The sequence below is a fragment of the Eulemur rufifrons genome, chromosome 7 (assembly GCF_041146395.1).
Source record: "Eulemur rufifrons isolate Redbay chromosome 7, OSU_ERuf_1, whole genome shotgun sequence".
Classification (NCBI taxonomy): Eukaryota; Metazoa; Chordata; class Mammalia; order Primates; family Lemuridae; genus Eulemur; species Eulemur rufifrons.
Window position 1 is genome coordinate 272,824,891 of NC_090989.1, and position 546,221 is coordinate 273,371,111.

General features: G+C 43.1%; 6 protein-coding genes and 1 long non-coding RNA gene across 11 annotated transcripts; 1 reads left to right on the forward strand and 6 right to left on the reverse strand.

The window, feature by feature from the left end:
* Nucleotides 1-116,066: 116,066 nt before the first annotated feature.
* On the reverse strand, nt 116,067-127,516 carry LOC138388473 (uncharacterized). The gene is made up of 5 exons (XR_011234128.1): nt 127,182-127,516; nt 126,533-126,691; nt 121,932-124,121; nt 121,304-121,864; nt 116,067-120,652 (listed from the first exon to the last, which is right to left on the reverse strand). It is a non-coding gene; the product is annotated as an uncharacterized lncRNA (long non-coding RNA).
* A 215-nt stretch (nt 127,517-127,731) lies between these two features.
* CDK5RAP2 (CDK5 regulatory subunit associated protein 2) lies at nt 127,732-306,253 on the reverse strand. 3 transcript variants are annotated; one of them, XM_069476722.1, is made up of 38 exons: nt 306,004-306,188; nt 296,167-296,234; nt 292,683-292,750; nt 276,315-276,425; nt 272,734-272,810; nt 266,672-266,795; nt 264,094-264,248; nt 258,770-258,932; nt 257,575-257,628; nt 256,641-256,760; nt 253,905-253,997; nt 247,710-247,928; nt 224,125-224,295; nt 220,358-220,501; nt 212,086-212,183; nt 206,914-207,044; nt 205,288-205,397; nt 202,999-203,127; nt 198,388-198,483; nt 196,301-196,488; nt 191,105-191,537; nt 185,536-185,767; nt 179,921-180,043; nt 175,733-176,306; nt 173,699-173,931; nt 164,727-164,775; nt 161,855-162,027; nt 156,197-156,316; nt 152,095-152,211; nt 149,820-150,009; nt 146,682-146,803; nt 145,446-145,694; nt 142,504-142,581; nt 141,280-141,545; nt 138,728-138,871; nt 132,068-132,194; nt 128,589-128,635; nt 128,021-128,134 (listed from the first exon to the last, which is right to left on the reverse strand). In XM_069476722.1, exons 1-38 carry the CDS (start codon nt 306,060-306,062, stop codon nt 128,078-128,080), a joined length of 5,712 nt encoding a protein of 1,903 aa, XP_069332823.1. In that variant the 5' UTR covers nt 306,063-306,188; the 3' UTR covers nt 128,021-128,077. The 3 variants fall into 3 exon arrangements, with proteins under 3 accessions (XP_069332825.1, XP_069332823.1, XP_069332824.1); XM_069476723.1 differs by lacking the exon at nt 306,004-306,188 and adding an exon at nt 297,115-297,166; XM_069476724.1 differs by lacking the exons at nt 191,105-191,537; nt 196,301-196,488; nt 198,388-198,483 and having other exon boundaries at nt 127,732-128,134; nt 145,446-145,682; nt 205,288-205,394; nt 306,004-306,253.
* A 15,361-nt stretch (nt 306,254-321,614) lies between these two features.
* Nucleotides 321,615-417,397, reverse strand: MEGF9 (multiple EGF like domains 9). Its single transcript, XM_069476725.1, has 6 exons — nt 416,695-417,397; nt 371,802-372,003; nt 343,234-343,373; nt 333,315-333,458; nt 328,115-328,384; nt 321,615-326,315 (listed from the first exon to the last, which is right to left on the reverse strand). The coding sequence occupies exons 1-6, from the start codon at nt 417,275-417,277 to the stop codon at nt 325,870-325,872; spliced, it is 1,785 nt and encodes a 594-aa protein (XP_069332826.1). The 5' UTR covers nt 417,278-417,397; the 3' UTR covers nt 321,615-325,869.
* A 36,225-nt stretch (nt 417,398-453,622) lies between these two features.
* On the reverse strand, nt 453,623-480,321 carry FBXW2 (F-box and WD repeat domain containing 2). The gene is made up of 8 exons (XM_069474600.1): nt 480,304-480,321; nt 480,095-480,203; nt 474,752-475,261; nt 466,441-466,635; nt 464,198-464,331; nt 461,859-461,945; nt 460,715-460,884; nt 453,623-455,352 (listed from the first exon to the last, which is right to left on the reverse strand). Exons 3-8 carry the CDS (start codon nt 475,239-475,241, stop codon nt 455,064-455,066), a joined length of 1,365 nt encoding a protein of 454 aa, XP_069330701.1. The 5' UTR covers nt 475,242-475,261; nt 480,095-480,203; nt 480,304-480,321; the 3' UTR covers nt 453,623-455,063.
* A 2,918-nt stretch (nt 480,322-483,239) lies between these two features.
* On the forward strand, nt 483,240-485,572 carry B3GALT9 (beta-1,3-galactosyltransferase 9). The gene is made up of 2 exons (XM_069472156.1): nt 483,240-483,245; nt 484,469-485,572. Exons 1-2 carry the CDS (start codon nt 483,240-483,242, stop codon nt 485,570-485,572), a joined length of 1,110 nt encoding a protein of 369 aa, XP_069328257.1.
* A 2,509-nt stretch (nt 485,573-488,081) lies between these two features.
* PSMD5 (proteasome 26S subunit, non-ATPase 5) lies at nt 488,082-506,638 on the reverse strand. 2 transcript variants are annotated; one of them, XM_069474601.1, is made up of 10 exons: nt 506,461-506,638; nt 502,386-502,530; nt 501,235-501,348; nt 500,669-500,797; nt 499,006-499,115; nt 497,227-497,369; nt 493,627-493,818; nt 491,228-491,337; nt 490,678-490,818; nt 488,082-488,712 (listed from the first exon to the last, which is right to left on the reverse strand). In XM_069474601.1, the coding sequence occupies exons 1-10, from the start codon at nt 506,631-506,633 to the stop codon at nt 488,455-488,457; spliced, it is 1,515 nt and encodes a 504-aa protein (XP_069330702.1). In that variant the 5' UTR covers nt 506,634-506,638; the 3' UTR covers nt 488,082-488,454. The 2 variants fall into 2 exon arrangements, with proteins under 2 accessions (XP_069330702.1, XP_069330703.1); XM_069474602.1 differs by lacking the exon at nt 500,669-500,797.
* Nucleotides 506,639-519,501: 12,863 nt separating this feature from the next.
* Nucleotides 519,502-535,449, reverse strand: PHF19 (PHD finger protein 19). Of its 2 annotated transcripts, XM_069474604.1 has the most exons (14): nt 535,255-535,449; nt 534,705-534,786; nt 532,758-532,853; nt 532,172-532,272; nt 531,466-531,614; nt 529,110-529,205; nt 528,290-528,358; nt 527,979-528,099; nt 526,123-526,190; nt 524,715-524,876; nt 524,088-524,175; nt 523,267-523,352; nt 522,272-522,367; nt 519,502-520,456 (listed from the first exon to the last, which is right to left on the reverse strand). In XM_069474604.1, the coding sequence occupies exons 1-14, from the start codon at nt 535,438-535,440 to the stop codon at nt 520,114-520,116; spliced, it is 1,743 nt and encodes a 580-aa protein (XP_069330705.1). In that variant the 5' UTR covers nt 535,441-535,449; the 3' UTR covers nt 519,502-520,113. The 2 variants fall into 2 exon arrangements, with proteins under 2 accessions (XP_069330705.1, XP_069330704.1); XM_069474603.1 differs by lacking the exons at nt 532,758-532,853; nt 534,705-534,786 and having other exon boundaries at nt 532,172-532,239; nt 535,389-535,440.
* Between the last annotated feature and the right edge of the window lie 10,772 nt (nt 535,450-546,221).

The following is a 546,221-nucleotide window of genomic DNA, read 5'->3' on the forward strand; positions in this document are numbered from 1 at the left end:
GTGCGTAAGGATACCTATCAAGGTAATGCCATCAGCAGTGCAAAAGCGGAAGCAGCCTACACGCCTGACGACTGGTGACCGGTTAATCGAACTGTGGAGCAGGCACACGCGATGAAGCTCTACAGGGCCCTTGGAAAGCACGTAGTGGAAGTACATGTGTTGACATGGAAAGGTACTCACGATTTATCACAAAGTATTTTTAAAAGCAACAATGTAACGGTATGTATAACATGATCCCATTTGCATACTAAGTGTAATGAGAAAGAAAGAGAAAAGAGCTGTGTTCTAGCTCCTAGGAAGGACGGGCTCTGCTACATTGGAAGGTGTGGCCATCTTGATGATTTCAGGTAAGTGAGGGTGGACCCTGGGTGCAGGTGCCCAGGAGGGACAAAGAGCTCCGCACGATCGAGAAGGACGTGAAATTTTGGGGGGCATTCCAAGAGCAGACAGGTGGGGAGGCAGAGAGATGAAATAAGAGAACAGAAGACTGTTGTGAGTTGAGTTGCTCCTCCCTCCACCCCCAATAAAAAAGGTCGATTGAAGTCCTAACCCTGCTACCTGTGAATGTGACCTTATTTGGAAATAAGTTCTTTGCCGATGTCATCAAGATAAGATGACATTAGAATTAGTTAAGATAGGTCCTGATCCAATGTGACTGGTGTCCTTATAAGAAGAGAAAGCAGAGACACAGGGACGAGAATGCCATATGGAGGCAGGGACACGCAGGCCCAGAGGGAAGGAGCATGCGGAGACAGAGACAGAGATTGGAGCGGGGCTGCCACAAGCCCAGGAACGCCTGGAGCCACCAGAGGCTAAAAGTGGGGGGGGGGGAGGGGGGAGATTCCTCCCAGGAGCCCAGGAGGGAGCACGGCCCTGCCAACGCCTTGATTCTGTGCTTCCAGCATCCAGAACCGTCAGAAATTAAATTTCTGCTGCTTTAAGCCATGCAGTTGTGACACCTGCTACAGCAGCCCTAGGAGACTAGTGCAAGAACACAGCGAGATGGGGGCGCAGCTGAGAGGGCTGCAGGGGTGAAGACACCAGTGGGTGGGGAGCAGAGAAACAGCACTTTAAGGGAAAGGATGCCGCGAGGCCACCTGAAAGTCTTGTGACAGAAACGCCTCCTCCTGCTCCCTCCCAAATCTCACAAACTGGGGTCCTCTGCTCTGAATGAGGGGGAGTTTGGAGGACACTGAAGACTTCCCTGTCCGGATCCTCATGGAACAGAACCAACGCAGGGCAGAGCCAGGGGCCTGGGTGACCCCAAGACCACAATGCCCCACCCCACCTGAGCCCACCCCAACCCAGGAAGTTCTCAGAAGCCCTCGGGAGGCCTTAGACTCCCCCAAGGCCTACATTAGAGATGCTGTTTCGTGGGTGCAAGAACTGAGTCTTGGAAAGTTTGAGTAACTTGCCCCGGTCATACAGACACCCAGATCCACGCGAGTCCAGACCCCACGTTCTCACCATCACGTGGGCTGGGCCAGCCGCCAGTCCAGCTGCTCCGATGGCCCTGACAAATACAGAGCAGATGTCCCACATAACCATTCTGTGCCTTGTGCCATCGCCTGGGTCAACTAAACGGTGGCCAAAGAAAACAAAGGACTTTTTTTTGTCCATTTGCAAAGCCACATGGGACCTCCTTTCCCAGGCTCCCACTTCCTCATGCAAATAGCAAATGGCCAAGAGCCTATAACCTTTCTTCCCCCTCCCCTGATTATACATGTTCTTTATCCAGAGAGAAGTTATTTCAGACACCCCTCAGAGGTTTCAACCACCCACGGGCAGGTCAGAATAGCTGGGCTCTAGGTCCCTTCCAATGCTGAGATTCACCAGGGGTTCCTGCATTCATTAGCCAGGTCAGGAGAGGAGATGCCCAGTAAGAGGTGTGAGAGGGGCAGTGAAGACTTAGCCTACTGGGCAGGTGACGCTGTAGAGATGAAGTGTCCCTGCTCAACATTATTGGAAACAAAGTTCCTTCCGAGAGACCAAGGGAGGCCTCTTGGGATTTGATCTCAGAAGGGAGTCTTTGGTCATATGGGGACGTGGGCGAGACATTCCAGAGAGAGGGAGCAGAGTTGGCAGAGGTTCAGATGAAAAGAGGCACCACGTACACGTGGGAACAACCCACTGTCACTTGGCTTCAGCAGAGGGAGGCTGAAGGAGGAGCAAGACAGGACAGCACCAGGCAGCACAAAGTCAAGGTCCCACACCCTGTTCCAAAGGTGGAAAGAGACCACAGAAGGATTGTGATGGGGCGTTCCATGGCCAGAGCTGAGCTTTAGGAATGTCAGGATGATGACGCAGGCAGGGCGGATCTCAGAAGTCAGCCCAGAGGCAGGGGATCCTCTGGAAAGATGTGGCAAAGTCCAGGGAAGGAAGACGGCTGGAGAAAGGGCAGAGAAAGTGGGCGTGGGCGGCAGGGAGGGAGCTGAGAGAGTTTTAGGAGGTGAGACACATGACTCGGCCACAGTCTCTGGCAAATGAAGGAGAGGACAGAACTAAGATCCAGAAACTTGCCAGAGCCTCAATTCTCATCCCCACCCTGCCCTTGTCTCACCCTGGCCTTGCCTGAAAAGACAAATGGGTCAGAAAAGAGGGATTTGTTCTAGGACCTAGAGTTGGATTCTTTTAGTCTCCCCAGCAAAATCGCCATCTCCCTGAAGACAAAGATGTTGTTCTTTTCCCCTTAGCCCCAAGGGACTGGGCCAGTGGCGTGTGCTCCAGACATTTTTGTTAAAAGTAGGAATCACCCTGGAAGGTCCCAGAGCACAGGGGGTGCCGGACCAGCTCATTTCCACACTGCCCCCTCCTCACCCACTCCCCGGCTATCACACGGTTCCTGCATCTAATATACAGGGACCCTGCAGAGCCAGCCTGCAGAGAGTCAGCGAGAGCGCTGGGCACAGGCTCTGAGATGGCAAAGCTCCTTCCTCTGCTCGTTCATTCCACACGTTAGGAGGTGGTGCGGCCCCGGGTTGGGGCGCTGGGCTCTGCGAGTCCGGGCTCTGCCCCCTCTAGGGAATGATGCTTAGGAGGGGCTGGTAGGAATGAGAAAGGGTTTTCAGGGGTTGTGACCATGACTGTGGCCATGGGCTGCCTGTAGGGCACTTTACAGTTTGTCGAGTGCCTCCTTGCTTGTTGTTTGCTCCGCTTGTCACCGCGGCATCCTGCGGGACCTGCTACTCTTACCTCACGCTCAGACGAGAGAAAGGGGAGGTAGGAGAGAGGTGCTCAGGTCCCGAGAAAGTTTGGACCCATATCTGACTGTCTCCAGAGCCCACCCTCGCTTCTAGATGCGGTGACATTCCTGACTACACCTGGTAAGTAAAGGAGGGGGCCAGGATTTGAACCAGGTCCCAAGACCACCCTGTCTTCCCCCACCGCCCGCGGCACCGCCTCTCCTGGAGGACCCGGCACAGAGCAGCAGCCTCGCCGGGTCTCCCTGCAGGCTCCCTTCCCAGTGGGGCTTCCTCCTGGGTTTGCCATCCTTGTGCTCTGGGACCCCCCGGTGAGTCCTCCACACCTTGCCTCAGTTTACCTACCCTGATCACACTGCATTTTTCTAGACAAGGACAACAGTAGCACCGTTCCCTCCTAGGAAACAAAAGAAGAAGAGAAAAGAAGAGAAAGAAGAAGGGAGGGAGGGAGAGAAAAAGAGAGTGAGAAGGAAAAAGAGAGAGAGAGAGAATGAAAAAGAAAAAAGACAGTCCTCCTACGCACAGGGAAAGTTACATATGAGGACAATTACTCCCGAGCCGCTGTGCAGCGAAGCGCTTCCAGCGAGCCTCCCCAGGTGCGGCGCGGAGGCTTTATGGACTTAGGTGATATACGACAGCCACCACGTGCCCGGTGATCTATGACTCAGGCCCGGGTTATGCTCCCGCCTCGGGATGGCTGCGTGATTTAGGGCCGTTCCTGAGACTCCAGCCGGCGTGGGGCCGCTGTGGTCTAATGCTGTGTCTGGGACGGGGCGTGCGTGCCGGGACGAAGGGCACGGCATCCATTTCCTGAATGGGCCCTGGGAGGGAGGCGTGCAGACGCCCTGTGCTCCAGGTCGGCTGCCCTGAGTCTGGTGCAGAGGCCTCTTCATCCAAATGGAAAGATTTACATTTCCGTGTTTCACGGTTCTGGGGCAGGTCGCCACTGCTTCAGTAATAAAAGATTTGTAAACACAGAGGCCCTTAGAGATGGAGGCAAGTGCAGAGAGATCCCCTCTGACTCCCTGATCAATTGAGGAATCCTATATTCCTTCCACAAATACGTACTCAGTTCCTAATATATCCCAGCCACTGTTTCTGGGTGCTGAATGCACAGCAGTGAACAAGGCAGAAGTCATCTTCGTCCTTGTGGTGCTTGCCTTCTAGAAAGGAAAACACTTTACGTAAGGAAACAGGCAAGTGAAATGCCGTCAGATAGTGTCAAGTTTATGAAAAGAACCATAAAAAGCAGAGATGGCAGATGACAAGGAGAAGGCCAACCAAAGCGTGGACATGCAGCTGAGACTCAAGGGAGACAGGGCCAATCGTGTGAAGAGCAGGGAGAAGGGCCTGCCAAGAAGAAGGAGAATCATATGCAAAGGCCCTGGGGTCAGGAAGAGTGTGGCACAGATGAGAGACCGAAACAAGAGCAGGCAGGTGGCTGGAATGTAGTGGGTGTCGAAGGTAGACAGGGAGTTGGGGACCAAATTCTGCAAGGCCTTGAAGGTCATTAAAGGAGCTGAGTCTTTATCCTAATTGCAGTAGGACCCATTTTAAGGGAGTCAGTTAAAATAGACAATAGGAAAACATTGTCTTACGAAGAATGACGGGTTCTGACCTATCCAATTAGCACTTTCTCCTCTGCTTGCTCAAAACTCAAGACATTCATAAGACAATTCTTCTGTGCTCTTCCCACTTGGGGACAGAAAGGCCTGGGGATGGGCAAGAAGACAGAGCACAGGCAGGAGGAGCAGATGTTTCCTCCCCAACAGCCACCTTCGTGTGCCCAAGGAGCACATGTAAGCTTGACGGGGGGAGAAACGGGGCAAGGGGGCAGTTAGGGAGGGCGACTCTTGTCCCTACAGCCCAAGTAATATTTTAGAAGGATCCAGAAAACAAAAAACGCTTTGTGCTTCTAAATGGCAGTGTGAACGCGTCCCCCTAAAGCAGAGGGGAGAGGGCTAAAGACAAGTCTTCTTGTGCCACTTGCATCCCTGACGCCTCCCTGCCAGGCCGACCTCGTTTGCATCACTGACGCCCTGAGATGACCAGGAGGCAGGTTTTTTTCCAGGATTATCCTTTTTCTTAATCCCCTTGTCCAGTGTCCTGAAATTTTCCTCTGGGTGATCGATGTTGTCTGTCTCATTTTCTACTTTGCCACGCCAGGTGAATCGCCCTGACCTGGGCTTTCAGAGACCGACACTGGCCACACGCACTGTTATCGGAGGTGAGGGTTCGCCAGGGACCTTCTAAACGCTGAGTGAGTCATGGGTCACCACCACCATCCCTGCACCAGCCTCCATCCCGGCCTCCCCGCTGCCACCCTGAGGGGACTCCATCCACTGTGCACACAGCAGACGACATGAATTGTCACTTTCAATACCAATCAGATCCGGGACCAGCCTGGTTCAAACCCTCAGTGGCTCCCCACTATGTCTGAAATGCAATCCAAACTCCTCCCACCGCCTCCAAAGCCCTCTGCGTTCTGGTCCCCGCCCGGCTCTTGGACTTGACTCTAGCTCCTCTTCTTGTCCCCAGCGTGGCTCTGGCCACACGAGCCTTCCCTACTCTGCGCCGGTGCCAACACGAGGCCTTTCCTGAACTCTTCCTCCCCCGAGACACTGTCCAGACCTCTGCGAAGCTCAGTCCTTATTGTTCAGGTCGGGGCTCAAATGTTCCTCTTCAGAGGGGTCTTCCTGAACCGCTGTGTCCAGTAAGGTCTCCTTCCGATGCCTCCTCTTCCCCTGTCACAGCACTGGGGCTCATTTATTTTTCCAGAGAACGTATGTCCATTTGGGATGATCTTGCTCAAGTACTTGTTTATCTGTTTGTGTTTGCCTATCTCTGCACTGAACTCTCTGCTACTGGAGACAAGTTTGTTGTCTGTTTTATTCCCTGATCTACCCCCAGTGCCTGGAACAGGGCCTGGAACAAGACAGGTGCTGAATAATTATTTGATGAATGAATGAACAAATGGATGAACGAATACACTAGACCACAGTCTGGTGAGTAGGTTAGACGGGCACCTCCTGGTTGGTCTTCCAGCCTCTAGCCTGGCCTTCAGCGATGCATTCCCTGCCGAGAGTAGACAGAGTATTTTCCTAACACGTGCATCTGACTGCATTTCTCCTTGGCAGCCGCACTCAACCTATCCTGTGTAATACCTCCAGTCTCGGGCTGTGACTTGGGGTCAGGAGACCCCTTACCCAATCCGCAGCTGGGATCAGACCCTCCAAGTCTGTATCTCCCACAGCAGTGATTTCCCGTTTACCTGCTACCTCCCCAGCTAGACCCTGGGGCCCTTGTAAGCAGGAAGAGGGTCTCTCCTCCACATCCCCAGTGCCCAGGGAAGTGCCTGGCACAGGGTATCGAGTAAGTGAACAAATGAGTGAATAAGTGAATAAATGCATCGTGAAGCTTCAGCTGGCCTTCTTGGAGATGCTGCTGGTTGTGATTAGCCCCGTGGGGATGGCCGATGGGAGGGAAGGAAACAGGATGGGCCTGTGGGCCGGGGCATGGGGCAGGAGAGCAGGTCAGTGACCTCCCGCAGTGCTCTCTAGCCTGCCTACCTGGGGTCGATAGGATGTGAGCAGCTGTCCCACAAAGGGTGCACCAGGCTGAAGAACTTCCTCCTGACACCACTCCTCAGAGCTTTAACATGCTAAGGAGAATCGCCAATCTCCAAAGTACAAAACATGAATTTTGTCAATTCTAAAACATATATAGCAAACATTTCTGAAATCAGCATGCATCTTACAATGGATGTGTGTAATTTTTTTTTCTTTGTTTCCAAACAGCTGTTATTAAAGCAATGATGTGTCCTATGAGTCATGGGCTCTTGGAATCAAGGAAATACAGCACTATGCATAGGGCCACTCCATGCTCTGGATCATCCCATAGACCTGGCTTGTGCCTGTTATCCCAGGGTGATTGTTAATAGCTGCCCCTTGCACTCTCAAATGTGCCAATTTGAATAACATGTTACATGATCACCCTAACGACACAGCACCAACAAAGGCTGCCCTCAGGAGCCCCCTGCTCCAATGGATGACCGGGATGCTTTATTTAGGAACCATCTGTCCTACAGCCTTTGCACATTTTCTCATCCCCATCTGTCAAAACAAGCCACCATATTTCAAAAGTCCTTTTCAGCTCCTTGACACAACTTCTCTGATTCTCCCCTGGTAGACACGTGAGGATGATAAAATAACCGAAGGTCTTTCTGCCAGCTCCTAAGCATTGTTTCCAAACCTTCCCCAGAACCACAACCCCTAAAGCCACGGACACTGCCCACAGCTCCCCGCAAGAGGCTCTTTTAAATTCTGAGTTTTAAAATGAAACACCTAAAATTTGCCATCTCTGTGATGTATGTGAATGTTTATTTTTAACTTGAAACCTAGGCTTTCAATTAGTTGCCAAGGGATAAAATTAAACCACACAGAAGATGCTCTATGTTTATTCTGGGGCTCCGGATATCAACGGCACGTTTCTAAGAAATACGATCCCAGAAGCCTTTCCTCTCCTCGGGTGGGAGCTGCTTGCTGAGAGCGAGGAGGTGAATCTTCCCCGAGGAGCCCTGCGTGGCAAGTCACCTGAGCGGGAAAGAAACTAACACGCTGGGCGTCGTTTCGTCAAAACACAGCTCTGGAGTGAGCGTTACTATCCTCATCGTACCGAAGAGGACACAAAGAGTGACAGAGGGTCCGTAACTTAAATTTAAGGTCCTCATGAAAATAGGGAGCACAGAAGAAACTCAAAATCCAGGTCCTTCAGATTCAAAGGCAGGATTTCTCCTGTCTCCAAGACCTCACAAACTCCAGAGTTTTCCTTCCCTGTGTCCTCTGCAGTTTATTGAAGTGCTCCTAGTGTAAGATGGGTCTCCACCTCGAGTTTCTCATCATCTTCACTGTCACTTTGAGTTTCTCTCTTTAAATTGACTTCCCAGGGCTCTCCTGAGAGATTTGGGAGGAAAAAAAAAAATTTTTTTTAAAGCCTCCACGTCTATTTGTAGCTCTAAAAGCTGGTTTGTATTTAGAGGAGACTATTTTGTGAGATTAAAAAAAAAAAGTTGCTGAAAATGTGGAAAACTACTATAGATAAAATGCATTTATTCTGAGATATGATCTGTTAGATTCTCTACTACCAAAGTGGGGAAAAAAAACAGGTGGTACTCCAGAAAAATACTCGCAGATGGAAAATGTATAAATGGTAATTCACCAAAAACAACTGCAATCGTGACTTTTAAAATATGATGCTGGTTTCTTTTTTGGGGCTGATGCATTCCTGTGAAAACTTTGGAACTCCCCAGATAACGAATGTTTGGCTAATTAGATGCTAAATCCTAGGCAAAAGACATGGATGGAGGAAAAGTGCTCCTTAATCACCATGAAATTTTAATCTACGTCCTCAATAATTTGGACTTGGATCCTATTGAAAGAGTGCAACATGGTGCCTCAGGGGACATCCGAGCTAAACCAAACCAGTTCCACATAAAGCACATTCATCTCCATAGGTGCCCTTGTTACTGCTATGAAAGCTTCAGAGGTTAAGAGAGACTGAGTCATACCATTCCCAAAGCTACTCAAAATTTTCTGTATTTCCACTCAATCTTTGTTGGTTGCGATGAAGGTATGAAACAGCCTATCTTGGCCTGGATTGAAATGAGTGCAATAATATTACAACAAGAACTGTTTTTTCCTGCCTGCCTGGCAGGCTCCTACTCATACTTCAAAGCCCTATTCAAATATCCCTCCTATGAGATACCACACCCCAAGCAGAGTCATTCTCTCTCTACTGGGTTACCCCTCTGCTCTTTGTACATCCCTCTTTTGAATTTCCTATCATGCCACAGCAATCAGTTTTGTTAGTGACTTGGTTTCACCCACTAGACTATAAGGTCCTCAGTGCCTAGCATCTGGAGTGCCCAGCATGAGGCTTAGAATACAGAAGGTGCTCAATAAATGCTAAGTGAATGAATGAGTAAATGAATGAATGAAATAAAACAAGAATTCACATGGAGTAGAAATGGAACTGAAACATTTGGATTTCTTTTCCTTCCACAGGGCAGCTGTGCCCTTCAGAATAATTCTTCAGCATGACTTAATTCCATCTTCATATTCATTCACTCATTCATTCACATTTTTATAAAAAAGTCCCCTGAGTATTTCCATTCTAGAACCTGTAGAGCTAAATTAAGCTGAAAGATAAACCAGACTTGGATCTTGCCCCATGAGCCTCACACACTCCTGCAAGTGCCCTCCCAGCTGGGTGGCACATTTGCCAAGATTAGTATTACCTTCCCATGGCAATACCCTCTCCATTGCTATAGTGGACACTGCTGTGTGCCACCCAGGTGCCCCTCCGGGACCAAGACACTCATTGCCCTAGCTTCCTCTGGAAGTGCTGGATGCTGGTGGCTTACAAAGCGTCCATCCCCAGGAAATGCCCTTAGCCAAGGCAGCTGCCTCACCCACGCTCGTGCCCCCTCCTCAGGGGCAGCCCACCTCCATGAGGGAGTACAAAGATGTGGGCCCCGTGCCTTGATGAACAGCAACTCTGAAGGGCCATCCCAGCTCCAGAGCTTCTGTAGGATAAGCTGAATTCTCTGCTGCAAAGACATCGAGCTCAAGTGTTTCCTCTGCCAATCCTGCTTCCCTCTCACTCACGGGCATCATCCCCAGGACCTAAACTGAACCAATACCTCCTGCTCGCAAATCTCCTTCTCAGAGTCTCTCTCTAGGAAGCCTAAGAACTGGATCCATTTCCCAAGGATTGTGGGCATCTTTGGGGGTGGAGTATGTTAACAGATTAGAGTTAACACTCAAAATTTCACCTACTTGCCAGCCCGGAGTCTAACTTGAACAGGGTGCTTTGTTGACGTGTTGGAGGAGACGCAATGCATGGCCCCTCCCTCCCTGCCTGCATCACCCGAAATAAGGGTGAAGGCGCTCGGGTGCCCCTCCTTTCAGCTTCCTACCCTGTTCACTCACTGCCCTTTCCTTTGCTGGCCTTCTTGGTGTGGCCGTCTCTGAGCCTTTGCAGCCACTATTCCTCCTGACCTATTGCACTCTATACCTGAACTTTCTACACCCTGCTTGTTCAGTCTCACCTCCAACATCAAATCCTCAAAGAAGCCTGCCCCCAGATCAGTCATTCCCTCGCACACCACCCTGAACGTTCCTTCCACAGCATTGATCACAACCCAATTAAATAATCATTTGTATAATTAGCTGTTTAATATCTATATTCCCCAATAAACTATAAGCTCCATGAGGGTTGTGTCGTTTTGATCTCTGGGATATATGGCAGGTGCTATATTAATATTTATTAAACAGGCCTCTGAGGCCTTTAACCAGAAAGGCTCCCTCAGCCAGCTTGTTCCAGCCTCGGGGTTTTCCTTTGTCATCTCCTTAAGGGTCACTCACCCAGTCATCTCTTTGCCCCAGCATCTCCAGTCACCTGCTCCGCTGCGAGGCCCTGCACCACCCTGGCGGCTAACTGGCCTTTGAGGTCAGACGTGCTCAGCTTCTGGGGAGAGCCCTGTACGATACAGCGATGTTTCCCAAGGCAGCCAGAACTAATGATTGCACTGTGTGGGGATGAATTCAAACACGCATTTGTGTAATGACAGTTTAATATCTTCATCTTCCGCACGGAGCTCCGGTCAATTAATATTCAGTCGATTAGAAAATGTTTCCAAATAATAATAAATTATCCACAATTAAGTCCAGTCTGGAACCAAATGAATTCCTCGCTGCCTTTTGAGGGGGTGGGGAAGGGGAGTGGTAATTGGACTAGCACCGTAAATAAGTGATTTGGGTACCCAGCGTCTGGGGCCACAGGCGGCCATGGAGGCAGTGCGGCCCAGGGACCTCATTAATGTCACAATTCTGGCCCCTATTGGGTTAACAGAGCTTCACATGTGGCCAGATCTCTGAATTGTTGGGCTCATGTCCAATTCCACACACTGACTACAGTATGGGAGATACTCAATAAACATTTGAAGTGATTAATGAATTACTTAATCATGCTAAGAGCCTCTGACCTAGTCTTTTTAGTCCCCACCAATCATTCTCCAGATTGCAGCCTCAGTGATCACTCTAAGCTACAACACTGACTGCACCATTCCACTGCATATACCCTTCCGTGGCTCCCTATTGCCTTTGGGACAAAGTAAAAGCTCTTTGGGCTGCACCCAAGGATCCCCTGCACCACTACCAGAGGCTGCCTCCTCCCTGCCTGAAGCCTCCTCTCCCACCAACCCCACTCACACTCTGGGCTCCCCCTGTAGTGAGCAGCACGCAGTACTCCGGGCCTGCCTTGCTAATTCCTGCCACTGCGCCCTCCAAGCTGTACCCCTCAGCCCAGAACGTCTTCCTTCTTCCTGCCTACCCCTACCCATTTGTCAAGACCAAGCTCAGATATTGATCCTTCCGGAACTCGTCCTGAAAACAGTCTTCTCTCCCTCTGGAACAGGGTTAGACACCCCTGCTCTGGGTCCTGCAGCTCCTATGCTTGCCCCGTGAGTTCACAGACCACACTGGACTGTACAGGCCCACTTACTTGTCTGTGTCCTCCACTGTCCTGAGAGCCCACAGGGACCTGGACCTGTGCCCGCTAGCGAGGGCCCGTGACGCCCACTCTGCAGGGTCCTTGGGAGGAGTCATGAGAAAATGTACGTGACCCGCCCAGCAACGTGCCTGGACGTAGAAGGCCATAATGTGTGTTGAATAAATAAATGAATGAATGAAGATCAAACAGCTGGAGGTTTATTCAGGGATCCAGGAAGGAAAAACCAGGAGGAGATTTTTCATCCAGAAGATGGGATTTAAACGGTGTTGACAAACCGGGTGTACATCCCAAGAGGGGAGGCAACAGGCTTTATTACCCTCTCGGATTCAAATCTCCCTTTGTGCAGCGGTTACTTTGTAACATCCCCTTTAGGATGATGAAATAAAATCCATGGATGGTACAACCTACCTACATCATTTTTAAAAATCAATATAAAGACAAAGAAAAGGAGACACTTTATAACAAATAATATACATTTCAATAAGGGAATGTCCAGACATTACTACAAAGAAGACACACGGAGTAATCAGATGTTTGTACCCCTTTTAAGGAGTAGGTTGGGATTTAAGAGATGTAAGGCAATATTTAACTGAATATTGTTAACATTTTTTCCTCTCTATTTGAAATTTTGTAGTAAGGGCTAAATAAGTATCTTCCTATATTTGTAACTACAAAGGCAGGCTGAGACGGGGGCAAGGGGGGTTGTTTTGGTGTCTTCAATCCCACAGTGGCTGTGCCATCCTCAGCGTGATTTTCTGAAATGGCGAATACCTCTTGGTAAAGTTTTGAACAAAACAAAGTTCAGTCTTCCCTTGATATACCCAGTAGTTGCATTCCTGGAAAGTCCAGTGTATTTTAAAACTGCACAGATAATAACTTTGTTCTTATGCATCCATTCATAGATAGATAGATTGATGATAGGTAGCTAAAGAAAGAGTTCTAGACATATATAAACAGGATTTTCACTTACATGTCCGGTGAGATGAGACATGTGAAAATCTCACAGATGCAAGTTGATTCTTTGTGATGTGGAACTTTCCAGCACAAGGCAGTATGTTGGGCACTTCTGGCCCCCACCCACCAATTGCTAATAGCTCCCCCAAACATTCGGACAATCAAGAAATAGCCCCATAAAACCACAAACACCCCACAGGAGATAGCACTTCTCCCTTTGAGAACCACAGTCCTAGAAGCCTGGCTGAATCTGGGATCCCATCATCTGGGGGAGACCCCCGGGGACTCAGCCTGCCCCCCTCTCCTGGTGAAAGCTCAGCTCAAACCTCCCAAACAGAGAGGCTGCAGAGGAGGCGGCAGGGCATGCAAGCTGGCACACAGGACAGCCACCTGGGTGCACTGTCCCAGCTGAGGCTGCCTCCAAGGATAATGTTTGCAGATGGGGGTGTGAGCAAGAGACGCCCCTAATGGCCTCCAGCTGCTGCCAGGCACACTGGGCCTGGGGCACGGCCAGACCAGACTAGGCCGCGGGCTTCCCGCCCGGGCTGGATCCAAACTGAGCTCAGCCACCAGCTTCCCGCAGCCAAAACTGATGGCGCAGAGGCAAGAAACTTGGGTTCTAGTCTCAACGCTGCTGCTGACCTGCTGTGCGACCTGCGCAAGGTGTTTTACTTCTCTGGGCCCCGTATCCCCCTCTTTCACGAGAGTCAGACAAAATCTTCTTCCCCGCCTTGAAAGTTTCTGTTACAAGAAAAGATGCATCAACACAGAAGGGAAATGCTCGACTCAGGTGACTTTTGAAAGCACATCCCCAGGAAAGCTATTTCCAATACGCTTTAAGGAATATAGACAGGCCCTCTTGTAATCAGCACGTTAATTGCTTGCACACCGATGCCGCCTGCTCGGTGCATTACAAGACCAGGTTTAAGCCCGACTGCGAGGGGTGAGGGAGACAACAGCCCGAGCAGAGTAGAGAGGCAGCCAAAGCCAAGAGGCATAAAATGGGATGGATGAAATGAAAGCTGGTATTAAAGAACCTTGGATGCCTGGCTTAAAGACGCTGGCGTATTAGGAAGCAGACGTTGGAAGGAAGGAGTGTGCCAGGCAGGAGGGTGGCAACAGGGAGGTGGTTAGGGTCTGGGCCTCAGGGGGCCAGGGGGAAAACGGGGATGAGATCAGGGCTGGGGGACCAGGTAGGCACGTGGACGACAGCTGCTCCTGGGGCCATGCCTCTACTGGTCCTCCCAGTGGTGGTCCTGAGGGTGCTCCACCCTGCTCCTCCTGCCTCGTGTAAACCCTCAACAGACCAGGAAGGGGAAGGGAGCTGGCTTTCATTGAGCACCTACAGGGTGCGAGGTACAGAACTGAAAGTTTTGTCCAACTATGGCATCAGTGTCGGTGCCACACGGCCACTCTCAGGGTAAATATCACAGTCCCCACTCCACACACGAGGCCCCAGGTTGTGAACCAACCTTTCCAAAGTTACTTGGCTCGTAGACGGTAGATCCAAATGTCAAACCCAGATGTGTGTGACTCATTCATTCATTTATGCATTCGGTCAGTCCACAACTGCATCCTGAGAGCTTCCTACGTGCCCAGCACTAGGATGGCGAACGGAACAGACAAGCTCCCCGCTCTCCCCAAACTGGCATTTTCACGGCAGAAGACAGAACATCCACAAGCAAACTAATGCATTTGTGAGATTGTTTCAAATAGCAAGAAGCAATCACAAGGAAAATAAAACCAGATAAAGCACAGATAGTGGCTGAGGAGGGGCAAGGGGCTGACCCCAACTGGGGGACAAAGGGCGGCCCCAGTGAGCAGGGGACAGGTGGGTGAGCCGAGACCTGGAAAATAAGAAAAAGTTAATCCTTCGAAGGTCCGTGGGAAGTGGGTTCCCGGCAGAGGGATCTGCAGGAGCAGAGGCTTTGGGACAGGAAAGACTGTTTGAAGAAGAGGAAGAAGGTGTGGCCCGTGCCCACTGTGGGGCATGGAAGGAGATGAGGGCAGAGGTGAAGAAACACAGATGGCACATGGTCTCCTGGGATTTTATCCTAAGAGCAATAAGCAGCCACTTGAGGAATCTTTTTTAATACAGAGTACCCGATCCTTTCAGAGGAGAGGAGACACAGGGTACTAAGAGTTGAGGCCAGCTCAGGGGCTGCTGCCGCTGTCCAGGGGGAGGAGAGAGCGGCTTGACCGCGATGCCGGCAGCTGAGAGGGGAGCCCAGACAGGAGGGGGTGCACTCTGGCTCCGGCACCAACAGGACTTGCTGTGAGTTGTAGACGGGAGGCCGGGGAGAAGGCTCTCCGCTTTCCCGCACCGCCTCAGATGGCCTTAGTGGTCGCTGGCCCTGTGCGGTGTTGGGTGGTCCTCGCACGTGGTTCAACGCCCCTCAGCACCCGACTGGGGCTCACGCTCCACAGCAGCCGCGGGAGACTCGCGACATGACAGGGAACGCCCGAGTGCACTGCGTTTTGTCTCCCTGGGACACCCACTCCACGTTAGTTCCAATTCTCCGAGCCAGAGGCACGACCAGGACAGTCAACTGCTGTCCTCGGCACTCCCTCCAAAGACTTTGAGACTTCACCCCCACCTGCCTGGGCGCGCTCCAAGAAACGGATGTTTTCTCTCGGGGCCCACACGAAGGACTGGCGCATGCGGGCCTTTGCTGTTGTCCTGCTTGTTCCATGTTGTGACTTGGTCTTCTTCTCTGCCCTCACATCCAGATCCCCGTCCACTCACTAAACACACACATGCATGTGTGCACACCACACACACGTGCACGCACACCACACACACACTGATCTCTGTATAATGGCAGCATTGATACTCTCTGTTCATACTCATCTCTGTCTGTCCCCCCGGTGCCTGCCCAGGCTCTGAATCTTTCAGGAGGGAAAATCATGGAATGGAACCACTGTGCCTGAACTCATCACAGAGCAGCCGCTCATCAGTCCCGGGGCCCTAAGGCCCCAGCTGACAGCATCTCAGAGGGGGATCTGTGATCAAGAAGACGGCATTAGACCACAGGATTCTCTCCGCCCACTCCTCACATGTCTTGGACGTGTTGAGAAGACATGCTTCCTCCCCTAAATGGGTTTATCTCAGCCTGTCAGCTTCGGGTATAACCACCAAACTTAAGGAGCATTTCCAGCCCATTACACCCCCTTCCCCATAGAGCACTGGAGAAATTAACAGAGGCTAATAGACTTAAGGAGCCCCGATGCCAAGACCAATACCGATGACAAGGAAGCTCCAGAACTATCTGCCTTTTTTCCCATTTTCTCCCCTGTCAGTAATTTCTTCTGTTAGCTGAAAATCCCTATTTAGCCAGCCTGCAATTCCTATTTTAGTAGGGCCAGCCGGGGGCACCCCAGGGAAAATCACCAGTGGGAGAAAAGGGCCTTTTGAAGATTAAACATGAGCAAAAAGAGAGAGGCTTTGAACATTGATGGAGGTTCTGGGCTTCAGACTCCTGCTGGGGCTGCAGATCTCACTGGAAAATAAATGAGCGAAGGGGGAAGAGGCAGAAGTAACCACTGCGAGAATCAGAGGAATGTAGGTGCTGCAGGACTGCAAAGAAAAGTGAGAACCAGGAACCCGGGTGATTTGTCCAGGCTCTTTTGTTGTTGTTGTTTGACCTCGGATAAGTCAGTACGTCACTCTGGGTCTTCTCCATTCAACCTATGCTGGTTGATAAATACTCTAGAGAAGCATGGTGCCAGGTATGGGGCATGGATTCCAAGACTACGAGATGAAGACCCTGCTCTCCAGGAGCTCCCAGTCCTGTGGGAAAGCCAGGAAAACAGATAACCACAACACGATGTGACAAGTGCAATAGTGCCCACTCCGTATCTACAGGATCAGCTACTTCACCTGGAGAAAAATGACCACGCTAGGAATAAGGAACATTGTTGAGCTCCTAGTCCTCCCGGACAGGGAGCACCTCCACTGGCCTCCCACTGCCATGGACAGGAGTGAAGCAGGAGCCCCAAGCTCTGGGGTCCCGGCAAGGTCCCACCCCTTCCCTACTCCTCTTTCCAGCCCTCAGAGCCCAGATGCACCACCGAGGTCCACCTTGAGACCCCCAAATCTAATCCAATCATGCCCTGCATCATGGTTCACATCAGCCACCCCAAGACGCTTGGGTTCCAGGAGATGGTCCCTTTTCAGGGTTCTCATTCCCACCAAGCTCTATATCGTCACCTCTCTCCAATTCCCCAAAAGCTCCCACCCTGCCCTCTGTGATCCTTTCTACCTCCAGCTACACTTCTGCAGTGACCCTCCACTCCTGCAGCTCCCTCAAGGGGACCTGTTTTCTCCCCCTCAGTCCTGCTGTCACTCATACTGCTCCTCACTGCTCTTCTCTGATGCTTCCAGAACCTCGTCCCCCTCCCTAAAGACCTCCAGCTTTGCAGCTGGCCCCACCATGTTAGAGCAACTATCATCCCCTCATTTTCATCGTCATCTTCAGATCTGCAGGAGGTCATGGACCCTCGACGCCCAAGGATTGTCACGCCTGGCTCATGGTGCTCCTGCCAACACAGACTTGGCTTCAGTATCTACATAGGTGTCCTCCCAACAGCCTGGTCTGTCATTCTTCAACTTCCTCTCAGCCAAAAGCCGCACCTCAGTCACTCACTGCCATGGTCATACTGTGCACCTCGTCATTACAATGTCTGCTTTCACCCCATAACCTCAGTTTCTTTGAGACAGAGTCTCACTCTGTTGCCCAGGCTAGAGTGAGTGCCATGGCGTTAGCCTAGCTCACAGCAACCTCAAACTCCTGGGCTCCAGCAATCCTCCTGTCTCAGCCTCCCGAGTAGCTGGGACTACAGGCATGCACCACCATGCCCGGCTAATTTTTTCTATATTTTTAGCTGTCCATATAATTTCTTTCTATTTTTAGTAGAGATGGGGTCTCGCTCTTGCTCAGGCTGGTCTCGAACTCCTGAGCTCAAACGATCCGCCCACCTCGGCCTCCCAGAGTGCTAGGATTACAGGCGTGAGCCACCGCGCCCGGCCCATAACCTCAGTTTCAAGAGTCCCTCTCTCTGCCACCTTCTCACTGCCCTTCATTCCATATGTCCTCACTTCACTCTTTGCCCAACTAAGAGCTCACAGTCCATCACCACCACCACCACCACCATCATCATCATCTTACGTTGCCCTGGTGGCAAGCTATGTGCTCTAAAAGCTGGCCATAGTGATTTCTATCTCACATGCACGGCTCACGTGACTTTGACACCCCTCCATAGAGAGGTGAGTCTGTGTTTCCCCTCCTTGATTCTGGAAGGAGCTATGACTACGGCAGAAGGGATGCCAAGGCAAGTCATAAAAGGCAAGACAGCATCTGCCTAGTTCCGCTGGGACACTCGCTCTTGGAGCCCAGCCACCACGCCCAGGCAGAGAGGAATGAAGGCCTCGGCGCTCAGCACCAGCTCACGGATGACAGGTGAGACCAAGTAGCCAGCATGGGATTCACCGTCTGCACTGGTCCCCTAGGGCTGCTGTAACAAATCGCCACAAACTGGGGGGATTAAAACCACAGAAATTTATTCTCTCAGGCTGGAGGCTAAATGTCCAAAACGCAGGTGTCAGCAGGACCACACTCCTTGGGAGGCCAGAGGAGAATCCATTCTTCTCTTCCAGCTGCTGTCCCTCCAGGCATCCCTCGGCTTGTAGCTGCGTGACTGTGACTCTGATCCCTTCCCCTGCGGCCACACTGCTTCCACCTCTTCTGTATGTCAAGTCCCCTCCTACTTGTCTCGTACAAGGACACTTGTGATTGCATTTGGGCCCACAAGGATAGCCCAGGATAACCTCCCCATTTCAAGGTCATTAACTTAATCACGTCTGCAAAGACCCCGTCTCCAAATAAGGTAACATTTACAGGTTCCAGAGACTAAGACCTGGTGTCTTTGAAGGCCACTGTCAGCCTACTACAGCACCTGAAAAGTGGACCCTCCATTCCAGCCACACCATCCCAGCTGAACTGAGACATGCTGTCCCCACCAAAGCTCTGCCAAAAATTGAAAAGTCACAACAAAAATGAACGAATATTGTTGTTTTAGGCCACCAAATGCGGGGGTGGTTTGTTACACAGCAATAGATAGCTGATACAACCCTCAGCTCCCTCGTTCCTTTCCTGCCTCGTTACACTCACTGGCCCAGTCCAGCTCGCCACCTGCTCCCAGCCTGGCCCTGGCAGCTGAGTGTGGCAAGAGGGAAACACACAACCCTGCCCACCTCGCCCACTCTGGTTCACAGCCACCTGAAGCCCATGTGAGCCTCAGGCCTCCCCGCCAGCCAGCTACACGTCCCCAAAAGGACCCCTACCCATCCTCCCAAATGGACGTTCTCTCCTTCTTCCATCTCCAACCTCCACTGCCTCCTCCGCAGCCTCAGCCCCAGCTGACACCCTGGATTCCTGTTTCAGGAAGACAACAGGAGCAATCAGAACAGAACTGTCACAGTCCCTCCGCCACATCTGCCAACACGCCCACTCCCTCGCACTGGCACTGCCTTCCCTCCTGGTCCGCGGGCACCTCCCCAAGCATCAGCCTCTCCACGTGCCGCTGATCCCGTCCTCAAGGACACCGCCCACTCTCCCCTCTCCCGCATCACCGTTTCTCACCTCCCTCTGGCTCCTTCCTAGCAATGCCAGACACGTGTCATTTCTCCCATTCCTCCCTAGCTGCTGCCCATTTTCCTCCCCTTTAAAATAAAAAAACGGTTCATCCACGGTCTCCAATGCCTTTCCTCCCATTCTCCCTTGAACCCACTCTAATCAGACTGTACGCCTCCACCCATTTTACTGAAAACAACTCTTGTCAATGTCGCCCATGACCCTCTCTACTCCCAGCACGGCCAGATCCAAGGTCTTTTGTCAGCCCTGATCTTATTTAACCATCAGCAATGCGTACTTAGTTCCTTAGGGCTTCCGTAACAAATTATCACAAACTAGGTGGCTTCAGACAAAAGAAATTCATTTGTAACAGTCCCAGAGGCTAGAGATCCGTAATCAAGGTGTCAACGGGGCCATGCTCCCTCGGAAGACTCCAGAGAAGAATCTTTCCTGGCATCTTTCAGCTTCCGGTAGCTCCTAGTTTTCCTTGGGATCCTTCCGTTTGAGCTGCATCACTCCCGTCTCCCCACCTGCCTCCGTCCTCACGTGGCCTTCCCTTTGCGTCTCTGCACGTCCTCTCTTCTTCTCATGAGGAAAATAGTCACTGGAGTTAGGGCCCACCCTAAGCTGGCATGACCCCAGGTTAACTAGTTGCATCTGCAAAGACCCTACTTCCAAGCTTCCTGGCAGACATGAATGTCACTATTCAACCCACTGCAGCAACGTTTAGTGCAGGTGATATTCCCTCTTGGAAACACCTCCTTCCCATGGCTCCCAGGACAGCACATTCCCCTGGATTTCCTCCACCCCAGTGACCTCTCCTTCTCAGTCTCCTTTGCTGGTGGGTCCTCATTTCTCTGAGTGCCCCAGGGCCCAGCTCTTGCACGCCTTCTCTTCCCTACCCACTCTCCTTCCCTACATGATCTCATCCAATCTCAAGTCTTCAAATCCCGTATAGATGCTGATGACTCCCAAATTCCTAGCTGCATCCTCAACCTCTCTCCAGACTCCAGACTCATACATCCGCTTGGCTATCTAAGAGGCATCTCAAACCTGATATGTCCTAACAAACAAAGAAACAAACTCCTAATTCTCCCCACACCTTAAAAACAAAAATCCTGTTTCATCCATAGACTCCTGCATCTCAGCAATGGGCGTCTCTAACCTTATTTTGCTCAGTTCATAAAACTTAAAGTCATTCTTGATTGCTCTCTTTCTCACCTGTTACCTCCAATGCAACACAAATCCGGTTGATATATCTACCTTCAAAGTACCTTTTTCAGCCGCTTCTTACAACCCCATTACCATACCCTGGTTCAACCCACCATCATCTTTCCTAGAGCAGTGGATTAGCCAGACACAGCTCTCCACCTATTGTTGTAAAGAAAGTTATGTTGGGACACAGCCACGTCCATTTGTTTACATATTGTCTATGGCTACTTTTACATCCCAAGGGCAGAATTGAGTAATTGCAACAGATACCACACGGCTCGCAAAGCTGAAAATGCTTCCTATCTGGTCCACTACAGAAAGCGTTTGCCAATCCCTGGCCTGGGTTATTACAATCATAGGTCTTCCTACCCCACGCTTGTCCCCACCACAGCCGATTCTCAACCCAGCAGGCAGAGCAATGCTCTTAAAGTACGAGTCAGACCCTAGCACTTCCCCACCTAGAATCCTTCAGTGCCCAGGGGCTCACTCACCCCAGCACCCCTGACCCTGCGGCACTGACCCCCCAACTACCTCGCTGCCGTAATCTCCAGCTACTCTCTATCGCAAATTTCTCCACCCACACCAGACGTGTTCTTGCTCCTAGAACATTCCAGGCATGCTTTCCCTTCATGGCATTTGCCTTTTCTAGTCTCTCCGTCCTCGCAGGCTCACCGTGCAACTCTCATATCCTCGGGAGACCTCCCCTGCTCACCCCGTGTCGCGTAGCGCCATCCCCCCAAGCACTCACTCTCCTTCTTAATCTACTCTGTTTCTCTCCATAGAACTTCTCACCATCAGGCGTAAAATGCGTTCTCTTATTTACTTGGTTATGGCCTGTCTTGCCTGATTGCTGTCAGGCATTCTGCAAGATACTCGCTGTTCTGTCCTGAGTACTTAGCTCAGATCCCGGAACATAGTACACGCTCAGTAAAGATGTGTTGAATGAATAAATAACTAAAAGAAGGAATACTGACCTCAGGACAGCCCCATATGATAGGCAGAGAGGCACAGAGCTCAAAGACACCCAGCCAGCTCTCAAAGTCCTGTGCCACACCAAAGGTCACCGTCCTGACCACTTCCACCTCCTAAAATTGTGCTGGTCTGTACATTTTAGAAGATATTTTAACAACAGGTAAATTTGTACTTCCATTAATAGCAACTCAAACGTTCACTGATGGATGAATGGATAAGCAAAACTTGGTACATATTGACAGTGGAATATTATGTAGCCTAAAGCAGAAGGAAATTCTGACATAGGCCGTAACATGGATGAAGCTTGAGGACACAGTGCTGAGTGAAATAAGCTAGTTATGAAAAGACAAATACTATATGCTTCCACTTATACATGGTACCTAGAGTGGTTGAATTCACAGAGAATTCATAGAAAGTTGAATGGTAACTTGCCAGGCGCTGGTGGGGAGGGAGCACTGGGAAGTTATCGTTCAGGGGGTGTAGAATTTCAGTTTTGCAAGATGAAATAGTTCTGGAGATGGGCGGTGGTCATGGTCTCACAGCAGTGTCCTTAATGCCACTGAACTACACACTGAAAAGTGGGAAAGGTGGTAAATTTTATGTCATGTGTACTTCACCGTAATTTTTAAATTTAAAAAATCCATATTTCTTTCTCATTACACACTGCCAAGTGGGTAAAAGCTCTGCAGTTTCCAGAAGAGGGATGTGAGGTTCAGAGAGGGGGGCGTGGACCAGGCCACGCGGTTGGAGGCAGCAACTTGAACCAGGTCTCTCGCCTCTAATTTCCCGAGCCTTCCCACCACCCTGCCTCCTCCTAAAACAGCAGAGTTCCCTCAATGTCTTTGCTACATTTTAAATGACAGAAAATTTATTTCTTTCATTTCTTGGGTGGATTAGGAACTTCCGGAGGCTTCTTTCTTCCTTGCCCTGATCCAGTCCTAGTTGGTGTGGGACAAGTGAACACAAACTACAGAAACTTGTCCCCAAAAAGCAAGCAGGAGGGGGCTGATGGGAGATGTCAGTGAATTAGCATATGCAAATTGGCAAGGGTAAAGAAAACTGGGAAAGCTGCTATTTTATCATTTGTGGTAATTATAGTAATTTGGAGTGGGGAATCAGTGGGTTCCTGGAGGTAAAAGCCATCTCGGAAGGATAACGTGGTGTGATTAAGAAGTTCTGATTAAGAACCACTGTCATTTTCACTTGGAAAAAGTGAGGAAAGAGACTGGGATCAGAAGTGCAGGGACACAAGTCACGAGGGTGGGGACCTTGGCCTGCCAGGCCCTGCCCCTGGGGCCTCAGAACCCTCCCAGAGGAAAGACAGCCACAGATTCATGAGGTGATCATGCTTGTAAAGGAGTACAGAGGAGGAATGAACTTTGTCTCAGAGGGAAAGAATGGTCTGAAAAAGTTTCAAATAAAAAGGTGACACCTGAATGGGATTTTGTAGTATCAATAGGAGTTTGTAACTTCAGCAGCCAGGGGAGAGGGATTTGCAAATGGAAGTAACAGTGTGCGCAAAGTGTGGAGTGAAAGTGCTTTGGGAGAACTCCAAAGGGTAAGTAGAAAGTCTAGACTTACAGCTTATGAAGCTAGAGACACGGCCAAGGCCTGACACTGGAGCCTTGAAGGCCACTCTAGGGAGCCTGGAAACAACCCAGCCACTCCCGGGAGCCATAAAGACAGAGCAGGGAAGGGACTTGGCCAGAACTGAATTTATGAAGGGGGCCTAAGAGTCAGTGCAATAAACCAGGGGCTGGGATGGAAGGTTGGGGCAGGGGCCAGGGGTCTAGAGGGCAGATGAAATAGCAACAAGTTCCTGAGACAGAAGCAGAAAGTTCAGAGACGACCAACTTGGCACTTCAAGGGTCACAACTGAAAGGGACTTTAGCAACCATCTAACTCAACCCCCATTTTACAGATGAGCAAGCCAAGGCTCAGAGAGGTTAAGGCATCTGTTTGACATCCCACAGCTCATAAACAGCAGATCAGGTGTTTGACACCTGGTTTATTTGACTCCAAAGTTCAAGATCTATCTACTACTCCACACACCTGGAACATAAGACGAAATGGTCACTCATCCCAAGTCCCTGTCATTTGACAGAAGTATCAGAGACCAGTCAGTGGGATCCGCCTTCCATGTTGTCATGGAGGGTGACAAGCTCAGGGAAGCCCCTGAGGGACTGCCCTTGGGCGGAGGGGGCAGATTTTATTCCCGTGCAGATTACAAGGCATCAGATCACCACCCAGCCCAGAGAACAGTGGGACGATTAGACCTGTCCATCAATAGGGTATCTATCTGAGTAGTGAGTTCCCTGTCCCTGAGGGTATGCAAGCCAGGACTGAGGACCCACCTCTCAAGGAAGTGCTAGAGATGATGCCTGAACTTTAAAAGATAATTCAGATCCTTTTCAACTCTAAGGTTCTATGCTATTTTCAGGTTGACACTCAACTCCAAACAAACCAAACACTGTTGCACAAGCTGCCGCTGAAGAATTATTAATTCATTTGCAAGCAAAGAGAATTTTGGAAACACGTTAGTAGGAGAAGCAGGAGATGCAGGGTACTCCCGAGGGGGGCCTAACACAGCTGGTCTTGAAGGGTAAAAAGGAGGATGGAGCCCCAGCAGCAGGAAGAGCAAAGGCCAAGGCCTGGGGGCAGAGTGACCACAGCAGGTCAGCACAGCTGGAGGCAGGCAGGGCACGCAAAGCGTGGGCAGAGATAGGGCTGTGGACACAGACACATGGGGCCTGTGGAGCGTGTCAAGCAGAAAAGCAATCGTGTGCTTTAGAGAGTTCACTCTGACAGCCACGTGGAGTCCTCAAGACTATTTTAGATAAGAAAGAAAATAAAACCCTTCTTTGGCTCCCAAACGGCAGTGTGGGGCATGGGTGTTTCCGTCATGGCCTGGGACAGAGGTCTCCACCCACATCAGGACCCCAGAACTCCTGGCGCCCTTCCCGGTGCCAGGGGCCACGTCCCCAGGGTACCTGGGGTGGCCAGGACCTCTGAGCCTTGGCCCGTGTCGGCCCGCTGAACGCCAGCCCCTTGCAAGGGGCCTCGGCCCAGCCCCACCACCGACAGATGGAGCGTTTGTTGACGCCCCGGTGACAGCTTGGAAACTCATCTCCTCCCTCCAAGCCGGCCCGCTCCACCTCGTCCTTCCATCTGCCATCTCATTTTAAAACTAGCAGAACAACTCGGCTAGAGCAATTCCGACTTTTTCCATCTGTGCCGAGTTAATTAAGAGGGTAATGAGAGCTGGGAATGAACGAGGCCTGCATTAATTCAAGATATGATTAAGAGAAACATTTCTAAAATGTATATGTGCATTCAGAGAATGAGGCCGCATGGGTCGGGGGTGCGTCCCAGGCCAGGGGCCTCCCCGTGTCTGCAAACACACAGCGCCCCGGTGGGAGGGCTCGGGGGGAGCAGGGAGATGGGAGCCCAGCCCGGGAGCAGGTGCCCGCTGGAGTATGAGCTCCCCAAGAGGCCGGTGTGGTCAGACGGGGGAACACAGAGCCCACCTTAAGGTCTTACTCCCCGCACGGACGCTCCGGAAACACACATTCATCATGGTGTGAAAAACAGAGACAAGTGGTAGCTAGAGCTCCTCAGGTGAAAACTCTCCATCATTTATTACATAAGCACTTATCTAAAGCAGTCACAGATGGATTAAGAAACTCACTAAAGACCAATAGAATAAAAAGCTGACACCAGAATCCAGGTCTTCTAACTCCTAACCCAATAAGCCTACAAGTAAAAATACCAGTGGCAATGAATAATAACTGATAAATAGTGAACATTCATTGAACACTTACTACGTGCCGAGCATCATCATAAGGACCGTGTTTATGCATTATCTCATTTAATTCTCACAAAGGCCCGAAGAGGTAGGTACTACCGATACCACTTGCCCTTCACAGATGAGGAAACTGAGGCTCAGAAATATTCAGAAACTTGTCCAGATGCTACAATTAAGAAGTGGCAGAGATAAGATTTGAACTCAGATCTCTTTGATGCCAAAACTAAATTATCCTACTAAATAAAAACAGCCCCTGTGCTCAAAGAGACAGACAGTTAGGATGCACAATGCAGTGTTCTGGGGCACAGAGAAAGGGGATCTTACCTGACCTTTTGTGATTAGGGGAGCAGGGACCGGAGAAGGCTTCCTGGAGGAGGTGACAGCCAGGCTGGCTCTGAAATGGTCCAGATTCAACAACTGTTTACTGAGTGCCCACAAGGTGCCAAGCAATCTCTAAAAAGCCTTACGTCATTAAACCAGCCAACCTCAGGATGGAGGCCTCAGTGTCCCCATGTGACCAATGAGGATACTGAAATTCCCGGCAAGGGTCACCACCCAAGGCCTCCCAGCGTGAGTAGAGGCAGGACTCGAACTCAGGTCAGGCTGACTCTAAAGAGGATGCTGGGTCCTCAGCCCAGGAGGGGCTCACTCAGAGATGGGGTGGGAGATGTGTGGGTGGGAGAGCCCAGGGACGGCTAAGGGACTCTCAGAGGTCACCAGCCTTTCCCTCCAAGCAGTCAGGACACCTCAGTTCTGGTTCCTGTTCTCCTGCCAACCCTTTGCAAGACCGTGGGCCGGCCTCAGCTTCCCCATCTGCACCATGGAATGACTAGACGAAGGCCCCTCAGACTTAGCATGCCACGGTCGTGTCCCCGGAATGGGACCCCGTGGTCGTGTCCCTGAAGCCGACCACACACCTGTCTCTCCAGCCCAGAGAGTCAAGCTCCCACGCAAAGGCTGCCTCCAAGGCCCATTACCATTCACCCCTCAACTTTCCCTTCCCCTCCCAAACTTCCGTAAACCCGCACTCCGGCCTTACTGGGCACAACCGGAAGCTTGGGCGGACTGCAGCCCCTGCGAGGGCAAACGGGAAGTCAGCACCATGCCTCGGTCCTGTTCCCCGACTCTCCGCCACTCACTCTCCAGGAAGGCAGAAGTATGGAGCCATTCCTGCATCCTCTTCCTCCTGCCTGCCTGACCGGTGCCTGCGCACCACGCCCTGCAGATCCTCTCCGAAATGTCTCCAGCCTCCCTCCCGGTGGGTCCCGAATGCCACCACGCTAGCCAGGCACTGGCTTCCCACAAGGGCTCTCCCCTCCCACACTGCCCTCCAGTTCCCCCTCCACACCCACTGTAAAAACAGATTTTTTTTTCCCTACACAAGTGGTATTTTATTACAGAAAACTATCTAATTTACAAATCAATGCAGTGCACATTTCAAAGAAAACATTTAGGCGTCGTAAAAGAATGCATGAATATAAAAAACTCAATGTGCAAAATTCAACAAGGAAATGCACATGAAAACCTATTTTTGAACTATGTGGTTGTTACTGTGCTACTGTGAAGGCAAAATAAAACTCCTCTTCCAGAGGCCAAAAATGGAAGGAGACCTTAAGAACGTAGCAGAAGCATTTCCACACGCTGCTTTCAATAGTCTGGTGTGTGCGCAGAAATGTTTTCTCTAGAGTCTGGGAGTGTTTGCTGTTTGGAGGGAAAAGAGTGAAGACATTTCACGTGGCTGTCCTTTTGGGGTTTCTGCAGCTCTTCGGTGAGCTGGCGTTATTGGTTTATTCTCAGGAACGTCTCAGGGTTATTGGGACCCACAGCTTCCCAAGGTGTGGGTTTTTTTTTTTTAAATCAAGGATTACATCAAGTTTTCAACTGAATGAACAGCAAGCACCTCCTATTGATTAGGATGGCTACTGTCAAAAAGCAAAACAAAACAAAAAACCAAGAAAATGACAAATTGGAACCCTTGTGCACCGTTGGTGGGAATGTAAAACGGTGCAGCCACTGTGGAAAACAGTATGACGATTCCTCAAAAAATTAAATGTAGAATTACCGTATGGTTCAGCAATTCCACTTCTGGGTATATGCCCCCCCCAAAAATTGAAAGCATAGACTCAAACAGACATTTGTACATGCATGTTCATAACAGCATTAGTCGCAATAGCCAAAAGGCAGAAGCAACCCAAGTGTCCATCGATGGATGAGTGGATAAGCAAAATGCGGTGTATACACACAAGGGGATATTGTTCAACCTTAAAAAGGAAGGAAATTCTGATACATGTTACAATGTGGAAGAATCTTGAGGACATTATGTTAAGTGAAATAAGCATGTTACAAAATGACAAACGCTGTAGGATTCCACTTAGGTGACATACCTAGAGTAGTCAAATTCCTAGAGACAGAAAGCGGAATGGTGGTTGTCAGGATCTGGGGGAGACGGGAAATGGGGAACGATTGTTTAATGTGTGCAGAGTTTTAGTCTGAGAAGAGGAAAAGAGTTCTAGAGATGGACAGTAGTGATGGTTGCACAATGCGAATGTACTTAATGCCACTGAGCACACTAAGAAACAATTAAGATGGTAAATTCTATGTTATGTGTATTTTGTCACCGTTTTTTAAAAATGTTGAGCATTTAAAAAAAAAAAAAAGAAATGGACAGCAAAAGATGGAGCTGCAATCACTGCAAAGTTTATAAGAACCACTGGTGAAATAAGTTCCTTCCTCTTGGTGGGGATCCGGAGTCAGGAGGAGCCAGTGTCTGGCCTCGGTGCCGGCCCAGTGGGTGGGGCTGCTGGGAGGAAGAGTTGATGATCAGATATGAGGAGGTCGCCCTCCTGCGCGTGACCTTCCCTGACTCCCCCGGCTGTTGAAGCCCTGCCAAAGCCCCTTTCAAGTCAAATCACTCATTACTCGTGAATACAGATGAATCGCCACTCTGCAATCATGCCCTGAGCTCCGCACGCAGGTCTGCCCGTGGGGTTCCTTCTGCCGGCAGGTCACCTGCCCCTTGCTTATTAAGACCCGACACATCTTTCTGTAAGAGGACTTCTCTGGTCCCTGCAGCCTCAGGTGTTGCCCACGCCGTCGGATGCTCAGAGCAATCGCTGACTTCTCTCTGCTCGCATGCCTTGCGCCCTTGTTTCATCTCTTCCGCTAGACAAGGAGCTTTCTGAACACAGACTTTCCACAATGGATTCATCCTGTACGCCCCACGCTGCCTACATCAGTTCTCTCCACACCGTAGATATATCCACTAAGTTGAGGTGTGACTGCATACCACCAAAACCCCAGAGTAACAGTAGTTTCAACAAGAAAGACGTTCATTTCCTCTCAAGAAACAGGCAACAAGGACCCAGACTTCTATCACTTTTCCCACCATTCCTAGTGCGGATTCCATTTGCAAATCCACCTCGCCATCCACAGTGGCTGCTGGGATTCTGGCCATTGTGCCCAGGGGAAGGAAGGAGGAGGGTATGAGGGAAGGTATCGTATTGAATGAGCTCCCTTGAACAAGAGTCATTCCTGGACTCTTCCTTCACACAATCTGTGCAGACGTCATTGGGCAGAAGTTAGTCACTTGGACACATCTAAAAAAGAGGCTGGGAAATATAATCTTTCAGCAGCAGTAGATGAAAACTAGCAAAGTCTCCAACAGTAGGTGCTTATGTGTGATGAAGAGCCGAGTGCACAGGTGAGCAAATGAATCCTGGGATCATGTGGACCAAGCCTCCTGGCAAAGCTTTGATCAGCAGAAACCGGACATCAGTTACTCTTCTGGGACTGTTACACCTCTCCAAACCCCCAGCTTCACAGAATAATGACGTCACAAATATACTGGGGGTCGCCCAATTCACCCTGCCATTATCCACTTTCCTTTCCTGTAGGACAGAAGGAGGCATGAAGAAAGAAATCATTTTGGAGACTGAACGTTCTCAGTTCCTGGGGCCAGCAATTATCAGCTTTAGGACCTAGGCAAATTATTAATCTCTCTCTAAGCCTCAGCCTCCTCATCTGCAAGATAGGAATGACGCCCATCTCTCAGAACTGCCAAGAGAGGTCATTCACAGAGACATGCAAGAGACATGCAGGCCTGGCACCTAGTAGGCTTCCGTCCTGCTCTCCCCCCAGGCCTGCCTCAGTGTCACCATCTCTCATTCTCTTAAGAGCTGGAGCTCGCCCGGCTGCCAGCTAGTCTCCACCAAAGGACTCGCAGTGAAAATCAGACATAGTGTGTCCGACAAAACTCCCGGCACAGACCTGGCCAGAGTAGAGCTGGTGGGGAAGTAGGAGCCCCAGCATTAACAGGTGTTTCCTTAAGTATTTCCATTTTAAACCTGGGAGGGAGGAAATGTATTTGAGGCCTGAAGAAGTAACTATCAAATGCTGAAATGCATCACTGTAACAGAGTTGGAGGGACGCTGGAAATGGGTCACTTGGTGGCTCCTCCCCAAAGGATCCCACCAAGACAGCCATCCATTGCAGCTACAGGTGAGGCCACCCCGTCCTCTCGGAGCTAAACTCCTTCCTCCCCAGACTGCTGCATTATTTTGTTTTGTTTTGTTTTATTATTTTATGGAAACCAGCCTCTCTGGAGGCAATGTGACAGTGTCTAAATAAGATCTTAGAAACTTTCTTGGAAATAAAACCTCATAAAAAATAGCAATAGCTAACATTCGTTGAATGCTCATGATGTTTGGGAACTGGAAGTACTTAGCAGCATTTTCCGTCTATTATCCCATGCCTTCTTCCCCAGAGCCTCCTGAGGTGGGTACCATTATTAAATCCATCTCACAGAAGAGGAGGTGATTTATCCAAGATCACAGAGCTAGCAGGCAGAGGAGTCAAGACTAGAGGGCAAACCTCCAGCTCCAGGCTGTACCAGATGACATGCGGAAATGCGGGCCCATGGGCTGAAGTCTCAGCTCTGCCCAGGTGACCTGTGTTCCTTTTGGAGGCTCAGTTTCCCCATCTGAGAAATGGGAGGACATGGGTGGCTGTATATTAGATAGTTTCTTCTAGCTCTAGCTGTCTATGAACCAACTCCCGATTGCCTTTTTGAATCACTGAGCTAAACAAGAAAACTATTGTCTCTGTTAACAATCCTTATCAGACTTTTCCAATTTGAAACTTGACTTCCCAGACTGGAAACAAGTATCAAAAATCCCCAGAAGACAACAGCTGCAATTAGCTCAAGTCACCCAGCAAGAACACTTGTGTTCACGTCAGTGCCCTGAGCATATGGCGCATTAGTGGCAGCAGCCAAGTGGGGACCGTGGAGGTTGTGGTCGGGTGGCACTTGGAATCTATCCCCCTTCTGCGTACCTTCCGGTACTGCAAGGCTGAGACGCTGCCTACATTTCCCAGATGCATTTGCAGCTATGGTTTTGGAGGCAAGTCAGGCTGCACCAATGAGATGCATTCATGTGAGTTTCAGGTGGCGGAAAGGAGGTGCAGCCCATCCCCTGCCTTCACTGCCACTGGAAAGCAAGGTTGCAGAGACATGGATGTTGCCACAGCTGGGCTCAGTATCCCACGGTCTAGCCGCCAGCTTTATGGGCGAGGGGAGAAGCTAGGGCAGCAGCAGCAGCTTCCTAACCTCTGGTCCCAGCTGTGGTTTTGTGCCCTTTCAATCAACAGACTACCAGCAGCCCCTGCCTTCCTCATCCCAATTCCGTCCAACCACTCGCAAGTGCCTGACGCCCTCTATTAAATTCTGTGTTGCTTCAAATCCTTAGTATTCTGTTACTACACTTCGTCCTGATGCCAAAATGAATAAGAGTATTGGTTCACCTTATCCAGGTTCTGCAGAAGATTCCAGAAGTTGCGTAGGGTACAGCATCTCAAGCCAAATGCAGACTCACAGCTCCTGTCCCAACCCTGCTGCTCTCTTGAGTCCACGTTATTGTGACCAGCAGAGTCTGACACAGGCCCATTATGTTCCCTTGAAACAGCCAGGTCCCAGCTTCCTCCAACTCAGGGAAACGCAGTGAAGAATAGGACATAATTCCTGGTGTTTATTAACAGACAATAGCCCAAAATAGCCAAAATATGAGGCAAAAAGAAAGAATGCACCAAACTAAACAGCAGGGTGCTACCAAGACCTGATTTGGGAACACAGGAAGCTCCCAGTCTAAAAGGGGAGTCAGGCATGTACCAAGCTGCCCCTAAGAAAAACCCAATGACAACCTAAAACTTTTTTATTGCATGCCCACTGTGATGCCAGACACTGGAAGTGCCAGATGGAGGAAGATGCCACATACCATGAATGGTGAAACTGACCACAAGAACCAAGGAAAATGTCACAGAGAAGGTAGCATAGCAGTAGGCCCCCAAGGCTGGGAAGGGTTTTGCTTGTCAGAAAATAGGACCTACGTGATCACAGTGAGCTCAGCCAGTAGACCAGTGAGGCCAGAGCAGGGGTGCATGTGAGAAGAGACAGGCAGAGATGGAGCTGGCACCTGGGAAGGACCCACCACGGAGGCCTTGAATGCCACACTCATGAGGTGGGCTTTATTCCACAGGTGCAATTTCCTTTATTCATTCAACAGACATCTGTCGAGTACATACTATGTACCAGCCATTATGCTATGCACTGGTGATATGACAGTAATTAAGACAGGGTCCCTGCCCTGAAAACACTTTCTCCCAGCAGCGTTTTGAGGAAAGAAGTGATTTCACATGGCCTGGTTTGCAGGGAAAAGACCAGGGTCAGGAGGATGAGGCGACTGGCCCCTCTTGTTTTGCTTTCCTAGTAACCCCTCTTCTTCACGGAATTCCCCCCACTCTACCCAATGTGCTGTCAAATTCTTACATGCCCACACATCTTGGCCACAATTGCTCAGACTGAGGAAGTCACCTGGGCTGAGTCGGTTTTAGCACATGGCACTTAAAGAGAGCCAGGAAGGCCCACTTTCATGCTTGGCCCTTTAGGATGTGAAGCTTTGGGCAAGGCATGTGTGGGGGTGAGATCCAAGATCAATGATATGGCAGGAACAGGGATAAAGAGCGGGATAGAGGAAAAAAACTAACAAGAACAAAGAAGAAAGCATTTGAAGCCCTGGCACCAGTCATCCCTGAGGCCCAGCCACCCTGCCCTTGGCTTCCAGGAGATTTCAGTATCCTAACGGTGAATTCTGTTCTCTGCCTATGTCCGTTCAACCCAGGTGTCTGTCTCTTGGATCCCACAGTGCTCTGTGTAATATAGCCAGTTGGACAACTCTTGCAAGAGTCTGTCTGAGGGATGCTAAATCCCTGGCTAGATGGAGAAGTGGACACAGATATGCTAGGGGGCAGAGGGAGGAGTCAATGCCTAGAGAAAGAAGGGAGATCCTCGTCACTACCCCTGAGGACTTAAAGTCAAAGAGGGAAAATACAATATTGAGAAATCCCACATTTTCACAGTGCTTTGCTGTTTCCAAAGGAGGATGATAAACAGAATCTCATTCATTCATGTATTCAACAAATATTTAATGTGCTCTTTTTTTGCCAGGCACTGTCCAAGGTGCTAGACATCCAATATAAACAAATCGGACCCAATCCCTGGGCTTACGGAGCGTGCACTGCAGAGGGGCAGACAGACAATAAACAATTCAATAAATATATGATTACAAACTGTGGTAAGTGCCATGAGGGAACACAACTGGGTGCTCTGAGAGAGAACAACAGCAGGACTGGCTTAGATGGAGAAGCCTTCTGCGAACACATGATGCACGAACCAGGACAGGAGGAGAAAGAGCAAGCACTCCAGGAAAAGAAACAGAATGTGCAAAGTTCCCAAGGTAGGAATGAGCTTTCCATTGAAGCTACGAGAAGGCCAGAGGGAAGTAAGCAAGGGTGAGAGGGTGGCAGGGGATGGGGCTGAGGAGGTGGCTGAGCGGCCCAGAGAAAGATCTCCTGGACCAGGCAAGGAATCTGAATTTTGTTCTCAGTACCTCAAAGGAAACACTTGGTATCAGATTATCTCTCCTGCTTTAAAGATGTAGAAATGCAGGCTGAGAGATGTGAAGTGGCTTGCTCACGGTTAGCAAACAAATTGCCTCCATAATTTCTAATGCAATGCTGCAAGGTGGAGGGGAAAAAAAATGAGAGTTCTCTGGGGAGAAATCCCAGTGGCAGTGAAGGGATGATGCAGGAAGACTTCATGAAGGAGGTGGCATGGGGGTGGGACCTTGGGGGACAGACTTCACTGGACTGTGGGAGGCTGCATGCATTGTTTTCAGTTTGCTTCTGAGAACCATGAGACCACCTGGAAGCCTTTAAATAAAGCAGGACTCTCAGGTCCCACCCTAGACTCAGCAAATCTGAAACTCTGGAACTGGGGCTCAGGAATCTGTGCTAACATGCTGCCCAGGTGATTCTCATGCATGCCTAAGTTTGAGAATCTCGGGCTCAGAGAGTGCCTTATTTGGGGTCCCCAGCACTGGAAGTAGCTTGCATCTTCCATTTAGACCCCAGTTATTAATCTGCACACACACTCTGGAGTCCACTATCTAACTTTTTGTTAATATTTGTAATTTCCTTATTCACCTTTTTAATAACTTATATACAATTATGTGCAATACTCTTACGTATACAGTTCAGTTGATCTTTCCATTTGTACACACCTGCAAATCATCACCTAAATTAAGATATACCATATTTCCAGCCCTCCCCAGAACACATTTATGCCCCCTCCCAATCTGCTCTTCTCAAAGGAAACCGCCATTCTGAGGACCACCTCCATAGAGGACTTTTGCCTGTTCTTAAGCTTCATATAAATGAGATTACGCCACAAGTGCCTGGCCTTCTGGCCCTCGATACTGCATCTGTAACATTCTCTACATCATTGTGTATGGCACTTACTTGCTCTTTTTCATTGCTGTGTAGTATTTCATTATGTGAATATACCACAATCCACTTATCCATTCTATCACTGATGAGCATTTGGATTGCTTCCAGTTTGGAGCTACCATGAAGAAAGCTGCAGGGAATATTTTTGTACTTGTCCTTTGGAAGATATAAACATTCATTTTTGTTGGATAGATAGATACCCAAGGGCGGAGTTGCCAATGTTCAGCTTTTGTGGATACTGCAGGTCTTTCAACCAATAGCAATATTTCATTTAATCCACACGACTCAACAACACAGGGATTGTCCTATCTCCCACATTTTAGAGATAAGAAAAGTGGGCTCAGAGATGTAAAGTCACTTTTCTATGACTGTTGATCGACTCCTGACAGGCCCTGTCAATGTGGGTAACTTGCTTCCTCTATCTAGGCCTCAGTCTCCTTATCTGTAAAATGGGTGGGAAGGCTGGCCAAACGTTTTAGCCACAGAACTCTTTTCTTCAAATAAAATCTCATGCAAAGGCCCAACATGTGACAGGGAAAAAAACAAAACAGGTGATTTAAGCTGGAGGGGGGCAGAGTCCTCCCACCCCTAGCACCCCCAGCCTCTCCTTCACTATCTGAATTTCTAGAGCTCCTCAGAGTTATATTTGACCCCTGTGGGCCCGGATTAACTCACACAAAGTTTTGAATCCCTTCTATGCATCTAGGAATCTTCTCAACTCTCCCAAGAGATTCAGTTTGCCCATCTGTCCTAGGAAGACTCAACTTAAGGGGAGTCCATGCCAGCCCCAGGGCAGACATTGGGGGGTCAGATGGAACCAAAACGAGGCCGCTGCCGCTGAGAAATGCCCTTTCTGCAGTAAGTTGCCATCTGACTGGCCTTTTTCCATCCCCTGCTGAGCCTTTACCTCTAGAAAATGCTGATGGTATCTTAACTAGAGCTGGTTGAAATGAGAGCATAGTTTATCCCAGGTAATGCCATGGTGATTTTTAATTTACATAATGTCAAAATGCAATATGTGAACTTTTGAAGAAGAAAAAAAAAAAAAACAGTGATTTGGGAAGGGGAAAAAAGTCATCCATTTGATTCCTGCAGCCACTTCCAGGCCATGGTGATGGAGAATGAAATGTGGAAGAAAGAACAAAGGATGAGAGCGTCGGGGGAGGGGAAGAGAAGCAGAAGCGGTCTGTGCCCTGGGCCCTGCATTCCCCTGTGCAAACTGCACAGCGAGTACTTGCTGGGGAAGATTCTGGAAGAAGGTGACCAGCCAGGCATTCTTGCCGCTCCTGCCCTCTCTAATTCTAACATCTCAACTCTCAGCTCCCGCAAAAAGTCCCTTGTTTCTTCCTCTCTCACTTACACTGGAGCATTCAACAAACACGTACTGAGTGCCAGCCAACTGTCAGGCACTATTCTAGGCAGCGGCGATCCACTAATGAACAAAACAGACCACTCTGCCAAGGAGCTTATGTTCTCCTGGAATAGCCTGTCTCTCCAAAGGTCCCCAAAGTGGGCTCGTCTTCTTGTTGCTGCCATGGTCTAATGTCGCCAAGCTTGCTGCCTCCCAGATGGTCTCCTTCCTTGGTTTTCCCTTTCAGCTCTTGACCTTCACTGGGGCTACACTGAACTTCACACTTCCCTGCAGGGATCCCTGGATAAGCCTTCATTGAGCCCCTCCCTGATGTTTCGAGGATGGAGCCAAAATTCTGGGCAGCTCTGCTCCATGCAGCCTTCTAAGGACCCATTACCGTCAATCTTTTTGCTCCTCCAACCCCTAGGACAGTTTCATCATCTCCTTGGTCAACACTGTGTCACCATCATGTCCAGACACAAACTCATGGGAAAGGAAAAGTGCACGGCGGAGGCACAGCTAAGTTCTCAGGCCCAGACTGAGATGTGGCACACCAGGTGAGGAGGACAAAGCCACCCAGGCTCACCTAAGAACAAGAGAGGATGAGAAACACAGCACGTGCCCAGCTACAGTCCAATCATGGTGGACAAAGGAGAAAGGAGATTTGGGCTGACACCCAGCAGTCCCTGCAGCCCCCTCATTGTATATATGGGAACGAAGGATCGGGGCAGGACAGTGACTTGACCAAGATCACAGAGCGAATCTCCTCCTCACACCCTCTCCCCGGCTCTCAGCATAAATGTGTGTTCTCATTACTCTGGTCACAGATCAAATGGTTTTCCTGGGTGGGGGGTGCTGTCAGGCTCAACAGCTATGAGAGAGTGAAGGCAGCAAGGCTGGGCAGAGGGAGACATTGAACTCTGATGAAGTTGCAACAGAGGCCTCAGCCGATCCCAAAAGGAGCTCTGAGTTGCACAGAGATGACACTGCAATGTTGTCCCAAATGTTGTCCCAGGGAGGGGATGTAACCTTAGGTGAGGTGGCTCCCTTCAGCCAAGGGCAATTGCTAGGAGGGATTCAGTTATGAGTCAACAGCAGCCAAGACTTCCAGCAGCTGGGGGACCGGATCCTGAGGGGGATCTGCGTGGCATGCCCGGCTCCCAGTACCATCTCTGCATGCTCCAGAGAACCCAGCCCAGGGCCAGGCACCTAGAAGACGTGCAATAGTCTGTGGACTGTGGGACTGGTCTTCAAATTTGTATGATGATATTTTATCATTTCTTCTTTCTGACGTAGCTCTCTCTCACGTCACTTGACGCAGGTGTTTGTGTGGTCCCCACGATGTGGAAGGCACTGTACAGAGCATGGCAGATGTTAGCGCTAAAAGACAGAATCTCTGCCGTCTAAGGTTTTGCAATGTATTGGGGGCAGGAGAGACAAATTTAGAAAGACATGTAAGACGTGGTGGAATATGATGAGGGCTCACAGTAGACACTAGGCAATGGCTGCAAAAATGAGGTTAAATCTGTTTGAGGAGATCAGAGAAGGCTCGTTTCGTGCTTCCTTCAACTCACTTGGCAATGAAAAGGCGATGGTGAACTCTACACTGTGCAGAGCTCATAAGACTTGAGGACCATGAAATGTCCATTTGATCACGTGACCCGTGGGGTCTAAAAGGGGTGCAGGAAAGGGGACAGGAAGTGAGAGAAAGCGATAGAACGAGATGCACAGCCTTGGGTTTTCTGCACTCACGTGAACACCTGTGGCTTCACAGTCTGGTGTTAATTCTTCCTCCTAATTCTGCTTCCGCCTGGTCTCCACCCATCTGCCTCGGCCACTTTTGGGCTCCATTGCTGGCCACTCTCAAAAGTGAGCGGCACCTGCCTCCAGCACAGAGTACCCATCCCTAGGGAGGGGTCCTAGAGTCCCTAGAGGGAAAAAGACCTTAAACACTACCCAGCTTAGTCCCTGAGTTTATCAGAGAAAACTGAGTCCCAGTGAGGCAAAGGAAACTGCTCCAGGCACCCCAACCAAGTGAGGGGCAGAGCCGGGGCCACAGTCCCAGTCTTGGAACTTCCTGTGCAGTGACGTTTCCACACCTGGCAGTGTCCCCTGCCCCGCCCACACATGCACGCACGACCTGTGCACACTCATCTCACCGTTAGCTTCCCCGCCCTCTCCCCAGGACTTTTCTTGATCATGCTCATATATGCGAGGTAGAATTTGGCACAGAGAGGATGAACAGTTACTTTTAAATGAATTAGGATTGCTTCTTCCCCCATACACGGCTTTAAATGCTCTGCAGCTCAAAAAGCAATGACATTATTAAGATAGTTTTGAAGCCTCTCACCTTCTCTGATACTCTAAAATAAAGGAGAGGAATTACCGGTAATTGGGAGCCTCCTAGGGACCTTGAACTCGGTATATCACCTCGCTGGGTCCTCTCTCTACTCTGTGTCGTGGGCACGCACAGCTGCATTTCACGTGACGAAGCTCTGGCTAAGGGAAGCAGAGTGAACTCCAAGTGCCAGTCCCCGTGATCTGCAAGCCCTGGCTCTCCCCCTGTGTCTGTGAGGATGCGGAGTGAGAGCGTCACAGTGGCTATTTCCAGCTGAAGTTCTCGGTCTCTGGACATCGCCAGAGGTCTTTGCTTGCAGGGGCCAGCCTGGGCAGCTGAGCTGTGACTCTGAAATGACATGCTTATGGTCTAGGAGCAGAGCTGAGTCCCCTGGCAGGTACACTGCCACGGGCGGGGCTTGTCTTAGAGGTATTCATCCGGCCCGGCAGGAGAGGAGATTACTCTAAATAACATACAGTCTGACATGACATTATTAGTCTTGGACTATAAATCAATAATCAAAATAAAGTAAATTGTTAGGTCTGGGTGGCATAAAATATGGGCACAGACAAAGAGACTTAGGGGTACAATTTGCTCTAAATCAGTTTAACCACCTCGCAGCTTCTCGCATTACGGACTTAATCTAGCACATTAGCAAGATTAGTACGTGATTTTTGCAATTAAATTGCATATTTTATCACGTCTCCTTCTTTCATGCTATATAAACTTCCAGGAAATTACAGACTCATAAACTTTGGCATAAAGCAGGAGGCAGCAGGAAGTGGAGAAACCAGAAAGACGTTTGGGGGCAGCCCTGAATTCCACATTCCATATTTTTATGTGATATAAGAAAGTCCTCCATTAATACCCCCATTAAGGTAAAGAAATTTCAGTGAATAGATTAAAAAATGAGTCTCTTGATGCACATAGCTGGGGTCCCTGGGGATGACAGGGTGGCGGTTTTTTTATTGCTAAGAGGGAAAGTTTAAGGTTTTAATATAGATGAGCTGGGGGTGGTGAGTTATTCTGCTCTAAGAGCAAGAAAAACGCATTTTCTGCCGAGTTCCTGGCTTTACCGTGGCCCCAATATGCATGATTTGGGATCAGGCTCCATTACTTAGTAACCTAGAAAGTGAAAATCCATTTGGTAGGGGCATGTCTGGTGGGCAATGGCCTGTGAGTTTGTCACTGGGATATGTGAGGAACTAAAGCTCCCACACACAAACCCATGATGCACGTGTGCACGTGTGCACACACATGTATGCACATGCACATACACACAGAACCACGCAGTCTTTCACACACAGACCAAACTGCAGTCCTGGAATGTAACTCTGTTCCCCAGGTTGGAAAGCCCAAATCCAAGGCTTCGATTAGGACACATTTACACATTTCATGGCTTGTAGAAGGCTGGACGTGGAAGGATCTTCCAGCTCATCTTCTAGAGCCTTCTCCTGTGCAAACTGAAGCAGAGAAGGCCAAGGTCTTACCCAAGGTCTCAAAGCATGGCACTGGCAGCAACGCAGCTTCTGTTAGCTTTAGCAGATCCAGGGCTTCTCCTGCCGTCCCTGGAGGTGGCGCGCTGGCCACTCAGGATCATGGGCGTCGGACAGACCTGCGCTCAGTCCTGATTCCTCCACTTCTTTCACTTCATCTGTAGAATAAGAGCTGGAGAATCCACTTCACAGAGGTGTTGTAAGGTGTAACTAAGGTTTTAAATATATGCACATTTATACATAGTGCTTAGGCGTAGCAAGCCCCTAGATAATGTCAACTGGTACTATTTGATTTAATGCTATTCTTGTTGTCTATGTGCTAGAAGCATGGTGGTACTGGGAATTCGGTGTTCAGTTTAGCTCATCAAATGTTTACCGGGTGCTTGCTAAATGCCAGGTCCTGGGCTGCCTGTAGGGGATACAGATGTATTCTCCAATCTTGCAAAACCATCAGGGTCTGATGGGGAGGTGACCACACAAGCCACTGAGTGAGTCTGAGGTAGGTGTGCCACAGAGAGCACTCATGGACTGCCAGGCTGCAGGGGTGGGTTACACACAGGAGAAGTGGAATGGTCATTCCAGCTCGCTGTCCATGGAGGTCAGACATCCAGAGGCCGGGGTCCAAGCCTCAGCATCCTCGCTGCTTGCAGCTGTGAGACACTTGCCAGGGGCGTCCCCACACTCCCTGCATCTCAGTCCTACCATCTGTAAGATGGGAGAGAAGAATTCCCAGAGCAGACACTGGGCAAATCCCATCTACAGCTGAGAGCAGCAGTGGAACTGAGAATGGAGCTCAGGTTCCCGGCGGGGCTCTGGGTTTCTAGGACAGCTCAGCACCGAGGGTGTGGAAATCAGGACCCTCCGAAATTGCTGAATCTCCATGCCCTTCTCCAACAAATGAAGCTCACATGCTTCACTGTCCCCTGCAGATGGGAGACAGGAAGTAGATGGGCTTAGAGTCCTCCCAGGATGATGCCCCAACTCTTTCCTCTTCTTTAGATTTATGTTATACTCGTCTGGACAGTCAGGCTCTGCAGTTCCCTGCCCCACCTCCCTCCCCCGACTTCTCTCTCCAAGACTAGGTTTGATCAGAAACACAGAGCCACGTGTCTCCTAAATTTTCATGGGGAAAATATCTGATTGATTTGGCTCCCACTGAGCTACCACAAAAGTGCCCCGGAAAGGAAGGCAAGGTTGAATGAATGGAGGAGATTTAATTCTTTAATTAATAACTGGCAATAATGAAATGAATAAAGGCATGAATGAATGAGGAAGCTAAATGGTGGCCCACCAAGGTGGTGGCTCTACCTTCTGTTCCCTCTCCCCTTGTTTTCTCTCTTTGCTCACTCTCTTTCTTATCGATGCCAACGCTTAGCGTATTTTGTGAATCACTGTAAGACGAGTTAGCTTCTTTCTAGATTAAGGTAAGTCATAGATCAATTAAGCAATCAATTCCAGTTCCCACGTCCAACCCCAGGGCCTAACAGAAACGAAGTGCATGGAGTCGAATCCATAAAGTAGCCCTACAAGCATTTACCAGCTGGATTAGTCTTGCCCGACTTGACCCTGGTCTCTGAAAGGACCCACAGCCTATTCCATCCTCCACCTCCAGCACCAGGAACCCGCATTCTGGGTTTGAGATCTAGGCCTAGAAGAAGTGGGACAATATCCTGGTCCAAGCACGGCGAGATGCCAAAAGTCTTCATCCTGGAACCCCCCTCTGCTGGCCTCTTAATATCCCTGCCACAGCAGGCATCCTTTTGGCTAAGAGCAGTAAGCTACCTTTTATTTAAGTGATAGTTGGGTGGTATTGCTGCTTTTGCCTTCTGAAAATGCTTCAAAGAAAAATACATCCACACGTCTGGATAGAAAGGAATTAATCAGCTATTAAGTTTTACCTGGATACACATTAGCACCATCTGGAGAGCTTTAAAATTCCTGGTGCCCAGGCAGCACCCCAAACAAATTACATCGAAACCTTTGGGGTGGGACCAGGTGTCATAACTTTTTAAAGCTCCCCAGGCAAGTTTGAGAATAATTACCATGGACCTAATTTCTTAGCAGGCAGACCATGAATGGAGACACCCACGGCAAGTTAAATCACCATTTGGCTGTTTATGTTTCATGCCCAGGTCAAGGAGAAATCCACAAAGCCTTCCTGGAAGAAGCAGCACTTGATTTGGGCCATGAAGACAGACTAAAACTGGAGAGGCAGAGACGGCCCTGAGGTCTGCCCCCATCTTCAGGAACCCAGCCTCCCCCAGCAGCTTCCTCCTTGCTCACGTCCCCCAGGACTACGCGGAGCACTCCAGACAAATGCGACATTGAAGGAAGAACATATGTCCTGCGTGCGTTTAAAGAGCATTTCTCTCCCTCCTCGCCAGTCTCGTCAGGAAATAAGTTCCCTCTGCTTTCACATTTTAGGGACGAGCAGATGGCAAAAGTTTTGATTCAGGAATAATGTCCATTTGAACGGCCCACGCTCAAGGGCCGCTGACTGTCATCAAAGAACCATCACAGACGTGCAATCTGGACTCCTCGAGAGTCATTAATTCATCCAAAACCAAAATCTTTACCTATCTCCACCCCAGCCCAGCCTCTCCTCCTGTGTCCCCATCTCAGGAAATGGGGCCCCCACACCCCGGCCAGGAAGCAGCCGTGGCTCCCCACTGGCCGTGCTGCCTTTTCCTCCCATGTGTGAGCCCTGCTCTCGGGCCCCCACCACCCCCACAATGGCTGGAGCTCAAGCCTCCCCATGGACGGTTCCCCAGCCTCCTCGCAGCTCTCCTGTCCTCCCAGTGTCTCTCCCACCAGCACCTGTTCCACACTGTCACCTCAGAGCTTTCCAAAAGGTGCAATTGACCAGACCATGTCCCTGTTTAACAATCCCCCATAGCTCTGTGCAGCCACAGTGAGCTTCCCGCCTCACGCTGAACATGGCGGTATCGTCCAGCACTCGGGGGAAAACAGATAAGCTGCTTGTCGCTTGGAGTAGCCAGCCCTAGGGCTGAGGGGTGGAGGATCTCAGCACCTTTATGAGCCATCAGCAACAGCCACGGATCCCAAACATCTGTAGCCACCAAAATTGTCTGGGACTTTTTTTTTTAAAATATAGATTTCCAGGTCTCCCCTGACCACCACTCCTCTGCCACTGCTCGTCTGGTTCAGTCTCACAGAACCAGGGTCTTTTCCTTAAGGACACACTCACGTGCGTCAGCATTTGCATCCAGTCTGCCTCACTTACTAAATCAGAAGCTCCAATAGCCAGCCCCAACTGCAAACACAGGCTTCCTAGCCCAGGTCAAGTGCTGCTTCTTCCAGGAAGCCTTTGGGGATCTCTTCTTCTTTGTCCCCAGACTGATCACCTTCATCAGGCACACGTGATGAGCACTGACAATGCCTGGCACATAGCGACAATGCCTGGCACATAGTACATGCTCAAAAACCCTCTGTTGAGGATGGATGGATGGACGGGTGGACAATGGGCTGTCTAACTAGACAGACAAATGACCAGATGGAGGCTGGAGGCTGGAGGCTGGATGGGTCTTGGTCCTGCAGGCCCCTCCAGCTTTATCTCCCACCATATCCTCATAGACATGATAAAGACTCACAAAATTTAAAAATGTCATGACTGTGTTTCTACATGGCTTTGTCCTTTTAAAAGAGGAGCTGTTTTGCCATGTGAAGAGGGATTTCTGCTCAAAGGAAACATGAGCTTCTGGAAAGAGCAGGAAAAGTTGTGTTAAAAAAGTCATTTCCCTAAGAGGCAGCGCCGATGCCAACAATAGCAGCTCCCTTCAGCTGTCCGGGGAAACGGCGTCAGTACCCAGGGAGAAGACCAAGATCAAGGGCCGTGAGAGTCGTCCGGTGACTCTGGCTGGACCCAGGGAGGGCTCGAGGAGAGCTGCGTGGAGCAATGATAACTACCCTTCCGGCTGAGCCGTCGCTACGTACCAGGCTCTCTGCTCAGAATTTTATGCACAGTATCTCCTTTAATCCTCACCAAATCTGTGCTGTGGGAACCGCCCCTGGTGGGCTCCTGAGCCATAGTGCCGGGGTTCGAATCCTACCAGTGGCCACAAGGTGTTGGGCAAGATATGTAATCTCTCCCTTTCTCTGTTTCTTACCCACAAAATGGCATGATACTATTGCCTACTTCATGGGATTGTCAGAATAAAATGAATTAGAATAATACAATACATGTAAAGTATTTAAAACATGGTCCAGGCATATAGTAAGCATTTATTAGTTGTTAGCTACTATTATTATTATTAACTTCATTTAACAAATGAAGAAACTGAGGCTCAAATGGGTTACACAGCAACCAAGTAGCAATGTCAAGATCTAAACCCATCTCTGTGTAGTCAAAAAGCCCACATTCATCACCGCCAGACGACACTGCCTCGCTCCGATGCCCTGGAGATGTGACCTCACCTCAGGTGCCTTCCCCCTCTGCGCCACCACACCTGGCAATCTTGATCCCCTAGGCGCAGCTCTTCCATTCGAGAAATATTTCCTGAGTGACTGTAGTGCGCTGGCATCGAGGGAATGGGGAAGCGAATCAGACACTGTCCCCACTTTCGGATTGCTACTGCCCAGTGGTACAAAGACCCGGGTATGAGAGTCAAGGTACAAAGTAGAGAGGGAGCTGCTCTGATTTGGTACCTGCTGTGTGCTGGGCCAGGGTCTTCCTCATTCCCACCTCACTCTATGGGGTCGTGTTACCACCCCCATCTTACAGACATGGAAACTGCTGTCCAAGGAGGTTGAATCACCTGCCCAAGGCTGCACAGTCAGGAGGGGGTTTGAGTAAGGTCCGTCTGATTATGATCCATTCGGATCATTCCGAGCTAAAGGGAGACTCACTCTAGTATGGATGAGGGACATGTGCTGGGACATGAGGATCCCGGGGACACAGTAATTAAGGATCACGGTGCCTCAGGCTGAGAGGAACTACATGGGAGGGCTCAGATGGTGATTACAATAAAGTCACCAAAATTATCAACTTTCTAGAAACATACAACTTATCAAAACAGACTTGAAAAGAAATTTAGAACTTGAATAAATCTATAATCATTACAGAAATTGAATCAGTAATTTAATGTTTACCTACCAGAAAGAACACACACACACACACACACACACACACACACACACAAATGAGCGCAAGTAAAACTGCAGAAGTCTGAATATGACTGGGAAAGAACCATGGTGAGTTTTAAGCGTAGCTGTGATGTTGTAAAAGAGAGTGGTTCAAAGCAAATATGGTAAAATATATATATGTAGTTAATTTTAGAAATAGGTATGTTATTTCTTTACATTTTAATATTTTTGAATGCTTTAAAATTTAAAAAATAAATATTATATTTATTGTATTTGTATTATATAGACATATAAATCTGAATAAGATGAATTATATCAATGCTGATATATCCTGGTTGTGATCCTACACTATTATTTTGCAAAATGTTACCACTAGGGGAGACTGGACAGAGTGTTCTGAGGATCTTTCTGTTTTACTTCTTATAACGTCGTGTGAATCAACGATAATGTCAAGAAAAATCTCAGTTAAAAAATCAACTAGAAAATTCCAATGGAAAGGTGAGCAAAGTATAGGAACAAGCAATTCATGGAAGAGAAAGTAGAAATGACCAATAAACATGTGTAGAGATGATAAAATTAAAACAATGAGGTATAATTTCATACCAAGTTTGCCAATGTGTTTTTACAAATCTGGTAACATGAAGTATTAGCAAGGACCTCAGGAGAAATGTGTTCATTCACTTCTGTTAAGAATATAAACTGGTACAAGCACTCAGAACAGCAATTTGGCAAAATGTAGTAAGCTTCAGATGTGTATATTCTACTCTCAGCAACTCTGCTTCTAGGTATCTACATTAGAAATATATATATGTTTATATAAATGGAAACACACACACAAAGACATGTACAAAGAGATTTACTGCAGCACTATTTGTATAGAAAAATAACCCAACTTCATAGCAGATTGGGTAAACAGTGATTTGTCAGGACAATGGAATGCAATGTGGAAGTTAAAATAGCTATAATGGCTGATCATCATACATCAGCATAAACTCAGCAACAAAATGTTAAGTGAAAAACAAGTTGCAAAATAATATGTTATATTATGTATTACGATAACATTCATTTCAAAAAATTAAAACTATAATGCATACTATATGTTGATGATGAAAACACATGTATGTAGTAAAAGTTCACATATACATATGACAATATGTGTGGAAATCATGCATGCAAGAAAGTGGGTATTTCTGGCAAGAGATGGGGGAAAGGCCCAAGGTGAGTTTTACATGTAACTGTAACATTGCATTTCTTTAGAAGGGAAAGATTTGAATCAAATATGGCAAATGTATATATACATATTAAATTTTGGAAATAGGTATATGTTTTAATATTTGTGGGATCTTTCAGAATTAAAAAGAAAAATGATTATGAGAGCTTATAATTCCTAGCCAGCAACTCTACTTTTAGGAATGCAGCTAATATATATTTTTGTGCATGTATTCAAGAACAAATACTTTTATCGTGGCATTGTTTGTAATAGCAAAAGCCTGAAAACAACCTAAAAGTTCATTCATTGGTGACTGATTACACAAATTATAAAACATCCATAAAATGAAATATTATGCAGCCATTGAAAAGAATAGCGTAGCTCTATGCATGCTGATGTGGAAGTCTCTAAGATATAATATTAGAAGGGAAAAAAACAAAGTGCATGATATTATGTATATTATGATCTCTATGTATTTATGTACGCACAAGTGTGTGTTTTAAAGAGGTGACGCTAAGATTCTGCATACACATAACTTACAAAACACAAGGAGATGGGAAATGGGATGAGGAAACGAGATTTTAGTTTTCATTTTATAGTCTAATGACCTAGTTGAAAGTTTTTTTTTACCAGGTACATATGCATTATTTAATTTACAAAAATGACTTTAAACAAAGAGAACCGAATTATACTCAGATTCTAAAACAGGCTTCCATTAGCGAAACCATATGTTACCTAAATAATCCAATTTTGTGAATTGCAATTGAATCTACCTTTGTTCAAGTACCATTTTATCTTCTGAAGCTAAAAAATAAGTGCTCATGAAGCAGCTATTTTGTAATCGGTTCTGGATGTGCAAAGATGAAAATATCTGCTTTTCCTCAAGTGACTTAAACATTCCAGGAGGAGCAGATAACTTAAAGGACATGTAGACGATACCAGACAATGAGGACTGCAATGAAGATAAACCCAGCTGCCTGTGGAAGCAGCAAAGCAGGGAGGTACCCAGAGAGGGCTTCCTGGAGGAGGTGTCTGTTAAACAGGTTCTTAAAGATGAATAGGAGTTCCTGGGGAAGAGGGAGCAGGTGCTCCATGCAGAGGCAAGTGTGAAAGCACTTGAGAGTGATTCAGCACGGTGCCTGCTGGAAATCATGAGTAGTTCAGTATGCCTGAAATCAAAGGAAGAGAAGGTGCTAAACACTTTTATCTGTATTATCTAATGTTCCATTTTATAGATGAGTAAACTGAGGCACAGAGAAGTTAAGTAACTTGCCCATAGTTTCAACGGCAGTATGTGGGAAAAGCAGAATTTGAACTCCCAGAGCCTGAACTCCTAACCAATCCACGGTTTCTAGCAGGCCCAGGGGAGGGGTGGGAGATAAGGCTGGAGAGTTGGGGGAGACTTTGGGATGCTGTGGACAATGAGGAGCCAGAAGGACTCTAAGCAGGGAAGTGACGTGTCAGATATGGATCCATTCCTAAGATGTTATGATTCAAGATCTCAGGAAATGTTTGCTGAATGAATGAATGGGCTGCCCATGCCATTTATGAAACCTCAAAGCAGAGAGAGAATCAGGCACTAACTGTGGCCAATTTTAAGCAAAATTGTGACATTGGTGATGATTGGTGTTGGCAGACTTCTGCTTCCCTATCAGATCCCTTTTCCCATGAGCCCTTCCTAATCCTGGAACCCAACCCACAAGGCATTGAGTTATCCCCACTGCTCCCTTCATTATGACAAGTTTCACATTGTTCTCTGCCAAGGGTCTTAGCCCTTTAATAGGGACTTCTTAACAGTAAAGACTACAAGGCACCATAATGATGTAGTTCCAGACACTGTCAGGACATTTGCTTAAAGAGCAAGACAAGCCTCTCCTGGCTGGATGGTGCATGACTTTCACTCTAGGCAGCATTTCTTATGGAGGAGATAAAAGAAGTATAATCTAAGCAATAAATAATACTGGTAAAAATTAGATGTGAAAGGATGAGAGGATATTTATCTCTCAGCCACTTGGTGGGTGTGAAATCCCCGCTCTGCCACTGTATCAGTCAGCATCCACGGAAGCAACGCTGCATAACAAACAACCCTAATATCTCTGAGGTATACAATAACAAAGATGGGTCACTTTTACTGCATGCTATCTGAGGTTCAGCTATAGCTCTGTGGCACTTTAACCCTGTTCCCAGCTGCATGTAGACTCCAGTTCGCTCCATCTGACTTCTCCTTCTATGACCCATTCCGTGAGGCCGGAAGCGTAGCCTCCATTGGGTATACGACATTCCCACGGCAGAGGGCAGCGTCTCCAGAGGGCGGGTGGAAATCTGCAGTGCTTCTCAAAGCTTCTGATCAGCACTGATACACTGACACTTACACTCAGGTTTCTTGGCCAAAGCAGGTCATGTCGCTACGCCCAAAATCAATGAGGTGGAGACATATACTCTACCCACCAGGCACAGGCAAATGACATGATAAAGGATATAAATCTATAATCTTATGGGGGAAGAGGTGGTGATAAATAGTTATCAGAACAACAAAATTGATTATAGCCATTACTATGTGACTGTAAATAAATTATTTAACTTCTCAGAGTCTTGATTTTCTCACCTATACAATGGCAATAACAATGCCTCCTTTGCAAAGTCATGATAATAATTAAATGAGATAATGATGGTAAGATACCCTAGCACAACACCTGGAATATAATTGATCGGTCCTTGTTTCTTCCCTCCCGGTGGCTGCCAGTGGAGCAAGATGTGAAATGAAGGTTTCCCAGAGCAGTGCTTCTAAAATTATTTTTGATGAAGGACCAGCATTTTATTCTGGTCTGTGTTTTTCGCTCCCATCTCATTGCAGACCCACACTTTTGTAAAACACAATAAAAATGAATTGCTAGGGGAAAAAAATAAAATAAAAATAAAGAATACAAATTGCTAGCCTCAAATGTTTATTATGAGAGTCAACAGATTTATCAAATTGCTATAAAAGTTATTTTATTTCCATTTCTGTTGGGAATAAACACTTCTGTCAATTTCTGTTCCCATTTTGGACAAGTAACAAGCGGTGGCTGACCGGCGCTTGTCCGTCAAGCACTCCTTCAAGGAGCACCGTCCCAGAGGAAGGACCATTGCCAAGGACCTGCAGCGAGGGCTGCAAAGCCAGGAGCAACGGATGACTGGGACACCCCATTCTGTAAAGAGACGCTGACCGTCCCCGCACAGGACGCATTAAAGAGACCCAGAAGTTCCCGTGATCTCCCCTTCAACCCCTCCCACCTCAAGCACCTCTAACCTAAGGGTGTCCCAGTAGTTACTGCTTTGCAACACATCACTCCAAAATGTAGTGCCTAAAACATCATTTTACGATCTCTTCTGGTTTCTGCAGACCAGGAATCCAGAAAGGGCTCAGGTGGGCGGTTCTGGCTTGGGGTGTCTCTGGCGGTAGTTGGTCGATGACTGAACCTGAAGCCGCAGGAAGCTCACTAGACATTTCCCTCTTTTCCTCCAGTCTTAGGAATTCTCCCTGTGGTCTCTCCACCTGGGCCAGCGTGGGCTTTCCCGGGGTAAGCGCCGCCAGGCAGCCAGCCTGCGAAAGTGGAAGCTCGGGGCCCCAATTCGAGTGTTCCACAGCCTAAGCTTGCTGGGAAGTTGCGCTGTCTTTTCTGCCTTGCCTCAGAAGCCACACAGCATCACTTCTGGCACATTCTATGGATTATAAGCCCATCCCAAACCTGCCCAGAGTCAAGAGGAGGGGAATTGAGCTCTACCTCTTCAGGAAAGAATGGCAAGATTCTAGAGTCTAGAATGATACGTGGGCAGGAGACAAGACACTGTTGCAGTCATCCTGGGAACACTCAATCTGCCCCAGAAGACTGGAAGGGACAACGAGAAGGAGAATTCTTTCGGGGGATTTGCAGGGAGGGAGCGGGCTGTGGGGCTGTCCCTGCCCTCTCTGAGAGGGAGGAAACACCGAGAGTGCTCTGCTCGTGGAGATTGTGGGGAGCTGGTGAGAAGGGGAGCCCGGCATCCCCCACCCAGGGTTGGGGCTCACCGAGCTGTGAATCCTCGGTCCCCGGTGCCAAGCTCTCAGTGGAGCACTGAGGGAGAGCTCTGAGTTTGGGGTGCATGAGCACAGCGTGGCTGAGAATGCTGGCGAAGGGGGAGGAGAGAGGCAGCGAAGGAGCAGCTGTGCTTCTAAAAGTCGATGGGGAGCACGGGGGGCCAGAGGCCAAGCAGATGCCACAGAGCGAGGGTTCACGAAAGGGCTCAGCCCTAGAAAGCTGCCTGCTGGGAGGCGGACACCCTAGAAGGGAAAGATTGAAAGTGAACTAACTGCTAAGGGCAGGAATTGTGGGGACACTGTCAGAGAGTACAGTCATGGAAGTCCCATGGTGGGTTTCCATTCAGCCATGAACGTGGCACACGAGACAGCCTACTGCACCAGAGGTCACCAGTGGTCAAGTTACAACAGTATGGTCCTATAAACCTGCAGTCCCCACCCCCTGGGCTGCGGCCAGGTACCGGTCTGTGGCCCGTTAGGAACCAGGCTGTGCCTTGCCGCCTGAGCTCCGCCCCCAACCTCCCAAAGCCCCCTACCCCCATCCGTAGAAAAATTGTCTTCCATGACACTTAGAACTGGGCCACACAGCAAGAGGTGAGCGGCAAGTGAGCAAGCAAAGCTTCATCTGTATTTACAGCCTCTACAGCCTCTCCCTATTGCAGCTCCCCCACCGACGCCCTGTCCATGGAAAAATTGTCTTCCATGAAACCAGTGCCCGGTGCCAAAAAGGTTGGGGACCCCTGCCATAAACCCATAAGATGTCACCTTCTCCCCTAATCTCTATTCCTGGGCCCTGACCCTGGAGAACACATCCATCAGTGGGGGTGGGGGGTGGAGGGGGCGGAAAAACAAAGTGACGACGGCCAAGGGACGAGCAGACCAAGACCAAGACCAAGCCCGCTCCCCACTGCAGGGCCTTGAACCACAGGGCTGAGCTGGGAGGGTCTGGATCAGATGGGAGATCGAAGTTTTGATTTGGACCAAACTGGACTTTTTAATTTCTGAAAGTAGAACTATATTTAATATCTAAAAGGGATTGGATAATAATAATGTATCAATATCGGTTCATTAATTGTAATAATTGCACTATATTAAGGTAGGATGTTAGTAATATCAGAAACTGGGGAATACGGAAACTCCTTTATAAATCTGAAAGTGTTCTAAGAACTAGTCAAGTTAAAAACATTTTAGAAAGTGACAGTCTCTAGGATCTGCCCGAGATTCCTTGAAGGGGCGAGGAAGGGAGAGTCAGCGGGACACGTTTGAAGGCGGTGGAGGGAAGAAAGGAAAGCTGTCTCTTGCTGTGCCCTAAGAGGCCGTTGCCTCCAATACCAGGTGATATTAGCGATACTTACTCGAAAGTACGGCAAAACTGAATTCTCTATTTCTTTCTGAATCAAATGTAACTTTATCGGCCTCTCTTCTATTTCAAGCACCATGACACAGAGATGACGAGGGCACCGGATATGGTCATCGGCGCCCCAGCATTCATTTCCCCTATTTCTCATATCAGCCCCTTCGTGTTCCTTTGGGAGAATATCCCTCCGTCCCTCACAGACCAGGTGACCCAGGCAGAACCGATCCCAACCTCCTCCCCTCCCTGAACCACAGGTGGGGCACGACTCAGGCCTGGCCAACCCTTCAGGTTACAGTTATCCATTCAGAGTGGACGCACACTCCCAACTTGTGCAATGAGCCCCGGTCCCTGGACTTATGAGCAGGAGAAGCTCTTTCTGCTACGTGGCTGCGAGAGAGCCATAGCATTGCCAGGCCCACCCCCTAGAGAGAATTCCCTAGGCATGAAACTAACATGAAGGTAAACAGAAAATTAAGTACTAAATCCCACTGACATCATTTGAGCACCTAGATCCAGCCCTACCTGATGCTAAGGATCCCTAGAACCTTTCAATTATATGACACAGTAGTTTATTTTTTCACTTAAGCCAACTCAAGATTTCTATTCCTTGCAGGGAAAAGAATCCTAATAAATCCTGTGCCAGTTCCACCCTTGAGCTAATCTAATAGGGGAGACAAATGTAGAAAGGAATTACCCAAGATGCTGGCCGGGCCCTCCTGGCCCTGGGAGGTACAGGGGCCTGGCTCAGACGTCCTCATTCCAAAAGTACAAAGGTCTTCCTGTGGCTGCTTCTCATCCCTAGATATGTGCAGCTTCCTGGGCCCATCCACCCTGCACCTGGGTCTGAGGCTGCTCTCTCTGTTTTTACTCTAAATCCACTCAAATGCAGAACCTGAACTTTGTCAACTTCCCAATGTACTCAAAAGCATTAGTGAGTGGTGCAGACTCTGGAAGATTTTGAATGACAGATTAGAGAGACATAGTGCACATACTGCAGCGATCAACCTGAAACTCCCATCTCAGACAGTCCCCGTGGTCCCCAAGTCCCTTCTCAGCTGCCCCTCTAGTGGAGGGGAGGCGGAAGACTCTCGTCTCTCCCTGGAAGAGAGGAGCCACCCCAGTTCCTTCCCTACCCTCGCCCAGAGCTTCAAACTCCTCCCCCTCTGTTATGCTCCCTGACCTAACTCTGGCTCCAGCCCCAAAGTTGTTTACCTACAAATACACCAAGGTGCTTGGCAGAACAAAGGCGCTCGCCTGTTAACTTAATCCACTCTCTTTAGAAGCAATCTGGGTAAATAGGAAAAGAAAATTTTGTTAAATGCAAAAAGTGTCATAACCGTGTGATAAATACTGCACTAGAGAAAGATGCACAAGGCATACGGGAGGAAAGGGGAGGGGACTTGTGAACTCTGCCCGAGGGGGCTTTGGGAAGGCTTCCCCAAGGAGGTGACACTGAGCTGATCTCAGAGCATGAGGAAGGAGGGTTTTGAGAGAGTAGAGGAAGGACATGAGCAGCAAAGGGAAGAGCATGTCCTGAAGTGCAGAGACCAGAAAGTTCACGGTCAATGTGGGGAGCACCTGGTGGAGAGTATCGGGGCAGGGGGAGGCGGCAAATCGGGGCAAATCGGGGGAGGGGGAAGGGGCAAGGAGGTGAGTCAGGTGAGGTTGGCAGGAACCGAATCATGGAGGGCCTTGGAGGCTGGTGAGCAGCTGGACTCCATCCAGCAGGTGAAAGGAAGCAGATTTTAAGCAGGACAGTGGCACAGCCAGATTTTGTTTAGAAAGATCAGGTGGGTCACCAGTTTGGAGGAGAAATTGGGAGGCTGATGGGAAAGGGTAGAATTGGGGGGAGGAGGTTTAGGAGGCCATCGCCATGATTGAAGCTAGAAATGATGATAATCTAACGGGATTGAGGAGAAGGGATGGAGGCACACTGCAGAACTTAGTGGCCACTTGAATTTGGAAAGAGGAAGCGTGGGGAATAGAGTAGAGTGTGAGCTGTAGAGTGCGAGCTCCTCGACGACGTGCCTGGGACTCTTCTGTGAATTCCCGGCACAGGATCTCGCCCAGAGTAGATGCACATTGCTGCACGCATGCGTGAGTGGGTGAGGGCTGACTACAGAATGCTGATGCTTCTGTCCTGAGCGCTGACTGAGTGGCCCACCTCGCTGAAGAGGCAAGGCCACATGGAGCACCAGCCTCAAGGTGGGACATGCACCAGGAAGGCTGTGCAGCCTCAATCGGAAGCGAAGAGGGAAGGGAAAAATCATAGCCAGGAAAGCCGTGTCATGATCCAGTTCTGAGAAGAAAAGTGACAGTGTAAGTGGGGAAACAGGTCACAAGAGGAACAACCATAAGGATGGGACATGCCACACACAGATCAGGGCAGGAAGGCAGGGCAGGGCAGGGCTGAGCTGCTGAAGGATTCTCAGAGATCTACCTCTGTGTGGCCGTGAACAGGACAGACACACACAAGGAGGCTCGGAGAACCAAGCAGGAGAGGAACCTCAGGCAACTTTCCATTTGTACCACACATGGGGGTGCTAATGCTGTAAAACAAACCCTAAAACTCACTGGTGGAACGCATCAAGCTTTTATTCTCATGCTCACGGTTCTGCAGGTCACTGTGGTGTGGCTGAACTCAAAAAGGGCAGCTCTGCTTCAGCCTGCCCTTTGGCCGAGCTTGTCTGAGCTTGGCTTCAGGCCGCAGGTTTGCCTCGGGGCCACCCCACGTGTCTCTCAACCTCCTTGGACCAGCGGCGCATTCTTCTCATGGCAAATGGCAGAAGGCAAGAGCCCAGACCAAACTGCACAGGTACACTGAAGGCCTTCGATCAAGTATCATCCACTATCATTGCATTGGCCAAAGAAACTCACATGGACAAGCCCGACATGTACTCTGCAAAGAGCAAAGCAGTGGCAAAAGGTGAGAATGTGTTCTCTTACAGTGGAGTGATTGGGACCAATAATCCCATCTATCACACACCACCTTACTGATCCAGAATCTCCAGGCTCCCTCAGACTCTGCCAATAAGGCGCAACTGTCATGCAAAATGCTCCCACTTAGAGGGGCATGCAAAATTCATGGGAAACCACAGCTAATGGAGGTCTAATTAGCCATATCATCTGGGCCCTCACCCACTAATTCATACAACTCATGCATCTAAAGCCATTAGAAGTCTTCTAAGGAAGGTTAAGTTGGAGGGTCTAAGAAATTTGACAGTGTCCTGATGAAAAATCCTCCTTCCATCTCCTTGGGAAGATCAGAGTGGAGACTTCCTTAGTGAATTCCATCCACGTAAGTCATAGCCACCAAGGTTAGCTATAATGTCACCCACTCCTTTGTCAGCGAGCTCCTCCCTGCACAACACTTCATGCATCTTTTATCACCACCTGAACGCCTTTATGAAATATTGATCGCACATCCCCAAGGCCCAGCCAAGGGCCCCAAAATGAGCTTGTGTGCTGATGTCTGGAGTTCGGGGCACGTTGCAGATGACAGAACCCACTCGGGGGACTGGGAAGACCTTGTAGCCCCAGCATGGAAGGGAAGCTGGGGAGTTAAATTAGCACCATGTTTACTAATGAGAAAATGAGGATCTAGGAGGAGGGTTCATGAGGAGGGAGATGAAAGGAAATAAAAAGGTCAGCAGGAAGGAAGAGGAAGCGCATGGGTTGATGGTGGGACCAAGCTGAAAGCCTGATCATCAGCCGCGTTTGTTGTTAAATTTATGGGCTGTAGGTGTTGATTGCTCAATCCATAAAATGAGCTATTAATTTGCTGTTCTAACAGGATAGGACCTATCTTATGCAAATTGATTTGAAAGCCAGCATCAGCTCTAAGACAACAGCTCAGACCTCTCCCAGCCAGAAGTTTCCAAGACTTTCCTCCTGAAGGGTGCTCAGCCTGCTTGTTGCTGTGCCAAGTGAGGGTCTGCCTGGTGGAGGGTCCCCAGAGTCAGAGGACTTAAGTCCCTTGTCCATCTCCCCTCTAGACGTGAGCAGCTTGAGGGCAGGGCTGTGTCTGTCCTGTTCACCTGTGTCCCCAGCGCCTAGCAGTTCCTGGTACCTAGATCTGCCACATCCCCGTGTATGATTCTGGGCAAGTTGCTTTGCTTCTCAGCCTCTAGTTGCACCATTTATAAAGGGAAAGGTTTGGACCGAGTGTTGTCATGAAACTTCCACTGTCTGGGTTATCGGTTAACTCTGAGAATGGCCCGTGTGTGCTGCGAGTCTCTGAGAGATGAGAGGGTAGGTGGGTGGGTGGAGAGGCTGCGTCCGGACAGCCCTGGGTCTCACCTGCCTCCGGGAAGTTATTCTTCAAGACACACGCCCTGCCGACCCAGGTTTCAGGGACCCCTGGCCTGAAACCCCATGCTTCCAGTCTTACTCTGGGACAGTTACCTCTCTTCTACGGGCTTCAGCTTATAATGTCAACGAGAGCAATGACTTTGACCTCACAGGACTGTGGGGAAGCTCAAGTTACAACAATGGAAAGAAAGGTGCTTTGAAGCCAAAAATGTTCTGTGAACGTGTCAGGTGAAGGAGCACAGGCTTTGGAGACCATGGGATCAGGCCTCGAATCCAGCTCCACCACATGCCAGCTGTGTGGTCTTGGGCAAATCGCTTAACCTCTCTGAGCCCCAGTTTCCATTGTAATAAGCCTAGAGGGATCGTTCCTTACCTCCTGGTAGTTGGCAAAAGAATTAAACGAAATAAGCTATGCAAAGTGCCTTGTACTACAATGCCTAGCACTGCCGGATGGGCTACCTAATTTGCAGGACCCCATGCAAAATGAAAACACAGGGTCCCTTGTCCAAAAATTATTAGGAATTTTAAGATGCAATAGCAGAGCATTAAACCAAGTCCAGGCCCTCTCTCAGTGCAGGGCCCTGTGCAAGCCCACGGGTCACACACACGTGAGTCCAGCCCTGCGGGCACATGACAGCCGCTAAGATATGCCGGGCCTTTCTCTGTCCTCTACCTCAGACCTTGCCCTGCTCAGCAGAGATAAATAGGCTTCAGAAACTTTTTTAAAAAAGAAAATCACTATTATTATTCCTGAGGCAGCTTCATTTTTCCTCCTCTGAACAGAACGGAGTCACCCATCCTGATAGACAAGAGATAGACGCAGAAAGAAATCAGCTTCCTGGCTGCGGGCACACGCTGCGGCCCAAGTAACAGGGTTGCGGGATAAGCCAGGGATTAGAACAGGGGAAACGTGACCGGCGATGTTTTCCACACACGGCAAGAAACCATGAGCAGCTTCCTGAAAGCACCATGTTCCCTGCTTATGAAATTTCACTGGCTCGCCGTCCAGAACATTCCAGAGAACATCCTTTCCCTCTAGCAGGCTGCTCAGTGCCCTCTGTGGTCTGATTTTCCGACTGTCTTCCCCTGTTCCCCACTCTGGGCTTCAGTGAAGTTGTTTTCTCACTGGCCCCTCTATGCCGCAATGTGTCCTCCCCACTCTGTGGCTCCGTAACTCAGCTCCCGCCTCCTGGGATGGGCGGTCCCCGTCTCCCAGTCTAATCCCAGTTTACATTTCATCGCTTCCTGGAGGCGATGCACATTGATCTCTGGGATATGGAGATTGTATTAGTCGGCTTTTGCTATTCTCATGGCAGAGAAAAGAAGCTCACGAGAGACAGAGCCAACCCACGTGAGTCTTTAAAGCTCTGGGTCAGCACGGTGCACCTCATGTCCGCGCATGTACCCTCGGCCAGAGGAAGTCACATGGCCACGCCCGGAGTCGTCGGGGTGGGGAAGGACACCCCACCTATAGGAAAGCACAGCAGGGAAAGACGGGCACGAGCCATTGCAAAATAACACAACGTGTTCAACAACCAGAAAGCGCATCGGGGTCAAATACTGTTTCGAATCCCAGTTGCTCCAGTCATTTGTTGAGTATGTGCAGGTAAGTTCTGAGATCTTCTGTGCCTCGATTTCATTATCTGCAATAACAGGATAATAGTACTCATTTTAAAAGTATCTAGGAGGAATTAAATGAGATGACGGCAGTAAAGTATTTGGCACAGTCCCTGCCACGTGGTGAGCACTCATGATATCAATAGCATTTTTTAAGTTAAGATTAGTCATAATTATTTCCTTTCACTCATTAGTCCATGGATCCATTCATTTATTGAGTAAACATTTTCTTTGCACCCACTGGCTTCTGTCTGACTCCCCAGCCCACCGTTTTAGTCCCAAGGAACTTGGGTTTCATCAATAAGTCTACGATCCCCAACCCGAGAGTCGGCTGACGTCCCGAGTCACCCCACAAATGCACACACAACCTCATACTTGTTAGAAAGTCCTGGAGGCTTTTCCTTCTTGGCCTAGTTCCATTTCAATCTAAGGAATCTACAATCAGTCCAGTAAAGGAGCACAGGCACATAAAACTTTAATCAGTTTCATGAAGTTAAAATTGCTTTCATGGGTGGAAGGAATAGGTGGGGGAGGTTGAGACTAAAACTAAAAAAAGACAGGAAGAAAGAGGTGGGAAAAAGGTTGTAGGTTGTAGAAGAGATTCTCACATGAGGCTAAAGATGATTTGTCTGTGTTTGGCTGCAAATGCTACAAAATGCCTTCTGACTCTGCCAAGGAATTGTCTTTGTAAATTAGTGGGCTTTTCAAATGAATGAGAAGAATGGAGGGAGGGACCCTGAGCTGGGGAGTCTTGGGCCCAAACAAGAGAGCAGACAGTTCCCTTAAGGATAGATGGGAAAACAGCAAAAACTCTGCCCTCCCATAGATTTCTCCAGCTTCACCCAGACGGTTTGATAGAACAGAAAACCCACAACCCCCAGGTCTGCCTTTACCATCCGTGTAGGCTGGGGAAACCGCTACACTTCCGTGAGTGTCAGCTTCCTCCACGGATGAGAGGCAGTGGGGGCCCCCCTCCCAGGGCTGTTAGAAGATTAAATGGGATACTGTGTGCTCCGCACAGAGTAAGGAAACCCTGCTTCCTGCAGAGCTGGGTGATTCCTGCATGAGTCGGGGTTCTCCAGAGAAACAGAACCCACGGGATGCTCATAGGTACAGAAAGAGATTTACCATAAGGAACTGGCTCGTGCCCTCACAGGCAAGTCCCAAGACGTGCAGCTGGCAAGCCGGAGACCGGGGACAGCCGACTGTGTGGTTCCAGCCTAGAGGCCAGCGAGCTTGAGACCAAGGAGCTGCCAATGTTTCAGTTTGAGTCCAAAGTTAAGAAAAAACTGATGTCCCAGCTCAAAGGCTGTCCGGCGGGAGTGATTTCTTCTTATTTGAGGGGTGGAGGGGGAGAGGTCGGCCTTTTGTTCTGTCCAGGCCTTCGACTGACTGGGTGAGGCCACCCACATTAGGGAGGCAGTCTGCTCTACTCAGTCTAATCGAAATGCTAATCTCATCCCAAAACACCCTCGTGGAAACACCCAGAATAATGTTTGACCAAATATCTGGGCATCCCATGGCCTAGTCAAGTTGACACATAAAATCAACCAACAAAATTCCTTAGACTTCTGTCTGATGCCAAGATCTTCAAAGAGGATGGTGTCACATCTTGCACAAAAGCACAAGTCTGAATGCTTTTCTGTTTCCCACACTGCTGGGAGAATCACAGCAATTAAAACCCCAGGGATATGGCACCATAATCATTTGTTATAAAAGAAATCACTCTCTGAGCCTGCTTCCCACTCTGTTAAAAGGAGACTATAATGTGTTCAGTATTAACCAGATACTGTAGAGGGTTAAAAGGAAGAATGCCGTGCATGTGTGTGTGAGTAACGCACTGAGGGGTGCACATGTGTGCAGGGGAAATCAGGGCATGGCGCCTGTACTGGCTATACCAGTTGGCATGCTTTTAGCTGCAAGTAACGGAATAAGCCAATAAATAATTCCTTGAGCAATAGAGAAAGGTAATCAGCTCAATGACAAGAATCCTGGATTTAGGGCCAGAATTGATTTAGTCAGCAGCTCAGTGGCCTCGGGGCACTGGGTCAGCCCCTCTGACGTTCTCATGGCCTTCCCGTCAGAGTCTCAAAAGGACTGCAGCAACTCACCCTCCTCACAGGACAGTGGCTAACCCTGGAAAGGAAAGAGGGACTGGGAAAAGGGCTTCTCCTCTCTCAGATGGCCCTCTTGAGACAGGACAGTCTGGCTGGGCGGTGGCTCTCACCTGTAATCCTAGCACTCTGGGAGGCCGAGGCAGGAGGATCACTTGAGCTCAGGAGTTTGAGGTTGCTGTGAGCTCCAATGACGACACTGCACTCTACCTGGGGTGACAAAGTGAGACTCCATCTCAAAAACAAAAAGAAAAAAAAAGGACAATCTTTCTAGAACTCCCCCAGCAGACTTCCCCCTACCTCCCATTCACGTGACCTTTGCCAAGAGGAATAGCATCATCGTGATTGTCTTGGTTCAATCCTGCTTTACACCCAGTGCTGGGCACATTGGCTCCAACCAAAATCAAGATTTGACCAGCAAGGAAGAAAAGAGCATAATTGGATGGGCAACCAACAGTGTCCACCATTTCTTTCTACAAGGGCTGTGAAGAGCAGTAGGTCAGTTTGAGATAGTGTTAGCATGGCTATGAAAATAAACACAACTTGGGACAAAGAAAAAGTTTATCCCTGAATGAGACAGGCCATTTTTTATTTAAGGACTGTGCCTCCATCTTGAGCCAAGAGGGTCTCAGAAAACATCAGTAGAGATGAAGGTAGCATGAGCTAAAGAGAATCTGATTTTAGCAACCACAGCCAACTCTGAAGCCATAATATCAAACTGACATCATGTGATAACCAAACAGGGTTGGGGGGGATTGAATTTTCAGTAGTAAATAGTAGTTTATTATTAATTCCTTTACTTTGTTCTAAAAGGTATGTCTTATTAATTTTGTATTATGCTTACTTAGTTTTGCTATTTGCTCATGAATAATTTATCTTTTGTTCATAAACTTGGAGAATCTAGAGTTCTTGTTTCCCTTGTTTCTGAATCAAAGATCTACATTCTTAGAGCTACATTGCCAGACTCTTAGATCATCAGCTGCCGAGCACCTGACACCTGTTTGCCCCTGGGGGCATCTGACACCTGTTTGCCCCCAGGGAGGTAGTATCACAAAATAGAGGTAAAACTCTCTGGCAGAAATCTGCAAGACCAAGTCAAAATGACACTGCTCATAGTAGGTGCTCAATGAATGTTTGCTGAACTAACTAATTCTCTAGTGCAATAAGTAAACGATAGCAAGAATGTGACATCTTCCTCAGCTCCCTTCTGGAGTAGGTTATGTAGCTGGTAGGTTGGTTAGTTGGTTGGTTCCTACTATGTGTAAAGCATTCTGCTCGGTGCTGATTCTCAAAAAGCATCTGATGGGGGTGGGGCGTGCAGACTAATTCATGCATTCCTTCACTTTCTTCAAGCCAGGACCTATACTGTGCTCTGGAGAGAGACAGAGAGAGAGGACCCAGCCCTAGCCAAGCAGGAGAGACAGTAACAGAAACAAATAACAACGATCCAGGGAAGTAAGTGCTAGGACAGTCTTGTGAAAAGGAGGAGGCAACAGATCAAGTGCTTAGGCACATGGACACTGGTGTCCAATGCCTGTTTGATCTCACACCACCACTGATTTGCTGAGTGCCCTTCTGCAAGTCACTTAACCTCTCTTTGCCAGGGTTGTGATAGGAATTGAATGGGAAATGCCTGGAAAGTGTTTAGCACAGAGCCTGGCCAAGAGCAAGAGCTCAACACATGACAGTTACTACGATTATTCCCAGGCAGGTCAGAGGAGACTTGATGGGGAGAAGATGAGGGTACTTAAGCTGAGCTGCAAAGCATAAATAAGCGTTGCCAGGCAGGGCCTGGGAGCAAGGGCACTACGAGGAAGAGTGTGAGCAAGGGCAGAAGGATAGGAAAGGATGGGGTGTGTTTAGGAAGATGCAAGAGATTTGAGGTGCAGGGAGAGGGGCTGAGTGCACAGGATGGCAAACCTAAATGCTGAGCTGGCCCCCTCTCCCAAGAGCAGCACCAAAAGAGCTGGACAGGGAAGGACTGATGCAAATGAATGGTGAGACTTGGGGAGGGGTCTGTTTTGAATAGGGGTGGAGCAGAGCCTTTGACCTGAGTGTGGTTAGCCTGGCTAGATTGTGGGCAGGTAAAAGAGAAGAGGAACAGGTGAAGTCCCACTCTTCTTTCTCAGCCACCATTGTCTTGGGACAAACAGCACCTCTCCTATGCCTGCAGGGACTCACAGCTGTGGCGTAGGAAACCTCAGGAATAGAATCACAGAGCTACAGGAGCCCTGTGCTTGAGAAAGGCTAAGAAAAACAGGTGGGGGGCAACTAACTTTGGGTCGCTCGTTAGCTCTAGGTTTGAGGCAGCCATGGAGCACAGGTAGTTGCGAAGTCGGAAAGCCACCGCTGTCCTCGCTCTGCCACTCCTGTGGCATTAGCTCTGTGGTCAGATGGATCAAGGTTCCCACCCCAGCTCTGACACTGACTGGCTGGGTGACCTCCAGCAATCACATCTCTCTTCAAGCCTCAGCGTCCCCCCACCCCCAAAAGACAGGTAATCCCTGCATCCCAGGTGTGAGGATAACAGCAGATCATGTTTGCACAGCACTTAGCACCATCCATGGCACACAGTAGGCACTCAATACATCTACCTTCCCCACCTGCTTCCGTCCTGTGGCTCAGTACTGGGGGGATTCCGTGGGCGCTGGGGCCACGTCTCTCTTGCTCATCACTGTATCTCCACGTAGCGTCAGAAGTGTGGCAGGTGCTCAGTGGGTATTTGTTGACTGACGGATGGATGGATGAATGAATGAGAAGTTTTCCATTTCAATTATGCTGGGGGATTGATGGAAGGTGTTAGGCTGTATAAGGGCCTTTGTTGGTGTCGAATAAGTCACCGAAATGGAGCAAAGGAATCCTTTCTGTCATACAACAAAATCCAAAAAAATCCTCATTCAGGAATTCATTGGGCCAAGCTCTCTGTCAGGAAAATGACTAAATTCTCAGGAGATGAGTAGTCTGCTATGCCACGTCATCTCAGCCTCTAATACTTAACATTATAAGCTCTGCTAATAACTCCGGGTCACCTGCCTAGGAAAGAAAGATAAGGATTTGAAAATTTTGCATATTAACCTGTGTAATCTACCACCCAATGTTGTTGACTCTGAGACCAAGATATTTTAATGCATTCTCCCCCTGCTTGCCCTCTGAGAGAACACAGTTATTTCAGGAGATGTACTAAATAAATGGAGAGGGATGATCACTCCACGGTTTCATTCTGGAACTTTTATGTCATTACATGTAGCGCCAGTTTCCACACATGTTGCCGAGATGAGCCCCTTCTCTGCAGGAAGGAAATGTTTCTGGAGCTAAACATGAGCAATAATCTCCTTAAGTTTGAATCTGGGCTCTCCTAGTGATCTTCCGTGGCTTTCTGAAAATTGTGTAACTTCTCAATGTTCATCCATTCATTCATTTACTCCCTGCCTTCTTCCACGCTCTTAATCCATGCTAACTTAATGCTGAAATATAGAGGCACGATTGTGTGGCAGATTGAAGAAGGCTGCTAATTCTTTGACCTTCCTCCGATCAAGAGGGGGGCTGTATGTGCCCTTTCTCTGAATCCGCGCATGCTCTGTGGCTGCTGGGACCAACAGAACACAGTAGAAATGACACTGTGCAGGTTTCCAGGCCCAGGCTTTAAGAAACCAGAAGCTTCTACTTCTTAAATCTGGGACCGCTCTCTCTGGGAGCTCTAAATGTCCTTGGAAGAAGTCGAACTCCCCGAGGCCACTCTGTTGGAGAAGACACATGTAAGTGTTCCTGTTGACAGTCTCAGCGGAGCCCAGCCTTCCAGCTGCCCCCACAGGGCGCCAGACCTGCTAGTGAAGAAGCCATTTCGGAGGTAGATCCTCCAGCCCCAGCCGTCCCAGCAGTCCCAGCAGATGCCACGTTACTTGGTTAGCTGCCCAGTTGAACCTTTCCCAGATTCCTGACCCCAAAACTCATGAGAAAAATACATGGTTGTTTTAAGCCACTAAGTTTTGGAGCAAACTGCTAAACAGCAACAGATTACCAAAACACCTTTTCTACAGGGAGCATCAGAGCGCACCGTGATTCAATCTGAAGGCTTGTTTGCTCTTGAGTTCTCCTTGTTTGTTTTTCATTTGGAGAACTCATGCCTATAGATAAAACCCAGAGAGAAGAGAGCACCCAGAAAGAAGGGGAAGATCAAACACAAACAGACCATTTGAAAAAGAGAAATGAAAATAGCTAGTAAATATGACAATATTGATTTGATTTGACCATACTATTACTGAGAGAAATGCAGGCTGAAACAAGACTGGATACTCTTTTACCTATAAAATTAGCAAGGTTTCTCTTTAATGATAATTGTCTCTGCTGGGGAAGGGAAGTGGATACCCTCGCAGACAGCCAAAAGGAGTAAAAATTGGGTACAATATTTCCGGAAAGCAAATTGGCAAGTTTTAGACCTGGGTATCTCTCCTAGAAAAATAATCTGCCACGTGGGCAAAGATTTATGCACAAAATATGTTCATCACAGTGTCATTCATAATAGTAAAATATTATGGGTAAAAAAAACTTAAATGTTGGATTTCGGGGACTGGCTAAGTAAATTGAACTGCCTCTCACAAGATGGAGTATTGTGCCGCCATTATAAATGATGCTTAGGAAATGTTCTTAACGACATGGAAAAATGCTTAATGATATAACATTAAGTAAAAGAGCAAGATAGAAAAAGGTTATAAAGTATGATTTCAACTACTTTGAAAACCATAAAAAGACTAGGAGGAAATGCGATAAAATGTTAATCGAGTTTATCTGTGGGAGGTGGGATTACGGGTGGTTGTTTTTCTTATTTATTCTTTGCTATATTTTCAATTGGAAATGCATCACGTCTGCAATCTGAAGTGGTTTTTTTCTTTTAATAAGAAAAAGGATGGTTCACAGTGGTAAATCTTATGTCCAAGTTAAGGGGCATGAAAATGGAGAAAGGGGTATTGGAGGTTTTTGGGAGTCCCTGGGATTGAAAACCCGTGGTAACACAGACATTTCAGGGTGACGTTTACTTTTGTCCTTGTCTATGACAGGAACAGTATTTGCTGAGTGCATGAGTGGTGCAAACACAGACTCTGCCTCCACAGCAGGGTTTGATTTGATAAATAAACCCCACTTTGTTCCCAGGATAGAGCTCTGGGCTCACCACATGAGACTTGTTTGGGGCTTGGAAACTTAAGTCCACTGAGGCAAATGAAAATAGGTCAGAGTCCAGGTAAATTGTCCTCAGACTCAAAGTGACAAAGTCCTTGAATTTCAGACACCAGGAATCTGCTTCTGTGGCTCCTTGGGCACCTGTTTCAAGCTTTTTGTGGCAATTGCATGCGGTGTTATTTATGAAGAAAAGAATTGGAGCTAACTGATGAGCACACATGTGCACAGAGGGAAGTAAATCTCAGTGGAAAGCAACCGGGGCGGAGGGGGAAAGAGAGGAGTTGAACCAACCTAATGGGTACTATGAACACTATCTGGGTGACAGGCACACCTACAGCCAAGACTCAAGCATTTCAAAAATGATCCATGTAACCTAAAACATTTGTACCCCCTTAATATTTTTAAATTAAAAAAAGGAATGAGAAAGCAGAACTCCTCAGGTACTTAGAATCTTGGGGCTGCAGGGGACTTTCAAGATCATATTTCTCGTCCACAGCTTTGTTTTACTAATGAGAAACAGAAGCACAAAGGAGTGAGGTGCTTTCTTCAAGGTCAGCCAACGAGTCAATGCAGAGCTGGGACCAAAACCCACATCTCCCGACTCTCACTGCACGACTCCCTCCACTTCTCTGTGCTGCCTGGATAGATAGATGGGCAGCTGGATGGATGGATGGGTCAGTAGATGGGCGGATGGATGGATGGTTGGATGATAAATTGATTGATGAGCTGGTGAATGGATAGATGGACGGACTGTTAGATGTATGGATAGATGAATCAGTGCATGGATGGATAAATGGATGGATGGATGGATCAGTAGATGGGTATATATGGATAGATGGACAACCTGTGGTAGAATGATATAATAAAGACCATGGGTACTGGAGTCACACTGACCTGGGGTAAATTCCCAGCACATCCACTTATCAGCTCAGCTGTATAACCTCAAGCAAATCGCTCAACCTTTCTGAGCCTCAGATAATTCCCTTGTATAATAAAATGGTGGTGATAACAACTCAAAAGGGATTTTGAGAGTTAATTGAGATAATATATAGTATAAGAAGGTTTTTGCTAAATTCCTTCCATCAGAGTAATTGCTAATTAAATGTTACCTTCTCTTCTCCACCCCATGAAAACAAGTCTAAGGCATGGCTATTGTCACTTGAGCCTTGACATGGAGGTACCGGTTTTGTACTGGCTTTCAGAGAAATTCAAGTGTAATGAATTCACCTGTATATTCTGGGACAATATCTTCATATTTTATATCCACCAAAATAAGCATCAGGTCAATTCAATAAGATTTATTAAGTACCTATTAGAACACTTGAAGGTGCTGACTTGGGAAAGGGGGGGTGGGGAAAAAATATGAAACTATTGTTTTTAACTTAAAAAAAAAAAAAAGAAAGGTATTTCTTCAGCCTGAAAAGGAACATCTATGAAAAACCTAAAGCCAACATCATGATGAAAGACTAAATTCTTTACCCTGTAAGGCAAAGATGTCCTCTTTTCCCACTTGTATTTAATATCATATTGTTGATCCTAGTTAGTCTGTTAAGAAAATATAAGAACTATTATAAGTGGCATCCAGATTGGAAAACTGTCTTTATTTAGAATTGATATAATGGTCTTTGCCAAAAATCTGAAGGTATCTACAAAAATGCTACTAGAACTAATAATTATGTTTAGCATGTTTTTAGGATATAAGTTCAATATACAAAAATCAGTTGTATTTTATATAGTGACAATAAACACTTGGAAATTAAAAAAAAAAAAAAAAAGTACCTATTAGGTAGCTAGGTTGATACGAAGACCTAGAGAGGCACAGAAGAAAAAGGAATGGTCTTTGCCTTCAAGTGTTTGTAGTTTTTGTAGAGAAAGAACCCATACATATTCATGCAATCAAAAAGTCTGTATTATCCATGGTTTCCCAGTTCAGAAGAGAGATAATAATGTCCTAGAGCAGGCACAGATGTTGATAAGACAAGAGCTCCAGTCCTGCTCAAAATCTCCCCACTTGTACAGGAATCCCCAGGAGACATGCCCCATGGATTCAAACTACTTCACCTCTTGGCTGAGATGTAGCCTCTGCCGTCTCCTCTTCAGCTACTCTGGGTATTGATATGTGGATCCACCTTCCTCCAGGTTCAGTGGTTATGTCAACACGTGAAGAGCCTCAAAGAAAGGAGAGCTCCCTGCAAGATGAGCACTTAAGGACATCTCCTGGAAGAGGTGTCCCCCAGCTTACACGGGGATGGCTCACACACGCCACTTGTGTCTCCACTCCCCTACCTCATCCAGTCAATCATAGCACAACTTACACTGAGCTCATAACCCTTCTCAATCCCCGGGCCATCCCAACAGATCAGACTGGCAATAAGAGGGCACCTACTTGGCACCCCTGACCCAGTCATTGATTTGGGGTAAGATTTGGGGGGCGACATGATGCAATGACAAAAGTACATCTCAAGTCAAACACACCTGGGTATGACTTCCAGTTTTTTCCACTAACCTGCTATTAGCTACATCAACTTAGGAAGTTTTTCCCCTCTGAACCTTAAGTGTTTATTTCTCTAACAAACACTTCTGTAGCACTTACTAAACATCAGGCACTCTTGTAAGCACTTTATGAATTTTAGTTCATTTATTTACTGCCACCTTGTAAGGTGCCATTATTATCCCCATTTTACAGATGAGGAAATTAAGAAGCAAAGGTTAAGAAGTTTTCCCAAGATCAAACTGCCAATAAGTGGTGGAGCCATGACTTAACCCTGTGGCTTAAACCTGTCCTTAATCAGGCAGGTAAACTCTACCCTTAATCAAGACATTACAATTCTCTAGTTCCTTTACCTAAAAAAGGAGACCTTAAAAGGCCTCTGGAAGAACAGCTCTAAGAATTAAGTGAAGTGAAATAAAGTGAGAAAAGATAGCAAAACCAAACAAAGTGAATAGAGTTCATCAGCAAAGCCAAAAGTTGATTCTTTGATTTACCAAAATTAACCACAAGCTGGGCTGTCGCGCAAGTCTCAACAAATTTCAAGAATTGGAGTCATGTTTGAAATCAAGCAGACGGAGTGCTCAGAACACAGCAAAAGTAAACTTGAAATGAATACCAAAACAGGCCAAAAAAATTACTTAAAAAGTCTCTGTATTTTGAAGTAAAGAAATAGTTTTATTAATAACCCTCGGGTCAAAGAATAAATAACATTGAAAATTAGAAAATATTTTTAACTGAATGATAATGAAAATACTACATATCAAAACTTATGGAATGCAGCTGAAACTGTGCATAGTGGGAAAATAACAGCCTCTGTTGCATGTATTAGAAAGGAAAAAGACTGAAAATTAACGACCTGAGCTTCCATCTCAAAAAGTTAGAAAAAGGCAGAAAAATAAAACCAAAGGAAGTAGGAGAAAGGAAATAAAAAAATGGAAATAATGAAAGAGAAAACTAAGTACAGTACAGTTGATTAACAAAGCCAAAAGTTGATTCTCTGAAGACTAATCATATTGATAACCCCCCCTGGCAAAACTGGTCACAGGACTAAGAGAAAACACTAAGAGAAAACAAACAAATAACTGACATCCAGTATCAGTAATGACAAGGGACATCACCCTTTAGAAGGACCCTTTAGAAATTTAAAATATAATAAGAAAATGTGAACAACTTTATGCCAATAGATTTGAAAATATAGTTGAAATTGACAAATCCCTAGAAAAACACAATCTACTAAAATTAACACGAGAGGACATAAGTAATCTATTAAAGAAATTGAATTCATAATAGAAACCTTCCCCCAAAGAACACTCTGGGCTGCACTAGTGACTTCACTGGTGAATTCCACCCAGTACCTAAGGAATAATGCCAGTCTTACACCAATGCTCCCAGAGAATGTAAACGCCTCCCAACTCATTTTATTGTTTAAGTCCAGCATAATTTTGATACCAAAACCTGACAAATTATAACAAAAGAAAATTACAAATGAATTTCTCTTGGGAATCCAGATGCAAAAATTCTCAACAAAATATAAAGAGTTAATCCATTTCTTCTCTCCAAGGCAGCTTAGTCCAGTAACGATGCTCGTGAAATCCCAAACTCAGAATTATAGATAAACTGAGGTCCTCTTTTTCTACTAGGAGGCTGGGGGCCCTGGAGGGTCAGGGATGCCATTAGCAATACTTCTGAGTGAATTAAGAATGAAATAGAATGAATGAACAGAGAGACACATTGTGTTTTTATGAAAAAAGGGAAATGGAGGGAGAGCATTGCAGCAAAATCACTTGCACTTGGTCAAATTTCACCTTCGAGAGGAGCCCGGCTTGCCTGGAAAGCACAGAGTGAAGCTGATGCCATGGCTTTCTAGGAGCCGTGACATCATTGTGGCTTAAAAGGGCAGGGAGCCGGGAGAAAGAGACCTGGGGACTCAGCATTTCCATATCAGCTAATGGACTGTAAGAGCATTCGGTCTATGATTGAATCTGATACCTTGTGCTCCCTCCCACCTCTGTTCTCTCTCCACTGCTCCAGTAAAAATGCCTCTTGGCACAGCAGATTCAAGAGCTGGGCTCTGCTGGAGATGGCTGTAGCACGGCGAGCCCACCCCTGACTGCAGTGAAATGGTCTCATCCCCTCGGAGTTGGGCTAACTGCTGAGATGACCAAGGCCCTGCTGGAAAGAAGCAGGGAAGGGGAAGGAGGAGGTGCGGGGGCAGGAGGTGGGCGGGCAGAGCTGATCCACACCCCACGCCTCTGCTCTGAATTCTCGGGGAGATGGACGTGTGATCAGCCACTGTGGGCGTTCACCGGGACAGTCTGTGTAACCGAGAGAATGTCAGAAGATGAGGGAGCCTCTAAGACAGAGATTCCAGCCTTCTCTTTCCCCGTGGGAGTGACCAGCCTGAGGGCACCCAGGAACGAAAGGCCAGGGCCTTCTGTGCTCCTCCTGCCACTGATAAAGGGGATGCGTTTTTGGGATGTGGAAAGAACTCAGTTCATCACCAACTCCGTTTATTGGACAGATTCTCTACCCTAAGTCCTCACGTCCTATCCAACCCTGAAATGAGAGAGGCCCTGAGTGCTCTTCTGACCCTCTCCCATTCTCCAACTTCCCATTCACTCACTCACTCACTCACTACTCCACACGCACTGACCCAGCTGGCTGAAGGGGAAGGGTGCAATCTTCATGCTCTGCCACTTGTTATCACACCAGTTAAGCAAGTCACTCCCCTCCCTCTGAGCCTCAGCATTTACACCTGTAAATGGGGCTAACGTGACCACACCTGAATGGCAGGAAGGATTAACCGTGAACTCACTCACGAAGCCTGCAGTGCAGTGACTGGCGTTTAATTGGTTCATTTCTTTCCTCCCTGTGTGCAGACTCTGGGATTACCAAGGTGAATCAGATGTTTCTGCCTGACATCAAGAAGCTCATAATATAAGGAAGATAAAAAATACATACAAGAAGGGTTAGAATGCTTGGATGAAAGAGGGTGCCATGTCACACAGATGTTCTCAAATGCTGGGAGGAGACAGAGAGGAGAGGGAAGGGATGAGCTGCCCAGAACAAATTCTCAGAGAACTTGGCATTTGAACTGGTCCTAAAGGCTTTTTTGGCGGTGGGAGGAGACTTGACATTCAGAGGTGGGTGGGGGTGGTACTGAGGCAGACGGGGGACAGGTCTCTGCGGCCAGGGTGTGCACGCAGTGAAGTCCAGGCATGAGTGGGGCTGGAGCAGCAGGTGGTCCGTGAGGAGGGTCTTGCTAAGGAAGCACAGTGGAGAGGAAGCTGGGAAAGCCTTTGGCCCAGACTCTGGGGGTCCTAAGTGCCAGGTTTTGAGTTCAGGCCTCATGCTGGGTAAACTGTGATGTAAAAGATGGGTGATGAGGTCACTTGGGACCTGCTGCTCAGGGAGTCTCTTGGGCAGTGCCTCCCCATCCCCTTGGACAGATGCTGAAGGGGCCAAAGTGCGGGGGAGGCATTTCATGCGCCCCACCCTCCTGGCACGTCATTAACCCACCATCCTTCCCAGCTTCCCCAGAGTTCAGACCCCTCAGTTTCCCAGGGAGTAACTTAATCTCGGCCATGTGTCACCTATAAAAGGGGCCCGAGCCTGGGGACGCAGTGGGACGAAAGGCATGTTCACAATGGAGTGTCACTCTTCCCCAGGCCCCAGACCACATCCATTCATTCGCTTCTGTGATGGCTGCACCAGCACCCACACAAAACAGAAACCAGGGCGTCAGCCTGGAGCCTCCTTCGGACCTCGCCCCTCTCCGCCCAATCCACCAGTAAGCCCCGTGGAGCCTCCCTCCTAAATCTCTCTGAAAACCGTCAGCTTCTCTGCAGCACCACTGCCTCCCTGCTAGCTCAGCCCTGTTCTCTCAGCCAGAGGCTTCTGTCCAAAACACAGATCACGGCACGCCCGGTGTGGAACTCTTCACTGGCTCCCACCATCCTAGGACAAACTGCGGACTCTACCCATGGCCTTCAAGAGACTCCCAGATCTGGCACCTGCCAAGCTCTGCAGCCCCACACCACTGCCCCCCTGTGGGCCCTAATCCCTTCAGCCAGACTGGGCCACCTTTAGTTCCTTGAACCCGCTGTGCTCTCTCTTCTCTAGATTTTGTGTACCTTTTCCCCGCACCTGGAATCCATTTCCCTCCCTCCAAACCTTCAACCCACGACCTTTGCCTCCACCCAGTGTCAGAGGTTGAACAGGTCCCCTCCAAGTCCACGTTAGAGGTCTAACCCCCAGCATCTGTGAAGGTGACCTTCTCGGGAAATAGGGTCTTTACGGAGGTCCCCGAGTTTAAATGAGGTCATTAGTGCAGCCCTAATCCAATGTGACAGGTGTCCTTATAAAAGGAGAAATTTGGGGCAAGTCACACAAACAGGGAGAATCCCTTGTGAACACCAAGGCAGAGAGCAGCGTGATGAGTCTCCAAGCCAAGGACTGCCAAGGACGGCTGACAAATCAGCCGAAGAGAGAGATGCCTGGAACAGATTCTTCCTCGCGGCCCTCAGGAGGAACCAGCCCTGCTGACACCTTGCTTTCGGACTTCCAGCCCCAGAACTGGGAGAGAGTACGTTTCTGTTGTTCAAGCCATTCAGTGTGTGTTACTTTGTTGCGGCAGCCCCAGCAAACTAATATATCCCATCAATGCCGGGTCACCCATCAGAGCTCAGCCTAGATGTCCCTCCAAGAAGTCTTCTCTGACCTCCCCAAAACCCCCAGAGTGGGTTAATGCCTAAACTCTCCTCTCCCAAAGCATCCTGTCCTTCCTTGTGTCAGAGCACGTGTAAACACCACATGGGTTTTGCATACATGCTGTCTCCCTCCCCGGCCAGCCCTGAGCACCACAGGACAGGGTCTGCCTAGCCAGACACTGTGTTCCAGAGCCCAGCACGCTGCCCAGGACTGGGAAAGTCTCGGTTTGTGTTTATCAGATGAATAAATGAATGAATGTACAGAGGCTAATAACAGCCAGGGCTAAGATAATGGATCTAAAGAAGAGTGACCAGAAACTCAGATATTCAATGGCCCCAAAGGTGCAGGGGACTCAGGCTGCATTGAAGGCAGATCCGAAAGCTCACAGCAGGTTGGGTGAGCAGGCACACGCCAGCCTGGCTCGGGTGTTCTTTGGAGAAGAGTGCAAAGTGGTTTTCTAGGAGCCAGCTCGTGAAGGGAGGGGACAGCTGAGAGCTGAGTGTGGCGGCTAGATCCCCGGAAGCAGGGAAGGCTTTATTTGGGTTCAATTCCAACTTCAAATCCCCAAAACCCAGACTGTGGGAGATTAGACAGGACTCATTCCCTGGTTTCATCAACAAAATATTACAATAAAAGAAAAGAGAGACGGAGAGGATGCCCACGGATGGATACAAAGGCCAAGTGGAAGTCCGCTGGGGGTCTTTTCATGCCAGGCACAGAGACCAAAGCAAAGCCCTGTGGAGTGAGCTAAGTGAGTGACGTGCAGGGTGAAGGAGCAGTCTGGTGCCCCCAGGAAGCAGACACCCTGGAGGGTGAGCTCAAAGCAAATACCACCCCCAGTCCCCCACTCCTAACAGGAGCATGGATGCGATGCCCACGATCTGGGTGGGCAGGGCTGTGCCCACTGAGGAAGGAAGGAGCAGCCCTCAGGGCTGGGAAGCCTCCTGGACCCCTGGTGCCCTCCAGGGTCTCCCGGTGTTGATGCCAGTCACATATGGAAGCAGCTGGGACCACAGAGATGGATGAGGATCTCACAGGCAGGTGGTCACAGTGCCGTGCGTGGGTGCAGGTAGGAATTGCACAGTGGGCACCTGACTCTGCCTTGGGGGGCAGAGTGTGTTCAGCATGTTCTGGGCACAGGGAGGACGCTGGCGTGGCCGGAGCAGAAAAGACAGGAGGAATGTGCAAGATCAGAGAGGGGGTCAGATGCCAGGTGCCAGGTCAGATGGGGCCTTGGCTTCTACGTGGAGTTGGAGGATGTGAGCAGGTGAATGTGACACTGTGCTTGCATTGTAAGAGAATGACCAGCTGCTGTGTAGGAGGGGGCTAGAAAGGGTCGGGCTTGTGTTCTGCATGGCACATAAGCTCTGGAAACACATCTGGGTTCAACTTTCTGCTTCAAGTGAGCAAAATCCAGACTGTGGGAAATCTGACAGGATGAATTACCTGGTTTCATCAACAAAATATTGCAATGAGAGAAAACAGAGTTGGAGGGGGAGCCCACAGCCTGAAATAGTTAGGTGCCTATCACATACGACCTATCCCAACATAGGACCCTGACTCAAACACCAAACAGGAGAGTGGTGGGGAAATGTGGACACGGAGTGGGTCTTTGACATATTAAGGAATTACTGTTAATTTCATTTAGCTGTGATAGTGGCATCTTTTAAAGTTCTTATCATTCAGAAATATCATCTGAAATATTTACAGATGATATAATTGTTTTCAATATGCAGCTTCACTATTCGCATGCTGTGTTTGACATCTGGCAAGCCACTTCACCAGTTTGAGTCTCAGTTTCATCATCTATAAAATGGGCGTTCCAATACTCCATGGTAAAGTGCCTAGTACGCGGTAGGCGCCCAGTAAGTGGCTACGGCTATTAGACCAGCTACTGCCTGCGGGAGGCCCCCCGATGGAAGCCAGATCTTCTTATTGACCTGGCAGCCCCAGAGGCAGCCCCTCTGGTGGAATCTCAAAGATGAAAGAATCTGAATTTCCCAGGCAGCCTACTGACAGCTCAGAGGGAAGGTCTCTCTAGACCAGACAGAATCCAGCCCCAGGGCGTGCCCCAGGCCAAGTTTGCCCTTATTAACCTCTCCAAGCTCAACCTCACGATCAGAGAGCCAGTGTGGGAAAGCCGTGTCAGCATGTGAAATCTCCTAGGTGGCAGCTCCACCCCCTCCCTGGACCCCTGCAAAGCCATCCAGGCCTGCTGTGCAGGGCCAGCCTGCTGCCATGGTGATAATTAAGGTGGTTTCCCACATCCTCTAGGGGCTGCTCCGCCCTTCTCTCCCTTTGGTCATTTTACCTGCCAGATAGTCCCCAGGGTCACAAACTCTTCTCAGAATGGCTTTTGATTAAAATTCAGTGAAGCTGAAAGCCAAGCTAGATTCACAGGGGAAAAAAATCTCAGCCATGAGCTCGGGGAAATCAACTTACTCCGCTCTGTGCACCAGGGAGAGGCTGGCGTCAGAAGTGGGCCTTGGGCCACGGGGACTGCCACCTTTGAGCACCTGCCCTGCTCCAGGCCTGTGAATTACATTCTCCCACTTGACTGACCAGGAGCGGGTGGCCTGCCCGTGTGCCTCCCTCTCCTGGGAGCCCCTAAAGTCAGTCCGGAAACTCCAGGCGTCTGTGCCCTCTGCTCCCTCCGACTGGGACGTTGTTCCCCCGCGTCCGCCCCGCACAGCATCTGCCCATGACAGCCGAATGCAACCACCCCAACCCAGCAACATTGGCCCCCTTTCTCTTCCCCTCTACCCACGGCCCTCACCTCACAGCACAGTGATGCACCACGCACACCCCAGCCCCTCACCCCCAGACTACAAATTCCTTGTAGGTAGCAGGGAAACAGTATTTTTAAAACTGGAGAATGTCAAAAGGAGGACGGAGGACAGAAAGAGTAGTGGCCCATGAAGAACAGCTAGAGGAACTGGAGTGGAGAAAATAAACAATAATAATGATAATTAACATTTGTTGTGTACTTCCAACACCCTGGGCACTGAGTCAGGGGCTTGACCTTTGGAAGTACGTCTTAAAGCCACCCTTTCACTACAAACGGCAACACCAAGGGACTGTATTGAAGACGTTTCCACAGCACAAATGCACCCAACACAGATGGACTAGTACCAGTCCGTGGCCTATTAGGACCTGGGCCACGCAGCAGAAGGTGAGCAGCAGGCAAGCAAGTGAAGCTTCATCTGTATTTACAGCTGCTCCCCAACGCTCGCATCACCACCCGAGCTCCGCCTCCTGTCAGATCAGCCGCACGTTAGATACTCATAGGAGCACAAACCCTACTGTAAACTGTGCATGTGAGGGATCTAGGTTGCGCGCTCCTTATGAGAATCTAATGCCTGATGATCTGAGGTGGAGCTGAGGCGGTCATGCTAGTGCTGGGGAGCAGCCGCAAATACAGATTATCACTAGCAGAGAGGTTTAACTGCACAATAAATGGAACACACTTGGATCATCCCAAAACCATCCTCCCTCCCATCCCACTATCCATGGAAAAATTGTCTTCCATGAAACTGATTCCTGGTGCCAAAAAGGTTGGGGACCACTGGACTAGACCATAGTCATAGGGGCAGATTTGGGATGTGAGCAAGCTCGCTTTGGCTCCAAAGCGAGTCATTTTTCCATGAGCCATAAGAGCCATTGTTCCCAGTGCCCAGCACTCTGCCCAGCCTCTGATGCTCACTGTATGGTTATCAGAAGAATGAAGAAATCTGGGCTCCTGAGGAAAAGCTCTTTTCTTTTCTTTCTCAGAAACAGCCAAAATGCCTCCAGCTCCCTCCTCCTGATCAGTTCAGGCATCTGCTCTCTCCGTCACTGTGGGATTCTAAGATCTGGACACCCAAGATTCCCGGCCCCTGGTTCTTCAATCAAACACTAATCCAGATACTGCTGTGAAGGGATTTTGCAGATGTAATTAAGGTTACTAATCAATCGAATTTAAAATAGAGATTATCTAGGTGGGTCTAACAAAATCACACGAGCCCTTTAAAAGCAGAGTTGTCTTTGGCTGGTGGCAGAAGGAAAAGCCAGAGACTGGATGCACACAGGGGATTTGATACAGTAATGCCGGCGGCAGTTGGAGGGAGCCACGTGCGGGAGTGGAGAGTGACATTCAGCTCACAACCAGCACGAAAACAGGGACCTCAATCCTACAACCACAGGAACTGGATTCTGCCAACAGCCTGCATACGCTGGGAAGTGGGTCCTTCACCAGAGCCTCCAGGAAGAGCCCATTCTTCAGACATCTCGATTTCAGTCCTGTGAGACCCCAGACAGAGAACCCAGGCAACCTACCCAGACCTCTCTGACTTACAGAGCTGGGAGGTAATAAATAGAAGTTGTTTTAAGCCGTTAAATTTGTGGTAATTTGTTACACAGCAAGAAAAAACTAACACAATCATATGAAACTTTCAGCCCATTAGCTTTGTGTATGGCCTCACCTGGTTTGGCCAGAAACCAATTTATTCATCGTAATTACTTACAGAGCAGGTGGTACGGGGAAGGATCTTTCCTATCTTCCTGGAATTGGTGGGTGGGCATCACGGCTCCGGAAAAAGGTTGTAAGGTCCTGAAGTCTCGGTTGAGAGGCCGGCCAGCAGAGGGTAGTGGTGTTGGGCTCGTTTTCCCCATTCTGTGGACAGATGGAGGATGAGCTGTGGGTAATCATTAAACAATAGCAATACAGTGAGTAACTTCCAAACCAATAGAGGAAAATAAGGGCTTAAGAAAAACTTCATCATTCAAATGGAAGGTAAAGCAGAGAGAACAAGATAAGGAAAGAAAAAAATCTGGTAAATAGGAAACATGGGTAACAATGAGTTTAAACATTAGTAACATAGAATATAAATAGACTATGCTCCACTGTTTAAAAGAACAGATATTCTCAGGTTAGACTTATTTTAACCTACTTACATACACTTTGCTAGCCACACCTAAAATATAAAAACACAAAAAGACTGAAAGTAAAAAGGTTAGAAAAGATATAACAGGAAAACACCTGCTGAAACAAAAATTCTAAGCAATTTTAATTTCTGGCAAAATAGGCATGAAAACAAAAGGTATTATTAGGGATAAAAAAATAACAATTCACCTTGAAGATTCAGCAATCCTGAACATGTATATACCTTTAAAAATAGCCTCAAAATATATAATGCATACATTTACAGTATTATAAGAAGAAATTGATACATCCCCAAACTTGGTCAGAAATGTTAATGCATTTCTCTCAGAAACTGGTAAATCAAGTAGACAAAAAGTTCGAAAGTGTTGGCAAGATTTAGACAAGTTAGGGATGGAAGAGGAAGAGGACTACATAGAACAGAAATTTAATAAAAACCTTAGAGAATAATGAATATTTTATACCAATAAATTTGAAAGCAAACTGAACAGTGTTCTGGAAAAAAATACATACACCAAAAAAATTCACTCCACAAAGTAGAAAACATGAAGACATCAGAAAAGGAAACTTGGGCCAATATCATTTACATAAATACTAAAATCTTAAATAACATATGAACTAAAGCTAGGAATTTTTTCTAATATAATTTAGTCAAGTAGTATTTATCCCCATTATTTAGGGATGATTTAACCTTTAAATATCTACAAAAGTAATTCATCCCATCAATAGATTAAAGAAGAATAGCTATGTGGTAGGTAACTGCATAGATGCAGAAAAAAGTATTCAACAAAATTAATGCACATTCAAGATGGAGGAAAATTGAGCAAGCAAGAAATAAAATAAAACTTTATTAACCTGCTCAAATATATGTCTACCAAAAACCAACAGCAGGTATCACATAAAATGATGAAGAATTAGGAGCAGTCTTTTTAAAGTTAGAAGCAAAACAAGGATTTCCACTATCACAACTTCTGTTTAACATTGTACTGGAAGTTCCAGCCAATGCAATAAGACAAGAAACAGAAAAGTATATAAAGATTGAAAAAGAAGAAACAAAATTGTCATTATTCACAATTTATATGTTTGTCTACACAGAAAATTCAAGAGAATCTACAAATACTAAAATTCATAAGAGAATTAAACAAGGACCCCAAACACAAGAGCAACATGCAAATATCAGTGACTTCATGTACACTAGCAACAACAAATTAGAAATGTAATTTTTAAATTCCCATTCATAATAATGGTAGAAACTATAAAGTTCCTGAATCTTCAATAAAAAACTGTAAAACTTTATTGATAACAAAAAATACTTAATGAAGAAATGAAGCATATTCTACAGGTAGAGACTGAACATCAGAACTGGCCCCAAATAAATCTACAAATTCAAGGAAATTCCAATGAAAATGAAAATTGGAATTTTTCACAGAACTTAATAATCTTTTTTTTTAGAACTTCACAATATGATTCTAATATTCACATAGACCAGTAGTGAGTTAAGAATGGTCAAGAGGCAAGGCACGGTGGCTCACACCTGTAATCCTAGCACTCTGGGAGGCCGAGGCGGGTGGATCATTTGAGCTCAGGAGTTCGAGACCAGGTTGAGCAAGAGTGAGACCCCGTCTCTACTAAAAATAGAAAGAAATTAGCTGGACAACTAAAAATATATATATAAAAAATTACCCAGGCATGGTGGCGCATGCCTGTAGTCCCAGCTACTTGGGAGGCTGAGGCAGGAGGATCACTTGAGCCCAGGAGTTTGAGGTTGCTGTGAGCTAGGCTGACGCCATGGCACTCTAGCCTGGGCAACAGAGTGAGACTCTGTCTCAAACAAAAAAAAAAAAAAAAAGAAAGAAAAGAATGGTCAAGATAATTTTGAAAGAGAATAATGAGAAAGACTTGGCTCAGATACCAACATTTCCAATAAAGCTAAAGTATTTTAAACAGCATACTATTCTCCCAAGGGTAAATGAATAAATCAATGGACTGGAATGGAGAGACTATATTTATCTCTCTCTCTCTCTCTGTCTCTCTCTCTCTGTCTCCATATATGTATATACACACACATATATACAGACAAATATATGTATCAGACAGCAGATATATATTAATATATATGTATGACTTGGTTGACATTTTCAATCAGTAGGATAGAAATGCATTATTAAATGTAAAAAGCACCATTTTAAACTTCTTTTTTTAAATAGTCTTTATCTGTTACCTATAAACTAATATTGCTATTGATGATATATCTGGGATTTGTTTGAAATACCCCAGAAAAAAAGAGGGAGGGATGAGGGAAAACAGATGAAGTGAAAGTGGCAAGAAGTTGATGGTTGTTAAAACTAAGGGAAGGTACATGGGGATTCATTGCTTTATTCTAATTTTTTGAATGTATTTGCAAATTGTCAAAATAATGAGATTTTTTTTAAGTTTTAGAAGAAAATATATGAAATCTTTTTGACCTTGGGTAGCAAATGATTTCTTAAATAAGACATTAAAGGCACAAATCACAAAGACAAAATCTGATAAATTTGACTACACATTAAAATTTTAATCTAATGTATGACAAAGAATGTCTTACATAAAGCTAAAAGATATGCCACAGACTGAGAAGAAATCTTGTAATGTATATAACTGACAAAAGATTAGTAGGCAGAATATATTAAGAACTCCCACAAGTCAAACAGCCCAATAGAAAAATTGGCAAAAGATGTTCAAACAGTTCTGTAAAGAGGAAACCTAATAAACATATGAAAAGATAATCAACCTCATTATTAATCAGGAAATGCAAATTAGAAGAAGATTCCCTTTCACACATCAGATTAGAAAAAGTAAAAAATGTTGGATAATATTGGGTATTGGTGAAGAGTAGAGAAATAACTCCTGTACACTTCTTATGGAATATTAAATTGGCACAACTCTTTGGAGAATAATGTGGCACTATCTAGTAAATTCAAAAATATTTACACCGTGCACTCCAGTAATTTTGCTTGTGTTTGTTCATAGTTCCTTGCATGCAAAACTAAGATAATCTCTAATATATACCTAGAAATAGAATTGCTTGACTATATTAGATATTGACAAATTTCCCACCCAAATGAATGTACCTTTATACTACCAATATTTGATTTTTCTCCCGTTCCTATCTCCTTTTTGATATATGACAATCTATAATAGATAAAAAGCAAATTCATTTTTATTTTAAATTTCATTCCTTTAGTTATGAATGAAGAGGTTGTGAATCTCTTCAAACATTTATTGTGCATTTGTATTCCTTTGTTCTGAAAAGAGCCTGTTTATACCCTTTGCCTATCTTTCTCTTTTGCTCTTCCCTTTTCAAAAACAAGAAAATGTTCTCTCTGTCATTTGTTGCAAATATTTTCACCAGTTCAGTTTTGACTTGTTTATGGTATTTTTGCCACACAAAAATGTTTTAAATTACATGCAATGCATTTGTTTATCCTTTCTTTTTTGGCTTCATGATTTTATACAATGCTTAGAAGAACCGTTGCCCCTCATCACTACAATATATTTATATTTTTTGAGACAGAGTCTCGCTCTGTCACCCTGGTTAGAGTACAGTGGCAACATCATAACTCACTGCAACCTCAAGTTCTGGGCTCAAGCGATCCTCCTGCCTCAGCCTCCCAAATACCTGGGACTACAGGTATGCACCACCATGCCTGGCTAGTTTTTCTATTTTTTGTAGAGACGGGGGTCTTGCTCTTGCTCAGGCTGGTCTTGAACTCCTGAGCTCAAGCAATCATCCCACCTTGGCCCCCCAGAGTGCTGGGATTACAGGTGTGAGCCACCATGACTGACTTGCAACATTCTTTTAATTTCACCCATGTCCATATCTAGTACTCCATGGTTTCATAAATTCCATTTAAATCTTCATTGAACTGCAATTCATTCTGGTATAAGTGAAGTAGGAGTATAGCTTGCCCATCCTCCACCACCGGTGACCAGTCAGTAGACCCAATACCATTTATTCACCTTTTCCACACTGTTTCAAATGCCACCTTGTTAAACACTAAATTCCCTCACGTTCTTGGATCTGTTTCTGGACTTTCTATTTATGTCCTGTATCAAATTATTTTCATCATTATCATTACACAATGTGTTCTAACATAACATAGGGTTAGTATTCACCTCCATGTTCAGATTTTTCCTGTCTTTTCTCACATGTTCTTATTTCTATATGAACCTTAGAATAATTTTATCATCACATTGGTATTTTTATTAGTACCATATTGAATTTATAAATAAATTTAAGGAGAATCACAAACTTTACAATACTGATACTTCCTATTCCAAACAAAAGATGCTTTTCCATTTAAAGGTTTGTGTTTTATTTTAGTTGATAGTTGTTATGGGCTACACTGTGACACCTTCCCCCAAAAATGCATATGTTGAATTCCTAACCCCCACTACCTCAGATGTTACTGTATTTGGAGATAGGGTCTGCACAGAGGTAATGAGGGTGAAGACACAGGGAGAAGATGACCATTTACAAGCCAACAATAGAGGCACAGAACAGATACTTCCCTCATGGTCTTCAGGAAAAAAACAATCCCGCCAGCACCTGGTCTAGGGTTTCTAACCTGCAGAACCATGAAATAATAAATTTCTGTTATGTAAAGTACTCATTTTGGGGTACTTTGCTATAGCAGCCCCAGAAAATTAGTACAGTGGTGGAACCTTCCAATATCTCCTCCAGATCCGCTCCATAATAACAATATCAGATAAAGCAGGTAGAGTTGGCAGAACTTGGTTCAAATCCAAATTCTACCATTTACTACCTGTGTGACCTCGTCTAAGTCATTTACTTTCTCTGTACCTTAGTTTCTTCACCTGCAATATGGGAGTGATCATCATTCGTAGGTTTTCTATGAGGATTAAATGAGATGACATAGATAGGAAGTATGTAAGGAAGGTAGATTCAGTGGGACTTAGTGACCAACTGGGTGAGGAAAGGGGGACCCGAGAATCTCCCTCACTGGATGATTCAATGGAGGATGATGCTGTTCAGTGAGACAAGGAACATGGGGAAGAGCAGGTTTGAACACGAGATGATGAGGCCAGCTCCAGGCATGCTCATATTGGAGGATGTGTGGGACACGGTGGAGCTTTCCAGAAGGGAAGCTGAGGAGAGAGCTGGGCTAGAGACATACGTGGGAAAGTTGATTCCATGAGAGTGAATGAAGCCCCTCAAGGAGAGTTCATGAAGCAATAAGAGGGAAAAATTCAGAGCCCCTGGGACTTTCAGCACTTAAGGAACTCCCTAAGCAGCTCATGCTGACAGAATACCTCCTAAAGATACTTCCTTATTTTACAGGACTTAAGGGAGCAAGCATTGTAATCACAACTGTTTACAATCTCTCTGCAAAGAATTCATCCTTGTTGGCCAAGTCAGCCTCCAGCACTCCTCTCCTCTATTTGTTCTCAACTATCGTGTGTGTAGCAAGCTCAAGGCCATGGTCTCCATCACTCTTGCCTCCAGTTCCCCAAGTTCTGACCCAGCTCTATTCAGTGGGTTTCCACCAAGTCCTCATTAAAATAAAACAACAACAACATTTCTCCAGCCAGAAATGCTGAAGGTAATTGACAACACCCTTACAACATCCTTATTTTCATTTTAAATCTCCATCTCCTCCCCCACCCCCACCCCTTCAGCCACGAAGTCATTACTCCAGCCTGGACAGCTCCTGACCAAGCACACCTAGGGTTGCAGCAGCAGAATTTGAACTCACAGAGCCCAGCAGAGTAACTAAGGTACAGGCCTGGTCTTTGGAAAGACGGGAGTTTCATCCGATCTCTGTCATTGATCGAGTGGGCAACTTTGAGCAAGTTACTTCCTGTCTTAATCTGTTTGTCAGCCTAGGTAATTTATAAACCACAGAAATTATTTCTCACAGTTCTGGCGGCTAGGAAGTCCAAGACCAAGGCACTAGCAGGCTCAGTGTCTGATGAGGGCTCAGTCTCCACTTCCAAGATGGCGCCTTGAACACTGTGTCTTCTAGAGGGGACAGACACTGTGTCCTCATGTGGTGGATGACATAGAAGGGCAAAAAAGGGCCTATCTTGTTCCCTCCAGCTCCTTTTAAGGTCACCAATCCCATCCATGAGGACAGAGCCCTGATGGCCTAATTCCCTCCTAAAAGTCTGTATCCCTTAATATCGTTGCACTGGAGATTAAGTCCCAACGTGAATTGGAAGGAGACACAACAAACATTCAAACCACAGCACCTCCCCTCTCAAAACCTCAACTTCTTCATCTGTAAAATGGGGATTAAATAAGGTAATCAAAGTACTAAGCATACAATAAGCCCTAGGTGAACTTTAGTTATCTGTTATATCCCTAAACATCTGGGCTCCAGTCTCTGTAGCACACTGCTGCACTTCAAGGAGACAGTTTACAGGCTCCTTTGACCTTGGGAAATCTGGAACTTAATCTTGGAGGTATGAGGAATGCTCATGGGTTTGGAATCAGAAAAATCCAAATGAATTCAATCCATCTCACAAGTTTGGATATCTCTGAGCTTCTATGGGGACAAGTATCCTCACCACCCATGGTGAAAGTAGATAATGAATGAAAAGTGTCTATCTCAACATCTGGCAAAGAGTAGGTGCTTACAACTGAAATTTCGATCAGCTTGAGGAGAGAGTAGAAAGAACTTTGCAAGATCTGTAGGAAAAAGTGTGAAGAAGGGACACACAGTCCCCAGAGAGAATATAAAGTATTAAACTAGATTGTTCTTTTCAATATATCCAAATTTTCAATATAGCTAAACCAAGTTAAGTCTCCTAAAAAAAAAAAAATCAGCCCAATTCATTAAATCAGGCCAATCCCACATGGGCCAAGGACAGTTTGCATAGGTTTTGTTTGGCCTTGAATGTTGACCTCCCTTCTGTGGAGTTATAGATAGTTTTGACATTTACTGCATCTGCTAAACAAGGAGCAGGGCGAACACAAGAAAGGGGTGGGCAGAAAGACTTTTTTAAACAGAAAAGAAATGTCATTTACAAAACAGTATCAGGCACCACCGTCGCAGGGAACAATTCGGATGGGGCAAATTAAGCAAATGTTCCCGTGATGAACTGTCTCTGCACAGTCAGTCATGTGACGGTAAATCTGGCTTGAGTGGCAGCCGTGTTAACAAACTGGAGAGAAGATTGATGCCCGTCCGAGGCCAAGAAACGCACAATCTAAGTGAAGAGCTCTTTCAGCCCTGCGCCAGTCAGAATATAAATATGTATCACTGGCTTCTAAAGTGAGTTATGATTTCATTCTCCTGCTGGTACCTGAAATCTAGAGAGGGCATTTGTCTAGTCCCTGTATCGGGGGTGACAGGTATAGCAATGTGGTCACACGGGGGAGATATCTGCTTGGCAGATAAATTAGGTGCTGTGAAGGAACCTGTTGTTATCAATTTGATCTTGGGGGGAAAAAAATCTCCCTGTACACAGTCGGTATTGTCAGTACATCCAATGGGTCTTTCCTTTACTAACGCATTTGCAGGCGCTGTTTTCTCCAATCTTTTGTGTCTCTGGCTGGGCTGATGTGCAGCCTTCTGTCCCCAGTCTTCACAAAAGATACTGTCTGGCTTGCCCACTGGAGCATAAACAATTTGAGGACGGATCCGTGTGTGATGCCTCTGTGTCCCCATGTTTAGCACTGAGGCTCCCACCACTTGTTCATCTGAAATGAACTAACAGGTCAAGCTTGAAATATAACCACCACCAAGAGTGGAGATGACAATGGAATGTTAGCTCCAAGAACACAGGATTTCTTTGCCTGGGTCTCTGTGATGAGGTCCAAGACCCCTGAGTACATCTCCAACACCCAGGGCTCATTTCTCCTCATTCTACTCACTGTAAGTCCATCCCCTTCCAGGGCTTCTCATCTAACCCCTGCAGTCACAAGTTCTAGATCTCGATCTGCAGCCCAGCCCATTCTCCTGGGCTCCATACCCTTATGCTCAACCTTCTTGGAGACATCTCCATCTTCATATCAAACTCAGCCTGACCAAAGTGGAACTTGGCATCCTGCCCTTCTTCCCCTGACACCCTTGTCTCAGTCAGTGACATTGCCGCTGCCCCAGCTGCACAAGCCAGAAGCCCAGCAGGCATCCTTGGCACCCCCACAGCATAACGTGACATCCGTGATGAGTGGATTCTAGCGAGGAGCTAGACTTCTGTTTGGGTGGAGTGAGTCCTGGCTAGGACACTAATCAGAGCTCCCATTCATGAGATGCATTTCCCTATAGGTTGACAGATTGGACTTGGCAAGGATGAACAAACAGAGCTGACTCCATCCGTCCCCATAAAAGAGGAGGTTGAGCCAGCTGAATGTTTCCAAACTAGCTCCAAAGATCTCTTTGTCTGCAGGTGCACAAACCTCGTCCTAGACGACCTTCGACTGTGGAAAGGCTGCACGGTGGCCCTCTGCTCCCCGGGAAGACTCCCAGGAGGGGATTCCTTGGAGCCCAGTGTGCTCCTTGTCTCCCACAAGGCATCGAGAGGCAGAACCTGAGGCTTTGCTTCCTTCTCAATTGTGGAAACCCAAGAGGCAACCCTGGAGGGGAGAGCCGTCCCACAGGGCGTGCTGACATCATTTGGATGATTGCGGCACCAGCACAGTGCGGTCAGGGGCGAGGGCCCCCGACAGATCATTGCCTCCTAAGCCCCTCCCCTTTTTCACAGGAAAGCTCGTGGCTAGATGCTCACCTCGTTGGGGTTAAGACCCGCTTAGCACGGAGGCTAAGAGTACACACAGGCTTTGGGGTCAGACAGACTTTGGGTCACACCCCAATTCCACGGCTTACTCCTTACGTAACCCCAGGCAGGTCATTTCATCTCTCTGAGCTTTGATGTCCCTTCAGTAAAGCAGCCCTGCCTCGCAGGGCTGTCGTGAGGATTCAGTGCGGTTAGATACATACAACTGCCTAGTGCAATGGCGGACACGCAGCAGGTGTTTGGTAGGTGGTGACCATGGTTTCACTGGTGACCACAATCATCTTTCTCTTCTGAATTCTAAGTCCTTTCTTGAAAGACTGTCTCAAGTCCCCCTCCTCCCTGAAGCCTTCTCGGATAACTCCTGTCCTGGTTGTCTGACAAGGAATTGGAACCTTCCCTGAGCCATATGCCCAGCCGGGAGCCGGGGAGACAAAGATGACCCCACACCCCTCCTGCCTTCAGGGGGTTCAGGTCCTAAGCAGAGTTCAGACCCCCACCCACATCTCCACTGCGTGGTCTCAGGCGCAGATTGCTCACCGATAGAACAGAGATAATATTCCTTACCTTTGTCCGTGGTACTGAGAGTTGGAAAAAAGCTGGCAGGGAAGGAAGGGAGGGAGGGCAGGAGGGGAGGGAAGGAGGGAAGGACTAGAGAGGAAGAGAGAAGGGAAGTGTGAAGACCAACCTGCCCCACGATATGAATGAATGAATGAAGGAACCACGTTTCTCCCTGTCTCCGGCCCCACAGCTGTCCTCCCCCGGGCCCACCCTTTTGCAGGATCCTGCCGCCACGCCTCTTTCATTCTAACTGGGGCGAGATTGCATTTCTCCCCTTACAGCCCCTTTTCCGTAAGTGAAACTTGTCGGAAGACCCGCAGCCTGGGGAAGCCGCGTCCTCGGACGGAGCCCGCACCGTCTCCCATGCATCGAGATTAATAATACATGGCAAAAAGCTGCAGCTTTATTTTATTTTGTCCTCCAAGTCAAGCTCTTTAAATCCAATATTTAAGGAGGGAATATTTACTCACACGTCCTCCAGGAAGCATTTCTGGTCTTAAAGGCAAATGTACGCCGTAGCAACCGGGGCTGACACGGGCCCAGGCGGGGCGGGAACTCCTTTTAGCATCACCGTTTTATAGATAAGGAAACTGAGGCTCGGGGATTGTGCAAACGTTCCCACGTTAGTCAGCTCGTCAGCAGAAGGGCAGGGATTCACACCCACGCAGTCTGTCCCGGGGCTCACTGTCCCCTGGTGCCGCCTGGGCCGCAGCCTAGCTGTGGGGGTCGCGGCTGAGAGCCACGGGTGCAGGTGCAGGCTCTGGCCAGGCTATACGGGGTGCCCGCCCTTGCTGGGGGCGGGGCAGGGGCATGCAGGGTGGTTAAACGAGAGCGAATGCAACGAGCCAAAGCCCTGATTGAACTGGGAGCAGCTGTGGCCGTCGCCAGCGCTCGGAAAGCTGGTGGGGGCACAGGAGACGAGGAGGAGGCTCGGGGTTATCTGAGGCTCCTGGGTGTCCTGGGGGGACCTAGGAGGTGCTGGAGGGTCCCAGAGCACTGAGGTGACCAGCATGTGTTTTAGGACAGTCACTCAAGAGGAGAAGACACACTCTGAGTGTGGCCTCGATGCCAGATGCTAGAGGATGGTGGAGGCCCTTCTATTTTTTAAAAAAAAATTTTATTTCAAAATATTGCAGGGGTACAAATTTTTTTTTTTTTTTTTTGTGGATCATTTCTGTAATGCTTGAGTCAGGGTTATAAGTGTGCCCGTCATCCAGATAGTGTTCATTGTACCTGTTAGGTAGGTTTTTGTCCCTCCCCTACTCCCCCCTTCCCCCTGCTTGATTTCCACTGAGTTTTACTTCCCTCTGTGCACGTGTGCTCATCGGTTAGTTCCAATTTAATAGCGAGTACAGGTGATGTTTGTTTTTCCATTCTTTAGATACTTCACCTAGGGTAATAGTCTCCAGTTCCATTCAAATTGTTGCAAAAGGCCTTAATTCATCCTTCTTCGTGGCCGAGTAGTATTCCACAGCATACATATACCTCATTTTGTTAATCCACTCACGAATCGATGGGCACTTGGGTTGATTCCACATCTTTGCAATTGTGAATTGTGCTGCAATAAACATTTGAGCACAAGTTTGATAAAATGACTTCTTTTCCTTTGGTTAAATACCCAGTAGTGGGATTGCTAGATTGAATGGTAGATCTACTTTTAGTTCTTTGAGGAGTCTCCATACAGTTTTCCATAAAAGTTGTACCAATTTTCAGTCCCACCAATAGTATATAAGCATTCCTTTCTCTCTACATCCATGCCAGAATCTGTTTTTTTTTTTTCTTTCTTTCTTTCTTTTTTTCATAATGGATAAGACTTAAACCTAAGCCAGCATCTGTTGGTTTTGGACTTTTTAATGAAAGCCATTCTAACTGGGGTAAGGTGATAGCTCATTGTGGTTTTAATTTGCATTTCCCTGGTGATTAGTGATGTTGACCATTTTTTCATATGTTTATAGGCCCTTTTAGTGAGAAGGTAGCAAACCAGCAGTTACTGGGCACGTGCTCTATGTCAGGCGCTAAGCTAGGTCCTGCGCACAGGTCATATCCTTAAAGGTTAGCCATTACGTCCCCAGGATGTGTAGGACCCAGTTGAGGCCTAAGGAGGTCAAAGCATCCACAGCCCAACAGTGAAGGCAAATATAAAAATGGCCAGCCATAATGCGCTATAGTGATTATAACAATAGCAACTAGCATTTAATAAGCATTTTATTAATTTCCAGTCACTAGGCCATGCATTTTCCCCATAAGTCAATAGCCCTGTGGAGAAGAGATTGCTATCCTCATTCTACAGATGATGAAACTGAGGTTCAGAGAGGTTATGTAACTTTCCCAGAGTCACACAGCTAGCATTCTTAACCATCATGTTTCACTGCCTCCTCTACTCACTGTCCTGCTGCTATGACATGTGTCGCGAGGAGAGTGCAAAGGGAAGTGCTTAACCAAGTTGATGAGGTTCGAGCTGGGCTTTGATGAGGAGATGGTGTGTGCCAGGCAGAGAAGGAGGGAAAGAGTGTTCCATGAACTTGACAGCATGCAGGGACGGTCAAGGGCAGGAAGGTTCAGAATGTCTGCAGTGTGGGGAACGTGGTAGGAAATGAAGTGGGAGAGAAGATGGGTTAGAACCAGAAGGACATTGAACGCCAAGCTAAGCAGGTGTGGTTTTATCCTGCAGGCAGTGCGAGTCAGCAGGTTGATGGGTTTGGATTGGGAAGCTTTGGGAGGATGGATAGGAGTAGAGGAAGATGGCAGCCAGGTCGTTGGTTTTTATGGTCTCGATTTTGATGCACCCCCATTAATAGAGCACCCACTGCGCCAGGCCCTGTACAAACTCCCTCTCTAGTCTTTACCCTGCAAGGCAGGTTTAATTGTCCCTGCTGCCCACATGGGGAGTTGGCCGCAGGAGGGCATGAGCTGGGGGAAGGTCCCTCTGGGGAGGCTTCTCTCTCCCCTTCCAGATCAGCCTCCCCACGGCCACCCATCCTGGCCTCCTAACAGACCAAGAACTGACGGGGTCTTTGTTCCTTCACATCTGCCCCACACGGGTCCTTCCTGGACAGCTCCCACGTGCCGTTCGGGTCCTGCGCTGGGCTCTGGGAAGGAGTCCTGGGCAAGACACCCAGTGTCCTCACTGCTGAGTTCACAAAAGGAAGCAAATCACTCTGAAGCCCAGGCTTGCAGCCCCGGGGCCATCCCCACCCCCAGCTCCTGTCCTGGGCTCTCTGAACGATTACATCCAGGCACATTAGCGGCACCAGCTAAATGCTGAAGTGTGTGTTTCCTGCTCAGAGGGACTGGTTTTCGCTGACTCTGCAAGGGTTGCCCTAAGTGCTTGAAAGCGGAGAGGAGGGGCCTGGCAAGAGAGAGGACCAGCCCAAGGATGGGCTGCAGCCCACCCCCCATGGAATTCAGGGCCCCCCATATTTAAAAAGCAAGAGCTGCTGGAGAGGGTTGGGGGAGGGGCGGGGAGGTCATACTTAAATGCATTTAAAAGGCATAACAGCAGACAATCTTTGCAAGCCGCAAATGGAGAGAGGGATGGCCAGGGAGGGAGAGGGGGTCTGGTTAATGGAAGGAACAGGAATCGGAGTCGGGAGTTAGAATGGGGATTGTGGAAGAAAGCCAAAGCCCTTTTCTGCGCAGGACTAAGACATCTCAGAGGGTGCTCAGGTCTAAGGGACCAATCAAGTTCCATTCACATCCACAACACTTATTGAGAATCTACCTTGATATCAAGGTCACACAGGTGGCTGCCAGGATCACCTTGCAGTTTTGAGAGTCAAATGACATTAGCTCTGACCCCCAACGCCCCCTACAGGTCCCCAAAGTCACCTCCTGCCTCCCTCTGGGCCTTCAGGGCACAGGAGTTAGATTTCCCCTGGTCCATTCTGGCTCCTGGTGTCTTCCTGCTACAATGACTCTGCTTACGGGCTGCACACCTGCCACTTTTCCATGCTGTGTCACCCACACTGGACACATCCTGACCTCCTCTCCTCCCCCACCAACACCCCCACCCCAAGACTGCATGAGGCAGACTTTGCTGATGATGTCTTGGCAGAATTCCCAACACCTTCACACACACATCTCCACCCAAGACACCTTCCTAGGCCCAGGCACCCTCCTCTCTTCCTGTGTGGTCTGGACCCCACCTCTCTCTCCAGACTCATCTCACCCACCCACTCTCTTGCACCCTGAGATCTAGCCACTCTCATATAGTCTTCACTTTCTTGAATGTACCACACTCCTTTCTGCCTCAGGATCTTTGCACAAGAAGTTTGCTCTGTCTGCAATGTTTTCTCTGGTCCTACTCAGGTCTCAGCACGAATGTCACTCACCAGTGAAGGCTCATGGCTCTCCAAGCTAAGTAATATTTCCCATCCCCTATCCACCAGTGTATCCTATTATTTCATTATTCCTTTGCTTTGTTGCACATATCACAATTGTGTGTGTGTGTGTGTGTGTGTGTTAAATGTCTGTCTCTCCCACCAGACTGCAGGCTTCATGAGAGTAAAGACCTAATGTCTAGTGGGCAGTCAACAAACTGTGTTGAATAAATGAATGAATGAATGAATGGTGTGTATAGGATCCAGACGTAGTTTAAGAGGAGGGATCAGTATCCCTGTCATACTGAGAGAGGCGTCAGAGAGAAGGCAACACCAGAGGGGTTTTGAGGTACAAAATGGCATTCACCCAGGGTTCAGGTCGGAGAGCAGGCGCTGGCACCCTTGGGAGAGAGACCCGCCCGAGGCCACAGAACAGATGGGTGTTTGGGGGAATCACTGTGGTGTAGTCTGACCGGGAGTCACATGAAAGACAAAGGGGGTTGGGGATGAATCTGGAAAGATGGGCAGGAGATGGAGCTGGAACTCAGTAACAAGGCAACAGGGAGCCACTGGGGGTGTGAGAGGGAGAGTGGTGCCATCTGAGATGGTTTCAGAATCAGGACTCTGGCCCCACTGCTGAGAGGAAGCGGCCAGGGAGGGCAGGGCAGGGGAGAGCCATCAGACGGCCATTGTGACGGCAGGGGCGTGGGTGACTGCGTGCCTAGGGTGTGTGCACTGAGGGGAGGGTTCACCCAAGAGAAGCACAGACTTGCTGGGGGAGGTGGACCATCTGGTTTGGGCCATCCCTGTCCAGACGGAGATGTCTGCGAGGCCACAGGGTCTGTGGACCAGGAGTGCCAGGGGAGGCCCCCCAGCCAGTGGCTCCAAACTGGGATGCCAGCTTGCAGGTGGCAGGTGAAGCCAAGGGCGTGGGTGAGAGGACTCAGGAGGAAGCTCTAAGGGACGGAGCTCCCTGGCTCCCTCCAGCCCTGACAGTCACCGGCTTGGGAGCTCCGTGTGAGGGGAAGGGGCGGAGTGCAGTTCATGCTCTCGCTCCACACGCAGGAGCGGAGGGAGTCGGAGCGATGGAAGGGGCCTATTATCCTCCATCTCCCCGCATCAGGCACCACTCAGGGTGGCATCTGATCGCCGGCACTAATGAAAAGGCACGCCCGCCGCCCGGCAGCCTGTAATCAGGGGCTCGCAGGGCTGGGCCGGGCTGTCAAAGGTCTGGCTCTGTCCCCACCCCTGAAAACCTGGTAGATTTGAACCTGACATGTTTTCAGGGGCATGCGACTGGTCTGCAGTGTGGATTTTCATCCCGGATGCTGGCCTTTCAGAGGGACACAGGCCAGCAGGGTGTTCACTAGCAAAAGTCAAGAAAGGGACAAAAAAAGAACTGGGGTGCTCAACCTGGGGAAGAGAAAGCCACAAATCCCAGGAGGCTGCCCGGGGCCAGATGAGCAAATGTGACCTGGAGGTGATGATTGTGAGCTCCCTGTCGCTGTGAGTGAAGGAGATATCACTGGAGAGAATGCGAATCTTGAGGAAGGGATCACACAAGGTGACTCCTGCGGCCCCTCTGACCCTTAGAATCTAAGGGACTTTTCAATTCAGATGCAACATTTTCTCCGGTATCCATTCTCACATCTCAGTTTCCCAAGGTCCAGAAGGTCCTGCGTAGCATCCCACCTCACACACTCTCAGCTCCATTTGCCCACGTTAATGTAGCTACGAGCATTCTGGAGCCACACATACCCCTAACCCAGTCCTCCCAGCCCCTCTCTTTGCCCAAAAACTGTCCCTTCACTGCCCCAGCAGTGTGGTCTTAAGCAAGTGCCTGATACCAGGAAGATGGGAGATGACAGCCCCGATGTCAACATTATGCAAATGACAATTGGTCACTCTCTGACTTATTTATGTGCCTCTCCAGGTGCCCTGGCCATGGCTTTCTGCCCAGTGTGGTTGGTAACCCCCTAGGAAGATTGCTCGGCCATGACCGCGTGACTTTAAGCCACAGAGGAGAATTCGAGAGTTCTTTGAGCTCCAGCTCCCCCCATGAGGGGGTCATCGTAGCGTTCCCCTGCATGGCTAGGCAGAGCGGCTCTGGAAGCTGCTTCAGGCCCTGTGTTGCTCGTGGGGCCGACCTGACAGACCTCTCACCTCCTGTCCCCTCCCTGTGGCCACTGATGCACTCGACTCCATGGGACGTGCTCCGAGAAGACATATGAGCACTGGGTCACCCAGCCAGGACCCAAGGCTGCAGTAGGCAGGCAGATGGGTGGATGCTCTTCTGACTCACACCCCTCACCGGCTGTCTAGGATTTGTCTCCCCCGGTGGCTGCCCAAGGGCTAAGCCGTGCAACCTGGAAGTGCAGGGGAATTGCTACCTCAATCGGGCAAAAGCTGACCAGTAGGAGAAGGGAGCCAGTAGAAAAATTCTTCTGCCTTCCTCCCTTGGGCAGACTCTTTGAAGATATAACACTGTCATCCAGCCCCTCTGAAGATCTTTTATGAAGCTGTTATGAGCTGCACAAAACTGGTCAACTCAGCCCCATACTCCCTTAGGCTTGCAGAACTTCTTCCCTGCCTCACTGTCCTTTCCTACTTCCTCGGAATAGCCTTCCCCAGCAATGCTAACACAGCCGGCCCCCCGGAATCTGTGGGTTCCCCTTCCCGGATTCAACCAACCATGGATTGTAAATACTTGGAAAAAAATTAAAAATAACAATACAATATAGTACAAATTTTAAAATACAGTATAACAACTATTTGCATAGCATTTACATCGTATTAGGTATTATAAATATTCTAGAGATGATTTAAAGTATACAGGAATATGTGTGCATGTTATATGCAAATACAACACCATTTTATAAAAGGGACTTGAGCATCTTCTGATTTTGGGATTCCCCAGGGTCCCAGAACCAATTCTCCACCAATACCGAGGGATGACTGTACATAAATTTTTGCCTATGGTTCTGTGTTTCTTGGGAATTTGAGTTAATGGATTACAATGTGACCAGTGAGTTCTTCATCCCTAGAAGGATGAAATTCTAGAACTGTGAGGAGCCCAGCTTCATCTCACTGAATTTCCCTTGCAAGGCCCACATGGAGTCTTCTCGGGTCCAACTTGAGTGACTAACGAGACTATCATGGGCCACCCTCAGCCCCAGGCTGCGCAGAGGGGTATAGGACAGGGACACTGCTTACCAGCAGGGCAGCATCAGGGTTCCTAAACTGCAGGGGTCCTGGAAGTGGAGTGAGTTTGTTTGTTATACCACGATTTTACATGAGGTTGAACCCTGCCTCGTTCAACTTCCACTAGTGGTTCTTCCAATATGTGTCTGAATTGCAGAGTGGGGCCCTACAAGCTACATTTCCTGGACTCCTTTGCAGCTGGGGTTGCAAACGTGATTAAGTTCTGCCACCCAAACGCTGCCATGCAAGCTTTGGAAGGGAGAAGAGGAGCATCCCGGGGAGAGGAAATGCATCAGCTGCCCCTTCTGCAGCCAAACCCGGTCACAGGTGTCTCCGAGGCAGCTGCAATACAGTTCCCAGAGGTGGATCCCTCGCTTCCTAGCTGTTGAAAGGCGGGGCTCAGGCATCCATTCAGCCAGTCTGAGTGGCAGAGAGCGGCGGTGGGGGCCTCTCAGTTTGGCAGGCACCTTCCCACTCTACAGCTTCCTAATCTGAGCAGTGGCAGCAGCTCCCTTGGTGGCCCAGTTCTGTGTGTGGTTTTGGGAGATGATCCTGAAATTTCAACTTAGGATCCATATCTTCAATGCTTGCAATGATTCTGCAAGCAATGTAATACTCAGTAAGACCCTTGGTGATTTTGCACCTGAACCCCAACCAATCCGGATGGAAACATCTCTCCCAACTCCCTTATTTCAACATGGCAAAACCAAGATCCAGAGAAAGCCAGGGACTTAGCCAGGATCCCCTGAGAGCTGCTGTGTCCCAGGCCCTCCGATTCCAAGCCCGTGCTCCTTCCCTCCACCTCCAGCAACAGAGAGAAGGTAGAAGCCAGGGAATGTTGCAGCAAGAACCCAGGAGTCCTGATTTAGGTCCCACAATGCTTCTGTTGGTCTGGAGGCATCTTTTCTTAATTTAGAAAAAGTTGTGTAAGTTGCCACAGAGTGTTCCAAGGAAGATGTTAGGCCTGAAGCCATTTTCTCCTCACTGTAACCCCTGCCCTCCCCCAGTTTACCTGCCTGAAAAGCCCCACAGTTGGCTGGACCAAAAATAGGACATTGGCTGGGCACAGTGGCTCACACCTGTGATCCTAGCGCTCTGGGAGGCTGAGGCAGGAGGATTGCTTGAGTCAGGAGACCAGCCTGAGCAAGAGTAAGACCCCATTTTTACCATAAATACAGAAAAATTAGCCGGTCACAATGGCTCACACCTGTAGTCCCAGATACTTGGGAGGCTGAGGCAGGAGGATCACTTGAGCCCAGGAGCACTCTACCCTGGGAAACAGAGCAACACTTTGTCTCAAAAAAATTAAATTAATTAATAAAATAATATTGTAACTAGTACACATAAATTATTATATATCATAGGTAAAATATATACTGAGATATATATTACATGTTATATGTGTGTGTATATATTGAATATATATACACACATATATATGTGTGTATATATTGAAAAGTCCTAATTTTATGACAAAGGGCAGTTATATAAGTTGAAGAAATTTGGCTTTATGAAAAACTGATTTTAAAAACTATACCAGCTATGGCAGGTAACTTTAATCCTGAATTATCTTCTTCAAAATTCAAAAACACATTTTATCTTATGCCAACTGTCTCCTTTTTTAAGTTTTCATGCTAGCCCTGGTTTATGATATGTCTTTTTTTTTTCTTGCATTCTCCTTTACATTATTTTTGCAAGGCTTGGCAAAATGCTAGTGTAGTGGCTTTTCCATCGATTATCATGATGTTAAAAGCACATTTTTCTGGCTCTGGTCTAAGGAACTCTGCATTAAACAAATCTCTTCTCTCCCATAAATTTTGAAAATTTCGAGTACAACAGTTTAGCTCCACTATTACAAACCATGGAAAGCAAAGCCGCAATTGCTAACGCCTTCCTGTCCACTCACACGTGAGACTGCGAACTGACCCAACCCTCCTTCCGCACATCTCAGTGACATCTGTCCCTCTGGAACTTCCAGGGCTGAGGCCAAGTTTGGCCTTCAGGGCCTGCAGAGAGCAGGACGCCCTCAAGCCTTCCGGAGCCTGCCCCCAACTCGCTTTTGAAAACCCACCTCTTGCTTCCTCTCATACCTCACTTCAGCCCAATGCGCCTTCCCTCGATGTCCCCAAACCGCACCTCCACTCACTCTGTTCCCTCCTCCTAGAGCGCAACCTTTGACATCCCCACATGCTCAAATCCTCCAAGGTGAGCTACAATAATAAAAACAGCCAATTTAAGCATTCACTGTGTGCCTAAGTGTATCTTCTGGGATTTTAAGGTAGTAACCCCTTACTGGATGACTTCCATATGGTAAGTCCTTTGCGTCCATTTCCATTTCATCCGCACAACCATCCTATGAGGCTCACCTCGGGAAAACGAGGAGAGAGTTAAGTAACTTGCCTGAGGTCCCCCGGCTGGGGAGGTGTGAAGCCACCTTCGAGCCAGGCAGTTCGTTATCAGAATCACACTCCTCACTGCAACACTATACAGGGTTCTGGGCAGGTGATAGGCACATCGTAAATAACCGTCATCTTGGAGAAAGGCTATAAACGCCTCAAAAAGCTAAGCATAGAATTACCATGTGGCCCAGCAATTCCACTCCTGGGTATACAGCCAAGAGAAATGAAAGAGTACGTCCACACAGAAACGCGCACACTGGTGTTCACGCAGAGTTATTTGCAACAGCCAGAAGGTGGAAACCACACAACTGCCCACCCACAGATGACTGGATAAGCAAATGGGACGATATACACACAACGGAATATTATCCAGCCACAAAAAGGAATTGGGTACGATACATGCCACAACACGACTGAACCTCGGAAACATCCGACGGTGACCTGTCACCACAGGATGGTGACATCAGGGAGGCTGTGCATATGTGGGGCAGGGGTATGTGGGAAATCTCTGTACCTTTCCCTTAATTTTGCTATGAATCCAAAACTGCTCTAAAAATAAAGTGGTTTTTTTGTAAGTCACTTTATTATTAATAGTTTGCTAGGGCTGCCATAACAAAGTACCATAGACTGGGCGGTTTAAATAAGAAATTCATTTCCTCCCATTGTGAAGACTGGAGTCCAACCAAATCAAGGTGTGGGTGGGGCTGGTTCTCCCGAGGTCTCTCTCCTTGGCTGGCAGACGGCCGTCCTGTCCCTGTGTCCTCACGTGGTCTTCCCTCTGTGTGCGCCTGCGTCCCAACCTCCTCTTCTTAAAAAGACACCAGTCATGGCGGATTAGGGCCCACCCTGATCACCCCCATTGGAATTAATTACCTCTGTGCAGATACTCTTTCCAAGTACAAATTCTGAGGTGCTGGGATTAGGACTTCAACATAAGGATTCGGGGGAACACAGTTCAGCCCACTACATTTCTTTATATGAAACGTCCAGAAGAGGCCAATCCACAGAGATAAAGCGATTGCTTATAACCAGGGAAGGGGGAGGGGGGGAATGAGGAGTGAGTATTTATGGGGTACAGGGTTTCCTTTTGGGGTGACAAAAAACACTCTGAAACTAGAGAGAGCTATCGGGTGTATGGTGTTGTGAACTATAAATTGCAAAGGGTTAATTGGATGCCATGTGAACTTCACCTCAATTTAAAAAAAGGTTTAAAAAAAGTGGGGAGGGCTATAAACGTGGGCCTCTCTCAAGATGCCCCTGCCCCCACGGCCACCCTCCAGCCAGGCCGCAAGGTCCCTGTGGGGAGATGGGGGGACTCTGAGGGATGATGTGAGATAGAGTCAAGTTTGCCAAAGAGAGAAGGAAGAAAAATGGCCCCAGTTTCAGGAGGATGGAAATGAAACCAAAGCTCCAAGCAGGATATCAGTCCAAAGAGCCGACTGCTGCGCGTCTGAGACCGGCCAGGTGTGAAGTTTATTCCCGAGTTCCAGGCCCCGCGCCAGCGCTCACTGCGGACGCGCTGTAAATGCCTTGGCCGGTCCCAAGCTCGGGCCTCGCCATTGTTCTCTAAAAGGAAAACTGTTTCCCAGAGTTAGCCTGAGGCTGCGGAGTCAGGAAGACGGACAACTGCCCTGGGGAACACACAGACTGTATCGGGCCTTCCTGGGGCGGCCTGGGCCCTGCCTCCCCCGGCCCCAGGTGGGCTCCATGTGGCCCCGGGTTCCTCAACCCCAGCACTTCCCACAGTGCATTGAAGGTGTTTGCTTTTTCACCTGCCCCCCACTCGGGACTGGGAGGCCCTGGGGAGCAGGGACAATGTCTCATTCTATCTCAGGCCCCCAGTGACCAGAACAGGGCCTGAAACAGAAGAAATGCTCAACTGAAGTTGGTGGAAGGAAGGAAGAAAAGAATGAAGGCATTTGATAGGAAGCCGATGGCATCCCAGGCCTAATTCCCAGGGGACCAGGGGACCCGACTCCCCTCCTCTAAGGGTCACTAAAGCCAGGATGCGCTGGGAGCCTTCAGGAGGCAGGAGGGCTGAAAAGGCTTGTTCTCAATGTCATTTTGCTGCCTCCAAGTTCATGAACTTGGTTTGCTTCATCATATACTCTGTTCCCCTCCTCCAGCACACACGCCCTCCAGTGGCCATGCACTTGCCTAAGCCTCCAAAATTTCTCCTCAGATGGAGAACTCTTGCCCAGCGATGACCCCCTCACTATGTGTCCCAGAGGCAGAGAGGCAGAATCTGCGGGTCCCTGGTAGGACCTTGACTCACTCCTTAACTGTCCAAGCCTCAATTCCAGACGTTCCTGGGAATCCTTCCACTTGCTCCAAGCTGCTTCCTCTGCATCTGCCCTCCTACCCGTCTTGTGGGCATCTCCACCTTCTGGGCATCTCCACCTCCTGGGCATCTCCACCTCCTGGGCATCTCCACCCAGAGCTCCCCCCGGGGACCTGGACACAGGAGATTAGCACATCCCCCACCTCAGGAGGTGCAAAGCTGCTCCTGATCCTGTATTCCCAGCCACACCCCTCAGGCTACCCAGGTCCCAGGGTCACCTGCAGTGGTTCCCTCTCCCATCCGCATAATCAATCAGTCACTGTATCCAGCTCATCATAACTCCTCTCCATCTCTTCCCATGTTCAACCCACCACCATAATAGGTCTTCCAACCCCAAATCTTGCTCCCCTCCAGCCTACCACACCATAGCCAGAGGGGGTTCCATTGTCCATGGGATGTAACATGGTGCCGCCTCTGTGGAAAACAGTTTGATGGACGCGAAACATGGAATTACCATATTACCCAGTCATTCCACTGCTAGGTATATATGCAAAAGAACTGAAAATAGAAACCCAAACAGATACTTGTATGCCAACATTCATTGCAGCATTATTCACAATAGCCAAAAGGGGAAAACAACCCAAGTGTCCATGAATAAATAAATGGATAAACAAAATCTGATACATATATAATGTGTTACATATGTGTGTGTTTATATATACAATGTGATATATAATGGAATATTATTCAGCCATAAGAAGGAATACAGTACAATGGTGTATACATACAATGGAATATTACTCAGCCATAAAAAAGACAAATATTGTGTGAATCCACTCACATGAAATAGCTAGAATAGGCAAATTCATAGAGACGGAAAGTAGATTAGAGGTTACCAGGGGCTGAGGGCAGGGGCAATGGGGAGTCATTGCTTAAGGGTACAGAGTTTCTGTTTGGGGGTGATAAAAATATTTGGAAAAGAGATAGTGGCAATGTTTGTACAACATTGGGAATGTAATTAGTGCCACTGAATTGTACACTGAAAAAATGGCCTCAGTGGCAAATTTTATGTCATATATGTTTTACCACAATTTCAATTAAATTTGGGAACAGGGAGGAAGAGGAGAACTACAGAAACCCAAACAGGTGTCTGTGGGCTGACTGGAAAATGTGTTGGGATTCTTGATTTGTTTCATTGTTAAACTGCTCATGCTGTGTCACATGTTCATAGACTATAAATAACATTAGTGATTACAGAATATCAATTTCTGTCTTTAAAGCATTAAAGACTTTTTTTCCAAGTCAGAAGAAGGGGGAGGAAGAGGGGAGGGGGGAAGGGAAATGAGGTTCCAGTGGAGAAAACTAGGGAAGAATTTTAACCAAAACCTTGAGCATCAGTATTTGCCTATACTCAGCCTTTGACTGTCATCTTTGTTAGGCACTTGGAGATTCTACCCGTGATACTGCAAGTGTATGCCCCGCATCTGAACTTCAGCCTCAGGACAAGTTGTAGTAAATGCCTGCCCCGTGGAAAGCAGCATTGCGGAAAATAAGCACTATAGGGGTGCTTAGTACAGCAGGAGTTGAAATTCAGAATTCAAGGAGCCAGGGCAGGTGGTTTCTCCTCCCTCCCAGCATTGGGACCCTTTCTAACTGTTCTGGCCAGAACTTTACCCGTGATCCTCCGGAGTGTACCGAAATGCAACGCAAACAGAGGAATCTGTCACCCCCAAGTAGCCAAGTAGTGAGAAAGTTTAAATTTAGAGGATGCAGCACAAGAGTTAAAAATAAGCTGAGCAATGGCAACACTTGGAACAATGAGGCCGTTCGCAGTGGTCACAGGATTCTGCTGCTGCAACCGGCAAAGAGGGAACCGATATTGGGATCGCTGATACTTTCTGTTGCTTTGTATACAGAATTATAACATTTCAGCAATCATTATTCCCATGTTATTCATCCATAATGGTAGCAAAGTAATAATAAGGAAGGAAAAAAGGTAAAGGGGGAGGGAGAAAGAGAAAGAAAAAACAAGAAGTATAGATGGGAAAAATTACAAACAAGCTCCTTTTTATCGGGAGATAAAATACGGAAAAGGACACTTGGGCAAGCGGGGGCTGTTGAATGTGAAGTGCTGACCAGAGGAGTCTGTGTTTGGGAGGATGGGAAAGTCCCAGGGAGGCTAGAAAAAAAAGTGATTGGTAAATGCAGGAGATTATCTGCAGATCAGTCAGATCTTGGTAGGGAGAAGATAGAACAAGGAAGGAAAACGAGCAGAACTGTGGAATGGTCACATTTTTTAATCTCAAGAGGGAAGCCCACTTGGGAGAGACAAAAATCTCCGTCAAAGCCACCTACTAATATCCCATCTCCCAGTTCTAGAGTGAGGAAGAAGAGGGTTATCAGATAAAATTGCCATGCAGTTCAGTCAACTGAGTGGAATGGGAGTGCTGTCCGGCTCTGACGGGTCTCCCTTGGTAGAGAGCTTCCTTGTGGGGCGAGCCTGTGGGTCTGTCCAAGAGGTTCAGCACCTCGGAGAGCAACAGCGCCTGTGGCCCACAGCTTCCCAGAGCTCCTGGGTGGGCGGGAGGGTCGGCCCCTGAGAACTAACCAGGATTTGCATAATGGTCAATAATGTCACTGTGGCTCAGTCCCCTGCCTGGAACCCTCCAGGCACCTGTCATTCAAGTGTGCAGCCAAAATGAAGAACTTTGACGGCAGCAAAGGCTGATGTTGGCATGAAAAATGACAAAATATTCATCAGCTTGCAATTACCATTTCAGCAGAGATGTTTGTTGTTCTCCAACGCGAGGTCCTGCTGGGCAGTGGTCAGACAGATGTACAGTTTCACCGGGTGACGGCATGCAAAGGAGCCATCAGGGCAGCCCGCTCAAGTTCGCTCCCTTCCACTGTCATCTGATCCTCGCTAGCCCTCGTGAGGCCTCAAGGGCTGGGATTCTCAGTCCCAATTTACAGAATAAGAAAATAGAACTCTGAGAAGGAAGTTGCTTGGCCAAGGTCACTGCGGTAAGAATCCACAGAGCTCTCAGCCTTGAATCTGGGACTGTGGGCTCCTGGTCCTGCCTGCCTCTTTCCTCTACATGTGTATTTATTCGTTCCAACATATATGCCAGGCACTGTGCTAGAACTATTCCAAAGTGTCCTAAAGAGAAGTGGTTAGATATCACCTGGGAGAAAGGGCGTGGTCAAAGGGTGGCATCATGTTAGAAGGAGCAGAGACTTTGCATTCAAGGTCCAGATCTGCTTCTTCCTATCTGTGTGAACTTGGGCAAGACAATTTATCTCACTGAGCCTCGGTTTCCTCATCTGTAAGATGGGTACAATATGCATATTTACCCTCAGGCTTGTTTTAAGGGTTAAATAATGGTCTCTCTATATAAACTTTCTGGTAAAGTGCCTGACACATACCTGGCACTCAATGCAAATTGTTTGAATTAAATAATTTTTTAGAAAAGCTTCATGAGGGAGAGAACTTTTGCTGAGCTTGGTGGTGGTGGTGAAGAGTAATCATTTTGTTTACGTGCAGTCTCAAATGAAGAACTCCAAAACTCAATGCCTTTAAAGAAGAATTATCTTTCCCTAAACCCCAGATAGCTCTGGGGAGGAACCTGTGGTCTATTGAACAGTGCAGCTCGCCACCCCCTGCCAAGACCATAGAACAACCATGGTTTAGCTAATGACAAAGGAAGGAATATCTCTCCGAAGGAAGACAGACTGACTAATGGATGCTCTCCAGGGGGCACTTCTGCCCCCAAAGTCTGTGCTTCCACCTGTAGTACAGGTACCAGGACTCTGTCTAACATTTATGCTTTGGCCCAAGAACAAAGAGACTTAGGATCTAGTGGCAGCTCCATCACATGGAGGGGGGTGTGTGACAGGCCAGGCAACTAAGACTCACTCAGTTTCTTCATTTTAAAGTAGTGATGACAACATTGTTATTACCCAAGAGCAGTTGGTCTGCCTTAACTGTGATTCCCCTGAGGTGAATTTATCCAACAGGGGCGTGCTAAGCACCTGGGTAGTTACTGTTCTCTTGCAGGTGCTGAGACGCTGACGGTTAACCAGTGCCTGGATTCTGCCCTCCAGAAGGTGCCGTATAGTGGACGAGGTTGTGTGTAGTGGATTGTATCATTGCTCCAAATATTCACTGCCCCTCCTTGAAAGAGGAGCATGGCTTGAGCAAACGGACTCACTTTTCCAATAAAATACTCGCAAAGGTGATGGTGTCTCTTTTGAGAAGAAGCTGTAAAAGTTATTACGTGGTTTCCCTGTGTTTCTTTTCCCTCTTCCCCAGGTCATTTTTTTAAATAAATTTTCTGGACCATCTGGGCAGCCACCTTGTTTCAGTGTCCATGGTGTCCTCTGACCTGGTTGGCCTTGTTAAGTGACCAACTAAAGTGACAGCATTTAGCTTTTAATGCTGAGGGCTAGAGACGTATTGGTGAGGATTAGTGAGCTCTGCAGGTTCCAAGAAGCACTGCTTTAGACCGAATCAAAGCATAGAGCCATGACGTCAGAATGAAGAAAGAGGCAGGAAGTGCAGCTGAAACCATTCATGAGGGTTAGATGTTGAAGGCCCTAAAAACCAGACTGGGGTCACAGTTTTCCACTGTCCAGCATCAGACAAAACAATCTCTATCCTTCAGAAGAAAAAAAAAGGAACAAGAAAAAACTCTGTCACCCACAAGCAACAATGCATAAGTCAGAGAAAGGCTAGATTTGGCTGCAGCAACAAGAAACGGGGTTCATTTCTCCCCCACACTGCATGTCCGCTGCAAGTTAGCTGTGTCCCTGCTCCATGCTCTCTCTTCCCCAGGTCACAGGCTGGTGGGGCAGCCTCTGTCTGGGACACTGTCGGTCACAATGGCAAAGACAAGAGAGATGACCGAGGCTGGCTCCTATGGTGTCTGCTTGGAAGGGGAACACAGCCCTTCTCTCCACATTTCATTGGCCGGAGGAAGTCATGTGACCAAGAGCAATTAAAAAGAGGGAGAAACAGTCAATATAAGTGAGTTAAGATGTAGCCTACCGTGCAACGGGAGCCAGAATTTGGGGACGTGCTCACAGTCTGCACTGCACGCAGTCATCAAAACGCACACAGGATCTACTCTTCGTCCCCAGAGGCGGAAGAGTCGAGTCCGCAACCCGACGTGGGCTGGACCGAGCCCTGGCTGCGGGAGCAGCTTCCCTCCTAAGGTCTCTTCGTAATAAACAAACAATAAACATTCCACTGAAATCTTTAAACGGATAGAGGAGTTTAATTATAATAATTTGATTTTCAGAAGCAAAAGCTGCTTTTATACAATTACAGTGAGGCAACTTTTAATTAACTTTGGAAACTTTCTTTTGCTTGGGAAATCTAATTAAGAATACTTATGGAAATATTAACATAACACAAGATTCAGGAGGCGGGTAGAAATCACATTGGGAAGGTATGGAAAAGAGACATAGAAAGGTATCTTTGGGGAGTTAGGGCCATTCAACAGCTCCTGTCTCTCCTTGAGCTCCTGGGACATCAAGGACAGGTTTTTGTTTTGTTTTTTTGAGACAGAGTCTCACCCTGTTGCCCAGGCTAGAGTGCCATGGTGTCAGCCTAGCTCACAGCAACCTCAAACTCCTGGGCTCAAGCAATCCTCCTGCCTCAGCCTCCCAAGTAGCTGGGACTACAGGCATGAGCCACCATGCCTGGCTAATTTTTTCTATATATTTTTAGTTGTCTGGTTAATTTCTTTCTATATTTTAGTAGAGACGGGGTCTCGCTCTTGCTCAGGCTGGTCTCGAACTCCTGAGCTCGAGCGATCCTCCCGTCTCGGCCTCCCAGAGTGCTAGGATTACAGGCGTGTGCCACGACGCTCAGCCCAAGGACAGGTTTTGCCAACAGTAGCTCGGTGGGATTCCTCGAAGCAGTGGGGTCTGATGAGAGCTCTGCCTTTCCTGTCTTCTCCTTTTGAGACTCCCCCATGTCTGATGTAGGGAATGTGGATGGGGAGGTATTTAGAGTGAGGGTCAGAGGAAACTTCAGAAAGTGCAATGACCCCATAAATTAGCCTTTCCTGGAAGGGGACAGCAGGAGAGTGTCTGCTTACTTCGCAACAGATCCACCCTACCGCGTGCCCCAGGGGATAAGAGTACCCACCGTCCCAATCACAGTGATTCTCAGAGTGGTCCACGGTCCAGCAGCATTGCCTGGGAGCTTGTTAGACATGCAGCACGGATCCTTGGCCCCGCCCTAGGTCCACCGAATCTGAACATGGTGCCCAGGAGGTGAGTACACACACTGAAGTCATCTCCGGGTGTGATCTGCCAATGACCTGCTTTGGAATTCCTGGGAGTCGGTTTAGAAAGTAGATCCCCAGGCCCTGCCCCAAACCTAGCGGAACAGAATCCCTGGAGTGGAGGCTCAGGAACCCCCATTTCAAACAAGCTCCCCCAGGAGAGTCTGGCATGCACTAGAGCTTGGGAACCACTGGCATATTCTAAAGAACCCTGTGCTTGAGGTCAGGAACCCCGCCCTCCACCTACTGCCTGGGGAGCCCCCTCAACCTCTTCTCGGCCTCAATTTCCTCCTCTGTGAAATGAGGAGGGCAGTGCCTTCAGTTTGCTGAGCGTCAGCTGAGGACGTGGATGGGAACCACTGTGTAAATGACAACTGGTTGTGTAAATCTGAGCGTTCTTTGCTAAAGGTGACATCATCATGCTAGGCTGGTTCCACTGAAATCAGAGAGCCAGCTGGAGGTGAGCAGGCCAAGACTCTAACCTGGATCCACCACTGACTCCCTGCAATGCCTTGGGCATCTGAGACCCCCATCTCTGGCCTCAGTTTCTTAACACTCTCAACAACCAAGCAGAAAGTTGCAAAATGTGCAAGATCATCAGAGACCTAGGTAATCTTTGAGACCTCCTAGGGGCCTGGAATCTGTCCTTGCAGAGAAGTGCCCTCTGGGTGAAAATCACCTTCCCAGGTAAAAGCAGGCGTAGGCAGAGGGGTCTTCCACAAAGGTGGCTCCAAATCTGGGGCTTTAGGAAAGAGGGGATCCTGTCCTCTCCACGGTACTGACATGTGTTCACAAACCCATCCCCATGTTTTCAGAGTTTAGAAGAAACTCTACAAACCAAACAAAAAAGTGGCCAGGCACAGTGTCTGTAATCCTAGCACTCTGGGAGACCGAGGCGGGAGAATCACTTAAGCTCAGGAGTTTGAGACCAGCCTGAGTGAGAGCTAGACCCCGTCTCTACCAAAAAAAGAAAAAATTAGTCGGGCGTAGTGGCACATGCTTGTAGGCTACTCTGGGAGGCTGAGGCAGGAGGATTGCTTGAGCCCAAGAGTTTGAGGCTACAGTGAGCTATGATGACGCCGCTGCACTCTACCCAGGGCAACAGAATGAGGCAATGTCTCAAAAAATAAAAATAAAAACGAAACAAAAAAGAAAAGAAACAAACAAAACTGATTCTCAAGTGGCTCTGATTCCCCAGCCCACCTGCCCTTGCCCTGCCCACCAGGGGTTCTAAATATAACCAGCTGACCCAGATTCCTGAGCCAGGGGCCTCCCTCCAGGGCTGAGCAGGGCTGAGCAGTCGGGAGGAACTTTAATGCTACACTGACCCCCTGTGGAAGTCAGAGGCAGCAGCCGCTGCTCCCACCTCGGGTGACCCCCACCTCCACCCCAGCCTCCCACTTGGGCTTCTACAGCAGCCCTGGCCTGCTGGGGGGTCCCTCCATCAGCTGCCACCTCTGAGGCAGAGACCACTGGGCAAATCTGACTGCATCCTGGGGAACCCCTGCCAAGGTCAGACGGAGGACAAAGGAAGGTGGCATGTCCACTGGTCTAGCACACCATGGAGGGCGCTCTCCCCAGCCTGGGGGATGGTGGATCAGGGAAGCCTCCCTGGAGGAGGTGGTATCTAAGTCACAACCTGAAAGATGAGGCGCATCAGCTGGGTGAAGGGAGGAGGAAGAGGGAGCCAAGTGGAGGGCATGGCACCGGGCGGTGAGCGGGGGAGGAGCCAAGCTGCAGGGCCCCAGAAGAGTGGCCTGGCTGCAGCAGGGAAGGTGGGGAGGCTCTGGGGAGGCCGGCGGGGCCTGCAGGTGCAGAAATCCTGCGATGGGAGTGGGCTCTGAAGCCATGCGCAATGCAGGTGGGGCCTTCGCTGATGCTCACACGTAGATGGCTCAAAGTCCTCTGATGACAGCTGCCTTTTGTCATTTCCCTGAAAGTCACTAATAAAAGCCAAGAAGCCACAAACAGAAAAGAAGAGATAGGAAAGAACTCTTCTTTCCCGTTTCATTGGGCTGGGACTTTAGGATCTCCCCCAGTGGAAAGTGGGTGTGGTCAACAATCCCGCCACAGCTTCACCCTGGCATCGGCCTCCAAGCGCCTGGCAGAGAGGTGAGCCACGCGATTCTACCCTCTGCCCTCCAACAGCTGAGGGCACAGGGAGAGGCAGTTGGCAGCCACAAGCTACCAGGTGGGCCCCCACACTCCAAGAATCACCCCTCTTTCCTGTCGCCCTCCCAAGAGCCTTCCCTGCAGCCAGGCCACTCGGTGGGCTGTAATGGCACACGGGCTTAGAGTCAGGAGGGCCTCCAATCCCATTCCTAGCTCCGGGACTCTGAGCAAGTGACTTCTCCTCTCTGAGCCTCAGTTTCTTCTTCTATAAAATGGGGGTGTTGGCCACAGTCTACGTTTTATTTTCCTGGATCTCCCGGGGAGATCAAATGAGCCTCTAGACAAGACAAAGGGGTTTAGGGCAGCAGTTTCTGAAAACCAGACTAACTGCCCCAGAATCCCTGTGGATGCACATCAAAATACAGATTCCCGGGGCCCCATCCCAGAGAAGACTGGTTCATTGGAAATGGAGTGGGGCCCAGAAATTTGTATTTTGGAAAAAAACTAAAACCCCCTTCGAGTGCTTCTGGTAGGCAGCCAGACACGGGGGACGACTACTTTATACACCAACATGGTGCGGTCTCTCGGCCTGAAGGACGAGGAGCCTCATGTCAAAGACAGAAAGTGTGGTCAGTCCCCAGGGAGCAGCTCGGCCCGGCCAAGTTACTTTCCTACTCTGAGCCTTGGTTTCCCCACCGAGACAGCGGAGGGTCCCACCTCGCTTTCAGGTCTGATAGATCAAGGATGTGAAGTGCTCAGCACATAAAAGGTCTTCAGTAAATGGTAGTTATCATTTTTAGATTAGTTAATTACAGACTACAGGTGACCATTGAACAACACGGGTTTGAACTGTACATGTCCACTTAGGTGCAGATTTTTTCAATAAACATATTGGAAAATTTTTTAGATATTTGCAACAATTTGAAACAACAAGAAGATGAACTGCATAACTTGGAAATACTGAAAAACTAAGAAAAAAGTATGTCATGAATGCATAAAATATATATAGATATACAGTCTATTTGTGTGTTGACTGTTTATGTCATTGGTGAGGTTTCCAATGGCTCTGAATAGTTAAGTTTTGGAGGAGTCAAAAGTTATACTCAGATTTTTGACTGTGTGGGGTCAGCACCCCTAACCCCCACATTGTTCGAGAGTCAACTATATTAGCAATCATTCAGCTGACTTAGATCCTAGAAGTCATTGTTTTTCTTTGTCTAAAATTTTTCTGCAGTTTTTTTTCCATTCCAAAAGTAATACTTGTTCATTGTAAAAATTCGAACCGTCTAGAAGTATTAAATCCCACTACTCATAGGGCATAGTCTTGCAGACATTTCTCTGTAAACAGAAATAAACATATAGCTGTCATTTCATACACACACACACATACACACACAAAATGGCATCCTACATTACAAGTTGTGATAAACTTTTTTTCCACTTAATAATCTATCGCGAACATCCATCTATGTCTCAGGCATTGACATAAGGGTTAAAAAGTATTCCATCAAACAGGTGTACCATTTAAACAAGCCCCTTCTGATGGATATTTAAGTGGTGTCTGATTTTTCCTTCTCATAAACAAAGTTGCAATGCCCATCTTTGGACATTCATCCTTGCACCTTTGAGTAAGGATTCCTGGGGAGCCACCGTGTACCTGGTGTATTTATGTCATTTAAATCTCACCACATCTCTGCCAGCCTTGACAGATGAAGAAACAAGCTCAGAGTCTTAAGCCATGTGCCTCTGTTCACATAGCTGGTCAGTGGCAGGGCCACAGTAAAGCTTATGATTGATTATGCTGGTGGCCCCAAGCTTTGCTTCCTCCCTGCAGCCCTACTCTTTGTTAGACTCTCTTGTACAGACTCTGGGTGTGGCCATATCACTTACTTTAGCCAAGGAGACAGCAGCAAACCAGATGCAAGCAGAAGTGTGAAAAAGCATTTGCATGTTTCTGCTCCCTCCTTCAAAGCCCTGTTCAGCCAGGAAAACAAGCCCAGACTAGTCTGCCAGAGAATAAGAAAACACACGGAGCATCTCATCCAAGGCCATCCTGGAGCAGCAGCCCCCAGCCACTTGCCAGCTGATCTGAGACACATGAACAAGTCCAGCCAAGATTAGCCAACCCATCCTAGATCAATGGAACAGCACAGGTGACCTGGAGACTCTTGAAACATAATAAATAGTTCTTCTATTAAGCCACTAAGCTTTGGTATGATTTGTTATACAGCAATAGCTAACTGATACAAAACCAAATTGACTCACAATCCCTGTTATCTCCAAGACCCCACTGCTTTTGTTAGGGATCAAAGCCCCATACATAATCCACAAGTAACAGACCCTGTGCTGACAGACCTAGAGGTTCAAGACTAAATAAGATGTGGCCCTGCCACTGTGGAACTGACCATCCAGAGAGAAAGAACCTAAACAAATGATTACGGTTCACAGACAGGAACCTGGGGCTCAGGAGAGGCCTCTGAGCAATAATGATCACACAGCACTTTAGTGACCAAGAGAAACCCAGGCCTCCTGACCTCAAATCCAAGTTCTTGGGGCCATTCAAGCCTTCAAGCATCTTTGAACACCACTATGAGTCACGTGCCCAGGTCCTACCCTCAAGACAGAGCCCCCAGAGACAGCTTGTTCCCAATTTAGTGAGTCTGGTAGAAGAGCTCCAGTTTCCGTCGAAGGGCATTAACTGCAAATTTATATTTGAGGCCCTGTGTGCAGTTTTTTATGCATCCTTAAATACCAAAACATAATTACCAATGTCAATACATAATGTTTATTTCTTTCAGAACCGACATTTTAATTTTCCCGAGCAGGCGGGAAAAATGATATGCATAAAAATAATGACAAATATTAAAAGTCTCCCAAATAAGGGACCTAGATCACCCGCATAATCCTAAATTTAAATGCACTCATGATCGCAGCCACATTAAAGGTCTGATAAGCCAAATTAGGTTCCATGTAAGCATAATTAATCTTCTTTTTCAATGAAGATATTACAAGGGCATTAATTTGAATCCCAAAGGCCTTTGGGAAATTGAATTATATAGATAAAGCAAATATTTGACCTTTTGCAGATAATTACTATTTTAAAAAATTCACAATGCAAATGAACACCAAGTAAACCTTGGGTGTTACCCAGCCCTGTGGAAATAAAATTCTCTATAACTATTCAGCAACAGAAGAGACAGGTATTCTACTCTATTCAGCCTCCCAGCTTTTTATTTCAAATTTGGAAGCATAAAACTCCAGCCAGGGGGTCCTGGTGTTTATTAACAAATAATTGAATGGAAATTGTTCAGGACCGATTATGTCGAATTTGCACATTATCTGTTATCATTCATAGGTCGTTAAATTTCAAAAGACAGTGAGCAATGGAGGCTCTGTTGCCCTGGTCCAGGGGCCAGCGTTAAGTGGGGCTCAGGCTCATCAAGGTAAATGACTCACCAGTAGGACTGGTCCTTCTGTCGCCTCCGAGTCAGCCCCTGGGTCCCCAGGCAGGGCAGGAAGGAAGAACCTGCCTCAGCACCACTGTTTTCCCCTTTGGCCATAAGAGAAAAAGTGGGAGGCTACAGCCAAGTTCTGGTCCTACAGCTCATGGGCAGAAGGAGGTTGGACATCGCTGGGCTCGGTTTCCGCGACAGTGAGTGAGTAGAATCAGACCAGTGGTCGAGGCACAGACTTCAGGGTCGGGCAGACTCGTGCTCGCACTCTGGTTCCCTCGCTGCTGATCGGGTTTCCTGAGTTTCCCAATCTGTAAAATGGGTCTATGGCACTGTCACGATAGCCGGAGGTTCTCGTGAAGATTAAATAAGAGAGAGCTCACAGGACGCGGGCAGAGAATAAGTAAGCGCTCCTTGAAGATTAACTCCGTGTCAGAGCTAAGCTGCTTCCCTGCACGCTCAGAGAGTGACTATGGCGCCGCGCCGTGTCCCCCTCCCCAATTCCAAAGCACACAGCATCTCTGGGCCCGGAAGCCACACTGCGTGCAGCTGGAGTCCCACACAATCACTCCTGAGGATGGTCCCTGCAGTTTCTAGCGCTAACACCTCTCCAGAAAGATGTTCAAACAACCGCTGCTACTCACGGTTAACACCAAGTGCTGATCTGCGTGCGGTTCTAAGGGCTTTGCGTGAATATTTTATCTAATCTTCTAACAGTTGTATAAAGAAGGACTGCTTCTTATCCCCATTTCCCAGATGAGGAAACTGAGACCCAGAGAGGTTAGGGAAACCCCTGAAGTGGCAGCACCAAGGCTCACACCCTTAACCTGTACGCTGCCAGCCACACCATCCAGAGGCCACCTCCCATCCCATCAGGGCCCTGGCCTCCCCCTCCTCTCTCAGGGCACACAGACAGGCACTCACTCCTCCCCAAAAGCAAAGGCCTTTGCGCCCATCAGCCCACCACAGTCTATGCCCCACGGTCCCTGCCAGCCAGACCTGCAGCTCCAGGGAACATTGTACACGTGGCACAAAGGGGCTGGCCTGAAGATCTACCTGGTCCCCTGCACCACTGACATTGTAGGAAGCCTCAGTTTCTTTCTAAAACTGAGCCGCAGCGGGCAGAGATGGCCCAGGCTCAGGTCTAACAAGTGGCTCTAGGCAAGCAGACACACGTGAGGAAGGACAAGAAAGCAACTAGCGCAGTGCAAAGCCGCCACAGAGCAGCGCCACCTGCCTCATTGGGGCAGCGGAGGCTTGCAGAGGGGACATTCTGAGCTGGCTCTGAAGGATGAGTAAGAGGCCCCCTGGTGGAGTGGTGGGGGCCGGGGAGGAGGGGAAGGGCACTCCCAGAGGAGGAAACAGCAGGAGCAAAGACAGGGAGGTGCACAGAGCGTGGGCACAGGGTGCTAAGGGACAGCCTCCTGCCAGCCTGGTCACTCCTTATACAACGGTTTCCAGTCCCGGGCTGCCCTCAGCCCAGAGCGCTGCCACCAGGGGCAACCCTTTCTTTTCCAACTCTGTTGACGCTGCTCTGTGGCTTCAAAGGAAATCTGAGGCCAGCCCGACTTGTTCCTTGCTAGGTCACCTCTTAAATGTTTTGCTTTTTCCTGCCTGCATCCTGGAAAGTTATTTGTTTTTACGTTTTCTCTTCTATTTTTCGACGCATTGTCCAGGGTTTATTCAAGTGTGGATCGCCTTCCACGGGCTCCATGATGACCTGCACAGCCAATCATTCATTTCTGCTCTGGTGCCGACAGACCTGCTCTTTCCTCAAGAACCACCATAACATCTACTATTGCCCTGTCATTTCTGTCTTTGGTGGTCCATCCATACGTCAAACATGGCATTACCATGTGGTCCAACAATTCCACTCCTAGGTATATACCCAAAAGAATTGAAAGCAGGGACTCAAGCAGATCCTTGTACACAAGTGTCCTTAACAGCACTAGTCACAATAGCCAAAAGGTGGAAACAACCCCCATATCCCTCAGCTGATGACAAGGTAAGTAAAATGTGGTATATCCACAGAACAGAATACCATTCAGCTATAAACAAGGACTGGAGCACTGGCATATGCTATAACACAGACGAACCTTGAAAACATTATGTTACATGAAAGAAGCCAGACACAAAAAGCTACATATCATATGATTCCTTTTATATTAAATGTGCACAACAAGCAAATCCACAGAGGCAGAAAGTAGATTAGTGGTTGCCAGGGGCTGAGGAGAGGGAGGGATGAAGGGTGGCTTCTTAATGGGTACAGGGTGTCCTGTTGGGGTAAAGAGAAAGTTCTAGAACTAGATAACAGTGATGGATGCATAATATTATGAATGCACTTAATCCCACTGAATTATACACTTTAAAACCATTAAAATGGCAAAATAAACATTAAAAATCTTTAGGGAAAAGAAATAGAGTAGACACAGGAAACAATGACATCTAAGGATAAGTTAGGATCAAGAAAGGTGCAAACCAAATTATAAGAGGGTCCACCAAGCCTGATGTTTAGAACATTCCCTTTGAGCAGTCAGGGTTTGGGAACACAGGACTGATTTCATTCTCCTCTCTGTACAGGTCTAATCACATCTCTTGGTTCTGCAGTGAATATTTCCATAATGTAAAGTGTATAAATGATATTTTTATTGGGCTTAAAATTTTAGAACCAACCTATAGAGAAATCATGAAAGACCATTATGGTAACAGAGTGAATATAAATGTTATGAACCTTGACAATGTAAGAATAATTATTTAACAAGAACAGGGTGCAGACAGGAAACACAGAAGAAAGTGCAAGTACAATGACTTCTTTATTTTTCATGGCAAAGATCAATACTTACAATCCTAGAGAAATAAATCAAAATTTAGATACTTAGTATGTTATTAAAACTTACAAAGGCAATCAGTAGAAGAACTAAGAATAATACCCATAACTACAAAATTCAGTGAGGGACAGAAGAGGTGGAAGGCAGTAAGCACGCTCAGTTCCTCAGCGTTCTTAGCAGAAAGGCAACAAGTACTGTCCAAAGAAGGTGACTTGAGAAATAGAATAATAATATTTAAAATTTCAATTGTTGGCTGAAATCTGCTTTTGTTTGGTGACAAAACCCCTCTTTCCCTGGGGATATCCATTTGGGTGGATAAGGTGGAGCAGACCTGCCCCTGTGGCCATAGGAGTGAGTAGTCACATGACCCAGCCTGGCCAATCAGAACCTTCCCTGGGACTTTATGGCCGGCACTGTTGGGGAAGATATTGACTTTTAGCCAGGGCAGTCAAGGTTGGAGAATGTGCTTCTGGAGCTTTCTTTGTCCATGTGCCTGCTAATGGCCATGAGTCTACAGACAGACTGAAGCAACATCAGAGCTGATGACACATTATTGAATTCTGGGATGTGCCTTAAGCTTGTATCACCCTTCATATTTCTATTAATATCTATCTGGTGAATTCCCCTTTTGCTTAAAAAAAACATGGCTGGGGAAGCCATTTGGCTCATATGTTATGCTAACATGTAGTGCTAACCCAGGGAATATTCCTGGAGGAAGAGGAGTTCACTAGCATTGGAAAGGAGTTAGAATAACAGCCCACATGATGTGTGAGCCCATGTGACTTTCAGGATCACACCACCAGTGGTTTTTAGTGGCCAGAACATCACCCACTGGGGCGGTGATCACAAAGGGTGTGGCCAGAACTTGACATGTGGACAGTCAGACTCAAGTCCAAATTCTGCTATCCAGGAGCTGAGCAACTTGGACAAAATTCTTAACCTCTCTGACCTTGGTTTTCTCATTACCCAGATAGAGATAGTAATGTCTAACCCATGGGGTTGTTGAGATGGTGAAATAACGGAAGAAAGCATACTTTATAAACCATACCTGTTCTTATTTTTTATGATGATTAGTTCAGTCCCTGGGTTGGTCAGTTAAACTGGTTCTGTTCTCTGACCATAGAGCACACCCCTAATTCTGCCCAATCACCCCACAAATGTATGCTGTATTCCCAAGTGGAGAGAGTGAGAGAGTGTGAATGACTCACTGCAGCCCCTCCCAGTTACTGGGGGGAAAACAACTACCCCAGTGATCTTGGGTCACCCAGCTAAAATTGTCATCATTTTCTCCTCCTGTCTCTCCCTCCTCCTCCTACCAGGTGCCTCAACCTTCTGGCCAGCTCTTCTTTTAACTCTATTGTGCATCTATAAATGCCATCCTCATGCAGAAGCAGAGAGGATTTTTAAGGAGAGCAGGATACGATCCAGGTGATCTGTGCCTCTGGATATATTATAGTAAGAAAAACCTCTGTGGAAACAGGAACGGCTTTCCACTAAGATGGCGTCACTTAAGAAGTATGGGGTGTTGGGCTCCTTTGTAAACTTTCATGGGGTTTTCTTTTCTTTATTATAAAAGTAATATTGTTTTTATAATATTTTTATTGTAAGTAATATAAGTTATATTGTTTACTGCAGCAAACATAGAAAGATAATAAAGGAACTAAAAGTCACCCACAATCCCACAATCCAGATTTAAACCCTGTTAACATTTTGGTGGACTCTTTTCCACCATGTTTTACAAACCCCTGAAACCACATCACACGTTGCATCCTGCTTTTTCTATTCAACATTAGATTGTGAGCATGTCTCATTTCATTAAAAATTCTTTAAGACTTTTTTTTGGCTAGCGTCGTACTCCAGGGTACCAAAATCTATTTAATCAAGCTCTCATTATTGAATATTTTAGGTACTTCTAGTTTTTCACTACTGATCACTCAGCCTAAATGTTTTCATCTGTTCAGTAAGAGGCTTTAACCATTTGTATGCACCGTCGTAACTGACACATTTAGCCTTGCAGCTCTCCTGGTTCACGATAACACGTCCAGGACGCCAGGTGGCTGGTCCCGAGGGGTGCCAACACCACCCACACATGAGACAGTCCCCCTTCCCCAGAGGAGATGTTATTTTCCAGTCCTGCCTGTCCTTCCTTGCTTCCGATCCTCACCGAGGGCTGTGCCAGCTCCCCCTGACTAATCTCCCCAGGTTTGTGTCTCTGGCAACACAGGCTGTGGTCTCAGCCACGCCGTCCTAAAAAGCTCTGGGCTCCTTATGCAACTAAGTCCCTCACTCCCAGCTCCCAGCTCCCAGCTCCAGAAGGCAAACGTGTAGTTCTCTAAACCTCCAAATCAGGTCTCACACTACTGCCTAGGGACATGCAGGGAGGGACCTCTGGAAGGTCAGCACTCGGGGTGCAAAGAAGGAGACATAGTGGTGGCATTTCAGACCCTGTGCTCTCTCTAAAATCCAAACCACACTCCTGCCTTGGGCCCTTTCATGTCTCCTGTTGCCCTCAAGACAAAGAGCAAGCTCCCCAGCCTGGCGATCACTGGTACCTCCCCATGGCCACTGTCAGCGGCCTGGAGCCTTCCCTTAGAGGCCCGACACTGCAGACAGCGCACTCGCCAGCAGCTCGCGGAGGCCACGCTGTCTCGCCCTCTCTGCTCTGCTCTGCCTGGAAAGCCCGCTCCCCTCCTCTCCTGCACAAGCCCTAAGGACCCTCTGACACTCAGCTCAGGAGTCCCCTCCTTCTCCAGTCACAGCACAGCACACAGCGCAGTGTAAGGAGGGTCTGTCTCCTCCATCCGACTGTGAATCCTGAGGGGCCGAGGCACTATCCGATCCCTGACCCCGGGCACAGCACACAGTAGGTGACCAAGGCGTGATTAAGGGAGGGAGCCCCGCAGCCACACCCCCTGGGGGCCACCTGCCCCTAACGCCAGAACGACACAGCCAGGACTCAGTCTTGAGGGCCCGGGACACCCGTCCCCGCAAGTGGGCTCCCTGCCACGGGCCTTCAGACCCCGCAGTGCCTTGCGAAGGCCCCCCCGGGGATTCCAGGCCCTGAGAAGGAGCAATTTGTACTTCAGGCTCATTAATGAATCCCGGAATGAAGGAATTAATTACTGTCTGTCGAAATTAGACTTCTCCCTTCCTTCGAGATGCATCTTCTTTTTATTCTTAATTAATTTTTAAAATTACGACGTCAGTGCAAAGTCTAATTTATTTTACTTTTAGCATTATTTCTCTGATAAGCAATTTCATTTTATGCCAGGCGCCCACCTCGGTGCCAATCCGTCACGTCAGCTCCCGCTTCCTGGGGCCGCGGCAGCCCTGACAGAGCAGCACTGAGGCCCCGGGTGAGCTGCTCCGGGTCATACTTGCCCACTTCTGAGGGCACTGCCAGGCTCTGTGAGCTCGTCCCTCCCAGGATGTGTGGAGGGGCCGATGCCCAGGCCATGGCCTTGCGAAAGCACAGCCATCGAGTGTCTATAAGGTGCTCTGCATTCATTCTTCTCAGGGACCCTGCAAAGACCCTTTCAAGGCAGAGCTTGTCCTCCCCATTGTACAGGTGAGGAAACTGAGGCTCACCAAAGAGAAACCCACTAGGACATGTCAGAAAAAAAAGGACCCAACCCAGGCTAAGCCAGATGACAGGTGCTTGCCCCACCCAGGATCCTACTCTCAGCCACAGGAAATGCTCACAGGGTGGGCCCACGACTCAGCTTGAGCCAATCAGCTCCTTCCCTGGGATTTTTCTCACTTCCCCTGCAGGGGGGAGAACATTCTCCTCTTGGGTTATGAAGCCGAGAGGGTGTGAGCCTGGAAGCTCCTGCAGCCAGTGTCCCCCACTCCCAGCCCACCCAGGAGAGAGGGAAGTCCCCTACAGAGACAAGGAACGATGAGTGGTGTGGAGAGGCCCTGGCTCCAGCTCCTTCTGAGGTTGTACCACCCTTACCCCTCTCCCTTCATGGTCTATTGCTATGCATGGGGTTTCTGTCACTTGCTACCCAAGAGTTCTGGGTGGTCTGAATGGTGCACACGGGCTTGTAGAGCTGGAAGAAGATAGGCACTCAGCCTGATGTGCCGGGAACTGCCTCTGGTCAAGTGATTCTGAAAGTGGACATTACACAACCCAAAGGTGACTTGTCCCTGCCTGCTCAGTATGCTTCCCTCTTCCCCAGGATGAAGTCACAGGTATGCATGGCCCTCAGGCTCAGGCCTGCTGACTGTCCCAGCTCACCTCCCTCCCCGGCATCTTTTACACACGTCACTGTACACAGCAGCACGCGGACGTGCTTCTCCTGGCCTCCACGCCTCTGCACGTTGGGCCCCTCGGCCAGGCCCTCCTACCACCACGCGCCTGCACATCGTTTCAGACAACACCCGCTCTGGGTGGCCCTCTGGCCACCCCAGGAAGAGCAGCTCCCCACGCCTCTGCTGTGCCAGTCTCTTGTCACTAGTGGCACCTGAGCTGGAACTGTTGTGACCAATTATCAGTCTCCCCAGGGAACCCCACCCCAGGCCTAGCACAGGGAGAGCTTCATTCATCAACAAATATTTCCTGAGAACTTACTAGGTGCCAGACGCCACTCTAGGTGAGCAAGACGGACAAGGTCCCTGCCCTGGAGGGAAAACAGACGACAAGCAATAAGCATGACACACACGAAAATGACACGCATGAAGCCGCTGCGTGGAATCAGGCATGCAGGGGCGGGTTGGGATTGCAGTCAGGGGTCAGAGCAGGCCCGATGAGCAGGCGACGTGGATGAGGTGAGAGAGTCACCACATGATGGCTCGGGGAAGCACATGCCAGGCAGAGCGCTGGCCGGGCCTTGAGGCGGAGCATCTCGCCGCTTTCAGGGGAAAACACAAGGGAGTCCGGTGGCGGGTTTGGGGAGAGAGGAGAAAGGGGACAGGCATATTCTGTTAAGAAGAGCAAAAAGTTCTTGTTGAACAAATTGAATTGAAATTGGAAAAGATTCTTAAAGTCTAGGTAGCAAGAACTGCATGAATAATTAAAACTGGGGAACACAAATGACATTTCATGGTTATACAGTGATCAAGAATCATTGTCTGGAAGAAGTTGGAGAATTCTTAGACAGAGCATCTCAAGCCAGGACACGGGACCGTGTCCACATTGGCTTGGCAGAGCGGGGAGCAGCGGCGCAGGTGGCAGAGGCTGGATTCACTTCCCAGGGCTGCCGAACCGAAGTGCCGCAAATTGGGTGGCTTGAAACAGAAATCTCTTCCCCCACAGTCCCAGAGCTAGAATTCCAACACTCAGCTGTCCTCAGGGCCATGCTCCATCTGAAACCTGGAGTAGAATCCTCCTTGCTTCCAAGCTTCTGGTGGCGGCTGGCAATCCTTGTGTCCCTTGGCTTGCAGCTGCGCCCTGCAGTCTCTGTCCCCGTTGTCACATGGCCTTCTTCTCCCTGTGTCTGCATCCTCACACGGTGTTCTTCTCCCTCCCTCCTCTGCTTCTATGACACCAGTCGTATTGGATTACGGCCCCCTCCCACTGCAGTATGACCTCGTCTTAACTAATTACATCTGTAACGACCCTGTTTTCAATGTCACGTTCTGAGCTACTAGGAGTTAGGACTTCGACATATCTTTTGGGGGGACACAATTCAACCCATGCCAGAGGCTTAACATCCCAGGGCCCCGATGGGTGGCTTTGGGTTCTCCACTGTTCCTCTGGGGGCCTTGGTCGTCCCCCTGTAAGACAAAGGGGCTGGCGCGTCACCCTCGGGCGCACGGCTTGCGGGTCTCCAGTCCCTTTTGAAGAACCTGCTCTTGTCCTCTCACTGTGCCACCCCTGATCCCCAGCACAGCGGCGCGGGGACAGGAGCTCAGATGATTCCAAACTGTATCTTTACCATAAAACAAATGTTTTGAAAAGCGTTTTGATGTCACTTTAATGGAGTGTGGAAAACACTGTTCAACCTCCCGCATTTTTAATTTCATCCTTTTTGCTATTTTTTTCTCCTCTAAAGCTTGTGTTTGCTTTCATGTTACACGTTATTTATTTAGTTGCTTGTCAATTAGTGTCTATTCTCCAAGCGACAAGCACATTAGCAGCTGCAGAGATTGGAATTAAAATTTGCAGCCCAGTTGGTGCTGCCGTAGCCGGGCCTACCCGACTGAGAAAACAGCACCTCTTTGTCACTTCAAAAGATGACCTTCCCCTCCCCTCGTCCTGTTTCTGGTTTTGGATTTAATTCCTACTGACTCCTCCGTGGTCACTGCTCAGACGTGATGGCTTTGAGATGGAATTTTTTCAAATGCACAAAGGAAGATGCGACGCCGGTTAATAGTGGTCTTTGATGACGGTTAGTGTAAAACAGGAGTCGGGCTGCATTTGAATAACATGCTCTAAATGGCCAGTCTGGGGGTGCTAACTCGGCCAGCCTCATTCTCCGCGCCTCCATTTGCAGTTCAGCAAACATTTGGGGAGGTGACATGACACAGAGGAAACAGCCAAACTGACCCAGCTACGGTAGCAGCTCTTTCATTTACTTACTGGGCACATGACTCTGAGCAGGCGAATTCGCCTCACCGAGCTTCATTTCTGCTGCTGCAAAATGCGAGAATTGAACCCAGCTACACAGACATGTGTATGTAGAGTTTTGCAAACTGAGCTTTGGCGTCTGACTCTTCCAATGAACCAGAGGTACAGACTTGCATGAGTTACTCATGCGGCCGGCAGGGCTTCGGGGAAAAAGACTGATGAGTGGAAGTGCCAGGGTGGAGACAGGAGCCCTGCCCAGCCCGGCCCAGGCCTAGATCTGACCCCTGTGCACCTCAAGGCTGCAGGAGGAAGGTGGAGGGACTGTGAGAGCCCAGCGCAAGCAAGGTGGCTTCAGAGCCCAACAACAATGCAGGAACCCAAGTATTTTCCCTATCTCTGTTCCCAACATGCTACTGCACAGATCCGGGCAATGGAGGGATTGGAACGACTTTTGCTCCCTCACAGCCCCTCTCCAGGAGGCTCCCGTCTGCCCAGTTAACCACCATCACCTGCTCTCTCCTCTCCCCTCCCCTCCCCTGCTCTGCATTCGGGTCCTTTTGGCCGCCGCACCCTCCCCTCTAACGGAGGAGACGATGGGCTTGTTTATTAGGCTTTCTCACTGCTAGAATCTAAGCGGGGTCTTTGTTGTGTCCACTGCTGTGTCTCGAGGGCCCAGAACAGTGCCCACCGTATGGCTGGAGCTCTGTGTTTGTGGAAGGATGACAACCACGGGTGACGGGGCCTGACTTAGGGCAGGGCAGGGAGGTGCCGAGAGGAGCTCCGACCTGAGAGACGTCGGGGAGGAAGGAGTTCTTACCTCACTCTGTGCAGCAGGCCCTCGGGGCTCCTCTTGAAAACAGGGGTTCCTGCGCCTCGCCACAGACTCACCACACCCCAGTGTCCAGCGCCGGGGCTCCGACCCCTGTGACTGACAAGTCCCCAGTGGTTCCGACGCAGACAGGGTTGAGAAGGGTGTGAGGAAGGGGCACAGGCAGAGGGGACATGACTGCTGTCCCCAGCTCTGCCCCCAACTTGGCGTGTGATCTTGAGCAAGTACTTGCCCCACTCAGAGACTCAGTTTTCCCATCGGGACTAAGAAGGCGCTGGGGCCACTGGTTTTCAAAGGGTGTCCCTTGGCGCCCCCAGGTTCAGTGGAGGGGCCTCAGAGTGGGGCAGAGACTTAGCGGCTCCCAAGCAGTCGGGACCCTGAGGAGCCCATTTGACCCACCTGCTTTGTATATGGTGGCTCCACACGAGATTCTTTTTGAACAAAGGGTTCCGATTCCCAAAGACGTTTGAGAACCACGGACCGGCCACTGGCTGGGTCGCAGGAGATGCTGGCGATACCAGTTCTGGGCCTCGGGCTGACGGCCACATCCCTCAGGGCTTCACTTGCCCCATCTGTCTAACATGGGTCGGACCGAATGACAGCAAAGTGCCTTCTCACCTGGGAAGCTCAGGTATTCTGGCTTCCTTGTGGCAGCGACATCACGTGTGGGAACCGGGTGAGGACCGGGAGACCATCTGCAGACAGACAATTATCATCACACAATATAACACTCTAATGGCGGAATCTTTCATATTAGCAGACATTATGGAGCACAGTTCCATCAAATAAATATAGTAGACTTGTTTTATATTACAATGCACACTGTAATTACACATTTCAATAATTCCTTCAGTGCATCACACAGAAGCGTTCTGAAGTAATGGAGTCCTGTGACCATATATAATAACGCAGCTAAAGGGAGACGCTGTGGGTGATGACAGAGGCCTCCAGCCATGGGGAGAATCGCAGTCTCTAGCCCTGGCCACGTGGCTTCTGACTCTAATCTCTGGAGGCTCTTTGGAAGGGCCCCTTGGTCCAAGCATCTGCCCATCAAGGCAGAAATCTCCTCTTAAGACATCTCCAACAGCTGGCAGGCAGCCTCTGTAACACACCTCCAGGGACGGGGAGCTCACTACTGCACAGGCTGTCTAGTCAATGGTCCTGTCCTTAGGAAAGTACACTATGACAAGTACATGGCGTATGATCTCTAAATGCATATGATCATATTTATACCGACTAAGGCACTGTATTAGTTTTCCATTGCTGCCATAACAAATTACCATGATCTTAGTCACTTAAAACAGCACAAACTTATTATCTTATAGTTGTACAGACAGAAGTCTGACCTGAGTCTCCATGGGCTGAAGTCAAGGAGTTGGCAGGACTGGGCTCTTTTCTGGGAGAACCTTGTTTCCGGCCTTTCCAGCTTCTTGGGGTCACCTGCATTCCTGGATTTGGGGTCCCTCTCTCCCTCCTCAGCCCGTTGTCTGGTCTGACCCTGTTGCCGCGTCTCTCTCTGGCTGGGAAAGGTTCTCTTTTAAGACTCATGTAATCAGCGTGAGCCCACCTCGATAATCCAGGGAAATCTCCCATCTCAGGGTGTTTAACTGTAATCTCCTCTGTAAATTCCCTTTTGCTGTATAAAGTGACATAGTCACAGGTTCCGGGGATTAGCGAATGGACATCTTTGGGGGCCATTGTTCTGCCTACCACAGGCATTATTTTATTATTATGGTACCAGACTGTGAGTTCCTCTTATCTATATGAAGGACATATATTACTTTATGGGATTAACTGTCACTATATACATGTAGCGCCTGGCATATACATGTGTGACAAATGGAAAACAAACTCAGTGAACCGGGGTGAAAGCAGCAGTGCCACGATCCACTTTGTCCGCAGCCCCCCTAAAGCGAGGCCCCAGAAGGCATGCAAAGGCTCCCAGCGTGGTCTGACACGTCGTGGGCAGAGCACGATGACTCACCTCTCCTGTTGGACTCTGTACCTCTATTGATGTAGCCAAGGTACCATTAGCATTTTAGATCCCTTCCTTGGTCTCAGTTAACCTGGCTGCTCGCAGGGGATTAAGACCCTCAGTCTGTCTCCAGTAGCCTGGGGGCAGATGGGATCCTGCTCACTTTACAGGCGATGAACTGAGGCTTGGAGACTGGAGGCCTGAGGTGAGTCTCTCAGGGGAGCAGGAGAGAGTCAGGCCCAGGGTGTGGGAGCCACGTGTGCAAAGCCCAGAGCTGCAGAACAAGGAGGTGCTTTCAGGGGCCTGTGAGGAGTTGCAAGACTGGCACCTCATGGATGGCAGCAGGGGCCACCACCAAGGACAAGCCCAGATGGAATGGACATGCAGGCCGAGATCAGATGGGACACTGGGACACCAGGGAAGAACAGGGACTTGGTCTTAGGAGGGTTTGCAAGCACGGAAGTGGTGTGACGAGCTCCTCTGTGCAGAAACGGGCAGAAACGTGGGTGGGGGGGGCAGGAGAGGAGGCATGGGGACCTCACCCAGGCCAGAGGCGCCCCTGCTGGTGCAGGCACGTGGCCGTGAGAAGGAGGTGGGGATGGAGCGGGGAGGACAGTGGGGAGAGGCTGAGGAAGGAGGTGGAATCCACAGGGCTGGAGAGCGGGAGGGAGGGGCCAGCTTCAAGCTCAAGGACAGGGAACCCCCAAGAGGGGAGGAGGTTTGGGTAGAAAAAGGGAGGCCTTACCATCCCCGTCTCAAAGGCGGGGCTGCAGATTGAGGCTGGGAGAGGTCAGCTGGGGAGCCATGGAGAAGAAACACAGCCCCTTTCTGGGCAGCTGCCTGCAGGGGCACCAAGTCGCTCCAGGGCAGGCCCCAGGCCAGTCCCCGGAGGCCTCCAGGCTGCCGTCCTCCCCACTGCCCCTCTGAGGAAGCCGGCTGCCTTCCGTGGGTCACCGTTCCTGTGACAGCCACAGCCTTGAGAAGAGAGCCAGATTCTGTGTCCTCACAGCCATGGGGCTCACGGATGCTTCACCCCATCCCCCGACTGGCCTCGTGTCTAGCCTTTTTCTTTCTCCTCCTCCCTGGGCTTTCTTCTTCATCTTACTGGAACAATCACCATTGGTTCCCCAATGCCACCCCCGTGAAAAGGCCCAAATCCTGAGTGTCTTGTACCCAACCTCGTTTGACACCCTGGCCACACTTCACTACGTGGGTTCCTCGGTAGCCTCCACGCCTTTGTACAAGCTGTCCCTTCCCTCTGGAGTGCCTTCCCCCTGCCCCAGAATATTCTACTTGGAAAGTGCAGTTGGCATTAGTCACCCTTCCCACTGTTCTGTCCCCATGGATGCGGCCACACCAGACTGAGCTAGAAACCAGCAGCCTGCACCTCTCCTCTTCCTCACCCCCAACACTAGGGCGCATGTGCGCACGCAGGTTCCCAAGCCCTCCTGAATGTCTTGAGTCCATCCCGCCTCTGTCCCAGAGCCCTGCCCAGGTGAGGACACTCTGGCCTAGGTCCCTCAGCAGCTTCCATCCCACCCCGGTTCCCCAACACAAAGCCATCCGAGTCTCTTTCCCGCTGCTCTGATGAGGCCCACAGCCTCACACTGGCCCCCTAAGGCCACTCCAGGCAGGTGATGCGCCAGCCGAAGGCCTCTGCCTGGGCTGTTTGCTCCACCTAGAGCCCGTCCCCAACCCAGAAATTCCCAGTCAGCCTCTGCAGCTCACCCAGGGTCTCCGCAGGACGTTCCCTGCCCACCCGTTTTCTGGGCCCCTGTTGTTACCTTTTGTCAGGAGGTAAGGGAGGGAGTTGTGTCCTGGCCTCCCCCCCAACGCTCGACTGGGAGTCCCTCAGGGACACACACCAGCCCTGGCAGGTCTGGGCGAAGGTAGGTGCTAGGAAATGTTGCATTTGATAAGAGTGAATGCCTCCAAATACCTCCCTAGCTGAATATCCACCCCCCACAGTCCCTCTCTCTCCCCCTTCTCACACACACACACTCCAGTTGGATTCCTAGCCACAAGGACACTTGTAGCCTGGCCACCCCAGGACTGTGGACCCGATCCCACTGTCATTTTGGCTGAAGAGGAGAGAGGCTGGGCGACCCCGTTCTCTTTCTTCCCCGTGTCGACCGTCACTACCCTCTCGGTCGTCCAGTGTCATAAATAAGCTGAGACCACACGTTGTTCTGTTGGGAAGGAGAAAGTGGCATTAATACAAACAGAGGGTCTTTTTAAACTGAAAACATGTAATTAAGCTCTCCTGTGAGTGCCTGCTAACAGCCATGTGATTGCGCATTTGACAGAGAAGCCAGTGCAAGCCACCGCCAGCTTCATCCACATGTGATCGGGTAGGAGGGGCTCGCCCTGCGGTGCTGCCCTCTGGGGCCAGGCGGGCAGCGGCTTCCGCAGGAAGGGGTCAGCATGGACAGAGCTGGCAGGGACCCAGGCAACAGCGGGACAAAAAGGATAAGAGGCAACTCCGCCGCCCCGTCTCCCACGGCGGATGCAGAGGCTGCCCAGGCCAGGGCAGGGCTGGGCTTTGGTCACTGGCAGAGCCTCTGAGCAGGCAGCAGGTAGCAGCAGATACTCCGCCAGCGCGGACCGCACTGCAGCCCCCAGCACTCGCTGTGCCCGCTGGCAGCGCTGTGCGGAGCTGGGCCCTGCCGCCTGCCAGCCTCCACGGGAACCCAGCTCCATGGCCTACTGGCCATGTGACCTCGGGCAGCTCACTCTGTGCCCCAGTCCTTCATCTGAAAAAAGCAGTACGTCCCCCACAGGGCCGTCATGAGCCTGCCTGTGGTAATGTTCCAAGACTGCCTGGCCCCCTGGCCCCCTGAACAAGTGTTCCCTATTAGAATCACCTGTCTGTTCCCCCCACCAATCGGAGGCCTTCCAGAAGGTGGGAACAGCTCTGGGAATGTTGGGCCAGTGAATATATTTGCTGGCCCTGTTGCAGTGTGGCTGGGGGAGTCTGTGCCCTCATGGAGCTTCAGGCCAGTGACCGGGAGAGGCATAACCCTCCAAAAATCACACAGTCACAACAGCAGCCAAGTACCAGTCAGGGAGAAGCATTGTGCTCTGACAGCATACAACAGGGGCTCCTGATCAGGAAGACTCCCCTGACTGGGCTCCGAGGCATGAGTGGGAGTCAACCAGGACAGGAGTGTGCTAGGTAAGGGCGGCGTGTGCAAAGGCCCTGTGGCCAGAGAGGAAAGCCCTAAGAGGCTGGAGCTCAGGGAGCCAAGAGAGCGAGCAGCTGGAAACTGAAGGAATGGGCAGGGCCCAGTGCACCAAGGGCCTGCGAGAGACATTCCCATTCTAAACCAGGAGGGTAGCGTGATTCGCTTTGCCTTTCAAAGAATTGCTCCAGCTGTGGTAGGGCGGACATTTGGAGAGGGTAGCATGGTTGTGAGGAAGCCAACTGGGAAGCTACTGCAGTAGAGGGAGTCGATGGTCACTTGGGCCAAGTGGCAGTGGAGATGAACAAAGCAATGGCCTTGGGATAGAACTGTGGATAGAGTGGCCCTTATTGCAGACAGGATACGGAGGGTGAGGAAGGGGGTGCAAGGATGTCTCCGGCATGTGCTGCTGGCCTGAGGCTGACCCTGGCGGGGGTGACTGGATGAACCCCAGTGATTTGGCCAATGTCTGGACCTCACAGCCATTACATGTCTTTCCACAACTCATAATTTTGCAGATGAGGAAACTGAGGCTTGGCTCTATTGGGAGCCCCCTGAGGCCCAGGGCAAGGGCCTGGGCCTCAGCTCTGCCCACACCCACCCCACCTGGTGCCGGCAGAGAGAGCTGGGAGGCCCCGTCTGTGGCACGAGGTAAACACGTCTGTCTGGCCCCTCGGCTTCCCAGGAGACAGGACGGGACGAGTAATTTCGATAACTGCATTTTTGAGTTAGACTTAAAATATGGCCACGATTGAAGAGGCAATTTGGCAGGGCCGGATCCCCCAGGCAGGTTTCTCGGCCTCCACAATGCCGAGAACTTATTAACAAGATCACTCTTTCTCCCGTCCATGGCCCATTTACAAGCAGTTCTCAGGGCTGCTGTGTAGAGGAATTCAATTGTGGGTCCCCGGGATCCTGCCAGGTCATCCAGACGTTTTGCTGCAAAAGGTAGGGTGAGAATTCTTTGGCTTGTCATGCAGGGAAAGGCTCTAGTTTCTCGAATAGATGGCATTTCGTGGTGGTGGGATAACGCAGAGGACAGGTTTTAGCAGACTCAGGTTTCCTCACTTGGAGCGCGGGCAGGGCGGAGCAGGTTAAGGAGGACGCAGTGTGGCTGCTGCTCCCAGGTGGACGCCTTCCTGGAGGGGGGAGGATTTTACCCTTGGGGCTTCTGATGGGTAGCGGGCAGGTGGGCTTCAGCAGTGAGATCAAAGCACATTCCCAAGGTGGGGCTGGCAGGGGGCCCTGGGCCTTGCCCCCACCCTTCTTGCTCACTCCATATATTTAGCCCCTGCAGCTGTTTCTCTCAGGTGCGCTCCCGCACACGTGGTGATTAATTTCACCAACGGGAAATTGATGCATTTTCTGATTACTGCTTCAAAGCCTCCTGAATTCAGCTGCTGGTAAAATTAACTCACCAGAGACAATGGAGCTTTTTCCAAGGTCCAAATTGTCTTATTTGCAGAGTTTGTTCTTGGCCCTAATCCAGCCCAAACAAACCGGGCTGCTCCTCCACCTCCCAGAAGAGGGAGGGCTTTCACCAGCCCAAGGTTGGAAATATTTCACACAGCTCTAAACTGGGGGATAAAAATATACTTAGTTTTGGATTCCTGTGTTCTTGAAAAGCTGTGGGGGACCTGAAGCGAATGGCCCGCTCCCCACAGGCCCCGCTCCCAGGCATGCCTGGGTTTACGACCAGACGGGTCTGGGATGTACCAGAACCAAAAGCCGCCCCCACACACAAGCTCTGCACCTCAAGCCCTTGCCAATGACCAAGTTCAGCTCCCGTGGGCTGTGCACTCACCAGGCAAAGTAATATTGTTCCCCGGTAAGTACATCTGAACCCAGGTCTGACTCCCAAGCCTAGCGTGAGCTCTAACCACTCACTGTACGACCTACTCCTCTCCTGCCCACCCCCCACGGAACTACAAATACAGTACTCCAAAACCTTGCTTGAGACCAGCCCGAGGGACACTGAAAAAGTGTCACTGGTTGGAGGAAAGGGTCTTACTGTTCAGCTCAGAACTCGGAACGCTCCCGATAGTGGGCTGTGAGGATGAGGCTCACCTGCCCGGCTGGCACCTGCTCGATGGTGCCTGGTGGTGGCACAGGCTGTGGGCAAAGAGCAGGGTCGAGCATTTCGGCACCACGTCCAAGGATGACTGCAGGTCCCAGGGACACCCTGGGCCAGTCTCAAGCCCCATCTTCAAGAAGGCCTAAGCCCTACCCTGTTTACTTCTCGGGAACATCATGAAGCTCAGGGCAAAGGGAAAGGGTAAGTAAACATGAAGGTCAGTGACGGGGCTGCAGCGTGGACAGCTGAGTGGACAGCTCACTGCCACCACGCGGATGCCAAGTCCCAGCTCTAGGCCTCGCTTTGCTCTTTCCCAAATTGGAGTGGCACCCCCTCAAGGGCTGCTGTGCACACAACGTGGCTGTGACGTGCCAGTGCCATGGCCACGCCGCAGGGAGTCGCTCCTCTCTGGACACCTGCATGGGCTCAGCAGTGAGCTCGGGACAACCCTGAGGGCCATGCAACTCCCAGAACCGTGGCCTGTCACCTGGGAGTTTGAGACCTGGGCTTTGAGGCTCCACACAAAATAACGGAATTATCAAGTTGAAACGAAACTAATCATTTAGTGAGAATCTCCAAACTGCGGTGCTGGCTGAGTACTAAGCAAACCCGGGGACGGCGTGACGCCCACCAGCTCCAGATACCTGCCCCCCAGGTCTAAAATGCAGCATCCGAGAGCACAGGGCCTTTTCAATACCTCATTGCAGAGCTGCTGAACCTTTCTGACAACAACTTTAAGCCAACTTTCAGAGAGAAAACATTAAGGGAAAAAATAGATTTCCTTTGGGCAGACAGCTCTTTCTTCCTCAATAAATAGGAACCACACTCGGAACAAAGAGACAGTGCGAGCTCTGGGGGGACCACAGGCTTTATTGGCTCAAAGTCCTCCTCAGGAGCCTGGTCTGCTGGGACTCGATGTTCCTGGATGGGCACCCCCGGGCCTGAGCTAGGAAAACAGAGGAAAAAAGAATTTTAAGTCCAAGGGACGGTTTCAGAAGTAAGATCCCTGACAGAGTTAGAGGTGAGACTGTTATTCTGAAACTGCTTTCAAAGACTTACTGTTTGATCTGTACGTATTTACACAATAAAATGACAATGAGATCATACTGTATTCATTCGAGAAATATTTATAAAAGGCCTACTATGTGCCAGGCACTGTTTACTGTATTTCTCACTGGTAAAAATACCATATAAATTTAAAAATTGAAACCACGACAGACAACATGGCGTGATGAAATGAAACTTTCCATGCACTGCCGGCAGAAAAATGCAACTCTTTGTTGAGGACGTGTCCCTGGGGTTTCACCTTCAACTCCCTTTTTCAAAAGAAGCCATTTCTAGCCCCGCACCCACCCCTGCCCTCCAGGTGGCTTGCCGTGAAACAACTCAAAGGGCGTTACCTCCAGGTTCCCTCTGGCCTTCCGAAGGATTTTGTGGGTTACGACCACTGAGGGGAAAGCAAAGAATGGGATGATTAGAGACGCGCACCCAGGAGGGCAGTGTGCAAGCCAAGCCCCCCGGCCCCAAGGGGTTCAGACATGTGGACAACCCCGAAGCATCCGTCCAGACAGAGGTCGGAAGGCCCCACCCGTGCCATCACAGCCCAAGGAATCCAGCAGCAAGGGTGGACCAGAGACACCTTTCAAGGCCTCACCAAGCCACTGCCTCACAGCGATCCAGAGAACAGAGCGTGCTGTGCCATTTTACACAACATCACACTGAGGCTCTGCATGGCCACCGGCTGCCCAGGTATCCCTCCGGCTTGCCTCTGTGGGGGGCGATGGTGCAGGGCAGGGTGTGGGCCTGGGCCTGACCGTGCCCGGCCTGCTTGGGTCTCTTGAGCCCTCTGGGAAGCAGCTGTAGGAAGGGGCATGCCCTGCTCCACGCAGACCCTCATGTGGAAGCCCGAGTCAAGCGTCAAGGGAAGTTCTATAAAGTCAAATGTTTACGCAGCAGTTCTTAAGCCAGCTCCTCGGGGCCAGAGAGAAAGCTCTGGGCGCTTTCTTCCTCCTTCACCTGCGCTTTGGCTGGTAGAACAGCCCAACACGGTTCCCCGAGCAAGTCACGTCCTCCTGGACAGGAGCAGGTTGGGCGGGATGATTTCAGAGGCTCCTGCCGACCCTACACCCTGAGCTGTGTACTGGGCAGTCCCCCACGTATCAGAACTCCTGGAAGGAGCGGGTGCGCCCTGCCTTTCGACGAAGTACCGTGAAGAGTGGTCGCTTCTACCTCGTCCAGCACAAACTGCAGCAGCAGGAATGCCACGGTTGATCCGACTTCTGAGCCTGGAGGGGCATCTGTTCTAGATAGGGCTTGGTGAGGTCAGAAATCAGCGTACTCCCCGGGTGGGACAGACACAGGCTTCTGGAGCTGGGGCTCTGGCCAGCAATGCCCAAGGCTGAAATGGACTCACGCCCGACACACAGCCTGACTCTCCAATGGCTTAGTCGGAATAGGTGCTGTGTGTGGCCTTGAGAAAATATTGATTTCTCGCCTCACAAAAATCTCCATCTGGAGGTCATGAAGTTTATTTGCAATCTGTGACACTGGGGAAGGGACAGACGGTGTAGGCTTTGTTTGCAACTCGGCAAAACAAATTTCAGAGGTAGCAACTGCCTCTCTGTCCCCTGCCCCTCCACTGCTGCAGGGCAGAAGTTCTTAACCTGGCACCATGATTCGCTTTGGCGAGTCCTACATCCCCATACACTATGTACAAATCTCCGTATGTACATGGATGTACGCACTTTTGGGGGAAGAGAGACCGTAGCTTTCTCGAGATTCACCAAGGGGCCTGTGACCCAGGAAAGATTAAGTATCATGGCTGGGGAGGTTAAAAATAATTTTGAAAGAGTACTGAACATACCTAGAGAACAAAATTCACAGCAGAAGAGCTAAGGATCCCCTGGCCCCAGTTTTGAGGAGACCCTTACACCTGAACACCACTGCCCATGTTCTAGAGCACAGAAATCCCCGCTGTGATAAGACGACTGAGGGACCCAGTGGCAAAGGACTCATCCCAAATCAAGACTTGCCCCAGCACAAAGACGTGACTCCCACCCATGTCTGCGCTACTCATCCAGGGTTCCCAGCTCAGCAGTGTGCTGGAAAGAAGGTTCCTGAGTGGTGTCCCTCTGTCGTATGGCCCTGCCCACCTGGGGGGCTGCCACAGCCCCTCAAGAGGCCTCCCTGCCTCCTGGCCCCTCCAAGCTCAGCAACGGGATCTTCTAATACACAAATGGACCATGCCAATTGCTGCTGCTCGTGCTGGAGTCTGGTCCACAAGGCTCCTTGTAACCTGGTTCCTACTTATCCCTCTCACTCATCTCTCACAGGAAAAGCCCTGGCACGTCCTAAGCATGTCCCTGAAGACTTAGCTCTCTCTTGCTTCTGGGAGTGCAGCGGCAAGGCCATGAGGCTGTCTGCCAGAATCCTGTTCCTGCCCCTTTGCTGTCTGACTGACTCCTACTCATCCTTCAAGACGCAATCAAATCTTGAACCAGAGCCTTGAATCACTTCTCCGGCCTTCTGTGATGCATTCAGCATGTCGTCCTGCAGCTAGTCTTTGTGTCTCCCCCCATTAAGCCCAAGATCCTCACTGGCAGGAACTGTCTCATTCACCTCTGTCCTCAGAGCCTGGCACGGGGGGCACAGAACAGGAACTCAGTGCCTGCTCAGTGACTGAGCTGCTCTCGCTTGCAGTTCAAACTCTGCCAGTCTCACAGAGTCTATTTTCAGAAGGTTCCCAGGGGGCGGCTAAGGAGAACTCCTACTTGGCAATAATCTATGTTCTGTGCTTCTCAGAAATGCCCCAGAAACGTTGGACTTTGATAAGAGAGCAGTACAAGGCAGGCTGGCACCTCCAGAGGGGAAAGCGCTATAGTCAGCAGTTCTCCGAAGACAGGGAAATTGTCACGCAGACAGCACAAGGCTTGGCCAGGGCCATGCTGCCAAGAGGCACAAATGGAAACTCGGCTACTGCTGGCTCCTCTAAACACGCAGCGGGAGGGAGCACTGAGGGTTTAAACTGGGAAAACGGAGCTGCTCCCAGACGATCTCCAAAGTAGCTACATCAGAGCTGGGGCTGACCTTGCAGAAGTTACTACACCTCTCTGACCTTGAGTTTCAGTGTCTGCCTTGAGAACTATTTTTCAAACCCATGACCTCCTCTGGATCCCACTGTCCTGGCCGAGGCCTTCCCTCCTTTCCTACCTGACTAGACAGTCAGCCTCCTCCTCACTGGTGAGCAGACACTGGCGAGCCGCCCTGGCACGCAGATGTGACAGGCTGATCCTCTGCTCTGAGCCTGCCACCTCAGGCCTCCCACGGATGCAGTCCCTACCTCCCCCAATGCCTCCCGCTTCAACCTGTCACTTGCAGCTTTTACTTCACCAAGAGGAACTGGTTTTGGTTTCTCAAATACAAACCCACATGTCTTGCCTCTGTGCCTCTGCCCATGCTGTTCCCTGCCTCGACTGCCACTCCCTATTGCATCTGATGACCCCTACTCTTCCTTTCAGACTCAGCTTGGGTGTCACTTCGTCCAAGACGCCCACCTCCCCCAAACCAGTGACATCCACCCCACTCCCACCCCAGTGCTCCTATAACACCCTCTGCGTGTTCCCATCACTGCACATGCCACACACCTGTCTCCCCAGTGGGACGACAGTCCCTGGTACCAAGGGGCTGCTCTGCAAAGGGCTCTTAAGTGAAGACATTTGTCTGTGTGAGTCAGAAAGGATGAATTATGACAGAAACCCATAAATAGGAGGCATGATTACAAACAGTCCGGGCTCCCAGGCGGGTAACGCAGGGCTGGACTGTTAGTCCTCGGAGGCAAGAAGAGGACAGATGTGGCAGCCGCCCCCCACCACTTGCTTACACTGATCAAAGATGACTTTCTCCTGGTGCTTGCTCAGCTGCAAAAGCTGCACAGTGTTTTGCAACTTCTTTTCTTGTTCAAACAATTTTTTGTGCAGTTTTGTGATCTCTGCCTTCATTTCTTCAATCTAAAGAAAAAAAGAATTAGAAAAGTGAACTAAGAATATAACACATCATATTACATAGAAAGAATTACAAAAACATAAAAAGATGTTCAAGCTTGCTAACAAAAATATTTGAATAAAAACTAGAAGCCTTTTCCTGCTGATCAGATTGGCAAAATTGGACAAAATCCAGTGAAGATGAGGGGAAAGTACCCTCATGACTGTTAGCAAAACTGTAACCTGGCAAGGCCCAGCCAGAAGACTTGGCAAGATCTCCCAAACTGTAAAATGCACTGGACCCGTCAACCCAGCAACTCTACACCTTGGCATTTGCCCCAAGGAATAACAACATAAGCATAAGAAGATGCCTACGTACAAGGATATTCATCTCAGCATTGTTCGTGGTAGGAAAAAATAAAGAACCTGATTTGTTCTAATACATATATGGATAAATTATGGTGCTTATATATATCATGAAATAAATTTGCAGCTCTTAAAAATGATGTTGTAGGGCTCTATTTATTGAAATCAAAAGAAGATGATAATCAGTGAAAAAAGAGCCAAGAACACATACTACATATAAGGCATTCCTGTTTCATAAAACCAAATATATACAGGTCCACATCCATAGGTGTGTATATTGAGATATCATCAAGATATGACTTCAAATTGAGTTTTTTTTTTTTTACCAAAATGTTAATGCTGACTTAAAAAATTGTAATGTTTAAATCTTAAAAATATCCTATAAAAGTATTACTGGGAGAGTACGATCCGTTAGGAGAGCCTATTTTGGTTTTTCAGAGCAGAGCGGTGAACGGGCGGCAAACCCAGGGCCCCCAAGGGCTGTGCAGTGAGATACGCACACAGGAGAGGCCCCCTCAGCCGGTCGCCACCAAACCCGCTCAGGGTCAAGGACACCCCCTTTCTCTCGGGAAAACACCCTGGCGCAGACTGAAACACCTCTGCCCCCCTGAGAGAGGGTGAGTTGTCAGCTTATGAAGAGTGACTTTAGTTTGTTCCCAAACTTGTTTATGGTAGTTGTACTTGTAATCAAATTACGTAATTTAATTAAATTTAAGTAAACCCACAAAACATGCGTATTAAAAGAGAGAACTGGTTGTATGAAAACTAACATATGCTTCAGAAAAGACTTGATAAAAGCAAGTCACTAAAAAACACATTTCTGGCAAATTAGGTGTGGGTGAGACAACTATAAAAGATGTGGGAGGAACACAGTCTAGAAGAATTCTATATTCAAATTGCTTTGCAAGTGTCTAAGTTTTCTCTTCATCTTAAAGAAACAGAAATTGGAAGTGACAGACATACATTATGGATGTAGTTTATGAAAGAAAGAAGATGTGGAACTCCAATCAGCAGACCCAAATTCAAAGGAAGGGCCCTGGCCCCACATCAAAAGAATGGCAAATGAATGTACATTTATCTGTTTTAAGTTAAACTAAAATGTTTAAGGTACGTATCATTTTTTGATTCCCTGCCTTAACCTACTTTAAGATTAACCAGTCATGTCAGGTACAAGGACTTCAACGGTTCTTCCCAAACAGATCCTCATTTTAAACATTAGGGTTGCTTTGATTCTCCTCCTCAGGCTACGAGCCCACAAAGGTTTAGGTCCTGGTCATGGGTCCATAGGCCACACACTCCACGACAGTTTCTCTCTAGTCAGAGCCTTAGTTCCACATCTATAAAACTGGAATAACCATCCCTGGCCCATCTATCACATGGCAGTACAGTGAGACTCAAGTGCGACACCAGAAGATAAGGAAGTGACCACTTCAAGTCCTGCCTGGCCCATCCCTACTCCTCCATCTCAAGTCAGCTCAGCTGTCACCTCCTCCAGGAAGCTTTACTTGACAGCCCTTCCCCACCCCAGTCAGGGCTGGTTACGCTGCTCTGGGTGCCCATGGCACTCCACGTCCCCATGTCATGGTGGGCTGCGGGAACTGTGTTTACTTGTTTGCCTCCCTACTGAGCACGGCTCACTTCTTCCCTCTGATCACCAGTGCCTGGCGCAGAGCAGGTGCCGTGACACTATTTGCTGGCTAGTGAGTTAATTTTCACTGGCGCTCTCCTAATGTCCTGTACCCATTCTAACCAGCACTTAAAACAAGAAATTTTAATTATTTATGTGTCTGCTGTCCCACTGGATTCAAATCTTCATTTTTATAGGATGAATGCTCTATGGTAAAAACAGCAGGGCCTCCAAAGCACAGCGCTGCCGCTTCCTGGTGATATGATGTTGGAACAAGTCACTTAACCTCTTGGAGTTTCAGTTCCTACTTCTGGAAAAATGGGAATAACAATAGCTAACTCCCTGAAGGTTATGAAGGGACAAAATGAGATGCTGAGTGTGAGCAGAGGGCCTGGAACCCAGCAGGAGCCCAGCAGGACAACTCTTGCTGAGCAACAAACAGTTGGAAGCCTCTCCCCGCCCGGTGGGGGCGAAGACTTCTTCATCAGTATTCTGCCTGACTTCTGGGGTGCCATTTTTTCCTTGTTTGTTTTCCTTTTATGATGAAAAACCTCAAGCATTTATAAAAGAAGAAAGAATTGGATAATGAACCCCACCCAGGTAGCCATCCAGCTTCAGCAATGATCAATTCATGGTTACACTTGTTTCTTCCACACCCCTGCTCGTTCTCTCCCCAAGATTATTTTGAAACCAATCCTAGAAGCCAATCATATCATCTATAAAATATTTTAGAATGTATCTCTAAAAGAAAAATGGTTCCTTTAAAAAAAAAAAACCACGGTATCATTACCACACCTAAAAAATGACAATAATTCCTTAGTACCACCAAATATGGAGTCAGTGAACATACTCCCTTGATTGCTTCATAATTTTATTTTTTTAAACAATTGGCTTGATTCAGGATCCAAATAAGATCCACATTTTGCATTTACCTCTTAAGTTTCTTTTAATCCACTGGTTCTCAAAGCTACCTAGAGAGCTGAAAAAACAGACTACGGGGGCCACTCTCAGAGTTTCTGACTGAGCAGGTCTGGGTGAGGCCTGAGAATTTGCGTTTCTGACAAGTTTCCAGGTGATGCTGACGCTGCAAGTCCAGGATCCACACTTTGGGAACCACTGTAAACCTACAGGGCTCCCTCCCTCCTCCCGCCTCGTTCTTTTCTTACCAGGAGAAAATACATCCTAAGCTATATTGTACATTTCTTACCCCAGACCTAGAAGCAAGCCAGTTCTCCAAGGAGCTCTAGTTCCTTTTAGTAAGAAAAGGTATTTAGAAACGACAATTTGAGCACTAGGAGTGCTCACTGGGACCAGATCAGACACTGTTTCTAAAGCTTTTTACATGGGGTCAGTAAATTTTTCAAATAAAAAATACAACACGAGTTCATACTGATACTTGCTTCAAATTTAGGATTACAAGGGCCTCATCTGATTTTATATTTATATCTCTTTTCTCTCATAAAAATCTCAGTTCCCAATGAAATTAACAGTATTTGTTTTATCTTACAATAGAAACAGTTTCAGAATATTAATACCAATATTATTACTAACAATATAATCACTGAAAACAGTTTAAATTTATTTTGGTAGTTCTTTTTGCCCTTAGAATATTTCTACTACTTCTAATGCTCTCAGAGTGGTTTAAAAATAAAAAATATACATATTTCTATTAGGAATATATGGTCAAATTACTGTGTCTTAGTCACTGAAATGCTTCCTCTTTGTGTCGTTGTGCCTACAATGCCATATGCAGGTTTGTTTCATCTTGCCATAAATTTTTAGAAATTGCTTTTTTCCATTTTTATTTTTTTATAATCATGTAATGCATTCATACGGTTTCAAAGTCAAATCTACAAAACAAGGTCTATTCAGAGAAATCTAGTTTCTATTCCTACAAGCAGCCTGTTTTGTTACTGTTTATCCTCCATTTAAAATAATTATTTTAAGTATGTGTGTCCATTTGTATCCCTCCACAGAATTTTTTTTTTTTTTTTTTTTGAGACAGGGTCTCACTCTGTCACCACAGCTAGAGTGCAGTGGCATCAGCCTATCTCACAGCAACCTCAAACTCCTAGGCTCAAGCAATCCTCCTGCCTCAGCCTCCTGAGCAACTGGGACTACAGGCACGTGCCACCATGCCCGGCTAGTTTTTATATTTTTTACAGAGATGGGGTCTCGCTCTTGCTCAAGCTGGTCTCCAACTCCTGGCCTCAAGTGATCCTCCTGGCTCGGTCTCCCAGAGTGCTAGGATTACAGGCATGAGCCGTCGCACCTGGCCCCTTCCATACAACTTTCTTACATAAAAGTGATACACACTTTACAGAGCAGTCCTGTGGACTGCATGGGAAGGCATTTTTTTTTTTTTTTTTTTTTGAGACAGAGTCTTGCTTTGTTGCCCGGGCTAGAGTGAGTGCCGTGGCATCAGCCTAGCTCACAGCAACCTCAAACTCCTGGGCTTAAGCGATCCTACTGCCTCAGCCTCCCGAGTAGCTGGGACTACAGGCATGCGCCACCATGCCCGGCTAATTTTTTTTTTTTCTATGTATATTTTAGTTGGCCAGATAATTTCTTTCTATTTTTAGCAGAGATGGGGTCTCACTCTTGCTCAGGCTGGTCTCGAACTCCTGACCTCGAGCAATCCACCCGCCTCGGCCTCCCAGAGTGCTAGGATTACAGGAATGAGCCACCGCACCGGGCCAGGAAGGCATTTTTAATGCAAAAACCAAATTAATGGCACTCAGAGAAAACGCCAGGTAGTAAAAAACCCTTAGGGTTGCTGGTGAAGACTTGGAAATCTGTGTTACACACATTTCACACCAAGCAATGGCACCGCGTGAAACACAGGCAGTGACAGAAAAGTGGCTAGAGGCAATTTAACACCACACAAGGGGTCTGTGTACACCAGCAACCACCTCAGAGCATCTCAGAGGTCCCTTTTCTGGCTCCACAATTCTATTATATGACAGTGGACATGATCAATTACCCGAGAAAATAAGGATGAGTCCTCATGGGCACCCACCAAGCCTGGGCCGTATACACTCGGGGAGGTCAACATGGCTGTAACACTGTGTGTGTGTGTTGTATATATTATATATGTATAAAAAGTAAGCACTAGATTCTGTCTATTTAACATTTACTACTACGAGCTAAGGACAAAAGTATTGCATTGAGAGTCAATTGTTTAGTTCAGATATGTTTGGTTTAAAAATCATGTGAGACAGGTATTTCATACTAGTTTGGGAGTATGGGAAGAAATTCATTCATTCATTCAAAAATATAAACAAAACAGACATGGTCCTCTGAAGGAAAACAGAGGAAGGCAGACAATAAACAAACAAATATGTAACACCATAGTCATAAACATACGGGCTATGATGAAGCAGAAGAGGACGCTACGACTGAGGAATCAGGGAGCCCTCTCTGACTCTGACGTAGCAGTTAATCTGAGACTTGAAGGGTGAAAATGAGCCAGGAGGGGGCATGGGACATTCCAGGGAGTCAGACCACCTGTGTCCCCTAAGCCTAAGAGGGAAAAGAGCTTGGTGGGTTAGAAGGAAGAAAAGGCCAATGTGGGCTGAGACCAGGGAGCCCCACGCTTCCTCTCTGATACTCTGTATTCCACAGCCCTACCAGCCAAAAGTGGGCAAAAAATTATTTCCCTATGCAACAAATGGTTATGAACTTTCTTCCCAGGATCCCAAGAGGGAAATCTTAGGACAGGCTCATCAGAACCGTCAGAGAAGAAAGGGCTACGTCACTGGCTACTTCATTGCCATGTCTGATAGATCTGAGAGCTGTCAAAATGAGATTATGACACAGAATGCAAATGTCCCTTCTGCCTTCCTGTTGGCCTTTAGCAAGAACTTTTAGGTTAGCTAAATGAAAGCGAACTATCTACCAGGCCACCAAGCAGGGGATTCGAACTTCCTTAACCTGTATGCTCCTCCTCTAGAGCACTTTCTCTGCTTAGCCAGAGTGGGTGCTCACCCTGTCACGGCACTGCATGCGTCCCACAGACGGAAGTCAGGGAACAGCTTCTACTCTGCCAGACTCCTGATTCGCAGTCTGACATTCCTAAGTAGTTAATACAGATTTTGAAGAAGTTTCACTAAATTATGACGATGAAAGCTATGAATAGCAATCAGAAGGTCCAGAGAAAGCATCTAAAATTATAGCGATTATGAGCAGAAAAGAATGAGCTGGTCCATGAGGACAAAGTGGAACTTAAAGCCTATAAAAGAATAAACTTTGGGTTCAGATACTCATGTTTTCCAACCAGCTCTGTAACCTTGACCAAGTGCCTCAATGCCCTGAGTCTCAGTTTCCTCGTGTGCAGGACGCAGACAGGATTCTACTCGACAGAGATGTGCTCAGAGCGGGACACAGACGGGTCAGGGCTGCAGGGGGATCAGGTAAGCACACGGTGAAGCCGTATCAAACACGGTGCCCTCCCCTCCCTCTGACATATACGTCTGCTGTGGGCCAGGTCCTGGGCTGGGCACAGACGAGACTGAGACACAGGCCCCAGCGGCATGCTTGAGTCTCTGAATCACGTGTCACCACCCACCTGCTTGCAGTGAAGACCGCACTGGCCATCTGTAGGGAGTGAGACTCTCCAGAGAAGCTTCATTAGCCTGGAGGCCTCGTCCAGGGTCAGCTTGGCTGTGCTCACACTGGTGACAAACTTGCTCAGCGGTGCCAAATGTGGAACCTACAGGGGAGGATGAGAAGGTTGTCACATGCAGTCTTGAAAAAGATATGGACAAGCTGCAGGCAGCTTAAATCTCTAGACTGTAGGGCTTGTGTTTCACATGCTGGGCAAGAGCTTGGTGCCACATGACACCGATTTTTCGTTCTTAAAGACTGGTGAATTGTAGATTATGAGAGAATTTCAGTGGTGATTTTAACCCAGTCACTAACCATGATTAATAACCAGCAGCATTAACTACGGTTACTCTGCCAAGAAGAGGATCCAGCGGCAGACCACTCGCACTGCTCTACAGCCCGCCGAGACCCCCAGAGCAAATGACACCAACTGCAAGTGAAGCAACATAAATGTCTCTGTCTTTAACAGTCCCTGTTACACAGCTCTGCTTATTGTGAATGTGACAGCAGGCCCTTGTAAGGTCTCTCTCACCCTCCGCATGGGTGGAAACAAACTCAAATTGGGGGATGCCAAAGGCATGAGAAAACAAAGAATGTGACTCAGAGAAGGGGAAATAAGAAGAAGAAAAATTAAAAGAGCATTTGTTTTCACAAGTAATAAATACAAACATAAAATGACATACTCTTTTTAGATATCAAATTGACAAAAAATCATTATAAATAAAAACACTCAATGAAGACAAAGGTGTAAGAGATAGATGCTCGTAAACGGAGATAAAATCTTTCTGGAAAGTAATGTAGCAACGGCCATCAAGAGAAGCCCTAAAAAGTTCACAAGCTTTGAACTAGTAATGAAAAACACGATCACAGATTTACATATAAGGATGCTCATCACAGCTTATATGCCAAAAAACAAGTGAAAGAGTAAATAAATGAGGTACACCCACATGTAAGCTTACTTGGCAGCCATTAAAAATCAAGTGCTAGAAAAATATTGAATGAGATAGGAAAAATGTTAATATGATGTTTGCTGCAATATATGAAACTCATATATTTATGAGAAGGTTTGATAACCTTTACAAATGACCTAAAAGAATATATGTTGAAATTTTAAGTGCAGACCTCCAGGTGGCATTTTTATAGATGTTTTGTTTTTATGTTTTTCTAGTTTCTAGCTTTTGTACAATAAAGATTATGATTTATTCAACAAACAAAAAAAAAATTCAAAAAAATTATGAGGCCCCTCGTCCCCGCCAGGCCCTGTGCCAGGTAGCAGATACAACATTACACAACACTGAACGTAGCAGACACTAATAGACACTGCCGGTGCTCTCCCGGAGCTTATTATCTAGGGGAATAGAAAATGCAAAATTGATTTTTACAATATAGTAAAACAGAAGTCAAAACAAGTCTCAGGAAGCAGGGGGCTCAAGTGTCCTCAGTGATCCCCTGAGAAGAAGGATCAGAAAATGTGACAAACAGAAGCTCAAAGGTCTGGTCCAGTCTCGAGAGAAAAAAGAAATCCGATCCCAGGCCTGGGAGGCAGTGACAGGGTAAACGAATGTCAAGTGCCTGGTCCTCAACAAGAGGCAACTCTCAGCTGAGGCAGGGAGAAGGGGCAGGAAAAGGGCTAGGGGTGGGGGCTCCACGCCAGAGGGAACAAGGGGAGCCAGGGCCCAGCCTGCTCAGAGAAGGACGCGCAGGGGGACATGGGGGTGTGGGGGGCGATGCTGGGGAGGCAGGCAGAAGCCAGGTAGAAATCAGAGCGCCTTACAGCCGCTGCCCAGGGAGAAGTGTGACTGGCACCTCCTGCGTGGTGGAAGCAGCGTGATGACACAGAGGAGAGCACCTTGGAAGACAGGGAGTTGGGCTCAAACACTGACCACTCCAAGTAACTTCACCTCAGCATCTATAAAGGGGGAACCACATCACCTACTTCACAGGATTACTTTGAGGAGGGCACAGAACCATCATATGAAAAGCTCCTCTGCAAGAAGAGGTGGGAGCCGCCAACAATCTCAAGGTGGCTGTGGGAGACCTCGCACTGGGAAGCTAGTCACAGTCACAGCAGCTGCAGACGCCGTGGCACGGCATGGGACGCTTCATGAGGATCAGGGCCTGACCCTCACCATAGTGGTCCCCAAGCCTGAGCACACGGCCTGATGGGCGATGGACAGGGGACCAGGCAGAAGCATGGACAGACACTGGAGCGTAGGTGCAGAGGAGGACGGATGAGCGAGCAGACAGATGGGAGCAGGGGCCCACGGACCCCAAAGAAGCTGTCGCAGGAACACAGGGCACAAACCTCAATAAGCTGCTCCCCCACCAAAATCAACAACCACCTACAGTCCACCCCACTGGACCTGGCCTCTGAGCTCTTACGGGCCACAATTCCTGGTCCCTCTTCTCATGGCCTTTCAGAGGACAACTGTTTTGCCTCCCAGCGCCCTCAGCTAACCCCTTCCACCCCCTGCCCCAGTGCGCGTCTGCCCTGCAGCTCTGAGGTCAGGTTACCTTTGCTGCCAGCTCTTCACTTGCAGGGCTGAGAGCCTCTTGGGTTTGCATGTCCATTTCAGCAAGGAGCCTCTGGCCCTGGCCAATCTGTGTGCACAGAGCCTCAAAGTCCTCAATCAGGCCCAAGACATGGTGGCCACTCTTGCTGGCCCACAGGCGATGGTCAGTGACCGGGTGGGACACACAGGAGGTGCTGGTTGCTGAGCTGCTACTGTCATAGGAGAGGGAGTCCATGTCATTCCCAGAGAGTGGAGGAGTCTCTGAAGCTGCAAAATGAAAGGTAAGATGTCAGATCTGTTTGGGACAGCACCCTGTGCTCAATGAGCTTACGATGTTGACGCTAGCTAGGAGGACTAAGAGAGGCCCTCATTCCCAAATGCCACTCAACCCAAACCCGGAGAGGAAAGAGGCCTGGCTCCTAGACCTCAGCCTGTATATTACCCCACACTGGGCTTCTTATTCATCTTGTGGGAGAGGCTCAAGTCAAGTTAACCAACACTTAACAACCATCCACTCTGCAGAAGACCCCAGATTCACACAAATGAATCCAGCACCGCAGTCTGATGGGAACACACGCACGGTAGGAGGTGCAACAGCACAGTGATGAAGAGCCAGAGCACAGAGAAAAAGCAATTACCTGGCAGGGAGGGAGAGATCAGGGAAGGCTTCGTAGAAGAAGCAACAGCTGAGCTGGATTGGACAGGTAGCAAGAATTACATTAAACAGAGGTGTGGATGAATATTGCGACCGGGACAGGAGGACGGGCACTTCACAGAGGAGCCTGTGCTAATGGTGAGTCTTGAGGAAGTAGTAGGACTTTCACTGGGAGAGACTGGGATGACCGGGGTGTTAAAGTCACAGTGAGAGGAAAGTGCAGGCCCGTGTGCAGGATGGTGACCCCTCTGTGTGGCTACCCCAGGCCAAGTGACAGGGCTGGACAGAAGCACTGGGGCTGGACCCTGGAGGGCCTTGAAAGCCACGCTAAGGGGATCACACTTTAATCTACGGCAACAGGGACCCATTGAAGTTGCTACAGGTGGTAACACCCAGGAGGAGATTAAATGGCTTGGAGGAGGAGAGCACCAGCTAGAGAGACTGAGAACATGAAACCCCAAATCCCTGCCCAATACCCTCCCGAGTTGGGACCAGGAAGCCCTATTCTTCAATCTAAAAATCCTACACCCACACCCGGTGCTGCCAGTTACCCAGACTGCAGCTTTATACCTGATTTTGGTGTCACTGCCTGAGTGGAATCAAACAGATCAAATGAATTATCACCTGCCATGGGACATTTGTCACCATCTACAAAATGCAAAACAAGAGAAGGAAAATAAGCCATTAGTTTCACTGTAGTCAGCATTTGAGAGAGAAATAAATGAGGATACAGTAACATACCTCACACATATGCACTAACTTATTCAGGCACACACAGGCATTCATTCAAATCTTCACTGGCCATCTGTCCTGCCAGGCCCCGTGCGGCACCAGGGAGACAGACTGACCAGGCCCAGACCCTTCCCTACAAGAACCCTCTTGTCAGACAAGTGAACAGGCGGTTTCACTTCAGTGTGATCAGGGATTAGGGAGGGAAACACAGGGGCCACGGGAGCTCAGGTGAGAGGTGTTGGCCCCATCTTGGCTTCCCAAAGGCTAACACCTGCGTTATGTTTTAAGACAGCTTGTGACTGACTCACGGGAAAGAGGAGGGAAAGAAACGCCAGGCAGTGGGGGGAGCAGGTGCAAAGGCAGAGAGAAGTGAACCGAATCGGGGAGAAATAGCAGTTCACGTGGCTGAGGCCTGGGTTCCAGGGAAGGACTCAGTGGGGCACCAGGACAGAACCATGAGGACTGTGGGACTCACACAAGGGCTTTAAGCAGGGCAAGGCTGAGCTCTGTGTTTTGGACTGTAGGAGTGAGTCTGGAGGCCATGGCGGTAAGCTAAGCTGGAGAGGAGAGTGAGCTGCACCAGGAGCTGGGGGTGAGAACTTGAAACGCAGTAAGGAGGCAAAATCAACAGATGCTGTACAGATGACCCGTGTGACACTTCATGGAAAGCACTTTCACAGCTGAAAAGCTATTGGACTCTCAATAGCTTGGTGGGCAGAACCGCATTGTAAATCGGGTTTCATGGAAGGGGAGACTAAGGGGCAGCAGAGATGGGAAGTGATCTGCCCGGCACAACCCAGCATGTCAGTGTCGGAGCAAGGACTGTGTCCAGGTGGCAGGATGCCCTGGCCCAGCTCCTTCCCATCCCTGCACCACCAGGCAGTGCTGGCTGCACTCCAGCGCCTCCCAAGGGTGCACTGCGATCCCCAGGGCCAAGGATCTGTGGAGCTGGCCCCCAACGGAATCACTTTCAGCCAAAGCAGCTTTTAGAACAAAACTTTTTAACAGGTGCACTTAAATATAGCCCTGAAAAGTCTTTTGCAAAGGAAGAGAGGCTGCTGCCTGTGACAGAATTCTGATCTTGACTCAAGGAAATTAGAAAACTTTTCTGCTGAGGCAGCACTGTGAATTTTGAACACTTTCCTGGATGCCTCTTGTCAGGGCCGCCTCTGAACAAATTTCAAAAGCAAGTAAGGGCTGTGCGTTGGCCTCCTCACTTCAGCTTCCTGACCCTCCTTCCTGAGCACCCCAAGCACACAATTGTTCTCCTTGCTTCAGTCTCCCCTAGCCCACCCCCACAATCTCCTGAGTCATCTCCTCAAAGCCCTAAAACGAGCCAGGAGCAGATCTGTATTTAGAATGGCAATGCCCAGCGCTGATGAAGTCCTGCTAAAACCACTACCTTGGCACACTGCTGCCGTATAGACTATTTAGAAGGCAGCAATAGGGCACCATTCCAACCCTTTGAGAGTCCCCTAGCAGGATTTCACCCTGAGAATATTGTTTAACAGCAAAAAGAGTATTAACATCGATGTTTATTAAAGCTCCAAATCAGAGACCACTTTAATAATCAACAGGCTGATGGTTCGGTGACCGACAGTAATCTGCAAACAATCATTAGGAAACCGCATGAAAGCAGCGGGGGCTCGGACGATGTAACACTGGGCAAAAACAAAGGATACGGAATGGCACAAAAACCAATCTGAACAATATAAATTCATGCCTATATGTGATTAAACAGTAAAGAGAAATACGCAAGGTTTAAAAAATGATCATTCTGTAGAATCAGCAAGGGTTTTTCTCCCCTTCACTTTTTTTTCATATTGTTACATCATATTTTCGGCTAAAATTTTAAAATTCTTATCAAGAAGAAATCAATGAACTAATCACTATAAGTTCTAAATCTGGATGCTCCTTAAGAGATTTTTATTTGTTTAATTAAAAGCGATAGGCTTTATACCCAATCCAAGTAAAGATAAACTTTAGCACAGTACTTGTTTACAAAGTCTGCTAGTATCCCAGTCCCACGGGATGCACACGCCTACCCTGTGGGCATTAGGATCATAATCCCTGGACCCCCGAGGCTCCAGAAGGCTGGGTAGGAGTCAGAAACTGCACCGGACTCCAAGCTGGAAATGGTTTCTAGGCCAGCTCTGCCACCTACTTGCTGTGTCACTTTGGGCAAGCCCCATCCTCTCCCTGGACCTTAGTTCCTTCGTCCCTAGAGCAGAGGACGCCCTGGCTGGCTGCTTTAAGCCTGGCCATTTGCTGGTTTGCTCCAGGCCCTGTGCTGGGCAGGTGGCACAGGTGTCGTGTCTTCTTGCTGCTGCCCGACACTGCCTCTCCAGGGCAAGACAACAAACCCATAGGCAAACACAAAACAGATTTTTAAACCTACCAGGATGCTTTCCAGATCCTGAAGACACCGAAAGCCAGAGTAAAAGATTTAGATTCTCTTTTAAAGGCAGTAAGAGGAACTGAAAAGGATTTTCAGCACCAGAGTGATGTGGACAGGACTAAATGGGTGGGAGGAAGGAAGACCAGAGGCATCGAGGGTGGCTGGAAACCCAAACTCCATTTCCTTGAGAACCAAGTTGCCCCACACAGAGATTACACCATTTTGCCAAAGGTGACAGCTAATTAGCGGTCAGGTCCCTGGGCTCCCATGTCTGCTGTCAATGGAAAGACACCTCTGTGGGGCAAAGATACCATTCAGAAGCTCACACGCCACACACAGATACTCAGCTGCATTTTCAGCAAGTAAGAAGCAGGTGCAGTACCGTGTGTGTCTAGCTGACGGGGCCGCTCAGGAATGGCCAGGGCTTGGACAGCTAGAGTGAGGGCTCCTTCCTGTGCCTTCTCTGCCCCCTGTGCCAGCTGCTCCTCCAGCTTGCCCTTCAGGGTGCTGTTGGTTTCAATGCTCCTTTCCAGCTGTGCCCGCAGAGCCTGGATCTCCGTCAGGAGGCCGTGCAGGTCACTGAAAGGATCCTGCCCCTTCCAGCCTTCTCCGGACGCCTCTGCTCTGGCCTCTGCGGACATGTGCAAAGGGAAGGCTTGACGTCTTCCACAATCAAAAGGTCAGGCATCAAAGGAACTCAACAGCGTTTCGAACCCGCCACCACCTTCACCCTCCCCCTTCCTAAGAACTAGGTACAATTTAAAATAACAACTTGACTTTAGAAACAAAAATACTGGCAGACTTAATTGCTACTATTCCACAGGCTAAATCAGGGCTGGAAATTAATTTTCCCTTCTGGCCATAAAAGCCTAGCAAATTACACACCAAACCCCGAAATTATGTCTAATAGTAATAAAATCTATTTGGGCTGGAATTATAAAATGAAAGGGGATGATTTTAAGAGCCACAGTATATTAAAAAGATACAACAGCAAGAATAAGAAAAGCAACCTGAAGAGAAAATGAAAGCTGTGAGATGACCCTTTTCTAGATAAACTTTCAATAGGGAGAAACCATCTGGAAAATTAGTTTTAAAAAAAACCCACCACACCTCAAAATTGATTCTGAAATATTACAGTTTATAGTTGAGTCACTCTAATCTGGTATCTTTCTTGGGATACGGAGAGGCCCAGGGCCAACAACTATCCCCAGAGCAATGCTCAGCATGTGGGAAGTTCTCCATAAATGTTTGCTGAATGAATGGGCAAAAAGAAATCCACACTAGCAGGAAAAATTTTAATGAAAGTCATTTCCTGAGTGCCTAAGTGCCAGGGACAAGGGTAGGATACTTTTAATAAATGATCTCATTCAACTTTCACAGCAACTCTACACAAGGAGTATTCATAGACGTGTTTTTAAAAAGGCAGAAACAGGCCTATAGGGGGAAGTGACCTGCTGCAGGGCACACAGGCAGGAAGGAGGGAATGGATTCCTGACTGCAGCTGGCCTAACTCCTGAGCCTGAGTCCTTCCATGTTTCCCCGGCTGTCTGGGGATGCTCACAGCCCAATACGCAGCAGCCCCGAGATGAGCAAAGCTGTGGACCAGAGTGCCCCATACCTCTCGGTCTCCTGTGCTCCTCATCCAGCTTCTCATACACTTGCAGCTCCACTCGGAGGGATTGGAGTAGCTTGTCGTTCTGGGAGAGCAGCTGCTGCCTCAACCTCATCTCCTCCTGCACCCTGAAATAGGCCCACGAGCATGGGGAGGAGAGTTAACTGTACTATAGGTGACTTCTCCAAACCCCCCAGGACAGGCCAGTTCCACCCCCAGCCACAGAGTGTAGACAAAAAAGTGACATGCATGGTTAAGAATTCCAGTCATTCTCCGTCTGCTGATTGTTTGAGCTCCAACACCTGTCTTCTCCTGTCCTAGGTGCTCCCAGGTAGATTCCACTGGACTCAAACAGGAACCTACAAAATCGGCTCTCCCACTCTCAGGCCTCTGGCTACACCACTGGCTTTCCTGGGTCTCCACCTTGCAGACAGCAGATCATGGGACTGCTCAGTCTTCCTAATCTTGTGAACCAGTACCTTATAGCAAATCTCTCTATCCATCCATACAGTATCAATAGAATATCTATTCCTATATAGTGGGGGGAGGGGAAAAGAATCTTATTGATCCTATTTCTCTGGAGAACCCTAACTTATAAAATTAAGTTTTAATCCTTTTATAATTAAAAAAAATTAACATATATCAACATTGGCTTCTTTGTTAGATAGTTTCATAGTTTAACACATGTATTAATCTATGTAACCACCACAACCAGCATACAGTGAAACGCCACCATCCGCATAACACTCCCTCTTGCTTCCCTTTGCAAACCACCCTCCACGCCCCCTAACTTGGGCAACCACTTATCTGTTCACCTCTACTACAGTTTTGTCTTTTCAAGCATATCATATCAATGAAATCTTACATGCTGCTTTTTTGAAACTGGCTTATGTACTCAGCATTAACGCCTCTGAGATTTTTCTAAGTTGTAACTTGTATACAATAGTTAGTTCCTTTTTATTGTGAAATAGTATTCCATCGTATGGATGTGCCACAGTGGTTTACCCATTACCCTACTGAAGGACATCTGGATTGTTTCTAAGTTTTAACCCAGAATTCCTACTCAGGGGTATTTACCCCAGTGAAAGGGAGGCTTATGTTCACAAAAACATTGTACTCAAATGTATATAGATGCTTTATTCATATTTACACAAAACTTGTTTCTTCCAGTCATAGGGAGAAAATATTTGCAAACTATTCATCCAACAGGGGACTAATATCCAGAATATATGAGGAACTCAACTCAATAAGAGAAAAACCAAATAATTCCATTAAAAAGTAGGCAAAGGACACAAATAGACATTTCTCAAAAGACAAACGACCAATAGATATATGAAAAAATGCTCAACAATGTCACTAATCATCACAAAAATGTAAATCAAAAACACAATTAGATGCTATCTCATACCTGTCAGAATGGCTATTACTAAAAAGGCAAAACAAAACAAAACAAAACAAAAAAACCCAAACAGATGTTGGCAAAGATGCGGTGAAAAGGAAACTCATACACAGTTGGTAGGAATGTAAACTAGTACAGCCACTATGAAAAACAGTATGGAGACTCCTCAAAAAACTAAAAATAGAACTACCATTCCATCCAGCAATCCCACTACTGCGTAGCTACCCAAAGTCAAAGAAATCAACATAGCAAAAGGATGCCTGCACTTACATGTTTACTGCAGCACTATTCACAACAGCAAAGATATGGATCAACCCAAGTCTCCAGCAATGAGTGAATGAAGAAAATGTGGTGCAAATACACAGTGGAATACTATTCAGTTATTAGAAAAAAAAGAATGAAATCCTGTCATTCGCAGCAACATGGATGAAACTGGAGGTCACCGTGTTAAATGAAATAAGCAAAGCACAGAAAGACAAACAGCCCATGTTCCCACTCATAAGTGGGAGCTAAGAAAGTTGGTCCTGTGGCACTGGAGAGTAGAATGACAGACACCAGAGGCCGGGAAGGGTGTGTGGGGTGGGGACTGAAGAGAAGTGGGTTAAAGGGTACAAACACACAGAAAGATAAAAGGAATAAATTCAATGTTTGATAGCAGAGTAGGATGACTACACTTAACTATTGTACTTAGGTGATGGACACCCTAAATACCCAGACTTGGTCACTACACATTACATACATGTAACAACATTTCTCATGTACCTCATAAATTTGCACAAATAAAGAAATTGGTAATTGTTTCATTCAGTTTTAAAAGAAACAAAAAGAATTCTAGTCAGCCACAATTTCCCAAGTCCCCCGTGTCTAGCCCTTTACGTATGTAATCGCATGTCATCTTCACAGACACCCTAAAAGGTAGGGAGATGTTCTCTTGGTTCAGAGATGTGAGGATATGAAACTTAAAAAGGTTCTGTCTCTTACACAGGTGTGCACAGCTTGGAAGAGGAGCCCGGACTTAACCCCAGGACTGTCTGATGGCAAAGATGAAGATCTTGTTCCATCATCCCCCCGGGGTGACAAGGGTGATGATGGTAACTCTAAAAGAGTGGGCATTCAAGAGAGCTGACAGGAACAACTGAAGTGTGGAACAAGACAAGAGTCTAAGGGGGAAACTGCAAAAGAGTGATCAGCATGATCCTTATGAAATCTAAGGCAAGTTATCACTCCTCTCTGCTCCATCTCCCAGGGGCTTCCTATGCTGCTCAGAGCAAAAACCAAAGTCCTTTTGTCGGCTATGAGGCCCAACACGATTCAGTATCCAGCCAGCTGCTACCAGCTACCGTGGCCCTCTCTCCAGATGTGCTGGCCTCCCTGCTCTGCCAGGCACAGACCAAGGCCACTCTGCCTCAGGGTCCGTGCCCCTTCTGCCACAAATGATCATCCCCAGCTGCAGCATTTACCCCTTCACTATGCTCAGCTCTCTGTTCAAGTGTCATCTTTTCAGAGAGGCCTTCCCTGCCTCACCCTAGACAAAAAAATAGCAACCTGCTCCCCAAGCCCTCTCCTTCTTATTTTCATGGTTTTTCTCCATGTATTTTATGCCCACCAGACATATGATGTGTTGGTGTTTACTGTCTGTCCCCTAAGGCACGGGCTCGTGTGCCTTGTGCCTCATTCTACGGTTGCAGCCCAGTGCCTGGATGCATGGTATGGCCAACAGGGGACAGGTGAATCACAGCCACTACCTGCTCAGCTCCTTGCCGGTGCTGCAGACCTCCTGGATCAGCTGCTGGTTGTGTCTCTCCTTCTCACTGACTTCCTTCTGCAGCCTTTCATTTTCCTCCTTTGCACTGGCGTACTCCTGCTGAAGGTGCTCCAGGCTCGCAGTCTTCCTGGAGAGGGACTCCCGTAATTTTTCATTCTCTTTCTGTTTATCTGCAAACACAAAAAAAGTGCCACTGAGAATGGACACCATTTGTTTTTCCCAACCTTATTACGCAAATACAGCACTTCAGCTCGAACACTCCAAGAATACAAAAAAGAATGAGATTTAATCTGGCATTTATGATCTCGGCATTCCAATTATCTTATACATTTTGGGCAGATAAATCTGTCAACATCAAGGCTGCAGATTAAACGTCACTGGGATAAAATGGGCCTGTTTAATTTTCTATTAAATAAGAAGCCATGCAAGTCTAGTTACTTTGCCTTCATGGGGCAAACAGTGGGTAGAAACTACCGACACAGGCAGGAAACAGGGCCCAAAAATCAGGCAAGGGGTGCTGAGAAATCTGCCTTAAGCCTTCCTTAAGCCTCCGACCAGGAGGCCAGCAGGGCTGTGCAGATGGCACCTGGGGCCCACTCACTCCTCAGGCCATGAGGACACCCCCTCTCCTGAGGAATAAAATATACGCAGAGGCACAAGAGACATGGTCTAGAGCAGGGTGCTGGAGGCAGCATGGCCATGTTTAAGTGCAGCTTCTCAGTTTACTGACCTCATAACCTTGAATGTGGTTCTTTACTTCTCGGTGCCTCGGTTTCCCCAATGTGAGGATTAACTGAGTCACCATCTATAAAGGGCTTAGCACAGGGCTTCACGAGCACATTGGGGGCTGGAAGCACCCCATAATGACAAGTTGTTAGCAGTGCTCATGGTGGTTAAAAACTAACACGTACCAGCACTAACTGTGCAGGCTTTCCATTGAGACCTGCATACAGATCATCTTATTTAATCTTCACAACAAACTTCCAAGGTAGGTACGATTATTCTCCCCATTTCCCAGATAGAAAACTAAGGATTGATGAGGTTAAGGCTTCCCTAAGGTCACACAGCCAACTGGCAGAGCCAGGATTCAGACTCAGGTTTTCTGACTTCACGACAATCCTAAGCAAGCTAAGCAAGCTCTCACCTCCTCCCTCAGACTCCACACACACCAAGCTGTATATAATTCATGACTGGTCTGTACGCTCCTCACCGCTAACCTCTAACCCCTATCTGCTCTCTTCTTTCTATTTAAAAGGTCCTGACTCCTCTAAACCTTAGGTGCCTTGGCTAATCCCTCCTTATCCTTCTAGACTCAGCTCTTGAAGACTAGCTTTTCCTGGGACGGGATGCCTTCCTGGGGTCCTGCAGCCCCCTGAGCCTGTCTTTATCATGGCTAATACCCACACTGGCCTGCCATGGCTGCCTGGCTGTCTCTCCCATTCAACCATGAGCCCCTGAGGGAAGGGACCAGGTCCCCTTCATTTCTGTATCAGTCTCTGCCACAGGCCTTGACGTAGAACGGAGATAGGAAATGTTTGCTGAGTGAATGAATGGCCTCCAGGAGCCCCAATTTCATCTCTAAAGCCAAAATCAGCATCAATATTCTCTAGAAAAAGTAGAATAAGCTTCCCCAAGATCCAGCTCCACCCCCTTCGAGCTCTGGGACCACAGGCTGGGCAATTCCCTAGGCCTAGGTTTCTTACCTGTAAAATACCACTAATAATACCACATTCCAGAATTGCTTTAAGTATTAAGTGATAATATAAGTGAAAGCCCTTTGGTAGCTAAGCTCCAAACATAAGGAATTAAGAGAAGGGATCTTTCTATAAGAAATACTGGATAAACCTAGCTGATGGTAGGAAATCTCGGGTTGAGATTTGGGCAGTAACGTATTTCCAACTCTTCTCTCTTCCACTGTGAACAGGGACGAAAGAGAGGTGGCTGCACAGAGGGGATGAGTGACAAGTAAATAAAGTAACATTTACTGGGTGCCTATTAGAGACACTGTGCTGAGAGCTTTACACTGTTTAATCATCGCCACAGCCCTATGAGGTATTCCTTAACCTCTCTGGTTCCAGTTTTCTCAGCTGTAAAACAGAAATACCTCATAGGGCTGTGGTGACAATTAAACGGTGTAAAGCCGTCACAGAGCTGCAGGATTGAAACCTAGGCTGGTCAGACTCCAGTGCCTACATTCCTTCCATGACACAGAAGGCTTGGGGGTTCCAGACTGCAAGTGACTCCTTTACTCTTACCTCTGGATCCTTTCACGAGCATTGTATTGAGGGTCTGGTTTTGCTTTCTCAAGAAATGAATTTCCGACGTCAGAGAATTATGCAGCTCTGAACCAGAAGCAAAAATGTTTGTAGAACCTATAAAAACACACATAAAGAGTGATTTATAAACAGTCTCCAGGTCATTCAGTATGGTTGGAACTTTCTAGAAAACAGTTTTAAACAATGAGTTAACACAACATGCAATGAAAATCACTCCTGTGTACTATATAATACCAGAGGCCAAAGGAAAATGAGTGAGCTCGAAAGAGAGGGGAAAGTGAGGCTCCCCCACATCTTCCTTGTCCTAAGGGACGGTCCTAAGGGTGAGCAAAGCAGGAGAATTGGGCCAGGAGTGGGGTGAGTGAGTGACATCTTAACCTTCACAGATGTCTCTCCCGAGGTCAAAACCCCTGCATCTAGCCACCTGCTGGGCCTCACCACTGAGGCAGCTCAGTCCACAGAGACAAAGCTGAACTCCTCACCCTTCTGCCTCAGGAGATGGTATCACCACAACCCCTAACCCCAGCCAGAATCCTGGGAGCCGTCATACACGCCTCTCTCTTCCACTGCCCAATCAGGCAATCACAAATGCTGATTCTTTCTCCACAACACCCCGGACACTGGCCTACTCTTTTCTGTCCCTACAGTTCAGGCCTTATCACCTTGCTCTAAGCTTGCCTCTCTGCTCTTCTGCCAATAGGTTATTATCTTAAACACAGTCTGTTCATGTTACTCTCCGCTCAAGTAACATCCGATGGCCCACCGTGGCAAAAGACAATCAAACAAACAAAACACAAGGTCCAACTTCTCAGTCTAGAATCTGAGGATCTCCATTACTTAGCGCCAATCTCAATGCATGCCCTACTACCTCTTCACCCTGGGCCCCATGCCCTTAAGGCAGTCAAAATGGACCACTTCTGTGCCCCAAACACACATGTGGTCACACACTTCCCTGACTTTGCAGAAGGAGGAATTCCCTTTGCCTAGAATGCCCACCACTCTCTTTACCTGTCAAAATCACACTCTTTCAACTCTTACCTCAAATTTACTGCCTTCAAATGCATATCCTAAAGATCAGGGGTCTAGAGCTCCAGACTCGGCTGGAGGTCATGTCCTCATCTATAAATACCTCACCATGCTCTTGTCTGTCTCCTGAAACCCTGCCCTTCCTTTAAATGCAGCTCAGATGATACCTCTTGCTGGACGCCTCCCTTGACACTCAACCTCGGCACTCCCCACCCTCTCAGCTTTCTATGTCTGTACCACAGACAATGTTCATGTTCACAGCTACCCTCAGGAGAGCTCCTATTGTGTGCAAGGTGCCTTCTACACTGGCAGGCATATTCTTCCCCTCCCCCTCCTCCACACAGATTGAGTCCACTTACTACCCCACAGAGCCAAAATGCCAGATCCCTACTTTCCCAGCCCCCTTGCCACAAGGACATGGGCATGTGCCACTTCTGGCCAACGGGACCTGATGGGAAGTCCGATGGCGGCTACTGGCACAGATTTTCCCCTGGATGCAAAGAGAAGGACAGGGAGAAGCCTTCACCACTTCTTTCCCATGCTTTGGACACTGTCCTGAGAGGATGACATGCTTATAATTACTACAGTCATCACAGATACCAACCCCAAACTCTGCAATCACTGAGCCATAAAACATGCCTTTGGAACTACCTGCCTCTGGATTTCTTGTTATGTAAGAAAACACAAACCCCTGTTGTTAACATCAGTTTTTACTCATATTCTGTTACCTGCAGCTGAAAGCACCCTGGTACACATCCTGGCGTGAATACCTGTGACATTCAAACTCCTTGTAAGGAAGGTACGACATCAGTCCTCCCAGAAGTTCATACTCTTTCCACTCCACCACATTACCTTGTTCTCGTGTTAGTAACTCACTTACCACGTCATACATGTTTTTTTACTCATATCTGTCTCTCTCCACCATCTTTTTCTACTCCCCACTATGAACTCTGGTATCTTTTCAGAGACACCCGGGTTTGAACCACAGCTCTGGCTTCTTAAGAGCTGTCTGACCTCAGCGAGATATTTAACATCCCTAAGTATTCAGGAGCTCAATAAAATGACAGATGTGGTGTTGTTACTGCTGCTACCACTTGTATTAACATCACCATCGATGACAGGCTGGAGCCAAAACAGTACTAGAGAGTAATCTGGATAGGCAGGAACAATTCTACAGAAGTCGACAATGACCAAAAGCTAAAGTACCAGTTTTGGAGGTATTTCTTTTCAAAGAAATAATTAGGCCAAAGAATAGTTCCTGACATAGCCTAAACCTAAGCAGCCAAACTGGAGCTCGTGAGGTCCACTCCTGACGCCGACAGGCCCATCTTCCCTCTGAACGTCAGCACACCAAGCTCCTATAACGGGGGATTCGCTGGAAGCCCTCACACGTGAGATGATGGCTGTAAACAATATTCCCCCTCAATATTACAAGGAGCCGTACCTTTCTCAAGCCTACTCCCAAGGGGCACATTTCACAGCAGGGGAGGTGGAGCCACTTTTGTTTCTTTGTCTTTTCAGACATTGTGACAACATGGTGAGAACAGTGTGTCTTTCCACCAGTGTAAATACTTTATGAATGCCTTTCTGTAAACCTTCCCGTCAGAGCGAATTACTCTCCAGAGCGACTGCTTGCTCCGTTGTAGCTTGTGGCCATTTGAGCCCCCAAATAATTCTATAATTGGATTTGCCAGGGAAAATGTAAAACAGAATGAATCTAATTCAGGCATTACCAAGAGTGAATGTGAAGGGCCCAGGCGTGTATTTCTTTTCCTGTGTTTGATACAACTAATAACTCAGATTAATCAATTTCCCTGAGGGTGAGAGGGGGAGGACGCAGGATGACGGTGGATGAGTGAGAGGGAGCGGGGGAGAACGTGGAAGGGAACCATTCCGTTTACCTTGCACACTGCAGCACATACAGTACTTTGGAGAGATGTCCTTCTAGGCTGGTGGCTATGACGGGCTAGAAAGGAATGAGGACAGGACAAGGGTCCAAGGACTCAGGTGCTGTCAGCCAGTACTATCTTTCTAGAACTCAGTTCTCTCATCTCTAAAGATGGGGAGGAAATTAGGGTCTCTGACCATTGTAGAGCTTTGCAATGTTAAATGGATAATGTTATACAAAATAAAATAGTAAAATAAAACTGATGATGATGAAGAAAGCAACCATTTACTGAGTGAGGCACTGAGCAAGGCTCTATTCATAACCCTGCCTCATTTAATCTCACAATGACACTGTTTTATGAAACAATTAAGGCTGGGGGAGATGGGGTGAACTGCCCAAAGTCACAAAGCTAAAAGAAGAACAGGGATCCACACGCAGGTCAATCCAACTCCCAAACAAACTCAGGCTTTTCCAAGTGCACTAAGATGTTCTCAAGATACATTCTTCACGGAATGAGGACACTGTCTCTGGAGCAATAAGGAAAGATGCCCAAGATACACTATGCAATGAAAAATGGGACAGAATAGTGGCTATAGAGTATGCTACCTTTTGGGTAAATGAGGGGGAGAACAAGAATATATACATGTATTTGCATTTAAAAAAAAAATCACTGTAAGGATACAAAAGAAAACGCACAAAAAGAGAGAAGAGGAACAGGAACACGGAGTTAATGGGCAAAGAATGGAGGTTCTAATTTTTGAAGCATGTAAATGTCTTACCTATGGGGGGAAAGATACTTTTACGCACTTCATGGAAGATCATTCCCTTCAGAGCTAACTGTGGTTATGCAAAAATATTGGTAACCTTTTCATTGGCATGTGAGCTTTACCAGACTACTAAAATGCTGATATATTTATAATCCATTATTGATGAAAAGATAAAATAATGCTTTGTTTTATTTTAAAATATCTATTTCTCTATAGCTTCCAAAGTCAAATGCGGTGCCAACCACAATTTAGGATACCAGAGGCCGGCAGACTTCTCCAATGATGGAGAAATTAACATTTATCAAGCACCTGCTTTGTACACAGACGGCTTATTCAGGCAAAGGTATCACAATAAAACACTCACAGGCTTATACTGCCCTGTGGGAAGGTCCTTCCTTACCTTGATCAAATTCAGATCCTTGCCGTTCCAGCTGTTTCCGTAGCTTCTCATTTGTTTTAATAGATTCTTCTAAACGTTTTCTCAAAGTTCGGATTTCCTGTATATGTTCCATTAGTAAGTCTACAGGAGGGAAGGGCATTTTTAATTCAAAGTCTGAAGCCCCCAACAAACTGAATAATTTATAGATTATCAGGGATCTTGAAATTCCGAACAGTATTGGATGTATTAAGATAGTTAGCAACTGGCGACTCTTTCCTGGCATGGGGAGGCTGAGTTTCCCACGGCCCACAGACACAGTTCTATAATGATTTTCTGCAGCCCTCCATGAGGAAGATATTTTATATCACATGGAAAAATTATATTCCATACAATTTTAATGCTAACTCTAATGTAGTCTTTTATTCTTCTAAATATCAAATATCAATTTAAAGTCTTCCTTATGGTGAAACTAACAGATCACTTTCAAGTCTGCTTGAATTGCCTGAGAGTTGATTAAACTACATAATGAATCCAGTTATGTTCAAGACCAATTTTTTGAAAGAAATATGTTCTCTATTTATCACTTACTAATTTAAGACTTGAAAAAAATAAAGCAAAACAATGCTCGTGAGAATTAAGGAGGATACTCTCAAGAGTACAACCTGTTAGTGTGAGTACAAATGCATATGACCTTTGGGGGATACTTCTATCATTGGACTGAGAAAAGCTCTTTTCCAGTGTCTTTTACCAAATAATTCTACTTCTGGGATTCTATTTAAAGAGATCACCATAGATGCCGACAAGCATTTGCCAGAACGCAGGAAAATGTTCATCTTAGTATTGTATGTAACAGCAAAAACTGAAGTAGCTCAAATTGTTAAATGAACTGCAGCACATCCATTATAATGCAGTATTACATAGCTGTTAAAAAATGTTATGAAGGCTGGGCACGGTGGCTCACGCCTATAATCCTAGTACTCTGGGAGGCTAAGGTAGGAGGATCGCTTGAGCTCAAGAGTTCGACCAGACTGAGCAAGAGTGAGACCCCATCTCTACTAAAAACAGAAAAATTAGCTGGGCATTGAGGCACGTGCCTGTAGTCCCAGCTACTTCGGAGGCTCAGGCAGGAGGACCACTTGAGCCTAGGAGTTTGAGGTTTCTGTGAGCTACAATGACGCCACTGCACTCTACTGGGGCAAAAAGAGTGAGACTCTGTCTCCAAAAAAATAAAGGTTATGAAAACTACATAATATCATGGAAAAATTATCATGCTATTATGTTAAGTTTTAAAATAGACACAAAGTTAAATATTCAATATAATCACAACTTGTAGAAAAAAAACAAACTGAGTTTCTCCTATATTCTCCCTCAACACAGAAGACTTCTCTAACCCAATGTCAGGAGAGGAGGGTTGTTTTTCCCATACACATCAAGCAAGCACTCAGTGTGCAGTGGATACCGGCTAGGTGTACTCTCATTCAGTTCAATTCTGGTATTATCTACCTGGAGATACTGTCAGATCCATAGGTTGAGGTCTCAGCCCCGTAAGACTGCCCCCAACTACAGATGCCAATGGCAAGCCTCAGCTTGGTTTACCTGTGCTTCTGACTGACTCTAAACTGGGGTTCCCAGGATACTCTCTTTGAGTTTAATTGATTTGCTAGAGTGACTCACAGAACTCAGGAAAACACTTGCTTATGTTTATGGGTTTATTATAAAGGATATTAAGAAAGACACTGACAGACACCAGATGAAGAGATGGATAAAGTAATGTATGTGGGAAGGGGCGTGGAGCTTCAATCCCCTCTCTTGGGGTGCCGCCCTCTAGGAATCTCCGTCTTAAGCTGTCCAGAAACTCTCCGAACCCAGTCCTTTTGATTTTTAATGGAAGCTTCATTATACAAGCACAACTGATTACATCATTGACCACTGGTGATCAGCTTAATCTTCAGCACCGATCCTCTCCCCAGAGATGGCGGCGGGGTCGGGGACACACTGTGGAGGTCCTGATAGTTCCAAACCTATAATCAAATGGTTGGCTCCCCTGACAATCAGCCCCCATCCAGAGACTACCCAGAAGCCCCCAGCCAACAGTCAACTCAATAGCATACAAAAGGAAGCATATTACTTCAGAGATTCTAAAGATTTTAGGAGTGGCATGCCACGAAGACCAAGTCCATATTTCACAATATCACATAACTCTGTTTAAAAATTTGTATAGACAGGAAAGACACAAATACACAAAATAAGGAAATACATCTAAATATTAATAGCAGTTGCCTTTGAGTGGCAGGTGTTAGATTTTTCAAAAATTCTCTATTACATTGTAATATAATATTTAATAATATATACAATTTTAAATTTTCCAAATTTTCTAAAATGAATGTATTTTTTCAGCCTTTGCCACATCTCACTTTAACAAAGAAGGAAGCATGATTCCAATCTAGAGGTAGGTTTCTAGTGTCAGTGTTTAAAGCATAATCACATTAAGTATCCAAAGGCAAAACTAATGTCTTTAATTCATCAATTAAGGTATACTCAGTATGTCTTAGTAATGTTTGTTTTAAAACATTATACTAATGTTATGACCCAGTTTTAATTCCTCCAAAATGACTTTCATTTAAAAGTTGCACAATGTTACAGATCTTTTCCTAATTAAATAGTAATTTTGCCATGAATTTGAATGTTTATGAGATGACTTAATTCCCAGACCTTCAGCTATCTCCTATTAATGCCAGAAGTGTGGCAAGTAATTTGGTGGCATGTCTGTGGCTCTCGCTGCAGCACAGCACTGAAGGACTCCGTCTGCAATAAGCTCTTGGCACATCACGGCACTGTACCTCCCCGCTCCCGCCTTGCTGCCCTGCAAATCTTCTTCCAGCGGCTAGTCAGGTCAGAGTCAGTCACGAACTTATCTGTTTTGCCTGCAACCTTCCTTGCTGGTCTTTCCAAGTCACACACTGCTTGTCTGAGGTACTAAATGCTCAGTAGCCACCGATATAAGCCAGTTTCCACTGAGTCTCTGGCCAGGAGCTGGAACCATCACTTGGGCTTAAGGAAACATTTGCAGTCGAATTGGACACCACTTATTAATTATGCAGCCATACCAAGGAGAAGGAAACACTATACTGGCCTTTATAAAATGGGAGAAAAATATCTGTCTCTTACAATAATACCCTCCTGACAAATGCTAACTCTTTAAAACCATAAATCCTATAAAAAGCAACCCCCCCAAAAAGTATATATCTTTTGCCTAGTAGTTCCAATTTATAGAATCTATGTTAAGAAAAATGCCCCCAAATAGGCAAAAGGCTTCATGTTCAAAGATATTTCCTGCAGCAGTGTGCACAGTTGTGAAATCTGAAATGACTCAAATGTTCAGCAATAGGGGAACACAAGGAAAACAGTAGTTCACCCATTGGATGAACTACTCTAAATCCACTGAAAATGGTGTTATGTAACAACATGTCAGAAAGCTTATGATATAATGTTAACTGAGAAAAGGAAAAATACTAAATTATCTCTCTACACAGATTATAAATAAACAAAAGAAAAACCACATGCAGAGAACAAAGGCTGAAGAGAAACAAACGAAAAAAGACAGCAAGGGCATATTAGGGCGGCTCTAGAGAGCGCTGTCCCCATTCAGGTAATCCTCTAAGAGGGCATGATAAGCCCAAGGTCATGGGTCCCCAGAGGAATAATGCGAGCAATGTCTAAAGGCTTCTACATTATAAATAAAACAAGGCTGGGGTGGCAGACAGGGTGAAGGGTAGAATCAGAGGGGCAGGCAAGAGGAACAGAGGATGCAGAACGGGGATCTCAAACGTTCCTGTTTAAATCATTTGGGCTGCTGCATCGTAACTGCTACCATCCTGCTGGTTCCTCAAACCCCCAATCACCTCTACACACAAAGGCCTCGTGGGAGTGGGAGTGGTCTCTGCGGGGTCTTAGAAAGGGACTGAGTTTCAGACTGGACTGATATAATCAGTGCAGGAGCTGGTGCTGGGGACAGGGAAACAATTCGAGGTCTGACCTAAATTAAGGGAAGGCAGAATGCAGAACCATAAATGACTAAGAAAAATCAAGTAAGTGCACAGAAACCCACAGAAATTGCAGAGGGATATGGCGAAAAAACCCAAAGAAACCAGGTGGAGGTGACTGGCTGCTGGAGAACCCCAGCTGATAGCTGAATTGTGCCTAGAATGTACATGTCATGCTCTAGGTATGTTTTCAAACACTGCTCTTCTGGGCCACGAGTGTCCTAGAGGAGCCTCAGAGGCCGCCATGGGGACAAAGGCTCCACTCATATCTCTTGTACATTTTGCATGGGGCCTCTGTGTAAATTTTCATCTAAAAAAGGGAGTTCTATTGCCAAAAAAAGATTTCAAATTTTTTTTAAAACAATGATCTATGTGATCAAGTATCAACAAAGAGCTTTTAACAAGGAGGTACCAGTGTCTTTTTGTAAATAAAGTTTTATTGGAACATGGCCATGCCCATTCATTTACATTGTCTGTGGCTGCTTTTCTGCTGCAACAGCAGGGTTGAGTAATTGCAGCAAAGACCATATACCCTGCAAAGCCTGAAATACTTAAACTGTCCGTCCCCTTTATAGGAAAAGTTTACTAATCCCTGGTCTATATGGTCTGGTCTACACAATCCTTTGAACCTTTGAAATATACTGAATTACAGACACTAAGCCCTATGTACCCCAAAAGGAGGAATCAAGACTGTGAAGTACGGAAAAGGTGAAGGGGAGATCAGGAGCAGGTTCCTCGAGAGGCTGATTCTGCCAACTCAGTCCATGGAGGCAGAACAAATGTGTTATGAACTGAATGTTTGAGTCTCCAAAATTCGTATGTTGAAGTCCTAAAGCCCCAATGTGACAGTATTAGGAGGTGGGGTCTCTGGGAGGTGATTAGGTCATGAGGGTAGAACCCTTATAAAACAGACCCCAGAGAGCTCTCCCGTCTTCCTTCCTCCATGTGAGGAGACAATGAGAAAACAGCAGTCTGTGGCTGAGAAGAGGCCCCTCACCAGAGCCAACCTTGCTGGCTGGTACCCATATCTTGAACTTCCCAGCCTCCAGAACTGTAAGAAATAAATTTCTGCTATTTATAAGCCATCCATTTCTAAGGCATTCTGTTACAGCAGCCCAAATGGACCAAGACAAAAGGCCTGACACAATGGGACAAGGGTCACATCAAAGGGAAACAAAACAGACTTATACAATCACAAATTTTGCACTTATACAAAAATATCAGAACAGGGGGTTAGGTACTCTTAGGCCTCTGTACAACTCAAAGCAGAAGAGTCTTTGAAGTGGCCCTGCCTCAGGATTGAGTTTGAAAGAAACAATAGGAAATTTAAACCTAACTTGCACAGACACACAACCCCAGTGACACACAGCCTGCAGGAAATAGCAAGTCATATTATCAAGTGGTCGTTTTTTAAAATAAAAATAACTTCTCCCCAATCACCAACACTTTCAACAACCATAGCTTTTTCCAGTGACAAACAATACTCTGAATGACCAGTTTTGGCCCTAATGAGATCTCTTTTCATCAGAGAAATATTCAATTGTCACTCCACTCTGCTTCCTAAGGCAAGAGGGCAAATTGTTGTTTAAATTGGGCCATGTATAAAATGCTTAGTAAAGCTTAAAGCTCAACTTACCTTGAGAAAACTTGTTCGCCACAACTGAAGTCTTCTCGGTCTCGCTATCTTGCTTCTGCTCTCGTGAGAAGAAGGACTTTTCGGATGTTTCATAATCAGACAATGCCTGAGAGGCTGAAGGCTCAGGAGATTCGGGTAGGATATGTTGGTAGGTTAAGTTGTCTTCCTCAATCCTTAACCATTGGGATTGAAAGATAAATCATTTCCCATGCTAAAATCCCACGCCAGGACCATGACTTAAGAACACTTAAGATTACTTTGCCTTTTGTAACTTCCCCACACTTGCAACTTCAGTTGGCCCTTATGTTTCTCTACAGCATTAAGCAACGACATTCTAAAAACAAAAAGGGCTCAGTGGGCTTGAGTTGGGAGACAATGAAGAGGAGTGGGGGATTGTGCCTGTCTCACAGTCTGGCTTACAGGGGCAGGGCCCCGAGAGAGGGGCTGCATCAACGGCAGCTGTTTACCAGGTGCCCACTCTATACCAGGCACTTGAGATCTTACTTGGCCTTACAGAACCCCATGAGGTAGGGATCACTATCCTCATTTAGAGCTGGAGAGACCGAAGCTTATCATAAACTAGTCCCTGTCTCACAGCTCGTAAGTGGCATGGTTCAGATCTGAACCAGGCCTATCTGGCTCCAAGGCCCCAGGAGAACACGGAGCCCAGCCCAAAACCATGAGGTGGCCTTATGGATTTAAAAATCTTAAAACCCTCATTGTCCCCAAACAAGTCCCAATATCATCATTGCAGTAATCATCTGGTTATTAACCTGCATTTCCCAAGGAGCACCTAAGCCCTGGAAAAAAACAAACTGAATGCTATGAAAACTCATGTGACTCTCCATTATAGATAAGCTCCTTAATTTAAGCTTTTTTCTCCCACTTTTTCCTATTATATCTTGTCAGTGGCCACAGTCTCATTATTCACATTATTCAGCATCTCAGACAAGAGCAAAGGACTCCAAAGCTGCAATGCATTCATTAACAGGTAAACACCAGATGCAACTTCGCCCAGACAGCGTGATGGATGCATAGGCTCGCTGCTGGCTTGCAAAAGCACAGAATGGGCCAAGGGCACCCATTTAATTAGCTTAGGCGTGACCCATGTGAGTGCTAAGCCGAAAAAGGCAGAACTGAAGGAAAAGAAACAAATCTGTCAGAAATGGAAAGGGTGACACATTGGTTGAGGAGAGCTAAAAGAGGTTTCCTGCCTCCCTCCAACCCATTCTCTAAGCAACCACAGAAGTCTTCCAAAATGGCAAATCTGATCATGTCTAGTCCTAGCTTACTCTTTCAAAGACTCCCCTCTTCCTGGACTTTTAGCACAGCATCGGAGGACCAACCCAACGGGGCCTAGCCTGCCTCTCCAGCCTCGACCCTCTATGCACCAGCCACGCTGCTCAAAGGGGCCATGTCTCCATCTCAAGCAGGGACACCCTCCCAAGAACCCCTGGCCCCTTCAACTCCCACCCTTTAAGTCTCAGCTAAGAATGTCCCCACTCTCGGAAGGCTTCCTTGCCCTCTCCATAGCCAGCCAGCAAGATGTGATCTGTTATTATAAGGATGGAAGTGGAGAGTTGAATTGGGGGGATCTTTGACAATATTGCAATGAGAGAGGAATTTAAGTTTCTTTTACATTTATAGAAGCCCTGATTAAAATGTCCTCCAGTGAGCTGTGATACCCCTGCCTGCCCACTCTAATGATACTGATGGCCTTTGCAATGCCAATAAAATCTCAACTTCTGTACCCCAGATTGGTCTCTGTTTCTTTATTTTATCCCCAGAAGCCCAAAGGGCCACATCTCCAAAGAGGAGGAAAGTACCCAGCAGCATTAAAAGCATTCAGAACCCATAAGCAGTAAACAGACGAGGACAAGGCCCTGGCATCTTCAGTTGGCCATAAAGGCAACCTAAGAACATATACAGTTCATTTATTCCATGAACATTTTCTGAGCTCCAACTACATGCCTGATACTTGGAGCTGGAACAGACAGAGAGATATTCGAGATGTAGTCTTTGCCCCTCAAAACAACATGGGATGATAGTAAGAGCACAGGCAGTAGAGTATGATAGATTCAAGTTCAAATCCCAGCTCTGCCTCTAACGGCAAGTATGCAATTCTGACCCACAGTCTCCTCATCCTAAAATAGTTACTTCTAACCTTGTCAGGTAAGAAGTAATAACTGTGAAATGCCTAGGGCAGCTGCTGGCACACACCGATACCCAGTTAACACTAGCTAGCTCCTTTCCTCTTTTGAGGAATACGAGGAATAGAAAGATAAATGCAGAGAGCATTACAACACCACGTGATTATTAACAAGTGCTGTAATGTAATTATGTGCCACGTGCTACAGCAAGAACAACTGATCCTGGGATGTGGTGGAGACGTAGCGTATTGGGGAGAATCACGTTCATTTCCATTTGAACTGATTCTGAAGAAGACTTTCAAACTACAAGAGGAAAAAGGCAGAGTGTGCAGCTTGTGTACAGCCATGGTCTGGAGAATAATATTATATAAAACCAAGAGGGACATGATGGGAAGGGAAAGTGAGTCAGACTGAGAAAGACCTCAAATGCCAGATTAAGGAGTCTAGAATTTATCCTGCAGGTTATCTGGGAGCCAACAGAAGGAATATATCATCTGGGTCAAACACCTGAGGGCAATGAAACGAGTGAATGAAGGCTACAGGACACACAGCGTGAATGCTTGGTTTTTTATGGCCACCATCAGTTCCAAAATGTTTATGCCATATTTACAAGAAGCAGGAAACTAACAGAATGGGAGGGAGCCAAAATATTTAAAAAGCAGACAGGCAAACCAAACCTAGAAAGTCCCAGAAAGTCTTCTTAACAAATGCCACATACTCACCTCTCTATCAGTTCATTCTGGGTGCTCATTTCTACTCCACCTGATTTTCCTGGAAGCACAAATAATAACAAGAGAGAACGAAAAAAAAATTTTAAGTGTTTCCTAATGATTTCTTGTTCATATATTGGCAGAGGCACTATTCCATTTACTTAAACACTCTTTACTGCCACCCAGACATTTAAAGTAGGAGTACCAAAAATACAATTCAGACTACAGACTCCTCCTTTATCGCTGCACGGACACTAGTTCTAGGTGACAGCACTGAATCTAAAAAGCAATTACAAAGGCATTGCTGGTGCAGCTTCTTTTTCCTTCTCCAAAACTATGATACTAACAGAATATATGCTCATTATAGGAAACAGCAACAGAATAAAAAAAGATCACTATCCTCCCGGCACCCCCTGCAGACACGTTGCTGGATTTCCTTCCATTGTTTTTTCCATGCATTTTGGCACAGATGGTGCTGTACTGTGACTTGATTTTTTCACTTAGTATTTCATTATAAGCATTTCTCTTATGAAACTTGCTTTAGAAAGATCATTTTTAATACCTACACTGATACTCCATTGTAAGCATTCATGTACCACAGTTTTGGCCAGTTCCCTATTTGACACTTAGGTCATTTCCAAATTTTTATTTCTATAAATACATGAAATAAACATCTCTGTGCACACCACTTTATCTGCATTTAAATTACTTCCTTAGGAAGACTCTCAGAAGTGGGATTACTAGGGAAAGGAGTACATGAGGACAGTTGAAAAAGCCACTGTCTACGGCAGGGGAAATGACTAAAAGAAACGACAAAAGAAAACAAAATAAAGCTCAGAATGTAGTTGGGCAAAAGATGCTCTGCTCTCTTCCTGCATGTCATCATTTGCTGTTTGAAAGGAAGCACATGAGCCCAGATTTCAAAGAGACTAACAACTTTATTTTAAAAATACTTCAGAACCCTGGAAATTGCACACTGGGATATGCTCTTTGAAGAAACTAACGCGTGGCTAAAGAAAAAAACAAACTCTTCTGTAGCTGTGCTTGAAAAATGAGACTATAATTAAACTGCACCCACACATACAATTTTCAAAACTACTCTTAAAACGAAAAGTTCTCAAACACCACAGTGTAGAGGGAAAGATCACTGGAGCCTTGCACATTTGCTTCATGTCTAGCAGTTTCCGCCTACAAACTCGCAAGGCCGGCTGGCATGGCCGTCCAGACTCTTTCTCGCCCCACCAGGCTGGCCACCTGGGCATCGACAGTCAGTGCTACATGCCAAGTGATGGAAAGTCATCTACCACTGCAGGGCACTGTCACCACCAGGAATAAGGCAAAGGGGCCTGACTGACCGGGCACCAGGCCCTGAGTGTGGTTCTTTCATATCCACTATCTCCTTTAGGCCCCACGACAATCCTACAAACACAGTGTTAGTATCTCCATTTTACAGCAAAGAAGTAGAAACTGAGGAGGTTTAATGTTTCGACTCTTTCACTTTGCCCAGTTCACTCTCTCTTACTTTACTGCATTTTACAGTTAAGTAAGAGAGATGGCGATATCCTGCCAGCTGAATCACAAATCTATGCCTTGATCCTCTTGGTTACATTGTGGCCCAAAATGGTGTGATATTCTGGTTTCTGGAAAGGGAGGTAGAGGTTGACAGGCCTCTGTCACAGTGGCCTCTCTCAAGGTCTCCACCTTTCTGTCCTCTACATTCCTCTTCACGGGGGGACAATCCACATGTGATGGGGTCAGACTTATGAGTGGATGCTGTGGCTTCAGGACATCCCTAACAGGTGGGGACAACTGTACATTAAAAGAGCAGCTCAGTTGCACTTTCATCTCACGCCTGCACTAGGGCTGCTTACCAACGGTCAGCTGTGATAAGACTTGGACCCTGCAGATCCTGAGGACGGGCCATCTGCTCCAGCCCAGCCTTCCAAAGAGCTGAGGACTATACATGTACTAGCCAGGTAAACAGTAACGTGACATTCTGCTTCACAATCACATTGTTCTTTAGGAGTATATCTCCCTCAGAAACGTCACAGGGCGGGTACCCTTGGTTTGGGGCAGGCTTTAAGCATTCTAGGTCTCCCAGCCATGAACTCATCAAAAACTTCTCCTCCATTCCTAACAAAGCCCATGACCACTGAAGGAAGTGCCCTGATGCCACCAGCAGCATGGGTTTCCCCCTATTCAGATAACAGACCCTTTGGGGAGCTTGCAATAATTCAACAACAATCACATTCTACCCGTTCCCCTATCACAACAGAGTTCTTTAAAACCAAATGACAAATGGTTATTGCAGGATTCACAGGGAGATCATAACAACTGATGCATTGAATTTCTTGGTGGAAACTGCCTTTACACAGGTGACAGGGTACCATCTGTCAGGCCATTTCAAAAGCTTAGGATGCATGTCATGAAAATACTGCTCCTATCTCTCAGGCAAATCTTATTGCTACACATGAGAGCTGTGTAGTGTGAGACAATGGGGAGACTTCATCTTTTCAAATTTAAAAAAAAAAAATCTAGTTATCCTACCTATAACTGAACAAACAAAAAAGGACAGACTTCCATTAAGAAGCCTCTTTTGAAACAGTAGTCCCGAGCTCAAACTCTGTCAAGCCTATGGTTAAGTTCAAATACCATAGCCCGGAATCTCCTACATGACCCAAATGTTTCTTCCTTTCTGTAATTGCCAGTAATTGGTAATATATATTTACAGTGTTCCTCCCAGGTGCCTGTGCCAGACACTGAGGACACAGAGATGCATGAGGACCCATCCTGCCCTCAGAGTTCACGTCTGAGTGGGAACAGTGGACCCAAAGACAATTAACCGCAGTGCTGTGACAGGGGCAGCACGGATACTGCTGGGGGTGAGGGGCACACAAAGGAGACAAATGAAATCCAGCCTGGAATATTGTGAAAAATTTAGAAGAGGTGGCAATGGAGTTATATATTTGAGGAAGAAAACTTTTATAAAGGTAGGAAGAAGCTAAGGGGCTCTAGGAAGGGCAATTCCAGGGATACTTAGGAGGAAACCCTCCATTTTGCCTGAAAGCTGGATCACTAGCTGACCTTAGCTTGCACACCCCATTACCACTGTTATCACCTGCTGAGCTCCCACTATTTGCCAAGCAGGACACCCTTGAAATAATCTCATTTAATCCTTACAAAGAGCTCTGCAAGACAGGTGCTGCTATCCCCATAGAAGAAATATGACCCATAAAGATGGGATTTGAACTCAATTCTGTCTGACTCCAAAGGTTCTGTTCTTCCCAACCCAACACCCTTGGGATGGCCTCCATCACCAGGTCAGAAGTGAATCTCAGCTGTCAGCTACAAACATCCTAGAAGTAAAAAAAAAAAAGAAATAGATTTTGCTATTTGGGGTGAACAAAGAAACCATTCTGGAGGATGGGCAGAATTTCTCTAAGTGAAGAAGGAGTAAAAGCCTTGTAGAAAAGAAGGTGGTTTGAACACAGTCACGAAAGTGAAGAAATACAAAGCCTGGTCCACAGAAACATTTGACCAGTGCACCCAATTTGACAGCAGTGTGAGAAGCACAATACATCGTGGTTAGAAGGACGGGCCGTGGAAGTCAATTGCCTGGGCTTGGATTCAGGCTTGGCTGCCACTTCTTGTGCGACCATGAGCAAGTGCATTAACCTCTCTGTTCCTCATGTATTAAATGAAGGTAATAAATAATACTTCCTTATAGGCTGAGAGCAACACCTGGCATATAGCAAACACTCAATAAAGACCAGACTTCCCCATTTCCTCATTGTTTATCTTTCATCACCATCATCATCGTTAGAGGGTAGTGGGCTAGAAAAGGCAGACTGTAGAAGGCACTGAAAAGAAATGAATGTTTTAGGTTCATCTTTATCAGCAAAGGAGTGCCAAGGCAAGGGATCCCAGCAGCTATCTTCTGTTCAAGTGGTTAAACCCTGACACATAGTAAGCTCCATGAAGAAAGGAACTATCTTCTTCGTAACTCTCCCAGTGCCAAACACAGCTTACTCAAAAATACCTGAAGACAAAATATCACCTTCCTTATTTATGCAATTGGTCTTGGGAAGCACCATGAACAAGGATATAGTGGAAAACCTGGCTGCAACACCAGTTCCTGATCTACTGTGTCCCGGCCCTCTTTGTGAATCCAAAAGCCATGGACTCTTACTCCAGAAAAATGTATACAGTCTACAAAAGCTTGATGAGTTCCAGAACCCTAGCAGAATCCCTAGTTTAATGAAGCTTAGTAAGAGGCCCCTTACAAGCATTAAGAAACCACACTAGCATCCTACTTCTTGGATCCTGCCAATCAAATATTATTAAAGAAATAGCAAGGATATGTATAAAGATTCCAATACAGTGTTCTTTATATTAGCCCCAAACTGGAAACAACCTAAATGTCCATCTAATGGGGAATGATTAAATAAATTATGGTACATTTATACAAAAGAATGTTATAGAACCACTAGAACTTTCAATGTATATGAATATTTATTATCTATAACTGAACAAAAGAAGAGGTTGCAAACAATCCCATTTCCATAAAAAATACACATAGGTATAACATACGTTTAGGCATATAAACTCCAAGGTATTTTGCTGTGCAAATGATGCAATTTTAAGAATATCTGCTTATCTGTTATTCCACATTAAACATGCATTGCTTTGTATTAATAACAAAAAGTCTATATTTAAATTTTTAAGAACTCATGCTATGCAACTGCCGCAAATATAAAAACCCTTTATAATAAGCTCACTTCATAATTCAGGAGCCAGACCTCTTACATAGCATCCAAGAAAGACCCACCTCTGTGTTCTATTTTATGCTCTAAGAAAAGGAGCTATAGTAAGGTTCCTGGGACTTTTATTCCTTTTATAGAAGAAAATAAAGTTCTATGTTTGTGTTGTCTATTAAGCCTGAAATGCTTCTGCCTCCAGAACCCACAGGAAAACAAGTGGGATCTCCTTGGGCTTGCCAAGGTAAATAACTGAAAAATAAATCAAGGGGAGCGGCTGGGTGAAGAAAGGAGGGCAGGTGGGGCCAGAGGCACGCTCTCTCAGCCTCCCACTTCCTAGGGCCTCGGGTGAGGACTTGCAGGAAGAAGAGGCAGATGGAAAATGCCTTGGGCCTGGAGGATTCAGCTTTATCATAGGTACCCAGTTATTTCTCCACTAATAAAATTAAAATTAGCTTATTTGGAAAACCTTAGCCAGAAGAAAACAGATTTTTATAAAGCTGCAAAGAGTCTAGTGCTCCTATACCCTGGTCCTCACAAGTCCTGGGAAACTGGTACTAGGAACATTAATCTACAACAGATCTAAGCTGTTGGGCCTTTTGGAAAAGTTGGGAAAAAATATTCACTGGGCCCAGATCGGCAAACTATCTCATGTGCCATCCTAGAATTAACTGAATTATGTGGTCCCTCATAAACCACCTGTTTTGTATATAGGACGACAGAGCAACAAGAGGCAAATCCTGGTTCCACCAAGGCAGTTAATGACTTTAAACAACATACCTTTGTTAAGGCTAAGTTCCTCCCCTGTAATGCAGGTTGTTCTGAAGATTAAGCCCCAACTCACAATAAATACAAATACTAGTAAATACTCAGTACATTAAAAGCCATACACCAAGCACTGAGCCAAGGAAGGCTTCACATTCATTATTTAATTTAACCCTTAATGATGACTCTGTAAATTAGGTATTAGAATGCTAAGTTTACAGGTGAAGAAACTGAGGCGAGGAATTAAGTAAGTTTCCCAAAGTACACAGTTACAAGTGGGGAGCCAGAGCTCTAACCTGGCCAGCCTAAAACCAGTGATTGCATTCTTCACCACTAATAAGGCCCACTTATTTAGGATACGTAAGGTAATAGTTCTGTGTCCCATCTGTAAAACTGGGTTAATAACTTGTGCTTCCAAGGTCATTGCAAAGTTTAAATCAAATAACATATATGATACCAAGTGGAATACAAGTAGATCAAGTAGTGGAAAGAGGTTTTTGTCCAGAGACCCAATTTGAAATTTCACCTCTGCCATTCACTCCATAAATAATCACAGGTGAGTTGCTTACTTTCTCCGGGCCACACTCTCTACAACTGTTAAACTAGGATTCATTCACTCATTCACTCATTTATCCATTCTCTGAAAAACGATGTATTGAGTATCTACTATCTGCCAGATGTTGTCTATCTCCTAGCATGATAGCAACACCACCACAGACAATGTCCCTGCACCTTTGTAGGGATTCCTTTCTAACAGGGAAGGCAGAATGACAAATGAGTTCACGTTAAACATGCAAGATGGCCATGAGGAGGGCAGAGGCAAACAAAGCAGGGTACGGGAGGAAGGATGCCAGGGGTGGAGCAGGGCTGCCTTGCTATTTTATACAGACGTCAAAGAAGGCCCCACTGATAAAACAACATTTGGAAAAAGGCCTAAGGAACCAGGGCCACCAGAGAGAAGAGAGGCCCTGAAGAAGCAGCCTGCCTGGCATGATGGGAAAACTGCAAGGTCAGTAGCTGGGGAACTGGAGGAAGGGAGGGCAGAGTGACAATACAGGGCTTTGCAGGCCCTTATCTGGACTTTTACACTGAAGAAAAGGAAAGGCTTTGATTTGGGGGCAGAGAAGGGACATGATCTGACTTACATTTCTAAAAGCTCACTCTGACTACTGTGTGGAAAATGCACTGCGTGGCACAAGGGCGGAAGCCCAGGGGTCGAGCAGGAAAGGCCTGCAGCATCCAGGCAAACTGGGCAGTGGCAGCAACAAGGTCAGAGGCCACGAGGACTGGTCAGAGATGGACGACCAATGAAGGCAGAGCGTCACAGGGATAGCCGGGGGGCACGGGGAGAGGAGAACTGAACTCTGAGTGGGGTCCTCCCAAAGCCAAGTGAGCAAGGAATTCCCCAAGGAGGGAGGGATTGACCATGTCAAATACTGCTGTAATCTTAGCAAGATGAAGACTGAGAATGGATCCTTAGATTTGGCAAAGGGGAAGCTGTTGGTGACTTCAGCAAACCCTCTCAGTGGAGAGGCTGCAGTGACTGGAAGCCAATCCCAATGGTCTAAGAAAGGGGGACTAGAAAGTGACATTACTGGATATAAAGGAGAGGGACAAAAATAATGACTTTGGGAGCCAGGTGCAGTGGCTCATGCCTGTAATCCTAACACTCTGGGAGGCTAAGGCGGAAGGATTGCTTTAGGCCAGGAGTTCAAGACCAGCCTGAGCGAGAGCAAGACTCCATCTCTACAAAAATACAAAAAATAGAAAAAACTTAGCCCTTGAAAAGGACCCAGGGCTACTTGAAGAAATGATTCAGGGGCAGGGACAGTACAAGTTGAGCATGGAACATCTTTTTTTTTGTGCCAGAACATAAGGACTTCGCTCCCCAAAAGATGGAGACACATGAAAGGAACTGCCACTTACCAAATCTGGGACAATATGAATGGCAGAATGGGTAACTGTCCATTGAATAAAATAAGAATCTACAAATCCACATTGATAAACAAATAACCAATACACAAATAAAAGGAGTTTAACAGAGAATACATCCTTCTAGTAAATGCCATCTAATAATAAATGAAGAAGGAATGATGGTATTAGAAAAAAAACCACCACATTGCCACCATCATAGTAATTTTGAGTCAGGCAAGAATCATCAATGGGTAGTAAAACTCGTGGTAAAAGGCTGAAGAGGAACAGACTATTCACAGAGTTATGAAGCATCCTCCACTAATTCCTTATTCATTACAAAGGGAAATATAATTTACAGCAGAGAAACCTGAATGACATCACCTTAACCAAGAGATCAAAGTGAATATTAACAAAAATGGGATAAACTGATACCATGTGCCTCCTTAAGGTAATGAGACCATGAGAATAAAAAATCACTTATGTATCATTCCTGCCAAAACTGCACAACTAATCTAATCTAATCATGAATCTAATCATAAAGAAACAATAGGTAATCCCAAAGTGAGGGACTGACCAGAACTATTGAAGAATGTTAATGTCAAGAAGACAAAGGGTGAGGAACTACTCCAGGTTAAAGGAGACCAAACAAACACGACAACTACATCTAACGTGGGGACTGGACCCTGGATAGGCATCAGGCTCCAGAATAAAATTGTCATAAGAGACAGTATTGAATCAATGGTAAAAATTCAAATACAGACTATATACTAGATAACAGTACATTAGACACCACCATTTATGATTTTAATAATTGTATTGTGGTAATATAAGAGAACGTCTTTGGTCTGAGGAAAGGAACGTGATACTGTCAATCCAGGGCTCACAAGACAATAATGTGTGTGCATGCGTGTGCATGTACAGAGAAAGAGAATGATAAAACAAATGTGGCAAAATTGCTAACAACTGATGAAGTTGGGTGAAGGGTGAATGGTCATTCTTTGCTGTAGTCTTCGAAAAAAATTATTGAAAAAAATTTTAATGCAATAACATTTATTAAAGCACCCGGCACATGGCAAAGTTTTAGCAAAGGTTTTCTTTCATCCTTCCTCTGGCCACCTTTAACCCTTGCATATATTTTGTAACTAATAAAAGTTTTGTTCAGTTGGTTGGGTTTTTTTGGTTGCCAACATTTAAAACTCATGAATTTTCACCAAAAATCCCGATTTCCATCTTCTCTGGAAAATTTGCAAGAGCAGGCAATCATGTGGCCAGTGCTCAGGGGCACCTTCCAACTGACTTCACTCATGTATCTCTCCAGCCAGGCACCTGAGGCATCCAACCTGGACTCCTGGTTTGGAACAGTACAGACCACAAGCCACTTGGAAGTGGTCACTGGAAGGAAGAAGCAGCAAGTGTGGTTCTGTCACCTCATCAAGGCAGAGGGGCAGGAGATAAGCAAGGCCAAGCAGTCAGTTCCTCCTGTGCTCCTCTAAGAAGTCCTGGGTCAACTACTGATGTCTTAGGACTCGCATACTTCACCCCACTTACCGTTGAGAAATAGCTTTTCCAATTTCTCCAGCAGTTCAGCACATTGATTTAGCTGCTCCTGGAAACCCTGGGCCACACAGTAATCCACGTCGCTGGCCTGCAGCAACTCTGCGAACGCCTTAATCATGGTGTTCATGTGTTGACGGTAAATGACACAGATGCCATGGCTATCCTTAATCTGCTGCCGTTGAAGGGAGAGCTCTCTGGCTTGGGACTGAACTAATGAATCGTATCTGATAAAAGGTAGGGGGGGAGAAAATGCATGGACCATTTCAGAATTGAATTTTTGTGACCTTAACACTAATTGGAAAAATGACAGAGCACAATTTTTAAAAGCCTGCAGCTGTACAAGTATATATACTTTTAGAAAAATTGAAACTGTACAAGGTCACTTCTTCGATTTCAAACAGCCAATAAATGCTGGAACAAAGATTCTTCTGCAATATTTTTAACCTTATAAAGCCCCCAATTAAAGTACAGATTGACAAGGACTCAGGCAAACAATTAGTTTCCATACACTCTTCAAAAATACTATTCTGAATTGTAGAAACAAGTGCTCCAAGGGTCAGGGAATCCATCAAAACCTCTCATGTACAAAAAACAGAGTGCAAAGCAAGGGAAAAAAGATAGGACTCTCTCCTTCCAACTGAAAGGTCAGGAAATAATCATGATCCTAACTACCACTTAGTGAGGGCCTATCAGTCAGTCACTGAATTTGGGGTTTTATATAGGTTATCTGATCCTCCCAGTCTTCCAACAAACGTATAAATGTCCCCTTTTATAGAAGAGGAAAAGCAAAGTTAGTTAAGTGGTGAAAATTTAGCATTTAAACACAATTCTGACTTCAAAGCTCTATTATGCAATACCACCTCCTTACTACCATGTGCCATCTTTTCCTACGTGAGCCCACAATATTAGTAGCCACTGAGAAAACCACAGATTAAGGGAAACACGGCTCACATAAACTGTGGCCACAGTGACCTGGCTCCAAAGAATGGCTTAGCACAGATGCTGGTGCTTCAGTTCAACTGTTTCCCCTTTCCTGAACTGACAGTATGTGGGCCTGGCAATCACCTTTGACACTGAGTGTGCACAGGCAGATCACATGGCACTGGTATTAAAGGTGGCAGCCAGTTTAATGGAAGAGAAGGAACATGGGTATTGGAGTGGGATAATATGGGCAACAGCTCTGACCAGCTTTGCGAATGTTCTCAGACAAGTCACAGCAACCTCTTTGAGGCTGTTTCCTTACCTATAAAAACAAGCTTAAGAACATCTCTTTCTCAGGTGATTTTCAGAATTAAATTAGAAAAGTGACTAACCAGGGGTCTGAGACAAGAGCCTTTCAATAACTATAAGCTTCCTTCAAACTCACTGCTTGGGAAATCTTGAAAAATTCCTTCTGGATCCTGACAATTCAGACAACGTATTTGTCTCAAATTAGCGATGAATAAAGGTCAACTTTACAAATGATCTCATTTTTGCCATATCTCATGGAGTAAAACTGTATACATCTATACCCATAAAGCATTATCTTCGTGACCTAAGAATTCTCCTCTTTCAACACAAGCTTATTTCTCTGAGATGGCCTTAAAGGGTAAAGATATGGAAAATATTTATATTGCTCCCACCCTGCCTGCGACATCAGTTTTAGTTCCACAACACACCAAAGCCAATAATGGAGTCCAGGAGTAAACACTGCAGTTTGGCAACAGCACTATCACCCACCAAATGACTGGTGTCCCCAACCTGAGTCCCCAGCTGGGGAGGGCAAAATCTGCCTTGTCAATTTCAGAGGACTCAAGACTCACAGCTGATGTTCGTATGTACAAGCACTATTCCTATTCTTTGTGGCTTCCTGTCTCACTTCCCCTAGGACCTGGCTGCCCGAACCCCACCATCAAAGCCTTCCCCAGAACACACTCCACCCCAGCACACAGCAGCATTCCCTTTTAGCTCCAGGGCTCCCGCCTAATGGCAGTGTCGGGGGACTGCAGGCTTAGACTGGGGGAGAAGGCAGAAGTGGAATTGTACCTTGAGGGTGAGAGATCTCTGAACTTATTCTGCAGGTTATGGACTTCATTGAAAAGTTCCATGTTCAAATTCTGCTCCTTTTGCAGCTCATATTCCTGTTCCACCAGCTGCTGTTTGAGGCTCTCCAGCATCCTGCCATCAATCATCTCTGGGGCCAGCGGATGGAGGATTTTCATGTGCTTCACATAGCGTACTTGGCGCAAACTTGAAAAGGTCATTTCTTCTTCGTCAGTACTGACCTTGGGCTTGCCCAAGCCATCCTGGGCCCCTTCTGTCCCACACAAAACTGTGATAATGGCCTCACTGCACTGGGAGTGCTTTTGAAGCTGAAATATGAAATTCCGGTAGCCCTCCAGCTCAGTTTCCAAGTCATGGATTTTCTGTTTTAAGCATTCTGTATTATTTGAGGTATCAATGTCCTCAGACTGATCAGTCCCAGTCATGCGGACTTTAATGGAAGGCTGACTCTTAGAACTCACGTAAGTAGCTACTGATGTCAGGCCCAGATAATCTTCAGGATTCTCTTTGCATGTTGGCACGATAGCAAGGTCATCAGATGAGTAAACTTCAGAGTCTGAAAACCAAACACATTTATGTCAGAATCTCCTTTGCCAAAATCCAGCCCCCTTCTCCTTCCTCATAGCCATAGCCGAGCCAAGGCTACTGCAACAGCCTCCTAACAAGCCTCCCTGCCTCTAGTCTTTCCCTCTTACCCCTCAGTCACCCTCTTCCTCAGAGTGACTGTTTTAAAAAGTAAATTTAACCATGATAAATCCCACACACACCTAAAACTCATCAATATTCCTACTATCTACCCGAGACCTTCCATGATCTAGTTCCAGGTAACCTTTCCAGGAATATCCCTGGCACCACCTATGAAGATTTCCTACTAAATTAACCACGATTCCCTGCATGTACTGTGCTGTTTCATGCCTTTCATGTGCTGTGCCCTCTGCCTGAATACCCTTGGCCCTCTACTCTACTCCTACTCGATGAACTTCCATACTCAGATATAATTTCCTTCCTCTGCAAGCCCACCTCCAAACTGTGCAGGAGTCATTCCCTTCTGTGCTTCCACAGCACCTCATACATATTACTCAAGACAAACATACCACGTGCTGGGTGCTAGTGTAAGAATCACCACTGGCTTATTATTTACATAGCAATTAAACATTTGGAGTCCTCTCTCCCTCACCGCTCCCTCACCAGACTGCAAGTTCTTTCACAGCAAGGATGTGGCCTTTCATCTTCACATTCTCTGTGCCTAGTACAGTACCTAACCCAGACCAGAGGTCAGGGACAGTCTGAGAAATATTGAGGGACTCAGTGAAGCAACATTAAAGAGAATAATTCTAAACATTCATGACAGGTGAGAGTCTTCTTCTCATTTCCACGTCTACCGGTTTCCAGGAGATGCCACGTGCCCTTTAGTGAGTTGTTTCGCTGTCTCACAACCCTGCCAGGAAATATTTCCTTATAGCTAGAGCTAGCTAAATCCTTAGAGATGCAGCCAAACTTGTTTGAGAGGCGGAGTGGTGCAGCAGAAAGAATCTATAGCTTTGAAGGCTGTACAGCCTTAGGCAAGTAACCTACTACCCTAGACCCTCAGTTTCCTCTGTATGTAAAAGGAGGAAAGAGATGCCTAATGTGGTTGCAATGAGCTCAGCCCTGATTCCAGAGCTTCTGTTCTTAACCACTGTCTCACCACTTAACCACTGTATCACACTGCCTGCCATTCAGTGAAAGCCCAGCTCCATATAAAGAGTTGTTTGAATACTTAACAGGCAGCAGAATGTAGTAGAAAAATCCATCTTTGAAATAAAACAGACCTGGTTTCTAAGTCTGGCTCTGCCACTTACTAGTTGCATGACCATAAGTGACCTGATCTCTATGAGCCTCAGTAGCTTTATCTGTAAAATGGAAAGAATATCATTCGCTGCAAAAAGTTGTCTTTGGGGTTTTTTGGGTTTTTTTGTTTTTTGTTTCTTTTTAGTATTGTATGGAACAATATATGCAAAAAAGCTAACATGGTGTCTGGCACATAGTAATGAAGGAACGCAAGTAACATGAACATCCTTTAACTGTTCAAAGATAGAAGGAGATGCCCATCATTAGAGACATGCACACGAAGGCTGGCCTGGAGAAATACTGCAAAAGTGACAATGTGAGTTGGACCAGATGACCTGGGTGATCACACAGAAAAAAAATCACACGAAAATCCTCATCAGACTGCATGTTCCAATTTTTGGTTCTGCAATCTGCTCCTTATGACTTTAAGTACACTCTTGCCTCTCTGCTCATGACACAAATACCATAAAAACACCTTCTTGTTTTAAAAAGTGGCTGCTACATGACCTAAAAGCAGCATTCCTAATACAGCATTCTTACTGTATATAATCTGTCACGATCACCAGTTGATGAGGGCCCTAAGGGAGGCGATCATGTCATCCATGCCTGTTTCCCCAGTGTCTGGCACAGGGTCTGGGACAGAAAATGTACTCAGTAAGTACTTTGGCTGAAAAAGTATGGGAGGAGTGGGGATCGCAACAAGGCTTTGTTCAAGTGACTCACCCTAATCACCCTCTAAAACCAAGAAATAGCTTTGCTATGACAACCTCATGACAATGGAATTTGGTCTGTACTTCATGGCAAGAAGCAATAATCATTCATGGGAATAAAGATGAGTTCTGATGACTTTCCTTAAGTAATCATGAGGCATCACTAGCATCCCCATTGTACAGAAGAGGTAGATGAGGATTAGAGGCTTAAGAACTTGCCCAAGGTTCAGGGTGAGTAAGCAGCAGGGTACTTCATCGAAGCCTGGCAGCCTGCCCCTAACACTCTGAATGCTGCCTCTTGCCATAACCCCCCTAGAATCAAGATCTCCTATACTAGGGGTGCGTGAGCAGAGAAAGCGGGCTCTTGACCCTGAACTGAAGGCCGATAACACCTGTGAAATCCCCTTCACTCATTTCCCAAATATCCATCAAGAGGCTCCTGAAGAAGAAAAAGCAGTGAAGATGTCACACGCAGCACCCAGCCTCAGCCAAGCAACAGCTAAAGGTGGAAGTTCATGCACAATAGCATGTGCAAAGTTCTGACGCACAGTGGGAAGAATGAAGGACGTTCAGTAACGAAGGGGAGTACTGAGAGGGAAAGGGAAGCTGTCAATCAGTCCAGAAGTCTTTATTAATTACTATGAACAAGAAATCAAAAGATGTCTCTAGAACCATTTACTGGCATTATAAGAAATATTGTAATCCTAGAACTTTCCATAATTCAGCTAAGGGGTACTTTATTGCCTGGTAGAGTAGCTTTCTCCTCAAAGCCTGGAACACTCAGAGGCATGTGACCATGTATTCACTCACTGCAGTGACTTCAGGCCTTGGGGAAGTATACACCACTGGGAACGGGGCCCATAACTCAGCATTTCTCCAGAGACTGGTGTTCCCATGGCCATCCCATGACAACTTTAGGATTCCTGAGGATAATAATTACTTCTTACAGGGTGAATCAGATCTAGATTAATAGTGATTTTTTTTTTAATGGAAAGGAAAAAAAAGATCTAAAGTAAGATGAAGATGTGTAAGCATTTGTTCATTCTGGTTGAATAAGAACATGGGTATTTGTTATATTACCCTTTGTGCTTATCTGTATGCTTATAATGCTTCATAATTTTAAAAAGAAAGAAATGCAACTTGCCTGTGACCTCACTTATATCTTGCACCTTTCCCACTGACCTTCCTGGCAAACACCGCAAACCCGGTCTCGGCTGCAGGCTATCCTCTGACCCCACTCCTCCCAGGCACACAGAGGCCAACTCTGTGCACCTCCACAACAGCAGGCACCATGCTGAAGACAAGCGGAAGGTTGGGATGGCTGTCTCCTCCGACCTTATGGGGTCCCTTTCATGCTGAACCACCAGAACCCAGCCCACTGCCTTTAACATATGGACTGGTAAGCTCTAACAGGCATCCTACCATGCCTTGACTCTTCTACCTACTTGCCAGCAGGGTGACCCTGGATCAATTATTTTTAAAAACCCCAGTTTCCCCATGTGTTAGATGGGAATGATAATGATGCCCTTAGACAGTTGTTGCAGGCTTGGTAATAATTTTTACATAAAATATCCCAAATGGTGCCTGGCACGTGGTAGCTATTCAATACTCATAGGGGTTGAATTCTGACCGATCTTGTAGCTTGTTTGCTGATCACTGTCCATTTCCTTGCCTCTCCAGACAGACAGTGTGGTTTTAACTCCTGTATGTTCTTCTGGGCCATCCTGGTAGGCTTCTCCCTTAAGAGGCTGAGCTACAGGCAATCGCAAAGAGAAAGAAAAATAAATAAAACCATGGACTTGAAACTTAGCCAAGCAACTGAGAAGAACACAAAGATACAACAGGGAAAATAAAAACACTGGGGAGGCAAAATGCAATTTATAAGATAAAATTAATCTATCGAGCTGCCATAACAGGACATAAAAAGCATAAATACACTGCAGCTTGTCTGAAATGGTTTAAGTCCAGGCTCTCAAAAAGCTGAGTGAGAAAATGAATTCTATCAACTTGTGCCCACTTTCCCAAGAAGAGAGAGGCCCCAGGGTCTTCTGGGCAACTGTGGAAGTAGCACCTGGTTGAGCCACCCGAGTGCCTCAGCAAAAAATAAAAACAATGTTGAGTACAAATGGCAAGCCCTGGGCAAAATGCCCGGGCCTCTGTTGGGCTGAGTCACCTTTGCCATAAAATCTTTCCTCTCTGGAGCCCCCACAATCATACACTGATTTAATTACCTGCCACCTCCCCAACCCCCAACTAGACAGGGAGCTCTCAGAAGGCAGAGACTATATTCTCTTTCTCTCTCTCCTACACCCAACCCAGTGTATGGGGCTGCAAACACAGCAGGTGCTCAGGGAATGTTCACTGAGTGCATCAATAGATGCTTGGATGGATGGATAAATGTATGTATTAACAGAAGGAGGGAAGGGAGGGAAGGCAATTCTGCCAAAGGCCCACTTATCTTGAAACCTCAACTATGTTAAACCCAAGAGAGAACCTAACAGTAAATAGAAGACACCTCTGGCTAGAGAGCATCATAAAATCCATATGAGAAGTATCATATACTAAGCTGTATAAAATAGTAAGGAATGCAGGCTTTGAATTCAGCCAGGCTGGTTCACATCTCAGTAAGTAAGTGTGACTGTAACCAAGTCACTTTATCTCTGAAACTGCTGCCTCAACTGTAAGACAGGGAAAATTACTAAAGCTGCCTCAAAGGACTGTTGAGAGGATTCAATTAGACCATATATTTAGAGAGTATGGTAGGACTCAATAAATAATAGGTGTTCATTTTATTTATACCACAGGAAGTGCTCACAATTTATCACAAAGCTGTGGTAACCAAAACAGCATGGTACTGGCATAAAAACAGATACACAGACCAATGGAACAGAAGAGAGAACCCAGAAATAAATCCACACATTTACAACCAACTCATCTTCGACAAAGGTAACAAGAACATACAATGGGGAACTGAGAATCTTTTCGACAAGTGGTATGGAGAAAATTGGATATCCATACGCAAAATGAAACTAGACCCCTACCTCTCAACATACACAAAAAAATCAAATCAAAATGGATTAAAGACTTAAAATCTAAGACCTGATACTATGAAACTACTAGAAGAAAACACTGGGGAAATGCTCCAGGATATTAGTCTGGGCAAATATTTTTTTTGCATAAGACCTCAAAAGCACAGGCAACAAAAGCAAAAATAGATAGTTAGGACCATTACATCAAGCTAAAAAGCTTCTGCACAGCAAAGGAAATAATCAACAAAGTGAAGAGACAACCCACAAAATGGGAGAAAATTTTTACAAACTATCCATCTGACAAGGGATTAATAACCAGAATACATAATGAGTTCAAACGACTCAATAGCTTATATGTATGTATGCATGTATGTGTGTATATATATACATGCATATATGATAACAGTGGGCAAAAGATCTGAACAGACATTTCTTAAGAGAAGACATATATACTTGAGAAACAAAGAGACTAGGAAAAAAAAAAAAAAAAGACCAAATGGCCAACAGGTATGTGAAAAATTCTCTACATCACTAATCATCAGAGAAATGCAAATCAAAACCACAGTGAGATACGATCTCACCCCAGTTAAAATGGCTTGTATCAAAAAGACAGACAATAACAGATGCTAGTGATTGTGGAGAAAGGGGACCCCTCGCACACTTTTGGTGGGAATGTAAATTAGTACAGCCACCATGGAAAACAGTATGGAGATTCTGCAAAAAACTAAAAATAGAACTACCATATGATCCAGCAATTCCACTACTGGGTATATATCCAAAAGAAAGGAAATCAACGTATCAAAGAAATATCTGCACTCGCAGGTTTATTACAGCACTGTTCACAACAGTCAAAATACAGAATCAACCTACATGTCCATCAATGGATGAATGAATAAAGAAAACATGGTGTGTATATATATACAATGGAATATTATTCGACCATAAAAAAGAATGAAATCCTGTAATTTGCTGCAACATGGATGAAACCGGAGGCCATTATGTTAAATGAAATAAGCCAAGCACACACTGACAACTACCATATGCTCTCATTCACAGGTGCGAGCTAAAGTGGATCTCATGAAGACAGAGACTATACTGGTGCTTACTGGAGGCCAGGAAGTGGGGTAGGGATAAAAGAATATAAATGTATTTATTACCACTGAACTATACATTTAAAATGGTAAAGATGGTGAATTCCATATGTATATTTTACTTCATTAAAAAGAATAAATAATACCACAGGAAGTCCATGTCCAGAGTCTCAGATCCCTGGACCACTCTGAAATCCCCGGCTTTGATGCCCTTTCCCAGTACTGATACCCTTCATGGCAAATCCCAAAGAATATCAATCTCTCTGAACATTCGTCTCACACCCTCGTTCTCACTTAGCCCAGGCTGTCCCCCCAGGACACTGCTTCTCCAGCAGGCTTCCTGGTCATGATCATTTCTTTCCCATGTTTCTTGTATCATGAGCCTGGGAATGTGTAAGTGCCTTTGCTCCTCATTGCCACTTCCAGGTCATTCTCCCTCTTCCCTGAAAGCTCCAGCTCTGTGGCCCATGCTGCCAGACTATACCACTGACTACCCCACCTTACTGCAGCTGTCCACGTCCTGATTCATTGAATTCCTTGAGATTCATTGACAGTTTGCCTCCTAACTACCCTCCGTCTCTACAAGCCTTTACAGTACAATTCCTCAGAGTTGTCTGTTCTTGCTGTCACCAGTCTTCCCCATCCTCTCTCTGGAACCCATGCCAATCAGGCCCTGCCCACTATATGGACACGGCTCCCTTCAAAGCCACCAATGACTTCCACTTAGCTAAATCCCAAGCCCAATCCTCAGTCCTTGTCTTATTTGTCATACTAGCAACGTCTGACACAGCGAATCCATTCCTCACTCAGCTTCTGGAATGTCATCCTCTCTTGGCTCCCCTCCTACTTCACTGGCTACTCTTCTCAGTCCAACCTTTAACCACTAGAGAGCCCTAGTTTCAATTCCGGGACCTGCGCCCTGTGGCTCCAAGTCACGTGGCTTCAAATACTAGCAGTGTGTTGCTGTTTCCTAAGTTTGTATCTTTAGCCCAGACTTCTCCCCTTGACTGCAGGCTGACCTATCTCCAACTGCCTACCCGACATCTCCCCTGGGATGGTCCACAACAGCCCAAGTAAGTCTAAACCAAATCCCTAATATCCCCCTGTGCTTGCCTCTCCTGCAGTCTTTCCATCCTTCCAATAGGTCACATCCAAAGTGATCCTTTAAAGCAGAGGTCAGAACATCTTTCTTTCTTTCTTTTTTTTTTTTTTGAGACTGAGTCTCACTCTGTTGCCTGGGCTAGAGTGAGTGCCGTGGCGTCAGCCTAGCACACAGCAACCTCAAACTCCTGGGCTCAAGCAATCCTCTTGCCTCAGCCTCCCAAGTAGCTGGGACTACAGGCATGCACCACCATGCCCAGCTAATATTTTCTATACAAATTTGTAGTTGTCCATATAATTTCTTTCTATTTTTAGTAGAGATGGGGTCTCACTCTTGCTCAGGCTGGTCTCAAACTCCTGAGCTCAAATGATCCACCCGCCTCGGCCTCCCAGAGTGCTAGGATTACAGATGTGAGCCACTGCGCCCGGCCCAGAACATCTTTCTTAAAGGGCAAATAATAAACATTTTAAACTTTGCAGGTTCTAGGGTCTCTGTGCCAACTACTCAACTCTGCCATCATGCCAGACATGGACAATATGCAAATGAATAGGTGTGGCTGTTTCCATAGAACGTTATTTGCCTTAGGCTGGATATGGCCCACAGGCTGTTGTTTGTCAACTCCGGCTTTAAGACTTAAGTCAGATCATTATGGCTCGGGTGCTCAGAACCCTCCAACAGCTCCAATCTTACTGAGAGTAAAAGACAAAGTCATAGAGTGGCCTGTGAGAGCTGGCCTGACCTGCTCCCTCCTTGATCTCATCTTTGACAACTCTCCCGCTTTCTCACTCCACTCCAGCTACATAACTGGCCTCCTTACTATTCATCCAACTTCCCAAGTTCACAGCAACACCAGGCCCTTTGCCTTGTTCCTTCTTCCCAGGATGACTAGCACACTCACTTCCCCTACTCAACACCCAGTTCTGTTCAGATGCCACCATCACAGAGCCTCACCCTACTACTCACGACCGTCAGCAAACCCCACCCCACTCCACATTCCCCACGCTCTCACCCTGCTGCATTCTTCTCCACAACGCTTCTGTTCTCACATAGTTTACATATATGCTTATCAGCTTATTACCACTGCCACCATCCCCCGCTGCCGACAAGGAGGTAAGCCAGACACAGACTTAATCTGTTGTGTTTGCTCCTATCTCCCCAGTGCCTAGAGCAGTGCTTGGCATACAGGAGAAATTAATAAATATTTTTTAAACAAACAAAAGATTACTGTTGTTGTCCTTGTTATTGTGATACTGCCATTTGCATACAGCAGAAGTTCAATGTTAGGGTCAACATATGTACTTTTGTGGATTCATGAACCCTGAGAAAATTATGTAAAATGCTACACGTATGCGCTCACCAGCATTATTCTGTGAGAGGGCCCTCAGCTTGCTTCAGATTCTCAAAGGACTGGTGGTCCAAAATCTCTACGCACCACTGTCCTAGACTAGAGGACACTCCCAGAGGTGCTTCCTCCAAAGTCTCTGGATCCTAACTACTTAAACACATTGTAACCCGGGGACTCTCTATTGTCTTGGCCCCCAGGAGCAGAGGCAGCAGATTCAACATGAGTGGCGAGGCAGATCACTTCTAGAGGAAGGCATAAAGTCAGCAGGGTTTGGAATCAGCCCTGAGAACCCTGCAAAGAGAATCTCACTTGCATACCTCTGATGCCACATGCCTGAGGCTTCCACGGATGAAGTCAGGCAAAAAAGCCCAGATTCAAGTCATCTCACTACTGGGGCACCTGCAGACAACCCCAAGTGAAAGCAGCAGTGACCCCACAAGACTTGTGAGCACTACAAGTCCCTTGATCCAGACTCCAGAATAAAATGAAAGCAGCAGATTCATTTTCCTTATTGCGTTCCCTCAGTTGTGCATTTGTCGAGAGTCAAGATTAATCACTGCAATTCATGAAATTTATACTCAAACTTATTGCAATTCTAAACAACAAGGTTGACATTTCAAGCAATTCTATCAGGCCATTTGTCTAGCTCGTGGAGAAAACATTTTTCTCGGTGCTTACCATTCAGTAACGTTGTGTCGGACGTGGGCCTCCCCTCCATCATTGCTTCAGCCAGAATTAACTTTTGGTGAAGTTGCTTATTACGAGTTTTAAACTCCTTCAGCTCCCCCTGCAGCTTCAAGATCTGGCCCTGCAGCTGGGCCACCACCTCCTGGGTGGCAGGGAGACAATACACATTTCCTAATGACCGGGATGGTTTTAATAGGATTGGCAAGCGGGACTTCTTAGCATCCTGAAAACACACACATATACAACAATGAATACACACTGAACACACTTTGGTTGTACAGTCAACATTCTCAGGACAACCTCATAAAACGGGATTCCAACTGCCCGCCCAGACGTGTATCCACCAGCCAGAGTCTGCATCTTGGCAGCTCCCGCCTCTGACTGTCAAGGTCCAGGTTTCTCCGCGACACCCTCTGGCCCTGGCAATCCAGATGCTACACGTATGGCAGTCCTTTTTACAACACAATCTTCTGGGAAACATTTTTATTTTCTTGTTTGCCAACCATTCTTCAGTCTAAGCCAATCTGCCTCCCTGCCCTGCTAGTCTACCAGAACCTTCTTTCAGTGGCTAGTGGGTCACTAACCCCCTATGCATCTCCCAGGCTTAGAACTCCCAACCTGCCTACCATCCCAGACATCTTCATCTGCGGTGGCTCACAGGCACTCCAAAGTCCTCTGAAAACTCTTTGATTCCATTTCCCCATGTCCCCACCTGAAAATCTATGCCACTTCAACAGTCTCTGTCTTGGTCAATCATATGACCATCCACTTACTATACAATCCAGAACCCTGGGAATCATTTTTAAACTTCCCTTTATTCTCATCACTCACTTTCCTCATTCCTCAGGTTCCATCAATTCCAACTCCCCTGTCGTCTCTCAATTCTTTCAGTTCTTCTCATCCTGCACTGCCACCGCCACGCTGCAAGACACTGTCAGCTCTCACCTAGGCCACAGCAACAGACTCCTGAGTGGTCTCCACACATGCACTCTTGCCCTTTCTTATCCACTCTCCCCGCTGCAGCAATAAGGCAGACCTACTACTCCTCTTTTCTGCTTACAACTACTTTAAGTGCTTCCCAGTTCCCTTATGACAAAGGTCAAAGCCCATAGCACAGTCTACAAAGTCCTGCGTGACCTGAAGCCTGAGATCCCACTTCACTCTACTCTTCAACCACACTGATCTCCTATTGGTTCTTCAAATGCCACATTCCTTCTACCTCAGGACCCTGACATGTGCTGAGTCTTCTGCCTAGAAGTCAGTATTGCTATGGCTTACCTTAGCTCTTTTAAAAGGATACTCTGGTATCCTTCTGCTCATTCTCCATCCCCCCGCCCCAATTTCCCATGCTAACTCCAAATCATTCATTAGGACTTAGCTCACTTGTGCTTCCTCAGGAGAATGGGCCTTGATTTCCAAGACTAGATCAGGTCCCCCTGTTATACACTCACTGTCCCCTACGATTCTCCGCAGAGAATATTAGTATCATTATAATTAAATGCCTGTGCAATCACTTGTTCACTGCCTATATTCAGCACCAGCCTGTAAGCTCCAGGGTTCAGGGCCTCTGCGTATCTTGGCCAGACTCTTTCCATAGCTTCCAGCACAAGAACTTATGCACAGTAAGTACTCTTTGCAGTTGTTACTCTTTGCAGAATGAACGTGCAAATAATAACTTAAGAGGCCAAATGGGGATGTCTCTCAAGTGGGGAATTGTATATTTAAAAGCTGAAGAGAGGGACTTGAATCTAGAATAGATAAGGAACTATTACAACTCAATAAGAAAAACACAAATAATCCAATTAAAAGATGAACAAAAGATCTGACAGACATTTCTTCAAAGGAAATAGACATATTGTCAATAAGCATATGAAAGGACATTTATCATTAGTCATCAGGGAAATGTAAATCTAATCACAATAAAATACCACCACTGCATCCTTGTTAGGAAAGCTATAATCAAAAGGACAATAGTAAGTGTTGGTGAGGATGTGGAGAAATTGGAACCCTCATACACTGCTGGTAGAAATGTAAAATAGATGCAGCCGCTTTAGAAAATAGTGAGGCGGTTCCTCAAAAGGGTTAAACAGTCTTTATATATGGTAAAGAGTTACCATATGACCTATCAATTCTGCCCCTAAGTATACACTCAAGAGAAATGAAAACATGTCCACACAAAAATCTGCACATGAAAAGCAACATTGTTCCCAATAATCAACCCACTAAAACCGCTCAAATGTACATCAATTAATAAATGGATAAATAAAATGTAGTATATCCATATTATGGAATATTGTTTGGCAATAAAAATAAGTCAAGTATTGATACATGCTATAATATGAATGAACCTTGAAAAAATTATGCTAAGTAGAAGAAGCCTGTCATCAAAGACCACATATTGTTTGATTTCATTTATACGAAATATCCGCAACAGGCAAATCTGAAGAGACAGAAAGTGGGTTAGTGGTTGCCTAGGGCTGGGGGTGGGTAGCTGGGGGAATGGCAAGTGACTGCTAATGAGTACACGGTTTCTTTTTGGGATGATAGAAATGTGCTAAAATTGATTGTGGTAATGGTTGTACAACTCTGTGAATATACTAAAAACCACTGAATTATAAATTTTAAATGGATGAATTGTATGATATGTTAATTATATCTCAATAAAGCTGTTATTAACATTTTTTTTTAAATAGTGTAGGAGAAGGAACCCAAGAACAGGAAATATTTGGGACCCAAGGACTGAGGAAATCACCAAGGTCACTCAAGAAGGAAAGGAGACTAAGGGCCCCTTCTTGCATATTCTAGGATGTAAAATGCTTTCAAGCACATTCTCCCATAATCTTAAAGTAAACTCTGCATTCCCAGAGATCACAGGATAATCGCAGTTATCATGCCTATTTTCCAGACCAAGAACTGAGACATCAAACAACTTGTCCAATGTCACACAGCAAGAAGGTTCAAGAGTCAGACCTCAGACTAGCTCTTCAGACTCCAGTGCTCAGTTAAGAAAGGCAAGATACTCTCTGGCCTGAAAATGCAGGGAAGAGGAGCGGGCAGGTTCAAGGACAAGAACAGCTTGAGGTGGGGATGTGGACCACTTGGGAGGAGGTGGGTGCATCATCAAAGAAGGCTGGAAAATAACAATCTGCCTGGTCCTCAGTCTCCACCAATCTTTATTCTTGGATCCAAATCTGTCTCTCATACAGCAGCAGCAAAGATATCTGCAAGTGCACAATACCAAAGCCAATTTCAAGCTGGAAGACTGCCGTCAGTCAACCTAATGCTGGTTCTAAAATAACACTCAACAAAATGCTACCTTATGGACTCTGAACAGAGTCCCACCTACTACCTTATTAAAGATATATTGGATCTTCCCACTTTGGAATGGAAGGGGGCAAGAACTCACACATTCTTGCCCGTACAAGGTACTGCAATGGGCACTTGCCACACGTTACCTCATTTAGCCATCATGCCAGCCTCAGGTTCTAGGTCACACTGATCCCACTGGAGCCACTGAGAAAGGTCAGGTGACTTGCTACCCAAGCACTCAAAGCAGATATTTGGCCAGGCCTCATGCAAACACACGTTAATCTGTAAAGTCTATCCTCTTGTCTCATAACTAAACACTTGGAAGGATATCTGGTCTTCCTGCCTCACCTTCAAGCTGCAGTGACAGTCCTTTTAACAGGATACCACAGTATCCTTTTAAAAGAGGTAAGGTAAGCCGTAAGAATACTGACTTCTTGACTACCAAAGACCACAAAGAATGACATTAAATTTCATCTACTTTGCATAGATGGGAGGCTACAACGGTGATAAGAGGGCTCCTTCCTCCCTGAAAAAGGTAGGTTTATAATATCTCTGTCTGCCTCCCAAACCACACTTTAGTTTAGGCCCGTCATTCCACCTACCACCTGAGTCACTCATGACAGTTTTCTGAGCCATTTGGAGCCTATATTTTATCATAAGTAAAATGTAGGTAATACCTACCAAACTCATACTCTTAGGATGGTTAAATGAGATGAGGTAGAGAATGTCTAGCACAATCCCTGGCACATATAGCAGATGCTAAAAATAATAATAAACAAATAAACACAGTTTCCTTCCTGTTGAAGACACAAGCAAGAAGGATAATTTCAAACTAAAAAAAAAATCTTTTAAATATATTTGGAGAGATTAAGTCTGTTCAATTCTCCAATTATCCTGAACATAGAATGGTATCTCCCACACAATAGAAAAACACAAACAAAAAAACAAACAAAAAACATCTAGTTTTCCTAACATATAGGTACGAACTGAAGGAGCTGGGGCAGATGACAGCATTTCTATTCTAGCCAAACTGCACAAATTTGCATTTCGAGTACCATTAATATAATGACAGTGTCTTTTTTTTTTGTCTCTGATATCTTTAGAAAACCCTTTTCTAGAAATTACAGTTTTGGTGCATAATTTAAAACAATCAAAAGCAATTTTGCTAATGATACATCTAACTCTCTTTGGTATGCACAAAAGCAGTAATTTAGTGGTCAGAAAATAAACTTAATTCTCCATTCTGATGCTATAAAGCAATGTGTACAGTTGATTTCTCAGATACAAAACACCCATCAGAAACGAGCACACCAACAGCCGACACTGGAGCTCTATCAGAAACATGACCCATTTCCTTCTCTACTAGAACACATCTCCCTGCTGTGGGGATTCTCAACCCCAAGTCCTAACCCAAAGAGGATTTTAGTAAAGGTACAATCAAACATTGCTAAGAGAGTCTGGCTTTTAACAATCTGGCATATTTAATGGCATTTGTGAAGAACCGCAGATACAGTACCTATCAACATGCAGACGTTCACCCAACAAAACCAGACTCTGCCATTTTGTGCTACCACAGCTGGGAGGCAGCTTGACCTAGGGAAAGGGTGTGGCTGTGGTGAGCACAGTGGGAGTCCCAGTGAAGCCCCCCTTAACTGCTGGCCAACCATGCGCCTGTGGGATCTGGCTTCCTCATCCAGCTTTCCTCATCAAGTGTTGTAAGACAAGAGAATACAGACAAAGCCCTCAGAAAAGTACCTCTCCTACACAAAGTCTGCACAAAATAAAACCTAGGTTCTCATCCCTACCTCTAAAATCAGGTTATTACAATTATACTGCAACCTGCAAAAGCAAATGTCCATCAATAGGTGAACACTGTATAAATTTTGGCGCACTGCCACAGTGGACTCTCATGCAGCCATTACAAGGAAAGATGCTCCTCATGACGTGAAAGAGAAAGTTACAGATGGACGTATAAACAGGATCCCACACGTGTATCTTCTAACGAAAACACATAAATATCATGATATATAGATAAATCAGATAGGCTGCGTGGGAGAGGGAAAAGAGGGGGCTGGGAGTGAGAAGGTTCAGGAGGACACACCTCTAGGTGGAGGCCAGGGTAAGTGCAGGCTGAGGGACACACCAGATTTTCTCTTCATATAAATGGAAAAAAGGGATGGGGTCAAAGGTAATTTTTAAAGTTTTTTGTTTGTATAAAATAAATACATAACTAATATGTGGAAAAACTTACTCTGTTGGTCCCACTGAGGAAGGAGAGGGAAGCGGCCTGCCGCCCAGGCACCCTGCACAAGTTCTCCGGCTGATGCTCAGCGCTGAGTGCGGCATCGCTTGGTTTCTCTTCCCGAGCGTCTCTCTTTCCTTTGGGTCTGAATCCCAGCAGGTCGCCCTCCACAGCCACAGTCTGCACCGAGGCATCTTTCAGCTCCCCCCTGGACGCTTCACCCACCTTTACTAGCTGGGCCTCCTGAGGTGGCTTCAGTTCTTCATGTGACTTGGAAAATGAGTTGGCTTGGACAAATTGTCCAAGTTCGCCTTTTAGCTGAACAGCTATTTGCTTAAGTGTCTTCTCAGTTTTACCATCAAGCCATTCTCCAGAAACTTCCTGCTCTGTCAAGCACATTCGTTCCAGAAGCAGTTCACGTAGCACTTTCAGAAGGTCTGGCCTGTTTTTCAAAAAGGTAAGAAGTGGGAGAATTAAGCTTTCTGCCACAGCCTTGCCCCCTTGCTCAAGATTCCACCCAAACTCAACATAGTGTGTACCCACAACATGCCGGCAATCACACTAAGTATTTTATCCCATGTAACCTCATGACAACCAAAGAAGGCAGGTACTACCATGTCTATTTCATGGGCAAGAAGACTAGAGGCACACAGCTGGCGAGTGGGCAGTGAGGATCTGTGAATGCAGGCTGGGCCTGGGTGGGAGCAAGCAGAATCAAAAGGTGCTCATGACAATTAGGGGTTCTCTAGCCCCACTACGGCCATGGTCCCATTCCTACATCCAGGAGCAAGTATGGCTTTAGATGACTCTGGCCAACCTGGCTGGTCCATCAATGACCGGATCCATCCCAGCACACAATGGATGCTCATAAATAGATGTTAAAGGAGGGAAGCTGGTATACAGGCACACTAAAACGGGCGCTGGCTTTGAAGGCAAATAAAAATGGCTCTAAATTCTAACTCTGCAATTCTTTGAAAGGAAGATAAGTCTACCTCCACAAGACAGCCATAAGGATTTTTTTTTTGTTTTAAATTTAGAGATGAGGTCTCACTCTGTCACCCAGGATGGAGTTCAGTGGCACAATCATAGCTCTCTGCAGCCTCTAACTCCTAGGCTCAAGCAACCCTTCCACCTCAGCCTCCCGAACAGCTGAAACTACAGGCACATACCAGAATACCCAGCTAATTTTATTTTTTTAAGAGACAGAGTCTCACTGTGTTGCTCAGGCTGGTCTTGAACTCCTGGCCTCAAGCAATCCTCCCACCTCAGCCTCCCAAAGTGCTAGCATTACAGGCATAAGCCACTGCACCCAGCCCAGTCATGAGGATTAAACAAGATGGTGTATAGGTAGCAGATGCTTTTCATGTCCCTTGCCACATGCCCTTGTCCCACCTCTGATTTCAGCTATCGCTGTGTTGGCAGTTCCTGTAGACATAACATAGACAGTCCCACCACATTTCCACTGCCTTGAGGCTTTTTCCAAGCTCTCTAAGCCAGCCAGTAAGGCAGTGTCAAGTGTCAAACAGTTTATATTTTGGGGGGGAAACCTTCAACCAAGGGAGAAAGAGAGCTGGTGGGTAAATGTCCCAGTCTCCCATTCTTCAGGGGGACAACACAGGCACAGTCTATACAGCTCTCTGTGGGTGCCCAGCAGGATTGGGGCCGAGCTGCCCACAGCAGTAACCAGATCCATACTAGACCCTCAATGGCTTTGTTTTCATTGCTATCTTCCTCTCCCTGAGCCCTCCTTCCTGTTGCCTGATGTCACATCACAAATAAATCACTTGTACTCAAGTACGTATCTCAGGCTCTGCTTTCCAGGTACTAAAACTAAGCCAGCACGTAAAACACTTGGTGTGGTGCCCGGGGTAGAGTAGTTCAAGAAGACTCCCTTTTGTGCTTCTTGTACCAGGCACTAGCGTGGGCACCAGGGAGACAAAATGGCCCACAAGGACTTAGACTGGTTTTAGAAACAGATATATAAACAAATCATGAGGGTTACAGAGCAACTATCCCAGAGTGTCCGGCTAGGGAGGCAGGGAGAATGTCAGAAGAGGACTTCTGACATCAAAGAGAAGCTAGCCAAGGGGAGAGGTGATGGAAGAGCCTAAGCATGGGAAACAATGGGAACAGAGTCAAGTGGCGATTAAGGAGGTGAGGCTAGAAAGCTAGGCAGTGAGAAATGGAGAGTCTTACACACCACGTTAAGGAAAGCAGGGCCACTGAAAGGCCCTGAGATGGAGTGGCCTGGTCACAGGTGTGCTTTGGAAGGGTGACTCTGGCTGCTGTTGTGTAAAGAATGAATGGAGAGATTTCCTGTCAAGATGCTCCTCTCATACTACTCTAATGACAAAAAATGACAGTAAGGTATACATAACAAAAAAAAAAATTTTTTAAGGTACACTATAGGGCTCAAAATCAAGATAAAAGTATCCAAAGATCAGAAACAGAGGAGGAAACCCAAAGCCATGAGTAAGGGGCTGGAATGGGCGGCATTTGCAGGAAGGAGCAGAGCCAGAAATTCAAGCCCCATGGTGGAAGAGGAACGATACAGATTTCATGGGCCTAAAGTAAGACACTAGAGGGCCAAGTTGAGGCAACTTGAAAATCACCACTCAGGCCAGAGTAAGGGTGGGGTAGCACCGGGCTGTTGGCACAGGCAAACCTAACTCACACCCAAAATCCACTATTAAAAAAGATAACAATCCAACAAATGAGAGAATTCACACTTGAGGAAATAGAAACAATAACCAATCTAAAAAAGATTTTAAAATAAATACGTTTAGATCATCTGAAAAATAAAGGAAGAAAACAGGTTCTTAAAAAAAGAAGAGGAAGGTATGACATTGAGACAGAAAATTATGGGAAAAGGGCCTGGAAGGGGCAAACCCGGAGGCAGAGCCAGGGCGGGAAGCTGCTGCTAACTCCCAGCAGAAGGAGCTGCAGGTCTAGATGAGACGGCGCTCATGGAGAAAGGGGGACGGAACGGCCCTCGTCAGCGTTAGCTCTTTTCCTTCTCCCTGCAGTTTCTCCTACTTGCCTGCCTTCAAGAAGCCTCGTGTAATAGTCAGACCAGATCTACCAACTGCTTTACCACCCCCTGACCTTCCTGTCCTGGGATCTCTGCTCCCGCTGGAAATGACATGCACGCTGGCGTTGTCTTTCCAGTGAGCCCTCTGAGGGCAGGGATATGGCCCTCTGCATATCTGTTATCTAGATTGGGGCAGAGTCAATCCAGCTCAAATTAAACAGCTAAAGCAAGTACGCTGAAATGGGATTAAAAAAAATAGAAATATTCACAAAATTTAAATGTATGCACATTTTTCACTTCTAATATAGGATCATCTAGGTTACATAAACCATCTTAAACTGTGGTAAACCCAGACTTTTAAAATATTTCTGGTATTTCAAGCTTCAGAGGATATAAAATTAAATTTTCCTTTCCTCTCCCTCTTTAATGTAGATAAAAAATAATGACAATTGTTATTCAGCTAGCCAAAGGAGGACCATCACTCACCACCAAACAACACACAATAAAACCCAGGAAAAAGACTTTACAAGTGGATAGTAAAAGGTAGTGAAAGAGGCCATTATAATATACTAAAGTGGTGGTTCTATTAAATAAAACATTTCAAGTGTTATTTTGCTAGAAATTTGAATAGCGGATTCATTAAGCTATCACTGTTATCAAGACCTTTGGAATAGTTCAGCCCAGGGGTCTTCTCAGAGGCCCAAATATTGTTTATATACCCTTCCGGAGCATCTCTGCCATGTAGAAGGTGTAAGGGGAAAGGAACTGACATTTACTAAGCACTTACTATGTGCCAAATCCTTTAACTACACTAAATCCTCACAATAAGATTGTGAGGTGAGCAACGTTACCTACCCCCATTTTCAGGTGCAGGAATGGGCTCCTAAAGATTCAGGATGGCACAGCAGAGTGGCAGAGCAAAGATAGAACCCAGACCTTTCTGACTCACAACCATCAGCTGGGGCTGGAAAGGGCCTGTCTGCCAGAAGGGAGCACATCCGCCCCCACCCCAGTCACCACACTCCCACGACAGCCACGGTACTTTCCCCGGCTCGCATCACCCACATGCATTCCTCCACAGCCCTCAGAAAGAAAGTGGTATCTTTTAACTCCGATGTAAAGTTTACGACCTTGATGTTTAGGAAATCCTCTATTTCTCAAGCACTGACGATGGTCACCTAACGACCTGTGATCCTGTGATAAAAAACCAAAATAGCCACTGAGCATGTCTCCCCAGAGGACTCACACTAGAAAAATGTTAGACAGATGTCAGGGATTGGGGAGGGGTTAGCCTCGCTGAGCTCACAAAAACAGAAGGCAGCAATCCTCTTGTGAGCTAAAGAAATGTCCACAAGGCTTAGCTCATTGATGATATAAGAAATTCTACCATTCCTGGCTCTTGTCAAGAGTCATGGGCAACAGTCACTGGCTCAATTTCTCTGTCTATGCTGGAAGAGAACTAAAAACTTTTGTTGAACACATATCACATGCCAGCCATTTTTCTTAAACATTTTTTTTCTTACTCCTCACAGCAACCCTAAGGACTGGACAGAGAAACTGAGGCACTGAGAGATTAGGCACAGTTCTTTTGGCTCCAAAGCCCAAGCAGCTGTTATGGATGGACTAGAAAGAATATGAAAGGGGTGGGGGTGGGGGGAAATTGCTCTTAAAGGATTAATTAAAAAAATACAAACATACTGTTTCTCCTTTTTTATTTTAAGAAAAACAACCTGTAGTATTTCCTCACATAGGAATGACTCCCAGCAGATATAATAAGAAGAGAATTTTAATTTAAGCTCTACATAAAACAGCAGAGTCATAACTACAATGGTATTTTTTAAGCTATTGCAGAAACTGGAAGAGATTTCAGTAGGGTTGATTTCTCTCGCGGACAGCAAGGCAGCCCTTTCCGGGGCTCCCAGGAATAATTCTCAAGGAAAGCTTTCTTTCTCCTCCTTATAATGGGCTTGCATGAGGCTCTGCTGAAGTCCCCTCACAGCCACTAGCATGCAGGCTAATTACTTAATTGCATGACTGGCAAGATTCCTTCCAGACCATTTCAGGAGCTCTCTTAGGTAAATTACACAGCACCATCATCTAAATCCATTTAGCAAAATGAGTTTGTTCTCCCCTTAAACTGGAGAGACAAAGCAATGTCTGGGCCCCATGTCTACCTGGATTCCAGTAACAATGTGGCCTTCTCATTGACGGAAGGGGCACATAGGTTCATGAGCTCGCTTTCTTCCAGGCTCTGGTCTCCAGGGCAACCAGATTTGTGGTCTCCATCGTAGTCTGATATACTGGAATCTGTGTGCTTTAAAAATCCATTTTTGCAACCCCCTTTGAAACGATCCTCCATAATCTGCAAATAAAGGTATTTGGTCAAATAGTGGAACGGAACATGGAGGAGGGGAAAGAGGTACTTGAAGGAGAGAAAGGATGGAGACACAGGGTAAGAGACAGAAAATGAAAAGAGGAGGAGGAAGGGGGAGAGGGAGGAACACAGGCATGCAGGTTCACACACACCCACTTTAATGCAGAGAGACATTCTAGAAAGAGGATAGAGATGTTTACATCACTCCTCCTCCCCCTCAGTTTCCTCATCTATAAAATGGGGATAGTAATGTTACCTCCCACCGTGGTTAGGAGAATAACATGAGATGACTGGCTCAGGTTAAGTGTCTTACTCACTACAGGTGCACACCGGATGTGTGTTTTCCCACCCAATGGCCTACTCCTTGTAAGTTCTTCCTAAGAAGGGTACAGAACCCATGTCATTAACAATGATGTGGATATTTATTATATTCTTCTTGCAGCGTATGCTCCTTATTACATATCAGAAAGCCAACTTAGTCTTTACAGACACATACTAATTAACACGGCTTTGATTTGTCTCATTAGGAAGGTGAAGGGTTCCTAATTCCCACGGAGATGTTATTTACGGATCCACCTTTGTGGGTCACTGGGGGTCCCAGAGGAGTGGTATCAAGGATGCATCTAGTTAAAGCCTATGCTGGGCATGTCTTAAGGTGCTGCAATTAGTATTCTTTCTCCCCTATCCAAAGCTGTAAATTTCTTCTACCAGTCTATAAATAACTCCTCTTGACTTCATTATTGCTGGTGATATACACACTAGCCATCACCCCCATCTCCCTACACTGGTAAAATGATTAAGATTTTTAAATGGAAGACAAGACCCACACAAATGAGCTGTTATTTATAGGGTCTTGTTTGCCACTGATCTAGTTATTAAATCCATCAAATAAGTAACCTCCAAAGAAGGAAAAGCCTAGAATAATAAAAACAATAATCATTACCTTTTACTGACTACTTATTACATGCTTTTCTATTTAAATAACACAACAATCTTAAAAGGAAGTATTATTATCTTGATTGATGAGGAAACTCAGGCTTAGAGGTAAAGTGATGGTTAACCAAAGTCACAGAGATGGTGGTGCCAAAGCCAAGACTCAAAATGAGGTCTCTCTGATTCTAAAACCTCACTTTTAATTACTTTGCTCTCCAAAACTACCTACAGTTTATTATCTCCCATTCACAACTCTATGAACATGAACACCTTAAAAGCCTAAACTGCCCAATCTGCAGCATCCTCTGCCCCACCACCTTCCAGTCTTTGGGGCTCTTTCAACCTTGGAGAATGCCTGCTCCATATGTTCAGCATGAATGTGACTGAAGAGCATTCTGTGTGGATGGGGGTCAAATGATCGCAATGCCCAGACGTCATGAAGCTGGGTTCCAGATCAGGAGACTGCAGAGGGCCCCTGGGGAGGGGAGCTTGGTTCCACCAGCAGCTCTTTATGCTGCAGTCAAATGATCTGGGACTTCACAGTGGTCCAGACACAAGGATTCTCACCCCAACTCTGTCACCAGCTTACTCTGTGCCCTGGAAAAATCACTTTCCCTCATAGGCCTCAGTTTCCAATGCATAAAATAAATGGGTTGGATTAGATCTCTAAAGATCTGTCCAGGTCCAGCATGCAATGGCTGTTATTCTCCTATAACCACCTCATTTTTATTTGCAACTATATGTCTGTTTTCATGTTTCATGACTGGCTCTATCACCCAGTTTATAACTTCTGAGAGGTAAAAGACCTAGTCTCTTTGCTCTCTGCTGGCACACAACGGGCACTCGATGTAGGAGGAATGAACAGAAAACCCACTGGACTCATTCCAGACGGGAAGACTGGCTTGGGCACAGACTGGGGCAGATGAAATAAGGAGTTAACTGCCACATTCCTACCTCATTACCCTGCTCCAAATGCTGGTCACTCAGGAAATTATTCTCGTCATCTTTTCCAATTTTGATCGTGTCCTTGTCCTCCTTGCTAGCCAGAAGCTACATGGAGCATGGAATGATGTGAAAATGCAACCCAAAAAAGTGTGCAGCATGAATATGTATGAATAAGTCAGTGATGTCTTTTTTTAAAATGCAAAACAACAAACAAACAAAAACGAGGCAGAAACAAATGCCAAAGCCATGAAATAAAAATTAACCAAAGTTAGAGTTGCTAGTTCTGGCAAATCACACACAGCTGCCTAGATCAAGCATAATTTAAGGACAAATTCCCCAAGAAATAACTAAAGGCATTTCGCCTTGCCCTTGCCCGGCCTTTCCTGAGCTGCTGTAAATTAAATATGCTGTCTGTTGTGCCGCGGCCATCTCTGCCTTTGCTAAATTCACTTTCAGATTATATAAAAGTAACAAGATTTTGGAAAATAGCTATTGATGGAATTGAAAATATCAAATAGCAAAAAAGCAATAAATTTCATTTATGGTGTGCCCAATTTATGCGTCACTTCTCCTGTTTAGCACAAGGCATAAACCTCTTGTTGGACTGTCACACATCTGAGATGGACAGTCCCCACAACACTGTCATTTTGCTGACAGAAAGTCCTCATCTCTAATGAGAAGAGTATCACGCTTGCCTGGTGATAACGCTATGCTTTTGGAAATGAAGGACAGTTATTTATAAAGACTGCATAAATCCCTAATTTTTTAAAGTGTAAATCCCAAAGCTTCTGCATTTTACAGAATGGACAGTACAAAGTTCTCAAGAGAGCCAGTTCTCAACTCTCTGGAAAAGCAAAACTCCTAGTCATGGGATACCTGGATTAGCCAAATAAATAATAAGAGGAAAGGTGGCCACATCCAGGGAAGGAATCAATCAAAGGTGTTTCAAAATTATACCAAACCTCATCTCACCCATGAAGTAGTTAACTCTGCACTGAGGGTGTTAAAATCAGAGTAGTAGGTCACTTGTTGGGCAGGTTGTACATATGAGATATCAATGGTTGTAGTCCAACAGTTTTATTTTCTAAATTTCTACATTTAGTCAATTGCCCCCATAACTCTCCCAGCACAACTTAAAATTCTTCCGATCTTCCTTTTAGAAGAAAAACCTTGTTTTGGAAAAAGAAAAACAAAACCAAGCAAACTGACTTTAGTTTTTATAGAAACTTTCCAGGATCAGGACACATTCAATCCAATCATATGCAAATGCACAATGAGGATCAAACGGAACTAATGATCAAAAACCACATCCTACTATACCATCAAGCTTTAAACAAACTAGATGTGGAAATATACTTAGTAAGACCTAAAAGCTTACAAATATGGGTGTTGAACCCTCTTCCTCTATTGGCTTCTTCCCTCATTACTAAAACATTCCCAAGAGATAAAGACCAACTAGGACTATCAAACTTGCTGGGAGGATAAAATGTTAAATTACTTTGGAAAAAGTATTGCCAATTTTTTGTAAACCTAATAACCCTACAACACAGAATTCTTTTCCTAGGTACCCACCAAGAGATTAAAAAAAAAAAAGTATGTCCCCACAAAGTCCTATACATGAATGTTCATATCATCTTTTACCCATGTCCATTAATAGCAGAACGAAAAAACAAATGTAACGTATTCATACAATGAAATACTACTTAGCAATAAAAAGGAACTGTTGATTCACATAACAAAATAGATGAATCTCAAAAACATTATACTGAGTAAAAGTTTATACAAAGGAGAATATACTATATGACTCCATTGACATGAAGGTCTAGTACAGGCAAAATTAACCCATGGTAGGACAAAAGCAGAAGAGCAGCTGGGGTGGGGTGGGGTGGGGTGGGGTGGGGGTGGAGGCCAGCAAGAGAGGTCACAAGGGCTCTTGACAAGGGTCTGACTTACACCGGTACATACACTTGCAAAAACTTAGCAATTGTAGGCTCACAACCTCTACATTTCATTGCATGTAAATTTAACTTTAAAAGAAAAAAAATAACTATAAATGTACATTGAAGATACACATGCCAAAGTACTTAGGGGAAATACACTGATATTTGCAATTTCAATTAAAATTTATCAAAAAGATAAGATACTGTGATGATGGACAGGTGGGAAATGTTAATAGAACCTAGGTGGTGAGTATATGGGCATTCGCTGCAAAATGCTTTTCACTTTGCTGTGTCTGAAGTTTTCCATAATTTAAAATGTTGGGGGAAAAGTCTTTCCCATCTTTAAAAAATGACAACAACAAAAGTCTCCCTCCGATTCCCGAACAGGTCTGGTCACTGAGCGCTCTGTCTCTCTCCAAGCTGAAATCACTCTGTTTGGCGATTTCCAACCAAATTCTCCTATAATGCATAAATAACCAGCAGATACGTTTAAGAAAACAGGCAACCTCATAGAGGTTTTTTAAATGCACATTAAAACAACACGTCTTGGTCTTTTGTTTGGTGATTTCTACATGAACTGTCAGTATTCAGAGAGTAAGCACCATCACACCCAGCCAGCAGGGTTCTATACCAGGGCAGCCACTTTGAAAAGAAACCTGACAAACTCCATCAGGGCCTTCAAACCACTTATATCCTTTTCCAAAGTGAAAGTTGTTGGGGGAGGGTATATGAAAATAAATTTTATGCCTATCGCATATCTGTATCTGTCCTTTGACCTAGTAATTACACAATCTGGGAATATAGTCTAAGGGAAAAAATCCTTAACACAGAAAAAGATCTGTGTCCAGAGACATTCATTATGTAATTTAAAACCAGTGCATCACTAGAAACAATCTGCAAGTCCAACAATAGCAAGTCGGTTAAATTTCAGTGCATTCATACGATACAATAAGATGCTATGACCTATAGGCAATTAGGAAAAACAGGATACAAACTGTATTACAGCAGAGGTGTGTGCATCCACATGTTTACACATACAAATATAGAAGGCACAATTCCAAAATGTTAAATAACTGTGCCTGTTTTAAAGTGACAAGATTAGGGGTAATTTCTTTCCTCTGTTTTCCTATTGCTAGGGTTATGCTATGGGTAAATTAAATATCAGAGGAAAAATACTGAATTTCAAAACACAAAACATATTTGCTTTTTTTTTTTTTTTTGTTCTCCTTCTCTGATTTATAGGCTCCCAGAGAGCAAGAATTATGCCCAGCCCCCACTCTGCAAGTCCTGCTGCTCAGCAAATGCTGTGGACAATAGAAGCATTTCTGGTCTGCTTCAGCCTTCTCGTCGAAAGAGCACCACACGCACTCCCAGAGAACAGCAGCCTCAGTCTTTGCCATCCACCCTCACCCCTAACTCCCTCTACCCCTTCAGCTCAAGATTATAGTGGGCATATCATTTTTACCATCCCATTCCAGGGGAAGATGCGGAACTGTGCTATAAAGGATAAAACTATTCACAGGGAAATCAAATCAAAGTGCAATCTGACAAATGACTCAAATCTGAATTGGCTGGTGTTAAGATCTTAGAGTGGAAAGAGGAAAAAACCTCTGTTCTCCAAAGGACATAATGGGACATTTAACAGATTTTTTTCAAAGGGCAAATGAACAAACAAAACTCGCCATTTATGTTTCAAATGAAGTCAGTGAAGAATGAGCTGCTCATTAAAAATGCTGCCTTAGAGGAAGCTAACCAAGAGACTGGTTTCTCTCTAACTGGATCGCAAATATTCTTGGCTTTCAAAATTATCTGGAGTCCTCGAAGCTAAGATCAATAATCTTCCCTCTCTCAAAGACAGCATAAATACCTTTGAGCATTTCTCACTTTGAAGGTAGGAGGAGACAGCTTAAGGCTGACAGATGTTTCCCAAGAAATGATGTGGCAACGAATGTGAAAGCTCCATTTACCTGGCACTCCAGGTTGAGTTTAAGACAACTCCAACCAGGAAGATTCCAGTTCTACACTTGAGGGACCCAAGACAAAAAGACCCTACTGCTGCACTTCACAATGAGAACAGTTCTGGTCTTCTGAAACAATGCTAGTACCCGCATGGAGCAAGGTTCTTCCTATAGGAGAGTTAGGCTTTTCCTCACCATCACAACTCCAGGGTCCTCCCATTGTGTAGCACATGTCACAAACAGAGAAAATCGAAGACAACACATCACAAAGATCAGCACTGAGACCCAGAAGTCATCGAGGTGAATAAGGCTTCCTTGCTCTTTCCCCAGGTGGGGTATGTGTGTGTCTGTTTTTCAATGTTAATGGAGTCATTAAGGCTGCATCTACACTGTCCAAATTATCTGGATGGTTTGGCAACTCTCCAGAGCCCTCGGAGACCACATCGCTCATCCAGATGTGCCATCTGCAGCTCAGATCCCAGGGCTGGACCGGAGTCAAAAGCGTCACAATGTATCAAATGTGTCAGTGGAGACATGATGCAAACCTGAGGAGGCCTGTGGACGGACCTGCTCGACCAAACACGGTCCTCAAAACCCAAAACACCATCCACAGCAAAGGGAATTTCAACTACAGACCTCCCCAAGACAGATGCAGTCTTGAGAAATCTTTTGAGTTGTTACATTTTTGTAATTAGCATGACAACAAGAATGTTTCTTCTTACCTCTGTTCGTCCTGCTGACTCAAGTCTGCCATTTCCCTGGAACCCCACACAGGAGAAATCAAAAATGGTCTTCTTCAGGTGCTGGTTGTCTGCATACAATTCCTTCACTAGCTGTATAAGGTCGCTGACCTAAAAGATAAGAACAGGAGACGGCTGGGTACCCAGTAGCAGGCTTCTGCTTCCCGGGGCCACACCCCTACACAGGCCTTCCTGTGGAGCAGACCCTTCCGCACCACAGTTACGGAGAATCAGGCTGCCCAGTTCTAACCTTCAGGACACCCCGGATATAGTGACAAAAACAGTGGCTTTGACATTTGGCAATGCTGGTATTCTTATCCCAGAGCCAATCACTTTAAGGCAAAGATATCCTGGGCAAGCTGCCTAATCTAAGCCTCAGTTTTCTCATCTGCAGAATGGGTTACTGTAAGAACTGAACATGACCATTGTCACAGCGCACCGAAGTCCTTGGCAAAGTGCAAGCAATCAGTCAATGACAGCTAATACTATTTCTGTCTTGTACTTGAGACCCTCTAGAGGAAAACTCCCCCAAGGCTGAAGTTTCTGAGACTATCAGCCTTATCTTACAGCATCGACCTCTTTTTTTGTATACCTATCTAGCAATGTCAGTAATAATAACAGATAACAAGACAATTAGAAAGCAATTTATGGCTAACCCTAAAATACTCCTACAAGCTTCAGTCAATCATTCCTTGCAAAAATCCTGAGGAGGTAGACAGGCTAGCGTGTCTATTCCCATTTCATAATGAGGAACCTTAGCTACAAGGAAGTTAATTGCCCAAGGTCCCGTACCTGGGGTGTCTGGAGAACTAATTGAGACATAAAGGTGGCTGAAGTGCCTAATCACATGGGAAAGGGCAGCTGCCTCCACAGAGGCAGATCCAGGCCTGAACTGAGCTCCCCAGGCTCCCAGGCCAGTGCTCCTGAAGGCATAGGTCTTGCTGGGCCAGACACATAAGCAAACTGAGCAGACACCACCTTTGTTTCCTGCAAGTTTCAAATCCCAATGGCCAGGAATTTTCCAAACACCTCTTGATGGGAGCAATCATTAGCTCTTCAAATAAAGTGGAAAATCTCACCCTGACTGCACATAGATGTTCAACACATTGAAACCTGAGTAAAAACTGGATCCAATCCTCAAGGAGGTTCTAGTGGGAAGAACAAGACCTTCTGATTCTACAAACATTTACTAAATGCCAGCCAAGGGAAACATCTCCTGCCCTTACCGCAGCCACAGTAGACACAGCAGCAGCTATTATCACCTCCATTTTCTTCATCCTCAAAAACTAGCAGCTGCCTCAATGCTCCTTGCCCTACTCCTCACAAAATATCCAAAGTTTTATAGTTCTCCTTGCTATTTCTTACTTCTGTGCTTTACACGGGCTGTTTTCTCTTTCTCTACTGAGAAAGCCCTCCACCTGGATAAACTCCAAATTCATCCTTCAAAACACATTTCAAGCCTCACTTCTGTTAAGAAGCTTCCCTGATCAAATGGGCCACCCCCATGCCCCTGGCAATTAACCTCTCCTCCTCTGCTACCTCTACACCTGTACAGCTGTCCATTACGGCAACCCTTGCACTCCATTTTGCAATTACTTGTTTACACGCCTGTCTCCGCTACCACAATGTGAATTACTCCAAGAGAGAAACTGAATCTCAGCCACACATGTATGATAATTTACAACAAATCACGCAGTGGCCTCTATGCTCACACTTCCTACTCTTCACAATGGTGCTCAGAACCTCGAAACACTAAACCACTCTAACCATGCCACTGATCAACAGATTGAAAAACCTTTCCAGTTAAAAAATTAAAAAAAAAAAAGATTTATTGATCAAACCTGGAACTTTATTCATTCAAAAAGCATCTATTAGCTCCTACTATGTGTGTCAGGCACTGGAAAATCAGAAATGAATAAGACACGATCACTAAGTTTCAGACGTTCACAACCTAGCAGGGGACATAGACAAATAACCAGACAATCACAGGTAAGTATGAGAAAGACATCAGTTCGGATTAGGTACAGGAAGACAGCTGAATGACCTGACAGGCCAGAGAACCTTTCCTCAAGGACAGCAAGCCTGGGCTGGGGTCTCAGGCCTAAGAAGCCTGTGTCAGACCTGGGCAAGAGCAGTCCAGGTAATGCACATGGGAGGAACAAAGACAAGACGGAGAGCACAGGGAATGAAGGAGAGGAAAGGGGCTTTCAGAGTCAAGAGACAACAAACAACCTTAAAAAAAAAAAGCATTAAAAGTTAATAGGTCAATACCTTTTTCTTAAGTTCTTCTTGAGAAAAATGCTCCACTTGAAACTGATTGTGCTCTTCAAGGCAAATACTTAGATAAGATGTTTGATCACTATAAAATGAAAATGGTTCTTCTGCCCAAAAAAAAAAAAAAAAAAAAAAGTGGGGAGGGGGAGGAGAAAAAGAATATCAGAAACAGATCCTTCCGAAACCAATCCCAGTACAATCCATCTAAAGCAATTTGAATCGGGGGAGGCGGGGGTGGAAGGAGCATAAGTACACATAGGGGGTTCAAAGCACCACCTTTGGAGCAAAAGTAATTTTCCCTTTCTCTACAGGCTGATATTTCAATGTATGGTTTCATCTTAGGCTGTAGGTTTTCACTGTGGCCAATCCTGAATTATAATTTGCATATCGAGTCTTGTGCCTGGAGACCATTCTAAATGGCACAAGCAAATGATGATTTCAGTTTAAATGAGGGAGTGATTCTGTTTAGGCAGGAATACAGAAAAATTAGATGTGACCCTCAAGGGTAGAACTCAAGGGAAATAAAAGTACCTGATCTATTTTTCACTGGCCCCAGAACCCTCATGGGAAGCAAGCATATTAAGTGCAGAGACTGCCTGCTAGAGCTAAGATATTAATAAAAGAATCTTCAGTCACCTACGTAAGGGTCTGCTTCCTTGCAGCGAAGGTCATGTTCTAACAGAGAGGGAAGAAGGGGAGGGGCGGGGAGGCTGTTCATTGAGTGAGGCACAGCCACAAACAGTATCTCATTTAATATGTGTAAGAGCTGATCCACCTTTTAAAATACAGTATGGAATACAAGAAAGAGCTAAACTCCAAAGGAAGATATCCTGGCTCAAATCTGGGCAAATCAAACCCCACCCTACCCCCCAGCTGAGCCTTAGTTTCTTCATCTGTAAAATGAAGTTAATACCTGCTGTACCCAATGGGATGACTGTCAGGATCAGAGATGAAAAGTTAAGTGCATAGCTCTGTGCCATACATAGCAGGTACTCAAGGAATGTCAAAACTACTGATTTCACAATATGTGCCATAGATACAGAAGGGAATAAGACACCAGACTTTAAGGGGCTCAGGTTCTAGTAAGGGAGAGCACCAAATATCACTGTGATGAGTACAGCAATGCAAGCCCCACGGGACCCTCATCCTGTAGCCCACCCTTAATTATTCTACAATGCTAAAACGTTTCAACCTGCAACAGCAGTCTCACCCATGCATCTGTACAGTCTTGGGCTCTCTGCAGTGGGCGCTGTGGTAGGCAGTGCCCAGAAGTTTGGGCAATGAGGGCTGTTTGCCAGAAAAAGAAGATTGCAAGTCCCCAAGGTTATCCACAGCTATGAGTATCAAATGATACAAAAAAGAGTAAAGGCAGCGAGGAAGGAATCCTGCAACAGATCCTTTGCAGAATTTAATACAATTTACTAGGCTCTTCAATAAGAAGGCCAAAGCCAAATGGATACAGCCTGGGAAAGCCAACATCGACATGGTCACCACAAAAAGAATCCCAAGATGAAATCCTGTAGGTGCTTCACCTCTTAATGAAGTTTCAGCACTATCTTAAAGTTCAGCCCACATCCTCCAAGAGGAAAAACCAAAAGGAAATATGCAGAAGAGAGCATGTACCTTCCCGCCTCCGAATTTCACTGATCTGCTCCTCCAGGGTCTTTTGCAAATTCCGATAAGACAGTACATCCTGCTCCAGTTGCTTCCGCAGGGCAAAAACGCTGTTTAACTCAGCCTGCAGGTTGTTGATACTTGGTAAAACAAGACATCAGAAATTTTAAAACAGACCTATTTGTGCTTTAATACGCAAAGCCCAGCAAGCCTTCCTGTGATCTTTATGTCCTTTGTGTTTCTTCTAGGTATAAAAGTAAATACATGTTTATTACAGAAAATTTAAAATATAAAAATATAAAGTAAACAAAATTCCCATGCGCCTACTATCACAATTAACACATGGCAGACTGTATTTCCTCTCAATATTTTTCCCTGTGAGTATTTTTTACAAGGTTGAAATAATGCTTGACATACAGTGCTGAATTATATATTCCTCACTTAAATATTTCCCTATGTTTTTGGAAATTATTTGCAAACATCATTTTTAATGACTATATAATATTAAACCAGTGACTGTCCCACCATTTACTTTACTCATCCCCTATTAGTGGATATTTGGGTCATTCCCAAGTTTTTGCTACAGATATAACCACGTGGAACAGTTTGATTCTCCAGAATGCTTCTCTATTTGGCGTAATACCTTGAGAGGGCTTGGGTATAGAAGGGGAGGCTAGCCAGGGCCTGGGTGTCACCTGGCACCCAGGCTTCAGAAGAGAGGGAGAAGCTTTTGTGTTACTCCTCAAAGATATCATACTGGGAGTAAGTATTGGGGACAGGAGGGAAGAGAAAAAAATAGAGGAAGAACAGTGAGTCAACAGTAAGAAAGAAGACCAATTTAGGGCCAACAGAACTCCACTGTGGTGGAATAACCACCTATAAATGCACAGTAGAAACGGATTTTTATTTTGGGAGGAGAGATGTCAGGTTTCACATATGGGTCAATGTGATACAGTGCTGAGCTATACAGAGAGCTTTCACGGAACCAGAAGCCCAAAACCCAAAGGAGGTCATGAAAATGCACACCTCCCAAAATTTGTGTTCACTGTGGGGAGCCCAGTGCAACACTTTCTACTGCAGTAGCCGCTAGCTAAATGTGCCTACTGAGCATCTGAAATGTGGCTAACTTATCGATGAACTGAACATTTAATTTTATTAAATTTAAAGTAAGTTTAAATTTAAATAGCCACATGGCTAGTGGCTACTGTATGGGACAGTGCAGAGCCATAAGAAAGGCTTTGTACTTCTACTGATATGCAGCTGGCAGAGATCTTTAAGTCCAGCTCTCAGAGGAACGTGGAGACCCCAGCTGACATCTAAATAGCATAAATAATGCTTCTCTGTACATCTCTGTGCCTAAAGCCTTGTTTGACATTCAAGTTATTTTCTTAAGAAAGATTCCCAGCAGTGCAATTACTGGGTCAAAGTATATGAACATCATTAAAGATTAAACACATTAACAAATCAGAAAGCCTCCTTTTATAAACACCAAGAAATATATCACTCTCTGTCCAGCATCTGACCTATGATTCCCTAAATAGGTCCATCAACACCTTCCAACTATCTGTAAAAATTTATGAATATGTAGATTTTTTTTTTTTAGGGAGATGGCCCATAAGCTTCCATCAGATTTTTTAAAAGGGGTCCATAGCCCCCAAATGGTTAGGAGCCATTCCTCTAAATGTGTGTCAGACTCAAGCCCTATTTCTCCTTCAAAGGCTTCTTCTAGCCCCATCCATCGAACTGCACACATAAATCAACATACACTGGAAGGAAAATAAACCATTATGTCTAATCTTTGATGCTTGCTGCTCTGAGGACGGTTCACTGTGAAGTAGTCTTCATGCAAGGGAAGGGGCCCTACTGGCAACTTGCACCTAGTTCCATTTCAAGACAGTCATAATGATCAATTTGTAAGGCTGATGGAAAACCGTACGGAGGTGTGACAGCACAGCACTCGCCTGGATGCAGTCATGCTGCAGAGACATTTAACTAGGGGGAAAAAAGGAGATTGTTTTAGCGAAGCTCCTGCGATCAGGGCTGGGGAAAGCTAACTGCTTCACTCCCTCTTCCCTTTCTGACAGGGTGAAAAGTACACAGCTGCTGCTCCTCTGTCTGTCATTTATGTTTTCCCAACTCCAGAATCTTTTCAAGGTGTGAGGAGCTGGCAGAACAAAAGGTGCTTTGCTCAGAAAGAAACAAAAACCCTGTACCTTCCTCTTTCTTGGAATCGCAGTCGGGGTGGCGGAGGGTGGGGGATAGGCAGGAGCAGAAATGAGGAGTCGGAGAGATCCAAGCTCAAAACAACATACTGCACTAACTAGCTCCATGCCCATGGGCAAGTCAGTTAAACTGTCCGAGTCCTGATTTCCTCACCAGTAAAACGGGGATAATAATACCTTTACTCAAGATTGTTTTGAGGATTAAATAGGATGTTACATGGGAAAGACCTTGCACAGTGCCTAACACATACAAGATGCTCAGAAAACATCATCTCCTTCCTTCCACATACCCCAACAACTCCCATACAAAAGACGATAGTTATGAGCCAAAATTTCGGATTTTCATGAGTTACAGCAATGCTTCTTCTCTGGCAATGATTTTGCCCCACGGGACATTTGGCTACATCTGGAGACATTTTTGGTTGTTATAACTGGTATAGGAGGGGGCAGGTCTGCTACTGGCATCTGGACAGAGGTCAGGGATTGCTAAACATCCTACAATGCATAGGACATCCCCTCATGACAAAAAAATTATCCAGCCCCAAATCCCAACACTGCTGAGGTTGAGAAACCCTGAGTTACAAGGAAGTGCAAACTGTACTAGTCCTCACAGTGGGTGGCATGCTGGCAAGAGCCTAGGCTCAGTAGCCAAAAACATCTGAGCTCTAAATACACTTTATATCTTAGAAGCCACCTCTCCACTTCTGTAAGATGGGGCCAAAGCCACCAGCTTCTAAGTGTGGCTATGGAGAACGAATAGTAAAAGTGAAAAGATCCGGCACACGTAGCCTGCGATGAGTTTGCTTCCTCCCTGCCCTCCCTGTCCACTTTAATCACGGCACATCATGTGGCCAGTCATCCACCTTTGCTGCCAGTTTCCAGAAAGCGAGCAATGCTGGAGTTGCAGAAGGGAGCTCCACCTGCCTCGGCCCACACCTCTGCCCCCCGAGGACTCAAAACCCCCCACAAGCTACATGCAAGCACCTTGGGATATTGAAGCATATGTAAGCTTTTCATGTTGTTCTTATTCTTAAGAAGTGTTACCACTTACTGATGAGTGCTTACTATGTGCCAGGCAGAATTAGGACTTTACACAGTATCATCTCTTATTTCAAAACAAGCCTGTAGGGTGGAAAGATAGGTAAGCAGGTAGGTAGGTAGAAGGTGGGCCAGCCAATCTCAATTTTATAAACACACTGAGCCTCACGGTGAAAAGTGACTTAGCCAAGAGCTCAGAGCTGCTGGGTGGCAGAGCTGGGATTTGGACCCAGGTCTGTCTTCCCCTAAATGTACTGCAAGACAGAAGATGAACAGGAAATCTTTTAAGGCATCCTTGTTAGTCACAGCCCTGACTTGCCTCAGTCCCATCCATGTTTTCATTCATTAAGAGAGGGACTGTGAAACTCAGGGCCACTCACAATGCTGAGGGGCCTTGCGAGCAACCACATCCACCCACAGGGCCTCTGGCTGCCCAGAATCTAACCTGGCTCCCACCCAGAAAGGCTGCATGACTGAACGAAGTTTGACCGTTCCTCTGAGTTTTCCCACGTGACTCAACCCTTCTCCCAAGTGAAAATGCCCAGCAGCTGAGGCTTCTTGAAAAAGCTCACTATTAGAGAGTGATGCTACTCCCAGAATTTCATCAGCATGTTTTCATTTTCTCTAAACTCATTTTAGATTTAAAATTGCAACATTATCTCATAATTTAGAAGATCAACATTGGGGGGAAGGGGCATTCCTGCTCAGAAGTTTCCAGAGCGCCTACTCTGCACCAAGCCCTGGGGAACAGAGACAGTAAGATGGGATCCCTGCCCTGGGGGAGCTCCCCGTGCAGGTGAGGAGACAGAGCAGTCACGGATGACCACACAGGACGACGCCCAACACAAGGCAGGCGACTGTTCTGGGGATTAGCTGGCCCTCCTGGCAAGGGTTAACACTCCAGCTAAATTCTAAAGGACTAGTGGGAGACCAAGTAGGGGAGAGGGGTGGGGGGGCAGTTAGGAAACACAAGTGAAGGCAGAGGCAGGAACACACAGCCCAGGGAACAAGGAAGAGCTCACGACGGCAAGAGCAAAGGGTGGATGAGAGGGAGAAGTGAGGGGGGTGATGGTTTTACACTTTTTATTATGAAAAATTTTAGACATATACAAAAGAAGACAAACTAATGTACCCAAACCGCAGCCCCAACAATCAGGGAGCCAGGGCCAGTCCTGTTCCTTCGATATCCCTACCCATTTCCTCTGCTTCTGTACTGTTTTGAAACGAATCCCAGACATTATATCCTTTCAACTGTAACTATCCCACTGTGTAGAGAAATGATTTCTTAATGTGAGAACTCTCTGAGGCCAACCCTGCATTTATTGATGTGCAAACAGAGGCCAGAGCAGGGCACTTGCCTGAGGACACAGAAGTAGAAAGTGGCAGAGCCAGGGCTAGAACGAGACCCCTGGTGTAAAATTGGCTCTCCTTACCAAACCACGCCGGTCCCAAACCATTTCCAGTAATTCTGCAGAGACAGAAGTTGCTCCAAGACATGGAGGCTTGTTTGGATCCCAGGGTTCTGACACTCAATGCCTGTGTGACTTTGAACAAGTGACTTAACCTCTCTTAGTTTTCATGGCCTTGTGGAAACACAGGTACCACTAATACCTTACAGAACAGCTGTGAGGATCACAGGCGATAACAGACATGAAAGCACTTTCTAAACATATTATAAAGTATTCACAAATCTGAGCAATTATTATATTTTATCCTAATTTTGTTGCCAAAAATCAGACAATTCTTGATAGAAAACAGGTATATCTGAATAAATATGGCTATTACCATCCAAGCACTTTATAAGCTTCCTAAGCAAAATGATTTGCTGCTTCAGAGACCACCAGCATTTATTCAAGATGTGTGTATGTGTGTGTATGTTCACACTCATGTGTGTGTCATGTCCAAACAGAAACCCCCTTACCTGTCTGATTCCTGCAGAGATTTTACCAGATGGGTATAGATGTCCCGCTCTTTCTTTAAGACTTGAATCAGTTCTTCATAGTCTGATTGTTGCTTTTCCTGGAAATGACAATAGGCATCTGACATTAAGGGAAGAATTTTAAAAGAGTACATCCTTACATTATGCAAACATATGTGGCTAGCTCTGGTTTTTAAAACCAGATGAAGGTGGGGCCCTGTGCCAGGCTCTGGCTCAGGCCACAGTCAGAGAGCACCACCTTCAGGAGGAGTGGGGAATGACGGCCCATCACTTACCCCAGAACAAAGCTGAGAGCTGAGCTTCTATCTAACACTAAACAGCTGCTAGGGAAAAGGCATCACAGTTACCGGACTTGCCCACCGTAAAACTGTCACCCCCTCAGATCAGCTGGTCATCGTTTTTATAACACTATAAAGAATATCTTTCCATGCTTGCTGTTGCTCCAAAGAAGAGAAATTCACAAACCAGAACCTGACAAGTACTGAAGACAAGGGACTTACAGCAAAGCAAAAGTGGCCAAGTGAGGCGTTGTGGGGAGGCATCCAGCAGAGTGATGCTAGAGGCCTGAGTTGGATCTCTGCCACCTGCTAGCAGTGTGACCTTGGGTAAGCAGCCTGACAAACCTCTATGAGGTCCAGTCTCCTCATTTATGAAATGGCGGTGTGGTTTTGTGAATTCGCACTTGCAAATGCCAAGTGTTTTTAAAAGTTCAAATTTTGGCTCTGCCACTTACCAGCTCTGGGACTTTGGAAAGTTACTTACTGGGAGCCTTGGTATTCCCACCTGTCAAATGGTGGACAATAACCACCGCCCTTGGAATCATGGAGCAGATCAAAGATAGATTATGAACCATGAGAAACCAGGGGTACATGGAGAAATGGCTGATTCCAGTATTGGGACAAGGAAAATCAGGGGAAAAAGGAAGACACATCCACAGCACTTTTCTTGTGCCACAAAATAAGGAAGCAGGTAAAGAGTAGAACAGTCGTTGCCACGGTAAGGAGGACAGGGGGATATGGGAGATGTTGGTCAAAGGGAACAAACTTTAGTTATGCAAGGTGAACAAGTATAATCTGGCGAAGAATCATAAGAGGATGCTAAAACTAGTTTGTGAAAGTTTCAAGATCAGGATATTTACACATACTTAAAACACTTCCCCCAAGATACTTATTAAATATAAAGGAAAAAACAGTAATAGACAGTCAAGACACCTGGCAGACACCCCCTTCATAAAGTTATCAAAGTTGGCATGGCCAAGAATGGGACAAATAGAATCGTGCACCTTTGGATAAGACACAATGAGAACAGCATCGCTACTATGATTTTCCTGCCAAAGATGCACAGACTGAATCTAATCATTAAGAAAACACCCGACAGACAACCCAAGCTGAAGGACATTCCATAATACAACTGGCCTAGACACCCTGGAAGTACCAAAGATCATGAAAGTCAAGGAAAGACTGAGAAACTGTTCCAGATTAAATACTGAAGAACCAAGACTACTAAATGCCATGTGTGATCCTGAAGGATTGGATCCTTTTGCTACAAAGGTGTTACTGAGACAGCTGATGAGATACGCATGAGCCTGAGGATTACAAGGTAGCAGTGAAGGAAATTAGTTTAGGCTAATTTCCTGGTTGTGGTGGCTGGGCAGAGGTTATACAGGAGAATGTCCCTGTTTATAGGAAATACACACTAATGTATTCAGAGAGGATAGGGCTTCACATGGCAACTTTCCGAAGGCTCAGGAAAAATAGAATCCTTTATTCTTCTAACTTTTCTATAAATCTGAAATTATTCCAAAGTTTAAAAAAATGTTAAATAAAGTTAATGTGTGCAGGATACCTAGAACAGTGCCTGGCACCAACTAGATGCCGGAGGGGGGTGATATTCAGTTAACAGAGAAACTGGGGCTACAGACAGCCTTTGTAGTTCACTTATGATTTCCCCTAAAGTTAAGATACTACTTAAGAGGGGTTCTTAATGTGATTAAAATTTAGGCTAGAGCTGGGTGCAGTGGCTCACACCTGTAATCCTAACACTCTGGGAGGCAGAGGCGGGAGGATCGCTCGAGGTCAGGAGTTCGAGACCAGCCTGAGCAACAGTGAGACCCCATCTCTACAAAAAACAGAAAACTTAGCTGGGCATGGTGGCACATGCCTGTAGTCTCACCTACTTGGGAGGCTGAGGCAGGAGGATTGCTTGAGCCTAGGAGTTTGAGGTTGAAGTGTGCTATGATGACGCCGCTGCACTCTAGCCAAGAAGACAAAAAATTTAGGCCGGGCACGGTGGTTCATACCTATAACTCCAACACTTTGCAAGGCTGAGGTGGGAGGATTGCTTGAGGCCAGGAGTTTGAGACTAGCCTGGTCAACATAGCTAGACCCCGCCTCTATAAAAAGAAAAAAAAATTAAAAAATTACCCGGTATGGTGGTATGCACCTATCCTAGCTACTCTGGAGGCTGAGGTGAGAGGATCCCTTGAGTCGAGGAGTTCAAGGTTGCAGTGTGCTATAATTGGGCTACTGCACTGAGCTCCAACATGGGCGACAGAGTGACCCTGTCTCTAAAAAAAAAAACTTAAAAAATATAAAAAAAAAAATTTAGGGGCTGCATGAATGTGAATGGGGAAAAAAATTAAATCTTTATTTCCACTAACTGCTAACTGAAATTTAGCATGCCCTTCAATTATGAATTGAAGGAATATTACTACTACTAAAAGCCAGTACTAGTGGTATTACTGTGACTTTTTCATCAAAAGAAATAGTTATTTTAGATATGTTTGCAGATATCTCCAAGTATTCGTTTTTATCACTACTTCAAAACTACAGTAGTCACTTTATTCACCACCATATTTGTTGTTTAATGTATTAACGAGCACCATTTCTATAGCATAATTTTTTTTATATTTTGATAACTGAATTTCAAAACATTTGGTTCCCTTTAGAATCCTTTGAATATTTTATGCATTTAAACATTTTTCCGGAGACGGGGTCCTTGGCAGACGACCAAAGGCATGCAGAGGGCAAAAAAGGTTAAGAACCTCTAAGTTAGGAGAACACCGCTCTGTTTCTAACCCTGACAAAACAAGGCTAAGGCACCACTTGCTGATTAAAAGTTTTAAATGCTAAACCACCAGCTTGGTCATGATAAGTTAGTCATCCAGACTGCTAGAAATGTCAGGCCCTTTTGTAAATCATGCCACCTGTCACTGGCACAAGGAGCTTCCAAATGCCTTTTACATACAACAACAGTATCATGTGGGATTCTCTCAGCTCCCACCTGCACACAACCATGTGTGCAGCCTGAGGATCCCAGAGAGGAGAGGGGGTAGGATGTAAACACGACACCAAGCCCAAGGAAGATATCATGTCCTCAGCCACCATGTGACGTGCTTTCCAGGCACTTTCTCATTTAACCCTCACACCAACCCGATGTGCTCACGTGTTACCACGCTCTCCGTTTCAGAGACGAGGATTGTGGCACAGAGGGCTGCATGCCCAAGGTCACGGAGGGGAGGCAGGGTGTGGGTTCTGACACCCGTGCTCTTCAGCCCACCCCTCACTGCCCCATAATGGATGCAAAACCCTGGGTGCTTGACAAGGGTGACATGTCAGCCACACAAAGGCCACCCAAAGAAAATAAAAAAACCTACTGCTTCTTAAGGCAGTAACGTGAAAGGCCATGATGGTTAAGATTACATGACCTTATTAACTGTGTGACCCAACAAGTTACTCAATCTCTCTGTGCTTCAGTACCCTCACCTGTAAATGGAGGTAATAATTCTACATATTTCATAGGGCTGTTAACGGAATTAAATGAGTTAATCTAGACAAAGTTCTCAAAACAATGCCTGGCTCAGAGTAAACACTTGACAAATGTCAGCTGTAACTATTATTCTTATGCTCCAAGTACTATGCTAGTTACCTACATATTAATATGTTAATATATCATCTCTACTAGTCACAGAATTCCAGGGAAGTATTTAATTCTCCCACTTTTCAGTTAATGACACTGAATCTCTGGGAGCAGAGGTAACTTGTTTGAGTCCACTCAGCTAATGATTGGTAAAGTCAGAATTTGTGCTTAAGTATGCAACTTCAAAGCCAACCAAGAAGGGATAGGGAAAAAAGACCAATATGGATTTCCGGTGGATGGCGTAGAGACCAGAGGAATGTACGTACGTGGGCCCCCGTATCTTAACTGGATCTCTGTAGGCCGGTTCCAAGTCCTAGAGGAGGACAGCTCACTGCCATATCAGGGCCTGGATGCTGGCTCAGCCCCCTCCCCACTTCTTTCTGGCAGCTATTCCAGAGCTGCCCCAGGTTTCCTGGGCCACCACTATCCTCAGCTCCTGTCCTCATCCTTTCCTCCTGGCCTTCCATCTCAGTGCAACTGGGAAATATCTCCACCTGAGCCCCAGGAAGGAACCCTCCTCTCTCTTCAGGGACCGAGTGCCACCAGTTACCACTCTCCACTGACACACTCCAGAGCACCTTATGGGATGTACTCAGGCCAAATCTCACCAGGAAGCTTTCCCTGACTGCGAAAGATGCCCTCCTCCAGCTGCCAGAGCAGAGCATACTCGTTCACCTTTGCCCCACGGCTAGTGTACCAACTACCTGTTTACAGGGCTGAGGGCTCTCTGCAAGCAACAGTGTCCTGCGCCAGGCACAGTGTCTGGCACAAATCAAATGCTGCCATAAATACATGCTGAACTGATGATTAAATAGGTAAGCGGGGAACACAGGGACTGATATGAATCCTAAGAGCAGAGATTCCTGGGGATATTTTGCATAATGGAAGTCAAAGTGAGTCAACGTCTTCCTAGAAGCAAATTGCTTACCCATGTTAAATAAATGAACTCTTCGGAGCCACTTGGGTCCCATTTCATCAATCACCTATTCCCCTGCGTTGAATCATGCCCCATTAGAATGAAGTCATTTGGCTCCCTCAGCAGAGCTGACAAACCAGTAGATCTCCTTGGCATAGAGGCAGGGGCCAGGCTGCCCAGAGTGGGGTAATGGGAAGCACCTGCTCAGCAAGAGCAACCAGCCCCCACCCTCCACCCAGCCCCTCCAAACAAGCAGCAGCCCAGACAGGAGGCCTCTCATCACAGAGAAGACGCACCTCTGCCACCCACCTGCCGCGTGTCTCGCTCAGCACTGTGTGTTCAGCAGCCCCCAGAATGACCACCCAGCTCACCACATTCCCCTGCCTCTTTTGGGAACTGTCCCTAAGACACAGGGGCAAGTCCCAGGAAGACTCCTCTCCTGTGGGTGCCAGGCCCTGGGCCCATGCTAAACCAGTACAATTCTCTCCCGGCAACTGACAGATCTAAACTGAGACACCAGACATCTGGGAGTCACTGGGTCTGAGGCATGTCAAAGACAGAACCCTGGAGTCTGCGACTGCTGCTGTCGAGATCCGTGGAGCCGCTGGTTTTTACCCTCCCCTAAAAGTGTGGCTGCTCAAGTCTTGCTTGGCATCTGTGAGCGCAAGTATGATCCCAATCAATACTCCCTCTCGTTGTTTTGCTCCAACTACTCGATGTTGGATTCTGTAGCCTGCAACCAAAAGAACCTTAACTAATACACTTATATTATTTCTAGTCCTCTCAGAAGGCAGGCATGTAATTGCCCACTTTAAAGATTAGGAAGGTGAGTTTCAGAGAGATTAAGCGATTTGCTAAAGGTCACAAAGCTGGTAAGTAGCAGGACTGGCATTTTCTACTCTACCATAGTTTCCTTAATGACTCGAAGGAAATACATGTTCTGTGCAGACCACAGTCTGAAGAGGCAGCAGACATGTAAAGAGAAAGCTTAATGGATCACTTCTTGGTAATCAGGGCAATTTAGTGGCCTGGTAGATGGATGATGTCTATTTCAGTAGCTGTGTCACAGCCCTGCAACAAAGACATTAATTTTAATACTCAGAAAATTCGGCAGTGATGTCCCAGCCATGTCAATAACCAAGCTATAAATCTCTGGCTGCAGCAAGTTAAATATGGTCAGTGTGTTTTACTCTCTGTTCTTCAATTCCCTGATCATCTAGCATTAACTCTCAGGATCACACAATGATTAGAAGGAAAACAGACTGCCCAGCATCTATAGAGACATCATCATAGCCTCAAGTTCTTTGTAGAAATGGGCAAAGGATAAATCCTAAATCAACACAAAATGGCCAACGGCATAGCAAAAGAAATCCACATTTTCTACAAAGAAAGAACTACAATCTGAAAAGTATACCTTTCTTGGGGGCGGCGGGGATTGTAAGGATGCAACAGTTGGGATTTCTTAAATTGGCAGCTAGAAATTTATAATTCCTAAGTGATAATGTATAATTCTTTACATACAATTTGAAATTAGTCTTGAAGAAAAGACTTAAAACCTTTGCTAAAATACCTGGGTATTTTGCACAGTAATTTAAACATCACCAGGATATGACTCTGAAATGCCCAGGCAATGACTTTATATTTGTAGTTATATGAAGCACAGACACCCCCAGCACCAAAAACTAAAAACAATATGGGACAGATGATAAAACTAGTGAAATTAAATTTTAAAATACTCAACCTGTTTAATAAATGTATATTTTGTTCAACATTTGATACTTTTTACATGATTCAAATGTGATTCAAAATAGCAAAGTTTAACTAAGTATTCAAATTAGTGAAAATATTTCCATCTAAAAAATCTAATGGGCTACTATCTTGTTATAAAACAAACTATGCCTTATTATAGGTTAATGTGAATCTTAATAGCCCAACTAAATTTGGTCAAAATCAAATAACTAAATGCAAGTTAAAATAATATTAGCCCTCTGAGATTTAGTTATCAGACCTACACAAGGTCACCTAGGTGAAATGATAGAGCCAAGACAGAAATCCAGGCCTCCGGATTCCTGGCCCAGCCCAGGGGTCCATGTTGACACTCCCAAGAGACAGAGCAGAGGCAAATACACAAACGGTCAGAATTAAGAAAGAGCGCCAACTCTTCAGCCAATGATGCCCTCAGGACCAGGTCTGACACGGAGCCAACACACAGCACAATGGCTAGTACTGATGCTGAAATACTAAAATATTTCTACACCAGTTAGAAAATAAACCTTGGTCCATCCACTCCAACCACCCCAGCTGCTCTGGCCCACTCCTGTGGACCCCTAGAGACCTCCCCATGATCTAATAATTACAGGGTTGGTGCTCAGCTCCAGCCCTACTGCCCGAGTCTGTTCTGATAGCTGATGCCCATGTTGTACCAGTTGTTAATTACTTTGAGAATCACCCTTCACAAAATCACAAGTCACGATCACAGTCATCCATCAGAGAACTAATTTGCCTAAGAGTTCTCTATCTTCTGAATGCATGAACTTAATTAAAGCCAGGTTTAAAGAAAAAAAAAACTTGGCCTAGAGTTAATTCCTTTCCCTTCCCATATTTGGCTGCCTAGTTGCATTATTCATTCATTCATTCATTCGACAAACATTTACAGAGCCAGGAAATGGGCTAAACATTGGGATTCAGAGCATGTGCCAGTTCCTGACCCCTGAAGTGCCCGCCCAGGGTGCTGCACAGGGGTTCAGGGGAAGGGAGGTAGAAAGGTGATCCCATAGCTCTGACACAAGGAGTAAGTGCTACCATGGAGCGTTGTGCAAAGTGCTGTGAACCGGAGGAAGAGAGGACCTGGCTACTAAGGGAAAGCTCCACAGAGAAGGTGACATTAGAGTGGCACCTATACAGATGTCCTGTTAGCAGGTAAACAAGGAAGGAAAAGTCATTCCAAGCAGATGGAACAGCAGATGCAAAGGCACAGAGAGGTACAAACAGGGTGTTTTCAGAAATCTGCAACAAGTTAGCTATTGCTGGAGATGAAAGAAAATGAGACTGGAAAGATAATTTGGAGGCAGATGAAAAAGAGCTTGCCATGCCATTTTTCTTATGTGTTTGAACAGGAAAACTTACTGAACATTTGGGATTACATAGTTCTTGAGAGACTGATCCCTGATAGAGCAAATGAGGTTTCTCTTTAACGAGCTGTGATTTCTCAGTTTCATGGACAGTGCAACTACTAATGCTCAGCTAAAGTATATTAATCTGTAAGGGAGTAGGCTGAGAACTCCTCCTCCTACCTGTTATAGGCTCAGTTATCACCAAGAAGGCATTTGAGGATCTCTAGATGGAAGGAGTTATCAAATATGTTTTAGAAGGGCATATGAATACATTCGCATGTGAATGTCCAATTTCAGTCAAACTCACCTCAGAGAAGATGACTTTGCTGCCAGGTAACTGTTGAGAAGAGCGTTTTTCTGTAATTAAACCTTCACTCCTAAACTCAAGATCCTCTGCTGTCATTAAATAACGGTTCTGCTGTATTACTTCCAAATCTTTTTCATTGAATTTCTAAGGATATGAAATAAATTACAAGGAAGTTTTCATCAAAGAAAAAAGTATTAAGACACTGTCCCAAACTCTTTAAGGAAATATATTTTATTTTTCCATAATACCCATATGTCCCCTAAATAATTTCCATCATCTCAAAATACCAGACAATTACAAAACCATAACACAACTCCATTTCTATGTTAGTACAACATAGAGAATAGCAGCATGCCAGCAAGGCAGAGCCAAGGACGGTGGCAGTTGTCACAAACCTTCCTGACTCACCACCACGAATGCCTTTCAGTAGGTGTGGGGGACAGAGCCCAGTCTCTGGCCCAACAGAACTGGTTCCAAACCTGCTTAGGGTGTGATCTCTGGGTACGTTTCCTATCCTGCAGACCTACCAGAATGATTAGAGGGCTTCTATATCAAAACTCAACAAAGTCTTAGTTTTTCTTGAAACATCACAAAGTTTGGACTGTCCATATCCACAAAGAGATTTGACTTCCAGGAAGAAAAAGCCAAGACTGCAAATACTGTTATAGGGTCTGGACACATATGATGATGACACACAACACAACTCCCCTCACTGATCCCTCCAGATGATCTGACGTCCAGCAGCAGGACTGGACAGGACTGGGGACTGTATTTCTGGTCTTTTGGCCAAGTTTAAGCACAGAATCTATTCTTAACAACTTAAACCTGGTCCTAAACTAAGACTCTGTCCACTCTCTGTCAGAAATCAAGGGTAGGAAACACATCTTACTCCTAAGTAGCCAGCAGAATTAATTTATCAAGCCAAACCTTCATAAGAAATTAGATGAACAGAAACAAGAAAGCAGAGGCAATTCTTTGTAAAAACCCACTGAACTATAACAGAAAGAACTAGGAACCAAATAACCAACACCAACTTTCAACTGTCATAATACAGTTGTGCTTAAATTACACTTTTCATTTTTTAAAGCCCAGTTATATAGTTTAACAGTCAAATAGCACTATAAGGCCTAAATGGAAAACAGCAGTCCTCTAACTCTCCACTTCTCACCTCTAAGTCCCACTCCCAAAAAACAACTTTCACCTCTTTATTTTTTCTATTTACCTCCATGTTTCTACATTACATTCTTACTCTCACATTTCTTCATTTCTTAAGTTTAGATTTCATTTACTGGCTCGTATCATACATAGAAGTTTAAGGATTCAGTTCCTACATCCTCTGCCCCTCCACACTTTTCCTAATAATTATATCACAATTTTAGTTATCAGTAACTAATTATTAGTAAATCACTATTCTACATTTACATTATTACAGCCACACAAATACTGCTCACAGCTCAGCCACACCGTGTTCCATGATTACATTTCCTTTCATGGTCAGTTCTTTGCTTATCTTGGAATTCGTAATTGCTTTATTCTATTTGTTTACTTAGTTCATAAAATTATGTATTTAATGTTAATTTATCTCCTAAACTCTCCAGAAGAACTTCAAAATTCCTCTCCTGGAGTCAAATACATCAGGTAATTGACCTCTTCCATTTAGTTTCTTGGAGATCACAACTGAAACTCTCCCTCAATGGCTCAAATCTGGGCTCTCTACCTAAGTGGCTCAGCTGCCACCCTGGGGCTTCCGTTCACCCCACCCAGGTGAATACTTTCTGGATCCCATGTCTCTCTCTTTTGATTATTCCCTCATTTATATGGAATCATCCTCCAAGAGCTTCCTACAAAGAGCGCACAGGAGGCTGATGATTTCAGGCACCAAATGTCTGAAAACGCCTTTAGTCTTCACACTTACTGACAGCTTGGCTGAGTACAGCATGCTGGAGTGGAAATCACTTTTCCTCAAAATCTGAAAGCATTACTTTTCTGTCTTCTGATTTCCAGTGTTGCTGAGAATTCTGATGTCATTCCAGGTCTGGGTCCTTTGTATGTGACCTGGATTTTCCTCTCTGTAGAAGCCTTTCGATCCTCTCTTTATCCCTGTGTTCTGAAATTTCACAATGACATGCCTTGGGGAATGGGTCTTTTTTCATTCTTTGTGCTAGAAACAGAGCAGGCCCTTTCAATGTAGAAACAGCTGTCCTTCCATTCTGGGAAATTTTTTCCTGTTACTTTGAAATTTTCCTTCCCTCTCCTTTGCTTATTCTGGCTTTCTGGAACTCCAGTTAGTCATATCTTGGACCTCCTGAATCAAGCCTCTAATTTTCTTATCTTTTCCCTCTCATTTTTCTAAATTTTTGTTTGTTTAATTCTATTTTCTGGAAGATTTACTCAATTTTATCTTCCACCTTTTCTAGCTTTTCTATTAAACTTTTTATATCTGTGATCATACTTTCAATTTCCAATAGGTCATTCCTCTTTTCCAGATATCTTTTTTATCAGTCCTGATCTTATTTCATATCTAAAGATGGTACACTGTTGAATTTCTTGGTCTTTTAAAAGCTGTCTAGTCTTCTCCTATTTGCATTGTTTCTATTTCTTCTATGTACCTTTGTTCCGTTTTGGCCTTTGTCTTCCGCTTAAATACTTTTCTCCTATTTGATGAACTCAGGCCGTCTATTTGCTTTTAAGGGTTAAAAGTGCCCAGAAGCTCTGTGAGTGTGGAAAGGACATGTGAAAGGTGGCCCCACTGTGAGATGCTCAGGTGGAGACCCAGCCGATTTTCTGGAGGACCCCCAAACGTTAGCACCTTCCAGTCTTTTCTCCCCTCCGAGGAATCTCAGTGCTGGGGATGCACACTTCCCCTCCCCACCATTTTCATTCAAGCTGTCCACTTCTCCTCTCAGTTTCATCTGGTGACCTCCAGGCCAAAGCTTCTCTGGTTTAAGGTCTCCAGAAATCTTCTGATGTGAAGAGAATCACCTACGACTGCTAAGAATGTCAGCCAAGTCTCTTGTTTTCAAAGGTACCAGGTACATCCAATGCTTGCCGAGCCTTCCTGGGGTTCTGCAGCATAAATCAGCTTGCTTTTTGTTGGCTTTTCATCCCAAAGGCACGTAGCAGAGTGAGAAAGCTGAATCCTATACTATTACCATTTGTCCATCCACTTATCCAAAATATCCAACTCACACCTGCTGTTGTACCTGCTTCCCATTCTCCAAGTTAGTCCTTGTAGGTTTATACCTTTTTATTCCTTCACTGTTATTTTAATGAGGTTTCAGTATAGAGTAAAGTTAAATACCCATGTTTAATCCAGCATGGCACCTGTAAGTCTGAGTTGAATCTCAAAAATTCACTGCATGATCCAACAAGAAGGGTGTTCCAAGACAAAAAGGAACAGTTAGGGGAGAAGTACAGAGGAATGAATGGACATAGCACAAGTACTCGATGAAAGTACTCGCAGTAGAAGTACCTCCATGAAGTGGGCTGGGCACTAGGGCGAAAAAGGCCTGGGCCTGAACCCAGGCTCTGAAATTTACTAGTCATATGACCCAGGATAAGTTAATCCCTTATCTGAGCTTCTGTTTCTCCAAACTTACTTCCCTGGCAACTGAAGCTCAAACGACACAAGGAAAGCTCTAAAGTGCTCTAAAATATTGCAATGACGACTATAACCATAAATGTTCCTACAGAAGAGTTTTTAAAAAACCAAAAACAATTTGTGCTAAATCAAAAGACTTAAATACAAAAGAAAAAAGTTATTGTACCTGAAGCAACAAGTCCTTTTGATTGGCACTTTCTGTTAGATGCTTGATCAGTTGCTCTTGACTGTGCAATTTTTTATTGCTTTCATTCAAAAGACTCTTATACCGATTCTCCACTGCTTTCTCTTTTTCATTCACTTCATTGCGTAATTTTTCAACTTCATTTCTAAGGTCCTACCAGGAGAAAAAGGAAAAATGGACATTACTTGACAAAATTTCAAGGTGACAATCTCTTATGTGTTTGACTTGCTAAATTACTGCTATAAAAGCAAGATAATAGATGCATTCAACAAATGTGTACTTCCTTCTCATTTGAAGTCTTACAAAAGCCAACTTTAAGAATAATCTGAAATTTGGAAAGAGCTCTACGCACAGATATTTATCACAACATTATTTACAATGCTAAAAAAACAGAAAGAAACTAGATAGCCAACAATAGAGAAATAATTATAAAGAGTACAGTATTTTTAAAAAGCACAATTATAAGTAAAAACAAACCAGGATACCAAATTGTATATATAATATGATATGGTTTGCTTTCTAGATGTTTATATAACTGTTATAAGGCTATGTGGTAACACATCAAAAAATAACAGTATATCTAAATAGAGGGATTATGGGTGATTTTTCAGTTGATTTTTACTTTTTTATTTTTCTAAGTTTCCAAAATCTTGTATCACTTTCATAATCAGAAAAAAATTGTCTTAAATACCATTTACAAAGAATTTATAAGATGGAAAATGCTCATGTTATAACATTAAGAAAAAAACAGGAAAAAAAGTATACACTATGATTCTGACTATCTTAAAATATGTACTATTTGTAATACTAAAGCACTATTCATAATAGTAAAAGGTTGTAAACAACCCAAATGTCCACTAATAGAGGAATAAACTATGGTATATTCTCACACTGGAGCACTTCTAAGCTATAAAAGACTTTCTAAATATAGTGCCCTTAAGTAATCTTCAGAATGAATGTATTGTTTAGGGGGGTTGGGGAGCGCATATTGCCATTTATTTAACCATAATACAAAGTAAATGATTGTCTATAAGGTATAAGAGAGACCAAGGCAGAAGAGACAGAGATATAGACTGGAACTCATTTTACAGATATGACAGTGGAATCACTTAAATGTTTACATAATTATCTTAAAATAAAAATCCCCTAAAACTGAAAACAGAGAAAACAGACAAACAAATAAATCTAACTGTAATGAGTTGATTGGTTGAGAGGAATCATTTCAATAACTTTAAAGCAAAATAATTTGTATATCCCTTGTGGGATATTTCTCTACAGACAAAAGAGACCACAAAATCCTAAACTGTTTTTAGTAATTATGTTCTAAGTAAGAATATTGGTATTGTTACTCTGAAACTGTGTGTACATATAATATATGTTAAATAATTATTAATGTACTAAGAACCAAGACTTTAAGCATAAAAGACATACATAAGAGGATAAAACTTGTAATTATAAATCTGAATTTGAAATATCAATATTAACTCATATTTTCTCATTCCTTCCACTGAAAAAAAATCTGTGTCCTCTTTGGTATCTGGATTGTAGTTTCTAAATAGCATTTCCTATCAAAAAGAACAGGGTTTTTAAAGCAGTTCTCAAAGTGTAGTCCCTAGAACAGCATATAATCAGTATCACCTGATACTAGACCTATTGAATCACAGACTCAGAAGGTGGGCAGGGCCCATCAACCAGTGCTTCAACAGGCCCTCCAGGTAATTCTGATGCTCCCTGAAGTTTGCCTCCGCAGAGAAAGGGATGACTGCAGACCTGGGGCAGGAAGGTATGGTATGAGTCCAGACATCTTTTCATATCAGAAAGGAAGGAAGCTATCAACAACTAGTGTTCATGTCCAAAGAACTCAGGAATCAACTAGAATAAACTTTTCCACTGTCCAAAGACAGGACAATTAGAATTATAATAAGGATAATAAAATGAATTAAAATATATCAAAATGTTAAAAATCTATGAATTCATAATGATACTATAAAAAAAAAAAAAACACCTTTGGGCACTCTGTTAGAAGAATAACCAGTCCCCAAAGATGTTCACGTTTTAATCACCAAATGGCAAAAGGGAACAAAGGTTACAGATGGAATTAAGGTTGCTAATCAGCTGACCTCAAAATAGAGAACAGCCTGGATTATCCAGGTGGGCCCAATAAAACCACAAGGATCCTTAAAAGTGGAAGAGGGAAGCAGGGAAAAGGCTCCCCCAGCCACTATAGGCTTTGAAGATGCAAAGGGGCCACAGGTTTAGAAATCAGGCAGCCCCTAGGAGCTGGAAAAGGCAAAGAAGCAGATTCTACGTTACAGCCTTCAGGAGGAACGCAGCCCTGCCAACACCTGGATTTTAGCCCAGGGAGACCCATTTCAGACTTCTGACTTGCAGAACCATAACAAATTTGTACTGTTAAGCCACAAAGTTTGTGGCAATTTGTTGCAGCAGCAATAGGAAGCTATTAATAATACAGTAGCCTTTGGAGGATTCTAGGGAACTCTTATTTTGTCTTTCCTATATGAACTGCACCTCAGGGTAACTAAATAAGTGATGAAAAAGAAGTTTCTTTTTACAGACATATTCAGCTATAAAACAAAGAATAATGAAATTAGATTATCACCATTTGCAAATAATAATCAAGCTAATAACATCACAAAAACAGGAACTATCAAATATTTGGAAGTGCGAATGAATGACCACCTATAATGTAATCTTGCCAAAAAATTAAACCCAAATTTGATCATGTATGTTATCTAAACTACCAACTTACTAGAAATAGAATCAGCAGAGAAACAAGTTAATGATACTACAAAGACAATCAGCAAAATCTAGAATGTGGAAAACTCTAAAGGACAAATGACCCAACCTAGTCCACAAATACATTAGAAGGGGTAAAAAAGGCAGGCGAACCTGTGCATTAAGCAGTAAGTTAGGGAAGGCAAGAACGAATTCTATGGAATCAGTATGAATTCATGACTATCCACAAACACACACAGCGTTGGACAGATACAGAAATAAATACAGATGTCTATATGCAAGTGTCAATACACATACACTTATTTCCTAGCTCTGTCCACTGACGAGGCCTAGAGCCAGCAACAATCCAGTAGTAGTGAAGATACCTACATCGTTCAGATCTTTGTTTCTAAATCTCATTCTCCAATAAAAGAAATCAGCATTCCTTGGAAAAATGGTTGATTCTAAGCTTGGAGCATGGAAAATACAAGATGAGCTCAGGGTATCTTATGGTCCCAGACAGCAAGGAATTGCTCAAAAAATGATGGGGCATGTTGAAAGGACACAGGAATCAATTTGAAGGAACTCCCAACAGCCAAAACTGGGCTAATTTGAGCAACAAAATAAATGATAGTAATGGCTTACAACAAATAGAATAAAACAAATATCCATGAGTCCATATTGATATAAACAAATAACTACATATAAATACAGGAAAAGGAAAGGTAGCTCTCTCTTACGGTAGACTTACAACTAATAAGTGTAGAAGGAATGATGGAAATAGAAAATCCCCACTAAGTAAACACCACAGTAATAACTGATGCAGGTAAGAATCATCAACAGATGCTAAAATTCTTGAAAGTATGGTAAGAAACAGGATATTTACATAGTCTCAAAATACCTCCCCACAAAATACTTATTAATTATAAAGGGAATAAAATAGTGACTTTATAGTGGAGAAACTCTCAGAAGATTCCACTTTAACCAAGTGACTACCCTCACCAGTAATAAAACAGATTGACATTATGCACCTCCTGATATGACACAAGAAGAGCACATCACTTCTGTGCTATTCTTACCAAGAACGTATTAATATAACCTCAATCTAATCATGAGAGAAACACAAGAAACACAAGAGAAACACAAAACCCAAATTTATTATAGGAACATTTCACCAAAAAACTGGCCAGTACTCTTCAATGCAGTCAAGGTCATGAAAAACAAAGACTGAGCAACTGTCCCAGATTAGACAAGACTATGGAGACAGGACAATTCAATGAATGTGGATCCTGGATTGGATCCCGGACCAGAAGGGTCACTAATGGGAAAAGTAGCAAAATTCAAATACAGTCTGCAGATTAGTTTATACTATTGTATCTGTTAATTTCCTGGTTCTGGTGAGTATACCACAGTTGTGTAAAATGCTAACATTACAGGAAGCTGGGTTCAGGATATATGGGAACTTTATTATTTTCCCACCTTTCCTTTATGTCTAAAGTTATCAAAATAAAAAGTTTTTAAAAAGAAACATCAGTCAATGCAATGTGTAAACCTTGCCTGGATCATGATTTGAACAAACTGTTTCAATTTTCTTAATGAGACAATCAGGGAAATCTAAACATTAATTGGCTATTTGGTAATTTAAAGAGATTATTAAGATTTTTGATATGAAAATGGTATTTAATTTAAACATACTGAAACACTGATAAAATAATGTCTGAGAGTTGCTTAAAATCAATGTTGAAAAGGAGGGTATTGGGGAAGAGCAGAGATGACACGAGGTCAGCTACGAGTTTGCGATTGCTGATACTGGGAGACAAGCACATAGGAGTTCAATGTTCTCTCTCTTTTTGTGGGTATTTAAAAGTTTCCATAATGAACAGTTTTTTTCTTAAAGCCACTTATTAAAAACCTGGAAGAAATACCAAAATACATAATTGTGGATGGTCTTATAAAATTACATTATTCTTTTCTCAGTTTTTTAAGTACTGCATACTAAGTATAGGCTATACTCATAATGGATGAGGGAAAGTAACATTTTTTTAATCCTTTAAAAATTAAATGTTAATTTTTTTCTTAGTCAAACAGATGATGAGAATGCCTTAAACCTTTAATCCAAAACAACTAGAACACAAACTTATCATGAACTGTAAATGTCAGTAAATAGAAATTCAATTCTGGAAGGGGAAAAAGGTGTTTTTTTTTTTTTATTAGGATGATACAAATAATACTAAAGCAACATTAACAGAATTCTAAGATTGGAGAATAAAAACATTCTCACACAGTACGGTCACACCAACAGATCACACATCTTCAAACTAGATGCTCCCTGCGGTCCCTGTCCATCTGCAGCCCTAATTTTTATGTAATTTTAACTTTGGTTTAGACTGTTCCCCATTTTACTTTATTTATTCCATTATACTACAACCTACAAAGAACATACAGTGATTAAATGATATAAAAAGAACAATTAAAAAACAAAAAGTTTAAGAGTATAAAGTCAAGAAAAGTCCTTTTTATTTTAAAGTACAGAGATGAGAGGATGGGCGAGGTGGCTCACGTCTATAATCCCAGCACTTTGAGAGGCTGAGGCAGGAGGATCTCTTGAGGCCAGGTCTTCAAGACCAGCCTGGGCAACATAGCGAAAGCCCATCTCCACAGGAAAAAAAGTACAGAGGTGAGAAAGAACTATAGAGTTGCCATATCTGAACTTCCAACTTGGCTCTGCTCATTCCTCTTAGTCTAAAGGAAAGGCAAAACAGGGCTAGGTGGTGCTTAGTGAAAGATGCCACACAATCTTTATGTATATCCATTGTAATGAATGTATCTTAAGTCACTTAAATATTTGCCACTGTCTCCAACCCTTACAGATAATGCAGCAAATCATAGCTCTGTGCATAAAACAAGTTTTTCCTAACTTTTCATTTGTTTTCTTAGGCTAAATCCCCAAGAGTGGAATTACTAAGCCAAAGAGTAAGCATGTTTTGAGGACTCTCTAAAAATTGACAAACTTGCTCCCAAAAAAGCAGTGGCAAAAATGGCACCACGAAAGTGTCTTTTGTTTCAACACATCCTCACCAGCACTGATATTTTCTTAAATGTTTGCTAATTTATTAATAATTGGTATGAAATGGTTTCTCACCATGCTTGAATTTGTATTCTTTGATTGCCAATCATGCTTCTATATATTTGACTATTATTTGGATTTTCCCTTGTGCAAACTGTCCTTGCTGGCCGTGAATAAAAATAGTTGCAAGGACAGTTGCAATGAAAAGATGCTGTCTCAAGAATCACCCGAAGTATACATACACAAACGCACACACAAACTCATTTTCCCTCTACCTCAGAAAACCTACCCGGGCAAAGCCTGCCTTACCAGCACTGTTAGAGAAGAGGCAGCTTACGAGAATGTACCTTTTGAGTGTACTTCGTTATGTCTTTGCCTTCTCGGTTGTGTTTTGCTGGCCACGAGACTCATCAGAATAAACAGCTGTGGCTCAGGAGTGGTTACTGAGTGGAGTAAGGGCGACCTGGGGGCTCCCACACCCAGGAATTCCTTCATCTGGGTTCTATTAATAACAGACACTACTGCATGTCAAGCGCCTACTCTTGTTCCAAGCATGTGCTAGATGTTTTCATACTTACCCATTTAATCTTCACAACCTACGATGGCCTACAAGGCCCCACACCAGCTGCACCCCGCGACCTTGCTGCCCTCCTCTGCTGCTGCTCTGCCCACACTAGTTCTGCCCCAGCCACCCTGGCTGTCTTGCTGTTCCTCTTACATACTAGCTCAAGGGCTTCACACCTGCTGCTCTCTCTGCCTGGCAAGTTCAAGGCTGCTCCCTCACGTTCTCCAAATCTGAGCTCATCCATCACCTTCTCAGTCCAGTCTTCCCTGGCCACCCCATCTCAAATGGCCACCACTAGCCCCACCATAGCCCCACTCTCCATATTCCCTCACTTCACTATTTTTCCCCATAGCACCTCCTAATATAGTATTTAATTGATGTGTGTATTTTGGTTCTAGTCCCCCCCACCAGGGTGTACACTCCATGAGGGCAGGAACTTTTGTGTATTTTATTTACTGCAGCATCTCCAGCACTTAGAATGGTACCTGGCACACAGAAGGCACTGTGGCAGATTCAAGATAGCTATAAATTCTTTGACCTTCCTTACATGAAGAGGTGTGGTTTCTGGGTCCCTTCTTATTAAATCTGGGCAGCACAGTGACTGCTATGAGCCACAGAATATAGTAGAAATGACACCATGCCAGTTTCTGGCCCCAGGCCTTAGAAAACCACCATCTTCCAACTCCTGTCTCTTGGGACACTCTCTGGGAGTCCTGAGAGTCATACATCTAAGAACACCGCCATGCTGGAGAGGCTACACACAGGTGCTCCAGTTGACAATCCCACCTATGCTTAGCTTTCCAGCCATCCCCAACAAAACATGTGAGTGAAGAATCATGGACCCTGCAGCCCAGCCCATCCACCAGCTGAATACTCTCAATGACCTGGGTCACACAGACCAGAAAATCACCCAGCTAAGTCCTACCCAAATCCCTGGTTCACAAACTCATGAAATATAATAAAACGATTATTGTTTCAAGACACCAAGTTTTGGGGAAATTTGTTATATAGCAATAGACAACCAGAAAAGCACTAAATAAATATCAGTCAGGTAACTGAATAAACCAATGAATGAGTTAGATGGGAATGCTCCCAATTTATGGATGAGGAAATAGGCTGAGACAGGTAAAGTAATTTGCCCAAGATCACAGTCACTAAGGGACAGCACCTGCCTGATGCCAGCTCTGATTCCAAAGCCTCTCAGTTCACCTCCACACCATGGCAAGACTTTAGATCTCCTTGCAACACTCACTAACACACTGATCTCAAGCCACTTAATGATCACATGATATTCACTTTTAGAGATTTCCTCCTGAAAACTCCTATGAAGAATGACTATAAGATCTGTGTTAAGCCAGCCATTTACATACATCTTCAAATTCACAATAAACTTGCATACCATCCTAGAAAGATCGTGCCTACCCTTTAATTCTACAGTGTTCATACATCATGCTGAGTAGAGAGAGTGCACTGTTCCTGTGCACGGTAATTACAGGTCTATTTACATCATTGCCCAGACTTGGTTCCCTCCTTTATACAAACACCTATCAGACCCATATTTTGATGTGCAGTTCAAGTTCTAGTGTATATGTGTGTACTCAGCAATCATTTACTCCATTCTCCTCTATATTTGCTTTTAAAATTTTAATTTGACTGCCTGGTAAGAACTTCTTACATGTCTTAAGTCTGCAGTCCCCAGCCCCCAGACCACGGCCCAGTACTGGTCCATGGCCTGTTAGGAACCGGGCCATGCATCACTGCCTGAGCTCTGCCCCACCCGTGGAAAAATTGTCTTCCATGAAACTTGGGAACCAGGCCACACAGCAGGAAGTGAGCAGTGGACAACATAGTAAAACTTGAGCTCTGCACCCCCGTCTGTGGAAAAATTGTCTTCCATGAAACTGGTCCCTGGTGCCAAAAAGGTTGAGACCACTGTCTTAAGTGATAAAGACTACTAATGTGCCACATTTCTCTCACATGTCCATTAAACCTAACAGAGTTGACAATATGAAACCCAGAATTCCAGAAAGGACATGTAGTTTTGTCATCCTCCAAGATTCCTAACCTAAAGTCCACTGACTGGGCCCTGGGATCCTATGTAAATTTGTGTGCATGTACATTTTTGTGGGGGTAGAGGGCCTACAGCACCATCAGGATCTTGAATAAAGTCAGGATACCAAAGACTATAAACCACTTCTCTTATTATAATCACTAGTAACAGAACCCACCATTTACTAAGTACCAGCTATGAGCCAAGCACAGGCCAAGGCATTTTTACATAAAACATCTCTAACTCTAATAACTGTCTACATGGTATTATTGGTCCTGTTTTCATAGAAAAGAAACTAAGGCTCACAGAGGTTGAGATTTTCACAAAGCTTTACAAGTAAATTCTAGTGCTGCAATTCAAACCGAGGTCAGTGTGACCCCAAATTCCTTCAAAACTTTCCACCCAACTGCACTATTGGTTAAGGCCAAAGAAAGTATATAAAACCACTCTGTGACATGAGCTTCCATTGGTCAATAATTCCAACACCTCGAGGTAATTTTGTAGTTTCTTAAGGACCTGGATTGGCAGACTATCTAGCCTGAGACTGAGGCCCACCTCCTAAGGAATGGGCAGAACCAGAGGCCTTGAACGTCATATGAAGAGCAGTCAGAGAAGGCTTAAAGTAAAAGGACCCCTGGGGCAGGGCAGAGGCAGGGGTGGAGGGTGTTGGTGTGCTGAGATGGCTTTCAGGAGGAACAGCTGCCATGGCAACACAAAGACAGCCACAGGCTCATGCGCTCGTCACCAGAGGGGTTATAATGAGTGTTTTGAGGAGGCATGGAGACGGCATGTCTTGCCTGAGCAAAACAATCAGAAATGAAAATTGATAATCTTAGGTGGTTTCCCCAAACCTCCTTTAATATTCTTGGACTGTGAAAACAGACAGACCTGGCCTTGAATCCTGGCTGTACCGCTAACTAGCTGTGTGACCAAAGACTGATAACTTAAATCTTTTTTAGTGTTTCCTTTCCAGTAAATGAAGATAATAATGCAAACTCCCACGGTCCTAGGAGGGCTAAATGAGAGAATGCACGACGGGTAACGCAGCACAACAGCTGGTGCAGAGCACGTGATGCTGTCCCACCTTTCTCTCCTCCATGCACAGCCCCCAGGGTGACCCTTCCTACGGGGCTTCCTCATGAGGACACAGCACCACCACTCACCCAGCCACAGGGTTTGGCTCTTGCCCCTCCCTCTCACATGCACCTTGTCATCCACCAGGTAACTCAGGCCTCAAGGTACAGCACATCCTCAACACAGAGCACGTGAGATGAAGGTGAGGATTAGGTGCTCTTCATGGCCAAGAGTGCCCAAATCCTGCCCTGTCTTCCACTCCTGCCATTTTCAGAGTTCGAAAGGAGCTATACACCAGAAACAATAGCAGGATGGCAATCAAAGTACAAGTCTGTGGCAATCTCGTACCCAGAGCAGCACTTTCTGATAAAATTAAAGGTTTGTGGTTTGTTGTTATTGGTTTTTTGGCGGGGAAAGGCAGGGAGGGTGAATACAGCATGAGGGAGCTGCCTGAGTCCTTTCACTCAAGGAGAAGTAAAGTGGACAAAGATGACTGGGAAGGAGATGAAGCAGTCAGCCTGCTCAATAAGGGCCAGGCCTGGCTGTGTCTGAAGCAGGAAAGCAAGAGAATCTGGAACTTGGGTTCTTGCCTTTAGGTACAGTAACCCACCCATTAACAAAGATGGCCCCAAAAATATCCTAGATTCTGGTTAATCACATTAGTGACTCCTCCTCCCTTGATTAGAAAGGAGGAAGGGTACAAGCTACAGTAGTGAGGGAGAAAAGTATCCCTCCCGCCACCCTCGGCCCCTCACCACCTTCCACCCCACCACCACTGCCTTCTTCATAACTCAGCTCTTACCAGTCAACTGCAACAGCTTCCTAACTGGTCTCCCTGTCTCTGGGTTCACCCCACCAAACCACGTGTAGACCTTTCGTCATTATGTCTCTGCTCAGCATCCTTCAGAAACTCCAGATTAACTGCAGAACAGGCTATCATAACGAGCCATCCATGCAAGGCTGCTATGGCGGGCTCCAGCTTACCTTGCAGCCTCATCCCCACCCAGTCCCCCTGACCCAAGCACCTTATTAATATACTCTCCAGGCTCTCTGTATCCACCCCGTTCCCGCCACCTGGAAAAAAGTGTCATAAAATTCCCTCTCATTCTGCCTAAAGACAGCATGCTATCTTTCAAGGCTCAACCCAAGTGCCATTTCTTCCACCAAGACCAATCTGATTACTCAGGTCCTCATCAATCATCCTCCCAAAATACCACTCGCCACTTTTTTCTACAAACCTCTACGGTATTTAGGAGAGTGCTGGGCACTTTATCCATCACGTCACTCAACCCTCACAGCAACCTGCGAAACAGACAAGGCACACCGCGTTTTAGTGCGCTCTGCTCTACCGCACGTCACAGACACTGCGTGCTGCACACACTGAAGGCCTGACGCAGCCCTGCATCAGGTCTGCCAGCGCCAGTGTCCCAACAGCATTGCTCACTTCGTGTCTCTATCACGTTTTGGTAATTCTCACAATATTTCAAACCTTTTCATTATTATTATCTACTATGGTGACCTGTGATCAGTGCTCTTTGATATTATTATAGTAATGGTTTTGGGGTGCCACGAACTGCCCCCACATAAGACGGCAAACCTAACTGATAAACGTTGCGTGTGTTCTGACCGCTCCACTCACCGACCGTTCCCTCGTCTCTCTCCCTCTCCTCGGGCCTCCCTAGTCTCCAAGACACAACAATATTGAAATTAGGCCCATTAATAATCTTACAATGGCCTCTAAGTGTTCAAGTGAAAGAGAGTTGCATGTCTCTCGCTTTAAATCAAAATCTAGAAACGATTAAGTTTAGTGAGGAAGGCATGTCAAAGCCAAAAATAAGCCAAAAGCTAAGCCTCTTGCGCCAGTTAGCCAAATTGCAAATGCAAAGGAAAGTTCTTGAAGGAAATTACAAGTGCTACTCCAGTGAACACACAAATGATAAGAAAGCAAAAGAGCCTTGTTACTGGTATGGAAAAAGTTTCAGTGGTTTGGACAGAAGACCAAAACAGCCACAGCATTCCTTTAAGCCAAAGTCTAATTCAGAGCAAGGCCCTAACTCTCTTCAATTCTGCGAAGGCCAAGAGAGATGAGGCAGCTGCAGAAAAAAAATCAAGAAGCTTGCAGAGGTTGGTTCATGAGGTTTTAGGAAAGAAGCCATCTCCGTAACATAAAAGTACGAGGTGCCGCAGCACGTGCTGAGGTAGAAACTGCAGCAAGTTATCCAGAAGATCTAGCTAAGGTAACTGGTGAAAGTGTCTGCTCTAAACAAAAATTTTCCACGTAGATGAAACAGCCCATCTAGGACTTTGACAGCCAGAGAAGAGAAGTCAATGCCTGGCTTCAAAGCTCCAAAGGACAGGCTGACTCTCTTTTCAGGGGTTAATGCAGCTGGTGACTTTAAGTTGAAGCCAATGCTTATTTAACATTCCGAAAATCCTAGGACCCTTAAGAATTATGCTAAATCTACCCTGCCTGTGCTCTATAAATGGAATAACAATGCCTGGATGATACCACATCTGTTTATAGCATGGTTGACTAAATATTTCAAGCCTACTGTTGAGACCTACTGCTCAGAAAAAAAAAGATTCCTCTCAAAGTATTACTGTTCATTGACAATGCATCTAGTCACACAAGAGCTCCGATGCAGATGTACAAGGAGATCCATGTTGTCTTCATGTCTGCTAACACAACATCCATTCCGCGACCCATGGATCAAGGAAAAGTTTTGACTTTCAAGTTTTATTACGTAAGAAATATATTTCTAAGGCTATGGCTGTGATTCCTCTAATGGACCTAGGCAAAGTAAATTGAAAACCTTCTGGAAAAGATTCACCATTCTAGGTAACATTAAGAACATATGTGATTCATGGGAAGAGGTCAAAACAACAACAATAACAGGAGTTTGGAAGAAGTTGATTCCAACATTCACGAATGACTTTGAGGGATTGAAGACTTCAATGGAGAAAGTAACTGCAAATGTGGTAGAAACAGCAAGAGAATTAGAATTAGAAATGGACCCTGGCCAGGAGTGATGGCTCACGTCTGTAATCCTAGCACTCTGGTAGGCCAAGGCGGGAGGATTGTTTGAGCTCAAGAGTTCGAGACCAGCCTAAGCAAGAGCAAGACCCCATCTCTACAAAAAATAGAAAAATTAGCTGGGCATGGTGGCGCGTGCCTGTAGTCCCAGCTACTCAGGAGGCTGAGGCAAGAGAATCAATTAGCCCAAGAGTTTGAGGTTGCAGTGAGATACGATGATGCTACCGCACTCTACCTAGGGAGACAGAGCAAGACTGTCTCAAAACAAGAAGAAAAGAAAAAGAAGTAGAGCCTGAAAATGTGACTGAATTGCTGCTATCTCATGATAAAACTTGAACAGAGGAGGAGTTGCCTCTTATGGATGGGCAAAGAAAGTGGTTTCTTGAGATGGCACCTACTCCTGGTAAAGATGCTGTGAACATGGTTGAAATGACAGCAAACGACTTAGAATATCACATGAACTTAGTCAATAAAGTAGTGGCAGGGTGTGAGGACTGATTCCAATTTTGAAAAAAGTTCTATTGTGGGTAAAATGCTATCAAATAGCACTATATGCTACAGAAAAATCTTTTGTGAAAGGAATAGTCAATCTATACAGCAAACTTCATTGTCTTATTTTAAGAAATTGTCACAGCCACCCCAACCTTCAGCAACCACCACCCTGATCAGTCAGCCGCCATTAACATCGAGGCAAGACCCTCTATCAGCAAAAAGATTACGATTCACTAAAGGCTCAGATGATTATTATTCATAGCATTTTTTAGCAATAAAGAATTTTTAAATTCAGGTATGTACCTTGTCATTTTTAGACATAATGTTATTACACACTTAATAGACTACAGTGTAGTGCTTATACAACACTATGTATGCACTTTATATAACACCTTCATATGCACTGGGACATCAAAAAATTCATGTGGCTCACTATATTGTGATATTCGCTTTATTGCAGTAGTCTGGAACCGAACCCACAGTATCTGCGAGGGATGTCTTTATTCTGGGTAGGCTCATTTTACCAATCAGAAAACTGAAGCTCAAAGAGCTCAAGCAACTTAACCAAAATAACATTGGTAAAAGTAGTAGAAGCAGGATATTTTTTTTTTTTTTTTTTTTTTTTTTTTTTTGAGACAGAGTCTCACTCTGTGGCCTGGACTAGAGTACCGTGGCGTCAGCCTAGCTCACAGCAACCTCAAACTCCTGGGCTCAAGCCATCCTTGTGCCTCAGCCTCCCAAGTAGCTGGGACTACAGGCATGAGCCACCATGCCCAAGCTAATTTTTTCTATATATATTTTCAGTTGTCCAGCTAATTTCTTTCTATTTTTTTTTAGTAGAGATGGGATCTCGCTTTTGCTCAGGCTGGTCTCAGAACTCCTGACCTTGAGCAAGCCTCCCGTCTCGGCTTCCCAGAGTGCTAGGATTACAGGCGTGAGCCACCGTGCCCAGCCAGGATTTTTTTTAAAACCAGGTCTATTTGTATTCTTTTTACTACACCAGTGGTTTTTCAAACGAAACCAAGAAGCCCTAGGATTAAGAATACCCAAGGTTGGCTGGTTATCAGTATCATCTTACTACATGTTCTTGGGCCTTCCTCCAGAAATTGCCTCAGTAGGCTAGGTGAAGAGCATAGAAATTTATATTTGATTTTAATGCAAAAAGCCACCATCCTAAGGAGTCTGCAGAGTTCCCTGGGGTGCATCTGTTTTATTTGCATCTGAACAAAAAGGATTTACACAGGAAAAAAAAGTTTGAAAATCCCTATCCTATACCAGACTACCAACTTGATTTAAAGTTAGTGCTCACAGCAAGATCAGTATGATAACATCAACTGATGGCTTCAATTTCTCTACTAATCAGCAATTTTCCTTTAAGATTCACAGGTACATTCTGGACCAACACTGAGCTGAGAGCTGCCTCTGCATGGCAGGGCTCTCTCAGAGCAGACTGGCTGATTAAAAAAAATTTTTTTAAGTGGATTGTTTGAAAAAATAAAATATCCCTAAAATCTTAGAATCGCATTAGAAATGAAAAGCCAGTTCCTCATACTTCCTTCTCCAGCCAGCTAGTTTGTTTTATCTCTGGCCAGATGGGGAACGAGAAGGTTCTCATCCATCAAATTTCCACCTTATCAGGTTTCACTTGGAGAAAGCTTGTCAAAGCGCTCAGTGGTTACCTTTAAAAATACAAAGTAAACTTCTCCGAACTCTTAATGAGGTATAGGCACTTGGTGACGTAAGGAGAATTTCTAGAATTAGGAGACAGCAGTGTGCAGGCCACATTCTGTGGAGCCTCATTGCTCCTGGGGGCTGTGGCAGAAGCAGGACATGGTGGGGCAGAGGAGGATGCCAGGCCTCCTATCTCACTTCACCCTGAGAAGCTCTACTTTTATGTTTCTTCTCCCCAAGGGTTCATTTGAATAAAGAATTCTTATGCTAGGGGGAAAAAATCCAGAAGCCACTGAATGAAAGAGTCCTTGCCACAGAGAACTAACAAATGTGCCTCACCTAGCTGGGTGGTACTGGCTGTGAAGACTGCAGAAGTTCTGAGCAAAGGGCCCAGTGTAGCTGTCCCAGAAAGCCACAAAGAATGGACAAAGGAGCTGCGAGTTCAAACCATGTAGACATCGAGGTCCAGCTGGGTCAAGCACCAGGCAAGACACCACACCTCTCTAAAACCCCACCTGAAGGATGCAACAGAACATACCTGCCCCATCTCCAGCCCCACTCACTGCTGCCCACATGCCAGGCTCATTCATGCCCCCCAATCCTTGGCACAGGCCTTTCCTCTACCAGGAATGCATTTCCACCTCCTGTCCCCCTGGGAAAACAGCTCGAACCCACCTCCTCAGTGAAGTCTTCCCTCCCTCCCCTTCTGGTCTCTTAGCACAGTTCCATTCCCTGCTCCCAAAACACTGGGTCCATCCCACTATCAGCACTTATCATGCTATATTTTAATTAGCTCTTAGTCTGCATTTCTATTATATTTCTCCACTAGATTCCTTCAGAGACTGTGTATGATTTGATTCATTCCTGTACTTCCAGTACCTAGGACAGAGCCTGGCACAGAAAAGGTAAAATAAGAAGGTGAGATAAGAGAACGTTTCCCCGTTTGTGCCCCACAGAGATTACAGCAACTCCACATGCAAACTGATGGGATAGCCTCTTAAAGCGGCTTTCCCAGCAGCCCATCCATGAGCCACTGAGACGCTCCAGAGTTTCTCAGGCTGGGAGTGTTCTGACTCCCTTTCTAAAGGGATCAACCAGCTGGAAAGGAACAGACAAGCACTTCCTCTGGAGGAGAGGTTAGTGTTGATCAAGGAAGAAATTTACAGCTCTGGTGACTTGACTGGGAGAAGGGGCAGACTACATTTATTAATCAACAGTGTCCAACAGATCCTAGCCAGCAATGGTTCGTCATTCAAAGTCCGGAGCCAGCACCTGCCATGCAATTAAAAGTAGGAAAAGAGGAAAGAAAAGAATGAATCTAATACACTGAGCATATACCTCTCTGTGTCAGGAACCACAGCAGGCATTTTCTCGCGCATTAAACTTTAGTATTCATTTGTTTAATCCTAAAATAGATGTAATCAACCCCATTTCAGGGGAGTAAACATTAATTTAGAGAGGTTAAGTAGTTGGCTTAGAGAGTAAGCACCTCTAAGTGAAGCTGAGATTGCAACTCAAGTCCAACACTGTCTTCCACTATTCCAAAGATGCCTATTAAAATTGCTAAGTGTCTAGGGCCCAAGGCAGAGGTGTTATTATCAAAGTAGCTAACAATTATTAATCATTTATGATGTGTCAGGTATTATGCTAAGTGCTATGCCCTATCTCAGATAATCCTAAACATTAACCCCTATTTTTCTAATAAGCACTGGACGCCATGGTACAGAGAGACAAAGTTGCTGGTTCAACCGCTAGTAAGTGATGGAGCCAGGACTCAAATCCTGTTTGACTTCAATGTCTCTGCTGACAGGCCCTCTTATAAGAAACTGGAACTTGCAAAGACAGAACTTCTTCCAACACAGGTCATTTAAACTGCACATTATTCTACAAGGTTACCAATTCAAAATCTTCACATTTGATTTAAAAAAGAAAAAAAGGCAAGGAGAGCATTTGACCCTTGTTTAAAAAACATACTGCCTCACGTCTGTGGTTTAGCACTAACCAACCAGCCTGTAGACTCTGTCTCCAAATGCTGTTTTGATTCCGGTTCACCAAGAGATGTTCTAAATGCTGTCACAGTCTCACGTAGAGCTATCCATCAATGAATGCATGTGAGAACGGAAGGGGTCCAGGCTGAACCACCCTGAAATTAAACCCACTCCTGTCAAAGCACACAGGATTAGCCAGCAAGGTGACGGGCATAACTTTAATTAGATTTTGGGGCTTTAGCCAGCAAATGCATCCCCACAGAGCTAAGTGCCCAGGTACTGAAGCACACACATGTCAGGGTAGCGGATGACAGGCTCATAACAGATGAGAGTATTCTGAGACAGTCTGGGGAATGCAGCTAAGCCAATGTCTAATATATGTTGCTTATAAAGGAAAACAAAAAAACTATGGCTTGCTTCTCTCCCCCACCCACTCTGGGTAGAATACGGAGCACCTGAACCAGAGAGAGCACATCTAAAATAAAGATTTCTCTCTCTCTCTCTCTTCACTAAACACACACACTCCTGCACGTGCACACACTAAAAGGAAAGCTTCAAATCTCTAGGTCCAGACAGTATCAAACTCAGAGATGTGACGGCAGGGATTTGAGGATCCAAGCAGCATTCCTGTTACAGACCTCAGAGGTTAAGACACTTTAAACACCACAGTTAGGACACAGATCTGGAACACTGGCTTTTTGTTTGTTGGTTTGGGGGGGGGGTTGTTTGTTTTGTTTTGTTTGCAAAGGACTCCTGAACTTCCTTGTAGGGATATGCATTCCTCTGGTGGCAAAGGAGGTATAATACAATACAGGGGATCTATTTGTGACCCTTACTTTTTGACATTTCTCATTATAAATAAAATTTCCAAAGAAGCAAAGCTTGCATTCACCAGAACCCAACAACAGTGCCTGCACCATTGCAAGTACTCAATAAATGTCTGCTGAACAAACAAATAAACAAACTGCAAATTACAACACATGCTGAGTCAACTGGCACTCGGTCACTGCAATCACAGGCAATTAAAACAAACATGAGGACCTGACTCTCACTGCTCAAGCTCCAGTGTTCATCATGATCAGACACAATCCATTCATACGCCTCTGATCCAAGCTGAATTTTCAGCAAAAAATTGCCACCCTCCAAAATGCTAAAGAACGGGCACAATGAGACTGGCAATCAATGTTGTTGGCATGAGCAAAGGATGGTTTGATCACATCCAAAAGAGAACCAGTTGGCTTACCATCAGAATTCAGGGAATGCTACAAAAACTAGTACTGCTTGATCTAGGTCCTCTGCACAGCCTTTAAGTCAGGCCTCGTCTGTAAACAGGGCTGCAGCATTTCCAACTGATTTTGCGGTTCTTGTCCAAGGAAAGAGAATAATGAAAAATAGCTAGATATAGTCCCAGGGACTGAGAACCTTCCTACTTACAAGCTTAGTGACTGGGATAACACTGATCTGGCCCTGTGCAGAATTCCTTTTATTAAGTGGGGCATTGTTGAAGACTCTGTAAACTGCTCAGAGTACTCTTTATAAAAGCCCACCAGAGGCAATTCTTCCCTCAGGCCTTAGTGCCAGCAAAAGCTGCCCTTTTATCTTAACATGTTCACCTTACAGACACTGGAGACCTTGTAACTGAATTTCTCTCCTTACCTTTCCTGCCAGGAAGTATCAGCTGAGCTGTAAGTCTTTCTCCTTAGCAAAGTGAAGAACATCACAACATGCATTTTCACATACTCTGTGGTTCCATTTAACTAGTCACCTTTATTTTTTCTTGATCCTAATGCCTTTATTTTTAATCTCATTTAATCTTATTACTTTCTATAAACCTCTGCAAATGTTTTTCAAACAAGAGAGGAACAAATTATAATTTTTAAAGCTTCAATTATCCAGAATATTTCAAGTTGGATGTTCTTGAGAATGTATTCTTCTGGTCTGCTGAGAAGGTAAAAATGTATCTATCAATCTTCCTTTTGGTCAAAAAGCGCAGTATTCTCAACTTTATTATTGATTTTTTGGCATAGCCACAGCACAGTATCTTAGGCAAAGTCCTGAAATTAGAATCCATAGACCTGGATCCATGTCACATATATATTACTTTCTATGTGACCGGGGTCAAGCCATTTAAATTCTGAGGCTAAGATTAATCTGTAAAATGCCCAAACACAAGGGTGTGAGCATCATGAAAAACACAGGCAATCCTTTATAAAATCTAAAGTATATCTACACCAAAGGACCACATCTGCTTTATGTCTATCACTCCAAATAGCAGTTTTCATTTCCAATGAAGGTTGCTAAAGATTAAGCTGAATGTGGATTGAGAACAAGACCTGTGTTTTGGACATTTTTCTTACCAATATTTTCTTTATTCTACTTGTGGGATGCAGCAATATTCAAGTAAACAGAAGACTCAAAACTGAATATCCAAGAGTCCTTGTGGGTAAACCTTTGAATATGCCCCAAGACAAGCCCTAGAAGCCAGACCTGAGCATCCTCATTACAGAGGAACAGGTTCCTTCCCTTTCCCACCTATATAACCCTGACCTCCCAAGAGCCTGGCTTACATGTTGAAGAAAGGACTTTTCTCACCTCGCCTCCAGACTTTCCCAGACCAATCCACCCTCCAAGACATCCGTCAGACTAGTCTTTCCAAACTGCAAATCTGATCCTGTCCAGCCTCTACTTAACTCCCCTCCACATGGGCCCCACTGCCTATGGGTCAAGTACAGGCTCCCGAACTGACATGTCCCTAGAGGCAACCACGCTTCACTACAGCCCCAAACTCTTCTTCCCCAAAATCACCTCTCTCTCTCCCACCTCTGCATCTTCGCCTTCTGTACAAAACCCTCCTCCCCCTTGCCTATCTACTAACCTTTAACTCAAACTTCACAACCAGTTCAACAGTTACGTTCCCCGGGAGCCTTCTCTGGTCCTGCAAGCCACCTCCTTTCTTGGTGTTCCTATCATAGTTCGTTCATAGCTCTGTTATGGAACTGTCCCCCACTTAGAAGGCCTGCATGAAGTGTTCTAATGTTGCTGAATGTATGAATGGATTCCTTTCCTTTGCCACAGCAGAAATAAAGACCACTAAAAGGTCCGGGTTTTGGTCTGTTTCAATCCAAAAGCAACACCAGTAGCAGCTGGCAAGTGGGAGGTGCTCTAGTTAAATAAAGAGGCCTAGTTAACAGAAACAAACAACAAGATCTGCAAGGCTAGTGGGTTATGCTCTACCTGTGCATTTATCCTAGTACTAGAAAGCAAACAACCACCCCACCATGTTTCCCCAGACTCTGAACAAGCTAGTACCCCCAAGATCTGGTATAAAACATTCATGTGAAATAGACACATCCAAATCTTTAGACTATAACCAAAAATTAACTAGAGATACAACTGGGATGCAGTATATATGCAAAAAAGGGGGGAAACATAGCCAAATCATCTTGTCAGAAACACATATGTAATTCGATGCATCAAAGTAGCCAAGATAAGATAGATGCCAGGAAGTTTTAAGTCACAGGCATGCTCACATGAGGTAAGCATTTAGAGTGCACAGCTGTTGTTCTGGTCTGCCCGGTGCCCTGAGACAAAATACCACTTTCTCTGGGTACCTACTCCGTCCAAACATGCGGTTCTAGAGAAGGCTGCCAATGATGGTACACACACACACACACACACACTACTGCCAAAGCAAGATGGGCAAGTGACCCAAGTTGGGTCACTTAGTACCTCACCCATCTGGCCATCCTGACAAGAAGCCAGCAGGGGCAGCAAAATGTGAGAGTCCTCCTTCCTCTTCTGCAATAAACTGGGAAGATGTGATCCCAGCAGGGATGGCAAAGAGGGGTCCAACCACTTGGAACTGGAGTATGCAGATGTAAGAAAAAGAAGCCAGCTCTCACAGAGAGTGTTCCAGTGCCCCTGTCCTTCCAGCAATTTAGTTACACAAGGCAATAAATTTCCCTTTTTGCCAAAGTTTGTTCAAGCTGGGTTCCCACCACTCGCTAGAAAGTCCTACTCGTAGCGTACTTTATCCCAATCCCTTCCTCTTGCCACATAGTCCCTTCCATTCCTTGCCAAACACTGTAACCTCCTTATGAAGATGCATACATATTACATAGGAATACATCTTTTTATCCACAGCAGCCTAAAATTCTTCTAGAAGCACCAGTGTTTATATGAATAAGTAAATTATGAAACCAACAAAGTCTAATAACAGAGGAATATGTAAGAAAATTGCAGCATATCCACTTGATATAATGTTATATAGCCATCCCAAATGCTTACCAAGAATAAACTATAATGTAAAAAGATCACATGTCATTTATATAGATATAATTTTATATATATGTTTATGTGTGTGTGCATGTGCATGTGTGTGTACCTCCCCCCTTCTTCGGCCATCCAAATTTTACTGAATGAACATTTTTATGATAGCAGTAGGGGACGCGGGGTGGGGGGGACGGGGGGCGGGGGGCAGGTAACTATTTGAAACTAAAAAAATTGTTATCCAACAGCAAAGAATGTAAGAATTGACAATAAAAACTGTAACTCTATTAAAGGACCCTCTGGCCAGGCTTTACTCATCCATGAAGTCCCACTACCCAAATCTTACCCTTCTCATTCAACTCAAGTGTCAGCCCCTTCTAGCGGGTTTCCCTGACTACTCCATCTCACAAAGATCTTTCGCACTGAGAACAGGTTACATTTATTAGCTCTGGATTTAAATGGTTTTGTGTTTTGTCATGAATAACATTTTTTCATATTCCTTAGAAAAATAAAACTTTCAGAAGTTATATCTTACAATTCCATCAGTATCTAAACCACATTTGGTATTCAATAACATTGAATAAATATGGGAAACAAGTCTTTTAATAACAGTCAAAAAAGCTCCAACACTGTTGTTGCCAGCACAAAATGGGCCAGCCCTTTGGACAATTAATTTGGCAGCATGATTAACCAGTATAAAATATTTGCACTATCTGACCCAGTAATCTCTCTCCTCAGAATCTATCCTACGGATTTCAAAAGAAAATGTCTTTATGACCAAAGATGTTCACTGTAGCATTATTTAAACAGCCAATATGTCCAATGAAGGAGAAAATTATTAAGTAAGTCACACGAAATCTATTCAGTGAAAGTGTGCACCATTCACCATGATCACGCTGGAGCCACACAGCATGGGAAGGCGCCTATGACAGAGGAAATGACTAGAGAACACACACCAACATTTAGCCTCTGATTATACCAGGACCCCAAGCACACCAGGACCAAAACATAATACTGAAAAGGAAAAGGAGTTATTTTGACAGGATAGTGGAACTGTAGCTGCTATTTTCTTATTTTTCTAAATTTCCATCACTGCTCCATTGATGATAAAATTTTAATAAAATACACAAACATTGTATTTCAATCCTTTCTTCAGTGTTAACACTGGAGTTACAACCCATGGATCCTGTCATCCCTGCCAACAGCAGCCGCCAGAACTACCCCCCCGCCCCCCGGGTACTTGTGGGCTCCTTTTTGAGTCCTTTATTCCAATGACTCTGCCTGCCCCAGGACCTAGGGCAAGTAATCCAATCAACCTGAATGTCAATGATCGCTCAGATTCAGACCCTAATCCCACCTGACTGCACCAAAGCTATGCATCTGGATGTGACTCTCAAGAGGCATTAAAAGACATTGAATACTGAAGTTTAAATATAATTGAAACTCAATAAGCCTCCAAAATTCAGAGAGAATTTTTAAATGCTAATACTCAATGCTGAATAGAGTATTGAATAGAGTCATGAAAAAAAGACCACATATAGAAACCTGGTACAATCTTTCTGTAGAATAATTTGAATATATCTTTTAAATAGTCTTTAAAATATTCATACTCTTTGACCCAGTAGTTATACCCCTATAAGAATTAATCAATGAGCTGGGTGTGGTGGCGCATGCCTATAATCCCAGCTACTCAGGAGGCTGAGTACGAGGATCACTGGAGCCCAGAAGTTCAAAACCTTGTGACCAGCCTGGACAATATATAGCAAGACCTCATCTCCAAAAAAAAAAAAGAAAAGAAAAGAAAGATTCACTGGATAAATATTTATGTATAAAAATGTTTGCTGGCAAATGCATTATAAGGCAAAAAAAGTGAAATTAGCTAAATGTCCTTCAATAAAAAACTAGTTAAATAAATTATAGCCCATCCAACTGATGAAATATTGTCCTGGCACCAAAAAAAAAAAAAAAAAAAAAAAAACATGTTTTGAAGAACATTCATGACATGGGAACATTAAATTAAAAAAAGCAGGATACAGGCTGGGCGGGGTGGCTCATACCTGTAATCCTGGCACTCTGGGAGGCAGAGACAGGAGGACTGCTTGAACTCAGGAGTTCAAGACCAGCCTTAGCAAGAGTGAGACTCTGTCTCTACAAAAAATAGAAAAATTAGCCAGGCATCATGGTGCACACCTGCAGTCTCAGTTACTTAGGAGGCTGAGGCAGGAGGATCCATTGAGCCCAGGAATTCAAGGTTGCAGTGAGCTACAATGACACCACTGCACTCTACCCAGGGTGACAGAGTGAGACTCTATCTCCAAAAAGAAAAAGGCAGGATACAAACCTGTATTTTCAGATGTGTGAGTATGTGTGTGTGTGTGTGTGTGTGTGTGTAAGAGAGAGAGAGAGAGACAGAGAGAGAGAGAGAGAGAGAGAGAGAAAATGAAAGTACTAAAACATCAAATAGTTAAGACTGGTCATTTCTAGGTAATGAGATGATGAATTTATTTTTATTTCCTTCTTCATAATTTTCAGATTTTTCTAAGTTTTCTGCACTGAATATCACCCTATAACCAGAAACAGCCACACAGCCTCAGCCCGCTGTCAGAGGGCAGGGTACTCACACGGATGGTGCAGTCTCCTTTGCTCCTCTCTCGATGGGCTTCCTTCAGGTCCTTCTCCAGTCTCTCCCTCTCCTGCTGCAAGTCGCTCAGCTCCTGGGTGACCTTCTTAACGTTCCTACGCAGCCTGTGGTTCTCTGTACTCTTGGAGAAGTTTTCTGAGTGCAGCTCAACCAAAAGGGCTTCCTTTCCTGACAGAGCAGCCTCGTAGTCTTTGGACCCCTAGAAGAGAGGGGAGAAAGGCGAGATGAGCTTGTTGTCATACTTCATGAAACGAACCAAGAAATCTGGGCTCCTTTTCCACCTTGCGGGGAAAAAAAGAAAAGAAAAAGATTAAGATAGACAACATTCAAAATCTAAAGCAAAAGTAATATCAAGATTTTGGAATAACACGGGATAATGTTTGTTATGATGTTGATAACAAGGGAGAAAAGCCTACAGTTGTGTAAAAGAAGTATTTTTTAAAAGAACTAGAAGAAAAGCCAAAATGCTAACAGTACCTATCTTTAGTCAGTTTAGTCAGTGGGACTAAAGTTGATTTTCTTCTTTCATTTCTCTGTATTTCCAAATGTTCTAAGATGAATGAACATGTTACTTTCATAATGGTTTTAAAAAATAAAATCATTTTTAAAAGGTAGAAAATGAAGAGCTATATTTGAAAATGTAAAAACTGTCCAAATTAAAATGGAGTCACTTTTGTTTAAAAAAAACAAAAAAAAACAAAAAAACCTTGACACCTTGACAGATTTGGGGAAGGCTATGAAGAGACAGTTCTCATGGATAAATACCTGATAGCAAAAACTATCAACAGAGTCCACAAAAACCACGACCTTCCACGAGGACATCATGACCCTATACAAAAAATACTTCTGCCTAGCAATTGCCTGTCCAACCTCAGACTAGCATCACCCTTGCTATTGACCCTTGTAGCCAAGGGAAACTATCTCAAAACAATTATGTAATCTTCCTCATTTTTTCATTAAAAATCTTTGTGTTCCTTTACCTCCCTGAAAATGCACATAGTTTACTAAAGCATGTACATTCCCATTGCAATGCCCTATTCCTGAATAAACATCATTTTCTTTTAGAGAGCCTCTCTCTGTTTGTTACTTAGGTTGACAAAAAGCAGCAATGGATCCAAGCACTTGTAATGTTCTTCTATACTAGAACGGCTGAAACCCAGGGTCATCTGGAGAAAAAGAGGTGGTCAGCATGGTGGTTCAACGGCCACCCTGAAAGGCTACAACTTTAGCAAAGTCCAAGAGCTAAATGAGTCAAGAATATCTTAATTTCATTAATACACAGTTCACTAGAGAAAATACACATGTAATTATCAAACATATCAAAAAAATATTGTGACCCACCAATACTCAAAAAGAGCAAATTAAAACGAGTTCTCCTTTATCAAGTGAGATTGTTTTAATGAGAACATCCAGTGCTGGGGAGCTTCTTATGAAATGGTGCTCCTAATAATCACTCCTCAAGAACTGGCCAAGCAGGCACCTGTTATGTATTGGCAGATTACGTATAGAGTGGGTATGTATAGTATAAACAATGTTCACACTCATCCCAATAATTCCATTCCTAGGATTCAATCTCAGAAGAATCCAAAATACAGGTGGAAAAACAGCCTTATATACAAACTCATTCATCACAGAATTACATGTAACAGTAAAAAATAAGAAGTAACCTAAACATGTGTAACACAAAAGTGGAAAAGCCAGGCATGGTGGCCCATGTCTGTTGTCCCAGATACTCGGGAGGCAAGGCAGGAGGATCCCTTGAGCCCAGGAGTTCAAGGCTGTAGTGCGTATGATCACACCTGCGAACAGCCACTGCACTGCAGCCTGGGCAACACAAAAAGATCTTGCCTCTTTAAAAAAAAAAAAAAGAGCAGTATGATAAGGATACATGATGAAATCTTAAAACTATACTTACAAAGATTGATAACATGGGAATACTTCTAAGTTGCAACATTCTATGAAAAAATAGATGACCGAATTATAAATGATCTAAAAAGAAATCTAGAAGTCTAGAAAGAAAAAGATCCAAATGTTAATAGTGGTTGGGTGATTTCAGGATTTCCTTCTTTTCTTCTTTCTAGTCCTCCGAAAAAAATTTTGAAGTATACTAATACTTCTAATCAGGAGAAAATAAACTTTCTTTTAATCTGCTCTTTGAATTAAGGCTGTTTTGTTATCATTCAAAAACAAATGATACTTGAGCTGTCAAGGTCATAACTCAGACTGTGAAATAAAGGCCCCAGATTCTCACCCTTCTCAGGCAATCCATCTCTGCCACCACCACTGGTTACGTTTTAGCTGTTCAGGTTGTCAACTCAGTTGTTCGGGAGAGCTAAGCTACAGCCACATTTAATCTGGGGCTGAGAAGCTCCGCTGTTGCTGGGCCACCAAAAGCCCGGACATCTGATCCCATGTTCCCTGAATTGCTATGAACACAGCAACATGAACTGAGGGTGAACTCCATGCAGATTTAAAAGTAACTTTATAAAATCTTCTGGTTTTGTTTCTTTTGAAATTAAAATAAATAAAAAGAAGTGGGAAACCTAGATCACAAGGCCAAAAAAAAAAAAAAATGTGTGGCAGTGCTTATTTAAATAATCTCAACAAAAGGAGGTAAATAATGATTGGAAAATGCTCATCTTGAACAATATTCATAGCTACCTCTTATTAAGCACTAATTATATATGAGGAGCTAAACCAAGTGCTTTTTTGATTGTTTTTCTTTCCAAAATCTGTAGATTTGTGTCTAGCAAGAGCTTTTATATGTTATATCTCCATTTCTCACACCAACCCCACAAAGTATACATTATCATGCCCATTTAAGTGACTGAGGCTCAGAACTGCTAAATGACCAGTCTGTTTTCAGACCATTGATTCAAGTGATTCCAGAGCCTGTTCTTTCCACAGCACTACACCACCTTGTCATTAGTGGTGAAGATTCCAATTAACAGCAATTAACTAGCAAGAATTAAAACAAGCAGACTAGAGAGAAGGCTAGAAATAAGAATATTAGTTAGGGGCTTGTAAAACATAGGACAGCAATGGTTATTATTAAAAGTTATTATACAGTGATGAAAGTTTCGCAGAATTATCACATAAATAATGATGACAAAACCTCTTCAAAAGATCCAAGCTCAAAGGATTCAAATGCATAGATTCTATTAATTTCATAAAAATACTTTCCATGTTACCTTTTCATTAAATGGCCCTTTGAAAAACTTCTTTGGAAGGCTTTTTATCTTTTTCTGCATGATATCCAGGTGGCAAATATTTGGTCCAATTAGATACAGTCAGAAATTGAAGGCCAAATATAATATTAAACAATTTCGTTCTTGCCCACTGTGCATAAACACGACGAATTTAATAAAGAGAAAGTCAGAAAGCCCAGGGTTCAAAGACCAATTGTAGCTGTGTGACTTTGGAGAAAACTAACTTCTCTGAAGTTCAGTTTCCTCATTTGTGAAATGGGAAGTAATAGCCTCTATTTTGTATACGTATAAATATGCATTAAAGAGTCATGGCATTAACAGTGAATAAAGGTGAATTTATTGGTGATCTCTATCGACATCTCTCTACTAAGTTAAGTATTTTATCAATTTCCTACAATGTGCATTTTTAGTTTTACAGCTGGGGGGTGCTATTTCCAATTTGAAAGTATTTTTTTTAATAGGTATGGAGGTAACAGCAGCCAGCCCACACTATAACCTTCACAGTGTCACACCTGTGATTAGAATTCATACCTCTGTGCTTCTGAACTTTGGCAACCACTTCAAGAGTTTAAATATTCACTTGCTGTTGCTTCAATGTCAGGCTTGTTGTCAACCCTATGAACTTTGGCAATTTTACTCACGTTGCAATTATTAATAGTTGAAATCACATACTATCCCAAAAAGATCCCATGAAGGAAGACACATCTACAAGTGTCTGTGCAACATTCAAACATGTCTACTTCACAATGAAACAACCAATATAAGCATATTGTGTGCATTTACTTCACACACTACCAGAGGAATGGAAAAAACATAGGCTTTGAAGACAGACTTGGGCTTGAGTCTCGGCCCAAACTCACTAAAGTTTGTAAACCTGCTACCTCCTTGGGTAAGGACTAAATGAAGGTTCTCCACAAAGCCAACCTGACATGTATAAAGTAAGGCGTTACAATAGTTCCTGATCTCTCTGCATTGCAAGACAAGAAACCTGATCAACACTGTGTATCACAAGACCTCAAAAATCATTTTTAAAGTCTTTCAACTAGGACTGACAGTTCCAGTTATTAAATTAATAAATATAAGTAATAAATCTGGGTAACATTTAAATTCATAAGACTCCTTTTTCTCCTTCAAGGCTCAACATAACAAGTAAAATACCACAAAGCTTATAAGGATGTCTGATCTCTCTGGCTATCAATTGCCAACATACTTTTTTTTCCAAGCAATGGAAAATATGAAAGGTTTTCCTAAAAATTCAGCTTTTAAGGCATGTTATTTTCTAAGCCAGGAAAAAAAAAACAACAGTTTAAAGTGTAATCTCAGCTCCATTTCATCAACCACTGGTGGGAGAAGGCAAGTCTGAGATCCTCAAAGCAGAGCTCATAGCATACCAGGACTTAAACTAAATTGCTTCAATTATTCTTATTGTGAACCAAAGCTCTGCAAAAGATAAGGCACAGGATATGAATCTGGGACCTCAAACAGTCTTAAGTTAGATTTAACTTCCAACTTCTACTTTACAACCAAAAGCAACATTGGTACAAGGGGCGGGAAGGGCAGAGCTCTAGACAGTATGGACTTATTTTGATAATGGAACATCATTGATTCATTAAATTATTAGTTATAGGTATAAACTATATAGGGAAACGAGAAACAAGAAAAGAAAAATGTTAAAATAATTTAAAACGCAAAACTAAAATTAGGAAAAGAGAGGTAAAGTTGCGGGCCCATCAGCAGGAGTCCTTGCAGCACAATCTTGGAGGGACGGGCGGGGAGAGAAAGGCAGGTCAGAAACAGCAAGGCCTGGAACAGAAACCTGGAATGGAGCAGCTGGGACTGAAGCAGCCAGGTGAGGGGAGGTATGGAATGACAGGTAAAAGCGCAAGCCTGGGAGTGAGACTGGCTCTGGGGTCAAATCTGAGCTCTGCGAGTTACTAGATTTGGGACCCTGAGCAAGTTACTTGAATCTAACCTGGATTTCCTCAGCAGTAGAACAAGAATATTAACAGTGCCTACTTCACAGAGCTGTTGTGCAGATAACTGAGATAATCTATGGGGAGCACTTAGCAGGGCTTGGCACACATTACGTGTTCCATAAATGTCTCCTGTTGTTATTAGCAATTACTAGATTTAAATCCTGGCTCCACCATTTGCTAGCTGTGTGACAGTGAATAAGCTGCACACCCTCACTGAGCCTCAAACCTCATAAATAGATGAGGATGAATAAATAAAAAGAGGATGAAAATTACCTTCTCCACAGGGTTGTGAAGATAAACACATTAACTGCCATGTGAGTTGTATTTAACTCATGCTAGTTTTGAGCCCAGGGCCCCGTGAAGCATATGTAACTCACACATCTCTTTATCTCGGGAACCGTCTCGTGCACAGGCAACCCATGCTGCCATGCTATAGCATACATGTTATGTGACATGTGGCCCCCTGGGCAAAACCCTGCAGTTGGTTCATGAAAATCTTACTTATTAATGTTCTTATTGTTACAATTGATACTGACAATTTAACTGCATATAACTCATGCGCACAAAACAATAAAAAATAACAAATTTTTCATTAAATTAGAAAGGATCATTTTTGTTTTTGAAGTTTTTATTCTATTTTTGTAATACAACACCATGGTCCCAAGGAAAAAAATTTTTTTCTAGTGTGGCAGTCAATGTGTTAAATGAGATAATCTACATATCTTGCACCATTACTTGGCACAGAGTAAAATCAGCACTCCTAACTGTAGGGGTACTTAGGATTATCGTTATCATATTGAGGAGGGGCTGGAGAAGCTCCCAAAGCTGGTGGAGAGTCTCCCTTTAATTAGACTGAGTAAATTCTATCGCTAAAGACCACCCACAGTTTTCCTTATTAAAATCATCCAAGTTCCTTTCAGCTGCAAAGTCCTCACCTCAACAGGAGTCAGGATCAAAAAGACAGCCACTTAAGCCAAAGTGAACACTTACCTGGAACTCCTGGGTCTGTGCTTTCTGCGCAGCCTCTCTGGCTTTAGCAAAAGCAGCACTGAGCTCTTCTATTTCAGAGTTAAGTTCTTCAACCTGGGGAAAAATAAGAACTAGTAGCCACGTATGCAACCAGGCTCTCCTCCCTCTGCACCGCCCACGTGCTCTTCCTGCTCAGTTGTGTATGGTTTATAACCAAGGGCTTTGTAGTCAGAAAAGACCTGAGTGGGATTTCTAGTTTGGCCATTTACTTCAAGCTGACTTCAGGCAAGGTATTATACTTAACCTCCTTGAGACTTCCTTTCCTCAAGTGTAAAATGAGGATACCACTGCTCACTCAACTATAGTGCTAAGGTTAAATGAGGAATGTGTACTGGTGCTAATACAATGCCTGGCTCATACTATGTGTTACTATTATTATTGTCCATATAGAAGACCCACCCAACAACCTATAGCCTGGCTACTCCCAGACTTCCTCATCCTCTAGTAACTTTCTCCTAGACCCGGGAGTCAAACATGAACTACCATGGCCACACCCTGGACTTCGCCAGCACCCAGAACCATTCCACCACTGGTGTCACGACCTCAGCTCCAACCTCAGCTGGGCCTTAAAATCCCAACACATGATGCAAATTATAACCACTACTATTATGAGCCAAATCGCTGTTGCATCTAACAATGGTTAATATTCAAACACCTGCACTCCTTGAGCTTCTTCAACACCACAGTTTCCTGGTTAGTTTCCTACGTTGGCAACCATTCCTTCTGTCTCCTTTGTGCACTCCCTTCCCGAGGCCTGCAATCCTGATGTCCCTTGCAGTCCCATCCTTAGCCTTCTCCTTTCCCATTCTACAGTCTCCGTGAATTAGTAGATTAATTATCAGAATTTTTTTTTTTTTTTTTTTTTGAGACAAAGTCTCACTCTGTCACACAGCTAGAGTGCGGGGGCGTCATCATAGCTCACTGCAACCTCAAACTCCTGGGCTCAAGCCTCAGGCTCCTGCCTCAGCCTCCTGAGTAGCTGGGACTATAGGTGCATGCCACCATGCCCAGCTAATTTTTTCTATTTTTAATAGAAATACGGTCTCACTTTTGCTCACGCTGGTCTTGAACTCCTGAACTCAAGCAATCTTCCTGCCTCAGCTCCAAGAATGCTAGGATTATGGGCATGAGCCACGACGCCCGGTCAACTATCAAATTTTAACTCACACTAGTATATGAGTAATTCCCAGACCAACTTCTCGAGGCCTGAGTTCTCTCCAAGCTTTAGCTTCCCAACAGCCCATCTTGCCATCATCCTCCACTTTCTATGCTTTGAACTGAGTCAGTGGCACCACCATATCCTAGTCACGTAAGCCAGACACCTAGAAGTCATCCTTGACTGCTCCTTTTTGTGAAGCCCTACTCTAATCATCTAATTTTCCCAATTTTATTTCTAATTTTTAATTATTTCTAATTTTATTTCTTGAATAAACTCCTCCCCCTCCACCCCTACTTCCTGTGACCACTGCTCTAATTCAGCCTTTCTTGGCTCTTCCCTCAGCTACTGGCCTCCCTGCCTCCATTCTCTCCCTCCTGCAGTCCGGTCTCCAATACAGCCAGAGACCTCTCTAACACGAAAATGTGATCATACCCCTCCTGCTTAAGAGCCTTCAGGGGCCTTAAGTGCTACCCAAGCAGCTCAGGAGGATTAGTACCCCCTCTACCAGCTGACCCCCGACAACTGCTCCAGCTTCTTCTCTTGCCTCCCTTACATTTTGCACTTTGTCCTCTGACAACTCCAAACTGTTTGTGGTACGTATCAGTGTCTTTCCTATCTTAATGCCTTGACCAGTGTCCTATGCCTCTGCCCAAAAAGGCATCTCTGTCCCTGCCTGCCTTTGCAACTAACTGCTACTCATTCTTTAAGATGCAGCTCAGGATCTTCTTATCTAAGTACTGCTCCCCATGCCCCACGTCTACACCTAATCTGGATCAGGTCTCCTTCCCTCCACCTCCTCAGCCCCCTGCACTTCCCTCAGTCACAACACCCATCACTCTATACTCCCCACCAGACTTGCAAACAGAGCTGGGTTTTCATCTCTGCATTTGTGCCTAGCATAGTTACTGGGACATAGCAGATTGCTGTACTGACTAACAACAAGAAAACAATACAAAACCGTCAGCCACCACCTTGGATCCCAAAGACATCAGGGTACCCCAGGTAGCTCTCTAACGGGTTCGCAGTCATGGCCTTGCCTCCCAAAACTCCTTTGTCTCAATTTTCTGTTATGCTTCATAAAATCAGACCTGCATTGTACAATATGGTAGCCACTAGCCACATGTGGCTCTCAGCAAGTGAAATGTGGTTAGTCTGAATTGAGATGTGCTATAAGCACATCAAACACTTTATTCTGAAAAACAAATGTTACTGTTGTTCTACTGATTACATGTTGAAATGATTATGTTTGAGATATAAACACACAATTATTAAAATTAACTTCACTTGTTTCTTTTTACTTCATTTAATGTGGCTACTAGAAAATGTAAAATTACATATCTAATTCATATTTCTATTGGACAGCACTGGATTAGACACACCAAAAGAATTTCCAGCTGACTAAAGGATCGTTTCCCCACTTTCCATACTATCTCCGCTCTCTTATAAACTTTTTATCCAAAGCTAAAAATTCAGGGTAGAAACAAGCCAGTCACAGAAGCTAACAAAGAAAAATCTCCCTTCAAGTATCTCAGACATACCTCTTTTTCCTTTGATTTTAATGCCACAGTTAAACCCTGAATGGCTTTATCCCTCTTTAAACTATTTTTCTTCTCTGTAGCAATTTCTCTTTCCTTCTCTCTCAGGTCCTCCTGAAGTGCCTAAATTAGATTAGAAAAAGATTCACTAAGTTGATGCGTTCCAACCAAAATGCACTGTAAATATATCTTTAAGAGCACACTCAAATGCAGTTATTCTATCTTATTCCTGTCAACCTGTGATTAATGTTTCCAAGTCGAGCTGAACGTAGTGGCATCGGCTCCAAGTTACTGTGTTACCGCTCACGGCAACAGGGCTGGGTGAAGGGAAAGGGATCAGATCAGTTAAGACGATGACAGCTATTCCTACGGGAAGGATTCCAGTGCCTCCTGGAATATGAATACAGTCACATCAGAGCCTTTCATACCAGGTTATTTGGGGGAAATAACAGATCATTAATTTCATTCCTTTTGATGGAGACTGAACTATATACATGTATAGTCAGTACATTTCTAAGGATAATCACCGCTGCCTCCCTCCCGGGCTGCTGTGAGGATCAAATGAGATAATGGATGTGAAAGCACTTTCTAAGCTGGCAGGCACTACACCAGTGCCAGCCGCTGTGACCGGGGGACCACGGAGCATGGGCAGGTTGGAACCCTTGCTCTACCTTTTCCTAGCTATGTCACTGTGGGCAAGTGACCTCAACTCTCTGAGCCTCAGGGACCACATCTGTAAAGTGGGAATGCCTGCTTCACAGAGTTACTGCAAAGATTGAGAACCCCTTTCTAAAGTGCCTTACACTTGACTGGCATGCAGTAGCAGTCCATAAATGACAGAAATTGTCACACGGAATTTTCTGTTGTGCTCCGAATAAAACAAGAGGCAAGAATAGGATAAATCTTCAATAAATTTTTAAAAATTGTATCAACATACCTGGATCCTCCCTTCAAAGTGACTTCTTTCCTTCTGACGCTCCATTTGTGCAGCCTAGGAAAAAGCATTTAATTGGTAGTGCCCAGAAGGGACCCACAATCCAATACCTTCACCAGAACAATTAAAATGAGCCCCCAGTTTCCCCCGTGCTGTGGAACTCATTAAAACAAGTGTCCCCTTCTTCTCTTGGCCCCACCCGAAGTGAGCGAGTGGGGCCAAGAGAGTGGATTTGAGTGAAGAAAAACGTGAAGACAAGCTGCTGACACTGCCTGGTCGCCAGCCCCACAGCGAGGAAAGCAAGGTGCTACCGAACAGGATGAAGAAGACCTGCTAAAGGCCAGTACCTGGGAAGTGGGGAGAGGGTTAAAAGGATGAGCAGGAGACAACGGTGATCACAGATTAAAAACTGATCAGCGAGACTACAGAACTCACTGCTGTGGGGGCACACAGACCCTGCTCCACAAAAAAATCAAGAGTTTTCATGAACATCCAGAACACCCCTCATGTGAACGTACCACATGCAATGGAAGGCCTAGGCTAAGACCTACCTGTGATTCCCTGCCTGCCCACCCTCTTCAAAAGAGCTTGCTGGGGAGGCAGCCTAGTTAGGGGGAGGAGTCCAGGGAGGCTTTGGGGTCAGCTACTAGTAACCACCTCTCGAGCCTGGAAAAATATAACAACTCCTCTGAGCCCGTTTCTAAACTTGACAAGGAGACAATGATCTCTACCTCAGCAGGTGGCTGGGAGGACTGAACAAGGTGATACGCTGAACCCCTCCCACGCTGCCAGGCCCAGTACGGGTTAGCTCCCTTCCCCCACTACCTCTCAGGTTGCAGACCAAAGCTGGCCTCATGCCTGTCTCTAACCACAAAGGCAAAAGGGACATGTACAATGCACAATTGTATCCTAAGAAAACCCAAAGGATGAAAATAAAGTCCCCAGGCAACAACAAACTAACCCATGGTAAAATAGAGACAAGCAGATATGGGACTGTTTTTTAAACTAACTCTTTATATGAACAGGAGCCTGACAAGGCCCCTGATAAAGGCAGTTTCTGTTCACTCCTCAGCTGACAGGGAATTCAGATTTAGAAGCAAACTGTATGTGAACCATGAAGACTGAACGCGCATCCATTTCCCATAGAAGAGTCTGGTTGGCTAATTAAAGCCCTCCCCTTCACATCCTGTCACCTCACCTCAGTTTCTCTCTCTTTTTCTTCCCTTAGAGCAGCAGAAAGTCCTCGGAGCTCTCCAGATGACACATTCTCATCAGGAGATGCCATCTGAGATTTCTCCTCTTTAAGGCACTGAATTAAAGCGTCTTTGCTCTTCAAAGACAGCTTCAACTCCTCAATCAGTCTAAAAGAGAACAAAATTTAAATATTAATTCTAAGCTGTTCTCTTAGCTCAGTGGAGCAGGAGGAGGCAGGAAATGGGGCAAGACATCTTCCAAGTAGACGTGTCCAATGACTGAACATTAATGGAATCATCTTTTGCAGGTCGGAGATTAAGGGCCAGAATTTGTGTGACATTAACGGGTCCCCCTGTCTCCAGCCTGGCTCCAGTTGATCCAACTCTGGGCTGCCAGACTATGGTCTGGCCAAGTCCCACCATTGTTCAAAGACCTTCAGTGGCCCCCACCGCCGACAGCAGTGGATTACTCATTTTTTTTGACCAAGAGAAATCCTCTCTCCAAAAAAAATGTCACCAAAACCTAAGCAAATAAAACCAATAAAGCAGAGCTGTTCAGGTGAATGTGGAAAAAACAGGGAATGTCTCTCCAGGGCTTCTCAGGGCAAAGTTTAAAAACACACTAACATTCGAGATAAAGGCCAAATTCCTCCACAGGGCATTCACGGCCCTGGCTCTGAGGGCCGACCGGATCAGAGGCCCCTGCTGACAGCCTCAGTCTCGTCTCTCACAGGAAACCATCACCCTCTGTTCCAGTTCTCTCCCAAAGCCGGGCTGTTTTGTGCCTCTCTGCCTCTGCTCACACTGGTCTCTCTGCCTGAAATGCCATTCCCAACCCTATCCCCATCTCCGCCTGGTAAGCGCCCACGTGGCCCGCCAGAGTTCGTCAAGCATCACCTCCCCTCAAGGAAGCTCTGCCACCCTTTTCACCCTGAGGGTGCCCATCGGGGAGAGCTGAACATATCTTTCTCTTGGCCACCAAATTACCTCATGTCAACTGCTCTTTGACCATGGCAAGTAATTCAGCCTCTCCGAGTCCGTGTTTCCTCAGCTAGAAAATAGCAGACTGGAGATAAGCTATTTAAAACCACCTTACACCGCTCCTGGCACATGGTGGAACTCAACAAATGACAGTTGCTATAATTATTACTTTTTTAAAACATTCAACAATTAGCAGTTTGTCAGAGGACCCTTCAGAAGAGTCTTACTATAGCTAAGCCTAGAAAGCAACTTAGTTTGGTAGAAAGAACAAAGGCTGGAAGTCTGACACAGCTGCCCTAGCGAAGCACCCAGCTTCCCAGGGTGAAGGTGAGGAGGGAGATAGGAGTAGCTGAAGCACCGGGCAATGCAGTGGGACGGTGCGGGTGGCCCCAGGGCCAGGCGCCAGAACTCCTGGAAAGAGGCACAAGAGTGCCCTCTAGGGGTTCAACTCTGAAATCATCACATAATCAACCGGAGAGGTAAAAGTCACCAAACTGTTGGATGCAATTTATAAATATCAATAAAATTCTTCTTCTTTTTTTTTTTTTTTAGCTACCTTGAAGCAAGTTCTAGATATGGAATGGAAAAAGTGGGCAGGCCAGAGGCGAGGAGGGGACTGTGGCCAGACTGGAGTACCAGGCCCACCTAAAGGGAGCAGCAGGACCACTGCCCAGGCTGCCATGTCTTCTAGGCTTTCAAGGAAAGCTGGAAACCCAGACTGTTATGGGAAATACAATTTTTTAAATATTGGCAACTAATTCAAACTCTCAAGAACACTGTAGGCTAAATAAAACATACACGGTGGCCATATGTGAACTGCGGGGCTCCTCAACAGTGACTGCCTTAAAGATACAGAGCAGCTCAAAGGCGGGATTGAAGGAAATAAAGCAGCTAAAGCATGTACCTTTGAAAGGAGGATGGGAGCCCAGAGGCATGTTGACAGTGCCCGTGCACGTGAGGTGGGCCCTGGGCCCTAAAGACCGGACCCTCTGCCCTGCCCAACAGCAGGTCAATCCTCATAGCAGATCCGGATCCAGCTCACCAGCGCACAGCCAAGGACCGCTGCTCTAATTCGTGCTAACCTTCCTCCCCACCTTGACTTAGCGCCCTAGGCAGGCCTGCCTTCGGGAGGGAACACACTGATCCGAGGCCCAGGAGAGTTTCACCACAAAAGCAGTCACACCCTGAGCAGAAAACCTGAGTTGGCATCTGGCTGCTGCACTGGTCTCTGAGAGTGCCTCAGGGGCACATCTGTCCCTGAAAGACAGACGCATCTGCGGCACTGATAGATCACGTTTCCGTACCTGTCTAGCCACATCCATGGGAAATCCCAGGAAGACGCAGACTTTAGCAAAGCTCTGACCTGACCACCCACCTCCATAGAGACCCCAATAAGTACCTGATAAACGTTAACCCTTCCCAAATCCCTCTTCCAAGGCAGATGAGAAGTCAAGCTTCTGTGGCACACGCTAACAGGGACCGCTTTCCTCTACGACCATCCTGAAACGTGCCAGGCTCTGTATCTTTGCATGTGCCGTTCTCTCTGCTCCGCAAGACATCCTCACCCAACTCCAGGACTCCTCCCTCTGATAAGCCTTCCCTGACCCACACCCAGGCAGAGCTGATCACTCCCTTACTTGTGTCACAGCACAGAATCCTGGGCTCACCTCCATCACACCATCAGTCACAACATATCTTTAACATCTCCACACCGGGAGCTCCACATAAGCAGGACGGTGTTCATCCTTGCATTCCTGGCATGCATTCCCAAGGCCATGCTCACGGTGGGTTAAGGAAAGAATCTACACCTCCTTTAATTTAAGCCATAATCCATATACCCAATCTCCTCTACTCACAGATGCTCACAGATCCCTCAAACCCAACATGTCCCAACTGAAACCATCATCTTCTCACTCCCTCTACCCAAAAACATTACCTCTTTTCCCCTTTTTGTCCCCCAAACTCTGCAAAATGCACTACCATCCCACAGTTGCTTATACTCGAAACCTGGGTGAGGGGATGTCACTGCAGGCTTTTCCATCACCCCCCAAACCCAATCAGTCACCAAGCCCTTCATGCCCATCACGTCTACTCTACCTTCTTCCTAACTCTGCCTATTCTCCTCCATTCCTACGTCTGTCACCTCTGTCCTGTCACCATCAGTTCTTGTCTGGATTTCTGTGTCAGCATGAGAACTAGGTCTTCCACCCAGCCCAGCGCCAATCCATCCCCCAGAGGACAGCCAGAGGGATCTCTCTAAATTTAAATCTGATCCTGACATTGCCCCAAGCCCCACCATTAATTCTTCGGTGGCTTCTTACATGCCCACCCTTAGGATAAAACCCAAATGCTTCAACAAGGCCCACGTGACCTCCCCAGCTTTCCTCCCCTCACCTCTTCCCTCTGCCTTTCCGGAACACAACACCAGTGCCTGGACCATGCTATGATCCTCGTGCCTCCAGACTTTCACACACGTTATGCCCTATGCCTATAACACTCTTACTTCCCTTTCTTTGTCCAAGCAATTCTTCCTCATTCTAGTACTTCCTCTAGGAAGCTTTTCCTAATCCCGCTAAACAGAGTCAGATAAATATGTTAACCTAGCATTTATCCCTTGTAGCACTTAATCATTTCCGTTCCTGCCCTCCACCCCTTCCACCTAGCTAGATGATGAGCTTAAATTTAGACAATGAGATTCCTGGGGAAAGGGACTCAATCTGTATCACTCACCCCTATATTCTAATCACCACTGTTGAGTAGAAGATGCACAGGAAATACGTGCTGAATAAAGTCTCATACTGAGATTATTAATCACAAAACTTCCATTTGCCAGATCAAAGCTAAGAAAAGGTTGCAGAGCACTAAATAAACGATCACTCCTCCAAATGCTGAAGCTAGGGCACGTAAAGGGAAACCATGGGCTCTCCCTCAGGGTCTATTTACTCCTCTTTTACAAATAATCCTAAAAGGTTTGCTCACCTGATTTTCCAGCCCATCAATAAAAACAAGTAACAGAAGGCCAGGCGCAGTGGCACCCACGCCTATAATCCTAGATCTCTGGGAGGCCCAGGCGGGAGGATCACTTGAACGCAGGAGTTTGAGACCAGGATGAGCAACAGCGAGACTCTGTCTCTACTAAAAATAGAAAAATTAGCTGGGCGTGGTGGGGCACGCCTATAGTCCCAGCTACTCGGGAGGCTGAGGCAAGAGGATCACTTGAGCCCAGGAGTTTGAGGTTGCTGTGAGCTATGATAACGCCACTGCACTCTAGCCTAGGTGGCAAAGCGAGATTCTGTCTCAAAAAAAAAAAAAACAAGTAGCAGACTCAGATCTCAAAAGGTGGCACTGACAGAAGTAAAAGCAAACAGCAGTAGAGAAACCAGGGCCATCAGGCACAAGAACCTTCAATGCAGGGGCACTGAGTGATCGAGAAGGAGGAACCAGTCAGTATCCTCTAAAATAGACTGCACGCTTTAGAACAATTTCCTCTAAATCCCAAACAAGCTTGGCTCTTTGACAGATAGGTCACAGGTTAGCCATCAGCTGCACTTATATTTAGTGAACCTTCCACTCAGTAACTATCAAAACAAAGCAAGAGTATCAAAATGTCAGGTTCATGTTAAGGATTAAAATCAAATTTCTCCTGACAAGTTTTTATCAAAAGCTTGGTTGCAAGATATGATGAGCATTAAAGACCGCCTAAAGGCCATCTTGACCCCCTTCTTTGAACTAAATGGCATACATTTTATCCTGGATCATCAAAGAGCTCTGTATTTGCTCTACATTGTTGTTTTTGGCCCCCTGCACTTAATCTGGGCCTTGGCCTGCATTAAAAGATGTGATAGAAAATAAGTCACATAAAATTCACTCGTATTTATGGTGAGGACGTAGTCACTCACTGTTCCCTTTGGGAAGAACCAAAAGAGAAATTTTCTTCTGACAGTGCCAAGTAAAACTGGGCTTCTAAGTTGCTGGCTTGTTTTACCTTGAGAGCAATGTGAATCTTGTGTCAGCAAGATTGTTTTTCCCTTTTTCCTTTGACTACTGGGAAGTTTAGAGCCAAAACTGAACACTCAATGTAGAATGTGAATAAAACTTTTCAGCATGAATGTCTATCAGGAGACGTATCAGTAGACTCTATCTCTGTTACTGTGCTTACTCCTTTGCTTTTCACCCGATTTTATCCCTAGTTTTCTATCTTACTGTGTTGGACACGTTCCAGAAAGTCACTCAAGTCCCGTGGGGAACACGGAGAGGAGGGAGGGAAAGGAGGGAAGGAAAGGGAACAATTCTGTCCCCAGGCTGCCAGACAATGAGACGTCAGGTTATCAGGGGGACAGAGCCAGACCTGTCTTTCTCTTCCAGGACCAAAACCATCTCCAAGTCCCCCGCGTGAGTCTTCTTCATCTCCGAAAGCTTGCTTTCCAAGCTCAATCGAAGAGCCTTCTCCGTTTCTGTCCCTGCAAAGGCTTTTTCCAGTTCTGCTTGGGCGGCTTTCACATCCTAGAGTTAAATTAAATGCATTTGATGCAATTTTTCAATACAATTGGGAACATTTTTGAAAGGAAATTGGATTAAAATATAAATATTTATGACTTTTTCTCCGGCACATTTCCCCTCCCTGAATTGTACTATACATGGAGAGAATCAGTAATAAATACATTTGCCAGCCATTTTTCCCTCTTGTATCCTGAAGAGTAATAGACATTTCCAATGGAAAAGATTCAACTCTACAAAACTGTATTTTTGGTTTTGAAAAATCAGATCAATATTTACAGCTTCAATGAGAACAAGGAGAAATGCGCCTCTCAATACTAAACATACATAAATTTCAGAGTCACCATAAGCTCCATACAAATTCACTCCACACCTAGTGCCCCCTTCACTATTTTTTTTAAGATAATGACTACACAATTTTAAAGTACATTTTCTACAGCTCCAAGGTGATTTAGGTATTAAAGAAACTCTATGTTCTCCCCAAGAGCTCAGAGGAGCCTATAAGAAAATTACCTAAATCATACAAGCAGTGTCTATGTGACAGAAAAGGCCCTGGTGCTCATGAAAGCAACCTCGGAGTAGACAATCTCCAACTACTCATGTCATGCCAACTGCCTATGATTACATTACAAAGATAAAAGTCAAATCGAGCTGAGTTCAAAACCCAGCTCTCCCATTTACTTGCTGTGTGACCTCAAGTAGTCACTTAACCTCTCTGAGCCCCACTTTCCCAATCTATAAAACAGGGATGGTGGTTACCATCCCATCAAAGAGCTGTCGTGAAACTGTCAAATGCCTGCTGCATCACAGAAAGCTCATGGTGACTTCTTCCTCCAGGCCCTTGACCTCCACAGCGCCTCCACCACCAATGTCTCCCCAGGAGACTGGCCTGCCAATCTCAGTGAAAGCTGGAAAAAATCATTTCCCATATTCTTAGACAATAAACAAAGCCTGTTATTTACTGAATGTGTACTAAATGCCAGGCTCTGAGCAAGGAGCTTTACACATATTATCTTTGATCCTCACCCAACCCTAAAAAGTTATATACTGAGACAGTAGAGTAGGCAGTTCTGCAAGTCTACAGACAGACTACCTGACATTTACTGCCTATGTGACCTTGAGCAAGTGACTTAGCCACTCTGTGCCTGGTTTATTGAAAGGACTAACTAAATCGGTGTATGTTAGAAGCAGAAGGGTGCTTCCCCAATGGAATGCCCTCAGTAGACTGTTAGTAATGCTGTTATTATCATTACTAATGGAAATTAGGTATCACTATCCTCATTTGACAGATGAAGCAGCAGAGGCCCAGGGAAGGTGATAAAGCTGGTAAGTGGCAGAGCAGAGATCTGGAACCCCAAAACACTGGGAAGCACTTACTGGAAAAATAAGATGACTGAACCCACAGTCAGAAAATTACATTTTAACTAAAATTCAGAATTTGGGATCAGAAGATCCTTCTTTTGGCTCCAGCTCTATCACTTATGAGCTAAGCTGAATTTCTTACCCTCTCTGAGCCTCCATTTCCTTGCCTGTTTTTGAATCTAATACCTACATACCCTGAAGGGGAATTATATCTAAGGCCTGATGTGAATGTCATAAATGGAAAATTGTAGGCTGCAAAATACACTGCTTTTTCTACCCAGAAGTGCTTTTTGGTACCATTTCTCTTCAAATGTACTAAGAAGAACCAGAGTTTCAGGTAGAGAAACTGGGATGAAACAACAGACTTCAAAGACCAAGAATTAAATAATATTACTTAATACTAGCTTAAAATGAAGGAAAATGTTCTAACAGCTAGGAGACAGAATTTTTGAGGCAGGAAACATCCTGACTCCCATCACAGTCTTAGGAAACACCTAAGTGAGAACAAGTAAAAGGAGAAGCTACACACAGTGCCTAACAGAGAAGACGTTCAGTGAGCACTGGCAGGATAGCTGGATGGAGGCCGGACACTAGGAGCCGGAGCCAGACGGGCAAGCAGTGGCTTAAAGGTCAGGAATCTGCTTCCGGTCTTGGCTAATGTTGGGAAGTCACTTCCCTTCTCTGGCCCTCAGCTTCCACATCTTTAAAATTAAGTGACCATACTAGATAATGAGCAGAGTGGGACTGCAGAAAGAGCATGGGCTTTAAGATCATCAGTCACAGGTTTAAATCCAGGATTAAACTTGGACAAGTTCTTACTTCTTCTCTCTGTACCTAAGTGTCCTCATATAGGAATGAATACAACAATGGCCTGTTTGCAGGGCATAAGGGTTAGAAATTATACGCGTAAAATGCCTCAAATGGGGCTAGAACCCCGGAGATGCTCAATAAGGGTGGCTGTCGTTTCTGCTGAAACTGACAGTTCAGGAAAAAGGAAGCCAAACTGTGCCCACCCTGTTACTAACCCACTGTAAGAAATACATTCCCCTCAGGAGTTCCAGACTTGCCTCTTCTAAAAGGGCTATCCTTTTGTTCAGGACGTCTTCCACCTGCTGCACCTTCTTCCGAGCATCTTCTTTCACCCGCTGAATTTCAGAGCCACCCCCTTCAGCTAAGCTCTCAACTGCTTTGCTGCAAAAAGAGGCAAAGGGGTAAAGCAAGTTAAAGATGACAATCTGATGGTAATGTCAACTGCTCCCAAGAGACAAAGGGTATTTGTTAGTCATTTCTCCCACAGACCTGTGCTGAGCTTTTTTTTAAACTTAATATCTATAATTCAAAAACACAGATAAGAAAAAAGTGAGAACCATCCACAGTCTTGTCACTCAGGATAACTAAGTTAACATTTTAGTACATAGTCTTTCAGACATTTTCTACAAAAATAGAACCATTTAGTATGTACCAGTGAACGGATTTTATTACTTAATACACTATAAACATCATTTTGCGTCAATAAATAAAAATCTGTATCATCATTTTTAAAGGCTACATAGTAATTCATGAGTGAAATGTATGAAAAGAACTATATTTGTATATATGTATACGTATACTATATGAATATACTATAATTGGTAAATCAATTCCCTATTTTTAAAGCATTTAAATTGTTTCTGGTTTAACACATCTATCTAATACTTCATAAAGTTCTGAGAACAGTGCCTGATACAAAGTTTTTAATAAATGTTAGTGTTATTGTTTATTATAATAAACAATGTTATGATAAAAGCATCCTTGTATGTCTACTATCCAGTGATTTCCTGAGGACAGATTCGTAGAAAGGGAATTGCTGGGTCAAAGGGTAAGCCACTCTTAAGATTTCTGAGAGCTCTTACAAAATTTCCCGCCAGAGAGCTTCCAACAAAGTACATTTCCCCAGTGGTGTAGGGAAGGTGGAGAGCTGGTTTGACAAACCAACGTGCAAAGGAGCAGTATGCAACAAAAATACATCTGCGAGACTACGAGCTTGTATGCTTCATCTTCTCCCAACTGGAGGGGAAAGAATTTTAAATGCAGCACCATCAATGAGCACAAACTACCACTCAGGGCATGAAGAGGGGAGATTATGCAAACAGACTACACTCCGTGTCATTCCAACATAACACGCAGAGGGCACACTGCTGTGGCACCACGGGTTATCCTCTCCACGTGGCCCGCAGTGGTGGGGACAGCACACCACAACCGCTGACGCCAAAAGAAAAAGCGTCGGACATGAATCTGTAAGACTTATACTCTGAGCAGTCCTCATCAGATTTCTAAAATGATTGTGGGTTTCCAGAAGGCAGAATAATAAAGGAAATGGCTCCACCTAAAGCTGGTTTCTCAGAAAAACTGCAACAGAACAAATCTATTCACCACCAGCCTCCCATGCCCTAATTTAGGGATATATAAAATTTTTCCAACCAAGAGCCATGTGATCAAACACTCACATGCACAGGCCATGTGAATTTTTTACTGAGAACAATGGAAAGTCAAGAGGGCCAAGTCTCAAACATGAGTCGCCTGCAAATAAAGACTTTATTCATATCTTTTTTCCTTTTGCCAATAAGGCTTCAGAAGGCCCCAGCGTCATGGTATCACTTTAATGGAATTCAGTGTGAGCAACTGGAAAGAAAGAACATGGGCTCTGAAGCTGGACAGATCTGCTTCCAAATTTTTTACTCTATTATATCCTCAGTGTGACTCTGGGTAAATTACCTAGCCTCAGCAAATTGCCTCTTACACCTCAGTTTCCTCATGTGAAAAAGGAGATGATTACCTCTTAGAATCAATGTGCTAACACATGTGGGCCTCCTGCTCTCTGATCTGAGCGCTCAGCATGCCAGCCCGCGGCCTCGGAGGCCCATGCAGCGCTGGCCCCTACTGCGCTGCTGGGACAGGCTTCATGCTACCCCTCTGCTGAGACCTCTGCTCGCCACAACCAAGGTGGCCATTTCCACTTCCTGATTAATGCCATTAAATGTCTTCAGTCCCCAGTCCCTGGGCTCATTTCTGGATCAGTACTGTTTCGAATTCACAGTGACTCACAATCATTTCTATCACCCCTCAAGGGGCATTATATATGGCCAAAAGAATTCTAGACTAAAAGCCTCTTCTTCCTGAGCCCTGAATACAGGATTTTTCCAGTAATGAATTTCTGCTACCCACTCACAAATGTTTTAGCCCTGGGGCTTTATAAAGCCTTCTCTATAAAATGGCTCACCTCTATTCCCCCTACCCTCACCCCGCTACCCACCAGAGCGCAAATATACCACCTCCCTCCCATAAGCCCAGATCTAACCTTTGTGTTTTATAGTCTGAATCATATACATTGTCAAGAGACTGACTACAATTTTTAACAAGTACTGGTATTATTCAGTTTGTTTGTGTTTTAGTTATACTAATAAAATATATTCCCAATAATAAATGTTCCAACTTTTCATTTATCATCTTTGTATTTTACAGTTACTGTAGCAATAAAATTTATACTCAGCAGTATGGTGCAATTTTCCTATACTAATGGAATTATTATTTTTGTTTGTGTTTTAAAGCTACGGAGATAAAATTTACTCCGAAGAATATGACTCCTTTTGTTTTTAATGTCCCCTTATTATAACTGATAAATATAACAATGGAAAACCTGCAAACAAATATGTTTACTTCAAGGCAAGGCAGGGTGGGCTCTGAGCCAGCCCAGTTCCAGCTCTGTTACCAACTGGGGCAAGTTCCCCCACTCCCCTGAACCTCAGTTTTCTTGTCACTCAAATGGGAATACCGGCTGCCTCGAGTAACTGTTGTAGAGATCAAATACAACAAAGTTTGTCAAGTGCCAGGCACAGGGTTGGGAACTAAGTGGGATCCCAATAATTGTTAGTCCCTCCCTCCACCCTTTCTGTCCTTGTAGAATCCAGGCTAGCAGATAAGGCAGACGGCAAGACCTAGGAGAGGAAAGGTTGAGGGAAATTGGTCTAATCCAGCTTCCCACCCAATACAAGAAAGAATCTTCTCTAAATACCAGCCTCACTACCTTTTGCAGCCCTCAACATTTACTCTTGATTCTTTCCATTCTAATTATAGTTTGGTAGGAAAAAGCAGGGGTTTTTCCTGGGCAAGTCCAATATCCTGCCCCCGCACCAAAAATCATAACACTGAAAAAGGGAGATGAGGGCATTATAGTAATAAAGATACTTTCCATCAACAGCTATCTGCCACAGACAAACTGCTGGGTGCTGGGTAGTCATGGGTAAAGGGAAAGGCACATGTAACACTTACAGGGTAGATATTGTCATTGAACAGACATAGAGATACTGTGAATATACTACGTTTATACACGAAAATAAGAAAAGAACATGAAACCTAGCCCTATACTAGAAGTCAGGGATGTGGGTTCTAATCCCAGCTCTGTCATCTCTGGCTAGGAGTCATGCCTCTCCCCTTCTCCAGGCCTAAATTCCCTCCTCCATAAAGTAAGGATATTCCTTGAGATTTGCCTAGCTCCCAGGATAATGATGGGATGTAAATGGATGTGAAATGTTTTATAAACTGAAAAGTGCTACACACATGGGACTGTCACTATACATCAGAGAAGTCTGTTACAAGACTGACATGGGCCAGAGGAAGCCATGTGTGGTTCACCACTTGAGTTTCCAAAGGGCTAGGCCACAGAAAGCCATCTGGGCTGGGAGGAGACAAGAAGGGAAAGAGGTCTGCCGAGGCAATATTAGAACAGCAAAAACAAGAACAATTATAGAATCCATGAACTGTGTTTGGGATAAAGAGTTGGTGGAGAAGAAGCTGGAGTGGTTAAGTCACTGTGAACATGCTTAAACACAGTGCATGACCTCAACCCCAGACAGGAGGCACCCTTGACATCTCACCTCCCATCCTTCACTAAGGCCTGTGATTTTGCTTCCCAAACGTCTCTCTGACCCACCCACTCACCTGCCACCTCAACCACTGCACTAGCTTCCTGACTGGTCTCCTAGCTTCTGCTCGAGCTCCCTCCACGATTCGTTTCCCACCCAGCATCCACAGTGACCTTTTCAAAAACAGAACTCTGATTGTGTCACTTGCTCAAAACCCATGACTGTTTCCCATTTGATCTTAAGATAAAGACCAAAATCTCTCGTGTTCTAGACTTCTCATGTTTCCTCAGACCTACACATTCCCTTTCCCTTGAACACTTTCTCTACCCATTCCCTGGGTTCATTCCCACTTGACCTTCAGATCTCGTCTCAAATGCTACCTCCTCAGGGACACACCCCCTGCTGTATTTCCATCTAAATATATATTTATATATCTACTCCCACAGCTATAGACTCTCACAGCCCCCTTTACTTTCCTCATAGCTCTTGTCCCAGTTTGTATTTATTATCGCGAGTATTTCATCACCATCACCCCCAACAGAACGCAGCCTCACAGAACTGTCTGGACCACCACTGTGTCCCAGGAACCTAGTCCAGTGCAGCACACCACAGCAACTTCATCAATATTTTCTGAATAAATTAATGAAGCTGATCAGACTACAAAGGGCCTTGAATGCAGGCTGGGCATTGGGAAATATACATACACAAACTTGTACACAAGCCTCCAAAACACTCAATCCTGTATGCTGGTACTGAGGGGTACACACAAGCCTTTATAGACAGAGGTTTCCATGTGTGTGTAGGCTTAGCTGCAAACAAGTCCTAGCCAAGACGTGCATGCAGCAGGCAGGGTGTTGGGTGTAAAACAGATCAAATTCTATCACTGATCTTCAAGCTACATAAAGTAGATTTGCATCCCTGCCCAGAAAATATGTGCTTCTAAAACAACAACAACTTGTTAACCTGGCTATATTTATTAATTCATTCACTCATTCAGAAAATACCATGTATGCGAGTTCAGCAAAAGTCAGAGAAGAAGCCTGGGCCTGGGATCCTCTAACCATGGTCAAAGCCAACAGCAGGCCAACCTCCAGCTGCTGGATCCTGTGGCAGTGAAAAAATTATACTGGCCTGGCCCAGGGCAGTGCAGCTGTGCCCTGAGCCATAGACTCCGTGCTCCTGGCCCGCCACACCCAGCAAGAGTTCTACAGCCATGACAAATGAGGCGTTTCCGCAAAAGCTTTCAGCCAGATTCTCACTCGGCAGCCTGAAGCCTTATTCCACTCGCACAGAGCAAACCTGAGCACACGCTGGTGTCCCCACTTTACCCGCAAACGCCCTCCATCACTGCACCCCCGTTCCACTCTATTCGTGCACCAGTCTCTGATGAGCTGTTAGAGTAAGGGAGTGTCTCTTTTCAGATCCTCAGTGTGTAGCACAGGTTATTACACAATAAACGGTTATGAATGAGTGAAAAACGAATCGATTCACAGACTATATTCTCTGAACTGTGCTTACTGTTTAATAAATATTTCCATAAATGAATTAATTAATGAAAATACTAGTTTTCAAATGTTTTTTAAGCAGTAGAACCTCTTTCAAACAAAATATTACAAATGACCCTAGTACAGATAACAGATAAAAAAACAAAACGAAACAAAGAAACAGTTACTCTGGCTGAACAGTTACTCCTCGGCGCCCCCTGCCTCACCCGCCAGGACCCCTCCCAATCCTCTAGGCTTTCACACCAGTGAGAATGAACTACTGAGATAATTAGAAACAGAGGTGGATCTCACAAACATAGTGTGAGGAAGGAAGCCAGACACAGAGTATATACCATATAATTCCATTTATCTAAAGTTCAAAAACAGGCAGAACTAAGAAACAACAGAAACCACAGTCAGGACAGTGGTTACCTTTGGAAGAGAAAGGTAAGATCTGAGAGCACAAAGGGGGGTTTCCAGGGAGCTGGTAATGTTCTGTTTTGTGATCTGGATGGTGGCTCTTTGGGTGTGTTTGTTTTGTAAAAATTCATCATGCTGTACACTTAAGATCTATTCAAAGTAAGTAATTAAATAAAAACAAAAGCCTCCTTGGGGTCCTCAGAGCCTAGTTGGAGAACAACTGGTCTAGAAAAGTGTAAGGTTCCATTTTACTGACCAACCTAGTGCCTACCATCAGAAGCCCTGGGCAATCTGCAAGCTTTTGACAGGATGACAGGTACTCACGAGGCTTTGATGAGCAGCTGCTCTCTCTCCTGGAGCTCCCGCTTCAGACTTTCTACTTCCACCTTGAGCTCGATATTCTTGAAGATAAGATTAAGAAAGAAAAGAAACAGTGTAAAAACAGGACCTAGGAACATCAACAGTGGGGAAACCACTTCTAGCACGGGCTGACTATGCAATGCTTGTAATAGGCAGATGTTAGATTCAAAAACCTCATTAGCCTCAGGGCACAGGGAAAAGGGAATTATTAAACACTGGTGGTCTCAAAAGAAAGCCCCTGATTTCTCAAGACTTGGAACAATTATGTAAATGCTCCAAGCTTCTAACAGCCAGAGCATTCAAATATCAAGGCATAAATGTCATACAAGTGAGGCTGATTTAAAAATTGTTTGCCCTTCGCCAAGCAAATTTATAAGCAATTCTGCAGTTTGTTTTTACCATTCCAAGGCAATTACTTCTGGTTGTTTACAATCATGCATGTGGTGGCTGAAGCAGTGTACAGCTTTAACACATTAACTGCCATGTGAGTTGTATCTAACCCACGCTAGTTTTGAGCCCGGGGCCTTGTGAAGCATGTGTAACTCACACATCTCTTCACCTTGGGAGCCACAAGAACTATTTTTTAAGCTGCATATAACTCACACACAGAAAACAATAAAAAATAACAAAGTTTTCATTAAATTATAAAGGATCATTTTGTTTTCAAAGTTTTTATTCTACTTTCGTACCAAAACACGGTGGCCCCAAGGAAAAATTTTTTTTCTAGTGTGGTAATGTGTTAAAAAAAATAAAACGTGGATGGGTAAGCGGGAGGCCGCATCGTGGTCTGTCCCATTTCAAGATAAGATTTCAGGGTACTCACAAAAAAGCCACAACCACATGGGGCAAACTGTCTATAAGGGACACCACAGTGTTCTCCAACCGTCTTCCTCCTAACTGACTGGAACAAAGGGAATCACACACAGCCTTGGGCTGACAGCTCACGTGAGAATCCAAAGACAGAATCTTTGGCAAATGGAACACAACGTGAGACAATGGAATGATGGCAGGCTTTTCAAACTTATCCACAAATGCATCCCAGACAGAATATTAGACGAATTCATGTAGTAGAGACAGGACTCCGTCTGGGTGCATAGTTTGCAGAGGGCTGCTATAAATCCAAGATTTCTCAGAAATCTCTCTCCTGTTTTATTTTAGTAACTCATTCAAACTCTACATTCTACTTCCTAACATGCATGTATTATTTTAAATAAAAATAACATTTCCAGTAAAATTTACCATCTCAGAGGACATACCTGGCAAGCAGCCCTGGGAGAACGAGTACCCCAGATTGAAAAGTATGGCCAAAACAGAAAGGTCATGGCTGTGAGACCTGAAGGACCTGGGTTCAAATCCTGCCTCTAGTCTTTACTGGGAAGAGACCATAGTAAGTCAGTGGATACTCAGGTATTCACTCCTTCAACTCCACTTAGCGAGCATCTGTGAATGGCCTAGCACTGAAGCCATGGGGTAAACGAGACAGACACAAGCCCTGCCTTCACGGTGAGATGGAATACAAGACTGCAAGTGTGACCTTTCCAGGGGGCGAGAAACCAATGTTTCTCCTTTCCAATCCTTCAAGTGTCAAATGAAAACCATAAAGCCCCCATGACATGGGGGATTTGAGGACTAAGTGAGCTAGCAAATGTGAAAAGCCTAGGAGATAGGACTCAAAATAGGTTATTTTCTTCACTATCAAACAAGAGGAACTAAAGAAGTCAACTCTGAGGCAGAACTTTTTCGAAAAGAAACTACTATTTGCATAAAGGACACCGAGGGGCAGTGCATAATGTCTTCAACCGTGGTTTTGTGAAAAATGCACAAGCACCCTTCAAACAGAGGGTTCCTTTTCCAGCTCTCAGAAGGGCAGAGAGCTTTTATTTCTATGTATGAGCTGATATAATATATTCTAAGTCCTTTGCTTTCTGATGGGCCACCTGGCACTCCAACTAATAAATGTACAAGAATGGATAGCTAACATGTCCATTAGACTATTTTTCTCAAGCCTAACTTGTCAAGTTACAAACTTACATACATGGTGATCATAATTTCCAAATCAAAAGTCAGGACACCTTCTAAGCATAAAATAGAAGATTACAAAGCTATAAAAAAGAATGGAGAAACTCTTAAACTACTATTAAGGAAAGATATCATTGAGTGAAAAATGTAAGGTGCAAAATAGAACATGTTTGCATTTATGTAAAAAGGGGATTTACACACACACACACATACACAAACACGTACTATGTATACATACAATCCCTCTGTGTAAGGAATAAATAATATTGGTTAGATCTAGGAGACCAGGAGACAAGGGTGGAAGAAAGTCTTTTCAGTGTATACCTCTCCATTGTACTGGGCCATAGTGAGAATTACAGTAAGATGACAAATGTACAAATGCCCACAACAGTGCCTGACAGAGAATCAGCAGTTGACACATTTGGGCTTCCTATCTCCCCAGAAGTTCTGAGACACATGACCACCACACTTTTTAATACATATAAAATGCTTTAGAATATCGGTTTTCCTTTAAAACTTTGATAGCATCATCACCCTCTTCCAGAAAAGGGGACATCCTCCTTGTCTTTCTACCTCCACAGAGAAGGAAAAAACTGTCTTAAGGGACAAAGGAGCTTTTCAGTTCTTGAGAAGGCTCACAAGTACAGTACAGTCCCTCTTCTAGACAAGTCAATTTAAGTTCAACTGCTGAAACTAAAGAATTCTTTTTCCTCCTTCAAAAGTTTCCACTGGTACAAACTTCAGAGGAGAAAAGATGGAATAATTCCCAGGCCAAGGGCTAATCTGCTAGAAAAAGCCAAGAAATGGGCACTGCAATATTGTTTGTACTCATGTCTTTTCAAGAAAGCCAAGTTCTTTTTTCAACTTTCAGAACCAAGGTTTGTTTTCAGACTAAGACCTCTAGGTCAAGACTTCAAATGGGAATAGACTTTTTGTCTGACAGTTATAAGCAAGCACACAGGCATACAGAAGAGTCATATCACAGAAAACCTGGCAATCCTAACTTCGGGCTGCCAAAGGAAGCCTCAATAAGACAATGATGATAATTGTCAAGCACTGACTATGTGCAGGAGCTTTTCATCTGTCATCTCATTTTAATCCACACAAATAACCTCATGACAGAGGGATTACCACTTAACTCTGGAAGCAAGCCCAGAGAGCTGAAGTGACTTGTCTAAAGTTATGCAGGTTAGTTGGTAATAGAATTCAATTCCAAAGCCATTGCACCATTCCACTGCCTGTTTCTACATAATAAATAATTATAAAAAGTCAATTTAGATAAAGATAGTGAATCGAATGATGACTTTAAAAAGAGAGTGAAAGACTTCCTTAAAATTAATCATGCACCTTTTTGCTTAATATTAAAGTCATCCTAGTATTGTTATGCGCCCCATAATCAACTCAAATTAAATGAAACCAGCTCTACCTATGCTTGCTAACTCTGAGAATATATATTAATCCAATTTCTGCTTGGAATGACTATGAGAAAAGACACCAGGGGCAGCGGTGAGAAGTGGGCCACTCACAGTTTTATAGATGTGTTCAGTAGGGCCGTCAAATTCCTGTTGCATTCTTTCCTCAAGGAAATAGATGCGGAGCTTTAGGTTAAAGTTTTCTTTCTTCAATTCAGTAATTTGCTGAAAAATATCACAGAAGGGTTACCTAAAGCCAACAAAACGTAAAGGGTCTAACAGATGCTACCTACGTTGATCCCCATAGATTACAAGGGTACAAAATGGATCCAAATGTTAGACACTAAAGAAAGCTTATCTTTGCTATACCAACCCAGAAGAATTAAGTGGTTCCCACTAGTCAAATTTAGGACAATTTGAGCATCAAAATAAATAATAACAGGAATGAATAATAACTGAATAAAGAAAGAATTCATGACTCCACACTGATAATAAGCAATTAAGAAAGAAAAAGAAAGGAAAAGGGGAATGTCTTCTTTATAAAAGAAATCCAGTTAATAAATGCAGAAGAATAATAGGAACAGAAAATCACCACTGTACAACTTTTATAGTAGTAAATGATTCAGGTAAGACTCATCAACACTGAAAGCATTAGATGAGAGATCACTGCAGTCTCAAGATATCACCCCACAGATGGCCCTTTACAATTTAGAAACCTTGAAAACATACCTTAATCAAGAAAATACATCTATTATCACCACTGATGGGACAAATGACATCATGTTCCTCCTGAAATAAATCAATGAGAGCAAACAATTCCATCTAAAGTGCTTGTGTCTACAACCTTTAACCCGCATCTAAACAAGAGGAGTCGATCAGACAAAGCTACATCAAAGGATGGTCTACAAAACAACAGGACTGAACTCTTCAAAAATCTTAATGACAATCTTAAGGTGAAAATGATTGGGGAACTCTTCTAAACAAATGGAGGTTGAACAGGCATGACTATGTGATGTGCAATGGAAATCTCAAATTTTTTAAAAAACACAGCAATAGGATGATAACTGGGGAAATTGGAATAACAACTTTATATTAATATAAGGTACCAGTATGATGATTCTGTAGGAGAATGTCCTAAGAAAGAGACACACGCTCAAGTACTAAGGTGCTGTGTCATGACGGCTGCAACTAACTCTCTAATGAGGGAGGAAGGAGGAAAAAAAGAGATAAAGCAAATGTAGAAAACATTAATTGGCAGATCTCAATGAAGTATATATGGCTTTTTGCTGTGCCATTTTGCAACTTTTCCATAGGCTTGAAACTTGTCAAAATAAAAAGTTGGGTGAGGGGAAAGGAACATATTAAGAAAACTTATATTTACTGAGACCCAACTAAGTAAATAAGCACTGGGCTAGATAATTTATATACAATATCTCAATGCTTAAAACAACACTGCAAAAGTATTACTTGCACTATCCGTATGATCAAAGAGCACACTACTAGTTGCAAGACTGGGATTCTTCTCCTTCTGTCTGACTCCAGTGACTAAGATCTGTTGATTAAACTTCACTGCCTATAAGAAAATTCCTGATTTTTGGTTTGGTTCATCCAGCAAGCTTTTCTGAGCAGGCTAACCTAACTCCAAAAACAGACATTAACCTACCTGTGAAAGCAATTTCCTAGTATGTTTATATCACCATGTTTAAATAACTAAATATTTTTCAAAATTCTACCCAAATCCCCCAAGTTCTCTCTCTCTCTGCTTCATATATCTTTGAGTATTTGCCTCGTAGGAAAAAAAAAAGATTGCTCTCCTTAACAATGTTATAAAGAGAATGATAGAAGTACAGGCTGGGAAGGAACTTATCAGTCCAGGATGATGGTTACTTTTAGAGAAGAAAAGTGGGTAGTGATTGGGAAGAGCCACAAAGGAGACTTCCTGGGTGCTGAAAATGTTCCATTTCTTGTCTCTGGTGATAGTTATAGGGGTATGCTCTATTTTTGATAATTCATTGAACTACTCACATATGATTTGTGCATGTTCCTATATGTATGTTACACTTTATTTCAAAAAGTTTTTAAGGTGAAACAGTCTAAGGTTAATTTGAGTTATTAAAAGTCAATCAGTCCATGGTTAAGTAAATTATAGTATGTCTACTCAATAGAATATTATGGAGTCATAAAAAAGAACAGGAGACTACTTTGTATATTCATAGGAGATTATCTCCAAGATACATTGTTAAATAAGAACACTATGGTATAGATATAGAACATTATATATGGCAGGTTACCATTTAAAAAAGGCAGGGATATAAATAAATGCTTATTTGTTTGATATGATGGTACGTATCTGGAAGTGCACTGTATATCCTTTTTGCCTTTTGAATTTTGTACCATATAAATTTCCTAATAAAAAGCAAAAGAAATTCAAATGATGGACAAACGCATCCTTTTTTGAGACTCTCTAAATTGTGTAGAGTGCTGATGATATTTTACTAAACCCAGTGTGTCTGCCCACACTATAATTCCTGCATCTGTTGTTTCCTTTTTATTCTCAAAATCACTACTCAAGCTCGGCTCTCAATGGTAAAGCAGAAAGACCAGGCTTTGGAGACAATATTAAGTTTAATCCGAACTCTCTCTCACGGTGCAACCCTAGACATGCTTCCTCTCTGAGCCTCAGTTCCTAACACAGGGATAATAAAATCAATCTCATAGGTTTTTGTGAGAAGAAAATAAATGAATTTGACTATTTCAAAATGTAAAACTTTAAAGTCACGTTACTAAGACATCTGCAACACGTAAAACCATGTACCAAGATATAAGACAACAGTCTTAAAATGAATGGAAAGACAGAAAGTCTTAGCAGAGAAACAGAAAGTATAAAAAAAAGCACCAAATAAAAATTTTAAAACTGAAAAGTATGATAATCAAATAACGAGTCAACTGGATGGACTCAAAAAATGGGGATGACAGAGGAAAGAGTCAGTGAACTTAAAGAGAGATCAACAAAAATTATCCAATATGAAAAAAGAAGGGGAAAAAGCTTGAAAAAAATTAACATAGCTCTAGGGACCTCTGAGAGAATACCAAAAGGTCTAACATTCATCAGAGTCCCAGAAAAAATAGAAGAAAAATAGAAGAAAGAATGTGGTATGGAAAAAAATATTTGAATAAATAATTGAAAACTTTCTAATTTTGGAAAAAGGTATAAAACATACAGACTCAAGAAGCTTACCAAACACCAAATAGGATAAGTTCAAGGAAACTCACACCCAGAGACTGATGAACACTTAAAAGCTAAAAAAAACTCAAAAGCAGCCTGAGAAAAATGAAACATTACATATGAGGGAATGAACAATGATTCAAATGACAGCAGATTTCTAATCAAAACCACAGACGCGGCCAGGTACAGTGGTTCATGCCTGTAACCCTAGCACTCTGGGAGGCTGAGGTGGGAGGACGGCTTGAGCTCATGAGTTTCAGCCCAGCCTGAGCAAGAGTGAGACCCCGTCTCTCCTAAAAATAGAAAAAATTAGCCAGGTGTGGTGGCACACGCCTATAGTCTCAGCTACTTGGAAGGCTGAGGCAGGAAGATCGCTGGAGCCCAGGAGTCTGAGGCTGCGGCGAGCTACAATGATGCCACTGCATTCTAGCCAGGGCGACAGAGCAAGACCCTGTCTAAAAAAAAAAAAAAAAAAAAGACTACCCCCCCTAACATCGGAAATAAGGAAGGATATCTGCTCTCACAATTCCTATTCAACATTGTATTCAAAGTCCTGGACACTGCAATAAGGCAAGAAAAATAATAATAAAAGGCATTCACATAAGAAAGGAAGAAATAAAACCCAAGGAATTTACAAAAAGCTCCTAATACTCATGTGTAAGTTTAGCAAGATCAACATAAAAATATCAATCATATTTCAATATACTAGCAGTGAGCAACTGGAAACTGAAATATTTTTAAATACCACTTACAACAGCTCAAAAAATGAAATTTTCAAGTATAAATCTAATAAAACAGGCACTGTATGCTTAAAACTACAAATGCCAATGAAATCAAGAAGTTCTAAATAAGAGACTTACCAAACTCATGGACTGAAAGACTCAATATAATAAAGACGTCAATTCTCTGGAGTCATATTTTAGGGTGAAATTTCCTGAGCTCCTTCATATTTAACAAAATTCCAATAAAAATCCCAGCAGAATGTTTTGTGAATATAGACAAGCTGATTATAAAATTTATTTGGAATAGTAAAGGAACTAGATGAGTCAAAATAATTTTGATAAAGGAAGAATCCAATGAACAGAATACAGAATACAGAAATAGACTCACACAAGTATGGCCAACTGATTTTTGACATAAGTGCAAAGACAATTCAATGGAGAAAGGACAGTCTTCATTTTTCATAAATGGTGGGTTAGAACAATTGAATGTCAAAAAATTAACCTCAACCTAAACCTCAAACTTTAAAAAGTTTACTAAAATTAGATCATAGATCTAAATGTTAAATGTAAAACTATATAACTTTTAGAAAAACACATATGAGAAAACCTCTGGGATCTAGAGCTAAGCAAAGAGTTCTTAAGACATAATACCAAAGGCATGATCTATAAAAGAAAAAAAAATCAATAAATTGGACTTCATCAAAATTTAAACTTTGCTCTGAAAAACGTGGTGTTTAGAGAATGAAAGACAAACCAAACACTGGCAGAAAATATCTGTAAATTACATATCTGACATAGGCACTGTATCCAGAATACAAAAATAACTTTCAAAATTTAACTTTAGGAGAACCCAATTTTTCATTTTTTTTATTGCATTCTTTTTCATTTCAAAAAAAAATTTATGGGTACAAGTGTTTTCTGTTACATGGATGCATTGTTTCATGCTGAAGGCAGGGTTTTCAGTGTACCCACCACCAGAATTTTGTACCTTGTGCCCAATAGGTAGATTTTTATCCCTCGTCCACCTCCTATCCTCCCCCCTTCTTAGAAACCAATTTTTCTTAAAAAAGAAAAAAGGCAAAGGATTCAAACAGAAACTCATGGATTGAAAGACTCAATAAAGATGTCAATTCTCTGGAATCACATTTTGTGACAGCAACATCACAGAAGATATACAGATAGATGGCAAATAAGCATAAGAAAAGATCTTCAACGTCTTCAGCCATTAGGGAAATGCAAATTAAAACTACAATGACATAGCACTACACACCTATTCGAATGGCTAGATTTTTCTTTAAAAATTAACAATACCAAATGCTGATGAGGATATCGAGCACGCAGAATTCTCATACTCTGCTGATGAAAATGCAAAATGGCACAGACACTCTAGATAGTGGTTTAGCAGTTTCTTGCAAAAAGCCTATACTCAACATATGACTCAACAATTCCACTCCTAGGTGTTTATCCTAGAGAAATGAAAATCTATGTTCACACAAAAACCTGTACACAAATGTTTATTACAGCTTTATTAATAATCACCAAAGCCTGGAAAGAACCCAAAAGTCCTTCAAAGGGTGAATGGATAAACAGAGTAACACCTATGATGGAACAGTGCTCAGCAACTGCTTTACACACAACATGAATGAATTTTAAGGACATTATGCTGAGGAAAAGAAGCCAGTCTCAAAAGATTACATACTGTATGATTCCATTTATATGACATTCTGGGAAAAGCAAAATTATAGGGATGGAAAACAGAGTAGTAATTGCCAGAGGTTTGGGGTGAAGAGAAGATTTGACCACGAAGAGGCAACATAAGGGAATTTTGTGGTGTTACGGAACTGTTCTATATTCTGATTGTAGTGATGGTTACATGAGCCTAGAACTATACACACACTAAAAAAACTATTATATAACCACATACATATCTTGATTCAAATAATCATTACAAGAGAGTATACATTTGTCAAAATTCATGCAACACTTGAAATTGGTGGATTTTATTTTATGTAAAATATATCTCAATAAAGTTGATTTTAAAAATAACTAAAATGGGCTGGGCACAGTGGCTCACATCTGTAATTCTAGCACTCTGGGAGGCCGAGGTGGGAGGATTGCTTGAGGTCAGGAGTTTGAGACCAGTCTGAGCAAGAACAAGACCCCGTCTCTACTAAAAATAAAAAAGTTAGCTGGCCTTCATGGCGTGTGCCTATAGTTCCAAATACTTGGGGGGCTAGGCAGGTGGATCACTTGAGCCCAGGTGTTTGAAGTTGCAGTGAGCAACAATGATGCCACTACACTCTACCCAGGGCAACAGAGCAAGACTCCATCTCAAAAAAAATAAATAATAATTAACTAAAATGAAATATAGCAAAATATGAATAGCTATACCTGGATGCTAGTACATTCCTACATATATACATTGATTGGGTATTTTTTCAGCATTTTTAAAAATAATTTTAAATAGCATATAGCATTCTTTTTATTTCGATAAAGGGTTACAAGTGTTTTTTGTTACACGGATGAACTGTATAATGCTGAAGTAAGGGTTTTCTGCACCCGTCACCAGAATAGCGTACACTGTACCCCATAGGTAGATTTTCATCCCTCACCTCCTTCCCACCCTCTCCCCTTCTTAGTTTAATATCCATTACACCATCTTTTAATAAATATAGCTTTATGACTGGAAAAAAGGAAATAATAAGTATATTCTACATTAAGTACATTTTCAAACTGTCTACCCTTGGCCTTGTTGTTAACACTTAAGTTTTCAATTTCGTGGCTAACAAGAACAGCACAAGAAACAATTGGTAGGTTCGTTAAAGCCTCTTTTTAAATGTTTTAAGGAAACAGTACATAAAACATTCATTCAAACAAAAAAGTCTACCCGCCAGATGCTTCCTATAAAGAGAAACCTTATTCTATTACTCAGCTACCAATAAAATATTTATGGAGGTCGCTTAGAATGCCCACATTGCACACAATGTTAAAATTCTTAGTAAACACTTGAAAGAATATTTATCCTATTTATAGGTAAAGAAATTTGTTTAAAAATATGAGGAAGGCAAATACGCCTTCAGAAGGTCATGGGAAACGCCAGACAGGCCCAAATAAATAAAATGAAATACAAGCACCACCTTTCCACAACGGCCAGTCCAGTTCTCTGCTTATTATCACTGCCCTCAGAAAGTTTTCTGTGATTGTCCCCACCAGGCTGGACTGGGGACTCTTCTGCATGTTTGCACTCACTGTCTACTTTCTTTATCGTAGCAATGGTGACATTGCCCTATAGCAGGTGGCTGCCTGCCTTTCTACCCACGCCATCACTAACAGAGGGGGACCCATACCTAACCTGTGCATTCTAGTCTGAAACACAAGAGACAGTTTTCATTAGTCATACTCAATAGCTAACGGTTGGCTGGATAGAGGGACAGATATATTTAAGAATTTCTTGAAGGCAGCGAGATGTAACAAGAGCCCCACAGGCTTCAGAGTCAGACAGATCTGGTACACATCACTCCTCTGCTTAAAGCCTCCATTGTTTTTTTTTCCATCACTCTTAGACTAAAACTCCCTGCCACGGCCACAAAGTGCTGTATGACCTGGCTCCTGCCCGCCTCTCCAGCCCCATCAGGTATCATTTTCTTCCCTGTCCACAATGTTCCAGCCTCACTGGCCTCCTTTCTGATCCTCAAATAAGCCAAGCGCTTGTCTGCCTGCAAAGCTCTTCCTGCAGCACCTGCCAGGGTGGCTCCCTCTCATCCCTTCCTTCTCGGCTCAAATGTCACCACCTCAGAGAGGCCCTTCCTCACTCCCAGATTTAACGGGGACCCGTCTCTACCGCCCCCAACCAAGTCACTCCCTAACACACAGCTCTTATTTTCTTGCTAAAATTTTTCATAATCTTCATCCCATCTATTTACATGTTTACTATGTATTATCATGTTTATTATATGAACACAATTCACTTAATCTTTCCTGGCTGTTTCCTCCCAGGTTTTAGCATGCAATAGCTAGAACAGAGCAGATGCTCTACCAACATTTATTAAATGAATGAATAAATGAATAAACACAGTTCAGACTACCATACTAGCTGTATGATCTTATTTAACTTTTTCTGTGTGCCTCAGCTCTTTTATTTATAAAAATGGGATTATAATATCTATGTCATAGAGCTACTATAAGGATTAAAAGAAATTAATTAGAATGTTTAGTATGGTGTATAGTATATCATAAGAATTTAAAACGTATTGATGTTTTTCTCATGTGTACTTTTCCCTTTATGAGAAACAAAAAAAACTTGAAGTGGAAAAACAGAAAATAGCTTACAATACAGAAGGAATAAATACCTCAAAATGTAAAACCTACCAAATATAACTTAGAAACTTAATGCCCAGAAGTAAGCTAATGCAAGGGCTGTATTTGTCACAGTCCAGCCCTGGGAACCCAAGTGGCATTACAGAACTGCAGCCATCTCAGATGGGAAACACCCCAACATGATTACAGGGTGGTGCTTTCTGAAACTGGACAGGGGCCCCAGCTCAGCAGCAGGAAAGATTTTGTAGGAGCTGCTAGTCAGGCTCTGGCGTCCTCCTCCCCCAACTCCCTGTTAAAAGCCTTGCTTAGCCTAAAGTTCCATCTAAAAGAGAAGAAAAACAAACACTGACAACATAAAGAATAAGGGCAACTCCAACCAGCCCCACCTCATCTGAAATCTAAGCAAGGTGCCTAACTCTGGCTATCAGTTTCAATGGCTACTGAGAGCCTGGCCTCCAAAGATGAAGCTCCCCCTACAAGATCATCTTTCTACCAAGGCAGCAAGCGCTTAAGAACAAGGGCTCTGGGGTCAGCAGAAACAGACTGAATTCTCAGTGCTGCTACTTGTGAGTCGTGTGACCTTGGGGAAATTATTTAACATCTTTGAGCCACTGCTGGCTCATCTCTAAAATAAGGATAAAATCAATTACTTCACACGGGAGCTGGGACAACTAAATGAGCTAAAGCACCTGGCAGAGCGTGGCACTTAGCAAGCAGTAAACACAGATAGCTTTAAAAAGGAATCCATTTCTCACTCAAGCCCTCAATAAGCAGATCTTTGGGCCACCATCAATTTTTTATCCTCTTTGAAAAGACAAAAACTGTTAGACCTCACCTAAACACAACAAAGATCATGATTTCTTGCTGCCCAAAGTTCATCTCTAGTAAACATGTAAGATAATTCTGCCAACAGCAGCTAAGTGAAGTAATAAAATGAGGAGGACACTTTGGAATTCGTTTCTGATGCCAAAACTCTCCCTGGTGTCTTCCAATCATCAAGAAAACTGTTACTAGGCAAGTATCTATTTATTAATAAACAATACTAGAGCAGTAACAGAATTTTAAAACTGAACCCCAAACAGCACTTGGAATATGACTACTAATGAAATCAACTCTTCATATTTCCTTCAGCCTTTGCTCATGAATATGTTTTTTGTAGAATTATAACATAAGTAAATTTGTATATTCCATTGCTTTTGCTTAATATATCTTAAGTATTTTCCATGTTGTTGTGGAATTACACATAATTAGCGGTTTAAATGACTGTACACAATTCCACTGAATTGATTCAAAGTCAATCATTTAACCATTTCTCTACTGTGCATTTATGGATTTGGTGTGCTTTAGTGGAACGTATACAGACAGGCTTTACAATCAGAAAGACCAGGTTTGAACTTGGTCTTCTTTTAGTTTCTCAATCACACCAACCTCAATGGCAAGTCATTTAATCTCTCCAACCTCAGCATCCTCATCTGTGAAATACAATCAACACAAGCTTGTTGCAAGAAGTCAAAGAGATAAAAGATAACAAATATAAAATAGAATTTCCCTTCTTTCCAATTTTTCACAATTATACACAATGTGGCAACAAACACCTCTGTGAACACAGCTTTTGCCTTTTCTACTGGGTGGTTTCCTTAGGTTAAATTTCCCCAAAATGGATTATTGGGCTCAAGAGTAATTTTATTTTTAATGACTATCACAATCTTTCCAAATGGCCTTCAAAAAGATTGTAAAAATTTACAATGCCCAGCCCACCATCTGGCCAGGTTTTTGGAGGGCATGGCCAGGACGTGCAGAGGTACGGGAACTCAGAGTGTTCAATCCAGTAGACCGTCCTGCTGCACAGATGAATCCTGTACTTAACACATCCCCACCAGCCATAAGCCCAACTTGACTCCAAATGCTCAACTCTGCAAAGGCCCTTGGTGCCGTCAGGCCGTATGTTGTGCAGAGAGCTACACAGAGAGGGGCTGTGACACTCACTCTGCCAGCTACAGACGTGGTCCTCAACTACTTCCACTGAGCTGCACCCCACCCGGTTCTTGCTCTCCTGCCTCGTTCTAAGCTCACCCTTGTCCCCCCATCTTAGCCTCACCTTCCCCTCACCACCGCTTATTCTCTTGAGACTCTGGCCGTGCACGCCCCCACCCGCATCACGATCGGTCTCCCTCTTGGTACGCCACCGTCTCCAGCCACTTTATTAACAAAAACCCCAGCAGCTGCCCTGTTCACGGTGCTGTCCCATTTGCCTGGTAGACCAGGCACTGTCCTAGCATGTTATTTAATCCCCACAAGCCCATGAGATAAATATTATTTTTCCCATTTTACAGACAAAGCAATCAAAACTTAGAGGGTTAGTATCTCACACAAGGTTACACATTCATTCAAGCAACAAATATTTATTAAATGCCTACCATCTTATTAAGTTCAGAGTTGGGCACTACACACAGAGAAGACACATGTTAAGCGGGTACAAAAATAAAGACATAATCTCGGTCCTAAGATTAATGGCAGGAAAGACAAGGTGCTGAGCACTTGGTAGAAGAAAATAATGAATTGGGGAAGGGAGTTGGGGACAGCCTCTCCAGCAAGGTCACATTAAAGCTGAGGCATAAAGGTCCAGGGGCCTGCCATTCAACGAAAGGGAGAAAGGGTGTCCAGCCAGAGGACAAAGCATGCACGAAGGCCCTGACACAAGGACAAGCTGGGTGTGGCTGAGGAAGAACAGCCTGTATGGCCAGAGTGCAGCATACAAGAAGACGAGAACATGCTGGGGCTGGAGAGACAGGGAGCTACAGATCACACAGGGCAGGATCTCATGGGCCATGGCAAGGTTAGGATTTTACTCCAAGGTCAAAGGAACCTCACAAAAGGATCAGCAGAAACTGAACATTGCTGGGGCAGAACCCAAGGGCAGTGGCTGTAGTAGACAGAATCTTCAGATTAGAGCAGATACAGCATTTATTGAGTACCCACTATGCACCAGGCAGCATAGATGCTTTCCACACCATAGCTCATAAAATCCTCATAACAACACTGAATGAAAGACAGTATTAGCCCCACTTTACACATGAGGTTCTGGAAGCAAACTATTCAAGGCTATAGGTCAGTAGGTGGCAGAGACAGACCTAAAACCCAGTCTTCGTCATTCTAGAGTCCGTGTCATATCCACACATCATGGTGCTTTGGAAAGCTTTGGGGTCATACAATTGGGGCAGGGCTAGAGAGAGAGCTATGCTCTGGTAATAGGTTAACTCACAATACAGATATTACAGAGCAAATTTAAAGATGCAAATGTAGCAAAACTACAGATAAAACACTCAAACTTGACCAACTGCCTCAGCTGAGACCATGAATTTTCAACAAATAGACATAAAGGCCTCAGTACAAGAAGGCCAGCATCTCAGGGCAGGTGGGTGTGAGACAAGAGCAGCAAAGGACAGGGATGAAGACAGACCTGGGTGTGGCCAGCATACAGGTAACTGTTTCAGCCACACCTAAGTGTTTTCCCAATTCCTTAGAAAGAAAGGCACTAGAAATAACAAATCCCACTCCATAATATCTATTGTTTGCTGCATATACATTATAGTTAAAACTTCTGCCATCCAGAAAGCTCGTTTCTAGGAATTTACCCTAAAAAAAATCACATAACTATAAAACATATGCACAAAGACAGTCATCACAGCTTTGTAAAAGTAAGAAATTAGAAACAAGTTGAAATGTCCCATTGTAAGAGATTATGTGAATTGTGGCTCAATTTATCCCTTTTAATTATTAAATATTACACAGCCATTAAATAATGCCATCCATCAGTATTAACGGAGATAGAAAGCTACCACGTCATTCCCTGTTGAAAGCCAGAGTTAAACTCTTCCACACATTGATAAAGATTGCTACCTGGACTGGATATGCTGTCCCAGATTCTGAGTCTTGCCCACTGAAGGAGCTCAGGGAACTTCACCCCACAGTATGACTCTTGGGTATAAAGAGTATTTTGAATTAAAGGCCCTTAGAGATCAACAGGTTGCAAGGGGCTTTCCCACTATCTACGTAAAACCAGAGGGACCCATCAAAAAGAACAACTGCCTTTCCTTCCCCTCCAAGTTATCTCAATATATTGCAGGAAAAAGATCAAGAACGCAACCAGATCTGGCCCAACCCATTTCAAAGATAATACCGGTCTCTAGGTTAATTTAATTTCCAAAGAGAATCATTCACAAATTAATCTGTTTTTCTCCCATCCATTCATTCTCCCAAATATCTATTCATCCTCCCTAGTAACCATTTATTGCCCCTAAACAGAATTACCTACATTCCTCATCTCCTCCTCCCCTCTAAAATGAGAGTATATAAACTTCTATACCCCATTGAGATATCGGGTAATCATTCTGTGATTCTCCCCATGCCCAGGGTAAATAAATCTTTTTCTCTTATTAATCTGCCTTATTGTGAGTTCATCTTTCAGTGAACCTTCCAGGGGAAGGGGAAGTTTCCCCTGACCCCCACACCACTCACCCAAAAAGTTTTTTTAAAGGGAGAGAGAGAGAGATTGTAGTGTCCAGAACAGGTCCCAGCAGGTAAGCACTGGCCTTCACAAACCCTGCCTCAGCCAGGCCTCCTCCATCCGTCTGTCTGGGAAGTGCCCTACTACACTGCCTTCTGGAAAGGACCAGTAAGTCAGGCTCCCACTGAAGACCAAGTTGATTTATCACCTTCCTACCATAAGCCTACCATACAGGTGATTATGCCCTCAGCTAACGAGGATATTAGACAATGGATTACCAGTTTAAAGAAGGCATGTGGTTTACACATTTCCGAGTGAGTACTTGCACAAAACAGTAGAATGTAGTTGAAAAGGACTTCTTATGCCAGAAGACCTGGGTTCAAAGCCTAAGTAAGTCCCTATCCCTCTAAGGGCTTCAGAGTCCCCATGTGTCAAATGGAGGGACTGGATGAGATGATTCCTGGAGCTCCTCCAGCTCGGAAATTCTGACCCTCTTCCAAACACCTCTTTACTCCATGTCCTTAGCTCCGGCATTCCTCCCTCCAGGCCCACAACACCACAGGAGCCTTTTAACTCACCCCCTTGCCACCAGCCTTGCTCCCCTCCAAACTCTTCTTCTCAGTCACCAGCCCGGGTAAATCTTTTGAAAGCACAATTCAGGTCATTTCCCTCCATAAATTAAAACCTATCACTGGTTCCCTTTCATCTTCGGGACAAAATTAAAACAAAGCAGTGTAACATTCAAGTACCTGCAGGATCTGACCCCTACCTGCTTCCATGGCCCCACTTCTCTCATCCTCCCTCATACAGCCTCCTTCTAGCCAAAGGGAGCTTACAGTTCCCTGAATCCATCACGCCCTGCCATGCCTCTCTGTACATTCGCACACTGAGTCCTTGCACCTGGGATGTTCTCCCAGCCCTCTCCAGTTGGCCAATCCCTATTTGTCCCTGATGACCCAACTCAGGCAACACCTCCTCCAGGGAGGCTTCCCTGAATCCCGCAGGCGGTTCAGAGCCCCTCTTCTGTGGCTCCACAGCACCCTGTGCTTATCTCTACCACTGCAGTTTTCCTACCCATCTTCCCCACTAGAGTCTGAGCCTCCTGACAGGGAGACTTACCTTGTCTTAATCCACTGCAAATTCTCAATACTCTGGCAGAGTGTCTGGCACAGGGGCATATATTTGAAAATGTTTATTGAACAGATGAACTCCGAGCAAAACCAGAAGGGGGCATATGTCTTGCTAGTTCCCGGCTAAATGCATCTGCTGATGGTTACATGTCATCTGAGACTAGAATAAGAGGAATCATGAGTTTCCTCATTAAATCAAGAGTATTCCAGCCCCTTCCTTAATATGCATGCTGATTCTAAAATTAGTTTCGATGCCAAGAGCATTTCCTGTAAGCATCCCACAGAAGGTTCAGACTACCACTGCACAGAGATCATGCATTTAGTAGCTCAGGCCAAATGAAAAATTTCAGTGACTTATAAAGACCTGAGAGGGAGACACTGAGAACAGTCTGGCCGTTTCAATTTCAGCTGCAGAATTTGCTCTTGAAAATGCTACAATAAAAAATATTAATGCCATAAAAACCTAACAGCAGCCAAAGGACCACAGTCATAAAGAAAAAACATAAATCCTAAAACACATTGGTATAGAAGGCTCTCCCTCACCTTCAAGGAAAACAGGATTTAGGTCATCAAGAAAATGTCTGAGAAAGGGAAACTTGAACCACATGGAAGAGCAGAAAAAATAACAAGTGTAACAATAAGAAGGAGAAATAGCTGACACATAGAATGTACTCTGTGCTAGGCACATGTGCTTCACATATATTCACCCATTCACTCCTCCTAACAGCCCTAAGAAGTAGGTACTATTACAATATCATGCCCATTTTAAGGTTGAGAAAAACACAGAGAGGTTAAGTGACCGGCCCAAGGTCACCCGGCGGAAGTGGACAAACAGGCAGTCTGGCCCCAGAAGCCGTGGTCCTTCGGCAGCACAGACTGCCTCTGAGAGCAGCTTTGCCATATCACATCCCTGGGCCTCAGTTTCTCCCACATATAATAAAGAGAGTTGGATTCCATTCTAGGATTCCTTCCAGTTCTGTAGGCAAACGATGTGAAACCAAAATTCTAAGTTTCTGTGAAATTTTCTCATCTAGAAATAAAATTTAAAACTGCGCCCTTCAAAAATGAAATAACTCCCTATCTTGTAGAGTCACTTTATTATCAAAGTAACGTATACAAAAAGCTCACCACTTAAAGTGCCCAGCTCAGAGCCAGAGCTCAATAAACAGCAGCGATTATTACTCTTATGATAAAATGGGAACAACCATTTAATAGTAGAGCATATTTTAATTATACACGATGTAGAATAATCAAATCTCATTCGTTTGAGGCCCCAGACCCCACAGCATAGATCGAGTTGTACAGCTCAAATTATAACAACTCAAAGCTCAGAAATTACTTGTTTCCATTAGAGATCTGACAAGTCATTTCTTCAATTGGTCACTGGTGGTTTGCAGATAACTATTAGCAGTAATGAGTATTCTAAATTAAATCCAGAGACAGCACTGCTCTGTTCTGTAAAGACAACTGGGCAGAGAGGAACATAATTGTGGAAGGTCCTTCTCTCTGTGTCCTCCATCTTCTCTCTGATAAATATCTCCTGCGTCTTGCATAGTATGGATTTCATCTGCTTACAAATGAAGAAGGGTCTAATTCTTCCCAAGATAAATGAGAGCACTGAACAGGTAACTTGTTAAAGAGAATTGGAATTGGGAAAATAACTTATTTTTCTGTTACTTGACAACAAACCCCCTTCGCTAACAAATGAAAGACAATGCTGGAAGACATTAAGCATTAAAGCCAAATTTATCACCAAGCAATCCATTCTCAGGCAATTACTATACAGTACTGGGTACAGGCTGCTCGCATTTCATTCAACAGCAACAAAGATAAAGTCTATAAAATGCAAGGGGAGGCACAATGCAGGAGAAAGAATAGCCTTGAAATCATTAAAAACCTGGATTCAAATCCCAGCTCTGACACATATTATATGACCATAAACAAGTGTCTCCTAGTCTTAAGATTCCTTATCTGTAAAATGGGTACAATACAAAACATCTGACGAGTTGTAGCAGGATTAAATAGGGCCCATAAATAATGTGCCTTACATGAGTGGTCCCCAACCTTTTTGGGCACCAGAGACCATTTTCATGGAAGACAATTGTTCCATGGATGGGGGACAGGAGGGATGGTTTCGGGATGATTTAAGCACATTACATTTATTGTGCACTTTATTTCTATTATTATTACATTGTAATATATAATGAAATAATTATACAACTCACCATAGGTTGGGGACCCCTGCTAATAGTAAGGCCCTTGACAAATGTTAGCTCTCCTCAACTGTGGAATATGATAACATCCTCACCTTCAGAACACCAGAAATATATTAATACCAAACTCCCCAAAGTTGAAAATTGCTGATCCTGTCAGAACCCATAGCTGGCCCTTGCATAAAAGGGCTGACTGCGTGAGTATGCTACAGTCCAACAGAGAAAGCCTACAAGACGTGGCCCGCCTCCTGCCTCTCGCATTATTCAGCTCAGACGGTTCTCAGGAAACACAGCTCTATCCTGGGCTGGCTGGACAGCGGCAGCAGACATGATTTGTTAAGGACAATAATTTGGTATCTCCACTTACATTTTCAAAGTCCTTCATGTTCCGTGCTCTGGTGGGAGACACCATTTCTTCTGACACATCTGGGAGCACTATAAAAAGGTAAAATAGACATAGGAAAACATCATGGCATGCAAAAATGACCAGCATTCCTATTAAGGAATAGAGCCCAGAGAAGAAAAAACATGAACAGCTTCCATAGTATAACCCGTGGCACTTGCTATCTGTTGTGATTTACTGACTTCAGCCCAGGGAAAGCTCTAAACCATTATATTTCCAATATTTACAGATTACTTAAAGTAACCCCAATGTACGATGCATGTGTCAAAATATGAACACAGAAAATGCATCAGGCATTTGGCAAAGCAAACTGTCCTAATATGTACTTCTTTATTTCATAAAATTATTTTGTTGAACAGGATATCATCTTCACCTGTCAATAATTAAAACGAAGCACGTGTAACTGATTTGACAGCAGAGATGGGCAAACTTTTTCTTAAAACACCAGACAATAAATATTTCAGGCTTTGTGGGCCATACTCAAAGCCTAAACTCTGTCACAACTACTCAAATCCTGTCATAGCACAAAAACAGCCACAATTCATAAACAAATAAAGGGGCTGTATTCCAATAAAAGTTTATTTTCAAAAGCAGGCGATGGGCCGGAAACTGCTGACCTCTGCTTTACAGTGAATAAAGACTTTGCTAATAACCAAATTTCTCCACAGCTTCTTTAATTCAACACACATTTACTACATACTCACTCTGTGCCAAGCACCATCCTATGTGCTGGGGAAACAACAGTGAAGAGACACTGATCTTGTACCCAAGAGGTTCCCAATCAAGCGGGCAAGACAGAGAGGTAAACAAACTGTTCCATGCTGTGCAAAGTCCTTGGCACTTTGTAGGTGCTGAGCAATTGTGTGTTAAGTAAGTGAACGAATTCATTCTTCCAACAAATATGTATTGAGAGCCTGCCTTCTGCTGGGTCCCTCTCTAGATGTGGCTACATCAGGAAACAAAACAAACCAATGGGCCAGGCATGGTGGCTCATACCTGTAATCCCAGCACTTTGGGAGGCCAAGGCAGGAGCACTGCTTCAGGCCAAGAGTTCAAGACCAGCCTGAGCAACATAGCAAGACCCTACCTCTTCAAAAAAAATTTTTTTTTAATTTTTTAAAAAATTAGCCAGCTGTGGTGGTGCACACCTATAGTTCCAACTACTTGGGAGGCTGAGGCAGGAGGATCACTTTAGCCCAGGAGTTCAAGGCTGCAGTGAGCTATGACCAAACCACTGCACTCTAGCCCGGGTGACAGAGCAAGACCCCATCTCTAAAAACAAAAAAAGCCACAATGGAGCTGATATTCTAGAGGGAGAAACCGGCAATAAACAAAATAATCGGGCAACTGCATAATAATAAAAGGTGATAAATGCTAGGCGGGTAGGGAACGGGGATAAAGTGGATAAGGACAGGGAATATCAGGGGTGGGGTAAGGATTGCAATTTTGAGGCAGGTCTCACTGAGAAGCGACATCTAGGCAGACTTGAAGAGAAGGAGCCAGTTACCTGGGGGAAGAACACTCCAGGCACAGGGAGAAGCCTGAGATGGGAGCATGCCTAGTGGACCTGCAGAACCGTCAAGAGGCCAGTGGGCTGGAGAGCAATAAACAAGGGGGACAGTAGGTAAGAAAGGTGTTGGGGGATAGACTGCGTATGGTCCTGCAGGCTCATCTAAGGACTCTGAGGAGCCGCTGCAAGAGCGTGAGCTAAGGAGTAACATGATCAGACTCACGTTTCTGAAGGCTCCCTCTGGCTGCCTTGCTGAGAACAGACTGTAAGGGGCTTAGGAAAGAAACAAGGAGAACAGTTGGGAGAATACTGGGATAATCCAGGCCAGAGATCACCATGGTTTGGACCAGAATGGTAGGATTATAAGTGGGTGAAAAATGGTCTGATTCTGGATATTTTGAAAGTAGACAAAAGTAATAAACTAATGAGATGAAATGAAGTGAAATATATAATGTTTAGAGAGGAAAGTGTACCTAAGTCACCCTGGGGGGAGCCAAAAAAGGAGGGTGAGCTTTGAGCTGAGGCAGCCACCAGCTGGTGAGAGGGACAAAAGGAGGGAGAAACAGCCCAGGCAAAGGCCGGCGTGGGCCTGGTGTTCAGAAACAACTGGGCAGAAAAGAGGCCACGAGAGTGGGTGGGGCAGACTACGAGGAGCCCTGTGTGCAAACTAAGGGCACACAGGCTTGTTTTCCTGTCCCTCAAACAGGCCATGCTCCGCTGTCTGTGTCTGGGATGCTCATCCCCGCCCCCTTCCCTGCCTAGGTCCTACTCACTCTTCAAGTCTCTGCTCCAGTAGCAGTTTCTGGGGAAACTCTCGCCTGGCCCACCTGCACACCAGGGTAGATCTCCCGCTAATCCCCTCTCACAGCACCTTGTAAGTTTTCACTCCAGACACTGACTATATATATGATTCATCAGAATTTTTTGTTTAATTGTCTGTCCTCTCACCTTGATGGTAACACGTTTGAGATTGAATCCCCGCGTCTAGCCCAGAGTCTGGCATGAGGCAGATGAACACTGCTGGCTGAATTAAGGAGCAGGCCTATCAATTTTCTGCTTCTAACTGCCTATAGGCAGGAGAGTAGAAATCAGGCTTGTTGCATTTTTTATTTAAAGAAAAAGTTAACAGGTGCCTAAGGAAAACTGAGGGTGGCCTGTAAGTTAAGGTATTCTCGAGAAATAAGCCTTGAAACACTTAGCCTGCCTGCTGCAAAAACGACTTCCTTTTGCATGTATCTCATCACTTCAGAGAAGTCAAAATATCTCTAAGATATTTCAACAAGGCAAATTATTAGCACTACCCACAGAGATACTTATGATAGCATTCATTTTTCTCAGAAATGTAAATTATGAAGAATGTTTAGCAAGACCCAAACTGCAAAGTCTCCTCATAATCCAGTTTAAACACAATATGCTGCTTACTTATTCGGCGCCGTCCCCTGTGGTCTAACCAGCTATTTGTCTCCAAAGGGCAGGCCCGTGTAGGAATGCTGGGCCTCAGCTGGCAAACAGGACCCAGCAGCCTGCCAGCAAGGCCTTGGCACACCCAGTCCAGACGGCAGCTCTCCTGGGCCTGCAGCCACTCGGCCGTGCAGATCAACAGAACCCCCGTGCCTGGTCCAGTCACCAATTCAATGTCCAGCCTCCACGCAGTCCTTCAGTTCAGCAAACACTATCTGAATCCCTATCGGCTTGGTAGCAAGAAATAAAACTCATGACGTATGGCCTACAGGACATCAATTCCTCTAGTGTTTATGACAGGAGATGGAGAACAAATCAATACGTACAAAAAATACTGAGCACCTACTATGTGTCAGGCTAGGGCAGGCTCTGGGCCCCAGAGATATGAAAGCCCAGTCTCCAGCCTTATGGAGCTCACCATCTAGTGTCTACGTCCCTTGTTCTTACTCAAGAGAACACCCGGCTTTGTGTACTCACCACTGTTTCTCAAACCAGCATTGGGGTTGACGCCATCCAGGTCATCTGGTACATTGGGAACAAGGTCACTAGGAGAGAACACATAGGACAAGAGATGAGCTAGTATTTGAACAGAGACTGCTGAGAGTGCCAGGACTGCACACGATGATCATCAGCCCATAGCCAGGAGGGACGACACAAAGCTGAGCTACCTCAGAGGCATGAAATGTAGAGGTTAAGAACTGAGGCTGTGGGGCTGAGCTCTGGCTTTAGAAATGAGTGCCAGCTTGAACACTTGCTGGCTGACTGACCTTCAGCAAGGTCATTCATTTATTTGTTCATACATCAAATGTCTGGTGCCAAATATGTGCCAGGTACACAGGCCCTGTGCAAGTACAAGCTGCTTCTGTTTCTGAGTCTCATTTTCTTAATCTGTTACATGGAGATACCACTCTACCCATAAAAATTAAATTAGTTCACGTATAGAAACACTTAGCACATAGTAAGTGCTCAACAAATGGTACCTAGTACTGTTTTATCATTATTATCATGATTACTATTACCACTAATATGCCTATCACAACTTCTGGGATTCAAGTACCAATTCAGATGCTTTAAGAATGTCAAACAAAAATGCAAAATTCACTAATCCAAGAAGCTGTACTGGTTGAATTATATAAATAGTTCAGTAAGAATCTGGAGACACTGACAGAAAACTAAACCATAATTGGAGGTATGGTTTGACACAAAAGACACTACCCTGGATTCTATTCTAAGCTCTGCCACGTACCTCTCCAACCCTCACTTCCTTCGACTGTAAAACGAGAATAGCAGCTATTTCATAGAGTAATTGGCAATTAAGCAAGATACGGCAAGGTACCTGGCATATAGTGTGTACTCCATAAATGGGAGCAAAATATCATCACCACCTTGAAATAAATACTGCTTTATAATTTATAAAAGATTTACCATCATTCGAACTGCCCAATTCCCTGAAGGTCCACATATTTTTCAAAGGAAGGCTCTGAGGCCCAATTTCAGCGTCCTAGCCAGGGTCACATGGCAGGTAAGTGGAGAACCAGGTCCAGAGTCCAGGCCTTTTATGCCTAAGCCCCATTCATGCTTCTCTGTCCATGTTGCAAACTAGAGTTGACAGAAGCTCAGCTTGACTTTTTGGCAGTTTGCTCTTTCCATGCCTCTAAATCCAAATTCATTCTGCTCCTGGGACAATTTTGCCTAATCACCAAACTTTGGAGTTGGAATGGACCTTCGAGATCAAGAACAAGCAAAACATTGGAAATATCATAAAATTCCAACATCAGGAAAATGATCATATAAAATATGTCTGTTACAAAAATAACTGAAAAAACTTATTAAACAAAGTATGTCCTCAATTATGAAAAGAATGCATACAGTATGTATACACTAACGTCACCTCAAATCCTTTTGTGAAGTAGGTAGGCTATAGACACATAAAAAGACAAAATAAATTAAAATATTAAAAATCATCATTTGTAGGGAAATGAGAGATGCTTTCCTCCTTTTTAACGTTCTATAATTCCCAATTTCCTCTAATAAGCATCACTAAAAGCACAAAGTCCATTTTCTAAATTTAATTTTAAATATTAAAATCAAGTTCAACCACCATCTTTTGCAGATGTGGGCCCAAGGCCCAAGGTCACACACACACACACACACACACACACCAGGTTATTGGCCAAGCTTAGCCTGAGTCTGGTCCTCCATTCTCAATCTGGGATTCTCTCCACCACAGCCATTAAATTAACTCCCACTGGCTGAAATAGCCCATCCATAACTCATGCCAAGATCAACCACGGCTGAAAACTACCTAGCAATCGATGCCAAAGATTTTGGACTTAGACAAGCTTCCAACAGTAAAGTACTGAAGTTTGAAAAATGACATGTGATGTCCCAAATCTTACCAAAACCACTATGTAACACAGAAATTCCTGCCTGCTTCCTGCCAAATTTCCACTCCTGCTTTCCTACCCTCGTTTAAAATGCTGTGAATCTCTGTCATCTGCACCCTCCAGTCAGTACCAATCACACCTCCAGCCCCAAGCAACTCCTCTTCCCATTCTGATCATTCACTCTTAGCCTTGTAACTAAGGTTGGGGCCTCATGGAGATCCACTAGAAATAAAAAACAATAATCAAAAGAAGAGGGCTCAGATATGATTTTATCACTGTAGAGATGGGAAGAATGAGACCTTGAAAGGGATAGGAACTTACTTGCTCAAAATCACAAAGGGTAAGTGGCAAAGCTGAGACCAAATTCCAGGTTCCCGTGCCCTTTCCACTTGCTCACCTGTGTCCGGGCTGCCCAAAAGCTCCTATACGAATGTGGCACGTGGTGGAGTGTCAGTTTCCTCACGTGCAAAGTAAAGGATAATCCTAAGGAACCTCCTCTGCACTGGGCACCCACGCAGCACAGAAGCCACGCTCAGGACAGGACAGGCGGCCTCCCATTTAACCTTCACCACAGCCCTTCTGTAGTTGGTGGTACTTTTTAAACGTTGCCCTTTTGTAAAATGAGGAAACAGAGATCAGGAAAAGTTAATAAAGCTAGAAACCCTAAGCTGGCTTGACTTCAAACCCCATGCTCTGAACCTCTACAACACCCTGGCGCCCTGAACGCCTTCCTCAAGGCGGGGATGGTGAGGACCTAATGAACAGAGGCAGAGGGGTCTCCAGCGCTCAGCACAGCCCAGCGCAGCCGCAGCCGCCACAGCTGCTGTTATTTGTTGAGTGAATGAATGCCCCTCCCCTGAGCTTCACCACCTCACTCTTCCAGCTTGCTCAATTGTCACTCAAGAGGAGCGATCTCTTTCTGTGCCTATATGCCAGCAACAATTGTCCATTACACCACAAGACCCAACAAGGACTAAGCATTTCATTGATAAAGTGTCATAGGAGCCATAGATGGGGCTGGACATCGCATTTAGAAAACAATTACATCAACAAGTGCATTTTTGCTTGTGTTTTAACAATTCCTTTTTCATTCTATGTTACTTATTCTTAGAGAAGAAATACATAAATACAAAAAGACAGATAAGCCTAAAGTTCTCCTCAGCTACTCCTCACTCCCATCTTGGTCCCCACATGAGAGGTCATCACCATTGTCAAAAAGACCTGCTCAAGACCAAGAGTTCAAGACCAGCCTGGGCAACACAGCGAGACCCCATCTCTACAAAAAATTTTTTAAAAATTAGCTAGGCATGGCGGCATGTGTCTGTAGTTCTAGCTACTTGGGAGGCTGAGGCAGGAGCACCACTTCAACCTAGGAGTTCAGGGCCACAGTGAGCTATGATCAGGCGGGCCACTGCACTCCAGGCTGGGCAACAGAGCAAGACCCTGCCTCTAAAAGGTAAAAAAAAAAAAAAAACAAACCTGTATCCTTCCAGACCTTTTTCTATGAATTCACATACATAGAAATGGTTTTAATTTTGTGGCCTAAAAATAAAGCAAATGCAATCAAACTGTATATATTATTCCACAACATTTTCCTCTACTATGTCCTAATGATGTTTTCTTGACAGTACAAACAGAACTGCCTCAATGTTTTTAACTCCTACAAAGCATTCTATAGCAGTTTTTCAAACTTTATTGACTATGATCTATAGAATATATTGCCCTTAATCCTTGAAATGTTTTCTATTCTGCTCTAGTTTTCTAAATCCTGGTTGCAACCTACTAAATTGACTTTCATGAGCTACCAATGTGACTTTCATAAGCCACAGACAGTCTGAAAGACACTTTTGAAAGGATATGTATTTACCCAATCCCCTATTGATGGTTAATTCAATTTGTTTCCAAGTTTTTCTTTTACAAACAATGTCATATAAATACTCTCATACAGGCCCCACTGTGCAAGTGCATGAGCGTTTCCCTAGGATAGATAAGAAGAAGTGGAACTGCTGGGTCAAAACAGATTCACGTTTTTTAAATGGGCAAAGGATTTGAACAGATATTACTCCAAAGAAAATACACAAACGGCTACAAAGCACATGAAAAGATAACACATCAGTAGTCATTAGAAAAATATAATCAATACCACAATGAGATACAACGTAACACCCCCAAGGATGGCTATAATCAAAAGGACAGACAATAAAAAGCATTGGTTAGGATACAGAGAAATTAGAACGCTCATACACTGCTAGTGGGAGTATAAAATGGTGCAGCCACCTTGGAAAACAGTTGGGCAGTTCTTCAAAATGTTAAACATATGTGATCCAGCAATTCCACCTCTAGTTATGTTAACAATATATGCCTAAGAGAAATGAAAACATGTCCACACAAAAACCTGCACATGAACAAATGTTCATAGCAATATTATTCATAATAGACAAAAAGTAGAAATGACCCAAATGCCCATCAACATGAATGAACAAACAAACTGTGGTGTATGTGTATAATGGAATATTACTTGGCCATAAACAGGAATGAATACTATCAAAAAATAATAATAACAAGTGTTGGTGAGAACATAGAGAAACTGGAACCTTGCACAATGTTGGCAGTAATGTAAAATGGTACAGCCACTATGGAAAACAGTATGGCAGTTCCTCAAAAAAATGAAAAATAGGGCCCAGCATGGTGGCTGACGCCTGTAATCCTAGCACTCTGGGAGGCCAGGGTGGGAGGATCACTTAAGGTCAGGAGTTCAAGACCAGCCTGAGCAAGATTGAGACCCCATCTCTACAAACAATAGAAAAACTAGCTGGGCATGGTGGTACGTGCCTATGGTCCCCGCTACTAGGGAGGCTGAGGCAGGAGGATCGCTTGAGCCCAGGAATTGGAGGTTGCAGAGAGCTATGATGATGCCAATATACTCTAGCCAGGGTGAAAGAACAAGACTGTCTCAAAAGAAAAAAAAAAGTAAAGAAAAAGAAAATTACCATTACCATGTGATACAGCAATTCTACTTCTGCGTATATGCCCAAAAGAATTGAAAGCATGGTTTTGAAGAGGTATTTCTATACCCATGTTCACAATTGCTAAAAATATGGAAACAGCCCAGTGTCCACTGCAAACTGCAGTATACACATACCATGAAATGTGATTCAGCCTTTAAAAGGAAGGAAATTCTGACACATGCTACAACATGGAAGAACTTGAGGACATTACACTAAGTGAAATAAGCCAATCACAAAAAGACAAATACTGTGATTCCACTTATATGAGGTCCTTAGGGTAGCCAAAATCAGAGAGACAGAAAGTCGAATGGCGGTTGCCAGGGCTTGGGAGAAGGGGGAATAGGCTGTTACTGTTTAATGGTGCAGAGTTTCTGTTTTACAAGATGAAAAGAGTTATGGAGATAAATGGTGCGACAGTTGCACAACATTACAAATGTATTTAATATGACTGAACCGTACACTTAAAAATGGTTAAGATGATAAATTTTATGCATATTTTACCAAAATAAAAAAATAATTTTTTTTAAAAAAAGGAACGCAGTACTGAGACATGTCACAACGTGGATGAACCGGACAGAAGACTACACATTGTAGGATCCCATTCACGTGAAATGCCCAGAGTGCGCCAATCTGCAGAGACAAACAGTAGACTGCAGTTGCCTGGGGCTGTGGTGGGGGCAGTGACTGCTCAGGGGCACAGGGTCTCTTCTCTGGATACTGAAAACGCTCCAAAATTAGATTATGTGATCGTTGCATAACTCTGTAAATACACTAATAACCATTACTTTAAATGGGTGAACTTTATGGCATGTAAATTATATATCAGTAAAGCTGTTAAAAAACACACACAGGCACGTTGTTAATGTTAATATAGATAATATCAAATTGTGTTCCAGAAAGATCGTACCAGTTGACACCCTGTGTGTGCACTTTTTCGCAGTGATTACAAAGCAGCATGAGACTACTAAATGTTAAGTCTATACTTAGATGGTATTTATCTTTTCAAACAGAGACTGAACAAAATCGATTTGTCAAGCCTCTATGTGTCAGACATGGTTCTAGATGGTAAAGATACAATGCAGAACGAACCAGACACGCTCCCTGCCCTCACTGAGCTTGCACTGGTGATGGGGCACACTGTCCCCAAACCTCACTGCCCCAGGGTACCCATCGAGGTCAGCCCTCCTACCAGCAAGCCTTCACCACAAATTTCATTCCACCATCCTCTTTCCCAGCCTTCTACAAAAAGTCCATGAAGGTACTCTTTGCCCAAGACAGTGCAAACGGTGTTTATAGGAAAACGTTTCTTTTTGGTCTGCTCCTAACTAGACAGCAAGCACTTAATGGCCTCGTGCTGGAGGAAATCATGGACGAACAAGCCTGGGCCAGGCCTCAGGAAGCTCACGGTCGGGGAGAGGCAGACTCCTAGGCATAAAGCAAAGGGCTGGACCCAGCATTGTAGGCGCAGAGGGCTCTGTCCAGGGCAGGAAGCATGGTGGTATAACAACAGTATAACAAACCCTGCCAACATTTAATGCACTCCCCAGGTGCCAGGCACTTAATTTGCACAATCTCACTTCATCCACACAGCCACCCAATAAAATAGATATTATCATTGAAGAGAAAGTGAAGCTCAGAAGGGTTAAATGAATCACTCAAAGCAACACATCTCATAACTGGCTGAACCAGGATTTATATCCACTCATCCTGACTACAAAGCCCAGGTTTTTTCATACCACTAGGCAGGACTTAATAAAGGGCCTTCATTTGGGCAAAGGCCCTGGGGTCAGAATCTGAGCCTCAATTCCTCAGGGCTGGAGCTGCGTGGGGTGCCTGCAGGTGATCAATCAGGTTTGGAGGGCATGAAATACACTACCTTCAACAAGTCTAAGGACAAACTGGACTCCAGGTTAGTCTTTAAAACTGGAGCTTGGAAATTATTATATCAAGCAGAAGTATGCTCAGAAGGTACTACTAATATACTAGAATAAAAAGGGGTGATATTACTCTAGGGATCTTTCTCTTCCATTGTGACCACCTAATGGAGAACCTGTCTCTCTCGGGATATTTCTGCCACTCCTTAAGGGCCAGTTCAAGTGCCAGGAGCTCTGTAAAATCTTTCCAGAATCCCCTCGGTCAGAATTGATTCAGAGAACAGCCAGGCTTTGGAGTCAGAGAGCCTGGATTTAAATCCCGACTCAGTCGCGTTGTTTGTGGGATCCCAGACCATTTGCTTCACCACTCTGAGCTTCAGAGTCCCCTGTAAAAAAGGAGACAATATCATCACCTCAAAGGATCATTGTTCATTCAGTGATTTAACAAATACTCACTGAGCCCCTACTGTGTGGCAGATACCAGGTTAGGAACTGGCGTTACAAAAGATGAACAAAATGCAATCCCTGCTCTCAAGTGGGTCACAGTGAGGGACAGGTAAGTTAACCGTCAACACCTGCAACGTCCAACGCCGGAGGCATCAGCCACATGCACTTATTAAGCACCTGAAATGTGGTTAGTCCTAATTGAGAAGTGCTCTAATTATAAATTAATACCAGATTTCAAAGACTTAGTAAGATAAAAAAGAATGTATAATACACATCAATAATTTTTTCTACTGATTAAGTTAGAATGATAATATATGGAAATATTAGGTTAAATAAAATACACTATTAATTTTACCTGTTTCTTTTTAATTTTTTTAAAGTGGCTACTAGAAAATTTTAAATTACATACATGGCTTACATTGTATTTCCACTGGACAATTTTATTGGTTAATAAAATACAGGAAGGTCAAGGACTGAGACAGGGTCAGTGATGAGTGGGGGTGGCTAGAAAAGTAGAGGGCCCAGGTGGGGATGGGGAAATGGCAGTGAAGGCTTCCTGGCAGGGACACCAAAATTGAGACCTGAAAAATAATAGGCATTAATAACACAAAAGAGACAAGGGAAGGCAAATCCAGTCAGCAGGAACAGAAAGTGCACAGCCCCGGCAGTGAGAAAGAACAAGGTAAGAGCATTCAGGACAGAGTTTGTTAACGTGGCTTAGGGAGGAGACAGGGTTGGGAGAGTAAGAAGGGATGAGATGAGAGAGGTAGCCAGGACCGGGTTATGAAGGACCCTGGAAGCCATATAAAAGAACTTCATCCTGGGGATGATAAACCAGGGAGGGTCTAAAGCAGGTGAGTAAGGGATTAGCTACCAGGAATGTATACAGTGCCTAATTCCTGCAACGGCAGGGAGAGGAGGGAAGGAAAAATACTTGCTGATCTGTTGAGTAGCTACTCTGGGTCAGACAATGAGTGGGCTTAACTCTTTTAGACTCATTTTAATCCTTACGCCAAACTGAGGCTTTATACCAACCCATTTTACAGATGATAGAAACTGAGTCTCAAAGAGGATGTATGGCTTACCCAAAGTCACAGAGTTGTTAAGTGGCAGAGCTGTGGTTGAAATCCAGGTAGGTCTGGGTCCCCAAAGCCCAAGTATTTGGCCAATAAGCACTGAAGTGAGAAGAGCTGAGAGAATAATGGACTTTATCTGAATGGCAATAGCAAACATTAAAAGTATAAAAAGCAGCAGACTGTGAAGATCAGATTTACATTTTAAAAAGAGTTTTCAAACTGTAGTATAAAGAACTATTAGAGGTGTGAAGAAGCCAGGACAATCCAAGTGAGAGGCCATACCCCAATATACTGGGGCAGTGGAAGAAAGATGGATAGAAAGGGGAATGATGACCATCACAGGATCCAATTAGGCAAGAACTGCAAAGGGTCTTGGTCTGTGCCTGATACATAGTAGGTTCTCAATAAACAGAATAACCTTTACTCCAAGTTTACCCAAGATAGGATCTGTTTATGCCTGCTGCCCAGGCATAAATATTAATTGTGCCTATTTCACTCTTAAAAGCATCCCACTTGGCACAATAAACACTATGGTCACCCTTTCAATTAGGGTATGCTGACTAAAAGCAGCAGCCTGTCCTTTGCAGAGCGGGATAAACATGGCAAGTTCTCATTCAGTTCTCTCTCTCCTTCTACCCACTCTCCAACCAGGAGCCCACGACAACCACAGGGGCCCAGTCATGGAGCAGTCTAGGGCTCCACCAGCCCCACCAGCAATGGGGCCTCCATCTGCCTCTTGGGGCAGGTCGAATGGGAGGCCACTCTCAGCCATTATTCCCTGACTTGTATCACTATCGATGATAGTAGTAGTAATAATAATAATGGCAACACAGGATCATTTTTTAAGCACTGATTATATGCCAGGCATTACACTTGCCAAGCTAACTAATTGCTGGGCAAGCATCACCTCTTTTAATCCTCATCCAACTCTGTCAGGTGGATATTACTGCTAGCCCATTTTACAGATGGGAAAGTAGGTTAAGTCACTTTATCAAGATAACACAGTCAATTTACGGGGCTAGATTTGAATTCAATTCTGTCCAGGTCCAGCCAAGGTTCTTAAACACTGCATTCCAATGCCTCCTTCCTGTGTGGCCACTATGTGACTCAAAAAGCAAAGTCTGGACATACCTACTACATTCTCCATGATGAAAACAACCCCCCCAAACCAGAATGAACCATCAAGTGCCCTCAAGGTCCCTGCCCCCAAAACAGTCCCCACCAGTGGAATACTTGAAGTGCACCCCCTATTCCCACTCTTCCAGAAAGCCCCTTACCTGTCCTTCAAACCCTCTTCAAAGTATGCCCCAAAATGCTAGATGCGAGTGTGATGTAGGTCGGGACTCCCAGCCCCCCACACTCAGTATAGCTGGTGGGCCCCCCAGAGGCCCTCTCTGAAGTAACCCACCACACATAGTGTCCCTGGCCAGTCACCCTCAAGCAACCTCAAGAGCAAGGCCCAAGGCCGCGTTAGAGCGAACTCGGGCCCGGTTACCGCGAACCCCAAATGCCCGGGCCGCACCTGCAGCCGCTGAGCGTCCCAGGGAGGGTGACGTCCTCTTCCAAAACCGAGTCCATCATGGACACAGAGGCGGTGTTAGCTTTGGTGTCTGTGGTGACGGCGGCGCCACGGGTAACCCCCGGTGGAGCGACCCGTCCGGCTCCCAGGTCCCCGCCCCCTCTAACCCAGCTCTTGTTCGGACTCCGGCGGCGCCGCTGGAATTCAAACCGCAGCCGCCGCCATCTTTCCCGGCGCTTCTTCCTACGGAAACGAGGCGGGGCCGCCGTGGCGCGCGCGGTGAAGCCGACCTGCCGGGGCCAGAGGCCTGGCAGGGAAGCGGAGGCAGGCGCCATCTTAACTAAGGGCATTGCATCTATGCTTGGGCCAGCAAGACTAAGGAAAGAAAGGCTGGCTGCCATGTTTCGTGAGGGCACTCAAGCCAAGGCTGGGGCGAGCGCCATCTTTGTTGTGGGCGAAAGCCGGCCGTGGTCCGTTAATTTAAGCGGGAGATGGGAATATGCTCCCGGACCTTCAGAGTTCCTAACGCAGTGTTTGGTTTTTTAGAGTAATGACCCCAAAACCTTGGATTGGGGTCTGTGCATCCAAAAAGCCTCCTCTGCTTTGAGCTGAAACTCAGATAATCGAGTGCTTTAGAAAAATCTCACATGCAGAATCTTAAGCAGTAATTTGCAGACTTAGTTTGAAGCAAATAACTCATCCCTATGAGCCAACAGGTCAGCTAGCTACACTCCCACTCCGATCTCTCACCTTTATTATCGTTAGGGCTCAAACACACCCGCGATCAGTTGACGGAGGCCCAGAGAGGGGAAATGACTCTCTCAAAGTAATACTGTGAGTATTAACAATGAGTTCGTCAACTGGAGCCAGATCCGCGGCTCCTGCCAACAGGATGACCGCTCTCTCCAAAACCCTGGCTGCCTTTCTTAAAGCACATAGCAGTCACTAAACACCTACATAATTTTGGCAGAGCTTAAGCAGTGAAATCAACCTTCCCCTCCCCTTCTCAGTGTTGCTCCCTCCTCTGCAGGCTGTTGGGAGAGCCCTGAATAAAATAAGGTGAGTGGATGGGTAGATGGTGACTTTCCCAATAATCATGAACAAATCCCATCTCAGCCTCAGTTTCCTCATTCTTCAATTAAGTAATTAATCAATTACTTTCCAAAAGAGGCCTTCGCTAATCCTCTAATCTAAATCAAATCACTTCTTGCATTCTTAGCAACCTGTATTACTTGTTTGTAGCAGTTACCACATTTTGCAATTGTATATATCTGGTCTTTTTAATGTCTTCCTCTTGCACTGGACTGGAAGCTGCATGAAGGTGGGCACTCTGTTCTGAATTGTTAACTGCTATATCCTCAACACCTAGCACTGTGCCTGCCACCTGGCAGGTATTTGAAAATATATGTTCAATGAATGAGTGACTCAGTCAGTCAATCAATCTGGAAAATGGAGCTAATATCTATCCTGCAAGGTTTTGGGGAGGATAACTTGAGATATAGGAGCTCAATCAATAGTAATTCCATACATCCCGTATTCACTCTCTCTCTCTGCTTTAGTGAGGTTTACAAAGCCCATGATTCTGCACCTGTCCCTCTTCCTTCCCCAGATCTTCAAGCACCCCTAAAATCAGCAATGGGATAACAGCCTGAAAGAGAGGGCTTGGCAGTCCTTAAAGCACTGGGACCAATACTCCTTGCCAGTGCTAAGTTCAACCCACGAGATGAGTGTATCCAAAAGCAGGGAGGCTGGGGTGGCAAGATTCCCACCTTGGCTCTGCCAGTGACTCTGTGATCTTTGGCACACCACTTCTGCTCTCTACACCTCAGTTTATACGTCTGTTAAATGAGAGGATTGGACCTCTCAGGACCTTTAAGAACTTTACAGCTCTGGAGGTGATTTCTCTGTGTTTATTTCAAAGCTACTAACATTAATACAACTAACTCTCTTCTGGAGAGGGAGGCTCAGTTACAAATCATCACTTCCCAAATGAAGGGAGTAACTTTCCATCCAGCCAATGAAAACTCTTGAGAAAGAAAATAAGAAAGAGGACCTACTTATTTTGAACGTGTCTATGTGTCACTTGTGCCAGGCACATCAAATGCACCACCTCAGTTAACCCTCACAACAACCTTCTGGAAAAGGGGCTACTATTATACCCATTTTACTTACAGTTGAGAATACTGAGGCTGCAAAAGGTTAGAACTGCTTACTCAAGTTTCCACTGACAGTGCCAGAACTGGGAAATGAGCCCAGGTCCCTCTGGACCCCAGTGCCCTCATTGTTTCAGGCAGCCTGTCACCCCCATTTGTTTGTTTTTCTCCATTTTAGAATTTAGGATTGAGAAGTGAGGGCTACATCCAGACAACAGTATTTAAGTGATATGTTCACCAGACTCTACTTCTTCAGCAACTGCTGCAAGGTGGCCGAGGGGTGAATCTTAGTGTAGGCAGTATGATCACGAGGCTGGAAGTCTGGACACCTAGATTCTGACTCTGGAAACTCCTCCAGTTTATCCTGTGACCTGGGGTTCCTTTCCCTTGCTGTATCTTTATTTTTTTCATGTGCAAAATGGTGTGTACAGTGCTGAGATCACATGTTTGCATTATCTAATTAGACATTTTGGACACCGTAAAGAAGAAAACCTGTGAGGAGTTCTCATTATGGTTAATCCATTGCCTTATTCAGCGTGACCATGTTCCTGCATTATGTGCTAAACCCTTTAGTGAACCCGGAAACAGAAAATAGAATCAATTGCTCAAATGAAAGGCTATCTGGGAAATTGTTTTTCCTGCTACTGTGGTGGTTTCATGGTCAGGGACGGAGGCCTTTGCCCTGTCTCTGTCTCACCATGGCCTTTCTTTCTGCCAAGCCTGGAGATGACGTCACTGTCACCAGCTGTTTGAGCTATCTGGAGCCATCTCCTTGGCAACAGCCACACAACCACAAAGCTGGCATTATTATTTCCTTGGACAAGGTCATATCAAATGTTTGGGAGGAAGTAGCTTGCAGACAGATGTCTTTCATTTGGGTGGAACCCTCCTGAAGTTTTAGCAGCTCAAGACACTTGAATTGCCATTACAAACAGCAAGAATAACTTTTTATAGGATCAGTACATACACATTGCTGCTGTGCACTATTCCATTTCATCCTCACAACACTGTGAAGAGAATTGGGATGACTGTGCTGCTCCACAGAAGAGGAAACTAAGGCTCAGAGAAGGAAAGAGATTTGCCAAAGGCCAAATTTCTTTCTTTCCATCTTTCTTAGCTTTTTATTTAGAAATAATTTCAAACTTAGAAAAAAGTTGCAAAAATATTGCAAAGAATTTCTCATATAACCTTCACTCATTTTCCTAACATATAAACATCTTACATAACCATTGCACAATTGTCAACAATAAGAAGTTACACTGATACAATACTATTTATGGCAGACCTTATTTAAATTTAATCAGTTTTCTCATTAATTCCCTTTTGCTGGTCTGGGATCCAGTCCAGTATTTCCACATTGCATTTACTTGTTACATCTCCTTACTCTCCTCCAATCTCTGACAGGTATTCTGCCTTTATCTTTCATGACATTGACACTTTTAGAAATTCTTCCTATTATTTGATAGAATGTTTCTCAATTTAGGTCTGTGTGGTGTTTTCTCATGATTAAATTCGGTTACACACATTGGACAAAAATACCACAAAAGTGACGCTGTGCCCTTCCCAGGGTGCCTATCAGGGGACATGCAGGGTCAACGTGTCTCACTAATGGGTGATGGGAACTCTGATTTCTTGACTGCAGTGGTATCTGCCAAGTTTCTCTACAGGAAAATGACTATTTTTCCTTTTGTAATTAATAAGGATCTTGTGGGGAGATGTTTGTGGCTATGTATCCTGTTTTCCATACTTTCACCCACTAATTTTAGCATCTATTGATGATTCTTACACAAAACAATTATTACAGTGGTATTTTCCAATTGGTGATTTTCTATTTTCATCACTTCTTCTATAGTTATTAATTGGAATTCTAATGTAAGAAAGAGCTTTCCCTTTCCCCCATTTGTTCGTTTATTCAATGACTTATTTATAGCAGTATGGACTCATGGATATTTGTTTTATTTTATGTGTTATAACCCATTACTATCATTATTTATTTTGTTACACACATTGTCCTGGATTTGGCCAAGCTGCCCTTCTAACTGTGCCAAGGTTCGAACACAGGTGTGTCTGGTCCCAATGTCAGCAGTATTTCTGGCATACCGGTCTGCCCCCTTGCTCTCAAAAACTCCTCCCAACAAACCCTCAACATCAGCAGTCTCTGCTAGGGACCAATTCTCAAGCAGCATCCACTGTCTTCTCCATAGCATGCTGGTGTATCAAGCCAGTGATGCCTTGTGGGCCCAACATGTAGCCCAAGACAGTGCACACAGTAGGTGCTCAATGCCAGATTATCAAATTAACTCCAATTCCTGACTTTTTCTCAAGATGAGAAGAGGAATGAGAAATACCCCAATACAAAGGGAATAGAATGTAGATTATTGAACTAGACAAGGTAACACACATGAACACGCTACGACCTTAGACCTGCCAATTCAACTTTCTCGGCCTATTTTCTTATCCGTATACTGAGTGCATTAGACTACAGCATCGAGGCCTCTTCAGCTCTGATGTCCCATGAATAACTAGCTACCATATACTGAGCTCTTTCTATGTGCCAGGCACTATGTTAAATACTTCAAATTCTGTCCTCACAATAACCTCATTAAATAAGAACCGATAATGCTCCAATTTTATAGATGGCAAAACTGAGATTGAGAGAGGAAGAGTTGCCTGGCCGTAAAAGAGGATCAGAATATGCCATCCCTACATATGCCAGTTTGGCATAAGGATTATTTGGAGCTGAAGGCATCTGAGAATCAACAGATGTGGGAAGAATTCTCGGCCTTCTCCTTTTCTGCCTTGAAGCATAAATTCCTTTGCGCAGGTGTCCTCCCTCCCTGTCTTCCATTAGTTTCCCCAACACATTCACCAGTCACCTCCCAGTGATTTGCCATCCCTTCAAGCACAAGCCCCCTTTCTTTTGTTGAAATGGTATAAAAGCCCTCAAGCCTAACCACTTCTTTGAGTTTCACCTCTTTTCTGTGAACACCTGTGCACACGACTATTAATAAAAATTGTTTGCCTGTTCTCCAGTTAATCTGTCTTTTGCTCTTTTAATTCATAGCCCCCCAGCTACTGCTGAACCTGGGAGGCTACAGAGAAAGTTTTTCCTCCCTGACACCATACAAGCAGCTAAGTGGTGGTGGAGGTGAATTTGAACCCAGATTTCATTCTAAAGCCCATGCTCTTAACCACTAAGTCATAGCGCTGGAATCCCTGCCCTCAGGAATCTGCTTAAAATGCCCATAAATAATTATAAAACAAAGTAAAACATCTTAAATACTTAGTTGATACAAGAAAAATAACAGTAAAATTCTAGAGACACGCAGTTGAGTCATTCCGAACCAGGGGGTGGGGAAAGGTGTTTTACAAGACCTATGCCCTGCAAAAGCAGGATAGAAACCTGTACATACCATATGTGCAGTAACTTCTCACATTTTAAGGCCTGCAGATGAGATAGTACAGGAGGTGGACTTTGGCTGCCTGCCTGAGCCTTGAGCCAAAGCTCAAGTCTGCTTTCAGTACTGGACAAAAGCTCGGAAGATGATTAACACCCAGTTTCAACAGCAGGTAGTTCTGCTTTTTTTAACAGGACGAGGCAACCAGTGGAGCAGGGTCCGCCCGTGCCAGTCAAAGCCATCACGAACTGGTTACTGCCAAGATGAAGCATGAAGTTGACCACTCATAGACCTTTTGCCTCATTTTAATGCTAAAAATCATGCCCAAGGGTGGAGATTTAACATGCTAACGAGGCATGCAATGTGTGAAGAAGCATGATCACTGGATGGGCAGCTGCCAACAAAATTCCACCTCTGCATGCTGTGATTTCAATGCTAGTGACAAACTTTCTCTTTCTATCCTTTAAAAGTTCTCCAGCTCTTTGTTCAGAGAGCCAGTCTGGTTGCTCCTTAACCAGCATCATCTTCCTTTTGTTTGAGCAAAGCGCTTCCCCCCACCCAAATAAAGCCTTGCCTGTATAAATTCCTTTTTCGGTCTCGTGCCAATTTCTATTGACTCAGGGACCAAGAACCATAAGGTTGGTAACACAGAGATAAAATAAAATCCCTACTTGATACAACTATTTACGAAACCTATACCACATTCTTCATCCCTTGATGTTCTCTCACAACAGCATCTTGAAACAAGTTCATTATGGAAATTGAGGCTCAGAGACATGAACTTATTTTCCCATAGTCACACAGCAAGCTATTGACAGAGAAAGGAACTTGGACCTTAATTTCCTGATTCCCAAAAGCTGATGCTCCTGAGCTTTTTGAAACTTACAGAAGGCATAGATGCCCCCCAAGCCAAGATGTCCCTACCGTAATTGATCATCCTCAGTACCATGGCCAGATCCCCGCCCGTCTAAACCCAGGGGCTGGCTACAAGCGAGCCAAAGGCTGCTGGAAAAGTTACCCTAGGATGCCAGGGAGAGCTTTGGAGCACCCTCTCCAGCTGCATATTTGAATATGTAAAGCAGCAATAGCTCTAGGCAAAGAAGGATAATTAAATTCATCAATTGTCCAAACATTTTGCATATTAAAAAAAAGCACTTAATGTCTTATGACTTGCAGGAGAGGATGGTAAACTTTGCCTCTCCCTTAAATGTAGTGAATTCATGTTGAGAGCGCAGGTCAGGACCTAGGTAAGGGTGGACATATTTGTGGTGGCTACAGTACCTCCCTCCTCCTCCTCAAAGGGATGAATGTAAGACCCTCTACCTTTGCATTTGCCCTCCTCCCTTACTGACACACCGCCAGGTACACCGAACAGGTGGTGTCCTGCATGTGTACATCCAGCCATAGGATGCCTGGAGGTTTAAATTCTATTCATGCTCTGCTTGACAAGCTGTGAGTCCATTCCAAAGTAGGAATGCCTTCTTCTAACTCACTCAAAGGAACTGTATGTGCTAGTGGTTCTTATATTCTAGAATACCTTTCCTTCCTCTTCTCTCTCAAATTCCTAGGGTCCTCTCAGCCACAGTTAAGAGAAAGTTTTGGAGCCAGGTGTGGGGCAGTGCCTCAAGCCTGTAATCCTAGCACTTTGGAAGGCCGACGCAGGAGGATCACTTGAGCCCAGGAGTTCAAGACCAGCCTGAGCAAGAGCAAGACCCGGTCTCTACAAAAAATAGAAAATAGCCAGGGATGGTGGCGGATACCTGTAGTCCCAGCTACTTCAGAGGCTGAAACAGGAGGACTGCTTAAGCCCAGGAGTTTGAGGTTGCAGTGGGCTATGATGATGCCACTGCACTCTAGCCTAGGCAACAGAACAAGATCCTGTCTCAGAGAAAAAAAAAAAAAAAGAGCAAGTTTTGGGACCCAGTCTGAGTAGATGCCCCAGTCTGGACTCCCAGAATACCTTGAGCTGATCTTCATTGTGACACTGAGCTCTGTAATTGTCTATTACCTTGGCTGTCTCTCTTAACGGTAGCGCGAGCTTCTGGAGACTAGGAGAGGCAATGTTTTTACTTTAAATCAATTTCATTGAGATAGAATTTACAAACAACAAAATGCACTCACTTTAGGTACACGAGTACATTCTGATGAGATTTGGCAAACTTGCACACCCATGCAACCGCCACCACGATCAAGACTCTCCAACAGAGCTGTCGGGGATGGTAGAAACACAGTATTCCAAATCTGCACTGTCCAACAGAGTAGCCACTGGCCACATGTGGCTATCGAACCCTGAAAATGTGGCTACGTGACTGAAGAACTGAATTAAAAAAATTTTATCTTAATCAGTTTTAACTTAAATAGCCACAGGAGGTGAGTGGTTGCCATATTAGCATAGATACAAAACATTTCCATCACCCTAAAAAGTTTCCTGGTAATCCTGCCCAAGTCAATCTCCCTTCCACCTCAGGAAATCCCTGAGCTACTTTTTGTCATTAAAGATTTGTCTTTTTGACAATTTCCTAGAACTGGAATCCTGCAGTATATACTCTTTTGTGTCTGGCTTCTTTGGAGAGCAGGGACTTTTAATTCTATACCCTAGGATTTATTATAGCACTTGGCAGATAATAGATGTTTAATAAATGTTGAGGAAAGAATAAATTAATAAATCTTAACCAGAATTTAATGATCTTACCCCAAACGCCCTTTTCTTCACACCTAATAGAACACCTTCACACAAAAATGAAAAAGGCTCCCATAGAGAACATTAAACTAAACCTCTTGGATTCACCGATGGAAAAGCTGAGATCCAGATGGGTTCGGTGGCCTGCCCGAGACCACTCTGTGAATTTGTAACAGAGCGTGGACAGATCTGACATGTGCAGACTCCCAGGCCTGCACTCTCCTCACTCCACAATACCCACTTCCCACCCATTTCTCGTAGACAAATACAGCGATTCTTGTGGATCCCCGGGGGGCCACAGAAAGCCCACGAGATGCCACGCTGCCTATTTCTGCCTCCTGTGGGTGCCATCCTGGCCCAAGATCACCCAGCAAAGACATCGAAACAGCAACAATTCAACTTAGAAAGTATCTCATTTCATTCCAAATGTACCCAAAACCTAGGAGTGGCCTTACTCCAATACTGGGCTGTGGACTGGTTTTCTAGTCAGAAAACAAACCACCTGGTACCTGATCTAATTCTCCACTCACTAGAGAAAGAATAACATGCATTTTTGCTAAAGTTTTTATTAAAGACCTCTTACATAATAGGGAGAGAGGGAGGGAACTAATATTCACTGCAAACTGCAAACCTTGCATGAGCCAGGGTGCTTAACATGTAAGATTTCACTTAACCTCGCTGCAACCCTAAGGGGTCCAGATCATTATTACTTTTACAGGTAACGACAGTAGGACTAAGCGCCACCTGTTAACTGGCCCGAGATCCTGTAGTTGTGAGGCCTGCACTGGAACCCTTGTCTCTCTGCTTTCCAAGCTGATGCTCTCAGTACTGCAACCTATTCTCTTTGAGAATCCAGAAAAAGACATTTTCTGTTGATGTTCCGGTGTGCATCCCTTCATTAGCAGGTAACATAGCTAAGTAATTTACGTTGTTGATTCTTGGGAAGCTCATAGCTAAATGAGGTGTCAATTGCTAATTTAGCCTTTAGTCTAGGTTTTCTGGTATATTTCTATTTCCTCCTTGGTATACTTAACTTTAACTCTTAATTTAAAGGTTTTATATCTTTTAATACAAAAAGGTGAGATACAGATTATAAGTAAATGAAGTTAATTTTTTTCCCAGGACAGTACCTCCTCATTTTAACTGAAGGAAATTCAAACTGTAACTGTTGCCAAACTCCTTGTTTTGGAATTTAAAGACCTCTCCATTTCAGACAATTCCTTTGGGGATTAGCAGCCCATTGGAGTCTACACAATTTGCTTAATTACCCTAAAATTATTACCTCAACTAAAGCAGAATCTTAACAGACACCCTTAATGTCTTTATCCTTATCTGGAAGAATCTCATCTCCTTGCAAAAATGGCTTCTTCAAATGAGGCTGGATAATCCCCTAGCCATGGTGATTAAAGATAACAACGGCTCATTTAGAAAGTGTTTTGAGGAATTAAAAGGCTGAGATGTAGCCTGTTGATTCTGCAAGCTACTGAAAATAAAGGCAAAGAGGGGAGGGCACCAAAAGCATCCGTATATAGGACGATGTTTGCTGCCTACCCAGCGGGCATAAGCCGCAAAGTCTGAGGAGATGCAGGCCAGCCCGTGGGCGAGATCTCTCTCTGCTCTGAAGGAATGAGCTTCATCAGCACCGGTCCACTGAAGGGGATTTTGTGCTGTATGTTACCAAGTTCACTCACAAACATCCCTACTTACAAGTGATGTGGCGCTTTCCAAAATAATAGCCTATTTGGTTTATGGGTTAAGCTTTCACTAATTCAAAGCCTACACATCGCAGTGTACTGACACATCTTTACTCTATTTATCAGTGTAAAAACTGTGATACTGTTGATTCACTTACTCATTCATTTACTACCATTTATTAAGGTTTTTCTTTTTTTTGGTATTAGAGCCAGTGCTTGGCAATGGGAATACAAAGATGAAGACAGCCCCATTCTTTGAACCCTTTCAGTTAGGGTTTTATGGAGGCTTCGTTCCATAGGCATGATTTTAAATCATTGGCCATTGGTGATTAAAATCAATCTCCAGGCCCCAGAGGATGGGAGGTGGGGCTGAAAGATTCAGTCCTCCAAACCTATGATTGGTTCCACTGGCAACCAGCACCCCTATCTTTAGGGGCTTTCCAAAAGTCACCTTATTAAATCTGGTGTGGTTGACAGGGGCTTGCCATAAGTAACAAAAGATATTCCTTTCATCTTTAACATTCTGGAGTTATTTCAAGAGCCAGAGACAGAAACCAAATATAACATCAGATGCTCCTATAGCTCATGACAGGAAATTACAAAGGTTTCAGGACTCTGACCAGGAGCTGGATGAAGATCAAAGTATTTATTTCTTATTATCTCACAATATCACGAGAGTATCATCATCATCATCATTTTTATCCTAAATGGATATCGGATTCTGTCAAATTCTTTTTCTGCATCTCTTAAGATGATCATTATATGAGTTTTCTTTTTCAGCCTGTGTGAATTACATTGATTGATTTTCAAACGTTATACCAAGCTTGCCTTTGTAGGATAAACCCCAGTTGGCCATGAGGTACTATTCTTTTAATGTATTGTTGTATTTAATTTGCCTTGCTTCAATTTTCTTAGAAATATTTGTCTATGTTCATGAGAAGTATGGTCTGTAGTTTTCTGTGATATCAGTCTTGTTTTGTATCTAGGTAATGTCGGTTTCATAGAATGAGTTGGGAAATACTGCTTCCTCTTTAGTTTTTCTGGAAGTTTGTGTAGAATTGGTAATATTTCTTCTTAAAATGTTTCTAGAATTCACCAGTGATGCCATCTGGACATAGAGTTTTCTTTGGGGGAGGTTTATTAACTACAAATTCAATTTCTTTAAAAGATACAGGACTATTTGGGTTATCTATTTCTTTTTGAGTGAGCACAGTGGTCTGTGTCTTTTAAGGAATCTGTACATTTCATCTAAGTCATCAAATTTATTGTTATAAACTTCTCTTATCTTTTCAATGTCTTTGGAATCCATAGTGATTACCACTCTCTCATTCCTGATATTGGATATTTTTTTCTTGGTCTTCTCCCTCTCTTCTTTTAATTTTTCTGATCATTTGTCTAGCAGTCTATCGATTTTATTGAATTTCTCAAAGAACTAGCTTTTAGTTCCATTGATTTTCTCTGCTTTCTGTTTTATTTATTTTTAGTCTTATTTACTATCTTCTGCATACTTTGGGTATATTTTGCTCTTTTCTAGTTTAAGATAGACCCTTAGGTCATTCATTTGAGATCTTTCCTTTTTTTTTTTTTTTTTTTTTTTGTGAGACAGAGTCTCACTCTGTTTCCCTAGCTAGAGTACAGTGGTGTTGTCATAGCTCACTGCAACCTCAAACTGCTAGGCTCAAATGATCCTTCTGCCTCAGCCTCCCGACTACAGGTGCGTGCCACTACACCTGGCTGATTTTTTCTAGTTTTAGTAGAGATGGGGTCTCACTCTTGCTCAAGCTGGTCTTGAACTCCTGGCTTCAAGCAATACTCCCACTTTGGCCTCCCAGAGTGCTAGAATTACAAGCGTGAGCCACCACACCTGGCCATTCCTGTTTTCTAATACAAAAATTTGGTGCTCTAAATTTTCCTTTAAGTACTGCTTTAGCTGCATCCCATAATTTTGAAATGTTGTGTTTTCATTTTCATTCAGTCCAAAATACTTTCTAATTTTTCTTCATTTTTTTTTGACATGTGTGTTATTTGGAAGTATTTTAGTTTTCAAATATTTCAGAATTTCCCAGATAAATTTCTGGCACTAATTTCTAATCTAATTCCATTGTGGTCAGGAAACATATTTTGTATGATTTCATATTTTAGAATTTGTTGAGACTTATTTTATGGGTCAGTGTATGGTCTGTCTTGGTAAATGTCTCCTGTGCAGTTGAAAAGAAAGTATCTCCTGCTGTTGTTGGGCTGCGTGTTCTATGTCAATCAGGTCAAGTTGGTGATAGTGTTATGTATTCTATAGACTTACTTGTTTTCTGTCTACTTATCTAATTAATTATAATTGTGGTTTGTCTGTTTCTCTTTTCACTAGTATCAGTTTTTTTTGTGTGTGTATTTTGAAGCTGTTATGAGGTGCATATACATTTAGGATTGTTACATTTAGGATTGATGAATTTATTCTTTTACCATTATGAAATAAAATGTAATGGGTTTGTTTTGTTTGGTTGTTTCTTTAGCATACATATCACCAATTATGGTGTTTTCTTCCAAATATTTTCTTTATATATTTTTTCAAAAAAGTTGAAATTATGTTTTATCTACCAGTTTATATCCTATTAAAAGTTTTCACAATGAAATGTTACATATATATCATTGTATGTACACACACACACACACACACACACAGTTTAAAAAAAGAATACAATGAAATCTCACATACCCACACATAGTTTAAGGAATAGAATATTACTGATTACTTTGAAACCATCTGTGCATCCCTCTTTCCCTTCCAAAGCTATCTTACTTTTGTATTAATCATTCCCTTGTCTTTCATTACAGTTTTCCTACAAAAATATGTATTTCTAAACAACATATTATCCTATTTCCATTTTTTTGGCCCTTAAAAGAAATTACACTGTATAGATTTCTATGACTTTTTTTGCTCAACATTATGTATTTGTGATTTATCCACATTGATGTATAAAGGCTGTAATTCATTCATTTTCCATTCCTGCATAAAATTCTCCTGGAAGTATATGGACAGACTGCAATCTATCCATTATTCTACTGACAGACATTTGAACTGTTTCCAATTATTTTGCTATAACCAATAATGCTGCCATGAAAAGTCTGGAATGTGGCTTCTGGTGCACATACATAAGAGATTCTCTAAACTATACACAAGGAGTAGAATTTCATGCACATCTTCAAAGTATTTCATTTTTCTTCACTTAATTCTGATTCCGTTTTTAATAATTCTTCCTAATCCTTCTTAGTGATTGTATGTTATCTTAACAAGTGTATGCACTAAACCACATCCCTACTCTTGAACATCTAGAATTTGTCTCTATTTTTTGGAACTTTAGACATCACTCTGAAAAAAAAAATTGGTACAGAAGTCTCTGCTTTTTAGGACATTTCTTATGAAGGATTTCCAGAAGTGAATTTCTTGAATCAAGACCAATTTACCAATTTTACCAATTTACATACAGTAGGAGAAATTTTATTGCTGAAAAACACGAAATAAAAACCATCTAAGTAGTTGTTAATCTTTTGGGGATCATGGATCCTTTTGAGCCTCTGATTAAAGTATGGCTCTTTTCTCCAGAAAAAGACACGTAATTGCATTCATAAATAAAACAGCATACAATTTCAAGGGTTTCTCAGATCTTCTGAAGCTCATATATTGACACCTCTCTTGAACAAGAAACGTTGTCCTCCCATTGAATATAAGATTTCTTACAATACTTCACCAAGTAAGTTCGTATACCAACTCTTGTATTGTAAAGTACCTTTTGTTTTAACCACCATTTACTGAGCACCCACAATGTACCAGCAATGTGCCAGATACCAGAGACAGAAGAATAAATGCTCCTGGTTTCAAGTCTACTGGGGAAGACACAGGCAAGTATTTTATAATAAAACATGTGCAGTAAGAAAGATATTCATTAAGCAAAATGTAGGTACAAATTATGGATTGATCAACTTCCCTTTACCAGGGGTTTGCAAAGAATGAACAAACATTCTCAAGGATATTACAGGTAGAGGAAATCATACCAGCAAAGGGGTTATATATGCCCATATAAACTGGCATATATAGGAAATTATACATGAGATTAAATATGGTTGGATTAGAAAGGCAATAAGCATGGGGAAGGGAAGAGACTCTTCCTTACATGGATCAGAGATTAAAAAAACAGTATTGACATATACAATTTTAGCAGTTGGTCTGACAATACAAAGGAAACCACAAAAGAAAATTTCCTCCCAAACGCTTCCTTTATTACCCAAACCTACTCTTATTACATACAAAGAAAACATTTTGCCTGTTTTTCTCCAACTGTCTGAAGTGCAGTGTTCAATTCAACATACAAGGTTTAAACCCTACTTATTATTAATACAAACAAGCAACACATTTTAAATTTAACATCGTCTGATGGCTTTCATTTTGTACGCAGAAGTATTTGAAAGCCTGTACAATCATTACTACAATAATTTCTTCATAAAATTGCCTTGAAAAACTAACTTGTAGGTAAAACTATGATTTTAACATTGCTTTAGAATGTTGATTTTCAGCCTGTGATCTCATGAAAAACATTTTGTTGTTTTTAATTTAGCTTAACTTTTTAAATATAACTAAGCACAATTGTTATTATACTTTGAAGTTACTGATTTAATTATAATGGGGCATGTGGAATTTTTTTAAACATATGCATCTTATACTCCTATGGAAAATGAATACAACCAGTCTTGATAATGCAATCTAGTAAATGTCTTTACTTGATAGATTTTCATTAAAAGTATGAATACAATACTACAAATGTTTTTGACAATATTTCCCCTCAGTGTGGTAAGTTTGTATATTTTACTTTCTCTTGCAACTTTGTTTAGTTAGATTTCTGCCATGCTTATTCTGTTCCCTTATGATAACATCCAATTCATATACATCATAGAACCACATTTATAAACATATAAGGTGTGATTATAATCAAACCTGTTTTCATGTGTGGTAAGAAAGAAAAAACAGGGTTTTAAAATGTAAATATCAACCAACTGAAGCTGAATAAACCAGTTTAAGTTTATAAAGCTCTTAGCACAAAGAGATGATGAACTTTTTTTTAATTTAGAGATCTCTTAAGAGGCCATCCCATCAAAGATCGCTTAGCTTTGTCAAAATAGAGAATCTTCAAGGGTTCCCCTAAAATAATAAAAAGATGTACTCTCATTACAACTTATCTAACAAACACATAGAATATGGTTTCCCTTCCGATTTCTACTAAAGAAGTAGTTTACATGTGCGAAAAAGAAATCCAAAGGGAGCAAGTTTTCTCTATAAAATTTTTACGGAAATCCCAATGGATCTCACAGGGAATAGGCAAAAGCACAAACAAGAATATATGTTAATATGCTTTCTTCTCATGTTTTGTTTTCTTAAAGGGGGAATCTTTATGTTTTTTTCCCCCAAGCAGAAAATATTTTTAAATGAAATTAAACAAAATACCATGGTCAATAAATGAATGTTTCAAAGATTTTCATGAAGTGAGTTGAAAAGAAATGATCCTTGACATATATTTAAACACATCTAACAACTCTGACCACATAAAAAAAGTAAAAGAACAAATCTACAATAGGTACAAATTATATACATTTATTTTTTAATAATTTTAAATAACACTCTTGTATAAATTCTTTCATATATTCAAATCATACACAAATTTAGAAATGTATTATGAAGCCTAGTACAGCATATGTATGAGACACATTTTTAAAATTTATGTTAGAATTTTAGTGACATAAATACAAGTTTAATGTTTCAGAAACATTTCCTAATTGCTTGGGCTGATTTAATGTATTACAGAGTGCTTGTTCCTAACATTAACACTTGACTTTAAATCATTTAGCTTTTGGACTAACTTAGATCTGAAGCCCTGGGCTCACATTCTAGGGCTGCTACTGCAGCTATTGCGTATGCTTAAGTAACAAGAAAGATTCCCGATTGCCTTTGACAAAGCATCATTCAGCCACTGACATTTTAATGATCCATAACATTTAGTCCATTTGATATTATTTGACTTCTTCAGATGGATCAGTGCATACTTCCTGCTTTTCCCCTTGGCATAGTCTCTGGCTCAGGGTTAAAGAGAAAAATTCATTAATCTTCCTTTACTCCCCCGTACACATCAAACTCATTTTAGCTGCAAACTCCTTACTATCAAGAAGATCACAACAGATCAAAGGTTCTTCATGGATGAGGCCAAAAATGCTTTCCTTGCTGTAACAGATTACATGGGGTTTTGTGGGGTTTTTTTTTTTTTCACTTTTTTGAACTCTTTGTGGAGAGCTTTCCTTGATATGTGGAAATTCACCTCCTATCCACATACCCTACAGTATAAGTATGAAGGATGTTCATTATAAGTGGTGTTATGTTCATCAGGTGTCCTTCAAAAAATACGGGACCGAGGCGAATGATCTAATAACTCAGTTCCAATTGAAGCTGTCAAGAGGAAATACTGTTGCTTTAGCTGCTTCCAAAAGAGCACAAGGACTAAATATCCTAAAGGCACTCAGCTGACCAAAATGAGAACTAGTAGGTCAGTGAGTATTGCTTTAATGGTCAATTTTCCTAGGAATAACGGGGCTGGAGAATTGCAATATAATTTGAGGCTTATACAAATCCTGTCCAAGATATTCTCTCTCCTCCCATCCCGTGTCTATTTTCTGTTCTCCTCTCATAAAATCTAGGTATCCCTGGGAAGAGTAATGCTTTAGGTCCATAGGACCTTAGTATAAATGAGGTTTAGTTTTTTATTATCATTTTTTCTCTATAACCAGAGAAATTCCATTAATAGGAGAGTCCCAAGAAATAGAGGGTAGAGGAAGGGAGGCGGAGGAAGTAAGGGCGGATGAAGAGATACTTAACACTACCTCGGGCATCTAACTATAAGAAATGCATGAGAGCTTACTAAAATGAATTAATGGAGATAAAAGTATCACCTAATAGCAGTATCTGTCATCATTCAATAAGATTCACATCAGTCTTATCTTCTTTAAAAATAACACATTTCTAATCTCTAGACAAAAGTTCTTCCAATATCCCTGCTGCTGGATGCCACAGTGCCTGGCAGTCATGCCTTTGCAGGAATGAATATTGTGCAGTGCATTCCATGCTAGTTTTCTAGTCTGATTTCAGTGGTAGATCACTGCATGATTGGTTTATATTTTAAAGCAAAATTATTTCCACAAGCAAAAAGCTGGGGACACTAAAGGATATTATTTAAAACAAATTTTAAGACTTTTTTTCATTAGGAAAATTTAAGAACATGACCTAGGAGCTGTTAAAAAGTATTTACAGGTAAATATTTTTTGTGATTCAATTTTTGCAATACCTTTTAAGGTCTACTTTAAGGAGTTCCTCCATGGCCAGAATCCTCACTATTTGGCTTTGGCTCTTAAGCTCCAACAGACATTCCTTTTTCTATTGGGTTAATTTCTGTTTAACAAATGCTTATTTCTCACTATCCTCAATCCTGGCCTCTTTTTTTTTTTTTTTTCTGAGGGGAGGGGTATGTGGGAGGAAGGCAGGTTTGCCACTTTGCCCAGTTCCTTAGAATTGTGCATGGTCTGTACCCACATATGCAGCAACTGCTGGGGAAAGCCAGTTTTCCTTTCCTGCTTAGAGAGATTAGTTCACTTTAATGAAGCACAGACTGGCAGTTTTGTTTTCTTATCACTAATACTAGCTTCAGATGGCAATCTTCCTGTGTTCTTTCCACTAAGTCCTTCATAGGTGTATGGCCCTGGACTGCACCTGGTACTTAAAAAAATTAGGAACATCCACAGTGGGACTCTTCTTCCCAGCCTTCTTGTGTCCATGGCTAGTCAATTTCTGCATTAGTATATAATCGAAAGAACATGTGCTTTAGAGTTAGACATCCTGATTCCAAGCCTAATAAGGACATACATTGTGTAGCCTTGAACAAGGCAATTAGCCCCTCTGTGCCTCAGTTTCCTCATCTATAAAAAGCGGACAGCAATTCCTTCCTCGGGGGCTATCATGAGGAACAAAGGACATACATGTGAAAAAGTGCTTTGCAAACTACACAAGGTTAAAGAAATATTAAATAATTTTAATATAACGTAATGTAACCTCTACTCTTAAGAGCAATGGCCAAATACACAGAGCACCCTCAGGTTACCAGAAATAGATTACTTGCCTGTACATCCTTGAGAGCATCAGCTCCAAACCCTGAGAACAACTTAGGGGTCTCCTATAAAGGGAAGACCGAATTCTAGGTTTTTCTCTGGGGAAGTTAGGCAAAGGGGTCAAATTGGATTTCCTAAGTCTAATCTAATAGGAAGTCTTCACTTTTTTCTAACCACTTCACAGTTTGCTGTTCCTCCTAATAAATATCTATATTTGACTTCTGACCACTTTTTCTGGCTTGTTTAATCCACAGTCTGTTAATATTATAATAAATGAGAGCAACAGTAGTTGGCCTCTAGGAAAAAAATTGCGTCTAAAAGCAAGGACTAACTAAACACGCCCAACAACAGAGCTAGCCTCTAACTAGACAAGGAGATGGGAGAACTGTAGCACTGCAGGGAGATGGCATACCGCACGGCAATGAATGACAGGTTATGTTCAAACGTAGGCTTTTTTTATGGAGGGATATCAGTATTTCACAGGCACAAAAACTAGAGATTCCAAGTGAGTGATGATGGCTTTTCTTTTGGAACTAAAATATTCCTATCCTTTGGAAGACTATCTTTTACATTCAGGAAAAAAAAAATTTTAATGAGGGTATGTTTTATATTAATGTAAATCTATATAGCGTGGACAGTGTCTAATTAGATGAGTATTGTGGAGAATGCAGCCTGTGTCCCAGCTTAACAATTATTGACTTCAAAACCTATTGCTTGAATCTATGGTAAGTCAAAGAACATATAACTCTACTTTTAGATTGAGAGAGGAAAGAAAGATTACAAACATTCAACCTCTTATAAATTTTAACAGTGTCCAAAGAGGGACTAAAAATGACTGATCCTCACCAGAGTCCCAGCTCTAGCAATATTGCCAACTATTTTACAGTATTTTAAGCAACCCCCATATTTTCTTTTTACAACGCCATTAACTGCTGTACAAATAAATTCCAGATGATAAAATATGACATGATTTTTTTTACAAATAGATACAATGTTGACCAGATATGCTACATTAACTATGTACACCTTATTTCTCCAGAGGCAGGAATATTCCTTATTTTTTAGACAATTTATCATTTACACTGAGACCCTGAGGGGGACCGTCAGCTTCCTGCTCCCAGTGCTGCCTTCCTCGACCATTAGAAGCTTATCCTGTGCTTTATTCTCATCACTGAGCAAGAATCCTGGGAGGAAAAATCAAGCCCTTCTGAAGATCTTCTTGGGACTTTTCTAGCCCTATTCTAGAAACAATCAAGACTGCTTATTGTGATACAGCCTAGACACCAGCTTTTCCTCAATGATGTCTTTTAGTACAGTAAAATGAATACAATTCCTGACCCTCCTTGTAAAAAAAAGTATTTCAGGAATGGAGATGAAGTCTTCCAGCAGTCCTTTCCCTCCATCATGTTGTTACCACTGGTTTGGTGAACACTTCCCCAGGAGTCTATCTGGAGGTCAAAGTGGATTTGGGCTGCACTATGGGGTTCAGCCTTTCCTTACTCCTATGTGGTTTGGTACAAAAATATACTTTACTTCAAGTCCTTAACGACAGTGAATGCTTCAGATCTTCATGGGAAAACTAAGAGCAATAGATAGGCTAAGCGCATTACAAATTTGTACCTGAAAATTCCTGGTGCACTATTTGCCTTTGTTTTCTCAGCAAACTCTACCCAGGTTTTGTCTGGGCCAGGAGCTGGTGCTGTCTTAGTAAGCACTGGGGTTTAACAGTCCAGGAGAATAGTTCCAGCTCCTTAGGCTTTGTAGTTATGTATGGGTGTTGTCAGGGTCAGTTGCCCATTGGGAGCCACTTCATTGCCATCATCTTCCAACAGTCCCGACACATCTGCGTTGGGAATGCTGTCATGGTAGCTGCTGAAACTGATATTGTCTTCTTTCAGCTCGATGGTCCAAAAGGGGGCATTGAGTTTCCGGTTTTGATACTCACGGTACATATATACAGCCCCTACAAATCCCATTAGCAGCACCACCACAATGATGATGACTGTCAAAATGATGATGTTAAACTGGGTCCATGATACATCAGCTAAAGCTGAAGTGCTGTTTTCAGAAGTGCTTAAGATAGTCTGCAGGGTTGTGGGGGAAAATGTACTATTTATAATAGGGGTGGGCACTGATGTGGTCAAAGAGGCATTGGAAACCAAAATGGTAGAACCTTCGGGTGTTGGAACAATAACTTCTGAAAATAAAAACAGAGAATGAAATGTAAAAGACAAAATTATCTAGTTTTGAGAAACAATAAAAGAAATACACATGGGAGTGGAGGTTGATGTGGGATGTTCACATGATAGTCTGCTTTAAGGTAATGCAAGTTAAAAATAATTTTAAAGGAAATACAGTGATAAGAATCAGGGTCTAGAAAGCTAGATTATTACATCTGTGGCTGTTTTCTAATATGTACAATATCGGTACTAAAACCTTTGGGAAAATTCCAGTGTTGGAGTTTTCTATCCTTCTTTACTCTCAGATAGAGTCATATAAATTCCTGCAAACGCAGTTAATATGTCACTACTGAGTTCTAAATCATGTGGTTAAAAGTGACAGGGATAGATGGTAATCATTTGAACTCAAATAAGTCCAACATGCCCGATGGTCTTTCATAAAGGTAAAATTCTCCTCAAAGGAGGTGTAGGAAAAACTGTATCTCTAGTTACATCAGAAAAGTACAATTTAAATTGTTCAGGGTCAATGTCAGCCAAGAAAGAAAATAGCCTTCCCTTAATTCCATGTGTAGTAATTCTTCCTTTGTGTAGATTATAGCTATTTTATAGTTAAAGTGCTATAGTTTGTACTTCTAACGGCAGCATAGCTCAGCAGAATGATCAAAGGGTTTGAAATCAAATAGAACTATGTGGCTGTATATAAGTCACTCTTTCTAAAGCTCAGGTTCCTTATGTGTAAAATGGGAATAATAATATCAACTTTGCAGAATTCTTGGAAAGGATTAAATGGGATAATGTACTATGCAGCATTATCACATTTAATGCTTACAGTGCTTGGCACATAGTAGGTACTCAATAAAATGGTTACTATTATTATTATAATATTATAATTATAATCACCACAGTCAGTCACATCAATTTATCCTACAAAGAGGCAAAGTTTATATGTATTACCTAATACTTAATAAGAAAAATCATACCTTCAGCTTAGTATGGACAAAGTATGCCTCCCAAATGGGAGAGATCTCTAGCTAGTGATAGGGTTCAATTTGGATCTTTTAGACTTGATCCCGATAGCATAAGGATATCAAGAAAATGGCAGAAAGATGACAGTTGCTACAGACCAACAGTTCATCAGCCTCATATTCAACATCTGTTAGAATATCAAAGAGTGGTTTGTAGAACAGCGTGGTCTCATCTCTCTGTGACCTAAAATGCCCTCAATATCTCTAACTCATCCTGAATTTATAATCATTAATTTTTTCCTAATCTTTACTGAACTTCCCTGCAAGAACATATTTTGCCATATGAATATTTTTTTCTTTTAAAAATCAAAAGGAATATTATTGCTATTTCTTCCATAATATGTGGGAAAACTTCGGCCCAAAGTTAGGATAGAAGCTAGAATGAACTCTAGTTTCTCAGCGGGAACTTCTATCACATTATAGGTCCCTACTTGAAAAAACCTTTGATGATCACTGGAGGTGATGAGAATAAAGGAATCAAAGAATAAAAGAAATGATAAGACTCTAATTATTAACATAAAAATAAAAGTAGATGAGGAGAAAATGTGAGAACACTTTTTCTCACTGTCGCAATGACTTTGTCTTGGTCCTCAAATTTCTGGAGTTGACTTTGGAGTGTCAGGAGAGCAGCAGGAATGGAAAGAAACCTCTTTAGGCAAATATCTACCAAAATCTATTTCCAGAAACTCCTCTGGTAGGATTGGAACGTTTTATAAAGCTAAAGGTAGCTGTCCTGAAATTTTCATTGCTAGGCTTAGATATTAAATTTACAACCTTAGGTGAAGTTTTACCTTTCTTGATGCAATTTCCCTCGAGGTCTTGAACATAACCTTCTAGGCAGTTTTCACACCAAAACCCAGTGGTGTTATGGAGGCAGTTGATGCATTCACCACTCTCGGGCTTGCAAATCTTTGGAGTTTTATCTGGGTCCACGTGGCCATGACATTGGCACTTTCTACAGATGCTGTCAAAATTGTAATAGCCATTTTGACACGTATTGCAGTTCTGGCCTACGTAACCATCTTTACACTGGTCACATTCAGGTTCCAATTTATCCAATTCTAAAAGAGAGAGCACCAAAATAGTTTAGTATAGTCTCAAGCTACAATTAAAAATGCAAAACAGCTACTAGTCCTTAAAAAGATTTATAAAGCCCTTCTTACTATCTCCTCTCAATCTTAAGAGACATATGGAATCAAACTAATAATCTATACCTAATAACAATTTTCCAGCTTATTGTAGGAATGATGGGGCCATCCAGAGAACCTATTCAGAAAACAAAAGAAAGATGCTTACAAAAGGAGTCTGAATAATTATGATAGGTCGGCACTCTTGTATTTTTTTATTCCTTTCTTCTCAGACATGCCAGACTGAATAAAATATAGCTTTAACAAAAACTTCCTCCATCCCTCCCCTACTGAAATGTTGATACTCCCCAGACTTCTATTCTTGGCTTCCTTTTCTTCTCACTCTGCTCATTCTCCATGGGTGACTTCATCCACTGATATGGTCAACAATTCCAAGGTATGTATCTCTAGGCCCTACCTCTGCCCTAAATTCCAAAATATATACTAACAGCCTGCACACCTGGATCCACAAACATCTTAGTTTAAGCCGTCATGATTTCTTACCTAGATTACTGTAGCTACTTCCTAATGGATCTCTTTACTACAATGCACCCCTACATTCACTTTGAACTTCAAAGTAAATCCGAACATGTTACTTCTCTAGAGAAAGCTCTTCAATTCTAACTCCTAAAGGATTAAGTGAAAATATAATAGAATTTCCATATCCTTCATAATCTGACCCCTGATGACTATTCTCAATTTTTCTCTCTTCACTTCATACTCTACCACTCCCTAAGGTTCAGGCACATTAAATGGCTTAAGAGTACTCCCAAATACTGCCTGCTTTCTCCTCTCTGAGCTTTTGTACATACTACTTCCTTTGCACGGGGCGTCCTCTTGCCTCCCTAACCTCGCTTCACCTTGCAGATTCAATCTATAGGAATTAACTCAAGTATCATCTCTTCTCAAAAGCATAAAAGTTCCTTGATTCCCTCAGTTTGGGATAGGGTTAGTCTATGCTTATCTGTAATGTATGTCATTCTAAATTATAATTATCTGATTACTCGTCTGTCTCTCCCATTAAACTATGAGCTACTCAAAATTTTTCTGTCTTTATTTCCAATGTTTGGCATAGTGCCTGACACACAGTATGTGTTCAATACATGTGTACTAACTGAATAATTTTACCTTAGGCAGTGGGAACATACCCATCTGCTGCTTTTTTAAATTCTTCATAAGATTTAATTCATGATTCTCAGTTATGTTTAATGAACAATTTTTAATAATCAATGACCCATAATTTTATTTATCTGCTAAATGGATTAGCTCCTTTCTAAGCATTTACTATTAATAATTATACTAATAAGATCATCCTGTTATCTGAACATAGACTTATTTTATTATAGCAGGAGTACTTTACAGTGGTCATAGAACTTGTGGCAATTAATCATATCTCTGATGTTCTTTATGAAAAATGAATCCCTTTTGTCTATTTTACTATTGCTTTTTAAAATGGCTTTACTTGAGATATAATCCACATACCATACAATTCAACCATTTAAAGTGTACAACTCAGTGGGTTTTAGTACATTCCCAGAGTCGTGAAATTGATAAAGAATTTTAACTTACCACTTACAGTCCCAGTTAGTGTATTCTCAAATAAGTTACTAAACTCTGGGCCTCAGTTTTCCATATCTCAAATAAGGGAATTAAACCAGAAAGACTAAGGTTGTGTTAAACAATAAAAGGTGGCAGTCGAATGATTTCATAACCCATGCAAATAATGATATGCAGGAAAAAATACTCAACAAAAAGGTATATACTCCTTGTTATCATGGAACTTATAGCTCACAGTGGTACCATGCTTTACAACATTTTTGCACATCAACAACTATAGCAACAATAACTAATATGAAAAAATTCCTGATGAAATAGATCAAAGGACTGAAATTAAGGTTTGTGAAAGTCTTTCATGTCTGTCTTCTTCAAACCAATTGGACCTCAAGACATAACATGCAAAGGTTCTGCCTCCTCTTTCACTCCTTCTCCCTTATACTTTGTTTCTGTCATTCCTAAGTAGTTCCTTGATCAAATTAGCTGTTTTAACATTTTTGTACCTTTGTTCATATTGATCTCTTTATCTGAAATGTTCTTCCTTCTCCTGTCTACCTGCTAAATGCTGACTCTGATCACAAGACTCAGCTTTTATATCACATCCTCTCTGAAGCCATGGCTGACATTCCCTCCACTCCAGGTAGAGTAACTATTCCCACGTGGTGCATCCACTATACATATACCCATGATATTGCACTGCAATTATTTGCATGTTAGTGTTTCCACTAGAAACTGTGAGCTCTGAGAGCATCAGACTATCGAAATTGGCTGGGTACTTCCTACCCCTAGCCTGCAGTGTGAACTCAATATGTTTTGGTTTTTGTTTTGTTTTTTCAGAGACTTGCTCTTTCACCCCGGGTAGAGTGCAGTGGTGTCACCATAGCTCACTGCAACCTCCAACTCCTGGGATCAAGTGATCCTCCTGCCTCAGCCTTCCGAGTAGCTGGGACTACAGGTACACGACACTGACACCTGGCTAATTTTTCTATTTTTAGTAGAGATGGGGTCATACTCTTGCTCAGGCTGGTCTTGAACTCCTGAGCTCAGACAATCCCAGAGTGTTAGGATCACAGGCGTGAGCCACCGTGCCGGACCAATATATGTTTTCAGATGTATTCATGAGTGCCAAATTGGACTGGTCAGATTCCTGTTCAGTCTTTGGTTTTGATTTCCCATTCACCTCTACAGAGGTACATTTCTGGATAGCCAAATCATTCTTCAAGGCCCAGTTCAAATGAAATCTGTTCCAGGAAGACTTTTCTATACCTCCCACTAGGAAATTATCCTCCCTCCCCTAAACTCTCATGACTCTAACTCTGTATGTCTGACCACTCTCTACCTGGAGTTATGGTCATCTCCCATTCTACACACTGAATGTGGATTATCAGCATTAACCATATGTCGGGAATGAGGATGAACTGGTTAAAAATATAGACATGATCTTTGCCCTTATGAAACATACAGTCCTTGGAAAAGGCAGACAAGAAGAAAGGATTTGCAATATTTTGCTTTTGTTAGGCATCATCTTTCCATAGAGAAGCCTTCTAAATTTTAAATTTATAATATGAAAGTGAATTCATTCAATTATTCAACAATCACTTACAAAGCAACTACCAAAAGCCAGGTCCTATGTTCAAAAGGAAAGTTACTCTAGATGTACCAAGGACTAATATAAGTTCTCATTTCGAATTCCTATAAAATTCTAAAATCTTAAATTCTCTGATACTAGCAACGTATCAATATGCTTATAAAAATAATAAATCCACTACAGAATTCTGATATTGTGGAAATAGATTTAGATGTGAATACATAATCTTTTCATATTCCTGACCCTGGATAGTGCTCCTCCTAATTTAACTCAAAAGTTTAAACACAGAGCTACTATAAAGTTCCCTGGTGGTCTAGGGGTTAGGATTCGGCGCTCTCATAGAGCTACTCTATGACCCAGCCATTCCACTCCTAGGTATAGACCCAAGTGAAAACATATGTACACAAATGTCACAGCAGCATTACTCATAATAGTCAAAAAGTGGAAACAACTCAAATGCCCATCAATTGATGAATGGATAAATAAAATATGGTGTATTCATACAATAAAATATTATTTGCAATAGAGAGGAATGAAATACTGATAGATGTTACAACATGGATGAACCTGAAAATATTATGTTAAATGAAAGAAGCCAGACACAAAAGGCCATATATTGTATGATTCCATCTAAGTGAAATGTTCAGAATAGGCAAATCCATAAACAAAAAGTAGCTTATTGGTTGCCTAAGGCTGGAGGAAAAGGGAGTGACTGCTAATGGTTACAGGATTATTTTTTAGTTTTTTTTGGTGGTGGGGTGACGAAAATGTTCTAGAATTGCTTGCAATGATAGCTGCACAACATTGTGAATGTAAAACACTGAATTTTACATTTTATTTTTTACTTATATATTTTTGTTGAGACAGGGTCTTGCTCTGTTGCCCATGCTAGAGTGCAGTGGTGTCGTCATAACTCACTACAACCTCCAACTCCTGGGCTCAAGCGCTCCTCCTACCTCAGCTTCCTGAGTAGCTGGGACTACAGGTGTACGCCACCACACTGAGCTAATTTTTGTAGAGACGGGGTCTCACACTTGCTCAGGCTGGTCTCGAACTTCTGACCTCAAGTGATTTTTCTGCTTCAGCCTCCCAAAGTGGTAGGATTACAAGCATGAGCCATCTCACCCAGCCTGAATTTTACATTTTAAATAAATTATCTGGCATGGGAATTATATCCCAATAAAGCTGTTATTTAAAAGGCAAGGAGGGAGATAAGAATCCAAACCAGAACTACCCAGCTAAGGTGCTCCCAAATTCGTAACAGAAACTATGTGAAATAGTAAGTGCTTATTGTGTTAAGCCACTAAACTTTAGGATAGTAGGTTATGCAGCAATAGATCACTAACATATCAGGAATAAATGAAAGTTAACCATATTTGTAAGATTATCATATAGACATAGTTAGTCAACATTATTAAGTACCTAGGAAGAACTATTTAATAATTAGTAAATGTTACCTGGAAATAGGTGAGCAAAAGTTGCTCAGTCTTGAAGTCCCTGTATATTAACTCATTATACTGCTTTTTAGACATTTTAAGGCTTATTTCACATATGTATTTGGATTAGGGTGTGAATACCTAGAAAGGATAACTTTTGCTGTTTTTATAACTTCTTTTCACCTATAGCATCCAGAACTTTATTCACCAATGCAATTTATACCTATTGAAAACTGATATGCTGATTTTTTTTCCTCTAAAATAAAGAATTAGAAAAAGGTCTTACTTATGCTGCAACTGCCTGTAGAAGTCACTGCTGAACAAGGGCAGCGAAGACATTCTTTAGTGGCATTAGGACTCTGATAAAATCCTTCTTTACATTTCTCACAGTGATTTCCTTTGCTATTTTCCTGGCAGTTTAAACAAGCACCTAAAAGAAGCAAATTATTTTAAAAAGTTAAAGAACATGAAAAGCACAGTAGCTTTCAAAAGCACAGTAACTTTCAAAAATCATTCCTGCAACAAAAAGACCATAAGAAAAAGAAAAAGTAACAGGGATTGGATAGAGTTCTTTTCTATTCCATCTTACTTCTACACTGGCCATGTCTATGAACTATGTCCCCTATTGCACTGTAAACTCCTTAGGAAAAGGCTGGGTACAGGATTAACAGCACAATAAGCCTTTGTTGGTTGACTTAACTACATACCACAAGCAGGCCAACTATGTGAAAAGAAAAAATAAAAACAATCAAAATACCTATTAATAGAAGAATAGATAAATTGTGGCATTTTCATAAGTGAACTAAACCCTTTATGCATGAACATGCTTAAATCTTAAAAACAACATTGGTTGAAAAAGCAAATTGCAGAATGATACATACAGAAGGAGAATACTTCATAAAAATTTAAAAACCACACTAAGAAATACTAAGTAAATGGATACATGATACACTAACTAGATGGATACATACACATATAGTAAAAATTAAAGTGTGGACTGAGAGAGTATAGGGGAATTTTATGCTCTGTTTATCTGTGGAGGGAGGGAGAAAAACAAGACTAGGGAGGAACACAAAGAGAATTCTAACTTTATTTGAAATCTTGTATTTCAAATACTTAACTATATACACATACCCATATGTATAAGTAGGAATCAAAATTCCAAAATGTTAATCTTTATTAATTCTGGGTGAGTACGTAGGTATTTGTTATATTATTCTCCATAGGTTTCTATGTTTAAAACTTCAAAATAAAAATAAAAAATAATAAAGAAAATAAACAGGAAGGAAGCAAGCAGAGTTATGTGTTCTGTAGTAATACTTGGTACTCTATTCATAAGGATGTTCCACAGACACTGAAGCAGCGTAACATCTGAAAATAGGACATGAGGAAATACAGTATAATTTACATTCCTTCTTTATGGGGCCATGAAGATTCAAAGGGACACTTAGAACTACTATTACATAAATGAGTGAGTAAATTCTACAGAGAAATCTAGGAAGATGATGGAATTTCACAAAATATGCTAAATACAATTCAATACTAAAATTGTTCATAAACAGTCTTATTTGATTTCTTTTCCTTAGTAGTAGAAGTATTTACAAAAAAAGGAGAGAGAATGAGGCTGTGAAATAAAATGGTCTTACAACTGAAGCAAGATTTGAAAAACCAAAAGAATGAAAATATTATTAATATACACAAATCTCAATTTTTAAGTGATTACAGTAGAATTTTCCAAGACATCATGAACTTATTGGGAAAGACACCTTCAATAAGTACTTAACTTTGAATTAAATCTAACTTGTGTGTAAATATCATCACTTTACATCATATAATTTTTAAGGCCTCATAGCATTAGTGACATTTTTCACATATATAACGAAATAGTCTATACTCATACAGTGATAAACTCTTTAGGTACTGGTTTCTTTCCAGATCTTCTTATAACATAATCCCTTTTTAGCTATGTAGCTTTGTGACAATAAAAATAGTTGAAATGGATATACTAGGAAACTGTGGATTTTAGCTTTAAAAGTAAAACAATTTTAAACGTCAAATTCTTCTGCAGATTGGAAAAGTTAAAACTTGCACTATGTGCAAAATCTGTCTACCTGCTCTCCCCCTATTAAAAATGTTCAATGGAAAAAATTTAAGAGAAAAAGTTCTCATAAAGTACTAAACTTTAATATAAAAATACTCAAAAAGGCTAACAGCTCCATAACAAAATTTGGATGTTTGGGGTAAGATGTATTCCAATAATAAGTCCTTTGTGTATGACTGATGTGACAAGAAAAGGTCATGTCACTACACTTTTAAACAATGACAATATATACATACTTTTAATACTTTTCTCCTACAATGCTACTAGGTCTACATGCTTATTATTTGGTGGTTTTTTTACTATTCTAGCTCAGACTCCAAGCCTTTGTGACTATAAATTATATCACAATATAATTTCGCTCCCTTGAACCACTTATTATTAGAATAGTTCAAATTTTTTCCAGAAGAGTTTTTTATTTCTATTTGTTTTATGCCATACCCTGAAATGAGAGAAGTCAATGAGTAAAACATAATCCTACATAGTAAAAATGCTATCTCAAAAGTAAAAATGAAAGCAAGTATAAGAATAAAACTCATCAGTTCTTGAATACTCATTACTGTTTATATTGCTTTAAGACAGTATATACCTGAAGCACAGGTATAGAGAAAGAAAGTTAATAAAGATAGACCAGATATATACATGGGCAACATATGTAACCTGCAATTCTGTATCCCCCATAACAATAAGATGAAATAAAAAAAAAAAAACATAGACCAGATATAAATATAACTGGAATGTTAACAATTGCTGTGATGGGCAACAGTCCTCACAACGTTTTCCCCCCTTCTAATTCTCAAATTGTCTCTAGTATGTATGCATCACTTGTATTTTTATTATGTTGATCTTTTTCTGATTATAAAATAACACATTGTAAAATATATCACATGCACATTATAAAATACATTAAGAACCCAAGCAATTTTAAAACACTTCACATAGAAACTTGAAGATGATTTTTATAATAAAAATAAAAACTATAACCTTTAAAATCCATATACAGTAGGAATTAATAATGTGAATTTGCTTTTCTAATAGCTTACAATTCCTCTCTGAGAAGCAACATAGTATAAGAAAAGTGGTATAAGATTTAATACCAAATCTGCGTTCCATTCCCAGCTAAACCTCTCACCTGCTATGTTACCTTAAGCAAATACCTTCTCTGATATTGTTTTCTTTTTTTTCCTGAGCCTAATTAGACAAGGAAGAAATCTAATATTTATTTTTCTTCTTCTCTTCTTTACTACCTTGCCACGACTGAACACAACAGAAGAAAATGTACCCCAAAATGGCCAGTGGATTTCTCCTAATTCTCAGAAAGATACTAAGTGAAGTATTTTTAATTAAAGTATTAAAAATGAACATAAGAACACAAAATATAGCTAAAGAATACTAACTTGAGTTAGATGCTCCAAGAGAAGCAAGAGAGCATGAACAAAAGAATGAAAAGAAAGTATGTGCCCTTAAAATCCAATCTACAACCATTCTCATGAGTGCATAGAGGTAATTCTAGTACTGACTACCCAATACCACCAGGGCTGGCTTGGATGCACTGATGTGGCTAAACTGTACCAAACTGAATGTGCCCCTGGCCATCTGCCCTACTAAGAAGGCTGTGTGCCAGTCATTACTGTTCATTAGACGGAAAGAACCTGGATGAGAATGTTCTACCCTCAGGAAAAAATGTTTTAAACACTTGGTTTTACATCTGAGCACTTTTTTGGTAAAAGCTAATTTTCACTTTTCTAATCTGTAAAATGAGATACTAACTCCTTGGCTAAGGATTTCACAAAATGTAAATATTTCAAATGGTGAACGTCTATTCCATAGGATATGTTTTCTCTTTATACCTTAATTTTCTGATCTGTAAAATTAAAAAGCTAAACTAGATGAAATCTAAGTTTCCTTTAAATCTAAAATTGGAGAAAATTTCTTTTATAATAAGTGATATATAAAAATTAGCTGAAGTTTAACATTGTTCATTATGCTCTGTCTAGAACCTCCTGAAACACAACATACTGCCTTAAAATTCACATTCTTGGCTGGGCGCAGTGGCTCACACCTGTAATCCTAGCACTTTGGGAGGCCTAGGCGGCAGGATCGCTTGAGGCCAGGAGTTCAAGACAAGCCCGGGCAACATAGTGAGACCTCATCTCTCTACAAATAAGAAAAAATTATTCAGATGCTTGTAGTCCTAGCTACTAGGGAGGCTAAGGCAGGAGGATCACTTGAGCCCAGGAGTTTGAGGCTGCAGTGAGCCTCAAACTGTATTCTAGCCTGGATGACAGAGAGACCCTGTCTCAGAAAAACAAAAATCACATTCTTTTTGCTGGATGGCCAAACATGGATCACCCTCCCCCCCAAAAAAAAAGTAATGAGTGTTTCCTGAAGATGATTTAATGTCCTTGGCTAAGCATCTCAAAAATCTAGTAGGGATAACCAAGAAAATAACTGGTCAAAGAAAAGAATGTAGGGCTCCTTTCCAACCAAATTCAGGGATAAAACTTTGAAAACAAAAATTGTTACCTGTAAAAATACTTTTCCTTATTTCCTTTTTTATTTTGCCTTTCATACTTTATATATAAACCTGTCAGAAATACAGGAATGTACTTTGTTGTAAGAAGAAATGCCTTCTCCTATATAGGGCAGAAGGCAAATTTTAATCTGTCAAACTGAAAGATGGCCGGTGTGGAGCATAAGTGAACAAGGGAGAGAGAGTAACAGGGAGAGAGAGTAACAGGAGAGGAGGTCAGAAAGAAGGCAGGGCCCAGAAAATGCAAAGTCACACAGGCCATGGAAAAATACCTGAATTTTATAAAGAAGGGATGGGAGGCCATTGCAGTGCTTAAGCATGGAAATGGCATGATCTAATTTCACATTTAAAAAGATTGCTCTGGTTGTTATGTGGAGACCGACTGTGGTGGTGTTGGGGACAGGGGATGGGGAGATAAGAGAGGAGGCAGAAAGACCAGATGAGAGAGTACAACAGTAGTTCCGAGATGAGAGTGGCTTGGACAAGGATGATGCAACAAAGGTCATGAACAGTGGTCAGATTCGGGGTATATTTTGAAGATAGGGCTGATAGATCTTGTTGATGGACTGGATATTTGCAGTAAGAAAAAGTATAAGAATCAAATATGACTCCTAGGCTTTGGGACTGAGCAACTGGGTGAACAGTGCCAGTTACCAAAATGAAGAACACTAGGGGTAGAGCAGGGCTTAGCTTATAAAGTAAAATAAACAGTTGTTTTGGATATGTTAGGTTTATAATGCCATTTAACACATTCAATTGGGCTGGGCATGGTGGCTCACGCCTGTAATCCCAGCACTTTGGTAGGCCAAGGTGGGAGGATCACTTGAGGCCAGCTGTTTGAGACCAGCCTGGGCAACATAGAGAGACCCCATCCCTACAAAAAAGAAAAAAATTAGCCAGGCGTGGTGTTGCACACCTGTAGTCCCAGCTACTCAGGTGACTGAGGCCGTAGGATAGCTTCAACCCCGGAGGTTGTAGTGAGCTATGATGACACCACTGTATTCCAGCCTGGATGACAGAGAGAGATTCTGTCTCTAAAAACCAAATATTCATGTGAAGATGTCAAGTAGTCTACTAGATATTTGAGTGTGGAGGGAGAAATGTAAATATGATAATAAGCACATATAGGTGGCATTTAAATTAATCCAGGAGACTAAATGAGATCACTTAGGGAGAAAGCGTAAATGGAGAAAACAAATTTGTCAAGCTCTGAGCTTTGAGGCACTCCAGTGCTTGTAGTTGAGCTGAGGAAGATCTAGCAGAGCTAAGAAAGAAAAGCTAGTTATGTAGAAAGAAAACCAGGAAAAGTATGATACCCTATAGTGAAGTCGTTGAAGAGTAAAGGATTGGTGAACTTGGTCAAGCTACTGGGGTCAAGTTACTGACCATGGGATCCCATGAATACATAAAGGCACCTTGAATTCTTAAAAAGAAGTATATTATGTGAACATAAAGTTCCAAAGTAAAAAATAATAGCCCCTCCCCCACCTCCATTTTAAGGGAAACCTGTGCTCAATAAAGAAAACCTAGAAAAATATGGGAGTAGAAAGAGGAGGAAAAAAACTACCCTAAGAAATCTCTCATTAACATTTTGAATAATTTTCCTTGAAATCTTGCCTTATTTATAGGGGTTTTTCTTTTTAAATAGTCTAATTATATGGTACATGTCATTTCATACCCTGCTGCTTTCATTTTCTCAAGTTATGTGCCACTCTGTAAAACATTTTAATGACAACATAACATTACTAATAGTTACCATTTACTGATTGCTTATGATGGGCCAGGCACTGTGTTAGGGCTGTATAAATGTACTGCATTTAATCCTCACAACAGCCCATTAGGCAGTTACTGTTATTATCCCAAATTTATAGATGAAGAAGCAGATTAAGTAACTTGCCCAAGGTAAAATCAATATTTGATTTTCTGTGTTTTTAACCATATACTGCCTAGAGAACAGTATTGACTTAATTCCTTATTGTCAGGAATTGGGTTGTCTAATTTTTTAGGATGATTACTACTACTTTGGTGAGCGTCTTTGAACATAAAGCTTTGTATAAATTTAGAATTGTTTCCTCAGAATAGCTTCTTGAAAACAGAATTACTGGATCAAAGAAACATTTTTAAGATTTCTAATACCTAATGTTAAATTTCTTTCCAAAATGTTTTTCCCAATATATTTTACCACAAAAAGAATAGTTTGGAAATCTATTTTGATCTAAAACACAAGGTATAGAAAAAGACTAGAGGGGAAAAACAAGCGCTGTGAAGACACAGTCGGTGGCCACCAGGGGGCAACCGTACCACAGCATTGTTGAAACACATTTCATTTGCGATAAAGGAAAAACTGGTTTTATGTAAAGCTTGCAGTTTTAAATCAAGTATTTGCACTCCTTCATGTTGGGTTCCATTTTTATTATATTTCCAAACATAGAAACCGTTTATTCCTCTCGCTACTAGCTACTTGAAGAAATCATAACCATGGAAAAATATTTCTTTTGCCTTAAATTATCTTGAGCAAGGACAGGTCAGCATTTGTTTGACAGTAAAGAGAGCTGCCTCACTGCTGTAAGAAAAATTAAAAGTGAGAACCAGCAGTGTAGACTGCTTTCTGCTACTGTAAAAGATGGAGGGCACAATTTAAATTGACTCAGTATGATGAAGCATTCCTCTTGTTAGCCAGTACTGAAAATCGTCTTTCCTTTGTATGTTTTTCCGTTCATTTCTTCAACAAACATTTAGTGAGTACTTATTATGTGCTAAGCTACATGCTAGAGATGGTATATACAGTGGTGAACAAACTGATATCATTCCTGCCCTCACAGAACTTACAATGTAGTGAATAAGCCATGTGTGACTCATAACCACAAAAATATAACTACAAACTGTCATAAGTGCTATGAAAAAAATACAAGTATATGTGAGAGCATATAATAGGAGAATCGTCATTTAGCCTAGACCATCAGGAAATGCTTTCTAATGAAGTGCCCTTTAATTGAAGATTTGAAGAAGAATATGATTTAACCAAGGCAAAGAGGTCAAGAATGGGGATAGAGGTGGATTAGAAAGACCATTCTAGGTAGAGGAAAGATCATGTACGAGAACCCGGGGACAAAGGAACATAGCTTGTTTTAGAAATAAAAGCCAGTGTGACTGGATCACAGATGTAAAGGAAAAAAAAATTGCACAAGATAAAACTGTTAGTAGGGAGGGACCAAATCACATAAAAGTAAAAAATACACAATTTCTTCTAAATCAATTTGTTTCTCTATAGAGTAGAGGATTAGAGTGAAGAATAATCTTTCAATAGAGACTTTTCCAGAGTACTTTCAATTTTAAATGTTCTGCTACCCTGTCCTCATAAAAACACTTGTACTTGTCAGGCTAAGTGTGTCCTGATTTTTTGGTCAGGGAATAAAAGGTTTCCAAGGAAGTATCCCTACTCCTTATATTTAGGAATACTGAAGATTAGAAGTTAATTGACTTTAGTTTTAATAGTTTGCCTAAATATGGTTTTCCTTGGTTTTATATTGCTTGGGGTTTGCTGGGCTTTCTTCATCTGTGGGGTGATGTCTTTCGCCAATTTAGAAAATTCTTGGCCATTATTTCTTCAGATATTGCTCTGACCCAGAATCTCTTTCCTCTCTTTTTGGGTCTCGAATTACAATTACTTTTTTTTTTTTTTTAAGAGACAGAGTCTCACTCTGTTGCCCAGGCTGGAGTGCAGTAATGTGATCATAGTTCACTGTAACCTCGAATTCCTGGGTTCAAGCAATACTCCCGCCTCAACCTCCCAAGTAGCTGGGACTACAGGCACATGCTACCATGCCGAGCTAATGTTTTTCATTTTTGTAGAGATGGGGTCTTGCTTTGTTGCCCAGGCTGGTCTTGAACATCTGGCCTCAAGCAATCCTCCCGCCTCAGCCTTCCAAAATGTTTGGGTTACAGGAGTAAGCCACTGTTCCTGGCTGAATTACATTTATATTAGATCTTTTGACTGTGTCCCACATGTCTTTTCTGTTCTGTTCTTTCCATTGCATTTTCTCCAAATGCTTCAGTTTGGATATTTTTAACTGTGCTATATTTGAGTCTACTAACTTTGTCTTCACTGTGTACAATCTGCTGTTATATCCATGCAATGAGTTATTAATTCACATCTTGTATTTTTCAATTCTAGACTGTTCATTTGATTTTTTTTTTTAGATTCCAACTCTCTACTGAAATTTTGCCTCTTTTCACCTATTTTGTCTGACTTTTCCTCTATTTTCTTAAAATATTAATTTTAGTTATTTTAAAGTCTTTGTATGCTAACTCTAACATCTGGATCATCTGTGGGTCTGTTTCCATTCTTTATTTTTTCTCTTTATTATTGGTCACACTTTCCTGTCTCTGCATTGCCTAGTATTTTTCACTATATGCCAGACATGGTATATAAAAGTAGCAGAGAGGGCTTCCCCTTTCCTCTGTTAGGTAGACTTAATGAAAAGATCAACTCAATCCAATCAGAAATTAAGGCAGATTGAGGATGGACTGCAATTTTAATGTGAGTAAGCTCACCTCTGGTTCATCACTATTTCTTGGTCTTGGCCCTCTAAGGCTTTCGAGAGCCTAGCAAGCCTGTGTGTCTCCCCAGCCCTAGAAGATTACAAGAGATTCAGTATTGGTCTTTGGTGGTTTGAGCCTAGGTCTCACTCCACACACCTTCGGAGTCTGGTGATATCTTGAGGGAGAGATGGTTGTATGTTGTAGAAGGTCCTCTCTAAAGAAATTTTGTCTCCTCAGCACAAGACTGAAAGAGATTTCTTTCCTCCTTTCTGACCCAGCCTTCCATCTTCTGCATAGTCAACTAATGTCCTGTGGGAAAACTGGCCTTGTGCTCAGGGCTCCTCTAGTTTCTAACCATCATGCAAGTCTCAAATGACTGCCAAAAGCTCTTGCATCTCTTTCCTCAAGAGGCATTCCTTTGCTTGGGCCAAGTCTGCTCCCTATCCTGTGCCCAGAATCAGCAAATGGCCCCTGGAAAGAAAATGGCTGGTGATTATCAGCTTAACTAGGAAGAGTTCTACCCTTTCTGGCATGTTAGTCCATATAGTTCTCCTTGCTTGCATAGCTCTCCAACCAATATGATTTTTGAAATTTATATACTTTTTTCTTCCCTCTTTCTCTCTTTTTTTCCCCCCAGAGATAGGGTCTCAAACCCTGTCACCCAGGCTGAAGTGTAGTGGCCTGATCATAGATAGCTCACTGTAACCTCAAACTCCTAAGCTCAAGTGATCCTTCCACCTCAGCCTCCCGAGTAGCTAGGAGGATGCACCACCATGCCCAGATAATTGGTTTGGTTTTTTTTTATTTTTTTTTTTTTCCATTTTGGTATATACAGGGTCTCGCCATGTTTCCTAGGCATGTATACTTTTTCAAGTTGTTGTAGCAAGAGTTTGGTTTGCTGTGATCTATTACATCCTACTCAGAAGAGAAAGCCCTTACAAACTATTTGGAAGAATCAACTTATCGCTGAAAGATTTCAAAATGAAAAGAACAGTGGAATAATTACATAACAAAGTTAAGGAAAGTATGTACCTGTGAGGGCATCACAACTGGTGGACCGATTATTGCACTGGCAGGGAAAGCAGCCATTCTCGCTAAAGCCAAAATAGCCATCTTGGCATTGGTCACATGAAGAGCCAATGACACCCACTTTGCACTGGCATTTTCCAGAACTGCAAATAAAAGTAAAGACAATGAACAAAATTAGGTTAGTTTAACAGTTTTACTGCCTGACATCCCAGAAGAGAAAGAAAGCCAGGCTCATGTAAATAGCATATACTTACCATATCTCAAAACCTTGTATTCTAAGAAATCACCTGACGATCTCTGTATTCCTATTTAAAGCTGTCTATTGTATCGCGTTATATAATTTCTTAGCTAACAAATAATTTTACCGAAAATGTAAAATGGAGGCATCTGAAAGCAGGACTAAAAATAATGATGATGATAATCATAATAAAAACAATGAGCCACCATTTATTGAGGGCCTATGCCAATAAATATATATTCTCTCTAATGCTCAAGCTATTTCTACTAGGTGGAGGTCATAATCCTCATTTTATTATTGAGAGAATTCAGAGAGGTTAAAGTTATTGTCCACAGCTAGTAAGTAAGGTTTATTTACACAAAGCCAGACTTTTCCCTCTATACCATGCTACCTACCTGTTAGTTTAACTCTAAATTTGTATAAAAAATTTGTCTGCCAAATAACTTGATATCCACTTGGGTATCAAGCTTCATTTTGTAGATCCTAAGCATCACAATTGACCATCTACATAGGCTCTAACTCCAGTGATGCTGTTTCTGCCTTGCCCAGAGTAAATATTAGTCTCTTTTCTCACCACCAGTAAATTTCAGGTGCTTTCAGTAAATTTCTTCCTTAACAAAAGCTAAGAAATCTTACTGCTTGAAGATAATAAAGGCTCTCAGAGATACAAGTCCAAATATTTTGATATTTAGTTAAAGCCTAATTAAAATTTGTACTGATCATAGTATAGACGATGAGCATTGTTTTTTAATAAAGCAACAGAAATTTACATTACCAAGCATATCTTTTAAGTAACTTTGCAGTAAAGAAAAGAAAGAAACTCCACACACATACATATATACAGCCTTACACAAGAATACCCCAAGGTACTTAAAGATCTAGCAAAGAAAATCTGTATTCATCAAAAATGAAGTTCAGGAATATCTTATGACTCAACAAGAAGGAACCAGTCAATTTAAGTCCCTCTATACTATCTGAAAATTACAAAGGGTATAATGTACCTTTCAAAGAATGGCTAACAACACTTCCTTAGTCAACTGCCAAGGTTTTTAAAATGTTGATCAACATGCTTGCTCCTCATTCCTCTAAATATATTAGATTATTCAGTATACAAAAGGATAAACAGTTACTTTTACAAATAGTGTTTGCCTAACCCACCACACACAAGAAAAAGATATTACTTTAGAATACAAAAATCACTTAATAATATCTCCTAACTATAATATAGCCAGTATTCCCAAAGCAGTTGCTATTCCTGTAAGTGAGCCTTCCCTTCATAACTCTGCTCTGGGCACTCAGAAGACTGATTTAAGCAGGCATCTTTTTCTCTGGAGAATCTGCTCTCTGGCTGCTAATTGAAAAAAAAAAATCCATGAATGACTTCATGAATTCTGATAAAGTAGTTGACTGAGTCTAGATACCATGCTTTAGTTTTTCCTTGCTAGATTTTAAAGCAACAAGAAAGAAGCTACTTTTCTCTCTTTTTTAAAAAAAAAAGTATAGAATTAAGTAGGGAAGTTTGGTTGTGAGACTGCACGAGGAGTGCTTTTCCACCAATGTTACTCATGACCCAAGGCCAATTTCTGCATGTATAAGAATTAAATTAGCTGGGCTCAGTAGCTCATGCCTGTAATCCCAGTTACTCGGGAAGCTGAGGTGGGAGGATCGCTTGAGGCCAGAGTTCGAGACCAGCCTGGGCAACACAGGGAGACCCCCTTCTCTAATAAAATAAAATAAATTAGCCAGGGGCAGGGACAAGTGCCTATAGTCCCAGCTATGTGGGAGGTTGAGGTGGGGGGATTGTTTGAGCCCAGGAGTTTAAGGCTGCAGTATGCTATGATTGTGCCTATGAATAGCCACTGCCCTATAGCCTGGGCAACATAGTGAGACCCCATCTCTTAAGGGGGAGGGGAGAATTGAATCACTCAGCAAATATAAAGCTTTGTCTGTGTGACTTCTTTTATAGAATAAAGGCTTTACAACACTCCCTTTCAAGGGCTCTCTCTGTTAAAGATTGTTGCATGCTTTCTGAAGCAAAGGTCAATGATATAAATGCGATGAAACAAAAAAAGGCTTACTGGCAGACCACTTAAATGCTTATCCATAGATCTGAAGTGAAAGAACCAAAGACTCATAGCTTCATATCTGGAGAATAAAGATGCAGAACTGGATTATGAATATAAATCAGAAATCTATTCTACTGAGATCAGCTAACAAAGAATTGAAGATAGAATTTGCTCATCCAGTGTCACTTCTTAAAGACATGTGTTACTAGGAAAGTACTAATATAGTACAGAGAATTACATGAGAAAGAAGAATATAGAATAAAGGAAGCAGAAGCATTGTATAACTAAGCTGTACTAAGCATAACTATGCATATACTACACATTTCTTAAATTATCCCAGATGGGATTCTCAGATTTTCTTATCGTATCAATGCTTAGTTATAGAATTTACATACTTACGGGTGTGAACAACTATTTCAAAGTTTTAACACTTTTAAAAAAGTATTTCTTAAAATGTATGTAAACAAATAACATATTTTATGACATGAATTGTTGATTTTTCAAAAGGAAATTCAATGGTGTATCATCTCAAGATATGGTACATATTGATGTCATACAAATACTGGCCAAATTGTCTTTTAAAAGGTTCTGTTTAAGAAGAGTGGGTGGAGAATCTTCAGACTTTCCATTATTTTATAAACACATTGATTAGGTGGGAAGGGTGTAATACAAGAAAGGAGGTATCAGAGTTTATGGAAAAAAAAAAAAAAAAAAAACCCAGCCCAAGGAGACAGAACTTGGTTAATATTCCAGCTCTGCTAGTTACTAGCTGGTACGAAGCACTTGTTCTTAGCATTCTCACTTCTAAAATAAAGACAATTATATCAACCTTTGTAGGGTTATTCTAAGAATTAAAGATTGCATAGACAAGGCGCTTAGCACAGTGGCCAGCATATACTTAGTACTCAAAAATGAAAGAGACTACGAAGGTGATGACAATGATCCCAGATGTTGAATATTTTCTGAGAATTGTATGGAAAATAGGTTAAAATTCCCAGTAGGCCAAGACAGGGAAGAAGATTCTAAGTTATTTACTTTTAAAATCTTGTTAATGAACCTAAAAAATGGCAAAAAAATTAAGGGAGTAATTATTAATTTGGTATTAATAATAAGAAAAGAGAGTACATTATGAACATATGATAGAAACAATTTTTGGAAAGAAAATTTTAAAATTGAGAAGGGAAAGGGTCTGCAAAATTCTACATCAGGTGAGATCAAAGCCAGGCAGACCCGACATGCTTTTTACCAACTAACTAATGATTTATTTTTAAATTGCCAAATGTCTTGGCATGTTTTTTGTTATCAAGAACATTATCTATTTTCTTTCTAAGATTTACAAGATATAAATTATGTGTGGATGTATATCTTTAAATATCGTATTATCAACTTTAACTCAAGCAGTCACAGAACAACTAAAAAGATATACATAGTTCTAATTAGGAGAAATAATTCATTTAAGTCATTCAAGACCTTGCTTTTTCCTCATTCCTCTTCCCCAGACAATAATACATGTTGGCAGTCTGACATGGAAAGAATAAGAAACAGAAAAAATAGACAATAAAGTATATTAATTTTCTTCTTCCACCTCATTTTTAGTAACTACAACCAATTTAGTTTCAGAAAAGTCTTAGAATACTAATTAAAATAGTCTTAAATAAACAGAAAATTGCTGATCATAAGCTCTCAATATATTAAAATTTAAAAGGTAGCTAGAAAAAGTTTTTTCCACTAGAAAAAGTTTTTATATGAGGTAAAAAAGTAAAAGTTGTTAACAACTCTTAATTTCATGTTTGGTTCATAGTTTTGTAGAGGTAATGAAAATAATACTTTCTCCTTTTTCTTATTAAAAAACTCAATAATTGGACATTTTGGCAAAAGATTCTCTGCATTTAGTGTTCCTCTGTCCTTCTACAGTCATGGAAAAGATCATTATGCAATGAGCAAAGCTTCTTTTCTGGAGGAAAAAAGGATAGCTTTATTGTTGAAAACATTGGGCTATTATTCTAAACATTCCTTGTATTTTTGAGGGCAAATAGTCTAAAATATGTTTAGAGGAAATCCATATTCAGACAGAAATTCTTTTTTTTCCCCTCAGAGACAGAGGACAGTTTATTCCCCACAGCAATACCAGTAGTTAGAGGATCAGCATTTGTACCATGTCCTCAAACTTCAACTCCCAAGGGTAATGCAAAGAGGGCCTGAAATGCTTGTATATAAGGTGAGTTGTTACAGAAGAAGAACCCCCAACTCAGAGAATCCAGATCTTTTATAATGGTCAGCGAGCCCAAATGATCTTTGCCTAGGAGGGAGGCTTAATTTTTATTATACTGGACAATCAGTAAATCTGTCCTTTACTCCAGAGGAAGATATTATCTTCATTTTCCAAGACTGTTTGAATAAATAGTCCAGAACAAAGTCAGCCAGTGCCTCTGCTTGCAGAAGCACAAGAGACCTTTAGAGAATTGTCTTGAAACAGTAACAACCTCTCATTGACACAATGTCTTAGCCTCTGGAAAACTTTCCCATGAGTACAACACTCCATCAGTCATAATGATTAATCTGAACAATAGAGCCAAATCCTGCCTGCCACAAACTTTCAATAAATTTTACTGGAACACAGCCATTCATTTATGTATTGTCTGTGGCTGGCTGCTTTTACACTTTAATGGCAGGGGTTCACCATGCCTTGACTATCAGCCCATTGCTGAGTGGCTTTTTTTTACTTTTATTATTATTTTTAATTTACACATAATAATTGTACATATTTATGGGGTACAGTGTGATATTTCAACACATAAATACTTTTGTATCTGTTAACCAACCTTTAGTTATCCTCCCCTCCCCCTTATGTTTTTTGCCTCTAGTAACCACTAGTCTGTCTACACTCTACTTCTACGAAATCAACTTTTTTTATCTTCTACATATAAGTGAGAGCATGAGGTATTTACCTTTATGTGCCTGGCTTATTTCACTCAATATACTGTCCTCCACACTCATCCATGTTGCCACAAATGACAGAATTTCATACTTTTTTATGGTTAGTGTTCCATTGCACATATACAAATGTGTGGGCACACGCGTGCACACGCACACCCCCTCCCCCACACACACATTTTCTTTATCCATTCATCTACTGATGGACAGTTAGGTTGATTCCATATCTTGGCTATTGTGAATAGTGCTACAATAAACATGGGAGTGCAGATATCTCTTTGGCATACTGCTTTCCTTTCCTTTGGATATATACCCAGTAATGAGATTGCTACACCATATGGTAGTTCTGTTTTTAGTTTTTGAGGCACCCCCTTACTGTTTTCCATAATGGCTGTACTAATTTACATTCCCACCAACAGCATATAAGAGTCCCCATTTCTTAACATCCTTGCCAGCATTTGTTACTTTTTGTTTTTTTGATAACAGCCCTTCTAACTGGGGTAAGATGATATCTCATTGTGGTTTTGATTTGTATTTCCCTAATGATTAGCAATATTGAGTATTTTTTTATGTACCTGTTGGCCATTTTTATGTGTTCTTTTGAGAAATGTCTATTCAGATCTTTTGTCCATTTTTTAAATTATTTGGTTTTTTTGTTTGGTCCTTGTACATCGTAGATATTAATCCCTTGTTGGATGAATAGTTTGCAAACATTTTTCCCATTATACAGGTTGTCTTTTCACTCTGTTGACTGTTTCCTTTGCTATGCAAAAACGTTTTAGCTTCATATAATCCCATTTGTTTATTTTTGCTTTTGTTGCCTGTGCTTTTGAGGTCTTCTCCATAAAAATCTTTGCCCAGAGTAATGCTGAACCATTTCCCTTATGTCTTCTGCTAGTAGTTTCATAGTTTTGGATCTTACATTTAAGTCTTTAATCCATTTTGAATTGATTTTTATATATGGTGAGAGGTCTAGTTTCATTTTTCTGCATATGGATGTCCAGTTTTCCCAGCACCATTTATTGAAGAGGGTATCCTTTCCCCAATATGTGTTCTTGGCATCTACTAAAGATCAGCTGGTTGTAAACACATGGGCTTATTTTTGCCTTTTCTATTCTGTTCCATTGGTCTATGTGTCTGTTTTTATGCCATTGCCATGGTGTTTGGGTTACTGTGGCTTTGTAGTAAATTTTGAGGTCTGGTAGTGTGATGCCTCTAACTTTTTTCTTCATGCTCAGGATTCTTTGGCTATTCAAAGTCTTTTGTGGTTCCATAGAATTTTAGAATTATTTTTTCTATTTCTGTGAAGAATGTCATTGGTATTTTGATAGGGATGGCATTGAATCTGTAGGTTACTTTTGGTAGTATGGTCATTTTTCACAATATTAACTCTTCCAATTCATAAACATGGAACATCTTTCCATTTTTGTGTGTCCTCGTCAATTTCTTTCATCAGTGTTGTATAGTTTTCCTTGTAGAGATTTTTTACCTCTTTGGTTAAATTTATTCCTGGGAATCTGGGGTTTTTATGTAGCTATTATAAATGGGATTGCTTTCTTTATTTCTTTTTCCACTAGCTCATTGTTGGTATATAGAAACATTATTGATTGTGTTGATTTTGTACCCTATAACCTTATTGAATTTGTTTATCAGTTTTAGCAGCTTTCTTGTGGAGCTTTTAGGGTTTTCTATATGAAGGATCATGTCATCTACAAACAGGGACAATCTGATTTCTTCTTTCCCAATTTTTATGCCCTTTCTTTCTCTTGCCTAATACTCTGGCTAGGACTTCCAGTACTATGTTGAAGAAAAGTGGTGAAAGAGGGCATCCTTGTCTTATTCCAATATTAAAGGGAAAGCTTTCATATTTTCCCCATTCAGTATAATGTTGGCTGTGGATCTGTCACATATGGCCTTTATCATGCTGAAGTATGTTCCTTCTATACCTAACTTGTTGAAAGTTTTATCATGAAGAGATTATTAAATTTTTTTAATTTTTTATTTTTTTAGAGATAGGATCTCACTCTGTTGCCCATGCTGGAGTGGGCGTGCAGTGGTGCAATTATAGCTCACTGCAACCTTGAACTCCTGGACTCATGTGATTCTCCCACCTCGGCCTCCCAAAGTGCTGGGATTACAGGCATGAGCCACTGTGCCCAGCTGAAATATTGATTTTTTCCAATGTTTTTCTGCATCTATTAAAATGAACATATGGTTTTTGTTCTTCATTTTGTTGATATAATGTGTCAATGTAATGTACTGATTTGCATATGTTGAACCACCCTTGTATCCTTCGGATAAATCCCACGTGATCATGGTGAATGATCTTTTTAATGTGCTGCTGGATTCAGTTTGCTAGTATTTTGCCAAGGATTTTTGCATCTATGTTCACCAGCAATATTGGCCAATAGTTATCCTTCTGCTGTTGTCTCTTTTTGTGGTTTTGGCCTTAGGGTAATGCTGGACTTGTAAATTGAGTTCAGAAGAATTTCTTCCTCTTCAACTTCCTGAAGAGTTTGAGAAGAATTGGTATTAGTTCTTTAAACGTTTGGGAGAACTTAGCAGGGAAGCCAGGGGTCCTGGGCTTTTCTTTGATGGGAAACTTTTTATTAAAGATTCAATCTTGTTACTCATAACTGGTCTGTTCAGGTTTTCTATTTCTTCTTGGTTCCATCTTGGTAGGTTGTATGTGTCCAAGATTTACCCATTTTCACTGAGTTTTCTGATTTGTTGGCATACAGTTGTTTGTAATAGCCTCTAATGATCTTTTGTATTTCTGTAGTATCAGTTGCAATGTCCCCTTTTTAGCTTCTAATTTTATTTATGTGAGTCTTTTCTCTTTTTTTCTTGGTTAGTTTAGCTAATGGTTTGTCAATTTTCTTTATCTTTTCAAAAAGACAAATTTTCTTTCTGTTGATCTTTTGTATTGCTTTTTAGTCTCAATTTCATTTATTTCTTTTCTGATATTTATTGTTTCTTTCCTTCTACTGATTTTGAGTTTTGTTTGTTCTTGCTTTTCTAGTTCATTGAGATGCATCATTAGGTTGTTTATTTGAAATCTTTTTACTTTTTTGATATAGACATTTATTGCTATAAACTCTCTCTTAATACTGCTTTTACTGTATCCCATAGGTTTTAGTATGTTGTATCTATATTTTCATTTGTTCTAAGAAATTTTTTAATTTCCATCTTAATTGCTTCCTTGACCCATCCATTGATCATTCAGGGGCATGCTGTTTACTTTCTATGTATTTGTACAGTTTGGAAAGTTCCTCTTGTTATTGATTTCTAGTTTTATTCCATTGTGGTCCAAAAAGATACTTGATATGATTTCAATTCTTTTAAATTTGTTGAGACTTGTTTTGTGGCCTTACATGTGGTCTATCCTGGAGAATGTTCCATGTGCTATTGAAAAGAATGTGAATTCTGTAGCTATTGAATGAAATGTTCTAATTTATAGGTCTGTTAGGTCCTGGTTGGGAAGGGTGTGCTGACTCTGTTTCTGAGTTGGTGCAGTGGTATAGTCTCCATGCAGCTTCTGCCCCTGTGTTCAGTGTCAGCAATAACTGTGGCTGCCTCAGTGGTCTAGACTGTAGAAGTTTGTGGCAGCAGTGCACAGGAATTCTTAATACTCAAAAAGAGCATTGCTTAAGTCCAAACTACTTTTTTGACAACTGATATTACCAAAATCAAACTTAAAAGTTTATTGGAAGGTGAGATGTCAAACTTAAAGGCAAAAAAATCCAACGTGTCACATTTCCAGAGATACAACTTGCAAAGGTTAACTTAATTCAACTAAGACAGTTATTTTTCACTTCCTTTACTTTTTTAAAAAACCAAAGTAATACGATCATAAGAATTCCCACACCATTACTCCATTATTTGATATAGATTACTGCATTTCAAAAGTCATTTTGAGAAGAGAAAGTGTAGAGCTAAAACATGAGGTGGAGGTATCATCTTAAAAAGAAATTGCTTCTCAGATATGTTAACATTTATATTCTTTTGTAACCACTGTATAAGATTTGCTTCGTTAAAGGGTAATTATAAATACCTGACTTGAGTACATGCGCTGTTCCAAAAATACCTATAATTGAGAACTCATTTTCTCAGGGAAATGACAGCGTAAGTGGTGGCTCAGTTTCCAGATCAGCAAACAAAAACCTGCTTAACTTGAAATGTTGATATTGACAGTGCTGAGGACCAAGTCTTTTATACTCAAGTTCTAAGTCTTTGAGTTCTGAACCTTATAGGGGATGGAGTGGCCAGAAGACAATATTAACATTTATTGAGTTCCTACTACAGGGTTATAAATAAAGCACACAGGATAATATTTACATATACATTACTGAATGTAGCCCTTACAATAAATCTGTGACATTCATAAGTCTTGGTTGGCTTTACCATTTTCAAGCTGTTTGAGTATTGAACAAGTTAATTCACATTTGAAAAATAATAATAATAATCTCTATTTCAAAACATTATGAAGATTAAAATTACATATTTATATTTAAGCACTTTCCAAATAGTAGAAGCTCCATATATGACAAAATATTAATATTATCAATATCCCCAATTGGTAGAGCTTCAGCAACATGAACTGACTCAATTTTCAAAGTCACACAGCCAAATGGCAGTCATAGTTAAAACCTAGGTCTTTTGTCTCCTAATAGAGTGTTTTCTCTTTCTCTCCTATATTGCAGATTACCTCTATGCACTTAATAAAAGCAGGTAAAAAGGCTTTTATGTATTCATTTTAATAGACTTGCAACACTCCCAGAAGAAGCTTTTTATGTTAACCCTCTCCTGGCTCAATTGTCAGTTATTTAAATCTCTCTCCTCTAATGAAAGAGAGTTTTAAAAATGTAATTGCCAAAGAAATGAGACATTGTTTCTGATCTGTCTCAATACATTTTTAGACTTGGGAGCTCTAGTTTCCTAGGTGTATCTAGCACAATTTGCAAATATTCCTATTCCAGTCAATTTCCTTATAAAGTTTTTTTTTTCTTTTCCCTAACAACTTTATTGATAATCTTCATTTTAAAATTGTGAAACATACCATTCATACAGAAGTACATAAAATTAAAAACAATGCAATTTAAAGACAGATGATAAAATCAACACTTTGACACCCTCTACCAAGACATTTGAAGCCCCTTGAATAGCTCTCCTCAAAAGCATCTTCTTCTCTTGCCCAGAAGCAACTACATTTTATCTTAACCATTCTTTAGCTCTTCAGGAGCTTTGCCATCTCTATGTATTACTAAATACTATATCATGTAGTTTTACCTGCTCTTAAACTTATATTAATAAAAATCATTAGGTATTCTTTGACTTGTTTTCCCCCCTCAATACAGTATTATGTTTTTAAGATTTATTAATGTGGCTGGGCGCGGTGGCTCATGCCTGTAATCCTAGCACTCTGGGAGGCAGAGGCGGGTGGATTGCTTGAGCTCAGGAGTTTGAGACCAGCATGAGCAAGAGTGAGACCCCGTCTCTACTAAAAATAGAAAGAAATTATATGGACAGCTAAAAATATATAGAGAAAAATTAGCTGGGCATGGTGGCGCTTGCCTGTAGTCCCAGCTACTCGGGAGGCTGAGGCAGTAGGATTGCTTGAGCCCAGGAGTTTGAGGTTGCTGTGAGCTAGGCTGATGCCATGGCACTCTAGCCCAGACAACAGAGTGAGACTCTGTCTCAAAAAAAAAAAAAAAAAAAGATTTATTAATGTAAATTTGTATAGTTGTAGTCAATTCATTTTTACATTCATCACATGAATATAACATTATTCATTTAATCATTCTCCTAAACATTTGGGTTGTTTCATATTTTAGCTATTGTTAATAATGCTTCTGTAAACCTTCTGTATGTGTCTTCTGGTATACATAAGCATAGTTTTCTCTAGGATATATACTAAGAAATGGAACTTCTACGTAACAGGGTTTGTGTGTGATCAGTTTTACTAGGCAATGTCCAACTTTTTGTTTTGTTTTATTTTTGGTTTTTTAGAGACAGAGTCTCACTGTGTCGCCAAGGGTTAGGTACAGTGACTATTCAGAGAAGCGAACATAGAGTACTACAACCTCAAACTCTTGGGCTCAAGCAATCCTCCTGCCTCAGCCTCCCAAGTAGCCAGAACTACAGGCATGCACCACCACACCCGGCGGCAATGCTTGTTTTCCGATGTGGTGGTAACAATTTACCCTCCTATCAGCAACAGAATGATAGTCTCATTGCTCTACATCCTCGTGAACAGTTGATACCATCAGCTTTAAAATTTCTGCCAATCTGGCTGCTTGAAATGGTACCACATCATGGTTGTAAATTGCATTCTTCTGATTACTGAGCATGGAATGTATTTTCACAGTTATTGGTCATGTGAGTTTCCTCTTCTATGAAGAGTCTGCCCAAGTATTTTTGACATTGATTTGTAGAAGTTCTCTATATATTTCTGGAAAAGCAACTCTTTGTCAGTGTCATGTGCTATAATTATTTTCTCCCAGTTTGTGACTTGTGTTTTTATTGCATTATACTTTCTTTAAAAAGTCATTTGACAAACAGATGTTCTTAATTTTAATATAGTTGAATTTATCAATATTTTCCTTTATGGCTTTTTTGTTTTTATATTTTAGAGAGTAGTTTAGTAAAACAGTTAAGAGTAGAACTCTGGAGCTAGAATACCTGGATTCAAATCCTGGCTTTATCATCTAGTCACATGATCTTAAGCAAATTACTTAATCTCTTTACGCTTCAGGGTCCTCAGTTATAAAATGGAGAACATACAAGGACTGTCTTGAAAGTATCCAGCCATATTATATGTCATATTCCATGTAATATGAAAAACAGAGACATTTATTACATTAACAATGGTTGGATACTTTCCGGACAGCCATCGTATATCATAGGTTTGTTGTGAAGATTAATTTAGTTAATATGTGTTAAACACTTACATAGAGCAGTGCCTGGCACATAGTAAAAACTATATAAATATTGCTACTATATTAACATTATTGTTAAAGAAATCCGTCCCTACCCCAAAGTCATTAAGATGCTTTCCTAAAAGTATTACACTTTGCCTTTCACATTTAGGTCTTTAATCCACCTGAAATTTATTTTTGCAGATGATATAAGTTAAAGGTCCAATCTCATTTTCTTCCTTATAGATAACCAAAGCTCTAGTACAATCCATTGATAAGTCCATCCTTTTGCTCCTAAGCTTTAGTACCTCCCCTATCATATACCAAATGTCTTTATACACACAGGTTATTTCTGGACTGTCTTTTTTGTTCTATTTATTTATTTTGTATCCCGAACCAATACCACACTATCTAAATTACTATAGCTTTACTTCCCTACAGTGTTTTTGCAAAAGAAAATTTGAAAATACAGATAAGTTGAAAGAATGGTATGCTGAATATCTGTGTATATATTTTGCTTTACGGGGGTTACTCTCCTAAGCCCCGCTCCCAGTGTACAGCACTGCAGCCACACTGACCTTGCTGTTGCTCAAGGACGTTAGGCATCTGCCTGCACCAGAGGTTCTACTTGCTGCTCTCTCTACTGGAAATACCCTTCCATGGGATCCACATGGTATGCTCCTGTGTGTCTTTTTGTTCTTTATTCAAATGTCATATTCTCAACAAGGCCTTAGCTTGCCACACTATCTAAAATTATACTATCTCCTCCTATTTAATATACTATATATTTTCTTTTTTTATTTATTATCTCTCTTCTCATCTAGAATATCAATTCTAAATCAGGAGTTTTTATTTGTTTTTTCCACTGCTATATTCCTAGTGCCTAGCACAGTGCCTGGCGTATGACAGGCACACAAACTTTGTTTAATGATTGCATGATCTGGCTCTAAAATCTATATGTGCTTTCTTCATTACTCTTGATGACTTCTAAGTGCAATATTTGTTTTCCTTTTGCTCCATTTAACATTTGCCATGCACTTAATCTTGATACTTTATGTCACATTTAAATAAACTCCTTAGAATCTTAGAAATAGGATATTCATTCTAGGTGATCAAAATGAGACATTTAATGACTGGCCCATGATCAGGATAGGCCAATCAACCTTGTAAGACAGTAATCCATCGGGTTTGTTCTTTAAAGTAGGACAGAGAAGAGCAGACGGGGGAAAAAAAAAGTAATAGCCTGCAAAGAAAAATCCATGGTGCTTAACCCCAATATTCTATTGTGACCTGCCAAAAGGGCCTCTTTTGCTTATCTAATCCTCATATAAACAAAGAATAGAGGTTGGAAAGCCTCAAACAAGCCTCTTCTTTTTTAAGTTTTGGTTTCCACCTGCATATAAGCTGCCGTTAGGTTTTTTGGGGACAGCATATTGTCCACTAGATCAGTAGTTCTGAAACTTTAGCATACTGCCATCCCAGAGTTTTTGATTCAATAGGTCTGGGGTTGGGGCCTGGAATTTGTATTTCTAGCCAATTCCCAAGTTATGCTGATAATGCTGGTCCAAGGACCATAATTAGAGAACCACTGTAGTAGATTAACTGGAAAAAATATCACTGTACTTATTTCACTGTTTTCTTAAATTTCCCTAACCCTGACTGGTGAAGCTGATTAATTTCAACCTCCGGCTTAGTGCTGAATCCTTAATTTGGTATCAATCCTGACTTAAGAAGATAGGACTTAAGACAATCAACCTCAGTGGTCTGTCATCAAATCCCATTTGTTACTGGTTCTTTTGACCTTAGTCCCCTATATTCTTGTTTGTTTGTTTGTTTTGAGACAGAGTTGGGCTCTGTCGCCCAGGCTGGAATACAGTAATGTCATCATAGCTCACTGCAACCTCAAACTCCTTGGCTCAGACAATCCTGCTGCCTCAGCCTCCTAAGTAGCTGGGACTACAGGCATGCACCACCATGCGTGGTTAATATTTTTTTTTAATTTTTTTCTAGAGACAAGGTCTCACTATTGTCCAGGTTGATCTCAAACTCTTGGCTTTAAGCGATCCTCCCATCTTGGCCTCCCAAAGTGCTAGGATTACAGGTGTGGGCCACCATGCCCGACCAGTCCCCTATATTCTTAATGACTAAATTACAACTATTGTCCCTAGTTTCTTAATGCCTGGCTCCTGGTCCCAGTTGCCCTGCCTCCCCACTTCCTACCCCAATGATTAGGTCCATGACACTTACTTTCAGACTCTTTACATATCCAACACTTGCCATTTAAACCCCAAGTCAGGTGTTCTGATATCTCAAACCATGGGCTCAGCTTTAATATTTATAATGTCCTAATTTCTGCCTTTTCCTATCAAATGATTCTCTGTGTATCTGTGTACACTCATGTTACTTCTTGCTGCCTTCTATGCAATATTTATTTTCATTGTAACCCAGATCTGATTTCTAGATTTATATCTCCATGGGCCAGTACCTAAATTGATGAATCACGCTCACCCACACCCAGCCCTGCACTCACACTAAGACACTCAGACTGCCATATCTAATCTTGCCCATTCTATTTCAGGGTACAGTGGGAAGAGCCTTGGAGCCAGAGAGATCTGGGCTCAAATCTAAGTTCTGCCGTTTATTAGTTATGCCATGTTGCTAAGTAACTTGGCCGCTAAAACTTTGAATTAACTCTCTTCATTTTGGTAGTTAATACCCATCCAAGCTTGGGCTTATCATGTAACCTTTTTGATTATTACTTCTCATCTGTAATTTGATGGATAAACATCTTACCTAACTCTTAGAGTTGTTAGAATCAAACAAGAAAACGTATAGGAGAAAATGATACTCTTAATTGTAAATGACTTTACAGATATTAATAATTAACATTCCCTGGAAACTTACTGCAAACAGGTACAAGCCTGAAAAACCCAATTGTTGAAACATGTGAAATATATCATACCAGATAATTCATTTAACCTATACAGAGCCATAATAATAGAATTCCTGATTGTAAAACTAGGTCTATATACTTCAAATGTCAAAATAATCATGAAGCACTTATGTCCCTTTTTTTTAACAGGAAAGCTAAAGAAACTTGAAATCCAAATCTCTCTCCAAATTTGTCTGGCATTGACAAATTTAGGTATTTTGAGTTGAAATCATATCCTGGGAGAAAAAAAGCTGAACCATCCCATATTTCTCTCTATCCTCTAGGAAACATATTTCTTGCTATGAAAAAAAATATCTGAGATGGAAAAAGTCATGCTGATTTAATTTTCTTTCAAGGGACACAGAGGAAGACAAAGCCTTCTCTGTGGGAACAAGAGTCTTGCTGTTTCAGTATAAGTCTACTAACATGAGTTTTAGAAGCTCCTCTTTTAAAACTTCAGAAAAAAAGAATATTAAAACAGGGTAAGAATTTGTATGTTTGAACCACAATGTTACACATCTAAAATGGCAGGTCCTCATGTCAACAAAGTAAGTTTATGTCCTTATCTTGATTTCCCTTCTGGACTTAAAGCTAAGAATTGTCACTAGGCCCAACTTTGCCCTCATAATAAGATAATAATACTATTTTCCCTTGAATGCCTACTCCAAATAACAGTTCTACTAACTTTTTATTTTGAAATAATATTAGATTTAAAAAAGAGTTACAAAGATAATATAGAGTTCTCATATACCCTTCACCCAACTGCCCTAACATTTAACTTCTTACATAGCCATGACATATTTATCAAAACTGAGAAATTAACATTAGTATAACACTATTAACTATTCCTATTTCCCTAATTTTCCTACTAGTGTCCTTTTTCTGCTCCAAAATCCAATCTAGGATAGTATCTTGCATTTACTCATCATGTCTCCTTAGCTTCCTCCAATCTGACAGTTTCTCGGTCTTTCCTTGTCTCTTATGACCTTGAACCTTTTAAAAAGTACTGGTCAGGTATTTTGTAAAATGGCCCTCAATTTGGACCTGTCACAATTAGAATGAGGTTATGAATTTTGACTAACACTATCACATACCTTTCTCAACTGATCATATTCATATTAGGGGGTACATGATACCCATGACTTATTACTGATGATATTATCTTGGTCACTCAAAAGATAATTTTTTTAATGCTAAGAATCTGCCTGCATGACAGCTAAACTTAAAGGATAGTTACCAGGCTTATTTAGAAAATAAGCAGTGGTTCAGTTAATCAATTGACAAACACTGGGGCCTACTGAATGCAGGATAGTTAGATACTGATTTGAGCTTGTTTCTGCCACTTACTAGTTGTATGTTTTGGGGCAAATTGAGTCTCAGTTTCTTCATCTATAAAAGAATATGCCGCTTCAATTGTTATTTTATCCTTACAAGATGGTACATATGAAGCATTTAGTCTGGCATATAGTAAACAGTCAATAAATCTGTTCATTCTAGAGTTGATGGTGGTAGTAATAATGTCAGTAGTATTTGCCACGTTGTATATTTTCATCTCAGAAGGAAGTCACACTATAGACCAGAAGACACTATATGCTTATAAGGTTTTAAAACTTTTTAAGTATAGTAAAATGTCCTATGAGAGAGATGTTTAAATAGAGACTAAATTTATGGTTTCTTTCTTCTTTAGCAAGAGAAGTTTGCAATTGCTTTGCCATTTGGGCAGAGATAAAAAATAACCTTGAAGCAGATCCTCTTGACTGTGTGAAGAATCATTTAAGTTAGATTTCCCTTAGTTAAGTATAGAGTGAACAGTTCCCATTGCCCTAAAAGAAGGGTTTAATAAGACCTTTTGCATTTTGAGTAAAGAAAGGTGTCTCACCTTTGGGGAGAGAGGAAAATTGCGGGGTTGTTAGTGAAAAGACTCTACAAAATGTCCTCAATAAGTACTCCTGGAGCTGAGATGTGGCTGCACATACAAAGTGAAGGAGCTGATTGTTAAGACCTATACCTTAGGAGCCCCAATTTAGAGCATCCATGAAAGAACCTGGCACTAAGGAAGTGGGTTCATCCTCCCTCAAAGAATCATGGCTGCCTCTGCAAGGATTTGGACCAGTTAAAGCCTCATCACAGCAGTGAGCAAGCATCCTTCATCAGGTTGCTCAGGGACCAAGCTTCAATCCACCAATTCCACAGAGCAGTGAGAAACAACAGTATAAGTGAACTGATCAGAATCACATTCCCCTTATAGCTAGCATCACAAGAGGACTGATCCCGAGAATTACTGGACAATTAATAACTAACTGTGGGAGAAAGGATTGCCTAAACAGGAGAGTACTAGACTTTATGCTAACTAAAGTCATAAGAGGGTCAGAGCAATTAACTAGAAAAATAAAACAAGTATGACTATAATTGAACCCTGTTTGTGGAAAAGTTTGCCAATTATATAAGCTTTCAATTTCCCCAAATCCATTGTAATCCTCAAAGGCCTCCTTATAAAGACTAATAGTTTTTAAAACTTTTGAAAGATAAAGGGCCCTTGGATTTATTTTCAGCAGCACAGAAAGAACATGGGTATGGGAACACTGCTTGACACTCAGCAGCAAGGCTTATGGAGGAATAAAAATCCCATGGGATACAGTGGGTGGTAGCAACTTCTGAAGCACAGGAAAGCAGATTCCTGCAGCCTGCAACAAAGGAAGAATGGTAAGCACAGGGAGACAGTGTGGACCTGAGAAGGAACCCTAGGACTGAGCATGTCCGTAAATCCAACTTAGAAATACAAACTACCTTTAGATTTGTATGCATGTGTTAACGCAAAAATCACAAATTTCTAGAGAATTATGCACAGAAACACCACTATCATGGCACATCACCATTCTGACTTTCTCCATTCTTTCAATATTCTCTCCATTCTCACTATTATTACACTAATTTTGGCTCCTGGTAGTTTTTGCTCTGCTTCTAATCTCTCTCTCCTTATTTCTATTCATTGCACTGGTGCCACAACACAGTGCTGATCCTTCTCCTGCTTAAAAATTGCTTAGTACGGAAAACCCAAATCATCTCTCTTGCCCTTAAGGCTCTCTGTGATGCGACCCCAACAGGACTTACCAGACTCACCTGCCCCCACTCCTCTTCCACTTGACATCTTGAGTGAGCACATCTCTGTGATGTTAATCTTGCTCTTTCCTGTTCTGTAAAGTCGTTTCCCACCTTTTCCACTTCTGTGTGTCTCAATCTTTCCCTTTCTTCAAAGATGGGGTCAAAAGCTACCTTCTCAATGAATTCAGGTCTGATTTTTCCAGCTGTAAGTGATGTCTCTCAGCTTCTTACTCCCCTTAACATCTTATCTTTATTCTATATTTTGTGATATGAGTCAATTTTTACTTTGTATTATAACTATTTATATATATTTCTTAGGGCCCTTACTAGACCAGAAGCTCCTTTGGAATGAGAACCATTGTCTTATTTATCCTTTATCTCGCTCAAGGTTTATTAAAGTACCAGTATATAAATGCTATATTTAGTATCAAGGTATTTATTTATTCAACAAACCCTGCACATAATTTGTTGAATAAATAAAAATCTTCACTTGTTTTCTTAGCCAAAAGGCCAAGAAGCAATGAATAAATAAAAATCTTGATACCAAATATTACATTTACATGAACTTGATTATTTATACTATTAGTATATATACAATTTCAGATTTGGGAGGAATCTCTCAGAAGAAACAAAATAAATGATCTTCTAATACTATCAATAACAAAATTTTAAAATATTTACTTAAAAAATTCCAAACTGGTTTAAAAGTGATTTAATAAAATGAAATAAGAGGAGTCTGAAACATGGTTTAGGGACAATAACACATTTGATCGACAGCAACTCACTGTGACATGTTAATGTTCATAAAGATTATCAACTGCTGGAAAAAAGTGGGCTTTTTTTCATTCATTTGACTACTACAGTTGATATCTAATTAATAATTAGAAGACCAGGACTGTAGATTATGCCCTATATTGAATGTAGGCTTTATAACAAAAATGTACTGAAAAACACACAGAGCTTTCCAGACTGCATTAAATATTCATTGTTCATGTTTAAACCTCAATATACTCAGGGCCTTTTTCTGAACAAGCCCCTCTCTGATCACTTATTAACATTCAAACTTTAGTCTAATTTGTTTTTCCATGAACTTAACATGATACTTGGTGTAATGTGCTTAAAATATCTTTTAAGACATAAAACATCTGGCACTGTACAAACACTTATTGAAACAAGTGAGCCACAATAAGATAAAGGCTAAGATCAGTTACCTTTTGACCAAGATGGCTAACTTTAAAAATTTTACTTTCAAGCAAAAAAATATTGAAATGTACCTAAAAAATTAATTTAAAGTAGAAATTGTTATAGCTGCAAAAATAATAATTGGGGTATACAATAGCTATTTTAAAATAAAATTAAAGCTATGAGGCTTTGTTCTATTTTCCTACAAAATAGCACAAGAACATGCTTGTTTAGATTTCTTGAGTGTGACACACAATGTGTATGCAAATGTCTATCAGACATCTCTATCTGAATGTCCCACAGTCACTTCCAAATCAACATGTTTAGATTCTAACATCATCCTCATCTCCCTCCAACTTGCTTATCTACCTGTATTCTTTATCTAGTCAATGGTTTATCTCTTATGTGCCCAAGCCAGAAAGATACATGGAGTCATTTCTCTCTCCCCCGCCACTATGTACTCTCTTACACCATACATACAAGCAATGCTTCTAGTCCCATAGACTTTATCTTCCAAATTTCTGTTCAGTTGGTTCCCTCCTCTCCAGCACCATTGTTAATGCCAACATCAATGCCTTAGATCAGGCTTTTAACTTCTCTTGCTTAGACTGTTACAATATTCTTCTCACTGGTCTCCTTGCCAGAGCTCACTCTCTATCCACCAGCCTTCTGGCAAAGTGATTTTTCTAAGAAGCAAGTCCAATGTTACCTCTTGTTCAATATTCTTCAGTGGATATATGGATTTACATGGCACATCAAGGCCTTCATGGTCTGGCCCTGTCTATCCTTCATTCACTCATTCTGTTTATTCATCAAGTATTAACTGAGTGTCTACCACGTGCCAGGCACTGTTCTAGGTGTTGTAGATACAACAGTAGACAAATAGACAAAAGTTTAATCTCCTGTCATTTCCTACTCTCTTTCAACCCATCCTCCACCCCCACCACTACCAAGCTTTGCCTTTGAGAAATAGTGAACCACTTGCAATCTGCTAAAGATGTCTTTTTCTTTCATACAAATTTCTACTCAGTCTTCAAATCTCAATTCAAACACAACTTCCTCTCTTAAGATCCACCTGAATCTCCTTGTGCACTTTGCTAGCACTCATATTTTATTTGTATGTCTATCTTTCCACTAGCCAGTAAGTCCCTTGAGAACAGAGATAATGTCTTTAGACAAATAGTTGGCAAATGCAATGTCTTTATTAAATGAAACAATTAGTGAATAAAATGGCAAAGCTTTCCTAAATTGTTAATTGTTTCTAGTTATCAAATAACTTTTTTCTTGATCTTCCAGAATTACAGGCAAAGTAATAAATAAGAGTTTGCACAAGCAGCTGTTACTCCTGAGTATTACACATGAGATGATTTTCAGAGCCCTATGTGAATGTGAGCCTTGGAGGTGTTTTGACATCTTCCTATTTGAAATTTATTTTGTCATTAGTTTACTTAATAAGTAAAAGTTTGCCTTCTATCCTGGGGCACATTCCCATAATTAAAATGCAAAGTAGTAAATACAGTCGTCTCTCAGTACCTGAGGGAGACTGTTTCCAGGACCACTCAATACCAAAATCCAAAGATGCTCAAGTTCCTTATATAAAACAGTAGAGTATTTGTATATGACCTGTACACATCCTCCCGGATAGTTTAAGTCATCTCTAGATTACTTATAATACCTAATAAAATGTAAATGCTATGCAAATAGTTGTTATCCTATATTGTTTTTTTAATTTGTATTATTTTATAGCTATATTGTTATTCATTTTTTTCCTAATATTTTCAATCTGCATTGGTTGAATCTGTGAATGTAGAACCCATGGATTGAGATGACTGACTGTGTTTCAAAATATACTGTACAGCAAGTCCTGGAATAATGTAGTTTCATTACATTATTAGTTACATTATTTTTGATGAGAAAAAAAATGGATTCCCAGCTGGAGCCACTGTGTGTGTGGAGTTTGCATATTTTTCCCATGTCTGTGTGGCTGTTCTCTGGGCACTCTGTTTTCTTCCCACTTCCCAAAGTTGTGCACGTTAGGTTAATTGGCACGTCCAAACTGTCCCAGCGTGAGTGAGTGTGGGTGTGTGTGTACGCGTGCCCTGACATGGAATGGCATCCGGTAAAGGGTGGTTTCCCACCTTGCACCCTGAGCTGCTAGGCTGGGCTCCAACCACCTGTGACCCTGAACTGGAATAACTGGTTAAATACTTTTCTTACTTATGTTTATTAATCTTTCATGCATGTATAGCTCACATTTATTTTGATGTTTAACATTAGAAGTGTTTTGGGTCTTTATTTAGAGGTTTGGTTAATGTTTTTATGGCCAGAAATATAGGAAATATATGAACTTAACTCTTTTTTTTTTAATTTTTTTCTTCTAAAAAAATTTCATTGCTTTTATTTTTCACATATCACACTACACAGAAGGGATGAACTTAATTCTTGTTTGTATCAATCAGCCTGTGGTAAAACTGGTTTTGTTATACCTCTTTTCACTCAAAGTTAGTTTCCCAGAACCTATGGATGATGTCAAGTGAGAACTTACTGTATAGCAGCAACCACAGATTTTATGGAAAAGGATATTAGACCATGACAGAACGTCTTTGTTATCTTACTAAGACAGTCTAAAAGGATGCACCTTGTACACTAACCTACCATGAATACATTAAAGAATCTCAAATTAGTACATAATTGCCTACATTTAAAGTCAGCCCTGATGATATTTTAAGAGTTATATGAAGAGATTCAGGCTCTCATTAGGCATACTGATTTTTGAGATAAAATGCTATCTGATTTCTCCATTCATTTTTTAAACATATGTCAAAATGTGATTCAGGAAAACATTAGAAACGTGTTACAAAAGCAAAATGAAAAGTTCAGATATTGTAGACCAACTCCTTCCAATTAAACAGGTTGGAACACCAATGGTGATGTGAGGGGGTGGCCATCTGTCAGTACATAAAGGACTTTGTGTTTGCACACAAAGACAGGGCTCAACCCACATCTGGATCCTGCAGCCAAAATCTACCCTCACTGGGGCAACTCCCACTGAAAGGCATAAAGAACAGGGAAATAAATTTTTTAAAAGTCAGTTTTTAGTTCCACAGACTTTCAATGCATTAGAGAATCAGGATAAAACTGAGTCCACTTTTCTACTTTTATTTTTAAAGAGAAAACAGGGAGGTCAAGGCAGAATAGAATTTGAGTAGGTGTTAGGAGATCAGATTTCTCATCTCATTGCATAATCTTGGGAAATGCACTTGAATTCTCATGGTTTTTCTCCTGACAGGTTTTCTCATTTCTCTGCCTCTCTACATCATAACCTGCAAGGCACATATCAGTTCCCACCTCCTCTGTAAAGCCTTTCCTATCACTTCTGCCTACCCCTGTTCTTTTCCTACTTTAAATTACTATACATACAAATTAAGCATATATCTATAAACTATAATATTTTGTATTACATTCTAGCAATTTTGTGTCTTTTAGTTTTGTATGGATTATACATTTCTTTTTTTTAATATGCCAAGCAATATTAAAAACAAGTAAAAATAGAAAATAACAAGACATTATTAGCCAAGACATGTGGCTTTGCAAAATAACAACATAGATATTCTAAAAATAAAAATAACATTATTGAAATTAAAACTCGAGACCAGACGTGACAAGGAAGAGGAGACCAGACCAGACGAGGAAGAGGAAATGAGACCAGACCAGACCAGACGAGGAAGAGAGATTATACATTTCTTTACTAGCGCAAAAGCAATATTGTTTTTACTACAAAGTGCCTAACACAAAGAGAGAGCAATATAATAGATAATGCAATTGATCCTTGTTCATCAAAGGGCTGATCCTCTCATGTTCTCTATTTTCACTAAGATAAAACTAGGATTAGTCCTTACCAAGAATAGTTATTTATATAGCATGAGCTACATTACACCAGGGTAAGGGTCTTATTACCAGAGGACAACTAGAAGAAACTCCTAGAAAATATCAAGTAGTCTGCACCAGAGCATGAGAGTTTCTTACAATACTCATGCTCGGCTCAGTTTCTGAGGTTTTGAGAAAAGTTGTACCAGCATAGTGGAGAGGAGTATATACTCTAGATCCAAATTGGCAAATGTATTAATCCCAACTCTCTTACTTACTGGCTGCTATCTAGTAAATTAGGCAAATTACTTAACATGCATTTTTTTCTATACCAATGAGAACAATAATAGTGCCTACATATGGTTGCTATGAGAATTAAATAAGTTAATAATTGCAAAGGGCTGAAGATAGTGCCTGGTATTTGTTTAATTTAAGCTATTATTGTTATTATTCTAAAATAGAGAATGTTCAGTTTTAAAAGGAATAATGGATTTTTAAATGAAAATTAAAGAAAATAAGCTAATTTTTTCTTGTTATAACGAACAATTCTTTGGCCTACCAACAAAAACCAAATATCCCAATATCTGCTCATACCCAAGAGTGTGGTTGACTTAATCCTTCTCTTTCATATAACATTAATTTTATTCTTCACCTTTTTTTTTTTTAAGACAGATTCAACTCTTAGGGAATTATTGAGCTAAATCTATGCATATTTACAACATGAGTAGATACCTATACACAAACAAAATTTCATTCTCTCTTTTAAAATCTTTTCATTTTTATGGATAGTTGTACATATTTATGGAGCACATGCGGTATTTTGACACAAGCATACAATGTGTAATGATCAAATCTAGGTAATTGGGACATCCATAATTTTAAACACTTACCATTTTTTTGTGTTGAGAACATTCCAAATCTACTCTTCTAGCTATTTTGAAATATATGATAAATTATTGTTAACTATAGTCACCCTATTGTATTACCAAACACTAGATCTCATCCCTTCTAACTGTATTTTTGTGCTAATTCTCACAAAACTCCTTCATGTTAGATATATTAATTGTATTTCACAGAAAAAAACACTGAGGTTCAGAGAGGTCAGATAGCTTAATCATGGCCATATAGTTAGTTAGTGGCTGAACCAAGAATGGAATCCATTTTCAGATTCCACTCCCTACTACACATCACAGTACTTGCCTATAATTTCCTGTTTCCCTTATCCTACCCACACATAATTTATAGCAGAGCAAAACATAGAGGTGTTTCCTCATAGTTCACCCACATCTTCTTGCAAAGCACGTAGTCCTGCAACTTCCCATTTCTGTTCTTCTAGTTTCATGTCAATTTAACTTCCTTTCTGGTACTAAGAAATTCAGTGCTTAGAGCTATGTGGACTTAAAGCTCCTATGCCTTCCTTATAAACACTTCCTTTAAGTACAGGCTTTAAAACGACTTTTGTGATACACTGCTTATTCTGACAAATTGCCTGATACTCTGAAATAATATTATTAAAAACTAAATAAACAAATGTTACTCTGTAGTAACCTATAAAAAGAAGTACAAATTTATCTCAGAAATTGAATATGCCTATCCTTGGGACCAAAGACAAACACGAAATAGGGCAAGTAAAAGAAATAAAGATTGGAAAGAGCATGAAGGAAAACCTATTGGAAGAGAAGTCAAGAAACTGAGAGGCCGCAGTATTGTTAGGATCATCTATAGATATTGCAATCATCTAAAATTATGGCAAATGTAGTGTCAGAGAGGTAACAATGAGCCGTGTGTAAGAAATAAAGGAGCCCAGGAGCAGGAACAGCAGCAAGGAGGGGTAACAGCACAGTCTGCTGCCATGAGCTTCAAAGGGGACGTTTAGGAAGGAGGAATGGAAGAGCACTCTGAGAGTAGCAATGATGAGAAAGGAAGATATACTATTCCAACCCCAAGTCCAGAGATAAGAGAGGGAGAGAGAAAACAGCCATTATTTGCACAGGCTGCAGGGAAAGCAAGGTCCTTTTAATTTTCACATAGAGGAAAATAGTAAAGCATTTGAGAAATCCACATATTTTGACATTATGCTGATAATACATAATAAAAGCATCTCATTAAATAAAGAAATCAGCATGGGCAATATAGCAAGACCTTATCTCTACAAAAAATTTTAAAAAATTAGCCAGACGTGATGGCACATGCCTGTAGTCCCAGCTACTCAAGAGGCTGAAGAAGGAAGATCACTTGAGCCCAGGAGTTTGAGGTTGCTGTGAGCTATGATGACCCACTGCACTCCAGCCTGAGCAATAGTGTGAGACACTGTCTCAAAAAATAAAAGCAAACAAAAACCCTACAAAGGACAACAGAACCTATCAGGCACACATAGAAAATATAAATCATACAAACCAGGTAAAAATAATGACATTTCAGTCAATGACCTACTGAGTATACAACAGTGGACCCCTAAGATAATAATGAAGCTGAAAAATTCCTATCACCTAGTGAGGTCATAGTTGTGGTAACATTGTAGCACAACATACTACTTACATGTTTATGGTGATGTTGGTGTAAACACACCTGGGGCATTGCCAGTCATATAAAAATATAGTACATACAATTATGTACAGTACATGATACTTGATGATAATAAATGACTGTTACAGGTTTATGCATTTACTATACTAGGCTTTTTATCATTATGTGAGAATGTACTCCTTCTACTTACTAAAAAAAAGTCAACTGTAAAACAGCCTCAGGCATGTCCTCAGGAGGTATTGCCTCCAGAAGAAGGCATTGTTACCTAGGAAATAACAGCTCCATGAATGTTACTGCCCCTGAAGACCCTCCAGTGGGACAAGATGTAGAGATGAAAGACAGTACTACTGAAGATCCTCATTCTGTGTAGGCCTAGGCTATGTGTGTTTGTGTTTTAGATTTTAATTTAAAAGTTTAAGAAATAAAAAAAAAATTAAATAGAAAAAAGCTTATAGAATAAGGATATAAAGAAAGAAAATATTTTTGTACACCTATACCATGTATGTGTGTTTTCAGCTGTGTAATTACTGAAGAGTCAAAAAGTTTTAAAAAATTCAAAAGTTTAAAGTAAAAAAGTTACAGTAAGCTAAGGTTAATTTGTTATTGAAGAAATTTGTTTTATAAATTTAGTGTGGCCTACATGTACAGTATCTATAAAGTCTACAGTAGCATACAGCAATGTCTTAGGCCTTTCCATTCACTCAGTATTCACCCACTGGCTCACCCAGAGCAACTTCCAGTCCTGCAAGCTCCATTCTCCTAGACAGGTGTACTATTTTTTATCTTTTATACCATATTTTTGCTGTATCTTTTCTATTTTTAGATATGTTTACATACAAAAATACTTCACATTGTGTTATAAATGCCTATAGTATTCAATACAGGAACATGCTGTACAGGTTTGTAGCCTAGGAGCAATAGGCTATACCATATAGCCTAGGTGTGTAATAGGCTGTACCATCTAGGTTTGTGGGAGTACATTCTATGATGCTTGCGTCCTAAAGACATGTTTCTCAGAATGTATCCCCGTCATTAAGTGACATGGCGGTAATAATAATACAGGTCTGGGCCGGGTGCGGTGGCTCACGCCTGTAATCCTAGCACTCTGGGAGGCCGAGGCGGGTGGATCGCTCAAGGTCAGGAGTTCGAGACCAGCCTGAGCAACAGCGAGACCCCGTCTCTACTAAAAATAGAAAAAAATTATATGGACAACTAAAAATATATATATAGAAAAATTAGCCGGGCATAGTGGCGCATGCCTGTAGTCCCAGCTACTCGGGAGGCTGAGGCAGGAGGATCGCTTGAGCCCAGGAGTTTGAGGTTGCTGTGAGCTAGGCTGACGCCACGGCACTCACTCTAGCCTGGGCAACAAAGTGAGACTCTGTCACAAAAAAAAAAAAATAAATTAAAAAAAATAATAATACAGGTCTGTTCCACCTTCTGCATCAATCAACCATTACTGAAATCAGATACTCTACATGAGATGCTAATGAAGAACCTATTTTCTAATTTTTATTTTTTTTATTTTTTTTTATTTCATCTTATTGTTATGGGGGACACAGAATTGCAGGTTACATACGTTGCCCATGTACTGCCTTTCCCCCCAAGTCAGAGCTCCAGGCGTGTCTGTTCCCCAGATAGTGCGCGTTGCACCCATCATGTAGGTATATATCCCTCTAGAGTGTAACTACAGTAAAGCACCTATTTTAATAGAAGTATAATATGATACAATATTATATAATAGTACAATATAATTAATAAAGCATCTAAAATATCTATTGCTAAAGATAAAGTATAAAGCACTTTTCCTGCCATGGAGCTTAAAGTTCTTAAAAAGATTCCCTCATTTAAGTGAACAATATTCCTTTGAAATTAAAAGAAACTGGAATTTATTGGGTGATATGTGCTAGGCATTTTACATACTCCACTCATCTAATCTTTATAACAACCTTGAGAAGAAACTGAAGCTCAGTGAAATGAAATGATTTGTCCAAGGCACGCAGCTCCTAAGTGGCAGCAGATCTCAGATTCATACCCAGGTTACGTTGATTCTAAAGCCTGTGTTCTTTTCATTACATAACACTGTCTCTTCAGTTTGCTTTTTTTTGTTTTTTTTCCCCACTGGGCATCCTCGAAAAGCTAAGTGCCTCATACCAGGTCAAAGAATAATTACTTTGAGTGTAGTAGAAGGCAAATCCTCAGATAATAGGATATCTTTAATCCTCTAGATTAAGTCACCTCCAAATAACATACTATTTTAAAGGTAATTTTCAAATAATTACTGCTTAATCTAGTTTTGGTCTCAAAAATGTACAGGCAAATAGAGTAAAACCAGTCTACTTACCACTAGTTAAGGAAATTAGAATATTACCAAGTTTAAGCATTAGATGCCCAAAGAAACAAATCTAGAATTTTGATGAGGAAAAAAACCAAAAAACAAGTTTCCTCGAATTCTAATGTTATGTTAATAAACATAGCAAGAACATTTCCACTTTCAGAAATGTCTGAAATTTAGGTCTTCCAGAAAGTAGATTCTTTCCTCAATAATTTTTTTCCATGAAATTTATAGAAACCATCATAGAGCAAAGTTAGTGATCCAGGTGTTTTGAAGAACTAAATCAGTAAATTAGCTTTTTAATCATGACATTAAATATAACATACAAAGGGAATAAGAGTATACAAAATATTTCATAAATCTATGGCCCTCGTCCTCCCCCTTTATTTATGCCAGTCTGGTCCTTAAAAGCAAGAGCCTTTTTTTCCTTGCTTAAATAAAATAAACTTCACCTCCACCATCTGTTGCTTACCTGTTGCACAGTATGCTGAGGGCTCCATGTGGACTACAGTCACATGGCAGACAGAGACCAGAAGTGTGATTCAGGTAAAAGCCCTCCTTGCAGGTTTCACAGAGAAGCCCCTGATAACCTGGCTGACATTCACACTGCCCTGTGGTCTGGTTGCAGCGATTCACATCCAGGCTTCCAACTGCAGAGCAGTTACATACATACTCTGAAAAGACAAAAAAGGAAAAGAGACATTACCAACTAAGATTTAACACTTTCCTAATAAAATGAACTCTATTTTCTTTTTTTATTCTTTGTTGTTTTTTTTGTTTTTTTGAGACAGAGTCTCGCTCTGCCATCACAGCTAGAGTGCAGTAGTATCATTATAGCTCACTGCAACCTCAAACTCCTGGGCTCAAGTGATCCTCCTGCCTCAGCCTCCCAAGTAGCCAAGACTACAGGCGCCCACCCTGCACCCAGCTAATTTTTCTATTATTTGTAGAGAGAGGGTCTCACTCTTCCTCAGGCTGGTCTTAAACTCCTGACCTCAAGAAATCATCCAGCCTTGGCCTCCCAGAGTGCTAGGATCACACCCGCTCTTTTTCGTAATAAATTATCAAGACTACTTTGTAAGTATAGATAAAATTAACCCCATCCTTAGAAATTAAGTCTTAGAGAAGGGAAAAAATAAAAAAAAAAATTAATTTAAGTCTACTTTCTATCCTGTTCAGTTTATTTAAATTTGGAAATATAGAGAGTAAAATTATGTACAGTTCCTAATTATAAAGCTAACATTCTTAATTTCCTTTACAGTACTGTTCATCTCCTATCCCTCTTACTCAACACCACAATTTGTGTATGTATGTCTGCATATTATTAGTTTTTCTAGATTGAAAGCCACCAAAGGCAGGCTTATCTACATGGCACTGAGAGCACATGCTGGAAATGACATGTTAAATAATAAATAATCCCATTATATGGCAGCAAAAGCCCAAGGCTCAGATGATTAACTCTGGCAACCTATATACAAGGTCATACAAGATTGTGCTACAGCTCGAATCATAAGCTAATATGTTCTGCTCAGGAAGAAATTCATGGACAATTGAAAGTTTAAGGTGAGGAAACGATGAAAAATAAACCTAGAGGAAAAATTTACAGGTTCATCCTGATCAGTGAGTTAAAACCAATCACAATTTGAGTGTCTTTCCCAAATTAAAAAATTCAGAAAATAAACATTTCCTTTAGGTACATTTCAAACAGTTCTTTGAGTAAAAATATTTAGAAGCCCTTAGTTTTAGCCTTATAATGCAAAGACTCATTTAAAGGTCAGTTAGGATTTGGTTTTTGCTATTTCTACTCATTTTATCAAAAGGAGTGTTTTCAACATAGAGTGACACAGTATCAACATAGGACTTTGTAAGCATGTGCAAAAACATCTAGTTAAAATCAACTGCAGATAATATTCTAGGAATAGGCCTTATTCCAAAATATCTATGAACCTAGTCTTAACGAGTCCAGAAAAATCTGTAGTACAAATTATACTTCTGAATAGGCAAGGCACTATATATAAAATGGCATTATACTGATATAGTTTAGCTTGGAAAAAAATAAACTTTAATGTTATTTTTGGTTATTTCAAAAAAACTACTGGATAACTGCAAATCCAGAGTCTTACACAGAAAGTTATAAAGGGATTTGCTTCTCAAGTCTAGAAAAGGAAATTAAGTTTCAAAATTCTTTATATATCCACAAACAGCTTATCCACACAAGTCAAAACAAAGGATTCCTCAAAGAAATTCCCACTTGGCTACTCTATACCTCCCACACTTCTGCAGTTCCTAACCTTTGGTGTCAGTTTATTTCCCTCCTCTAGATACCTCTTCTAATTTGTAAATATAAGAAATAAATGAATATATATTGGTGGATGATTTTTTTATGTATATTTCAAGGTTGGGTGGTGAATTAGTTAACAAAACCCAAAGGAGAGTTCAGATTTCTTCAGCCACAAGCTTGGGAAAGAAATCAGCTTCCCATCACAATCGAGATTCTTATTTTTGCTAGGCTACGTAAGCATGACATTTCTTTGAAAAAGTTACATGTTTTCCATGTGATATCTACTTTCTGAGTATGTGTGTTGTAGTTTTATATTAATGAATAACAAAGCTATGTTCAGTTTCTGTAAACATGCCAATGACAACTTCATGGCAAGACCTTCACTCCACCAGAAATGACCAGAACTCTTTTTTCTTTTTTTTGAGACAGAGTCTCGCTCTGTCGCCCCAGGTAGAGTGCAATGGTGTCATCACAGCTCACTGCAACCTCCAACTTCTGGGCTCAAGCGATCCTCCTGCCTCAGTCTTCAGAGTAGTCAGGACTACAATGCCTAGCTATTTTTTTTTTTTTTCTATTTTTTGTAGAGATAGGGTCTCGCTCTTGCTCAGGCTAGTCTCAAATTTCTGAGCTCAAGCAATCCTCCCACTTCAGCCTCCCAGGGTGGTAGGATTACAGGCCTGAGCCACCGTGCATAGCCCAGAACTCTTAAAGTAACATTTTTCTTCTGAAATCTGGCAGAAATTCAACATACAGAAATCCAACTCTTCCTGCTGGACCAATTTCATCACAAATTAAACTGGCCAAATTATGTTGATGTGGGCAGAACCAGCTTAAGAAAAATGAAAAGACTAAAAAACTCTGTAGTAAAGACTATGAATTTTATTCTGTTATTTTACTACTAATGTATTTCCATCTGAAAACTGAATCGATATTTCCAATGAATAAGATTAGCAGTATTTTTTTAAGAATCCAATTTAATCTTAATCTAAGAACTCTGAGACTTAGTATTTTTTCAGTGAAGTTCTAATGGATAAACCTTCAGTACTAACCAAGTTCATATGCTATGCATTATTTCTATAAAATCAGTTAATCCAATCTTCTCATTATTCCCTGAATGTACTCTGGTTAGCAGTATCTCTGAACCCTTGCTCATGCTGTGCATCTGGAATGCTCTCTTTTCCACATATTCAAACCTATCCCCTATTTCAAAATCAGTTGAAACTCACTCCTCCATAAACCCTAACTGTATTGCCCCTACTGTTAATTCATAACAACACCTACTCCCTACACCTCTCATATGACAATAGTTTGAAGAGGCAGTAAAACAAAGCAGTTATGAGCACAAACTGTACAGGTCGACAGCTAAGGTATAAATCCTGCTCTCTCGCTTACTAACTTTATAACCTTAGGCAAGTTAGTTAACCTCCTTGTGCCTTCATTTTTTTCATCTGTAAACAGGACATAATAATAGTACCTATAACACTCAGCTCTAACATCTAAGCTGGAAGTGGTTTGGAGTCCTAGATTAATTAACACAATTGCTGGAAAAAAGGAGAAAGTGATTTCAGATGAAAGAACATAAATGTAAAATTCAGATATTAGATTTAATATGCCACAGCTTTGTTACACCCTGTGGACAAGATCTGAAAGCCCGAGAATGGGTTTATTACCATGGCAGCTTCGGACAATGTCTGGGAAACAGAATTAGTGTTCTGCTATGCAGAAATCCAAGTTATAGATCATCAAGGTAGAGAACAAGAGGGTATTCTACTTATACTGGGCTCCATATAGTACCAATATGTGTGCCTACAAATACAGTGGTGAAAACAGAAGGATTTAGGATGTGGATTCAGAGATGATGAAAAATGTGCATTTATTGATTACACAGTAACAGGGTGAATGGCAAATATTTCAGCCAGAGAGACCACCCTAGTGCTAGAAAGGGGGCTGACATACTAAGACAAAGAGGCACTATCATGTTAATACTTCTCCCCAAATTAACCAAAGGAAAGGAACAGAGTACAAAGCACACCAAGTGCCGGGGAGCATGTGCATCTTTTCTGTTTGTAGTTCAAAATCCAAGGCCCTGTCCCAGTGATTTGATCTCAGGTGAAATGACCCAAGTTAAATGAATGGTGTGACAACTATAATAAATGTAAAACACTGTGAGCATTCATTAAATTATGTCAGGATAATTTGTTAGTTTGTAAGTAGAGTAAAATCTCAGCCCCTTCACAGTTCTAGACATTCATATGGAACCAGAGAGGAGTTAATGGAGAAATAATGCAATCCCCTTAGCGGGCCGCTAGCAATATGAAAAAGAAGAAAGGAAATTTCAATTGATAGAAGTAATGGAAGGACGTATAGCCAAAGACAAGAGAGAAAGTGCTGGCTCTTTAATGAGGTAGAACCTTAGACCAGCACAAAGGAGTCTGCAGCATGATTAATGGTAAGTCACCAGTGTGGACATTAATGGGAATGAAACAATATGAAGAGGACACCAAAAGCTAATCACAGTCCAGTGTGAATGAGATGCCAAAAAGCTCATTTAGTTGCCTAGGAGTAAATATGGAATAAACTCTTCATCATGTGAGTAGTGGGTTTTCTCTCAATGCCATATGATTCTTGGGAAAACTGTAAAGAAATAAAGGAGAGTAATGTCAATGCTCACAGACACACCATAATCTTTGGCAATGCTTTTTCTTTTCGTTGTATAGTTTCTGAAGAGCAATAAAAAATAGTGATTAGAATCCTGAAGAGGAGTAAGAAACTAAAATCTGGTGCCAAACTTCTTTAGGCATTTGAAAATAGAAATATGAAGCCCCAGAGAAGAGAGAATAAATTGGCATTTTCCCCTGAGAACTTGAATTTATGGGATAATTTTGATATAAAAGTATCCAAAGCAATCATTGTATCTAAATCAAATGCTATACTTTTTCAAACATTCCAAGGGCCAAGAGATAAGATGAAATTTTTTTAGCACTAAAAAAAAAAGAAAAAAACAGTAATTTTGCTTACAAGTCCCATAAGTCTCCTTGTCGGGCACAAACACTTGCTCCGGTAGGAGATTATCTACTTGAACTTACTAATGACCTTTGCTGGGCCTTTCATACACTTGGTAGGCTCTCTCTCCATCTAACTTTTAACCATCTTGTATCATTGCTCAGTAAAAAGCCCACCTTCTAGGAATTTTTAGTGTGTTCTGGTATTCAGCTTCTTCACATTAATGATGAGAGTTTAAAAACAAAATACTAATTGTGATTGTATGTCCTAATGAATGTGCACTCTCTTTCTGTGCCTCTTTTTATGAAGTCCCGAGTGCTGAAATTAACTGTGATGCTCAAGCAGTTTGGTACAATAGTGTTTGGCCTTTGCAGATAAAGAAGAATCATAAAAGCAGTAAATGAAAGATTTGCATAAGAAAATGAATAAATCTGTGCCCTCAGTCAATTCGTGATACAAATCTCCTAGAACAAAGAAATGTTAGATAACAGTACTGTGGCTAAGCTAAAATGATTACAAAATTGTTCCATTTAAGCTACTTGTAACTGTAATGAACACAGAACACTCACAGGAATCTGATTCAGGAATACAGCCTGAAATTCCCTCTTTTTTTTTTTTTTTTTTTGGACAGAGTCTCACTCTGTTGCCCAGGCTAGAGTGAGTGCCGTGGCGTCAGCCTAGCTCACAGCAACCTCAAACTCCTGAGCTCAAGCGATCCTACTGCCTCAGCCTCCCGAGTAGCTGGGACTACAGGCATGCGCCACCATGCCCGGCTAATTTTTTCTATATATATTTTTAGCTGTCCATATAATTTCTTTCTATTTTTAGTAGAGATGGGGTCTCGCTCTTGCTCAGGCTGGTCTCGAACTCCTGAGCTCAAACGATCCGCCCACCTCGGCCTCCCAGAGTGCTAGGATTACAGGCGTGAGCCACCGCGCCCGGCCTGAAATTCCCTCTATAGACTTTAGTAAAATTTTATAAATACTGTGGCGAAACTTAATAAATTTCTTACACCTTTTCATTCATTCAACAATGATTTCACTGTTGCTTTTATTTTCTTTTTTTTTCTCCTTTTTAGTTGACATATAATAATTGTACATATATATGGGATACACAGTGATATTTTCCATGCATGTATATGATGTGTAATGATCAAATCAGGGCAATTAGCATATCTATTACCTCAAACATACATCATTTCTTCGTGTTGTGAACATTCAAAACCTTCTCCTAGGTTTTTGAAAATATACAATAAATTAGAGTTAACCATATTAATTCACCCTACAGTGCTGGAGAACACCAGTACTCATTCCTCCTATCTAGTTATAATTTTGTATCTGTTAACCAATCTCTCCCCTCCTTCCTATCCTTCCCAACCTCTAACACCCAAAATTCTACTCTTTACTTCCATGAGCTCAAAAAAACTTTTAGCTCCCATGTAAGACTAAGAATATGTGGTATTTATCTTTCTGGGTCTAACTTATTTCATTTAACGTAATGCCCTCCAGGTTCATCCATGTTGTCACAAGTGCCAGGATTTCATTCTTTTCTGTGGCTGAATAATATTCCACTGTGAAAATATGCCACATTGTCTTTATCCATTCATCTGTTGGTGGACATTTAGGTTAATTCCACACCATATTCACCTTATTGTGAATAGTGCTGCAATAAACATGGAGGTACAGGTATCTCTTTAACATACTGATTTCTTTTCCTTTGGATAAATACCCAGTATTGGGATTAATAGATCACATAGTAGTTCTATTTTTAGTTTTTTGAGGAAACTCCATGCTGTTTTCCATAATGGCTGTACTAATTTACATTCCCATCAACAGTGTATAAGAGTTCCTTTTTCTCTGCATCCTCCCCAGTATTTGTTAGCTTTTGTCTTTTTGATAACAACTATTCTAACTGGGATGAGACGATATCTCATTGTGATTTTGATTTGCCTTTCTCTGATGGTTAGTGATGTTGAACATTTTTTATATACCTATTGCCCATTTGTATGTCTTCTTTTGAGAAATGTGTATTCAGATCTTTTTCCCATGTTTAATTGGATTATTTGGTGTTTTTTGCTGTTGAGTTGTTTGAATTCCTTGCATATCTAGATATTAGTGCCTTGTCAGATGAATAGTTTGTAAATATTTCTTCCCATTCTACAGTTGTCTCTTCACTCTGTTGATAGTTCCCTTTGCTGTGCAGAAGCTTTTTAGTTTGATATGGTCCCATTTGTCTATTTTTACTTCTGTTGCTTGTGCATTTGAAGTTTTACCCATAAAACCTTTGCCTAGACAAATGTCCTAAAGTGTTTTCCCTATGTTTTCTTCTAGTTTTATAGTTTCAGTTTTTACATTTAAGTCTTTTAATACATTTTGAATTGATTTTTTTATATGATGAGAGATAGGGATTTAGCTTTGTTTTTTTTCTTGCATATGGATATCCAGTTTTCCCAGCAATATTAATTGAAGAAGGAGTCCTTCCTCCAACATGTGTTCTTGGCACCGTTGCTGAAAATCAGTTAGTTGTAAATATATGGATTTATTTCTGCATTCTCTATTCTGTTCCATTGGTCTATGTGTCTGTTTTTATATCAATATCATGTTTTGGTTACTATAGCTTTGGAGTATATTTTGAAGTCAGGTAGTGTGATGCCTCTAGCTTTGTTCATTTTTGCTCAGGATCAATTTGGCTATTCCAAGTCTTCTGTGGTTCCATATGAATTTTAAGATTATTTTTTCTATTTCTGTGAAGAATGTCCTTGGCATTTTGATAAAGATGGCAATGAATCTATAGATTGCTTTGAGTAGTACTCTTGCCATTTAATATCTTCAAATGCCACTATTAAGAATACAAAAAACAAAACTGCTCTTGGATATTCCTAAACTTTTTACTCTTCCCCATATTCAGAAGACATACAAAATATACTGTAATATTTGTGGCATTTTCTATTAATCTCAAGTTAGCAAAAACTAGAAGAAATGCATTTAAAATGAATTAAGGCTCAGTCCTTATCTTGTAACCAAAATTAAAAACATTTAAAATTTTAGTAAGTTTAAACTTATCTGAAAATAGTTTTTAAACATTATCAATATAAACTATAAGTAAAGTATTCTAAAATATATTTTGTAATAAAAATAAGTTATTTAATATCTATAAAAGGTATTTTTAAAAAGTTCCACCAGGTTTAAACTTTTCCAAATATTCCTTAAAATAGGGAAGAATTTTCTTCCAGTGTTTCAAAAGTCTAGAAACTTTATATCTCTATTTGGATATACATGCTACACTTTAGTATCTTCATCAGGAAAACAATAATTTGTGAGCCAACTAGAGGCCATCTATAGTTAAGAAGAAATTTAGTTTCTCAGGCATATTAACATGGAACAATCTGATTCCAGGATATAAAACATTTGGGGAGGTTTAAGAAGTGAGGTCAGATGACATGGATCATGTCAGTTCCCATCACACTGGAACAATTGTTATCATTTTCTGTATTGTATCCTAACACATCCTCCCAACTTCCCAGGAAATAACCTCCTATTCCTCTACCTTCTCCTCCTCCTACTTCTTTTTTTCTCTGTTAACTGAGGTCCAATGTTTGAAAATTAAATGAAGCAAAGAATATAATGCAAAGTAGTACTCAACATAATAATAAGTATTATTTTTAGTGTTGGGACATACATATTATACTTTAGTATATTTATCAGAAGAGCATAATCATTTAGTGAACATATATATATATCGTGCTCTGATAAATAGAACTTGGCCATTCAAGTTCTAAGTGCAAAAGAAATAAAACAGTTATTAGAGAGTTAGAACCACAGCCTGACTTGCAAAAGTAGATGGAAGTAATTCTATTCTCCACACACAATGCAAACATTATAAGAACATCCACTGAATTGAAGTCAAAGGGCAAACTGCATATGAAAAGGCAATGAGTAACCATCTGACAGAATGGCTAAAATAAACAAAAAAAAACTGACAATAGTAATTGCTGGCAAGAATGCAGAACTTTCAAAAATTACTGGCGTAAGTGCCAAATATTAGAGATAACTTTGGAAAATAGTTTGACAGTTTCTTATAAGGTTAAATATACCTTTATTACCTTTACCATATGATCCAGCAATTCCACTCCTAGGTATTTATCCGAGAGAAATGAAAACTTATATTAACACAAGAAATTATACACAAATGTTTATGGCAGCTATATTTATAATCACCAAAACCTGGAAATCACCCAAATGTCCTTCAGTTGGTGAATGGATAGACTATGGTACATCTGCACAACAGAATACCATTTCAACAACAAAAAGGAATAAATCATTGACATGCAAGCACATGGATTAATCTTATATGCATTATGCTAAATGAAAGAGGCCTCAAAAAGCTACATATTGTATGATTCCATTTGCATGACATCCTGAAAAAGGCAAAATTATAGGAGCAAAGAACAGATCAGGGATTTGCCAGGATCTGGGGGTAGAGGGAGCAGAGCTGACTACAAAGGAGCAAAAGAAGGGAATTTTGAGAGGATATGAAATTATTTTGTATCTTGATCATGCACTTGTCAAAACTAACAGAACTGCACATCAAATAAGTAAATTTTATTGGATTTAAATGTTAAAATAAGCAAAAACTTTTTTAAAAAGTAATGAGGTTTTACTAGATTAATTAGATTCTTAAATTTTGCTGGAGAGATGCCTTGGTATGCCACAAGCAACAACTTCAACTGGACTGTGGCACTAAAGTCAACAGGAGACCCAACAATGATTCAGTCTTTTTCAAAGTGAATGCCACAATTAAAATAGTGGGAAGTGATCAACGCTTCAGCTGATTGTTGCATAAGGATTTGTGGAGCATTTTAGTACTTAAATGCTATTTAACTAAAAGGAGTAGAATTTTTTCTTTTCCCTTTGGCTACAACTTAAGTCTCAAGCTGTAATTGCTCCTATGCAGAATGACGGAAAAGAGGAAAAAATGAAAGATAAAGATGTATAGGATTTCCATCCTTTTTTTCCATATACAAATGTTTGTTTACTTTTGAGATTGATCATTAAAAATCCTACTCTGTCTAAACAAGGACCAGGAAAATGCATGTAAGTAGCTTTGAATCTATCTAATCTATCCAACATAGAACTTCACCCTTCTTCACATGCCTGGGATAGGATCTACAGAAATAACATCTTTCTTCATTTTCAAAGTGAAAAGAAAAGGAAAAATGACTGTCAGAATCAAGAGTAGGAATATGTAATTCAAACCTCTGCCTATACCTCAAATAATTCTAAAACATCCTAAGAAACTATATTATCTTGACTATAGGCCTGATGTCCTAAGTGTATGGTGTATTTCAAAATGTTTTTTTTTTATTAGGACCATATTTCATCTTTATAGGTTTAAAGAAAAGGAATCTCAGAAAGGCCTCATCCCAGGGAAAAGGAATTATCAACACAAAAGTTTTATTTTTATAAAGGGTCTTACTCTAGTATAACATTAATACTCAAATTACATTTCACATTTATGCTATGCCAAGGTATGGTCACAAATCTTTGAAAAGCTGAAAAACTTAATATTAAAGCTGATGAGTTTCTGGAGTTAAACCAGACTTTTGTAGAGATGTGGAAAACTTTTAAAGCCATCACTTTTAAAGAAAAGCTTTAAGCTTTACCTTTTAAAATAAAAATGCATCAACTAAAATTCCCAGTAACTCTTTACTAGAGGAAAACATTGTTTCACTTTATGGTAGACATAGGAAAAAGAATTGGGCAATATAATCCAGGTTTTACAGAAAATTTTCGGTCTCACATTTAAGGACCATGTTGTTAGTGCTTGCCCTGGGCTCACTGCCAGTTTTCCACAATTCAGAGACAATTTATCTAATTAATGAGACAAGATGACAAGTTCTGGGAAAGGCTGTAACAGCTAGCTTTTACTACTAATAACAACAAAGATGATATTACCAGTTATTGGGCATGTATTATACTACACGTGTATCAGACATCACACTGGAAACTATACACATATGGCCTCCTTTAGTCTTCACCACAATCCTGTGATGTAGGAGGTACTTTGAGGAATCTGAGTCTCAGGGAGGTGAAATAAATCATATACTAACCAGTACTGGAGAAGAGATTAAAACTCAAACTAAATAATTCCAAAGACCATGTCTTTCCACTATGAGAAGCTTCTGCCTAAGAAAATAAGCAGAAAAACCATCAGACAAATATAGAACACCTTAAAATCAGACTTTGCTGCTAATTAACCAGCTCTGTGAGCTTCAGTAAGTCTAACTGCTCTGAGTTTCAGTGTATCAGCCTATAAAGTGTGGATAATTCTTATTATCTGCACATCATAAAAAATAATTAAAGGTCAAATTATATGTGGATATGTATACTGTTTTTTGGCTTATAAAAAACTTTTTTTATAATTGACCAATTGGTGTATCTAGCAATCCTAATAAGTACATCTTAAAGCAATTTCCTTTGAAAAATTTAAATGTATGTGTTAAGTTTTAAGTGAAAATCAGGTTTAAAATTGTTCATTGAGGGCAAATTTTCTCACATTTCTCTACATTTCTCATAGTGGCTTAGCATAGTAGTGATCAATAAATGGCTACCGAAATCTATTTAAACTTGATTTCATTTTATGAAATAAAATTAGAGCTGTTCAATTTAAAAGACAAAGATTTTTAAATTAAAACCACAAAATCCAGGTGCAAACAGGTTACAAAAGACACAAGACAAAAATACACAGAAAGGTTGAAAATAACTAAATAGAAAAACATGAAGTGGGTAAACACCAACCAAAAGAAAACTAGTACAGCTAGCTATATTATTGAGATGAAATAGATTTTGGGGGAGCAAAAAGCATTATTGGGGAAAAGAGTTCTGGTCACTACATAATGACAAAATGTCCAAATCATTAAGAAGATATAGTTCTAGATTTTTATATAAGATACAGTTCTAGATTTATATACATATAACACTGTAGTCTCAAAATATATAACATAAAATTACAGCAAATATACTATTATTTCTGAGAACGAAGTCAGATAAAAATGTGAAGGTACTTTCTACCTGAATAGGATAATTACTATTTTATAGCCCCAGATGTCCCACTTTTTTTGAAATTTGGAAAATGTTCCCAGAAATTAGTATCAGAAATGAGATAGGACAGAGAAAATGACTGAATTAAAAAAAAAAGAAATGAGATATGACAATAAATGCTCTCAAATGGAAGGGGGTGGAGACTAAGAATTAGAGCTGGCTAAACTATAACTATTTATAATTTTCTGGCAGAGGGAGCTTTCTTTTAACCCAGAATTGGAATGAGAATTCAACAGTTTCCTCAAGTCATGGAAAGGGTAGAAGAGAAAGTCTAGACTAAATTATAGAAAAATATTTACTATAGAGGATCAGAAACTTAAATACTTCCCTCATTAGCATTCTGTATCTCCTCAATCCTGAAAAGTTCTTTGTACCCTCCACTATCTATCCTCTACCATGTTCCTGGAATACTGTTAGAGAAAGTCACAATGTTAAGACCTGAACTGTTAAAAGTTTTACTTTCACTGCATCCCTATAACTGCTCCAAAATCTTTGGGTTTATCTTACTGTTTCCATATCCATTGGCTACCAATGAATCATTTCATTTCCAACTTCATTGAAACTGAGACCTTCTTTTTCCTTCTCTCTTCCTCCCTTTTTCCACCCATTTAACCTTCCCTCCAGTTTCAGCTAACCAACTCTTTTAAGATTAAACAATCCCTCTATTATGTCTTCTTGGTGAACTGACTCTAATATCATTATGTAATATCCCTCACAATACATTTTTTCCTATTTGAAGTCCTCATTGCCTGACGTGAATATAGTCACTCTAGCTTTCTCTTGATTTGTATTTATATACCTTTGCTTACTTTAACATTTAAACCCAATAAAATTTACTTATTTGATGTGCAGTTCTGTTAGTTTTGACAAGTGCATGATCAAGATACAAAATAATTTCATACCCTCTCAAAATTCCCTTCTTTTGCTCCTTTATAGTCAGCTCTGCTCCCTCTACCCCCAGATCCTGGCAAATCCCTGATCTGTTCTTTGCTCCTATAATTTTGCCTTTTTCAGGATGTCATGCAAATGGAATCATACAATATGTAGCTTTTTGAGGCCTCTTTCATTTAGCATAACGCATATAAGATTCATCCATGTGCTTGCATGTCAATGATTTATTCCTTTTTGTTGTTGAATGGTATTCCGTTGTGCAGATGTACCATAGTCTATCCATTCACCAACTGAAGGACATTTGGGTGATTTCCAGGTTTTGGTGATTATAAATATAGCTGCCATAAACAGACACAAAGGCTGATGGAAAACAATAGAGAGCCTAGAAATAAACCCTCACAAATATCATTAACTAATTTTTGACAAGATGAAAAGGCAATTCAATGGAAAAAGGATAGGGTGTTTTTTTTTTTTTAATAAATAGTGTTATAACAATTGGACATCCATATCCAAAAGACTAAAACTTGACCTAATTCCACATCTTATATGAAAATTAACTCAAAATGGATCATAGCCCTAAATATAAAATGTAAAAGTGTAATACTTCTAGAAGAAAACATAGGAGAAAATAATTGACCTTGGGCAAGGCAAAGAGCTTTTAGATAAAACACCAAAAGCAATATCCATAAAAGAAAAAAGTATAAGCTGGACTTTATTAAAACTAAAAATTTTATTTTTCAAAAGACTGCTAAGAAAATGAAAACACAGCCACAGACTTGCAAATCACATTTCTGTCAAAGGACTTGCATCAGGAATACATAAAGAACTCTCAAAACCCAACAATAAGAAAATAAACAATGCAGTTTAAAAATGGAGAAAAGATCTGGACATTTCACCAAAGAAGATATATGTATGGCAAATGAATACTTGAAAACATGGTTAACATCTTTAATTAGGAAAATGCAAATTAAAGCCATACTTACCTACTAATACACACCTAATAGAAGGGCTAAATTTTTAAAAACTGTCAATAGCAAGTGCTGACAAGGATGCTTAGCGACTAGAGCTCTCATATGTTGTTGATGGAAATGCTTGAAAAATAATTTGGTGGTTTCTTACAAAGTTAAATGTACACCTACCATATGATCCACTAATTCCACTCCTAGGTATTTACCCAAGAGAAATGAAAACTTGTGTTCACACAAAGGTCTAATTGAATGTTTACGGCAGCTTTACTCATTATCACCAAAAGTTGGAAATAACCCAAATGTCCTTTAAATGATGACTGGTTAAACAAATTGCAATCTTTTTATATCATATATTAATATATTTTTATACATCAGAATTTATTTCTGATGTATTACATTGATCTTTCGTTGCTTATACCTTCACAAAAAAGTTTTAATAACTGCAGCTTTAGAATGTGTTCCACTAATGTATTGTTCTTCTTTACATTTTCTTTCAGTTGTTCACTGTTATTTATGTTTCCATCTGAACTTCGTTGCCACATTTCTTCCAAAAATATTCCTATATTAATTTCCCCAGTAATTCTACTTACCTGAAAAATTAATGTATCAAGAACTGGCAGCTTTACAATATTCAATTTTCCCATCTATGAGCATTGGTATACCTCTCCATTTATTCGGTAATTTTTTATGTCATTCAGTGCAATTTTTTTTTTTTTTTTCAGACAGAGTCTTGCTCTGTTGCCCAGGCCAGTGTGCAGTGGCATCATCATAGCTCACTGCAACCTCAAACTCTGGGCTCAAGCGATCCTCTTGCCTCAGCCTCCCAAGTAGCTGGGACTACAGGCACACACCACCATGCCCAGCTAGTTTTTCTATTTTTTGTAGAGACGGGGTCTTGCTCTTGCTCAGGCTGATGGTGATCTCCCAGCTCAAGCAATCCTCCTGCCTCAGCCTCCCAGAGTGCTAGGATTATAGGTGTGAGCCACGGCACCCAATCTCATTCAGTGAAATTATATAATTAAAAAATGTGTATGAGTTTCATATATATCTTGTTGAGATTATTCCTAAACTTTTTATCATTAGCAGTGGTGATAGCAGTAGTGGTTAGAACTGTGATTTTTTTCCCCCCATTATATTTTCTAATTAGTATTAGTTAGCAATGGTTACTATTAATAACTTTGATTTTTTGGGGGATATACACATAGTCTTTTTGAGAGCTCTCCTTATTTCTTTTCTTTTTCTTTTCTTTTTTTTTTTTTTTTTGAGACAGAGTCTCGCTTTGTTGCCCAGGGTAGAGTGAGTGCCGTGGCATCAGCCTAGTTCACAGTAACCTCAAACTCCTGGGCTCAAGCGATCCTCCTGCCTCAGCCTCCCAGGTAGCTGGGACTACAGGCATGCACCACCATGCCTGGCTAATTTTTTCTATATATATTTTAGTTGGCCAGATAATTTCTTTCTATTTTTAGTAGAGACGGGGTCTCGCTGTTGCTCAGGCTGGTCTCAAACTCCTGACCTTGAAGGATCCACCCACCTCGGCCTCCCAAAGTGCTAGGATTACAGGCGTGGGCCACCGTGCCTGGCCGAGAGCTCTCCTTATTTCTAATGGTTTTTCCCTTGATTCTCTTGAGTATTTTTAAATTCCACATGTGAGGTCTTCCGTTTAAGGTTATATCTTATCTGGCTAACAATAGAGATAATTCTGGGTTTCCTCCACCACAACAGATATTGGTAAAATAGAACAAACTGTTTTACACAACTGCTTATCTTAATCCCTAGGTAAGCATTATTACTATTAAGTATAATAAAAATAATTGCCATTTACTATTACCTACAATGTCCCAGTCTTTCTTGGACATTTCACTTGTATGAACATTTAGCTTCACAACAACCTTGCAAAGGTAGAGATTATAAGTCCAAGTTTATTAACAGAAAAATAAAAATTTAGAGAAGCTAAGTACTTCCCCAAGACCAGGGAGTTACAGTAAGTGGTTGAGACAACATTCACACCCAGGTTTATCTTTCTCCAATGCCCTTCCTCATTTCACTTCACCACAGGCTTTCTTCCCTTAAAAAGGAGGACAGGAGTGAAGGGGCAAAAAAAGACATTCCACCTTGTACTGTTAAATGCAGTTGTGTATGTATTTTTTTTTTAATTTGTTTTCTTTGTAAGCAAGTGACAGCAAATCCATCGATTAGCAAAATGGTGTATGTGTGGAAGGTGGGAAGAAGTTGCCCAAGCTACAAAATTAATTTTCAAATGCTGACATAGAACACCTTGCATTTGCTTATGGCTGGTGAGACTGAACATAGTTTTCAGAGCCAAAGACACATACGCATGAGTTAACATTTGTCATCTATTTATTTTATCTAAATGCACTCACATAGCTAAAATAATACTGCTAATTTTTATTTCAAGTATCTCTTTAGAGGAAGCATACTAATTTAGGATCAAGAATTCTGGACATGGACCATGCTAAACTGTCAAGCTGCTACTTGAACCTAGACAAAACACTTACCTTTTTGTGCCACCACTTTTCCATTTGTATACATTTTTCAAGGCTTTAAAAAAAAAACTAATTTTGCCATTTAATAGGAGTAAACTGCTTATTTTTTGAGAGTGAGTTTTACTCTGTCAGGCTACTATCAGATTTAGAATGTACTGAAAGAATTAACCAAGTACTCCCTATAAAGCTTGAAAGAGTAACTATTCTATCTTAGTTACTATCTATCTGCAGAGCTGCTATTCTGTCTTAGTACCTATTCTTGAATTTATATGGGGTTTTCATTTATAGCATTATCATAGTATCCCTGAATTTAAGGAAAGGTAACAGGCCAGGGAAGCAAACGCAGAAACTGATTTTGAACAACTTGAAATCTGGCTCCAGGCCACAGTAGAAAGAGATCAGTCTGTGAGGTCAAGGGACCTGGGTGCAAACCTGAAACCACTGTTTGTAGCTCTGTGATCTCAAATTTCATGCCTTCTTTGTAAAGACTTTTCATAAAATTGGGACAATGATACCTAACTTTTAGGGGTGTTTTAAAAATTAGAAGAGACAAGGCAAAGAAAACACCTATGACAGTGGCCTCTCTTTCTCCACCCTGTATTTTTTATTACAAGCAATCTGTTTGGCAAAGCAGCACCCTTAGATGTTACTACAGATTGCAAGAACTGAAAATTAAAAGGGATTATCAGAGGTCTATTAATGCATTTAAATAATTTCATTAATGTCTTAATCTTATAGCCAACATAACAGAAAACATAAGAAAAGAACTTCAAGTACTGTCAATCGCTTCTGAGGTTGGGATTAGATTTGCCTTAGAGTCTCTGTTTACAGAGGCCAGCTGAGCAACTTAAAGGCTAGAACTATTTGCTCATTGTAATGACTGGAAAATTTATTCAGAGAAAGGGAGTGCAAAGAGAGCAAAGGGAAAGGTCAACTTAAAAATGCTATCCTAAGGTGCCCAGTGATGTAAGCTAGGAACTGTTTCCTAATTTTCAAAAAAAGGAAGGTCTCACATATTATAGTTTAACATTCATCCCCAACCAATCCTGAAACACATTATTAAATGGATAATTTGTATATTACTAGGAACAAATATATATTTGATCACAAAGTTATTGCATATTATCCTGGGATAATACATGGGGTATATGGGGAAGAATGAGTAAAGAGAAAATCTGCTTACTGTGGCTGCAGCAAACACTGATAGGGAGGAACAGCAGGAGAAAATACATATTGGAAAGGTATACTGGTGCCTTGAATTCCAGTCCAGGGAGTTTTCATTTGATCCTACATGGAACAATTCTCTGAGGAAGGTCCCAGTACCACCAGCCTCAAAATCAACTGGGGAGCACAATAAAACACCAATTCCTGGGTCCCATTCTAGATCTACTGAATAGAAATCTCTGGTGAGGATACTCAGGAATATGCATTTCTGTAAGATTCAAAATTCATTCTGATGTTCCCAAAAAGTCTGCCACAAGTGAAAGAGAAATATGGAAAATTCTTGAGCAAAGTAATGATGTGGCCAGAGTTGGACTTCAGAAGTGAAAACAAACAACAAAAACAAAAATAGCAACAATAATATTAACAACAGTAACTACCTTTACTACTAATTGCTTTATTTATTTATTTACTTACTTATTGCATGCCAGGCACAGTTTTATGCATATTATGTACTTTATAAGCATTAATTTATTAAACACGTGTAAGGAAGAACCTATAAGATAGTTACAATCCTTATCACAGGATTGAATAAGGAAATGGGGACACAGAAACTAAGTAATTTTCCCAAGGTTAAATGACTATAAGGAGTCCCACTGGGATTAGATTATCTCTTTGATAGTAGCGTGAAGAAAGGATTAGAGAAGGGAAACTAGAGGCAACAGGTTTATTTATTGGTAAATTATTGTGGGACTCTAACAGAGTTTGAATTTGGGCAGAGTCACTAGTAAAGATTGCTTCTTCAAACATACAGATAGGTTTGGCACAGTAAGTAGGATCTGTCTGTATATTATACAACGAAATTAAGTCTATTTGTGCTCTGAATAAATAAACCCTGCAAGGTGGAAAACATACCTGTCTGCAGTTGTCTATAGTGCTAGAAGTTTAATAGATTTGGAGTTAAGAAACAAGTAAAATAGCCGAGCCTTGAGTCATCCCAAAGGACATCTAAAAAGCATTTTTTCTTTTGAAAGCGGAAGAGGGCTATCTTACTTTGTGTTCCCTGTGTAATCCTCTTAATCCTCAAAACTTGTTGACAAATTCTTCCCACTCTCCTGCCACATTTCACTATTATCAAACACTTATAAACACTGCTCCATACTGTAAGCTGTGAAGTTCTTTGCTTTATCATCATGACTAAGCATCGAAGTAACACTTCATATTCAAGAAGGGCATGATACAGAAGAAATCCCTCTTTTTTTTAAATCTTAATAGATTTAGGGGGTATAAATTGAATTCCATGATATGTATATATCGTACAGTGGTGGAGTCCAGGCTTTTGATGTTCTCATCCTGAGTAGTGTACCTTGTACCCCACAGGTAATTTTTCATCCTTCACCCTCTCCCACCCTCCCACCTTTTGAATCTCTAATGTCCATTATACCACTCTGTGTGCCCTTGTGTAGCCATAGTTTAGCTGCCCCTTGTAAGTGAGAACATGTGGCATTTATTTTTCTATTCCTGAGTTATTTCACTTACGATAATGGCCTCCAGCTTCTGTCCAAGTTGCTGCAAAAGACATTATTTCATTCTTTCTTATTGCTGAGTAGTAGTCCATGGTATATATATATATGCCAGTTAGAAATCCCTCTTCTAACTCCACTGCTCACTCCTGCTCTTGCATACCCCATTAGTGGAACTGAACCACCACCCCATGAACATATATACATACACATATACATACATACACACACACACACACACACACATATGCACACTCCAGGATCCTCAAAAGAAAACTGCGATGGTCAGAAGCCACAATACTAAAACATAGATTGAGAGGCTTCATTTTTTTTTTAAATGAGAATTGGGAAACACCAAGATGTTAAAAGACCTTGTTCAAGGTTGCAAACAATACATAGGCAGAATTGCATTTTATGTTCCTGGCATACTCCTAACCTGCTAATCGCAATGTTTCACACCAACATCATACTCATGTACACTCCTTCAGAGAAAAATACAAGACAAAATCCTCAGACTTCCCCTAATCATTGCTAAGGCACTACTAGACATTAACAATTTCAGATATTCTCAGAGACCAGTGGTCAATAATGTACCAAAAAAGAAATAATTTGGGCCAGGCATGGTGGCTCACGCCTGTAATCCTAGCACTCTGGGAGACCGAGGCAAGAGGATCGCTCGAGGTCAGGAGTTCAAGACCAGCCTGAGCAAGAGCGAGACCCCATCTCTACTAAAACATAGAAAGAAATTATCTGGCCAACTAAAAATATATAGAAAAAATTAGCCAGGCATGGTGGAGCATGCCTGTAGTCCCAGCTACTCGGGAGACTGAGGCAGAAGGATTGCTTGAGCCCAGGAGCTTGAGGTTGCTGTGAGCTAGGCTGATACCACAGCACTCTAGCCCAGGCAACAGAGTGAGACTCTGTCTCAAAAAATAAAAAAATAAAAATAAATAAATAAATAATTTAAAAAAAGAAATAATTCGGCTCCCTCTTCTACTCCTGAAGTAGTAACCTTAGAGAAGCAGGCAATGTTTGCTAAAATATCTAAGGAAAATGGACTCTGGCTAAGTGAAATTTACCTCCATACTAGCAGAATTTACCTATTCTTCCTACTTCATTTCTGATGTCACAGTACTTTCTATACCATTAAAAGCTATCACTACAATGTTGGTGGGATTGCAAAATGGTATGACCACTATAGAAAACAGTATTGAAAACAGAACTACCACGTGGTCCAGCAATCCCACTTCCGGGTATATATCCAAAAGAATTGAAAGCAGGGCCTTAAAGAGATATTTGCACAACCATGTTAATAGCAGCACTATTCACAACAGCCAAGAGGTGGAAGCAACCCAAATTCATCCATCCGTTGATGAACAAATGGATTTTAAAAATTTGACACACACACACGCATATATATATATGATAGAATATTATTCAGTCTTAAAAAGGAAGGAAATCCTATCACTTGCTACAACATGGATGAACTTTGATAATAATGAACATTATGTTAAGTGAAATAAGCTAGTCACAAGAAGATAAATACTGTATGATTCCATTTATATGAGGTATCTAAAGTAGTCAAATTCATAGAAACAGTAAAATGGTAGTTGCCAAGGGTTTGAGGAGGGAGGAAAAAGGTAGTTGTTGTTTAATGGGTATAGAGTTTCAAATTTGCGAGATGAAAAAGTTATGGAAATGTTTCACAACAATGTGAATATACTTAACACTACTGAACTGTATACTTAATGGTTAAAATTGTAAATTTTATGTGTTATCATAATTTAAAAAGAGGAGAAAGCTATCATGACACAGCATGTATGTAGGCATTTCTTAACTTACCAAAGATGCTAGGGAATCTTAAGTCCTGGAAGTTAACGATCTGATTATCTGCTCGACCACTACCACCTTTTTACAGATAACTGAAGAAAAGAGTAGTACACTAATTTTTTCATATAAACCTTGAAGCCAAACACTGTCACTAACACTGCTGTGAGCCTCGGCTTTCTCACCTGTACCAATGTGAGGATTGAATGAAACAATGTAGTATAGTACCTAGCACACAGTTTCCCTTCCCTTTCAGCTCTCTGGGATGCTTCATTTTATAGCCAATGCCCTGTCTTGGTTGACAATGGTAAATGAAGTGACTATCTGGACAGAAAAGAAACAAGTGAATTTTATTATCATCATCATTATTATTTATTTATTTATTTTTACTTTTTTAAGAGACAGGGTCTCACTCTGTTGCCCAGGCTGGCTGGAGTGTAGTAGAGCCATTATAGCTCACGGTAGCCTCGAACTCCTGGACTCCAGTGATCCTCCTACCTCAGCTCCCCCAGTAGCTGGGACTACAGGCGTGTGTGCCACCATGTCCAGCTAATTTTTCTATTTTTTGTTGAGATGAGGACTTGCTATGTTGTCCAGGCTGCTCTTGAACTCTTGGCCTCAAGAAATCCTCCCACCTCAACCTCCCAAAGTGCTGGGATTACAGGTGTGAGCCATCACACCTGGCCAATAGATGAATTTTTTATAAAATAGTTTATTAAAATCTATACATCTAATTTAGATCAATTCCTGAAAAATCCTGAAATTAAGCTAATTATCTACTGAAGTAATTTTCTTTATGTTTTAATGTTTTCCCTCCAAAAAATCTATCTAATTTTAAGGAGAGAATAGTTACAGATTAAATTTAAATAGTCATCTAAAAGAGGCTACTCCTGAACAACCAACTCTCTCATACACTCCTAGTTGAAGCATAAACTTGTATAACCTCTTCAAGAGAACAATGTGGCAGTATCTAGAAAGATAACAATGTGCATATCCTACAACCTACCAGTGCCTTGCAACTCCAAGTATGGCCCAAGGATCTGCATCACCTGGCAATTTGTAAGAAATAGAGATTCTCACTCCCACCTGAGACCAACTGAATCAGAATCTGCATGTGAACAAAATACTCAGACGATTCATAGGCACATTAATTGAGAAGCATTGCTCTAGAGAAACTCTCCCACAGGTGACAAAGAAGACATGTGCAAGGTTGTTCACTGCAGCATTATTTGAAATAGCAAAAATCTGGAAACAGCTCAAATGACTATCAATAAGAAAAACTGATACACTATGGAATATTTATATAGTGGGAAATTATACAGCCACTTAGACAAAGTAGAGTTACAGGAAACAATATAGATAAATCTGAAAAAAATGGTAAGTACAAAAGGCATGGTAAAATATCATTATGCAAAATTTGAAACATGAAAACAACATTGTATTTGTGTGTGTGTGTGAGTGTAAACATTTTTAAATGCTTGGGACCAAATTCAGAATAATGGTTACATCTGAGTAGGGAAGGAAAAAAATGAAATAAAAGAAGGACACTTAGAGACTTTAAACACATCTAATATTTTATTTCAAAAATGAAAATCCAAAGCAAATGTGGAAGAAAATTCAGATATTACAAAGCTGAGAGGTAAATATACAGGGGGTGTTCGTTATATTACTATTTATACTTTCCTGAAAGCTTGATACATTTTGTAATTTTTAACAAGAAGTAAATTTCTCCCCATTGGTTAGCATTTCTCATTAAAAAATATTGTCACAATCAACCTTGTACTATAGATATAATTAAATATTTGTCCTATCTAGATTTTAAAACAACAGGTTTTACATCTGCCTTATCTCTGAACGTATCCTCTCCTCCTTCCCCAACACACACACACACACACACACACACTCTCTCTCTGGGCTTCAGATATCAGGTTAGGAGATGTGGAGGTCAGATTTAAGAGAAGACATGGTTACCTAAGTCAATCAAAATGGAAAAAAAAAAAATCTTTGCCTAGGGTAGGCAAGATTATGGGCTCAAAATAGTACTAAATGTAAAGAGCAAAAAATGGAAGAAATAGCAAAGTATTAGAAGTAGAACTGAATCAGATGCATTGAAAGTGTGAAAAAGAAAAAGACATACATCCAAGGGCATGAATATATTCATTTAGTTGGCAAGTATCACCTTACTATGTGCCAAACATCATTTTAGGTGCTAAGGATGCAGCAGTAAACAAAATTCATGCCCTCATCATGGACCTTACATCTTAGAAGGGCAGACACACACAGTAACTTAAACAAGTTAAATATCTAGTATGTTAGAAGGTAGATAAATGCTCAGGAAGAAAAGCAATGCAGGAAAGGGAGATTGGGGGTCAGAGGGAGAAGTGACTATATGTGTGTTGTGGGAGTGCAATTTCAGATAGTACAGACAAAGGAAGCACATGGTAAGTATATGCAGGAGTTTTTCTTTACATGTTCTTTACATGTACTTCTGGCAAGGTGTAGAGGGTTAAAGGGTTCAAATCAATATTCTGTTGAATAATTGAATGAATGAATGAATGAATATGAACAGACGATATAGAGAAAAATATCAAGAACATGAAACCAGAGAATCGTAATTCTTCTCTGAAGTTGCTAAAGAAAAAAATTCTTGGCAAAGCACATGATCTCAGATTCTCATTCAACAAATTAATATTGTGCCAGAAACAGAGGTACTAGAAATACAACAACGAGGAAGATAGACATGGTCCCTTCCCTCATACAGCTTACAGTCTTATAGCAGAGAGAAAAAGAAAGAAGCAATACAGTGTGATAAGTACTAAAATAGAAATGTGTACACAATGTTATGGGAAAACATGGTATGTGTGTTTGCATATGGGGAAACAACTAATCCAGACTTTCCAGAGGAAGAAATATCTAAGCTGGGACACAAAGAATGAGGGACACTCTACTCAAAGATAAGAGTAGAGGGGAAGAGTATCCCCAAGGCAAGGAGCAGCACGTGTAATGACATGGAGGCAAGACAGACCATAGTACCACAGAGAAGTGAAAGAAGTTCATTGTGGCTGCTGCATAGAATAGGAGGCAGGAGTGGTGACAGACAAGGGGCTTTCCTAAGAGCAATTAGGTAGCCATGGAAGAATTTTACACGAGAGGATAATATGACCAGATCTACATTTAGAAACATAAGTCCAACTGCAGTGTGAAAATGGACCAGGAAAGAAGGAAGGCCTATAGACTTTTTAGCAGCCTGCTAAAATAATCCAGTTGAGAGATGAAGATAGCCATAAAAATAAATGCCAAGAGCATGTGCATGCTATTACAACCACAGGAAATTTATCATTACCTGCACTGGATGGTATGCTTATGTCCTAAAAACCTTGGTCCCTTTTTTCTATTGTAGCAAAAACAAATCATATGTGCCAATGAATTATCAGCGTCTCTTACCCACAAGGTAGGGCAATTGCATAAAAATCAAAGACCCTAATAAAACAAGCCCCTAACAATGTTACCAGAGTTGTACTTTATAACTACCTAAAGTCATTATGTTCTTCTCTAAGAGAGCACCTTTACTTGCATATTATGTCAATATCTGATAACGATTTTCATCCTTTCTCTTCCCAAAACAATTTTCTACCGATTTTAATAGCTTCTGAGACTTTGAGATTCATGCCTGACTGTGTAAGAGGCAAATACTGCTTTTCAGCTGAATAAACAAAGACAGACAATGAGGGTAATGTGGCAAATGGCTCTGCCCACTCAGATACTTTCCAAAGTAGGAGTTCATGCTGGGGCTCCCTCAGTTGGAAAGCCCAGGGAAATAAACATTCCAGATATATAACTGAACTAATATCAAAGTCATACTTCATCAGGACTATTATTTCTGCTAATTGCTGAAGGGACAGTACACAAAACTTTGGGGAAATTATGAAGTTGAAGGCTTAAAAATTAAAGAATGGGAATAAAGAAGGTAGGTACACTGGACCTGACACATTAAAACAATTTCATTCACCCACAGAGACCAGGAAAGCAATGAGCTTTCATCAATGCCCTCTTGAGTCAGCCTGTGTGTGTATATTAAAAGATATGTGGCTGTAGTCAAAGCTGACAACACTCAAAATGAAAACTATGTGTGTGTTAGGGTGTACTCTAAAAGACTAATGTCTTGTACCAACCATATATCAAATGTACAATGTTTGGCTTAGGTGATGCAATGTTTGAGGCAGTTTCTCTATCCTTTTTTTTTTTTTCCCATTCAAAATGAGCAGTACATTCCTAATCAGGTCTACTCAGACACCCAGGGTGCTAGTGAATGGTAGTACAGACTCTTCAGTGACCAAGCAACCAATATCCTGGAATTTGAAAAGAACTTTTTATAATGAAAAGTTTCACTATCAATAGACCATTTGCCTGAGTTGTTTTCATAGTTGCAACAACCCTTTGCTGAAGACCAAAATTTCCTCTGTATTAGCTCTAAAGTCATTCCATCAGCTAAAAATTAGGATAAGACAAAGAAGGAGGGAAGTACTTTAAATTCTAACAACAAAAGATAGAAGAAATTAGGTGATCAAAGGTAAAAATGCCCTTGTTATAAAAATAATGTGGGCTATAGATATTTAAAAAGAAATGTAAATAGTTAAGTTTTTTGAACTCAATAAATATTTATGGAATGAGCATGGTTCAAATGACAAATTTCAGCATGAGTTATTTTGCAGTTTATATGATGATTGACAAATCATTTCTTTAAGTCATAGTTTCCTCATATGTAAAAACTGGATAACCTGTACCCTACCCGACCCAAACAATTAAGAGTGTCCTTATATTGCCAGTTTTCATCCTCAGTTGGACTATACTAAGTATTTAACAATGCCAGAAACAATAATGATCAAAAAGCCACCAATTTTCATTAATTCTCCCCTCAAAAAATGATCAATCAAGCCTCTAGATTTAGCTTTAGCAAAATTGGATAGGGGTATGGATGAAGCAGGATTGGCCACAGGGTGATGGTTGTCTAGGTACAAGTCATTACCCTACTCTGTTAATTTTTTTATATGTTTAAAATTTCTCTAGATTAGCTTTAAAAAAAAATTAAAAGATTTTCCCCGTAATCATAAAGAAAGTATTTTTCTGACTCTGTATTTAATATTAAGAAATTGTTAAATTTTTTGTTTAGGTATAATAAAATAAATAGGAAGAGGAAAAATCTTCTCTTTCAAAAATATATTCTGAAATAATTATAGATGAAATGATAAGATGTCTGGCATTTTTAAAAAATACTACAGGAGCAAGGTAAATGGATAGGGGTATGGATGAGGCAGGACTGGCCATGGATGGGGTGATGGTTGTCCAGGAGCGTGATAGGTCTGAGAAAGATCATTACCATACTCTGTTAGTTTTTGTATATGTTCAAAATTTTCCATAATAAAAAAGTTTTAAAGTGTTTTTATACTATTCTCACCAGCATATTTTCTTAGATTTTTGTTTGTGGCATCTTTGCGACAGGTCATTGATGCTCTGAACAAGAAGTCAGATTTCAAACATGCATACTAGGCAAAAGCTCTTTACCAAGATTAATTTGAATAAAGTTAGACAGTTTAAATGCATTTATCAAAATTTCCTGAATGTTTGGAAAATAGATGAGTTGCTATTCCACTGACAATTTTAACAACTAACATCTACTAAATTCTTTCCCTGTGCTTTCACTGTTTTAAGTGCTTTACCAACATTATCTCATAACAGTAGTCGCAACTCTATGAAGTGGGCTGACAGATAGATAAGTGATGGAGCTGGGACTTGAATCCAGACTTTAGAGCCTGCACTTTTAGCCACCAATGACTGGATCCTTTATGGCTCAACAATACTAGTTTGGGTAGCATTGGAAAGAATTAAGAAAAGAGGGGAAGAAAACTATTTCAGCCTCAAAAGTATACATCTTCAAACTGACTTGAAACATTAAAAATTTTTTAAACAAATTTTTTAAGTGTAGATACATTATCTACTTGTCAGGAGAAGCCATGTAATATGGCGTGGAAAAAAATAGAAAAAAAATTTGGAGTTAGGTACTTTGAATATTGAATTTTGGCTATTTATCATTCATTATTATATGACCCATGAGTAAGTTAATACCTCTCATCCTCAGTTTATTCATCCATACTTTGGAGGTTTAAGGTAACGATGTAAAGTGAAAATGTACATAAAGGAATCTAATACATAGGTATTCTAGAGAATTTGCATTTGTGTATGAGTCTGTCTATCCGCCAGACTGTGGATGCCTAAGTCATCCACCATTCTCTCCTCAGTTCCCAGCACAGTGTCTGACACACAGGAGGCACTTGCGTTTGTTCAACCTAACACCAGATACATTAAGAGGTCCAGCATCCATTGCTACCTTTATTTGTCAAGTCTCTAATTTTAGTTACGTCCAGGTGTTATAGCAACAAGCAAAATGGGTTTCAAATTTTTGCTTAATAAGAGAAGATAGAAAACTAATCATGTCCCTTCTATAATTATGGTATCTTACCATGTAAACCCTTTAATCCAAAATTAATGCTGGAAAAGATTTAAAGAGATAATCACAGGCATCTAATTATCTTTGTTTGGGATCATTTACACTTTTAGAAATACATTACAGTTTCCAGACTGATCTTTCCAAACACAAATCTTACCATGTCACTTCCTGGTTTATAATTCTTCATGGCTTTTAGAATAAATTTCTGAGCATGATATGGAAACTACTTCATAATTTGACAAACTGTTGACCATTCCAGCCTCAAATCTCAGCATTCCCCATTCCAACCTCACATATCCTCTCCTCCCCTACTCCAGCCACTCAGGATTTCAGTTCCCTGAACAGGTCATGCACATGCTCTCTTACCTCTATACTTTTTCACATGCTATTGCTCCCTTTTCCTAGAGTGCCCTCCACCTTCTCCACTTAGATAATTCCTATTTGTTCTTAAGACTCATCTCAGAGAAAACATCCTCCAGAAAGCCTTCCCTGACATAATCCTTACTTAACCCCCTAAAAGTCTGGGTGAGAAGTCCTCTTTGCTCCTGTAGTACCCTGTGCATGCCACTATGATGGAACTTACCATTCTGTCGTCTGATTTTCTATATCTTCCACTATGTTTTCAAGGACAGAAACTGTATCTTATTTGTCTCTCCAGCATCTATCTAGCCCAGCTAGGTGCACAATGGGTGATTAACAAAGATCTGATAAATGTAAAAGAATCTTATTTTGTTAACACAGAAAGCCCAGTATATACTTATTGACAAAAACCTAACCTTTTCCCTGCTACTTAAATAAAAGTGAGTAGAAAGTCAAGCAGAATCATCTTAAAAATCACAGTTAAAGACCAATTTGAGCATGGTAAGAAAAAACTAAACCAGGAGTAAGGAGGATCTGAAATCTTGTCTGGTTAACAAAAAAAAAAAAAAAAAAAAAAAAAAAAACCCCAGAAAAGAAAAGAGGAAGAAGAAGGAGAAAAAAAGAAAGAGGAAACTACCACTGAAGATTGATTAAGCAATAAGGAAATAGAAAGTAATAGATCCTGCTACTTGTGGCTTTAGTCTCTGAAGACTACTTGATCACTGATTTTACGTGTGTGTATTTCTAAACGAGTATTCTATTACACAAGATCATCAACTGAAAGAAATTCAGCAAAGAGAAATGCTTACTTTCTGATAAACTGTTAAATGGCCTGTTGTTAACTAGAAATACCATATGCTAAGAAAAATAATTCTCTAAAACAGAGTTTAAGTAAACTTTTGTTTTTTGAAGTTTTATGCATCAGTTAAAAATAATACAAAAGTACTTTACTAGGTTGTGAAGCTTTTGTAGCAACTCAATACCATTATTTGCTATCATCTCTATTTCTGACCAACTTGTGTTGCACCTTTTACACAGGCTAAAATGACCCTTAGTTTTTGGATGTATGCTATTTGCCCTTAAATGCCATCCTGGCTAATGTATAAATTCACTCATCTGACTTGTAACAGATATCCAAATCTTCTCCTCTGGAAACCAATCCACTGTACAGATCAATTAGGCTACAAAAAATAAATAAATAAATAAAAGCAAAATTAAAATGGACAGAGTAGTATGTGAGGATATGCTTTGTTCTTTCAGGTAAAATGCATACTTTCTACTCCAAAGAATCAAGAGAAAAACTGTAGAGTGTAGTAATTATGGACAAAAACAATGACTACAAATCAGAAAAGAGAATCGAAGGTAGCAGAGGGGAAAGATGCATTAAAACAAACCGTGGTTAGGAGGATAAAATAGAGCGCATTAAACTCAATCTACTTTTAGCATATTATTTTGTCATGATAGAAAGAGCTTCAAAAGTAAGACAGATATGGGTTTGAGTACCAGCTAACTAGCACTTCTCAGCTATGTGACTATTGGGCAAACAACTTAACCTCATCTTAGACTCAGGTTCCTCATTTGTAAAATGGGGTAACACTACTTATCAGAATTGGAAGGATTAGAGGTAGTGAAGAATTAAAAGGATTGGAAGTAGTAAAGTAGAAAGTTTGAAGGACTGGGTATTCAAAATATAGTAAGAAGAAGCAACTAACATTTAGAAGGCCAATTCAGGCCAGGAATTCTAAGTGCTTTGCATATGTTATTGTTTAATTCTTATAATAACCCTGTACAGTAGACACTATAATTATACCCATTTGATAGATGAGGAAACTAAGACACAGTCAAGGTCACATATTAAATGGTAGAGAAAAGAATTCAAATCTAGGTAGTCTTGCTCCAGAGATAATAGGTATCATTAATAATAATTCTTAAGTTAGCTCTAACAAAAGCTCTCTTTCAACTTGACTTAATTGTACTTTTGTTTCCACCAAAAGGCTAACCTCTAAAAGACACAGAACTCTAGTGTACATCCATCTCTGCTGTTCCACTGTCCTTATACAAATCATTTCACAATTATGGGCTTTCATTTCTTCAAAGTCAGATGCTACTGCGCTAAGTTATTATACTTTTTAAAACAGGAACAAGAGCATTTGCCCAACAGCCTTTTCTTTCTGGAATAGATGCAATCTCAGGATATAGCTGGTTATACATAAAAGGGGACAATAAAAAGGTTTCATGTTGAGCAGGTGTGGTACTTCGGGCCATTTTTGTGGCTAGCAACTACGGTGGTAGGTCTAGGAAAGAATTCCAAGTTGCCCATTTCTGGTTATGTTTCTGCGTAGGAGGAAGAGGTAACCAAAGATGAATAAGGCAGTTTCCATCCTCTTATTGTTTGTGGTCTAGTTGGAAATTATGACATAGTGCTTTGAATTTCCCATTTGCATTCAAAGGTCTTTCTGATAGTATCATTCCCAGAGATAAATAATTTACTATTTAGGAGTATTTAATTATTAATAAATATTTTTTGAAGACCTACCATATATTAGGAATTAATTTAGGTGCTGGGCACACAGTACTTAAACAAAGAGAGAGACACACAAAGACAAAAACCTCCACCTTTATGGAACTTACATTCTAGTAGTGGTGAGACGGGAGGATTTATGCATCGATACAGTTCAACCATTTATTGAGTATTTACTACATGCTGAACACTATCCTAAGTAGATGTTAGGAAGTGCGAACATCAGTAAGACATAGCCTATAAAACTACTTGAGAATAAAGTACAGAAGAGTCAGTTACATAGACAAGTTATAATTAAAACAAGAGTCCTTAAAAAGTAATGAAAAAAAGTGCAGTAATGTTAGAATGTATAAGGTACAATAGGAGGCTTCATGGATGATGTTTTTCGATAAACAAATAAGTTTATCAGGTAGCCAAAGAAAGGGGTGTGGTAGACATCTGTTATTCTTTTTGGCAGCCTAGTAATCAGAATGTAATTTCCCACTATCTCAGAATCCCTCCCTGTTGGGGGGAATTCTCCATATTTTGAGCCTTGATACCCCACCACACAGGTTCATAATATCAGATCCTTGTTTTCCTGGTCTCCCTTGGAGCCGCGGCATGGGCCAGCGATTGAGGCTCCAACAATCAGACACACCCTCACCTGGCTTAGAATTAGAAACTAATGATTCAAAGGAATGGGCATGAGACTCTGTATCTGGTGGCAGAGGGGGAGACAAATGCAATATGACAAGGGGCAGTAGTAGTTGCTACATCCAGTACCCAGGTTAGCAGTGTTAGTGATGAAAACTATAGCATCTAACACCACTTAGTGGTGGTATCAGTGGCATATTCAGTGGACACGATTGGCTATTACCTCTAGGTCCATGGCCTGAATTTAGTTCCTAGGGAGATTCCGTGAACTCCTCAAAACCCTTTTAATAGACTCCACTTCTGATTAAATCAACAAGTGCTGATTTCTGTTGCTTACAGTTAAGGTCCCTATTGAAACTGAATCAGGCAGAGGGAATCAGCATAAGCAAAGCAAGGAGAATCCAGTTAGCTTAGTGATTAGGAGAGGAGGCTCCAAGCCTAGACAGATCTGAATCTGAATCAAGGTTCTACATTGTACTAGCTATGAAACCTTGCTCAGTGTATTTAAACTCTCAAGACCCAATTCCTGTTTAGTAAAGTGGGGATAATAACACATATTTCTTATTAGGTTCTTTTGAGAATTAAATGAGGTCATGGTAATTCAGTTAAAGCTCTTAGTATTTGACAAAGAGCAAGACCTTCATAGATGATTGCTTTATTAATAATAATGATGATGATGAAAATAAACATAGTATTTGGGGAGAAATATAAGCAACTTGATTCTGCTAGAGTTTAAAGCACAAGGAGTATACGAAGTGAGGACAGAGACAGATCATGGAAAAGTTTTAAGTCATATTGAAGAACTTGAGCTTTATGGGCTGGGATCACTTAAGGATGATTAATAGGAGAATTGCATTGAAATATATTAAATTATTAACTAGGCAAATATTTGGTTTTGCATTCTGTGTATACATATATATATACATATATATATATTCTCCACATCCATAGTTGTGCAGTTTGATCTGACCACTATACTTATGTACTTGCAGGATGTAAAAATATTATTGTTGAGTACTAATATCATACAAATTTAAACTATTTATAGCTATTTCTAATAAACATAAATCCTCCAAAATTTTTTATATCATCTGTCAATATGTTTTGTAAGTGGATCAGATAATTGAATAATAGCTGCTCCTTTGTCTGATCTGAAGACAACTAACCTTTGAGTGAGGAGGGAAGTTTATAAAATGGGGATGGGGAATGCATCCTGAGGCTACTGGCAGAAGTATGAATCACATTTACAAATATGATATTCTTCTATGACTTTTATATAATCAAATATCTCCTGCTATTTTTTACAATGTATTATTTTGCATTAGCATCTTGATCTAGAGTCCATATTAAGTTAAAAATGAAAGGTTTTATTGTCAAGTCAAAAAAATCAATACTGCCATTTCACAATGTGTGGTATTACTTGCCAAATGCTAATAAGCATTACATTGTCTCTGTTAGCACCAATCCTCTGGTACTGAATAGACAATCACATAGTTACTGTTCAGTTCAGCTTTACGTTTACCATGCTTTTCTACCTGTTTACCCTCATCTAATTTTCCCCATTATCCCCTCTCTCCACCTCCACTCCACACCCGTATCTACCTTTGAGAAACACTCTTTGATCTAATTTTGATTGTCACAATAGCTACTGAAAAGCAACCTGGATCACTGTGTACAGCTCACAACCAGCGCTGAGAGAAAAATGTACAAGTTTGCTGGGGGAGGTGAGGGGAGGTGACAAAAACAGAACCCAAAATGTGCTCTGTAACCACTGAATGCTTTATTTCATTTTCTGCAACTCCCATCTGCTTTGGCAATGCAGCACAGTTTAGCCAAAGGGAAAAAGGGGCACTGGCATTTGAGTCAGACAGAACTGGTTTTGAATTCTAGATCCGACACTCAAGAATCCTATTAAGTAGGTACTATTACATTCACGTTACAGAGGATGGTATTGAAGTCCAGGAAGATTATGTGACTTTCACCTATATCTGTCTGTTGTTTTTGGCATGTTTTCAAAAATATCAATGTGCTACTAACATAAAATTGAGTGGTAATGTCTTTCTATAGGCCCAATTTTATTTTCACTTTACTAGGTCATTTGTGGCTAGCGCCTGATACCTACAAAAGATCCCAGAGGGTTACACACCCACCAGAACTGGACAATGGCTATTTCAGGGATTCTCTGAAGTCCTACCTTTGAATTTGCTTTTTAAAAATAGTTTCCAAATAGTTCAGTTCTGAGCAGTATCATTACTGTTATATCTGGCAACTGACACAGGATAATTTTGGCTTGACCTGGGCCACTCTGAAAGGAGAGGAGATGGCCTTTACCTCAAGCGTATTGATCCTACCCCATACCTCAGAACCACCTAGTCGAGCAAGTTAATCTGTGACAATGTGCAAGTCTTCCTGATTATCAATGTATTATCAGTCTACAAATTTTATGAATGAAACTGGTAAGTTTATTAATCTAGAATTAACAAATTTCTCCCTGCTGTTTTTCAAACATTGTGAATAGGTAATAAAAACAGTATTAATAATAATAGCTAACTTTAAGTGTTTACTATGTACTCATTATTAATGTGCTGATTATTAAGCACTACTGAATTAAGTGTTTTATATGCATTAATTAATTCACTTCTCTCTCAATAACACCATGGTTCATTACTGCTTTGATTTCAAAGTTCAAATTTCAGAGAACAGTGATCATTCTGTAAACTAGACACATGTTTCCTAAAGGCCAGAGCCATTCTTTGGCATACTCTTTAGCATAGCACCTAGGCCTGGCAAGGTATGAGCCAGGCAGATGGGCACCTTGACTTCTCTCACCATAGGATTGAAAAATACCAAATGCCTGGCTTGGTTCCAGACTGCTTTGGGCTTTCAGGGGCCACTTGAACCCAAGAAAAATCATGCTTGTGCTGGAGCAGACACAAGAAAAACAGTCACTGGTTTGGTTCTGTCAAAGAGTACCAAGTCTCGAGGAAAGCATCATGCAGAGTCTTAGATCACAATCCAAAATACATTTACATTATTTTCAGGGACATGACAAATAATTTAAATATGGTGGATTTTTTTCACATTTTGATGTGTCATATATTTGTCTTCAGAAGAGTGCTAAATCCAACTCACACCTCTGTTTTCATAACAAATAAGTGATCTCATTTATTGCTGTGAGAAATGAAGCAATATACACAGTAATAAAATATTAAACTCAGTGATGAAAAGCTTTATGGGATCAGTTTTTTTCTGTAACTATTACGAGGCACCTAATTTGGTAATTTGAACATAGAAGGCGCTCAAAATTTGATGACTTAAATAACAATAATAGTGCCAACAGTACAACTTTAAACTCCATTTGAAAGATGTCTCATTTCAAAATGTTTAAAGGTTTGAAGTATATTAAGTTAAAGAGCAGTTTCAGAGCAGTACATCCATACAGAACTATCTCAATAGCAGGGAGGAGGTTAACATATATACTGATATTAAAAAATTCTGTAGTTACCATGAAATTGTTACCTTTAGTTAACTCGATTCATTTTTTGTCTTTATACTTTACATTTTCTAAAATGAACATATAATTATTTTTGTAATCATTAAAAAGACAAGTAGAATCCATTCTAAACAGATCAACCAAAAATTATATTAAAGATGTATAAAGCACAACTTATTTATGTTGTGAGTTTAATTAATAAGAGATAAAAATTATGGTGTTTTCTCAAGGTAGTAAGAGAGGAAAAATAATATTAAAGGATCCTAAACCTTTGGAAAATACCATAATTGTGTATAAATTATACAAATATGTCAACTACAAAATAGCATAAAAATATATTTTGTATAAAGAAGCCACATGTAAATGTGTTTATTTCTTTGTTGTGTTTAATTAAAGCTATCTTGTTTACATTACAAGCTAATATAAACCATGTAATCTGGAAAGAACACAAGAAAACAGCTTGAATTCTATAAAGCTTTGTGTTTGAGAAAAGCCAAAGTAATTTATATGTGTTACTTCTCAGAAACCTTGGGAGACTGGAAGTGAGTAACAGGTTTCATTTTATAATTAGGGAAACTAAGTCATTGAGATACCAAAAAAAAAATGTGCTCAATAACTCACAAAGTGAAAGGAAAGAAAGACTGGAATTTCGTTCTGCCATTCCACTAATTAGCTGGACCATTCACCCCTGTCTTTGTAGACAAGTTGAAGCAACAAACTAACTTAAAAACTAAAACCAGTTGAACAGGATAGGTTTGCAGGATATACACCAACAATTCAGTATAATAATAACCAACAGCTAGACTGCTTTGTGGTTTTGGTACACTTTATAGCTATTCATTAACCCACACAACATCAGTCGATGGTGGGGCTATCCTGGTAATGCTGTTCATATACAACTGATAAAAACACACTGTAGGATTATAACAAATATAAAGTCAAATGAGAAATCTACAGCAGAAAAAGTCCAATACCTTCCTCTAATCAAGCCTCAATACAAATATAAAACAGGATAAATATGTTGGACTGCCAAGCCTATCCTCTTTTCCCCCATTATTTCCAGTAACCCTTCCCAAACTACCACTATTATGTCCCTGTAAATGATAGACAGGATTGAAGAGACTCTACAAAGCTATTTAGTTCATCCAATTTATTTCAGAGCAGACAACATCTAAACTTTTCCTTTTGCTCACATACATCAAGTAAAAGCACTAGAGTTTTAAACAACAAAATAATAAAAATCTAATAAGATCTCTGGTAATATGCCAGTTTCTAGGGAGCATGCAAGACTGAAACAAGTTTCCAGAATCAGTTATCTAAAGGCTCTAAAATTTACTAAATAAAGGTTATTAACATTCCCCAGCCAAGTTGAAAACATTCCTACTCCTTATCGTTTTTCTTATGACTAGGCAGAACACATTCCTTTTTCCAAATGAATAAATTTCCCCTTCCCTTGGAGCTTAGCTGTTTCCCTGGCAAAGCATCATATAGAACAGCTGTTATATTACCAGTATAAAAGTAATCCCATCTGATCTAATTGCAAAACATATGGACAGACAGAAATCAAACTTTTGGGGGCTCTGTATCTTTAAAGGAAGAAACAATCAAAGATCTTCTATTGGTAAAGACTGTGAACAATGCCATGAATTCAAATTTTGCACAATTTAAACAAGATCTCTGTCAATAAGCTACTTAGTTAATTGTGAAGTGCATGCTTTAAATTCCCTAGACAGAATGAAATGAAGACAGAACCAGCTCTGTTTTCAGCCTCTGCTGAAGATCTCAGTTAAACCTTCCCTGAAGGTACCAATCTTAGATATGTCATCCCTATTCTGCGTTTAAGATTTGTCAGGCCACAGGAACAGTCTCCTTTCTTAGGTACCGTATTCAACAATATCCTTTCTTCAGAATCCCAACTCACTGAGACTAAGCAAATTACCTCTAATGCAGATCAAACTTGCTGAGTCAATAATAGATATCATAGTTAAGTGGCCCTGGGTAAAATCACCTGACTTGATTTCATATAAGTAAAGGCTTACTGAGCTTATCACAACTTTTTATTCATTTTTAAGTTTTATTCATTTATTTTTAAGACTACAAGATTAAAATTGGATATATTCATTTAAGAACTCAAAAAATTCAGGAAAACACAAAGGGTAATTAAAATTACCCATAATCCCATTACTTAGCTTTAACCAATGAACATTTGGTATATTTCTTTCCTCCTATGTATATTGCTACTTAACAGAATGTAAGCATTTTAATGGCTATTTCTTTATCACAGAATTTTACAGTAGGAGAATTCCTATTTCAAAAATCTTTACTGAAAGAACAAATCCAATATATAAACCAAATGAAAGCAGGGTGGATTAAAGCGTGGGTGGTGATGTGTGGGTGAGAGGTGAGGGTTGGGGCAAAAGGTTCTCTTGGCCTCTCGACTGCGTGTACTCGCTCCCAAACACATCTGAAAAACCCTAGTACCCAAAGAATACAATTTAAAAACCAAAAATCTACTCTAACTCATTTAACAGATGAAATTACTTGCTTTTACTAGATCATAGAACTAGTAAAAGAATTAGCAAAAGAACCTAGGGTCCCATGTCTTACAGACAAGTGCTTAGCTTTTCCAACTTAGCTACTCTTTCTACAAAAGTCATCAGATGTTCATTTGTCCATTGTTGTTCTTCCTTTAAGAAAAATAGAAGGGAAAAAGTTATATAACAAAAAATGAATAATTAATATAATACTCTAGACCTCAAAGAGCTCCACTTGCCCTAAATAAGTTCTTATACTATTCCTCATAGTATTACTACGAAAGAAGGAGAAAGTTCATTTCTAAACTAGAAGAAAAGGCCATAATTACATTTTTTTCCTCAAGAATACACTGCATGTCTAGTGTAGCTACAACCTATCCTTTTCACTCATTCAATCACTGAATATTTAGTGAGATATTTGGGCTGGACAGTAGGGATGTAACTGTGAACAAAACAAATAGAAGTCCCTGCCCTCATGGAGTTTGTAAACCTGATAGGCTTGGGCAAAATACTTTAACTTTCCAAATCTCAGTATTTGCCATTTATAAAGTAAGGATAATAATATTTATCTACTGCACTGTTTAAGAATTAAATGACATGATGTATGTAAAAAAAAAAATTCTGATAGGTAATTAGGCATATAATAATATGTGCACTGGTTGCCTTCCCTGCCAAAGTGTTAAATTTCACATTAAAAATGAGATGTGAGAATACTAAGTATCATTGCTACTAACACACTGATTTGAGGCAGTAGAAGTGAAATAGCAGGTTAAGATGTTAAGGAATTCCAAACAGATTCCTACATTAGGAAAGTAAATAAATATTTCAATATGAAGGAGTGAAATTTACATCAGCCCTCCCAATCATGTTCTGTAGTTCACCTTGTTATGTCCATTACCATTTACTTTTAATTACTACTGGCCTCTTTCCATAACATTCAGCCCTGTATAATGCCTAGGAAAGAAAATATAAAGTAAGCAATCATCTTCTCCAAATACCATTTTTTCATTGTTTAAATATGGCCAGAAAATCCAGCCAAGTATTTATACTTAACAAAATAAACTTAAAAGACAACAATTTGAAATACAAACTATCAAATGTGAACCCCCTAAAAACCTGTAAAGATTTGGACAATATTCACCAATAAAAGTACCAACAGGGGACAGAAGTGAAGCCATTTTTCATTCACATAATATCCAGAAATCAACAAAATATGGATGGCAAAGTCTTAGAGATTCACTGCAAACTTGTTAATTATTAGAAGCACCCTGTTCACTATTAACTTTAATTAGATTTCTACAGGGGAAATTCTGTCATTCAAAAGATCACATGTACCCTATAAAGATATACAACTATTATGTACCCATAATTAAAAATTTGAAATAATTTTTTTAAATCAAACATTTGTTTCTCAACCAAATTTGGCCTTTTATATTGGTATGCATCCCAAATCTACCTACCAACAAAAACAGCTCATGTTATTCATAAATAGAAAAAGAAATTTGCTATTTAGTCGAAGTGTTTAAATTATTTAGAGGCAGATAATTTCCATTATTAAAGTTTTTTCTTTATTTTTCCTCAGGAGAAGGGAAGAAAGAGCTGGATAATAAAGAAGACCTCAGAGCAAAAAGAAAATTTTTTCTCCATTTTTTTCAAAAAGAGAATTAATACCATGCTCTGAATATTGTATAAATGACATATTCTTATTAACAGGGCTAAATAATCTAAATTAAATAGACTAAAAACAAATCAATAGGAAAAGAGTCAAAGTCACAGAGAAAGACAGGTTTTGTTCTAAGTGCAAAGTGTTCGACCCTGTGCACCCTGATACTAGGACATCTTCAAGGACTTTTTGTTCATCTAGAAAGACTTCTTGAGAGAATTAGGCTTTGAGGAGGCACTGAAGGAGGACAAAGTGGTAAATTGTTAAATAGAGAGGGTAATTTGGTTCTTTAAGGATCATGGAAAGAATAGATGGATGGGGCTAAGAATAAGAGTGAGGGGAACACATAGAGGATTTTAAATTTTAAAAAATAAGCAAGGAGAATGGAAGAAAGATTTTTTGTTTAATGAAGAAAAAATAATAGGGAAAAATTTCTTCTGACAATAATAATCATCTATGGAACAGTGGCATTACTAGAGGGATTATTTTGACACACATTTATCATAGATACACACCTAAAAGAATTATTTTGAGTAAACCTTTACTATGATTCAAAAATATGTATTCAGATATTATCTTTTTCATCATGATTTTTAAAAATCCCTCCTTTAAAGTTACCAGTGCAGTTAAGGTAGTCGTTTCTAGTGAAAAACAGATAAATCAAAATGTATACTTGAAAAAAGACTAAGTGATCACAGAAGAGGTGCCTATAATATAATGTCAACATTAGTAATAAAGATTTTTATATCACATCTAAAGAAAACAAACAAAAATCAAGATCAAGGCAAAAAGCATGGATTAAAGCTATTTATAACTAAAAATATCATCTAACACTGTCTTTCATCTAAACAAGGTCTTATATTTCTATTTTCTTCTGATCTATTAAGTGCCCTAGAGCAGAAATCTCTCTACCCATAATTTACCCATCAGTAAAAACGGCACTGTGATACTTTTCTTTCATTCTTTTTATAAGGGTGCCAGGACGTCTGGAAGTTAATATATACATGTTTAGAAATACTGAGATGAAAAGTAATGAACACTTTAATTTTATGGGTCTTTTTAAAAATTCAAGATAAAAAGACCTAGTCAGATTATTTCAGTGTGTAAATTTTCAACTAGCCAGAAGGCTTCCTGGGGACAGAATTCAGGAGATTTGAAACCAATGTTCTGGAGTTTATGCTGGTTCAGAAAGTGCTAACAAGACTATGGAATTTCTACAGAAAGCTAGGAACTTAGGCCAGGAATAAGATATAGTAAATTTAGAAGTCCCTGGGCCTGGCCCTAAAAAGAATACAAATTTCTCTATAACAGACCAGCTCAGAACCCAATTAAAGGAAAAATAAGAGCTCTAATTTAATATCACTATTGTAAAACATTGCAAAACAGAAAATTCAAGGAGGTAAATGAATACCACACAATGGAGCAAAGGGACTAAATGCTAAGAACAGTAGAAATTTTCTCAGGTTAATATCCAAGGACCAATATTTCTAGCAAAATGGTTTCGTAATTTTCTCTTTTAGGCAACTATATTTCTTTAAATGCCAATAATACAGATTCTGGAGCCAGACTGACTGGGTTTGAATATTGGTTCCACCATAGCTGGGCTTCTCTAGGATTTAAGTTTCCTTATCTATAAAATGAGGATAATAATAGCACCTAACTACTCTGAGGATTAAATGAGTTAATATATCTAAGGCACTTAGAATAGTGCCAAGAACACAGTAAGTGTGTTTGCAGTTGCTATTACAATGGTCCACAATCCCTCAAACGTGATACTAAATACCAGAAATTCCAAAACCAAAAATTTTTCTGTAACTCATTTGGTGGCAAATACCTGCCCTGCCCTGAATGCATTTGGTAACCAAATCTGACCTGAGCAAATATAAGACTATTTACAGTCTTTATTTATCCCACTCAGTGTGAATATACATGCATTTTGCTGTAGATATCTTAATGTGTTTGATTATAGGATGTTGCCTCAATTCACTGGGATGTATTTATTAACTTCCTAAAATCTCAATAATTCTAAATTCTGAAACACATTCAACTCCATGAGTTTTGGATAAAAGACTGTGGATCTATATTACCTTTGAAGCCTAAACAGTTTCTATTTCCTTAAAATAAATGGCATCTTTTTAAATAACCACAGGAAGTAAGATCCTAAACCTAGTAGTCCTAGTGGTAGAGCACATTAGGATGAAGAATACATTTCCCAGTACAGTTAGGAGGGTCCTGTATTCCCAGGATGTTCGAGTATAATCCATTTGTAATATTTTATTTACAGTAGTCACAGTAGTCAGAGTTTTCAAATTCTAAATTCCAGGGCTTGCTTAAACAAAGTCTAGTCTCATCACTTAGATCACAAATAAATAATTAAGGCTCTTTAGGGGGCATAAATATGCCTTGAATCATGCATACTAAATCATCATAGAACTTTGGAGCTGAAAGAGACTCTTCAGAACTAATCTAAACTATCATCCCTTCTCTTCCCTTCCAAACTGTTTTGTCATTCATAAATTTGCTCTCCCTTATGAGGTAAGAATAACCTGCCCTAACTTGTCCTTAGACTCAGTCTATAGGAACACCCTGCAGGTAAATGTGAATAAACTGGGCAGAGTACACTGACAGACTTGGGATCTAAAAGGATGACTTGAATCTAACACAACCAGCCTTATAAATTCAGTAAATGTCTCAGATTATACTTGAGAAAACAACAAGAATTTCCAAGTCCAGAATGAAGGAAGACTCATCTAGCATGTATTAAAAGATAAATAAAGACTGAGCTATCTTAATGAACTCAATGAGTCAGCAACATCATATGGCTGCCAAAAAAGCTACTGTGATTAGGGACTAACCACATCAACAGCAGAATCCCATCCAGAAAGAACAAGGCAATGGCCCTCTCTGCTATGAGCTAGTTAGAGCACATCTGGAGTATTACAGTCAGCTCTGTTCCACATTTTAGGAGAGACAGAGAAAGACTGAAAAAGACCAGAGGAGGGATGACCAGGATAGTGAGGGGATTTGAAACCATGTCACATAAAGAGCAGTTGAAGAAGCTGAAGTTACTTAGCCTAGACTCAGAGGGAGCTTAATCAGTGTCCCCAAATCCCTAAGAACTATCATGGCACAGAGACAGCAGACTTGTTCTGCATGGCCCCAAAAGGCAGAACCAGATTAGTCAGTTAACTACAGGGAGAAATGTTTCAGCTAAGCCCATGGAAGTATTTCTTCAAATGTAGGGCCATGCCAGGAGGTAGTGACTTCTTAGGTCCTGTCTAGCCCTAAAGGTCCATAATTTTAAAAATAAAACATTTGTCATTACCTCAATGTCTTACTGCTGATTATTATTACTCTCTATTGTCACAGCATCTCCCTTCACCCCGCTTAACATGCCCTAACCAACCAACCCATCAGCTGAATGTTTTGCCAGGTTTGGGGAGGAAAGTGCCTGCTTACTGGGCAATTAGTTTCAGTTTTCAGATCACTGTCCCTGTAAACAAAAGAGGGCCCTAACTGAGGGCCAGGCAAGAGCTCTCAGCTAGATCTCTATGAAAGAAATTTTCATTAATTCAAAAAGCAGCTATAAGACCTATCCAATCAAATAATATATTATCAATGGCACTCAGTCTTTATAAGAACATTGAAATAAAAAACCCTGCACAACCATCTTCCCAAATGCCAGGGAATCCAACTTTACAAGCCAAACTAGCTCTCTCAAATTCAATTAGAAGTTTTCCTTCTGCCAAAGAGACATGTTTACTGTTTAAAGTAGGTTGAAACCCATGCTCACATAAAAAGTCCACACTTGGTATCACTGTAAAGCTAAAATTGCCTATCAATAGGCCCACAAAGTCAGTTCAGCTGCTGAGAACTAGACACAGGCAATGTAGAGCAAATTCACAGAAAAGTACAAACTATAGAATATTTAAAACACAGAATTATCAAAGTTAGACATTCTTCTAAAAATCTTGTGCACTCAAAGACCACCATAGATGTAAGTATAATGTCAGTCCATGGCAATTACTAAAACCTTTGAACAACAGTTCAGATGGCAAATATTAATCAGTCCAGCTTTACTTCATTTGAAATTGATGTGGATTCTAAGAAACGCCAAAGTATTAGAGAATATAAATATATGATGGACTTAACAAGAACACCCTGTGCTCCTTCTCTGTACTTTTTAAAGTGAAGCCCAGAAGCAATCGAGGTGTCCATAAATAAGGGATTGGTTAAATAAATTATGGTACATTCTTACAATGTAAAATGCAACTGTTAAAAAGAATAAGGTAGACTCTAGGTACCAACATGAAAAAAAAAAAAAAGTCCATGATACATAATTAAATGGATACCACAAGTTGCAAAACAATATGCATGGAATTATTCCATTTTGATTTTTTAAAATCTATTTTAAAATACCCTGTGTGTATGTTCATATATGCCCAGCAAAATGTTTGAAAAAAGATCCAACAAACTGCCAACAGTAGTAACCTCTAGGGACTGACTAGAACTAGGAGGCAGTAAAGAAGTGACTTTCACTTTTTCCCTTGTATACTTCTGGTTGTTTGTATATTTTTGCCAGTAAGGGTTACCTTTGTGGTTTAAAAATAACAATACAAAAATAATAAAAGTAAAATAACATCAATTATACAGACTTATTTATCAGATACTAACCAAAGTAAGTGATCTTGCCACTTAAGTGCTACTGTGTGCTTAAAATTCCAGAAAATCTAATTCATCCTTTTTCTATTATATTTTACTAAAACAAGTAAAAATCACAAGTCCCTACTAGTTTTCGCAAATGCTTTCTATCCATAAAATAAAGGGGGTGAGGGCCTAGGCCTGGCCATCAGCATAGCTAACACATACAGTGCTTATTCTGCACAAGGAACTGTTAAAAGTACTATAAATGTATTAATTTATTTAATCGTCATAGCAATCCAATGAGGTAAGTACTCTTATTCACTTCATTTCCCAGTCGAAGAAACTGAGGCCAGGGAGGTTAGGTGAGCTAGCTGCCCAAGTTTACACAGCTAATAAGGGGCAGAGTGAGGATTCAAACCTCAGATTAAACTCCAGAGTCCATACTCTCAACCACTATGCTTGTCTATCGTTATATGTCAATCTCTCTAAATGAAGGCCAAAAAGGGCTACAAGTAAAACCTAGCTAGCTAATACACTCCAAATTGGAAGAGATGCAAACTTGGCTTTTACCGGGTGAATAATTTGCATTCCTACTTATGTCATTGCCAACCCAAGATTCAAGACTGTATTAAGGCTCATAAATAACCACATGAGAAAACTGTCTACAAACTCAATTATAGTCCAAAGTCCATACCTGATTCCACAGTAAATTACTGAGCCTAATATTTAGGTCAGAGATCCAGCTAGACAAATGGTTTGGACAAATCTCCACCCCAACTGAAAGCAAAACAACTCAGAAACTCTTGCCTAACATCTTGACATGGTAGGTTTTATTTGTTTAGTTCCAGGCCCACTCTAGATTTAAAAGAGGAAAGAATAGGAGCTGTTTCTAACTTTGCTTTAAGACTTCAACCAGTAGGAAGAGCCTTATTTTCTACAGGGACTCAAACAGAAATTGACATTTATCAGCATCAGCAAAATTGAACGCACTAACTTAAAGGAGACAAAAATGGGCATCCCTGCCTAAACTGTGTATTTGTCCAAACATATTGACCTTGTAATTGAGGAAGAAAAAATAGTGCAAGGAAGGGATTTAACCTAATTTACACATGTGCTCAACCTAGATACACACCTGTCCCAAATGACCTACTGAATCCACTTATTTGCAGGGAAAACATGGATTACAACGCCTTTTTTTTTTTACTTTTATTTTTTGGCCTCAAGTGGTCCGTACTACTGTTTGTAAGCAAAATCCTCTCAGTATCTCTTTCACCTGTCACACACACATCTGATATTTACATAAACAAGAAAAAATGAACAAGGAAACTGGAGCTCTGGGAGGAATCCCTTATATTCAGCTTTGATCCATTGGTTGAAGGAGGTACTATGCTGGCTTTCAAACTTCCCCAAATAACCAGGCAAAGTGGCTGTGAGCGAAACCAACCCAAAAGTTTGTGCCCATTCCGGGTCTCTGACAAAGGCCAGAAAGCCCTGTTTGGAAGGAGATGCGGTATCTTCCACACAGCATCCACCCCCTCCCGAGGGAGCACAGCCCAAGGGGGACAAAAGACTTTCCAGATTAGACGCGGGGGCGGGGGACGCTAGCTGGAGCTTGGACCTCCCCTTGGGAGCCGAAATCTGGGGAGCCTTTGGGACAAGAAATGATAAATTACAGCCAAGAGCCCAACCTTGAATGGCAGGGGCTGGGGTGAGGATGGGGAGGGTCCTGCCAGTGAGGAAGCGCTGGGACTCACCTGGGGGAGGCGGAGAGGGGGCCTTGGTGGCAGGTGGGGTGGGCAGGACGCTGCTGCTGCTGGGAAGAACGGGGGTCGGGGTCCGGGGAGTGGTGGGTGCCGGAACAGTGGTGGCTACAGGGGTGGTCGGCGCCGGTCCAGTGGTCGTCGAAAGGGTGGTCGGCGCAGGTCTGGTCGGCGCCGGAGGGGTGGCCGAAGTGCGTTCCACCACGGGAGGGGTGGTCGGCGAGGGGCCGAGCGGCGCCTGAAAGGTGGTCGAAGCAGGTCCGGCTGTCTCCCGAAGAGGGGTGGTCTCCAGAGACTGGGTTGAAGAGCTCGCAGCCAGGGGTCGGCGGACGGTAGTGCGCGGGGGTCCAGTCCTCCGGGCCTGGGCCGTGGGAGCCGTCGCCTTAGGGAAAGTATAGCTGGGTTCGCCCCGCAGCCCCGGGCCCGGCGACGCGTCCACCTGCCCCGCGGCCCCGCCGCCACCGGTGACATTCTCCGCCGAGACGGCTGAGGCAGCAGCGGCGGCGGCGCAGTACAACAGGGCGAGGCCGCCCAGGCTCGGCAGGCTCCTCATGGCGCGCTCGGCTCCGCCATTCATTCATTCAGCCAGTCGGTTGGTCAGTCATCTTCTCCCCACTGCAATCCGACCGAGGAAGCCGCCGCCGCCGCCACCGCCACCGGGATCACCATCGCCACCTCCCTCTGACAGGCGGCCGGCCCCGCGGGCGGGCCCCAACGCGAAGGGAGAGACTGGACCGAGCGCGGACAGCCCGCCCTCCTCGATTGGCAGCCGCTCCTGACCAATGGGAGACCACGCCAGCCCACGTGATCCGCCCGCTTCCCGGCCTCTTTGTAGCCTCGCTGGCCAATCATAGGACGTCCAGGGAAGGGGGCGGTGCGTAAGGCGGGAGGAGGGTGGCGAGAGCCCAGCTCCAGCCCGCCGGGCTCGCGGTGGCCCCGGCTTTGTCTACCCAAGGAGCGGGGCGAGGGCCTCGGGCACCGGGCTCTGCGGAGCAGACAAAGGACGTGCCCCGAGCGGCCAAAGCCGGGCCAAGTCATCTGCTCTACCGGGCTGTGAGCGCGACCCGGGGCGGGATACCCGCTCTCGGGAGTGTCCCCGCCCTCCTGAACAATGGGGCGCCGGCGCTGCACCGGGCTCGGGTGTGGACTGGGCTGGAGCCCCGCGATGGGCGAGGACGGCAGCAGCTAGGATGTAGAGCTCAGCATTCCCTCTGCTGTTTGAGAGAGCCTGGCCTCGGCCCTGCGAGGTCTTTGCTTCCATTCCTATTTCAGAGATGTGGAAACTGAGGCCCTTGCTGGGGGCTTCCCTGAACCAAGACCCTAAGCCCTCAACAGGCACCTGCTGTGGGCCAGGTGTTGTGCCAGGCTGGACGACGGGGTCTGGAGACCCTTCAGGAGGCCAAAGTGCAAGCGTCCTGCGTGGGGGAGACAGACTCACGTGCACACTTTACCCTAAACCCCGGGAAGAATAGGATCGGACGGGGTTGAACCTCAACTTCTTGTCTCTTGCTGAGTGGTTTTGTGGCCCGAGCGAGCGCAGTTTTTTGACGACTAAAATGGAGATGATAGGACACCGCCCCCTCACAGAGCTGTTGTGAGAATTAAGTAATGTACGTAAAGGCTTAACGCAACGCCTGGCCCACTGTTGGTAAACCCTCATTAATGCTAACTACTCTCAGTGTACTGTGTCAGGACAAGCCTAGGATTAGAAAGCAGCCCCAGGCCACAGCCCTACTGTGTCCCTAGAGCCCCCGCCTGTTGCAGGGATTGGGGTAGGGCTGATAGCAGAGCTTGACCCTGGATGACACTAAACCCTGCGTGAAGCTGGAATTCGGACGCGGAGCCTCGCACCATCCGCCCAGGCTAGAGCTAGGTCAGGCGCTGCTGCCTCGGCTCAGCAGCTTCCAGGGGGAGCCAAGCAGGGCGGGTTTGTCATCTGATGGGGCTTAATCCCAGCCTCACCGCTAACCCAGTTCTGGCCTCCCCTACGTGATGTTTGCCTTTGTGCATGGTTTCCCATCAGTTATTGGCCTCCAACCAGCCCGGCAGGATGAGATTTGTGTGTGAACCTGTGTATGTTATTGAAAGCATGCATTTCTTTACCTGCATGAGTAGTACGTTGTTGTGTGTCAAAGCATAGCCAGTTTTGTGAGTCTGTGTGTATGAGTATTATATGCATCTGTGTGAGTTTATTGAATATGGGAGCTAGTATCTATTTTCATATATTTGTCTTAATCTGTATGTGTGTACTGGTGTGTGTTTTATGTGTATTTTCTGTGTTTTTGCATTTGTAGTTATTTGTGGTTGTGTCTTGATAGGTCTATGTATGTAAGGCGGGGAGAGGGGTGAGGGTGGGAAGAGGGGGTGAGTTTTCTGGTTTCCAGACCAATATTTAGAAAGCTCTAACCAAGGTTCTATTTTTACTGGTCTTTGGGAAGGGGGCGGACAGGTCATGCCCTTTCCCTGTATTCTCTTGCTGATTTCTCTTGACCCTTCAAACCTCAACCAAAATGCCACATTCTCTAAGAGACATTCCTGATTTCTGAGTGAGAATTAATCTCTCCCTCCCTATTTCCCCACTGCTCTTTGTTTATTCATTGATTACACCCCTGCTCTATCAATCTACCTCTCCCCTGCCTCTTCCTAAAAGGATTAAGGATGGCTTTCAGAAATATATACAACACGATAAACTGAACTGCCCACATGGCTTTATTACTTCTCACAGGCATGTGTCAGTCTTAATACTAGAATTTGCAATTTATGTGTCTGTCTCTTCCCTCAGCTATTCTTTCTGTTCTCAGTGCTTAGCAGGGACAATACATATGAGCAAGAATTCATGCTGGTTAAGGTCAATTAAATTGAAAAGAGATCCTGTGGTGCCCATGGGAGGAGCTTGTGTCTTTACAGCCAGACAGACCTGGGTCAAGACTCTGCCAAATGTGTGACCTTGGAGGAAAACTTTCACATCTCCAAGCCTCAGTTGCCTTCATCTCTAAAATGGGACCAATAAAAATCCTCTCTCACTTAGCTGAGCTGAGGAGAGTGCTCAATCTGTGCAGGTTCCTATTTAAGTTATAGCACTGCTAACTGTGAGCCTTGTTGGCTGAAGGACCAGAACAGAAACCCCATCAGGTAGCTTCCCCATCAGGTAACATGGCCTGACAGTTGCCCTACCAGATATCCCAAATGCGATCTGAAAAATGCTTTGTTGGCCCTGAGCTGTGCTGTATCAGAGATTCTCTGGCAATAGAGAAAAGCTGATGCAGCTTCTTTGCCAGGAGAATCACAGAGCAAAGGACTAGAAGACCTTGCCGAAGTTATCCAGGCCAGCTATCTGCCTTAGGCAAGGATCACCCACACCAGGGCTTCTAAGATGGGATAATTAGCCTGTAATATGTATAGAAAATGTTGAATCTTTTTGAAAGATAATTTAAGTATATTAATGTTGATCCACTCAACATTTAATTCCTAAATTTGTTTCTCTGCTTTAAAAGATAACTTTCTTTATTTCTTAGGAATAAAATTTTACTTTAAAAATTGGAAACACCTTAAATATCTGACATCAAAGAAAAGTATTATTATATCTGTTCCATTTAATCATATAAAGTCATTGTAAAGGTAGCTATGAAGACAGTATAACAAATATTATTAGATAATTGAGCTTTTACTATGATGCTATGCTAAGAGCTACACATGAATTATTTTATTTATTCCTAAGAGCTGTAAGAAGTAGATAATATGTAATAATATGTCTTAGTCTGTTTGGGCTGCTATAACAACGTACTATAAATTGGATGGCTTTTAAACAACAGAATTTATTTCTCACAGTTCTGGTGGCTGGGAAGTCCAAGATCAAGGCACCAGCAGATTCAGTGTCTGGTAAGGATCCTCTTCCTGGTTCACAGATTGCTGTCTTTTTCACATGGTGAAAGAGGCAAGGGAGCTCCCTGGGATCTCTTTTATAAAGACACTAATCCCCTTCTTAAGGGCTCTGCCCTCATGACCTAATCACCTCCAAAGGTTCCACTTCCAAATACCATCACCTTGGGGTTAAGATTTCAACATATCAATTTTAGGGGGACACAAACATACAGTCTATGGCATATTATTATCTTCATTTTACAGATTAGGAAACTAGGGCACAGAGAGGTTAAGGAACTTGCCCATGGTCACTTACTAAGTAATAGAACCAGAAATCAAGCCAAGGTTGGCTGGCTACATCTGGCACCCTTGACTATAAGGGAAAATGCTTCTAACATAATGTTAAGAAGAAAAGAGAAAATAAAAATTATAGCTGTGGCCGGGCGTGGTGGCTCACGCCTGTAATCCTAGCACTCTGGGAGGCCGAGGTGGGCGGATCGTTTGAGCTCAGGAGTTCGAGACCAGCCTGAGCAAGAGCGAGACCCCACCTCTACTAAAAAAATAGAAAGAAATTATATGGACAGCTAAAAATATATATTGAAAAAATTAGCCGGGCATGGTGGCGCATGCCTGTAGTCCCAGCTACTCGGGAGGCTGAGACAGGAGGATCGCTTGAGCTCAGGAGTTTGAGGTTGCTGTGAGCTAGGCTGACGCCACGGCACTCACTCTAGCCTGGGCAACAGAGTGAGACTCTGTCTCAAAAAAAAAAAAAAAAAAAAAAAAAAAAAAAAAAATTATAGCTGTGACACTCTGTGTAACAGAATGTTGACTGGCATTTTTCCCATTGCCCCAGAACTGCAGCTAAGGCCTAGGGCTCTAAAGAGAGCTGTCAATCTGCACATGACACCTGGAGCCACAGGGTGTAAGGAAGGACCACAGAATAGCAGGGGCCAGGGCCTTATTGGAGCCGATAAGCAGCCTGACTTTTCTCCTAGGCAAAGGAGATGCTGCAAAAGGCCTAGTCTGATCTTCTTTGTATACTCACACCTAGCACAGTGTCAAATACACTGAAGTGGCTCAAGAATGTCTATTGGGCTAAACAGAGTCTTACAATGTGGTAGACACTGTTCTAGGAGTTTTGTATTCATAATGCATCTATTCCTCAAAGGCCAGGCTATTACCTACACTTGAAAGAAAAGGAAACTGAAGCTCCAAGAGGTTAAGGGCCTTGCCCAAAATCTGCCTGACTCCACAGCCCAGGTTCTTCTCTATACTCCACAGTCCATTAGGTGGCCACTGTGTGTTGCACATAGTACGAGGTCAGTGAACACATCCTGAAAGGAAGGACACACATGCATCAAATTTAACACTCCTGTTAGAGCAGCTTTTACAAAAAAGAGAAGCTTGGGATGTGGATCAGCAAAATAACTTCATTTCCCAGATTCCAATAAAACATGGAAACCTTTCCCCTTTCTGGTTTCATTGAAACAGCAATGCTGACATGGACTATTTCTAATCCTGCAGGAGCCTGGCCTCCTATCAGATGTGGCCAAATGCAAGGTTTGGCATCTTCTCCAGACAACTATAGGATTATTGGGGCCACTATTAACAAAGTCTGCTCAGCAAAGGACACTAAGAGACAACTCACAGAAAGAGAAATACAAATGACTAAGAAACATGAAATACTACATATGCAACTAAGGTAATCAAAGAATTGCAGGTTGAGACAATGAGTTGCCATTTTTTTTAACCTATTGATTTGGCAAGAATTTTTAAAAACTGGTGATACTTGTTATTGTCTCCCACTGTTAATAAATATGTAAAGTAATAAAACTGTTTATACTGTTTGACTCATTATTTCAAACACTTTTAAGAATATATCCAAGAGAAATAACTACATGTAAATATTTATGTATAAAAATATTCATCAGAGTGTTATATATAATAACAAAAATTAGAAAAATCTAAACAGTTAACAATAAAGGATTAATTTCTTTGTACTCTATGAGGTTTCTATGTTGGAATACTATACATCTACAAAATGAAATTCATGAAGGAAATTCTTGCAATATAAAATTGTGAAAAAATAGTTTATATATCTATTTATACTGTGATCCCAATTATTTAAATGATAACGTATACATAGAACAAAAGACCAAAAGGAAAAACACTAAAATGTTAACATGCTTTGTTTCTGAGTGATTGCAGTATTGATATTTAAAATTTTCATAATGAGCACATATGATTCTCAAAATCAGTAATAATCAACAGCAGAACTCATTTTAATCTGAGGATATGTCTGCCAAAAACATCCCTGACCTACCCCCATGGTATCTCTTCTTAAGATGATTAGGGGAAGAAAGACCTAAATTATAAGCCCACATTAAATGCAAAGCACCATCACCAAACGATGAAGCTAAATGTTGAAATCCTGGTTCAAAGTCCCTCTGATGCTAAAATAAGCCCAGAAAAGCATTTGCTGCAGTTCTTGGAGATCTATTGAAGGACGTCATTCACAGTGGGCACCAAGTCAAACCCTCGCTCCGCTCGTCATCAGTACTGGCTGCTGTGCAAAGAATTTGAACCATTTGGGGGAGGAATAGGGTCAGAGCTTCACAAATAACTCTTTCCCTTAGGTTGCTATAATTGTAATAAAGGGGATTACTGACAGGTGCACAGCACACAGAACTTTCCCAATCATTATCTCATTTGAGCTGGGCAACAACCTTGAAGAGAAGGTGACAGTTGTAATAATAATAATCATAGTGACTATTACTGAGCACTTATTATATGCCAGGCATTAATTCTAAACACTTCACATAGATTGTCCCTTCAGTCTTATGCTGTGAAGTAGAAAGGGTGATTATCCCCACTTTACAAGCCAGTATCTTGTCACTCAAAGTAGTCAAATGACTTGCCCAAGTTCACCAAGCTATTATAATAAATTAAAGAGATGGGATTTGTAGTCATTTATTTAGACCTCAGGTCCAGAATGATTTCCACAACTGCTTAACTGCAGTTCCTCAGCTTTGATTATTTTTTATTGCTGTTGTTATTAGGGGAGATGATAGTTTAGCAATAAAGAGTGCTGGGTTCAATCTTGGTCTTTCTAGCTGTATAATCATGGGCAAGTTACTTTTAGCTCTGTGTCTCAATTTCCAGCTCTGTAGAGTGGGGATCATAATATTTGTCTCTTGGGACTCAAGATCAAATGAAACAATATATACAAAGCATTGAGCCAAAGTCTGCCCCATAATAAACACTCAAAAAGACATTGGTATATATCTAATTTTCCCAAACCTTATCTTCTCACATGGTGGGTCAAGGCCAGGAGGGTACAATATCCTTCCTTGGGTTTCAATGCCCATAATGTCTAGACTCTCTGAGGAGTCATACTCCCCCACTTCCAGGGCTTCAGTCCTCTTGAAAAGCATCCTTCATTGGGGTATATACCTGTCAGAGGGCAGTTTCTAGGACTGAGAGTGTGTTTGGCAGGAGTGAGCACTTGACTCTTTCTATCTAAGGTGCCCCTGAGAAATCCTTAGGCCTTTAGGACCAAAATGCCCTTTGTTGAACTATTTGAAGGTAGCTGTGTGGATTTCATGCTGGCTTCTAAGGGCTGGAAGATAAAACCTAGTTCTAGGAGAGCAAATGTTTCCCTGAAACAGCCACAAAAAGAGCAAACAATGGAGCTGGAAAGCGCTTTAGACATCAGCCCCTCCAAACATGTCCTTGCACAGTGATGAATCAAGGACCATAGAAGGAAAGGGCCTTGACAAGATCCCACTCTGCAAATTAGTGACAGAGCCAGGGGCAGATTCAAACCTTCTGACTACCAGGCCACTATCAGACCCAAATCTGTCCCTCCAGAGGAGGCAGCTACAGACCAGTGAGAAGCCTAAAGTTATCTGGCTGGACACCCATGGGCCTTTCCAGCCTCTGGCTTCTGGTCCAGGGCTCTCTTTATGTCACCAGGTCCCTTCTCCATGAACTTCCCTCCTAGAATCACCGAAGTGGTATCCTGCTGCCAGCCTAGTATCAATGGCCAAGGCAGGGTTTTAAATAATGACAGGAATCAGGGTCTGCTCTCAGGCAGGAGTGGGGCCCTCAGGAATGACAAAATCTTCCAAATTAGGCCACATTAGTGCAAAGGAATTAGAAACATCTTTCCCATTTCATCAGGCCCAAATTAGAACAGCCTCTGAAGGGGGTCCTGATAAATCAGGCCTCCTCTTAGGCCTGTGGATCTGATTTCCTTTCTCAAATAATCACTGCACTTTTATTATGATCATGGAGTGTTTACTGGGTGTGTGCAGTGCCCACGTGCAGTCTGGAATTTGGAAATGGGTGTAATCCTTAGCCACATACTGGCAGCACTACCTCTTTAAGAAGCAGGAGCTTGTAATCTCTGCCATCCGGTCCCATGCTGGGGAATTAGTAATTATAAATCAGCCGAACTGGGTTCCCAGCCCAGAATCTATCTCCCTTCAAGGCGAAATGATCAGGTGGGAAAAGTCTGATCTAGTGGGGCTGGCTGTACTACTTCCAGTCTATGTTACCTAGGACAGGAATCAACCTCTCTAAGCTTCAGTTTTGTCATCTGTAAAATGAGCATATAATGCCTGGTCTACCTATCCTGTTACTAGGAGGATTCATTCATTCAGCACAAATGCATTAAGCACAGATCTAGAGATACCCTAGTGAACAAGACAAAACAAAAAAGCGACCTCACACTCGGAGTGCTTCCAGTATTGAGATCACCAATTAACAAGTAAGTGGATAAACAATCAACATATTTATAGATTATGATAAATGCTACAAAGGAGATAGAAAGGGTGCTGTGACACAGAATTACTGGGAGACTTCCCCTCCGGGTGGTTGGGGAAAGCCTCTCTGAGCATGCAACATTCAGATCAAAAGAAGAAGCCAACTCTGCAAAAACTGGAAGGAACAGCAAGTGCACGACTCTGAGGTGGGAAAGGAAGAGACAAGAGGCCAGACAGGTGAAGCGTATGAAGTGAAGAAGAGAGTGGTAGTACGTGCTAGACAATGCAGGGCTCTGCAGCCAAGGAATAAGACCAGGTTTTATCCCAAGAGCAATGAGAAGCCAAGGGAGAGTTTTAAGCAGGGGGAATGAGGGTGGATGAAAGCAACGCAGGGACAGAAGCCCAGAAATCAGCAGGGAGGTTGAGTTGTCTGGGCGTGGGAAGATGGTAGCCTGGACTGGTTTGGAGGCAGATTCAGAATCTGTGTTAGAAGCGGAATTGTCAAGACTTGCTACTGGATAGGGTGTGGGGTGAAGAAAGACAGAAATAAAAAATAACTGCTAGATTTGGAAATCAATGAGATCATTCACTCATTCATTTCATTCACTCATTCCAGAAACATCAATTAAGCATATATATGTGCCTGATCCTATGCACAATGTTGGGGATAAAGATGGTGATGAAGGTCACAGTTTAGTCAGGGAGATAGACCAGAAAAATAGGCAAATACAATGCATCTAAGTAAGTCCAGTAAATGTTAGAGAACATCTAACTCGCTGAGGGGAAAGGATCAAAGAAGTCTGCCTACGGGAGGGGAATTTGAGCTGAGTCCTGAAGGACCAACAGGAATAAGGAGAGGGGCTTTGAGGTCTGAAATAATAACAATGCTGGTGGCGGCGGCGGTGGTGGTGGTGGTAGTAGTAGTAGTGATATTTGTTAAGCCCTAACAATGAGCTAGGTACTGTTATAAACACAAATTAATCATTTAATCCTCACGTATAAATCGTTTGAAGTAGATATTAGTATTACTATCCCCACTTTACAGATGAGGAAACTGAGGCATAGTTAGCCTCTGTTACGTAACTGGCCTAAAATCACGCAGCACATAATGGCAGAGCCGGGCTTCAACCTCATGTAGTTTGGCTCTGGAGGCCACGCTGTAACCACCACACACTGCCTCTCCGTGGGAGAGCACTACACATTCGGGGACTGACAAGTGCAGAAGATATAGGGTGTAGGAAGGTGGCAACTGATGGGAGGTAAGACAAATGACATAAAAGTATTTTGCAAACTACAAGGTACTGTCTCCAAGCAGATTATCATCACTATTATTAAATAACTGCCTTTCCCTTCTGTGAAAAAGGAAGGTTTCTCAGTAGCACCTCTGGATTATTGGCCTGGGAGGACAGTGGCTGCTGGGGGAGGGGGCGGGGGCAGGCGGCACCTGCTCAGACAGAGGGAGTCCCAGGAGAGGATGGGATGAAGGGAATCTGACTCTGAGTGGGAAGCAGCAGATGAACTAGGACTAACAGTCCTAGTTCAGCATCTAACTTATTACGTGGCCTTGGGTGAGTCACTTCCCCAGCCTGATCTTCAGCTTCTCTGTCTCTAAGATGGAAGGAGGGAAGAGTGGGGATTCTAAGGGCTTTTTCAGCCTTCACATTTTGAACAATTGCTGCTGCTGTTGGTGTTCTGCTTCTCTAGACTGGCCGGTGACTGAAAAGGAATGTTTGCTTGGTGGCCTTTACTAAAGCAAAATGCCACCTTAGATGGGAGTGGCACCTCCTAGAAAGCATGGCCCATGCTGGGTGGGAAATGTATGCCTATGTCCCCTGAATCCACAGATTTCCAGGTCAAACACTTCTCATTCCTCCTGTCCCTGCCAGGACACTGGTTTCAAACCCTTGAATCCAGCCCATTCCTGTCCCTATGCTCCAGAGGGAGTCTGAGTAGTGACAGTATTCTAGACACTATACTTCTGAGGACACGGCCAGAAGATGCAGATGCAGTTTACATCCTAGGTGGTCCCATTTAGAGCTTCCTATGAGCCAACTCTCCAGGGCTTTCTCACATGTGCTGCTCCAGGCACCGTCTTGTACCATGGGTTTTAGATCTACTGTCTGGAAATAAAAAGTGTTCACATGGGATGCAGCATTAGGTCTTTCTCTTCATGTCTTGGGGTCTCCATAGTGAGAACAGAATCACAGACTCGCAAGAGATCCCTTTACATAAAAGGCATGCAATCTCAACCTTTCTAGCTGACAAAGAACTGTGTAAACTGTAAAACACTCTCATACATTATTAATTTGCATATTATTCCTTTTATACCTCATAAATGTCCTGAACTAGTTTGGATAGGGCTAGGGTTGCCAGATAAAATGCAAGATGCCCAGTTACATTTGACTTTCAGATAAATAATAAATAATTTTTTAGTATAAGTATGTCCCAAATATTTCATGGAACATACTTACATTAAAATATTCATTATTTATCTAAAATTCAAATTTAACTAGGTAACCTTTAATTTTATTCACTAAATCTGGCAACTCTAGACAGGGATCATTCACCCTATTTTGCAGAACGAGAGCTCAATGGGGTGAAAGGATTTATCCAAACTCTTTGACCATGTCCAATTTTTTGTTAGTATTTTTTTTTAAACATGAGAAATACCTTCTCTTAAAGCCAGTATATCAGTCCCTTTAGCAGTGATCTAAAAAATTTATGCTGCATGAAAAGCCTGTTCCTCTGAGAATCTATACCCTGTGTTTGTGTAGGTATATATATTGCACAAAGCATTAAAAAGTTAATAAATTCATTTTTAATCCCCAGTTCCCAAGTTGGAGTTAGCTCAGAGAAGATGCTCGGGAAATATTACTCAACTATTGGGCTTTCTCAGCCTTTCGTTCCTACAGGAACCCTCCAGGATGAAAGAAAAAGAACTGGCTCAGGACGGAGAATGGTCCCAGAACGAAGTGTTAGGCTGCCCCGATTTTCCTATGTTGCTGAGCCAAAGATCAATTGAGATGAGTTTCGGGAAAGCACAGTAAAACTACAACATCATGAAATTATCACGGGGCACCATGAAGAGGCTCCTTGTCACTACCCCTCCTTCCTGCGCCGAGTTGAGGACCACAGGGAGGCCCGCCCAGGGCTGCCACAGACAGGGAGGTCTTGGCATAAATGCTTCCCGAGGAGTTCCCACACTCTCAAAGGCAGAAGTATAACGTCCCTGTCCTGCCCTTTGGGTGAGTATGCCCGTCAGGGGTGCTGGGGGGGACAGCCCCCAGGGGTGCCTCTGGACTAGACTCAGCTCCTCTCTCTCACCACGGGCAGCTCAGGATCTGTCCACTGACAGAGCGCATGCTTCTGTCAGCTGCCCGGCCAGAGCTGTGCATAAACACAGTCTCTCTGAGAAGGCCTGAGCTGCTGATGACAGGGGTCAGGGGTCTTGGTTCCTTTCCAGGCTGTCAGCTAAGAAACACGATCAGCTGGAGAATTGGAGCCTGGGCACGAGCTCTTGCCACGGGCCTAACTTTTTTCATGTCTGATGTTCACTGGTGGAATCCCAGCATGTTAGAGTTAGATGAGAGGGCTTTAAAAAGCATCTAGATCTAATCCAAACACTCTCATCCTTCCAGAAAGAAACATCAAGGCACAGAGAAGGAAAGAACTTATTCAAGTTCACACGGCAACTTGGCAGCAGAACCAGGCCTGGAACTCGTATTTCTCCGCGGTGCTGCCTTCCTGATCCCGATGATCAGCTTTCCGTGCTCAGCAAACAGCAGGTGGGCGGATGTGGTCGCTACTCAGTGTGCAGGCCCTGTGGGTCACTGAGCTTTAACCCTGGCACACCATTAACAGCTTAACGCAGTCTGTCACCCTCTCCTCCCTGGAGGCCCTGCAGTCCACAGAATACGGATTAGAAATAAACTGCTCTCGGCCAAGCCTCTGAAATGGGAGATGAAATGGCCCACAGACACATCTGGTCGAGTTCCCTCATTGATTCAGAACCCCCAGCCTGTGCTGGGAAATACTGCCAGAGACCAGTGAGCTCAGTTTGCAGGTCGGTGGGCAGGCCACACAGAAGCAGAGGGTGGTGAGTGGGCCACAGGGGATGGGCGAGGTGCAGAGCTAGCCCAGGTGAGCAGCAGTAGCATTACCATTCTGTCTCCTGTCAGCTCTGTTCAAATGTTCTTTCTAAGGCAGGGTGCAGTGGCTCACACCCGTAATCCTAGCACTCTGGGAGGCGAGGGTGGGAGGAATGCTTGAGTTAGAGACCAGCCTGAGCAAGAGCCAGATCCCATCTCTACTAAAAATAGAAAAATTAGCCAGGCATCATGGTGCACACCTGTAGCTCCAGATACTCAGGAGGCTGAGGCAGAAGGATCACTTGAGCCCAGGGGTTTGAGGTTGCAGTAAGCTATGATGATGCCACTGCACTCCAGCCAGGGTGATAGAGCAAGACCCTGTCTCAAAAAAATAAAAAAGTTCTTTTTATGCTGAACTAAAGTCTGTCCCTGTTAACTTCTGTCCACTGGTTCCAGCTCAGCCCTCTGGAGTCCAGCTCATGCCCCAAGTGAAGCTGTTAAGTTAGATGGGAACCCTGTTCTGCATGCAGCCCAGCCCAGCCTTGTGGCCCTGTTCCCTGCCAAGCCGATACCTATATCCCACTTAGGAGAAAAATGATAAAGCTGAGTGAAGAAGAGTGAGGGCAGCTCTGCCCAGGATCCTCGAATGGGTCCCCCATCAGAGCCGGCACAGTTCTCAGCTCTGAGCACAGAGCAGAAAGCCTCTGTTGCTGTTCTCGTGGAGTTTATGTTCTGGTTAGGGAGTTGGACAACATAAGGGTAACTCAATGAATAATTTCAGGAAATGACAGTGCAAAGAAGAAACCACAGGTTGATAGGGTGATAACCAGATAGAAAATGACTCAGGGGCAGCATGTTACTTTCACGGGAGTGCTCAATGACGACCTCTCATTCCAGAAAAGGTGCCCACTGAGCTGAGGCCTGCATGAGGACGAGGAGGAAGACATGGAAGGATCAAGGAGAGAGGGAACAGAGAATGCAAAGTCTCTTAGGCAGACACAAGCTTGGTATGTGTTAGAGGAAGAGAAAAGCCAGAATGGGTAGAACACAGCGAATGAGGTGAGGCGGGAAGAGGAGATAAAATCTGAAAAGAGATTTTGGTCTGAGTCAATGAGCTGAGCTAAAGATTAAATCTTAATGATGATTCCACTTCCAGAGTACCAGAGCCACGCAACGCGGAAATCATAGCACCATCGTGATAACAACTGTGAAGCCCAGGTGCTCACACACACATGGCTGGGATGGGGCTCCTGGGGCAAGTCCACTGGAACCTGCAACTCAGTTAGGTTTCAAATCCAACCAGGAACCTCCAGCCCAGGTTTCTGTCCAGGCCCAACACCACTGGGAGGGCTTGTCTGCAGCTCCCCCTTCCTGCACACTGCCTTCCTCGAGGAGCCCCACGGGTCAGAGGCAACCAGAGAAGGAAGCCTAGGTTTTAGGAGATTTTGTGGAATACAGCAGGCTAGACTCTGAGCTTCGCTTCCTTCATGGGGGGAAGGAAGTATTCCCAGAGTCTTCGTGAGGACTCCTCACCTCCTTCCCCAGCCAGGCCTGCTCTCAGAGTCAGCTCCGGTAAAATCGTTCCCTCTGGGATATAAATGGCGCTGTGCCCTCTCCTAGGAGAGGTCTCGAGTCAAAGTCCTGAGCCAAAGGTGTGCATCTAAAATTGTGTAATTTTGGTGATCTGCCATCCAGGTGGGTAGGGAGTGGAGGATGGGGGGCACCTGCTGAGTCAGCAGGTTGGTGTTGAGGGCAGGGCCCTGCCTGGTCTGTGTGGTGCTCCAGCCCCCAGCCATGCTGCCTTGTTCAGGTAAAACATTTATTCCCACCCACAACAGGCATTTGACTCTTGGGAGTTTATGGGAGATTCTAGAGCACGCTCAGTTCTGTACTAACGGCCGCTGCACAATTCCTGCAAAGGCGGCTGAGGCAGGCTGGGGTAGCCTTGAATAAACTGACAGTCGGAGCACTGGGATAGCAGTTGAGAATGTTCCCATGGAAAAGAAAAGTCCAGCCCTTTCCAGCAAATGCTGCCTGGCTCAGCAAAGAGTGCCCTGTCATCTCACTGGCACTGCTTCTGTATTTCTTTCCCATTTCAGACCAGAAGTGAATGCCTGGACAATCTCTGTGAGTTGTCTTATCTTTTTTCAGGAAGATCTAACCTTAAGTAACAACAAAAACAACAATAACAAAAACCTATTCCTATCCGCTGGCCCCTGAATATACTTCTAAGCAATTTATCCTAAGGACATACTTCCCAAGATTGTTTTTAAACCTTGTAGTAATAACAGTTAAATATATAATAGCATAAAGTGGGAACCACCCAGGTGCCAAATGACAAGTGGATGAGCAGACTCTGGTCCATCTACTTGAAGGAATACTCTGAGAAGCTTAAAGATAACAATATGGGCCGGGCGCGGTGGCTCACGCCTGTAATCCTAGCACTCTGGGAGGCCGAGGTGGGCGGATCGTTTGAGCTCAGGAGTTCGAGACCAGCCTGAGCAAGAGCGAGACCCCATCTCTACTAAAAATAGAAAGAAATTATATGGACAGCTAAAAATATATATAGAAAAAAATTAGCCGGGCATGGTGGCGCATGCCTGTAGTCCCAGCTACTCGGGAGGCTGAGACAGGAGGATCGCTTGAGCTCAGGAGTTTGAGGTTGCTGTGAGCTAGGCTGACGCCACGGCACTCACTCTAGCCTGGGCAACAGAGTGAGACTCTGTCTCAAAAAAAAAAAAAAAAAAAAGAACAATATGAAGTCTGTCAAAACATGGAAAACTATATATGAGTGAATGTCCAGGGAAAATATTAGAAATCAAAACTGCACAAGTTGGTCAGTTTTTTCCCTGGAGACCTGTACATGAAAACTAGAAGAGCTCAAGAAATATTTAAATAAAATTTAAATAAAGTCCATGTTCTTTTTGTGGATATTTGTATGCTTAAATCATGTAAATAAAATAATTCCCATGAAAATACTTTCTAACTTTTAAATAGTGTTCAATATAAAATTATTATTCACTGTCTTCAAAAAATAATAAATAATTTTAATAACTGCTAATTGCTCGATCCTGGGATAGGATAGAGAAATGATTGTTTGCTGCCTGGGACTCAGGAAAGTGGGATCTAATCTGGACCCAGGCTCTACCTTCCCAGGCTTACTCCAGGAGCAGGAATCTAGAACAGCACATGCTCACACCCAAAGGATGAGAGATCACTTTCCCTGGCAGGACTTGGGTCTGAAGAAACCACCCATGTGGTCAAAACGATCTGTCCTTCTGGAGAAATTATTCCACTCTCCCAACTAATAATACTAGCTGTATCAGGATTCTGAGCTGCAAACAACAAAAATCTACCATGGATAGTTCGGTAACAATGATTATTGTTATTATCATCATTAATGGCAGTGGTGATGTTGTATGTGGGCACTGAGCTAGGCTCAGTGGTAAGGGTCTCTGTGTGCATTGTCTCTTTTTATCTACAACCTTAAAAAGGAGGCAGTTACTCCCTGTTACAGATGAAGTAATTGAGGCTGAGAAAAGTTGAGAAACTTGCCCAAAGACCACAGATTTAGTAAGTGGTAGAGACGGTTTTCAAAGCTAGAGCTGACTCCCAAGTTTAGGTCTCAACAAGGATGGTGTCCACAATGAAGATCCTGCTGAGCTTCAGCGAGAATCCAGCAAGCCGGAAATGCGGCCTCCGTCCTTGGTGGGCCTCTACTGGCCATAATATTTCAGCGCGATTTCCAGAGGGCTGGCTAGAGCAGGTTGCTGACATCCACACCAGCAGAGACCACATTAACTGGCAGTGGCAGCCAAGGCATCTCAGAAACATAAATGCTCTCAGGGCCTCAGGAAACATCTGCAAGTCCTCAAGGAGGCAAGACTTGCCCCCTTATCGCCTCTTCAGGGGAGATAGCGGGCCTGTTCCATCGGCAGGGAAAGGACAAACATTGCTTTTGCTTTCCAGGAGGTGTCCCTGCAAATGGGATGATTCACTCCTAAGAAACTATTAGGATTCGCCGCTTGGGAGCAGGCTGCATACTGGGGTGGCAGTCCTGAAATTAGAGCCACCACCTACCTTCTAGGGCCAGCAGGGCAACAGGGACGACAGTGACAAGCAGCATGTGCGGTTCAAAGTGAATGGTGCAGGAGAGAGAGGATATGGTGTAAGAGGGAAAGTATGAACTTTGGAGTCAGATCTGTTTCTTCACGTCCTGTTATGTGACTTTGGGCAAATTTCCTAACCTCTCCAGGTTATTTCCTCATCTAGGAGAAATGTAAATAATTATACTTTTATTGCATAATTACCATGAGAATTCAAAGGACCAAGTATATCAATAACTAAAACTGCCTAGCACATAGTGGGAACTCACTAAATGATTACTAGTATTACTATTGCTACTGTTATAAAGGCTCTAGTTGGGGCATCTATAAATGGTATTGTTAAGGAGAAAACAATAGAAGGGACATATGAGCTGGGTTTTGACAGGTAAGTCAGAGTTTGCTAAGTGGCTGGTGGGTAGGAAGAGTTTTCTAATTAGAGACAACAGCAAGGACAGCTTTGTGAACGAGCATGGACTATCAAGGCAACATGAGTGGGCCAGTTAGGAACTACTGAAATATTCCCATCGAGCTGTAAGGGCCTAGCCCAGGGCAAGATGACTCTCTAAAGTCCACTTTATACTGTCCTCAAATAAAGGACCGTAAACAACGCCTCAGTGTAAATTCATAAGCAGGATTCTTATAAGCTATGCTCCCTAAAGTGAAGCAGCCTCCCTGCCCCTGGCCTGACAATCCACAGGGAACAAACAAAGCTGAGAATCAGCCTCCGAGCGCCCAACCCTCTGACTCACCTCCTCTGGAGTCAGACAGGCTAGAGTCTGATTCCTGTCCTTGCTGGATAACCTTGGCCAGTTCATTAATCTCTCTTATCTCTCAGTTTTGTTATCTGAAAAATGGGGATAATTATACATTACACAGAAATCATTATACACTGTCACGGTGCCTGGCACACAGCAGGTGCTTTCTATTTTCTAGAGAAAGGAGCTGCTCCCTAGCCTGAACTTACTGCAGAGTGAGGGCAAGACTGATGTATTCCTGGAGAAGCCCCACAATCTCAACCACAAAAGACAGAAAAGAAGACTTTCACAAAAATGGCATATTATAGTATTATTCTATACTTTGCTTTTTTCAATGAATAATTCATCATGGCAATACATATCTTCCTCATTCTTTTTTTATTGAGAACTTTATGGTATATGAATAATATACCATATCAAATAATTATCAATTAATACCAAAAAGTATTATTCATATACCATAAAGTTAACCCTCTTAAAATGTACAAATCAGTGGTTTTTAGTATATACACAAGGTTGTGCAACCATCGCTACTATTCAATTCCAGAATAGTTTCATCATTCCCGAAAGAAACCCTGTACCCATTAGCATTCATTCCTCATCTCTTGCTCCCCCCAGCCCCACTTATCTTACTTATCTTATTTTCTGTCTCTATGGATTTACCTATTCTAGATATTTCATGTAAATGGAATCATATTACACATGGCCTGCTGTATCGAACATCTTTCACTTAGCATGTTTTCAAGGTCCACATGTTGTTGCATGTACCAGAACTTCATTCCTTCTTACGGTTGAATAGTGTTCCATTGTATGGAACATTTTCTTTATTTATCATTTGATGAACACTTGGATTGTTTCCATTTCTTGGCTATTATAAAATAATCCTAATTCTTTTTAACAGTTGCATAGTATTCCATTGATTGGATGGAGCATAGTTTATTTAAACACTTCCTACTGAAGGATAGTTCTGTTGCCACAACATCCTTCTAGTCTTCCATAATAGGTAGTCAAAACTTACCCCATTTCCTGGGGAAATTATCCAACGGAAGCAAAAAATTATATTGACAAAGATACTAACTGCAGCAATTTTTACAATAAGACAAAATTGGGAGCTACTTACAGTGTCCACAATAAGGAGTTATTTAGGTAAATTCTATTGTTCAATGAAATAATGTATAATTACTAAAAATAATAATTATGCAGATAATATAGCAACAAGTGAGTTGCAAATGATGGTCTTAAATGGAAAAAGAAGCACAACAGAATGCAAAATGGCATCACTTACCCATTCTGGTTCTCACAATAGTAAGAAGTGGAGCTGGGAAGCACGTCCATGCCCCTGCCACATCACCGTGAGGAACAGAAGCCAACCTTCCTCACCAAGGAGCAAGCTGGGGATCACTGCCACCCTGTACCCATGGAGGCTGCCATCAGAGGGCCCCCTTAAAGGAGAAAGGGGGGCTCTCCTCCCAAGTGAGAAGGGGAGGCTGAAGTCACTGTTGCCTTCCCTAGGTTTTGGAGGTCCTGAGTCCTTGGGTCCTCAGAGGGTGGTCATAGCTGGGCTGTGTAACAGTGATGAGAATCATCTTGATTGCTGGGAAACAGTCGTTCATGAAGGTAATGGTGACCTGTTGTGATGGGTACCCTCTGAACTCCCTGTGTGCTGTGCTGGAGTCTCTTGCCAGATTCAGTATCTGGGACAAAGGATGACTTCTCAGAGTATACTTGATACTGCACTTCCCACAGTAGTAATGGCAAATACATTCCACCACAGCAACTGCAAATGCATTCAATTGAACCAATCATATGAACCTCTTTTTTAAAAGTAATGCTTCCTAATGTCATAATCATGTCTACTACAATCACTGCCATTAAGACTATATAATAAGGCAAAACCAACAATGAATAAACATGTAGCCTTCAAAAAAAATTTTTTTTGAGACGGGGTCTCATTCTGTTGTCTGGGCTAGAGTGCAGTGGCATCATCATAGTTCACTGCAACCTCAAACTCCTGGGCTCCAGTGATCCTCCTGCTTCAGCTTTCCGAGTAGCTGGGACTACAGGTGTGGGCCACCACACCTGGTTAATTTTCTATTTTTTGTAGAGACAGGGTCTCGCTATGTTGCTTAGGCTGGTCTTGAACTCCTGGCCTCAAGCAGTCTTCCCGCCTCAGCCTCCCAAAGTACTAGGATTACAGGAGTGAGCCACCACACCTGGCCCCTTCAAAATATTAATAGGAGAAATTTAGCCCCAGTGGAGCATATTGGTTGGCAGCTTATTTTTTTGTATGCTTACAGTTATGATTTTTGTATTCTGATTTTGTATTTTGTATCAACCACAACTTAAATTACATTTGTTTCTAAACCTTATAAACAAAAATATACTAATACATAATTTTTGTTAAAGTTTATATGAAGGAATATAAAAGATCAGTACTTTATGGTATTCTGTAAAGTGCATAGTGGCTTCCAAGTGCTCTGCCACCAGCTTTCGATCAGCTCCATAAATACTGAAATGGTCTCCAAAATGTCCCCCGTCTTAGGGAGAAGTTTGAGGTTGTGTTAGTTAGGGGTCAGAGCTACACAGCTCTAACAAAGAGACCCCAAGATATACTGGCCCAAACATGATCAAAATTAATTTCTCTCTTTTTTTTAGTTTTTTATTTTTATTTATTATATTTAAAAAATTTTTTTATTTCAGAATATTATGGAGGTGTAAACATTTTGGTTACATAAATTGCTCTTGTACCATTTGAGTCAAAGTTATGAGTGTGCCCATCCCTAGACAGTGTGCATTGTACCCATTAGGTGTGAATTTACCCGTCCCCTCCTGCCCCCTCCCACCTGATTGATTTCTGATGAATGTTATTTCCATATGTGCACATAGGCATTGATCGATTAGTTCCAATTTAATGGTGAGTACATGTGGTGTTTGTTTTTCCATTCTTGTGACACTTCACTTAGAAGAATGCTTCCCAATTCTATCCACTACGGGGTATTTATCCAAAGGAAAAAAAGACATTCCATAAAAAAGACACCTGCTCTCGAATGTTTATAGCAGCACAATTCACAATTGCAAAGATGTGGAAACAACCCAAGTGCCCACCAATGCATGAGTGGATTAATTTCTCTCTTACAAAACAGAACAGCCAGGCTAGGTTGGTGAGGTGACGCTGCTACAAACAGGTAGAGTTTCCCTGTTGCTCTGCCATCCCTCGGGGTGTCATTGTTTGCTTAATCAAAACTGGGTTGCTACTCCTGGGAAAGGAGAAAGAGAAGGAGCTTAAGTTTGGAGATGATTCAGAAAATGTTTGCATCACTTCCTTTCATTTGCTATTAGTCCACGCTTAATCACAGGGCCACGGCCAGCTGCAAGGGAGGCTAGGAAATGTAGTCTCTAGCTGGGCAACTGTGCCCAGGAAGAAGGAAAGAAAGGATGTGGAAGAAGCACGCCTGTGTAACACACACTTTTTTAACTTAAAAATTTTACAACATAAAAATTATTATAGCATAATCCCATCATATGACTAGCAACATTTCTCTATAGTTTCTCCCACACTTGATATGTGCATGTGTTACATGTACTTTTATAAAGTTGTAAAAATAATGTATATGCAATTTTACATTCTACCAGAAATAAAATAGTATGACAACAATAACATTAGATTAAAACAATGATATACTATTTTTCATCTGTGACATTGGCAGATTTTTTTTTTTTTAGGCCATAGTAGCCAACTCTGGAGAGATCATGGAGAAATGGCCACTCTCAAATGTTACTAATGAGCAACTTTTCTGGAGGGCGATTTGGTGATATATTGTAAAAATTTTACAATTTAACTTAAGAGGGAAAATTCAGAGATGTAGGTACAGATTTATGTAAAAGGCTAGTTGTCACAGATTTATTTATAATGGCACTAACCTAAATATCCAACAGGGAATTGTTTAAGTGAATTATGAACCATACGATAGACTAGCCATCAGAATCATGCTCTTGAAGAACACTGATGATAAAAAATTTGTGATAATATATCAAGTGAGAAAAGTACATTACAAAACAGTATATATGTTCTGATCCCAGTTTTTGGTAAAAATTATCCATAGATATAAAGAGGGCTAGAGGAATATTCACCAAAATGTTAGCAGTGGTTCTTCTGGGGGAGTGGTATTACCAGTGATTTTTACTTCCTTATTTATTCTTTTCAGTAATTTTCAAATTTTTGGCAATAAACATATATTATTTTTATAATAAAAGGGTTATTTAAAACAATGAATTAGACATACAGAAATCTAACAGGTTAGAGCAGAGAGGATCTTTAGCACAACTCCCTCACGTTCCAAATGGAGAAAGTGAGGCCCAGAGAGGGTGAGGGACTTGTTTAAAGTAACACGACCAATCAGAACTGGGACTTTAACTCAGGCAGTCTGTCTTCAGGACTAGTATTCTCATCACTATTTGACACTAAAAAGAACTTTTCTAAAAACAGCTTGATTCCTGGCAGCTTAGTCAGTGTTGAGGTGTATGCAAAACATTAAGTCCTCAGAGGACTTAAAACAACTTAAAACACAAACACATACACACACTCACAAATTTCTGGTACAACAAATGCTGATAAGGAAATATACCTTGGCAAAACAAACATTCACATTGATAGAGACAGGGTATGAGCACTTCATTCATTCATTCAAAAAATATTTGCTGAGCACCTACTATGTTCTGTTTTTGGCACACTAGATCCTGGTAATCAATGGTAAACAGACATGATTTTTGCTCATCTGGTGCTTAGTATTTAAATTCTGGTAATGTTTGTGGAACACTTACTATATACTATACATTTTCACAGACCCTTGCCTGTTGTACTACACCAATAATATTAGCCCTCATTTAATGAGCTAGGGTCTAATTGTTAAGCACTGTAACTAGGCACTATTTCTAATCTCACAACAACTCTATCAAATAGATTCATTAACCCCATTTCATACATGAGAGAACTGAGAATCAGAGATATTAAATGGTTTTCCCAAGGTTACACAGACAGTAAGTGGCAGAGCTGGTTTTTAATAATCATTCACCACCCTTAAATGTCGGTCCTATTCTCAATACTGTAGCGTCACTCTCTAGCACCCACACATTACACAGCTTAAATAAAGGCCTAGGACTCAATGAACTATCCCTTTCCAACTGTATCTGTGGTAAAGTTTAGGGATGACTGCCCTAATCTATAACATTAGAAGGCTACAATTCAATCTCCCAGAAAAGAACTATCCCCAGGTGTCAGGCAAGAAGTAACAATCCTCAAATTCCACTAGGGGACAGCAAAGGCCAGTAGGTCTGGAGAAGCAGCACATTGTTGGAGAGAACGTAATTAGTCAGGGCCTGCCAGGTGCCAGGCACTGGGCTGGGCACCAGTGGATGATTCCTGTAATAATTCTGCTATTTGCAAACTAGGAAAGCTGCTTTGGAGCAACTGGTAGATTGAAAAGCTGGGAGGGCCACAGTATTTTGCAGCTTCTCCCATCAAGAGGTGGAAACCTATCTCCCTACCCCTTGATTCTGAGCTGGAGTTGCGACTTGCTTTGACCAAGAGAACATGGTAGAAGTGACTTGTGGAGTTCTGGAGCCTAGACCTCAAAGTCTCATTGCTTCTACCTTTGCCCTCTTGGAAAACTTCCGCCATTGAGCACAGAGGCCTAGGTTGAGGGATCATGCCGAGAGGCCCTGCTGTCCCAGCTGAGGCTCCAGCCTTGAGGGAGAGGCCATCTCAGACCAGGCATCCCCAGACCAGCCACCAGCTGACTGCAGCTGCCGGGGTGAGCCCCGCAGACCTAGTCGGCCCACTGAATGGTGAAAGATAATAAACCGTATTTGAAGCCACTAAATTTTGGAGATTATTACACAGCAATAGATAACTGACAGAAGCAGCAACACACAGGGGCCTTTTGATTTATTTAGTTTATTTACTAAGGGCCTACTCTGTACCAAATATTATACTATCTCACGTGTTTAGTGATCTGTACTTTGTAGAACAAAACAGAAGAAGCCCCCAGGCGCATACGGGGGAAGACAATAAATAAGTAACCGATAGGTGAATGGTACAGAATAATCTCATATGAAGGTAAGTGCTGTGAAGAAAAAGAAAGCAAATGAGGAGTTCAAAAGTGACTGGAGTTACAGATGAGTTCCTTTTGGATAGAGTGGCCATGGAAATCTCTAGGAAGGTGAAATCTGAGGCTAGGTCCTGAGTACTGAGAAGGAGCAAAAGCCTATGAAGATCTGGGAGAGTATGTTTCAAGCCTATGGAACAATAAGTACACCAGGAAAAATCTTACATACTCAGAGTACGGCCTGGAGGCCAGTGAGATCTGTTAAATGCAACATGTATTGGTATAAGATAACATTTTAGCTTACTTAGAATTCCTTATATTTCAATTTCCCCATCGCTCAGAACAGGGCAATGTCAACCACTCACATTCACTAAATGCTAACGTCAAATGGACATCACTCTAAAATATTTGTGAAAATATGTTTAAAAGTTCTCTATTTTTCTGGCTTTTGAAACAGCAAACTATTTTTTACTTTTCTGTAGTTCTTATTGTCTTTAGTGTTATGATGTTCAGAACCTCGTGTTCAGATCTAGACCACCTCTTCAAAGAATATTAGATGGTTTTAAGTAAGATAAAATAAATTATGGGGTCCCTATTAAGATGGTAAACAAATACTGGGTGCTCTCCTCCTTCCTCGACATCCATTCTGGAGAAATTATTTAAGTGAAATGGGAGGATGGAGTTGAGGAACTCTAAAAAGAAAACATAAGAAGCCTCTGGGGAGACAGAAGTCTGTGTGGAACAGAAGTGTGTACCTGGGAGCAGGGAGGGAGGTGCCTTCAGCCTGGGCGAAGGGCTGATGGAGGCGACAGAGAGAAGACAGACAGGAGGAAAGGCCTGTAAGGTTGTCTGTTGCCTCACCCGGGCACTGTCGTGGGAAAATCATTGCCTACCCCTTCCCCTTAGAAACCATCAGCACAGCCAGGCCACATGGGTCAGCCTACCAGGAAGCCAAAAGCTCTCATATGGAGAAAAATAAAGTGTAGCTACAGACTACACCCCAGAGAGAATGCCTCCTCCCAGCGCTGGGGCTTCCTATGAATTGAAGGGCAAATCCCTGACTAGAGGATGGGTCTCATCTAGAAAGATGGATTAGACCAGAGAGATCAAGGGGGATTCTGTGACCTGGTGCCTATCCCCTCCCCTCTCCTTAAACCCAGTGGGAGGGACATGGACTAGAGCCTGATCCTCAGCTCTTCCCCGAAAACACTACCATACAGAGTAGCTGATACACCAGGGGGACAGGAGCTCACAGACCAAACTAATTAGCCACCTGAGGACTATAACCACAGTAAAAGGATGAAAAACACCTACCATCTGAAGAAAAATTCTTGAAACAGACCAAACAAGAATATGCATGGTAAATAAACTTAGGAAAATAAGAATTTTAAAAATATATAACAAGAATAAGAAATCATTTTCTTACAACTTTAATGATGTATAATTACATCAAATAAGCTGCACGTATTTAAAACATTCAATTTGATGGGTTTTGACAGAAGTATACACCTGTCAAACCATGACTATAATCAAGATAATGAACATCTCCATTGCCCCCAAATGTTCCACATCCTCCTTTGTCTGAGTCTGCACAGGTTGTTAATAACGGAATACCATAGACTGGGTGGCTTGGAAACCACAGAAATTTATTTTTCACAGTTCTGGAGGCTGGAAGTCCTTGATCAAGGTGTCTGGTGAGGGCCGGCTTCTTCATAGACGTCTGTCTTCTCACTGTAACTTCATATGGCAGAAGGTGCAATCGAGCCTGCTGGGGGTTCTTTTATAAGGGCACTAATCCCATTCACAGAGGTTTTGCCCTCAGGACCTAATGATTAATACCTCCCAAAGACCCACCTCCTAATATCATCACCTTGAGGGTTAAGGTTTCAAGAAATTATCCTTTCCTCCACCTCCCTGCCAGATAATTACTGATCTGCTTTCTGTCACTATAAGTTAGTTTTATATACAGAATGGTGTATAAATAGAATCATACACTATGCATTCTTTTTTGTCTGGCTTACTTTAGTCAGCATAATAATTTTGAATTTCACTCATGTTACTGTATACATTGGTAATTTTTCCTTTATTGCTTAGTAGTATATATATATTTTTAGAAGCAGGGACTCACTACGTTGCCCAGGCTGGTCTCCAACTCCTGAGCTCAAGCAATCCTCCCACCTTTGCCTCCCAAATGGCTGTGACTACAGGCACGTACTGCTGCACCCAGCTTGCTGAGTGGTATTTCATTGCACAGATATACTTCAATTTGTTTATCTATTTATCTGTTAATAAACATTTGCGGGTATGTCCAGTTTGGGGGCTGCTATAAATATCTATGTACAAATCTTTATGTGGATGTATCCTTCTATTTCTTTTGAGTAAAAAAGCTAAGAATGGAATGGCTGGGTCATATGGTAGGTGCTTGTTAAACCTTTTAAGAAACTGCCATACATTTTTCCAAAGTGGTTGTACCATTTTGCATTCCCACTAGCAGCGTATGAGATCTCCATGCTCCACATTCTCGCTGGCATTTGGTTTGGTTAGTCCTTTTAATTTTAGCCATTCTATTGGATGTGTAGCAGCAACTCATGGTTTTTGTGTTTCCCGATGACTAATGATGTTAAATGTCTTCCTATGTTCTTAGTCATTCATATATCCTCTTTTGTGATGTGTCTGTTCAAATCTTTGGTGCCTTTTAAAAATGAGTTGTCTTTATTATTGGCTTATAAAAATTCTTGATATAGTCTGCATGCAAATCTTTTGTCTGATATACGTGTTGTAAATATTTTCTCCCAGTCTGTAGGACTGCCTTTTTATTTTCACAATGGTGTCTTTTTTTTTTGAGACAGAATCTTACTCTGTTGCCCGGGCTAGAGTGCCATGGCATCAGCCTAGCTCACAGCAACCTCAAACTCCTGGGCTCAAGCAATCCTTCTGCCTCAGCCTCCCAAGTAGCTAGGACTACAGGCATGTGCCACCATGCCCGGCTAATTTTTTCTATGTATTTTTAGTTGTCCAGCTAATTTCTTTCTATTTTTAGTAGAGACAGAGTCTCACTCTTGCTCAGGCTGCTCTTGAACCCCTGAGCTCAAATGATCCGCTCACCTCAGCCTCCTAGAGTGCTAGGATTACAGGCAATTTTCACAACGGTGTCTTTTGACGGGCAAAATTTTGAATTTTGATACAGTACAATTTAACAATTTTTTCCTTTATGGTTTGTGCTTTTCGTGTTCTAGTTTTAAAATATTTGCCTGCCCTGAGGTTGCAAAGATTTTCTCCAGTATTTCTTCTAGTAGTTTTATAGTTTTAGAATTTACATTTAGGTTTATAATCCATTTCCAGTTAACTTTTGTGTATGGCATGAAGTAAGGGTTGATATTATTTGTTTTCCAGTTGGATACCCAGTTAATGGATAATCATTTGTTAACAAGACTTTTTCTCCCCTATGCTTTGGCAACTTTGTCAAAAATCAAGTGGTCATGGGGGAGGGGAGAATGGGGAATGAGTGCTTCAAGAGTACAAGGTCTCTTTCGGAGGTGATGAAGATGTTTTGGAACTAGACAGAGGTGATGGTTGCACAACACTGTGAATGTACCAAACACCACTGCATCATACACTTTAAAATCATTAATTTTATGTTATGTGAATTTCACATCAGTGCCTGAGCTCAGCCTCCCTGCTGTCCCCCACCCACCTTGTCCGTGGAAAATTTGTCTTCCATGAAACAGGTCCCTGGTGCCAAAAAGGCTGGGGACAGCTGCTCTACACCAGTGCTTCTCACACTTTAATGTGCAAATGAATTACCTAGGGATATTGTTAAAACTTAAATTCTGATTCGGTAGGTCAGGGAAGACTTTTTTTCTTTTCCACTTGCAACTCTATTTTTTTCCTTTTCCTTTTAGTTGACATGTCAGAACTATGTATATTTATGGGATACAGAGTGGTACTTCAATATGTGTATGCAGTGTGTAATGACCAAATCAGGGGAGTTAGCACCATCACCTCAAACATTTATCATTTTTTTGTATTGCGAACATTCAAAATCCACTCTTCTAGCTTTTTTAATATATAGGATAAATTATAATTAACCATATTGACTCTATAATGCTGGAGAACACTCCTCCTACCTAGTTATAATTTTGAATCCATTAATCCATTAACCAACCTCTCCCCAGCATCCCCTCCCTGCTACCGTTCCCAGTCACAATTCTACTCCCTACTTCCATGAGCTCCAATTTTTCTTTTTAGCTCCCACATATGAGTAAGAACATACAATATTTCTCTTTTAGTCCCAGCTTTCCCCAGTAGGGGGCGCTGTTCTAGAAGAGAGCAGGTCAGTCTCAAGAGTTTATAAGGCTACACCCGCCTCAGCCTTTTCAGGTGTTCTCACCAGAGGCTCTCACACGCATCTGCTGCTGGAGAGGACAGAACCTCTCCCAGCTTCAGGTGACGTTATCAGATTGGCCGCCCAGCTCTTCAGTGATCACCTATTGCCTATTTTGGGTTCTCCTATTCTCAGGCCTATCTCGTACTATCCCTGTGCCTGCCTTTCTTTTCCTCTTACACAAGTGTTGCTCTTGTGGCAGTGGAGCCACCCACTTTATTTTGGGGGTTCATTGGGTTACCCTGTCACCTAGTTTTAAGTATTGGCTTTGGTTTTGCTATTTAGTTGCTGTTTTTATGTGGGGATGCAGAGAGATTGAAAAACCATGCTGCCAGCACCACCATCCTGTTCCTTTTATGTTGAATTCCAGTTGTTTAATGATTTCGTCTTCAAATTCTGGTAGTGTCTTATATATTCCTAATAAGACACTATCAAAATTACCATGAGTGATACAGTCCCACCAACCACACATCTAGGTTTGTTTGCAATTTAGGACAAGCTAACAAAGACTAGCAATTTACAGAATGTCTGTATCTAGAACCCTACTATCAGCTTAGGAAATTGTGGAGGGTTACTTCCTCTATGAATCCTTGGTTGTTAGCCCTAAATAGAACTCCCATCTTTGTGCTCCCTTCATTATACCGCTTGGGTTTCATGTACGTACCATCCCAGAGAACCATGAGCTCCCAGAAACAGAGACCATACACAACCCATCTCTGTATCCCTAGGCCCTAACAGGAGTGGGGAACCTGTGGCCCTGCTAGCACAATGCCTCATACAGAGTAGGGACCTAATATTAATATTTCTTGAAAGAGGGAATTTGGGCTAAAATATGCCTACAGCGGTATAATCTAACTAAAAAAAAATTAATGATTCTTAAAAATTAGGCCGGGTGCGGTGGCTCACGCCTGTAATCCTAGCACTCTGGGAGGCCGAGGCGGGTGGATCGCTGGAGGTCAGGAGTTTGAGACCAGCCTGAGCAAGAGCGAGACCCCGTCTCTACTAAAAATAGAAAGAAATTATATGGACAACTAAAATATATATATACAAAAAATTAGCAGGGCATGGTGGCGCATGTCTGTAGTCCCAGCTACTCAGGAGGCTGAGGCAGTAGGATCACTTAAGCCCAGGAGTTTGAGGTTGCTGTGAGCTAGGCTGACGCCACGGCACTCACTCTAGCCCGGGCAACAGAGTGAGACTCTGTCTCAAAAAAAAAAAAAAAAAAAAAAAAAAAATTCATGCTCATTGTAGGAAACTTAGAAAACACACAAAAAAAGTATATAGAAAATATTTACCTATCTCATCCTTAAGAGATAAGCATTATTACAGCTCACTATAATTTCAAACTCCTTGCCTCAAGCAATCCTCCCACTTCAACCTCTCAAGTAGCTAAGACTACAGGTGCATGCCACCATACCTGGCTAAATTTTTAAATTTTTTTGTAGAGACAGGGTCTCACTACGTTGCCCAAGCTGGTCTCAAACTCCTGGCCTCAAGTGATACTCTAGCCTCAGCCTCCCAAAGTGTCACAATTGCCCCTTTGATGTATTTAATTTCATTTTGTTCTTATGTATATTTAAGCCATTTAATTTGAATCACGTTGTATACCATTTCTAACCTTGTTTTTCCCACTTATGTTTTTGCATTTCCCTATGTGCTTATTCTTTAGTGTCATTATTTAATAGCTGTGTATTATTCCACAGTGTGATAAAAGCAATTCCAACACCAAATTAAAGGCATTTCTAAAACAGTAAGGACGAGTTTACCCAGACTGCCTGCTGATGTCTTGATGGCATGCGCTATAACTAGAAATAAAGTAGGAGGCAAGTACAGTATAGAACACGTTCAGAATGGGCCATACCCTTAGATACAAGAAAGTCCTTGGTATAATTAATGTATTCAACAGCAACAGAATCCGGCTCCAATCATTACCAGATGCAACTCCCCAAATTCCCACTAGGTGGCAGAACAGGTTTAGATAATAGCAACGTTTCTCAACCTTAGTGGGCATTGCCATCACCTGTGGTGCTCCAGCCTTAAAGTTTGGGTCTAAAATCTGGGGTGGGGCCCAATAATTTGCATTTCTAACAAGCTTCCAGGTGATGCTGATGTGCTGGAAGGGAATCATGGTTTGAAACCACTGGATTACAGGAAGCCGATAGAGACCAACCCAAGGCCCACACATCTATGCATCCCCTCCTCCAGGGTTTACATTGTACCAGTTCTAGATGATATGAACACAAGAAAGAGTAAGACACAGTTCTTGTTCTCAAGACATAGTCTGGTGGGGGAGAAGAAAAATGGAAAAAAAAAACAACTCAGTCTAATATTTCTACCTTTTTTTTTTTTTTTTGAGACAGAGTCTCACTCTGTGGCCTGGGCTAGAGTGCTGTGGCGTCAGCCTAGCTCACAGCAACCTCAAACTCCCAGGCTCAAGGAATTCTTCTGCTTCAGCCTCCCGAGTAGCTGGGACTACAGGCATGTGCCACCATGCCCGCCTTATTTTTTCTATATATATATTTTAATTGTCCAGATAATTTCTATTTTTAGTAGAGATGGGGTCTCGCTCTTGCTCAGGCTGGTCACCTTTCTTCTGCTACATAGACTTACTAAGTGTTAATTTCTTCTGATCCCCTCTCAAATAGAGTTTAAACCTTGTGCCGTTAAAGCCTGAATGATCGACTAGCTCAAGAGTCACCTTAAGAGGCTAAATCTGCTGAACTAACAAACTCAGGAATGCTTGCTAGCTTGTGAAAACTTTCAGAGGGGAAATCTCCTCTGAACTTAAGAGGCCTGAGATATAAAAGCACACCTGACAACAACTTCCCTGAGTCTGCATTAAGAAGTAAAAATAAAACACCAAGATCACCACATTCTTGGAATACGTATTGGTTGCTTTCTGAATTCCTCATTGTAAAATTCAATACATACTACATACAGTTAATTTTGGGAAAAAACATTTTGATTCAAGACTGACCATATTTTTCTTTAAATAGTATTGTTGACTAGCTCTATTCTTTGGTACTGGGTATTATTAGATCTACTTTAATAGATAATGCATAATTTGTGATATATCACATTAATCAATGGTATGTAAATAGCAAATGTTCATAGGTTTACTTCACACAAATCCTTTTTAGGTAATGAAAGAAAACTTCAATGCACGGCTTGGGTTCAACCATTATTTCTAAATCAGTGATAACTACGTTTGTGAAATTTTATTTATGACCATAATTCATTTCAACCAACGCTTTCACAAGTATTTGGAAATGTAATAAAAATAAATGGGTAAAAGATGCAGAAGAATTCAAAAGAAACACAAACAAGCACACGCAAAAACATATCTTCAAATGTTAAAGTGTCAAAGCAACCTTGAGATACCTTCTTTATACCTATTAAATTGGCAAATATGTTCAGAAATATTCCTTCTTAGGTAGTGGTTAGACAAGTGTTCGCTCTAGAACTATTTGATAAAATTGTGTTTTAAGCACTCTTCAGTGTCCATAACAAAGAATGTTAAGAAAAAAATTTGTTTTTACTAGTAAGTCTTCTATTGGGAACTTGTTCTAAGGAAATATGCACAAAGAACTTCTCTACAGCATTATCTACAAAGCAAAACTGGAAACTACCTAATTATCCACAAAAATAGGAATGTTTTACAAATTAGAGAAATAAAGGAAAATTACAAAATATTATGGTGGTTGTAAAGACTTAAAACACATTTCTGACAGCATACTCCAAAACAATGATTCGCAGTGGCATAACTCTATACACATATGCCTAAGGATTAGAAGAAAATATTAAAAATCATAATGATAAAGGATCTCTGGATCATTTTCTCCACGAGTTATTATTATTATATTACCTTTACCACAAAGAGCACAGAACATGTAGTTAAAATGCAAAGGATAGAACACTGGCAAGGACTATTCACGTCTAATCACAGTGTAATCATCAAATATTCTGTTCAAATGTACCCAGAACACTTTGGATGTTTATAGGATATAGCAGAACAGAGAAGTCTAGAGCTGGGTGGAATTGGTCTTTCATTTTGCTTCTTTTATTCTGACTTTTCAATGCTCTGATATTCCATTATTTTTCTTCCTTAAGATAATCCATGACCTTTATCTAAATTTCAAGAACTTATTGAGCATCAAGTTCCTACTCTCAATCATACAATGTTGTTTGGGAGACAAGGTAAATTCACCTTGATTTTGAAAAATTTATGGATCAAAAGTTACTACAGAAGGTCCTATGTGGTTTATTGCCAAACGAACTGCACAACTAACTACTAGAAACAAAAATGCTCGGTCAGGCTAAGAGACAGATGGTGGTCATCAGAGGCTTTACAGATAGTGGGAGGTCAATGCAATCTCAGGGCCTGGCCCCAGGACTGGTGGAAAGGAACACAGAGGATTTCCCATGAGGCTAGGGAAAATAAGACCCAAAGTGCAAGGGCAGGAACAGAATAGCAAGAACCGTTTGCTTGAAGAGATGAGTTGGGGCTCCATTATGTTAAGGAATCTAGACACACCCTGTTGGTGATAGGGAGTCAGAAGTTGTTTGAGTAAGAGAAAGCCAAGTGCTCAAAGGAACAGTTAGGGAGACCCTGGACACAGAGCATAAGGCAGGCTGAAAGGTGCACACAGGTGGTGAAGGGGAAAGGCAGCAGTCCAGGTTTGAATTGAAGAAACTTGAAATAGGAAGAAAATGAAAAAGGAAATAAGGTAAAAAAATCTAGGACTGTGGAGGCTAAAAATCAAAGCTTCAACCTTACCACTTACTATTCCTCTAAGCAATTAATTACTTTTTGAAGGCTCAGCTTTCCTGTCTGTAAAACAGGAATGACAATCTACACTGCAACAGTGCTGTCAGGGGATCAAAGGTACAGGGCCATGTTAAGCAAATGACAAGGAACCCTACATGTTTAAATAAAGAAGAATGACCTCATGTGAGGATGTGCTGGATAAGAGGAGGGCAAGAGACGAGGATGATTCCAATGTCTGGAACCAGCAAAATGGGCTTTTAGCCACCCGCCTTCCCCCATTTGCATCTATTCACGAAGGTTGCCAAAACTTCTTTTCTTTTTACTTTTAAATTTATTGTTTTCCCTCTTGGATCACCTTGAGAAATTGTTATATGGTTGAGTTTACATCCTAGAATATGCAAAAACAGTAAAAGCACAAAACCACTTCAGATCACTGGAGGGGCAGTTCCATTTCTAAAAACACATCTGAAACATACTCACTTTTGGAAAGTCTCTGAATTGGATGGGGAAAAAATGTCTGAATTCGATTGGGGCAAAAAGCAAGAAAAAGTCTTAAATACAGAACATGTTTTTAAGGAAATGCAGCTTTATTACTTTCAAGTACAAACAATAACTTGGGCCTGGCTAACTAAATGTTGCCTAATTGAGGGGGAATCCGCTTTAATGTATAGATATAAACGATTTATAGTTAGCACAATCACTCATGGGCAAAAGAATCATTCTATTATGCAAGAAAATAACTTCTCATCTTATAGAGACATCTTATTCCATATCACTTCACTATTTGCTTACATAATCCCTTGTTCCCCCCACCCCACACGGTTCAGATATATATTTTACCTCATTCTCTCTAGATCACAACACATATCAAATTAATCAAACATGAGTTGATGACTGTTAGCATGTTGCTACAGATGCTGGATTGGTTGAGAGACCTGCCTTTTATAACCTCAGCATTCTCCTCAAGAGTGCAAAGTCTAAATCAGCAAAATATGTCTGTTCACAATGTGAGTATAAGGATACCCCAAAATTATGAGCTTTTATCATCTGAATTAATAATTTGCCAGGATCAAATATACAAAAATACATCATTATTTGGGCACATTAATGATGAGTTTAATGACGAGTAGCTAGATTCTTTAGGCTGCAATAATTAAGTGGGTTTACACTGATCAAGATTGAAATACTAACTTTAAACAACTGAACTGTTCCAGGAAAGACTGGAAACATCGAAATAACTTGACAAGAAGACACCTTTCTGCACTGAGCATGACCATGCAGCCTGACTAGGCTGATGGGAGTAGTGGAAAGACCACCCAGTAATCCATCTAAGGATTTATTCTGAAAAATTTTCACTTTCCTAGAGCAGCCATGGGGAACCTCTGATCAGAAACACTGCCAAAGATGGCTAATCAGCATTTTGTCAAGAAAGCTAACCTGTTCTTTTCATCAGTATTTGGGGACTGCAATTCTCAAGTACCTTGGTTGTCTTAAACATCTTGGCAAAAGCACCAGCAAAACCAGGTAGGAAGGCGGTGTCAAGGGGACAGCCCTAAAGGACTTCTACCCTATCCTGATAACTCTGTGTCCCTACAGGCACACGTGACCGTGTGCCCCGCCCCAGACTGCATCTGTGGGTAACAATCTGATTCTGCCCGTTTCCCTACAGAGAAAGGCAAGTGGTTCATACACCAAGGCCCAGAGGAGGAGGCACAGAAAGCTTTAAGAGCAATGGTGGGAAGATTCATCTCTAGGCTCCCAGGACACACACTGACAACTTCAAGTTGCTGGCTGGGTTTGGCCAAAGCAATGTGCAAAGCCAGGCTCCTTAACTGCTCTGTTAGGTCAAAATGCCTACCCTAACAGAAACAATTTCTTCATGTCTAAAATAATACTATTTCCAAAGATATTTCTTTTCTCCCTGTTTTACAAATGGAGACCAGTAATCATTCTCCTGTGAGCAAACACTAGAATGATTATATAATCCTCATTCCATCTTTACCAAGTGTTTTCAGTGGCCAGAAGAGTATTTAATTATGAAAAATGAAGCGCAAACCTTAAAATAGCAATACTCCCCATGTTCCACTTTTGAAAAGCTATCCAAATGCATGCACCCTCCTGTGGAAGTCTTCAAAGTCTAGCCCTTCCACTGGAGGGTCTTTCTTCCTATTTCCCTGATAGGTCTAAAATGTCAGCTTAGAGTCAGATTTGACAACATTTATTACTTCCAGTAATGGAGCTGTAGGAAACTATATTCCTTTAGAACGGGAACAGAGTCTCTAAAAACCTCACACATCTACTCAGCTCTCCTGGATCCCTGTCCTCACGCTGGAGCCTGAAGTTGTTATGGTACCCTTTATAAACCTGAGGAGAAGCCCTTTGCTTTCAACACCCAACAGTGTCACCCAAGAAATCCAACCCTCATAAAAAAGGATGGGGTCTGCCCGCTCATGACTTACAATTTTTCAGAAGTGAGAATACCCACAAAAGAGGTATTTGTGGCAAGTCCCTCACCTCTATGTTAAGAAAGCCAAAGTCAGTGTGTACACAAGATAGCCCTCGAACTCAATGAAAGGAGACTAAGGAACCACAGCTTCAGTTATCCCCTATCTGGTCCTCTCTCTGACTCCCCACTTTGCTTTATTTTGTATAAAGGATAAGCTGGTTTTCCATTTGTTATAAACACTGGCAATCATAGGAATAAATCCAGCATCTATGAAGTTGAGTAAAATGCTCAGGTGAAATGAAGGCATCCGTGAGGAGGAATCATAGTTAGGACTCCAACTACTGCCGCAAGTACAGACGTCAAAACCCAGCAGTACCGAGCACCGCCTTGATGACAACTACTGTATTCACCACCAAAAACTGAAATGGGACATTCCATACAAGTTTTGCCTTAGTCACTTTTAATAAAACTTTCCCCACTAATGACTACAATTATTTGCCCTTGGAAGCTATCTGAAAGTGAGGCAGGGTGTGGGGATGGTCATTAGATCAGTAATCTCAGTTATTTGCTCAGGCTGGGTGAAAAGGAAAAAGTCATTTGCCCTCATGATTGCCCAAGTCTCCTGACACTCCAGCAAAATAGAGTCCAGCTGCAATTCTGGTTCCATTTCTAGGACTAGGCAGAGCTCATGCACATACCTCAGTGGGGGATGGATTAAACCTAGATTTGGGGGGATGGAGGAAGATACTGATCTTTTACTTAATTCTTCCCTTTGGAGTTTCAACATGGATATATTAAATATACCTGTTCTTGAAACTAACCACTGATTTTTTACTAACTTCACATCATTCAAAGGTCCACTCTCGGGCTCTAAGGTAATGCAGATTCTGGAAGAGCTGCCAGTACCCGTTTTTCCTACCTGGAAAATGGATATGCTTTACATTAGAGTCGGCAAGAAGGAATAACTCACATGCCCAGGCAGAGCCTTTCACTGAGATTCCAGTTCTTACGTTCATCTTCAAACTACTTTCCTGTTGGTCTGTGAATGACATATGCCCCTTCCCACTCCCCCCTGTAAGACAAGCAGAAACAGCTGAAGCGAAGCTGAGCTTTTTCTACTGCTTGCTCCCTCTACTCTCTCCCTAATATTTGTGACAATTATGTTAAAACACTTCCACTGCAAAACCACAGAATTCCCTAGCTTTAGAGTGAGAGGGTGGAGGACACAAACTGGCAGCCTGCAGACATGTTTTGTTTAGCCCACCTTATTTTAAATTATCTTGAATCAGTTGTAACATTTTTTTTTTTTTGAGACAGAGTCTCACTCTGTTGCCTGGGCTAGAGTGAGTGCCGTGGCGTCAGCCTAGCTCACAGCAACCTCAAACTCCTGGGCTTAAGCGATCCTACTGCCTCAGCCTCCCGAGTGGCTGGGACTACAAACATGTGCCACCATGCCCGGCTAATTTTTTGTATATATATATTTTAGTTGTCCATATAATTTCTTTCTATTTTTAGTAGAGACGGGGTCTCACTCTTGCTCAGGCTGGTCTCGAACTCCTGACCTCGAGCGATCCACCCGCCTCGGCCTCCCAGAGTGCTAGGATTACAGGCGTGAGCCACCGCACCCGGCCCAGTTGTAACATTTTAAAATCAGGGATTTTGAATAAAAATCTGGACTTCTAGCTCCTCCTGAAAAAATCTGAAGACCTAGTAACATTGGGCTTATTTCTGCTAATGATAAAACATTTAGAGCTGAGAAACTGCCCTGGCAGATAAACTCTCCAGGGGTCAGCACAATCCTACCCAGCATGTTTTACTCATTTATGTTACCTGCATGGCTTCCTTAGGCATTTGAGCTTGTGAGCCCTAATCTAGGACAATTCCTTCATATTACAGACGAAGAAAATCATGGTCTTGGGAGGGAACGTTAGTTAGAGGCAAAGGAAGATAAGTCAGGTTCAGGTATCTTTCTTTCTACTATAACACATTGCCTCCCTACTGAACCATGACTCCTATTAGCATTTCTTCCAGCAATGACTTAAATTTTCTAAATTGAATCAGTTATATTTTCTACATTCTCCCTTTATCCATCCTTTTCATATAACCGACTTCCTTATAGATAACAACTTTGCATCAGTGATTTCATTTAAATATTATCTCCAACCTGAAAGAAACAATGAATCAGCGGTTAGACAAAACTACAATATCAACTTTGGACACTTCAGCAGAAGGACTGTAAGGGATCTTAGAAATCACTTAGTTTAATACCTGGCTGTACAGTCAAGGAAACTGGGCCCAGCGAGGTTGCAGATTTCCTAGGTAACGGAACCAGTCTCCCATCTTCCAGTTCAGTTCTCTTTCTACTATACCATGGCACCTCTGTGCATTTATCCAGGCTGGGGACCAGCTTCCTCTACACGGAAACAAAAACTACACAACTCTCTCACATCTTAAACATGGCCAATCTTGACTCTGCCAAAAACTGGGGTTTAGGATGAGTTGTGAACAGTCAATTTATAGAATCAGATTTGCACTGGAAGACAGACTTTTTTAGAACTGGTATTTGGTGGAAAGTTTATGAATGTCACAGGACTAGATGGTCTTTGTAACACTGGCTCTTACAAAAGCTAAGCCCCATGTGAGAGAAGTTGCTGTAACAACATCATAGCACCTTTGCTTCAACTTCAAGAGAAAAAAAGGCTATGGTAAAAAGCTTTAATAACAGACTGAATGTGATTTTATAGGCAACCAATTAGCAGATTAATGAACCATTTAACTTTCTTAAAACCAATATTCCACTCAAGAAAGATGAACCCCAAATGTATCTTCTTATAATGACCAACATAACTAAGTACAAATGAAGTCAATGGTGTACCCCATTAGCATGCTGCGTTGTATGTCAATAAAACAAGCCCACCCCCACCCCGAGCCCTGGCCCCCTGGCAAACATAGATAAATGATTGTGCACTGCGTGATGATACCATTAGGTGAGAACTTTGGTTCATGCAGTCGGCTGCCATAGAGGTTGCACCCAAAACCCGCAGCCCCGGCACCCAAAGTCAGTCAGCGGTGGTGGCTCGTGGCATCAGCCGTGCTCCTTCCACAACACCAGGTGAATACTGTGGTCAGGCATGCTGGTGGCAAAGACCAAGCCTGTGTCATTGTGCCCATCGAGTCCATTCAGCCAGGACGCTTCGCCTGCCAGGAAGCTTGAGCCTCTCTTTGATTTCCTGTACTCTGGCAGAGGCCAGCGACTAATCAGGCTCTCTGTCCGCAAGTCCATGATGTATAGGTAGCGGTTGTCAAACAGCAGGGCAAAGATATCTCCAAAGCCAAGCAAGGCCAAATTTGCTATTTCAGGAGTCTTGATGACCCTACAAGGATGAGAGTTAGGGACCATGAACCAGAAGGCAACTTTGCTTCTGTTTATGCTACTGTAATCTTTTCTGGAGAACTTTAAAACCAATTAAATGTCAAGCCAATTCAGAGGAAAATGAAAGTTTTTGATAAAAAGGAAAATATGAAGACAAAAAGCTCTGCCCCATAAAAAATGGGAGGGGAGAATTCTTCAGTCTGAAAATAATGGCATGTAAGGGAAAGGTAGTATCTGATGAAAGTTTATAAAAGCACAAAACATCCTTCTAGGCTAGAAAGGACCTTAACATCCTTCTAGGCTAGAAAGGATCTTACAGATTATTTAACTTAACATTCTAATTTTTAAGATGTGAAAACTGAAGCTGAGGAGAGTAAATAGTTTGAATAAGGATTCAGAACTAGAATGCAAGAGTCAACTCTTACCACCAGGTAAAAAGACTTAATCATGAAATCCTAGAATACTGGAATATCCTGAAGTCCAGAATAAATCTGAAAGCCAAAGAACTCAAGTGCTACTCTACTCCAGCAGGCAGCAAACAAACAGGTTTCTCTCCAAAAATACTAGCGGCTGAAAGTATTAAAAGTTTCCAAAATAATTTAGAAACATTTATTAATAATAGATTCATAAGAACATGTGTGAGGAAACTGGGAGAGTTGGGAGGACAGCCTCAACCTTCTCAGGGGCAGTTTCTAAAACATCAGTGACAACAGCTAAGAGAGACCTAGCTAAACAGCAGCACAAAGGAACAAACAAAAACTTAGCTTCTGTTATCTGCACCCTTTATGAAGCAAAAGGTTAACAAGAAAAGTTGATGTCTTATTTGGAGGGACTAGGGAAAAAACTCAAAGGGAATACAAATAATGCTCCCCAACAATATGATTGGGATCCTGTGGGAGAGGAGCTTAACCTATAAACAAGGAAACCACCAAACTAGTGTAGGTCCAAGAGGTCAACCAGAATGGGGAAGCTCTGGAAACCAGTACAGCTGAAGGATATTAGCTGAGATGGGGAGGAAAAGAACTACTAGCAGGGACAGGGAAACTATACATGAGCATTACTTCCGAACAGTGAAGGATGTGTGACAGGCCAGACATTACAAGTTCTAAAAGACAGAACTAGGATCAAAGGCAAAGAGTTATAAAGTAGGTTTCAGTCTCATATTAGGAAGGCGGAGACATTCATTTTTTATCAAGCGTTTAACACACGCCAGGCACTGAAGTTCAAAATTAACATGTTATCTCAATCCTCACAGTGCCATGAGGTAGAGGTATTATCTCCACTACACTACTGAATGAACTGAGGCTAAGAGTAAAAGGTCTTGCCATGGTCACACAGCTAAAATGATGCAGACCTAGCAAATGAGCCCCAATCTGTCTGACTCCAGAACCTAAGCTCTTTCCTCTACTTCCAACTGCCTTCTGTGAAGAAGGCAGTGAGCATCTCTAGTCGAGGAGCACAACTCTTTCCTAAATGAATGGATGAGTGCATAAATGAATGGATTTCAACTGAACAAATGTTTTCTAAATGTCATACATGCTGAGTGCTAGCTGGGCCCCTGAAAAGAGACAAGCAGGACAGTCTCTGTCCCTTAGAATGGGAGGGCACAGCATGTAGCTGTCGGAGTATGCGATAACAGGTGCAGTGTGAGCACTCCAGTGGAGATGATGGGAATACCAAGGCATGAACGAATCGAATCCATTCTACCTTTTATCAGCTGGACCTAGACGAGTATTTTTTCTGTTTCTTGAAGAAGAAATACAACTGGGCATTCCAAACTGAGAGAAAACTAAAGGCCTCTCTAAATTTTATAATTCTTCTATCATGGGCATGTGTTCCTCTTAAAATTCTGTGATACTAAGAATATCAATAAGGCATCACTTCTACAAAACTAAGAAAATAGTTAATAAGTGCTGGTTCCCTGCTTGAAAAGCAGAGCAGAGAATGAGCTCACCCTGCTAGACTGAACATGGAAGAAACCCCTGCTGCAAGAGGTAACCAATGGCCACGTTCAAGGACAGCATTCATCCCAAACCTCTGAACACTCCTGTGCTATGAGGCTTTATAAACAGGTCTACAAGATGGAGCCTGATCCCAGGGAAAGTAGTGAGTTAGGATTAACCTCAAGTAAAGGGGAAACAGAGGTCCCAATCACTGTGCTCCAGATGAGTTACAATCAACAGCTCATTTCATCATTTTTCACTTGGATAACTCATGTTCATTCACTTAACAAATACTAAGAACCTAAAGTGAGCTAGCCACTGTTGGTACCGGGCAGTTAGTAGTGAACAAGACAAAGTTCCTTACACTCCACCTATCCAAAACTGAATTTATCAGCCAAACCTGTTCTTCTATTTCTTCACTTGCTCATTTACACAGCTGCTTAAGCTAGGAAACACGGCAACCATCCAACTCCCCTCCTCACTAAAATCACAAATTCAATCACCGAGCTCTATTGACTTTACTTCCTAGATTTTTCTCTAAAAATTTTCTTCACTATTCTCTCTATTACCACAGCTCTGGTCCCGGACACCATCTTTTGCCTGCACTATTGCCAATAGTTTTCTATTGACCTCCTGCCTCTACTCTTAGCCCCTTTCAATCAGTTAACCTCACACTAACATCTGATCCTGTTACCACCTTCTTTAAACTTTTAAACTCTTTGACAGCTCCCTATTGCATCTCCCATCTCCAGCCACACTGATGCATTTGAGGAATTTCTTTCAATTTCTCAAATGCACCAAGCTCCTTCAACCTCAGGACCTTCAGACAGATACAGATCCTCAGTCTACAGAATCCTCATTACACACTCACCCCTGGCAGTTAAGACAGATGCACTCACCCTTTAGAGCTCAGCCTGAATCTCTCTTCCTCATGGAAGCCTGCCTTTATTCCACAAAGTAGGCAGGGTTTCAAAGTACCCTGTACTAGGTTCCTCTTATCTCAATCATTAAAAAAAAATGTGTATGTAATTAGCTGTTTAATGTCAGTCTCCCCTCCTGCTGATTAGTAATTTCCATGAGTCTGGTAAGTATTTCTGCAACTTCCCAGTGTACATCGTAATGCCTGACACGAAGGTAGGTGCTTAATAAATATCTAACGAATAAAGCAGTGATGCAATGAACATAGACAAACACAAATTCCTACAAAAGAGATCCAAAGAAATCTGAGAAATAGCTAGAAAGTCTGGTAGGTCCCACATCATCAATGTAAAGCAGGGTACAAACAGAGACAAGAAAACCGGGTGGCTGTGGGGATAGAGCTTAAGATCTGGAAAGATGAGCTGATTTCAAAGAATGAAACACAAATATGTTGCAGAATAGAGCATGGGTCTTGACAGGCTTCTGGCTTCGTTCACTTTGATCACTTCAGAACTGTAAACAGACATCCCTGCTGTGCAGTCTGGGCCCTTGAACCTTAGTAACCTTACACACTGTACTGAGATAACCTAGCTCAGAGATGGCACCATACCTCAGACTTGTGGAATAACATGCTGTCATTTATGCTTTGCTTCTTTTCAATTACCTTCAAAGCTTAAGTAGCTCTACCTGCTCCTAGCAACTGATGCCACAGGATTTGTACTAGGGTTTCAAAAGACATTGGTTATCTGTGTTTATAGGGAAAAAAGCAGACACAAAATAGCCCCTTTTCAAAGAAAAATCTGAACCTAGAACTTCCTACCAGCAAACAACCTTGCAGGTACATTACTTAAAGCTAGCGTATCCAAACATTAAAAACAAACGGAACTTTCATCTGGGACTCTAGAGTCTCTGTGTGTCATTCTGAGTCAGAAGCATACATGAGAAAGGTAGATGCAGGATGAAATTAAAGCCTTTAGGGACTCCAAGCATTAAAATGATTATGATACCTCTGTCCCACTGTACCTTTGCACCCTCTCCCACAAAATTTTAATTCAAAATAAAGCAATATTAAACTGTAAAAGATGCTATTTTTTTCCCAAGGTGTCTATTTGAATTTTTTTCTTTGCAAAATATCAAGTACTTTGAAATCTTTCTTTTCTTGTGTTTTGGTGCCTTGGCTTCCTGGTACCTTAGGTATATGCCTTCTGGATAATCCAGCCATGGATGGATGAGTGTTGGACCAGGATGAGATATGGAATGCTGGGCAAGGACCTTAGCCTGTCTTAGCTTCAGTTTCCCCATCTATAAAATGAAAAGCTTACACTGATGTTTTCTAGGCTCTGTTTCAGTCTTTTCTTTCAAAGCATCAAATCACCAATCATTTCTATGACTGATTCTGAAACCTAACTGATTAGAAATGTTGGTCTGACTCTAGGAAGACATAAATGGCGTACTAACTTTGGGACCAGAGAGATGGGGCCCGCCAAAGTTCTGTTGGCCAGTGTGACCAGATCCCGTACAAGATGATCTCGAACAGTCATGCATAAAAACAATGAAGAGAATGTTCAATATTCTGAACTCCTCCAAGTCAGCATATCCTGACCCACGCTGTAGAACAATAACTCTATGAGTTGTTAATAGGTGCGTGCACAATCGTTGTGAAGTACAGTAGGTTAAACAAATTCAAACAGGTTTCTTTATATAGGGCTTCTTAGAGTTATTAGTAATAAAAAACTGCCAGGTCCTGTACCAGGTCCTCTTCACAAGCATTTCATTTAGTACTCACTTTATAGGTGAGAAAACTGAAGCACAGAGGGGTTAAGAAACTTTCACAAAATCACGCAGCCTGTAAGAGATGGCACTAGGTCTTAAACCAAGGTTTGTCTATCACCAAAATAAGTTCTCTTAATTACCACATGGCACTGGCTTCCACCAGCCTTGAATATGTTATCAGATAACTGCCAGTCTCCAAGAGGGGTCTAATTATTTGTCCATGGACCTCTTCTTATTTCTTTGCAGGAAAACCCTACAAGTTGTATTCTTCTCTAAGTACCTCTGTCTTTCTACTAGTTAATAGAAAGCCATTTGATCTCTAGACCCCACTGAAGCTGACCAGGCTTATAAAACAAGGCAGAATTTTAACTGACTATGAAATAGAACTTAAAATACTAGAACTAGAGAAGATCTGAAGGATCTTTTCATCTAGGCCTTTCACTTTCCAGAAAAGCTTGTTAAATCTGAAAGGAGAAGTGGCTTGTGACTCAGAGGTAGGGGCGATTCCAGCAAATAACTATTTATCATTTGCTTACTACATCTCAAATATTTTTCCTGTGTGAATGCTCTGCATATATAACCCTGTTTATAACTGAACATTTAGTAACATTAGTGAATATTTAGTAAACATTTCCTCAAAGCAAGCTATGGATAGGGATATCCAGATATCTAGTCTTGTCTTTACTACTGACTTTCAAAAGTAAAGCATGAAGTCTAAAGAAACATTACCTGAGAATATCATAACTGGCAAAGTCCCACTGGTAGAGACCTAGTGCTGAACTACAGACAATGTATTTGCCATCAAAATGAAGTCTTGGCTGTAGACAGATACTTCTATCCTCAGAGACAGACAATGTCTTTAAGCACTTGCAGTTGATTTCTCTCCCAATTGGCCAAATCTACAGAAAAAAAATTAGGAAAGATAACATCACATCACTACAGAAAAGCTTGTCCTGGCTGGGTGCGGTGGCTCACGCCTGTAATCCTAGCACTCTGGGCGGCCGAGGAGGTGGATTGTTTGAGCTCAGGAGTTCGAGACCAGCCTGAGCAAGAGCGAGACCCCATCTCTACTAAAAAAATAGAAAGAAATTAGCTGGACATCTAAAAATATAGAAAAAATTAGCCGGGCATGGTGGTACATGCCTGTAGTCTCAGCTACTCAGGAGGCTGAGGCAGAAGGATCCCTTAAGCCCAGGAGTTTGAAGTTGCTGTGAGCTAGGCTGACGCCACAGCACTCTAGCCCAGGCAACAGAGTGAGACTCTGTTTCAAAAAAAAAAAAAAGAAAGAAAGAAAAGAAAACCTTGTCCTTACACATTGTGTCCTACATTTGCTGAAGTCAAATACTGGAAAGACCACGCATTTTACAGTTAAGAACCATAGGCTTAAGTCCTGATTCTTCTGTGCAATTGTGGGTAAAATATTTAACCTCTCTGAACCTCAGTTCCTACAATAAAGATAATGCCTACCACAAGGGATAGTTTAAAACATGCAACAAGAATATATATATATATATATATATATATATATCAGTGTTCTGTAAACTCTTTGCAAACCATTGTAACAAATGAATATTTATGATTTCATAGTTTAGACCTAAGAATTGAGGAGGGCAGGAGATACGTGTCTTAAGAAAATCATAAGAACAGGCTGAAAATAAATTTCTGTGGATTTCTTTTTCATTTACAAATCAGAGTTTAGAAACTGCATAGGACGTAGAGCTAGCGAATCATCTCCTCTTCCAATGGGTTTAAGACAGCTTGGACTAAGACATTCCTGCTCTCCTCTTGGAATATTCTCCCTTTGCCATACCACTTTTTCTTGTATTTGCCAGTTTTTCTTTGATGAGGCAAATTAATGGAGGAAAAGACTCACCTTGATCTCGTATTTGTCTGCACTTAAGAGGATGTAGTCTCCAGGGCTGTGCAAGAGAGACTTGACTTTGCACCTCTGCAAAACCACCTGCAAATATAAATATCCATGTTATGAAAGATCCTTTTAATGCTGTTGCTGTCCTGATTTTATTTTTTTAATTAAAATAAATGAGGTTGAAATGATATTATGCTAGAATAGCTAAGCTATAACTCTATTACCAAGTTAATCTCTACTAAGATTTTTACTACAACAAGAATCTGTTATTAACAGTATCTAAAAGTGCCCAATGTTAGCAGCATCAATCTTAGCTTTAGTCTAGAAGCAAACATTAGGATGATTTTAAAAATTATAAAATGTGACCACAGAAAATAAAAGGAACTGAAAAGAAAAAAGTCCATAGACACTAAAGTAGATGCAAATGATCTGCTTCCATAACTATGTGCATTATATAAAGGAAAAAGCAATGGACTTGGGACCAGAATCTGCCATATACTTCCTTTGCAATCTTAGGCAGAACCATCTAAACTCTTTGTTTCTGTTTCCTCATCTTTAAAATAGGAGACAAGGCACCTATCATCTTATCTCATATAACTGCAGTGAGGATGAAATAAAACAATGTAAATAATAGTAATAGTAACATAATACAAACTAACATTCCACTAGCACTTGGGATATCTATAAACACTACATTCTAGTTACTTTTGTAATAAATCAGCATAAAGTGAAAGGGGAGGCAGGGTTCACTCACTCAAAAGCCTGGATTGCACATCCAATTGAAATGGAGAGACCTGCTACTAAGTATCAGGCACCTTAGTGGGTGCTATCCCAACATCTCCTTTAATGTTCACAGGAACATTTAGCAGATGATAAACCTCAGGTCCTGAAGAGAGGAGTAACTTGTCCAAGACATAACAGTGTCCTGGCCCCAAGTTTACTGGGTTTCCCATAACACCAAATTGCCTTACAACTTTTATTTAAAAACTTAATGTGCCCAATACATAATTATTAATCATCTCACAACTGCTCTACTTTTAGCATCATCTATTTCAAAAAAAGACATAATCTTCCACCCAATCTAAAACCCACCAGTCATCTCTGACTCTCTCTTCTTCTTTGTTTCCCACAATCAATCAGCAAGTTTAGGTAGGTTACCTTAAAGATATACCCTTCACTGGTGCCCTTCCCTTTCTTTATTGCCACCTCAATCCAAGTCCTGGGTATCTTCTGTTTAGACTACTGCTGCAAAGGCTAACAGGTCACCCTGTATCCACTTGTGCCCCACTGTATTCTGCACTTAGCAGTTAGTTTCTTAACATAAATCACACCAGACCCTTGTTCAGAACTTGTAGATTGCTTCCTAGTACACTTATGATATCCACCATCCTTATCATGGACTCATAAATCACACATGATGACCACCCTTTACCTAACTCCCCCAACTACAGCATGACTCCACTGTCCTCCTTTCAGGTCATCAAATGTTCAAGTTCTTTCCTATCCCAGGCCTGTGTATAAACTATGACCCCTGAAACCCTCCTTCTGCCACTCTTTCCCCAGCAACCCTATTCATTCTTCATGCTTTGCCCCTTCTCAAAAAGCTTTCCCTAAATGAATTATTTTCTTACACTTTCTCATACAACACTGTACGTTTCCTTCACAGAACTTGGCACAATCTGTAATTACATATTTACTTGTGAAATTACTGTTTAACAACTACTTCTCCAGACTAACATCCATAAGGGTAAAGCCTAGGTCTATTTTGCTCACTCCTGTATCCTCAGCTCCTCACAGAACAGCATGATAAACTTAAGAAAAGTGCTTCTGCATGGCATATCCATTATTAATATTGCATTTGATTCTCACAACAATCTTGTTCTGAAAACATCACAGTATTTTAAGAGTCTGTACATCCTTCACCTTCTTGCAAGCACTATTTTTTCAAAATGAAAATTGCTTTTCTGATTTAAAAAGACGTTCATTCTAAAGGGAAAAAAGCACCCACAATCCCAACCAGAAATAATCAACCTTCAAAATTTTGATGCATAAACACATTCAGAAACTGGTATCACATGCTACATATTTTTTTGTATGTAACCAATTTATTTGCCCCTTCTACCCACCTAATATATTGGGGGTATCTTTCCATGTCCATTGGTTATTCATTTTAAACTATTACTATGTACCTCTACATGCTGGTCACTGTTGTACACCATCATGCTTGGTATTGTACCTATTACATCTTATGACTCATCTACCACTTAGTAGGCATTGTCTACCATGCTCCACTTCTCCTCCCCAAAAAGCGTGACATCAATAAGATTTCTTTCATGTTTTCCTACCTTGGTGACCCATTCCGTGTGCCCGGTGAGTGTGTTGAGGCATGTCCCAGCAGATAAAGCCCATACTTTCACAGTGAAGTCTGCAGAGCCACTCACCAAGATATCCAGTTCATCATTGTAGTCCACACTAAACACTAGTGTATATAACATGCAGAAAGTTAAAACTTGTCTCTGTCAGTGGGTCTTTTATAATAGAGTTCAATAACATCTATTTTCCCTAGCTACCCAATTATGTAATTTTCCCAACAGAGACACTGTTAAGAACAGTGCTACTCAACCAGCAATTTTATGATGAAAAAACTATTTCAAAATTGTTATCATTATAGATTATTCTAAGGTTGGAAAGTCCCAGGAACATTACAACATCTTTTATCTGCGATAGCTTCAGAATGAGAGGCAAAACCAGTGTCGGAGATAATGGCATTCCTTCTTAGGACTGTCTAATACTACACAAAAACTTTATCTAGCTTACGCAGAAAACAGAACATATGTGGCCCTGTTCAGATATGCACTAACAATAAGACCAAATGTAAAGAAAGTAACCTGCAAAACAGTATCCAGACCCAAGAAAAGCCAGTGTAAAGAGAAAAAAACCAAAGAATCTCAAAGGTCGGACTAAGTCATTTACTCAAAATAGTGTCTGAATTTCTTCACAGCTATAGTCCTAACACCTAAATCCATGTCTACAGTATAGTGAGTACTCAAATATGCCAAGCTCTAAAGGAACACTGGAGACCCAGCGATGAAGGCAGGGACCCTTCTTTTAAGGAAGTCAGTCTAAGTGTGGGGTGGAGGAAGAAGTCCAGAAAAAATAAATGTTTACCTCTTGCTAGGGGAACACCAAGGAGAATGACTAACTCTGCCCAGGGGTATCAGGGAGGACTTCAGGGAAGAGGCGATATTGGAGATGGGCCCTGAAGGATGAGTAGAGTTTATCAAGAAAAGAAAAAGAATATTGCAGGTAGAGGGAATAGCAAAGGCATGAAGTTAAGAAAAACCACAGCAATGTCCATGGAACAGTAAGGAGAAAATTGTTTAGAGCAGGGCTCTCAAAGTTGATCAGGAATAAAATCAACCAGAAGTTATGGTACATCTTGACATTGTGGAATATTACACTCAGTTTAATATATTAAGTTCCATACTAAATCATGCACCTTCAAATATTAAATTTCTAAAACAAACGAATGGTAGCAGACAGCAATGGCCAAAGAAGAACACATAGGAGGAAAAATAAAATGAAACGAAAAATATTTGTTTTCATCAGCAAAACAGCTAGGTTTACTTCAAAGAATTACTGAGCACCAGGTACAGTGCACAGAACTCAAGATGTAAGGGTGAACAAGACAGGCAGGATCGCTGTCTTTATGGAGCTTATAGTCTGGTGGGGAAGTAAGATTATCATACTTACTTGTATGATGAGTGGTATGACAGTATTACAGGTTATTGGGAAATCTACAGCAGAGGGACCCAACCTGTTTAGGGAGTCCCAGAAGGCTGCTCATAAGTGTGATGCCTAACAGCAGAGACTGTGACTCTCAGAGGCTAAACCAGTGGGTAAACAGGGAAAGGAAGAAGGGAGCCACAGCACAAGAGGCTGGGAAATAGCTCATTATAATTTCTACAAGAAACTCCAAAATAAAATACAACAGAGGGAGAAGCTCAAGTCTCAAGGCTATATTCAAATGACTCGTTTTCTGCAAAATAAGACTGCTAAACATTTATCAGGAAACATTCAGGTAACTGTTTATTTCACCTTATCTCTAAGTGGTAGCTTGTTTTAATCAATTATAGACCAAGCTTAAATTGGATATAATCTGTACAGATCACAAAATATGGGAACCACCATCACTCCAAAGGACTTTCAGCCCTAATTCTACAAATAAAATGAACTAAATTTAAAAGTAAAGGCCTTACTCAATTTGGAGGTATGAAATCTGATAAAAGTAAAGGGGACTGACTTCAACAGGACATAAATGAAATAGGAGAGAAGGAGAACTATCCCTCTCAGCATAAGGGTACATAGAATTCTGAGTTTTAAAATAGGCCAAGAAGCAGCAAAATTAGGGAAAATATTCCAAATAAGAATAACTGAAATAAAGAGAAATAAGTGTAGCGCCTGTGAAAAAGGGGGGGAAAAGGCAGGTTAAATTAAAAAAAAACAAAAAAACTTCACATTCTTGGCTCCAGGCTTTAAGGGATGTAGCTAAAATAATTATAAAAACCCTTGAAAAAGGGCAACCCACCCGCCCCCGTGTGCCCCCGGAAATGCTGGGTTCTGGCTCCGGAACTCCACTCCCAGCAGGCCACAGTGTTGTCAAAGGAGCCTGTCACAAGCTTCTGTTCATCGAACTTCACCGCTGCACAAGTGTGGGTCTGGATGCCATAAACACACTGCCCTGTGCTCACATCCCACAGCTTTGCAGACAAGTCATCTGACCCTTCAAGAGAAAAACAAGGAGGTTAATAAGAAAACAGATGCAGTAAAAGGAAAATCAATCCTAAACCATGGTATTCTTCAAGGAGAACCTTAATGGTCCCTTCTTCTAGCATCCCCACTTTATGGCTTAAGAAACCAAAGCATGATGACTTGCTCAGCCACCAAAATGGTATTAAAAGCACTGGGACAGAATCCAAGCTTTTTGGTTTAGTCCTTTTCCCTTAACTTTCCAGGCTATAAAAGTGTATTACACTAAAGCATCCCTTGGTGCTTCCACTTGAAAATTTTGATAAATCCTTTGCTATCAAGAGCTCTCCGGATCTGAGCTTGAATTGATGGATATTACCTATAACTGCATGTTTACACTTGCATGCTTGTCCATTACCCAACAGCTGTGAACAAGTAAGGAATGCTGAATAGTAAAGCTGTCTGAAATGTATTCCACTCCAAGGCAAGTTAAAGATAAACCTCAGATCATGAGCTACATTCTGCAAAAGCTAACTGCTAATTGTTGAGCCATCTTGAAATTTATTAAAGAACCTCAAAGAAAATCAGGGATAAATTATCCCAGACAGTCACAACAACTCAACAAAGAGTTTGCAAAAAGCCTCTTAAGATTCCATAGGAAAAAGTAGGTTTCATTTCTGCCTCTGATGAAAATTCAATACTAATCATGGTGATAAATTCAGAACTTTGCTTTAAGTTTAAAATCATAATGATTAATTCATGCCTCACAATATTCCTTTAATAAGATTATGTAAAGAAAAAGACATTTTTGAGAACACATTAAATACAGCCACTATGATAAGGACATAGTATCCCAGGAAAGCACCAAATGACCAGTTTTCAAAAAAGCTGACATGACTAAATAAATAATGCCAGTCACAATTCCACCTTTAGCCAAGAGCCACTACTTCAGACAATGGAAAAATGGCCATAATTTAAGAAAGAGCATGAATTTTAATCTGGGAAAACTCTATGAGAGCATAATTATATTTGTTCTCACTTTAATATTTAGGATTCAGTTTCCCTCTGTATAAAAAGGGGGGTAGGACTCAGTTGGTAGACATGGGCATGTGAGACATCAGAATCATTCTGGAGAGCTTTATCAAAACACACAAGCAGGGCTCTATCTCCAGAGATTCTAATTTAGAATATTTGAGGTAGTGTGCAATAATCTTAAAAGTCTGCAAGGTGATTCTACCTCCTCAGCAATATTTTGAGAACCAGTGGTCTCAAACAGTTCTGTCCCATAGAAACAATGCAAACCACATATGTCATTTAAAATGTCCTAATAGTTCCATTAAAAAAGTAAAAAGAAATGGGTGAAAATAATTTAACTATTTCAAAAATATCATTTCAATATAAAATCAATATAAAAATTATTAATGAGATATTTTACATTCTTTCACATTCTTAGTCTTTGAAATTCCAAGTCTTTGAAATCTCAAGTACTCAAAAGGCATATGGGGCTAGTGGCTACTATACTGGTCAGCACTGCTCTAGATATTCTTTAAGGTCCTTCGGATTAGGCATTTTGTGACTGTATTCCTAAGGAACTAGAGTAGGAAAAGAAATCATTTTAGGTCCTATATGAGCTTGGTTCTGATTTATTACCAGTGTTCAACTGGGGGTCTCATTCATTCAACATGTATTTATAGAATTTCTGTGTCAGACAGGGCTCCTGCTCTCATAGCACTTAGTCTACTTGGGCCTACTTTATTTAGTCTTTTTGACTTTGGGAAGACAAAAAGGCTAAATAAGCAATAATAATTTGGCACAGTAAGTAGCAGGGAGTACAAAAGCCCATAGCAAATACAAGGAGGGGATAAAAAGAGAAAATGTCTCAGGTAAAGCTCTATTGAGTTTATGATTGTGCTCCTCAACATGTGGGTGTTCTATGAACATGTCCAGTAGCAGCATGATTGGTTCCTCAACTATATCCCCCTTTTATTTGCTTTTAAGCTGGGCTTTGGCGTGGGATTGTTTGAAGAAGGGATTTCATGGCTTAAAAAAACTTTTAAGTTTTAACTAGTTGAAATTCAAGTTAATCAGGCCAAATAAAAAAAAAAAGGAATAAACAATGTATAGTAGAGGTCAGCAAAATTTTTCTGTAAAAGACCTGACAGTAAATATCGTAGGCTTTGCGAGCCATACAGTCTCTGTTGCAATTACTCTATTCTGCTAGATCTGGCCCACAGTCCATAGTTTGCCAATCCCTGGCATATACCTAGTGAAGTAACTATTAAGTATCTCTATATATTACATAAAAATATGTGAATAGCCACTGGGGCCAATTCATAAAGAACTATTTGGAAACATTCTAAAAACTGCCTATGAATTATTTACAATGCTTGTTAAAATGCATTGCCTAAAACATGAACATGGTTATAAAAACACTTCAGTCTGACTGGGAAATGGTGGCAAGGTTAGGCTAGAGAACTGGGTCAGGAGGATGTTTAACTATGACCTCATTTGCATTTCTGAAAGATCACTATGGTTATATCATGGAAAAATGGTTTGAAGTGGGGCAAAACTATTAATAGAAGGAGGCTAGGTAAAAACTAGGAAGATAAACAAAATATGGTATATACATACAGTGGAATATTATTCAGCCTTAAAAAGGAATGAAATTATGACAAGTTAACAACACAGAGTCCTTAAAGACAGGCTAAGTGAATTAAGCTAATCAAAAAAGAAAAAATACTGGGTGATTCCACTTATATGAGGTTCCTAGAGTAGTCAACTTCATAGACAGAAAGTAGAATGGTGGTTGCCACAAGCTGGAGGGAAGGTGGAATGGGCAGTTAGTGGTTAACTGATACAGTTTCAAGTTTGGGAAGATGAAAAAAGTTCTGGAGATGGATGGTGGTGATGGCTGCACAACAATGTCACCCAACGGCACTGGACCACACACTTGAAAATGGTAAAAATGGTAAATTTTATGTGAGGTATGTTTTACCACAATTTGAAGAAAAAAAAAAAAAAACTAGATCCAAACTAATTATTTAAACTAGTTTATACAGGAAAATGTTGTGCCATTCAGTTTTACAGCCTAAAGAAATATCAAAAAATAATCAGGTTGGGTTCCATTTTACAGCAGTACAAGTTCACTTTAGGAGCCACTGTTCTCTGCTCCTTTCCTGCTTTCTGTCGGCCTCCCCTCTGGACTCCCATTTGCTGCACAGACTAACCTGAAGCGAAAGAAGACTAAATAAATGCGGACTCTTACATTTCATGAAAGGAAAAAAATCTCTCTCAATTCAAAAAATAGAATGAAAACATTAGTTTGATATATAAAAAAAAGTCAGGGATGGGTATGTAACACAGATAGGCAGAAAAATGAGCTGTAACCCAAATGGAGCAAACTATCTTATCAAGTTAAGTTTAAATATTTAACTGGTAGAATCATATCTCAACCCTCAGCCACTTCTCTGAGGCATTTGACTCTGTTGGCCAACTGAATAAACATTTACCAGTGCCTCTTTAGAACCGGCTATCATTCTCCTTCTTGAAACTCTCTTCATCATCGTCCTGTTTCTTTCACCTCTCTCCCTTCTCCAAGTACACTTTTCAAGGATCTACCCTAGATTCTATTCTTTTTCCTCTCTAAATCTCCTTTAAAAATTTCACTGCTCCAGGCATAGCTGTGATGATGTCTTTCTCTCTAGTCCTGAGTACTCTCCAAAGCTGACCCTCCATTTCCAAATACCGTGGGAACTTTCACTTAGAAATATAATGGGCAACTGAATTCAGTTCATCACAAGTTGAACCCCATCTATCCTCTCAAATTTATTCCCTCCTTTTCTAGTCTTGTTATTAGTACTACTATCTTCCCAGGCATAGAAAGCTAGCAACCTAAGCCATTTCTGAAATCTCTCTTCTTACCACATACACACTCCATTGCCAAATCCTGTCAATTCTACTTTAATGACTGTTCTTCAACTGCTCTTTTCTTAAATCTCTGTATTCAGAGTCCAGAGTGCTCACCATGGAACTGCAGTCTTTTTTAAAATCTCCACCCTTACTATCCTAAGTCTAGACCTATTTGTCCCTACCGGATAGTACTTTAATTTGCAAGCTCTAATTTGTCTATGTCGGAAGGTCTTAATAGGAGTAGTATCATATCCTAAGAGAGTATTTTAGAAATTTGTGGGGGTGGTTTCAATTGTCACAATGGTGGAGGTTGGGGGCATTACTGGCATCTATTGGGCAGAGAGGTCAGAAATGCTAGATAACCTGCAATATTTGGGACAGTGTAAGAAAAGAATTGTCTTACATTTTGTATGACATTCTTGATGGTTCTACCAGATAGTCATAAATGAAAAGCTTATTTTTAGTTATCTAAGCCTATTTGTTTTAGAAAGCATATTTGCAGTTTAATTATATACTGAATATTCTGAATGCAACTACCGGGTAAATTGAGGAAAAATGTACTTTACTTTCTTGGGAACTTTGTAAAGAGTTTTCCACCAATTGAGAAGATCGTATCACTGACAGTATCCATGACACAAATACAACATGCATTTATAGCTGTCATGTTCACTGTGACACTACATGTATCTGCAAACATCTGATTACTGTCTTCAAACATAGCCATACTTTAGCACTACATGTTTAAACGTGTATTATGTTAAATTATAGCCCCCTTATTTCCCCTCTGGATCAGAGGTCAGGCATTATATCAATTTCGAAAACATATGTATATGTAGGTAAGTTATTTCTATGAATATAAGGTAAGAAGATATTGTAAAATATGTTATAAAAAGAGGACCTGGGTTTGACAGAAATAAGAAACACTGGTCTACTTTAACCCTTGCCCTTTTTCTGTTCAGAAATCTTCGATGGCTTTCTTATTGCTTACAGAAAATTGTCTAAACTCATGTTCCCAGCATTCAAGGCTATTAACATAGCACAGGCCCATTTCTTCTGATAATATTCTGAGTCCCTATAGTATAGGAGTTCCTACTTACACTCTATGAGTCCAAGTGAAATGAATTTTCTTTATTTTCCTCCAACATGCTCCATGCTTAGTGCCTTCCATGCCTTTGCTAATGCTGATCATCTTCCCTTACTCAGTATCTCATTTCTCTGAAGTCTACCATTCTTTAAGCCCCAACATAAACACTGTTCAAATTTCCCAAATGAAGAAATGACTCCTTTCTCCTTTCTCCATGATTTTTCCCCCGTTCAATTCAACTGTATCATTTTATTTTAGTTCTTTCACAGCTCTTGTTTTTCTTATTCAACTATAAGCCAGAGGTCATAATCCAGCAGCTCATAGGTTGACTATGACCAAACCACAATAGTTTAAAAATCTGAATAATACATTTTAAAAATTCAGACTATTTCACAAAAATCTAGATTTGAGGCTTCCCTTAGAAAGATCTGGCAACCTGAATCCCACATGGCAACAATTTACGACACGGGAATAGCAACTAGAGTATTCTCTGATTTGCCATAGTCCATGCAGAGACTTTTACATAAGTCAGGTCACTTTATTGATCCCAATGTGTATAATCTCTGAGGAAAGAACTGCTCTAATTCACCTACGTATGCCCTCACATTGTTTTTCAAATGGTAGGCATTTCATAAATATCTATTGAACAGCACAAAGGCTCTGTTCCTTGCTTACCACTTCAGAAATAAACTGCGGAACAGAACGATAACTACCTCAATCTACACCATGTCAATTTTTAGCATAAGCCATCAATCTCTTTAGTAATACCATGTTATTGCTTGCTCAAGGCACTAATCTGAGTCACTGTAAATTTACTGCCAAATTCAGGATTTCCCAATTTGACCACAGTGAAAATTCAATCTCTTAAGTAACAAGATGACACAAACACACGTATAATTCTGTGATGAATATATCTCTCATTAGTAATAGTCCCAGAGATGCTGCTGTTAGAAAAATTAAACTAATGCTTTGGATTATTTTCAATAGCTACAGTACAGCATAATTCTGAAAAAGCAAACCTGATGAATTTAATGAGAATAAAAATCACATCACATATAGACCCATCTAGAGAATAAACTTAAAATGCAGGATTGGGTCCACTTATTGTAGGTATTAACTTTCCAGGTAGTTAGAGAATTCAGTGAATATTTCCCATTTACTTCTGCTCCAAGGAGGGTTTTATTGCATTGCAAAAGTAAAGTTTGATGAGAGAAGGAAAAAACTTTAAAAAGCTAACGGTGGTTGTGAAAACGAGTCAACTGCAAGTATTTCACTAAGTGGGAAAGAGCTCCAGTTCCAAGACAATACTGCATCCCAATCTTTAAAAATACCCACCATAAATCATGAGGCAAAAAGGACATGGAAAAGCCATCACCACAACTGGGAAAAGTATAGCAAAGTATAGAAGAACCAATGACATTGCTGCAATAATCAGGCTTGTAAGACAGGGAAAATAATGTAAAAGTGAAGTAACTTCAGGATAACAAACCAAACCATGAAATGCCTTAAAAAGAATGTTTATTTTCTATAACTGGCAAAGTGGCTAGCATTTCAGAGAACATATCACCACATGGGAAAACATATACCCTTAATGAATAAAGAAATGCAGTTTTCAAACAATCTTGAGGCCAGGCGCAGTGGCTCATGCCTGTAATCCTAGCACTTTGGGAGGCCGAGGCAGGAGGATCGCTCGAGGTCAGGAGTTCGAGACCAGCCTGAGCAAGAGCAAGACCCTGTCTCTACTAAAAATAGAAAGAAATTATATGGACAACTAAAAATATATATAGAAAAAATTAGCCGGGCATGGTGGCGCATGCCTGTGGTCCCAGCTACTCAGGAGGCTGAGGCAGGAGGATTGCTTGAGCCCAGGAGTCTGAGGTTGCTGTGAGCAAGGCTGACGCCATAGCACTCTACCCTGGGCAACAGAGTGAGATTGTGTCAAAAAAAAAAAAAAAAAAAAACAACCCAATCTTGAGAAATGATACATCTCTTTTAACTATTAAAAATATTAAAATTGAGTCTGCTGAGACTCTGAAGGAGAAACAAGTTACTTAAGTCTGCCCTGGGCATGGCATCAATTCAATCTATCTGGAAAGGACACTAACAGGAGCTATAAAATCATTCATACTTCTGGATCTGGCAATTCTACTTTTAGGCATCTAACCCAAATAATTCAAGGGGGAAATAAGCAATGCAAATAAACACAGTCATAAAAATAGAAACAATCTGAATATGCAGTAATTTGGAAATGGCTAAATAATGATTGATTACACACAGGAACAGTTTATATTTATTAAAAATGACAACTATGTAGTTTAGGTAATACACAAATGTTTACTAGAAGTTATCTTGGATGAAAAAAAGAACATCAAGTATCCCTTTATATCATATAGAATGTAAATAAATAGGCACTGGGATCATTGATAAGAACTGCCTGGAGCCATTCTAAACACCACCTAACAATTATTTATATTGCCTGTCAAAATGTATTCACTAAAACATGGGCACTAAGCCCATGGACCATAAGCATATGTAGAAACATATGCCTACAATAAATGAAAGCTAGCATACATAATTCTTAAATTTTAATGATTATACTGTTTTATAAAATTATTTAATTGCCTAGTTTAAAATCATCCAATTCTTTGTTCCCATGCCCAAGCTTTCAACTTCTATTTCTCCTTAGAATCACAGGATTTCAGAGCAAGGAAGAAATATCTCCCTTCCATATTTTACAGACAAAGAAATAAACACAGAGAGGTCAAATAATTTATCCAAAATGATCTAATTACTTGCTACCATTAACACCAATTTTTCCACTGTTTTTTCCCAAAAATCATTGCTGACAGCAAAACAAAATTAACCAACACGTAGAACTGTACATGGAGAAAAAGCATAGAAAAAAGTAATCTACAGCTTTCTGATTCACATGTTTAAAAGAATATCTGAAGCTTTCTTCTTGTAAAACTTTACAATGATTGTCTTCTCTAGAGGGAAAAAAGAGGATAAAGGAGGAAAATCCACTCAGGGATGAGGAAAAAAATGCCATTGTAGATACCTCATATAATCAACACTTGCCATTCTCAAACCTGAGGAGTAGTTTATTATTAAGTTTGCACCCTATGAAATACAAAAAAACAGTTCCAACGTCTCTTACCTGTACAGAGAAGTCCATCTTTGTAGTAAAGTGCATACACTCTGGCACTGTGTCCAATTAATGATGAGGTTTCAAAGGCTTCATGGTCCTCCAGTTGCTTCATTCTCAAAATAGCCTTCAAATAAACCTTCTTCCAGTGCAAAGCGTCCTGAACAGAATCATCTATCTGCCAGCCCAAATTTTTACATGCAGTCTGCCACACCTCTGTACAGGCACTTATCACCTTATTCCACTGTTTAGAGACGAGGCAGCACGTGAGTAAAGTCTGAGGATCAAGCCATTTTAACAAATAAAAACTGAGCTCCAGGGGAAGGAGTTTGAGGAAGTCCCGCTTGAGGAGAGTCTCCAGGTTATTGGAGAGATGCCTGAGCTGGACTGCCCCACTCAGACTAATCAGGTGATCCAGAGTTTCATTTTTCTGCAAGTCCGTCAGAGAAAGAAATGTAACAGAAATGTTATCAAGCCATGTCTCAAAGTCCTTTCTCTCCATAAGGTTATGGAAAAATTTACCTGTGGCACATCAAAATATTGTATTAGTTCTGCTCAAAAAGACCGTTCAAGCAAGACTGCTAACAAATGAAGTATTAAAAATTAGTGTAAAAAACTTGGCATTACAACTTTATGCTTAGTTATTACAACTTTACAGTTAATACACTATATTTATCTGAAAATTTTCCATGCACACAAAAGAAAATACATTTGAGAAAACATACTTTAACAAATCATGACCTCCAAGACATAAGTCAGTGAAACAGGATGGTGTGCGTGACTTGTTTCTTTTGAAGTCTAGCACATGCTACATGCATCTTCACAGTAAAATAAAAAGTATTCATTCATTATAAAACAGTGTGTTCTCAATACATCCCTTCCCCATCAAAATCATTATAAAACTATTTCCTTAATGAATCTATTTGGGCACTAAAATCACAAAAATAAACACCAGGATGTGACAACCAGAAAGCAAGTCACCAGAGCAATAACCTGAGACATTAGTTACCATGCTAGACACAATCTGACCTGTCACCAAAATCAAAGAACTATTTGCTTTTGCAATGGATGTTCCGGTGAAAAGGTTTGGGGCAGAAAGATAAGCAGGTGTAGGAAGTTGTGTGGCCTCGAGTATTCTGGTTCTTCCACCTCCTTTATGGCCCAGCCTGTTTAGAACAGGAATTACCAAAGACCTTATTTTGCCTAATAGTCTGTTTCTATAAGCCTCATATGAGCTAGTAATCACTCTTAACCACGTGCCCCAGGGAGCCATGAAGGTCCTGGAAGCATGCATAAATAAGGCAAGTTAATAATCCTGATGCTTACAAAATACAAAACACCAGAAACAGGTATCATAATCTTCACGTTACAAATGAGGAAACTACAGGTCGGAGAAGGTAACTGATTTGCTTACAAAGAGCTATTAAACAGCAGAAGAGACTGGAGGTCAATTCTCTCCAGATCAGTACACCAAGTTCGCTTGCTCTCTCTCTCTGAAGTCAGTGATAACTAGGAGAATACAACCTGGTGATGTGATCTAGGGGTACTGTATCTATCTGTATCTGATTAGACCATTTTCCCCTTTAGGAGAATAACCAATTGCTCCAGAACTAACTGTGACAAAAAAGTTTTAAAGTATCCTGCATTAGTGTCAACAGGTGTCAACCCACTCTTAACAATGGGGACTAAACTAATGAAAGAGAACAAAAACTAACGCAAACCACTAAAAACTATTCTCAAGACTGGCCCTGTGCTGATAGAATTTAATGCTCGGTGATGAGTATATAGGGGTTTATTATTCTCTTTATTTTCATATATTTCAACATTTCCATGATTTAAAAAAAAAATCTTTCCTTCTATTCTAATTACTTGGTTTCTCACAAGACTGACATACTCATTTTAAATCTTATGTCCAAATTAATGTGGAAGAGGAAAATTAATTTCTTTCCAGACATGTAACCTATATCAGGCCTACACAAGAAGCAAGATCTCATCCACCAACTTCATTAATATAAGGCAAGTAAAAATCTTAAGTTTCTAATATCAAATTTGCCAACAATGTCCTTGGACAAAAAACAGTCTGATTTATTAGGAGACGCACTCAAACCTTCCAATCACATCATCTGCTGTCTACTAGTTTTGGTCTCTGGAACCCTAGACTTCAAGATAATATCCTTGAAACTGAAGGGTTTGGGCTAGAGACAATTTATTAATTTATATTAAGGATTTACATGGCTGCCAAAATATAATCAGTTCACTAAAAGTTTTATCAATTTATCACACAGTAACAAGTCCCTTCCTTCCTCTGAATCCCCAAAACCCTCTATAAAACATGTCTGGAAAATCTCTACTTTAAAATTAATCATTCACAATAAGACAAAACAACCCTTTTCTGTGGGCATCTGCACAATATCACAACAGCTAGTTAATTAATACTGGTTAACTAAAAACACACAGCAAAACACCTGCCCTGGAATTACATATTACAGTGAAAAGCAGGGGAGACTTCCTCCATCACATCCACTCTCGAACACTACAACACACATCTGTCGTACAAATGCTTATATTTTATGTAAGCTGAATTGTAACTTAAATGGCCACATGGCAAATTTAAAATATCCATTAAAACATTATCAGGTTCCCATTATTCACAAATATCTAAGAGACATCCTACAACATGCCAAATTAATGTGCCCATGACATTTACTGAAGATTATGGGCCAAGCTTCCCAGTGAGCACCTGTAAAAAGCCCAGTCACTTCTGTAATTTATATATTCTCCTAATTCATAATTAAATTATTTTTGTACGCCACGTGTGGTGGCTCATGCCTGTAATCCCAGCACTCTGGGAGGCTGAGGCAGGAGGATTGCTTGAGGCCAGGAGTTTGAGATAAGCCTGGGCAATAGCAAGACCCAGTCTCTACAAAAAATAAAAAAAACAAAATTAGCCAGGCATGGTGGCACACACTTGTAGTCCCAGCTACTCGGGAGGCTAAGGCAGCAGCTTAAGCCCAGAAGTCTGAGGTTGCAGTGAGCAATGATGATGCCACTGTATTCTTGGCTGGGCAACTGAGTGAAGCACAGTCTCAAACAAAAAAAAAAAAAAGAAATTTTTTTCCAACTCTTACATTACAGATTGGTCTTCAGGCTGCTTAACCCCTAATGGAAGGCTTTTTCTAGTTCATCTCTGACTATGAAAAAGGCATCTTCTTTTTTAATAAAGCAGTTTCCATTAACTCTACAGAATGCACTATTAAAAAACACCAACTTTTACTTTTCTAAAAGAATCAACTGACTTTGGAGGGGACTTTCTTAAGGTCATAGGTCCAAGCTGAACTCTTTTACAGAGCCTCTAGGAATAGCATGTACTGGTAGCACAAGGTCCCCAGGGGGAAACCTCAGGAAGTGGGATTTCAGTTCAACATGAGAAGCAGCTTTTCAATTTCAGAGCCTGTCAACAATGGAATAGCTGCCTTCAGAGCGGTGAGCTTCCCATTACTGTGAATAGTCAAGGACAGTGGTACACAGAGGCAGAATGTGATAAATGAAAATGCTCTGGAAGGCAGTCAAACCTTCTACTGATTCAGCCCCTTCCTATGTGATCATGAGCATGTTCAACAAACTTCTAAGCTTCAGTGTTGTTATCTGTAAAATGAAGCTATCACCCAACTTGAGGATTGTGACACTCAGAAATAAAGCCTTGACATGCTTACTTAGCACAGTGGCCAGACTAGGGTAATTTAAATGGTACTTTTTGTTAGTCTTATTCTTGTTAATATCTGGCAGGAAAGCTTTTTGTAGCACTGAGGCTAGAATGGACATGACCACTAACATCCCTTTCAACACTATGATCTTACAAAGTTATTCTTAAAAATATCTGGAAGAAAAACTCAAGGGCTCAAACTTACTAGGGGGTTAATTGTATAATTAAGAGCAGTTATTGTCTTGAGGCTATGATGTTTCACTAGGTGCCTTTTCCTCCCTACCCTACCCACATCCCGTTTTCCCACTGCAGAGTAAACAACTGCCCTCCCACTCTATTAACAATCACAAAGTTCTGAGGAAACAGACCATGTGATGAAAAGACTCCTAAATTGGGAGATGGGAGCCTGGGTGCCTGGGTTTGGTCTCTGGTTCTGCCATTATTCCCCTATGTTCCCTTAGGCAATCCTCGTACCTATGTTGGTTTCAAAGACTAAAATACTACTCTAAACATTACTTCATTTGATCTTCACAACCTCAAGGAAGTATCAATAATGCTGCCCTTAACTAACCAATGAGGCAATTTATGGCTCAAGAAGTGGAGTGGCTTTCCCAGAGCTGCTCATGAAGTAGCAGGTTCAACATCTTGCCCAGCCCCTACCATCCCCAAACCAAACCAAACCTATACCTCTAGGCCTTATGAGAGACAAGACATTCTGGATAAAACAGTGTGAATGTGTTTTCCCCTCCTATTCCACCAGAACCTAACCTAGTTGAGAGTGAAAGCAAGATATTCCTTGCTGTTGTCAAGGAAGACGCTTCATCTTTCCCCTTATCAAGCATAATCAGTTAAAGAGCACAGAGGCTTTGAAAATGTATACATATCTATAAAGTAACATATGCATAAAATACATTTTGAGTATTCAATAAACTGAAGACATTGGTTACCCCCCAAGAGAACTCGACAGCTGAGAAACAGGAGGGGTCCTTTTTTATTATAAACTTTTTTGAATTTCAAACCATGTGAATACATTACATTATTAAAAAAACAGCCTTTGGTTTTAAGATGAATTTTTTAAAACTTTGAAAGAATACAAACAACATTTATAAAATATGGGTTCTGCAACTCCACTTGTTGCTGGGTGACATTGGGCAAAACACTTCACCTATTTTCTCAAGCCCAATTTCCTCACTTGCAAAAATCGTAGCTATGAACAGCATTACCTACAAGGGTTTTTGTGAGCATTGAACAGGATAATGCACTTAAAGCGTTTAGTACAGTACCTGGCACACTGTAAGCCTACAATAAATGTTACCATGATTATTTAGCATTAATAGTTATCTTTGCTTTATTTCAAACAGCATCCCGCATACACACCTGTTTCCATGGCATACCCACAATTACGGAGCAGTCCCTCACAGGGACAGCACTTTGTACTTCATAAATCACCTCACCACACTTCATCATCTTTCAGACTCATGGCAGCCCTGGGACATCGTTAACTCATTCTGCAGCTAAGGAAACTGAGGCACTAGGAGGTAGGAACTCCGAAACCCTACTTTCCCATTTCTAAAATGAACTCCAGATCCCTTCAACCCGTTCGTCGCTCCCCGGTCCCTCGCTCCCTGAGCCGTGTTCCGTGCGGCACTGACCTGAGCGAGCGCCCCGGGGCCCGGGACCTCGCGCCGGGCTCACACCGACTAGGCGCGCTCGGGCCGCCAGAGCCTCGCAGCGGCCGGGTCCGCTCCGCAGCCATGGCGCCTGCAGAGAGAGAAAGACAAACAGCCCGAGGCGCAGCGGGTCAGCAGAGCGCGGGCGCCCGGGAGCCCCCTCCCCGACCGGCCCCGCCTCGCATACAGACCTAGACCTACGGCCGCCGCTCCCCGTCCTCAGCCTCACAGGGGAGCGGCTTCCGGTGCTGTCTGCGTCATCTCCGCGCGTCCCTCCGCCCCGCGGCGCCCGGAGGAAGCGGCTGCACTTCCGGCCCCGCCCGGAGGGGGATGTGGGAGGCGGGGCGTAGGGGAAGAGAGGCTAGAGGGAGGCGGAGCACGCGCAGTAAGACGCTCACTGCGCTTAGACGTGGTGGAGGCTCGACCAAAGCTTTCGTTCATACCGTTTGTCCGGATTTGCCGAGGACAGTTATGTCCCTCATCCACTCCGATCTTCAACCGACGCTGCGGCAGTTTTTCTTGTTATCCTCCCTTTACAGAGGAGAGGCTCAGAGAAGTTGAGAGACATGTCCAAATTCATACAATCCATTGAGCACCTATCGTATATCCCAAACACTGTTCTAGGGTATAGGGCTAGAGAACAAAAACACAAAAATCCTTGGCCGCCTGGGGTTTACATCTATTGGGAAGAGGAAGACAGATAAACAAATAACTAAGCAAGGCATGGTGCAAACCTTTGAGTGCTAAGGAGAAAAAGCAAGGTAAGGAGGTTGGTGAACGAAAAAAGATAGATGATGCAGACTTGAATCAGCACTTACACCCTCTGGCTGTGTCTGTGGCCTGTTTACTGAACCGCTCAGACTTTATTTTTCTCATCTGTATAACAATTAGAGTACCATCCTCATGTGATGGCTCTGAGGATTAAAGGAGATGAAGCATGCAAAGTTGTTAGCGGCAAGAACTAAAACTGCGCTAAGTCCCACGCATTCTTCTAAACACTTTATATGTATCATCTCACTCAATTCCCACAACAGCCCTATGAGGTAGTTATTATTATTAGCCCTATTTTTAGAGATGAGGAGACTGAGCTCAAAAGAGGTTCAGGTATTTGCCTAAGGGCATGATTAATGGCTGTCATAGGATTTCAACCCAAACTAAGTTCAGAGCACAAGATATCTTTGTCTCTCTGTACTGGTTCATAAACCTCATGTACACACACACACACATTCACATGTATCTTATGCCAGAATTGTCCAATAAGACTTTTCAGTAATAATGGAAATGTTCTCTCTTGGAGCTATCCAATGAGGCAGTCACTAGGCTCTTGTGGCTATTGAACACTTGAAAAGTATCTAATGTAACTGAGGAACTAAAATCTTAATTTTATTTAATTTTAATTTAAACAGCCACATGTGGCTCGTGGCTACCATGTTGAATAGCACAGTCCAATGATAGAGACGTAACACATAGACAACAAGACAGGCACATACACAGTTACTGGTAGAGCACGGCCAAGTTTCCAAGCATCCAGACTCTATCTAGAGTATTTGAAATGTAGGAAATAAAAATTGATTATGTGGGGTAGAAGTCAAGTATGGTGTCCTAAAAGTCTAATCTCAAGAGAGAAAATTTCATTTGTTAGGCAATGAGAAGCCACTGTTGAATTATAAGCCAGAGAGTGACTGAGAACATTATAAGGCATTTAGGAAGACATGGATACACAGATTGGATAACTTCTAATAAAGGGAGGGCAGTACCAGGGTAATCAAGAAAAGCAAGCACCCATATCTCTTTGCAGCAAACAGTCTCAACTCCAGTAGGGTAGGAGCTAGATAAATCAAACTGAAAAGACTAAATGGAGCTTCCCTGGAGATAATACTGTTTGCACCTCTCATAGACAAAGAAACTAAATTGTGTAAATTTAAGGCCAGAGAAGATCCAGGAGCACAATTCATAACTATTAAAGAAATTTTAATTGCAAAATATAAGTGATGTTTAATTAAATACAAGATTTATTTAAGTATTAAATTTAGCATATTTATAATAAAAGTTTTAAAATTTCCTTGCATTTGAATTTTTTGAGGTTAGATTTTCCCACTTTGTAAGAATTTCCAAGATTTCATGATGATTGTTGAGAAAACATAGCCAAATTTAATTGTAAGGAGTTATTCCTAGCCAAATCATCACTAAACTACTGTGAATGGCAGGTAGGAAGATCAACATGTAAAGGAAAAAGATGAAATATAGCCTGGCATGAGAACAGAATACTCACTATAACTACTTATGTGATGGGAACATGAAAATATGTTGACTGTTGTTTCTTTTCTTAAAATAAACTTGCTGGTAGAATGGTGTTTAATAATTCCAACACATACATGCTCCAGGAAAACAGCAAACATCAAATGCTTAGTTTCCTCAATTTAGGCTAAAATGGACTATATGCTGTTTTCCCTTTTGAGATAAACTTGTATGGGGGAGGAGTTTGGATGACTTACGATTGATTTGGTGAAGTTCTTCCATAGCTTTTACCAGGAATTCCAAATCCTTCCCAATGAGACATACATCAGACCTCACCATGTATATTTCCTTGGGAAGAAAAAAACTACACCCACTAGAGATGACAAATATTCCTTGATGTGATGTTTAGAACAGTTTTTGCATATGCATATACCAGGGAGCAGGCATTACGCCAAGAGTTTAGTTTCTTGAGATGCACGCCAAAAACCACTATATATTTCTCCTTGAGTAATGGTGCTGTGAGAGGTGATGTGAGTAACTGTTCTTTGAACTCCCACACATACTTTACCAGGAACTCAGCACAAAGACATGGGGTCAGTTTCATGAGGTACACAAGGTTGGAAGCATTTGAAGAGGTTTGCTTTTTCTATTCTTTGTTCTGGATTCACTCGAGCTGTAACAAGATCAGCACCCACTCTCCTATGCAGTCAGCAGGTATTCTGGGACAAAAGCTCAGGTTGATTGGCAAGAAACCTTATCCTTAAAGTTTGAGGCACAGAGTACTTTACTGCAATTGCTGTTAGACTGGAGTGATCCTGAGATACATTTGGGCACAGCTTGGCATCTGGACTCAGTAACTTCCAAGGCCCTGAAATTGCTCACAGACAACATGCAGGTGGGTTTCTTATAATCTTTGAAGCATTTGATATCTACTAAAATAGACTTTGAGAAAGAAGAAAGTTTCTCCTATGTGTAAATCATTAGCAGTGAGAAAATAGAAAGGAATTTGGATTATAATTGCTGGAGTTTGTTTTGTTGTCTTTTATGATTCAAAGGACATGGATAAGTAAAGATAGGAGTTAGAATTCTCCAGGGGTTAAGAGTGAGCTTTGGAATCTGATAGAGTTCAAATCATGGTTCTACCCCAACTCCTTACCCACTGTATGATCTTGGGCAAATTACTAAACCATTCAGATGCTGAGCTTCATTTTGAAGATAACCTCTCTAAAAGGGATATTACCAGGCTAAATCAGTTAAGACATGTAAAGTGCTTAGCACAGTGCCTGGCACACAGCAAATGCTCAATAAGAGTTAACTATTATTACAAGAGGCCTTGCTGATCAAAGTTCCAATGAATAGGAATTTAGTTCATTTAATATTCCCTACCTCTGTCATATTGCAATTCTGCGTATGCCCATCGAGACAGAAAATTTCCATCTGCTTTAATGAGATGAAGTAAGCTTGGCATAGGTCCATCCTAGATATCTGAAGAGGTGCTTCATATGACAGACATGTCAGATAAATTAAAAGACACTTTCAAAAAAGAGTCTGATTCACTATTGGGTTGAATTTGGAAAGTCATGCTACAAGAATTTAAATGTTTGATAACGGCAGTGTGCATTGGCCAACAAAAGTAACCACTTCATGGAAAAATAGCCCTTGACCTTTGTAATTAGAGAAGAAACTGATCCAAGTGCTTCAGTTCAAGAAAGAACATCATACAGGTTTCCTACAGGCTTTTATCACAATGATAACCACTTATTACATTATATCCATGTGTCTCCATGGTTCTTCTTTGTATCCCCAGTGTCTAATACAATGTCGTGTATATGGTAAGTAGGCTTTAATCCAAACAAGCAAAAAAACAACTGAGTAACATTTTACTCAATGTTCACTTTGAGCCAAACGCTGGAATCAGCAGCTCTTGAGAAGGTAGAGATATGATGCCTGCTGTCCAGGAGACTACAATCTAGTGGAAGAGATAGATAATAAAAATAAATAATAAAGAAACATAGAGTCTACTGCAAAGTGCTGTATGAGGCCCAAATAGGGTTCAGTGGGGAATAAAACAGGAATGGAGATGAAGCTTGAATGAGTATGTGTCTTTTTCTTACTTAGGTAACTTTCTGCAGACTTCGGACTCACCAGTGGTGTTTCATTCTATTTAATGTCATCCTATTTCATGCCTTGCTTTTTGGGGCTGACTTTGTGGAAGAATACTTTCTGCATTCTTTGCCGTATATAGATATGAAAGTTCTTGAAATTAAGGATAAGGCAAGAAAATTGAACGTGGAGCCCCTAAGAAGTAATCTCTCCAAATGTTATGTCCTAAGCCAGCCAGAGGTATGTAAAGGGAAGAACATTTTTTTGCTCTCTCTTATCTTCAGTAGCCCAGGAAATGGAACAAGACGGGACCTCATCAGGAAAACCTGGGGTAATGTGACCAGTGTCCGAGGGCACCCCATTCTCACATTGTTTGCTTTGGGAATGCCTGTTTTGGTACCTACCCAGAAAGAGATAGACAAGGAGTCCCATAAGAATAATGATATCATTGAAGGAATCTTCTTGGACAGTTCTGAGAACCAAACCCTGAAGATCATCGCAATGACACAGTGGGCTGTGACTTTCTGCCCTAATGCCCTGTTCATTCTCAAGGTGGATGAAGAGATGTTTGTCAATCTACCAAGCTTGGTAGACTATCTTCTCAATCTAAAAGAACACCTCGAAGATATCTATGTAGGAAGAGTTATCCATCAGGTTATACCCAACAGAGATCCTCGTAGCCAAGAATTTGTCCCTCTTAGTGAGTACCCAGAAAAATACTACCCAGATTACTGCAGTGGTGAAGCCTTTATAATATCCCAAGATGTGGCTCGGATGATGTATGTGGTTTTCAAAGAAGTACCCATTATGGTGCCTGCTGATGTATTTGTAGGAATTTGTGCTAAGTCCATTGGCCTTATACCTATCCACAGTTCAAGGTTTTCTGGGAAAAGGCACATCAGATACAACAGATGTTGCTATAAGTTCATTTTTACATCCTCAGAAACTACAGATGCTGAAATGCCCCTGGCATGGAAGGAAATTAATGATGGGAAAGAATGTACACTGTTTGAGACTTACTATGGGCTCATTTCCTGCAAACTTCTGACATACATTGACAGCTTTAAACGTTTTGACATGGACACCATAAAAAACAATGCAATGTATTTTGCTGATTAGAATTTCTTTGATTTTCCTTATGAATCTATTATTTTAAAGTTACCTTCTACCGTGTTATAGAAAGCATCCCTCCTTCCCCACGTTTTATGTAGTTTCCCTGAATCTTTAATCATACTTAGCAAAGGTACAAAATGTTCTTAGTGCTCTGATGTGCTCAATCTTATTGAGAACCAATTTTAAGAAATTTAAGTTGGTGTAGCATGATTCTTTTCAAAAGAAAATATTTCTTTCAGAAAAGAGAGAACATTACATTTCATTATAACCATATCTTTAACTGACAAGTAAAAGTTGTGTATATTTATAGCATACAATGTGATGTTTTGATATATGTATACATTCTGGAACGGCTAAATCAAGCTCTTTAACATATGCATGACCTCACATATCTTTGTTTTTTTTATAGTGAGAACTCTTAAAATCTACTCTCCTAGTAATTTTCAAATATATATTGCTACTAACTGCCATGACCATAATGTACTAAAGATCTTCTGACCTTATTCCTCAAGTGTTCCTAAAGTGTTTACTGTTCCTTTTTTCTGCTTAATCTAGTCTGCTGTTAAACCCCTCTATTGAACTTTTCATTTCCATTACACTATTCTTCAGATCTATGATTTTTGTTTGGTACTTTTTTATACTTTGTCTCTTTGCTGAAGTTTTCAGTTTGCTCTTGCATTTCTCTCTTGACCTTGAGCATCTTTATTTCCATTATTTTGAATTGCTGTTGGTTAAAGCACATTATCTCCCATTCACTTGGGTTAGGTTCTATAGAATTATCTTGTTCTTTTATTCAGAATGTATTTTCTTGTTTCTTTATTTCCCTTGATTCTTTCTGCACTTAATTAGATAAGACAATTGCCTTTCCCAGACTTGTCAGGCTGGCCTTGTGTAGGACAGAGATCTCAATTATCTGTCTGCCCAGAGATTTATTTATTTACTTACTTATTTTATGGTTTGTCATCATATTTCTTACTACAATTTATAATACCTTCTTTGACAATAGGTATAGCCCTCGTGGTCTTGGCAAGAGGGCATTCACAAGAACATGCTTTAACTTTTGGTATTATATTTGAATGAGCAATTATAATCAAGATACATAGGAGAGGGCATCCCTCTGAACTCTGATGTTAAATGAATAAAATCAACATCATGAAGTAGAATGCTAGTTCCCAGGAGCTGGGGGGAAGAGGGAATGGGGAATAATTGCTTAATGGGTACAGAGTTTCAGTTTTAAAGGTGAAAAGAATCCTGGAGATGATTGTATAGTATTATGAACATATTTAATACCACTGAAATGTACACTTAAAAATGGTTAAGATGGCAAATTTAATGTTATGTATATTTCAACACATTGAAAAAAATGGATAAAAAAATCAACATCATAAATGAGATTAAAGCAAAAGTCATTTTTAAAGAGATAGAGTATCTCTCAAGGCCATCAAAGACCTGGCCTAATTAGTGATATGAAGAGTAGGGAAAAAGTCAATATTGAAATACAAAAAAAGGAGACTCAGAGTTACTAGAGATGGCAGAGGAAAGATGATCAATCTTGGGATCAGATAATTCCAGTCACTTCAAAATGATTTTGTTACAGAGCAGGGATAGTTTATCAACTTCATCATGGCCTAAAAGAAATATCTCTCAATTCTGAACATGTCACTCTGACAACATGTTCACACAAAAACCTCTGAACTGGTGATCTGGTGTGCAGAGGTGGGTATAGTTTTTGCCAGTGAAAGATCATCCTTTGTAAATTAATGAGATGGCATCCTGGTTTATACATATTGTCCCTCCTGTTCTGACTCTGGTTAACAGGAGTAAGTTTCCCTCTCTCTAATTGACTCAGATTGACTTTATGAGGCCAGGCATGGTGGCTCACATCTGTAGTCCCAGTGCTTCAGGAGGCTGAGGCAGGAGGATTGCTTGAGGCTAGGAGTTTGAGACCAGCCTCGACAACACAGTGAGACCCCATCTCTAAAAATAAAAAAAAAAAAAAACCTACCTGGGTATGGTGGCATACACCTGTAGTCCCAGCTACTTGGGAGGCTGAGGTGGGAGGATTGCTTGAGCCCAGGAGTTCGAGGATGCAGTGAGATATGATTGTACCACTATGCTATAGCCTGGGCAACAGAGCGAGACTCTGTCTCTTAAAAAAAAAAAAGTGACTTTATTGATATGAAAAATTAAACGTAAAAACACACCAATAAATAAAATGACAGCTTAAAAACCTTTCTGGTTAGCATGTTATCACTTTCTCTTCTCCCAAACCACCAAAACAGGGTAAAATTCATTGACAAAGAGAAAATTTAAAAAATGGCATCAAATGAACATTATAAACATTTTTTTAGAGATTTTATGTTTATTTTTCAAAATAATATTAACAACAAAATCAAAAGACCTTATAAAAAAATTTATTCTTAGTATAGAGAACATAATTTTAAGATTCCATACTATTCATTTTTTTAAAGAATATATCCAAGATTTTGAAAGTAGAATCAGAAAGAGAAAAAAGACCAAAAAGAAAAAAAAAGTGGTAAAGAGAATTTGGAAATAATTTGGTTTCACTTTATTTGAAGTAGATTTTTTAAATAAGACTGTATGTCCATAAAATTTTTCTGAGAGAAGAACAAAACTTACATCTTGTTGCAAAGATTAAGACAGTCAAAGGAATCTGAAAAACATTGGTTCTATTATGACCAAGTTTGCCTGCTCTTAACGTATTCCAAACTCCTGGTTCCACTTTGTGTTTCCACGTAGAAATACAACAATGTTGGTGATAAAAGTTATATTAGACACTCCATGATAATTCTGGAGTCAAATGCCTTAGGAAGCGTTCTGGTCAAAAGACCAGATATCTGGTCTTCTATATCACACTCTAGAAGAAATCATTCAGCTCCTTCTACTGCTGTTGTAGAAACAGGTTTCACATAGTATGGACCTTCGCTTAGGTAAGTTCTGAGCCTCAAATAGTTTGGGTTCCCAAAGATTTCTGCAATTGTCTTAGAATTGGCAAGTGCTTTCACCAGTTCATATTTGGCATCCTTTGAAGCTTTGTCATGCTCCACAGACCGGTCCATCACATATTCTACAAAACCTGGACTATTAAACATAAGTTTCTGAGCCCAGGGTTGGTTCGCAATGGCCTGAAATGGAAGGCAGAAAAAACACAATTCTCTGAGTCTAAAGAGGTTAAGTATGTTAGTGGGATGGCACAATACCTGGAAAGAAAGGTGGCAACTGAACCTTTAAAATGTTACACTTTGTCTAAGTTAATTCCCTCCTGAGAATCTAACTCAAGAAAATAAACCTAAATATTAAAAAGCTTTCTATACAAAGATGTTCATCATAGTATGAAAGTTACAATATAAATGTCTAATAATGGGGGAATAGTTAAGTAAATTATGGTATAGAGCCATAAAAAATAAACAAACATTAAGAATAATGTTTACAAAGAATAAAGACATTTGTTATATGAATAAAGCAGATCCAAGTTAAATACAAGGCATGATTATAGCAGTGGAAAAATAAAAACAAATACTAGAGCAGAAAAGACTATCCTCAAGACATTCTCATATATGTGCACAGGGTGATATTTTTAAGAATATTCATTATAGTATCATTTGTGAGATACTATCTAAATCTTTATTTATAGGAGAATGATACATTGTAGCTATCAATGAAACACTGACTTTCTATTGCCTCTTGAACATAGATATATTTTAAAAACATAACATCAAAAAGAAAAAGCAAATTGCAGGATGATATGAAGAGCCCGATACTATTTACAAATTAGAAATTCAGGACTTCGAGCTCCATCCTACAGTTACTGAGTCAGAATCTACATTTTAACAAAATCTCTAAGATTAATGCCTGAGAAACACTGGCCTACCTAGTAGCCATGGGTGAAGGGTGGGTTGAAATAAAAATAGTCATCCCAACCAATAAATAAAAAATTATCTCTGTAACTGCAGCCAGCTAAGCAGAGGATAAGGTAGAAGAACAAAAACAAAGTAAACTAATAATGAAAATACCAAGCAGGAGCCAAATAGCCACCTCACACAATGACTATTTACAAGGCTGAAGCAGTCTAAAAAAAACTATGTTTTTGAAGATGATAGGAATATCTGTATCCTTCAAGACCCAGATCATGTATCACACCCTCAGCAAGCCTTCGCTCTTGTCCCTGCCACTCTCCTTGTTCTCTCCCAGTCTAAGCCAAGTATGCTGCCCAAGATCCCATTATTGATAAGACTACTAAAGTGGTTACTAAATTTCTATGAGCCCAGGCACCATGGTTATGTGCTGGGGCTAGAAAGATAAATCAGATACAGTTCCTACTTTCAACAAACTCTGCTTAATAGGTGAGACAGGTCAATAAATAAACATTTTCAACATAATATAATAAATAAAACACAGAGGTATAATCCTTACCACAGCTGTAATTATGTAAGGAACTGTACAATTATATTCACTGCCTGGCTCCCTCAATAGACAGGAAGCTACATGAAAGGAAGGTTTTTATATATTTTGTTCACTGTTGTATCCCCTGTACTGAGCAGGAAGGGAAACTCAACAAACATTTGCTGAATGAATGAATAAATGCAACATATGAGAGCCAATATTGTTTAACTCAACCATGTCAGTTTGGGCAAAGCATGCAGAAGAGATACCTGAGCTAGTCCTTGAAGAATAAATGAGGCTAAGAAGCAAAGTTAAGGAAGAGCGTTAGATGCAGAGAGCACAGCAGAAGTCCAGAGACATGAAACAAGCAGTTTGGTATCACTGGAGCATTAAGTGCCAGGAGGGCAATGACAGGAATTAAGGCTCAGGAAGACGACCAGGGCTGGGTCAAGAGGGTGGCAGATAAGGAGTCTGGAATTAATTCTGTGATTCCACAGCACCCTGTTCAAACTTCAAACAGCACCTAATCTTTTACTGACACAGTATGTTTACACACTGACTCCCTCATTAGTCTCTGAGGTGACAGAAATTATACTACACACATGTGTATCCCCAGAGCATGGCACAGGGATGGGCTCATTGTAAGTACTCATGTGTTGAACTGGCAGAGGCCTGGAAGGACCTATGGATGAGGACAGAATACCTACTGTGAACACTTTTAAGGCAGCACAGTGCAGTTCAGGGAAGGGTTGATTACTGATGCCACGGAAGAGCTCCAGTGGGTCCTGAGACAAAGAGGAGAACCAGGATTCTGTCATCCTCAGTAGGTCATCAGTCTGCTGCTCAGGCTACAGGAAAGAAAAGAAACATGTTACCACAAGGTTAACTTATCTGGAGAAAAGTACGCACGTGGAAGTCAGGAAACCTGGATTCTGGTGACACTCTGTCAATAATCTGCTGTGTGATCTTCGCTAAGTCTGGAGCACTCTTCCTCCAACCCAGCCCAGACCTTTCCTAGTTTTTTCCAATGAGGTTGATTAAGCAATCTCTAGGATCTCTTCCGTTCTAACACTTTCTGATTCCATTTTAACTTAAAATTGTCACATGTTATTAATGATATATGAAGGTTATCGTCTTTTATTAAAAGAAAGATGACACCTGGTCAATGTTTATATTAACTAGTATTATGTTGACTCATACAGATTTATTCCCCAAAACATACCCCACCATCCTTCATTAATTTACCAATCTACTTACTGGTAAGTACAGAAGAGATGAAACTGCATCTAAACATCTAATTTTTAGCTCTGTCGAAGCATTCTTTGCTTGATGTCCTATTCTCTTGAGCAAGCGTTCAAAGCGAGTTCCTTTGAAGAATAACAATGAGATTTGTGTGTGTGTGGTAAAAAAAAAAAAACATAAAATTTACTATACTAACCATTTATTAAGCATACAGTTCAGTGCATTAAGTACATTCATAGCATTGTGTAACCATCACCACCATCCATCTCCAGAACTTTTTCATCAACCCAAAAAACTCTGTACCCATGAAATAATAACTCCCATTCTTCCCTACTTCCACCCCCTGGGAACCACTATTGTACTTCCTGTCTCTATTAATTTGACCATTCTAGGTATCCCATCTAAGAATCATACAGCATTTGTCCTTATGTGTCTGGCTTATTTCAATTAGCATATGGCCGGCAAGGTTCCTCCATGCTGTAGCAGGTCCCAGAATTTCATTCTTTTTAAAGGCTGAGTAGTATTCCATTATTTGTATATACCACATTTTGTTTATCCATTTGTCTGTCAGTGAACATTGGGTTGCTTCTACCTTTTCTATCTATTGTCAATACTGAAAGCTGCTATGAACATGAGAGTACAACCATCTGTTTAAGTCTCTGCTTTCAGTTTTTTGAGTTATATACCCAGAAGTGGAATTACTGAATCATATGGTCACCCTATGTTTAATTTTTTGAGCAACTGCCATACCGTTTTCCACAGTAGCTGCACCATTTCACATTTCCACCAGAAAGCACAAGGGTTATAATTTCTTTACATCCTAACACTTATTATTTTATGTTGTTTTTAAATATATAGTAACCATTCTAATGGGCGTCAAGTGAAAATGAGATTTTTAAAAGTATACTTTCATACACTGTGATCTCTACCAACCTACATCAACACAAAAATAAGCATGTAGTCAGAGAAGAAGTGACAGGCCTAAAGCACAAAATTATGTGCAATGCAGCATATATAAGGCAAAGTATATAGAACTAGAATCAAAGGACCTGGATTTGAGTAGCAGCTGCCCTGTTTGTATGATATTAGAAAATTTTCTTAATGTCTGAGTTTCATCTACCTTATCTGTAAAATGAGATTGACAATAGTATGTTCTTTGCAGGATTGTAAAAGGATTATATGTCATAGATAAAAGCACTTAGCCAAGTGCATATAACAAGGATATCAGATGTGATACACAACAGCGTATTAATCTTCAACATATACTTCACAAGAGTTTTAAAAATGGTGCTGCATGTTCTTTGTGTGTAGAATTCATTATACTGTTAAGACAGTCACAGATGTGCCATGAAAGTGTCTTTCTTAACATAAAATCTTATTACAAACTTTTGTTTCTTTTCCTTCCTTGACATTACAAATACAAAACAAAATTTCATTAAATATTCACAATCCTGAGAAGTAGTTGTGATGCACTTTTTATAAATGACAAAAATGAGGCCTAGAAAAGTGGAGTAAATGAAGTTCAAAAAGCTAAGTCAGGGCCAGGCATGATGGTGTGCACCCGTAGTTCCAGCTACTCGGGAGGGTGAGGCAGGAGGATTACTTGAGCCCAGGAGTTCAAGGTCAGCCTGGGCAACATAGCAAGACTCTATCTCCAACAAACAAACAAACAAAAAACACTAAAAAAAAAAAAATAATAAAAACAAAAACTAGTGTTAGACCTGAGTCATGAATCCAATCTTTCGGACGCCTATACCATGGGTGCTACTCAAGGAAGACATAAAGGGGAAATAGTGTTTGGTCCAAATTGGTTGGTAGGGCCGGGCGCGGTGGCTCATGCCTGTAATCCTAGCACTCTGGGAGGCCGAGGTGGGCGGATCGTTTGAGCTCAGGAGTTCGAGACCAGCCTGAGCAAGAGCGAGACCCCATCTCTACTAAAAATAGAAAGAAATTATATAGACAGCTAAAAATATATAGAAAAAATTAGCCGGGCATGGTGGCGCATGCCTGTAGTCCCAGCTACTCGGGAGGCTGAGACAGGAGGATCGCTTGAGCTCAGGAGTTTGAGGTTGCTGTGAGCTGGGCTGACGCCACGGCACTCACTCTAGCCTGGGCAACAGAGTGAGACTCTGTCTCAAAAAAAAAAAAAAAAACAAAAAAAAAAAAACAAACAAACAAAAAAAAAAAAACAAATTGGTTGGTAGAACCCTAAACAGTGAAAACTAACAAGAAAAGGTTTCCAGTAGTAATAATTAGAGGACTTTTAGAGATGAGTCCAAGGTCATGGTTAAGAAGATTGCCACCCATAAATTGTTTCCACAATATAGTTAACCCACCAGCAAATGAACTTATATATTGAACCCTTGTCAAAAATTAAGATACCCCTAAATAAAGCCAAGACAAGTCATACCAACCTGTTTTCTGTAAAACCTGTTTCCCTTCAACATTGGATCCTAGGATTCCAACTGTGTCTACTGCTACGCCAATCATGGTGGGGTCCTGACTTTCCATCATTTCAAAGACTTTTTCCACAAAGACCGGGTAACGCTCACAGGTCTGTTGAGGACTATCCATGATAGCCAGGTTTCCAAAAAATTTCACAAAACCTGAAGATATTTACAAAAATATATTTTAGTAGAGGAGCAAGACAGCACAAATTGTGGGCCCTATGTCTTCATAGGAAGAGAAATAAACTGCAGATCAGAAGAAGAAAGGTTAGAATACTGTGTTGCCTGAAAATCAGAGACCATTGGGAGATACTGAAGGACCTGTCATGTGTGGTCCTAAAAGAACAGAAATCCCAGGGTGTCAATGGAGCTGGGTCCAAATATGGAAGTATTGTCATACGCAAGATGGAGAACAAAGAACAAGGACCAATGGACACAAATTCTAGAAAGGCAGGTTTAGAGTCATTATTAGGAAGAAATTTTTAAACAGATATGTTCATCAATAAAATAAGCTAGGCAACCTAAGGAAGGAATAAATCTTCAATTTCTGGAAGTATTCAAGAAAGATGAATCTCAAGCATATCCTAGAATAGAATGGCTGGAGTAGTTCCTATGTTAAAGATTCCAACTCAGAAGTTTGATGAATCTGAAATATACTGTAAATGTCATTAGTAGTATTATTTGTGTTTCTTTTAAGTGACCTTCAAAAGAAAAATACCCTAATGCTCTAAACTGTACTTATGTTTCCAGAAAATCAGCATCAATAGCACATGGCTCCCAGGGCAATAGATTCTACCTCATGAAGGGGCTATGGGTTATCCTCTTTTTTATAAAATTAATCTTTTTTTTTTTTTTTTTTTTTTTTTTTTTTTTTGTTGAGACAGAGTCTCACTTTGTTGCCCAGGCTAGAGTGAGTGCCGTGGCGTCAGCTTAGCTCACAGCAACCTCAGACTCCTCGGCTTAAGCGATCCTACTGCCTCAGCCTCCCGAGTAGCTGGGACTACAGGCATGCGCCACCATGCCCGGCTAATTTTTTCTATATAGATTTTTAGTTGTCCATATAATGTCTTTCTATTTTTAGTAGAGACGGGGTCTCACTCAGGCTGGTCTCGAACTCCTGACCTTGAGCGATCCACCCGCCTCGGCCTCCCAGAGTGCTAGGATTACAGGCGTGAGCCACCGCGCCCGGCCTTAAAATTAATCTTTTAAATCAACAAATTAAAAAATTGCATATATTTACTGTGTATAATGTATGTATACATTGTGGTATGGCTAACTGGAGTAATTAAAATATACATAACTTCACATCTTTTTTGAAGTGAGAACATTTAAAATCTACTCTTAAGAAACTTTCAGGCCGGGCGCGGTGGCTCACGCCTGTAATCCTAGCACTCTGGGAGGCCGAGGTGGGCGGATCGTTTGAGCTCAGGAGTTCGAGACCAGCCTGAGCAAGAGCGAGACCCCACCTCTACTAAAAATAGAAAGAAATTATACGGACAGCTAAAAATATATATAGAAAAAATTAGCCGGGCATGGTGGCGCATGCCTGTAGTCCCAGCTACTCGGGAGGCTGAGGCAGTAGGATCGCTTGAGCCCAGGAGTTTGAGGTTGCTGTGAGCTAGGCTGACGCCACGGCACTCACTCTAGCCTGGGCAACAGAGTGAGACTCTGTCTCAAAAAAAAAAAAAAGAAAAATTGAATAAATAAGAAAAAAAATAATGTAATAAAAGAAACTTTCAAAAATATGATACACTGTTATTAACTATAGTAGCCATGTTATACAATAGATTTTGAACTTAATCTTCCTACCTGAAATTTTGTATCTTTTGACCAACATCTATCCAGTATCCCCCAACCCAGGCCCTGTAACCACCATTCTAATCTCTACTTCTATGAGTTCAGTTTTTTTAGATTCCACATGCAAGATCATGCAGTATTTGTCTTTTTGTGCATGGTTTATTTCATTTAACATAACGTCCTCCAGGTTCACCCATGTTGTTCCAAAGGACAGGATTTCCTTCTTTCGTAAGGCTAAATAGTATTCCGTTGTGAATACCACATTCATCATCCACTGATGGACACTTAGGCTGATTCTGTATCTTGGCTATTGTGAATAATGTTCTAATGAACATAGGAGTACAGATATGTCTTTGACATACTGATTTCATATCTTTTAGATATATACTCAGTAACGGGATTGATGGATCATACAGTAGTTCTATTTTTAATTTTGTGAGGAACCTCCATACGGTTTACCATAATGGCTGTGTACTAATTTATATTCCCACCAACAGTGTGCAAGGGTTCTCTTTTCTCCACATCTTTGTTGATACTTATTTTTTTTGTCTTTTTGATATTAGCTATTCTAATGGGATGGTTTAATTTGTATTTCCCTGATGATTATTGATGCTGAGCATTTTGTCACATATCTGTTGGCTATATGTATGTCTTCTTTCAAGAACAGTCTGTTCAGATCCCTGTGCTTTTTATAATTGGGTTTTCTTGCTACTGAGTTCCTTATATATTTTGGATACTAATCCTTTATCAGATATATAGTTTGCAAATAATTTCTCCCATTCCATAGGCTGTCTTTTCATTCTGCTGATTGTTTTCTTGGCTGTGCAGAAGCTTTTTAGTTCAATGTAATCCCATGCCTATTTTTGCTTTTGTTGCCCGTGCCATGGAGTCAGCCTAGCTCACTGCAACCTCAAATTCCTGGGCTCAAGTGATCTTCCTGCCTCAGCCTCCCAAGTAGCTGGGAGTACAGGTGCACACCATGACGCCTGGCTAATTTTTCTATTTTTAGTAGAGACGGGGTCTTGCTCTTGCTCAGGTTGGTCTCAAACTCCTGAGCTCAAGCAATCCTTCTGCCTCGACCTCCCAGAGTGCTAAGAATACAGGCATGAGCCACCGTACCGGGCCTGTTTTTTAGTTCTAACAGTTTTTTTGGTGGAGTCTTTAGATTTCTATATAAAAGATTATGTCATCTGCAAACAGGGACAAATTCACTTCTTCCTTTTTGATTTGGATGCTTTTTATTTCTTTTGCTTGCCTAATTGCTCTGGTTAGAACTTCTTGTACTTTGTTGAATATAAGTGGTAATTGTGGGCATTCCTTGTCTTGTTACTGATCTTAGAGGAAAAGTTTTCAATTTTATACCATTGAATATGACATTAGCTGTGGGTTTGTCATATTTGGTCTTTACTGTGCTGAGATAAATTCCTTCTATACCTAATTTGTTGAGACTTTTTAATCATAAAAGAATGTTGAATTTTGCCAAATGCTTTTTCTACATCTACTGAGACAATTACATGGTTTTGTCCTTTGTTCTATTAATGAAGTGTATCACATTTATTGATTTGCATAGGTTGAACCATCCTTGCATCCCTGGGAGAAATCCTACTTGATCAGGATAAATGATCCTTTTAATGTGCTGTTGAATTAGTGGCTATGGATCTCTTTTAAAGGGAATTGGCTCAAAGGTAAATAACCCCTGGCCTCCCCTATCAGAGATAACTCAGAAATAAAACATGCATCATCATTTACACAGGCATCAGTGTTTCTTACCTGGCAAATAGAAGCTAGAGAAAGGGTCTGAATCTGCCCCAACAATTATATTAGAAATCTGGTCAATTACTCCTTCTTGAGCAAGGTACTGTCGTCCATGATGAGTATATGCCAGTGATGTCACCATTTCTATACAGGTGGCTCTAAAATGTCAGAAGAACAAAAATAAGATTTTGCATATGATTAGCATAGTTTACAAATTGCTTTCTTATAGGTTGTCTTATTTAATTCTTCCCACAAAATTTGAAAGGTCAATAATCTTGGCTCTACTTTTTGATGAGGACATAAGGGTAGACAGTTGCAGTGACTTATCTGGAATCACATTGTTATTATAGACAGAGGTTAGACATAAATCTTAACCTTCGACTTGAGGCCCACTATTGTTTACACTATAACCCAGCCGCTTCCTAGATTTAAAAAGAATTTTGTTTTATTTTGAAATATCAAACATATGAAAAAGTAAAGAGAATAGTACAATAAGCCCCATGTATCCACAACCCTGATTTTACGGTTATCAAGATTTTGCTTTACTTCTTTCATCTTTTTTTCCCATTTTGTGCTGAACTATTTTACAGCAAATCCTAGTCATCTTGCACACTTCATTTACCCCGGCATACCTCAGTATGCATCTCTAAAAACCATAAATATTTCCTCACATAATTATAATGCCACCATCACATATTAGAAAATAACAATTCTTTGCTATCATCTAATATCTAACATCCATGATCAAATATAATGATTTTAAAAAGTATTTTTACAGTTAATCCTGGAGTATTTTAACTGACCATTTGCAGGTATTTTCCTATATCACAAAATTTGATTTATATCAAATGGCTACAAAGATTTATATCTTATGGCTAAAAAAATTAACAAAATTAATTTTCTCATTAGGTTGAGATACTCAAATGCTTTGAAACAATGTAAACTAGTGTCTAATTTATGCATATGGGTTTAACAAATTCAGCCACATGTAAAGAACATAGGATAATCAGAAAACCATTTAAGAAAAATAAAAACTATATACATAAAAGTAACTATTATAATGCTATTATAACAGCAAAATACTTGAAGCAAGCCAAGTGTTCAAGAGTGAGGAAGTATTAATAAGCTGTGTTATATTAACAAGGAAATATTTGGCAGATATTACAGGGGATTTAGGGAGGTAGGGGAATAAGGGCTGGAAGATATTAGAATTAACATTTCTTTGAGGACTTATGTTGGCCATTGTATTAGTTTCTATGGTCAAATCACTTAATCCTCATAATATCTTCGTTGTAGAGTTGTTATTGTTCCATCTGAGAGATGAGGAAACCGAGGTATAGAAAGATTACAATAATTTTTTCAAGGTCAAACAGCTAACAAGTAACAGAGAGGTATGTAAGCCCAAATCTTCCTCGTTTGTAAAAGCCCAAGTTTTTTTCTATCATGCTATAGTGCTGCTATTTAACAATGCCAAAAAATGCATATGACAAAATGTTAAGTAATATAAAATGGCAGCTACTATGTGACTGCAACATTTTAAGAGCACACATGTCTAGGGACAGGGAACACAGTCACTTGAAAGTAGCGAATTGTGGGGCTTTCCCAAGTTCCAATATGTCGTCATGATGTAACTTGAGCAACTTTCTAAAGGTCCCTCCTTCGGGACACACATCAGTCATGAGATTACAACCTGGGCACAGGCTCTAACAGGGAAAACCATGGAAAGTCCCAAGGTTGCTTCCTGTCCCTCCAAAAGAGGACATTTTGCTTTAAGAACTCTCTAAGTCAACACACCTGACTAGCACATCCTCACCAGTCAGTTCTCTCAGGAGCTGGGTTACCAATCCACTTGTGGTACAGTAGTTTAAAGATTCTGGTGACACAGAAGAAATCTCTACAATTAGCTGAAGGAAAAGAACAGAAAAAGAAAAAAGGTAAAACAGCTCCAAATCTGATAGATCTCATTTTAAGTTAAATGCACGACTAGGTATTAATACTTTCTATAATTGAATTTTTATAATAAAAATCTGTTATTTGTCTCTTCGGGTACAAACACTTCACTGAACACATAAGAAATTACTTTGGCACAGAAATGTTGCAGTATATCTGGGTTTATCAGCACTTTTCCCCCCAAGAAATCATCAATCAGAGTACAAAAGACTGAATCAGCAACAACAAACCGATTTTAAAAACCATTCATACATTCATGCATTGTTAGTCACTCACTCACTCACTCACTCAGCAAGTACATCCTGAGGGCTTACTGAGAGATATAGGAAGACACTAAAGAGTTTTAAGCAAAAAAGTGACAGAATCAGATTTGGATTTTTAAAAGATCATTCTGACTGCATGTGAAGACAGACTAAAGATCTATCTTAGTGGATAAGGGGAGACCAGTTTGGATGCAAATACAACAGTCCAGGTGAGTAACACCTGTAGGTTAGTCTAGGGTGGTGGTAGCTATAACAATGAAGAGAGATGCATGGGTTTAAGTAAAATCGTGCTGACTGAATGGATATGTGGCAGAAAAAAACAAAGCCTCCGAAAGAATGAGGACAAGGTCTAATATCCAACTATGTATACTGTAAGAAAGGGCCAGTTTGTTGCTGTTATTTTTTATTGGAGGCAGGGGGTGAATGGGGAAGATCAGGAACTTGGTTTAAACATGTGTGTGGGGCCCAGAATATGTCCGAGAAGGTGAGAGTGAGTAAGCAGTTGGATATAAAGGTCTGACCTCAGAGGAAAGGTCTCAGTTGGAAATTTGCATTTTAGAGTCCTCAGCACAGGTGGGAACTGAAATCCTAAGATGAATAAAGTTGCCTAAGAATGAGTATAGAGTACAGTGAAAGCAGGGCTTGGAACTTCGCTTCATGAACTCCAACAATTAAAGGTTCAATAGAGGATAATGAGCCAGGAGACCGAGAAGAAACAGAAGCAGAAGGAAGACCAGGGTAGTGTGGTATTAAGACACGCAAAGTAAGAAAGTGTTCTAAAGGGGGAATTAGAATGCAGAGAGTTCCAGTTTGAATAGGCAGCCTACTAAGTGTGCAGACTTGGGTCAATTGCTCCATCAATAGTGATGTTAATGATTATAACATAAAGTTTACTGTGAGAATTAAAGACAATATATGTGAGGAATTTAGAATAGTGCTTAGTACAAAGCAGGTACAAACGAGAGCCATTTCTTCTTTTTACTACTACTGCTACTAATCTTTTCAAAGTCTGGTTTCAATGTTATCTCCTCTGTTGTAACACTTATAGTGTGCTGTGAATATTTTTATATGACTGTCTCACACACTAGGCCGGGAATGCATCCTTATATTCCCAGTACCTAGTATAGGGCCTAACACAGATCATATACTCAATGAATGCTCGTTAAATGAGCCGTCTTGCCTGCCAATATAAGCCTTACTGCACTCTGCTTTGTAAGCAACAGAAAGTACGCTTTTAGTCTTACCTCATATACCCTGTATCGAACAATATCATTTGTTTTCATTACACTTTTCAAATCATCCAGCAGATTGCTTTCAAATAAAGCCTCCAATCCAGCCTGGGTTAGTGATATTCTTGACAGGGATTTGATGGCCTTATAAGGAAAGAAAATACCTCCTAAGTCACAAAAATACAGAACATTAATATCTACTTCATTAAGATTGATATGAAAATTCGTGCACGGAATGCACCTTGCCCAATGAGCATTCAGTATGTTTTAGCTATTATTTATAATTGGACAAGATACAGGTATTCCTGACAGAATATAGATTATGCAAGTTTTGACTCTTATCAAGCAACCCAATGTAAGCCCTATCATGGATACTATAGATATGTTATGTCCTAGAGAATAGAAGGGGTTTATTAGAATTTGACAACGATTTATTTATTTGCTACCATATACATGAGGTTGCAAATTCAGTTACACAAACCATTCATTCTAAACCCTCACCTCAATTCAGAAGGCCTTTCTATGTCTTTTAGGACACTGAGGTCTCTGCATATTCAAGTTGATGATTCTAGCAGACTTACCGCTTTAGCTACTGATAGATTCTCTCCACCAATGCAATAAACAACTTGCTTTAGTAACTCAACATTATTTAGAATCTCAGTAACTGCATCAGAATTTTCAACAATTCTTCCAACCTGAAAGAAAAAAAATCAATCAGAAACATTCTTCCAAAGTAGGGCAACATGTGAACATATGATAGTCAGATTTCCTTAGTGTCCAGTTCTTTTAGGAGTTAGTGATTACAGCTGTAAGACAAGTCATTAAAAATTCAAAATGACCCAAATTTACTAAGCCAAACAAACACACATATGGTGTAGTTACATTCTTAAAAGGAAACAAAAAAAAAAAAAAAAAAAATAGTGGGTAAAGAGGTGAGATAGCTCACTGAGTAAAAACAATACAAACCCTAGTTTTGTCTATTTCTAGTTGCACTGACCTTGGGCAAATTAAGTAACTTCACTGAGGCTAATTCCTTATCTGTAAAATCAGAATACAATACTTAATTCGACCATGGCTATGAAGATTAAATGAGACTGAATAGGTAAGGCACGTAGTACAGCGTCCGACACATAAATGGTCAATGAATAAATCAATACTTTCCACCTTTTTATTGAATAAACACTTTAGAGGAGAAAAGGAAAAGCAGTAGTTCAGTATCTACTGGGCAACTAACTGCTTAGCACCTAACATTTTAACAAGATAATCCTTACCAGCAGTTATTCACTCAAATAGTAGGATGTTTCTGGTTACCAGGTTGATAAGAATTACTGTCTTAACTGTTGGTTTAGTGACCTTTAGCACTTTATGACCAAAAGCACTTAGTTCATGCCACTGTAAGAGGACCTAACACAGCAGAGTAGCTGTTTGAACATATAGGAATCTTTTTCTCTAGACTAGTTGCTCCTTGAAGGAAAGAAAATGTTCTGTTTATCTTGGCAACTCCAACAGCATATGGCAGCATACCTGGCATGTAAAAGGAACTCAGATGGTACTTAATGGAACTTCTTACTTCAGCTGGTATCTCCCAGATTATAGTCAGCTATGCATACAGGGACAGAGAGAGAGACTGTGTTCTCTTCATCTCTCTGTCTTTGACACCCAGCACAGAACCTGGCCCTGAGCAGGTGATCAATGTTGATTCCTTCTTATATGTACTAGTAAAATTTCATACCTGGGAAAGAGTGAGGATCTTCACAGAATCATCGGGGTGAGTTAACCCCCTCTGCAGGTCAACCTTGAGGTTCCGGGCCACATGAATTGGTTCCATAGCTTGGAGCAGTCTTTCCAGAATGGATACACACAAAGTAGTCTTTTCCCTAAAGGAGACACCATAGATCTCATTAGTTCATGCCCCGCCAGATAGGAAGTAACAACCTAATAATATCTGAAGCTTAGTTCAATGAGGATCTCCTCCATACAGACTTCTTTTAAAAACAGTAGCTTTTACTCACTTATTAAACATTTGCTAAGTACCTATTACATGCCACACCTATGCTGGGGCTACAAAGAAGAATAAGATACATTCTCTAGCCTCAAGGAGCTCAGTCTAATGAAAAATACAGAAAAGTAAAAAAGTAACTGTAATCCAGGTAGATAAATGCTATGGGCTAGGGCTAGAAGCCATGGGAGCTTAAAAAAGAAGATAAGGGGGTGGGCACAGTGGCTCATATCTATAATCGTAGCACTTTGGAAGGTGGAGGCGAGAGGATAGTTGAGGTCAGGAGTTCGAGACCAGCCTGACCAAGAGTGAGACCCCCATCTCTACAAAACATAGGAAAAATTACATGGGTGTCGTGGCACACGCTTGTAGTCCCAGCTACTCAGGAGGCTGAGGCAGGAGGATCGCTTGAGCCCAGGAGTTTGAGGTTTCAGTGAGCTATCATGACACCACTGCACTCTAGCCTGGGCGACAGAGTAAGACTCTATCTCGAAAGAAAGAAAGAAAGAAAGAACGAAAGAACGAACGAACGAACAGGGAACAAAAAGAACACAAGGTACGGGGAAGGATTCCCAGAAGGGTAACATCTAAGCTAAATTTTAAGAAAAAGTACCAGTTATCTAGAAGAAAGGTGTTCCAGGTAAAGGGAGTAGAAGCAGATGAAAAGGCACAGAGGAATGAGACACAGTACTATACTTTCAAGGAACCCACATGACCGGGGTCAGAATGACGGAGATGGGGGGAGAAGGTAAAAGAGTGAGATGAATGGCAAGAAATGAAACTGGAAAGATACACAGAAGGCAGATTCTGACAAGTCTTTTATGTCATGCTTGCAATTTAGACTTTTTTCCCCAGAAAACGAATGGCAAACCATGAAGTGGTTTTAAACAGAGAAGTAAAATGATGAGATACGACTTATAGAAATCACTCTGCATAAATGTCAGAGAAAGAATTTTCAATTATAAGACAGTTAATGGTGAGAGTTGAGAAGCAGAGGAGTAGCAAAGGGGATGGGAAGAAGAAGGAAAAGATTCAAAAGCTATTAAAGAGAACCTGATGACTACTAGTTGTAGATACAGGTGTTTCAAGAACCATTTCGAAACCCTTCTGATGCTTGTTGAAGTGGGAATAAAAAAAAACAAACATTTCCTTAAAAAAAAAAAGAATAATTTCCTTGTCTCTTAACAGACAGTACAAACAAATGCGCTAATATACTGCTAATAGGAGTATACAACTAAACTGGTACAATCTTTCTAGAAGGTGATTAATCAATACAAATCAAAGGCCTTAAAATTGAACATATCCTTTTATCTTAGGGATTCCACATTGCATAACTGAGCCAAAGAGAATATTAAGAATATTTTTCCACCCAAGATAATGGAAAACATGTTTATACAAAAATTTGTACACTAATACTCACAGCAGTGGAAAAAACCCAAATGTCCAACTCATGAATGGATAAATATATGTGATATACCCACACCACGGCATACCATGCAGCCATAAAAAGGAATGAAGTACTGATACACACCACGACATGAACAAATCTTAAAAATACTATGCTGAGTGAAAGAAGCCAGACACAAAAGGCTTCCTTTACAATGATTCTATTTATATGGAATGTCCAGAATAGACACCCATGGAGACAGAAAGTGCCCCTGCCTTCACAGAATTTACAAACTAGAAATAAACACACAGAGAGCTATAATGGAAGACAACAGTGCCAAGTATCATCAACAGAAATAATGATAATGTTCTTTAGGAGATCTGAGGAGTAGTACTTTCAACTGGAATAATCGAAAAAACTTTTTGGAGGGTATGGCACATTAGCCGGGCCTAAAAGGATGGATAGAATACAGATAGATGGGAGGGCACTTCAGTTAGAAGGACCGGTATGAATAAAGTTAGGAAAGTGCAAGTCATGCTTAAGGCAAAGTAAGTGATGTCACATGGTAGCTGGAGCAGATGCAAAGAAGTAGAGTGGAGGAAAAAGATAAGGCTGGAAAAGTAGGATGGAATGTACTGTAAAGGGTCCAAATGCCAGACTAAAAAGTCATAATTTTACACCACAGGTAATGGGAAACCATGGAAAAGACGTGTGCCACCTGACCTGAGAAGTTTGTGGTTGCAGGGTGGGAAAGACTCACTCGAAAAGGACCCTAAGAGGTAATGAGAAGTCAGACTAATATCATGCAACTAGCAAGAGGGAAAGAACGAGGGCCTGAATAAAAAGGGGGCAATTAAGAGATCTCACAGGCAGGTCTGAATAATGTTAACTAATGGATTTAATGAATGCAGAACACTTATGACAAAGGATGTACTCATAGAAGGTCAGACCCAAGAAAGCCCTTCGAAATCATCCAGTGTTTCATTATTTTTTCAAGTAATAAGGTCATTTTAAAATTTCTGGATCAGAAGAAACATTCCAAAATTCTTTTAAATGATCAAATTATCAAACACAAAGTATTTTTAATCAAACACTAAGGATGTGTAAAAAAAATCAAAGGTAAAAGTTACTGTCCTACCAGTTTAAGGCCCACTTCCATATTAATAGTTTCTGGTGTATCTTTGTAGGTACTCCCAATGTTACACATGCCTGTGTGTGTTTGTGTGAAGGTGGAGGATTATAATCCTTTTTAAAATTCCAAGATAAAATTATAGAGTCATAAACTTCTGCAATTTTCTTTTTTCATTCAACATATATTAGAGATTTCTCCACGTCAACATATATAGATCTACCTCAGTATCTTAAATAACTGCATCATGTTACATAGCAATATCTCATAATTTATTTAGAATCTCCTGTTAACGGATATTTAGATTGTTTCTAGTGTTTTGGTGTCACACACCATCTGTTACGAATATTCCTGTATAAACTGTTGTAGGGTCCCCCAGTCCCCTTCCTCTTTCATTGTGTCCTGAATGAAAATTACAGAGTGCCTCGACTACTGTGGACACAGCCAGCTGCAGGTTTTCCCAGCAAGCTTGAGCCCAAACCTGGGCCTTGAACATTCCTAGGCACTGATAAAGGTATCTGGGTTGTTGCTCAAAACACTGAAAGAAACTGGCCCCAGCCCTGAGCCAAATGCCTTGAAAACCACATAAACTCCATATTCCCCCTCGCTGCGGACATACCCAGGGCGGAACATCACTTTTCTCTCGCTGTCCCGAGGGCTGCTGCAGCCCTCTGTAAGTAAGCTCCCTTAGTAAATGCTTTGGACTGATCACCCTGGCGTTCAGTGCTTTTTGCTTTAGAACCTCAACCAGCCACATCAAGGGAAGGTCTGGAGCACTCCCTTGTGGGAACGCCCCTGCCGCCGCTTTTGGGGCGATTCCAGCCGCAGGTTCCAAATGACAAAACTGTACATTTTGTGCGACTCTACCTGTACTAAATCCCTGTAACAAGAATGACTGGATCAAAAGGTATGTGAACTTAAAATGTTGATGGTTCTTGCCACATTATCAGGGTGGGATCCCTTTGGAAGAGAAAAACAGTCAAGAACTTGTACGCAAGGATGTGGAGTCTTTCTTGTAAGTGGACAACCTTGCTATCCTCCTCCAATTCATAGTTCAAGGAAAAGGCAGTAAGGCCAGGCGACGACAGAAAACTGACCCAGGGGCACCCTCACAGGCTCGGCTTGAAACCCGTCTCTGGTCTCTCAGGCCAGGATCCTTCGCTCCCTGCAATTTCGGCTATTTTCCATCTTCCCTGTGGCTGAGGAAAGCACTGCCCTCGCGCCCAACCACCCGCCTGTCACACACACAGGGGTGCCCCGCTGTCCCCGCTCAAGCTCCAGGGTCCTCTCACCGGTGGTTCTCGTTGAGCAGGGAGAAAAGCGGACCAAGGTGCAGCTCCGCCGCTTGCTCGCGAAGCTCGCTGAGCGGCACCGACTGCAGCACTGAGTGAAGCGCACGCAGCTCCTCCAGGGGCGCGTCCAGCCTCGCCACCTCCCTCAGCAGCGCCAGAGCCTGGGCCGCCATCTTGCCCGCCCCCCACCCTCGCAAGGGCTGACCCGCCGGCCCAGTTCTTGGGGCGCCTCTTCGAGCCTCGCGAGATCTACTGATCACAGCCTCTCTGACCCCGAGATTGCTACGGAGCTGCAAGCCTCGCGAGAAAGGCCCGTTTAGGGCCGAGACAACGGTAGCCAGTGGCTGAAGGGTCCTCGGTGTGGCGTCATCTGGGGCGCCGCACAGTTGGTCGCGCGGTGTGGTTTTCCAGGCGGCTTACGTGTTTACCCTGGAGGTCGAAGCCTTGCCAAATTCCCGGCAAGCGGAGCGGCGAGGGTGAGGACCTGCCGGAAGTCAACGGCCTCGCGGGCGGCCTCCCAGCTCCAAAACCAAGCTCTCGGCTGCGGCGACAACGGCAGTTGCGGAGGCTGCCTTGGCTAGGGCAGCAACTTAGACCACCCTAGGCGGAGCGGAGGCCTTGGGAGAATCTTGATCCCGGGCCAGAGACGTATCAAGAAGAGGCAGAGGGTCATGCCTCTGCAAGACAAGATGAGTATTCTCGAGAAGCTGGACGAAGGCGTGAGTCAGGGGCAAGTGTCCTGCCTTTTTGGCGTTAATCTGGCGACCGTGCGCACCATTAAGAAAAACGAGAGGGCCATCGGGCCAGCGTGGAGAGAATGTCACCCATTTGCTCCAAGCTGCTGTGCATTCCTTGTGATGTAAACATCGAGAAGATGGAGACTCCGTTAATTTTTTGGGCGGACCATCAGACCATGGGGGGTGGGGTGGGGAGGCCGGCATCTGACCTCAAAGGCTATTTACAGCTAGGCCAAACATCTATAAGGAAGTGGTGGAAATCTCTGGGGTGGGCAAGTCAGATGAGTTACATGCGAGCAAGGAATGGCTTGAGAACTTTAAACATCGCTACTGTCTGTGAAGGATGAGGTTGATGAGGTAGGAAGGACAGTTAAATGTTGAGTTGGCATCCCAGTATTCCAAGCAGCTGGAGAGACTGATCAGAGAACTAGAGTCTCTCTGTGCCTCAGCAGATCTTCAACGCCAAGGAGATGAGCCTATTTTGGAAGTGCATGCCTTCGCGTACTTTTAGGGAAAAAGACAAAAATCCGGAAAGACGAGAGGAAGTTAAGAACAAGATTTCCCTCATTTTTTGGTGCCATTGCCTCAGGTGACAAAATGATAAAACCGCTGCTGCTTTACAAAGACCATAATCCCACTTGTCTTTTGAAAAAAGCTAAAAAATACCTTCCTGTTTTCTGGCGATCACACCCCATGGTATCAGTAACTGCTGCCTTCTTTTTGGGTTGTTTTCATAATTGTTTTGTCTATTAAGTCTGAAGTTATTTAACAAAAAAATCTGGAATTCAGAGTGCTGCTAATTGTGGGCAGAGGTCCCAATCATCCAGACTCATTATTCTTTGCTCTTTCTAATGTTTATATTGTATTTCTCCCTCAGGAAGGCACTAGCTTTCTCCAGCCCTTGGATCTGGGTATAATTGGAGCATTCGGGAGATACTACACCAAGCATGTATGTTTGACCGCTTGCTAACTGTGTTGAAAAAAAAACCCTCACCCTAGTTTGAAAGAAACATGGCAACATTACAGCATTACTGTTGCTTTGGTAGTGATAAAAAGAGGTAATGGATGATAGAAAGCCAGCTGCTCTTAATAAAGCATGGTGGAAACTTTGCGAGGATGTTGTGAGTGATTATGCATATTTTTCTAGAACTGATGAAGAAGTTGAAAAGTCACAGTGTTTGCAAAACAGATTTTTTAATTCATCAGTATCAAGGAAAGTGAAATTAATGAGCTACTCAAGTTTCAATCTTTGGTCATAAATAAAATAAAGCAAAAGAGTAGAAGAAAGAAGGAAGACAAATGATAAAAAGGAAGTAGTGTGGGTGAAGGAGGTGGATACAGAATCTGAGTCTGAGTCCCAATCAGAATCAGGTAAGGGACAGGAGAAGGTAGAGGATAAGAAGAAGCTCTTGAACCCTCCAGCAGCAGCTCTCAGGATCTTGATATATCTGAAGAAGATGCTCAAGCAGTGAATACAGAATTGAACTTTGGACTCTAACCTTGAAAATGAATCTGGAGAGAGTAGAGGTACCTACTCTCCAGAGGCTGGCTTTCCAAATAATAGTTCATCTCCTGCCATCCTTCCCTTGTTACCCCAACGTATCACCTTCATCACTGCCATCATCCTAATCATCACCAGCCACACATCCATTATCATTTAGTCATTCAACAAACACTGAGCTTAAATTCTGCAGGGTCTTGAGCTAAACTTGGGGACATCATCTCAAGATATCATCTCTGGATCTGAGGTAAATGGTCATTAACAGTACTTATTAACGTAATGGGTAATAGGTATATGTATAGGTAATAGGTATAGAACAGCGGTCCCCAACCTTTTAGCATCAGGGGCAATTTTCATGGAAGACAATTTTTCCATGTATGAGGGGGGGTGGGGGTGGGGGTGTGGGTTTCAGGATGATTCAAGTGCATTACATTTATTGTGCACTTTATTATTATTACATTGTAATATATAATGAAATAATTATACGACTCACCATAGGTTGGGGACCCCTGGAGAAGATCATGGTCTTGGTTTTAGTGGACTTAAAATGTAAAGGTTTTGTTAGGACCACTCGACCTTTTTATCTAACCATATTTTTCCTACAGATCTTCAATTGCAAATGGAGATTTTCTGAATTTACCTTGGTAATTGATAGGAGACTACTTGCTTTTGAAATGGTGACATCGCCTTATATTTTATAAGCATTCTTACCATTCATCGTCTCTTTTAATGTTCACTTAAGACCTCTGAAGGAGATATTAGCCCTTCCTTTACCAAAAAAACAACCCCAAAAGCTCACAGAAAGGTTAAGTAACTTGCCTGAGTCTGCATAGCTAACTATGGAAATGACAGGACTAAGGCTACAACTGATTTCTATATTTTGTCAGACACTTTGCTAAGAAGTATATCACTCCTTCTAGAATTTATAATCCCAAAAGGCAAATAGGTGAACAGGTAATTACAATGAACATAGAGGCTGTGAGCTGGCAATCTGCAGGCCAGATTTGGTTAACAGATATGTTTTGTCTGGTCCGCCTAGTTTAAAACAATTTTGAATGTGTTTCCAGCATTTCACCTTCTCTTTTTTGTTTAAGATACTATTTACATACAATAAAATTCACCAGTTTAAGTGTATAGTTGAATTTTTTAACACTTTTCTAACTCCCACCACAATTAAAATATACAAGTTTCCTTAAAACAGTTTACTTGTGCCTCTCTCTATCCTCACCCCGAGAGTTGTCATCATTTTAAAATTGGGAAACTCTGCATTAAAAAGCTGAATTAAAAGTTTGGGAACCCTGGCCACAGTGGAGTCTGCATTCCAGAAGGGCAACAATCACTTAACTTGCTGCTTTTCTTACCTGTTTGCAGCTCCCTGCAGCTTAAGTTAAATGCTACCACGGCAGTGTGCGCAAAGTGCCTTAGGGGAAGAGCACTGTGGGAGTAACTCTGGGAAAGGCCACTTAGGGCTGCCGACCTGAGAAAAAGAATAGGTTTGCTGGGGAGAGAAATAGAAAGCAAGAGTGTTCCAAGCCAAGGAGAATTTAGAAGGGAGATGCTGGGAGGAACAGGTGATGTAGGGGCCAGAGAGACAGCTGTTTGTGTGTCACTTGTTTTTGTTAGTGGGTTGGGTCTCCTTAAATTGGAAGAATTTTGTGTATGTGGTTTGTTTTCTAAGAAAAATTTAATGTCTTTTCATCTGGACGTCTCTGGAGATTTTATGATTTTTTTTTTTGTATGTTTGAATGGGGAGGGGAAATAGTATATTTTTGCAAGTGTTTTAGGTCTGGTGTGTTGCTCGGGTTGTACGTTTCAAGGGAAAGGGGTGCCCAGTGAAAATTCCTCTCTCTCTTTTCCCGCTCCCTCCACTGCCAGTTCCTTCTGGCTAGCCTGGCTGGGGTGGGGTGTGGGGCAAGGGGGCAGGCCACATATGGCGGGTGGCCCTTGGTGCCTGCCCAACAGATGCCCACCCACCAGCCGGCGGTTCCACCTTTTGGTGCCCCTAAATTACCTGGGCATATGGTGCCCTCTGCCAAGCTGCCCCGGCCTCTCTCTTTGTATGCCTCCTGTCTTTGCCTCCTGGTCCCCTGCAAATCCCTGTACCTCTAAATCCTCTAATACCTGGCGACTGAGGGAGAAGGGAAGGAAGGGAAAAAGGAGTACATTTTTCTCTTCAATGCTGCTGGGGATTTGAGTGGGAGGCAATGAGGTAGGGGGTGGATGAAAAGGTCCTTGGAAGCACCACACCAGCCAGTGTCCTGGAGATTGTGGGGCGGTTTTCTAGGTTACCAGGACACCTTCACTGCCGCCAGGTAGGGAGAAGTGACTGGGCTATGTTTCATTGCCAGATGGGGGCGGCGAAAGGGTCTTGGCTGGTGAATCCTCATCTAAGCCTGACTTGGTAGATTCTTTTCCTCTCTCCGTTGCAGTTATCATCTTGTTTTTCTGTAATTTCCTGGGGGCTTTGCTTTCTCATCTGGGAAATAACTAAAGTGTTAATCAAGGTTAGAAGTGACTACAGAGTAACTCCAGAGGTGGTGGGGGAAGCGGAAAGAACTGTAGGAGAAGTTCCGAGCCCAGGGTTCTAGCCCAGCTCTGCTGCTCACCTTTTGGAGATTTCTCCCCTTCCCTGGACCTTATTTCCTCTTCTGTAAACCAGCAGACCTTAGCTTTTTTGGGACTGTAGTTCTCTTTGAGTACTTTTTTGAAAGTTAAGGATTTGCACCTGAGGAAAAGGTATAGCTAAACTGGAAGTTGCATTCAACTTCAGGGTATTTACAGATTACTGAAAACTAGGTTTAGAACCATTAGATTTAGAACCACTAGATGACTAGTGAGGTCCTAATAGTGAGCAAGAAGCTATTAATAGATAATCTGTATTTTTTGAGTGTGAAATAAGCTGATGTTAAATATTGGTAACAAAGTCAAGATTTTTTTTAAATGCCATGAGGGTAAAACCATGTGTCTGGCCTGTGAGTCACTAATCTGTAACCTTTGCAGTTTCTAGAGGCCCTAGTAGCTCTACACTTCTTGCTTCTGTCACGGAGTTTCTGTACCTTCTGCCTTGGTTACTTCATCTGTTAGTCAGGTAATATCTCAAAGCCCATTTACCTCTTAGTGTTTTGACTGTGAGCTCATGTAAGATTTTCTATAAATCCAGCCTGAGCTACATAGCAAAACCTTGTCTCTACAAAATATTAAAAAAATTAGCTGGGTGTGATAGTGCATGCCTGTAGTCCTAGCTACTTGGGAGGCTGAGGAAGGATGATCACTTTGAGCCCAGGAGTTTGAGGTTGCCGTGAGCTATGATGACGCCATTGCACTCTAGCCCAGGTGACAGAGTGAGACCCTGTATTAAAAAAAAAAAAGATTTTCGATACATTCTAGGTGAGCGTATATTTAATCCTATTAGCTTGGTGTCCCACTGCGACTGCTGTCCCAGATGTTCCAGATATTCCCTAGGAATGACATTTTTTTTGTTGGGGGACAGTCTTGTGTGGTGCTTCCCTCCTCTCCAATCATCTCAGCACCTTTATTGCTCCTTGTGGGCCAACCGCTCTATGATGAATGTGCCTCTTTTTAGAGTTCTGAAAGCCATCTTAGGGTGTTCAGTATGTCCAATTCTCTACTAAAAGTACTACATGCAGTGGGTGACCCCAAAGCCCTACTTACTTTACAAGGCTATTTAGTCTTAATAAACAGCATTCTACTGGTATATTAATTCACGAATCTTTCAGGTATTTATTGAGATCCTGCTGTACACCATGGACTATGCTGGGGATACAGTGGTGGGTAAAGCACAGTCCCTTCCTTTATTGAATTAGTGATTATCAATTGCTTTTCCTATCTCGTTTGAACCCATGGCAACTCAGGTAGGCAGCACAAGTGTCATCTCCAATTTCTAGGTAAGGTTTATAGAAAGGAGAGGAAGTAACTTGTCAGAGGCCACAGGCAGCTGGCAGTACTGGCACTAGGATTTAAATCCTGCTCTCTAGTACTTTTGTTTTTTTCCTATAGTCTAAGTGAATTGTCACCAAAAAAAAATAAATAAATAACAGTAAAAGCTTCCTTGAAAAGCCTGGTTCTTTTGTTCTTGCATGGTCACTGGTTTGGTTCAGAGGACTAGTAGAGTATGTTGAATTGGAGGCACACTGGTAGATGTAGTGGGCAGGAATGAGAAACCCAACTCAGACAGGCCTGTTGTCAAACAGAAGCTAAGGATATAAAAACGCTACTCAGGAGGAGCTGGGACTAGGGCAATAATGTAAAATGAGCAGGAGGACAGAGGTTTGTTTGCACAAAGCATGTGCCCTGGGCTGGGAGGCAGGAGAAGCAGTTTCTTCAGCCTCTCCTGGGTCAGTGTGACTCCTTGCAAGTTGCCCCTGTCCCTGCTAATGGCTCCTTTATGTTTCCCAAGCAGAGAATCTTGGAATGGAAGGTGTTCTCCAGTTCTTTTCATTTTCTCTTATTCCAAATGTTTGTCATTAAAATAGTAAGAACAAGTACATCTTGAATGTCTTTTCCTCTCACGTTGTCACTGCTGTCTTCTTAGTTCAGGATCTTAATGTCTTTTTCTTGGGTCATTGTAATGGCCTAATGAGTAGGCTGCCTCCTGGTCACTCCCCGTCCCACCCCGACCCCCTCCCCCCCGCCTGATGTGTTACAGCTTGACCATATCATTCACCTACTTAAAAACCTCCAAAGACACCCTGTCAACAGCACAAACCCCAGATTTCTTGGCTTGACCCCTTAAAATTCTAGCCTCATTTCCTGCTGATCTCCTCACTCACCCACACAGAAAGGCACATACAGACTGGACATTTTCTCTGTCCCTAAATAGCTCTTGAGTTGGCATATACAGGTTGAGTATCCCTTAACTGAAATGCTTGGGCCAGAAGTATTTGGGAATATTTGCATTATACTTACTGGTCAAGAATCCCTAATCCAGAAATCCAGAAATCCAAAATCTGAAAAGCTCCAGTGAGCATTTCCTTTGAGCATCATGTCAGCACTCAAAGGTTTGGGATGTTCAGATAAGGGATACTCAAGCTGCATTATCATTTGCTTAGAGTGCCCCTCTCTCCTCTTGTAATCCTACTTACTATTTCAGATCCAATTTAGATGGTATCTTCTCTTTGAAGCCTTTCCCTGCTTTCTTAGGTAGAGCCTTTCTCTTAGTCCCTCCAGCTCTTGGTTACAGTCGCACAATTGCATTGCTTTAGAATTGATCTGTTTACAAGGCTACCTTTTCCACAATACTGCGCACAGCACCTGGTATGTATACAGATGAATGGAAGTGAAGTTACTTCCTAAAACATCTATAGATGTAAGAGCCTGTCATTCATAATAATCCCCACAGGATGATGGCAGTTCAGTGAATGCCAGTGGTATTATCTCCAGCAGCAGTTTTGTACAATAAAAGTAGATTTGTGGTCGTCCAGACTTGAGTCCTTATCTTGGCTTCACCAATTAAAGCTATGTGATTTTGAGCAAGTTTCTTGATTTCTGAGCCTCCATTTTTTTTCTCATCTGTGAAATGCAGAGGAAAATATCTAAGGCTCAATTCAGATCTCAGGAATTATTTTGTAGAAAGGGATGGGGATGAAAAAATGACCCCAGCCTTGGTTCCAATCTGCTTGAGCTGGGAGGTGTTGAATTGGTGATGTCACTGACCTACGTTTTTCTTTTTCTACCATGTAGATCCTGACATACCCCATGCTCACGCTCAGTACCCTTAGCCTGCAGCTGTGTCTTTGGCACTCACTCTGTCGTCTTAGTCAACTGTCCCAATGAGCCATTTGCCAGAGACATTACCAGGTATGGTGAAGGGGTTTAGGTGCTGTCCTAGGAGGCTTGAGGAGCTGCCAGTTATGTTCCAGAGGGGCCACTTTTGAGCCCTTCTCCCACTTCTGACAAGCCTATCTGTCAGGTGATGAACTCCACAGTTACCTACTTGGGTGATATGAAGAGCACAGCTGAATGATGCCCTGATGGGTCCTGCTGCTGGGCCTTGAGTTGTGCATAGGTGTGTCCAAGGGATTTGAGACCCACGGAGATAGATGCGTTGCTCCAAGGTGTTAGATTAGAGAACAGTGGAACCTTGTAGATTGTAAATTTAAGTCCCCTAATTCCTGGCCCAGCTGTCTTTCTTCATGGAGGCATTCTCTTTGCTCAATCCCAGAGGTCTTCATGACAAGTAAGGAGGAGGAGGCCATTCTCAGTATTGGGCAATTTTCTAGAAGCGGCTGTGGTATGGTAGATAGAGCACTGGACTTCGAATTAGGCCAGGATTTTAATCTTGGCATTGATACGAACTGTGTGACCTTGAGCATGTAGCTTCCCTTCTCTAAGCATTAATTTCTGAATTATAAAATGGGATAGTGTAATGCCCCCTATCTCACTGGGTTGTTACAAGGAGTAAATGATATAAAATATGTACAGTGCTCACCCTAGTAATTGGAATGTAGTAAATGCTCAGTAAATGTTTATCATATCTGAATTTCCTCCCTTCTCTCCTCTGTAGATGCAGCTTTAAAGACGGTTGGTGGGGTGGCGGGTAATGAATGTGTCCTTCCTTTTCCTTGGTGTCAAAGTTGACTATTGTACGAAGTGGGAGGGGGAGAGGGCCACTTATTAAACACCAACTTTTTCTGCCACGTACAGTCCTAGGTTCTTAATTACTTAATTATTTAATCCTTATAACTCAGTGTTATCCTCGTTTTGCACATGAAACCTGAGATCAGAGAGCCCATGACACTTAAAAGTGGCAGAGCTAGGATGTGAACCCAAGTGTCCTACTCTAAACTTAATGCTCTTACTCCCTTGCATTTGATAAGTCCCTTTATAGGCCACAGATCCTATAGAGAGTTGGCTGCTGTGGCCAACTCTAAAGGAAGAGAGTTGTTATTTATTAAAACATCTATGTGCTAAGTTGATCTGGCACATAAAAACTTACTGTCTTGTTTTCTTCTCACCACAGATCTGGAGGTTGGTGACGGTATCTCCATTCTACAAATAAGGGAATAGGTTTAGAGGAGTTCAGTGATCCTTAGGGTCTGTATAACTCCATCTTTCATGGTCTGGGCACTATTCCAAACTGTCCTCCCACAATGATGCTGTGGGAGCTAGGGCTAGGACCTAGACCAGTGTTTCCACGTGGGAAGTCCTTCCCAGCAGTTCTTAGCATATTTATGTTTTTTGACTCCACAATTCCTAGAAAAATCAGCTGAGGAAATGAGGAAAGGTATTGTAAATACCCTGTTAATACTGAAGTTTTTCTCTATAGATGTTTCTGGTTTAAAGAAACCCAACTTCATCAAATAAAAAACAAGAGCAGGAAACACTAACACATTAACATGCCAAGTTGAAGGCTAAGAGAACTGAGGTGCATATAAAAGAGAAATGGTCACCACTGAGTCAGTCTTGCTTTTGGTTGTTGCCATGGCATAAGTGTGTCTGTTCCTGTCTGCTGCTGATGGTGAGTTTTTCTTGCAAATAATTTGATAAACATAGTATATATTTTTTTTTTTTTTGAGACAGAGTCTCACTCTGTTGCCCAGGCTATAGTGAGTGCCGTGGCATCAGCCTAGCTCACAGCAACCTCAAACTCCTGAGCTCGAGCGATCCTCCTGTCTCAGCCTCCCGAGTAGCTGGGACTACAGGCATGCACCACCATGCCTGGCTAATTTTTTCTATATATATTTTTAGCTGTCCATATAATTTCTTTCTATTTTTAGTAGAGATGGGGTCTCGCTCTTGCTCAGGCTGGTCTCGAACTCCTGAGCTCAAACGATCCACCCACCTCGGCCTCCCAGAGTGCTAGGATTACAGGCGTGAGCCACCGCGCCCGGCCAACATAGTATATTTTATACAGATATTATGGTAGTCTGTGAAGTAAACTTTGGAAGCAAAGTTCTAAGATGGCAATTTAGACACGTGATTGTGTGTACTATTGTTAACCTTGCTAGTATATTCAAGTGTTAATTGAATATATTCAATAAATGTTCCCTGGCATTTTCCTGTCTTTAATTATTCCCTATAAGCTACAGTTCTTTGTAAATACTACTATGCTTAATACGCCTATTAAACAAAATTTTTCCAGATACCCATAATAATGAGGAAAAAGAGTATGAAGTATTTTAAGAATAACTTATGAATTGGGGAATTTCTGAGAATTCTAATTTTTTATTCCTAAACTCCAAAGGTAAATGTTTGTTGTGAATTTGGAAACATTAACCTAGACTGCAGAGAACCAGGCACTCTCTCGCTTAGAAGGCCCACTGAGCGAGCTTAGGAGGGCCGGCCAGTGTATTGCGCTCACCGTAGAGCTTGCACTAGAACCCTGTCTTTCCACACCTAGTGCCATTCACTTTTCATTCTATTCCATTTAGTTCAGCCCAGAGAATAACCCACGCTACCCCCACCCTGGGCTCCCATTGTGGTTTTATGCCAAGGGCAGCTAAAAGGTTGAAGCAGAAGGAGCAATAGAAGGGAAGTATTAATAGTAAATGAACGGCAGACATTAACACAACTGAGCCCTTCACTCGATAAACAGGCTACACTTTACCCCTGAAACAGTAGAATTCAGCTGAACCCCTGGCCTTCTCCATACAGCTGAACTTCTTCCTGTCCCTTCACATCTATTTTTTTCCCTGTCCAAACTGCCCTGAATTTAGAGAAGTTTAAAGTAATAATCACTCACATACATGAAAAGTTCCCTCCCAACACTTGGGGAGCAGCGGGTGGCAGGATTATCACTGGCATTTGAAGGGGGAGAAAACTGAAGCAAAGGAACCTGACCAAAGTGGTACAGGTTATAACTAGCAGAGCCAGGTGTGGAGCTCACTTCATGTTTCTAGAATTGTGTGCCTGTGTGTACTGAGTAATGTTTTCTAGTACCTGCATTTAAGTATTTTGACAGGGTTAATTTCATTTCCCATCTTTTACCTTTGGTTGGCCCTCAGCTGTTTTTTGCCCCCGTGGATCAGGTACATACAGTAGAGAAAAGGTTCTCCATTCTTTCTGGCAGTAAGAGTGAGAATATTGCTGAGAGAATGTTCTAGGCAGTGGTAAGAGTAGCAAGGTGGCCAGAGGATGGGTCTCACCATTCTTCTTCCTCAACCTCCAGGAAACCCAGAGCAGAAGCCAGAGCCAATTCCTTCTGGTAATTCACTCTGGGGAAGATAGGTGATTTTTTTAAAGGGAGCTTTTAAATTGTAAATCAGACACATTAATTATAACTTTAATGTAACAAATGTTATTAAAAGCAGCAATTCAAAACCATGAATCTTTTAGAAGGTGCAGAGGGTTACGGGGTCAGTTGGCAGTAATGCAGCTATGATCTGGTATGAATGAAATGCCGGGGTGGGGAGTCGGGGCCACCCTGTTAGGCCTCCTGCTTCCCCAGGTAGGGAGGATACCACCCTCCCTCCTTTCCCCTCTTGAAGCCCAGAGCCCTCTGGAGCCTGAGTAGGGAAGGTGCAGCTGTGCTGTAACAGGCCGTGCTCATCCTGGGCTTTCTCAGAAGTCTGGAAAGCAGGCCTGGGAGGCTGCTGTGTGCTCTGAAGCCAGGCAGGAAGCCACAGATTGCATCCCAGGCCCCACACCCCTGCTGGGCTGGGGGCTGGCTTCTCAGCTCCCCTTCCACCTGGCCCCGGTTGGAGGCCCCAGTGGCAGCAGCTGTGGAGCTGAGAAGGGGGAGAACTGGGCCCAAGCCAGCCTGTCCCTGCCTGGGCCTTGCCAGGGGAGCAGAGGGAGGCAGGTGGGCTGTGCACAGAGGGCGAGGTTCCTTTGAAAGGCACGATGGCAGCAGAGGTTTAAGGCAGGGGGCATCTCAACTACCTTAGGGACCCCGTGAATGGTCACAGGTGAGAAGGGGACTCAGGCCTAGTAATGGAAAACCCAGCTTCTCAGGCCTGCTGTCCCCCCACCTCTCACTTTTCCACCCACCTTCGCCTTCCCGCTGGCGGCCCGCAGAATCCAGCCACGCTGGAGGCCACAGCAGCAGTTGGCAAGGCTGGTCCCCATCTGGTGCCCACCCCTCAAGTCAAGGCACTTCTTTTCATTTTCCAATCAAGTGAGTCAGTTTCTAACATCTCTGGAAGCAGCAAAAATGAGGGGTCCCCTTCCCCCTCCCAATTTTGGTTTCCCTCCAGATGAGGGAACACTACCCCCACTGACAAAGGTTTCCCTTTGAGGGAACTGAGTGATATAGGCCCTTTAAAAATTGCAGCCTGTCCCAAAAAGTGATCGTGAACTTCTGGGCAGGGCAGGGGATATGGAAGAGGGTCTGAGTCCCCTGTGCTTCCCTGTGGGGCTGAAGAAGGGGGCAGGAGCCGACCTCGCACACTGAGTTGCAGCACGAGGGCCCTGCAGAGGGCCAAGGGAAGGCCAAGGGTGGGAGCCAGGCTGGCCCCACAGGGAATGTGTGCTGCGTGTGCACGTGTGGTGGTGTGGAGGCACGTGTGGAAACTTCCGTGTGAGTGGGTGTGTGTTGTCTGGCCGCGTGTGTGGTGGGTCTGGGGGCGGGAGGCACCGGCAACAGTCTGGGTGCAGCACGACATGGCTGCCCTCCCTCCTGCCTCCACTCCAGCAAGGCTAGGCCCGGGTCTGTGGCAACGGAGGGGTGTGGCCAGGGAACCAAGAACTTCTGGGACCTCCACAGCTGACTCCCACAGCCTTCACTCAGCCCGAATACCTGGGCCCTGGTGCCCCAGCCTTCGGAGGCAGACCCAGCTCTTCGCTCCTCACATCCGAGAGTCTCGGAGTCTCTCCCCTCTCGTAGGTGTTCCTGGGGCCCTTCTCCCGCCCCCACCACCTCTCTCCGCCCCCACCACCTCTCTCCGAGGGCAGGAAAGTGGGAGGGAAAAGCTCCAAGAGACAGCCTCTTATCCTCCTCCTCCCATTGTCTCTCAAAGGTTCCTGTCCTCATAACGTAGTCCCTGGAAGGACTGGCTGCCCCACGAGTCAGATGTAAAGATAACCACTAGAGGGACAGTGTGCACACATAGGATGTATAAACACACCCAAAAGGGATGAGAGAGGTTAAGGGACAGGGCTGGTGACAAAGATTCGGGCCTCAGGAGAAAGGGTCACAGAGCCAGGGAGACACAAATTCAGAGGAACATGTAAAGAGTGGGGGGTGTGGAGTGTGGAGACACTGGAAAATAGCCAGTGGAACCTTAGAGACATGGGCGAAGGGGTGACGAGCCTGAGGAGGCCCTAGAGCAGAACTGGCACAGCAGAGACACAGGCCTTGGCCTTGGCCTGAGAGGCAGGCAGGCAGGCAGGGCCTTGGCCATGCACTTGGAGCTCTGTCCTGCTTCCCTCTCCCACCCCAGCCCGGAGAAAACGAGCCTATGGCTTCTGCTGTCCCTCCTTTGGTTTTCAGGGCTCCTGGCCTCCCCCCAGGGCTAGTCAGTAAGGGGTGGTCCCTTCCCACTCCACCAGGTACTGAACCTTGCCCTCAGGCGTGACCCTCCTCGCCAGCACCTGGTACTTCTCCCCACAGGCCAGCCGCCCAGCTGCACCGAAGTAGTTGGTGATAGATGACTTGAGGTGGGACAAGGATGAGTCATCTTCACTAATGCTCTCAAACGTGTGGCTGTCAATGCCTTCTTCTGGCCGCTCGGGGCCTGAAGCCCCCTCTGCGCTGCTGTCCGAGGGGCAGTGTCCACCCAGCTCAGCCGCCCGCCGCTTTGCCCGCAGTGGCATGTATGCTTTGGCTGCCAGCTTCCTCTTGCGGCTGCCCACTGTCCGTCTGTGTCGGGAGGGGGAGGGGACAGTGATGGAATGAGACGAGTGATCATAAATTCCTCTCCCTAAGCACTCTCATAGGTCCCGGGCACTGTGCCAAGCCTGGCCATGGGTTATCTCACTGGATCCCTGTGAGGAGGGAAACTGAGGCTCCAGAGAAGTAACCAGCTGGGGAGACGCTGAGCCAGGATTCAAACCTAGGTATGTCCAACTCTGAGCCACGTGCTCTTTACAGCTAGGACCCCAGCACCGCACAAGCACAGGACCACCTTCCCTGAGCCTTCCAAAGCCATGCAGTGTAGAGGCCCTGCTTACGCGGCCTTGCCCCTCACTGGAGCTCACGTGGAGCCAGATGAGTCACACGGAGATAGGCGTGCGGGTTGTGGATGGAAGGACCCTGTACCCCACAGCCTGGACAGAGAGACTGACGGACATCACACACACATACACGGGCAGAGGCGTTACAGAAATGGACACCTGAGACAAGGTGCACATTCACAGATGCCCGGGGACAGCAACCAAGACCTGAAGCACTAGTGGAGCCTTTTCTCAGAACATATCCCTGTGTTAATGGTAAAAAACCCAAACTCTATAGGAATTATGATTTTTTTTTTTTAAACCCACCTATAACCTATAGGCCCCCTGCTTCAAGGTGTCCCACCCCTTTAGGCCAAACCAATGCCACCTTCCACATACTGACCCATGATCTTCCGTGTAATTCCTGTCTCCATGAATGCACAAAACCAAACTGCAGCCCAGCTACCACGGCACATTTTCTCAGAACCTCTTGAGAACACGTACTCCAGGTTGTCAGTCACACACACTCAGCAAAGATTAAACCTCCCTCAGTTATTTTACAGAGTTTGGGTTTTTTCCTGTTAACATGGGGATATGTTCTGAGAAAAGGCAATTTTGTTGTTGTGTGAACATCATAGCATGTTCTTACACAAACCTAGATGGTACAGCCTATTACATGCCTAGGCTATACAGTATAGCCCATTGCTCTGTTAACGGGAAAAACTCAGACTCTGCAAAATAATTCAAAGAGCCGAGCGTATGTGACTGATGACCTGGAGTACATGTTTTCAAGAAGTACCAAGAAAATGTACCCAGCATTATACTTTTAATTCTACCTTTGTAAGCGCCTCATGTATCCTAAAATATAATTCGAGGAGCCTCAGAGTTCAGAAGAAATCCTCATGCTTTGCAGCACCGCTCTCCCCATCCATGTTGTGTGAGGACCGGCTATTGCCAAACTGCTGTACCCTTGGCCAGGCCCCCCCAGGGATTTCTGTCCCCTCTCCCAGACCCTATACCCTGCACAATGGTATCTTCCATCTTCCTTCCATCTGGCTTCCAAATAAATGGCTCTCTCCCTTAGAGTCCCCAGAAAACAGATACCTGATTCAGGCAGCCCAGAGCCAAGGTCAGGAGACCCTGCAGTCTGAGAGGTACAGACATGCAAAAGCACAGCATGCAGAAGCCAAGAACCCCGGAATGAAAGAACCTCTGGTCAGACAATCCCAGAACTGGAATTGCCCAGCGAGAGGTGTCATACAACCTTCTGCAGCAGGTGAAGAGCACCCCATAGGGACAGAAGCACAGCAACTGAATGCTTATACTTAGCTGCCGTCTAAGCCCCAGTGACTCAGAACCACAGGGTCCCAGAGCCAGATTCACGCAGACACAGAAGGCCAGGTCCCCCTGCCGAGACTCGGATATCCAGAATGAGCCACATGTCACGGAAGTGGGAGGTGGAAGGGCTGGGAGGAATGAAGGTACTTGTAAAATCTGAAGGCCAGACCTCCAGGGAGCTCACCTAGAGTCATAGGAGAGGCTGGTGGAGGCGGAGCCAGAGGTGCTGGCGGCGTCTGTGGAGTCCACATCTGAGAAGAAGGTCTGGCCTGAGCTGGCACTGAGAAGGGGGAGAGGGTGAGCTGCCGCTGGCCCAGCCAGCAAGGTCCTGCCAAACTGGTCCTCGGGGGCCCGTGGGAGCTATCAGCCGCCTTTCTGCCACACCTGCCTGTCCATTTCCTACCCATCCAGCTTCCAAAGCCTTCCCTGACCACCCTCCCCTGGCGCTGATACAAGCACTGGTGACAATAACTAAGGAGCAGGATCTGGGGCACTGGTGTGACACTTCGCAGGTTAAAAGTACTTTCATTTGCATAGCTTATTTGAGGAAAACAGATGAAGAGGTTCAGAGAGGTTAAGGAATTGAGCTAAAGCCACACAGCTAGCACTGATAAACTGGTTCTGGAGCTCAGCTCTGTATGACTAAAGCCCTTGCTCCTTCCTCCAAGCCCTCAGGAAAGCAATGAATGACCTTTAGTAATATCGGAAATAAAATGATGGAAGATGCTGTTCCTCCCCTTGGAAGGGACTTGGGGGGCTAGCAAAGGCTTCCTGGATGAGCCAGGGTTGTCTTGAGTTTTTAGATGGGGTAAGGTGGGGCAAAGCGTATTCCAGGCAGAGGGAACAGCATGAGCAAAGGTGAGGAGGCATCAGGCAGCACAGTGAGTGTGGGGTGACCACAGCAAATTGGGCAGAAAGTGTAAGGCAGGGTGGGGCAAGGCAGGCCTTGATCGCTGCTCTGGGGCTCTAGTGTAAAAGGACCCTTCAGGCAGACTCGTGCCAAAAGGACCCTTCTAACTGGGGGTTTCAGAATGACCCTCGGGTGCTCCCATCCCCTCAGAAGGCTTTCTGCTCTGCCCCTTCCAGAGCCTTCCTGCACTGCTGGGGAATGGAGGTAGCTTCCCCAGGTGGTTCCATGCCAGTCCAGAGCAACCTGTCCACTAGGTCCCTCACTGATACCTTTTTAAACTCTGGATTTCATCCAGCGTGAAGTCAAATATGCTGGCGAGGTGGTGGTTGGTGCTCCAGGCAGAGGTGAAGTCACTCTGTGGACACAGGAAGGAGAGGGGAGTGGTCAGCTAGTGCGGACCAAGTCCGCCTCCCAGGAGCACCCAGCTGAGGGCCACACAGGCTGCCTGCTGTCCAGGGCTGGACCCTCCCTAGGGTAAGGCCTGTCACTTCCTTGTTATTCCCAGTCCTCATCAGGGAGCCAAGTCTCCCCAGTCCTAGTCCTGGCTTTGCCTCTAGTCAACTATACGACTTTCACCTCTCTGGGCCTCAGTCACCTCAACTGCAAAATGAGGACAATGACCCCTGTCCTGCTTCACTCTTAGAGGTGTCAGGAAGCAGCGTAAAATTAAATAATTGTAAAAGTGCCTTGCAGACTGTAGCGTGCTGGGAGATGAGGTGGTGTTTAGCATTTCTGCCTGCAGGGAGGGCTCCAGTCTGGACGCAGTATTACTGAAGAAGGAAAGAATGTGTTCTGGAGCCTTGGTGACTCAGGACCGTCACTGCTCCACCCTGCCCTCAGTTTCCCCATCTGGACAGTGAAGGAAAGAATTTTGCCTGCTCTTGCCACCCCCCTCTTTGGGTTCTTGGGAGAACTTGGGGAGATAAAGGAGAGGTCTTGGAGTGCCAGGCTTTCCCTTGTTTAGCTGTCATAGGAACTGGCTTCTCCCTTAAGGGACCTGGGCCTGGGGGTCAGAGTTTTCCGCACAGGAATCCCTGATATGTGCTGACCCTGCGTGTGAGAATGGAAAGTAAGAAAACAAGGAACTAACACTGGGAATAGCATCTTCCAGCAAAAACTTTGACCTTTTTCTTCTATAAACTCGCCTTTTCTGCTGCTGGAATTCGTGAGGCAACAAACTGTGGAGACAGAAAAGGGAGAGGGTGGCCCAGTCAGAGCCTGAGGGCCCAGAGGGTGGTGCCTCAGCAGTGGCAGGACAGGGCTCCGGACAACAGCAGCACCTTCCCAGGGAGGCCTGGGGAGCAGGGGGTCGTGGGGGCACAGTGTGCAGAAAAAGAAAAGGTGCCTCCCCGCGCACGTGCATCCAGACGCCCTGCCCCCTAACGCCAGGATGAGGGGCTCGCTCGGCTAGGAGGGCTAGGGACCCCTCACACACGCCGTCTTCCCCTTCGCCTCCGTGCCCAAGTCCTCATCCAGCAAGGCTGGGTCCCACGATCTGGGTCTCCCTCCCTGAGGCAACAAGCGGCTGCGGTGGAAGGAATTGGGGGTCTCGGACCAGGTCCTGCTCAGCCACTAACTAGCGCTCGGGGTGCCTGTCGCTGCGCTAGCTGGACCCAGGTCCTCCCTCCCTTGGATGCCACAGACTCTCTGGGGAGCTGGGAGCAGAGAAAACAGCAAGTTGGGCCACAGCCCTAGCCCCCGGGCCCCGAGCACTGACCCAGGCTTGCTCTTTCCTCTCTTACGCAGCTCGGAGGAGGCACCGCTCTCGCTCGGCATCAGTCCCTTGTCGGGCAGCAGCTTCCCTGGCGGGTTGGGGGGGACGCGGATGCGCAGGCGGAAGATGCATTTCTTCTTCTTGATCTCCTTGCCACAGAGGAACCTGAGGGTGGGCGGCGGGAGGAGACAGCTCTGGAGTCTGTCAGCGCATCCTCCTAGGGAGTGGAGCAAGCGTGAAACAAGCCCCCTGCCTCCCTGGATCCAGAGCTAAAGTCCAGAGTGGCCTCTGGAGACGCTGGGATGAGGGGTCGCAGAAGGTAGCTGAGGACGTAGCTCGTGGGCCCCCACCCCCACCCTCGTCCCTCGTGCATTAATGTGGGTCTTGCTGCTCTGGTCCCTTTCCTTCTCTGCCTCAACCAACTCCAAGGCCACCTCCTACAGGAAGGCCTCCTCCAGCTCACAGCAGAACTGATACTAGCTTCTACCTCATTCTGTTCTCGCCTCTCCCCAGAAGACCCAAAGCACCTCTAGGCATTTTCCTCCTCCCTTGCACACTGCAGAGGTGACTCAGAAACAGCACTGCCCTCAGGGGACAGTCCACTGGGAGGGCTGAAGGCCTCCATGTACTGAAGAGTCTGGGCCCCAAACCTTGAGCATGTGGAAGGGAGGGTGAGCAGTTTTGCCTAGATGTGTCTGGAAAGGTTTCATGGAAGCAGGGACCTTTTCTCATTCCCTACTGCAGCCTCAGCACCTAGACAGGGCCTGACACAGAGCAGCAATTCAATGCTTGTTGATGGAACAAGTGAATAAAAGAGTCACCTGGGCAAAGGGAAAAGTACGAGCAAAAGCATCGAGTGGGCAAGGGCTCAGTGTGGCTGGCACCCAGAATAAATAAAGCAAAGGGACAGTGGCAGAAGACATGGGCCAGGCTTGATCCTAAAAGGCCTTGAATGCCAGATTAAGGAGCCTGGTACCCCGCTGTGATGGTGGTGAGGGTCGCTGTCGGCTGTGTGTGCCGAGAACCCCAGATAGGAGGACATGCACTGGGGGACAGGTCAGGAGGCTGCAGCCCACCTGAGAAACGATGCATTGATCCCTCAGGGCCTGGTCCAGAACCCTAGATGGCCAGAGCAGGAGGGGCCCTCAGAGAGCAGGGGTGCACCCCCCTGTGGAGCTGAGCCCCAGAGCCAAATGTGCCTGGCTGCAGGGGTGGTCAGGGAGGCTCCACAAAGGCAGTGGGGCTCCCTGGATCTTGAAGGATGGGAAGGGTTTATAGAGTCAACAAGGAGGAGAGGGGGACCCAAGCAGGGAGCACAGTTTGTGCAAAGTCTAAGAGGTAGGAAGAACTTTTAGATTGACATCCCACCTGTGGGGGGGGCCTCAGCCTTCCCTCCCCTCCCCGCACGCACCGGCTTTTGTAGCTGTTGAGAGCGTTGAGGAGATGTGGTCCTCGATCTGTCACAGGGGTGCTGGTGAGCTGAGGGGGAACAGGCCAGCAGGACAGTCAGACCCAGGCATGAGGCGTGGAGGAAGCCCCAGCCCCTGTCCCTCCCTCCTTTCCATCTCCTGACGCTTCTGAGTCCTCCAGGAGAGGACCACTGACTCACTCCATGATCTCAGACAAGTCTTTTCACCTCTCTGAGCTCATTTCCCCATCTGTAAATGGGAGAATAACTCCTGACCTCAGTGTATCAAAGAGCTTTAACAATGTCCATACCCTTGACCCAGTTACGCACTCCATGGATTGCATCATGGAATCTGTATCTGCAGATATAATATGAAACCTGAACAAACTTCACATACAAAAATGTTCCCTGTGGCATTGTTTCTAATGGTGGACAAATGGCAAAGGAAGCATATGCCCAACAGGAAGCAACAAGTAAACTATGGTAGAAACCAGTGCAGCCATTAAAAATATTTATGAATATTCTATAATATGGAAAAGTATGCTATAATGTAAACTAAAAAAAGATGATTGAAAATTGTATATGCTGTTTCATCTAAAGCATGTAAAATGAAGACATAGGCATAGAAAAGAATCAAAGGAAATGTACCTATTTCCTTTATGTTCTTTCTAGTGTTATTTCTAGTTATTTCTGGGTGGTGTGATGTAGATTTTTTAAAGAGTACACTTCCTCAGACTTTAAAAATTTTCTACCAGGAACATGTATGATTTTTTTTTTAACAAATCAGAAAAAAAAAGTATTTTAAAAAATACCAACTCTACCTATCTTTTAAGGCTTCATAATATGTATATCTTTTATAAATTATCAAACACTGTACATGTCAAACACTGTACATTATCAAACACTGTACATTATTATATATAAAACTTTTTGCAAAGCATAAAGATTACTTTAAAAAAATAAATCCCTAGGCCAGGCTCAGTGGCCGATGCCTGTAATCCTAACACTCTGGGAGGCCAAGGCGGCAGGATTGCTTGAGGTCAGGAGTTCGAGACCAGCCTGAGCAAGAGCGAGACTCCGTGTCTACAAAAAATTTTGAAAATTAGCCAGGCGTGGTGGTGGGCGCCTGTAGTCCCAGCTACTTGGGAAGCTGAGGCAGGAGGCTCGCTTGGGCCCAGGAGTTAGAGGTTGCAGTGAGCTACAATGACACCACTGCACTCTACCCAGGGCGACAGAGTGAGACTCTGTCTCAAAACAAACAAAACAAACAAACAAAACAAAAACAGAAACAAAAATCCCTGTCTTATCAAAGAGGGGTCTGGGGCAGTCAGTGGAGAAAGTGCATCGCTCTGTAGGTGGTGGGGCAGATTCTAAGGGTGTCCTTAGGACTGGGGCAGGGCCGCGCGGAGGGGGTGGTTCGGGAAGCCTGGCTCCAGCTCTGGCTCAGCCCCAGAGCTCTGCTGAGCACAGGCAAGTCACTCTCCAGCTCTGACACTCTGAAAGTCTTGGTGTGTTACTTCACTCCATGTGGTGACCCACTGTTCAGAACAGGCTCAGCAGGGGTACACCTGCCCCACTCTCCATCCTAGCCAGGAAATCTGGAGTGGGTCAAATGCTCAGCAGAGAGCCCTCCTCCAGCCAGATGTGATCCAGGGCCCCAGCTCCCCACAGCTGAGTCGGTGAGTCCCCAATTGCCCACTGCTGAAATCTGGGCTCAGGAAGGCCCTAAGAGGGCACAGGCTCAGAGGCCTGGACTCAGGGATGCAGCAGCTCTAGGATGAGAGCTCAGAAACCTAGATCCTAACCCTGAGCACACCTCTCTGACTCCTGCCACTCTGACATCCCATGGCCCTGCATACCTTGCCAAGCTGCAGGAGCTCCCAGTGGTGGTTGACAAAGGCCAGGATCTCCTCAAAGTCAAAGTACTTCTTCTTGCTCTGCACCCCCAGGTTATAGAGGGCCAGGTGAACCACATCCACCCTGGGCAAGGGGGCAAGGAGGCAAGGAGGTGGGGCAAGGTGAGGCAGAAGCCTGCCCAGCTGGGGCTTGAGCCTCCTGGGTCAGGCTAGGAGGCAGCTGGAAATGCAATTGTTCCAGGAGGGAGGAGGGGAGTGGGAGGGCAAGAGCTGGGAGGGGAAGGGGGGGTTGGGGCCAAGCCCCACTCTCTCACCATCGCAGGGGCAGCCTCTCAATGTACTCAGGGCCCTGGTTACACACGGAGCAGAAGAACAGGTAGAACCTGTGGGTGGGTGGAGAGGGGGCCTGTGGTAGGAGGTGCTCTAACACCCCACCCCGGTCCAACCCCTCCCTGCCGACCTGCCTTCCCTTAGTCAGCATTCTCACTCCTGGGGCTGGTGGCCTCTAGGGGGTAAGGACATGGCAGGGCTAGGATAAAGAAATATTCCTCCATCCCTTCTAAACCCTACCTCAACGCTCTTCCCAAATACTGCTCTGAAGTATAGCTAAGTTCATAGGGAGTGAGCTGAGCTAGACAGGCTACGGTGGTCACCCTCTTCCCCTCTGAGACAGACTCACACACACACACAATCACAGATGACTTGGGACACCAACCAAAAGACATACAATATCTGGTTTGACATACATAATGCCTCCATTAGCTCCATGGGTTAGAAGCTGGATCAAGACATCCAGTTCCCCAGTGGCTTCTAGCAACCCTGGGCAGGGGTGGGGTGAGGAGTGTGTTTCCCCTCCTTCCCCAGACACTTAAGAGACTGGGGCTTAGGGGAGGCAAGGATTTGTCTAAGGTACCCCACTAATCAAGGCAACTAGGGAATGCGGCCCAGCATGTTTCTTTATTGCCTGGCATAGCCAGGGGCTCCCCTTCCCTGAAGTGCCTCCCATAGACAGGTATACATTACCACAGACCCCTCCTTGTCTGGGGCCTGGCAGGCCATCTGAAAGAGTTGCTGCTCCCATCCCTGGCCCCTCATCACATCCCCAAGGCTCAACTGGACCAAATTAGCACCTACCGGTCTCCAAACATCATGGGCTCATTGAGGCACTGGGTGCAGGCTTCGTGGAACCACTGCCTGCACCGGTAACATTGCAGCATCCGCAGGTACCATCTTGAGAGACAGAGGAGCCAGGGTCAGCTGGGACCACACTCCCAGGCAAGCGTGAGCCTCAGCAACCTTTCCCACTATAGACTTGCCCTCCACCAGTAGAACAGGAAGAGAACTCACAGTTGCTGAACACCTAGGCTGTGCCAGGGGAGGACCTGGGAGCCAGGCACGTACTATCGCTTCTGATCTCACTATTTGGCAAAAGATGGGCCACTGTCCCCATATTACAGATGAGTCAGAGGTTAAATGCCTTGCTCAAGGTCACTCAGAAAGCAAGCGGAGGATGGTGCTTTGAGTTCCAGTCTTCCTAACTTCAAAGCCATCGCTTCCCCTGCCATGCCACACTGGAGCCCCCATCTCTGGACACGTTGCCTCCCAAACACCAATGACAGGGCAAGGTTTGCCCAGGAGACTTCATGGGAGAATAATGGCTCCTGAAAGCTACGTGGGGGCAGGACATCTGGTGCTTCCCACCTGGTACTAAATCTACCTTACCATGGCCATCGAGCAAACTACTCACTGAATACGAATCAAGAGTAAAAAGTTTTCCCTTGATAACTATCAATGCTTTGTTCACTCCTTGACAGGTGAGGTACAGGTTAAAATGCAGATTCCTTGGTCCACTCCAGACCCATTCGATCTTTGGGAAAGCCTCTGGGATGCATTTTTAATAATCACCCTGTGCAACTCTGCCCAGTAAGTGTTGAGAAGCACCACCTGGATGCTGCAAAGGTTTCTGAAAGCATTTCTCCATCTGTTATCTCTTAGGCCTCCCAACACTCTGGGAAGTTGATGGAGCTGAGGTAATTAAGCCCATGTGAGGGATGAGGTAGGTCAAGTGATTACCCAAGTTACTCAGCTGGGCTATAACTCCTGCCTCCGGACCCTTGGTTATCCACAGAGCTTGGGGCTGAGATTCAGGACTTCAGAGGGTCTCGAAGCCTGCATTTCCTGAGGGCAGAGACCCTACCTCTTTCATCAGTGTTTCCTTCCACAATGCCTGGTGCTGTCAGTCCAAGGGAGCAGGCTCAACTGTCCATGGCTACATGGAGGCCCAGTTGGCACGGAAGGATCAAAGACTCTTGCCCCATCCAGGGCAAGGATCCCCTCCACAGCATCCCCAATATATGACCCCCAGCCCCTGTTTGCACTTCTCCAAGGAAAAGGATTTTAACATTTCACCAATAGCCTGTTACATTGCTTTGACAATGAAAGATTATCTTGACTTCCATGCATTAGTAGCCCGACCACCATCACATTTTTAAAGTGCTTACCAAGTGCCGGGTACTGTGTGAACCTTTATGTGAATTATATAATTCACGCCCTGCTCACAACCACCACAAGACCGAGAAACGATTGAGAGAACTGAGGCTCACGGGTTGCCAGCTGGTAAGGGGCAGAGCCAGGGTGTGGACGTCCTGGGAGGATCTGGACCGAGTGTCGGGGCCCTAAGCTCTTAACCACCCAATACTTCTTCCCTTCCCACGGTGCCCCGAGGACACACCTCTGCCCTCTACCCTCAGAGCTCTAGAGTGACAGACACTACCAGGAGCCCGGCCCTAGGGCCTTAATCTTCGGTTCACCCCCCCACGCCCCGTCAGGTCCCGCTCCTTCGGGCCCCACCCCGTAAGCCTTACCTTCGGGGACCTCCCCTTGAGACCCCGCCTCCTCGGATCCTGTTCCCCGGGCGACTCTCCGGGCCCTCCCCCTTTTCACCCTCCCCCTGCCACCGGATGCTCCCTAACCTGCTCCGCCTCCCTGGGGCCCTACTCCGGCCCGCCAGGCCCGCCCCGACTCTCCGGGTCTACCCTTCGAGACCCCACCCCGGCGGCTGACACTTCAGGCCGGCCCCGAGGCCCAGTCCCTGTGGCTGACATTCCAGGCCCGCCCCCCCGGGCCCCGCCCCCGTAGCTGGCACTCCAGGCCTGTCCCCCCAGGCCCCGCCCCACGGCTGACACTCCAGGCCCGCCCCCTCAGGCCCCGCCCCACGGCTGACATTCCAGGCCCGCCCCGCGAGGCCCAGTCCCTGTGCCTGACACTCCAGGTCCCGAGGCCCCGCCCCAGCGGCTGACACTCCAAGCCGGTCCCCGAGGCCCCGCCCCCGTGGCTGACACTCCAGGCGCGGCCCCCCCCCCCCCTCCCGAGGCCCGGTCCCGGTCCCCAAGGCCTGACTCTCCCGTCTGGCTTCCGTCGGGCCGGCCCTGCGGCCTGATTCTCCCGGCCCTGCCCCGCCTCCCTGGGGGCCCCGGCCCCGCGGCCTTACTCTCCGGGCCCGCCGCAGTAGCAGTAGCATTGCTGCTGATTGGTGCGGTGGGGCGAGTCCCACTCGAGCTCCTCGGGCTGGTAGGACAGCACCATCTTCACGGCCTGCAGCGTCCTGGCGATGGCGCCCTTCTTGAGCGCGCCGCCTTTCTGGGGGGAGACGAGGACCTGAGTCAACTGCCGGGTCCCAGCTGGGCCACACGCGCGGGCACACGGCTATAAAGGGAAATGCTGCCCAGGGCCTGGGGGTACCCGCAGATATTCCAATGTAGTCAGAGACACAAAGCTTTTTCTCACCAATTCCAAACCATCCCCTCTATCCCAGAAAGATCTCCATTCATATTAATAATAGTAGTAATAGTAATAAACACATAAAGGCGACAATTATCAATATGTATTGAGTGTGGACATTACATGGGTTTTCTCTTTTAATAGTAAAGCACCATTTATTGGGGTCCTCCTACTTCTGACACCAAATCCGTGTCCATTTACAGATGCGGAAATAGGCTCAGGAAGCAATGGCACCTGGCCAAGGACAGACAGCTGGTAAGTGGCAGAGGCGCCCTCTGTTTCCAAAGCCCAGGTGTGGCCCTTCTGCTTGGAGCTCAGGCTCTGTGACGGGGAGTCAGGCCTGAGCACAGGGGTTCTCTGGGCTGCCGACTGGAGGAGGCAGGAGGAGCAGGGACTGGGAGGGACGGAGGGCTCACCCGCACAGCCAGCGCGAAGATGCAGCGTCGGCAGAACCAGGGTGTGAGCAGGGGCCGGTCGGCACTGCCTGCTATGGGGATGTGGCACTGCTGGTGGTAACCTACGGCAGAGGAGCGGGTAGTGAGTGCCCATAGGAAGCAGTGGCCCAAGGCCAGGCGGCCCAAAGGTGGCAGGGCTGGGAAGGCTGCGGGAAATCCTAGGAGTTCTGCCTGCCAGCTGCCAGGGGACTGGCTGGTGAGGCCCACCAAGGCGGCCAAATCGGTGTCCTGGCTGGGGACTAAATGACAGCATTGGCCAGTGGGGGGAGGCAGCAAGGTCTGGCTTCGGTGTCTGTGTCCCATCTTTCCCACCCAACCTCTCTACCTAGGGGGGCCCCAAGCTGCATGCCCCCATTGTACTTTCCCAGCTTTCCCCAAGGTCACCTCCCTGGCCCTGACTCACAGAGACTGGCCCCTTTTTATCCTAGAGCTCCAAGAGAAACAGGAAGCCAGCCGAGGCCCCAGCAGTCAGAAGCAGTGCCCTAGTGGCCAGTGTGGGGGGACTCACAGGTCAGGGCCTTCTCAGTGCCCTGCTCCCTCCACTCACCCAGGCCACACTTCCCACAGATGAGGATCTCATTCAGCGGCCCTGATGTCTTCCCCAGGCAGATGTTGCACTTGGGCTCCTCTCCTGGAACGCCGGCTGAAAGAGAGGCCCTGTAGGGTCAGGTCCAGCTCACGGGAATTAGGAGAGTTTTACAATCGGTCCAGGTGCTGAGCCGCTCCTGCGTGCTGGGCTTGGCACTGGGCCCCCTGTGCTACCTCATTGCATCTCCCCAACCTACCGTTAGCCCATTCTAAAGATGGGGAAATTGAGGCTCTCAGAGGTTAGGTACCTTGCTTAGCTATTAAGTAGGAGATATGGGATTCAAACCCATGGCTGTGTGACATCAAATCCTCTGTGCTTTTAACCACATAGTACTGCCTCCCCTGCCTGATTTAATTTGTTTTGTTAAACAGTTATGTTAAATAATTTTAAAAAATTATATTATGGGACAATAATAGGATGTTAAAATGAAACCCCATGTTCTCATCGACAATTATGAACACATGGCCAATCTTGTTTCAACTATATTCCCACCCACTTCTCCTTCCTGTAATTACTTTGAATCAAGTCCCAGATACCCAACCATTTTTCCATAAAGATTTCAGTATGCATCTCTTAAAGACTGGGACTCTCTTTTAAAAAAATAACTACAGCACCTTTATTGTACCTAAAAATTAACATAGGTGCTTAATAACATCTACAAATTCAGTGAGTGTTCACATTTCCAACTGTCCCCTAAATAAAAATGTCATGAGAATTTTAAGTCTGCTCTTTTAAGTCAAGATCCATATAAAGTCCACACATGGTGACTGGTTGATGTTTTTAAAATTGCTTTTAATCTACAGGTTCCCTCTCCATCTCTTTTTTTTTTTTCTTTGCATTTTTTTGGTTGAAGAATAAATATGTTTCTATGTGTGAAAAGTTTGTATGGATACATTAAACACATTTGTCTTATTAATGTTTCCCCAGCAGGCTAAATGTTTTATAAGGGCAGAAATGGTATCCCTTTATCCCTGTGTCCTCAGGACTTCATATAGAGAGCGACATGTAACAAGTGTTCCAAGACATGTTGGTGAAATATGTGGCCAGGAAAGAACCTTGTCTCTTACTCCTGAATCTGTCCCCAGGAAGCTGGTGCCCAGAGTGGGTCTCCGTAAGTTCTCCCTGGCTTAATGAAGCAATGGATCAATAACTACGGTGGTGCCCAACCTTTTGCTCTCTTCTTGGGAGACGCCAGGGGGCCATCATTCTGCCTGGGCGGAGCAGTCATCTGGCTGGGAGACAAGCCGGCCCCCAGCACAGCACTATAGCACCTCCATGGAGGCTGGTGCACGGTGGGCTTCTACACAAGGTCTGCTGAGGTGAACAGTCTTCTCCATCTGGCTCCTATGCTTTCTATAAGACGGTAACCAGGAGAGGAGATCCTCATTGCTTTGGGTCTTTATATGATAAATTTAGGGGCTTGGAGAAGAATCAGTCTACACTGGCCACAAGTTCTTGGAGAAAGGGGCAATTTGAAAGCACTATTAACTGGCTGGGTTCTGCAGCCTCTACTTGGCAGGCTTCTTGGCAATTAGAGGTGACAATTCTGAGTACCTGGGCCCCTCCCCTTTCCTAGCTAGACATCCAGAGCTTTGCGCAGCAGATGCCACATAGCAAGGAAGCAAACACAGGCCTGAGACCCCGGTCCCACCCTCCTAGCACCTCTCTGAGCCACATGCCCACCTGCCCTGTCTCCGTCACAAGGTCTAAGCACTCAAGGGGCTGACAGATGTCCTAAGTGCCTTGCCGAGTAAACACACAACTGGTCACCTGATCATCATCTCAGGGGAGCCTGGGGGCCACGGACAAGGGCAGATGCCAGGAGTAAGAGAAGGAAAAAGTGAAGGCAGTGGAGGCGAGAGGGCCTGGGGAGGGTAGGGGACCCAGGATTTTAGGCAAACTCACCATGCTGTATGTCCTTCCACAGGACCCAGTATTTGGAATTATCTTCGAAGGTCACAAGGCAGCTCTGCTTAGAACTGCTGACCTGGGGAACAGAGAGGGGCCAATGTGAGGAAGGGCTGGGGAAAGCCTAACTGGAACATGGTCTCCCTCCCCCATTTTTGACTCCTTGGGCTCCAGAAAGCAGGGCGAGGCTAGAGGGGTAAGCGGGGTGGCTGTTCCTGCAGGTGCTGCACTCCTTGTCACTGGAGTCATCCAGCCAGGGACTGGGGATGCCAACTTGGTGGGAATGTTGAGGACAGAACAGGCCGGGTGGTCATCTGTGATCCTCTCCAACCTGATTTCATTGTTTTGCAGGCCCTCAGAGCACTTTTCTAAAGAGCTGGTTGGATGACGTTGGCTCTAAGAACGGCACCTGCAAAACCAGGCTCTGGCTTCTCTCACTGCCAGCGGTTGTGTGTGAGGGACCAGAGGGAATTCCCCAGCAATCCCCTCATCACCGGTCTGAGTGCCAGGCTGGAGGATGGGCAGGGGCCCGAGAGGAAAGGTTTACCCTCTTGATCTTCCCGAGGTAATACAGTCCGTCTGTCCACCGGCACAGCACATACTGGCCCTCCGTCAGCTTGGACATCAGGTCTTTGAAGTTGTTCTTGGCCTTCGCCAGGGCCCCCTTGTTGGGGAGGTGGCTGGTGGCACCATAGGAGTCCCGAGTCCCTGGATCCAGAGCTCGATTCTCCATCAGCTTCCACTGACACTGGGAGAGAAAGAGAACAGAGCTTTTACCTCTTGTTCCCCTGCTCCAGAAAGCCCAGCACGGGAAGGGAAGAAACGTCCACATCTGTAACCTGTGGTAGGTACAAGACATGTTTATTATTTCACTGAATACTCATGACAACCTATAAGGAAGACATTAGTATTCCCATTTTACAGAAAGGAAAACCGAGGTTTGGTAAGAAGAGGCTCATGGACCAGAGGCAGAGCCACGGGTCACAATCCAGGGAGCTCAGTCCTGTCTCTTCCCACCCTCACTGTGCTGCCTTCCAAAAAGAGTGGGTCTCTCAACAACACAGAGCAACTTCCCCTGCCCAGGGGGCCTCAGCCATACTCCCTGCCTCAGGAGGCCGAGGCTTTATCCCGTTATCCCTTAAGCAAATACACTCCGTGTTCTCTGGGTGGAGGGCCTTCTCCAGGTGGTGGCGGGCCACCTCCCCCCAAACACAACAGCACACAGGCACTGCGCGGTTTTATATCTGTCTAGAGAAAAGTCACCTAGAAAGGAAAACTCCTGGGTGGCTTGTGAACTGGTGTAGACTGGGCCATCTGTGTATTTTGTAATCCCCTTTCCTGTTCTCAATTATGGGAAGATTTAACGGAAACCAATTCTGGAACATTTAAATCCACTTATGCTTTCACCTGGATGCACATTTGCTCCAAGCCGTGGAGTCGTCCCCATGCCAGCCCCTCCATACCTCGCACCATGCTATTCGGTGTGTGGCTTTCCCATCCCTTCCTCTCTCCCTGCTAGGGGTACCCCTCGGCAGGAGTGCCAAGGAGTCTCCAATCAAGGAGCGCCAGGCCTGCCAATTCCAAGCGCAATGGCTTCTGGCACCCGTGCATCCTCCTGTCGGGGTCTGAGTTCAGGCCTCATCTTTGCTAGAGCCATTCTTTCACCACTCGCTCAGTAACCGTTCCCGGGCCTGTGCTAGCCTCCGCCAGACACCTGGGCTGGGAAAGGTACCGCCAGGCCTAGCGCTGGACAGGCCACTTCTGTCTTCTTACCTCTCCACCACACTCTTCCTCAGGCCGCCAACTCTCTTCCAGAAGCCTCTGGGGCTCCCCAATGCCTTCAGTGGTGGCCAGAGCCTCCCCCAACATCCTCTCCTCCTCCTCCTTCGGGCTCACCTGGCTCCATGCCCCTCCGCACACTCCACTACGGCCAGACACAGCCTCCCTCTGTTCCCTGCACAGGCCACTCTGGTCTCCTCCCTCTCCGCATGGCCCTGGGCACCTGGCGTTATGACTATCTGCTGACAGGAGAGAGTCCCGTGCCTGTTTCCGTGTGAGTGCGTGTGTACACTCCCGTAAGACCGTGCAGGACGGTGTCTGCAGCAGCGTGCCAGTGAGTATGTGAAACCACATACGTGCGTGTGCGTGTGTGGCCCCGGGTGAGCAGGGCACTGCAGGGGTCTGGGCTCCACAGATGACGGCTGGCCACGTCCCCATCCACCCTGCCCCCCGCCCCCATAGCGCACAGGCACTGGGCAGGGGATGCAGTCTGAACCCCTGCCCTCTCCCTGCCACCTGGCTCCCCCGTCACTGTGAGGTCTCCGCCCGCCGGGCCTGGGGCCAGGCGGAGGCGGCGGCAGGTTCACTAACTGACACTTCCTCCCCCGCTGCGCCTTTGGGAGCGGGCCCGGTCGCCGCACCCCCTCCAGCCTGGCCGGGCGGGGGCCCCCGGCTGGTGGCCCCCACCCCCGCCTCCGTCCTCCCGGAGCGGGCCCCCGCGGGCTGTGATTGGCTGATTCAAACCCATCTGCAAAGAAATGCCTGTTTGCGGGTTCCCGTCCGCGTCCAGTTCAAATCCGCGGCACCCGGAGCGCGGGGCCGGGCGGGGGCAGGAAGCGAGGATGATTCATGCGCCGGGGCCTCTCCCAGGGCGGCCGTTGGCTTTTTAAAAAGGGTGTTCAGGAGGGGGGAAAAAAGATTGCACAAGGACCCTTCAGGTTCGAGCGCTCCGCTCCGCAGTCGCTCCGACGCCACGCTCCCCCCATCCCAATCCCGCCGCAGCCAGACTTCGGACGTGAGCAAAATCGCCAAAGCCCGGTCTGTCCTTCCCCCACCCCAACAGCAAAAGTAAAGATTCGGGGCAAGGAATAACGACCTGTCACCCACGCCTGCCAAGGCTCGGGGACCCGGGTGGGGCTCCCGCTGCCCTGCGGGCACCGTTCGCCCCCAATCCACACCCCCCGCAGGACTGCAACCCGGGGCGTCCGACCCGCCAGAGTTCAGGAGATTTCGAAAGGAGAGCGACGTGCGCAGGCAGAGGAGAGTGTAGCAGGGAGTCCCCGGCCGGGCCGGCCGCCCGCAGGCGGAACTTACCGCCAGGCTGCGTGTCTGCCGGTCCCACTTGGAGTCTGGCCACCAGGCGCATCGGCGGCGGAGGCGGCTGCGCTCGGCCCGCGGCTACCCGGCCGAGTGTCCGCCCGTGGGGCCGGGGTCGGGGTCTCGGCGGGGGCGGGGCGGGGCGGGGGCGCCGCGGGGAGGAGGGGGAGGCGGCGGAGGGAGGGGCCGGGGCGCTCAGGAAGGGGCCCCCCGGGCGCGGGGCGCCATCTTTTTCGCGTTTTCCCGCGAATTATTGACGTCCCGCTTATGTAATTAGCGGGGGCCGCGCCGGCCTCGCCATTGGAGCCCGCGCCCGCCGCGCCCCGCAGCGCCGCCCGCCCCCGTCCGCCCCCGGCGCGCATCCTCCGCGGCCACCGCGCGCCCGGCGCCCCCGGACGCAGGGCCCCGAGGCACGGGCACCCGACACACACCGGACAGCGCCCTGCGCGCATGGCGAACACGGCGGGCTCGCACACACAACTCTGCGCGCAGGGCAGCGCACAGCTGGCACAGACACACTGCAGGGCTGCGCAGACACACACCCCCGCGACAGACACACAACACCTTGCACTTACAGCATGGACATGCTGCACAGAGACAAAACACGCATAACAGAAACAGTTACACAGCACACATCACAGAGCACAGACAAGTCACAGCACATCATATGCAGGACACAACACACAATGAAGGAGTTACTGTGCACACAGGCCACAGACACAGCTACACAAGGGGAGGTGCAGTGTACACAGTATAGACACAACAGACACACAAGAGAAAGAGTACACCAACAACAAATCGCACACAGACACAGTGCACAGAAATACGAGGTACAATCGCAAAGATACCACAGACACCAACTCATATAAAGAAATGGCGCACAATGACAGACAACAGACACAGAGACATAGGAATAGCAGGTTGAGGCAGTGGGCATGGCTCCAGTCACGTATGGTCCCTGCCCTGGCAGTCATGACCCCAAGAGGCAGATATGACCCCACCCAGACCCACTCTTGGTGGGGTAAGTTTGGGGAACACCTACCAGTAACCTGCCTCCCCCATCCCTGTCCCCAGTCCCCAGCGCCCACCTCACCTGCTGTCATCATGCTCTGCAGACATCCCTGCGGGACTGAGGGAGTATGTGCTTTCATGGGTGTGACCCGTGGACACACCTCCCCCCAGAGCCTTCCCTGCTCACTGTCAACTTGCCTACCCTTGGTGCTCTGCCACCTATTCTTGGGGTGTGTTCTGTCTAGCCCCCTGCCTGCCTTTCCCAGGCTGAGACCCAGAGTCCTTTCACCTCCTTCCTTACCTCCTGCCACTCCTTGGCCCTGCTCCCCACTCCTGCCTCACTGACCCTTTCTCCGTCCTTGAGCCAAGGCAGAACCTGGCAGTTCTGAGCACCTGCCTCCCTCTGCCTGTGCCTGGAAAGAAAGCTGGGGAACAGCCCCATCAGATGACATCTCCCAGTCCTGGAGAGCAAATTTTCAAGTCCCAAAGGGGCCCTAGGATCATGCTACTTATTCACATTTTGCCAAGAGAACATGTGTCCAGCGAGGGCAGGGCTGTTGAGGAGAATGGGACACTCCCGCTGCTCTGCATTTAGGCTGGGGGGAGGGGGGCAGAGATCATGGAGGGAAGTGTCACCTCTGAGGCTTACAGGCTAGCTCCCCTCATTCCTAGCCGTGGGACCCTGAGAGTGTCACTTCAGCTCTTTAAGCCTCCATTTCCTCATCTAAATAGAATTGTTGGGAAGGTTAGAGTTAATGTATGCAAAGCCCCTGGCACCAGTGGGTGTGCAGTGAGTGATGATTTCTTTGTCAAGAAATTCTATATTTATTGAGTGCCCCCTGGGTGGGACTAGAGCTGGGGACTGTGGGGCCCACATTCTCATGGGGGAGTCTGTTGGCACAAGCAGTGACACGTACATAAATAACAGGGGCTTGTGCAGTGAACTGCACATGGAATTGCAGTGTCCTGGCTTCAAGTACAGCTCCGCCTCTGAGCCATGGTGGGGTCCTGGGTGACCTGGTCCCTCCTTAGGTCATGTTTCCTCTTCCGAGCCAAGGGGGTTAATAATACTACCCCCATCTCCGTGGGCATTGCATAGGTAAAGGTTCAAGTAGGATAATGAAGGAGGAGGTGCTTTTATAAACTAAAAGGTGGCCTGCAAAATGAGAAGTTGTTAAAACACTGCAGAACAGGAAATTATAAATGCCACAAGAAACATACAGTGTCACCAGTGATTGTTTAGAGGCAACTCTAACTTTTGAGTTGAGGAGAGAGTTAGTTTCATGGAAAAGGTGACATTTATTAATAGATAGGCTGTGGAAATAGGGAGTTGGGTGTCCCAGATGGAGGAGGGAGTTGAATGGGCTGACAAAAATCCAATTTTTAAAAAATGGGTTAAGGATATCAACAGACAATTCATAAAAGAGGAAATTTAAATGGCCAAGATGGCCCAAAATATGAAAAGATGTTCACCCTCCTTGGTCATGTGGGAGAGGCACATGAAAAGAATGGTGGCACCATTTCACATCCACCAGACTGGCACGCGGTGAAGAGTAGTCAGTACGGGGGTGGAGTGGGGGCAGTGAGAACATGGCACACATTGGGACGCTCACAGCCAGGGATGGAGACGTAAATGGGTTTCATGACTTTAGAGAACAGTTTGGCAACATCTAAGGAAGTTGAAGATGCTCATATCTACAACTCAATGACCCCACTCCAGCCACCCAGCATATAATTATAAAAATTTAGAAATTGATGAATTGTTCATCAACAGCAGTCCACATAGATAAATTGTGATGTCTTCATACAATGGAATAATAGACTGGAAATAAAAATAAACTAAGGCCATAGGCCTCAACATAAATACACTTTAGGAAAAAAACCAATGTCAGGTTGTAGCATGGGTACAGTGTGATTCAAAATGTTTTTTTTTTTTTGTTTTTGTTTTTGAGACAGACTCTTGCTTTGTTGCCCAGCCTAGAGTGAGTGCCGTGGCGTCAGCCTAGCTCACAGCAACCTCAAACTCCTGGGCTTAAGCGTTCCTACTGCCTCGGCCTCCCGAGTAGCCGGGACTACAGGCATGCGCCACCATGCCCAGCTAATTTTTTTTCTATATATATTTTAGTTGGCCAGATAATTTCTTTCTATTTTTAGTAGAGACGGGGGTCTCACTCTTGCTCAGGCTGGTCTCGAACTCCTGACCTCGAGCGATCCACCAGCCTCAGCCTCCCAGAGTGCTGGAATTACAGGTGTGAGCCACCGTGCCCGGCCTAAAATGTCTTTTAAAACCTTCAAAAATGTGCCACATACACATTTTTAGGTGTACAGTCAGGTAGTAAAAGCATTGAAACACACATGGGAAATGAAAGACCCCAAATTTAGAATAGCGGTTACCTCTGGGAAGGAAGGGATGAGAATGATGTCAGAAAGAAGCATGCAGGGGATTCAGTGACATCTGTAACGCTTTATTTCTTAGGAAAAAAATAAAGAGCTCTGAAGCAAAGATGGCAGTGTCAAGATTTAACCAGGCTGGGTGGCTGGTGCAGGCTGGCTGCAGAGAGACCGGGACCTCTCTGATCTCCTCAAGTCTAAAACTTTTCATCTATTTTATGTGTGTTGGAAATATTTGAAATTTTACAGATGGGAGGGGCGGGAAGACTATGAGAGTGCACAGAGGAGGTTCCACCTGTCAGGTGAGCGGGGTGGCTACGGCTCAGTGTCCTCTCTACTCTGGGGTTGATCGCCCTCCTCTCTAAGATTTGTCACAGCGTAGTGAGCCAGGCGTGGCAGGCATTCAGGGGATAAAACTGCGATTTGGAGAGACGAGTGATTTCCCCAATTTTGTCTCACCCAATATTGTCACACACAGTAGGGAGTCAAGGCACATCCCCTCCTGTCAGCTGTGTCTCAGCTCCTGCCTGTCAGGGGAGATCACCAAGAGCCAAAGATCCCCAAGAGAATGCCTCCTGCCTCAAAATAATCTATCCTGCTCCTTCTGCTGAGCTGTTCTGTTTTTTCTTTCAATTAAGGATGATTTGGAAAATATAGAAATGCACAAGGAAGAAAACGAAAGTCACTTATGATTTTCACTTACTTTTAAAATCAGCTTTGTTGAAGTATACTTCACATATGACAACTGCACTCTTTTGTCTTTTTTTGAGGCAAAGTCTAGCTCTGTCCCCCAGCTAGGGTGCAGTGGCATCATCATAGCTCACTGCACCCTCAAACTCCTGGGCTCAGGGCATCCTCCTGCCTCAGCCTCCCCAGTAGCTGGGCCTACTGGTGTGAGACACCACGCCCAGCTAAAATTTCACCTGTTTTCAATGTACAGTCACTAATTTATTTCGAGAGAACATCATTTTGTTTCAGAAATATTTGTTCAGGTACTAAACAGGTTAGCATATGTGATAGTGCTGTACAAAGCAGATGAATAAGAATTATTAACACAATTTTTAGAGATCATTATTATACAGGTGACCAGTTAGATGGGCCTGTGTTTCATTGCCTGAATTTGGGGGTCAGTTTGGTATGTCCTCATCATGGAGGTGCTGAGAGGTTTCCAATTACAGTAGAAAGCATGGCTGTTAACAACAACGGACCAAAAAAAAAAAGAAAAAAAAAAAGATTGACAGGGTCAGACTGTGACCTATTGAAGTGCCTGTGGCCTTGGTTAGCTGCCAAGCCATAAACACCTTTACCTGTGGCTTCTGTGGGGAAATGAGATAAGTCTGCTCTCTCTGTGAGCCCAGGAGGTGTAGAAAAAGGAGCCTTCGCCAGGCACAGGAGATCCCGTTACCCACCGCCATGGCCCCCAAGCTTGCTGTGGAGCCATGAGTGGGTCCCTTCCCTTCTCTAAATTTTAGTCTCCACATCTGTTAAAAATCAAGTGGTGCTTTATCCCCCCTTCCGACATCCAGCAGGCGTGCAGGGAGCTGCGCTGCGGGCAGGCACTGTGCTAAGCGTGGCAGGAGTGGCTTGGACATGAATAAGGTGCAGCTTCCCACCTCCAGAAGCTTCCAGTCCAGAGCTGGTGGCTGGGGCTGAGGGGACAGATGAATCCGCAGGTGACTGTGGGAGTGTGTTAAGAGATGGGGTCTACACAAGGAGTGCTCTGCTCTGAGCAAACCCTGATGACCACTAAGGTCCCCCTGATGACAAAATTATTTGATTTGATTCTATGAACTTAGTCTAAGCCTTGTTTCTCCATCACTGGGTAACCTTGGATAAGTCACTTCTCTAATGGGCCTCAGATTCACTCACCGGTCAAAGCATGAAGCCGCAAACAAATCAGTGGTCCCCGATCATTCTTCATGAAGGATCTTAAGGAAAGATTTGACCCACCAAATGCTGCATTGACTGATTTGAGTTATTTTGTCCTGTTTTTATGAATTAGGTCTACATATGATGTTCAATCAGAGCTTTTGATTGACATGATAGAAATAGGATAATCATAAAAGATAGAATTCAATAGATAATAGATAGAATTCTTCCAAAAGCAAGGGCAGTGGGTAATTTGTCAATCTATGCCATTTAATAGCAGACACTTCCAGAGATTAAAGATGCCTTTGAAGTTATCCCACATTAAAATACAGAGGAGCCCATTAGTAGTGAACTCTAATAGTCACGAGGCATCTTTTCTGGAATGAGGAGATCCATGAATCTACCAGCGTGAGGTGGCGGAGCTCTCAGCCCCAAGCTGTGTGTGCAGGAGAGAGGGTAAATGAATGAGAATTGGTTCCAGAGCCAAGGCCCCTGCTGGGTGTTTCATGAAGGTGACAAGTTATAACTGCTCAAGAAATAATCAGAAGAGAGCCAATAAGAAGATAACTGGATATAACAGAGTCTTTGTATGTTTCAACTAGTAATGGTGGAACGAAGGTTTGAGCCCAGGTCCATCTGGTGTGTTCAAAAGCCCACACCCACCCCACTGCCCCATATGACTCTCTTGTGTCATGATTGGAGGACAATGATGGCATCACCAATGTGGAGAAAGAGCACACCACTGGGTTTCATATTGGCTGTTACTACCCCACTTTATACACCAGGAAATGGGTATATGTGGCAGAGCTAAGCCAGGAACCCAGGCAGTCTGGCTCTCCAGCCTCTGACACCAGCTCTTCCGCCCCCGTTTGGTCTTGTAGGTCCTTATGCTGCTTACAACACCCTAGATATCATACTATGATATTTCATCTTGCAATGATACCTCCTATACAAATAGCTATTGGGAATTTATACAAGGTACTTCTCTCATCCCATCCCCAAAGCAATTCTGCAAGGTGAACAAGGTGGGGTTTATGACTCCTTCCTTTTGTAGATGATGAAATTGAGGATAAGGAGGTCCAGGGATGTGGCCAAGGCCACACAGCTAGGATGTGTTAGATGTAAGACTCAAGGTCAGGGAGTCCCCACTGGAGAGGACCTTCCAAGTCAGTTGCCCAACTTCTCATTTTCAGACGGGGAAACTGGTGTCTAGAAAGCAGGAGAGGCTTACTCAAGGGTGTGCAGGAAAGACTTGTTCAAGGTCAAATGATAAATTGGCTGATGAACCATGATTGGATCAAGGCCTCTGCCCCTCCCCTGCCCAGAGATGTACGTCATGTTGGTTGTGTCAGACGGCCAGCGGTCCTCTTGAGTTTTTCTATTGCCAAAGTTTATTTTAAAACCTTCCTGGTTGAGTGTTCTGTGACATGTGACATTCTCATGAATTTCAGAGGGATCCCTGTCTGGGTAGGGGACCATCTAAGTGACCTTCAGGACCTCTTTGAGCTTGGAGAGGCTGTGACTCTGTTCCCAGAATTCTGCGGCTCTTTAAAGATAATCTTCACTCCTTTGCTGCTCTCAGGAGGAATTCTCAGGCCTGGTCTCTCTCTGTTGTCTGTTCTGCTCCCTGATCCTCGGGCTTAAGTTGGGGCGGAGAGCTCCAGGAGGTTTAGCTGGGACCGTTCAGATCAGTGCCTTAGCCTTATAGCCGCTTCTTCCAAGATTACAGTTCAAGGTCCCAGATGCCTCCCGCTGCAGAGGAGAGGAAACATCTGGGCCAGAGCTGCAGGGAGGGAGCCCAGTTGTGTGGGAGATGTCCTGGGGTAGGAGCCCGTGAGCCGAGAGCTCTTCATTCCAGATGTGGTCTGCCCACTGGGGGCTGGGTCCCACCTGCGAGGCTTGAGGCTTGAGGCTCCCATAGGCCCTGTAGGCCCAGGGCGTGTGCGCGGTGGCTGGAGCAGGGCGGTCAGAGGATAAGGGTGCAGGAAGTCGGGCAGGCAGCATTCGGGAAGGAGGCTCCGAGGAGGTGTGCGGGGCTGGTGGGGGAGGCAGGCATAGCTTGCATGGACTTCAAACCACAATGGAGAGATGCCAAGGCATCTAGACAAGTGGTGGGGGCACTGCAGGGCACAGCCTCTGCCGTGAGGAGCTTAGTCTGTGTCGGTCACAGGGAAAGCAAAGAGGAACACAGGCTCACACCATGAGTCATTTACCCACTCACCCTTCAGGGCCAACCCCAGAATTTGGCAAAGCACCCTCAGTGTGACTATGGAGCTACATCCCCCTCTGCAGCCAGGAGATGACCCAATGTCAGCTCAAGTGTTTTCCCCTCCACCACCTGCTCTGTCCAGCCTACAGTCACAGGAGGCGCCCAATCACAGGAGGCACCGCTCTGGGCCAACCTCTCTGTGATGGTTGATTATTTGTGTCAACGCGGCCAGGCTATTTACTCCAGCACCAATGCAGGTGTTGCTGTGAACGTGTTTTATCGATGTGGTTAACATCTACCATCAGTTGACTTTAAGTAAAGAAAATTATCCTCCATAGTGTGAGTGGACCACAGCCAATCAGTTGAATACATCTGCTTATAAAAATATATATATATGCACACACACATCACACAGAGATGGTCCCTAATTTACGATGGTTTGCATTATAATTTTTGACTTTATGATGGTTTGAAGGCAATATGCATTCAGTACAAACCGTACTGTGACCGTAGGGTAGGTGTATTAAATGCAGTTTCAACGTAAGATACCTTCAGTTTATGATGGGCTTACTGGGATGTAACCCCACTGTAAGTCAAGGAGCATCTGTATATATACACAGTATATCTCCTCCAACACAGGCCCTTTCACAGTCCTTGAGAACAGAGCACTGATCAAGCTCCTCAAAGCATGTACCTCTGTCAGCAGATCACAACCACAGCTTGTATTTTGGCCTCCTTCTCCACACTCGTGACCCTTAAATAGCCAGAAGGTCCCAGATGGAAATGGCATTGCAAGGAGAACAAGCTTGGTGGCAGCTTGAAGATCGGGGAGGTCTGGAGCCCAGCAGTGAGACGTGAACAGGAGATGATACCTGCTTTTCAGGATGCAGGCAGAAGCCTGGACCACTGGGTCTATCTGCTGTGATATTTCTCAGGTC

Bases quoted from the DNA above. Each gene is read 5' to 3' on its own strand.
- PHF19 (XM_069474604.1), bottom strand. From the start codon at position 535,440: ATGGAGAATCGAGCTCTGGATCCAGGGACTCGGGACTCCTATGGTGCC. The intron at 531,615-532,171 runs GTGAGCCCTCCG...GTCTCCCCCCAG, and splicing joins TCTTCGCGCTGGCTGTGCGG to AAAGGCGGCGCGCTCAAGAA. The intron at 528,100-528,289 runs GTGAGAGAGTGG...CCCCTTGCCCAG, and splicing joins GAGAGGCTGCCCCTGCGATG to GGTGGATGTGGTTCACCTGG.
- MEGF9 (XM_069476725.1), bottom strand. From the start codon at position 417,277: ATGAATGGCGGAGCCGAGCGCGCCATGAGGAGCCTGCCGAGCCTGGGC. The intron at 372,004-416,694 runs GTGAGTCCCAGC...TTGTCTTTTCAG, and splicing joins CCCCTCTCCGCCTCCCCCAG to AGTATGTATGTAACTGCTCT. The intron at 333,459-343,233 runs GTACATACTTTC...TGCTTCTTTTAG, and splicing joins CAGTTGTGATGCCCTCACAG to GTGCTTGTTTAAACTGCCAG.
- CDK5RAP2 (XM_069476722.1), bottom strand. From the start codon at position 306,062: ATGATGGACTCGGTTTTGGAAGAGGACGTCACCCTCCCTGGGACGCTC. The intron at 257,629-258,769 runs GTGAGGTGACAG...GCTTTTTCCTAG, and splicing joins AAAAAGAGAGAGAAACTGAG to GCTGCACAAATGGAGCGTCA. The intron at 176,307-179,920 runs GTCAGAATTCAA...TTTGGTTTTCAG, and splicing joins GCAAACAAGCTACAAGATCG to ACTCTGAAGTTTACTCATCT.
- PSMD5 (XM_069474601.1), bottom strand. From the start codon at position 506,633: ATGGCGGCCCAGGCTCTGGCGCTGCTGAGGGAGGTGGCGAGGCTGGAC. The intron at 502,531-506,460 runs GTGAGAGGACCC...TGTCTCCTTTAG, and splicing joins CTGCTCAACGAGAACCACCG to GGAAAAGACTACTTTGTGTG. The intron at 500,798-501,234 runs GTAAGTCTGCTA...TTTCCTTATAAG, and splicing joins ATCTATCAGTAGCTAAAGCG to GCCATCAAATCCCTGTCAAG.
- FBXW2 (XM_069474600.1), bottom strand. From the start codon at position 475,241: ATGGAGAGAAAGGACTTTGAGACATGGCTTGATAACATTTCTGTTACA. The intron at 466,636-474,751 runs GTAAGAGACGTT...TTTCTCTTGAAG, and splicing joins AGATGGACTTCTCTGTACAG to GGTCAGATGACTTGTCTGCA. The intron at 464,332-466,440 runs GTGGGTTGCCCT...TATATACACTAG, and splicing joins CCGGGGGCACACGGGGGCGG to TGTTTAGTGTGGACTACAAT.